This window comes from Triturus cristatus, chromosome 6 (genome assembly GCF_964204655.1).
Source record: "Triturus cristatus chromosome 6, aTriCri1.1, whole genome shotgun sequence".
In the NCBI taxonomy this organism is placed as follows: Eukaryota; Metazoa; Chordata; class Amphibia; order Caudata; family Salamandridae; genus Triturus; species Triturus cristatus.
The window spans coordinates 612,806,483-613,283,335 of NC_140589.1; the positions used below are offsets into that span (position 1 = coordinate 612,806,483).

At 43.9% G+C, this 476,853-nt stretch overlaps 2 protein-coding genes across 2 annotated transcripts in view; both read left to right on the top strand.

The window, feature by feature from the left end:
- Positions 1–160,296, top strand: part of C6H6orf163 (chromosome 6 C6orf163 homolog) — a 194,352-nt gene extending 34,056 nt beyond the window's left edge. The window contains exons 2-5 of the mRNA XM_085611090.1: positions 20,163–20,257; positions 113,996–114,103; positions 124,085–124,287; positions 158,485–160,296. Coding sequence (XP_085467216.1) covers positions 20,163–20,257; positions 113,996–114,103; positions 124,085–124,287; positions 158,485–160,183 — 2,105 coding nt within the window. The 3' untranslated portion in view covers positions 160,184–160,296. The remainder of the gene's footprint in view (positions 1–20,162; positions 20,258–113,995; positions 114,104–124,084; positions 124,288–158,484) is intronic.
- Positions 160,297–184,575: 24,279 nt separating this feature from the next.
- Positions 184,576–474,319, top strand: LOC146817631 (uncharacterized). Its single transcript, XM_085609647.1, has 18 exons — positions 184,576–187,057; positions 213,976–214,047; positions 223,794–223,914; positions 246,091–246,193; positions 249,217–249,342; positions 287,019–287,135; positions 314,758–314,918; positions 381,750–381,890; positions 406,966–407,068; positions 411,433–411,558; positions 421,808–421,981; positions 423,801–424,057; positions 431,397–432,435; positions 433,034–433,051; positions 451,616–451,726; positions 460,019–460,138; positions 461,885–461,887; positions 472,778–474,319. The coding sequence occupies exons 1-18, from the start codon at positions 184,576–184,578 to the stop codon at positions 474,317–474,319; spliced, it is 6,816 nt and encodes a 2,271-aa protein (XP_085465773.1).
- The last annotated feature ends 2,534 nt before the right edge of the window (positions 474,320–476,853 follow it).

Genomic DNA, 476,853 nt, shown 5'->3' on the forward strand with positions numbered 1-476,853 from the left:
AAGGACATCTGTAGTATCTTTGATGAACGAAGGTAGGTTCACCACCAATGGTTGTAAATATGTGTCGATGTATTCAGAGATACGTTCAGTTGGTGATCCGATTCCTGAAATGATTGGCCTACCAGGTGGGAAGGGTTCATTTTTGTGAATTTTTGGTAGAACGTATATACACGGTATGGTTGGTGTGTCATTGTATAGATATCTGTATTCAATGTCAGAAATTAAACATTTGTCCTTCCAAAATCGTAATGTATTTTGGATAAGTTCTTTGGTGATATTGAGTGGATTGTGGTCTAATGGCTGGTATGTCATTTCATCACTCAATTGTCTGTTGATTTCATCCATATAGTCAGATTTGTTCATTAGTACAACATTACCTCCCTTGTCAGCCTCACGGATGACAAGGGAGGCATTATTTTTGAGACTGAGCAATGCCTGTCTTTCCTCCCTAGTAATGTTTGTGGGATAGTGTTTTCTTTTCATAAGGTATTGATCTTCTAATTTATATAGATCTTTAAAGAAGTTATGTTGAAATTTGTCAATCAGATTGTGCCCAGGCAATTGTGGTGTAAACCTGGATCTGTGTCTCAAACCACTATCAGAACTAGCAAAAGTATCAAGATCTAAATCAATTGCTACGTCTTGTAATGAAAATGTACATTCGCTATCATCAATAGAAAGTAGTAATTGGACATCTCTAATGTCCCTAATCGAAGGTGATTCTGCTGGATGAGTAACATTACCAATTGCGCCGGACAACTGTTGTTTATCCTGAAAGTATTTCAACAATTTGATCTTTCTAACAAACTTAAAACAACTAACATGTAGAGATGTAAAGTCTGGAACAGCACTGGGACAGAAACTCAAGCCTTTGCTCAGTATTTTAATTTCATGTTCGTTGAGTACATGATCCGAAAGATTTACAACATTAACAATATTTGAACCTGTTGTGTCTTCTACATTACTCAATTCTTCTGATTGCGTGCATTTGATCTCGTGGTCACCCCTGTTCTTTCTTGACCGCTTGTGCCTGTTTTTTCCCCTTCTTGCCTTTTTTGGCCCATATCTTTCCTGTATGTTTGTTTGTTCCCTTTCCTGTAGCGTTGTAATTCTAAAAAAAAGGGATCAGAAATGGGCCCCTCCACCCGTGTTTGTGTGTTCAATGATTCACTGCTAGTAGCACTGCTGATACTAGACGTCTCTGGAGTACTAGCTGTGTCCGTTTGGCGTGGAGGATGTCCAGAGTCTCCCGTATTTACCTCCACTCCTATATTGTCAAATTTTTTGGCGAAGGTATACACCCTCCCCTGTTTGTAATCTCTATCATCCCTCCTAATTTTTTGGGATTTTTTCTCCTTTAGGTATAGTTGATGATTATATAATACATCCTTGAGTATTACTAGGTTTTTATCTCTCACCTCAGGTTGATTTAGTTCCTCAATTTCCTCTTCCAATTTTGTGATCTCTACAATAATCTTATTGCGTTTTAATTCAGCATCCTTGATAAGGATCTCCATCATACCCACTGATGAATTAGCAAGCAATTTTTCCCAATCTTTGAGGTGACCTCTGTCCAGGTCCTCAAAGGAGGGGAAAATAAGAATTCGGAGACCTCTGGGTACCTGTCCTTTTTCTATATATTTGCGTAAAATTGTAGAGTCCCACCATCTGGAGAGTTCCTGCCGTTTCAATCTCTCTAGTCTAATACATTTTTGTCTCATGCCTTCTTTGGCAGTTGGCCGGGTGTTGGTTTGCCCTGGAATCGTGTCATGACTAAACAAATCTTCTAACAAAGTATCCCTATTATCATCAAAATTCGCCATTGTTACTTAGTGATTTATCACAATACACACAAGGTAAATGGTTAATACCCAATTCTCAGCACTATACACATGAAAGTCATATATATTCACAAGTTAAAGGCAAAACGAGTGCTAGGTCCGCAAAAATTAATGTATATATAGATTATGCAGTGGATATGCTGAATGGACCTGCACATCGTATAGTTCCAGCCGTAATGTAATCAATTGTTATTCGCAATAGTATTGGGTGCTAGCACCAAGCCACATACTCATCCACCAAGAGTAATATTCATCTCAAGGAAATAAGGAAAATCCCCAAGATGTTCAACATATACAAAAAAGGCAATGCTGCACACCCCAAACGTAACCTGCACCCCTTTAGACAGTCTGTTTCCTGGGTGTAGTCCAAATACGTAAAATGTTCATATGAAGTACACAATGAATATCCAAACTTGATGTCACAGGAAATGTATATGTTTATTCTTTGTTAATCATATGAGTATCCAGTTTACACAACGCAGCCGACGCGCGTTTCGCCCAACGGGCTTTCTCAAGGCTGCATACAAATGAAAGACAAAGAAAAAAGAAAAAGAAAAAAACAACGTATCTAAGTTACTGTATTTACAGAGACGTACACACTATTTTTTCAGCTGTGTTATGCCTTACAATCTAATGTAAGCAAGATCCATAAATGAACATCCAATTTAAGGGGATAGAGTTCCCCAAGATATAGAAAGAAAAGCGCTTATTTGTGTGGTTAATAGAGAGATAGGTTCCGACAGGCTCCCCAAGTGGATAGAACGAAAGTCCAAAGAAAGACCACTGAATTGCTACATACTGTAAATACAGTAACTTAGATACGTTGTTTTTTTCTTTTTCTTTTTTCTTTGTCTTTCATTTGTATGCAGCCTTGAGAAAGCCCGTTGGGCGAAACGCGCGTCGGCTGCGTTGTGTAAACTGGATACTCATATGATTAACAAAGAATAAACATATACATTTCCTGTGACATCAAGATTGGATATTCATTGTGTACTTCATATGAACATTTTACGTATTTGGACTACACCCAGGAAACAGACTGTCTAAAGGGGTGCAGGTTACGTTTGGGGTGTGCAGCATTGCCTTTTTTGTATATTCTTTAAGCATTTGTTCTGATGTAAAGCTGTTGGTGTGTATTAAAAGCAACAATAAACCCCAAAACACATTTTGGCATCTACTTAAGTGACTTAACTTAAAGAGTTAAAATAAGTGTGAAAACCATCTACTTTCTTTAACATTTACCAGTCCCATCCCATTTAGCGGTTAAAACAGGACAGCTCCTCTTTTCAGGCAAATTTTTAAAATGCCACTAAAAATTTACTGTGATATAATTTTGATACTTCTTAATGAGGAAGTACTTATGTCAGTAGGATTGGATTCATTGTTTCTCAAAAAGAAATATATTTAAGAAGGACTTAAACAGCAGATACAATCACAACATAGAAGAATGATCACAAAAACCGACACAACCAGCATCATAGGAGAAAGGCTACAATGGCACATAGAACCAGCAACATGCAGAGTGACAAGTCATGTGCTCTAATCCCATATAGTTAATTATGATTTTCTTGTGGTCCTTCCGTAGGCTTTGATCTGGCAAAGTCATTTAGATGACACAAGTTTATTTTTATAGCAGTTTTCATTAGTCTCTAGATATTGAGTAAGCAGCTTTGCTGATTCATTTGGACCACTCTGAAACTTTTAAAAATGTTAACCATTTGTTGTTACTCAACTGGCTTGTATAGGTGGATGGTATGTTGAGTGCAACTGGGAGTTGGGTTCATTGGTTCATTTTATCTCTGGGCACTGGCACCATATGATCTCGTATCTATTATGTCACAAGTCACAAGTGGTGTTTTGCAGAGCTCAGGCCTTTCACCAACTCATTTTAATATGTATGCCCATGCTTTGAATGAAGTATTGCTATAAGATGGATTAAAAAAATAATCATTGTAAGTTTTCAGTTTTGGATGAAAGCTTAATGACAAGATGTCAATACGGCTAAAACAGAGCTCTTCAGAGGTTCCCAGTGATTACAAATCAGTATTGTTGGTTGTCAGTATTTGAGATCATCAAACACTACATTGACACTGAGTGTAGTCTTTGGCTCCAGACTCTTAATTGAGCCCTCACCTCAAGATGACGTAGGGTGCTGCATATTGTTTGAAGCTCCTTCAGGAGAGTGATAGATTCTGCTGTATGTAGAGTGAATTTTAAATGCCCACACACCTATATTATAAGGTGGCTACTGTTCCCTCACTAGGCTTGCCAGGCTAATTGCTGGACATGGCTAATTAGTTATGAAAGGACTGAGTACTTTCACATGTACCCCAGGAAGAGGAGTCTACAAACTCTCTGTAAAATGGTTAGGGCATCTTAATCTTCCTTCACTTATACCGGAGTGTGGCTGTGTGATTGTGTAATATGGAGCATGTAAGGAAACTATTTACTTTGTGCATCATATCCTCTGCCTTGAAAGAAGCACAAGATAAATATTTACTGCATTACGTCTAAGGCTGGCCAGCTTTCCTCTGCTTTCTGCTATTTAGAAGCCTTAAATGAACACAATGGATGGTGTTTTCTGTGAGTTCCAGGGTAGAAAGGCATCTTAAGCGGTGCTGCATGGTTGATGCTCTCATTTACCATTGGTGTCCCCTTATGTTGGTCCTTCTGCTCTACAAACGCATTGACAAAGTACTTCCTCTGTTCTCCTGGCTCAGAGGTAAATGATCGAACAGCCATGGATTACTCTATGAGGTGGTGTAGATATGGAACTCCGATACAGCAGACAGGGGAATTGTGCACTCTAACGGTCATTGCCCAGTCAGATTTATACTTTAGAAAAATAATTGATCTTGATTTATAATATCAAACAACATGGCAGATAAAGTCAGACAGAGAAACCCAGAAGGTCCTACCCGAGATACACACCCAAACAATTTTATAAAACTTAGGGCCAGATGTAGGAAGCCAAATAGCGACAGCAAACGCCGACATTCGCAGAATTTCAGCCTTTGCGATCGCAATTTGGCTTAGCGCAATGTAGGTAAGATTAAACCTACTCGCAAAATAAGGAATCGCAAAAATTGCGATTCCTTATTTTGCAATTGCATTTAAGGAATCGCAAATTGTGATTCCTTAAATGCAATGTAAGTAGCACAAAAGAAAGTGTACTTTGGCCTTAAGGAATCGCTAATTACCACCAACTTCAAGCTGGTGGTAATTAGCGATTTCCTTTAAAAAAGCGCTTTTTTGCTTTTTTTAAAGTGCCATGTGGCGCACATTCATGCCCTTAGGGTATGTATGTGCACCACATGTGCACACATTCACATTTCAGGGGTGCAACAGGGTGTCCTTCTGGAACCCTTCCACCCTTGAAATTGCGCCCGGAATTTGCGAGTGTCTCTTGGTTACTCGCAAATTGCGGGCGCAAATCCTATTCATTCCTATGGGCCTCTTGGCCCATAGGAATGGATGGGATGGTATTCCTTGATTGCGAATCTCAATTTGCGATTTGCAATTAAGGAATATTAAGGAATCGCAAATATTTTTGCGATTCCTACCTACATTTAATTTAGCGAGTCCTTAATAGCGATTCGGTAAAAATCGCTATTAAGGAGTCGCTAAATTGAATTTACCTACATCTGGCCCTTAGTCAATAAAACAGAATAATTAGTTTACTACTGTGGCAATAGATAATGTTTTCCACCAGAACTGACTGGTGCCGTTGCTCTTGTAAAGGTGCTAGTCACAGGTTATAGCATATCCAGAGTGCTGTAACATATCTGGTCCCAAAGAATTGATGCCCAAGGAATCCAAAAGGCCGAAATGAAATGGGGGCACTCACTCCCAAAAAAACAGCTGCAAGTATATCAATGGGGTATCTAAAGAAAAATCAAAAGGGTTGACGATGAAGCAACTGGACAAAGTCAGAGTTTTAGGTCATGAGTGTACTGGAGACAGCAGGCATTGGCAATTAATGGTGTGGGCACCAGGCACAATTCAAGAAGGGAAGTAAACCTTAACTGGATCCACCCCAGGGTCTGGCTACCAAGGGAATCCAGAAATGTGGACGACACCTTGGTGTGACCTTCATTCCCGAAATTCCATTTGCATTTAAAAGCTATGGTGCCAAGATTCACTCTGGGAAATTGGGGTTTTCATTGGAAAGGGTGGCATCCACTGGGACCAGAGGCACCTAACTCAACATTAGATTGCCACGGGAGCTTGTAACCATACTCAATGATAGATCACAATAAGATGGATGCTAGAGTACTAACGTTTGTGCATGATTGAGGTATTATCCAGGGACTTGTGTACATGGAAGAATCTCTAATGCTCTTGTCAAGTTCTAAGTAAGAGGTACAGAAGCCTCTGAAAGCTTGACAAGATTCCTCTTTCGTTGTTGTTGGTCAGCGTAGTTCCTCTTCTCATAAAGATGCCTAGCCCAACTGTCCTCTAATAATGGTCTGCAGCTTCAGCCTTAGCAAGTCCTAGCCTCAAGGAGAAGAGTAGTGGGATGCTGTGCGTCCAGCATGTTGTCCCAGCTGATTATGAATAGATTATTTTATTAAAGTGGAAATGAATATCAGATACTGGTTGTATAGAATCAGTACATATGTGAAACTTGAGGCACTACCTGGAAGTCAGAGCTCAGTTAAAAGCTGTGTCCCTTTCAGATTTCTGGCAGCTTCCTCTCATGCTTTATACACTACAAGGAGATGGGAATAAAAGACTGTAAATGGTACGTTCATTAGGAAGCCAGAGATCAAATATCCCAGAGGGGCTAGGCTGTTGCTTGGCAGAGCAAGAAATTCTCTACACCTGGCTGGCAGCCAAACAGGTATCATCTGATTTGTGATGCTAGGTACATTTTGGAGCCTGACAGAATTCACATTTCTCCTCCCACAAAGGCAGTAAAAATGCCTTTGAGGCAAAGCCAATGGGACAGCTTGTTGCATGTCACACCCACAAGGATAAAGTCCTTCTGAAAGGAAACTTGCTTATGTTACATTCACTGTCACCCTTTAAAACCTTTCACATAGCAGATGTACTCCTGCACATCTATGTTACAAGCACACAGTCAGCCCTCACCGGGAAGAGGTATATTTTCACACAGAGAATCTATTGACAATTTGCTAAGTGTGCAGACAAAAAAGACCAGTGACCCTGCGTTTAACTCAGCTGCCAACAGTGATCTCTCTCCCTACAGCATTTGATAAGTAATATGACATCCTCTACTATGCATTGTCATACTCTCAGAGTGCACAGTTCAACACAGCCATCAGTTCTGCTGATGCACCAACAAAACAACGCGGAGCGTCTTGAGTGGTCTTTCATTAGTTGAGACCACTTGAGGGATAGAGATCAAATCACCACAGTGGAAGTGTGAAGGAAATCTTTGTTCTAAATCACTATTCTCCTATACTTCCACTTGCTCTTGGGAGGGGAGATAGATTATTGGGATACGGGATACTGTCTATTTATACAATTATCACAGAAGGTATCCTAAAACCAGATCCATTCACTCACCATTTGACTAAACCCGTTTGCATAACCAACAACCCTGTGGTGTTTTTTGTTTGAACAGATATGGTTATAGGAATCTTTATTCCTACAGCATATTCTTTCCAAATAAATCAAGAGATATTAGGACAACTCCAGTCATCTGATTGAGAAAACCTTTTCAAAGGTCTATCAGCATTCCAATGTGACATCCCTTTTTCCATTCTAGCAGTCCAACCCTAACAGGAAAATAGTCCACTGTAAATGTTTAGGTTTTTACACCTCAGAGCCATAAGTCTCCAAAGTGTTCTGAATCATTAAAATGAGACCAAAACAATTAGTTTGATTCCTTTTAGGGCCCATAATATAGTGAAGCACTTCTTCTCATGTACTGCCATTTTTAGGTCGAGGACGTCCGGTCTGCCGAAAGGCAGAACCCGAAGTCGGAGATTTAATGACTTGGAGAAGAGGGGCTTGAACCCGCCCCTCTTCTCCCCTGTTCTCCATTGGCTGGCCTCTTGAATGCTGGCCAGCCATTGGAGAAGAGGTCAGTCATTCAGATTAGGCCCCGTCCTTTTCGGATCGGGGGGCGTGTTTTTTGCAAGAAGTCTCAAGGAGGAGACAACAGCAAAACACACCCCCGAATCCGAAAACGACGCTGCCTTTCTCCGAGGCATTTCTGTTTTGCCTCGGAGAAAGGCGGTGGTGTCTTCCTGGTGCCCATGTTGTGGTCTGTGTGTTGCAAAATAGAAGCTCTTAATTTTGTGGCTGTAAGTAACGTGCACAGAGGGGGCTTCTTGTACACTGTGTATGATCAAGGTCTTCTTCATGCTAATAGGTCAAGTGTTCTTTATTAAGTGGCAAGAGCTCCTAACTATAGGTGAGTGGGCGGAAGTTTCCAATGATAACGGAGGGCTTTTCATGAAGACAGCTTTAAATGAAGAGTGAAGGCAAAGGGGTTACATTAACTATGTGAGGCTCTTCTGAGTTTCGGCCAAAGGAACACCTTATTCTTGTGCGTATGTGGCTCACACTCAGAGTTACAGGGTTCCAAATGTCCCCAGCCCGAGGTGTCTGTTCTCCACGCGTTCCTTACCGTCTAACCCGCACCTAGCAGTGCTGAGGCCCCTCCAGCTGTCAGAGCCTGCACAGGACAGGAACAAACCCAGAAGCCTGCGTTAGTGTAACGCAGCCTACCCTGGCAGTCATCGACCCACCCCCAGAGCTCGCCCCTCCTTCCTATTGGCTATTACAGCTTCATTCCAACTAGAGTTCGCCTGGTCGCAAGTACGACTTGCACCGCCCTACAGCACACTCTCCCTCCTATTGGCTGTTACCAAATCAGGCAGTAAACGGTGCTTTTGACGTACAGACCAGCTAGTGTCCTCACACCTTTGGCCGGCATTTTCGTTGGTAGCTCTGCTCTTCCCCTAGTGTTGCTGCATTAACAGAATCTAGCATTGTAATCCGTTGCAGATCCACTAGAATGACTACTTCGAAAAAAGCATACGCCCCTTAAAGCACGAGGCAACAAGTCTAAGGGTTCCTGCTCGGGCGGATTCCTTGTTTGGTGCTTGTAAAATATGTACTATAAGAGGGAGGAGCTGCTAGTCGCCATGTTAAGTGTGGGCAAAACCAGCTATACTTTATACAGAATTGCACCGGGACCTGCCATTTTGGTCGTGGGCAAGGGCATCAATTTCCAGAGGGGCGGGGCAGAGGGGGGAGTTATTAACGTCATCGGAGTTGCAGAAAAAAACATTTTTTCTTTTGAACAGTCGTGTTTGATGGCACTCCAGGAGCCCCCGTAATTCCTCGAACCTCCAGTAAAACGTTTTGATTTTATGAAGAGGACCACAACACAGTGGAAGTATTACGAACCTGGGCATGTAGTCCGGTTTCCTTGTCCAGGTCATCCGTGATGCTTTCTGCCGTTAAACCTTCAACATATTTCGACCTCATGTGCCAGCTTGTGGGTAAAGCAGAGGTGGATAGTTGTTCATTTCTTCTCAAGGTGTGGGATGGCACAAAATGCCAGTATCCACATAAGGTGTGTGTTGGAAATGGTGGCGTGGAAGGGGATCCTGAAATCATTCACCAGCTTAGAAATCTGAGCATAGATATTTTGGTTTTCGATAACCATGCACAAGAAGCGAAATCAATGAAAGTCGGAAGCTATCTAACTATTTACAAACTTCATGCAAAATGTCATACACCATGTGTAGGACTTGGCCCTTTTTCTCTCCTTTGTTTTCGTTTTTGTAGTATTGATGCAGATTCAGGGAGCCATTTTATCTACCCCTGAAACTTCTGTCTGAGGGCCTGGAGCACAAAATGGTAGCCACCTGTGACATCACCAGCATCCACTGGAACCTACCAGCACCTTCCAGAACATTCCAGAACCCTGTGACAGTTGGAGGCGGTTTAGAATGTTGGGAAGCTAAGACAGAGAGTTGGCAGTTGGAGCTGGCAGTTGGCACCTGACTGGTGAAGAGTGAGCAGCAGAAACTTGAAGGAGGAAGGAGTGAAGCAGCAGGGGTGGAAACTTGTGCCTGGAGTGGGGTCCATAAACCCACCCTTGATACTAGTCCCTACTGACTGAGCCCCGCCTGGAGCCCTGTGTGGGAAGAAGCAAGAAAAACCATCCTAAGGACCTGGACAGCAGGAACAGGCCTTAGAAACAGAGAACAGCAAGATCCTGACCTGGAAACTGGTTTCCCTGGAGTCCGACGTCGAGTAGCCTGAGACCTGGAGCCCGAGGTGGAGAAGCGGCGCCGACTGGAAAGCAGACGTCGTACCCGGAGCCGCCAGAGGTCGAGAGAGGGCGCCGTCAGAGGTCGTGAGGAGTACCAGAGGTCGAGGAGGAAGTCACCCGAGGTCGAGTGAGCGGCGTCATCGGAGGAATGAAGTCCGCCCTCCGGAGTCGTCGGAGACCGAGGTGAAGCGTGCCGGAGGTCGGGAGTGGAGATCGCACTCCGGAGTCGCCGGAACCTGAGGAGAATCGTGCCGGAGGTCGGGAGTGGAGGTCGCACTCCGGAGTCGCCGGAAACCTGAGGAGAGGAGCACCGGAGGTCGGGAGTGGGGATCGCACTCCGGAGCCGCCGGAAGTCGACATCGAGCCAAGGCCGGCCGACATCATCGAATCCGAGGTCGCCATCGGACCGGAGCCGCCCGAAGTCGACACCGAGCCAAGACTGCCCGACGTCATCGAATCGGAGGTCGAGATCGAACCGAGGCCGCCGACAATCGAAACCGGAACCGCCTACCGGCGTCGTCAAGAACTGACATTGTGCCGAGGCCGCCGACATCGAATCGGAACCGCCTCACGGCGTCGACACGACTCCAGCGGCGTCGGAGCATCAGAAAAAGGGCAGTAAGTGGAGTAGAGGGCGCCTAAGGCCCTGTGGAGACCTGAGAGACTGCTCTAAGGGGCTAGGGAGGTGCTGGAACCAACCTGACTGTGCCAGGGGGTGAGCTGAGACTAATTTAGAGGGGTTGTGTGGAGTGAGAGAGCCAGGTCTCTGGTATTCCCCCCTTGATCTACCTCAGTTTAGGCCTCAGCCTTGTCCAAGCCAGGGAGTAGACACCCACAAGCCTTCCACATCCCCACAAGCTGTACCTGGGCCAAATCAGCCCTTAGGAATTCAAATGTGATCTGATTCTATGAGTGTCACTGTCAGCTTTTAATTATTTATTAGGGGCACTGTATTTATTGCATTTAACCTATTTATTGCTTCACTGTATTTATTGGTCCACAGTATTTATTGATGCACAATATTTATTGGTTTACAGTATTTATTGCCTCAGAATATTTAATTGCCTGTACGTATTGCACTTATATTTATGCCCTCATTATTTATGATCACCCCTATTTATTGAATCATTAAGCCAGTATTTATTTGACCTGCACTATTTAAAAAGTTGGTATATTGTGATTGTGTTATTATTTATCTAATCAGCAACTAAGAGAAAAAGAAGATAAAGAAAGATATTTTCATAATTTTTACGGTGTAGAGTCGTTTTTGGAACGGATGCACGCATGCTTATTGTTTGGGTATGTCGTATGCTTAGCACGGAGCCTGATTCCTGACCACTCGAGCCAAGCTACCACTGTGTATGTCTGGAGAGACCCCGTTACCACCACCCTTTCCGGTGTGGGAGTGGGGAGTGTTTTTCTAACATAATTGGTGTTCAGTGGTGGGATAGAGCTGTGCCTACGTATACTCAACAATAACTGTGGGTAGTCCATAGGCCTACACCGGGAGTTTTCTCAAAGCGGCCTTCCTAATTGTGGGTTTTTGTTTTTTCCAAATTTACTCTGGTGGTGGGAGGAGGTATTATTAAAGGTACCCCCCTGCATTGTTACTGCAAATAACTGTCCTCTGACCTGAGTGGGCAAGATGGAGTTTGTACTGGAAGATCTAGAAACGTACACTGTGGCCCAACTCAGGGAGTTTTGCCAGCGGGAGGGGGTGTATTGTCCCCCAGGAGCAAAGAAGGGTGCACTCCAAACCAGCTTAAGGGCTTGGGGGGAGGCACGCCGAGAAAGCAAGGCTGAGGAGGAGGACAGGGATAGAGAGCCCGACAGTGAGGGAGCTGGTTTGTACCAACCGGAGGTGGGGAACCTGTCAGCGGGGCCCAGGACACTTTCCAGGAAGGGCAGCAGTGCCTCTAGCGGTGGCTTGTCTAAAGTGGAGTTAACAGACCGGAGGGAGAAAAGACAGCTCACATGGGACTTAGCAAGGCTGGAGAAAGAGATGGAGGAGAGAAGGATGGCGCACGAGCTTCGGATGAAGGAGTTGGAGCTGCGTGCCCTCCAGATGAGTGTGTCCAGCAAGGACACTGGTGGCAGCATACCGGAAGCTCCACAGGAGCTAGAAGTTTATTTACCCCAGGATGACATCACCAGGGTGTCTGAGGAGGCATTGGGGTGGGAACCTGAAGGGGGTAGTGCAGGGATCTCCCAACCCAGCGAGGTGGGAGAAGTGGCAGATAGCCCAGCTAGGTCCCAGGGAGAGAGGGTTGTAGGGCCTCACGACCTATCTGTAGGAAGGCGTGAGACGGGGAGGTGTCCCGAGGTGCCCCAACCGAAGTCTCAGGGCCTGGAGAGTTCTGCAAGGGAGCCCCAGGTTGGGAGCCTAGGCTGTCCCGATGTGCCCTCCAGTGCAGGGGAGCCCCTAGTGTCAGGAGGACCCAGGGCGACTGTACCCAGCACGCCTGAGGTTCTGGGGTTGGCCCAGTTTCAGGGTTTAGGTCCTGGGCTGGGATGCCAGGCTCAGGGGTTGCCTGACCTGGCGGGTGGGGCCTCTGTTAACCGGGTCCCCCGAAATTGACTTCCAGGGGTACTTTTCCCGTTAGGAGGGTGCTGAAATCTGGAAGGGGGTGCAGAGGGAGGAAGGTCTCGCCTCGGGCACCGACTCAGCCTAAGGGTTTAGACCCTAGGTTGAAGGATCAGTTGAGGGGTCAAGGCCCTAGACTGAGGAGGAAGTGGTGGTCTGAGGGTGCCTCGCAGGGTAGGGTGAGGAACCCCAGAAGGAGAGTTAGGGGGAGGAGAGCCTCGCCCCTGAAGGCTGGTCAGCCTAAGGGTGTGAACCCCAGGAGGAAGGTCCAGAGGCAGTTTAGGACTGCAAGGAGGAGGACCGGAGTGGTCAACGGGCACTACAGGCCTGGGGCTACTGCCCCCCACTCCGCGAGATCACCCGGGCCAGAGACATCTGGACGGCCCAGGGGCCGGTCCTGGCCACAACTAGCTAGGGAGCCCCAGTGGGGTGGTTTTGTTGGTCCAGGGAGGCTTGTTAGGGAACCATTGGGTTCCAGAGCGGAGGAGAACTTGCGGGAGCTCCTGCCGTTGCGGGCCGGCGTCCACCTTTTCTCGCCCCAAGCAGGGAAGACCATCAAGGCATTGATCGGTCTACCCTGGCTTTTGGCTGGAAGGGGGTTATGTAGGACTTGGCCCTTTTTCCCTCCTTTGTTTTCGTTTTTGTAGTATTGATGCAGATTCAGGGAGCCATTTTATCTACCCCTGAAACTTCTGTCTGAGGGCCTGGAGCACAAAATGGTGGCCACCTGTGACATCACCAGCATCCACTGGAACCTACCAGCACCTTCCAGAACATTCCAGAACCCTGTGACAGTTGGAGGCGGTTTAGAATGTTGGGAAGCTAAGACAGAGAGTTGGCAGTTGGAGCTGGCAGTTGGCACCTGACTGGTGAAGAGTGAGCAGCAGAAACTTGAAGGAGGAAGGAGTGAAGCAGCAGGGGTGGAAACTTGTGCCTGGAGTGGGGTCCATAAACCCACCCTTGATACTAGTCCCTACTGACTGAGCCCAGCCTGGAGCCCTGTGTGGGAAGAAGCAAGAAAAACCATCCTAAGGACCTGGACAGCAGGAACAGGCCTTAGAAACAGAGAACAGCAAGATCCTGACCTGGAAACTGGTTTCCCTGGAGTCCGACGTCGAGTAGCCTGAGACCTGGAGCCCGAGGTGGAGAAGCGGCGCCGACTGGAAAGCAGACGTCGTACCCGGAGCCGCCAGAGGTCGAGAGAGGGCGCCGTCAGAGGTCGTGAGGAGTACCAGAGGTCGAGGAGGAAGTCACCCGAGGTCGAGTGAGCGGCATCATCGGAGGAGTGAAGTCCGCCCTCCGGAGTCGTCGGAGACCGAGGTGAAGCGTGCCGGAGGTCGGGAGTGGAGATCGCACTCCGGAGTCGCCGGAACCTGAGGAGAATCGTGCCGGAGGTCGGGAGTGGAGGTCGCACTCCGGAGTCGCCGGAAACCTGAGGAGAGGAGCACCGGAGGTCGGGAGTGGGGATCGCACTCCGGAGCCGCCGGAAGTCGACATCGAGCCAAGGCCGGCCGACGTCATCGAATCCGAGGTCGCCATCGGACCGGAGCCGCCCGAAGTCGACACCGAGCCAAGACTGCCCGACGTCATCGAATCGGAGGTCGAGATCGAACCGAGGCCGCCGACAATCGAAACCGGAACCGCCTACCGGCGTCGTCAAGAACTGACATTGTGCCGAGGCCGCCGACATCGAATCGGAACCGCCTCACGGCGTCGACACGACTCCAGCGGCGTCGGAGCATCAGAAAAAGGGCAGTAAGTGGAGTAGAGGGCGCCTAAGGCCCTGTGGAGACCTGAGAGACTGCTCTAAGGGGCTAGGGAGGTGCTGGAACCAACCTGACTGTGCCAGGGGGTGAGCTGAGACTAATTTAGAGGGGTTGTGTGGAGTGAGAGAGCCAGGTCTCTGGTATTCCCCCCTTGATCTACCTCAGTTTAGGCCTCAGCCTTGTCCAAGCCAGGGAGTAGACACCCACAAGCCTTCCACATCCCCACAAGCTGTACCTGGGCCAAATCAGCCCTTAGGAATTCAAATGTTATCTGATTCTATGAGTGTCACTGTCAGCTTTTAATTATTTATTAGGGGCACTGTATTTATTGCATTTAACCTATTTATTGCTTCACTGTATTTATTGGTCCACAGTATTTATTGATGCACAATATTTATTGGTTTACAGTATTTATTGCCTCAGAATATTTAATTGCCTGTACGTATTGCACTTATATTTATGCCCTCATTATTTATGATCACCCCTATTTATTGAATCATTAAGCCAGTATTTATTTGACCTGCACTATTTAAAAAGTTTGTATATTGTGATTGTGTTATTATTTATCTAATCAGCAACTAAGAGAAAAAGAAGATAAAGAAAGATATTTTCATAATTTTTACGGTGTAGAGTCGTTTTTGGAACGGATGCACGCATGGTTATTGTTTGGGTATGTCGTATGCTTAGCACGGAGCCTGATTCCTGACCACTCGAGCCAAGCTACCACTGTGTATGTCTGGAGAGACCCCGTTACCACCACCCTTTCCGGTGTGGGAGTGGGGAGTGTTTTTCTAACATAATTGGTGTTCAGTGGTGGGATAGAGCTGTGCCTACGTATACTCAACAATAACTGTGGGTAGTCCATAGGCCTACACCGGGAGTTTTCTCAAAGCGGCCTTCCTAATTGTGGGTTTTTGTTTTTTCCAAATTTACTCTGGTGGTGGGAGGAGGTATTATTAAAGGTACCCCCCTGCATTGTTACTGCAAATAACTGTCCTCTGACCTGAGTGGGCAAGATGGAGTTTGTACTGGAAGATCTAGAAACGTACACTGTGGCCCAACTCAGGGAGTTTTGCCAGCGGGAGGGGGTGTATTGTCCCCCAGGAGCAAAGAAGGGTGCACTCCAAACCAGCTTAAGGACTTGGGGGGAGGCACGCCGAGAAAGCAAGGCTGAGGAGGAGGACAGGGATAGAGAGCCCGACAGTGAGGGAGCTGGTTTGTACCAACCGGAGGTGGGGAACCTGTCAGCGGGGCCCAGGACACTTTCCAGGAAGGGCAGCAGTGCCTCTAGCGGTGGCTTGTCTAAAGTGGAGTTAACAGACCGGAGGGAGAAAAGACAGCTCACATGGGACTTAGCAAGGCTGGAGAAAGAGATGGAGGAGAGAAGGATGGCGCACGAGCTTCGGATGAAGGAGTTGGAGCTGCGTGCCCTCCAGATGAGTGTGTCCAGCAAGGACACTGGTGGCAGCATACCGGAAGCTCCACAGGAGCTAGAAGTTTATTTACCCCAGGATGACATCACCAGGGTGTCTGAGGAGGCATTGGGGTGGGAACCTGAAGGGGGTAGTACAGGGATCTCCCAACCCAGCGAGGTGGGAGAAGTGGCAGATAGCCCAGCTAGGTCCCAGAGAGAGAGGGTTGTAGGGCCTCACGACCTATCTGTAGGAAGGCGTGAGACGGGGAGGTGTCCCGAGGTGCCCCAACCGAAGTCTCAGGGCCTGGAGAGTTCCGCAAGGGAGCCCCAGGTTGGGAGCCTAGGCTGTCCCGATGTGCCCTCCAGTGCAGGGGAGCCCCTAGTGTCAGGAGGACCCAGGGCGACTGTACCCAGCGCGCCTGAGGTTCTGGGGTTGGCCCAGTTTCAGGGTTTAGGTCCTGGGCTGGGATGCCAGGCTCAGGGGTTGCCTGACCTGGCGGGTGGGGCCTCTGTTAACCGGGTCCCCCCGAAATTGACTTCCAGGGGTACTTTTCCCGTTAGGAGGGTGCTGAAATCTGGAAGGGGGTGCAGAGGGAGGAAGGTCTCGCCTCGGGCACCGACTCAGCCTAAGGGTTTAGACCCTAGGTTGAAGGATCAGTTGAGGGGTCAAGGCCCTAGACTGAGGAGGAAGTGGTGGTCTGAGGGTGCCTCGCAGGGTAGGGTGAGGAACCCCAGAAGGAGAGTTAGGGGGAGGAGAGCCTCGCCCCTGAAGGCTGGTCAGCCTAAGGGTGTGAACCCCAGGAGGAAGGTCCAGAGGCAGTTTAGGACTGCAAGGAGGAGGACCGGAGTGGTCAACGGGCACTACAGGCCTGGGGCTACTGCCCCCCACTCCGCGAGATCACCCGGGCCAGAGACATCTGGACGGCCCAGGGGCCGGTCCTGGCCACAACTAGCTAGGGAGCCCCAGTGGGGTGGTTTTGTTGGTCCAGGGAGGCTTGTTAGGGAACCATTGGGTTCCAGAGCGGAGGAGAACTTGCGGGAGCTCCTGCCGTTGCGGGCCGGCGTCCACCTTTTCTCGCCCCAAGCAGGGAAGACCATCAAGGCATTGATCGGTCTACCCTGGCTTTTGGCTGGAAGGGGGTTATGTAGGACTTGGCCCTTTTTCCCTCCTTTGTTTTCGTTTTTGTAGTATTGATGCAGATTCAGGGAGCCATTTTATCTACCCCTGAAACTTCTGTCTGAGGGCCTGGAGCACAAAATGGTGGCCACCTGTGACATCGCCAGCATCCACTGGAACCTACCAGCACCTTCCAGAACATTCCAGAACCCTGTGACAGTTGGAGGCGGTTTAGAATGTTGGGAAGCTAAGACAGAGAGTTGGCAGTTGGAGCTGGCAGTTGGCACCTGACTGGTGAAGAGTGAGCAGCAGAAACTTGAAGGAGGAAGGAGTGAAGCAGCAGGGGTGGAAACTTGTGCCTGGAGTGGGGTCCATAAACCCACCCTTGATACTAGTCCCTACTGACTGAGCCCAGCCTGGAGCCCTGTGTGGGAAGAAGCAAGAAAAACCATCCTAAGGACCTGGAAAGCAGGAACAGGCCTTAGAAACAGAGAACAGCAAGATCCTGACCTGGAAACTGGTTTCCCTGGAGTCCGACGTCGAGTAGCCTGAGACCTGGAGCCCGAGGTGGAGAAGCGGCGCCGACTGGAAAGCAGACGTCGTACCCGGAGCCGCCAGAGGTCGAGAGAGGGCGCCGTCAGAGGTCGTGAGGAGTACCAGAGGTCGAGGAGGAAGTCACCCGAGGTCGAGTGAGCGGCGTCATCGGAGGAGTGAAGTCCGCCCTCCGGAGTCGTCGGAGACCGAGGTGAAGCGTGCCGGAGGACGGGAGTGGAGATCGCACTCCGGAGTCGCCGGAACCTGAGGAGAATCGTGCCGGAGGTCGGGAGTGGAGGTCGCACTCCGGAGTCGCCGGAAACCTGAGGAGAGGAGCACCGGAGGTCGGGAGTGGGGATCGCACTCCGGAGCCGCCGGAAGTCGACATCGAGCCAAGGCCGGCCGACGTCATCGAATCCGAGGTCGCCATCGGACCAGAGCCGCCCGAAGTCGACACCGAGCCAAGACTGCCCGACGTCATCGAATCGGAGGTCGAGATCGAACCGAGGCCGCCGACAATCGAAACCGGAACCGCCTACCGGCGTCGTCAAGAACTGACATTGTGCCGAGGCCGCCGACATCGAATCGGAACCGCCTCACGGCGTCGACACGACTCCAGCGGCGTCGGAGCATCAGAAAAAGGGCAGTAAGTGGAGTAGAGGGCGCCTAAGGCCCTGTGGAGACCTGAGAGACTGCTCTAAGGGGCTAGGGAGGTGCTGGAACCAACCTGACTGTGCCAGGGGGTGAGCTGAGACTAATTTAGAGGGGTTGTGTGGAGTGAGAGAGCCAGGTCTCTGGTATTCCCCCCTTGATCTACCTCAGTTTAGGCCTCAGCCTTGTCCAAGCCAGGGAGTAGACACCCACAAGCCTTCCACATCCCCACAAGCTGTACCTGGGCCAAATCAGCCCTTAGGAATTCAAATGTGATCTGATTCTATGAGTGTCACTGTCAGCTTTTAATTATTTATTAGGGGCACTGTATTTATTGTATTTAACCTATTTATTGCTTCACTGTATTTATTGGTCCACAGTATTTATTGATGCACAATATTTATTGGTTTACAGTATTTATTGCCTCAGAATATTTAATTGCCTGTACGTATTGCACTTATATTTATGCCCTCATTATTTATGATCACCCCTATTTATTGAATCATTAAGCCAGTATTTATTTGACCTGCACTATTTAAAAAGTTTGTATATTGTGATTGTGTTATTATTTATCTAATCAGCAACTAAGAGAAAAAGAAGATAAAGAAAGATATTTTCATAATTTTTACGGTGTAGAGTCGTTTTTGGAACGGATGCACGCATGGTTATTGTTTGGGTATGTCGTATGCTTAGCACGGAGCCTGATTCCTGACCACTCGAGCCAAGCTACCACTGTGTATGTCTGGAGAGACCCCGTTACCACCACCCTTTCCGGTGTGGGAGTGGGGTATTTCCAACACCATGTGATAAAGAAGCAAAAATACCGTGCCTAGAATTCCTGCTGCATGGTGGTACGGGCTTTGCTCGAGGAATAGCAGTTATTCCAGAAAATAGTTATTATGTTCAAGAAGTACAAAGGAAGATTTAAACTTCATTTTGCAAGACTGTGCAGCAATGGCTCAGCATCAAAGTTTGCCAAATGCATTGTACGATTCCTTCCTTTGGACCAGAGAAAACCAAGAAGAAGAAAAAATAGCTGTCCACTTTTTAAAACAAGCATTTACAATGCAATGGTCTCGGCATTGGTAAAGTTAGAGCTATTGGCATTGCTCATGACATTATTTTTGTTTATGTTTTTGTTTTTAAAACATTTAAAGAAACGGCATTGTCATGAGCAATGCCAATAGCTCTAACTTTAACAATGCCGAGACCGTTGCATTGTAAATGCTTGTTGTTATCTGCGCAGGAGAGAACAGTCAATAAAGCCTGAAGTATGCTGTCTTCCCTTCTCATTAAGCTCCTTGTCAGTAGTACCATTATGTGCTATTACGGCCTGTATACAGTTAGAGTCTACAGTTAGAGTATCGTTGAGAAGTGCAAATTAACTTTTTGGCTGCTTCCTAGAGGTGAAGGAAGGAAGAGGGCAGCTATGGCCTCCTACTTGTATGCAACTGTAACGCCCAGTGGCAAGTTTTTTAGGTTGTAGGATTTCCCCCAGTCCAAACCTAGTTTGCCATTCGTTAGACTATTCGATGGGCATCTTTAACCCAATGGGGAAGAATACTGTCACCTCCCTGGCAGCAGTGGCAAGGGTAAATCGGCAATACCCAATGGTCATTTCAAATGTACTAGGAACACTTTCAGCTCCTAACCTGTATGCAATTTTCCTTGCTCATTGAATAGGATAACCTCAATCCCTAAGTGAGCCAAAATAATCCATCAATCCTTGGTTTTGGAGCTAGAAGAATAAAGGGCGAGCAGTGGACATTCACAACGCCCAGAGGCTTCCAGGTCTAGCAGTTTAGCCAATGTGCAACCATCCCCACAGTGCCACAATAAAACCCCACAGCATCAGTCTCTCTACCTCCACACAGCTATACATAACTGATCTTAATGCTAAACACATACATTTTTAATTATAAAAATAACCCAGTCTGTTGTCTTGGCTCTTGCTCATTGCTGTAATTCACCGTTTGATATGTTTACTAATTTCAGAAATTGGATCGGCCATTCATGAGCAGTTTCAACAAGAATGTGAGGAAGAAAAGAAAAGAAGCATTGAAAGCACAGAGGCAGCTACTTGGTGGAAGGTGACTTTTCGTCCGAATTTATTGCATATAAGTAGCATAGCGCAATACCTTTCATCTAACTCGAAATAGGTGTGGTTTGCATAATGTGAAAGGAGGCCATCCCCCGAAGTCCCTCCCCAGAAGTAACATCACCAATGACACTGAGACAGAAATTTTGTTGCCCACATAACATCCCTGTCTGTCCCTGAAGTGATGTGACGTTCAGCCCATGTGGTCGAAAAGTGATGGCACACATGACCCCGACCCAAAATTCTCACCACCGAAAATGTTACCAGTAACCCCTGCACTGGAAATTAAAATGCCCCTGCACCATGCTAGCACGCTCTCTAAGTGACATCACTTCCACTGCACGTGACCAAGAAGTGACGTCACCCATGACCCTCAACCCCGGAAGTACCTAGTAACTCTTTGGCTTTGGAAGTGACATCGCCCTCCAAACCCTTCCCTCCACCTCAACCCACTAAACACCCTCTCAAGCCATCCCACCATGCAATGCCCAGGAAGTGATGAAGTTAGTGATTACCACAATCAGGGACTCAAAGCTTACAAACTCCCACCATGAACTGCAACATATGTTACAATGTTGGTGACAATCAGTGTCCCAAGCTATGCTCTTTAACCCCAACCCACCATGCAATGTGTATGACGTGACACATCTGGTGACCATCAACATGAGAGTCAAAAAGGTCACAAAATCCCCCCAAGCTCCCCCACTTACCCCATCCCACCATGTAATGTGAAAGAATTGTAGAAACTAGAGACTTGCAAAATAAGGGTTCCAAAGACAATTGTTAAATAGGCCATCCCCCTTCCCTTCAACTTTGTCCTACTGTGCACTATGCTGGAAGTGTTATACAATTATGCATGTCCCCTTTATGATTTTTAAAGTGTGTAAACGTATTAATTTGCCTTTTGAAAAGAAAGTGAAATGTGAATGTGAAAAAATATAATATTTTAGTGTGTGTATTTGCATGAAGCAATGCATGTGCATTTGTTTGTGTCTGTGTGTGCATGTAGACATGTGTTGGTGTGTATATGCATGGATGCAGACAAGCATGTGTATTTGTGTGTTGGTGAATTTGTACACACGCATTTGTGTGTTTGTGTGTGTGCACACAAGTGCATGTGTGTCTATTCATGTAGGCCTGCATGTGCATTTGTGTGTTGATGGATTTGTTTGTGCATGCAGTGTATGTGAGGGTGCATGTGCTGTCTGTTTACATGTGTCTGGACAGCATTAAACCTGTAAACAGGCCTGCTTGAAAGTAGCTGTAAAAAAGTTTTACGCAGTATTTTATATAGCAGTGCAAGAAACAGAAAAAAGCAACGCGTTTTTAGAACCAGAAATTATGCCTATTTTCAAATTGTGCAAGAAACAGCAAAAATGCAACACACATGACATGAGGTGTTGTTTTAAAGTGTGCAAAAAATAGAAGGTTTAGGCCTGTTTTAAACAGTGGAAGCATTGGTTATACCCTTGCATACTACATCACTTATAGCATGTGAAATCATAGCATTCATAGCAATTATAACTTCTCAAATTACATAATTTGTAACACAACACAGTGCATGGTAGAGTGGCAAATTATAGTTAGTGATGTCTGGTTACTGAGCTGAAAAGGGTATGTAAAGAGGTGTGCTACTTATAATAAACTGAAGGTGGTGGATCAACGTGAATGCAAGCTATAAATATAACTGTAGAATTTTTCAAGTTTGTGTAGTTTAAGCTTGGTGTGTATTGGGAACAAAGTTTTTCTGACTATAACTAATCTTTAACCTTTCATTGAATTTCAATAGTTTTAACATTTTTTAATAAAAATGTGTTTCTAATCGTAGAGTCCAGTGTCACGAGACGAGAGTTATGTGGAGTGTCTTACATTTCAGTGTAGGAGAGTGTTGTAAAGCTTATTTTTATAGAGTGGAGTATTGTAGATTGGATTAGAGTGGAGTAGAGCAGAGTGTAGTGGTGTATCGTACAGTGTATTAAAGTGTTATATAGTGTAGTGGCATGGTGTCTCATATAGTGGAGTCAACTATTGTAGACTGGAGCAGGGAGTTGTACAGTGGACTGGCGTGTCAAACAATAGAGTAGGGTGTCATAGACTGTCGTAGAGTAGAGTGTTTTAGAGTGGAGTAGGGTAGAGTAGAGTGTGTGGAGTGCAGTATCATCAAGTGGAGTGTCATAGAATACAGTGAAGGAGAGTGCCATAAAGTGGAGAGCTGTGTTAGATAGTGGAGTGGCGTAGCGTAGTGAGAAACTAAGTGGCGTGTCATTGAGTGTCACACAGTGTAGTACAGTGGCCTAGAGTGGTTAGGCATAGATTGGAGTAGAGTGTAGTAAGGTGTGGTAGAATGGAGCTGCATACAGTGGAGTAGAGTGTCGGACAGTGGAGCGGCATTGAGCAGAGTATGGTACAGTGGCATAGAGTGGGATAAAGTGTAGTAGAGTGGAGTATAGTGGAGTGAAGTACACTGGAGTGGGGTAGTGAAGAGTGGAGTAAAGTGTCATAGAGTAGATTTGCGTGGTGTAGACTATAGTGGCATGGAGTGCAGTAAAGTGGAGTGGTGTTGCATACCGTTGTGTAAAGTGTCATAAATTGGAGTCTGTGTTGTACAGTAAAGTGTAGTTACATGTCGTACAGTATTGGAAAGTGATGTAGACTACAGTAGAGTAAAGTGGCATACAGTCTACTTGAGGGTTGGAGAGGGGAGTTGTGTTCAATACAGTATTGTGTTGCAGAGTGTGGTAGCGTGGATTGGCATACAGTGTCATAGAGTACAATGGAATAAAGTTGCGTAGAGAGGAGTGGTGTGCTGTGGAGTAGTGGAGTAGAGTGGAGTACTGTGTCATAGCATAGAGTGGAGTGAAGTGGGACGCAGTGGCATACAAAGAGTTGTGCACAGTGTTGTATAATGGATTAGAGTGTTGTAAAGTGGCACGGAGTGAAGTAGACTTTTGTACATTGGCATACAGTATAGTACAGTGTTATAAAATGGAGTGTAGGGATATAGGCAGGAGCAACGATTTGGGCAGTGGCATACAGTGTAGTGGAGCATTGTAGAGTTGAGTTGGATAGAGTACAGTTGTGTGTCAAACAGTGAAGCTTCATAGAGTGGATTGTTGTATAGTAGCGGAGAGTTAGGTGAACTGTTGTACAGTGGAGTAGAGTCAAGTGAAGTTGAGTAATGTATTGTGGAGTAAAGTACAATAGTGTGTATTGGTGTGTTGTAGAGTACAGTGGTATGGAGTGGTGTTGCGTAGGTAGTAAACTTTTATGAATGAGAGTCAGGTCTCGTACAGTAGAGTGTAGTGCTGTGTCATATTTACATGTCAAATAGTGGAATAGAGTGTTGTACAATGCAGTTTACGGGGATAGATTGACGTATAGACTGATAGTGGAGTGTACGGGGATAGATTGGTGTAGAATGCTGCAGAGTGCCATCAAGTGTGGTGACTTTTATGGAGTGGAGTTATATAGAGTGGAGAAGAGTGTCATACAGCGGAGCGACAGAAAGTGGAGTGGTGTACATCGTAGTGGTGTAGAGTTTATTAATGCAAAGTGCAGTAGCCTACAGTGGAATAGTGTACAGTAGAATACTGCACAGTGGAGTGCAGAAGAGAGGAGTAGCATAGAGTGGAATAGCGCAGGGTGGAGTGGTGTACAGCGGAGTGGCGTAGAGTAGGGTACAGTGGATTAACATATAGTGGGGTGGCATACATTGAAGTGGCATAGCGTAGAGTCGAGGAAACTGTTACAAACTGGAGTGCTGTCTCATACAGTAGAGTGGGTGCTGTGTTGTACGGTATTGGAAACTGTCGGAGAGTGTTGTACCATAGAGTATAGGGCATAGAGTTGAGTACAAATTTGGACAGTGGAGTGTACAGGGATTGAGTGAAGTAGAGTCTAATAGAGTGGCATCGAGTGTAGAAGAGTTTTGTAGAGTGGAGTTATGTAGAGTGGAGTAGAGTACAATAAAGTAGCATAGAGTGGAGTTGCATAAAGTGAAATAAGTGTGGAGTGGCATAGAATGGAATAGCATTGAACCGTTGTCACCCTTTCAGTCCGTCCGCCATTGAATAATAGTCCCAGTCTTCAGGGAAGTGTATTTTGTTTTCTTTATTCTATATTTTCTTTTTCTTTCTTTCCTTCTCTTTGCTAACATATTATGTCAGGTCAGAGTTCAAGTACTATATACTATATGTAGGTCTTTTCCCAAACCAAGGTCCAAGCTATTCTTCTTTTATCCCGGCTTTCCCATCCTCTCCTCTGAACTCTTGAAAAGGATGTTGGGTGTCTCTTGGGAAATGTCAAGGACAACAGGGTCAGTCTTTTATTATTGAAAGTAAGCCCAGGCGGTGAACTCCGCTTGCGGAGTTTGCTGCACTCCGCACTGTGCAGAGCATGCAGAGTTCTGAAAAACTCCACTCTGCGTAGCAAAGCAAAGTTTTTTTCCTCGCTCGCCCTCTCCAACATCAAATTGGTGAGCGGGAGTGAGGAAAATCCACCTCCCGACAATATTTTTGCTCGCTCGCTCCTCCCGGTGAGATTTCTTAACGGGGGCAGTCGCATTTCTCAATCCGGGCAGTCGCGTGCGGTGGTGACCGCTCGCATTGAAAAACATTCTGTTTGTGTTGAGAAAGTTGCAGCTCGGGTAGAAAATCTACTCGAGCGGCAGAAAAGAAGCAGCGCCCTCTGCGCTGCGAATGATACCATTTGCATTAATTTTCCCGTGCAGGACAAACACCCGGCGCTGAAAATAAACACAAGTAGTCATTAGCAATTGCACTCCGCCGATGGCAGAACTCTGTGTAGCGAGGTGGAGTTTTTGAGCACTAGGAACTTGCCTGAGGCCACAACCCTCCTGGGGCACGGCGGTGGGAGTCGCAGCGTCCGTCTCTTCTCTGGGATAGCTAGACCCAGTCGTGTTGCTCCCACAGCAGTTCTCTCTTTCCTTGGCCCCGATGTGTTCTGGCTGGTTAGGCGTCCTGGACGGTGTCGGTGATTTGGGTGTCTTTTCCTGGTTCACCTTGCCTCCGGCGTTCTCTCCCTCGCTGATCTTGGCAGCTTCCTCCTCCGTTCCTCACTCCGGCTCTCTCCTTTAGCATCCTCATTTCCAGCAGAAACCTCTGTCATGCCATTTTCAATAACTCCACCCCTCAAATGCTGGTCTTCCTGTGACGACTTCCTGAGACCATCCTGGACGGCTAGAGCCGGATAACCATATCCTGCATGGAAGGTTGTGGTGGCCATATTGGAAGTACCGGGATCCATCCCGGTCTGATCACAAGCACATAATGGAGTAGTGTACAAATGAGTGGCATACAGTGGAGTATCTTAAACTTGAGTGGCGTACAGTGGAGTGGTGTATAGAGTGCAATAGAATATAGTGTAGTAGCACACTGTGGAGTGGCGTACAGTGAAGTTGTGTAGACTGGAGTGGTATATAGTGGGGTGGGGTAGAGTGTTATAGCATACAGTGTGGAGTGGCTTACAGTGGAGTGGGGTAGAATGGTATACCATACAGGAGAGTGGCAAAGATTGAAGTTGGGCACATTGTAATAGCATAGAGTGGAGTGGCGTACAGCGCAATAGTGAAAAGTGGAGCACAGTAGAGTGGCGTAGAGTAGCATAGTGCAGAGTGGAATTCAGTAGAGCGGAATAGCGTTGAGTGAAGTGGCGTACAGTCGAGTGGTGTACACTGGAGTGGCATACAGTAGAGTGGGGTAGAGTGGAATAGCATATAGTGGAGTGACGTCGAAAGGAGTGGCGTACTATGGATTAGCATAGAATGGAGTGGTGTAGAGTGGAGTGGTGTACACTAGAGTGGTGTAGAGTGGAGTAGCATATAGTGGAGTGGCATTCAGTGCAATAGGGTAGTGGAGTGGCATAGAGCGGAATAGTGTATAGTGGAGTAGCGTACAGTGCAGTGGCTTACAGTGAAGTAGTGTAGACTGGAGTGGGGTAGAGTGTAATAGTATACAGTGGAGTGGCGTACAATGGAGTTGCATTCAATGTATTAGTGTAGAATGGAGTGGCGTAGAGTGGAGTGGCATACATTGGAGTGGCGTAGAGTGGATTAGCATACAGGGGTGTGGCTTGCAATGAAATAGTGTACAATGGATTGTTGTACAGTGGACTGGCATATAGTGGAGTAGCATAGAGTGGAGTGGAGTAGGGTGGAATAGTAAATACTGGAGTAGCATATAGTGGAGTGGCATACATTTATGTGGCACAGATTTCTGTACAATGTAATAGTGGAGAATGGACTGGTGTAGAGTGGAAGGTGTACGGTGTAATACCATAGAATGTAGTAGCATAGAGTGGAGTGTTGTACAGTGGAGTGGCATAGAGTGTAACAGTGTATAATGGAGTAGCGTACAGTGGAGTGGCATACAGTGGAGTGGTGTAGGCTGGAGTGGCGTATAGTGGAGTGGGGTAGAGTGTGATAGCATATAGTGGAGTGCCATACTTTGGAGTGCTGTCCAATAGAATAGCGTGGAATGAAATGGCATAGAGTGGAGTGGCATACACTGGAATGGTGTAGAGTGGAGGAGCGTACAGTTGAGTGGCATAGAGTGGAATGGCGTAAAGTGGAGTGGCGTAGAGTGGAATGGCATAGAGTGGAAGAGCGTGAAGTGAAGTAGATTGGAGTGGCGTACAATGGCACAGGGTACAGTATAAGAGCATAGGATGTACTGGCTGACAGTGGAGTTGCGTACAGTGTAATAGCGTAGAGTGGAGTGGTGTAGAGTAGAATCTCGCACAGTGCAGAGGCGTAGAAGGGAGTGGCGTAGAGTGGATTGGCAAATAATGGAATGGAGTACAGTGTCATAGCATATGGCTGTATGTGAAATTTAGCAGCAATGTAGATTATGGTGTGCAGAGTAAGGCAAATTAGTGAATTGCGCTGCCTGGCATTTCTCCAGATGTACCAATCAATGCAGGGCCCATACATGGTGGCCTTGTGCTGTTTTGTAAATCTGACTTAAGTATTGTGTTGCACATGCAACACCATGCGTGACACAAGGGTAACTGTTAGAAATGGGGTTTCTGTTTACCTAGAGTGTACACCTAATCCAGGCAGAACCCACCACTCTAGTCAGGGTAAGGGAGTTACACACGCAATATAACCCCTGCTCACCCCCATGGTAGCTTGGCAGAGTAGTCAGGCTTAACCCAGATGCAATGTGTAAAGCATTTGCGCAACACACCCACACATACCAGTGGCATACTATGCACACCACAAAGGAGACTCCATACAAGGTTATATAAATATATCCTTTGTTTTATACACCAAACACATATTAGACCTTACATGAATCAATGTGCCACTAGGCACTGGTCATAAGAATGCATATAAACCACATAAAACCATGTTCACATAATCACGCAGATCATAAATCACTTTGCAGTATATGTAATCCACAGCCCACGTAAATCACATAATTCAGTGCGCCACTAGGTGCTTGTCATGACATCACATAGGCAGTAAACAATTTTGCCAACCAGGCAAATGTCATAATACCAAATTTAGTCTAATAAAGCAAATACTTATAGGTTGCAAATTCCATAAAAGCACATCACCCCTGCCCTCAGGACATAAACATGCAGTAGGCTTATCTGATAGTGCCCTCTGTGCTGTTACTAGGTTTCATACTGATTTTTTCACAACACATAGGTGACAGGAACACCTGTACACCTACCACTGAAATTACGGTAGTTCCTTGGCGTTTCACCCAAGAACGGAGCCTCCATTAAGAATTCCCCCGTAAGACCTACAGACAATTTTGGTGTGTCAAGTGCCCCCAGATATTTCCAATGGGGAGACCCTACTCGGTCCCCCTCCTTCGAGATGGCACCACGCGGCTGCCCGCGAGACTGCGGCGCAGCCAGAATGAAGTCGGGCAGCCCAGCCCCATTGGTGGAGGCGTTTGCTGGTCCTGAGCTATTGCAGGGCTCAGGTCTCACCTTCCTGCTTGCGGAGGAGCACAGCGGCTTCTCTGGCCTTCTGCTCTGCTCGGGCACACAGCAATGGCCGTACCCCTGACAGACCTCGATCCCGGGACTTCAGGCGGTGCTTTGTGGTGGAGATGCGGCTGCCATCTCTCTCGGCTGCCACGTTGGTGACTTCACCCTTCTTCCTCACTCGAGGGCAGGCAGGGCGGGGATGGGCTCCTTCTCCTCCGGCAGTAGTGTCGGCCCGGTTGCCACGGCAATGCTGGCTTCCTCCTATGAAAGAGCTGGCTCCCTGCAGTGCGGCCAGTGCCTTTCTGTTACTGGGGCAACACGAAGAAGAAGTTAGAGTGCTCACCAGACGACATTTCAAAGAAATTCAACCGTGAAGTCCGCCCTATTTCACCAGGCACTAATTACTGGTCCACAAAGAAATAGGAGCACTCACCAGATGCTAATTGCTACTTCAAGCACCTCCTTAGCTGAGGGACAAAAAGTCCAGCGCTCCACGGTGCTCTGAGAAAAGTAGCAATAAAGGGCTCATCCTGCACTTTTCTCCTACCAATGTGAAGAACAGTCCAGTCCTTCACCTGCTCTAGCCCGGAGCAGCTACTGGAGGCCAACCCACCCTTCACACAGCAGGGGCAGCACTCCTCACACAGCCCTTCAGAGCTCCTCTTAGGCAGGTTTGTTTCAGACCCCACAAGGACCTTTCCTGAAGTCTTTTGTATCCCTGAGACTTCCAACAGGATGCCAGCACACACAAGGCCTTGGAGATTCTTACCAAGCACGATTCCACAGCAGGGTAAAAAGCGTCAGTTCTTTTCCTCCACCAGACAGAAGCAGCAACTGCAAGCCAACCCACCCCTAACACAGAAAAGGCAGCGCTCCTCACACAGTTCTTCTGTTCTTCTTCTTGGCAAGGTCCTCTTGTCCCTTGAAGTAATCTAAAGTCATGGGGTTTTAGGTGTAATACTTATACTCCAAAATGTTTTTGTTCGCTTTGTGGCAAGGGTCTCTGATCCCAGTCCAAAGCAGTCCTGTCCTCCCTGGTGCAGCATGACCACAGGGGGTAGAGACAGCATTGTAAAAAAGGAGACATAGCCTATTCAGGTGCACGCAACAACTCCTCCCACCACTCTAAATGCAGACCAGCTCTGTTCAGCCCTGTAATGAGTCACCCAGGCAAGGCAGGGCACACCTCAACCCCCCCCCCCCCCAGTGACTGTATACAGTGAATGCACATCTCAGCTCCTGTCGCTCACACACCAGACACTGAATACGCAAACAGCCAGAGGCACACAGAATGGTAAAGTAAGAAAATGACCACTTTCTAAAACTGGCATTTTCAAACACAGAATTAAAAAAACACCTTCACCAAAAGGTGCGTTAATAAATTCTGAGTGCAAAGAGCCTAAACTTAATTTTCCTATCTTGTCCCTATTGCACGTTACACATGTAAAAATGTTACAGTGCAACCCCAATGATAAGTCTATGGGACAGATAGCCTTTCAATAGTGAATAACGAAATAAACAGATTTCACTATCAGGACATGTCACATACACCAGTACATGTCCTACCTTTCACATACTCTGCACCCTGCCCATAGGGGTACCTTGGGCCTACCTTAGGGGTGCCTTATATGTAAGGAAAGGGAAGGTTTGGGCCTGGCAAGTGGGTGTACTTGCCAGGACAACATGGCAGTTCACAACTGCGTGCACAGACACTACAGTGGTAGGCCTGACACACATTTACAGGGCTAAGCATGTGGGTGGCACAACCAGTGCAGGCCCACTAGTAGCAATTGATTTACAGGCCCTGGCACACATCGTGCACTTTACTAGGGACTTACCAGTAAATCAAATATGCCATTCATGGATAACCAATCATTGTCACAATTTATACAGAGAGCATAATCAATGTAGCACTGATCAGCAGTGGTAAAGTGCCAAGAAGGCTATAGCAAATGAAAACAGGGTCAGAAAAATAGGAGGCAAAAGGCAAAAAGTTTAGGGATAAACCTGTCAAAAAGGCCAGGTCTAACAGTAACACAATCCAGTATTACAGCTTGGCCTTAGTTATATTTTGGGCCACGGTATACCGAAGTAAATTTGCAATGTACGGTACATGGCAATGACAAGCCTGTATATAATTGGGTAATGGCTGTTTTTAGAGAATGAATAGTCTGCAGTATTATTTTTACTACACTATGGCTGTGTTCAGTGTAAGGGCCTTATATATAGGTAAGTAGTAGGCTCTTACCTATTACCACTTTATGGAAGTGGCAATAGGTAGGAACATTTATTTCTGTTTTTCTAAATATATTTTTTAATGCGTTTATGACCAGTTACCATAGTGCTTTTGTGACATTCCAGAAGAGAATAGCTGTGACCGATATCACTGAGTTTAAATGCCCTGTAACTTACAAAATACTTACCTTATTTAACTGCAGTCCTAAAAAAACATCATCTGTGCACCATAATGTATAATCCTTCCACATTTCATGTAAATCAGTTCAGCCATTTTTGCGATACGTCAGATACAATAGTCTAGTCTATGGGAAATGCATTGGTGGAAAAAAGTGTTTATGGACCCCCTTTTATCTTTGCACCCTCTTAAAGGTTCAGAACAATGAAATACATAATCTCAAAATGCAGAAAATGCAATAGGTCTGGAAAGTTTTGTGGTGATTTGCCCAATGGAGGGAAAGTTATTAAGGAACTAAAATCTGAGGAATTCTTATCTCTGGGAATACTAACTATAACTACAGAGTGACAATCCAATTTAATGGGATTTCTTTCATTTTATCTGTTGTATTTGTTATGTATTTGTTTATTGGATTACATAATCATGTGACCATAAATGTGCCCTTTAGTCGTTGATGTAGTAATTTGAAACTTTAAATATGCATTCTAGTTTATTTTGTTGCCTTCCTTGCTACTTTTAGTAGGATTTTGCTATAAATGAAGCTCAAACTGAAAGAACCGTCATTGTTTATTATAAAAATTGAGATTATAATTTTTTTCCTTGTGGCCAATTATCATGTCCTCTAAATAGTAGTTTGTGTAGCTAACTGATAGGTCACTTTTACATTTTGTTGCACAGATGGTTTTTGTTTGGCTTGTTCAGCAGTTTTATTTTGTGAGCCAGAGCGCATCCCAGAAAACGTCTGTAGGTTAAGATGTACTATATTTGTTCTGTAATTGTTTATAAGTGTCCATTAGTATATGACCCTAAATTAGATTTTCAGTTGTTCATGTAGTAAATCTGAAACTTAACATATGCAGTCTAGTTTATTTTTTGGGTTTCCTTCCTACTTTTAACCGCTTCATAAAATCACTTGTAATAGCAAAAAGAATCATCTACATAGTCTAATGTACGTTGCTGTGAAATTGTATTTCAACACCTTCAGCCATTATGCCTCTACTTGAAATGCAAGAGTCTTTGTAAAAAATGCATTGGAGTGCAAGTGTGTTTTGGGACCCTACTATATATATAGATATCACCAGTTTGGAACACCAAAGATGGGCACTCAGACGTGATTGCACAATAAGACAAGTATTGCTGTTATACCCTGAAGTGCCTGTCTTTGTTTTTCGAAACTGGTGTGGTGGAGACTCTCGTCATGACGGAGCCCCCACATGAGGGATGAAAGTGACCATATTACTGCGAGAACCGGAGGAGCATGTATAGGTAGGTATAAGTTACCAGTAGGTAGTAATAGTTAGGACCTAATTTCTATTAAAAAGATGTTTTTAAGTTGTCTATATCTTTGGCGCCAGTTGATGAATCTTCACGACATTTTCCAACACAATTCAACATTCACTTCAGCTGCTGTCTGGAAGGTTTCAGGGTGGCCCGTCAAATGGGGGGCCGAGACAAATGGGGGACCCAAAACGCATTTTCCCCATGATCTTTCCCATAGGAGTTTTGAACACAACTACAGCCTGAACTACTGGACGAAATTACACCAAATTTGGCAGGAAGGTAGATCTTGGTTCACAGATTGTGCTTTTTGTGATCTGGTGTAAATCCATTCAGTAGTTTTTGAGATATTAACCAAAAGACCCGTGGGGATTTGCGGTCCATGTGCCAATAGCAAACTCCTGATTGGCTGGCCTCACCTTCACAGAAAAGTTGCAGTAGCCATTTGGGAAACAGTCTGCTGGGCTGAAGATTTCTGTGCAAAGTGAATAAAGGGGTAAGGGTAGAGGTGCCCTGAATCCACAGGTATATTAGAGGGGTCCTAGAGGGACCCATTGAGGCCTAAAAAAGTGCCCTGTAATGTTTTTTTCTCAGTGCGCTGAAGTACGCCGATCCCATGTGGTGCTTAGCCTGACCCAATCCCCTGTAGAACCATGAATCCTGATGCAGCTCATCAGAGGCCCTGTCCACCTCCTGGTGCACTACTGGTGGGGAAATGAGCTCCCCTTGTCTGCTGAGGGCTGTGGGGGCCAAGAACCCCTATTTTTGCCACACGTAAGTCCCCAATAGGATTGCTGAGACCTCATCTGAGGCCCCGTCCCCTTTCTCAACCACTCTGCAAAGGGTCCTGGTGCACTACCGGTTAGGGGATGAAGACCCCTTGGCTGCTAAGCATCTTTGGGGACCAAGAACCCTTATTGTTGCCATAAGTAAGTCCCCCACAGCGGAATTGCTGAGAACTCATTGAAGGCCCTGACCCCTTTCTCAACCACTCTGCAAAGGGACTTTCTGGTGCACTACTGGTTGGTGGATGAAGTTCCCTTGGCTGCTGAGTGTTGTTGGGGGCCAAGAACCCATATTGTTGCCACAGGTATGTACCCACAGCAGGATTGCTGGGACCTTGTCGGACGCCCCGCCCATTTCTCAATCCCTCTGCAAATGGGCCTTCTGGTGCAGTACTGGCTGGGGAATGAAATCTCCTAAATGCTATGGGTCCTTGGGGGCCACGAACTCCTCCTATTACCGCCAGTAAGTCCCACACAGCGGGATTGCTGCAAGGTAATTGGAGGCACTGCCCCCTTTTTCTAGCACTGTACAAGCATGCCTCCTGGTGCACTTCTGGTTGGGGATGAAGTCCCCTTGGATGCTGAGGATCGTTGTGGACAAATAACCCCTCCTGTTACCTCCATTGAGTCCCACACAGTGGGATTGCTGAGAGCAGGTTGGAGGCCCTGCCCCCTTTTTCCACCACATTGCAAATGCACCTCCTGGTGTACTACTGGTTAGGGGATGAAATCCCCTTCAATGCTGAGGGTCCTTGGAGGCCAAGAACCCCTCCTGTAACCACTAATAAGTCCCACACAGTGGGATTTATGAGAGGTCCCCTTTGTCCAGCACTCAGCAAACACACCTCCTGTTGCACGGCTAGTTGGGGGCTGAAGTCCCAGTGATGCTGAGGATTGTTGGAGCCAATAATCCCTCTTGTTACCGTCAGTAAATCACACACAGCTGGATTGCTGAGCTCATCGAAGGCCCTGTCTTTATCCACAGAACCACTCACTCACACACCTACAGAACCACTCATGCACCCACTCACACACTCACTCATCCGTATAGCCATTCACACCCACTCACTCACCCATACAGCTGCTCACACAGCCACACACTTCTCATACACCTACTCACACAGCCACTTACTCAGCCACTCACTCACTCATAAAGCTACTCACACACCCACTTATTCTCCCATACAACCACTCACATACCCAGTCACTCAATCATACAGCCTCTCAACAGAGCCACTCACTGACCCATACAGCAACTCACATAGACACTCACTCTCCAATACAGCCGTTCATACAACCAATCAGTTGTTGCCATCTGCATTCCTGGAGGAGGTGGATGCTGAGCCCGGAGGAAGGTGGGCTGGGCCACCCCTCTTTCTCCTGACCCTGGCCTAAGGTACTGTACCCCCTGCCCCTAGGCGCTGCCTGCTGTCCTGGCCCTGCACCGTCTGTTGTCCCTGTGCTGCTTGCTGTCCCTGCACCATCTGCTGTCCCTATCTCTGTGCTGCGGCTGTCCCTATGCTGCTTGCGGTCCCTGCGCTGCCTGCTGACCACCACCAGGACCACTAGCCATGCAGTTTTCACGTGCAGCTGGTGCTCTGCCGATGCGCCACCTGTGGTAGAATGTCCTGCGCAGGTCCCCTGGAGCTCCTGCTACCCAATGGTACACCACCAAGGAACTCCTGGACCCCGTATATCGAAACAGCTGTATCTCTACCTCCCCATGATCCACCAAAGGACCATTCACCTGTCGACACTGCCGCTTCTCCTGCGATACAACCACTGAAATATCCTGCACCATTCCCGCCAACAATTCCACCCCGCGACCGCTCCACTGTATCCTGCTCAATGCTCGCTCACTCTGCAAACATGTCACTAAAATCTGGGACACTATCACAACCCTCTCCACGTATGTTGCCTTCATCACTGAAAAAATCATGGCTCAAGCGCTCCTCGAACCTTGACATCACCACCACCATTCCCAAAGGCTACAAGATGATGCACCTTGGCCTCATCAACAAATAAGGTGGAGGCATTGCCATCATCTTCAAGGAAACCATCAGATGCACCATCATCAATGATGGCCCCACACTTCTCACGGAACACCTCAACTTCCTACTACAAACGGATGCGAAGACAACTATAAGAAGCACCCTCACCTATAAACCCCCGGGACACTGAGCAACATTTTGTGACATCATCCCCAACCTCTTTGCCCCCCTATCAATCGACTCATACCACTACATTCTACTTGTCGACCACAACCCCAATGATACCAACTCCATTATCCTCCTGGAGAACCTGAAAAAGATAGGCCTCACCAAACTGGTCACCGAACCCATGTACAAAGGTTGACACACACTCGACCCCATCTTCACCTACAGTGGCAGAATCAACTTCAGCCACACCACAGAACTCACCTGGACTAACCACACAATCTTACACTTCACCATCACCAATGCCCAACACACCATCACCAGGCAGCAGATATCCTTCCACCACAACTGGAACGAGGTTACCAAAACTCAGTGGTCACAGACCCTCACCACCTCCCACCCCGAAGCCTCAACAGACCTCGACCAGGCTGTCTACCGCCTGGATCACCAACTGCGCTGACAGAGTTGCGCCACTGAAACCCACAAAAACCAACGAGCCCTAAACATGCCAGCTGGTACACCCCAGAACTCAGGAGCACCAGGTGCAGAAACAATGGCGTACCACCAAGAATCCCACCGAAAGATCTGCTCACAAAACAGCCCTCAGCAACTATCACCGGCACATCAAAGAAGCCAAGAAAGCTGCCATCACCATCCGCATCGACTCCGCTGCCAACCACACAAAGGAACTCTTCAAAATAATGAAATAATTCTCCAAACTGACAGCCATAGAAAACACTATCCAACCCTCCCAAGAACTCTGCGACACCCTCTCAGACTACTTCCACAGCAAGATCACCAACATCTACAGCAATTTCAACATCCAACCCTCCACCTTCAACCCCGATGAGCTCAACCAACCAGCAAGCACCAGCCAAACCATCACCACCAGGTCACTACTCACCACCCTGACCACCTTAGCCATCATGTCTTCCATCCACTCCGGGGCACCCACTAACCCTTGCCCCCACCACCTCTACAACCTTTCAATGAACCCAGTCAGCATGCAACCCACCAGCATCCTCAACACCTCCATCTCCACAGCAATCTTCCTGGCCAGATGGAAACACGCAGACATAATACCCCTCCTAAAAAAAGCCTTCTCTTACCCCAACAATCTCAAAAGCTATAATTCTATCTCCCTGCTCCCCTACCTGACCCATTTCTTGAGAAAGCCATCAACCAGCAGCTCTCTGAATTCCTGGAACAAAACCACCTACTGGATGCCTCTCAATCAGGATTTGTGCCAACCACAGCACCGAGACCGCGCTGATTGCTGCCGTAGACGACATCAGAACACTCTTCGACCATAAAGAAACAATGGCCCTGATCCTCCTTGAGCCCGTGGTGTTCAACACAGTCTCCCACAACACCCTCATTAACAGACTCCACAACATAGGCGTATGCCAAGACACCCTCAAGTGGATCGCCTCCTTCCTCACAGGATGCACACAAAGCATCTGACTGCCTCCCTTCACCTCCACACCCAAATACATCATATGCGGCGTACCACTAGCATCATTCCTCAGCCCCACCCTGTTCAACATCTACATGACCCCCCTTGCAGATGTCGTTAGATCCCGTGGACTCCACATAATCTCCTATGCAGATGACAGCCAACTGATCCTGTCACTTACTGAGAACCTGTTCAACGCCAAAACCAATTTCTGCAACACCATGGCCAACATAGCCAAATAGATGTAGGCAACTGCCTCCAACTCAACTCCGACAAAACTGAAGTACTGATTTTAGGGAATAACACTTCTACATGGGATTACAGCTGGTGGCCTGTAAAACTCAGACCCACACCAACCGACCAGGCATGCAACCTCTGCATCATCCTCAACAGTCAACTGATCATGAAGGTTAATGCTGTCACTTCATCCTGCTTCCACACACTTTGTTTGCCTCGCAGAATCTTCAGATGGATCCGAACCAGCACCTGAAAGACCATCCCTCAGGCCCTCATCACAAGCTGCCTCAACTACTGCAATGCTCTCTATGCTGGCATCTCCAGCCAGCTCTCCACAAGACTCCAGAACATACAGAACACTGCAGCCAGACTCATCCTGGACCTCCCAAAAACAAACCCACATCACCCCCACCTGAGAGACCACTACTGGCTCCCCTTCCAGAAACCAAGTCATTTCAAGATCCTCATGCACTTCATGACCTAGGACCTGCCTACCTCAACCATTGACTGAACTTCCTCCAACCTGCCAGACACCTATGTTCTTCTTTACTCTCCCTTGCACCCCCACATCTGCAGACCTGCGTCCGTTCCCTCTACATCACAGCCAAGACCTGGAATGACATCCCCTTCCAGCTCCGTACAACCTCCTCACTGACAGACTTCAGAAAGAGACTCATGACCTGGCTGTTCGACAGAGACAATGCACCCAGATATCCCTAGGGGTGACAGTGTTGAACTTTACAAATGCTGATTGATTGAATCAGTTAACCAAACACCCACTCAAACTGTCATTCAGTCACCTATACTGCCACTTACACACACAGTCACTCCCCCATACAGCCACTCACACAGTCACTTAGTCGCTGATACAGCCACTCACATATCCACTCACAGACCCATACAGCCACTCACACAGCCACTCACTCACCCACACAGCCACTTATACACCCACTTATGCACATCCATAGAGCCATTTACATACCCATTCACTCACCCATACAGTCACTGACTCACCTATGCAGCTACTCACACACAAACTCACTCACCAAAACAGCCAGTCACACAGCCACTCCCACACTGTTAGACCTTGCTTTTTCAGCGGGTTTATCCCCACACTGTTTGCTTTTGGGCCTCCTGTTTTTGACCCTGTTTGTGTTTAATTTATGACTCTCTGCACTTTACCACTGCTGATAAATGTTAATGTGCGTATGCTCTCTGTGTAAATTGTGAATATGGATTGGGGTTTCCATGACTGGCTTATTTGATTTACTACTAAGTACCAAGTACAGTGCACTGTGTGTGCCCAGGGCCTGTAAGTCAAATGTTGCTAGTGGGCCTGCAGCACTGATTGTGCCATCTACACAAGCAGCCTCTCAAAGGGGTCTCAGAACTGCCACTGCTTTGTCTTTGTGCAGTTTGGTACTGCCATGTCGACTTGCCAGGCCCTAACCTTCCCTTTTCTTACATGTGAGTCACCCCTAAGGTCAGCCCAAGGTACACCTGTGGGCAGGGTGCAGTGTATGTGAAAAGTAAGACGTCCTGATGTGTGTAAAATGTCCTGATAGTGAACTACAGTGAATTTAATTTTTCACTATTGTAAGACTATCTGTGTCATAGGATAGAATGGGAGTTTATTTATAACATCTTATAAATATAACTTTTCATTGGGACAAGATAGGGAGGTAACGTTTAGTCTGCCTGAACTCAGAATGTAAAGATACATCTTTTAGTAAGGATGATTTTTACATTCTGTGTTTGGAGCACCAAGTCTAAAAGAACACCGGGGCTGCAGTAAGAAACTGATGCATCACCTCCCTGCACAGTAAGAAACAGACGCATCACCTCTCCTTCAGTAAGGAACCAATGCATCACCTCCCCTGGAGTAAGGAACTGATGCATCACCTTCCCTGGGTGTAAAGAACCAACGCATCACATTCCCTGCGGCTGTTTTTGTTTATGATTATGACACACCCAGGGTACTTTGTGTTGAAAGTGTCACATCTATAGTTTGCTATGGACAGAACTGTTTTTGCTTTCTAAGGATTACATTTTAATTACTATGTTGTGGATTTTTGTCATTTTGGTCTTGTTTGGTTTGGATCAAGATTACGTATTTTTCTAAACTAGTGTAGTGTCCATTTGTAGTGTTTTCACTGTATTACTGCATGTGTGCACAAATGCTTTACACACTGCCTCTGAGATAAGCCTGTCTGCTCATGCCAAGCTTCCAAGGGGGGTGAGCAGGGGTTATTTTGGAAGTGTATCCCCCTTACCCTGACTAGGAAGAAGGGTGCTAACCCTTGCCAACAGGAGACCCCCATTTCTAACACACACCTATACAGTTACTCACACACTCACTTTTTCACCCACTCACACACCTATACAGCAACTCAGATATCCACTCACACATGTATACACCCAGTCACACAGCCACTCACATATATATTTTAGAAATAGTATCACTCAGTAGTACACAAAGTATAGTAATTTAACTTTTGCAGTACCTTAGTATACATATTTAACACTCATAAACATTAGAAGAAAACATTCACAATCACTGGATGATGTCATCAGTAATGTCATTTGAGATGTATTCAGTGATGTCACTGACCATGTCAGTAGTGATGTAATATGTGAGGTCATAAGCAGTGCAGTGCAGCGTAAGTTATAGTTAGCTCAGACAACTATGACTGCTGAATTTCACTTGTATGAGTGAAATCTGAGCCTAACTATTAAGCCCTTGTAACCTTTGTTTTTTCAGTGAATTTCTAAGGGATTTTTAATTCTATTTCTTAACTATAATGTCCCTGTAATCTTTGGCTGTTTCAATGAATTTCTAAGTTTTTTTGTTATTTCCTAACTATTTTGTCCCTGTAACCTTTGTTTTTTTTTACTGTAACCTTTGTGACTCTGTGAGTGGGTGTGTGAGTAGTTGTGTGGGTCTGTAAGTGAGTGTATGAGTGGCTGTATGGATATGTAAGTGGGTGTGTGAGTGGCTGTATGAATGTGTGAGCGGGTGTATAAGTGGTTTTGTAGGTGTGAGAGTGGTCATGTGAATGGCTGCATGGGTCTGTGAGTAACATACTACTAAGGTGGATAGGGCAGGGCCAAACGGGTGATGCCTCCAGGTGATTTTGCACTTTTGTATACTCATAGTTATTTAAAGGTAGAATAATGGATTCTGCTCTCACTAGAAGAGGCCAAGAAAGAACCCACTTGTCACAGTCACAACAGATTGCGCTCCAATAGAGCAACGATTCATTCACCTTCACCAAGGATTTCAGAACATTTTTCAATGTAGAATTGCAGAGAAAACACACTTGCTCTACCTTTACCAAGCCCAGGAAGTTTGTTCATTAAAGAAGTAGAGCTTCAACCGGGACACATAAATGAGCAGCAGGGCCAGAAAGGAACTTTACCTGTCCATTCATCAACATCCAACATTGAATTAAAAAATATATATATTAAATAACAAGCTATTCCAACAGCTAAGAGGCACAGCTATGGGTACCTACTTCACCCCCAGTTATGTGAATCTGCATATTGGCTGATGAGAGGAGCAGGTTCTAGGTGGGAACACAATGGATCATTGGTCGCATAACATAGCATTATCGCTTAGATTCATAGATGACCTCTTTGTGCTCTGGAAGGGCACAGAGGATGAAGTCAATCGTTTTCTCAAAGACATAAATCAAAATGATCTAATCTGAAATTCATGAGTAAAACTAGTCAAACAGCTATTGAATTCTTAGATGTGTTAATTCAGGCTGGGAATACAATCCTACATGTAGATAAATTCCACCCTACCCCTCATTAAGAGTATCCTTTTTGGGGAATGCTACAGAGCTAGACGAATATGTAGTACAGATGAAGAATAAGATCTAGTAGAAGCACAAATAAGGGAACGCTTTAAACAGCGCGGATACTCGGAAACTATACTGAGAACTGCATTGCAGCGAGCATGTATACATAAGAGAGAAATATCCCTCTTCAATCCATCTAAGTTGACTAACAAAATGAAAAAACAAGGTACATAATCCTGAGCATCTGAGGGTTTGACAAGCTTTACAAAAGCACTAGCACCTTATCAGAGAAGATCCTGTTATAGGCTCCCTAGTAACAAGTCACCCTCAAATTACATCTAGAAAAGCAAAATCGTTCAGGCATTACTTAGTGAGTAGTGAATTGGATAGAGATCAATCCAGGTCTACGTGGCTCACCCCCCAAAAAGGTTTTCACAAATTTAAAAAGTGTAAAACATGCAGAAATGGTGAAGACCTCACCGAACTTAGGACTTCCTTTAAAAAGACCATTAGGATTAGAGGCAACCTAACCTACAAATCCAGTTTTGCGGAATACATACTCAAGTGTCCTTGTGAGAAACTTTGTGCAGGCAGTACGACGTTACCAGTGCACAAGCGTATCTTGCAAAATATCAGGGCGATAAACAACAATGATCACAGCTATCTTGTTGCACGGCATTTTGAGAAAGTACACCAAAGCAATCCCATCCACATGAAATATAGCTGCATAGCCCAAATCCCCAAGGAAAGGAGAGGGGGAGATATGGAAAAAGAACTTAGAAAGCTAGGAACACATTTCATCCTTAGACAGTAAAGAGACACACGGTTTTAATGTGGATGAAGATCTATATACTAGTCTATACGCACACCCTCATGACCCTGTTGATACACTGATTTTATTCTATTTAAGAAAACACTATTTTTTCTTTTCTTCTCTAAAATTTTGTTATCACATTTGGTATCTTGTTTTCTACAATTAGTGCTTAAGCAGGAGAGAGCATACTGTTTAGCAACTTTGCTGGATATATAAATAGGATTATATGCACATATTACTATAATGTATTACCTACCCACTTGGAAGAGTATGGTGCATATGTGAATGGAGATGGTACGGTATGTTCTCACTACTTGGGGACTGAAAGCCTTTATTATCATATGAAAGATGGATGTTTTATATCCAATATGAGACCTATAGTATAGCTTAAAAATATTCTTTGGTCCTACAATGCTGCAACTATCTGCTAACAAATTAGGATTAGTATACTGGAACTGTGTAATCCATGCCATATAGTCCAGTTATTGATTATATTTCCTGTGGCACAGAAAACTACTTTGAAATTTTGGTATTTGGTTGATTTGTTTCTTGTCACTATATGCACTTTATGATGGGGAATTTACTAAAAGTAAATGGTATTATGAAATATTAATAATGAATTTACCTCATTGAACATGTTTAAAGATGGTGGGATAACGAATTGCACTGATATTCTATGTTCCTTTCTCTATGTTGAGTACACATATCACATGACACTATATATATAAGTACAAAAATCGCATTCACCGTCGTGAACAAGGTTGCAAGTTGGCAACCGAAACACACTGAAGTTTCCTGTTTTTTTCAAATAAAACCACTAAAAGATCTTGATTTTCGAGTGCTGTTCTTTTCTTTTAAAGAAAGACGACACATATTGGCTATATATATAAGTTGATAAGAACATCCATGAGCATCTGAGTACTTCATACGATTTTGGCCTTTGGGATCCCTTCCCCCAGGGCCCGGCCTTATTTTCAAGGGAGGGGGGCTCAGTGTCCCACCCAGGCCATTTACGGCCCGGGGACCCCATCCCTGGAGCATGGCCATCTCATTGGGTACCACAGGGGGTGCCTGAAGCCACTGCAGTCCCGCCCAGCTCCCTATTCCTGCAGGAGCCAACATTGCGTTTTACACCCAGGGAGCTGCTGACATGCAACTCCCCGGGTGTGAAAAGCAAACTGTGCTTTGCTTTGAACAAGCGAGAGCAAAATGCAAACTTGTTTGCTATGGGATGGCGGAAGCAGTATTTAGTTAATTTGTTTATTGTCACTATATGCACTTTATGATGGGGAATTGACAAAAAGTAAATGGTATTATGAAATATTAATAATGAATCTTCCTCCTTGAACATGTTTAAAGATGGGGTGCTAACAAATTACACCAATTTTCTATGTTCCTTTCTCTATGTTGAGTACACATATCACGTGACACTATATATATAAGTACGAAAATGGGGTTCACCATTGTGAAAAAGGTTGCAAGTTGGCAAACGAATCGTGCTGAAGTTTCCTGTTTTTTCAAAAAAAACTTCTAAAAGATCCTCAATTTTGGAGTGCTTTTCTTTTCTTTAAAAGAAAGACACGACATATTGGCTATCTATATATATATATATATATATATATATATATATATATATATTCACTTAAAAAACCATAGGTTTCACACATGTTATAGTTAGGTGGATATTTCACTCGTAAAAAACCAATGAAATTCCCCCGTTATAGTTAGTTCAGATAACTATAACTCGCGCGCCCGCAATCCTCTGCTCATGACGTCACATATTACATCACTCATGACATGGTCAGTGGCCTCACTCTTGACATCACTGATGATATCATCCTTGTGATAGAGTGGCGGTCGCGCGAGTTATAGTTATCTGAACTAACTATAACGGGGGAATTTCATTGTTTTTTTACGAGTGAAATATCCACCTAACTATAACATGTGTGAAACCTATGGTTTTTTAAGTGAATTTGCAAGGTTTTTTAAATGCTAATTCCTAACTATAGCGTGTGTGAAACCTATGGCTTTTCAGTGAATTTGTACGGTTTTTTAAATGCTACGTTATGTATGTATTATTATTTTTTTATATTTATTTTACAATAAACTACGTACTAAATGTTTTTTTGCTTTTTATGGTTTTTTACCGTGCGCGCACAATGCGCGCACACCCGCGATTTAAAAAAAATATATATATTGTTTTTTTCTGCCTTTGGGGTCCTTCAGGGACCCCCTGACAAAGGCTAGGGGGTCAGGAACTCTCTACCCTGCCCCCTTTTCACGTTCGCCACCTTCCTTTTCCACTCTCGCACTGAAAACAAACAAAATGTCGGCCGACACTTCCTGATTTTGACCGATTCGAATGTTGACTGACATGTAACCACCAATCAGAATTACGCTCGCGCACGTTAGGGTGCGCGCACGGTGCGCGCAAGGTGCGCGCACGGTGTGCGGCTATAGATATGTATGTGCTTTTAACTGCAATTTTCTCAGAAACTACTGGACAGATTGACTCCATATATGCAAAAGGCACATCCCTGACCTGAGGACTACCTCTCTGCCAAATTTCAAGTAATTCTGTTCAGCCGTTCGGGCTGTACCTTCGACTAAAGGTCCTATGGGAAAATGCATGGGGAAAACGTGTTTTGGGACCCCCCTTTTTTCTCGGCCCCTGCTTGACGAATCCCCCCCCGAGACTTTCAGGGTAGGAGCTGAGCGGAGTGCCCCATTAGTTTTGAAAATTTCGCGAAGATTCGTCAACCAGCGCCAAAGTTATTCAAAATAGAATTTTGAGTTTTCCTATGGAAACACGGTCCTAACTATAACTATCTACTGGCGACCGCCAGTAGATAATATATATATATATATATATATATATATATATATATATATATATATATATATATATATATTTTCAAAAAGTTACCCCGTAAGGTGGAGGCACACCCAGGATAGCACAGGTCCCCAAATGACAGCCTCTACAATCTGTTGCTGCTACGCGTTTCAAGCCATGAGCCCTTCCTTAGGCAGCTGTGTTGAGGATAAAATGGCAAAAACGACCACCAGCTATACCCATCATTTATGTTTATTGCTCCTTGATTGCCATCACGGAATTCTGGGACTGGTAGTCCAAACAAACAATCATCCCGAAATCGGGTGCCATAATAGTTCCTTTTCAACAAAAACAATCACCCTTTGAGGAATCAAAGTCACATGGGGAACATACAATTTCAGCCAGGCACTCCCGTCTCGCAATGCCGCTCGGTGCTCCGGCGGCGGCGAGCCCACATTCAATCTGTGGTGGTGCCGTCCGTGACCAGGGGTCGGTCACTGGTATGTTTTCAAAAAGTTACCCCGCTCATGGCTTGAAACGCGTAGCAGCAACAGATTGTAGAGGCTGTCATTTGGGGACCTGTGCTATCCTGGGTGTGCCTCCACCTTACGGGGTAACTTTTTGAAAACATACCAGTGACCGACCCCTGGTCACGGACGGCACCACCACAGATTGAATGTGGGCTTGCCGCCGCCGGAGCACCGAGCGGCATTGCGAGACGGGAGTGCCTGGCTGAAATTGTATGTTCCCCATGTGACTTTGATTCCTCAAAGGGTGATTGTTTTGTTGAAAAGGAACTATTATGGCACCCGATTTCGGGATGGTTGTTGGTTTGGACTACCAGTCCCAGAATTCCGTGATGGCAATCAAGGATCAATAAACATAAATGATGGGTATAGCTGGTGGTCGTTTTTGCCATTTTATCCTCAACACAGCTGCCTAAGGAAGGGCTCATGGCTTGAAACGCGTAGCAGCAACAGATTGTAGAGGCTGTCATTTGGGGACCTGTGCTATCCTGGGTGTGCCTCCAACTTACGGGGTAACTTTTTGAAAACATACCAGTGACCGACCCCTGGTCACGGACGGCACCACCACAGATTGAATGTGGGCTCGCCGCCGCCGGAGCACCGAGCGGCATTGCGAGACGGGAGTGCCTGGCTGAAATTGTATGTTCCCCATGTGACTTTGATTCCTCAAAGGGTGATTGTTTTGTTGAAAAGGAACTATTATGGCACCCGATTTCGGGATGATTGTTTGTTTGGACTACCAGTCCCAGAATTCCGTGATGGCAATCAAGGAGCAATAAACATAAATGATGGGTATAGCTGGTGGTCGTTTTTGCCATTTTATCCTCAACACAGCTGCCTAAGGAAGGGCTCATGGCTTGAAACGCGTAGCAGCAACAGATTGTAGAGGCTGTCATTTGGGGACCTGTGCTATCCTGGGTGTGCCTCCACCTTACGGGGTAACTTTTTGAAAACATACCAGTGACCGACCCCTGGTCACGGACGGCACCACCACAGATTGAATGTGGGCTCGCCGCCGCCGGAGCACCGAGCGGCATTGCGAGACGGGAGTGCCTGGCTGAAATTGTATGTTCCCCATGTGACTTTGATTCCTCAAAGGGTGATTGTTTTGTTGAAAAGGAACTATTATGGCACCCGATTTCGGGATGATTGTTTGTTTGGACTACCAGTCCCAGAATTCCGTGATGGCAATCAAGGAGCAATAAACATAAATGATGGGTATAGCTGGTGGTCGTTTTTGCCATTTTATCCTCAACACAGCTGCCTAAGGAAGGGCTCATGGCTTGAAACGCGTAGCAGCAACAGATTGTAGAGGCTGTCATTTGTGGACCTGTGCTATCCTGGGTGTGCCTCCACCTTACGGGGTAACTTTTTGAAAACATACCAGTGACCGACCCCTGGTCACGGACGGCACCACCACAGATTGAATGTGGGCTCGCCGCCGCCGGAGCACCGAGCGGCATTGCGAGACGGGAGTGCCTGGCTGAAATTGTATGTTCCCCATGTGACTTTGATTCCTCAAAGGGTGATTGTTTTGTTGAAAAGGAACTATTATGGCACCCGATTTCGGGATGATTGTTTGTTTGGACTACCAGTCCCAGAATTCCGTGATGGCAATCAAGGAGCAATAAACATAAATGATGGGTATAGCTGGTGGTCGTTTTTGCCATTTTATCCTCAACACAGCTGCCTAAGGAAGGGCTCATGGCTTGAAACGCGTAGCAGCAACAGATTGTAGAGGCTGTCATTTGGGGACCTGTGCTATCCTGGGTGTGCCTCCACCTTACGGGGTAACTTTTTGAAAACATATATATATATTACCTACTGGCGGTCGCCAGTAGGTAGTTATAGTTAGGACCACGTTTCCATAGGAAAACCTCAACATTCTATTTTGAATAACTTTGGCGCCGGTCGACGAATCCTCGCGAATTTCTCAAAATAGGTGGGGCGCTACGCTCCGCTCCTACCCTGAAAGTCTCGGGGGGATCCGTCAAGCGGGGTCTGAGATAAAAGGGGGGTCCCAAAACGCGTTTTTCCCATGCATTTTTCCATAGGACCTTTAGAACGAGCTACAGCCCGAACGGCTGAACAGAATTACTCAAAATTTTGCAGAGAGGTAGTCCCTAGGTCAAGGAAGTGCCTTTTGTAGGTTTGGTGTAAATCTGTTCAGTAGATTCTGAGAAAATAGCCTTTAAATCAATATATATATCTGAGCCCGCTTACGGTACGCTTACCGCACGCTTACGGTAAGCGTACGGTGGCGTGCGCGAGCGCGATTCTGATTGGCTCTTAGATCTTAGTAAACATTCGAATCGGCCGAAACCAGGAAGCGGCGGCCGCCATTTTGTGTATTTCACTCTGAAAAAAAAGAGTGAAAACAAGGAAAGGGGGCAATGAGGAGAGTTACAGACCCCCTAACAATTGTAAGGGGGTCAAAGAAGGACAGAAAAGTACAAAAAAAACATTTATTGATTTTTAAAAAAATCACGGGGTACGCGTACGGTAAGCTTACGGTAAGCGTACGGTAAAAAAAATAAAAATAAATAAATGAAAAGCAGATTTAAGAGTTTAGAAATTAGGGAGCTCTAAAAAGAGCTGTTGTGTTTATGAAGTCATTTTTTTAGTGGTACCTACAAGTAAGTACCGATGCAGAGTCTAAGGTTCAAGAGGAAGACTCTGTTCCCTTCATCATTGAAGTGCACACCATCTCCTCTATAAATGTCTTGCATGTCATAACGCAAGTTGTTGTGGTAAATGGCACCCATACCATAGTCACGGAGGAAAGCAGAAACAGATTTGTTGACGTGCTTTCTTGCTTTGTCAATCTGTGGACAGAAATGATTGGACCAGTTCCATTTTTGCCTTTGGCATATGTTGGAAAACACAAAGGCAGTTTTAGGGAAAAGTGTAAACAGTTGTGCAAAGGTGTCCTTCACAAGCATTTCCAGACCTACCCCAGTCAAAGTGCCTAGGTCATTGCCACCACAGTGCACTATTATGAGGTCAGGGTGTTGGATTTGAATGAAGGATTTCACCAATGGCATCAATTGGTGCCACTTTAACCCTCTCTGACCAATCCATTTAATGTCTACATTTGGCAAAGCAAGGTCTCTCACCATATCTGTTTTCTCTGCAAACTTTTCACTCCAGAAGACATAGCTGTGCCCTACAATCCACACTGTGAACATCTTCAAAGGAGAACTGGATGCACTCAGGAGGTGTCTTTCAGTAGAATGGCAATATGAAAAGAAAGACAGTTTGGAAATGGAGGCATACATATTTTTTTTAAAACAAAAAGAACTGATTGGCTGTTTCATACCATTCCAGAATAAAAACTAGGCTGTATGTGAAAATTAATAGAAGCATGTTTTGTATTGGTACAAAAAAATGTGTAACCAAAGAACAGTACTATGGATTTGCTGTTAGGTTTGAAAAGTCAAGCACTCTTGCTCTGTGGAATTGAAACATTGTGTGTCGAACTTCTGACCTAACTGAACACAGCAGTGTTCCATGAGCTGTTGCTATGGTAGCAGGCAGAAGTCAAGTTGGGGGAAGGGTACTAGGCAGAAGTCAAGTTGGGGGAAGGGTACTTTTGGAAAAGGGTTCGTTTTCAACCAATAGAAATGTGTGAATACATGTGAAAAAAAGGGGGAAGCACTGAGATTTGAAACTTACATGTATATGTGTGGAAAAATAGAGGGAAAGTTTGCCATTATCTGGTTCTGCTGAGAGGAGAGAGGTGAACACAACAGAGATCCTGGCTCTGATAATCTGCTGTTTGAGTGTCACATTTCTTTCACAACTAACTAATTTTAAAGGTGAGTTTACAGTTTGAGAGGGGATGTATGTGGTAACTTAAGAAATGAATAATAGAAATGGGAATTGTTTTTGTTGTAGTTACACATGGTGGTTTCATAATGTGTCAGTGTGTAAAAGTGATTTACACTTGCCCCGAAAAAAAAAAAGAGCAGTAAGTGTGCTTTCAAATTGGCAAAGAAATTTCGTTTTGGGACTAATGTGAAAACATGACTCTGTGTGCATAGAAGAATTATAGGCAGAGATTTATTGCGTCTTGCTCTGGTGATTTCACAGTTGGATTAGATGGAAAGGGGGAGCGAATTATTGGGGGAAGAAGCAGAGGCTTAGCACACACCCATGTCCTTGCCGTGTATAGTCATGCACAGTATTTACAAGCCAGTGGGGTTTACAGGTTTAAGTCTGTAATGCAAATACATTCAGCATCACTAAGGCTGGTTGCCCTTGCTGGAGTGTAGGCAGTCACAGAGAATGCACATGGTGGTGGTCTGAAAAAAAAACAGCTTGGACACGTGCAATTAAATAAATCAAAAATAGTGGTTTCATAATGTGTCAGTCTGTAAAAGTGATTTCAAATTGTAAAAAGAGATTTTCACTTGGCCCGAAAAAAAAAGAGCAGTAAGTGTGCATTCAAATTGGCAAAGAAATTTCGTTTTGGCACTAATGTGAAAACATGACTCTGTGTGCATAGAAGAATTATAGGCAGAGATTTATTGCGTCTTGCTCTGGTGATTTCACAGTTGCATTAGATGGAAAGGGGGAGCGAATTATTGGGGGAAGAAGCAGAGGCTTAGCACACACCCATGTCCTTGCCGTGTATAGTCATGCACAGTATTTACAAGCCAGTGGGGTTTTCAGGTTTAAGTCTGTAATGCAAATACATTCAGCATCACTAAGGCTGGTTGCCCTTGCTGGAGTGTAGGCAGTCACAGAGAATGCACATGGTGGTGGTCTGAAAAAAAAACAGCTTGGACACGTGCAATTAAATAAATCAAAAATAGTGGTTTCATAATGTGTCAGTCTGTAAAAGTGATTTCAAATTGTAAAAAGAGATTTTCACTTGGCCCGAAAAAAAAAGAGCAGTAAGTGTGCTTTCAAATTGGCAAAGAAATTTCGTTTTGGGACTAATGTGAAAACATGACTCTGTGTGCATAGAAGAATTATAGGCAGAGATTTATTGCGTCTTGCTCTGGTGATTTCACAGTTGCATTAGATGGAAAGGGGGAGCGAATTATTGGGGGAAGAAGCAGAGGCTTAGCACACACCCATGTCCTTGCCGTGTATAGTCATGCACAGTATTTACAAGCCAGTGGGGTTTTCAGGTTTAAGTCTGTAATGCAAATACATTCAGCATCACTATGGCTGGTTGCCCTTGCTGGAGTGTAGGCAGTCACAGAGAATGCACATGGTGGTGGTCTGAAAAAAAAACAGCTTGGACACGTGCAATTAAATAAATCAAAAATAGTGGTTTCATAATGTGTCAGTCTGTAAAAGTGATTTCAAATTGTAAAAAGAGATTTTCACTTGGCCCGAAAAAAAAAGAGCAGTAAGTGTGCATTCAAATTGGCAAAGAAATTTCGTTTTGGCACTAATGTGAAAACATGACTCTGTGTGCATAGAAGAATTATAGGCAGAGATTTATTGCGTCTTGCTCTGGTGATTTCACAGTTGCATTAGATGGAAAGGGGGAGCGAATTTTTGGGGGAAGAAGCAGAGGCTTAGCACACACCCATGTCCTTGCCGTGTATAGTCATGCACAGTATTTACAAGCCAGTGGGGTTTTCAGGTTTAAGTCTGTAATGCAAATACATTCAGCATCACTAAGGCTGGTTGCCCTTGGTGGAGTGTAGGCAGTCACAGAGAATGCACATGGTGGTGGTCTGAAAAAAAAACAGCTTGGACACGTGCAATTAAATAAATCAAAAATAGTGGTTTCATAATGTGTCAGTCTGTAAAAGTGATTTCAAATTGTAAAAAGAGATTTTCACTTGGCCCGAAAAAAAAAGAGCAGTAAGTGTGCTTTGAAATTGGCAAAGAAATTTCGTTTTGGCACTAATGTGAAAACATGACTCTGTGTGCATAGAAGAATTATAGGCAGAGATTTATTGCGTCTTGCTCTGGTGATTTCACAGTTGCATTAGATGGAAAGGGGGAGCGAATTTTTGGGGGAAGAAGCAGAGGCTTAGCACACACCCATGTCCTTGCCGTGTATAGTCATGCACAGTATTTACAAGCCAGTGGGGTTTTCAGGTTTAAGTCTGTAATGCAAATACATTCAGCATCACTAAGGCTGGTTGCCCTTGCTGGAGTGTAGGCAGTCACAGAGAATGCACATGGTGGTGGTCTGAAAAAAAAACAGCTTGGACACGTGCAATTAAATAAATCAAAAATAGTGGTTTCATAATGTGTCAGTCTGTAAAAGTGATTTCAAATTGTAAAAAGAGATTTTCACTTGGCCCGAAAAAAAAAGAGCAGTAAGTGTGCTTTGAAATTGGCAAAGAAATTTCGTTTTGGCACTAATGTGAAAACATGACTCTGTGTGCATAGAAGAATTATAGGCAGAGATTTATTGCGTCTTGCTCTGGTGATTTCACAGTTGCATTAGATGGAAAGGGGGAGCGAATTATTGGGGGAAGAAGCAGAGGCTTAGCACACACCCATGTCCTTGCCGTGTATAGTCATGCACAGTATTTACAAGCCAGTGGGGTTTTCAGGTTTAAGTCTGTAATGCAAATACATTCAGCATCACTAAGGCTGGTTGCCCTTGCTGGAGTGTAGGCAGTCACAGAGAATGCACATGGTGGTGGTCTGAAAAAAAAACAGCTTGGACACGTGCAATTAAATAAATCAAAAATAGTGGTTTCATAATGTGTCAGTCTGTAAAAGTGATTTCAAATTGTAAAAAGAGATTTTCACTTGGCCCGAAAAAAAAAGAGCAGTAAGTGTGCTTTGAAATTGGCAAAGAAATTTCGTTTTGGCACTAATGTGAAAACATGACTCTGTGTGCATAGAAGAGTTATAGGCAGAGATTTATTGCGTCTTGCTCTGGTGATTTCACAGTTGCATTAGATGGAAAGGGGGAGCGAATTATTGGGGGAAGAAGCAGAGGCTTAGCACACACCCATGTCCTTGCCGTGTATAGTCATGCACAGTATTTACAAGCCAGTGGGGTTTTCAGGTTTAAGTCTGTAATGCAAATACATTCAGCATCACTAAGGCTGGTTGCCCTTGCTGGAGTGTAGGCAGTCACAGAGAATGCACATGGTGGTGGTCTGAAAAAAAAACAGCTTGGACACGTGCAATTAAATAAATCAAAAATAGTGGTTTCATAATGTGTCAGTCTGTAAAAGTGATTTCAAATTGTAAAAAGAGATTTTCACTTCGCCCGAAAAGAAAAGAGCAGTAAGTGTGCTTTGAAATTGGCAAAGAAATTTCGTTTTGGCACTAATGTGAAAACATGACTCTGTGTGCATAGAAGAATTATAGGCAGAGATTTATTGCGTCTTGCTCTGGTGATTTCACAGTTGCATTAGATGGAAAGGGGGAGCGAATTATTGGGGGAAGAAGCAGAGGCTTAGCACACACCCATGTCCTTGCCGTGTATAGTCATGCACAGTATTTACAAGCCAGTGGGGTTTTCTGGTTTAAGTCTGTAATGCAAATACATTCAGCATCACTAAGGCTGGTTGCCCTTGGTGGAGTGTAGGCAGTCACAGAGAATGCACATGGTGGTGGTCTGAAAAAAAAACAGCTTGGACACGTGCAATTAAATAAATCAAAAATAGTGGTTTCATAATGTGTCAGTCTGTAAAAGTGATTTCAAATTGTAAAAAGAGATTTTCACTTGGCCCGAAAAAAAAAGAGCAGTAAGTGTGCTTTGAAATTGGCAAAGAAATTTCGTTTTGGCACTAATGTGAAAACATGACTCTGTGTGCATAGAAGAATTATAGGCAGAGATTTATTGCGTCTTGCTCTGGTGATTTCACAGTTGCATTAGATGGAAAGGGGGAGCGAATTTTTGGGGGAAGAAGCAGAGGCTTAGCACACACCCATGTCCTTGCCGTGTATAGTCATGCACAGTATTTACAAGCCAGTGGGGTTTTCAGGTTTAAGTCTGTAATGCAAATACATTCAGCATCACTAAGGCTGGTTGCCCTTGCTGGAGTGTAGGCAGTCACAGAGAATGCACATGGTGGTGGTCTGAAAAAAAAACAGCTTGGACACGTGCAATTAAATAAATCAAAAATAGTGGTTTCATAATGTGTCAGTCTGTAAAAGTGATTTCAAATTGTAAAAAGAGATTTTCACTTGGCCCGAAAAAAAAAGAGCAGTAAGTGTGCTTTGAAATTGGCAAAGAAATTTCGTTTTGGCACTAATGTGAAAACATGACTCTGTGTGCATAGAAGAATTATAGGCAGAGATTTATTGCGTCTTGCTCTGGTGATTTCACAGTTGCATTAGATGGAAAGGGGGAGCGAATTATTGGGGGAAGAAGCAGAGGCTTAGCACACACCCATGTCCTTGCCGTGTATAGTCATGCACAGTATTTACAAGCCAGTGGGGTTTTCTGGTTTAAGTCTGTAATGCAAATACATTCAGCATCACTAAGGCTGGTTGCCCTTGGTGGAGTGTAGGCAGTCACAGAGAATGCACATGGTGGTGGTCTGAAAAAAAAACAGCTTGGACACGTGCAATTAAATAAATCAAAAATAGTGGTTTCATAATGTGTCAGTCTGTAAAAGTGATTTCAAATTGTAAAAAGAGATTTTCACTTGGCCCGAAAAAAAAAGAGCAGTAAGTGTGCTTTGAAATTGGCAAAGAAATTTCGTTTTGGCACTAATGTGAAAACATGACTCTGTGTGCATAGAAGAATTATAGGCAGAGATTTATTGCGTCTTGCTCTGGTGATTTCACAGTTGCATTAGATGGAAAGGGGGAGCGAATTTTTGGGGGAAGAAGCAGAGGCTTAGCACACACCCATGTCCTTGCCGTGTATAGTCATGCACAGTATTTACAAGCCAGTGGGGTTTTCAGGTTTAAGTCTGTAATGCAAATACATTCAGCATCACTAAGGCTGGTTGCCCTTGCTGGAGTGTAGGCAGTCACAGAGAATGCACATGGTGGTGGTCTGAAAAAAAAACAGCTTGGACACGTGCAATTAAATAAATCAAAAATAGTGGTTTCATAATGTGTCAGTCTGTAAAAGTGATTTCAAATTGTAAAAAGAGATTTTCACTTGGCCCGAAAAAAAAAGAGCAGTAAGTGTGCTTTGAAATTGGCAAAGAAATTTCGTTTTGGCACTAATGTGAAAACATGACTCTGTGTGCATAGAAGAATTATAGGCAGAGATTTATTGCGTCTTGCTCTGGTGATTTCACAGTTGCATTAGATGGAAAGGGGGAGCGAATTATTGGGGGAAGAAGCAGAGGCTTAGCACACACCCATGTCCTTGCCGTGTATAGTCATGCACAGTATTTACAAGCCAGTGGGGTTTTCAGGTTTAAGTCTGTAATGCAAATACATTCAGCATCACTAAGGCTGGTTGCCCTTGCTGGAGTGTAGGCAGTCACAGAGAATGCACATGGTGGTGGTCTGAAAAAAAAACAGCTTGGACACGTGCAATTAAATAAATCAAAAATAGTGGTTTCATAATGTGTCAGTCTGTAAAAGTGATTTCAAATTGTAAAAAGAGATTTTCACTTGGCCCGAAAAAAAAAGAGCAGTAAGTGTGCTTTGAAATTGGCAAAGAAATTTCGTTTTGGCACTAATGTGAAAACATGACTCTGTGTGCATAGAAGAATTATAGGCAGAGATTTATTGCGTCTTGCTCTGGTGATTTCACAGTTGCATTAGATGGAAAGGGGGAGCGAATTATTGGGGGAAGAAGCAGAGGCTTAGCACACACCCATGTCCTTGCCGTGTATAGTCATGCACAGTATTTACAAGCCAGTGGGGTTTTCAGGTTTAAGTCTGTAATGCAAATACATTCAGCATCACTAAGGCTGGTTGCCCTTGCTGGAGTGTAGGCAGTCACAGAGAATGCACATGGTGGTGGTCTGAAAAAAAAACAGCTTGGACACGTGCAATTAAATAAATCAAAAATAGTGGTTTCATAATGTGTCAGTCTGTAAAAGTGATTTCAAATTGTAAAAAGAGATTTTCACTTGGCCCGAAAAAAAAAGAGCAGTAAGTGTGCTTTGAAATTGGCAAAGAAATTTCGTTTTGGCACTAATGTGAAAACATGACTCTGTGTGCATAGAAGAATTATAGGCAGAGATTTATTGCGTCTTGCTCTGGTGATTTCACAGTTGCATTAGATGGAAAGGGGGAGCGAATTATTGGGGGAAGAAGCAGAGGCTTAGCACACACCCATGTCCTTGCCGTGTATAGTCATGCACAGTATTTACAAGCCAGTGGGGTTTTCTGGTTTAAGTCTGTAATGCAAATACATTCAGCATCACTAAGGCTGGTTGCCCTTTGTGGAGTGTAGCACTGTGGACATGGGCTTTTTATAAAATCTGAAAAGTGGTTTCATAATGTGACAGTTTGTAAAAGAGATTTTCACTTGCCCAAAAAAAAGAGCAGTTTGTGTGCATTCAAATTGGCAAAGAAATTTCGTTTTGTGACTATTGTGAAAAGAAATGTAGTAATATATTTAAATACAATAACAGATTTTTTTTTTAGTTTTTTTCAGGTATTGCTGAAGAACAGTGAACAAAATTTAAGATGCCTACAAAATCTCGAGTTCAAAAAACGCTAAAAAAAAAACTATATTTGAAGACAACTGGAGGACCAAAGTTAGTAGAAGATGCTGATGTTGGGAAAAAGAAAAAATCTTCTGGTAAGCAAAAAAAACAATTTCTAAACAAAATATTCAAAACAAAGAAAAATGTACAAAATGTCTGTTCTCGGAAAAATGTAACAAAACATAGAGAACAGCAAAAAATTGAGAATTTTGTTAATGCAAATATACCTTCTGCAATTGAAAAGTTTAACATAAACAGAAAAACAGCATTTAAAGAGATACGTAGAAAAATGTTTCAGAGAAGAGTTATGTCCAATTTGATAAAGGATATAAAGAAATATAAGCAAAAGGCTAAATATTACAAGAGAAAAAAAGAAATTGAAGCCATTGCAGCAAAAGCATTAGAATTAAAAAGGAAACTATTCATATTAATTTTGAATAGGATGCGTACATTAGATAAAATGGTTAATGTACTGAAATCACAAAGCAAAAGCAAAAGAGTAGTGAACAGAACAAACTTTTGTAAAGTGTTTTTAGGAAAGTGGATGCATAGTTCAAGTAGTGAACCTTTTTTTAATGAAGAGAGCTATTTTCAAAGTAATAGTTTGCTGCATGCAGTTGACACCAGAGGTCGTTCATACGAAGTAAAAAATGGTTGCATAATGGAGAAGGAGATAATGGTTCCAAGAGATGAGGTACAAGTGATGGCAGATGAGGCAATGGGGAGACGTCCTAAAGCCCCAGTGTACACTTGGAATTGTAGTAGTATTTGCACTGTGCGTCAGGAATCTATTGACAGATTTCGAGAGTTTCTAAGAGAATATAGTAAAAAAAGTGTAAAACAAAAGATTAAGGTGCTTCAAAGTCTGGATCCATGCAGAGTGAGAGAGAATACTGGTTTGCAGGGTCATTCTCTTGCTTGTCTATCTAGAAAAGTGTGCAATAGTGTTTTCCATCATTTTAGGATGCTGGCTGTTCATCATACTGGAATGAGAAAGTTTGTGAGACGGTTGTATTTTGCCAAAAGTCCAGCAATAAAGTTAAATGAATTGAATAGGGCTCTGTTCCGAGGAACGGTATCAGATGTAGAGAAGGTTGTTGATGAAATTCAGTTTTGTTACTTTGGTCCTGAACAAAACAGTGCAGAGAAGGACACAGTAAATGAGGCAGAAGTGGAAGACAATGTAGAACCCTCTGTAAGTAACACATTTAATGATCACATAACAAAATTTGCAATAGTCTCTAATGAAAGACCAAATTTTACTTGTATTTGTTGCCGCAGAACTCATTATAGAAAACAAACTAGGAATGTTGATCTCTACAGAAAGAGTGAAAATGAAGATAATTATAAGTGGAAGGATTTTGCCACATATATATTTCTAGAAAATTGTTTTGAATTGGGTGAAGATCAGCGTATTTGTAAATACTGTTATAACAAGTTAGAGGAAAATAGAATGCCGACCAGAGCTGTACATAATAATTTAGAATTGGATGCTATTCCTGCTGAACTTTCTGAATTAAATACATATGAGTCTATACTCATTCAATGTGTTCATCCGTTCCAGACCATAGTACGTATGGAGCCCAAAACTGGTAAATTACCTCCTTCAGATTTACTGAGAGGTTTAAAAGGTAGAGTGGTGTATTTGCCCTTGGATTTGAAAAAAAATATGGAAACTATTGATGCGGATACTTTGGAAACTGAACCATTAATTATTCTGGTTAATGGTGTACCTACAAAGAATAAGAAGATTTGGCAGGAGCTGGTAGATGTGCGGAAAGTACAAAGAGCAAATTTGTATTTGAAAAAAAATAACAAATGGTATGAATCAATTTATATAGAAGAAGAAGAAGAAGAAGAAGATTTACAAGGAGACACAGAAACACCAACTGGACAAATTGAAAAAGTGGACAAGTCAAAGGAAGAAGAAATTTATGAACATTTTAGCATACATCCTCTCCATTCGAAAGAAGTTATGGGAGACAATTTTGATCTCTTTCAGATGAAGAAAGCAAAAGGAAATCCCGTGAGTGTATGGGAGGAGAGCTTGGAAGCTCGATGTTTTCCCCAGCTGTTTCCTAAAGGAAAAGGAGGACGATACGATGAACGTCCAGAACAGATTCCAGCTTCAGAGTATCGAACTACAAGACTATATGCTGAAGATCCCAGATTTCGACAAAGTATTCCTTATTTGTTCCATCTTTTATTTGAAAGCGACTTGTCTGCACTGTCTTATGCAGTAAATCACATTTTAAAAAGTGGAGTACATTTACAAAATGTGTCTGCTAAGGATTTTATGGAGAAAGTGCAGCACCGAGATGATCATTTGGAAACACAACTGATCAATCTGATGGCTTGTCAGCGTGGGACAAATGAATATTGGTACCGACGCCATGGTGAACTAAAATGCATGTTACGCAATTTAGGAACACCAACATGGTTCCTTACCCTAAGCTGTGCCGAGTACGCTTGGGATGATTTACTGGATTTTCTACGAGAGGCCAATTCAAACATTAAAAACATCGAATACAAGACAGCAGGAGAACCGTGCTCATTGGATCCGGTTAATGTTTGCAGATATTTCAATCATAGATTTGAGGCTATGATATCCTTCATCTGCAATAAAAAAAATCCACCCCTTGGAGAAGTAGTGGATTTCTTTTGGAGAAAAGAGTACCAGGCAAGAGGTGCTCCTCATATTCATATGCTGCTGTGGATCAAGGATGCCCCAAAGTTTGGAACAGATACTGATGAAGCAGTGTTATCTTACATTGAAGAATATGCAACATGTGCTATACCTAAAAGCACAGAAGAGAACAAGTTAAAGGAGCAAGTTCTACGTTTCCAAAGTCATCGGTGTGGAAAATACTGTCGACGGAAATACAAGAGCAAAGAAAAATACTACACTAAATGTCGATTTGGATTTCCTAGACCTGTTCTTTCAAATGGAAGAGTCAACAGTTTTATGTCAGCTGTGAGACATACTATCACAAGAAAATCACCTAAGAATACCTACAACCTTAAAAGAAAAGAAGAATCAAAAAATATAAATGACTACAACCCAGTCATTTTATCCATGTGGAACGCTAACATGGATATACAGTATGTTGCTGACAATTCCATTGCTGTTGCTCGATATGTAACGTCTTACATTACGAAATCAGAAAAAACAGAATTGAAGGAAATGTGGGAAGAGATTTCTCACGAGAAGACTGTCAGTAAGAAGCTGTACAGTTTCAGTTTGAAGATGTTATCGCATCGAGAAATTGGATCCTACGAATGTTCAGATAGGTTATCTTCTGCAAGTCTCTACTCGAAGTCAAGAAGAATAATTTGGGCAAGTTTAGGCCTTGCAGCAATGAGAAATCGGGTACTGAAATCTGTTGGAGAAATTGAATATTTGGCTGAGAATGACCCAGAAAGTACAGATATATTGAAAACAAACATGTTGGACACATATTATCCCAAGAGAAGTCATCATCTGGAGAACATGTGTCTGTATGAAGTGTTACAGAACTACATTTATTCACGGAAAGCTGCAGAAGACATCAACAGTGGAAAATATAAAGTTGTTGGTGAAGAAGGATGTTTGGTGAAACAAACCAAAGGAAGTTTGATAAATCACCGGAAGCTGAGTTGCGACACTACCGACAAGAAAGAATTTTACTACTTGGCTCTTTTACAGTTGTTTAAACCATGGCGTACAGAGGATGAACTACTGGGAGAATTCCAGAGCTATGAAGATTCTTTTAATGCTTGCAAAGACAGCATACAATGCAGTACATTCTCAACTTATCTGCAAATGTTAAATGAAGAAATTGAACAGGAAACTACAATTGCAGCAGAAATAGCTAGAGACAGTTCTCAGGACAGCCAAAGTTCAGGAACATACAGTCAAGATCCCCTAGGACAACCAATCGTTGAAAATGAAGCATCAATAGCCATGAATGAAGTGGAAACGGCTATGAATCAAGGTCAAGAAGAATTTATAGACTTAGAAAATTTGGAAAGACAACTGAATCAAGAGCAGCAACAAATTTATGAAGAGATCAAAAACAAAATTGATCACGGATTTCTACATATCAAAAAAGAGTGCTCATGCACATCATTTCATCCAATCAGGATGTATGTAAGCGGACAAGCTGGCACTGGAAAAAGTTTCCTAATTAAAGTCATCAGAAGCTACCTAAAGCAAAAAACGGATTCTACTTTGTCTTGTGTGGTTACTGCTCCAACTGGGTTAGCAGCATATAACATAAAAGGAATCACCTTACATCGTTTGCTAATGTTACCAGTGGAGCATGAGAACAAAATACAATTCAACAAGCTAACTGGAGAAGCATCCTTGGAAGTTTCAAGAGTATTGAAGAAGATGCAAGTTCTCATTATTGATGAGGTGAGCATGGCATCAAACTTAATGCTTGCCTTTGTGCATTTAAGAATGCAGCAAATTTTGAAGACAGACTATGACGTGTTATTTGGTGGAAAACGCGTCATAGTTTTTGGGGATCTTTTGCAACTTACTCCAGTTAAAGGACAACCAGTGTTTAATACTGTGACACATGAAGACACGAAGAAGTCATTGGGAAGCATTGGAAATACAAATATTTGGTCCTTCTTTGAGTACAAGGAACTTACAACTAATATGAGGCAAGCAAACGATGAAGAATATGGAAGTATTCTGAAAGATATCAGGATTGGACTACTCACAGAAGTTGGGAAAAAAGCATTACAGAGTCGGCTGCTACATAATTTATTTCCAAAGGAAGAAATAGTTGCAGAGAAAATATACAAGAATATTGCAGAAAACAAAAGTGTCATCTGCTTAATGCCAACTCTACGTGAATGCTCAATATTTAATGAGGAGCTTTTGAAATTGGAAAAGGAAGACATCAGGAAATTGGAAGCAGTGGACAAAATTGAGGATGGAAGAATTACTGTCACAGTAACAGGCAAACTGAAAAATAAATTGGACTCACTAGAGAAGAACATCTCCAAAACAGCAGGATTAGAAAAAAATCTATATGTTTGCATGAACTGTAGAGTGTTTTTAAGGAGAAATTTGGATGTTGAGAAAGGCTTAGTGAATGGAGCGATGGGAAGAGTTGTGGGTTTTATTAATTATCAGAAAAAAGAAGGAATTGAATGTTTAAAAATAAAATTTGATCAGATAGAAGAAGTTAAAGATATTTGTCGTTGTACAGTTCGTTTTATGCTTGTGAAAGACTTATATGTACGTAGGAAGCAGTTTCCGTTTTCACTAGCATATGCTGTAACTATCCACAAGTCTCAAGGATTGACTGTAGATTGTGCATTTGTGAACATTGGTTCAACTGTGTTCAAAGAAGGTATGGCATATGTAGCTTTGTCACGAGTCAAAACATTATCAGGTTTATTCATGATAGACTTTGATGACTCAAAAGTTAGTGCTGATACAAACTGTGTAAAGGAGTATAATAGATTAAGAAGAAGCTATGCTCCTCATTTAGGTCAGTATCCTGTGTTGGAGAAACGTGTAGTTTCTCGTAAAAGGAGAAATGAGAATATCTGTAATGAAGATATAGAGAAGAGGAAAAAAAAGAGGAGTGATGTAATTGCAAGCAAAAAGAAAAAGGAAAATGAAGAACAGGTTGTAGGATGTCATTTTGAAAATAGCTCTGGTGTCAACTGCTACGCAAATGTAGTGCTGAATGTTGCATTTTATCTGGAAAGTTTGCAAGAGCAGATAATAGTAAATCAGGGAAAAAGATTCTGTTCAGAGCTGAGTCTCCTTTTTCAAAAGCTGAGTAAAGATAAAACTCAAATAGAAAGTGCTACTGACATTAGAAAACTTTTAGATGTATGTTCAGGACGAACACAGTTTTCTCAAAATGAACAGCAAGATGCACACGAATTTTTGATGTATTTTCTTCAGGTAGTGGAAGAAGAAGGAGTTCCCATTGACATTTTTTTTGGTCTCTCTTATAAATGGGAACATAGTTGTGATAATTGTTATAATATATGTGGCTCTATTGTTGATAATGAAAGGTTTATTTATTTGACATTGCCAGAGAGTAAAACAGTCACTTTTGCAAAATTAGTTAAAGATGCTAATCATAGCATGAAATGTGGTGAGTGTAATTCTGACATGTTATCAACATTAATTTTAAGGGAATACGGACAGTATGTAATTTTAATGATGCAACGATGTAGAGCTGATGGATCAAAATTGGATACTTTAATAAAGAAGTTTACAGGACAGCAATTATCAATTTCAGGAAAAACTTTTGTAACTGTTGCAATAATTTTCCATGATGGACCTACTGTTACTTCTGGACATTACACAGTTTATCTAAAATGTGAAAAAGGCTGGACACTGTGTAATGATTCCCAATTGATTTTCAAACAACGTTTGCCTTTTGATTTAGCAAATTCCTATCTAATCTTCCTGAAACCTAAATTTTAGAGAGACTTGGCAAGATCTGGACAAAACAATTTTACCATTTTACTGGATTACCATTGCAATTTTGTAGAAAAAATATTTTTAAAATTATCATTTGGCCTAAAGGAAAGATAACCAATTGTAATGTGGACTTTTTTAATTTTTAATGCAATTTTGAAAAACCAATAATTTAGAGATAATCGGTAACTTCTGCACATTTTAAATTTTGGAATGCTATTGGACTGCCATTGGAATTTTTTTCAAAAATGATTTAAAAAATTACTATTTGGCCATGTGGAAAAGTAAGCAATTCTATTGTGGACTAAATAAATTATTCAAAAAATTTTCGTGAACCAAAATGTTACAGAGAATCGGTGAGATCTGGACAGATTAAACTTTAGAATTTTAATGGATTTCCCTTGGAAATTTATTCCAGGAAAAAAAAAAAAATACTATTTGGCCTAAAGGAAATAAAATCAGATGTATTTTGGAGTTATTTGAGATATAATATTGTGCTTATACTTCTCAAACAAACATATCAGACGGTATTTTAAAGAAAAAAGTATTGTTTTTAGATGATATTCTTTTAGAATAATATGCATTTCTGTAATGATAAGTTTAAGTGAGAAGAGATTCTGGGCTTTTTTAATGCAATCTTTGAGATTGTTAATTTTTTTTGCCCGCTGTAAAATGATGAATGCAATTGCTTTCACAATTTATAGTGAAATGCAATATATTCTGAAAACAGCAAAAATAAGGCAAAAATATTTTTTGGTAAAAAATGTAAATATGTGTACTGTATTATAAAATGGTTTAAAAATATTAATACTTTTTTCTTTATTTTCAGATCGATATAGAAAATTTTCGGAAACTACAACCATTTTAAAAACTATTTTTTAAAAAAACAAATGAATAAATATTTTTTTGAGTGAGTATGGTAAGTCAATAATAATAATTGTAGTCTCTCAAGGACCTTGTAATGTGATAAATGATTTTTAGTGTTTTTTTTAAAAAATAAAAAAAAAGGTACGCTTACCGTACGCGTACGGTAAAAAAAAAATAAAAAAAAGTTTTTAAAAACATGTAAAAAAAAGATGAAAGATAAGGTTGGCTCTTAAAAGAACCGTTGTGTTCATGCAGGGACAGAGGAAAGGAAGCATGGGAAAATCATTCAAAGCTACAAATGTGCTGATCTATTTTGTTGTTCACTAGGGAAACACTGGTCTCCCTATGACAAATTAGACCTTTACAAAATGTGCAATGAATATCAACCTTCCGAAATCGAAGGTTCATTTCCAGAGGGCCAGCAAAAGGAGATTCTCCCCCCACAGATGAAGGGCTCACCTGACCTGCAGAAGAAGGAGTAAGCTCTGCAGATGATGGTCCAGGCTGAGCTGCTGTGGATGTACTGGCTCGTCTTTCTGAAGAGTTACCTCCAAAAAGATGACCATGTGTCCTTCTGTGTACATCCTGGAGGTGTCTCTTCATGGTGTGATTCCCAAAGGAATACTTCCTGTCAGGATTACCTCTAGAAAGTACACGCTTACACAGCCTGCAAGTAACTAAGGGTGCATTCACCTTTTGCTGGCCTTCTGGAAAAGTAAAATAATCCCAAACATAAGAAGGCTTTACTTTCCTCGCTCTCTGCCTCAAGACAGTGCTGCTGGTGCTAGCCTCACTCTCAGAAGGGCTCTGCTGTTCTGCCATCGTATCCCAAAGACAAACCAGCTCCTTCTCCTAAGGGATCACAAGCAGAAATGAGGGGAATGGGTGTGGTGTAGGAGAGTTCTAGAACTGAAAGTACTTTCAACCAATCAAAAGTTGTGTTTCATGATCACATGACCTACCGTACGCTTACGGTACGCTTACGGTGCGCTTACGGCAAAAGTACGCATGCGCGTAAAAAAGACACGCGCTTCCGCGCATGCGCATAACAGTCACTCCCCGGCACTTCCGCGTAACGTGCGCGCGTGGCGTAAGCGCGCACGCGTCCCACGCGCAGTACGCGCGGCTACGCAAAGTACGTAACTATACGCAAGCAGCGTAGATAGATTACGGACGTTGCGTAAACCGTACGCTTACCGTGAGCTTACGGTACGCGTACTATAAAAAAAAAAAAAAAAAAAAAAAAATCTGGAAAAAAATTTTACATGTTTTTTTTAAAAAATATATATAAAAAAAATATTTAAGGATTTTAAAAATTTAAGCATAGTCTTTATAAAAGGTAAGAAAATAAAATTAATAATATGTTTGAAAAAAATGAAGAATAAAAAAAAAAAATAGCATTTAAAAAACCTTGCAAATTCACTGAAAAAACCATGGGTTTCACACACGTTATAGTTAGGAATTAGCATTTAAAAAACCTTGCAAATTCACTGAAAAAACCATGGGTTTCACACACGTTATAGTTAGGAATTAGCATTTAAAAAACCTTAGAAATTCACTGAAAAAACCATAGGTTTCACACACGTTATAGTTAGGAATTAGCATTTAAAAAACCTTAGAAATTCAGTGAAAAAACCATAGGTTTCACACATGTTATAGTTAGCTGGACATTTTACTCGTAAAAAACCAATGAAATTGCCCCGTTATAGTTAGTTCAGCTAACTATAACTCGCGCGCCCGCAATGCACTGCTGATGACGTCACATATTACATCACTCATGACATGGTCAGGGACATCACTCATGACATCACTGATGACATCTCAAATGACATCACTGATGACATCATCCAGTGAATGTGTGTTTTTCTGAAAATTAAATATGTTTTATATATGTATATCTCAAGGTCGATGGAAGAATAAATGGGTATATAAGTGTCTAAATGGATGATTTGTTTTTGAAAAATTGATTGTGTAACTGACTGATTAAGTGTATCTCTCACTTTGTGTATAAGTGGCTGCATGGGTTGGTGAGTAGCTACATGGGTGTCTATATAGGTTATTAGTTGTTTTTTTGAGTATCAGTCTGAGTGTCTGTATGGTTCGGTGGGGGGTATTACGTAGTGCATAGGTGCATGAATGAGTGACTCACTGTTTGTATGTGTTGAAGACAGCATGTGTGCAGGACTGTATGGGTGGATGAGTGTGTGGATGGGTGTGTTAGTGAGTGAAAGACTGTCTCAATAGTGTCTTCAGGAGTAACTACATATGTTTTAAACTAGTATATGTGACTATTGGTGTATATATGTGAGTATATGTGAGAGGGAGAGATTGAAAGAGTTCCTGTATGAATAAGTATGTGTTTCTATAAGTGATTGTTTAAAAGACTAAGTATGTGTAAGTTTCCGTAGAAGTAAGTGTGGTGGTGTGTGTATAACTGTATATGCAGGTGAATGTATGTTTGATTCTTTATTAGCATGAGTGACTATGTGTGTGAGTAACTCTATGGATGAGTGGCATTATGTAACAGGATGTATAGGTGTATGAGTACATATGATGAGTGAGTACATGTATGAGTGACTGTATAGGACTGTTGGTGAATGAGTGGATGTGTATGTGGATCTTAGAATTACTGAAGAGGTTGTTGTAACTGGTATTGGTATGTCCATTGTTTTGAAATTTTTAGTCTCTATTTTTGAATGTGTGTATCAAAGCTTATATTAAGGTGAGAGGAGGTCTGCCACTCTATCACAAGGATGATGTCATCAGTGATGTCATCAGTGATGTCATTTGAGATGTCATCAGTGATGTCATGAGTGATGTCACTGACCATGTCATGAGTGATGTAATATGTGACGTCATCAGCAGTGCATTGCGGGCGCGCGAGTTATAGTTAGCTGAACTAACTATAACGGGGCAATTTCATTGGTTTTTTACGAGTAAAATGTCCAGCTAACTATAACATGTGTGAAACCTATGGTGTTTTTCACTGAATTTCTAAGGTTTTTTAAATGCTAATTCCTAACTATAACGTGTGTGAAACCTATGGTTTTTTCAGTGAATATATATATATATATATATATATATATATATATATATATATATATATATAAATAAAACCTTTGAAATCCACTGAAAAAACCATAGGTTTCAGGCCCGTTATAGTTCGAAATGCCATTTAAAAAACCTTAGAAATTCACGGAAAAAAACATAGGTTTCAGGGACGTTATAGTTGGTTGGACATTTCACTCGTACAAAACCAGTGAAATTCCCCCGTTATAGTTAATTCAGCTAACTATAACTCACGCCCCCGCATTGCACTGCTGATGATGTCACATATTGCATCACTCATGACATGGTCAGTGACATCACTGATGACATCAATGATGAACGAAATTACCCCAGATTTGGCAGGGAGAAGGGTCTTGGTCTAGAAAGCACACTTTTGTTTATTTGGTGTAACTTCGTTCAGTAGTGTTTGAGAAATATCGCAATTTACAGATAGCGATATTTGGGAATTCTGCCATCTGATTTGCTGAGGTTTACGATCACGAGCTTGCTGCTTATTGGTTGTGAGCGCTGCGAGCGGTTGCAACTAGGAAGTGTTGGCCGCCATTTTGTGATTTCGTTGAAGTGAGTAAGAGGAATAAAGGGCGGAAAAAAGTGGGAAAGAGGAGGGTAGGAGCACTGTAACATCTATGGGGTGTTTAGGGTGTGCTATAGACTGGATGTGAAGCGAAGTATTCACCCCTAGCGGTGTGTATGTGCTGGGCTACGGAAATTAAGTGAGGTATTGCCTAGAGTCTGATGCTGCTAAGGTGAGCTGGTGCGGGAGTCGGTGATTGAAGCGTGAGCCCAAATTGTGTGTCTTATGCTGTGAAGTCATGTGTCGTGGCCACTGCACTACACCTGTGGAAGTAGTGTCAGCATGTGTTTATACCTAGTAGGACGAACTACTGACCCGTACTGGTCTGAAAGTCCTGGGGTACGGAAAATATGTGAGGTATTGTGTACAGTCTCATGGTGCTAGACTTAGCTGCTGCCAAACTCGGGGATGAAAGTGTGAGTCCAAACAGTGTGTCATACACTGTGAAGTCATGTGCTCTGACCGCTGTGCCACATCTGTCCAAGTAGTGTCAGTATGTAGTTATACCTACTCGGAGGAACTTTTGTTTTGAACATTGTAACTTGTGTATAGTGCTTAGGGGGTGTTATACAGGGAGTGCGAAGGTAAATTCGCGCGTATCAAATCAATTTGGTATTTGTAAAGTGCAAACTACTCACTCCTATGGGTCTGATGGCGCTGGGGGCGTAAGCTGAGCTGCTGACGGACTCGGGGTAAAGCAGGTGAACTACTGATCCCTACTGGTCTGAAAGTGCTGGGTACGGAAATTAAGTGAGGTATTGTCTAGAGTGTCATGCTGCTAAATTGAGCTGCTTCTGGACTCGGGTATGAAACCGTGAGCCTGTGTTTGCTATGCTGTGAAGTCATGTGCTCTGGGCGCTGTGCCACACTTGTCCAACTTGTATATGGTACTTAGGTGGTGGTGTACAGGGAGTGCGAAGTTAAATCAATACGGTATTTGTAAAGCGCAAACTACTCACCCCTATGGAGGAGTAGAGGTGGTGATCAAAGCGAGAGCTCTGTGCTGCAAAGTCAGATGGTCTGGCCGCTGCGTCACAGCTGTGTGGAGAATACATTTTGGCGAGGGTCCAGGAGTTGCCGTTACCTGGCCCTAAAATAGCAGGCCTAAGTTGTCAGTTATAGGGTGGCTCTAAAAAGAGCCCTTGTTTTGATTAGTTGGAGCTACATATAAGTGCGGATGCACAGCTTCAAGTTATTCAGGAAAACTCGATTTCCGTGATCTCTGAAGTGTACTCCATCACTTCTGTAGATATCAGCCATATCAAAACGTATGTTGTTGTTGTAGATGGACCCCATTTTGTGGTCTCTGAGGTATGCAGACACAGCTTTGTTGAGTTTCTTCCTAGATTTTTCAACCTGAGGACAAAATTGTTTTGACCATTTCCACTTCTATCTTTGGCATATATTGGAATATACAAAGACAGTTTGAGGGAAAAGTAACATCAATTGTCCAAAGGTGACCTTCATAAGTATTTCCAAACCTACGCCAGTCAATGTGCCTAGGTCGTTTCCACCACAGTGCACAATCATGAGGTCAGGGTGTTGGAGATGCAAACAGGTTTTAACCAAAGGCAACAACTTGTGCCACTTCAATCCTCTCTGTGCAAACCATTTAATGTCCACATTTTGTAACCGTAGGTCTAAGTCAATACGTCTCTGTTCTGCATACCTCTTGCACCAGAAAATATAGCTATGTCCTAAGATCCACACTAGCATTTTGAAGGTATGGCTGGAAGGTACGGAAAGATGTCTGTAGCTCATGCAGTTCCATGGTAGAATAAGAGATATGTTTAAAGATGGGGAACTACTTTTTATTGCCATACAAAACGATATATGATTGGGAGACGAAAAGCATTCTTTTTTAAAAGTAGGGTGTACATTCATTTTGTGGAAAAGCATCTTTGTGATTGGTTAAGAAAAAGCAGTTTCAGAGTGGAGTACATATCATAGGATAAAAGTTGTCAACTCAACCACACCTGCTACTTGCATTTGGAAGGCACTGTTCGAACTTAAAACAATCGTGAACTTTTAAACTGCACGTGCCGTTAAATGTTCGAGAAAATGTTGCAAAAAAATATGGTTAAGTTTAAACAGATTGATGAACTTTTAACCTGCATGTGTTGTAGAATGTTCTAGAAAGTGTGTTGATAGAATACATTGCACTTCTGACTTCTATGTGTTGTTGAATATTTAAAAAACTGTTTATATGGAAAATTAAAAAGAAACCAAGAGAGAGAAGTTTTGAAACCTTAAAGAATCAATGAACTATTCTTATTTGTTCTTTACATGTATTTATGTGTGGAGCAACAAAATTATAGACATGATAGGCCCATAGGAAGAGGCGGTGGCCTTGCAATTATCTACAAGGACAAATACCGGACCACACTCGATCCTATAAACTCTGCTAATTGTGAGTCAGCTGCCTTTGCGATCAGCATTAACCCCAAACAAGCCCTAAAGGGTATAATATTATACCGACCCCCTGGCCCTCGTAGCGCCTTCCTCTCCACTCTCTCTGACCTAAATGACAATGTTGTCGGCTCAGAAAATTACACGATACTTGGAGACTTTAATTTTCATTTGGAAGAGAAGGATAATCTTGATACAATTCAACTAACGACTGACCTCGCTAATTTAGGACTTCACCAATTAGTCAAGGGCATTACACATCAAGCTGGACATACCCTTGATGGTCTGTTCACCAATGATCCTGACATCTCTGTGTTGGACATTATTCCCATCACGTGGTCAGACCACAGGGCTATTATATTTCAGCAAAATATACGGGCCCTACATTCTTCTCTTCCGAGACCCCGAACTAGGGTGGGGACACGTGCTTGGAAAAACGCTGACATTCCTCAGATGCTAGACTCCCTTGCCTCCTCCCATCCTCAGGGAGCAAATTCTTCAGCATTATCAGCTATAGATTTCCAAGATTGGATCCGAAGTGCCGCCGATCTAGTGGCCCCAGAAAAACTCACAAGACCTAACAGAGCATCTCCTTCGGCTGCCTGGTATAATGAAGATTTAAGACTCCATCGCCAACACTGTAGGAATCTAGAAAGGCGATGGAGAAAAGCTTACTGCCCCACAGCCAGACAAATTTATAAAGATGCCCTTATGATTTACAAAAAGGCAATTGTGGCCCGAAAAACAGTCTTTTTTTCGGCACAAATTGAAACCGCTGCCAACTCTGCCAGAGAGCTGTTCTCCGTTGTTACGACCCTGTCCACCCCCCCCTCTGGCCCTGGGGTAGAGCCCTCACAGACCTTTTGTAATGATTTATCCACCTTCTTCACCACAAAGGTGGCAGATATATATGCTTCATTTGAAGGGGATACCAAAACTGAACACAGAGGCGGTAGTGTGAATGAGGTACCTTCTCATCATAATTATGACTCTTTCTTATGTTTTTCACCTGCCTCACTTGATGACGTTATCACCCTCATCTCATCCACTAAATCGGGTTCCCCTTTGGACCCTTGCCCTCCTTCTGTGATGCAAAAACTCACAGAGGTGATTTCAAGCCCCCTTATGGAGATCTGCAACACTGCATTTCAGACAGGCCAATTTCCTAGTATATGGAAGAAGGCTGTTATAAAACCCCTTCTGAAAAAACCCTCCCTAGACCCCACAGCCGTCGCCAGCTATAGACCCATTGTGTGTCTACCCTTTGTCGCCAAAGTATGCGAATCCATGATGAATAGACAGCTTTCACAGTTCGTCGAGACCCACCAACTTCTCGATGAAACGCAGTTTGGCTTTAGGAAAGGGCATGGGACAGAGACCGCCCTGATTAAGGCCTCTGACGAGATCAGGGCAATCATGGATCAGGGGGGGGCGGCTGTCCTCATCCTTTTGGATCTGTCAGCGGCCTTTGACACGGTCGACCATGCCACCTTAGTCGACCGTGTCACAGCTCTGGGCATAAGCGGTCTGGCCAAGGATCTCATTTCATCTTTCCTGGCAGACCGTACCCAGACTGTAAGGCTGGGAGATTTCTATTCACCCACCTCTGCACTCCCTTGTGGAGTTCCACAAGGTTCCTCGCTAAGTCCCATGCTATTTAACATTTATGTAGCGGACTTAGCGAGGGTAATAAAGGCATATGGAGTACGGCTAACATCCTATGCAGATGACACCCAGCTGGTCCTTGGCATCCATAAGGACGGCTGCACTGTGGCAGCCAACTTCCAGAGAGCTATGCTTGAGGTCAGTACCTGGATGGCCTCTAATTGTCTTAGGCTCAACTCGGACAAGACCGAGGTTATGACCTTTGGAAAACTCTCTCCAGAATGGTCTTCTAACTGGTGGCCGGAAAAGCTCGGCTATCCACCTGTCCCAGTGGAAAAAGCCAGAAACCTGGGAGTCATTTTTGACAGCAAGTTGGTATTTGACCTTCATACAAACAAGGTTGTGTCGTCTTCATTCTTTATTCTGAAAAAGATTGAGAAGCTGCTCCCTTATCTCCCTCCCTCAGCTGGGAAGACTCTGGTCTTTACCTTAGTCTTCTCCAAAATGGATTATGGAAACGCTCTCTTTCTCCATACCCAGAAGCGTGTCATAACAAAGCTGCAATCCATCCAGAATGCGGCAGCCAGGATTCTCCTGAGCATTCCTCGCCGCAACTCCACCACTCTTGGCATTCGTCAACTCCACTGGCTGAGAGTAGAGAGCCGCATTAAATTCAAGGCCCTCTGCATTGCATATAAGGCAGTACACGGCATAGGACCCAGGTTCCTGACGGAAGCCTTTCAGCCATACACTCCTAGACGGCAATTAAGATCGGCCAATACCAACCTCCTCACTGTTCCACGCACAAGAACGGCCACCTGGGGAGATAGACGTTTCTTGGTGGCCACCCCAAAACTCTGGAATCTTTTGCCACATTCCATCAAAACTGCCCCGAATCTGATGAGCTTCCGCAGGCTCTTAAAAACGTGGTTATTTAACCAGTGAGAGGATGACTGACCCCAGTAGCTCCACAGCGCCGAGACACCCCAGGGTATTTGTTGCGCTATAAAAATTACGTAAATAAATAAATAAATAAATAAATAAAATAACAGCACCAGGAAGAGGAAGAAGCAGGGAGTGGGGGGACGGGGGGAGATGGGCAGAATGGCAGACATGCACAATTAAGTATAGCACAAGTATAGACAAACAATGGCCAAAATGAAACACACCAATAAGGTGCACAAGTCACACAACTCGCCAACATCACACCAGTGAACGAGCATAGAAGTGAAAACTACGCTGCATTCATAGAGGATGTGTACAAAGGCGGGTCATTGGTGTTGTGGGATGTCTGCGACCGTGGTCATCATGGATGAGATGCCAAGCACGTGGCCCATGGGCGAGTTCACTGTCTGTTACATTGCAAACAGCTGCTCCTCCCTCCCACGAGCTCCCACACTTTTGTACCGTGCGCTGTTGTATCTCGTGCACTCGTACGGCACACCATTGTAATGCCTGTTTGCGCATGTGCTGCTGCATTCCAACTACTCCATCACAGTGCCATTTGGAGGTGGTGCATGCCACATTACAACATCGACTGCTGTGGCCCTTGTGGCAGGCCACACCAGAACACAGAGACACACTTACCGCACTTCCTGTACACGGAGATGTCCGAGACACCTTGTTCCCGTTGTCGGATAGGCACACCCCTGCGCTGACCTGTGTACTACGGACCAGCACATGCCGGTTGTGCATGCAGGAGGATGCGTGCGTAGCTACATGTCCAGGCTCACTGCCAACGCTGAGGTGATAGAACACTGTGATGTTGCAGGGCTGGTGCTTATCATGCTAACACAATGACTACGGGGACACACTTGCTCAGCGTGTTTGGGGGGCATTGGCGGTCCCGGAGTTGTTGCGATGAGTCTTGTGGCCCTCATGGGTATCCCTGTATCATGCTCATTTATTCTATGGCACCTGTGGGTGTTCTGGTGTGGCTGTGTTCTCTTTCATGGTGCAGGTAGTCGTCCTGCTTAACACCATCAGAAAGCAGGTGTAAAATCCCTGGTGCTAATGTGGCTTATCGCCGGAATTTGTTTCGCATTGCAGTTGGTGTGAAAGTTGTGATGTGATTTTTTGCGTGTGCAGGACAATATACGAACTGGGCATTGTATCTCGTCAAGATCCAGCTCCTGACGCCCGATTCCCAATCAATATAAATACAATGAGGTTTCGTAAATGATTTTGTGTGTACACTGTAAGTGCAGCCACTACGTCAGTGCAATTCAATTCAGGATTTTAGTATTTAGAATAAATCGTAGAGGTGCACCTCGTGTCTTTTTGCATGGGAACGGGTAGTCTGCATTTCATTATCAGCACTTTAATGGAAGTAAAGTTGAGATAAATCTAACACACTATTCAGAAGTTGGTGGAAACTGCAGATATCAACAGTATTCCCGCGATAAGTCCTCCAAAATTTAAGACCAAGGTGGACTTCATCAAATAACAGTAATAAGAACAAGAAAGACTTGCACAGCAGTAAAGAAAACAACCAGAAACGTTTTTAATTTTTTTCCAAACTTTATTGTTTTATTAACATATATCAACGATAAAGTAAGAAACAAAATTTATCAAAAAAATACAAAATAACAAGGTGGAACCCTACTGTGGGGACCATGGATGTGGACGACAGAGCCTGGAAAATAAAGCACAAAATAGGGACGTGTGTAATGCGCATATCAAAGAAGAGAGACATAGAGAAAAAGAGAAGGTAAAAAAAAGCCAGAGAGAAAAAGAGAAGGAAGGAAAGAAAGGGAGTGAGAAAGGGAGAAGGAAGAGAGAGAGTTAGAGAGATAGAAGGAAAAGAAGGGAGAGAGAGAGAGAGGGCGAGAGAGAGAGGGGTGAGAGAGAGGGGGAAAGAGAGAGAGGGGGAGAGAGAGAGAGAGGGAGAGAGAGAGAGAGAGAGACAGACAGACACTGCCACCCCTGCGCATCCATGAGCAAATAATTACCTGCTGCCACCGGAGTGTGCAGCAGTGGGCACTCCAGGTGCCCATCAAAACTCATCCCAGATATGTCTCTGAGTCCTGAGTAATGAATGGCGGAGACCACATCAGGTGCTTGGCGGATTGCACAGATGTCGCTGAGTCATGAATGGTGGAGACCACATCATCTTCTCCACGGCCCGGCAGATCTCACACATGTCGCTGAGTCCTGAGTCATCAATGGCGGGGACCGCATCAGCTTTTGGGGCCGCTAAGCCTGTGGAAGTTAAGTTCGTGCTACGTGGTGGTAGACCCCCGATGGCCATATGAGCTTCGGGTGGCACTAACCCTGTGCATCTGAAGTCCGCTCCAAGGGGGTTGGTAGGCCCCTGAGGGCTATACAGATTAGGGTGCGAGTAACCTTCTGCGCAAGTTTTGAAAAACTCTTTATGGTTGAGACATGTGGAGCGTCCAGCATCTAGTCAGCACCGGCAATAAAGGATGTGATGTTGTCGATCTATTATATTTCCGTGGTCACATGGCCTGTGACGCATGTGCCAGACGGGTGTGGTGTGTGGGTAAAGATGCCCTCAGGAAGTGGGCAGGAGATGTGGGGAACTAGGCCACTGACCTGCACAGGAACAGCGAGCACGCCTGCGACAGGTAGGTATGTGGGACCAACATCGGAACTTAATCTGAGTGGCGTGGCGTCGGACAGAACAGGGCAGGGATAGCTACAATGGCGCGGACGGCTCGTAGTACTGCGTCTGTGAGTGGAGTGGACGGGCTGCAGCTGTCCCTCTGCGAGCCTGGGTACGAACTGTTCATAACTCACACTACATAAGTATTGAAAAATCATTTTGTGATTCAGTCCGTCAGCTGGCATTTGTCCGAGGTATTTGTGAAAACATATCGGAGTTCTTTCTGTGATAGATACCCCTTTGATGCTGCCTCTCCCCACATTCAGCAGGTAACGCACCCTCTTCCCACATTACCATCATAGCCCAAACAACCTTCTTGGGCCCGGAAGTGTCCCTGTGCGGTTGGACAAAGAAGAGTCTTAGACATGTATAGATTTACATATAGAAGAATTTATTTAAAGAAAAGAACAACAAATAAGACTGAAGGGAGTCTGGTGCTGTGGTCGCTGCCATGAAGTTGGGGTCACTGCCATTCAGGATTCAGGACACAGTTAAACATGTGGATCGGTTTGTGTTAAAGAGGGTTAGTGGGACTACGTGTCGCCGGCCTTGCATATCAAAATGTGCCTCACAAATCGAAGGGAGTATGTTGTGTGGTTGCTGCTTCGGACTTGGGGTCACTGCCATTCAGGACTCAGGACACAGTTACGCATGTGGGATAGGCTTCTGTTAAAGAGGGTTAGTGGCACCAGATGTATTGAGAGTGTATGAGCCTGTGATGATGCTTGGTGTGGACGGGCCGCACTGGGAGCAATGTGTCTTGGCTATAGGACTGCGTCATGTGGAATCACGATCTGAATTGGGAGGCCTGCTGATCATAGTGTAGGCAAGAGGTAGCGGTGAGCAAGGGTCCACAGCCACGTGCATACGTTGGTGGCCTCACCGGCCTGCGTAGTGCAGGTTCAGTGGCACCACTTGTCGCCAGCCTTCAAAATGAAAATACTCCTCACTAATCGAAGGGAGTGTGGTGGTGTGGTTGCTGCCATGAAGCTTTGGGTCACTGCATATGGAAATATGTCTAACAGATCAAAGAGAGTTTTCTGCTGTGGTGGCTGCCATGGACTTGGGGTCACTGTCATTCAGGACTCAGGACACAGTTACACATGTGGGATGGGCTTGTGTTGGACAGTGTTAGTTGGCACCACGTGTCCAAAATTCAAATTGCGAGGTCTGCTGCCCACAGTGTAGACTGCTGAGTGTTGGTTTGTACTTGAAAATGAATTTGGTGATTGTACTAAAGGTATAACTGATATAAAAAATGTTCAAGAAGAAATGATACTAAAAGGATATTATGTAGATTTGAGGCCTGTAATAGTTACTTGCCTAGTGGAGTCTGTAGTTAATGAATGAAGAAATAATTTCCATTGGGAGCCCTAGTGAGTGCAGTGTAGGCGTATGATGAAAAGATGAAATAAGTATAAAATACACCGACGAAGTGTTGTATTTTCTGAGTACAATCTTGTTGTAGGAAATTAGCATTTAAAAATGGAATTGCGAGCTGTACTGCCTGCAGTGTAGACTGCTATTCCATTTTAGTTTTCATTTGAAGATTAATTTGGTCATTGTAGTAAAGCTATAACTGATATAAAAAAAAGTTCTTGAAGCAAGGATACTAAACGGATAATATGTAGGGTATAGGACTGTGATACTTACTTGCCTACTGGAGTCTGTAGTTGCATATGGAAATACCCCTCACTGATCAAAGGGAGTGTGGTGGTACGTAGTTGGGGTCACTGCCATTCAGGACTCAGGACACAGTTACACATGTGGGATCGGCTTGTGTTGAACAGAGTTATTGGCACCACGTGTCGCCGCCGTTGCATACGGAAATATGTCTAACTGATAAAAGAGAGTATGCTGCTGTGGTTACTGCCATGGACTTGGGGTCACTGTCATTCAGGACTCAGGACACAGTTACACATGTGGGATCGGCTAGTGTTGGACAGTGTTAGTTGGCACCACGTGTCCAAAATTCAAATTGCGAGGTCTGCTGCCCACAGTGTAGACTGCTGAGTGTTCGTTTGTACTTGAAAATGAATTTGGTGATTGTACTGAAGGTATAACTGATATAACAAATGTTCAAGAAGAAAGGATACTAAAAGGATATTATGTAGATTTGAGGCCTGTAATAGTTACTTGCCTAGTGGAGTCTGTAGTTAATGAATGAAGAAACAATTTCCATTGGGAGTCCTAGTGAGTGCAGTGTAGGCGTATGATGAAAAGATGAAATAAGTATAAAATACACTGACGAAGTGTTGTATTTTCTGAGTACAATCTTGTTGTAGGAAATTAGCATTTAAAAATGGAATTGCGAGCTGTACTGCCTGCAGTGTAGACTGCTATTCCATTTTAGTTTTCATTTGAAGATTAATTTGGTCATTGTAGTAAAGCTATAACTGATATAAAAAAAAGTTCTTGAAGCAAGGATACTAAACAGATAATATGTAGGGTATAGGACTGTGATACTTACTTGCCTACTGGAGTCTGTAGTTGCATATGGAAATACCCCTCACTGATCAAAGGGAGTGTGGTGGTACTTAGTTAGGGTCACTGCCATTCAGGACTCAGGACACCGTTACACATGTGGGATCGGCTTGTGTTGAACAGAGTTATTGGCACCACGTGTCGCCGCCGTTGCATATGGAAATATGTCTAACTGATCAAAGAGAGTATGCTGCTTTGGTTGCTGCCACTGACTTGGGGTCACTGCCATTCAGGACACAGTTACACATGTGGGATCGACTTGTGTTAAAGAGGGTTAGTGGGACTACGTGTCGCTGGCCTTGCATATCGAAATCTGCCTCAGTGATCGAAGGGAGTGTGGTGCTGTGGTCGCTGCCACGGACTTGGGGTGACTGCCATTCAGGACTCAGGACACAGTTACACATGTGGGATCGACTTGTGTTGAACAGGGTTAGTGGTAGTACATCTACATTCCTAGTTTGAATTTTATAATGAGTACGTCGGCAATAAATATAAACATAGTTGGGATTTTCACCAGAAACTACTTTAAACATTGTTATTTCTTTTTCAAACTTCACAACAGAATTATCTTCCATTTGTTGATCAACACCTAGACATATCCAACTGTTATTTTCTGTACAGTTCTCTTGACTAGCAAAGAAACGTAAGTCTATATCATCACAAACTTGATTTATAACATTTATATTAAAACTCGATTTTGTGCCGCAGGAAAACCTAGACTTATCCAGATGGTTCCTGTTGACTTTGCAGATGTCTATCGATCCGAACATTGGTAGGATCCAATTTCTCGATGTGAAAGTATCTTCAAACTGAAGCTGTACATTTTTTTTCTAAGTGTCTTCTCCTGTGAAATTTCTTCCCACATTTCTTCCAATTCTGTCTTCTCAGAGTTGGTAATATATGACGTGACATAGTGAGACACAGCAATTGAGTTATGTGCATCATATTGTATGTTCATATTTGCATTTCACATCTTCAAAATCTCCGTATTGTAATCATTATTGTACTTCGATGCTTCTGTTCTTTTTAAATTATAAGTATTTTTGGGTGATTTTCGAGTGATGGTATGTCTCATTGCGGACATAAAACTGTTCACTCTTCCTTTGGAAATTACTGGACGTGGAAAGGGAAATCGACAGTTTGTGTAAAATTTATCTTTTGCGTTATCTTTTCGTCAGCAATACTTTCCACATTGATGACTTCGATATGCAAATACGCCACACAAATCGAAGGGAGTCTGGTGCTGTGGTCGCTGGCAAGAAGTCGGGGTCACTGGCATTCAGGACTCAAGACACAGTTCCACATGTGGGATCGGCTTGTGTTGAAGACGGTTAGTGGTACCATTTGTCGTCGGTCACCCACAGTGTAGGGCAGAGGTAGCGGTGAGCTAGGGTCCACAGCCACGTGCATACGTTGGTGACCCAAACAAACCTTGCGTAGTACAGGTTCAGTGGCACCACGTGTCGCCGGTCTTCCATGTGGAAATACCCCTCGGTGATCGAAGGGAGTTTGGTGCTGTGGTCGCTGCCATTGAGGACTCAGAACACAGTTGCACATGTGGGATCGGCTTGTGTTGAACATGAGTAGTTGGCACCACGTGTTGCCGGTCTTCCACAGTGTAGGCCGGAGGCAGCAGTCAGCTAAGGCCCACAGGCAGGTGACGTTGACTTGAGCTGCACAGATTTGGAGCATTTGGTTTTCTTAACCCTTTGTAGTCTCTTACACAATTTGCGTCGCTACTAATGTTGAATTGTGAACTATGTAACTCCAGTGTAGGGCGGAGGCAGTGGTTAGGATGGGCGCACAGCCATGTGGCGTTGAGTTGAGCTGCACAGTTAGTGGCACCTGGAGTCCTCAGCGTGTGCGCACCCTGCGATGAGACGTGGTCCCGGCGGGCCGCACTGGGAGCAATATGTTTTGTCTAATGAATTCTGCGTTGATAAGGCCACGTGGCGATGACTTATGGTGCAGTGAGCTAGTAGTACCTGAAGCACACAGCGTGTGCACACCCTGCGATGATGTGTGGTCTGGGTGGTCCGCACTGAGAGCAACGTGTCTTGCGAACTGGACTGCGATATCTGCAATCGCCCCTACATCTGAATTGTGAGCCGTGCTGTCCGTAGTTTAGATCGAAGGCAGTAGTCGGTACAGACATAAGTCTGCGGTGCTGTGCCGCTGGGTTCACAGGGGTCCTGTGTCAGGGAGGCCCGCGGTTATGGCGGCTGCCACGTGCCAGGGTGAGGGCTGCCGTTCTTACAGACTCGTTGGTCTTCCCACAAGTGAACCACGCCTAGGGCCTGGTCTATTTATTCATACTCCTACGCTGGAGTGGCGTACGTTGGAGCAGCCCACTCCACTTCCGCTTCCGGGGGGGGACAACACAGCTACATGACCAAGATCTTCCCCACTGCCTGAGGTAACATGGTTGCGTCCACTGTGCACTACACTACAAGTATCAATAGTATATTTCCACATAGAGAAGTTTGTGCTTTGTATAGTGAGGTCTGTGCAACACATGAGCGTTACACTTGGCATTGTGTGCTTTATCAGTGATGGGTGGCTTGCCTCCTTCATATATAGTTGGTTGCTCATCTCCCAACATTCAGCTATTGTGTGGCTGAGGGGCATGGTGTTTTGGGAAGGTCCATTGTTGTTTTATGTGTTGCCTTGGTGGTAGTAGGGGGGGGTGGTCCGTGGGGGGAGGTTCTGGTGGTGGTGGGGCTGGGTGTTGTGGCGTTGTTGGGTGTCGGAGCTGCATGATCAGTAGGTGTATCATGTGTTGGTCTTTAGATGTGGCTGTGAGTTGGGTCGAAATAAGTAGATAGTCGACCTCCTTACACCAGTTAAAGGTTGATGTTAATTTGTTACTGCTAACTCGGCTTATTGTCTGCTTTTTGGATCGCATTGCAGATTTGGCTGGTCGTTGAAAATATGGGGAAGTGTTTTTTTCGTGGTTTTTTTGCACGGGAACGCCTACTGTGCATTTCATTAGCGTTAGATGTGGCTCTTGTTTGTGGCAATTTTGTTGGTGTAAGGTATTGATGGAAGAGTGGTGAGATTTGCAGTTTTCACCAAGTTGAGAATGGGATGATAATTAAAAAACACAGAAAAAAAGACAGGTTTAATGAACGTTATAAATAGAAATTAGCACGTAAAAAACCTTTGAAATTCACTGAAAAAACTGTAGGTTTCAGGGACGTTATAGTTGGGAATTAGCATTTTAAAAAACCTTAGAAATTCACTGAAAAAACCATAGGTTTCAGGGACGTTATAGTTAGTTGGATATTTGACTCATATAAAACCAGAGAAATTCGCCTGTTATAGTTAGTTGAGCTAACTATAACTCGCGCCCCCGCAATGCACTGCTGATGACATCACATATTACATCACTCATGTCTCTCACACTGCACTAGCTCATATACTGGCACAGCAGGGGCCATATTATGGATGCAGCGCATTTTTCTGGAATTCGCTGGGTGCACCTTTCAAAAGGTGCACCAGCGTAATCCAGGAAAATGCGCCACAATATGGTGAATGCGCTGCGCCCAGTGCAGCCGTGAACTCGCACTGCCCTTAGGGCAGCACATTCATGTGAAAAATGGAGCAGCTGCTTGAAGCTGCTCCGTGCTTTCAGAGTGCAGATGGCAACCCGTCTGCAATTTTGAAGGTGATATCTGAGGGGACCATGGGACCTCCTTTTCCCCCGCCAGAGGGCTGCAATCAGGGGGTGCACTAACAGTGCAACACTTTAGGTGGTGCACTGTCAGTGCACCTCCTGAGAAGTTCTTTGCCTCTGCGCCCACGTCTGTAATACTTTGCAGCGCAGAGGCAAAGGGATTTCCTCAATTGCATCGGGCCACTTCCCCAAGCAAATGAGGGAGCGTCCTCTTGAAGAAGCTCTGGTGCTGTATGTGCACCAGTGTTTTCAGTATTTCAGAAGGGGGCGCACAAGCATCTGCGGCCCCTTATGTAATACCAAAGTGTCCCAGGGGCGCACAAAGCGAGCGCAAACATCTGTTGTGACCTGGGGCACTTCTGTAATACGGCCCTGGTACGGCACACATCTCACACTGTGCTAGGGCATATACTTTCCAGTAGAAGGGATTCTAGCTGCACTTGCAGTGGGTGTCCAAACTCCACTTTGTCTTTGCATAGATCTGCCCCAGTAGTAGCAGAGCACAGTGTGTGAAAGAATGGACAAGGGATCATGGCTCTTGCATTTTCCTAGCAGAGATTCATGTACGGAAAATGTCTGTGGGCAGTAGGTTGAAGCGGCTGCACAGCTCGCGCACTGACTTCACGTGTTCTGTCCCAGCAGCAGTGCAGTGTGTGTGCCATCAGCCTGGCCGGGTGCACTGGGCTTGCACTGCCATAGCAGTAAGCTGCCCAGGGTCACACTGGGGCACAAAAATGCCCAAGGACCAAAATAAAAGTAGTCCCATTAGCGAATCAGGGGTCGCATTACACTTGCGGTGCACTTTCCTTCATTGTACCGGGCGCACCTTTAAAATGATGTGCCCGGCGCAATGAAAGAAAGTGTGCCGCATTATGGGGAATGTGCTGCCCCCAGGGCAGCTGCGAACTTGTGCTTCCCTGGGGGCAGCGCATAAATGTGAAATACGGAGCAGCTGCTTTAAACCCGCTCTGTTTTCCACTGTGCAGTCTGCCACCCACCTGCACTTTCAAAGTGGAATAGAGATCCCCTTGCAGGCGGGGGCAGTCAGTGACTGCACCCCCCTGTAAGGAGATGTCTGGGGTTCCATGGGACCCCCCATCAGAGGGCTGCTCTCAGGAAGCGCACTGACAGTGTGCCACCACAATGCACCACCTTTTAGGTGTTACTCTGTCTGTGCGCATCCTTAGGGTTTCTTTGCCTTTGTGGCTGTGTGGGTGAAACGGCTTGGGCACAGAGTCAAAGGGATTCCCTCATTTGCATGAGGCCCACCCCCTTGCAAATGAGGGAACACCCCCTGCAGATAGTGCTGGCGCTTTATTTGCACCAGCGCTATTGGTATTACAGAAGGGGCCGCACAAGCGTTTGTGGCTTCTTTGTAATACCAAAGTGCCCCGGGGCAAGCAAAGAGGGCGCAAATGCCTGTTGCGCCCCCTGGGAACTTTATGTAATACGGCCCCAAATAGCTAAAAAAGTGTCTCATATGCTGCACATCGGGCAATTTAGAGCTCCGTAAGTACATGCTGTACAGGTGCTTGCAAGTCGTGGGTGCTTGTGTGGATTTCTACTTCCTACAGGCAATGTTTATGATAATAACAGAGAAAACAACAGTTAAAAACACCGGACCACCATAAAACAGGTCCACAAACAGCCACAAAACTAGTCAATCCACTGGCCTTTCAGACTAGCCCTTCTGGCACTGCCTGATTACCCTATAGCCCAGTTCGATCCATAATCATCCCCATCAGCAGTGGGAGATGAAGGGGCAGGGTGGACAAAGTACACAGTCCACACTCTGTCCCGGCATACATCAGTCTCGTCTACTCTAGTGTCTGCGTGGGACAGGGTCAACAGGGAGCGCAAGTTGCATACTGCGTGGGGTTGGATGTGTAAGTGTGAGTGTGTTTGTGTGTGTGTCAATATGTGTGCCCAGGTCAGCAGGTGGGGGGGCACCACTCATATTGGATAGGTTGAGTGTGTGTGAGTGTGCCATGTACGGGTGGGTGTGAGTATGTGTGTGCATATGTACCAGTCAGCAGGGGGCCCCAATCTCATACTGCATAGGCTCAGTGTGTGTATGCATGTGTGTGTGTGTTTGCATGCGCAGATGTGTGTGTGTGTATGTCTGTACCAGTCAGCAGGGGGCGCCACTTTCATACTGCATGGAGGTTGAGTGTGTGTGTGTTGTGTACAGGTGTTTGTGAGTGTGTGTACATGTGTGTACCAACAGGAGGGCACGCTCTCATACTGCATAGGTTGTGTGTGTGTCTGTGTGTGTGTGTTTACGTGTGTGTGTACCAGTCAGCAGGGGTCACCGATCTCATACTGCATAGGCTGAGTGTGTGTGTGTGTGCGTGCATGGGTGTGTGTACGTGTGTGTGTACCAGTCAGCAGGGGGGGCCACTCTCATACTGCATAGGTTGTGTGTGTGTGTGTGTGTGTGTGTGTGTGTGTGTGTGTGTACCGGTCAGCAGGGGGCCGCTCTCATACTGCATAGGTTGTGTGTGTGTGTGTGTGCCAGTCAGCAGGGGGGCCACCTCTCATGCTGCCCTGGCAGGCATTTGTTACAGCTTTCGGAACTATCTGTAACAGACTTTGTCTGGTGAGAAAGCTCTCTCACTGGACTGGTTACTGTGTGCCTTAGCATGAGGGGTTCTTTGGCAGAGTCCCTCCCTGCAGCTGCTGTATGTAGCACCCTGGGAAGGGGCAGATCTGTGCCGTGCCCCGGTAAATGTATGATCAGGTCATGCCTCACAGTGGGGGCAGGAGGCGCCGATCTGAAAGAGGCCTGAGAGAGATCTGTCCTCCCACCACCAGGAGGTCTGTGGGTGACAGGCTGCGCAGAGGGCTGTATCTCTCACACAGCCTGGCGGAGACCCGACCAAGGAGCGGGGGCTGACTATACGGATCGGGTTGGGGTCACTGTCACTACCCTGGCGGATGTCTGTCCTTCTGTCAGGAGGCCGGTGGGGGGTAGAGGTGGCAGAGGGTCGTATGTTTGACACTGCTCCTGCAGGTATGTATTCAAGCCGAAAGGGGCCTGTCCAACAGGGTGGGTAGAGGCACGTCTCTCACCCTCCCCTGGCAGGAACCTGTCCCAGCAGCAGGAGGCCTGTGGTTGGTAGGGTCTGCAGGGGTATACCTCTCACCCTCCCCTAGCAGAGACCTGTCCCAGCCGCAGGAGGTCTGTGGATGGTAGGGTCTGCAGGGCTATACCTCTCACCCTCCCCTGGAAGAGACCTGTCCCAGCCTCAGGAGGTCTGTGGAGGGTAGGGTCTGCAGGGGTATACCTCTCACCCTCCCCTGACAGGGACCTGTCCCAGCTGCAGGAGGTCTGTGGTTGGTAGGGTCTGCAAGGCTATACCTCTCACCCTCCCCTGGCAAAGACCTGTCCCAGCCTCAGGAGGTCTGTGGATGGTAGGATCTGCAGGGGTATTCCTCTCACCCTTCCCTGGCAGGGACCTGTCCAAGCCGCAGGAGGTCTGTGGTTGGTAGGGTCTGCAGGGTTATACCTCTCACCCTCCCCTGGCAGAGACCTGTCCCAGCCTCTGGAGGTCTGTGGTAGGTAGAGTCTGCAGGGGTATACCTCTCACCCTCCCCTGGCAGGGACCTGTTCCAGCCGCGGGAGGTCTGTGGTTGGTAGGGTCTGCAGGGGTATACCTCTCACCCTCCCCTGGCAGAGACCTGTCCCAGCCACAGGAGGTGTGTGGATGGTAGGGTCTGCAGGGTTATACCTCTCACCCTCCCCTGGCAGGGACCTGTCCCAGCCGCAGGAGGTCTGTGGTTGGTAGGGTCTGCAGGGGTATACCTCTCACCCTCCCCTGGCAGAGACCTGTCCCAGCAGCAGGAGGTGTGTGTAATGGAGACTGTAGGACACACATCTCTCACCCTGTACTAGCTAGAGCTATCCCAGCGGCAGGGGGTCTGTGGATGTTCGTAACTGGTGGGACATATCTCGCCCACTTCCCTGGTAGTCCTTAATGGGTAAACATTAAGTGCTGGTACCCACAGTTTTGCTCAGAAGCGCTCCACCAGATCTCTTGAATGTGGGACTGATGAGGCAGCATCGCCTTCATTCCACCTCAGTCCTCTCTAACCCAACACCAGGCACTCACTCCCTGCCTCCTTATCTCACTCTTCCAGGTTCCTGCTTTCTCTCATTGCCATTGTGTTCCGTCTTTTCTCCCCCCTTCTTTACCCCTTGTGAGTTTTTCTCTCTCTTGTTCCGAGTCAAAGTCTGATGGGGAAACTTAAGTGCCGGTCCCCAAAAAATGAGTGCTGGTGGGCCCCACCTGCAGCCACCAACACGAGTTAAACCCTGCCGCGACCTGTTCTAGCAGCAGCGGTCTGTGGATGAAAGGGTCTGCATGGGGTATATCTCTCACTCTGCTCTGGCAGACATCTGAACTGTCAAAAGGGGGTCTGTGGTGGTAGGGTCTGCAGGGGTATATCTCTCACTCTGCCCTGGCAGAGATCAATCAATCAATCAAAGACATTTATAGAGCGCACTGCCTACCCGTAGGGTCTCGAGGCGCTTGGGGGGGGGGGTGGGTGCCGCTACTGCTCGAACAGCCAGGTCTTGAGCTTCTTCCTGAAGGAGAGGTGGTTTTGGGTCAGGCGCAGGTCGGCCGGGAGGGAGTTCCAGGTCTTGGCGGCCAGGTAGGAGAAGGACCTTCCTCCTGTAGTGGCTCTGCGGATGCGTGGGATGGCGGCGAGGGCGTGGCTGGTGGATCGGAGGTGGCGTTTGGGGGCGTAGAAGTTGATTCGGTTGTTGAGGTAGCTCGGGCCTTGGTCGTGGAGAGCTTTGTGTGCGTGGGTCAGGAGGCGGAAGGTGATTCTCTTGTTGACCGGGAGCCAGTGCAGGTCTCTTAGGTGTCCGGAGATGTGGCTGTGTCGTGGGATGTCGAGGATGAGTCTGGCTGAGGCGTTCTGGATGCGCTGGAGTCTCTTCTGGATCTTGGCGGTGGTTCCGGCGTAGAGTGCGTTGCCGTAGTCCATTCGGCTGGTGACGAGGGCCTGGGTGACAGTCTTCCTGGTCTCTGTGGGGATCCACCAGAAGATCTTCCGAAGCATGCGCAGGATGTTGAAGCACGACGAGGAGACGGCGTTGACTTGCCTGGTCATGGAGAGGGAGGAGTCCAAGATGAAACCCAGGTTGCGTGCGTGGTCCGTCGGTTTGGGTGCGGTGCCCAGGGCGGGGGGCCACCAGGAGTCGTCCCAGGCGGAGGGCGAGGAGCCCAGGATGAGGACCTCCGTCTTATCTGTGTTCAGCTTCAGGCGGCTCGTCGTCATCCACTCGGCTACCTCTCTCATCCCTTCGTGCAGGTTGGCTCTGGCGGCGGCGGGGTCGTTGGTCAGGGAGAGGATCAGCTGGGTGTCGTCGGCGTAGGGAGATCTGACCCTGCAGCAGGGGGTCTGTGGTTGGTAGGGTCTGTGGATGGTAGGGTCTGCAGGGCAAAATCTCTGACTCTGCCCTAGCAGAGATATGGCCCTGCAGCAGGGGGTCTGTGGATGGTAGGGTCTGCAAGGGTGTCTATCTCACACTGGCCTAGCAGAGATCTGGCCCTGAGCAAGGGTCTGTGGATGGTAAGGTCTACATGGATATATCTTTCACTTTGCCTTGACAGAGATCTGACCCTGCAGTAGGGTCATAGGGTCGGAAGGGGACCATAACCTCTGACCTCGAAGCTTGGATGTTACCTGGCAGCAGCAGGTGTGTGTTTACGTGTGTGTGTACCAGTCAGCAGGGGGGGCCACTCTCATACTGCATAGGTTGTGTGTGTGTGTGTGTGTGTGTGTGTGTGTGTGTGTGTGTGTGTGTGTGTGTGTGTGTGTGTACCGGTCAGCAGGGGGCCACTCTCATACTGCATAGGTTGTGTGTGTGTGTGTGCCAGTCAGCAGGGGGGCCACCTCTCATGCTGCCCTGGCAGGCATTTGTTACAGCTTTCGGAACTATCTGTAACAGACTTTGTCTGGTGAGAAAGCTCTCTCACTGGACTGGTTACTGTGTGCCTTAGCATGAGGGGTTCTTTGGCAGAGTCCCTCCCTGCAGCTGCTGTATGTAGCACCCTGGGAAGGGGCAGATCTGTGCCGTGCCCCAGCAAATGTATGATCAGGTCATGCCTCACAGTGGGGGCAGGAGGCGCCGATCTGAAAGAGGCCTGAGAGAGATCTGTCCTCCCACCACCAGGAGGTCTGTGGGTGACAGGCTGCGCAGAGGGCTGTATCTCTCACACAGCCTGGCGGAGACCCGACCAAGGAGCGGGGGCTGACTATACGGATCGGGTTGGGGTCACTGTCACTACCCTGGCGGATGTCTGTCCTTCTGTCAGGAGGCCGGTGGGGGGTAGAGCTGGCAGAGGGTCGTATGTTTGACACTGCTCCTGCAGGTATGTATTCAAGCCGAAAGGGGCCTGTCCAACAGGGTGGGCAGAGGCACGTCTCTCACCCTCCCCTGGCAGGAACCTGTCCCAGCAGCAGGAGGCCTGTGGTTGGTAGGGTCTGCAGGGGTATACCTCTCACCCTCCCCTGGAAGAGACCTGTCCCAGCCTCAGGAGGTCTGTGGAGGGTAGGGTCTGCAGGGGTATACCTCTCACCCTCCCCTGACAGGGACCTGTCCCAGCTGCAGGAGGTCTGTGGTTGGTAGGGTCGGCAAGGCTATACCTCTCACCCTCCCCTGGCAAAGACCTGTCCCAGCCTCAGGAGGTCTGTGGATGGTAGGATCTGCAGGGGTATTCCTCTCACCCTTCCCTGGCAGGGACCTGTCCAAGCCGCAGGAGGTCTGTGGTTGGTAGGGTCTGCAGGGTTATACCTCTCACCCTCCCCTGGCAGAGACCTGTCCCAGCCTCTGGAGGTCTGTGGTAGGTAGAGTCTGCAGGGGTATACCTCTCACCCTCCCCTGGCAGGGACCTGTTCCAGCCGCGGGAGGTCTGTGGTTGGTAGGGTCTGCAGGGGTATACCTCTCACCCACCCCTGGCAGAGACCTGTCCCAGCCACAGGAGGTGTGTGGATGGTAGGGTCTGCAGGGTTATACCTCTCACCCTCCCCTGGCAGGGACCTGTCCCAGCCGCAGGAGGTCTGTGGTTGGTAGGGTCTGCAGGGGTATACCTCTCACCCTCCCCTGGCAGAGACCTGTCCCAGCAGCAGGAGGTGTGTGTAATGGAGACTGTAGGACACACATCTCTCACCCTGTACCAGCTAGAGCTATCCCAGCGGCAGGGGGTCTGTGGATGTTCGTAACTGGTGGGACATATCTCGCCCACTTCCCTGGTAGTCCTTAATGGGTAAACATTAAGTGCTGGGACCCACAGTTTTGCTCAGAAGCGCTCCACCAGATCTCTTGAATGTGGGACTGATGAGGCAGCATCGCCTTCATTCCACCTCAGTCCTCTCTAACCCAACACCAGGCACTCACTCCCTGCCTCCTTATCTCACTCTTCCAGGTTCCTGCTTTCTCTCATTGCCATTGTGTTCCGTCTTTTCTCCCCCCTTCTTTACCCCTTGTGAGTTTTTCTCTCTCTTGTTCCGAGTCAAAGTCTGATGGGGAAACGTAAGTGCCGGTCCCCAAAAAATGAGTGCTGGTGGGCCCCACCTGCAGCCACCAACACGAGTTAAACCCTGCCACGACCTGTTCTAGCAGCAGCGGTCTGTGGATGAAAGGGTCTGCATGGGGTATATCTCTCACTCTGCTCTGGCAGACATCTGAACTGTCAAAAGGGGGTCTGTGGTGGTAGGGTCTGCAGGGGTATATCTCTCACTCTGCCCTGGCAGAGATCTGACCCTGCAGCAGGGGGTCTGTGGTTGGTAGGGTCTGTGGATGGTAGGGTCTGCAGGGCAAAATCTCTGACTCTGCCCTAGCAGAGATATGGCCCTGCAGCAGGGGGTCTGTGGATGGTAGGGTCTGCAAGGGTGTCTATCTCACACTGGCCTAGCAGAGATCTGGCCCTGAGCAAGGGTCTGTGGATGGTAAGGTCTACATGGATATATCTTTCACTTTGCCTTGACAGAGATCTGACCCTGCAGTAGGGTCATAGGGTCGGAAGGGGACCATAACCTCTGACCTCGAAGCTTGGATGTTACCTGGCAGCAGCAGGATGTCCGCCAGCGGCTTGCAGTGGTACAATCCAATGGCGATGACGCAGTCTGCCCACAGCCCCCTGGAGCCCACCTCGTCCAGCTTCTTGTAGGTGGTGATTCTGTAGATACACGTCACGATCCAGTCGTTGGTGGCGGTGGCGACCATGACCCCGATCCAGCCGATAATGCGCGAGAGGAAGGCGATACACTGCAGGTTCATGGACGCCATGTCAGGCGGGAGTGGTGGGGGCACAGAGAGGGCAGGGGAGAACAAGTCTACCAGAAGGACAGCAGGAGCTGTGTATTGCAGCAAAGCTGGGGATGTGCAGTACAACAGAGGACAGTGTGAGTCTCTGCACCAGGGCCTCGGGGCACGCTGAAGCCTCTCCACTAGGGCCCTACGGTAGGTTTGAGCTGTGCAGTTCAACAGAGAGCAGCTCTGTCTCTGCACCTGGCGCTAAGGGCAGTACAGCAGGGGGCAGTGCCAGTCTCTGCACCAGGGCCGTAGGGCAGGCTGCAGGGGAGTTCTCTCTCTGCCCTGGTCCCCTGGCCTGGCTGGGGCTGTGCAGGGAATGGGTCTCCCGGGCGGTAACCAGGTCCTCTGGTTTGACGGGTCCAGGCAGTCTCTTCCCCCAGTGACAGCCGCAGACGTCAGTCCTCTCCGCAGGAGATGCAGCGACTTCTCTGGACACTCTCCGGTCGGGACAGGATGGAGTGGAGAGCCAGGAACGCCTCTGCGTCAGGCGGGGCCTTCCAAAAGTGCTACCGACCAATGAGGAGAAGGCAGGGGGAGTAAGGGCATCATCTGGCCAGTATTCGCAGCAGTTACTACGGTCAGAGCCCGGCGCCTTGCAGCACTCCATGTGTGACCTGCGGACGGGACAAGTCAGAGCTGAAACAAATGAGGGACAGTCCACGAAATACAGCAGAACTGCACTGCAGCTTTGCCATGTCAGTAAAGTGCAGTACAGACAACACGCCCGTACTCTCAAAAGCAAAACAGTGCTGCGAAGTCACATTTCTGAGGAGTGCTTTGAGGTGATCAGGAACCGCCCTCACAAGTGTGTAACAGCACTGCAACTTCACTGCGTCCACCCACCGCAATCAGCAATAAGACAGCATTGCTTGACCTGGGTGTGCCTCATGGGGGCAGTGCCCCCGGTACATTCCTTCTGCGCAGAGGCCTAACTGAGGCACCTGCGGGGCAGTGCGGCCCGCACTCTCCAGAGGAAGGTCTGAGAGGAGGAGTCTGGGAACATCATATTTTATGATACAGTTCCTACTGGCGCCGTTTTACCATTTATCACGCTGTGAATAAGTGTTACTTGTATCGGATCTGACAGTAACCAGTTTATCAACATTGGGAGGATGAAGGTCCAAGGTTGCCATGCCAGGAAGCTCACTGGTGAGATTTAGGCAACGCTCATATATCCGGGTTGGTGACGCACTTTGCCAGCTTGCTGAGGGAAAATGGAAGAGAGAAAAGAGCCGAGCAGTTTGTCTTTGCGGTGCAAGAAGTCCAAATATTTCCCGTTTTTAAGGCCTGATACTTTTTGTCCTAACTAACTTTAAAGTGTGTATATCTACATTCATACCATTCACAATTTCCTATTACAGGTGGCTTTGCCGGTTTTAGCAGGGCCTGCTGTTTCCCCAGCATGAGAATCTTTTCTAGCGGTGGCACCGAGTGCGATTTCTCTGCATCAGCAATAGTCAGATGACAGCACACACACACACACACATCTGCAATACAACTTCACCATGTCCTAGGAGTGCTGTGCTGACCCCCCACACATTTTTTTACTTCCCCATGGGACCTGGCCCACCCGGGAGCTTCAATAAAACGAAGCGCGGGAGCCTGCGCTTCATTTTTTTTTTTTTTTTCTCGGCCGTATTCGCGCACCCAGCGCGAATTTGGCCGATTCTTTGTTTTAAAAAAATGCTTTTTTGGGCCCTGGGTGTCCTTGTGGGAACCCCTAAGCAGGCCTAGGGGGTCAGGGTGTTTCTATCCTGCCCTCTTTTCTTGTTTCACGCGTTTGTTTCCCTGGTTTCTTGTGCCTCGGTTCTACTGAGGCACAAGATGGCTGCCAACACTTCCTGGTTTGGAGTGTTGCCAATTAGAATGCAGCTCGTGATCGGGAGGGTGCGCGGATACACCGTGCCTCTATATATCGAAGCTTTAAGTTTTTTGATTTTCTCAGCAACTACTGAAGGGATATACACCATTTAAAAAAAAGGTCTCTTTCTGAACCAAGGGCTACCTTTTTGCCAAATTTGGTGTAATTTCGTTCCGCAGTTTTGGCTGTAAACCGTGTCTAAAGTTTCCTATGGGAAATAACATGGAGAAAACACGTTTGGGACCCCCCTTTTTTCTCGCCCCCTGCTTGCTGAATCACCCGAAACTTTCAAGATAGGAGCCGACTGTAACGGGCCATAAGTTTTGAAAATTTCGCGAAGTTTCCTCAACCGGCGCCAAAGTTATTGGGAAAACAGAAAACGAGTTTCCTATGGAAACTAGGTCCTAACTATAACTATCTACTGGCAACTGCCAGTAGTATAAGTATATATATATATATATATATATATATATATATATATATATATATATATATATATATATATATATATATATATATATATATATATATATATATTACCTACTGGCGGTCGCCAGTAGGTAGTTATAGTTAGGACCACGTTTCCATAGGAAAACCTCAACATTCTATTTTGAATAACTTTGGCGCCGGTCGACGAATCCTCGCGAATTTCTCAAAATAGGTGGGGCGCTACGCTCCGCTCCTACCCTGAAAGTCTCGGGGGGATCCGTCAAGCGGGGGCTGAGATAAAAGGGGGGTCCCAAAACGCGTTTTTCCCATGCATTTTTCCATAGGACCTTTAGAACGAGCTACAGCCCGAACGGCTGAACAGAATTACTCAAAATTTGGCAGAGAGGTAGTCCCTAGGTCAAGGAAGTGCCTTTTGTAGGTTTGGTGTAAATCTGTTCAGTAGATTCTGAGAAAATAGCCTTTAAATCAATATATATATCTGAGCCCGCTTACGGTACGCTTACCGTACGCTTACGGTAAGCGTACGGTGGCGTGCGCGAGCGCGATTCTGATTGGCTCTTAGATCTTAGTAAACATTCGAATCGGTCGAAACCAGGAAGCGGCGGCCGCCATTTTGTGTATTTCACTCTGAAAAAAAAGAGTGAAAACAAGGAAAGGGGGCAATGAGGAGAGTTACAGACCCCCTAACATTTGTAAGGGGGTCAAAGAAGGACAGAAAAGTACAAAAAAAACATTTATTGATTTTAAAAAAAATCACGGGGTACACGTACGGTAAGCTTACGGTAAGCGTACGGTAAAAAAAATAAAAATAAATAAATGAAAAGCAGATTTAAGAGTTTAGATATTAGGGAGCTCTAAAAAGAGCTGTTGTGTTTATGAAGTCATTTTTTTAGTGGTACCTACAAGTAAGTACCGATGCAGAGTCTAAGGTTCAAGAGGAAGACTCTGTTCCCTTCATCATTGAAGTGCACACCATCTCCTCTATAAATGTCTTGCATGTCATAACGCAAGTTGTTGTGGTAAATGGCACCCATACCATAGTCACGGAGGAAAGCAGAAACAGATTTGTTGACGTGCTTTCTTGCTTTGTCAATCTGTGGACAGAAATGATTGGACCAGTTCCATTTTTGCCTTTGGCATATGTTGGAAAACACAAAGGCAGTTTTAGGGAAAAGTGTAAACAGTTGTGCAAAGGTGTCCTTCATAAGCATTTCCAGACCTACCCCAGTCAAAGTGCCTAGGTCATTGCCACCACAGTGCACTATTATGAGGTCAGGGTGTTGGATTTGAATGAAGGATTTCACCAATGGCATCAATTGGTGCCACTTTAACCCTCTCTGACCAATCCATTTAATGTCTACATTTGGCAAAGCAAGGTCTCTCACCATACCTGTTTTCTCTGCAAACTTTTCACTCCAGAAGACATAGCTGTGCCCTACAATCCACACTGTGAACATCTTCAAAGGAGAACTGGATGCACTCAGGAGGTGTCTTTCAGTAGAATGGCAATATGAAAAGAAAGACAGTTTGGAAATGGAGGCATACATATTTTTTTCAAAACAAAAAGAACTGATTGGCTGTTTCATACCATTCTAGAATAAAAACTAGGCTGTATGTGTAAATTAATAGAAGCATGTTTTGTATTGGTAAAAAAAAATGTGTAACCAAAGAACAGTACTATGGATTTGCTGTTAGGTTTGAAAAGTCAAGCACTCTTGCTCTGTGGAATTGAAACATTGTTTGGCGAACTTCTGACCTGACTCCACACAGCAGTGTTCCATGAGCTGTTGCTATGGTAGCAGGCAGAAGTCAAGTTGGGGGAAGGGTACTAGGCAGAAGTCAAGTTGGGGGAAGGGTACTTTTGGAAAAGGGTTGGTTTTCAACCAATAGAAATGTGTGATTACATTTGAAAAAAAGGGGGAAGCACTGAGATTTGAAACTAACATGTATATGTGTGGAAAAATAGAGGGAAAGTTTGCCATTATCTGGTTCTGCTGAGAGGAGAGAGGTGAACACAACAGAGATCCAGGCTCTGATAATCTGCTGTTTGAGTGTCACATTTCTTTCACAACTAACTAATTTTAAAAGTGAGTTTACAGTTTGAGAGGGGATGTATGTGGTAACTTAAGAAATGAATAATAGAAATGGAAATTCTTTTTGTTGTAGTTGCGTTTATCATTTTCTGTTTTGGGAGAAATTTAAATGTGAGGAACATGTAAAATAATATGGAGTATGTTTTCACAATAAATTAAGGTGTACTGGAAAAAAAAAGAATAGTTTAAGGGTTTGAGGTTGGACTCAGTAATGCAAATACATTCAGCATCACTAAGGCTCAAGGACCTTGTAATGTGATAATTGATTTTTAGTGTTTTTAAAAAAAAAAAAAAAAAAAGTACGCGCACCGTACGCGTACGGTAAAAAAAAAAAAAAAAAAAGTTTTTAAAAACATATGTAAAAAAAAGATGAAAGATAAGGTTGGCTCTTAAAAGAACCGTTGTGTTCATGCAGGGACAGAGGAAAGGAAGCATGGGAAAATTATACAAAGCGACAAATGTGCTGATCTATTTTGTTGTTCACTAGGGAAACACTGGTCTCCCTATGGCAAATTAGATCTTTACAAAATGTGCAATGAATATCAACCTTCCGAAATCGAGGGTTCATTTCCAGAGGGCCAGCAAAAGGAGATTCTCCCCCCACAGATGAAGGGCTCACCTGACCTGCAGAAGAAGGAGTCAGCCCTGCAGATGATGGTCCAGGCTGAGCTACTGTGGATGTACTGGCTCGTCTTTCTGAAGAGTTACCTCCAAAAAGATGACCATGTGTCCTTCTGTGTACATCCTGGAGGTGTCTCTTCATGGTGTGATTCCCAAAGGAATACTTCCTGTTAGGATTACCTCTAGAAAGTACACGCTTACACAGCTTACAAGTCACTAAGGGTGCATTTACCTTTTGCTGGCCTTCAGGAAAAGTAAAATAATCCCATACATAAGAGGGCTTTTGTTTCCTCGATCTCTGCCTCAAGACAGTGCTGCTAGTGCTAGCCTCACTCTCAGAAGAGCTCTGCTGTTCTGCCATCGTATCCCAAAGACAAACCAGCTCCTTCTCCCAAGGGATCACAAGCAGAAATGAGGGGAATGGGTGTGGTGTAGGAGAGTTCTAGAACTGAAAGTAGTTTCAACCAATCAAAAGTTGTGTTTCATGATCACATGACCTACCGTACGCTTACGGTACGCTTACGGTACGCTTACGGCAAAAAGTACGCATGCGCGTAAAAAAGACACGCGCTTGCGCGCATGCGCATAACAGTCACTACCCGACACTTCCGCGTAACGTGCGCGTGTAGCGTAAGCGCGCACGCGTCCCACGCGCAGTACGCGCGGCTACGCAAAGTGCGTAACTATACGCAAGCAGCGTAGATAGATTACGGACGTTGCGTAAACCGTACGCTTACCGTGAGCTTACGGTACGCGTACTAAAAAAATATTTTTTTTTTTAAAAAAGTACTGCAAATACATTTTACATGTATATTTTAAAAAATATATTTAAAAAAACATATTAAAGAATTTTAAAAATTTAATCATAGTCTTTATAAAAGGTAAGATAATTAAATTAAAAATATGTTAGAAAAAAAAAAAAAAGAAAAAAAAAAAATTAGCATTTAAAAAACCTTGCAAATTCACTGAAAAAACCATGGGTTTCACACACGTTATAGTTAGGAATTAGCATTTAAAAAACCTTAGAAATTCAGTGAAAAAAACATAGGTTTCACACACGTTATAGTTAGGAATTAGCATTTAAAAAACCTTAGAAATTCAGTGAAAAAACCATAGGTTTCACACATGTTATAGTTAGCTGGACATTTTACTCGTAAAAAACCAATGAAATTGCCCCGTTATAGTTAGTTCAGCTAACTATAACTCGCGCGCCCGCAATGCACTGCTGATGACGTCACATATTACATCACTAATGACATGGTCAGTGACATCACTCATGACATCACTGATGACATCTCAAATGACATCACTGATGACATCACTGATGACATCATCCTTGTGATAGAGTGGCAGACCTCCTCTCACCCTAATATAACCTTTGACACACACATTCAAAAATAGAGACTAAAATTTTCAAAACAATGGACATACCAATACCAGTTACAACAACCTCTTCAGTAATTCTAAGATCCACATACACATCCACTCATTCACCAACAGTCCAATACAGTCACTCATACATGTACTCACTCATCATATGTACTCATACACCTATACATCCTGTTACACAATGCCACTCATCCATAGAGTTACTCACACACATAGTCACTCGTACTAATAAAGAATCAAACATACATTTACTTGCATATACAGTTATACACACACCACCATACTTACTTCTACGGAAACTTACACATACTTAGTCTTTTAAACAATCACTTATAGAAACACATACTTATTCATACAGGAACTCTTCCAATCTCTCACCCTTGCATATACTCACATATATACACCAATAGTCACATATACTAGTTTTAAACATATGTAGTTACTCATAAAGACACTATTGAGACAGTCATTCACTCACTAACACACCCATACACACACTCATCCACCCATGCAGTCCTGCACACATGGTCTGTTCAACACATACAAACAGTGAGTCACTCATTCATGCACCTATGCACTACGTAATACCCCCCACCGAACCATACAGACACTCAGACTGATACTCAAAAAACCAACTAATAACCTATATAGACACCCATGTAGCTACTCACCAACCCATGCAGCCACTTATACACAAAGTGAGAGACTCATACAGATATTTACACATTTAAACATTACTCACTAAGCCATGTATTCACTAAGATACACTTAATCAGTCAGTTACACAATCAATTTTTCAAAAACAAATCATCCATTTAGACACTTATATACCCATTTATTCTTCCATCGACCTTGAGATATACATATATAAAACATATTTAATTTTCAGAAAAACCCACATTCACTGGATGATGTCATCAGTGATGTCATCAGTGATGTCATTTGAGATGTCATCAGTGATGTCATGAGTGATGTCACTGACCATGTCATGAGTGATGTAATATGTGACGTCATCAGCAGTGCATTGCGGGCGCGCGAGTTATAGTTAGCTGAACTAACTATAACGGGGCAATTTCATTGGTTTTTTACGAGTAAAATGTCCAGCTAACTATAACATGTGTGAAACCTATGGTTTTTTCACTGAATTTCTAAGGTTTTTTAAATGCTAATTCCTAACTATAACGTGTGTGAAACCTATGGTTTTTTCACTGAATTTCTAAGGTTTTTTAAATGCTAATTCCTAACTATAACGTGTGTGAAACCCATGGTTTTTTCAGTGAATATATATATATATATATATTTTTTTTAAAGGGCTAAAATCTCATGTATATTTAATATGTATTTCATGAATTTCAACGATTATCGAATGTGAATATTTATCACAAATTATGTAAATACATCAAACTTTATATGTAATCATGACACGTTACAAGATGTCTGCCCCTACAAGAGATCTTGTAGAATGAGATTCCCTCCTTTATTTCCATGAAATGTAAAAAGTGATCCCCTCTCTCGATGTCGATGAAACTTTATTGTTTTATTTAAAAGACAAAGAAATGTCAACCTTACCGACATTGACAAAGGCGTGTAGCCGAAACGCGTCTGTCGGGTGTTTTGTGTTCTGTTGCCGAATAAACCTTAATGAAGATATTCCCATGGAGTGCGCCTCATTCATGATCCGAGATAGGATCACCGACCAGGAATATATATATATATATATATTTATTTATTTATTCTACTGGCGGTTGCCAGTAGATAGTTATAGTTAGGACCGTGTTTCCATAGGAAATCCGCAACATTCTCTTTGGAATAACTTTGGCGCCGGTTGACGAATCTTCGCGAAATTTTCAAAATAGGTGGGGCGCTCCGCTCCTACCCTGAAAGTCGCGGGGGCTGAGAAAAAAGGGGGGTCCCAAAACGCGTTTATCCCCATGCAATTTTCCATAGGGACCTTTAGTCCAAGGTACAGCCCGAACGGCTGAACAGAATTACTTGAAATTTAACAGAGAGGTAGTCCTCAGGTCAGGGATGTGCCTTTTGCAGGTCTGGTGTCAATCTGTTCAGTAGTTCCTGAGAAAATCAAAAGTAAAATCATATATATATGTGGGCGGAGCCTAACCACACATCTCATCCTGAGATCTGATTGGCTGTCAGCACTTCATCCAAGAAGTGTTGGCAGCCATCTTGGGACCAATATGCATGATAGCACCTCATTAAAAAGCATTGCAGTTAATAGAAGGTTTTAAGACTTTAGTTACATTATAAATCATTTGTTGATGGTACCATACTCATTTTAGGAATTGTGGTATGTTCTAAGGTGATTTCACCATGTGAAAAAGCCTTCTGCTGGGATATCATGATTGAGAGAAAAATATTTTCTCATGCTTTTCCCACAGAGGTTTGGAAGGTGATCTATAAGCTAAACTGAGAGCCTATTTTCTGTAAATTCACATTATCTTTCTCAGTCATGTGAGAATGAAGTCTGACATTCTCAGTAAAACATGTACATCCAACAAGGGCAGAGACTGTCAGTTGATTCCTTTGTGTTCTACTGCAGCTTCCCAGAGTGTTCCAAAGAACAACTAGAGCGCTAACAGTCCTACTTATGATAAACGAATGGCACACCTGAAGCCATCTTGATTGGAATAAACTGGTAACACTTAAAACATTTAATTTAAAAAGGAACACAATGAGGGGGATAATTTTGCCATAGAAATTATGATTAATGCTGAAGAAAGAAAATGAGGGCACATTTTGAGTTACTTCTCAAATCCTCTTCTATTTCATTAAAAAATTCTGACATGCAGACTGAAACATGCACTTTTAATACCAGGAGCACACTTCCATGGTGAACAGTAGTTTTACTACAGTGATCTAATGAGCAACTAGAGTGCTAACATTCAGAATTTATGGCAAATGTGTGACATATCTGAATACCTTCATGATGGAATCAAAGTAAAAAACTGAAAGCATTTCCTACTGAGGAGAGTGCAGTACATGAGGAAATTAGGAAACTTCATAACAAATAAATCTCCCAAGATGGCCACCGGAGACAAAAGAGCCCAAATGTAGCCCAAATATAGCCCAATGACAGAAGTGTGCAAAACACTTATTATTTTGTGTTTTTGCTGTTATATAGTGCAGACTTGTCAGGTATTGGAGTGCTTTACATGAGCATTGGTTACATCACACAAGAACAAATTCATTTTGGTTGTAGACATGGGGAGACTAAGTGATTTGACCAGAATCACAGAATGTCGAGCTGAAGCAGAAACTCCAACCTGGTTCCCCAGTTGCAAAGTCTGCAGTTCTGGAAGTAACACCACATCCTCTCCGCTAAGTGCAACATTTAATCAAGTGGTCAACTAGATAAAAAAACATAAAGGTAACAAATAATTTAAAAGTGCTTTCTCGCTATTTGAAAACTCAGAAAATATGTCCTTATTTTAGTCTTTTAGAGCACTAACCATAATTTTGATGCCAATAAGACCCTCTCATATATGTAATTTCTAAAGGAAATGCTTTAGGTATTACAGTTTTGATTACATCAAGATGACGTCAGGCGTTCCACACTTTTGTAATAAATATAGAATGTTAGCAATCTAGTTGTACATTAGGATACTGTTGAGAGGCAGAGGCCAGGGGCACGGACTCTGAAAATTGAAGGCAGGTAGGAGGGTGCAAAGGCAACAATTTAACCACACTGAGCAGGCAGGAAGGGCCGTGGCAGCACAACAGACTATGGAGGGCAGTTGAAAGGGGGGCAGGGGCAACAAACCAACAATACAGGACTTGCAAGAGAGGCTGTGGTAATGTAATAGACCATTGTGGGCAGAAGGAAGAGGCAATGGTAGTACAGCCATACATGCCAACAGACCCGATTCAGCCAGGAAACGTCCAATGTTTTTAAGCTCAAATGGGCTTTATTTTATCTGTCTCCTGTCTACTATCTCCTCTTTTTCAATGTAACTCAAAGGGGAAAATCAATACCCCAGTTTTTTTTCAAAATCTCCCTCTTACCAAGTTCAAAATGTTCGCAAGTATGGTACATTGGATCATGGAAGGAAATGGGGTAGGGACATGGACTTGGATAACAGAGGACAGGAGGGACATGGAGAGGTGCACCAAACTGACCCTGCAGGGCAGGCATCAGGGTTTGCAGCCGCACAATACACCACACAGGGCATGCGGGACGGGAGTGCAGCACAACAATCCATAGAAAGCAAGAGGGAGGGGACAGGACCATGCACATGGACAACAGAGAACAGAGGGGCAAGAGGCAGGACCATAATGAACAGACAGGAGAGAAAGCTGCAGCATAACAGACCATAAAGGGCAGGAGGGATGGATCAGGGCATTACAATGGAACAGACAAGCCAGGAGGGAGGGAGTAGGGGTCTGCACATGTAAACAGAGGGCTGGGGGCAAGGGGGCAAGGGGGCAAGGGGGCAGGGCAGGAGCAGCAAGATAGCCATGGAGGTCAGGCAGGATGGGCACTAGAAGCAAGACACACCATGAAGAGCAACAGTGAGACTGTGATGGCATACACACAGACCATGGAGGGAAGGTGGGAGGGGTTCAGGGGCAGCTAACTGACCACACAGGGAAGGTGGGAGGGGCCATGGCAGCACAGAAGACCATGCATGGCAAGTGGGAGGGTTAGTGGTAGCACAATGGCTATGATGGGCAAGAAGGAGGGTGCAGGGGCATGCACAAAGGACGATGGAGGATAGAAGGGAGTGTCAGGACCTGTGCACAGACAAGAAAGTTCAGGGGAAGGGGCCTCACAACAGACCGCACGGGGCAGGCAGGAGGAGCAGTTGCAGCACAACAGACCAGGGAGAGCAGAAGGGTGTGGCAGTACAATGGACCATGTAGGACAGGAGGAAGAGGATAGGGGCATGGCATGTGGACAGGCAGGGTGGAGGTGGCAGGGACAGGTTACAGTCATCTGACAATGCTAGGCAGGTGGGAGGGGAGTGGCAGCTCAACAGAACACTCAGAGTAGATAGGAGTGGCAGGTCCATGGAACATGGTGGGCAAAAAGGATGGAGCAGGGGCATGCACAAAGACATCGGAGGGCAGGGGGAAGGAGAATAGGGGCAGCAAGCTAAGCACAGAGTTTAAGCAGGAGGTCAATGATGGGGCATAGAATTGGGCAATGGAGGGCAGGAGGAGTGGACTGGTACATCATACTAAATTGAGGGCAGTGGCAGCACAGCAGACCATGCATGGCAGGAGGGAGGAGGCTAGTCCATGGATTCACACAACAGAGGATAGGGAGGAGGGGGATGGGGCAGCAAGCTAACTGTTCAGAGAAGGCGGGTGTTAGAACTTTATTGTTTTTAAAACGTGTGTCTGTGCGAACTACTTAAAATATGAACAAGTGTGCAGCATAATCTCACTTTTATTCAGGAAGAAGAGGACGTTTGTGACTGTGACTCCGGGCTCACTTGGCAGAAACACCCCCTGACCCTCCACCCCCTATCGCAAAATGTAATGCCCGTGAAAAGGGTAGGTGAACACAGTGTTATATAGAACATAGTCCTGAGAGCACGATTGAAAATGAAAACTAGATATAGTGTATGGTATAAACTATGCACCAAAAAGTGTGATATAAGATGAACCGGGCGTGAAATATAATATGCAATACATTGTGCGCAATGACAGATTCATTGGAGAGTGTGAGATAGCACAGGCACTAGCGCGTGCTATGCAATATGCGCCTTGGAGTGTAATATGCACAGGGCAGTGTTGTGTAACCTAACTAGTCTCTAAAGTTGTAATATAAAATATGTGCTGGGGAGTGTAACGTTGCATATGCACTGTAACAAAGATATGGATCCCAGATTGTAATTTGTATGGCATAGCACTGTGCGTTATAACATAGGCATCGAGGAAGGCAAGTGTGGTGGTGTGTGTATAACTGTATATGCAAATAAATGTATGTTTGATTCTTTATTAGCATGAGTGACTATGTGTGTGAGTAACTCTATGGATGAGTGGCATTGTGTAACAGGATGTATAGGTGTATGAGTACATATGATGAGAGAATACATGTATGAGTGACTGTATAGGACTGTTGGTGAATGAGTGGATGTGTATGTGGATCTTAGAATTACTGAAGAGGTTGTTGTAACTGGTATTGGTATGTCCATTGTTTTGAAAAGTTTAGTCTCTATTTTTGAATGTGTGTATCAAAGGTTATATTAGGGTGAGAGGAGGTCTGCCACTCTATCACAAGGATGATGTCATCAGTGATGTCATTTGAGATGTCATCAGTGATGTCATGAGTGATGTCACTGACCATGTCATGAGTGATGTAATATGTGACGTCATCAGCAGTGCATTGCGGGCGCGCGAGTTATAGTTAGCTGAACTAACTATAACGGGGGAATTTCAATGGTTTTGTACAAGTGAAAAGTCCAGCTAACTATAACACCCCTGAAACCTATGGTTTTTTCAGTGAATATATATATATTTATATATATATATATATATGTTGATACGAGCATCCATGAGCATCTGAGTGCTTCATACGATTTCGGCTTTGGGGACTCCATCCGCTGGGGCCCGGCCATTTATTTTATCTTTATTTTCAAGGGAGGGGGGCTCATGACCCCCACCGCCCTTTTTCCACCCCGGGGACCCCATCCCCAGAGCATGGCCATCTCATTGGGTACCACAGGGGGTGCCTGAAGCCCCTGCGGTCTCAGTCAGCTTCCGCCTCCTGCGGGAGCCGGCATAGCTTTTTACACCCAGGGAACTACTGACATGCAGCTCCCTGGGTGTAAAAAGCAAATTGTGATTCACTTTGAACAGGCGAGAGCAAAATGCACACTTGTTTGCTATGGGATGGCGGAAGCATGCTCCTGCCATCCCTTAGCAAACTGCAATCTCCTGGGAGTTGGCACCCCGGGACATTGCTGGAGTTGGCCCTGGGGGGTGACAGTCCCCCCGCATTTAAGTATAGAGTCCCAGGAAGGTGGTGGTCCTTGGGGCTGCGTCTGGCGCTCTTCTTAATTAAATATAGCCCCGGGGAGGTTGCGGTCCCTAGGGCTACCGGGGGGCCGGGGGGCTCTGTGGCCCCCGCACTCCAGTACATTAGCCCCTGGGAGATGGCAGTCCCCAGGGCTGCGTGGGGGGGTTGGAGCTCCCCAAGCATTTTAATTAACATATGGCCCCGGGAAGGTGGCGGTCCCCGAGGCTGTGGGGGGCCACCATCATTAATATTTATTGCCACCCAGGGGCTCAATTAAACGAAGTGCAGCAACCTACGTTTTTTTTTGTTTACCGGAATTCGCGGATCCAACGCAACTCCCGCTCAATTTTGTTTTTAAAAAAATGCTATTTTTCAGCCCTGAACAGGCCTAGGGGGTCAGGGTGTTTCTAGACTGCCCCCTTATCTCTCTTTTTTAAGTTTTTCTTGTGACTGTGGCAGCCCCCGGGGCTGCATGTGGGGGCCGGAGCCTTCCCATGCATCTTATTTAAATATAGCCCGTAGAGTTTGCGGTCCCTGTGGCTGTGGCAGGGGGCGCGTGGCCCCTTGCATTCCAGTACATTAGCCCAGGGGAGGTGGCTACGTGGAGGGCTGGAGCTCCCACACACTTTAATTAATATATAGCCCAGGGGAGGTGGCAGTCCCTGGGACTTCGGAGGGGGGAATAGCCCTCCCTGCATTTCAGTGATTCAGCCACCAGCATTATTACTTATAGCCCCCGGGACCTGGCCCACCGAGGGCCTTAATTAAACGAAGCGCAGCAAACCATGTTTTAAAAAAAAAAACATTTTTGCAAGGATTTGCGGATACAACGTGACTCCAGCAGAATATTTTTAAATAGCTTTTTTTGGTTCCCCGTGGGACCCCCTGAACAGGCCTAGGGGGTCAGGGTGTTTCTACCTTGCCCTCTAATCTCTGTTTTTAAAGTTTTTCTGGTGACTCAGTTCAACCGAGTCACAAAATGGCTGCCAACACTTCCTTGTTTTTAAGTGTTGGCAGCCAATCAGATCTCAGGCACGAGATTAGGAGGGTTCGCGAATCCGCCATGGCCACAGTTGTATATCTGAGAAATGTTTACATTTCTCAGGAACTACTGAACAGATTTACAATATTTTACACAAAGAGTGCTTTCTGGACCAGGACCTACCTTTCTGCCAAATTTGATGAAATTCCGTTCAGCAGTTCGGGCTGTAGCGGCGTCAATAGTTTCCTATGGAAATTAACATGAAGAAAAAGTGTTTTGGGACGAAGATTCTTCAAACGGCGCCAAAGTTATTTGCAATCCAAAAAATGCTTTTCTTATGGAAGCTAGGCCCTAACTATAACTACCTACTGCCAACCGCCAGTAGGTAATATATATATGAAGTACTCAGACGCTCATGGATACTTGTATCAACTTTAATGGAATGTAAAGCCTCACAGACGATTTTGCCCGTAGCCTTGGTCACAGTTACAAAGTGAAGCTGACACTGCCATTTACCTATACTTATTAATCAACACAGAAAACAGACTTGTGTTAGTGATTGGTGCATACATAGCCTGTGAGCTGCTGCCATATTTAAACATGAAAATAAACAGGAAATTGCAATGCAGATGAGCAAAATAAGCGACGCTAAATGAAAAAAATGTAAGCTACAACACAGTGAATATAACAAATTAATACATTAATGCAATGTACATAATTTGTTCACGTGGCATTTGATCCCTAATACAGTGAAAAGTAAAGCTGAGTAGCCACCATCTTAAAAAAGATAATCAACAGAGAGGTAAGTTAAAGATGACTTACATCGCTACATCCCAGTGTACCATCACAAATCAAAATTTCGACATGACCAGTTTGTGTGGATCAGTGGGAGCGAGCACTCTGATTTGTTGCCAGCAACATCACAAAAATGTTGTTGGCAGTCATTAGATGACTTGGGGGCTTAGTACACTGTTCTAAACTTTAAAAACAGCAGAGCTATAAGGGGGCTGGGTAGGGATACTCTGTCCCCCAGTCCCAATGGGCTTACCCAGAAAGGCCCTCCAGGGCCAAAATTGAAAAACAATTATACTTTTTACTGTGATCCCGCAGGACTCCTGGGGATCAAAACAATATTCTTAATCTTTCATTAGTTAAGGAGCGAGGCATGCAGCCTCCCACCTCGAGCTATTTTAGGTCCCAGGGAGCTCACCCTGGGGGCTGCATTCCATAAAGACAGGGAGGAGTGAGGTCCCCCTCTGCTAACTATTATAGGCCTCAGGGAGCCCACCTACAGTGCCAAAATGTCCACAAAAGGGGAGGGGGCCACGTGGCTCTCCTTCCCGAGCCCTCAAAGGCCCCGTTGACTCCATCCCCTAAGGCAGGCTCACTTGCTGTATTCCGGGGATCCCACCCCAGACACAGTAGCTTTCCTACCCGCTCCGGCGTGGGCAGTGAAACTTGTAATTGCTCTCATCTGACGGGAGCATTTTTTAAACTTCCACCAAACGGAAGCAAATGCAAAGCCTGCTCCCAGTGGGCAGGAGGTTTAAAACAGATCAACAGAATGCTCCCACCCAGAGGCAACATAAGTAGCTGCTCCCTCTGTGTGGGAGCAATGCCAGAGAGCTGGCTGGGGCCAAGGGGTGCCCCCAATGTGTGTATGGTGGGTGCCATGGGCGGGCACTGGGGCACTGACCTATTTAAAATTGAGGCCCAAGGGGATTGGGTCACTGGGGCAAGAAAGGCCTGGTGAAGGAGGGGGCATGCGGCCCCCTTCCCCTTTAAAATAAGTAAGTCCCTATAGGTTGGGGTTCCCAGGGACTGATGAGGCTTGGGGTCCTATGGGCCTCATGAGGCACAGGGAGGGGGGCTTGCAGTCCCCCTCCCCTCTGAAACAAAAAACAGCTGCAGGGGATGGGATTCTAGGGACCTATGAAGGCTCGGGAGGGGGGCCAAATGGTTGCCCTCCCCTTTTTTATTGGTTTGGCCCTGGGGGAGGAGAGCCCTGGGACCTAATAAGGCTCGGGCAGGAGCTGCCCAACCTACTCCGTAGAGCCCTGTCGGAGGGCGCAGAGAGGCCGGTCTAGAGATGCCGCACCTTGATGAAAGTTTGACTATAGGGCAGCGTCCTCATTCTGCCCCCGGGTTTCAGAGAATTAACATTGAAACTTGGGTACTCCTCTGAGAGTGTCTGCCAAGGGCAAGTATTGCCACATTTCTATCTCTACCATAAAGTTATTAACTAGGAGGGACTTTAATATAAGAGATTTGTATCCTGAGGAAGGCCATTGACTCAGTTGGCCAGTTGGTAGAGGCTGAATCTAATGTACAACAATTTTTGAAGTAAACATGAACTAATTGCATATTACTCCTATATATCAATGTTAGACAAATAGTACAAAAGAAAATATCAATAGAAAAGTATTACTTGATTGTCAAACAAAATATTGAAATCAAACATAGTTTAGATATTGACATATTTTCGTACCTATGAACAGACATACAGACATTTTACCATTACAAAACCCTTTGGTTGGCTTGTGAGTTAGGAGAACCAAAAGGGTACAAACAATTATAATTCTTTGTAATGTTTGGATTTTCCGCCTCCAGGAAGGATGCTGCAACCTCTTGATATTCTTTGTAAAATACAAACACAGTTGATGGGACTTGAAGATCTGTGGAGGTCAGTGGAGTAACAGGTACACATTCTTCTGTAGAAGGCTTGAAGGATCTCTAAAACTACTATTGGAGCAAAGCATAGTTTCCTTGCCTGTTTTGTGTGTGCCTTTGCCGCTTTTCACAGTCAGTGCATACACAGGATTTTTTAGTAGAGATTTCCCCCTTAGGCCTTTTTACCTTTTGATTTTTTCTGTTTCTTTGTGTCTAACAATCTCTAAATTTCAGTGGAGAAGCATGAACTTGTGAGACTTTGTCAGAGGATCTGCTACCACATATACTACCACTGGTCTCTGACACAGACTGATCCGAATTCATAGGTCTCTATTTTCCTGCTACTTTAAAATGGACAGTGCATCTAGAATAGGATCCACATTGTTTGCTGACTTTTCAAGAAGACGGAGTATCAAAGAAAGCATTGACTCCATACAAAACAGAGAGTCAGAATACTTCGCATAGTCACCAGGCGGATTGTCATGAATATGTAAGTCAATATCTGGAATGCCTGTTACTCAGAGCCATGAATCGAATTTAAGTGTGGTATACTAATAATCAGTCTCATAGACTTTTTTTGTTTATTAAAGGAGAAGCAAGGGGCTGATGTGAATTCATCGCTGATGCGACTTTATTGTTAAAGGCAATGTCAATACCAAAGAGCGTAAAATCAGTGGCTAATAGAATGATAACCCCACACTTAAGTGTGCTTGTTTTAATGAGAGATGGTTCCTTAATCAATGACAAGTCATTTGGGTTTTTAAGATTTTTACAAACCAGATTTTGCATATGGATCAAAGATGGCTGTTAAATGGTAGATATAAATTTAAAAGTGGTTCCTCCACTTTAGAAAAATAAGCTGGAATAGGTGCAAATTATTTCAAAACATTCAAGTGAAGGGACTTAAGAAGAGGATTGGATTTGGTCTTTCTGCAAGATCTAATGGAAATTATTCTTCCAGAACTAAGCTTTCTTGCTGTCACTATCATCGACACTCCCCACTGTATATTAACAAAAGGCTTTCTGCATTCAGAGGACTAGGGTAAACACTTAGATCACATGATTAAGGTATGAGCCTACCCTTCTCAAGTAGAATGAGGTAAAATAAAAAAAATACTACAAATTAAAAAAAATAAACAAAAGATAAAAGTGGAGGGTGCCAAATCCCTGTGTTCCACAGGTGCACTTAGGGCAAACAGATTAATAGAAAACACTTGTCCTCCCAATAATATCAAGGCAAGAACAATCCAATTAATGTAGCAGATAGCAAGTTGGATAAACTGCCAGGCTCCTCCGCGGGCACAAGCTGTACCGGCCTAATGCCAGCTGCATCCACACACCATGGGAGTGGGTGCCACATGGTAACTTGTGCACTTACCATCCGCTCTGTCAAAGCCCACACTACTGCACAGTCAAGAGAAGGCGTGGGAGTGCCCAAGTGCAAGTTCACTTACCACTAGCGATAACTTTTCCTGGCCTCTGTCAGTTCACTGTCAAGGAGAGGTGTAGAAAGCCCAATGGCTCAGAAGCCTCCCCTGCTGCAAAACCAAGCGTTAGCCTGGATGAAAATTCCTGGTGGTGCTGTAGATGTGGCAAAGGCCTATTTGACGCAGGACAGCCCACCAGTATAAGACGACACCATTCGCAAACGCGGCTATGGCGGCTACGGTCTGCTTCCCCCGCAGCTCGGTCGGCTGGCTTCTTACAATATTTAAGCTTTAATTTAATATAACTTTTAACACTAAAACTGTTATATGCATATATTCACTGGAAAAAACCAAAGGTTAATGGGGCGTTATAGTTCATTTAAAATGTCAGTCAAACATACCGTTTTAAACTAACAAAACCACTAAAATTCACCATTTACACTTATCTGAAGTAACAATAACTTGTGCCCTAAAGTAACTATAACTCGCACCCCCACCATGCACAGTGTTGTCATCATGATCATATTTCAGATGTTGCAGTGATCCTATCAATTATGTCTTCGAACATGTCATGAGTGATGTATTATGGGAGGTAATTAGTAGTGCATGGCTGTGATCGTTTAATGCGGTTTGAAGGCCACAATAACATTTTCCCATCCTTCCTCCGATAGGCACCCCCATTAAAGTCCCTGAAGCAAATAATACCCACAAAGTCTTCTAAACATTTGCTAACGATCCTTTATAATGCAGTAAGGGTGTAGGCGCGGCATCACACACTAGATTTCAGGCTTATATAGGAAGAGCAGTTACAGGATCCCCTGTCACATAAGAAATAGGAGTTTTGGTGCTCACAGACAGCTGCCCTGTCACCCAGCTGTAGGCTTTACCTTAGACATTTCACCTACTTGCACAAACTATACCATACACTGCTCACTTTATGGAAGCAGGGATTGAGGCCTACCTCAGATTTTGCGAGATGCGGCGCTCCAGACTCCGGCTTTCTCTACCTTTTCTGGGGCTGTCCATACATTTACCAATTCTGGATGGACTTTATCCACACTGTTTCCAACATGACATGGGAGTCCATATCACTAGAGCCCAAGCTGGCTCTGTTGGGCTTAGGCCACACAGTATCCTAAGCTGTTTGCAATTTAGTGATGCTATCGCTGCTACTTGCTAAGCGCCAAGTGGGTAGACCCTGGGTAGGGGTAAATCCTCCACACAGGCCATCTGGATGGCTGACCTCACATGCTGCAATGAACAGCTTAAGACATATACCTCATTACAACTCCAAGGACATAGGCTCCTTTCCATTCCTACCTGCTAAACTGTACTGCGGATAAACAGTTCTCTAACTCTGAACCACATTCCCATTACTGGAATCCCCAAAATGTTGAAAACTGATGCCAGCCGTTACATCTTATTCTTTTGGAAATATTTTATTACTGGGTGTGGCACTGGGAGGGAAGGATCTTGCTGGAATATACTGAACATACTTTACTAGTCACTGTGTCGGTGATGTGTAATATCAGCTCTCTTAAAAATGTTGACAATTCATCTTATCTGAAATGTATCTTTTGTTACAGATTTATGTAGACTCTCAAAATAATATCAGAAAAAAAATGTCTTCCTGGTCCTGTATCCTTGGCAAACAAAACTTATAGATCTGCTGGCATGTCATTTCCCACTCTCAGCAACTTAGGCAGCCACCTTCTATCTTTTCTATGGGCCTTCCAGGCCGAACAAAGACTTAATTGATGCATTCTCGGATCTCCTTACCATCTGTTCCATCCTCATCATCAGCAACACACTCAATGCGGTACAGCATGTTGCAATACCAACACTCTCCAAAGGCCACATCCTCGACCTTGTCTTCTCAACATCACCTTCTGAGACGTCTTCCTGGACAACCTGTTATGTTATAATATTTTTAAAACGCAAACTGTTACCCGAAGGTGTCCTGGCGCTATCTACAAAACCTCCCAAAGGAACTCACAAAAGAGGCCACAGATTAAACGCCAAATAGCCAGGTATTTAAGGCTTTCCTGAAAGCCAGTAGATCCGTGCTATTTCTAAGCTGAAATGGGAGGGCGTTCCAAGCTTTGGCTGCCCCCACCCGAAAACTCCTGCCTCCCCAGCCAGCTTTTCTAAAGATAGGGACTGTTACCAATTTTGCTCCTAGAGAGTGAAGTGGTCTATTGGGGACATACCACTGAAACTGCTGCTTCAGATACTCTGGACCGGCCCCGTGAAGAGCTTTAAAAACAGTACAGAGTGATTTAAACTGCACCCGTTTCTTAATGGGTGACCAGTGAAGTCTTCTGATATCACCGGAGACAGAGGCAAATTTAGCCATCCCTGTGAGCTGTCTAGCGGCCGAATTCGGTAGAAGTTGGAGTCTGTCCAGCAGTCACTCCTGAATGTTAAGGTAGAGGCTGTTACAGTAATCCAGCCTCGTCATAGTTAATGCGGTCACTACTGTACATTGATTTTCCTTTGGTAGATACTGTAACATTTTCTTGCATGTTCTCAAAGCATATGTGGCAGCCGAGACAACTGAATTAACTTGTTCTTCGAAATGAAGTTTATCCTCAATCAGGACTCCTAAGTTTTTTACTTTCCTGGTGGGAATCGGAAGTACGCCCAGCAAGGCTGGCCATCAACTTGGGGTCCAGAACTTGGGTGCATTGCCAAACAGAATAACTTCAGCCTTCCCAGAGTTAAGTTTTAAACAGTTTTGGGACATCCATTTACCCACTGCTTCCATGCAGTCATGAAATCGTATTTCTGTCCCCATCTCTTGCCCTGGTAGCAGGGACACCACAATCTGAGTGTCATCTGCATACGATGTCAGAGCAAATCCAAAGGATTTGATCAAGGGGGGAAGAGAAGAAACATAAACATTAAAAAGCGTAGGACTAAGAGAGGAACCCTGCGGAACTCCGCAGGGTAATGAGAAAGGTTTAGAACAGAATGTGCCGAGTGACACTGTTTGCATTCTGTCCGAAAGGAAGGACTCCAGAAGTTCCCACGCTTTGCCTTGGACTCCACATCCCCACAACCGGTCCATCAGCAAATCATGATGGACCGTGTCGAAGGCCGCAGACAAGTTTATGTGTACATGACAGCTCTTCACATCTTGATTATTTTATAGCAATACATTTCTTCAGAATTGATTCAGGATAGAGAGGGGGCTGAAAGTGACGAGACAGTAGTGTAAGGATACACAAATATTTGCTTGAAGACATTTTGAGTGCCTAATCATTTCAATCAGGAGATGCTCATTACAAAGGTGGGCAGGTGTTGGATCAAATGAAGGGTAGAATTCATCTGCTCATACAGAAAGAGAATGTTAAGGGGAGATTTCAATTTGTGTGGGTACTCATAACAACTGAGGGGCTCATTACGATGTTGTGTGAAAAGCCTCCGAGCTGTATTTGTATTCCCTCAGACAGTGACAGAACCTATCTCGGGCGGAAACAATTCCGACCGACCGATTACGATGCTCGCGGTCGGAAAGGAAACCATTCGGTTAATCCGACTCTGTTCTGACCGGCATTCAGAGAAACCAAGTCGGTCGGAGCCGAATCGTACAGGTCTATGGACAGCGTTTCCAACCGACGTATTACGATGTCGGATTCGGACAGCCTTTCTGACTCGATTTGTCGAACACGGAAAAGCTGTCAGAAACTTTCTTTGGGGGCCCCTAGCAGGCCCCCCTTCATCCTGAGGCTTCCGGCTTGAGGCCGTGGGGTACCCATGGGACCCCCTGTATAACCATGCACAGTGTGGCAGGCACTATGGGATGCCTGCGACAGGGTGCAAGGTTTTTGGCAACTACCCCTTCTCACTATGAGAGCCTGTGTTGTCGGTCAGAACACAGGCTCCCATAGAAATCAATGGGAGTCCTTCCGAACGGTGTTCGGAATCATCGTAATCGGTCATGCGGAACCGCCGAGCACAAGTCAGTCAGAAACCAATTCCTACAAGGAGTCGGGAGGAAAGTTTCCGCACAACATCATAATCGATCCCTAATTATGAAAGCAAAAAATTACTAAAGATAACATTTGAAAAATACATGAGAAAGAATTTGCTCTAATTCGCTGTTCTCTTTTTTATGTGTATGTCTAACTCTGAAGTAGCAGTATTAATATAGCTTTGATCACTTTGCTTCCCAAGCCAATCAGATAGAGATGAAGCAGTGCTACAATAAATGAAGGTCTCAATAGTGGAATTAATTTTAGCATGAGAGCGACTAGACTCCGGGATGATATGAGTTTAGCAATTAACATTTGCAAACCATTTGAGAAAGCATTTGCTCTAATTCGCTGTTCTCTTTTTTTATGTGTATGTCTAACACTGAAGTTTCAGAATTAACATAGTTTTGATCACTTTGCTTCCCAAGCCAATCAATGATATAACGAAGTGTGGGAACTAAACCCCCTCTCCCTCTCTTAAATTGTGACATAAAAATCCTGTTTAAGATCTTCCTGAACCAACTATCAATATTATTAGTATTTTACTTAATTCTTCCAAAACAGGTTTTGTTAAAGGTCAACACATATGCAATAATTTTAGGGAATTAATTGACAATCACTTTGACTACAAATAGTAAGGTTCCTACAAAGGTGATATTATCAGATTCATAGAAGACTTAAATTTATGTTTCATCCTAATTATCATAATGTTTATCATGCATTAAATTCAGGGGGTAAGTACATAAGGTTATAATAATGTTATTATTAGTATAGATTAAGTCTGATGTAAGGAACTATGATGACTGTTATTCAATTTTGCTCTAGAACCCCTTGCACAATATTTAAAATGTGTATACATTACAGGGATTAAAGGTTGAGGGACTTGAGTTCAAAATATTGTATATACTGATGACATATTGTTTGTTTTGGCTAATTCAGAAATTTCAGATTGTCTCTTGTTTGATTACTTTTCTGAATGCTTGTGTTGTTTGGTACACAGATTCACTGAGAAAAATTCAAAGTCCTACCTGTCTTTGAAACATGTTTTTAAAAACATTTCAGTGACTGGCATTTTAGGTGGTTGTTACTGGATACCTAGCGATTACAAATGTTAGACAAATTGATAACATGCTGTGTCTAAACTCAGCCCTAAAGATGCACAAGATTTTGAATATTAAACTTTGTATTAAGGGGACATGATGAACGCAACCAAAATATATGCTTTTCCTATTATTTTATATGAGCTACAGAAGATTCCCTAATCATTAGCAAAATAATCCATAAAAATGTAATATGATAGTGAACGGTTCTCTTTAGTGGTTCAAAGAGATGTATTTTATTTACCACCTAATAAAGGAATTGACTAAAGAAGGTTTAGGGTTCTCAGTGTTTAACTGTTACTGTCAGTCATTTTGTAATATTTTAGTTCACACCTTTTGATTTTAGGGCCCTCCAGACCCTATTGCTGAATTTTGTAACAAAGAAAATGCTACAGTGGATTAGTTGCTTTTAATCTTTCACATACATACTAATTGATCTATGATGAATTCTGATGCAATAAAGTAAACTGACATGGGATGATTGTAAGAGAAAGGAGTAAACCATTTTATTTATTGAATGAAGTCTCTTTAAGACCAAATGTTTCCTTCAAATTTATGAATAAGAAACTAATCTGGAGAAGCTGTACTTCTGCTGCTATCTTTGAGATAATACGTGTACTGTAACAATGGAGTATGTTTTAGTGGATTTACTATCATCAAATATGTTACAGTTAAGGCAACATTGCCCTGATTGGGCAGATCAGGGCAATGTTGCATTAACTGTAACCTGCCCAGTCTATCCTGCATTATAAAAGAAAATTATCTTTCATCTTGGACATGTGGAAAAGAGAAGGAGTAAATGTCCAACAGACATTTCTATGTATATTCTTACATTAGGCCATTACAAACCTATATTTATACCAGATCCTTTTTGTTGGAACATGCTGGACACCGGAGAAAGTGTCTTAGCTTGGTTTAATCTCTTCATCCCTTTATTGGTTTTATAAATCGAATGAAGATTCTTTAGGCAATATCATTGGGTATGTGAGAGAGTAATGTTATTTTGGGCTTAAGGGTGGATCTAGTATCAGGTAAATCACTTTTTAGGTATGTTTCATGCACTGTTGTATACCAGACGTTATGGGCAAACAGAACTTTGATCTTGCCCAAGAAAATAATCTGGATGAAATGGAAAGGAATTGTTTAACCTTCCGTTGCTGAATATGCAAAAAACCTTTCTGTACTCTTCAAAAATGAGAAGGTTGTGTTGAAATAAAAACATTTTTTGAGTTTGAATGGAGAAATTAGGGATTTTTTCGGAATGTTTTTGTCGATTTTCTTTAGAAACACAATGCAAGTAGAATTAAAAATCCTCGTCCCAACTAGTTCCTCCCCACCCCAGTCAAAGTACTCTCTTTTCCAAAATTCTGTACCCCACCCACTCATCACTTTTTGAAGATAGGCTTTAGATTTTAGTGAACTATATAAATAGTTTATGCCTTAGTTGTATTTATTTGTTTTTCTTGTCAAATTATTTAATAGTGCACAAGTTTAGTGAATGTTTTTCGTAGACAGTGTGGCTTCACCCTGCCTCCGTACTGCCCAAGCCCTGGTCAGGCCACCTGCCAGATTAGGACTTTCCTCCCGTCTGATGAGCTTTGTTTTTGACGTTCCCATGGTGGTGCCCTGAAAATGGGCACCGCTATTGGAATGCCAAAAATAGATCCTGCATGGCACATGCAGGAATTGGTATGCATGGAAACTGGAGCACATGTTTTGTCCTCGGTGTACATCTCAGGGAACAGAGGCACAAGGGGGGCCCTGTAGGACCCCCTTTGTTTCCTCTCTGCCACTGTTTCCATGAGGAGGAACCTCTATGAAAATAGTGGCAGAGAGGAAACTTGTAATATGCATGGCGGGATGCGACACTCCCGCTAAGCATATTACTGCCTCTACACTGCCACACCACCGCCAGAGAATAGTGGTTCCCTGGAGGCTGCGGCAGGGCAATGGCTGACCGACTGCCCTATTTGTAATAGGGCGGTCAGAAGACCGAAACCACCGCGTCATCGCGGGTCTGGCTGTCTGTGGACGACCAGAATCGTAATCACGGCTGTCTTATTGACTATGTTATTCTATGTACATATTATTATATATGGCCATTATGTATTACTTTCTGTATCATTTTAAATAAATAATTATTAAATTATAAACAATGTAATGAACCTGTTGCATGCCTAAGGGCTTCTTATATGAAACATTATTCCATGTATGTTACATGAATTACTTTGGAGTGAAACAAAACATATGACTGAAACTGTAATTTATTTTCTAGGCTGAATTAGAGAAAGAAAATGCAGTGGAAGAAGCGCTGGAGTTGGCAAAGGAAGAGCAAAATGCAGCTCTTGAAGAAATGAAAAAGGAACAAAAAAAAGCAATACGGGTTTGTAGCTATTGATACCCATTACACAAAAATGCAATACAATGTCATGTAAGTGTGTTTCACGATCAAATATACATTTTCAAAGAAAGAAGCCAATTCACAAAGCATAGTAGTAAAGTGGTATGCTTCAATATACTCCTAGGGATTTTGGTGACTCGGCTCCCAAACGTCCAGGGTCCTATTAGTAAAAGTATGCACAGATGGCACAGTCCTTTTTTTTCTCACAAACTGTATATGAATATGACCCACATATTCCCATTTTAATGTCATTTTAGATATTTTAGGGCTAAATCACGAAGGCAACTAAGAGTACTAAAAGAGCACCACAGGAATCCTCTTTTACCTACTCTTTCATCGCTTTGTGAAACGACCCATAAGGTTGTATCTTTAGTTATAAGGCTGTTTTAATGCACAGTTTAAAAACAAAAATCTTTATTCATTTTATATATAATTACTATTGGCAGATTCAGTAGCAGAATTTAAATATGCCTTAGGGCTGCATTTTAACAGTCTAAATATGTTGTCTGGTGCCACCACAATCACTGTGAAAGACTTGCATACATAGCCATCATATCTTTTTGTAGATTGACAAAAAGCTAAGACTGTTGGGAGGAGGGATCAGCAAAGACTAGCCACACATTTGTAGCTCTCAGGGTAGGATTTCCTAGTTTTCCCCTCAGGGATAATTTTTGACAAGGAATGCAAGGATGAGGACTACACTTTTTCTCATGGCAGACTTTCTTCAGACTTTGGTTCACGGCTGAGTAAGTATCGGTCCCTAACTGTGTTATCATTTTTTTGTCCTCATAACACTTCAGGTAGTGGTTTACCATCCTATTTGCATTTTGCACCAGAAAGACCAGTCAAGCACACATCAGCCTGAGACAGATGTTCTTCAAAGCTTCCACCTTGAACTAAATTGTCTAAGTTTGTTGGCCAGCGGGTCTAATTATCACACTGTGTCATCCTCCGTTTCTGCCCTTACAGTATGCTTCCTTTCCCACCATCAATCCACCCATAACCACATTTCTATTATTCTACCTGACAGACATTTGCTACCCAAACTGTCAACATACAGTACGGACGGTATCCACTTTATGTACTTGGGGGGGAACCAGGGAGACTCATTTTTTACATATCTCTGTTCTAGCAAGCAAAACCAAATAAATCGTAAGGAATGTTGTATCTTGGACAGGTTATAATTTTACTCACTGTCATCCGTGGGAACCATCTCATCGGAGATACTCAGCCCAGAATCTCCTAAACAGTCTCATCCAATTTCTGCCGAAAGAGCTGTATATTGAGACACTGCACAAACGTGGACTTCATCTGCCTTCTCAAACCCACATTTATGACATTACTTCGCCAAATGATTCCCAGTTTTGTCAGCTTTTTTGGGGTCCAGTACACTCTATGCAATGTAAACAAATGATTCTTCCTTAAAGGTACAGATCTCAAGGTTTCATGCAAAATGAGCATAGATACTTACAACATATTCACAAACTCCAGCGATGGGAAGTCCCTCCTCCAGAGCTCCTCAGGCAAAGTGAAATCTCTATCTGTAGCCTCCATTAGTGACCATTATCATAATGCAATCTCTTTTTTGGGGGGTCGGGGGCTGTCTTGCAGCTGACACTCCCAAGATGTGTAACTTCTGTCTCCTTTTGTTCAACTAAATAGCTGTTAATACTGGACAACCTATTTCCAGTTAGTGATGAAATAACTCTGCAAGATAATGTATTCCTATCCTGAAGATGCTGCCTTCAACTATCTATTCCTGCATCCATCAGGGAGATCTCTAGTCAATCCCACAAACATTCTGGAGCACTCGACTAGTTCCAGATGGGGACAAATTCACTGTAGTATGGTATTCTTGTAACTGAACTAATATGTGCTCAAAGTCTAACCGCTGCACCACGGGTTTTCAATGTAACTGTCTTAAATAATTTTAGGTCCTGAAATGTTTATAAAAAGTGGAATTCTTCCTGATGTAGGTTTTGTAGCATAGCCCATAGCATAAGGCCTATTTGTGGTTGGTTTGGACCCTTCAACAACATCCAAATATTTTTCCATTGAAAAGCCCAACAATACATTTCAAAATCTGGAGCTGCTAGACCTCCCATTTCCCTTCTTCTACTGAGCTTCTTCAAAACAATTCTGACCCTTTTGGGGCTCAAATAATGCTACTAATTTTGCCATGTAGCTTACCACTCCTATTTAAATGATAATGGAATGGTATTAAAAATAAATGCAAACTTGGGTAGCATTGACATCTTCACTGTGTTGAATCTGTCAAATACTGTTAGAAGAAGATTTGTCCAAGTTCTTAACAAGCTTTCCATTTCTAGCATGGACTTATTGAAATTAACCTTGGCCAAATTATCTAAATCTTGCACCCTCTGTATCCCGTGATACCTTAACTAATTTTTCACTAAAAAGCTGTTGAAAGGAGTATTCCAAACCATGATTTCTGACTCGGAGGCATGCACGAGATAGCCTGAGATTCCTCAAAATTCATTAATGATTTGTTGTATAATGAGGTAAGAGTACGCCAGGTTAGGTGTATAGGCCATAAGATTATCTACATATAATCCGATCTTCCTTTCCCAGCCATTGCACGAGAAGGGCATAATACCAGGGATCTCCCTCAACCTCTTTGCCAGCGGCTCTATGGATAGATTAAATGGCAAGGGTGAAAGCGGGAAACCTTGCCATGTACCTCTTCTTATTTTAATCTGTGTAGTCAGTCTACCATTAATAGTGATTCTCTCCACTGACTCCATGTATATTGCATGAACTGCTCCACAGAACTTCTTGCCCAAATCATTATGCCTGAGGACTGCATTTAAATATGGCAACCCACTCTGTTGAATGCTTTAGCTGCATGAAACGTTAGAATGACTAGAGGAAGTTTCCATAATGTTGCCATATCAATCGCCCCTATAAGCCAGTGCATCAGCTCATACAGCTGTAGTACCCCTTTAAAACCTTTCTGGTCTTTGTGAACCAAAGCTCAATCACTCTATTAAATCTGTTTTGCTAATATTAGTGTGAAAAAGTTATAGTTGCAATTCAGTAGAGAGATTGGCCTGTAAGACTCGCACTGCTTTGGGTCATTATTAGGTTTTAAGAGCACACTTATTGTGGACTCACCCTGTATATGTGGAAGAGTATTGCCCACAAGAATATATCCTCCACCAGTCTAGTGTACACTGGAACTATTTTATCCTCCAAGGCCGCAAACAACTCATTTTGTAAGCCGTTGGGTCCTGCTGCCTTGCCTTTTTTCCCTTTCTCTCAACACTTCCCTAAGCTTCTATTTTCCTATCTCCCGATTCATAGCAACCTTTTGTTCAGATTCCAGCTTCAGGACTGTAATCCTTGCTTAACCAATCTTCTGTCTGCTCCTCCATTGCCCCAGTCCCTGCGTATATAAAGATTGATAAAAGGTGACAAAATAATATTTCCCTAACATCAGTCAACACCTCCCCAGTAGTCTTACCCTTTACCCCGCTGATCAAATTCCTTGTATGACTCACTTTGGTTTTGCAGGCCATGAGCTTACTGCATCCTTCCCCATACTCAAAGTGAGCTAGCTAAGTTCCCACTTTCTACTCATGAACTCTTCTAAATATCCTGTCAGCTGATCCCTAGCCTCTTGCAGTCTGCTTTTTTGACTGACCTGTTTTTCTTCTCCCTTCGTGGACTCTTGCGCAACCCCTTGAAAGTGTGAAATTCTCCCCTCAATCTCCTGGAAGGTATTCATGGTTTTTATTCTAATGAGCAGCTATGTTCCTAATTTCATCCCTTATAAACACCTTGAAGGAGTCCCAAACTATATGAAGGGGAGGAGGCGGAACCCTTATTTATCTAAAAAGAATTCTGTCTCCACTCTCAGTTGGCTTACCACCGTCTTCTCACAAAACAATTTCCTCCTCACCTTGAGGGATCTGATTCCTATCTCAGGGACAGCTTTAGCATGACGGCTTAGTGGCCTGATAAATTCTCTGTGAGATGAACAACCTCCTTCACATCCCTTGTGATTTTCCCATCCACTAAAACAAAAATAATCCTAGAAAAATTGCCACAATTCCCTTTATGGAAGGTAGATTCTCTAACTCTGCCAGCCTTTCTGTCTCCAATTCCTTAATCATTAGCCTAACCTGTGCTTGCATCCTGGGGGAATTAACTGTATTCCACAAAGTGATTTATCTAATGTAGTGCCTAACAGCACATTAAAATCCCCTCCTAGTATTATTGGTATCCTGACCAACAGCAATTGGTCAGATATAGCCTGAAAGGGACTAGGATTGTCTATATTTGGATTGTAGAAGCAAGAAACTCCATACAAAGATCTATGAATCAGTACCTCAGTTGCTAACCACCTCTCGCCACTCTCAGCCATATACTCCCACACTCTGGCCATTAGACATGATTCATATAGCCACCCCGTTTGAGCAACATGCTTGGCATGTGCACACAAATTCCTTAATCCACTTTTATGTCACAGTTCACAGCTCTCTTTTTTGAGGAGATGTGTCTACTGCAGTATTGTAATCTGTGCATCTGATTTCTTTAAATATTCCAAAATCCTCCTGTGCCTATCTTTGACTCTAAGTCTATTTACATTTCAGGTCAATACTCGTAAAAGGTGTACCCTTTCGCTGCCTGCCATTCTCTTTATTTCCCCTAGCATACAGATCTCTTGTATGATATTAAACCTCCCCTAGGATGTTCTGCTCGTGCTCCTCCCACTATTACCTGGTGCAACTGAGAACAATGTTTTTGTTTTATCCTTAGGCTCCCCACCTTGTGCCCCAAGCCCCTCCCAAACCTCTATCCATCCCCTTTGGTGAACCTTACCTGATTTCCTTATCCATGCCTGCCTATAACGCCATTGAACCCCTCCTCAGGTGATTTTCTAAGCTTTATGAGACATTTATTTGTTTAATTAAACTATCCACCTCCCTCAAATTGTGTATACTTTTGTTCCACATTACTCTTAAAGTTGCTGAAAATTTAATCTGGGCAGTGGCTGTCAGTTCCCTGAGATCCTTTATGAATTTTCCCAACTCCCATTGCTGGTCCTAAGTAGCTTTCGAGATGTCAGACCTTATATTAAATGATAGACCATCTACCATCAACCCCCCCCCCCACATTAGGGCTGCTGTCAGTATCTGGGCTGCTCTTTGATGGAATATGTCTTGAAGTTCACCAAGATCTGCCTTGGGTTCTTCCTTATTGGATTCCTCTTGAAAGAGTTAGGGTTTACCCTCTGTATATCAGAGGAGAGGTCTAAAGTAGGGTCTAGGAGTGGAATGGCTTTCTTAGGTAAGCTGATCACAAACTCTCTCAAATTGTTATCTTCCACCCCTTCCGTAACATTCAAAATGCTTAAATTATTAAGCCTGGTGTTGGTCTCCAGGGTTTCCAAGTTCTCACAATTTTCTTTTTCCCTTGGTTTTAGGGTGCTGTGTACTTTGACCTTGCTCCTCAGAACTTCCACTGAGTCCTTTAAGACTTTTGTTCTTTGCATTAGTTTGTCTATTTTCCCTTCTAGCACTTCACAAGTACCTTGGATATCCCTTTGATTTTTTTGTTAACTGACAACTTTTGATCTAATCTCCTCCATCAACGTGCCTAACAACATCTCAACATTACTATGTTATTTAACAGGACCAGAAGCACCCACAAACTCCACTGCGCTGTTATTACGACTTTTGCTCAGACCCTCCTCCTTATCAACCACTGCATCCTCCTCTGCTCACATATGAAATCTACCCCCCCCCCCCCCGGGGTCTCTGCCCTTCACACCACTCCCAGCATGAAATATTCCTGTTGCCACTGAAACCCCTCTGCTGTTACTTCATTGCATGCTAGCTTCACCCCTTGCCCTTAACTCTTGGACTTCCTGCTCTTGCTGAGATTCTGCCTCCTTATCACCTTCCTTTGCAGATTGAACCCAAAAGTGGGACATCATCGATGGGGTAAGTTTGTGCTTATTAAGTTGTTTCTGCTGCTCCTTAGCCCTAGGAGCTACCTTCTTAGTATTCACTCTACTGCCACCAAGGGGGTAAACACATGGAGGCAGGACAGTAGTAGGTTCTTCACACACCAACAGCCTTGCAATAACTCTCAAAGCCTGGTCCTCCCTTGCCACCTTACTTCTTAAAGGATTTCTACTCATCACACTGCTTAGCACAGTTTCCTCCCTTACGGCTTGCACTAACCTCCTCTCTTTACTCTTCCTTGCTCTTGTTGAGGGTAGTCACATTGCTCTCTCACTGCCACCTTCTATGTGAATCCTTGCAGCTGCTGGCATGTGCCAGCTGGCTTTTCCCTTCTGACCCCTGGTTGAGGACTTCAGTACTGAGCACGCCAACGAAGTAGCAGGCAGTCACCAACATGTGCTGACACTGCTGCTACACCCCAGAGCAAAATCAGAGCCCACGGTCCTTGCTAAGTCCTACCACTGCTTTCCATCAGACAGCTATGCTGCCGAGCACAAATGCAAAGTCCTTGGCCCAGCCCCCACCGAGTTCCTGCCAAGCATCTGCCCCCGATAAAGCTTTCTCCTTTCTTACTGCAGGGGAGCCATTGAAAAGCGAGTAGCTTGTGTTCTACCACTGTGAATACAGGCGAGCACCTGAAGAGGACTCCCAACCGGCCAAGATAGCTGGCACCATATTCCCCTGACATAGCTTGTCACTGAAACCATTTGTCTTGTGCTTATGTGTAGAGTATGTGTAATGTTGTCAGCTGCACACTTACATACCTCCAGTTTGCATATTTGCAAGATTAGTGCAGAGCCACACCGCCAGCTGATATTCAGACAAAATATCAAGTCAGTAATATCGACTGACACAGTTATCGAGTTGGAAATATCGTGACACAGAAATATTGTGAGCAAGAATATCGTGGACAAGAATATCGATTTTAAGGTAAGTAATTTTGATTTTTAAAATATAGAAGTCATTAATATCGTTTGCAAAAAGATAGTTGTTTAAAATATCGATTTTTGTATTAGTGCTATGTATTTCTCCCTCACATACACAAATGTATCTCAAGTTACAATGCCCTGGTGGCTCCTAAAGGAACAGAGTGATATGGCTGCTCCTTGAGTGAAACTATACATTAAATTAGCACATTTCCAATGGAGGGCATTGTTCTACAATTCTTCAAGCAGGTTCCAAGATCCATTTGCTAAAAAACATTGGTTTGTACTCCTGTGTTGCACCCAATTTTAGACCTATCCCCTACCTAACACATTTAGCCAAGATCTGTTAGAAACTTGTGGATGTTCAGCAGCCGACCTATATACGGACATGTAGATTCATTTTCATATGCTAATCCCAGTTTCTTCCTTATTAAACCAAGAGGGAACAAAACTGATTTAATGAATGTCTGAGATGCATTATTGTGGACAGTGCAGCAGTAATGGGCCTTTTGAACTTGTCTGCCACCTTTGACACAATGGGCCATCCTGATGTTCTGTATAGATAGGCATCATGGTAAAGGCTACAGGCAAACCCCTCAACCATGGAGGTTTAAAGAATAGCCAGGGGTAACAGCTACTACATAGGGCTTGCCCTTTGTTACACCCCATGTACTGTCTTTGTTAATGTAATGGTCTCATTGGGTGTCAAACGGTATGTGATGTCACTACCACATGCATTTGATTGAATTGTCACTCGTGCTGTCTTCAGATAGATTGAGTAATTCTCAAATGATAGATAATGATCCTGGGGTATGAGGTGGACCATTCCTACCTTTGTTAACGCCTTGTTGATGTGTTACAATACTTAACTGATAGGGAAAGAATAAAGTTTGGGAGTAATTATGAACACAGATTTGTCCTTTACACCCCAAATTACTGCAGCATTTTTTTTTAAAATGGACAATTATTGTATATGGAAAAAGTCAGTGCCAGTGTAAATTTAGCCTTAAATGTCTGGTGCATACTCACACTGTCCACTATCGGCCAATGGCTTTCTAGTGCCGGCAACCTGATGGAGCAAATTTTAGCACAGGTGTTGTAATTATCTTATTGGCAGTAATTTACTGCAATCGTAAATATCAAATACTGCCAGCTTTATTGATATCTGTTTCCAAAATAAGGGTCTTTGAGTTTGGTGTATTTAGGTAAATCCTACAAGTGAAAGAAAATTGAAATTTCCGTTTAAACCTATAAAACGCAATAGAAAATACTACCAGCACTCCTCTCAGCACTCACTTTTTTTGATGTTTGCAACTCAGAATCAAGTCAAAATGTACGAAGTTTAGTCAGTCACATTATCCTATCAGTGTTCTCTTAAGGATTTCGGGGTCGCGTGTCAAAACATATTTTGGGGCCCCTAGAATGAACAACTTTAGATTTTATTACCCATTTTCTGCTAGTTCAAGCCCCATGATCAGAGATGTTTTTTGGCATGAGCAAAGTGGGCTGTGGCCCAGGGCTCCAGCCTTTCAGGGGTCCCCTTATAAAGCTCTGTTCTGTAGATAGTCTTGTCCTGATGCCCTTGAATAGTTCTCGAACAGATTGTTTTAAGTACCATTTTCCTTTAATTTATTTTTAGTGTCAGTCATGTATGGGAGTCTGTTACTGACATTTTTCAGAGAAATGTTTGTTTTTCAAAACCATGCAACATCTATTAAAAAAAGGGTGTTTTAGCTTAAAAAAAGGACCTCACATATGAGAAATAAAGGGGGGGGGGGTCACAAAGATTAATTGCAATATAAGCGACCTGTTGCTGCATTATAATACCGAAAAACACGTCACAATCCCTGAATATTAGATGTAAACAGATTTACAATTTGGACCAGTGTGCCTGTGCAGTGGGCAAAGAAGGCATGAAAGAGCTGAAACTGGATCATAAATTTAAAGTTGGTTCGAACAGGAGCCCCCAAAATACGTTTGGCCCAGGGCCCCTGAAATTCTTAAGATGCCCCTGCCCATGATAGCAAATAAAATTGAATCACATATTGAAGGATAGATAAAAGTAACATAGAGAAAAAGTTCACTTTCCCTGGGGACCCCGGGAAGGTGGGGCCCCTAGGCAATTGGCCAAAATTGCCTTAAAAAGTCTCTGTGGCATATTTACAATGAACTGGCGCAACACGGATTTACTCCAAAATTGGTAATGCCACACGCCAACATTTTTAAAGTGCAGGAATGCGCCGTATTTAAAAATATATGGTGCACCCCTGCATTTCACCTAGCACTGGTGCTAAAAAAGCATCCTAGCGCCAGCGCAGGCACCTTAGCACCATTTTGCTAGGGTGCCTGTGCTGCAGGGGCATATGTTTATGTGCAGGAAGGGACACCAATCTTAACAGGCGATTTGCTCCATCCATGTGTGCTACAGAATGTATCACAGATGGAAAGAGCAATATGCGAGGAGAAATAAAACATTTCTCCTTGTATCTCCTGTTTAAGACCAAGTATTTCCTGGTCTTATTTTTGGCGCTGCCCCATACCTTATAAATATGGAGCAGTGTCATAAATCAATAGGTTTTGTTGTGGAACACCCACTGCAAGCCCCTTTCATGCTAAGTGCTACGTGAATAGGGGCATTATTTACAAGGCAGAGATAAGCCACGTTAAGTGGCTTAATGCCACCTTGTAAATAAGGCAAAGTAGTTAACACCATCAGAACGTCACTAAAAGTGACATTCCGGTGACGGTAGGTCCTTTTAAATATGCCTCCAAGTGTCCTATAGCTCCCGCTTCTCTTTATACCTTGATTCGGGGGACGAGGGAGGACAATCTTCGAGAGGGGGCTGCCGGTGCAGGTTGCTGAATTCTTGTGTTGTGTTCATATTGGAGTAGCACCATGCTTTATTCATTAAACCATTGAAATCAGGTTTTAACAAACAAATATTGATGCTTATGAAACGAAATATGCGCCTATCACCATTTTAAAAGAAAGTGCAATACGTTATTATCCACCATTATTAACTCAAAGTTTAATTTTGTTTAAGGTTGCTGTAAATAAAGCCGAAGAAAAGATGCAGAAGCTGATGAGCGCTGAAATAAAGAGAGTAGCGAAGCTTGCAGAGCTCGAGCATGCAGTCGAGCTTCAGTGCCTGATGCAGCAGTGCGTTGAAGAGACCATCAATATTGTAGCTGCTGTCAAGCGGCACATGAGGAGATTAGGCTTCAGAGACCAACAGATCATGAAAAGGTACCTTTTACAAACATGGCTCGAATCGCATTGTGTCTTTAAGAAGGAGTCTATGTTCACACTACAACCGGCTCCATATTGCATAATCCATCTTGCAATCTTGGTAAGGAAGAACAAGCATCTGCTGACATTTACGATCATGGATAGTCTGTAAGCAGTCCAGAATTTCTGTAGGCATATGTTTATAGTTGAGAAAATTTGAGTTTCAAAGGGATGTTTGGTGGATGACTACTCAGAAGTTAACAAATACTCACAAAGTTTTAATCTCAAAATGGCCACTGCTTTTGGTGGCCTTGCTGTGCTTCCCTTGGAACAAATTGCCTGAAAGTTACAAGAGGAATAGATTGGTTTGAATTTGGAAGCAGTATAATATAGAGTACAGTTAGATGGTACATTAAATTTTGGTGTCTGGGGACAGAGCGCACGCAGAAGCAGATAGAGCATAGAATGTTTGAAGCAAGGTGTCAGTATATTCTGATTGTAGCCCAGCATGAATATTTATTCTTGCCCTGTGGCATGTGGAGTATAACTTTGGCTTGCAGTTGGGGTTATTTATGATATTAGTAATCCACAAGGACAGAGGTTATTAACCACTGTGCTCCAATGAGATAATTTACCACATATAAGTAGATTAAACCATCTCGTTGGAGCGTAGCTATGAAGTTCATCTAGGCAGTACTGTCCATTCTTTTGCAGTGAGGGAGAATGAAGATACAACTGGATGAAGCATACATGAAAGCTCATTTACATGGTTAGCCTGAGAGCATGTAACATTAGGGTCATTGTTGTGCATAAATTCTCTGACTTTTCCTAGAAGGCCAAATGTGGCATGGTGCCTGATTTACAAAAGTAACTTACACTTTTGAGTAAGTTTACCCTTTGAGAACGTTTACTACTGTTTGGTATTTGCAAAATGCATATTTGTAGTAACTTACACTTTTGTAGTAACTTACGCTTTTGTAATACATCTAGCACTACACATGTTCAACCACTGGTACTACAAAACCTCCCACAGAAAATAATGCAGGTAGAGACTTACTACAAAAGTGCAGGGTGGACACAAAAAGTCAATAAATTGACCAGTGCTTAACCCTGGGCAGCTTGCCACAAAAAACCGTCAGGTTTAAAATAGAGACATTATGTAAAGTATTTATGCGACACTCAAACAGTAATAAAGTCAAAACACAACACAAGAAAAATTCCACACCAATGTAGAAAAATAGAGTACATTTTAATAAATTATTTAACACCAAAATGACAAAAAATCCAATCAGTAGAACTGGAGTTTTAAAGCTTTTAGTGAAAACCAGCACCTAAAAGATCAAAGCATGAGCATCCGGTCACGCAAGACTGGGTCAAAGTCGAAAAATATGGCCGACCGTGATGGATTGTGGTACGGATACAAGAAGTGGATTAGGCTTGGTCAGTGCTCACCTTCGGACTTGGAAGAATTTTCAAGTAAAATCCTATCTTGATATAATTTTCTGACTCGCCCGCCCTGACTCCAATTGCGTGTGAAGGCAGAATGCAGCCTATTCAGTTGCAAGTGGGGGTGTGCCCAGCTCCACCCCCTATCCTGCCAACAGATGGCCCATTCAGGCACACCTAATCGCGCTATTGTGTGTCTGTCTGGGAGGAATTCACAAAGTCTAGCTGTCAGTTACACCCAGTCATGTGACCCAGGTGAGGCTGCAGGCACCAAATGTCTAAGGGCAGAAAAGTGCCAACTTTCTAAAAGAGGCATTTTCAAAATTGTAATTTAAAATATGACTTTGCCATCAAAGAGGATTTTCCATTTCAATTTCATAGATGCCAAACATTAAATGTTCACCTGGTCCCGCCCAAAAGTTAGCACCTATTAAATGTAATAAGGCAACCCACACTTATCCTATGGGACAGGTAGGCCTCACTGTAGTGAAAAACACATTTAGGAGTTTTTCACCACCATGATGATTACAATGCACCCTGGCCTATGGGTTGCCTAGGCCTACCTTAGGGGTGACCTATATACAATAAAAGGAGAGTTTAAGGATTGTCAAGGGATTATAATGCCAAATTCAATTGGCAGTTTAAAATTGCATTCAGGTGACAATAGCAGACCTGGAACACGTTTTAAGGGCTACTTAAGTGGGTGGCACAATATGTGTGGCAGCCCCACTAGGAGCATTTCATTTTCAGGCCCTGAGTATATGGTATACCACTCCAGAAGGGACTTATAAGCAAATTAGATATGGCAATCAGGTGTAAGCAAATTTAATCATGTTTACGGGAGATAGCACAAGTACTTTAGCACTGGTCAGCACTGGCAGTGGTAAAGTGCACAGAGTCCTAAGGCCAACAAATTTGAATTTCAGCAACAAAAATGAAGGTCAATAGGCAAAACGTTTGGGGAAAGACCACCCTAAGGCTGATAGTTCTAACAGTGTAAGTTAATACAAACGTGCAGTTTGTGCATACCGAACAGTAGTAAACTTACTCAACAGTGTAAGTTACTACAAAAGTGTAGTTTGTGAATAGCACTACTACTGCAATACTATAAAAATGTACCACAAAATGCAGTTTGTGAATCAGGCCCAACATATTTTGCTGAACCTAGAGTGGAGCTCCAGGTACGACTGTTCCACTTGAACCTTTACCTTCCTATTCATTTTCTCAGTCTCCAAATTTATTTTCTCAGACTCTGAGAACATCCAGCATTATAGGAAAGGGTCAATTATACTGAATACGGTTTACCCCTACGTGCAAATTAAGGTAGTAGTCTGAAACGAAAAAACAACAACTTGCATATTCAAGAAAGCTCATAGTTTATATGTTTCTGGGATGTGAACGGGTGTGGTTAAAGTGGTTACCTCCTTTTTCCACAGGTCTCATTCCTGCTGTTTCCAATCTTTGACTCTTGTTTGGAATGGTCTGTGGAAGACTGAATAAGTTTAGGCTATATCAGTTATGGTCCCAGTCTTTTTGAGAGAAGTATGTGACTGGTTCTGTTGAGAGGTTCATTCTCATCTTCATTGGTATGAACAGTGAGATGTTTCATGACCCCATTTTTCCCTTCATCATGGCGCCTTTCCGGCCAATTGCAGTACTTGGAGGAAACTTGTATGCTAGTCCGAATTTCCTTCCTGGGTGTTGGTTTTGCAATAAAGCCTGATCTCCTATCTCCCACATTTGAGGGTAGGGCCTTGGTGAACTCATTCTGTCATTGTTTTTGTGCCAACTGCGTTCATTTTGTTTGGGGGAGGTGCTGGTGAGCAACTACCCCTCAGCTGTGGAAATCACATCATGGTGCATGGTAGGTTGCACTATGTGGGGTGCTGTGATGCAAGCAAAAGAAATATTAGATAATTTGTTTGAGATCAGGTCTGTTCTTCAACCTCAAATAGTATTTTATTTTTGATGTTGCACATAAATATTTCGACTTCTTCACTGGATTGCAGCAACCTGGGGTTGACATTTCTCTGACAGATATTAGAATTAGCAAGGAACCGTAGAAAATTAGCTGCTTGAAAAGATGGGCCATTCTCAGTCATTACATCATTTGTGGGCCATAGTTTGACAAGAGTTTCTCCTTCTTTGGGGTCACACTGTCAAAGGATGTGGAACTCACAATTTCTACAACAGGGTGCTTGGTATAGTTATCTTTTGCTACCAACAGATATCAACCATTATAGGCGGCACAGATGCTGGCACTAAATTTATTCCATGGCACACTCCTCAGTGTCCACGACATCAGCATTTCCAGCTGACTGAGTGTGCCACTGTTAGTCAGGCTTTCAACATTTCTGAGCATAAATGTTGCCTTGACAATGTTTGAGTGTACTTGGTGAGCAAGTTGCATAGTATGGGGGATTAGGGATGTGGTTATCGCTATGTGCTTTCCCCGAAGGATAACCACATCTGTGGCTTTTTCCTGCCTTATTATCATAGTGATTTTTTAGCTTGTGTGTTCTGGTAATGGGGGCCCTCAAGCAAGTTTTTCTTTGAGTTATGGTGCAGTGTCATGGTTGTGGCCTAAAGTCTTTCATCCTCAGCAGTAGAATCTGCAAGGTCAGTGAGTGCGATGGCCTTCAGACAGTCTCCTTGTATGACTAGGTGGATGCATTCTTCACTCCTTTTCACCTTGTCAGACTTCATCAAGCATCGGGGAATAGGTGTTCAGACAAGAAATCAGCAGGTTAATGCACTTCAAAGTTGTACGCTTGAGGCTGTAGTGCTCTGTTTTTTTATTTTGGAAGGTGGATATGAGATTGTACCTTAAAACAGGGACAAACAGTTTCATGGTCCATCATCACCTGGAAACAGAGTCTAGGTGCAAATGTGAATTCTGACATTGCCACTTGATGGCCATGGCTTGTCTGTCTCGATCTGTATCGGCACTCTGTGTTCTTGAGGACCCTAATTGAAAATGCTGTGGGCTTTGTGGTGCGGTTCTTGCAAGAGAACTACCCCGAGACTGCATGAGCATGTTTTCTTTTAATCAAAGGATGGCGTTGGGTTATTATTATTATTATTATTATTATTATTATTATTTCGCGATTTTTATTGCGCAAACAAATACCCGAAGGTGTCTCGGCGCATGTGACAAAAACGAGAGACCAAGCCGCAGGATTACTGATTGAACAGCCATGTCTTTAAGAGCCTACGAAAGCTTATCAAATTGGGGGCAGTTTTTATGGTGAGTGGCAAAAGGTTCCAGAGTTTAGGTGTGGCAACCAGGAAGCGCCTGTCTCCCCAGGTTGCCGTTCTGGTGCGAGGTAACGGAAGCAGGGAGGAGTTGGCGGATCTCAGCTGTCTCTTGGGGCTATACAACTGGAATGCTTCAATCAGAAACTTTGGACCGACGCCATGCACTGCCTTATAGGCAATGCAGAGGGCCTTGAATTTAATGCGGCCCTCTACTCTTAGCCAATGCAGGTGACGAATGGCTGGAGTAGTTGGCTGGCGGCGGGGATGTCAAGAAGAATTCTTGCAGCAGCATTTTGTATGGACTGCAACTTAGATAGAACGAGTTTCTGAGTATTAAAGAAGAGGGCGTTCCCATAATCGATTTTAGAAAACACCAGGGTAGAGACCAGGTTCTTCCCAGCTGAGGTGGGAAGGTAAGGCAGTATTTTCCTAATTTTCTTTAAAATAAAGAACGCAGATGACACAACCTTGTTGACATGAAGGTTGAATGACAGCTTGCTGTCAAAAATGACTCCCAGGTTTCTGGCCTTATCAACTGGGACAGGAGGAGAGCCCAGCTGGTCAGGCCACCAGGCAGAAGACCAAACCGGGGAGAGATTACCAAAGGTCATGACCTCGGTTTTGTCCGAGTTAAGCCTCAGACAGTTGGAGGACATCCAGGTACTGACAGCAAGCATGGTGCTTTGGAAATTAGCTGCCACCACTGGGCCGTCCTTGTGTATTGCCAGAACCAGTTGGTTGTCATCTGCGTAGGATGTAAGTCGCAACCCATGGGCCTTTATTACCCTCGCTAAGTCTGCTACATAGATATTAAATAGCGTTGGACTTAGCGAGGAGCCCTGTGGGACTCCACAGGGGAGTGCAGAGACAGGAGAATAGAAGTTACCCAACTTCACTGTCTGGGTACGGTAGGCAAGAAAAGATGAAATGAGATTTCTAGCCATACCGTTTATCCCCAGGGCTGTGACATGGTCGACCAGAATATCATGGTCGACCGTGTCAAAGGCTGCGGACAAATCCAGCAGAATCAGGACAGCCGCACCTCCCTGGTCCATAATGGCTCTAATCTCATCTGAAGCTTTTATTAAAGCGGTCTCAGTTCCATGACCTTTCCTAAAGCCAAACTGCGTTTCGTCGAGAAGTTGGTGAGTATCGATGAACTCTGAGAGTTGTTTATTCATCAGAGATTCGCATATTTTGGCAGGAAAGGGGAGACACGCTATAGGTCTATAGCTGGCCAGAGCTGTGGGGTCCAGGGAGGGTTTCTTCAGGAGAGGTTTGATCACGGCCTTCTTCCAAAGATCTGGATAGTGACCAGTTTGAAATGCGGTGTCACAGATTTTCATAAGTGGATAAGAGATCACCTCGCTAAGGTTAGCCATCACTGAAGGAGGGCAGGGGTCTAAGGGGAAGCCAGACTTGGTAGTAAGGATAAGTCTGCTGATTTGATCTTGGGATTGGGAGCAAAGTAAGAGCAGGGATCATGATCGGTGGCAGGTTCTACACCACTGCAGACTCTGGATCTTGTCTCTGCGTTCCCTGCAAAGGATGAGTATATATCTGCTACCTTAGTGGTGAAAAAGCTGGACAGAGCATTACAGAGGGACTGAGAGGGTTCGACCCCAGGTCCCGTAGAGGGGGTGGACAGAGTGGTGACCACTGAAAACAGCTCTCTAGCAGAGTTGCTGGCATTCTCGATTTGAGCCGAGAAAAATGCACTTTTTCGGGCAATGATAGCCTTTTTGTATATTGTCAGGGCGTCTTTGTAGGAATGCTTGGCTATAGGGCAGTAAAATTTCCTCCAGCGCCTTTCTAAGTTCCTGCAATGTTGTCGGTGGAGCCTAAGCTCTTCGGTATACCACACCGCCGAAGGGGATAATCTGTTAGGTCGCGTAAACTTCTCCGGCGCCATCTGATCAGCAGCATTCCGAATCCAGTCTTGGAAGTCGGAGGCTGAGAAGACAGGATTGGCTATCCCCATAGGAAAGGATAATGTCAGGATATCTGCCATCTGATGGATATCCGCATTTTTCCAAGCACGGGTCCCTAACCTAGTTCGTGGCCTGGAATGGGGAGGGTTAGCGTGCCGTGTATGGATCCCAAAGATAATGGCCCTGTGATCTGACCAGGTGAGAGGAAGAATATCCTGTACAAAGATGTCTGAGTTATTGGTAAACAGACCATCTAGTATGTGCCCCGCCTGGTGTGTAGTTCCCTTCACCAATTGTTGAAGTCCTAAGGTTAGGAGATCATCAGTCAGTTGAGTGGTTTCGTGGTTGCCCTGTTCTTCCAGAGGGAAGTTAAAATCTCCTAAGATCATGTATTCCGGCGAACTTATGATAAGATCATTAAAATCAGAGAGTGTGGCAAGGAAAGAATTTCGGGGCCCAGGAGGTCGGTATAGCAAAATTCCCTTGAGGGCTTGTTTGTGATTAATATTAATAGCAAAGGTGGCTGCTTCACAGTTAATTGACTGTATGGGATCGAGTGTAGTGCGATAGAGATTCTTGTAAATGATAGCAAGTCCGCCACCTCTTCCTATATGTCTATCATGCCTAGCGACACTATAGCCCTCAGGGGTTGCCAGACAAAAGTCTGGTCCTGAACCAGCATCTCCCCAGGTTTCAGTGGCAAAAAGGAAGTCAAGATCATGGGCGAGAATAAACTCGCTGATCTGTAAGCTGTGACAGGGAAGGGAGCGCGTATTAATGAGCGCTGCTCGATAACCATGGGGCTGAGTGATATGCAATTCATGAAAAGGTATATTGCTAGGGGGGTCTAAGGCTGAGGAGCCAGGAAGACGAGGTTGCGGAAGTTGGTATTGACACCCAGGGCAAGGGGTGGGGGTAACGCCCACTGCAGTGGAGAGAGGCCGAGTAATGCAATGTCGGTCGGAATGGCCAGGGTTCAACTGTCTTAGTTGCAGGGAAGAATAGCATAGTGGAGGGCCAGAAGTTATGGCCCTGGGCCGAGTCCGGTCGCGGACGGGCGCAGACGGGCTTGCCTCTGGCGCGCCTCCGGCGCGCCAGAGGCGCGCCTGCTGCACGCGCGTGCTGCGCGCTTGCATGACTCTGTGTTTTATAGTCTCCCCGTCTGAGAGCGTAAATGCACGTTGCAAGATGGCGCTCAAAGTAAAGGATCTAGACCGATCCAAGATGGCGCTCAGAGTTTAGGATCTAGACCGATCCAAGATGGCGCTCGTGACTAGGAAGAGAGAGAGAGAAAGATCCTGCTCAAGCGGCAGGTGAGTGAATTCTGATTTTAAATGAGGGTATGCGGTTCAGAGTGCAGATAAAAACACAGTAAAAGACACAATAAACAAAGTAAAAGACCGAAATCCGGTCAGTGAACTAGCAGCAACAAAGAAAATATTAGTATCAGCAAATGTCCCTGAGTAGGCAGCAGCAAGTACCCATGGAACAGGTAGTGGCCCCGTTACAACTGACTCCTGCGGCTGAGGCTAAGCGTAATGTCACAAACAGCTGCGCGCTTGCATGACTCTGTGTTTTATAGTCTCCCCGTCTGAGAGCGTAAATGCACGTTGCAAGATGGCGCTCAAAGTAAAGGATCTAGACCGATCCAAGATGGCGCTCAGAGTTTAGGATCTAGACCGATCCAAGATGGCGCTCGTGACTAGGAAGAGAGAGAGAGAAAGATCCTGCTCAAGCGGCAGGTGAGTGAATTCTGATTTTAAATGAGGGTATGCGGTTCAGAGTGCAGATAAAAGCACAGTAAACACAGTAAAAGACACAATAAACACAGTAAAAGACCGAAATCCGGTCAGTGAACTAGCAGCAACAAAGAAAAATATTAGTATCAGCAAATGTCCCTGAGTAGGCAGCAGCAAGTACCCATGGAACAGGTAGTGGCCCCGTTACAACTGACTCCTGCGGCTGAGGCTAAGCGTAATGTCACAAACAGCTGCGCGCTTGCATGACTCTGTGTTTTATAGTCTCCCCGTCTGAGAGCGTAAATGCACGTTGCAAGATGGCGCTCAAAGTAAAGGATCTAGACCGATCCAAGATGGCGCTCAGAGTTTAGGATCTAGACCGATCCAAGATGGCGCTCGTGACTAGGAAGAGAGAGAGAGAAAGATCCTGCTCAAGCGGCAGGTGAGTGAATTCTGATTTTAAATGAGGGTATGCGGTTCAGAGTGCAGATAAAAGCACAGTAAACACAGTAAAAGACACAATAAACACAGTAAAAGACCGAAATCCGGTCAGTGAACTAGCAGCAACAAAGAAAATATTAGTATCAGCAAATGTCCCTGAGTAGGCAGCAGCAAGTACCCATGGAACAGGTAGTGGCCCCGTTACAACTGACTCCTGCGGCTGAGGCTAAGCGTAATGTCACAAACACAGGATGCAACGTTTCATGACTTGCAATGCCTTTGCATGCTTATCATTCTAGGCCCTTGTGATCTTGCTTTGTTAAGTCTCTCAGTGGGTCTCTAAGAATAGCTAGCTTCTGGATGAACTGCTTGCAAAAGGTAGCCATCCAAGTAAAAATGTGGATAGTTTTGACTTTCTGGGAGATTTGCTCTTTTGATGTCCTGTACCCCTTTTGGGTCAGCTTACATCCATTTTCATAACAAAAGAAATGTGGATTCTTTAGGAACTTTGCAAAGTTACATCATATTCTTACATGCACCGTTGTGCTGCCTTCATTCAGCCTTTCAAGATGTTCAGGGATGGTAGTATATATCAATGTATTGTCTCTAATATTAACTAAAGCTTGCAGCCTAGTGACAACTGCTTGAATGGGATTCTGAAATAACTCAATTTGCGAGATTATCCCAAAATCTGTGTTGTTATTGTGTATCAAGTTTTTCAAGGTAACTGATTAAAGTTTGGTAATTGATAACTCACAGGTCGTGGATCGCCATTTTCTTGTAAAATTAAACCTCTGTTCCAATGAGGGGAAAATTGAATAATCATTAAACACAGTTGAAATATAGGTTTTAATAAAGTTGCCCGGGAGGAGCCTAGCGCTTGACCAAGATGGCCGCGTGAGCTTAGAGCTCCCGAGACCCTCGCGCCCTCCGTCGACTATCCTGTCACTAATCCTGCTGGTATGCATGGCACCGTGTTGCTGAGTTGTCAGGGAGGCGATTGATGCTACCCGCGGTCGGATCGCCCATCGGGAACCGGACTTATGACTGGCGAAAGATTGCGGCCTAACTCCCGGAGATGCCAGGGGCTAGAGTTGGCAGGATGCCCGACTCCTAGTTGATCAACAACGGCCTGGTGAGGTGTGAACTGTCGGACGGAGGCCCTCGCTCTTTCACTTTCGATTTCGTTCCCTTTGTCTGCCCGGACACTGTAGAGCTCTGGGTGGCTTTATAACCCCAAGGACGCTCGGCGGGCTACTCTGGCAGCACAAGGCGGACCTGCTCACTCCTTATTCCTCTCTCTGAGAGGGAACGGTCTTCACTGCATTGGACTGCCTGGAGTCCATTATGTCGGGCAAAGCAGAAGGGGATCGGCTGAAGACTAAGTCCACCAGGCGGGGAACGTATTCCCAAGTCAACAGTATGGACCGCTACGCCCTCCTGAAGACATCGCCGAGTGGATCGAGCCAGGCGCCGGATGCCCAGAAGGAGGACTCGCCTGGGACACCGGAGCTCTCCCTGCAGGATGTCATGGGCGCGCTTGATGGGATGCAGACCTCGATGGGGAGGCAATTCGAGGCCCTGGCGCATAAGGTGGATGCCATCCTGGTGGATGTCAACTTGATCCGCTCGGACCTGGGCAAGACAAACGAACGCGTTAAGGACCTGGACCACAAGACCATGGGCCTCACTGATGATGTTGCGGATTTGCAGAACGAGGTCCGGAAGCTGAGGGCCGAGAGTGACCTCGCCGCCCGCCGGCTGGAGGACTTCGAGAGCCGGTCCAGGCGCAACAACGTGCGCGTCATCGGGGTCCCGGAGTCCTCGGATGAGGCTTCGACGGACCTGCTTGTGGAAGATTTGGTCCTCAATCATCTGAAGCCTAAGGGCCTTGGAAAGTTTTTTGCGGTGGAAAGGGCCCATAGGGTGCCGGGCGGACGGCCCAAGGCGGGTGCCCCGCCGCGGCCGATTGTCGCCCGGCTCTTTCATTTTCGAGATCGGGACGCTATCCTGCAAGCTTCGAGGGTGACGGGCCCAGTCCCCTTCCAGAATGCGTCGGTGAATTTTTATCCGGACTTCACCCAGCAGGTGCAGAGACAGAGACAGAGCTTCCTGGGGGTGAAGCGGAGACTTCGGGAACTGGACCTGAAGTATGCCATGCTTTTCCCCGCCAGACTACGGGTGGTGCATGAAGATCGGACATTCTTTTTTGACTCTCCTGTTATGGCCGACGAATGGCTGGACGCTTTGCCCCGGCGACGGACCGGGGACGACACAGCCGATCATGGAGACAGTGGCCGGGATGGACAGGGCTGAAATCTTAAAGCCGGCCTGACTTGATTTGACCATACTTGAAGATTTGAACAGAGTGCAGTAACTGTGGAGGGTTGCGGGAGGACGAGGGGTGCTCTTTTCCTCCCTTAGGGTACTTTTTGTAGATTTTTGTTTTTGTAGGGCGACAGGCACACTGCAAGTTGGGGGGGCTTTTTAAGCTGCAGCAGGGGTGCAGGGTGGGGGGAGGTATGGGGATTTTGAGTTTGTTGTTGGGGGGTTTATTTCTGCAAGGCATGATGATTATCCTCAGGACTGTTCCATGGTGGCGCCTCGGGTGTGGGGTGGGCCTCTTTCCGTTTGAGGATGGGGGGTAGAGGCTTAAGTGTTATAAGCTGGAATGTTAATGGTTTGGGGGATCGCATCAAGAGGGGGATTGTTTTGCAACTTCTGAAACGTTCAATGCCAGACGTTGTCCTGCTGCAGGAGACGCATCTCATAGGCAATACGTGCTATGCCCTGAATAGGAAGGGGTATAAATTCATTGCACACTCGGGATTCTCTTCTGGGTCCAGGGGTGTGGGCATCCTCGTTAGAGCATCGTAGCCTTTTGAGGTGGACTCCACCATTGTTGACGATAGGGGGAGGTTTGTGGCGGTGGCGGGGAGGTGGGAAGGAAGGACTTTGGTTTTGGTTTCGGTTTATGTCCCGCCGGCCCTGCAGGCCTCCACATTTGCTGAACTGGGCAGGGCTTTGCTGACTCTCCCGGGGGGAATGCTGGTAGTGGGAGGGGATTTCAACGCTGTGGGTTCCGGACTGTTGGATAGATACCCGCCCAGGGACACAGGGGGGGCTCAGAAATGGCTTCCAGACTTCCTGGATACGTTTGGTCTGATAGACTGCTGGAGGCTCCGGCACCCCACACAGAGTCAATACACGTTTCACTCCGGGGCGCATGGTAGCCTCTCCAGGATTGACTACCTGCTCACTCTGGCCGCACATGCCTCGTTGATATCCGAGGCGAGGCACATGGCACGTGGTATCTCTGATCACTCGCCAGTGTGGATCCGGCTGGATCTAGGTCGGGAGGGAGGAGGGAGGGTGGCCCCCATCAACCCATGGTATTTCCGAGACCCCAAGATGCGCAGCGCCCTGGTAAAAAAGGTAGATAATTACTTTAAGGACAATCTGGGAACCGTGGACTCGGCGGTGTCGCTGTGGGAAGCTTTTAAGACCGTGCTTCGGGGGGAGGCCCTCTCCCTGGTGGTGGCTGCCAAGAACCGGAGGGATTGCGAGGTGCGGCAAGTGGAGGAGGAGATTGCGGCCCTTGAGGGGGATATGGAGGAGGATGTTACAGAGTCCTCATTGCATGAGCTTTGCCTGAAGCAGGCGGAGTATAGGGACCTGGTGACGAACGCCGCCAAGACCCTCAGCAGGGAACAACAGGGCCGCCTTTATGACGTTGGGGATAAGGCAGGGAAACTCCTGGCGTGGTTGGACAGGAAAGAACGGGTCAATAGAGTGGTGCCAGAGTTGATTGGAGAGGGGGAAGAGGCGATTGTGGAACCTGAGGGGATTGTGGAGTGTTTCGCAGAGTATTTTCATAGGGTTTATTCCTCTGTGTCGGACAGGCCGCCCGAGGACTCGTCTGATCTCCTCCGTGATATCGAGTTGCCCTGCCTCTCTGACATAGATAGGGACGATTTGGATGGTGACATCACGATTGACGAGGTGGCGGGGGCGATTCGCGCGTTGAACTCGGGTAAGGCCTCTGGACCGAACGGACTGCCGATCGACCTGTACAAATTGTTCCCGGATAGGGTCGCCCCTCACCTGCGCGCCATGTTTTTGGAGGCGCGGGGGGGATGGGATCCTTCCGTTGGATCAGAGGCTGGCGTCGATCGTGGTCATACATAAAGAGGGTAAACCCCGAGATAGATGCGCCTCCTATCGGCCCATTTCACTCCTCAACGCTGAGCCGAAAATTCTGGCCAAACTCCTGGCTACCCGTTTGATTAGGGTACTTGGCGATTTGGTCCATCCGGATCAATCTGGCTTTATCCCGCACCGAAACACAGCATTGAACCTTAGGCGGCTACATGGCGTCATCGCCAGGGCGGACACGCTGCGTGAACCGGCTGTTGTGGCATCCCTTGATGCCACGATGGCCTTTGACACGGTGGAGTGGGCATATTTATGGGCCGTGCTGGCCAAGTTTGGTTTCGGTCGCGGGTTTGTGAGTTGGGTTCGGTTGCTGTACGAGGGGCCACTAGCGAATGTTGTGGTGAATGGTCGGGCATCTACTCCGTTTCAGCTTGGTAGGGGTACTCGGCAGGGCTGCCCCCTGTCGCCTCTGTTGTTCGCCCTCGCCCTCGAACCGTTGGCTGCGTGGATACGTTGGCACCCGGATATACGGGGCCTTCGGTGGTCGCCTGATCATGAGGACCGTATTTCGCTTTATGCCGATGATATCCTGCTGTATCTTGCCTCACCTAAGAAGTCACTTATAGTGGTCTGTGACGTACTCGCATCGTTCGGCAGGAACTCGGGGCTTGTGATTAATTGGGGCAAATCGTACTTGTACGTTCTTAGTGGCGAGGTCCCACCGATCCCTAGAACATGTTCGATACAGGTTGCCCAGCAGGGCTTCGTGTATTTGGGGATTTTTATATCCATGGATCCTGCTGTGCGCTATGAGAGGAATCTGCTCCCCCCCTTGGCACGCTTGAGGCGAGATGTTGAAGGTTGGCGGAGGCTGCCGCTCTCCCTTGTTGGGCGTGCGGCCCTGTTCAAAAGGATGTCTCTTCCCCGCTTCCTCTACGCCCTCCAGAACACCTTGGACTGGGTACCGGCCAAATACTTTCGGGAGGTCGAAGGCCTCCAACGGACGTTGCTGTGGGATGGGCGGCCGCGAATAGCTATTTCAAAGTTGACGCTCCCATGGTACGATGGGGGCATTGCGCTCCCGGACATCCGACGGTACTATTGGGCCACGCAGCTGAGCGCGATCAACCATGGGTTTTATGGCCCTGCCCTCAGCCCTGGGTATGCCATGGATAGGTGGCTGCTGCGCGGCGGCAACTACTACAGGGCGTTGTATTCGCGGTCCTTAGACTCGTCCCTCACGGGGCCCACAGGTGTGGCGGTGCGCGTATGGAAGATGGCGACCGACTCGCTGGGCTGGAAGGATAGGCTAACCCTCGCTACCCCATTGTTTGAATCGGAAAGATTGGGAAGACTCTGGCATACGAAGGGCTTTGATAAGTGGGATCTGATAGGTATATCCAAGGTGGGAGATGTGCTGCATAAGGGGAGGGTGAAGTCCTTCGAGGAGTTGCAGACTGAGTTTGAGCTAGGGCCCTCAGAGTATTTTAGGTATATCCAGCTGCGTCACGCCCTCCGATCAGTCCTCGTGGAGGGTGAGAAGGTGCCGGAGTCCTCTCCCCTTGAGGACCGAGTCCTTGATGGTCATATGCCCGAGAGCACGATTTCGCTCATATATAAGAAGTTGATAAACGTCCGGGCAGACTTGCTATTGGGGCTGAGAGAACAGTGGACCAGGGATGGCCTTGAGTTGGATAATGAGGACTGGCAGTCAGCGGTTTCTTCGCCTAAGGAGGTTGCGATCCCGTCGCGTCTGAGGCTGGTGCAGCTTAAAATACTGCACCGGGTGTATGTGACGGGGCCAAGGCTGGTCCACATGGGATTCTCGGAGGACGGCCTGTGCAGAAGGGGATGTGGTATGGTGGGTACTTTCCTGCACATCATTTGGGAATGTGGTGTCATTGTGGAGTTCTGGAGGAGAGTCCATGCAGTTATGGGGGAGGTGACGGGCATTGTGGTACAGCCGGAGGCGCGGTGCTGCCTCCTGAACGTCTGGGGGCCCACTGACCTCGATGAGGCGCAGACCCAATGGGTGACTCTGGGTAACATGGTAGCTAAAAGGGATATCGCGCGATTATGGGGCTCCTCGGGACCCCCTACACTGACCGCGTGGAAGGAGAACATGGATTGGAGCATGTTTAGGGAGAAGACGGTCTACTGCTCTAGAGGTCGCCCCCGGAAGTGGCATGCCATCTGGGGGCGGTGGAACCAATACAGGGGGGGAATATGTCTTGCCCCGGAACTGGAACCTCCCGAGGAACAGCTTTCCCCCTGACCTACTTTCCAGCACAGTTTGGTTTTAGTAACCGTTCTGGGCCTCTGCTGTTCCCCTTCTTCCTCCGCACACAGTCTTATACTTAGTAGATGAGTGGGGTCCGGCCTCCCCTGGGGGCTTTCGCCATGGGCTTTCAATGTTCTGCCTTGCTGGGGTTTGTTGTGTGTTTTTTCTGTGTTTATTTAAAATTGGACCTTTGCATTACTCTTTGAACTGTATTGGGGACACATCACTGTATCCAACTTGCAATGCTGCCGAACCTTCGGGCTGTCGGCTGAATAGCTGTGTCCTGAATTTCGAAATAAAGGTTTTCAAAAAAAAAAAAATAATAAATAAATAAATAAAGTTGCCCGTTTATTAGGATCTGCTTTTAATATTGTTAGAGGCAGGCCATCTGGCACCTGAGCCCTAGATGATTTTGCGATTCTGATATTTTTTTCTAGAGATTACTGCAGAGGTAGGTACTGTCCTTTGAAAAACTGCTGGGGGAGTGCTCAGTAGTGCCATAAACCCTTTGCATCTTCCATTATCTTATATAATAATTGAAAACATATGTTTCACTTATTGATCATCCAGTTGAAGTCGACTAAAAATACTGTGCAAATTGTTAACCTAAATTAAACGAAGGATACTCAATAGCTATTGTAAGTATAAAAAGGTAAAAATACCAGTAAAGGAGAAAACCATATGCACATTGCCACAATGGAGCATAATCAATACATATGTGTCGCATTACATAAAACGAGTATGAGCAAGCACGTTAAAGAAGAAAATTACATTGTTATCTAGCAGGAATTCATAATATGAGGAAAGAGTGAGTACCGAGCTAATAGGTTGCCAAAAATACCTCATGGAACTAAATAGAGTTAAACAGCATGCTTACATTTGTAGAATTCTGTAAACGCTCTTCAGAAAGCTCAGAAAATTATAGCTTTCGCGTTCAGAAAACAGATAATGCCTGTAGTTTCCTCTTCTAAAACGATATATATTCTCTGTATACCCAGTTATATCTTTAAAAATATTTAAAAAATTCACAAAGTTCTATAAACCTGCAATTCCATTTCGCATTTCAATGTTATATTTATCAATACCTCTCTGACAAGGGTTTCTGTCTCCAAAGGTTGGTATAAAAAATGCCAAAGGTCAAAGTTGTAAACAGATACAGTGTATCCTAAAGGAACCGAGAAATAACATCTAACAACCTTCAAGCACTATCTTTTGCTACAAGTTGCTGTATACAAATGTAGCAAAGTAACCGGCGTAGTTGCTTATATTTCTGACTCCCGCTTCTCTTTGGTTTCACCTTGACCACATCTCATTCATCTGGTTCTCTGGAAAAGGTTTACACTTCAGCAAAGGGATAGGGCCCATGCCAAAGAAAGGAGGCGGTATCGGTACTTAGCACCACAAGATTAGCTAAATGTGGCGAAAACCTTACCTCAATGGTATATGAATGTACTTTAACTTGTAAAACCAATCAAGCTCTGAGATAGGACGTGGCGTCACAGTTGTTGAAAGCAATAGAACCTCCAGAATTATTCTGATTATGGAGAGCAAGGTGCAGATGAATACTGGTGTGTAAACACCCAAGGGCTTATTTAAAAGCCCTTTGCACTGCCGCTGCGCCACTTTTAACATAGGGGGAAAGTGGAGCACCCGTGGCGCAAGGGGCTTGTAAATAAGCCCCCCACTGTTTACTAGGCCTTCTGTTTAGGTACCATTAACACTTACTTCACTGTTGATGCAGTCCAGGGGCGCCTTAGTGGGCACCCACTACAAAATAGCCATTCCTTTGGGTTTCGCTCTATGCCAGCGGTTTTGGGCAATATTTGCCTACTTAGCACACTTGAAGCACTTCGGCCATATGGACTAAAGCTTCTCCTACTCGTGGCTTGGTTGATTGGGCCTTACTTTTCTCTACCTCTACCTCATCCTAAAAATTAGTCTGACAATCTAGATTAGATTTTAGCTCCTCTACCCTCAAGGAGATTGTGCTGGGCTAAGTCATAGGAGCCATCAAGGCAGAATTTCCATTATCTGCTTTATGGTATGCAGGAGAAAAATGAGCCATTGCCGGAAGCATACAATTATGGTGTTGACGATCGCACCATTGCTTGGCTCATGGGACGCTTCTATATATTGTTAGTAGACAGTTGTAACAGTTGTAAGTAATTTTATTCATTCATGTTTGATTAATGAAACCATTACATGACTAAGAACTTTACAATACATTTTCGCTTAAACTAAAACGATGACTACAACGACCAGAATGGAGTTTCAGGAATTTAAAAACAATATTATTTCATAAGTGTAAAAAGAGTTAAAACTTGCCCTACATAATTAAAGTAAAAACAGTGTCCAAGATTTTACATATAAAGAGGTAGAGTTCAATATGCTGTGTGCAAACTAATAGGTAGGGCTGGGGTTGCTAAAATCTCGATACCCCAGAATATTTGTGTGCAGCAGATGGTCATGTTTTCTGGGTTAACAATCCCCATATTCTGGGAATACATGACCATGGTGGATGCTGCACATGTCCCTTGAGTTTGTGAATTCCAGTTGGTGGCTCTTCTAATAGCTAGCTGGTAGATGCTGTTCTATGGGCAGTGGCTGTTGTCCTCGCTTCAATGAGTGAAAAGCGAATAAAACTTGTAAATTTCCCCAGTCACGCTAAAGTGTTTGGTATATTTTCGGTAAAGCACATGCCTGACGCCTCCTTACAGCACTTAACCCCTTTTGAACGACATAGCGGGAGGAGCAGGCGGTGTCGTTCCTCAGTCAGTTTAGGCCAGCAGCACAACAGATGGTGCCAGAATTCTTTTCGGTAGTTGCATAACCTGCAGGAGGTTACCACGTCTTGTCCAGCTCAACCAGGATTAAAGTCTGACATTAGCAGTGTAATTAGCCTCATCAAAAGAATTTTCAGACAGACCTGGGTTGAGATCGCTTGTTTAAAGTATGACTGTGCCTTCCCAGAAGTGTAAGATACATCGAGTGCCTCGGCCAGGGTGCTAGGTTAAAGACTTCTGATGTCCTGTTCAAAGGATATTAATAGCACATGCCTTTTTACAACTTTTTTCCAAGCAGAGTAAAGAATCTCTTGCAGATGCCGGCTGTCTGTCCTGAATTTCAGAGTGCTGGTTGCTGTTGCTAGCTGTAGCTGCCAGGAAGACCCTGCTGTGTTGAAGATGGCTTTCAAATGACATTTGAGCGAGGACTCTGGCGCCTGCAAGACCCTGAGATAGAGCTTTCTTAGACCCCCCTGGCCCACGAGGTCAGGTCACCCGAGGCCCAGCTACCTTGTTCTTTTGGCTTGTCAGGGGCAAGAAGAATTTTCTTGAACACCATGATCTAGGATTTTATTTTAAATGTGTTAAAGGCGTGAGGGGAACGCCAAGTGGCCGTAGTTGAGGGCCGGAATGAGTTTTGGTCTCAAGACAGTCAACATGGGCTCTGCACTTGGGCTTTGCAGATGGTTACTAAGGCGCTTCAGTAAGTGGATAGCAGTAATGGCCTCTGTTCTAAGGTGCTTTAAATGGACGGCCGGTTTGGCGCTTTCAGAAAGCCATATTACAAGATGGTTAAAGTTGTTGTAATTTGGAGGTCTACCATCTGCCACTGAAGTTGTTTTTTGTGCCGGAATTTCCCAAATATGACAACCTTAATGTGATAGTGAATTGCTTTGAGGGTTCTCTGCAGGCCGTTCTGGTGTGATCAAGGATAGTAGTATCGTCACTGTACTACAGGATTCCCAGCCTTGGTGTTACTAATCTGGCTTCTTCCAGAGCTGCTCCCATATCTGCCGTATAAAGGTTAAAATGGAGGGAAGCCAACACGCAGCCCTGCTAAAGCCCGTTATTGGTAGGGACACAGGTGGTGACAGTGGTGGAGCTTGTTTTAACCTGGACGAATGTTCCCTGATTTAATGATGTGATTGCCCTAAGAAGCAGGAGCGAGATCCCCCAGGCAACTAGCTTGCCCCGTAGCTAGCCCCGGTCCACCCTGTCATTGGCAGTACTGTAGTCAATGAAGTAGCAGAACAAGGGTGGATGCTTCCTCCTGGCGGCTTGTGTTGATAGGTGAGACAGAGTTAGATTGTTATCCATTGTTGAGCTCTGGGCCCTAAACCCGGATTGGTACAGCCATAGAATACCCTTTTCCACTGCCCATATTTTCAGCTCTTTGAGAAGAATACAAGCATAGGCCTTTGCTTCCAAATCAAGTAGAGCTATAAGCCTGCAATTAGCTCGGTTAGAGCGGATTCCCTTTCTATGAATAGGAAAAAGGATGGAACCCCTCTAGGAATCAGGAATTAATGCAGTGGCAAAGCATGATTGAAAAGTGGTTTTAAAATAGGCTGCCAAAAGTCTCGTGCTGTTTTAAACACAGAAGCTGGAATCCCATTTGGCCCTGGGGCCACTTCTTTCCTCATTTTCTTGATTAAGGCAGTTATTGTGCCTGCTGTGATTATCGTCCCATGTTGGGACCAAAAATCTGGAGTTTTGAGGGGCATAGAGGAGACTGTTGCTATTGCTTGACCGAACGAATATAAACGTTCCATGTGGTTAATCCAATCCGTTTCCACCACTCCATTTTCCCTTGTGAGCCCTGAGTTGCCCAGGCAGTTTATATACCTCCACAATCTTGCGTGGCTTTTATCTTTTAGTATTGTGAAAACTCTCAGCCACTCCACCTCGTTGTGCTCCCTATTGTGCTGCCATATTTTATGCTTGTAGATTGCCCCAAGATAGGAGATAGTATGGTCTTTGCCTGGTGTACTGCCGCTTCTTCTGGCAACCAGGGCCCTCTGGAGGGAGCGTTTGCAGGCAATGCGCTCCTTGGAATGGCGATGGGTCTGTGTTGAGATTAAACGATTAGAAGGTTTCTGTTGTGCATTCCCCATTGCCTGCTGAATGTCCAACACGAGGTCCCCCCAGTGCTCAGAAGATGTTTTTGATCTGCCTAGTATAGTGGGCGGTTTTCTTCTCTCTATCCAGGCTTGGATCTTCACTCCCAGTTTGGCGGTCCTTTTAATTCTTTGTAAGACTTTATGGCGCTCTTCCCCTGTTGGTTCTCCAGTCAGAGGAATTGAAGGGGAGTCGGTGGAGACTAGTTGGAAAGTTATGCGCAGAGGTTTATGACCACTCTCCTCTCTGTTGGCGATTTCAAAATCTTGAACATGGGGTCCAGTCCTATGTTGATGAAGATGTAGTCTATTGTAAAGATATTCCTAAACGTGGGGGAGGGGCTCCAATTAGGTGAGAAAGCTTCCTTTATGACTTGAGACGAGCTAAGTTTATTGTTGAAAGGAGAGCATGTAGGGGTACAGTCACATCTGACCGCTTGAGTAAATTTAGAGGCTTGCCCAAATCCCTGAGATTAACGACCCCTGCTATAATTGCCTGGTGGGACTAATATTTGGTCAGCAGGTCGTCAACCGTATTTACTAGGAGAACCATGGCCTGGTTCTTGAGGGGCGGTGTGAAGTTCAAGTAGCAATTTACCAACCGCAGACCTAGGGGCTGAGAGTAGAACATTATACCTTTTATTAGGAGAACTTAAAAGGGTTGCGACTTGGTTGGTATTTGGGTGGCCACTATTTTACAGGCGTGTTCAATGAAGATGGATAGACCACCTGATGGTCACCCGAATATATCTTGTCTTGAGGCAGCACGATGCAATTCATAATAACCTACAAGCTGCGTAGTTGTCGTAGCCCATATCTCCTAGAGACACAAAATGTCACTGTAAAAAAGGTAATCAATCGCTCCGTCTTTTGCCAATCTCTTCATGGCTTGGTTTGAGGCGGGGTGGATCTGGGGTCTCAGGGGCAGGGGCAGACATTGGATTGACAGTATTTATTATTGGGGAAAGTACATTGATGACTGTTTTTTAATTTGGACAGGGACAACTTCTGAATTGGAGGATTTCTTTAGATTTTTGAATTCCAACAAATTTAATTTGAGATTTACTACACATTATGATACTCAAAGAATTGTCTTCCTAGATGTTGAACTGTATATTAAAGAAAACAAGATATGTAGTAAATTGTACCGCAAAAGTACAAGTTGCAATGCCGTACTTCATGCAGAGAGCTGTCATCCTCGTTGCCAAACTAATTCCATTCAGTACGGGGAGGTGGAAAGAGCACGTAGGACTTGCTTTGAACAGACTGAATTTGAGGAAACTATTGAAGATATCAGGACAAGATTTACTGCCAGGGGTTACGACCGAAGTGTTGTTGACAGTGCAGCGAATAAAATGTACGCGTAGCTTAGAAAAGAGACTCTGAAACCAACCAGGAAGAACAGGCTGACTTTTGGCAGTGATAAGATTAGATTGATAACCAACCAGTGCTTAATTTGGGCCGGACCTTTCTGGTGCTGAGCACCGGCACTTAATTGGTTTCCGGTGCTCAGCACCGGCACCTAATTGTCAAGACCACACTTAGGGCAGTCTGCCACAAGGGGGCGCTGCTCATATAATTTAGAGTTGAGAAGAATAACAGTTGTGTAGGAAAACAATATACATTTAAAAAAGTACTAATACCTGCCTCCCCAGCCATTCCTTTAGCTTTGGGGACCTGGAATAAGCTGAAATGTTGCATTCACATGCGAGAGAGATGGTTAGTAGTTGTTTTGGCAGAGATGGCAGGGGCGATGGGTGGTGCAAGCTGCAGTGGCCTCCTGGTTAGAGCCCTGGCACCTCTTATTTTACAAATTAAGCACTGTAACCAACTATAGTCAGGAGAGTAATAAACTATACAGGTTACTTAACAAACACTGGCATTTATTAAGATCTGATAAATCGATTATGCCTTACCTGACTGAGAAACCGGGTTTGACATTCAGGAAGTGACTAACATTGGCAAACATCATTAGTCCAAGTTATCCTAGACAACCAAAAAATGTGAACTGGTTGAGTAACCAAATTAAAGGATTCTACAAATGTGGACGTTGCAGTTCATGTCGGTGGGCTGTAAGAAAAATAAATCATTTTAATTATAACTATATAATTCTAAGATTAATATGTTCATCAACTGTGATACCACGCTTGTTATTTATGTCATTACCTGTACTTGCAGTAAGATATATATATATCAGAAGAACAATCAGGCGACTCCAAGAGACAATGGCTGAACACTTTAGAGCACTAAAGAATGGTGACACAAGATATCCTATTGCAGCACATGCTGTACAGAACTATCAGAATAAAGAGAATCATAAATGTAGCTTTCATGGAATTGAGCATGTGAGAATGGATACACATGGTGGTAACAGAGAACTACTGATCAGACGCAAAGAAGCGCCATGAATAATGAAATTGAGGGCAGTAGAACTTAGATTGAACATTGATAGTGAATTACAGTATTTTCTTGGCCAATGAATTGATGTTTTATTGCAAATGTCAAATAATTCTGATATCTGTGGTCTTTAACATGCAAATAGAGAGGAATAACAAGTAGTTATTGATGATGTAACGTTTTTTCTTTACTTGGGGCTATGTAGAGTATGATTTCATTATAGACAATATATTCATGACTTAATTTGTTTATTTTTTAACCTATCTTTGATGGATATATGATTCTGTTCAACTGAAGATGAATTGGATACTAAATGAAATCCAAAGTACTGTTATTTTGTTATTGGATAGATCTTTTGTGATGTAACCAAATTGACCATGAATCAGACACTGCATGGATTTTATAGTACCATGACTGGGATCTGAAAGTTTTCATGATGTGTGTATCTTGCTGCTTTATTAATTGTGATTAACATCTGAGGTTAACTGTGTGGAGTATACTACTTTTCCATACGCTACACTCTTTCTTTTCGCTATACTTTCTCTTTTTTTACCATGTCTACACACTGGGCTTATTGGCTTTTGAATCTATTCTTAGTCGATCATTTCTAAAATTAAATATCGTAAATATGAATTCTATTATTTAGATATTGCTCATATAGTTTACTAGTATATAAGCAGTAGAATATGACCTAGGGAATCTTTGAAGATATTCATAGAATTTACAGGTAATTCAGCCGTTATGTATATTTTTTTTATTGTTTTGGCACACATTAGGATTGTGTAGTTGAGGGATATCAGTGGAGATAGGAGTATTACCTTGTATTCAAAGATGGCACCCATGTCTGTACTAATTCGTAGCATGTAACTCTTATTATTGACTATATCTCGACAATATTAGGAACTTAGATTAAGATTTAAATAGTTATATACGTCTTTTTGATTACGTTTTATGTATGGTAAATACAACAGGATGATATTTACTGGTAGCGTGCCATTACAATTGGCACATTTTCCATTCGCCGTTAACGATCGACATGTATTAACGTCGATTTGTTCTGGAGATTGGTATGAATTTGAAATATGACTTGGTGTTTTAAGGAATATTGAACTTACATATTTTAATATTTAGACAGGTTGGGTGGTTTATACAAACCACTTCTTAAACTATACTGATCACTACAAGATGGCGCCCATTCAGTATACGTACAGCACGCTTATGATGTATGCTATCGTGTGAATAGAATTTCCGAGACGCGGTAAGTTTAATAGATTTGTGGATGGAGAAACATTTACATTGATTTCACAGATAGTAATGGTAGTGGCCTGTGTTTTTTCGAGCATCTATTGGATGCTGTACAGCTTATCAGCAGCTATTTTGACTAGACTATTACTTATGTGAAGTTTATTTACTAAGCACCACTCCAAGATGGCGCCTGTTTTGTAAACGTATATATAGCAACTCTAAGATGGCACTTATGGTGTGCGCCGTCGAGAGAATAGGACTACCGAGACACGGTAATCCATACAGGTATGGAGATGATTTTTATGGGATTGAGATATGTATTTGTCGGTGAATTAATGAGTATTGTGGAACACTTATGATTTAGTCCGAGTATACAGGACTCTTTGGATTGTTTTTTAGATGGATTTTGCTTACTTAGATCGGCTTACATTAACGAATGGTTTGACTTGCGTCTCTATATGTTTTTATGTATCCCTAGGTCACGAACTCGTGATTCACTGTAATTCTAATTTTGTATCTTACTTGAATCATTGTGAAGCTTGCTGACAAAAAACTTCTCTCAGCATTTGATCGCCTATACCATAGGTGAGATTATTTAATACCTTCACTGTTACTTTATTATGTGTTTGGGGTGTCTCGGATTTCTTCATTAACCCCTTCAGCGCTGCGCGGATTCCCCCGCGGTGCTGAAGGGTTCGAGCGCGGGCGGGGCCATGACGGAACGGTTCCGTCATGAGCACAGCTCAACTGATGCTCATGACGGAATCGTTCCGTCATGAGCATGGAAGGGGTTAATATATTTTTACTATCTTGTTTTACTTCAGTTTAAAGATACCCTAGTTTGACCTTACAATATCATTTTGGAATTTAGACATCAAATTTGATACTTGCTAAGAAGGATTGAGCGAGGCACAAGGTGAATATAGTTAGGCATTCGGGTAGATCAGACAAGTTGTCAGTTTTGATTGGGTGAAGTTTTATGTTGTCTTTTTTGTACTTATAGGTTTCCAATCTCAAAGAATTTATACAATTTGGATATTCTATCATTTATCACTTACGAAAGAAGCCTGTTATGAGGTGATTTTGGATTGCTTTTGCGTCCGATTGTTTACGCTCTCTGGTAATCATGAACTAGGTGACATGATACTACTTTCTCATTTTTTCTCACTGGACTTCGGTTTTGGAGTGTTCCTGCACCTGATTGATTCTGCTCTCTAGTAATCATGATTTAGGTGACATGATACTACTCTTTTTTCTCACTGGACTTCGGATATAACTCAGTGGTGGATTTTCTCACTTTTACTCTGGTAGTGGATTAAAACTCTGGTAACCCACTTTTCACTTTAATATCTACTAACTACTATGTAGAATGGTCACGTAATTGTGTTCTTCTTGGGATCGCAGCCCTGAGGAAGTCAACAGTGCATCTTACTGCACAACGAAACACGTGTTGGCTGTTTTTGCTGTGTGAACTGAACATCTAGCTGTGTCTAGAAACGTTTTCCTGGTTCCACTTTGTGAATTGGAAAATTGAATAAATACATTGACCTTGGATCAAGAATCTTTTGGACTTTCTCAATATATCATGGACTATTAAGTTTACTAATTGAGTGCTCAGGGACGTTTTTTAATGTAACCCTCCAGAGGAAGGATACTACAAGATTGAATTGGTAACCAACCTTTCTTCCCTTTAGAGCACCACTAAGGTAAATATTTAATGTGTACTTATCCCATGACAAGAGTAGAGTGCCCACTCAGCAGTACCTGGTTACCAATATAAATTTGTGTTGGTTTGAGGGAAGTCTGCCCCTTTGTTGTTCTTGGTCACTGCACTAGAGGGATAAGAATGTAGCAGCTTAGCCCAGCTACATGGAGTTTTGGGTTCCTTGTTGTCTGACCGTGGCTCTAGATCCTGGTTATATGGCATGATTGTTTCTGACAACGAGGCCAAGATACAGACTCCCATTTCTACTCATCTTCCACTGCTACTCAACCATGAGAATGGACAGTGGTAAGAGTAGGTGCTGTCTGTCACAAGTTCACAGTCAGAGGTTCTCTTGTGCACTGTATATTTCAACAGCAGCACTCTTAAGGGCCTCCACATCCATGTAATAGACTTTATGAAATAGCAGCATTCACTGCCTGCCACCAGTAACCTGGCTGTGCAGGTTTAAACTGCAAATTTACCTGTCAAAATAAAACCTTCTGACTGGCCTAAATCCCATTTTTAAATATTAATGAATTGCCCCTAAGTTGGCCTTAATGTCAAATAAGGCAGGGTTCGTGGTATTTAAAAGTAGAATATGTAAAGGTTTAATGGAAAAACATGTTCTTACAGTGACAATGCCCCAAAAGCTATTTTCACTTTAGCAGGGTTAGCAACTCCTCCGGTAAGCATTGATAGTTAATATTCAAATTAAATAATGGTATCTCCATCTAGGACCCACATAAAAAGTTAATTCTCTGACATTTTTAATTATTTTTTACAAATGCAATTCATTGGTAAAGTCAGATTTGTGCTCAAAAGTAACCTTATGCCTGCCTAAAGCCTCTAGATGCCCATTTGCAAGAGCTTCCAGGAGTTGAGTTGCTCCTTGATGAGGTGTGAACTGGCTCCCAGAGCTGCGACAAAAGCATTAGATGTGGGGAGGTGTTCTTTTCCACTGATAGGATGACCATCTGAGAGGTGTCCAGGAACATAATGATATTCAAAGTTGCCTACCCTGTCACATGCAGACGAACCTAACACCTGCAACTGTCCCTTCTTTTGTCCTTCTAGCCAGCCAGGCACCACTTCCAGTGGAAGAGGAGAAGCTCCAGAACCAGTTTTGAGTGACCACAGAAGAGGGATTGCTCATTTAATTTCCCCAGCCACCCCTCTGGTGTGGGCACAGGAGCTCTTCACAAGGGAGGAAAGGTTCTCCTATCTTTGTGTTAGATAGAGAGGGGTAGTGTGGGATTGTATGTAGTAGGACACACAGGAACGGCTGCAAATGGTGGTAGGGTTACCCCTGGGAACGTTTTCCTTTGGTTAGGGAGGGGCCAGGAGTCACCCCCACGCTCAGGCTAGTTCCTGGCATAAATGTGGCAGCCCTGGTCATCCTCTTCAAAACACTACTGGACCTTTGAAAGATAAATAAGAATGTCACCTGCTGTTGAGAACTGTAAGGAAAGCCTCATAGGCTGGACCTGCTCTGACTTGTACCTAGGACAAAGAAGTCAACTGAAAGGGCCATTTGGCTGACTTCCTGTTCAGCTGCAAGATACAAAAGCTACAAGAAGTCCACTTTCCTAAAGGAGCCCACTTGACCAGTTTCAACTGGACCTGCCCTGGACCCTAATGTTGAGTTCTGTGGAGTGAGTCCTGACACCAAAGTCCTGTCCCTGAGCTCCTAGAACCCTTGGGTGCTGTTCAGAGTATACTCCTCCTGCCCAAACCTAAAACGAGAACTTCCAAGCCGATCTGCTGAGGTTGCAACACCGATGGGCCTGACTTTGCCATAGCTTCTGCTACATTCTTTTATGCAGCAGCAAATCCAATTCACTAGGCCCGAAGCCAACCAGCATGTGATGAAGCCAAACTCTCTTCGGCTACAGCCTTTTACACTGGGGAAATACAACTTCCAGAAAAGAGTCTAAGTCTGATGGTAGGAATCTTTACCAGGCATGATGCCAAGCAGCATCTGATCAATGTCCAGTCTCATTTGTTAGAGATGCATTTCTCAGCAATTACAGTTTGTGTTGGAAAACAGAATGGTTGAAAGTGAAAAAGCACAATGTCTTTACAGGACCTCACAGCCTTTGTATTTGATCTACTGTGGATCACAGTGGAGCAGCCAGGAAAGCACTAAGGATTCTCCTATTTAGAATCCATGTTGTTCCTTCCTGCAGAATCTGGTCACACATATTGGATGTTCTCCGAATGAGCAGGTTTTGTGCTCAGATTGAGTGCTCTTTTCCTTTGAGTTGTTTGTGGTTTTGGGGACCTTCTTTGGATTATTTGGGGGGGCATCCTCCCTAGTGAGATTTTGCTGGGTGACATGAATAGTGAATTGGTCTGTTATTTTAGTTTTGCCTATTTTGTGTCAATATATTTTTTTTCTCCTTTGGTGATCATAGGGCTGTATGGCCCGTCAACTGTGGCATGTGACCAGGAAAGTGTATTTGTTAATGAAACATTTCTCAGCAATTACTGTTTGTGTTGCGTCTGTAACTTGGGTATGGGGATGTTACAATGCTAATAGCGAGATGTTTGATGGATTATTATACAACCTAATAAAGAATAAAACCACAAATAAAAATTACAAAATAGTTAAAGTGAGCAACTTGCTTTTTTTTTTTTGGACACACAACAATACTATTTGAAGGTTTTATTTATGTTAATAAAGAAAGAAGATGAGAGAAAATGTAGTGGATAAAAAGAAAAGAGATGGGAGGCGATAGAGATCAGTGGTTACCACTGTTTATTTTGAGAAGAATCCCCAAAAGATTGGAAGTGTTTATAATGCCAAAAATCTGGGTCTGGGAATCATTTTCCGAAATGATGCTTTCATAAAATAATAAGGTTATTGTAATACATATCTTATCTTTGGCTAGTTTTTAAATGAAATTTGAAGAAGATTTGGTGAATGATAGTCATTGAAGTTAAACAGTAATAATTAATCATAAACTTCAAGTTCTTTAAAGAGGATAAGGAAGAAAATTGTATCATATGGAAGTGGCAAAAAAACTATATACATACAATTAAAGCTGTATTGAATTGAAAAAGTTAAATGCAAAATATGAAAATTGTTTAGCATCTGGAGTGCAGAGATGTCACATGCAATGCTTAATGTGTAATCCTTGATCCTTCACTCTCTTCAGAACACAACTGGATCTTTGCAAGATAAAATTAGGACTGCACCTGCTGTTGAGTCTGTAACGAAAACCCTGTAGGCTGGACCAGCTCCAACTTGTACATTGAACAAAGAAGTTGACTCAAATGGCCAGTAGGCTGATTTCCTGTTCAGCTGCAGGATACAAAAGCTGCACGAAGTCCACTTTTCTAAAGGAGCCCATCTGACCAGTTTCCACTGGACCTGCCCTGGACCCTGCTAGTGAGTTCTGTGGAGTGAGTCCTGACACCCAAGTCCTATCCCTGAGCTCCTGTAAACATTGGCTGTTGTCAGAGTGTACTCCTCCTACCTAAACCTAAAAGCTGCAAATTCCAAGCTGATCTGCAAAGGATCCACTGCCGATGGGCCTGACTTTGCCATAGTTTCTGCTACTTTCTTCTCTGCAGCAGCAAATCCAATTCACTAGGCCAGAAGCCGACCAGCACGTGATGATGCCAAACCCTCTTTGGCTACAGCGTTGAACATTGGGGAAATGCAACTTCCAGAAAAGAGTCTAAGTCTGGTGGTAGAAATCTTCAACGGGCACGATGCCAAGCAGCATCCGATCAACATTCGGTCTCATTTGTTAAAGATACATTTCTTGGCAATTGCAGTTTGTGTTGGGACTGGAACTTAGGCATGGGAATGTTGCATTTCATCCAGGGCACGAGCCCCAGACTTCTTCCACTCAGAGCTTCTCACGTTTTAATTGATGGCTTCACTGAGACTTCGCCCATTGTCAATGAACCTTTCTTCAGATTCAGCATGCAGCCTTGCCTCGCTCAGGACTCTACCTTTTTGGAAACATTTCTTATTGCAAAGGTAACTTTCTGACCAGGACAAATTGGACCTGTGTATCCGACCCATGCCTTATCTCAGTGGGCCTTAAACCTTACCCTTGTCCCAGTCTAGCGTGACCAATTGCCCGTAGTTGGTGCTTTGAGATTTTTTTGGGGCAGTGTTTTTTATTTAAAACCTTAAAAATTCATATCTGGTTCTCCTTCATGGATTTTGATTTTGGTGTCATTTTGTTCATTAAAATATTCTGTATTTTTATAGACTGGAGTGGTGTTTTTATAGTGTGTTTTTGACTTTGTAACTGTTTTGATACTTCTAAATGTTTTACAGATTTTCATACGTTCAGCCTGTTTGCTCTGTGCCATAGCTACCGGGGGATGAGCTCAGTTTCAAATTACTGAAAGCTTTACTGTCACATGCAGTGCTTACTGTGTCATCCTTGATCCTGCAAGCATGGATATTTCTTTTGAGCTTACAGGCATGCTGGTGTATCTAAAAGACATTGGAAGACATGCTCTTCTTGCATGTGAATAGAAGAATATATCATGTGAGAATTGCTACTTAGAGCGAGACTACTATCCCACAGTTAGAATAAAAAGCAGAGTTTAGTTAATTTATTAGTAATAGAACCTGAATTCTCAACCTCTAATTTGCTTCGACTTGGTGATGGTCGTTTGACAATTGTCCTTTCTGAAGTAGTTGTGCACCTGCCTTGGGTGGATATAGTCCTTGTCTCTTGGCCTACACCTTGGCTTCTGGCTTTCACAGGGGAGTACCAACTGGCAGTACTTTATTTTTTGTGAATCACATTGTCTATTTTAGATGTGATTCGGTTTTTACACATATTATAGGCTAATAGAAATGGAATGATCCTTGAGTCGAATTTGGACCTCTCTGTTTCACCCCACTTAAACCCTGAGTCATATTTCTTCCAAGCCACCTCATTGGTCAATTTATTTATCTATTTATTGACGTACAATATTGTGACAAGCACTTTCCTCTTTGATATGCTACTAGCTATCTTTCTGTTGATTTATTTTTTCCTATCATTTTTGGTCCGGTTATATTTTGTTTGTCCACACCCAGTCTGGAGCCCCATGGAGTCCCTTGGCCATTGCAGTGTCAGGTTGAAATGTGGATTGGATCCACTGCCACTTCGGCCCACCTGCAGACTACTTCTACCTGTCCTAAAATATAGAGATAGTAATCTAGGAGCAAATGACTGCAATTACTCGATGTTATAGTTCCAATTTAGTTCAGCACTGTGATTCCTATCATCGTGCCGCAAGACAGCCCACAGAAAGGTTAGTCTATGCCAAGCACTGTGGACAAGTCTAAAGAAGTTGGCCACTGGACATGGCGTGCAACAAATTAAAAATTGCAGAAGGGTGAAAAAATGCTACCTTGCACCAGACCATACATTTGTATTCCCCCCAGCCCTGCAGACATCACTGGATTTCTCACCATCCATCTGCACAGTAAGAGACATTGCTGGTTTCCCACCAGGGCTCTCTTTAAAAGTAGGCAAGCAAGAGAACTCCATATCCCATGACCCAGGAAGTGACAACACTGGGTTCCCAATCACAATATCCTGCACTCCTCCCACCTTCCAGGACCTATTTAATGGTGGCTGTAATGCAGATGTGCAGTGGGAGCGCCCCTGGTGTGCCACATGCATGCCAGTCAGTGCCCATCTGTACTGGATTGCACCCAGTGCCATGGACCCTGGTTCTTCCTCTACTCACCTACATCCTGCTGTGCTCCTCCATGCTATTAAGCCCGGCTGCCACTGGATGCGCCTTACCACACCTCAGAACATGGAAGGGGTGTTCATGTTCTCCTCCTGAAAGTTATCATGAACATTTCCACACCCTACATCCACCACTCACGCACCTACAGCACCAAGCACCCTACTCGCTTACACCAACCAATCACCACCCTATCACACACCACACTTGCATGCATGCTCAACAGCCGCTGGTCCATCAAACATGCCACAGAGATATGGGGCCTACTGCACAACCATGTTCCGGACTAGCTCTTTCTCACAAAATCATGGCTAAACCCTACCACTACATCAGACATTGTTACTGCCATTCCCTTTGGCTACAAGATCATTAGACAAGATCGTCAGCAAAGGTTCGGAGGTTGCCATCATATTCAAAGACACCACCAGCTGCACCACCTCCATTGGCAAACCCTCCAGCTACATGGAACACCTCACATTCAAGATACACATCCCAGCCAACTTCTTACTGGGTGCAACACTCATACACAGACAACCTGGACCCTACACCAGTTTCACCAGCAACACCATATACTTTGTTGCGCCCCTCATCATCAAAGCCGGCTCCTTCATGCTCCTCGGAGACCTTAACTTTCACCTAGAAGACTATTTGACCTGATTTTCTCCTCAATCAGCAACATCACCATCGAACAGCCAGCAACTATGACCTGGCCAGACCACACCCACGTCAGCTTCAGTATACCCATTCTGCACAATCACAGGTCCACCACCACAGGATCCACTCGCCAGAGCTGGAAAAGCATCTCTGAAGAGCAGTGGGCTTCAAACCCGAGCACACCAGTGCTGAATTTGAGTTTCTTGAGCTCTGCACCGGCACTTTATTGTCAACACTGGCACTTGTGAAAGTCTGCCACAAGGTGGCCCTGTCTGGATAGTTTACAAATGGCCACAACAACAGTCAATCAATAATTCAATATACTTGTAAAATGGCTATTACCTGCCACCCAAGCCATTCTTATAGCTTTGGCGGCCTGGAATGGTCTGAATTGTCACACTGGTAGGAGTGTGATGGTTAGTAGTTGTGTTGTTACTATCATTGCCAGCACTGATAGTCGCAATGGGTGGTGCAGGCGCTGGCACTTCATTTTTTATGAAAGAAGCAATGGAGCACACCTGTGACTTGCTGAATGCCATCGAAATCCACAACAGCTGGATCACCTTGACTCCCCGCAAGCACAACCCAAAGGCAAGTGCCCGACCACAAGCCAGCTGGTACTTCTGACCCATCACAGCCAGTGAACGAACCCTGACCTCTAGCCTGCCGTCAGCATTGTCGAAACCGCTGCTACCTTGAAGACCATCCACAAGGGAACTCCAGCTGACCCTTGCCCCCACGATGTCTGCATTAAAGGACTCCTACCAGTCATTGAAGCACTAAGACTCATCCTCAATGCTTCCATCAACTGAGTCACTTGCCTGAACACCTGGAAACATGCCACCATCTTGCCCGTGCTCAAAAAACCATCCGCCGACCCAGCCGCGCTTTCCAATTACAGACTCCTCTCCCTTCAACCAGACCCAGCAAGACACATCACTCATTGCTGCAACAGATGACATCTGCATGATCCTGGACAGAGGAGACACAGCAGCCCTCCTTCTCCAGGAACACTATGCGGCATTTGACATGGTCTCACATCCCATCCTCATCAGGCGCCTGCATGTGATTGCCATCCAAGGACCTCCTCTCTGCTGGATCTGCTCCTTCTTAATGGATAGAACACAAGCTGTCAGCTTTGCACCTTATTGTTTGGAAGCCTGCAAACTCATCTTCAAAGTCCCAGCAAGATTCATCGCTCAGCCCGACTCATTTCAACATGTACATGACCCCTCTGGCCAATGTCATCCACGCACGCAAAATTAACATCCTTTTATATGCAGACGACACGTAACTCATACTCTCCCTCTCGAACAAGACAAGCAACACAAGAAAAGAGTTCACTGCCAGCATGAGCAAAGCTGCTAACTGGATGAATGCCAATTGTGTCAACCTCAACCTGGACAAAACAGAAGTACTGATCTTCGGCAAGAACACCTCACCATGGGACTCCAACTGATGGCTGGCCAAATCGGACCCACACTCAGTACCCACTTTGGGAACCTCGTAATAATCATCGACAGCAAACTGAACATGACTGCACAAAGTCAAACCAATCATTTTATCCTACTTCCACATCCTGAAAATACAGAGGAGGAACTTCAAAAAGCTCCCAAGCGACACAAGAAAAACTGTCACTCACATTCTAGTCACCAGGATGCTGGACTATGGGAACACCCTCTATGCCAGGAACACCAAGCAACTAACTAGAAGACAACAGACCATCCAGAACTCAGCAGCCAGACTGATCCCCAAACTTTCAGAGACAACTCCCTCTCCACATCAGAGCATCCTCCTCTCTTCTTGAATTCCACAAGAAGCTGAAGGCCTGGCTTTTTAATTAACCAACCTACCACAGGTAGAGCGAGGCACACATACCTTCTCAGCGCCATAATACTCTTTTGGGTGTTAGTGCACTATAGAAATACACATAACATAACCAAGCCCCAAGGTCTCCGAACCATCTGGGAAATGCCCAGTGGAATACAGGCCTGTCCAGCTCATGTGCTTGAATGGCTGGAGTGGTCCAGTGGGAACCTATGGTCAGCAGGATAGACATTAAGACCTGCATAAATTATGTGCTGCTGACATCCACAGACAACCACCAAACAAATTAAGCACAGTTTCATGTATATACACTAGTTTCAAATTAAAGAAAAATGAAATTTTGGACAATTAAGTAGAAATGTAGGGTCATTGGATGGGTTTCGAAAACTGTATGAGTGATTACTCTTTTTGTGTTCATTGATTTGGAAATGGTTATTATCTATATCCACAAAGCTAAAAAAACAATTTTGAATTTGATAGGTATGTTTTAATATAATGTAATTTCTAAATATTATTTACAGGCAGCACTTTCGACGGTTCAGGAAAGCGTTGGATTTGGCTGCAAACAAATACCACTGGAGTATGCAACAGTTAAAAAAAGAAAAAGAGCACGAAATGAGGGTGGTAGTTGCCAATTTTCGAGACCAAGAGGAAGAGAAAGTGAATAGCCTGCTCAGAGAAGTAGAAACAAAGCACCTAACGGAGGTAGAAGACCTCAAGGCTGCCTTGCATGAGGCTGAGATGCAGCCAGATTTGTCTAAGGAACAGCTCGAAGAGATGACACTTTGCAAAGAGGCCCTGGAGGAAGAGATAGAAGAGATGCGGGACGCCTTTCAGAAATACATCAATTTAACGTTCCCTTCCCTTCCTTCAGGACAAGCAGACTTTATTCTGCCATTCAGGAAGAAGGACATGAAACCGGATCAGGAAGGTGATGGAGAGACCTGTGAGCCATACTGGCACCATGAAAAGCAGGCTTTATACTGTTGTCCAGATGGAAAGACTTTAAAACCAAAGCAGGATACCAGTGGCCAGTCAATAGAAAACCAAGACACCAGTGACTTGTCATTAGAAAAACAGGGCAGCAGTAGGCAGTCATTAGCATCATTGGAACAGCTTGACAATAGTGGGCTATCTTTAGAAAAGCAGGGCAGTAGTAGGCGGTCATTAGCAGCATTAGAAAAGCAGGACAACAGTGCACTGTCATTAGAAAAGCAGGATAGCAGGAGGAAGTCTTTAGAAAAGCAGGACAGCTGTATGCTGACATTGGAAAAGCAGGTCAAGAGTGGGCTGGCATTAGAAAAGAAAGACAGCAGTAGGCGATCATTAGAAAAGCTGGACAAGAGCGGGCTGTCATTGGAGAAGCAAGGTAGCAGCATGCTTTCATTAGAAAAGCAGGATAACAGTAAGCAGTCATTACAACAACTGGACAAAAGTAGGCAATCATTAGAAAAGCAGGCTAGCAGTAGCCTTTCATTACAAAAAAAGGATAAAAGTAAGCAGTCATTAGAGAAGCTGGACAACAGTAGGCAGTCTTTAGAAAAAAAGGTCATCAGCGGGCAATCATTTGAAAAGCAGGACAACAGCAGGCAATCATTTGAAAAGCAAGAAAGCAAAAGACACTCATTAGTACATGACAACAGTAGGCGATCATCAGAAAAGCAGGACAACAGTAAGCAGTCATTAGAAAAGCAGGATACCAGTAAGCAGTCATTAGAAAAGAAGGATAACAGCAGGCAGACATTAGAAATGCAAGAAAGCAAAAGACACTCATTAGTACACGACAACAGTAGACGATCATCAGAAAAGCAGGACAACAGTAGGCAGTCGTTAGAAAAGCATGATACCAGTAAGCAGTCATTAGAAAAGCTGGGCAACAGTAAGCTGTCTTTAGAAAAAAAGGTCAGCAGTGGGCAATCATTAGAAAAGCAGGACCACAGCAGGCAGACATTAGAAAAGCAAGAAAACAAAAGACACTCATTAGTACATGACAACAGTAGGCGATCATCAGAAAAGCAGGGCAACAGTAAGCAGTCGTTAGAAAAGCAGGATACCAGAAAGCAGTCATTAGAAAAGAAGGACAGCAGCAGGCAAGCATTAGAAAAGCAGGGCATCAGTGGGCGGTCAATAGAAAAGCAGGATACCAGGAAGCAGTCATTAGAAAAGCATGACAACAGGAGGCAGTCAGTCGAAAACAGGACAGCAGGTGACAGTCATTAGGAAAGCAGGGCATCAGTGGACAGTCAGCAGAAAAACAGGATACACCTAAGAAGCCTTTAGAAAAACAGGGCAACAATGCATAGTCATTAGAAAAGCTAGCACAGATTAGAACCAAATACAATGAATGCACCTGGGCAAATAAAGAAGCTCCCTTTCACTGCACTATCCATGATATATGTTGTATTTTAATTCATATGAAATAAGGAAAAGAACATAAACGCGTTTCTTAGATGCATGAATACAGATTTGCAAGCCAAGAAAAGAGTACGGGACACGAGAGCATAGTGCCATACTGTGGCCATCATGCTATCAAAGCGTAGCATTTGGTTCCTTGGAATGGCAATAATATGTGTGATCATGCAAGTCACAGTACTGCAGTAGTACCATCTGTTTTCAACCATAATCAGGTGCATTCACAATATTGCACTGACCGAGCACCATAGATGTAAATGGATCTTGTTTAGAAGGAGAAGGAACATATTGAAAGACAGATTTACTCCTGGCTGGAAAGGGTGGAAGTAAATGTGTTTCCAAGCGGGGAATGGAAATTGAACATTCCAAATGACATGGGATGACAAGGGGCAGAGGAAGCCGCTTCTCATCGGGGAAGAAAAGAAACAACAACAAAAAAGTTTCAAGTGCAAATACACATTCGTAGTACATTTTTGCATGCAGAATTGCAGACCTGAAAACAATTACACGTGCATAAATACTTATGCATTTGAGTATTTTTGTACATCTGTTCTCTCACAGATTTCTGAGAATACTAGTGGAATTCTTTGTAAAGTTTGACATGTAGGACTACCCCTACGGCTGCAATTTTTTACTTCTTTCTGTGGGAAGTTACGTGAGGTGATTTGATTACAGTGTTAGATGGTGCATACTGTCACTGTTGTATCATACCAAACAGCAGGCTGGTGAGGAAGAAAGACCATTAGTTAGGGCAAACGTATGGGTGGTTAGAGTGCATGAAATCTGCCTCTTACATGGTACGCAGCATCACCCAGAGACTCTGCTTTACAGACCTAGAGTGATGAATCAGTATCCCCAATGTTGGAACAGCATTCCAGACTGAAAGGAGATAGGCACACCTATGTCATGCCAATATGACAAAGAACTAGACCATCCGTTAAAAACACCCTAGCAATATCTTTGACTTCCAGAACTATAGACACCTATTAGGTGGATACAACACATAAAGCTTACCTGCATGAAATACTTAGGCAAGTGTACATGTCCCTTTTACATATTTAGAAGAAATAGTTTTTTTTTAATGAAAATAATGCCACGGACTGCAGGATCTAAATTAGCAATGAAGAGGGGCCAGAATCTATTAAATCATATGATTAATACATTCTTGAAACTTAAACTACTAAAGCTTTAAATCTTAGTCTGACAAGCAGGTAAACAACGTGCACAAGAGGAAATATTGTGATTTAAGGTGTATTCTCAGTGGTAAACATAATGCTTTTAAAAGTACACACTTGGAAGTACTTCTTAAGTGTAAGATAATTTTAAGTCAAGCGTGCACTCTTAATCTATACTAAATTTTCCAAAACCTATATGCCAATCTTTGAAAGGCTATTCAGCTTATTATATTGCCAGTAAGTGTATATTTTTACTACATTTATATGTAAGTGCTGTTGGTTAGATTCATACCAAACTCTTTAAAGTTGCCTAGTAGAAGGAGGCAATACTTCTGTTACTGTCAGTACTAGACCCAGCTGGGCAGCAAAGATTGCAAGGTTCCAGGGTTAACTAGGGAGGTCATTGCAGTGGAAGTTGATGGGCAGGGGCACCAGTGGCGTAACGTAACTTGAAGGGGCCCCCTGAAAAGTACATGGCCCCCCCACTCCTAGACCCAGTCAAGCTCGCAGGCCAGAGGCTCCCCCTCCTGTGTACAGTGCCTTAGCGGGCCCCTGGAGCTCAGCACTCCCTGCACCGCGGGGACTCCCGGGCGTAATGTACAGCACAGCCATGCCCATGCCTGCTGCTTCGGTTGGTGAGACAGAATATCGATGTAGAAATATCGAGTTGCATGAATATCGAGTCAGGAATATCGATGGTGTAAAATATCGAGGTGAGTTTTTTCGTTGTTAAAAATACAGTTCTTTGTGTAATTTAGAAATATCTTTTTTGAAAATATCAATGGCAAAAATATGGTTGTAAATAATATCGACTGTTTTAATTTTCATTTTTTTTTTGTTTAATTCTTTTTATTTTTATTATTTTGGTAGTTATTTTATATGTTTAAATTTATTGTTTAACCCCTTCCTGCTAGGCCTTTCCCCCACTGTGGTAAGCCTTTTTTGGGCTATTTGGGGTAGTTCGCGCTTAGGCCCCTGTAACTTTTGGACCACATAAGGTATCCATACCAAACTTGTGTCCTTTTCTTCCATCATCATGGGGATTCTAAAGGCACCCAGGGTTTGTGGATTCGCCTGAGTTTTTGAAAAATGGGAAAAAAGTGCTGCAAATAAAAGCGTTTGTTTTTTCCCTGCAAATGGTATCAACAAAGGTTTTGGGGGGCCGAAATCAACATTTTCCCAGCTTTTAGGCACTGACAGACTTTTGTCAGAAAACCACAAATTTTTACACAGTTTTGGCATTTTACTGGGACATAGCCTATTTTTGCTATTTTTTGTGCTTTTAACCTTCTTACAGTTAATGGTAGAAATGGGTGTCAGAATGTTTATAAAAGTCATCTAAAAGTCATCTAATGACGAGCAATGCCGTTGGAGAGGTAGGAATTGCTCGAACGGAATATTGTCTTTTTTGGCCTTAGGATGGTAACTAGTATAATGTAGGAGGGCATTCTTATCAGTTGGTTTGGTGAGAGGTTCCACCTCCAGAGTCCCATGTACATTTTTAATACAGAGGTCCAAAAAGCTGACCATCTCATTGCTATAATGTGCAGTAAATTTTAAATTGGGGTCACCTAGAATTAACGATTCTAAAAACTCTTGTAACTGTTCACAGGGACCATCCCAGATAAATACAATATCGTCTATAAAACGATACCAGTTGGATAAATTTCAAAGATCGGGGCTGCTTCATTGAAAATATGTCTCTCCTCAAACTCACCTACATAGAGACACGCCAAGCTGGGTGAGGGTCAGCCCCATGCTGGTCCCTTTGCACTGAAGTTAAAGGTCTTCTTTAAATAAAAACATATTATTTCTCAAAACTAAGGTGACACAATCAATAATAAATTCTCTATTCGCACCCCCAGTGTCCTCTTCTCTAAGAACCTTTTTGATTCTGCGGTATGTTTGTGTAAAGGGCTTCTATTTCGAGGGTAACTAATACTTGAGAAATATAATTAAAAGTAGTGCCCTCAATCATAGAAATCATATGTTCATAGTCTTTGATGTAAGATTTCTGACTCAAGACTAATGGTTTTAAAAAAGTGTCAACGTATTTACTAAGGGGCTCTAATAAAGACCCAATGCAACTAACAATGGGTCTTAGGGGGGATCCCTTTCATTTTTGTGAATTTTTGGAAGCCCATAGATTGCAGGGATGATGGCACTCTCATTGTTCAGATATCTAAACTCATCTTCGGCTATCCAATTCTATTCCTTTGCTTTTTCCAAGAGATCAGCCACTACGACTTTTAAGGAATCAATTTTTCTCATGGGAATCTTCATATAATGATCCTCCACCTCTAAAAGTTTGTTGACTCTACTCTCATATTCCTCTGTATCAAAACTTACTACCCCCCCCCTATCAGCAGGTTTGACAGTGATAGTCCAATCATTTTTCAAGGAGAGAATCACTTCCCTATGTTTCCTGCAAATGTTTATTTGTATCTGGAAATGATTCCTCAACTGCTTTGAATACTTTACACTCCACTACCCTTTTAAAAGTATCAACATTCTTATTAACCTGGTGGATGAGGGGCGTGAACGTAGATTTTGGTTTAAGGCCTGGAATGTTTCCTTTATTTATGTATTCCCTATTTTCAAAAAATCTTCTAAGTCAAATTTTTCTAAGAAAAGCTTTAAGGTCCTTCTCTAAAATAAATGTATTAACATTAGAAGTAGGGGCAAAGTATGTATTCAGCATTCCATAAGTTGTTGTTCGGTTTAAAAGCAAAGAGGGGTCTTTATAGAAATTAAGCTTCTCCATACATAGATTCTATATATTCTGATTGCTTGATTGTAAAATTTAAAACATTGATTATGCTATTATGTTCTTTAATGAATTATGTTTCGCATTGTATGTGATCTGAGCTGATATTTGTCTTATGTTTTTATACAGGATTAATTATGCAGAACAATGCTTTGTAAATCATTAGAAGGAACTATATATTCCTATTGTCCTGAAGAAGGTGGTTGTATCTTTCTTCACCCACCGAAATGCGTTGACGCCTACTTTTGTTAAATTTGAGGAAGATAGTGTTGTAGGTTGAAGAAACTCCCAGACTACCACTTTCTGCTGATTCTCATTAATTAACTCCTGTTGTTGACAAATGTGTATGTCTTATGAGTGAAAATTCCTCTTTTCTGTGCTAAATAATTTTATGTCTTGTTTTTAACTTATTTTATTGATGGTTTATACAAATATTTATGAATTATCTGATATGATTCATATTAAAATTTGATAAACGTGAGGATTATTTATTGTCGTGTTGGTCCCTTTTAAGACTGGTATAGAGGATCATCTGACTCGTAAGAAGATGGTGTATGAGAATATATGAATGTATGGTATTCTCCAAGAGAATTTATTTCTGAAATTTGAATCATATTTCGAACCCTGTCTCATGGAGTAGTGGGATATTTTTCTTGATATGTCCATTGTACTATCCTCTTTGCTAACTTCCTGTGTGAAAATGGGAGTAGCATCTGAGTCAGGCATTTGACTCGGCCCATTTGTCCACATCCATGGTCATAGCTTTCCCAACTGCATCCCCTTTGCATGACATTGTCAATGATCTGTTTGTTTTGTTCAAACAGACATTGCAAAATGTAAAAGGTCAAATTCCAACGTGTTCAGGCTTTAACTGGGGCTCAATTATTATGCTGAATAGTCCGCAACTGCATTAAAAGAATGGTAGAAATGAGTGCTTCTGTATGGTGCTGACTATGTCTTTTTTTTTAGGAAGTCTTGCACCACCAGGTTGATGCAATGGTCCAAACACAGGACCCTGAAACAGCCTCCGTCTGATATGGCCTTGACTATGTGACTGCCACTGTCTGTGGCAACAAATCCAATTCTGAGACCTCTGGGTCACAGCCATTTGTACACCTTAATGTTACATTCCTCTAAGATGTTTACAGCTGTATGTGATTTCTCCATGTCGAACATGGCCACTGTTGCATGCCGCTAAACGCTCTTAAAACTTTCTCCAGACCAAAGATATCTTTTGCTTTACCCCAGCAAAAGAGATCCAGTGTGCAGTGATGCACATGTAATTGGTCACCTGACAACTGGTCCATATGTCTGTCATCAGGTGGATGTTGTGAACAACATTTTGCTGCAAAGCTTGTCCAACCATCTACAGCATATCGTGATGCAGCACTGGAACAGCAACTCTGACAAAATAGGTCCTACTTGGTGCATTTCATTTCTGACAGATTGCAGCCACAAATTCTAAGAATCCCATTCCTTCCTCAAAAGAAAAAGGGAGGAGGCATAGCACTAACATATTTGCCTGATTTCCATTGTACAAACGTGGGGATGGGTGTTTCCACTCATAGGGCCCCTATTGCCCATAATGGTAGCCTGGATTTTCTTCTTTTCTGGGGCCATTGACACAAGCATGTTTCAAGAAGTAGGTGGTGCTGCAGTCACTGTATGCAGTGGTGTCTCCATCTCACTCCGAATCCTGTGCTATTTTGAAGTCGCAGAGGTGGGTGAATCCGCTGGAACAATTCTGGGGACAGGGCATCTTTGTGTGAGATGTCACCCTTGTCTTCTTCATCGCCTTCCACCCTGATAGGACTTGTAGATGATGTTCCCCAGCTCTCCTCACCACCATGACCATGTTCAGCAATTTTTTTAAGGTGCTCCTCCCACTTGATTGTGTGGTGTTTTTTCATATGGGTTGTTTGGCCTCCAGTACCATAATTTGTACCAGGCTTACCTCGACGAACACTCCTGCTGCAAATGCTGCATACTGCAATGTGCTCCCACTCTTTGCTAACCATAAAAAAGTACCGAACTGGGAAGGAGTACGTTTTTTACTGTGCCACTGCCAATGCCTAAAGAAGAACTGGAGGTAGGTGAGCGTGTCCTTGATTGCCTCTCTTGCTCTCGTGAGATAGGGGTTGGTGCAGGTCTCAGCTGGGGCTTTGCAAATATGGGAGCTGGTGGTGATGCTACCTCTGCAAAAACCCTTGGAGCAGGTTGAATAGCAATGTCCGACTCCTCTGTGTCACCTTCCACCATGACTGCCTCATTGTCGTTATACTCCTCATCATTCCCTTCTATAAGTCTAAGTCTTTTGGACCCTTTTCTTTTCGCTTGCCTCTCCTGTTGTCTTCGAGACTCTGCGGGGGTCCACTCCATGTCCCTATCATCATCAGAAGTGGTGCTTGGAGATGATGGTGCAGTAGTACCCTTCCTTTTCCTTGCTGGAGATCTGGGAGCCAGTGATTCTAATAGAGGAGGTTCAGCTTCGTGCTCGGAAGGAAGCTCATCCTCATGTTCTGCTCCAACATTAGGCAAATGTATTATTGCTGGCTGCGGCTGTGACTGCTGTTCACTTTGCTCTGTTTCCTGAAACTATTGGGTACTACTTTGTGAACTGGACTAATCAAATTAAACGTCACAGCTTGTTGGCATCAACATGATTGTACTGGCTGCTTCACTGAGAGACATGGTCCCGAGCTTCGGTTAGGGTGGTGGTGTTGGTCATGCAGGAGTGTTGCTGTCAGCTTGCTCGCCTGAGGCCAGTGTGGCAGGCCCAAGTTTGCTGAAAAAAGTTGTGGCCAGTGGTGGAAATCCACTTCTTCTCCTATCCAGCTTTATTGGCAGCACCTTTCTTTGGGGCATTTGAAGCTGTCAGTTGGCAGTTCCACTTAGCTTCACAAGCTGAAGAGATGCCTGTGTTGGGTAGTCAGTCACGCGTCACATCATGCACAGGCCTTCTGTCTGGCAGCACTGTAAATGATGTTGTTGCTCTTGTGTACCTAAAGCAAGCAAGTAAGAAGAACATAAGTGAAACGTGGCATTGTTGCCGTTCAATTAGTACTCCAAACAAGCAATGTCATTTATTGTGGTTACTTAAGTTATTTTAAATAATTAGCAATACAGTCTAACTATCCATTCGTAAAACCACACCAACATAAACCTTCATGGTTGATACTCAGGAAGGATAAGAAAGTGCAACAACAAAATACAGATGTAACTGTTTGATTTATGTGCATCACGTTGGGATGTGGCTCTCAGGGAGGTGCAGGTGGCAATTGAATAATCTTTAGACAATTAATGAATGCTGTTGTGCACCTATAGCAGACATGGGGTTGATGTCCGATGTAAGGTAAATGGGGGAACATTTAAAAAATGACATTAAAAAAATAATAAAATAAAAATACAAATACAAACATTCAATTTTGAACAAATTATAACAAGTACAATTAAAAATATTATTTAAAAAAATAAAATAAAAAATGAAACTAACAAAATTAAAACTAAAAAGCCTAAAATTAAAAAAAACAATTTTTTTTTTTTTTTTTTTTTTTTTTTTTTTTTTGAAAAACCTTTATTGACGTTTCAATCATTTACACGTATGGGCCTACAACCCCCCGGGGCCGGCCGCTAAGCAATCAGAACAATAAAAGCACGTGTAAACACAGGCGGCACCTCGGAGAGCAAAGTCTACAATACAGTATAGTCCGGCCAATGAGCCGCTCAGGTAGGACACCAGGAGAGAAAAGGTTTTTCATTTTATAATAAAACAAAACAGTAGGATCAGGTGCCAAACAGTTTCCCAACAGCGATAAGGGCTAGGATAAGAGACGCAAGCAGCAAGCAGCAATACATTGAATCAATGGCGCAGACACGGGAAAGTACGGATAGGGAGAAATATCAAAGATAGTTGCGCCTACAGGTCCCCGTACCTAAAGCCCAGCGAACCCCCCGGAAACTGTGGCACACATTAAGAGCAAGCGATTCACGATAAGAGAGGTGTACCGCGCTGATCCCAGAAAAACAAGCAAAAAGAAACAGAGAAGAAAAAGGAGGCCATGGAAAAAGAGATAAAGACTAAAGAGTCCCCTCCCCCATCCCCCCACCCTGCACCTCTGCGAATGAGTATGGCCCCACCCCCCAGCAGTGTGCCTGTCGCCCTGGAACTAGACCCGAAATATAGAAGAGACAGGGAAAAAAGGAGTAAGAAAGAGCCCCCCCAGACGGGGGGGCGGAAGAAATGTAATAAAACTGGAGGAGGGCCTTCAAAACATACCCCCGGCTTCTCCCTCCCGCACGGTGAAGTCTCCCCACGGCAAACAATTAGCAGCACCAAGTTGATCATATCAAAAAAGGAGGGGGGGAGTGGGGAGCATTATGCACCAACTATGCGAATAACCATGAGAGCACGCAACCATGAGTCCGCCTGTCTACTAGGTGACCACTCCCGAAGGATCAGCCTCAGCCTTGACCGCTCTTTGCAATTCTGCCCATGCCTGCCCCTCGACCCAGCACCATGTCCGATGTCCCAAGGTACAGGAGTGTCCAAAAACAGTCGGGAAGCGACGCACACAGGTGGGGTGGAAGTCTCTGAGCATCAGCACGGACCGCTTCATGGGGGGGCGTCTTTTCCAGTGCTGCCCCAGGATTTACACTGCACACAAGGTCCAGACAGGCTGAAGCAGTCGAATGAGACACACGCTGCCGGAATCGTCCCTGGGCCGCCAGAGACCGCGCACGGGACAAGGCCTCCATCCTCCGCTCAGGTCCAATACCTCCGGAGCAGATCAAGCCCACAGTTAGCCGACCACACGGTAGCATACTGTCCGGAGTGTCCGGCTGTACACTAATCGCGGGGGGGGCCACAACATCTTCCTCCTGTGTGCAGTGTGGAAAGCCACTGTGTACTGGTGGACCAGCATGCCGCCACTGTCCCAACGCTGATACCACACCATCTAGCTTCCTCCCCAGGACCCCGGCGCCATGAGCCAAGGAGTAATGAAGGGCACCAAGGGCCTCCAGGAGGTCGCCGTACCCCAGGGCAGCTCTCTCCGATCGCTCTGCCACACTCCCGACCGTCACACACCCCCAGTCCCGCTGCGTCCCAGCGGACAGGATGGTAGGCTGCATAGTGACAAAATGGCCGCTGGGAAGGCCCGACTCGTATTGGGGCCAGGACCCCGGGACCAACGCCTCAAGGTCCACGTCGCTGAAGACAAGGATCCTGGGGGAGGAACAGATGCAACCGTTGCGCGGTCACGGGCAATAGTCGTCTCCGCCACGGACCAGCTCCCGCAAAAAGCCGGGAGCAGCCCGCAAGCATCAGGGCGAACCAGGGACGGCGTCCGGGCAGCTCACAGTCAAAGGCAGGGGCAAACACCACAGAATCCGAGAATCGCACACCCGGGCATGTCCTCGGTCCGCAGCGCTCAGCAGGGGGGGAGCGACCACAGCAAAATGCAGGCCGAGGGGAGCAACACTCCGGCGGACCGACTCCACCCAGTCACCACAGGCCGCTGTTGTTAAACTGCCGCCCGGCCAAGGCGTCCACTCGAGGTCCCGGCTTCGGGACCGCACGGGCCGCAAAGTTCAATCGCTGATTTCTCCGGCGGGACTGCAGTCAGAAACCTCAGGATCACACGATCGGTTGCCACTTTCGTTTACAAACACGATCGCGTAGCGCAGAATAAGGATCTCATGCAGGATATCCGTGCGGGATGCGGAGGTTCACGGAGCCGGGAATCTACGCTGCCGTCCCGGTCGCCATCTTGGCTCCTCCCAAAAAAAAAAAAAAAAAAAAAAAAATTAAACAATTATAAATTAGTGAAATTATCCTCAAGCATATAATTTATTAAACCATTCATTCAAGCCTATGACGACGAGTCACATTAGTGGATGCACAAAAACGCTGCCAGCCAGTGCTACATGGTCATCATCAACAACAACACTGAACAAGGAGGCATGGCCACAACAAAGAAGAAATGCAGAACTGTGGAAAAAGCACACTGGCTGCCTACACAAAAGGGCCACTGACCACATGGTTAATTAGCAATCCAGAAGGCATGGCCACAACAAAGAACACATGCAAGGCAATGGTAAACACACACTGGCTGCCTACACAAAATGGCCACCAGCCACATGGTAACAACAACAAGCAAGAAAGCATGAGGAACAAAGAGAAGACATGCAGGCCTATGGCAAACGCATACTGGTTGCCTACACAAAATGGCCGCCAGCCACATGGGCACAGGAAATAAGGTATGGGGAACATAGACAAGATATGCAGGCCTATGGCAAAAGCACACTGGCCATCTACGCAAAATGGCCACCTGCCACAGGGTCACAACAACAAGCAAGAAGCATAGGGAACAAAGAGAAGACATGCATGCTTATGGCAAAAACACACTGGCTGCCTACACAAAATGCTCGCCAGCCACATGGTCACAACAAGCAGGAGGCCTGGAAAACAAAGAACACATGCAGGTCTGTGGACACTGACTATACAAAATGTCCTCTGGCCACATGGCATGGGGAACAAAGACAAATGATGGCCTATGGCAAACACACTGCCCAGATAGAGGAGGTGTGGTAACACAGAGAACACAGCATTAATTCCATCAATGCCAAAAACAAAAATCTGCAGGGCTAAAATTTTTTACAACAAAACACATCCTCCATAGGCATTACCCCACCTATATACTGTTTGCAGGAAAAAACGTGAAATAACACAAAAAACACTTTATATTTTAATCCAATGCCATCCATGGCCTAAATTATGTTTCAATTCAACAGACACCACAGAAACAGTTGTTTCATACACCCATGACTAGTACTGGGCTTACTGGCTAGAAGGCACATTGGCAGACCTGGCCACATAGTGAATTTAGAGAATACTGCACATGTATGAAAAACATGGAGAAAATGTACTAAACTGTGCAAGATTTTCCTATACGAAATAAGAAGAAACTATGTGTAAATAAACAACAACAACAACCAGCAAGGAGACATGGCAATAAACAAAGAACACATGCAAGCTTATGGCAAAAGCACAATGGCCGCCTACACAAAATGGCCACCGACCACATGTTCACACAGAAAGCAAGGAGGCATGACCACAGTAAAGAAGACATGCAGGCCTATGGCAAAAGCACACTGGATTGCTGCACAAAATGGCCACCAGTCACATGGTCACAACAACAAGCAAGAAGGCATGGGGAACAAAGAGAAGACATGCATGCCTATGGCTCAAGCACACCTGCTGCCTACACAAAATGGCAGTCAGCCACCTGGTCACAGCAACAAGCAGGAGGCCTGAAAAACAAAAAACACATGCAGGCCTATGAACACTGACTATACAAAATGTCCCCAGGCCACATGGCATGGGAAATAAAGACAAATGGTGGTCTATGGCAAACACACTCATACACTGGCCAGACAGAGGAGGCATAGATTGGTAACACAGAAAAAAGAGCATTAATTCAGCAATACCAAAAACGAAAATTAACTGGACTAAGAAATTTCACAACAAAACACATCTTCCAAAGGCATCAAATATAATTATCCCACCTATACACAGTTTGCAGAAAAAAAACTTGAAATACCCGAACAAAAACGCATTTTGCAATTTAATATAATGCCATCCACGGCTAAATGATGTTTTAATTCAACAGACACAACAGAAAAAGTAGTTTCATGCGCCCGTGACTAGTACTGGGCCTACTAGCCGGAAGGCCATTGACAGACTAGGCCACATTGTGAATTAAATCAATATTGCTAATTTATAAAAAAAAACATGGAGAAAATGTAGTGAACTGTGCATCATTTTTCCTTTCTTAAAGAAGAAAGATTACATGCAAAAAAATTAACTAGACTCCTATTGAAACTGCAGGCCACCCACCACAATAAATTTAAAAAATAAAATAAAAGTACAAGTCCATCCAGGGACATGCGCCCAAGCAAACAAACAACACCCTTATACACCAGTTTTTCAACTTACTTGTGAAATCACAAATACAAAGTCCTTACATCCAATGGTATATGTGAAGCAGACAAGGAAAGTGATCCTTTCCGCTCCAAATCCCACTGAAAAGTTACCAGGAGAGGGACAAAGCACTGTGAGGAGCCTGCAGGACAGGAACAGGAAGTTGGAATCTCTGGGCCACTCCTGTTTGATATATATATATTTTTTTAAATGAAGGCTTCTTGCACAAAACAACAACTCCAAGTCTCACGCACTTGCAAGCAGCCCAAGACTCTTGGTGCTTGTAGTCGAGTGCCAAAACAAAACTCGAAGGCGCTAATGGAAAAAAAACTGCTTCACGCCTAAAAGGTGGAATTAAGGAACTCCACATTCCTCCATGGAGCGCGGGGTGCCCAATTTCCACAACCTCAGCGAGCGAAGCGGAGTTTACTGCCCGGGCCTAGTTAACTTCAAAAATACATTTCTATCCCTGTGAAATTAATGTGGCTCCACAATGAAGACCAAGACTCAACTATCTCAACCATGAAGGTTTATTTTTAAACATGTATCCAATCAGTATATATACAAAGCAGGAACTGATTTAAATGATATAACAATACAGTCTGGAGACCAAAATATTCAAGTAAGTTAAGTCGTAATAAAATAAGAAATAAAATAGTGACAAGCACAATGCAGAGGAAACAAATTGGTGCGATCAGGTGTTTCATAAAGAAACTTTCCTCTTCTAGTCTAAACATAAGATAGGAGAGAGAACTCTAAGGATGATTTCTAAAGGGAAAGCATAGAAGGTGTCCTCACGGTTCAATCTTTACTAGAAGTACAAAGGAAATGAAAAATTGTTTAGCATGAAGATTTAAACTTAGGAAAACCCAGAAGAGAGAGATCTGTTCCCTCTCAGAGTTAGAATGAAGTTTGTCTAACTAACTAGGAAAACCAATCAAAAAGGCACAACTGACAGTTTCAAGAACATCCATGACTTGTTCCTACCACTGCGAGCCAATCCCATAACCGCATTTGAAGCGAGTCGATATATCCCCTAAGTTCCCATCTCCTCACAATTAGGTACACTTCTGTTGTCCTTGAGTGTTGCATACTCATGGAACACCATGAATCTGAGTCTTTCTCTCAACATCATCGCTCCTCATTCGTTGGCATCTTTCCTCTCTCAGGTGTCAATGTCAGAAGTCTAATACATAACAATAAGCCTTTTTCTAGCTTACGAGAAACACAATATCACACCTGCAAAGGAAAAAAAACAGCATACTAACAATGTCAAAACAAGCATTTTATCTAAGACCTAATGTCAAGCTAAGTTAACTTGAGAGTCTAAATGGATACACTTTACTATATTATTAATCAGTGAATCAATTATTATAAAAACTTAAATATGTAATGAATATGAGTACATTAGTTATTGATCAACCTAATACACTTAAATGTGATTTCTTAGTGATTGAACTGAATACATACTATGAAATCATTTAAATGTACTACAAGTGTTTATGAAGTTAAACCACACTTTGAATGCAAATGTTGTGTATAAGTGAATACATGTATATAGATGACGTGTGCAGGGTGGAGCCACAATTAGAATGAAGCTTTCTGAATTGGTAATGAGAAACTACGCTATCTTTTGGGAAGCACAATAAAAGCCATTCTCTACACTGTATCTGGAGCATTTGCATCCATTACTGTGGTTGTTTTCTCGGGACTACTTTTCCACCACTTTTGGTTCATAGCACAATATCTTAATATAAAATATATTTTACTACAAGTACAGCTGCATTATTGGCAATCGGGACACTCTATTTAACTTTGATAAAGTCAGATTGACGAAACACGTGGCAACAGTTTTTTCCTTTTGCCAAGATAACCTTTTGCCAAGTCAAGATTAATCTCATCAGCAGGTTATGAATTTGGAACTTTAATTGGATCGCTTGCTGTAAGTTCCAGGATTTCAACCAACCCTGTATAATATAATTGTTTTGCTTGGACCATGTTATTGTAAGATGCACAACAGTTTTTTTCCATTACCAACTCATCTACCAACTTTATCCTTTATGCTTTGTAATAAAATTGGAGCCTTGGGTTCAACTGTACCTTGTTTGGTTTGCATATATTCATTGTTACTTTATGATGTGCTCCAGACCAAACATGCACTGTTTCTGATGGGGTCTCTTTTCTCCCCACTTGAAGTGCATTTGTATGATAGCAAGATGCATGTCTGATGTAGCACCCTCTGTAAATAGTATCATCTGGAATTCAAATTTTGTGGTATCACTGTTGCTAGTTCTGCTACTCTATTCCTCACAACTGGGATGTGCGGTTATTAGGTCTACTGCTACCATAGTATAGTTGATCTACACTATACCTTCTTACAGCTAGAATGGAAGAGGTTGACAGTCCACTACCAGTTTCTCTACTTCCTGATTGAAAAAGCACTTACATACTAAATTTCTTCACAAACACAGGAAAAGGTTTAGTAGCTGTTAGATGATCTCATAGAGACAATAGGAGGAACTGTCATAATACCTGTTATTACAACTCTTTTATTGGCCAGGAATCTATGCAGAGTTAGCTCAATATTGTCAACAGTGCCAAATTTGCCAATGAAGAACCCTACATCTATGATATTGACAGCAATGTCCCCCTGGAAGTAATAGGCACTTAATGATTGTGTTGAATTACACATACAGAAATTAAAGGATTTTTCAGCTGAAGGTCTAATGGCTGTTCATGTTGCCAATGTCCTCCTTACTTTCATTTTACTACAGTTGGTCTCTCTGTCAAAATCAGAAACAACCAAGGAAATAACTTTATGTCTCAGGTGCTAAAATAAATATGTTTTTGATTACCGATCAAACAAATGAAGACAGCTGAATACCATCCCCAGATTAATGGCTTGGTGGAACAACATCATCAGATAATCAAACAAATGATCCAAAATTCAATGCCCCTAGACAGAGAGGATTAGGATCTGATTTTGCCTCTAGTATTGTTTGACCTTGGTGGCATTCTAAAGATTTGACTAGATTTAGCCTTTTTGACTGCCAACCAAGGAACATATTAAATATAACCATACGGGATTAGCAAGAAAAACTGTGGCTACAACCCTGGCATGATATGTTATGGCACAGGCACTGCAAGAACAAACGTTTCAAAAATATCAGGAACATTTCTACCATCAAGATATTAAACTCTGGACTTTTGCACCAGGAGATCAAATACTAATATCACTACTCACTTCTGGCAGTAAGCTATTAGCACAATGGCATAGACAACATACATTCATTGAAAAGATTAGCCTCATCACAGTTTGTATATCCCAGCAAGTTAGAACGCCAATGGTGTAGGTGTACTATGTTAAATTCTTGAAAAAAGGGAAGAACCAAACCAGTATCGCAGCAGTTTTTTAGCCCTATAATAAGATGTTCTCCATAACATAATGCAGATCTGTGGAATAACATATCCAAGAATTGCCTTCCACTGACAAATTTGTCGGACCTCCCCCCCCCCCCCCCAATCCAAGGGGGGGGGTTCCTAAGTGTGAAGCACTGATGTTTAACAAAACTGGCTCCAGGCACTGCTGATTTTGTTTCTGGCGGCCAATATTGCAGTAAGAAAAACAGCCTCACCACTCCAAAACCGGCTCCAACCCTTTCAGTCTCCCGGGCAAACGCCTGATGCCCACTTGTCTTGCTTAACACTCTCAAATAAAAGAAATTCAGCACTCCCAAGCAGAGGCACTTGGTACAGCAAGAGAAAAAACCTGGGAAGGGGACTCCACACTCATGAAATGAGGCACATCAAAAGACATTTTTCAAAATAAAGCATGGGGTTTTATGAATGCAACACTCTCCAACAGAAAGACTTTCCCAGATGTCAAATAAATCAGGTAAAACAGCATGCAAATGTAAATATACTTATATATATGTGCAAACAAATAATAATGAAACACTCACAAAATAATCAAATGCATTGGATAAAACACAAGCAGAATAATGGTGAAACACATGCAAATAATAAATGAATGTGCACACAGACCAAAAACACATATAAAGATGATTATATATCTATATATCTATACATATATCTCAGTACCAATGATCATAGAAAATACCTCACCGGCTGCAATATCTTCATCTTGTCCCTCCCAGGACTGTGGGTCCCAGATAACAGTCCTAGGGTCAAGAGACTCCACAAGCCGGGAAATGCAGCACTGAGCTGATGCGTCCACCTCTCAGAAGGGATCCCGTCTAAGAGCCAAGAAGCCTTTGTTTTTATAATGTTCTAAATGCACGAGACGTTTCAAAAAGACTCCCTCTACATTAAGGAAACTCACCAGAGCTGGCCAGGCTCCTGCAAGCATTCCAAGGCAAAGGATTCCTTGCGCATTCTCCTCTCGCGTCCCACGCTACATGTTCCAGCCCCTTAGCTTGGTGAAGCATGGGAAAATAGAAAACAACTCAAAAAGTACAAAAAAACACCCTCAAAGAGGAAAACAATCTTAAACGCAAATAACCCGACTAACCATGAGTAACCTGGGGGATTTCTTGTGTGTTCAGAACCAAGGCCAGAGAGAGTCAGAATTCAAGCTGGAGTTAGAGCAAGTAAAGTCCATGGTAAAAACTTCATGTACCAATGTACAACATAATGCACATTTGTGCACCACTGCCTACAGCATTACACCGCTACAGCCAGGCCCTGCGTAGAGGGTATTGCCGTAGTACAGTCAGCTGGTAAAGAGGGCTTGTGTCACGGTGCGTCTCGTGTGTAGGTGTAGCCACTTGAAGATCTTACATAACATGCGCAGATTGAGAAATAAGGCAGAGGAAATGGCGCCGATCTGTGATCTCATGGTCTGCTTGTTGTCAATGATGATTCAGAGATTTCTGGCATTGTTGGAGGGTGTGTGGCTGGGTCCTAGGTCTCAAGGTCATCAGGAGTCATTCCATGTGCTGCTGCTGTTGACAAAGATCAGTACTTTCGTCTTGTCAGTAATCAGCTGCAGGCAATTGTTCTTCATCCAGTAGGTGACGTTTGTCATGCATCTGTGGAAGTTGGTTCCGGTGGTGGCGGGGTCATCGGTGATTGAGGGAATGAGTTGGGTGTTGTCTGCATAGGAAATTATTTTTAGACATTGGTATCTGATGATATTGGCCAGCAGGGTCATTTATGCATTAAAAACATGGGGCTGATGGATGAGCCCTGGGGGACACCACAGGTTTTCTCCTAGGGTTCAAAGGTGGGAGGTGGGAGAGGAGGTGAACCTGAAAGTGTCCCCGTGGATGCCGATGTGGTGGAGTCTTTGGATCAGTGTGTGGTGGGATATGGTGATGAAGGCTGCCAAGAGGTCGAGGATGAACAAAGCTGCTTTTTCTCCTCAGTCGAGGAGGGTTCATCTGTAATTGGTGGCTGTGATCACGGCAGTTTCAGTGCTGTGATTGCTGTGGAAGCCAGATTGGGAGGCGTCGAGTAGCTGGCTCTGCTTCGGGTGTGTCATGAGTTTATTGTTGATGACCTTTTCCAGTACCTTCACTGGGAATAGTACCAGGGAGATTGGATGGTAGTTTTTGAGTTCGCTGGGGTCGCAGATGGTTTTTTGAGTAGTGATCTGACTTTGAGGTGTTTCCAGGTATTGGGAAATGTTGCAGTGGTGATAGAGTTGTTGAGTAAGGGGGTAGGTTCCTGGACGATCATTGGTTTCCCAGGTTGAAGATGTGGTGCAGGCATGGGTCTGTGGGAGCTCCTGAGAGGATGGATTTCATGGGCAAGGTGGTGTCTTGCTTGCTTGTTTCAATGCATGCGGCAAAGGCTGTCTTCTTTGTTGCCATCAGCAGGCCGTGGTAGAGGTTGAGTGAGGTCTTGAAGGCTGCCCTGTCGGATGTGTTGTTGCTGGTGCACCATCAACTCTCCAACTATGCTGTCTCGCTTAGCTGTTCTGACTTCTTGGGTGTACCAGCTGGCCTTTTTGGAGGATTTTCTCTGGATGTTGCTCTTGATGGAGACGATGTGCAATTGGTGATGCATATATTAACACAATGGGGTGACCCTGTGTCCCTAGGAGCCTGGGTATTTAATGTATAAAGAACAATGGTTCCCTTGGGTAGAAACACTGCGTATTGTAGTTAGCCGTAGTTACTTCAGCATAACATATAATACATTTCTGAAAGCAAAAACATTTCTTGAACAAAAGGGGAAAGAGGAACAAGAACACAGAGAAAGGATTTTCATTGATTTATGTATCAGAATTGATAACATTCGATAAACAGAAACACATTGCAGAATTTTATACTTCCAAATTCATACAGTGATACAAAATAGTGAGATAGTGGTGCTCAGTGGTGATATAAAAACATAGTGCATTGAGGTGAGGGTGGGAGGATGTGATTTGTTTTTGAAAGGCCAGATTCAAAATGCAGTAACAAGTAAGTTAAACTAATTAAATAGTTGGTAACAACTATGTCCTGCAATCTGTGCCACAATAGATCGTCAACGTTTCAACCCTATGGGCGCTTGGTGGAGTGTCACAAGCGGGTCTTCATCAGGACCGTGGAGGAGGAGGCCCTAGGATTTCAAGGGCGGTCAAGGCAAATTGATTGGAGGGGTATAGTTATTCTAACAGCAATTGGTGATGCAGGCGCTGGTTTTTCACTTCCTGTTCGAGGTTGGTAGTGGTAGCAGGGTTGGAGATGTTGCGGACGTTCACCCAGCTGGTCGCTGAGATTTTGTTCCACCTCTGGTGGGGGGGCGTTGGAGAGGCTAAAGTGGATGATGGAGTGATCGGTCCATGTGAGTTCTGTGACATGGCTGTATTTAACGTATTGCTGGAGGTGAAAATAGGGTCTAGCGTGTGACCTCTGGTGTGTGTGTGTAGGGTTGTGGATGATCTGAGTCAATCCGAGGCTGCTCATACTGTTGAGGAGGTGTGCGCTGTTTTTGTCGTTGGGGTCGTTGATGTGGAAATTTAGCTCACCGAGGAAGATGTGGTCCTTGGAGTCTAAGGCTAGGGGTGCACTGAAGTCTGCAACGGTGTTGCAGAAGCTGCAGCGCAGGCATGGGGGTCAGTATGCAAGGGTGCCTCTGATGGTTGTCTTGTCGTCTGTGTGGAGCTTGAAGTTGAGATGTTCCATGGGGGTGGTGGAACACTGTAGGGTCTCTTTGTGGATGATGGCTGTTCCTCCTCCCGGCTTGCTGGTGCGGTCCTGGTGAGGGATTTTATCTGCTTCAATGCGGCACAAATATTCCCGCTGTGCGGGAGAATTCCATGAGTGCGGAAAACGGATGGCCCCCAGCCATCTCCCGCACACGTCCACAGTGATGTCAGAAGGCCGGGGGCCGTCCAACGCACAGAAGAGGTTAAAACCATCAGGGATTGCAGTGGCAGTGTCTGGGGCAGATGTGGGGGTTGAGCCAGATCTCAGTTTATTGTATGGGTTTGTGCCCTGACACATCTGGTAGCAGAGCTGAGGATTCCAACTGGGTCTGTCAAGTACTGATCAGACGGGTATAGGTATATTGGCCTTAAAACTGAGAACTGTATATTAATGGTATAGGTTATTGTGCCCAGAGACTCAATTTGACTCAGTCCACACCCCGATGCTGACCAGTGACCACTCTAAGGAGACGAGGTGGTGGATGCGGGACCTTGAGAACTATGAGGAAAATTTGGTGAAAATTAGTGCGAAGTGAAAAGAGATGCATTCTGGGATGTGTAGTGTGAGATGAAATGTTGAAAAGCAATGGCCGCATTTTTAATTGAATAATTATGTGGCTTTGACTCTCTTATTCATAGTGATCATTGTTTCCTTGATGTTTTCCGTGGATTTTTGAAGATCGCGGTGTATAAATTGCTTGTTGTGTTTGTAAAATGTACTTCAGGTCTAACTCAGAGATTTCAGATTGTTGTATTGTCTGCTAAGGTGAGGTGAACTGTGAAACGCTATCAGTCACACCAAAATAGAGACACAACTATGCTTTGTGCTAATGTACATGTGTTATTCTAAGTAAAGTCGTTCTTGTAGAGATTTCATTTCATATAGAAGAAGATGACAATATTTTTTTTTTATTTTTTTTTAAACTTTATTGTGCAGAAAACCAACAGTACAAACATGGGCCTACAACCACCAGGGCCGGCCGCTAGTATATGCATACCAATTACGTGACGTCAAAAAGCAGCGACTGATCCCCAGAGGTGCAGCAGGATTACAAAAGTTATTCTCGGCAACTCAGAAGTTAGGCAGGATACAGAAATTTTAAATTTTAAAAGAAAAGAACGAACAAAGAAACATAAAAACAAAGAAAAAAAACTCAAGGCGAGAAACAGTCGAAGATGACAATATTGAAGTTGTGAGAGAAAACAGAGTTCAGGAGAGTTCAACAGGGCATGGACTGTTTATGTCATATGGTGCCACTCAGGTATAGGCTGGTAAATGCTGAAGAGCGTAGCTGCGATTGGCTAACCTTTGACTTGGTTGTGCTGTGAATGGAGAGCAAACGGAGAACTCCATGAGTGAGAGAGACACATAAGTGGAAGAGCTCATAGTTGACATTAGAAGGCAGAAATCATGGAGATTCCCTCCTCAAAAAAATCAGTGCTAGAAAAAGAAGAGAGATTACCACCTAATGGCACAGGAGCAAGAGAACTGGTGGCAAAGAAAGGGTTGCATATGTGTGTGTGGCTCAAACAATGGCATCAATATACTGAAAGATGGGGAATTACAGTTCTTGCTGTGTGGCGCTGTGTGTCACTTTCCAGATACCCAAGCTTGAGAATCAGAAGAGGAGAATGTTTGATTTAAAGCCTCAACCTATACCCACACAATTTGAGGCCTTGAATCTGTGGGAACTGATTGTGAATGGGAAACATAGAAAGAGGTTTGCACTAAAAACCTAACAGAAGTTCTGTTCTTGGCTTAATATTCAGGAGGATGAAAGGCAAAGAAGTTGCAGGATGATGTGATTGAGACAGTCGGTGCTTACCCTACAATAGACAGCGGGGCCCTGGGTACAGAAAATCCTGCCCCTCAAGAGAAGCCCAAAGAAGAGTTAGACCCCAAGAGTGATGAAGATTATACTCTCATAGACAAACTCTAGACCACCCTCTGTATAGTCCAGTATCAGGAGCAGGAAATATGACCCAAAATTGTTCAAAGAATGAATATACTGTAGCTACCCCCACAAAGGTGAGTGTGCCCCTGGACTACATTGAGGTAGGAAGTACACAGACCCCATTGAACATGAATACCCCTTCAGCCATGACCCAACCTAGCGTGAGTACCATTTTAGCCCCCTGTAAGACTGAGTGCCCCTCAAACTCAGCTCGCTCCAAGAAGTCAGATAGTCACAGAGTCCCAATATGTTTTAGTTCCCAAAGATCTTATGGAGGGAATCGCAGAGACTCCCATGCAGGCCACATGTCCTGAGATGACCCTCGCATCGAGTGGATCAGTTTCACAAAGAATAAATATTGCCCAGCTGAAACCGAACTTAAAGAGATTTTCAATGGAAAAGTAGGATTAGATTTTCTAGGACACTACACTGAGAACGAATTGATATACTTTGGTAAGAAAGCTACAAGAGTGGCCCGGGGGGGAGGGGGGTATGCAAAGATGGAGCCGCTAGTGGATGACAAAGAAGTTGAGAAGGAACACCTGAATGATGGCTGGCGACAGGGACTTGAGGACATTGAAGCCAAAGGGCTTGAAAGCACATATGAAGGAACTGATGGAATGCATAAGAGAGTGGAGTGATCTGGAGAAGTTCAAGGAACAGTGGTCAAAGAAGTAGAATTCCAAGGTGAGATGGAGAAAGGAAACAACATGGGAAGCAGAGGAAGAGGACACAGGAGTGGCAGTAAAGGAGTACCCCGTAAGGTAAGTTCAGGGAGGAGCTTATGTACATGTTTTATGGTCTCAAGCCAACCTGTTCCATTTCACAAACTCACTCCCCAAATTATGGAAGAATCCTGACAAGTGATACACTCAGAAATATAGGATTGTGACTGTCTCCAAGGTGCTGTGGTAAGACTTGTGTATGTTGTTTGAAGTGGCAGTCCCAAAAGTCTTGTGGGCAAACTGTAAAAGATAGGCATACTGACTGAAAAAGGTACCCCTGAAATTAGCTTAAACAAATATCCCATTCTCAATAGTGAAGACCAAATACGATGCAGCTTTCGCCCACCTTGAAACTTAAGTCCCTCAAATGGAAATGGATTGGCCTAAAATGACCCAAGCAATCAGTCCATGCATATTTTCAGCGGTTGATTCAAGTATACAGGGAACATGACATGGCAGCATGAATGACCCCCCTTGGTGGGAACATGGGAGGATTTTGTATATAGCCTCTGACCAGAGACTAGTCCCAAATAATGCAGGCTGTATTCTTCTGGCAGTCAAACCTGTTGGATGAGATCATTAGAAGCTAAGTGAAAGGGATTGAAGGAGCCATTTATGGTTGCCCAAACCAAGTTGGCAGAGAATAGGGGAATTAGAGGTGTGAATCTGACCAATGCTGGATTTGACTTAGATGCAAGCAGTGGATTAAACATGCAAAGACTTGCCATGCCCTATGGAGGGAATGTACAGGGGCATGGGAGGGGTTGAGGAAATGCAAATGGCACAAACATTAATACTTTGATGAAAATTACATTGGTATAATGTCTTACGGAGACATATCTAATCTCACAGAAACCCGTGCAGATACACTTGCCTTCTCTGAGAGCGAAGTACAAAAAATCTATACTCTATTTAATGAAGCAGAAACCACTAGTTCCAGTACAGGCAGAATCCAAAGTAACATTAAACAACTGCTGTACATAACCAAGAGAGAAAGGGTAGCGTACCACAACTCAAGACTGCATTATTGGCAAGCATTGTGGGCCTATGGGTGGCGCTGCTGGGACCAAGGAACTAAGAGGTGATGGACAGACTGATTAGGGTGGTGGACTGCGCGCTGGCGGACACCCGCTGATGCAGGGGGGGACAGCAGAGCTGGCTGTGAGAATGTTATTGAGATGCTGTCCATTGGAAAAAAGTGAAAAGGCTATGCGGGGGGGTGGCGGGAAATCTTTGATAACACGGTCACTGTGAGATATGTTCACTGGCAGTAAGCTACCTACACTACATGATGTGAATATAGGCTCTGACTTATATTGAACTCCCGTCCACATCCATTTAGTTGGATGGAGTTGTGTGCTCTGGGCGATCCCCCCAAGCGGGTGGTCCCCGAATTCCGTTAGTTTATGTTGGTCTACTTCTGTGGGGTGTGTCTTTGGCATGATTGGGGTGCTAAAGTGGGAGGGGGGAGGGGGGAGGGGGAAAGGAGTTGAACAGTTGATTGGTTGGTCGCAGTGTATGAGACGAATCGCTGAAGTCCGAATCCTTATGCTAGAGAACAATGAGGTCACTGTGCGCTCGGAGAGACACTGGAGCACGCGCACTGCATGCCGGTGTTGGGTATACCTGACTAGCAATCTTTGTAAATGGGGGCAGCAGGGGTAGAGGCGAGTCGCCTCAAATTACTGACGTGGAATTTGCGGGGGCTTAACAACCCCAAAAAAATCAGACAGACGCTAGCATACCTTGATAGGCAGCACGTAGATATTGCGCTAATACAAGAGACGCACTGTGCACCGACACATACGTCTAGTGTGGGGCGGAGATGGGCTGAGTCGGTGCATCAATCTCTGTACTCATCCTACGCTAGAGGGGTGTTAATACTGGTCAAAAGGGGACTACAGTTTCGGATAGAAAATACAGTGGCAGATGACTTAGGGCGCTTTGTGATTGTTACAGGTACACTGAGGGGGCAAAGACTGGCCATTGTAAGCACATATGGGCCAAATGTGGATGATCCACAATTTTATCATTCCCTGTGGGGCAAGCTGAGGGACATTCCGGCTGCGCATTTGATTTGGGGTGGCGATTTCAACATAGCGTTACAGGATGATCTAGACAGATCCGGCTCCACGACTGAGCCTCACAAACGGGCGCTGCATGTCTTGCAAGACATAATGGTGGAGAGGGGGCTTATTGATATTTGGAGACGTAGGAATCCGGAGGGGAGGGAGGCCACGCACGCATCTGCGACGCACGGCAGCTGGTCCTGCATCGATTACTGGTTGGTATCTGGGGACGTTGCCCTATGGACCAGAGAGGTTAGACACTTACCACGAACACTGTCTGATCACAATCCAGTGCTCTTATCTGTGGAATTCCCACACTACATACCACCCCCTTTCAGTTGGAGATTTAACGCAAAAGCTCTCCTAGATTCAATGTATGTAGACACCATTGCGCAGGCGATACAGGACTATTTTGCTCACAATGCCCCTACTATGAAAGATCCCGGCATACTGTGGGAAGCTTTCAAAGCAACGATCCGCGGCGTTTGTATAAGCACGAACGCTGATATCCTAAAAGACATACGGCAACAACTAACGATAAGAGAAGACAAACTGAGACTGCTGGAGGGGGAATATGAGAGAACACAGGATACTAAAATACTGGGAGACATTAGAACAATACTTACTGAGTACCAAAAATGTGCGGAAGATGAAACTAAATACACGATGAAGAGGCAGATAGCCAGGGCTTACGGAGAGGGGGGTAGATCGGGCAGACAGTTGGCAGCTAACATATGTAAAGGTCGCATACCGCAGACCATTCATATGGTACGCAACAAAGAGGGGGATAAGAAAATTGGCGCACAGGAAATATTAAGCGAGTTCGTGCTTGCATATGGTGAAACATATGCCTCCAGGCCTACAGCGGACCCGGCCGAGGTACTGGAGTATCTAGAGGACGTGGCGATAGCGTGGCTATCAGACACACATAGGGAGTATCTGTCCCTGCCCATCACGGTAGAAGAGGTCACGGAAGTGATTAAATCATTACCAAATGGTAAAGCGCCCGGCCCAGACGGGTTTACGTGCGAATTCTATAAGGCCTTTGTAGACCAGCTGGCGCCTCGCCTGGTGGAGATGTATGGTAACGCCCATGAGCCGCAGCGCCTGCCGCCGACTCTACGGGAGGCGCTCCTGCTGGCGCTGCTCAAACCACAAAAGGATCCAGAGCTCTGTGACTCGTATAGACCCCTGTCTCTTATAAATGTGGACAATAAAATACTGGCCAAACTGCTCGCTGCCCGGCTGAACCCCTTAATGCCTAAGCTGATCTTGCCGGATCAATCTGGGTTCATCCCATCGCGCTCCACTGCACACAATACGAGGACTCTATTTGCATTGTCCCATTACCTGATACCCACGACCAAGGCTGCGGCGGTGTTTCTAGATGCGGCCAAGGCCTTTGATTCGTTAGAATGGCCATATTTAACCACAGTGCTACGGAGGATGGGATTTCCGCCCATGTTTCTCCAATGGATACACCTGCTGTATGACGCACCAGTGGCGCGAGTCCGGGTGAATAAATACATCTCGGAGCCCATCAATATCTGTAGGGGGACTCAACAAGGATGTCCTTTGTCCCCACTATTGTTTGCCCTAGCGCTGGAGCCACTGGCATGTAAAATTAGACAGGGACATCATTATTCGGCTCTTCAATTTCCGCAAAGACCACTGCACATATCATTATATGCTGACGATATGTTACTATATGTGAGGGACCCGGGGGAAAACATGAACCCATTGCTAAGAGAATATATCAAATTCGCACATCACTCCGGTATAAATATAAACTGGGCTAAATCTGTGATTATTCCCTTGACGGATAGCACAAGACCGCACTCCATGGAGTACCCCTTGGAATGGCAGACTGACCCGGTGAAATATCTGGGTGTGTGGTATCACCGTGACCCTGAAATCGTCATTAGGACAAATTATGGGAGGGTAATAGATGCACTGGAGGGGAAGGTGCGAAGATGGAATCAGTTGCCGCTGTCTTTGGCGGACCGTATTGCCATTGTAAAAATGGTGCTACTACCTAAATTACTGTACCTTTTCAATAACATACCCATCCAGCCCCCTACAGGGGTTTTTCGTCGCATCACCTCGCTGGTCCTTCAGTTAATTTGGGCGGGAAAAACGGCTCGGATTGAATTACAGACGCTCACATTGCCATATTGCCAGGGGGGTTTCGGAGTTCCCGATTTTTTTCTGTATTACCTATGTGCGCAAGCGCAATACGCCCATTTTTGGTACCACAAAATCCCATACTTAACACACACTGCAATTGAGGAGGGGGACGCTCTGCCGATCCCGCTGGAAGCAATCATAACGCATCGTAGACCACCGTTACATAAGAATGACATCAATACGATCGATGCCACGAACAAAGCCTGGCATCTTATGGGCAGGAGAGCTAATAAACTGCCGCTATACGCTCCGGCGCTCCGGCTGCAATGGCATACAGAGATTTCGGTCACCCAAGAGGAGGTGGGGGTTGGATTACTGCGACAGGTCGGCATTGACACTCTGGGAGATCTTTATGAAAATGGTAGCTTCAAAACGATTGAAAACCTGATGTTTATTAGTAATCAGGCACTACTGTTCCAATTTAATTACCACAGGATACAAAACGCCATTAGAAAACTGTACCCCACATACCCGGAGGAACCACCGGTGTTGGCCGCTTTACAGTGGATGATTACCGCACCTAAGGCTACAAACCTGGTGTCCACGCTCTATACTAAAATGCAAGGTGACATTGCGGCAACCACATATAAAGCTATGGGTAAATGGAATTACCAACTAGATGTTCCCCTGACTGAGGAAGACTGGGCTACAGCCTGCGCACTGACTGGTATGCTGACACCTAATGGCATTCTACGCATTATCCACTTCAAATACTTACACCAGACATATTATACACCTGCCAGATTACATAAATATGGGCTACGCGGGGATTCCAGATGTGAACGCTGCAATGAGGAAGGGGCAGATTTCATCCACTTAGCATGGTCATGTGGGGCGATTGCGGAATACTGGAGGCAGGTGACGCAGATGCTGGGGAAAATATTGGGGGGGTGAAGTGGGATGCAATGCTCGCACTTGCCTGTTGGGTCTACTGCCTGGGGTGAAGGCTCAAAAGCGCAAATTTTGTGTAATCTCATTGCTGTTGGCCAAACGGAGAGTGTCGCTCTGCTGGAATGGCAGGAGGGCGCCAAAGCTTACAGACTGGATTGCTGATTTAACGTACTGTAAAGACACACTAAAAACGTATGAAGAAGAACTGCCCACCAGGTCAAAACCGCGAGACTTCTGGCAATACTTGACTCAATATCTGCAGCAGTCTCAGGAGAACTGAATGCATGTTTTCTGTCAAACTCCGGTGAGGTTTCGGAGGGTGTGAAGGACCTTTGATTAAGAATGCACAAACGGATGATGGATGCTGTTATACTGTGACCACCATGTTCTGGTTGTATTAACTTTGTATACTTTTCAAATGCTAATAAAAAAAAAACAAAAAAAAAAAACCTCCCTTGGGAGCCTAGCAGTGCAATTGGGGGACGTTTTCCGGTAGGATAATGTGTTTTGCTCATTGATGAAATTTACCCCATGTCATATTTGCAACTAGATCAGTCACTGGAAGAGGGAGTGTTGATTTAATCCTGATCAGATGCAGATAGATGCTCAAGTACCTATCCCTGTGGTTCAGGAGGGAATTCCCCAAATGCCTAAACCTCAGCTGAATCCAACATTTTTTAAGTCTGGGTTGCCCCAAGCTCCTTTTGTGCCTATGCAGATGTAGAATGGAAATCCCCAGTTTCAGCTCCAATCCTAGGAACCCCCAGATCCAGTTCAAGAATCATAATCCACTGAACCCCATCATGTTTGAGAGCCTGAGTGAATTTGAACGAGCCCATGACGGTGCTTGAGGGGGGAGAGGGATTGCGTGCTTGGCACAGGTCTGGCATTGGATCAGAGTGTCCCTTATGTAGTGGGAGAAGTTAACAGTCACCCCATTTCCTTTTTGATTAACACTGGAGATACTCATTCAAATGTGCATACAGTTGCAGTCCCAAACCTACCCCTCTCAACAAAACATTTAGGGGTATCTGAAATTAGCAACACACCAATCCAGTTTCAACTCCTATCCCAGTGAAGATAGGGTCTATAGAAGATGAGTACCAAATTCGTTATTTACCATTATAGCCCAGTAAATCTCGGAGGTAGAGACCAATTGTGTAAGCTCAACTGCATCATATATTGCACTCCCAATGGAGTTGAGCTAAAGACACATGTGGCAGATGCTGAGTTTAAATTGAAGTCACAAGAGCCCTAAGTTCAAACTCTAATTGTTCCCCATTCTTACCACAGAGGATTTGCCCCTTTAGGTAAGGAATGCAGTCATTGAAGAAGTATGGGATTTCACAGGGAAGGACATTGGTTTAATCATAGATGTGGACCAAAGAGAAATCACCCTTAGGTCTGATGCAGTCTTTCCTCAAACATGCCCTTAGAAACTGACACCCAAAGCCTTAGCTGGCATTACGCAAATCATTGAAAACGTGCTGTAACAGGGAATTTTGAAGGAGGTCATATGGAGTCCATGTAACTCCTCGATCATGGCCTTGCAAGAAGTTTATTAAAAGTGTAGAATTGTCCAGGATTTGCAAAAAATAAACCAAATAGTCATTCCATGCTATCCTGTGGTACCGAACCCAGCAGTGATCCTGTTCCAAACTCCCCCAGAAGCTGAGGGGTTCATGGTCATTGACTTGTGTCAGGCCTTCTTTTCCATTCCCCTCCATATTGAGAGTCAATACCTCTTCATGTTCAGGTTCCAAAAGAAAACTCTCATGTTGTGTTTCACTCTCCAAGGGTATACCGAGAGCCCTTCACACCTTAACGAAATTTTGAAAACAAATCTAGAAACACTGTAACTGCCATGTAGTTCCACCCTAGTGCATCACATCGATGACTTCTCGTGGCATTGATGACAAAAGAAGGCTGCAGACATTACACCATAGTCCTGTTCAGCCATCTTGCTGTGGATGGGCACAAGTTTTCACCTGAGAAACTACAGTATTGCTTGAGAGGGGTCAAATATCTGGAATGCCAAATTGAGAAGGGGGCCAGGAGCTCATTGAGTTTGTTCTTAAAACTAAATTCCTGACCACACAAAGAGAGGTGCACATGTTTTTGGACATGGTTGGCTACTTCGACAATGGATCCCCTATTTTTCCCTTGTGGTGAAGCCACTACAGCGGTTGAAGCACACAGCATCCAGGAGCTCAAACATGTACTCTGCAGTGCACCCATCCTTTGAATGCCAGACTACACCAAAGATTGTATGCTGTTCTGTCATAAACGTGATGGGTGTGCACTGTCTCTGCTGACACAGACTCATGGAGTCATCTAAAGCTGGTATCCTACCTGTCAGCGACTCTTGATCCTGTAGCTGCAGCTTTACCTGGTTGACTGGCATTAGTATTCAGCAGACCAAAGGGATCGTTATCGGTCACCCGTTGATTGTCATGGTGCCCTATTCTATCAAAATCCTTTTAGCCCACACACCTACACAGCATCTCACAAATAGCCACCTAACCACGATGACAGAATCATTTTGGCAGCAGAGAATGTGTCCTTATGGCATTGCAACGTTCTCAGTCCCCAAAGTCTGTTGCCCACCCCAGATGCAGGAAACAAGTGCGAGGATAACCACAATTGTGTTGATGTTACAGAATTATGCACAAAACAGAGGCCAGACATATTGGATGTGCCGCTAAATGAATCGGACCAGATCTTGTTTGTCGATAGCTCATGTTTAAGAGACAGACGTGGTATATTAAGAGCAGCTAATTTTGTCTCTATGTTGGGAGGTGTTGTGGAAGCCTCCCACTTGTGTTACGTAACCTCTGCTCAACTTGCTAAATTGATTGCTGTCACAAGAGCCTGTTGTGCCTCTGATGGGTTGAAAGTCACCATTTATACTTATGGTTTTAGAGTTGTGCATTACTTCGGACAATTGTGGTCCCAGAAAGACTTCTTAACCTCTTCTGGTTCGCCTATTAGAAACAGTCTGTACATCTGGAATCTGTTAAATGTGGTGCCACAACAGATCGCGGTGGTGAAGTATGCTCCCATTAGGAGCAGTGAGGATTTTGTCACCAGAGGTAACCAACATGTAGATGAACTGGCCAGGAATAGCACTCTTGAGACCAGCACATTTCACTTTGGCGAAGCATGCAGTGAGGGAGAGATTATGTCAAACATGTTGTTGAATTAAGCACAATCTTTCAATGAATTAAGGGAGTTAAAACGTAATGACCCTCCAATTGAGAGAGAAATGAGAATGGCAGGATGCAAGAAAGATGCTAGTGACATTTGGGTGTCAAGTTATGGCAAACTTGTTTTACCCAATTTGATGTTACCTGCCATGGTGAAACCAAAGGGGATGATGGATGGAGTGTTGAACAATGCAAGCACTCACCCCCAGTCAACTGATCTGGGTTCAATCCTTCTTCATTCTTTAGCTCACTCCGCCACCCCAGTTCAGACATGGCCATATGCAAATCAGTCTGACCATGTGCCTCATGGGAACAGTCCAGCCCGAACTGCCAAGCCATGTCTTCCCTGGACCGGAAACAAGCAGATAAGAAGTGAATGAGGCAGTTGAAGACTTAGAATGGAGCTATTGTGACCATAGTTACTTAGCCATGGGTAAAATCTTTGCTGAGTTAGAAGTCAACATTAAGGGTGTATATTACATTTGTGGTAAGTCAGCTTGCTTCCAACTACCGTACAATTAGGTAGGAAGTTGCTATGTCACTTTCGTTTTTCCGAAGATTTACCACACTTATAAACGTGAGATTACACACAAAACGTCAGGGGAAGCAAACACAATTTTGTACAGATAATGAGTGACATTTTTGATACTTTTATACCCTCAGTAGGCGTAGTGCTAAAGAATGTTAAAATCCGGAAACTCTCAACCTTGGTAGATAGATTGGCAACAAACACATAATGTCTTGTCATTCATCCCACACTAAGAATGGCCTCAAACAAGGCTCCAACATGGCCCCTTTATTATTCCCTTTATATAGTGCCTACCTGCCAGAGTCTCTTTAATCCGACCACGGTGTGCCACTTAAGATGGGAAATAAGGGAGTGTCACACTTGGCCTCTCCTGTTGATGTGGTGATGCAGTTGCAAATTCCAAAAGGGCGACAATACTCATTAGATTGATTAAATTATTTCAGAATGAATTAATCGCCAATTTGTCAAAAAGCAAAATCATGATATTTGGAAAGAAAATCAAGTCTATACCATGGGTCTTAGGAGATGCCTCGATCAAAACACATTCAACCAATACGGGTACCTTGGAGTTACAATAGACAGTAGGCTATCTTGGACTAACCGACAAGAAATCTGAAGTCACCCATGATCACTAAATCATGAGATTTTCCAAATTGTTTGGAGGCAGAGCAGTTAAATCTTCACTAAAAGTGTTCAATATGAAACTTGTCCCTCTTTTACTCTATGCATCTCCTGCGCTATATAGCACGGTCATAGCCAATCTCAATAACACTTATATGCAGAGTGTACGAAATATCCTGCATCTTCGCACAGCCGCTCCCCATTGCATCATCAGGCTGGAGCTGAATCTGAAAACTTTAACTTCATTCTAGTGCAGAGGCAGCTTGAATAACTCATGTGATTGTGCAAGGGCCGACTCCACAACCTTAAAATCCCTAATTGAACTGCAACTTAACAAAACATCATCGAGGACATCGAACTGAATGTCGCATCATTAAAAAAGGTTCTAGAAATACATAATCTACCGGACATAGAGAAGCTGGCTAAGTTTAATTGAATGACTCAAAAATGTCTGCTACGATGGCCTCTATTCAGCAGACAGGGGGAGAATGGCATGGCCATGTTACAGCAATATAAACACATGGATTTGATTTTTGAAACTCTTGATTCAAATAACAAGAATATCTTGGATTAATTTTGCCTGGTTACATCAAAATTAAAGGCCTAATGTAAGAAAGTGGCTCTGTATATACTGTACCAAAGTACGGTTCAGTGTGCACAGAGTCCACAGTCCCCAGAGGTTTGGCACAGGCTAAAGTTAGATATAACCTTACTCTCTAAAGTGGTAGCTTGGTCGAGCAGTAAGGCAGTATCAGAGGACAGTGTAAAGCATTTGTTGTACACACTCAGTCAGCAAATGGTCTCACACACTCAAGAACTGAACTCTAGGCCAATGGTTTGTATATAAAAATATATAGTTGTTTTATTTTAGAACCACAAGTAGGTATCAAAATATACTTTCTCAGAATGAGATGCTTTAATGAAATACTTTCAATAGGCAATAGACTTTTGAATGCAATAGGTACAGTTGTTGCAATAGGCAACACAATTCAAACACAATTATAACATTGAGCTCAATGGGACTTTTTAAGTAAATGCAATTTCAGTTACTTTGCGTGTGATTTTCTTACTCAGGGTTGGATCCTGGATTCAACCCGGATGCAATTCCTGTAAACAGTTGAAAGAAATCATTTTTGTCACACAGGCGATTTTTAAGGAATATTTGTAAGTTCCAAAAATCGACACTTAAAAGAATTTCTGGCAAAAACCAGGCAATGCTTTCCTACGGAGGAAAATCAAGTTATCGGTAAGTACGGTTGTAAGATGGGTCAGTGCTGGGCACCAAGATCCAGCACTGGGATCTCTCCTGATAACAGGTGAGTAATTTCGTTTTCGTTGATCGCCTGATATTTAGTGAATATTTTAAAGTTTCACAACTCGACACTTAGAAGAATTTCCAAATGAAACCAGTCAATGTTACCCTATGGAGGAAAAGTGAGTTATCGGCTTTTGGGTAAGTACTCGACTGGCAGAGTTAAGGTTCTGGGCACAGACTCAGGGGTCTCCCAGGGTCAGGTAGGTACAGTTGTTACACCCTCAGCGGCACAGGGGCAGCCGGGTGCAGAGCGAGTTAGGCCCAATGTTAGTCTATGGCGGGAAGGGGGCCTTCGTTTGGTGGCTGCTAGCAGGCAGGCCACGCAGCTGTGGGAGCTGGGCTCCTGGTCACTTACTCAGGGCAAGTGGGGAAGTAGATTAGGATAGATGTTGCACTCCCAGGGGCACTCGGGCGCCTGGGTGCAGGGTGCTTTTGAGCCGCAGGGGGCTCAATGGATTTCAATGGAGAAGCTACAAGACGAATAAAGGCTGCAAGCTCAGGGACTAAGATTCTTCAGGTGCGACCACCACTTCAAGAGGTAAGTTGGGAAGCTGTAGGTTAGGTAGGCACCCAGGAGCTGGGCACAGGAGGCCGCAGGGTGCCGGGTGCAGGGGTGTCTTTTCGCGTCGGGAAATCTTACCCTCTGCTGGTCGCGGTTGGAGGGGTCCCTGGTTCTGAGGCTGCAGGCGTCGTCAGGAGCGTCGAGGTGGGTCCTTGGTTGCTGGATTCTTGGTCACAGTCGCCGGGGGGACGTCCTCGGGGTCTTTGTCCACTCAGGCACAGGCCGGTCTTGGCGGGTGCAGAGTGTGCAGAAGTTGGGGTTCCTGGTTGGCACCAGGGGGTTGTTACTTGCTTTGAGCAGAACCACTGCTCGTGGGAGCCCCAGTCTTTTAGAGTCACAAGGCAGTCAGGTCCTCTGGGGTTGTTGAGGTTGCTGACCACTCGAGATGCCAGGTTTTAGCAGGAGCAGGTTCGAGGGTCGACAGTCCTGTAGGGCTGGGGCCAAGTCAGTTGGTGTCGTCCTCTTGTTAGCAGCTGCACGACAGGTCTTCTTTCTTCTCTGACCACTGGAGACGCCGGGTTTTAGCAGGGGCATGTTCGAGGGTCAACAGGCCTGTAGGGCTGGGGCCAAGTCAGTTGGTGTCGTCCTCTTGTTAGCAGCTGCACGGCAGGTCTTCTTAAGATTCAGATTGTTCTATATTCCCATTTATGAATTTAAGGGGAAATGAAATTTTGCTCTTAAGGAAAGTCTGCTTGTCGACTGTCTGGACTTACAACTGAAACTCTTATGCAAATTTTATGTATTTGCCCCAAACTTTTGAATCTAAGAAAATTCTACTTCCAACTGATTTTTAACTAGACAAACATACGATCTACCCTAGAGGCCATTATATATTGCTTTAGAAACAAAGATAATGGTGCCATTATAAGAGTGTTAGCCCCTTGTGTTGAGTAATTTTTTTACTATTATTTTTAACCCACACGTCTAGTACTTTTTGATCATTATTTTTATTTTATATTAAAGGTGATTGTGATACACTGTTTTGACGTAATCTATGGATTAATACAATACATTTCTAAACTACTAACACAGCTGGGACCCTACTGTCATTAATAAAGAGCTGCTTGCAACGAGAGCTATGACAATGCAAAAGCGCCTCACACTTGACATGCTTCTAGCAAAGGAAGTCGTGGTTTGCAGAGTAACCCATTTAAGGGAAGTGTGTGCAAATTAGATAACCAGCTTGAAAGCTATGTCACTAATATCACTAAAGTGACTCTTGAACTAGAGGAATTAGAAGAGGCCAGTGCCTTGGAAGGTAGGCTCACTGTTTATCGCCATTGGAAAGAGACTTGCGTAGGTAGGTAGATGGCTAGGTTGTATAGGAGGTGGAGTAGTAAAACTGTTGATAAGACCCTCTATTGGTAATACTAATAGTTGCTGCATGAGTGTTTCCTCTCTTTATACTTTGCAGAAGAAATTCATCAGATGGTTGGTTAAATTGTATAAAGAAGAATATAAAAGCAATGACAGGAAGAAAGAGAAAAAGGATCGATGTTGAATTTTAATCATTGTAGATTTACCTCTACGATGACATGCAAGAATTAGAAGTATTTAGATACAAGAATCTGAAAATGATGATGACTGTACTGTAATGAACGTGATGAATAGAGAGTGATGATATCAAAAATCATCAGGGGGGTGGTTGATAACGAGGGTTGCTTAAAATTTTGAAATTTCAATGTTTAGAGTGTAGGAATATATGTTTTTTTTAACATTGAGCAATTTAGCCCCCGTCATCCATCTTGCAGTGACGTCACAATCTAACCCGTGACTCGGAATATTGAGGTCTCCAACCAGTAGCTCGTGAGCTACTGTAGCTCTGAAGCTACCTCTGAGTAGCTCACCTGTGTGCAGCCCAGCTTATTAAATTAGAAAGCTTTTGCTTGGTTGAATTAATATACATACAAAAAATGGAGATTATACAACACTAATAATATTAGAAGCTCCCAATGCATTTCATTGAACATAAGAAGCTCTCAGTATAGAAAAGGTTGGAGACCCTACTGTGTTACAATAGACTCGTCGATTTCCCTAGCTGAGAAAATGATTCCGTGTAGCTGCCTTAGCAGAGTATACTTTCCAAAGGACTGAGCAACTGTCCCAGACTGAATAACATACTATGTAACATTTCCTGTACTGAGAACAGATACTGTGAACACTTGTACTCCATGTATTAGAATAGTTAGAAAATCCTCAAATGTATTTTGATGCAACTGTTGCTCTTTGCTTAATTGGTTATGAGTGTGTGAACCATGTACTAATGTAGTAAATGTGTGAAACCTTTGTCTAAAGCCCTATAAAAGAGAATGATTTCTCCAGACCTCGCATCATTCATAGAAGGTAAATCTATGCTGGATAGTCAGCACTTTATTGAGTTTTTGCTGTATTCTTTAAGATTTCCATGCTTATTGACCTAACTTTAATGGCCCAGCCTGTGCATATCTGTATTTTGATTAACTGAGTAAATCTTACAACACAGAACCTTGTCTGTCGTTCTTTACCAGAAAAACTTTATTTTAGCCTTCTGCTCATTCCTTACCTTGCTTCCTAAGAGAGACGGGTCCAGCGGGGAGTTCCAAAGTCCGGTAGAGAATACACTGCTCCCGATCTGGTGCCAGTGCGCTAAGAAGAAATTTATTGTTTCAGTTTGCATGCTGATAGATCACCCAGAGGAACTTTTTCCCCATTGGTTAGGGAGGGGCCAGGATTCACCCTCACTCGCTAGCTAGTGCCAAGCATTAACATGCTATATCTAGGCACCCTCTTCAGAACATTTTCTGGACCTGCAGAAGAACAGCAGACGACTGGACCTGCTCTCTGTGACCTGAGACGAACCTTCAGGCTGGAATTGCTTCCTCTTGTACCCAGAACAAAGAAGTGGACTCTAAGGATCAGTTGCCAGACCTGTGTGTCTACAGGACTACAAAAAAATGCAAGAGGTATTTTTTCTGAAGTGCCCACCTGGCCAGTACCAACTGGAACTGACCTGGACCTTGCTGCTGCCCTTTGTTGAGTTGAGTCCTGCACCCAAGAGCTGTTCCTGAGGTCCTGGAACACTTTGCTGTGTCTAACTTGACTTCTCCTACCACTCCTGAAAGGGAGACATAATTTACAATGAATGCGCTACAACACATTCCATTACAACGCGGCCGTTACAATGACCGCGTTGTTCCCTCGCAAGCCATTACAATGCAAGTCATTACAACGACTTGCTGTAGGGGAAGGAAGGAGTTGGATCTAAAATCCAACACCTTCCCTACTGTTGCACAGACTGGAGTTGGAATAGTAAATTCTACTATTCCAACATCCAGTGCCCCCTACAGCAAGTCGTTGTAACGATTTGCGTTGTAATGGTTTACGATGTAACAACGCGGTCGTTGTAGCGAACGCATTGTAATGGAATGGGTTGTAGCGCATTCGATGTAACATCCCATATTGCTCCTGAAAACCTGGGACTTAGAAAATGTTTGAACTTTCAGACCATCAAAGGACCAGGACAAACCATCCCACCCTGTCCAACCAATGTGTGACCTTGTTGGGATTAGAAAACGGATTTCTCCCACTTGGAGCATTTCAGCAGCAGCAAATCCAATTCAGGTGACCATTAGGAAGAAGGTATCCAGCCTTGTGAAAGTCAACATTGGATAGAGGCATCCTTGTACGCTGAAGGATTCCAAGGTCCAAAAAATTAACGAAGGGCCTGATTTACATGTTGGCAGGAATGCGACGGAGTGGTCTTTTTTGGTGGTCTTCCCGATCTCCGCCCTGGTGATCTGCCCGCCCAATTTAGATGCTGGCTGGCAGTGAGAGAGAAGACCGCCGCAGTCCTGTCGACTCTGCCAGCACTTTACTCACCTATGGCGGGATGGGCCGTGGCGGTACTCCAGCTAGAATTCCCACCCCTCAAATTTGAATGTGGGCTGTTTCGGAGAGAATTCCAGTGGAAATCCCTCCTACTTCGAGTCAGCAGAATGGGATGAAAAGGGGTGAAAACTCTCCTTTTTTCAGGTTACTGCCTGCAATTTTGTCCTCTACTTTTTCGCCCTGGTCCCCCCCTTACCTGCTGCACCTTGACCGCGACGGACCAGCACCCAGTTTTGACAGATCCAAAGGTAGGTGTTTGTGGTGTGTGCGGGTATACATTGCATTGTGTGTTTAGGTTGGTGGTTTGCAATGCAGAATGTACAAAATATGTTCGCTACACATAACCTACATACACATATGTACACATAAACAACATAAATTAGTTTTACATAAATAAAATAATGTTACTTACCTGTCTCCCCATCATCATGGTTGCCCCCCATCAGCACTACAACGACAGGATACAGCCAGCCCAACGGGAACATCCAAATCTGTTTGGCCAGACTCCACCGTCGAGACGACAGGTGGTTCGCCAGCACAGAAGACTGTTGCAGTCTTCTGTGTATCACGTATACATCTAAATAAGGCGGGCGGAAGAACATCAGCCCGGCGGAGTACTCAGTTCGACCTGGTGGCGGAATGGCTGTCGGACCGCCAAGATCTAAATCAGGCCCTGAGTCCAAAGGAAAGAATCTTGACCAGGCAAAGGCTCCAAAATTATCCGACCAGCAAGAGGTCTTCCTTGGGTGCATAATATGAATTTCTCCCACTCAGAGCTTTTCCAGCCGAAACAAACAGCTTCTGCAGTACTTGGTCCAATGCCTATTTGACTTTGTGAGGGCTTCCTTGAATACAACCTTCAGCCCTCCTGAGCTGAAGTATTTTGTCTTTCAGACCACAGGTCAAAACTCTGACTGGGTCAAATCTGGTTGGTGTGTCCAACCCATGCTTTATAAAGTCAGTGACATTATTATTACTAAACTACCATGCACCCCAACTAATTATTCCCTTGCTCCAAAGTGTGTGTAGCTAACAAATCGGAAATCACTTGTATGTTTAACTAAGACGCCATTTTCCTATTTGGAAAAATCTGCTGTCAAGATCTACTCCATGAAAAACACAATCAGTATAGCCAATGACACCAGAAAACAAAACCATTACATACAAAAAAAGTAAGCAAGACCGCCCAGGTGAACTACAGGCTGCTGGCCATGTTATCTCCGCTACCAAAATGATTTAGAAGTATAACACCCAAAGAACTAGCAGACTCGGTGGAAAACCTGGGCTTGCTTCCTTTCAGTATAGCTGTCTTCAAAGTAGGCACAATGTACAGCGCAGTGGAGGTGGTTAATGGCTACAAGAAGACTTCAATGGCATTTATTACCGTAGTTATGTCAACGTTATGGTACAAATTACAGCTGTTGGTGCTGCTTGGTTGAATTTTACACGTAAATTACATTTACACTGATAAATGGGGCCAGATTGTGTTTTCAAGCTCCACGATGGCCCTAGAATGCGGTGAGGTGTGAGGGAAGAATTGTCCTCACTCCCCTACTGAAGAATCAACTGTTGCTGTTCTCTCAAGGTGCGCTTTGGAGCCTGCGTGATCCATAGTTCATGCAGCTGGCGAATTACTGGGTAACAGAACTATTGGACTGCAGGGGGTACCAGATACCATACATTTATGTATTTAGTTCTCCTTTGTTTATAAAGCGAAATTCAACCAATGAGGAGTCAGCATTCTCTGTTACAGAACAACAAGTGAGGTTGGGTTAACTCCTTACATAGAACAGGCAAGTAACTAATGAAAGCAAAACTGCGCAAAATAGATGACAACATTAACAAACAGTATCAACCTGCTTTAGAGAGGACACAACCAGTTGATAAAAGAACTCTTCAGGTTAAGTGCCACAGGGGCGGTAAGAGGTGAGAGAGAGAAGGGGTAGAGGTTCAAGAAGTTAGATATAAGGGGAAATAAAAAGCAGGAGGTCAGTGAATGTAGAACTTCGAGTGATAGACCTGAAGGAGTGAGGGGCTAAGGAGGGAGCAGAAAGGTCAGTAGAGTACTGTAGATAGAGGCAGATCTGATGGGAGCGGATTGATGGAGACATGCGCAATAAAACTCTTTGCAGGCAAATCTTAGTAGTTCACCAATAATGTGGTTTGATGAGGGGGAAAAAAGAAAAAAATATATGTTGGAGTGACGTAAGACCCCAGCAAGTGACCAAATACAAAGATCTTGGTATTTGAATAAACAACACATTAAATTGGATCACCCACTATGCAGGGAGGAGACACAATGTAATCATATGTGCCAATGTAATAGGCCCCTAGTTTTGGGGGCTATATACCAGTTATTAACATCAACGTTGTTATTTTTTTTTTTTTATCCTTGTTAGGTCGAGGATAGAACGTTTCGCTAGATATTAAGGCACGGGGGTAAAACAAAAAGTAGAAATCCCCTGCTCGTGGGAGCGGGTTATGCGCGTTTCACAGATGAGCATGAGAAAACCGGGGCTTCCCATCCCTCAATGCCCCCCTCCCCCTCTGCTCGGTCACGACTTCACCCTCAGAGAAGTGGTACCTCATAGTCCTGAGAGTCGCTCATGTCACTGTGCAAGTAATGCTTCAGCCTCAGAGCGCTATGCTAGCTGCTGTCAGCCTCTCATAGTTACAGAGCAGCTATGTTTCATGCAAGCAGTGTAAGCTAGGACAATACAAAGAGGTTGCACACTTATAATTAATAAAAATGAAAAAACGGCAGAGGTGTACGTGGCGCGCCCACGCCATCATATTTCATTACTGACCCGTCAGCCAATGAACAAGCAGCAGCAGTGTACTCAGCCGCATCCAGGGACAACAAACACATCACAGCCTCTGACGGACAGGACCTCTGGCTGCACCGGAGGGCCGAGCAGCCGTGAGAGTATTGACAACCCCGAAACGGTTAGCGCGCGCGGCAGCAGGCACAGATAAAGATGGGCTGCACCTGCCACCTGTAAGGTAGAGCAAATAAGCCGCTTTGAGCTTCGCTGCCCCTCCGAAAAGAGAGATGGACTCGTTCAAAGCAGGTAAGGTGAGCAGCAGTATGCTTTCCTTCAAGTGAATGGGATGTACCATCTATTCTCTGGGGGATGGCTTCTGTTAAATGACGTAAAGCCGCGGCACCTGTAGGATGTTGATTCTGAACAGGACTGGCATCGGTCAGCGGCTGGCAAAGCCACCTGCCGCAACTCCTCATTTTACCTGTGAAGTGCCGGGACGCCTCTGGGGTGGTCCCCGCATAGCCCGGCCTTAAGAAGTTATAGGGATGGGGTGAGTATCATAAACGGGCTCGCAGGCGGGAGACGGGCAGCTCCTCTGCGTTGAAGAGGCGGTGACGTGCCTTACTGGTGGGTCGCCACATGTACAATATCTGTTTTAAAAGAAATAGAACTCTTTGACGAAAACATCTTATTCAGTTGTATTTTTCTGAACCTGGCCACTTTTTACTTCACTTTTGCGTTTTTAGGTATGGCCATTGAGTCAGCTCGATAGACGGTTGTTTTCTCAAAAACTTCAGGCATAATATAGATACATAGAGGGCATTTTAGCCAGTGGATTTCATCTATTGGTGTTTAAAATTGACTTCCACATTTTGCTTCTGCCCACCACAGCATGCTCCACGGGGCAATGGGGCTTCCCACTAACCCATTGTATTCCTTCACTTTCAGAGACAGCAGAAAGTCTATGCACAGTGTTCACATCCACCCAAATTAGTTCCTTTCAGTGCCAAAGCTGGTTCAAAATGCGTTTTTTATTTATTTATCTTTAAATATCTGTTATTTATATATTTACATATTGATTTATTTATCTATTTATAACTCTTTGAAAGTTGCTGTAATAAAGTGTGTAAATTATATTGTTGTAATATTGCATGTGGGAGAAGAAGACTTCCCGAGTCAAGCCATCCAGTAGACTATATATTTAGATTTTTGCCACAGGCCCTCTGGTTACAAGATGGAGGTGCACCAAAACAGATCACAGCAGAGACAGGGAGATGCACCAGAAATATCAGTTGAGGGGAGACAATAATGAAAAGATCTGGGACTGGTTGATGCTTGGCGTCACTGCCATCCTCTTGAGATGATCTATTTACAGTTTTTGGCAGCTGATAACACTTATGCTTGGATAGACGACCTACTTGTTTACAAACAGTTGCTAGATAGTTTGGAGTTCGTAGACCAGGTCCCTTTGACTTTACCAGACCATGGGTATGTAGTAGAAACTAAATTCTGGCCTTCCAAAGATTTATTGAGATGCAGGGGTCTTGTCAACTAAACAACTCTTTTCTCCAGGATCCAGTTGTGGTAGGCATGGTCAAGAAGTAGATAATGGAATATATGATGGTCACTGATGCAGGAGAAATTGATAAGGAGTGGGCGTAGGATGCCTTGTAGCCGATTATATGTGAAACATTGATTCAGGAAGTTGAGCGACTGAAGTAGTTGAGATACTTTCAAATAGCCAGTTGACGAAGTGACTTTAGACTATCAGAGGAGATGCATAAGACAGCCCTATTAAGGAAAAGCTGGAGACAGCTCATGAGCCCAAGGGACATATTCCTACAGTTGGATAAGATAAAGCCATGATGCCAACTCCAATTCTGGAAAGTACAGGCACTACATTTCTTGATGGAGATAATACAACCAAGTAAGCTCCTGGCCAATGAGCGTCAAACGTGTCAGATGAGCAGCTTTATTTCATAAATAAAGGACAGGAAGCTATGCACCTTCCAGGCATCCTTTCAGACAATATGTTCTGCTGTTTCCTCTAACCTGCTGCGCAGGGGTTCCTAATTTAATTTGATGGCTTTCCATGAGTGAAGTTGAAATTGAAGGCCTGGATTTCCACCAGGAGATAATAGGGTTGATTGGGGAGTCTAAAAGCTTTTAGAAAACTGTTGCCCCTCCCCAACATGCCACCTTCCTGGTGGAGATCTTCAGTGGCACTGGAGCTTCATGTCGAGTGACTAAGTACATGTCAGAAGTAACAATCTTGTTAATTCTTGAAGCCGGGCAATGACCTCTTTCTTTGTAGATAAACAAACAGAAAAGAACAGTTCCTCCTCAAGGCTAGGGTAGTTAGAGTCGCTACCTGCCTGCTGTAATATGGTCACAGGAGGGAAATCTAAATTTCAGATCTTGTTGCCCTCATACACCTGGTAGGGTGTCATGCTTCATCATCGGGCGCTCCTCGTCGGACCGGCGCTGCAATGTCCGACGGGCCTGGTGGCATCTTTGGCGGAGATCTTCTGATCTGAGAACGCCGTATTGTGATGAATGTGAGTGCAAGTATGGCAGTCAGTGATTTCTGATTGATGTGGGGACTAGAAAAATTAAAATAGGCCCTGGCCCCTGAATAATTTTAATTGGTTTCGTGTGGGACTGGGACTAGATAAAACCAGGGAGGCTACTATGGAGATTCTAGGTATCAGGGTAGCCTTTAGTTGACAAAGGTCAACATGTTTCGTGTCTTCTTTGCTCTAAGTCGAGCGACACTTCGTCAGGACCGTGGATAGAACTACAAAAGAATATACCTCAGATATGGTAGACGGGTAAAAAGATCTATCACAATAAGTAAAGTATCCCTAATTCAGGGTCTTTGAATAATGACTCCGCCTAAGTAGATGGAGACACAAAAGAGAGGACAAACACCAAACGTACCATTAACAGCTCATTGAAGGAAACAATATCCACGAGTAAAGTACAACATCGGGGTCAGAAAGGCCCCTCACAGGGCCAAAAATGGTCCCTAATCTCACTGATCAACTAGCATGTTCAGAGAGATGGGTAAAAATATTAAAGAACTAATAAAAACAAAACCAGACCAGGAAACTCTTGATGGAACACAAAAATGCAAACATATATATCAAATAAGACCATATGAGTATGTATATCAATCACCAGAGGGGATCCATAAGTGCTTACCTCAGAATGGAGGGGTAGAAGGTTCCATAGGTAAAGGAGTAGCGACCGGACCAATAGAACGGTCCCACTAGAATGAGGCAGTAAGAAAAAAGGGGCTAAGTAACAAGAAAGCAAAAATTGCAACAAGTGACACTTCCATGGTAATGGCATGCTCTGGATGTGGTGAAAACTTTGCACGTATATATACATTTCCTGGTCTATATACGTTTTTGTTTGTATTAGTTCTTTAATATTTTTACCCATCTCTCTGGAGGCGGAGTCATTATTCAAAGACCCTGAATTAGGGATACTTTACTTATTGTGATAGATCTTTTTACCCGTCTACCATATCTGAGGTATATTCTTTTGTAGTTCTATCCACGGTCCTGACGAAGTGTCGCTCGACTTAGAGCAAAGAAGACACGAAACATGTTGACCTTTGTCAACTAAAGGCTACCCTGATACCTAGAATCTCCATAGTAGCCTCCCTGGTTTTATCTAGTCCCAGCCCCACACGAAACCAATTAAAATTATTCAGGGGCCAGGGCCTATTTTAATTTTTCCAGTCCCCACATCAATCAGAAATCACTGACTGCCATACTTGCACTCACATTCATCACAATACGGCGTTCTCAGATCAGAAGATCTCCGCCAAAGATGCCACCATGCCCGTCGGACATTGCAGCGCCGGTCCAACGAGGAGCGCCCGATGATGAAGCATGACACCCTACCAGGTGTGTGAGGGCAACAAGATCTGAAATTTAGATTTCCTTCCTGTGACCATATTACAGCAGGCAGGTAGCGACTCTAACTACCCTAGCCTTGAGGAGGAACTGTTATTTTCTGTTTGTTTATGTACCTATCAGGGAGCATTAGAACAGGACCTCGTAAAATAACCAGCTCTCCTGTCCCCCTCTTGATTATACCTCTTTCTTTGTAGTACTTGCCACCCAATCTTGCTACTTAATATTGACACTGATGTTTACATCATAGTCCTATCAAACCGGTTAATGAAAGTACTTCCTTCTATGATACACGCAGATTAGGCAAGGTTCATTTGGGGTTGCAATACTAGCAACAACAACAAGAAGGCCCTTAGCATTGTCAGAATAGTGAGAAAGGGAGGGAGGGATGCAATGTTCCTCTTGTTCAATACCGAAAAGAAAGTTGATCGGGTGGGATGGGGCTTGCTGATGGACACCCTGGAGTTACTGGGATTTGGGCAACGATACCGTAGATGGGTTTTGGCAAAATATAAGGCACCCAGTGTAAGGGTATATGACATGCTGTCAGATAACATAATTTTTCAATGGGGTTTTAGTAAGATACTTTTAACCTTTATTCTAACAGCCTTTGTGGGTGATCTGTTCGTGACACTGGAAGACTTGTGTCGATATCTAAAAGAGCTCATATCTCATCTCGTGGACGTTCAGAACGTAGCAGGTTTTAAAATCCATCTCAGTAAATCTGAAGGTTTAAAACTGTCAGGGTTCCCCAGACTCTAGATGTAGCTGCAGGCCTGTACTCCCTTCTGGTGTCCAACAGAGGGTATTCATTATCAAGGTGTAAGGTTAACCCCGAATCTATAGGTGAATGTCAATGAGAACCTCTCAGCTCTTCTATGCGATGATGATTTGTGGGTTGGATTGTGGTGCAGCTATGTGTCGTCTAGGGTGGATGGATCATGGCATGGATCATGATTATTCTATATAAGATTTATTTATAACTTTTGTGCCTTTCCTTCATTTCTTAAGTAGAGGAATATCTAGTCTCCAAGAAATTAGCAACTCCTTTATATGGGCTTATGAGAAACCAAGAATGGGATCTCAGCAATGCAGTAGGCACCCCAAGTAGGGGGCTTAGGGAGGATTGCATTATCTTAGCTGGTAACAGTCCTTTCATCTCATGAATTTCATTGAATTGCTAAAAGGAAATACAGGGAAACTCTGCTACTTCATTGACCAGAACCTGGTCTCCTGACCACTGGGTGAGGTTCCCTGGGTTTCCAAGTGTCAAGGCAGGGGAAAATGTTTACAGGTCTCTAATCACTCAATCTACTTTGCCAGTATGGGGCCAGTTAATATGTAGTATGGGACTTCGACTAGGACCCTGCATTTCGGTATTAAGAACTTTTCTCAGGGAGGGATAGGTATCTTTTTAACTCTTGGAAGGTAGGAGACTGATGTAGTATGGGGGCCATTTTTTTTTACTCAGGCACCATTAGGATCTTTGTGGATATCGAGAAAGTTTACAAAACTGCACAGTTGGAACACTTTCATTACCTCCATCCAAGGCATTGGGTGGTGTAGCGGAAGATGAAGGTGGGAGCAACAAGGGTACTTAAACCTTTTGAGGTATTTCTCCAGAGGCAGTCTGCTCCACATCACCTAGTTTCTAGACTATTCTCCCATCTCAACTCATATCCTAACAACATTGAACTACCATGTCATGCTGCAATAGGAAAGTGAACTGAGCTTCACGTTAGGTAATAATGAATGTCAGAAGTTTTTTCTTAGAGTCTACATGTTTGCAAGACATGAATTAGGGAAGGAGGCTATCGATAAATGCATCTAGCAGTGTCTCGATACTCCTGGTACACTACGTAAAATTAAGCAAACATGTGGGGAATGGTGTAAACAGTGGGGGGGATAAGGGCATTCTGCATCAGATTCTCTGGAGTTGGCCAAAACTAGAGAAGTACTGGGCTAATATGGTGGAGGTCAAGTAAGCCACAATAAGCGAGGTAGACCACTGCCTTGAGAAGGTGCTCCTCGGTCCACTTGCATAAAGATTTTATCCACTGCATTCTATTGAGAGGGAAGGCAATATCATATTTACTGTTAGCAGTGAATCGAATAATTTTGTCTTTATAGGAGAAGAATAAGATATTGACATTTGAGCTGTGGACACAGAGTCTTATGTCACTGTTGGGTTATGAGAAACTAGCATTCAGCATTCTGGGCCTGTACCGAATATCTCATAAAGTTTGGATCTTAGTGATATCCCAACCCAGACTTTAAATGCCTCACATGTCCTACGAAGCTGAAAGTACTAGGGGCCTGATGCATCAAAGCGTTTTCCCAATCTGTGCCTATGGCAAAATGGGATAATACATAGGGGCCTTCAATCTCCTGAAATAAGAGATGGATCTGAATGGTATAGATGGTGCTAACATCTTTAGGCTCCAGGAGAGATGATAGTAAGACGCCACAATGCAAGATCCCATTGGGCACATGAGAATAGAGAGATTTAAGATCCTTGGGGCACGTGAGTGGGGAAGGAAATTCAGTGTTCAATCTATTTAGCAGTGGTGGTAATCTCTCCAGGTTGTTATGCACGCCTCACGGTTAAGTTGTTATGGAGAAATTAATAAAAAAGGTTGAAACTAAAAAAATCCCATAAAATGGCTGCATCTGGGAAAGTTTTTCAAATCTCAAAAATGTATTGTAAACATATAGTGGCCACGCTTAGGAGGTGACGTTTTTTGTTTGTATTGTTGGTGCTTGCAATAAAGAATGAAAAAAATAACAATTGCATCAACTTACCAAGGCTAGAACTTTTGGCTTTGTCTGGCACAGTGACAGCTTTATTCATGGCATAGAGACAGCGTTAGCTTCCTAGCCAACATCATGTAATAAACAATTAGAAATAAAAAAAATGCATACTGGTTTACATACATAGATGGACTTTGGGTTTACCCTCTTTCTCTATTGGTCTATTCATTTGTCATTCACGTTTTTCTTTCAGCTATCCCAGAATACAGAATAGGACAATGAGTCAGAACAATTCAGCCATTGGTTCTCTTGCTCTAAGTGCGGAATATGTGAACACCCCCTGAAAAAGATGTGCACTTCAGTGCTCGTGCTGGTTAACCAATGTTTACTTTTACATTGTTTTTCTTTCTTTCCATTTCTTTAACATTTAAAAAAAAATGTTTTACTCATTATTGTGTGCTTAAACTGTGTCTTCAAGTTATAATAATTCAAAGCCAATATTACGATGTCTTTCACAATTAAGAATTATATTTTCTAATGATGGCCATTAAACCTAAAAATGCATTCTTCGCCTGTTCAAGTACGTCTCCCTGTTAGAAAGTCCCAGTACTGAGCTATTAAAATTATATCATTGTGTTTTTTCCTAAATTTAAAATTGTTATTGCAAGCATGTTGCTCCCACGTTTAGGCAGTAGCATGTTTTCTTGTTTTATTTTTCTTGTTTTCATTTTTGTGGCATCTGCTTTCAGTAAAAAAAAACACATGTAAAATATCGCACCAGCTTGCCAAAGCCAGGCATTTTGGGGTTATATTCTTGCCTAATATACCACACGGCCATCCGGCCTAAAGGGGGGTCCCGATATTAAGAGGTAAGCAGCGGCCACACCACCTTGGCACCCCCCTAAGACCCACTATCTTGCCATCCCTTTTGCCCCAGGCAGTCTCCAACCCTTTCACAATTTTTCCTTTAGAAGTTTAAGGAACCCTATCGACCAAGACGACTTCTTTGAACCAATACCTTATAAAACGGTGAGTAATGAGACACCTTTACTTAAGACGTAATTGCATCACTGCCCAACACATCTATGTGCCTCTAGTTCTAGCGAGCACACCCAACGCATGATCACCACTAGATAGACGTGCACATTTGTCCCAGGCACCGGTGTGCCCCCAATATTAGTGAGCACACCCAACATATACCAACTCTCTGCCCCGACCACTTGTTACCGTGTCTCCGCATGAGATTATACTTTAGATTTTGCCGTTAAAAGTTTTCCCAATCACAACACTTGATGCCCCGATAACTTCCTACTGTGCCTCCGCATTAGATGGAATTTTAGATCTCGCCACACAAGCTTTTCCTAATCACTCTAAAATGTAACTGCACACTGTCCAAAAGGGAATATTAAGCACCGGGAGTGACACTTGTATCCTTTCACCGGAGGTTTTCTTCTGTTATTCGTATACCTTGACCCTGCCTTCCCCTGACTAACGAGTTTCGCCTCCTTTACCTTACCTTTATGCACACCCTTGGTTTCGGTCGGACCCGACATTGCGAAAACGACAAATGTAACTATATGGCTGCCAACCATGTTTATCCGTTTGTTGTCACGTATGATGTAATACTTCGTTTCTGTTGTCTCTTTTTCTACATGCATCCTTTAGAAATATGCCTTTCTTTAACTCGCTACCTGAACTTGGGGACTTATTCTATGCAATCAAATATTACTTAACTTGATGAATGTCACACTACTGTATATTTCTAATATGCCTTTCAATTACTCGCTACCCGAACTCGGGAACCCCCTTTTTTATGCAATCCAATTTCATTTGAATTGATGAATGTCACAACATTGTATATCTAACCCACTTCCAGTTACGATCGCTGTATTCTCACACACCAACAATTTTTTATTATCCTATTCACTGTTCATGTACTTGTATACTGACATGTATCCTCTAATGATTCTCTCTCATTTGATTTGCCTGGGTATGTAATAATTTGCCTCATATGCCATTTGCCCTATATGCTTCCTGCCTCTTTTTCTGTTTTCTCTGTTTATCTATTCCCCCTTGGTCTTTAATGTTCTTCTTATTTTCCCGTTCTTTTTCTGCCTCTCGCGCTGGTTTCCCTCTGAACTATTGCGATCAATTACCCAACATTACTGTCTAAAATACTGTACGCTGTTCGTTGTGTTCCCTTCCTTTCCCTCCTTCCCCCCTCCCTTTTTTATCGCTTAAAAACTAACAAATTCATCTCCCACTTTACTTTCCCCTAATATCTTTTCTTTTTTTCCTTCGCCTTCCTTCTCACCGATCTTACTATCCTCCTTCCTCTTTGTCACGAGGATACACACCACTCCCACTTTGTTCTTTATGAATGTATGTACAGTCCTGAGGAAGCCCCAGGCCAGATGGCCGTGTGAAGGGGTGAAACATGTGTTGGCTGTTAGTTTGTTCCTTCACTCACTCTCCCTGATAGTGACAACACCATTATAAACACCAAACAAAATGAACCATTGCCTGATTGGAATTTTTTCCTAAGAAGTACGAGAAACCTATCTTGCCCTGACAACCTTGTTGAACCTTGTTTATATTAGGGGGTTAGGGGTATCCCCCTGTCAAGGGCAAGTATCATAACAAGAATTCTTGCTCAATATACGGCCAGTAAGGGATCGGGACCTTTTCATCCCTTATCTCAGAAAACTAATATACCACACCACAGTACAATTGCTAATATTTGTAGTGGTGTTTTTTGTGACTTTAGAACTCTTGTACGCATTCATATGTTGTCAGTAGCTTTCAGTGTTACCTGTAAATCAAATGCTGCTAGTGGGCTGCAGCACTGATTGTGCCACCCACAGGAGCAGCCTGTAAAATGTAACTCTGGCCTGCCATTCCTGGCCTGTGTGTGGGACTGCCATGTTGACGTGGCAAGTGCACACACTTGCCAGTCCCTAAACCTTCCCTTTTCTACATATTAGTCACCCCTAAGGTAGGCCCAATTTCGTGTTTCATTATTGCAAGGCTACCTGTTCCCATAGGACAGAATGGGAAGTTTTATTTATAACATCTTATAAACATGACTGGCCCTGGGAACAAGGTAAAAAAAATAAAGCTTAGTATGTCTGAACTCAGAATGTTAAAACGCATCTTTTAGTGAGGGTGATTTTTACATTCTGGGTTTGAAAATACCACTTTTAGAAAGTAGGTATTTTCTTGCCTAACCATCCTGTGTGCCTCAGCTAGGATTGTATATTGTAGGCCTGGCTTTTGGATGACAGGAGCTGGAGAGGGACAGCGGCTCCAGAAGTCTGATGAGTCAGGGCTAGACTGAATAGGCCTTTTCTGCATTTGGAGTGGTGGGAGGAGTAACACCTGCACCTGAATAGGGCTGTGCCTGCCTTCCACAATGACGGCACCGCCCCCCTGTAGTGTGTTTGGAGCCAGGGCTCACACTGACAATAGAGGTTGTTGTGCACTTGCAAAGTGCCCCACAGAACTGGTTTTGGCTGGGTACAGACACTCTCTGCCTTCAGAAAACAAAGGATCCTTAGGTATAAAAAGAGGGGCCCAGACCGCAGACTTTTAGATCACTTCTGGGAAATCAAGAGGAACCTTTGCCAAGGAGAATAGAAGGATAAGCTGAGGAGGAATACTGCCCCTGTGCTGTTTGCTGTATGGGGTTGGCATGCAGTGGCTGCTTGCTGCCAAGAAAATGAGAAAAAGGAATTTGCTGTTTGCGTTGTCACATGATTGAAGAAAAGATCTCCAAGGGCTTGAAACCGAGGTTGCCTCCTGTTCTGAAGTCTCAGGGACACAAAGACTTCACCATCAGCTCCTGTGCAATCCCTTGCTGGGAATTCCAACCTGCAAAGAGGTGCCTGCTGCTGCTTAGGACCTCTAGAGACTGTTTGTTGCTGGGAGCTGGAAAATCGATGCAACATCAAAGAAGCCTGACGCATCCGCACCTGTTTCTGACGCATCGCCAAAGAAACCGTCCCAGCAACTGCCGCGGCTGAAGAAATTACTACACAATGCATTGAGTGCAACAATCTTCGAAGTCCGAGATCACCGCACCGATCCCAACGCAAGCCTACTGTGCGGCTGCACAGAGCCACACATTGTACCAGATCGACGCATCGCATCGAGGTGCCAATATTGTTGCATCGTTGGGAGATGAAGTAAGAAACAGACGCATCAACTCCCCACGCAGTAAGAAAACGATGCATCACCTCCTCTCCGGAAAGGAACCGACTCATCACCTCCCCTGGACTGCAGTAAGGAACTGACGCATCACCACCCCCGAAGTAAGGAACTGATGCATCACCTTCCCTGTATGTAAGGAAACGACTCATCACCTTCCTTGCTGACATTTTGTTTGTTTTGCATGACGCATCTAAGGTACTTTGTGAGAAAAGTGTTGCATTTACAACTTGCATTGAACTGAACTATTTCTACCATTTGAAAGCATTATTTTTAATACTGTATTGATGATTTTTGTCGTTTGGTCTTGTTTTGGTTTAGATAGAGATTACTTATTTTTCTAAACTCGTGTGGTGTCCATTTGTAGTGTTTTCAGTGTATTACTGTATGTGTTCACAAATGATTTACACACTGCCTCTGAGATAAGCCTGTCTGCTCGTGCTAAGCTACCAATGGGGTGAGCAGGGGTTATTTTAGAAGTGTATCCCCCTTACCCTGACTAGAAGCAAGGGTCCCTATTTGAACAAAGGTACCTACCTCTGCCAACTACAGACCCCCATTTCTAACAAGGTGTTTCTTTAATGTTAGATAAATTATGCTTTTTGAGAAATTATTTTTTGTTAGATAAAAATGTTTCGGGAAATGTTGTGGCCGTCCTGGGGAGCTCATTTCTTACCTGGACTCAAATACTAGTGTTCATTTTTGCTAAAAATGTATTTCTCCCTTCATAAGTGTACATTTGCTGGAAATGCATACGTTTTTCCCCTTCCCCCCCACACGCTAGGTTTAATTTTTAGATAAATACATCAGTACCCACACACAAAAGCTCTTCAATGACCTTTGTGTTCTAAAGTACCAGCTTTTTATTTGTAGATTCTTTTCATTTTATCTTAGCCATTGATATGCAAGTGATTTTTAGTGGTTAAAGAATGTCGTTGGAGGCCTTACTAAAAAGATTGAATGCCATCTTTGTTGTTTGGGATGCACTTTGCCAGACCTATAACATATACGTGAGGTCGTTGGAGATAATTTAGAATTAAACCTGAGTTCAACAAATTTAACATTCTTTAATGCATTTTTTTTTTTAGTCCTCATTTGCCTCGGTTCACAATAGATACTGTTCCGTACTGCAGGGCCTCCCTTAGAATAGCACCAGCCAGAGATCTTTGTTCCGAACCAAGGATGGAACACTCTATACCTTGCTTACAATTCTCCAACCATAGGTAATTTGATTTCACACAGCCACCTGTGAAGCCACCAAAGGAGTGATCAAGCAGTATAGTATAGAGGCCTAATCATCGGACTGAATTTAAGTGGAATGCAGTTCTCCAATGCATTTTGAACTCTTCATACTCCTGTTATGAGGAGTAATTAAAGTAAACGATATGAAAAATTCTGAAAAAGAAGAAAAGAGAACATTCCATTGAATACTTTAATACTGATAATGTCTACATAACCAGAAGTTGCTGAATATATTGTAGTGGAAGGGAGGGAGTAAAGGGTCTTTTGCGGATCCTTGACAGCATGTAAATAGTGGGGCATCTAAAATAAGTCTGCCTCAGAAACTGTTTGGTTTCACTCGAATGTCTTCAATTATCTTTGAGAATTCCTGTGTAGAATGTAAGTCTATGCACCCATAGGTGTGCACAACTGAGATGAGTTCTTCTACTTTTTGAATGCTTTTCTTTAAAGTGAGAGGCTTTTTTCTTGCAAGATTGCTCAATTTCTGCTGGTTTTTATATTATACGTTATTCAAACCATTTAGCACCAATGATCCGAACCTGTCAGAAACCATGTGTGCCTCTGGTGGATTAAAGGTCATTATCCAGCCACAGTTGAGGGGACAGTGTGGTTCATAAACGGTATTATGTAGCGCATGGCTGGTTTCTCCATATTTATCTTCTCCGTCTTAATAATTCTTCTTCTTTAGGTTAATGTCAGGTGTTGATGTTTGTCTGCCGACACATCCAAAGAAACCATCTGCTAGTCACCCCCAGTTACAGATGTGGCAGCACTCCATCCCATACAGAGATGGGAAGAACAGATACTCATGGCCACAATCGGGACAGAGAACTCCACACATAAAAAGTTACGCCATACCTATCTTTTTTACGTCCAAAGTTCTCCGCTCCGACTGCCGAGTCTCCGCAAATGCAAAGTTACTATTAAATCATAGTTTGGGAATACCGAAAAATAGCACTTACACAAGAGTTTTAGTTTACTTTTGTGAATCACGCCCTCAGTGTGTGGTGCCAGTGGTTGCTGTATATAGGGGACTCGTCGTCTGGTTGTGAAACCCATATTAGGAGCTGCTCAAGATGATTCACCAATCTCTTGGCTGAATTGAAAAACACAATTCTATTTCCCCCTTCCTGCAACTTTAGATAGCACAACTTATGAAGTATTTCAGTGATTAATTTATTTTAATGCCAATATGTGTTGCTAATACATAATGGGATTGTGAAAAACAGCTATAAGAAAGTTATTTTGATTGATATTTGTTTTTTTCCGTGCGTCGCTTCTGAGAGATAATAATTTGCTTCCACGGTAACATAGCAGGTTGTATATTACTGAAATTACGGGATGGACATTTTTCATTTTGTGTCAAGGTAGAACTGAAGCCTTGTGGTGTGCAAAAACAATAGTAATAATCTCGCCCAGGAAAGTAAAGTTTGGCTCGCTTGTGCATCATTGAAGACTTCCTCTTCTCAAATCCACCCTCATACAAGGCTTGTGTGGCTTTGGTCAATTACCAGACCTGCTTGTTCCATTTATTATTTTGCACTGCTACCAAGATATAACTTCATGTGACGTACTTCAAGTAGAAAAACATCCCTATACAATTTTTGACTTTATTGCCTTCCGCTAAAAGTAGATGAGTGGTTAAACGTTTGTGCACCAATGCTTTTCCTGATAATGTTGTTTTTTTACTTTTTTCCCTACCAGAAAAATCCCTAGTAATGTATCCAGAAATTCCTGAGGATCCTGTGCCTGGTTCACCATCCGTCATATTCCCAGGTAATTGTTTCAGTTTTTCAAGATCTTCAAGTTTATTGGTGAGCTGTTCAACTGACGGTCAAACATCCAAGTACATAGTCCATTGCAGCAGATAAAGGCAGCCAAGTCCATATAGTCTGTAGATTTACCTGTCGACTTTGACAACATGGTCCGTTGTTAGATTCCAGCATTGGCTATATCCTCAAGCTACATTTACTCTTCTGTCTGTGCTGTGCTTTTTCAAATTCTGTGTCTGGGATCATGACAGTTTCTGAATGCCTGAATGCAGATCCTTAAATTTATTACATTTTCCATGAAAAACATTTCGTATGTGGAGAGTCTCTGTCCTATATGTCTTTTTGTGAGATGATCATTTGTTCTTGAAACCACTCTTTCAGTCTATATGTGGATGCATTTGTAGGTCGATGTACTAATAGAACACAAAGCTAGCTTGAAAGCAGCAGGGAGCTGTCCAAGAACAGAGAAAAATTAGAAGCAAAGTACAAATCCACTTTTCAAATCTGATATCAATGTTTTTCTTATTTGTGGATGAGGTGTTCCTTGAAGGGAAGTGTCTTCAGTTCCTTCCAGAAGCAAAGTTGTACAGTCTGCTGGATCTGTGTTATGATGGATATTTATATGCTGCATCCATAATCGGTGAAGATTATGGATGCAGATTATCTCCTTCGAGCACTTTCTTATCTGAAGCCTGACAGTGTTGCTTTGTTTCTTTGTAAAAATAGCTGAAAGGCAGTGAAACATAGTAAAGAGTTGAAGGGATAGATACAATCAAATAGTGAATCTGTGTTCTGATGAAGTTGAGAGACTTTTCACAGTGTTATGATGTTGTGTTCTTTACATGAACTTAAAGTCCTTTTTCCACTGAAGATGGGTAGAGGCAGTCATCTTTGATACAGGATGCGGCAACATGCTAGATGTGAAGATAGTGAAGACCTGTTTTTCTTTCTTGAACTTCTTCACGTCAAGACTGATGGTCTCCTGGCTGTGGGTGTGCAAAGGACCACCAGAGGTGGTGAACTTGACAGCCAGGTTGGCAGGGTGCAGGTTGTGATGACTTTTTAGATGACGCAGCTGGCCTTGACGATGGTGCGGGCCAGTAAGGGGAGCATATGAAGTTTCAATAAAGTAGGGTGATGAGGTAATATCATTTTTGCCCTTTATGAGGCTTGCTGCAGCGTGTAAGTAGCATACTAAGTAGTGGCAGTGTAGAGTTTGGAAGGCCGTAGAGAAGGAAATTACCACCATCCCGATGCCAGAGTATAAGGGATTGAATAGAAGTTCTGAATTTGCTGTCTAGAAGGAATGATTTCGCTTTCTTTACTACAGGGAACTGGTATAAAACTGTGTTGGTTTTCTAGGCAATCTGTTCCATAAAGATGGGGTCTATATGAAGGGTGTATTAAAGATGAATCCAAGTGACATTTTGTTGGTTCCTATAACTCCGTGCACGTTTCTGTCATTTTGATGCTATTATTAGTCAGTAGGGTTCCAAGGGTTTCCTTGTAGAGGTTGAAGATGATGAGGATAAGATCAATCCTTTAGGTACCTACCAGATGATGGGGAGCTTGTGGGACATTGAGAAGCCTATGTGAACTATCTGGTGTGGATTGCCGTGGTAGGGAGAGAACCTGTGGAAGACGTCACAGTGAATCCCCTTTGAGACTGCAGTCTGTGTATGAGGGTGGGATAACAGTGCCAAAGCAGCCGATAAGTCCACCAATATCAGGAGGCAAGAGTCAAAGAGGGGCCACGTGTAAGCAGCTTTGGGAATGCTGATTATAATCCTATCAAATGGAGCTCATCATTTTTAGAAAAGGATGATTTTTCCCAGTCTAAGAACATACAGAATGTAAGCAATGCAAGCACTAGTGTCATGTTATTTTATCAGCATTTGTATAGCACATTTTATGGGCTTTTAGCAATTTCTGTAACTGGGTGCTCATTCTGCATGTTTGTGAAATTTCTAATTGTGACGGTCAAGAATGTAAGTGTTCTGCTGAAAGCAGCTTCATAGACATAATTAGTGTGCCGTATTTGTAAAGCCAAATTACTTTGGAACACACCAGGGCCTACAGTTTCCCCCCAAAGATCTAGCTGAAAACCTGGGGTGAAAATTCGACCAAGAATGAGGGCAACAGAGAAATCAGATATGTTCTGCCTGATTCTCCTGATTATTCCCCATTTTAAAGTAGACCTTCATGATCCAACTCCAAATGGGCCTGTTTTTCCAACCCCCAGTGATGCTTTTAAAGCCTTTACCCATACCTCCGGGGGCTAGAATTACCGGATATATTTACAGCAATTTATAATGTAGGCTTTAATTGTGGTTAAAGACTTAGGCCCTGATTTAGAGTTTGGTGGATGGATTACTCTGTCACAGATGCTACAGATATCCCATCCGTATTACAAGCGCATTATATCCTATGGCACTAGTAATACGGCGGATGGGATACCCATCACGTTTGTGACGGAGTAGCCCATCCGCCAAACTCAAAATCAGGCCCTTGGTTGCCAGTGTGACATTGGGAGTGCGAATGTGTATGTTGACACCTTGCTAGATATTTTGGTATTATTCTCACATATTTTATATTTGTATGTATTTATTTATTAGTGTATGTATGCTGCAGCTAGACCCCAGCAGGCTGCACAACAAATGTTCATTTAGATGATAAAAACATTTGACGAATATTTGGAAGAGTTATGGATAGGTGAGGACTTAGGTTGCTTCTGCATAAAAAAGCAGTGATACTGGTTCTTTTTTCAAAGGTGGATCCAGGATTTACTACATTGTCTTTTTCATCCCTGAGGTCCCAGGGAACGTTGGGATGTCATAGACTTGAAATTTCGAAATCATTAGTGAAGATCTATCCCATCCATAGTGCGACTCTCCAAAGGATCATTCCACTGATACCCAAATGAGGCTTCATGATGACAATAGATCTTTAAGATGCTTACTTTTGCATCCCTTTTACATCCCAGTGGAGGCAAGTCTTTAGAGGTTCCTCAGCTTTTGTGTGTGGGAGAATTATTTCCAGTTCAAAGTCCTACCCACCCTAGTTTCCACAAAGATAATGGCTCCAATGATAACAGTGGGGACAATTCTTAATCTTCAACATGGTTAGTCTATACCTACCTGGACAATTGACTCCTTCATGTTCATTCGAAGGCACAGAACCCGGAAAGGTTGGATGCATTGCATTCCTATCTATAAAACCATTGTTCCCACCTAAATCTTCCAAAATGCCGACTGCGCCCTTTTCAGGATCTGATCTTTATTACAACCTAATTCAGGACCTATTTGTACAGAGTGTTCCTCCAGAAGTCAAGGCCTGTTTGACTTTTTACTCTGTTTTAGTCATTACTAGAGATATGTCCAACATCAGCACACCTTTGGCTAAATGTTAAGGATCACATGGCCTCCTGTGTCTTCACAGCTCTAAGGGATCTTTCCCACATTCATCCTTTGATGTCCCATCTACATGGCAATTTAATTCTTTCATTATAAAATGTCAATTCCATTGACTCAGGAGTTAAAAGAATCCTTCTTCAATAATGGTTTTAGCCTCTCTCTATCTAAGGGATCTTTTATACAGGGGTCTAGCCCCACCAGTGGTAGTGCCCTTAGATGCCAGGTCCTTTGAGAGACAAGCCACTGTGGGGTCTCTTACAACTGAGGCATAGTGGTCTTTATTAGAGAGTTTTTATTCCTCAAACTGTTGGTAGCTGTCAAGAGTCTAGTGAGCTCCACAGCACTTTCATTCTTGTATTTAAAACCAACATGGAGAGGTGAGAACGAACAACATGGTGACAGTGCATACATAAATGATCACATTGGCACTTATTCCAAATTTTGGGGGTTGTTAAAAGCGCAGTTACATTCATGGGTGGAACGTCACCTACTGTCACTTAAGGCAGCTAATATAAGGTGTTTAGACACTGCACAAGGGGACTGCTTGAGCGGCATCTTATCTTCCTCTCAGGTTCTCTCTCTGTCCTTAAGTCATCTTTCAAGTGATTTGCAAGATGTTTCAGACTTCGTTTCTGGACCTATTTGCACCCACATCCAATACACAGTCTACTCCCAGTGTCCATACATAGGGGCTTTGGCAGATGGATGCTTTAACAGTGAGGTGACCTCAGAAACGTCTGTATACCTTCCTTCTATTTCCAATAATTCCCATGTTGCTTCATCGAATTCACAGAGAAGAGAGGGCAGTAAATGTGACAGTTTCAATATGGCCATGAAGAACATGGCCCCCTCTTCTACAATGACACTACATTTTACATTCTTCAACTGGTTAAATCTCCTATGCAGCATCAGGACTGCCATCCTCCTGGAAGTCTGGAAGTTGAGAGGCGGTGGTTAGGAAAAAAAGGCTAACCAATCATCATTCAGAAATTCTGCGGGCCTTCCACACTAAAATAGTATGCCAGTCACAACGAATAGTTTAATAATGCTGTTCAGATCATCAGTTTCTCCTTCAGAATGTGGCCTTCTTTATGTGCTACACCATTTATGAAATGGCTTTAAGCGTAGATCTCTCTCACTACTTTAAGAGCCTAATAGCAACTATTAAAGCTTTTTGTGATCCCTGGCCTTTTAGCAGCTCATTTGTTGAAAAGCTTCTCTTGGTCTCGGTATGATCTGTCCGCATTTCCCTCTTTGTGATCTTCCATTGGAGTTGAAGGCTTTGCAGGGTCACTCCTTTGAACTCCTTTGTTCTGTGAATCAAATCAAATCAGGTGTTTGTTAAGCGCGACTACTCACCCATAAGGGTCTCAAGGCGCTGAGGGTGTGGGGGGCGGGGTTCGCAGGTTCAAGTCCATCAAGGAGGGGGTCTGTCGAAGAGCCAGGTTTTGAGGTTGCTTTCGAAGACGGGGAGCGATGTTATCTGCCTAAGGTTGAGCGGAAGGTCGTTCCAGGCTCTGGCCGCGAGGAAGGAGAATGAGCGGCCTCCCGATCTGGTCTTTCTGGTGCGGGGGACCACTGCTTAGGAGAGCTGGGCTGATCGTAGGGTCCTTTTGGGTGTGTGTAATTTGAGTCGGCTGTTCAGGTATGCTGGTCTGGTGTTGTGGAGGGCCTTGTGAGCGTGGGTTAGCATCTTGAAGGTGACTCTAGCTTCGATTGGGGAGCCAGTGGAGTGTTCGCAGGTGATGGGAGATGTGGCAGTGTCTTGGCAGGTTGAGGACCTGTCTTGCGGCGGTGTTTTGGATGTTCTGTAGCTTGCGGGTGAGGTTTTTGTGTATTCGGGCATTGAGTGCATTGCCGTAGTTGAGCCCGCTGGTGACCAGGGCGTGAGTGACGGTCTTTCTGTGTTCGAGGGGGATCCATTTGAAGGTCTTACGTAGGAGGCGGAGGGTGTGGAAGCGGGAGGACGAGATGGAGTTGATCTGGCGGTCCATTTTGAGCTCAGAGTCCAGGATGATTCCCAGATTGCGTGCGTGGTCCGTGGGGGTAGGTGGGCTTCCGAGGGCGGGGGGCCACCAGGTGTCATTCCAGGTGTCTGGGTTTGGGCCCATGATGAGTACTTCCGTTTTGATGGTGTTTAGTTGTAGGCAGCTGTTTTCATCCATTTGGCAACGACTTCCATGCCTTCTCGAAAGATGTATCTGGCGGTGTTGGGTTTGTTGGATAGGGAGAGGATGAGTTGGGTGTCGTCTGCGTATGACACAATGTTGAGTCCGTAGGTTCTGATGATGGGGGCGAGCGGAGCCATGTAGATATTGAAGAGCATAGGGCTGAGGGAGGACCCCTGGGGGACTCGCGGGTGGTAGGTGTAGGGTCTGAGAGGAAAGGGAGGAGTCTGACCCGCTGTGTTCTGCCGGAGAGGAAGGAGCGGATCCAGTCGAGGGCCTTGTCTTGGATCCCTGCGTCGTGGAGTCTGCATATTAGGGTGCGGTGAGAGACTGTGTCGAACGCCGCTGAGAGGTCGAGGAGGATGAGGGCTGCTGTTTCTCCTTTGTCCAGTAAGGTACGGATGTCGTCTGTTGCGGCGAGGAGGGCGGTTTCCGTACTGTGGTTTTTTTCTGAAGCCAGATTGGAAGGAGTCGAGGATTTTGTGCTCTTCGATGAATGTGGTGCTCTTCGATGAATGTGGTGAGTTGGCTGTTGATGGCATTCTCAATGACTTTCGCTGGGAACGGGAGCAGGGAGATGGGTTTGTAGGTTTTGAGGTCGGTGGGGTCCGTCGAGGGTTTCTTCAGGAGGGGGTTGATCTCAGCGTGTTTCCAGTCATCAGGGAATGAGGCGGTTGCCAGGGAGCAGTTTATGGTGTGGCAGAGCCTGGGTGCGATGGTGTCGGCGACTCTGTTGAAAATGTGGTGAGGGCAGGGGTCCGTGGGGGCCCCGGAGTGGATTGACTTCATCGTCTTCAGTGTGTCTTCGGTGGTGAGGGCTGTCCAGTTGTCGATCGCTGGCTTCAGGGTATTGGGGGTGGTTGATGAGGGTTCAGTGTGTTGGTTGTCTTCGTCGAAGTTGTCGTAGCTGCTCTTGATTTTGTGGTGGAAAAAGGTGCTGAGTTTGTCGCAGAGGTCTTGTGAGGGAGGGATGTTGGTGGATTCGCTAGTGGGTTGGGCGAACTCCTTGATGATGTTGAAGAGTTCTTTGCTGTTGTGTGCATGAGTGGAGATTCTGTCTTCAATCGCTTTTTTCCTCGTCTTTCTGATGATTTGGTGGTGGGCGTTGGTGGCGGCTATGAAGTTGGTGTGGGCTTCTGTGGATTTGGTATTCCTCCAGGCCTTTTCGAGGTGGCGGCAAGTGCGTCTGGACTCTCGAAGTTCAGTGGTGAACCATCTAGCTTTCTTGGCGTGGGTGTTGTTGTTTTTCTTGAGGGGGGCTATGGTGTTCTGTGCAGGGTTCGGGCTGCGGTGTTTGCATCGTCGTTTTCCGCGATGGTTGGGGTGGAGTTGCTGAGTGATGAAGTTAGCTGGTCTTCGGTGATTCTGGTCCAGTTTCTTCGTGGGAGCAGGTGCTGGTGTCTGTGGATGGTGAGTGTTCTGAAGGTGAAGTGGACGCATCGATGGTCAGTCCATGGGAGTTTGGTGGTGTGGCTGAAGGTGATGGAGTTTCCTGTTGTGAAGAGGGGGTCAAGGGTGTGTCATGCTGAGTGCGTGGGTTCGGTCATGATCTGGTGGAGTCCAATGTTGTGGAGGTTGTCCAGGAGGGATGTGGTGCTGGGGTCCAGTTGGTTGTCGAGGTGGAAGTTGAGGTCTCCCAGTAGGGTGTAGTTGGTGGACAGGATGGCATGCGGGGAGATGATGTCCGTGATGGAGTTGGCGAAAAGTCCACGGGGTCCAGGGGGTCGGTAGATGAGGGTTCCTCGGAGGGTGGAGGTAGGGCTGGCCAGTATCTTGAAGTGGAGGTGTTCCATCAGGTCTGTGGGCTCGTCGGGGAGTGTGCTCAGGCGGAGGGTGGATTTGTGGATGATGGCGATTCCTCCTCCTGGGCGGGTGGGGCGGTCCTTCCTGGAGATCTTGTATCCTTGGGGAATGGCGAGGGCGATGTCCAGTCCCGAGGTGGTGTTGGTCCAGGTTTCGGTAGAGAATGCTATGTCCGAGGTAATGCTGTCGAGGAGGTCCCAGATTTCGGTGGCGTGTTTATGGGGGGATCGGACGTTGAGGAGGATGCATTGCAGGGTCTTTGGTTCGGTTGTGTTCTTGCGGGCGGATTGCGCTGGGTCAGTGGTCTTGGCAGTGCTGCAGGTGTGCCGCAGCGGTGACAGCTGAAGGGTCCGTGAGTGTTGGCTGGTGATGCTAGCTTGCAGTTGTTGTTGCGGCCTGGGTTGAAAGCGTAGAGTGCCGCTGGGTTGTAGCGTTGGCGGTGCAGAGATCCAGGGTTCCTGGTGCTGGTCGCAGTCGGGTCGCGGACGGGCACAGACAGGCTTGCCTTTGGTGCCCTGGCGGCACGGCCGCTGTGCAGCCGGGCAGGGGCCGCCATTAAGTAAGGGTCGGGGAGGGCTGGCAGCTGGGAGGCGGGAGCAGGGAGGGGAGCTGGATTTGGCTGGTCGCACTGGTCGCTCTGGGGGGGAGGGGCCGCGGGGGCAGCAGCCGCAGGAAAAAACGGGCTGAAAAAGGCAAAAGGAAAAAGGCAAACAGAGAGAGAAAAGTGCAAATAAGGCAGCAAAAGTACAAGAAAGAGTGGAGGAAAGACACAGAGGACACAGGAGAGTAAAAGGGGGAGATTGAGATGAGCGTAAAGAACGAGTGAAAAATGGAGGGAAGACACAGAAGGAGAGTGAAGGGGGGAGCTTTAAATGAGGGGAAAATGACAGAAAATGGAGGAAATACCCAGAAGGAGAGTGAAGGGGGAGATAGAAGTGAGGGGAAAAAACGAGTGAAAGAGTAGAGAAAAAGCAGAGCAAGAGAATGGAGACAGAGGTCCACTGGACCACCAGGGATGAGGCGCAGGGAAACCTGCGGGTGGAGGAGGGCCTCAAACCAACACTTGATTGTGCAGGGGCATGGTGGAGCTGCGAGGGAGGGAGAGCAATTTCACTGACAATGAGTCATTGGTCTGCTGAAGATCTTTGTTGTGACTATGAAAGTGGTGTTCCTGGCAAAAATCACTTCTGCACATAGAATTAGTTAACTGAGTGCTTAAATATGTAACACTACATACTGACTGTCCAAGAGGATGGAACAGTTTTAAGGACTGGCCCAAGTTTTATCCATGAGATACCTTCAGCATAACACAGGGCTCAGGAGGAGGGTTACCTGCATTGTTTCCTTCTCCTTCTCTTGGAAGAAGAAATGTGACATTTGTTGGATGCAAAGGGAGCCCTTTTGATATATTTGTACATATTCAGGTCTTTCTGTCTGTTTGATCTTTTACTTGTGACCTTTGCAGCAGATGGAGAGGGTAGAAAAGCGTCCCTTTCAATAGCTGGATTAGGTGTACTATTGCCATGGCCTATTAGCTTAGCTTTGTTGCTACCTGTGTGCATTTTAATACATTTGTGCATAATTATAGGCTTCAAATTTTGGAAATACATGGGAGATGTTTTAGGGTAAGAGTTCACAGCCCCCCCTATGTCCTGAGTTTTGCATTCAGTACCTTAGTGAAAGTGTATTTTTTGCCTATTATTGTGAAGGAATGTATTGGTTTGGGATGCCTCTTAAGAAATAACTGAGAGAAGGATGAACAGTTAGTCCCATGCATCCCTAAGACAGTCATTTAAGAGGTGCCCGTCCTTCTTTGACTATCTGGCCTTCACTGTAAAATTGGTATGACAGGAGAATGCTGGGAAGGATAACCCGTGTATGTGGCCAGTCAAAGAAGAGTCATGTTTTTCTTCCCAGGTTTTCCTGGCTTGAAAGGTTGGGATCCGTCCATCATCACAACTGGGATGTGAATGAGAAGGGCTAAGAGTAATGACATTTATTAATAAGTAATTGGAATGATGAATAAGTGAGTGAATTTTGCTTGAACTTGCTAGATATGTTCCTTAAAAAAACATCAAATACACCAAATTAACAGGTTTAGGAACTCTCAGGTCTGATGTCGTACTTGTTTTGTGGTATGTTGATGAGGTTGGGGTGAGTTTCATAGACCCAGCAAAATACATTTGATTTGTGAATTGTGTACATGGTCTTCAAACACACTAAAGCTTTCAACTTTTCACCTTTAGTTGTAACTGAAATGCAAGTGTTGTTTATTTGTCAAATATTAGTAATAAAGAAGTAAGAAAAAATCTTCTGGTGGTGCAAGAAATGCCATCTAAAGAATGCATTTATTTTATTTTAATCAGGTGGATTTGACCAGCACGGCTGTTCGCTTCTGATATTTCCCAAAAGTCATCACAAACACCTAATGGATCTACAGATTGATGGCATAGAAAAGTTTATAAAATATATTTTATGTTTGCAAAAGTAAGTTTTTATACCGACTTACGTTTAAGTACGTTTAATTTGGAATGTATTCAAAACTATTCCATTGACCATTCTTTCCTTCTGTAATTTTTGCTGTTGTTTTAATTTTAAAAAAATGCCTATTAAGATTATTTGTTTTTGCTAAGTGAAATGTTGATTCCAGACCGCACTAGGAACTAAAAGCAGTCCTGGCAAGTTTTGTCAAAACAGCGCTCCTTTTACACAGAGAGTGCAGCGAGCGAGTCTGACCACTGCAAGGGAGGTTTGGAGGTTGTCCCCCGAAATATTCGTTAAAAAAAGTGAAAATAAACTGGCTCCGTACCTTAAGGCCATGTACAAGAAAAGCCTCGATCGAGGATCTCTACCCATAAACCAAAGGATTGCTATCATTGTCGCAATCCATAAATAAGGGAAACCCAAAACCGACTGCGCCTCCTATCGCCCTATCTCACTCTTAAATGCAGAACCTAAAATATTAGCCAAACTGCTAGCTAACAGATTAGTCAAAGTCATAGGATACCTCATACACCCTGATCAATCCAGCTTTATGCCACGCAGAAACACTGCATTAAACCTGCGAAGAGTGCACGGTGTTTTGGGAAGGGCGAGCACTATAAAAGAGCAGGCGATGATTGTTTCCCTGGATGCCACTATGGCATTTGATACGCTTGAGTGGCCCTACCTCTTCGCTGTACTCACAAAATTGGGATTTGGACCAGGCTTTATTCAGTGGGTACGTCTTCTGTATTGCAAACTAATGGCTCAAGGGGTGGTCAATAACAAGAAATCTGACCCTTTTAAACTCAGTTGGGGGACCCGGCAGGGGTGCCCCCTTTCCCCCCTACTATTTGCACTTGCCCTAGAACCCCTCGTGGCATGGATCCGGAGAGACCCAGTCATTCGCGGACTGCGCTGGTCCCGGAAAGGGAAGATCGTATTTCCCTCTACGCGGATGGGATCCTGCTGTATCTTGTTTCCCCCAAGAGGTCCTTGATTGCAGTTCTTGACATCTTGGCCATCTTTGGCAGATACTCCGGGTGCAGTATTAACTGGCAGAAATCCCTCCTCTATGTCCTCCGGGGAGACCCTCCTCCATTACCGTCAAATTGTCCAATACAAACTGCCACAGATGGTTTTAAATACTTGGGAATATTTATCTCTCTAGAGCAGACACTCCGCTATACTCGTAACCTCATCCCTCCACTGCAAAGACTCAAACATGACATAGCGAATTGGAAGTCGCTCCGACTCTCAATGTTGGGTAAGGCGGCCCTTTTTAAAATGATGTTGTTGCCCCGTTTTTTTGTACGCTCTGCAAAACTTGGCTGACCCTGTTCCTAATTCATACTTCAAAGACATTGAAGGACTCCAGCGTGATCTTCTGTGGGACGGGAGACCACACATCGCTTTGCACAAACTCACACTCAACTGGTACGATGGGGGAATCAGCTTGCCAGACATTAAAAAATACTATTGGGCAGCACACCTTGCTGCTATCAATCACAGAATATATGGCCGCCCTGATGACCCGTAGCTAAGAGAAACATAGCGCAGCTCTGGGGGCTTCACATACACCCACAATAACAGATTGGAAGAGAGACCTCAACTGGTGTATGCGCAGGGAAAAGACGGTTTACGTGGCCCGAGGTTGCCCTCGTAAGTGGTCTAAGATTTGGGACCCCTGGAACTCATATCGTGGAAATATATGTGCCCCGCCCCATAATATTGACTGTGACGATGTCCCTTCTCCAGGACACCCAATGTAATATTCCACTGCATTTGTGATTGTACTTGGTCTCCACTGTATCTTCAGATGTCTTCCACTGTACTGTAAGTGTTTGTCGATACATGTTAATAAAAAGATATGTAAAAAAAAGTGAAAATATGGTGCATTTTACAACACAATATTTATTATAGAACCTTGCCCAATCAGTACATTGATGTATTGAAATAACAGAAATGAGTACATTGCTCAATAAATGAATAAATAGCTGGATGGATGAGGGGTGGGTGGATGAATTCATTTAGGAATGGATGACAATTAATAAAGACATTTAGCTACTTTTTTTTAGCTATGTGGAGCAAATGTTCTTAATGCACTGACTAAGGGGTGCATGCTCTGGTTTTTGTTTTAGCTTCTGTATTAAAACATCACCCTCCCCAAATCTACCACCACCAATCCAAATGAAACATGCATAGCATGGATGTAATTTACCACATTGAACTGATTTAGAGCCTCAAAAAATTAAACACAAAGCATTAAGCTTTGATCTAAAATGAGAGAGAGAAAGAGATAATCATGATGTGAAAACAGGAAAACCTTGCCTGATTAGCGTCTTTCTCTTGACCACATTGTGAGATCCTAGGCACTTAATGTTATTGACAACGCCTCCTTTTCCTTCTTCACATAAGAGCATCTTTAAATTTATCAGTTCAGAGTGTGTGCTGCACAAAAACAAAGACTGTAATGCTACTCCTTCTATAGCAACACCCTAGGCCACATAAAGAGGGCAAAAGACAACTCACTTCCCTCTTGGTTTACTAATATCATTTTTAGGTCTCGCCTAGCGATGCAGCACGAATTTGCTGCCATCGCTTTGTGAGGCATGCAGTATATACTGTAGAGTGGAAGCTTCGTGGAAGCTCTGCCCATCTCTGCCCATTGGCTTTTGTCTTAACAGCTGCCTTCCGATTGGTTTGAGGCTTGTTAGTCCCTCCTCAGTCATCATTTGTATCCTTCCACAGCTACTGACCCCTTTACTCCTAACACTATTTTCTTTTAGGTCTCGCCTAGCGATGCAGCACAAATGCGCTGCCATCGCTTTGCGAGGCATGCAGTATACACTGTAGTGTGGAAGCTTTGTGGAAGCTCCGCCCACTCTCTGCCCATTGGCTTTTGTCTTAAATTCTGCCTCCTGATTGGTTTGAGGCTTGTTAGTCCCTCCTCAGTCATCATTTGTATCCTTCCACGGCTACTGGCCCCTTTACTCCTAATACTATTTTCTTCCCTGTCTCTCCCCCAGCGCCCTCCCTCAGTCTGTGACTTCTCACCCCCTGCCCCCCCCCCACTCCTGTTCGTGTCTTTTTGTGTCTTCAATCAAATAGAAATCACGACCTGCTTTGTTTACGTTTAGCGCGCCGTGTGCGCTTTCACTTTCCTAGCAGCCGGACAATTGAGCCGGTGCTGTTTGTGTCTTCAATGCAATAGGTCTCGGGTAAATCACTACGTGCTTTGTTTACGTTTAGCGCGCCTTGCCACTGGTCCAACTCCCTGTCTCAAGCCGTGGGGGAGTCTTGCCCATTCTCGTCGATAAAGAAGGAGCCGGGAGGGTAGCCCATTGTTTAGCACCTTTGCCACCGCGACCCGCCATTGCAGTCAAAGGACGCCCCTGCTGAGAGACTGGAGGCAAAAGAGTCGACCTCCGAACAATCAGCCAGTGGCGCGGTCCGCTGAGGCAGCTGTGACCCAAAACGCCTTCTCCAAAAAACCTCACATGTTTAGTAACTCGAGGACTGGCTGCGGGAGAGGTTAGAGCGGTGGATTCACTTGGACGCAATCTTGATTGATTGATTGAAACATAGACTAGGAATATGATGGAATTGAGAAATATGAAAGATAAAATACCAGTAACACCATCCATTTGTGCGCTGCAAATTGACTTTTCAATAGCACATCGGCAGCATTTTTGCTCACTGTTATCTTTGATATGCTTATGATGCTATGTCTGTGCCCTGGTATCTCTCCATATCACCAATCATTTTTACTTCTGGAACCCCAATTTTGTGAATCAACAACATCTGAAAGGTTTTTTCCTACGCGGTGATGTCTCCCTGCCTACAGAACACGTTGGCTTCCTTGCAAGGGCAAGGTGTTTGAAAACAGCGCGTGGCCAGATGATTGTAGAGGGCCCCCTTACAGTCCATGGTGGGGAGGGATGGAGTCTAAGATTTTGTTACCCCACTGACGCATTGGTGTAACTTGGAACAGCATGCATGCTGTGTTCATCGCACATTATTCCTCTGTGGTGTCATCCAACACAGAATTGACGGCAGAAGATTTACACGCATATTTGAGTTAGCACTTATTCTGTGACTTAATAACACACTCAGTAAAGACCTCCACGTGCGATATTTAGTGGTATAAGCTCGCAATTACCGTATCACTCATAACAAGCTGCTTGGATTTCAGAATGCTTGGGGTGCTGTACTGTACAGAGCTACCAGTGCAAGTTTTAATTTTGAAGTTTGTAGAATGGGTTCCATGACCCCACTGTGCAAAATGTAAGAGCGTTTACAGGTTAGAACATTATTTAAACTGCGCAATTCCTCGTATGGCTTGGAGTTCAAGCCGCTCATGCATATAGATGACTTAAATCTATACAAACAGAAAACTCTGGAGGTGTTAAAGACAGACCTAATGTCGTTGCCAGTGCTTGTTCAACCTTGACATTCCAGAAAAGGTCAGCCCGATCTCAAACCATAACAAGTTTCGCAGATCATATTTGTTTCGCAGATCATATTTCAAGTTCGGCTCGTGTCTTTCTCGAGTACAGAACACGCTTCTGTTTCAGTCTAGCTATTGCTCATGATCAGGTTCAGTTTCATACCACACTGTTCTTTACCTCCACATTCCTCTGCTGCTCCACGTCCCTGACAAAGCAACACAAGCATTTGCAAAGCTAGCTGGTCCGACTTATGCTGCCAGCCTTTTGACTTTGTCAATGCATTAGCTTTATCAATGCATATTGGTTTTTGTAAAACTTCATTGTTTGGGACTAACAGTTACTTTAACCCCTTTCCATGCTGCCCCACTGAGAACAAATGCTCTTTTCATCCGGTTATAGCAGTTGTGTAAGGCTAAATGAGAAGAGTTAATATAACACCCAGGATAACGTGCTTCATGGCTAAATACTTTTAAGATCCTAAAGGTGAGACCGTTGCATTGCAAATGCTTGTTGTGAGGGCAGTGACAGGGGAGGGGCATGAACGTTTCTAAGTTCATGATTAGAATCTCTTCTAACAATGGTCACTCAGTGGCAGGGTGTAATTTATTATTCTAAACTGAATGTGTAGCAATGGCCACATTATGAAGAACCACACTATTTTGAATTTTGAAGCTTCTTACACATATGTACTGGACTCTCTGAACCTAGCAACATCAAACCTCTCACTTTCCTTCACAGTGAACCCCTGAATGTCAGTGCTGCTTGTAGTGACCATGCCGGCGATAGGAAACAAACAAATGCAAAAACAAATGGTCTTGAAGTGAGTGTGGTCTGACTGGCACACTTTAAAACCATTTGTTTTGCATTATTTGTTTGTAGACCGCCAAATTGCAACAGACAGGTACCACGGCTGCCTGGTCCTCAGTAACAAAACCCGCTCTCACCAGCAGTAAAAGTGTCCTCTACTCTGCCAGCCCAGGGAGAAAGTGCCTGGTACCCTCCATAGCCAGTCCTGGCCTGTTTCTATGTAGTTTCAAAAGCCTTCTTTAGTTTCAAGCTCAGTCTCTCGGTCCAGGTATTCTCCCTATAGTCATAAGTTTACAGTACCACAGAATCTGGCTTCTCGGAGCTGGCCTCTGACACCAACATTGAGGGAGATGGCATTATATGAAACCTAAATTGGCGCTAGGGAGCATGTTTTTACATCTTTAAGTCAAGAACAGATTTGTTGGGTCAGGTGCATTTGCTTAAAAACAGAACCCCAGTAACATGGGCAAATAGACATGATAGCACGTAGCATAGGAAGTCAAAGATTGCTTTTGGGAGCTTTATTTTTACACAGACTTTAGTATATTTAACAGAGGCAGAGTAAACAGGGGAGGGCATAGGAGGGGGTGCAGTGAGGATTTATCCTCCCCAGATTTTGAAGTGGAGGACACTGGGGACAATATCTGCCCTATAACCCACCCTCCCCCCACACACACAGATTTTGCAGTGGAGTGGTGAGTGAATATTCTACAGTGGCAGGCACAACATGACTGTCTGAAGACATGCTGTACATTGCATGCGTCTCCTTAAAGTGCTGTAACCTGAGGATCAAAATCTGTGGGAGCTCCAAGACCTCTTTGGTTTTTAATTAATTAATTGCGGTGATTGAGTTGTTGATACAATCAGAGTAGGGAAAGAGAAGCTGTGATCCAACCGGCTTCCGGCTAGTCATAAATAATCAAAAGAGGAAGGATCACTTGTTACTGGCACCAGGGTTCAAGTGGTTGTCTCCGACATAGGTAAAAAACCCTCAATCACGTCAAGATATGTTAGGGCGGTATATCTTGGTTCTCCGCCTTTAGATACGTGATAGCATCATCATTGGGTTGATTCCATGCATCCTCCACCCGGAGGGAACCACTGAATTCTCCAGTAGTGATCAGGGAAAAAAATGATAAAATAAAAAAGTGAAGAGTGCTCAAGTGTGTGATAAAAAGGAGTTGTTCCTCATGCTACCTATAAAAAAAGTCTTTATTCTGATAGGTGCTGGGGAAACGTTAAAAAAGGTCAAGTTGCAGGTTGGATGTATAATGAACCCTCTGCGACATTAAACGTGGTGATTGGTCGACATGTTTCAGCTCATGTAAAGCCCATAGGTCAAGGAGCTTTCTTCAGGACCACAGGTGAATAAAGTGAATTGAAAATTTTTTATCAATTACAAGTAGAAGTTCCAAGGTTGATTCAGATGGACTTCGTCAGGACTAGTACCTATATACAGAGAAAAACGGGGGAAACTCCTTAATGGTTCAAAGGGGTAGAAGGGTAAAATAGGTGCCAAAGGAACTAAAAAGTGAACAATATCAAAGCAAATATAAATGGCAAATCTTTATATACTTATTGGTATACATTTTGATCAGCAAGTGAAGTTTCGAACCATCGCTCTAACTTAGGAGAGCACAAAACGCAATGTCCCTAGGAGACAACGACTGGTGGAGGAAAGTTCGACATACAACAGATATTCAGACATACAGCTGGAATTGTGGTGTTCAACAAAGATATTCAACAAAGATATATTGCAGCGAAGGTGGTTAAGACTGCTCGTAATGTATAATGGATGCGTGTTTAATCCGCAAGGAAACTACTCTTTGAGCTATACCAATGGCGAGTTAGGATCAAAATGGCTCCTTTTGTCTAAGGTTGCGGCTGTTAATATAAGAGAAAATCAATAGCGAAGTATGGCGCGCTATTTTGAACATCATCAAGTGTGCCTCTCGTTTAGAATTGGCGTACAATATTAACTAAAGGAAAAATACCTGATAGTTTCAAAGTACGAGCTCCGTACGAGGATACAGGCAGCGTTAATACTAAACAAATGGAAACAAGAAGAAACCACACATTACAAGGGGGATTCCCCAGGTTAACGTTACGTGTCTTCCAGATGGTGTTGAGGTAGAAGGCTCCGTACCGCAATGGTCTGCTACGACTTGTGCTGACTCTGGTTTCCTGTATACACACGTAGGCTGGGGGTGTGTCTTAAATAGTGAGTCACGTAGAAATAGTGAAGGGATTAAACACGCATCCATTATACATTACGAGCAGTCTTAACCACCTTCGCTGCAATATATCTTTGTTGAATATCTTTGTTGAACACCACAATTCCAGCTGTATGTCTGAATATCTGTTGTATGTCGAACTTTCCTCCACCAGTCGTTGTCTCCTAGGGACATTGCGTTTTGTGCTCTCCTAAGTTAGAGCGATGGTTCGAAACTTCACTTGCTGATCAAAATGTATACCAATGAGTATATAAAGATTTGCCATTTATATTTGCTTTGATATTGTTCACTTTTTAGTTCCTTTGGCACCTATTTTACCCTTCTACCCCTTTGAACCATTAAGGAGTTTCCCCCGTTTTTCTCTGTATATAGGTACTAGTCCTGACGAAGTCCATCTGAATCAACCTTGGAACTTCTACTTGTAATTGATAAAAAATTTTCAATTCACTTTATTCACCTGTGGTCCTGAAGAAAGCTCCTTGACCTATGGGCTTTACATGAGCTGAAACATGTCGACCAATCACCACGTTTAATGTCGCAGAGGGTTCATTATACATCCAACCTGCAACTTGACCTTTTTTAACGTTTCCCCAGCACCTATCAGAATAAAGACTTTTTTTATAGGTAGCATGAGGAACAACTCCTTTTTATCACACACTTGAGCACTCTTCACTTTTTTATTTTATCATTTTTTCCCTGATCACTACTGGAGAATTCAGTGGTTCCCTCCGGGTGGAGGATGCATGGAATCAACCCAATGATGATGCTATCACGTATCTAAAGGCGGAGAACCAAGATATACCGCCCTAACATATCTTGACGTGATTGAGGGTTTTTTACCTATATCGGAGACAACCACTTGAACCCTGGTGCCAGTAACAAGTGATCCTTCCTCTTTTGATTATTTATGATTGAGTTGTTGAGCCTGTCCTAAAATTATTCTGTCAAGTTAAGTGGGCATGCAGAGTAAAGGAAGCCAGGAGACGCAATTTTCTTATGTTTAACCCAATACTGAGAAACAGAAGAGTTTAGGAGAGGCTGAACACACCAATGTCCGCAACTAATTAATCCCAAAATTAAAGATGTCTTGGAGCCCACACAATATTTGCTCCTCTGGTAACAGATATTCTAGGACACACATGGGGTGTGATAGCATAGCTATAGACAGAAAAATCCTGCCCCTGAGTTTCATCTTCAGTGTCAGTGGAAGCACTCCTTTACATCTCGTGACAGAGCACATCTATGTATGTATGTGTAGTGTCAGTTTGATTTAAAGTGTAATAAATGTATTTATTGAGCTGTGTACTAACACAAATTTATCAAGGGACTGAACAGAAAGCATTGACTTTTGGTGTTAATCAGAATATAACCCCACGTGGCTTAAGTGCACAATGTGCAACCAGGAAACCTAGGCTTAAATCCCAACTTCCCACTTGATGATGTTTTTTAATCGATGGCCCATCACTTTCCTTCAGTATATATCATTGTCCTTAACCAACCTGTTTGAGAGCAAATATGAGTAATTAAGTTTAGGAGCTACAAAAACCTCACCTATACATAGTTAACATAAATTAATAATGATCAATAAAGAAAAACAATTGATAAATTGATTGACATTATTATTTTAAAGCAATATGAACCCTATACATGGAGAAAATGACAAACTGACATGATTTGGGTAATGTGTGGCAATGTTATCTGGGCACAATGGTATTCTTGAGTGTTTCATGTTTAAAAAAATACTGTCAATGAATGTTCCTCAATTATGCAATATAATTGCACGTACTAAGACCCACCTGTAGTAGTAATCACAATCCTTGTGAGTGTGAACCACTAAATTCACTATCGCTATAGTACAGAGCAGATAGGCTTAACTTAGAGGCAATGTGTAATTATTTATACAGTAAGCAAACAGTAATAATGTCAAAACGCATTGCAAGAAAATTCCCAAACCTATTTCGAAAAATAGAAAATATTCTAATAGTCAAAATGACACCTAAAGCACAAAAATCCAAGAAAGGGAACCGGGGTCAAGAATTTTTTTAATTTTAATTACAAATAGCGAACATAAAGCACTAAGCGTCAACCAGGAGCATCTGGTTGCACCTTACTGGTACTGGGAGAAGTTAAGGCCGATCGTAATGGAACGCGGGACCGATACAGAGAAAAGGTTAATCCTGGTTGAAAGTTTTAGCATCGTACTCAGAAACGTTTATTGAAGTTGGCAATTTTCCACAAGACCAGACAGCAGGCTGTAGCCGAAGAGGGGCTTGTTGACGACAGATTGCCAGTAGACAAAGTCTTGGTGAAGCCACTGGTTTAGGCGGAAAAAGCTCTGAGTGGGAAAAGTACCAATTTCTCACCCAAGAGGCCCTCGACGTCAATTGGATTGCTTCAGCAGCTTCGGCCGGCAAACTTTCTACATTTGTACTTAGAAACATTTCTGCAGCTCAGATTTCCTCACCAGTGCAAGGCTGCATTTGAAGAGGGGTTTGTCAACAACAGATTCTGGTGTCGAGAGGACCAGCAGAAAGGGATGTGCTGCTGTGGAGAGGAACGTAGCAGGACCTGTGGGTATCTTTGTCCCAGCGGCAATGCACCTTCACTGAATCAGCTTAGCTGGTTGATCCCAGTTCCCCACTGGTTCTCAGAGTTCTCAAACGTTTTCAGGTCCCAGGTTTTAGGGTTAGGCAGGAGGTGCACACTTTGACACCAAACAGGGTCCAGAAGCTTGGGGGCAGCACTTGGGGCTCAAGACTCACTCCAGTAGAGACCAGAAACAGGAGCAAAAGGGAAAGTCCACTTAGAACTTGTCAGATGGAAATTCAGGAAAAAGGCCTCTTGAAGGTTGTTGTGTCCCTGTGGCTCAAACAGGATGTCAGCCTTAGGACCATTGGAGCCACGTCTGGGGTCCTGAGTACAAGGAAAGGAGGTTCATCCTTCCAAGGCCTTCAGACAGCAGGGCAGTCCTCTCCTGAATCTTCCTCATGTCCAGCAATGGTCTGGGGGGGGGGGGGGTACTGATATTGCCACATTTATGCCCAGTGCTAGCTTGTGGGTTGGGGAAACTTCTGGCCATTACCTAGTCAATGAGGTAATTTTCCAAAGGTTGACCCTACCCAGAATTGCAGCACTTCCTGCGTGTTTTACTTTAAACAATGCCACGGTGCCCTTTCTCCCTAAATCCAACATGGCAGAACCATTCTTCCACTGGTCAGAGTTCTCTGTGCACACCCTGTGTGTCTTTGGAAATGGGCAACCCTAGAGGCCACTCAAAACCTGTTCTGGGGCAGCTCCCCTTCCCACTGGGATTGCTGCTAGACTGACTAGAGTGGACAATAGAGTGGACAAGCCCTTGCTAAACTGAAAATATCTTTTAGGCTTTTTCAGTGTAAGGACATGTTTAATAATACTTTTTACATATCCTGCCTTTAACTATCATATACCCTACCTTTTGGGCACTATTGCCCGTCTTGGGAGTAAATTAATAAAATTTAAAGGGAAGGTTTAGGCCTGTCAACTGGGTGTGTTCTGACAAGCCGATTTGGCAGTTTTAAAACTGCACTGCCAGGCTACAATGGTAGGCCTGGTGTTGGGTTTGCTGTGAAACTGCAGTGGGTGGCACAAGGGGTGCTGCATCCAATTAGTGATATTTAGTATACAAATGTCATCATGTGCACAGGCACTTTACAACTTTTTATCAGGGGTAAAGTGCACAAAGTTCTAAGGCCCAAAACAAATAGTCACGGTAAACTTCTGGGGAGTACCATGCAAAAGATGGTCATTTCAAACAGTTTCCATCCCGCCATCCTATGCATTCTGGTCTTTGTAATTCTTTCTGTCCTCAAACCTTTCCAGGATCAAATACTGAAGTTGGCGCTCTGTGTGCTTTCATGGTTCATAATCCTTATGAATTCAATGATCTTACATATATAGTTCTAGGCTAACTTCTGTGTCAATTCTGATCTCAGTTCCTGTTTTTCTTGTTTCCCCACCTGTACTTTCTAATTTCTCTAATCTTTTTCTAGCCAACTCCCAGTGCAGCTTTCACTCTATTGTTGGAGCTCTCATCACGGGTACCTGGCTAATTATTTTCACCTGGCTTTCACCTCACACCTCTTCTCCTCCCCTACTAATTTTGCATCCCTAAGCTGCCAGCTCTATCTTCTCTGGGAGCTCAGTTCTCAGAGTTCTCTTGTCTGTCATTACTACGGAATCTGCATGAATTCTCATATAATTTGTTGCTCTTCTTGAAGGCCTTTTCCTACTTTGCATGTGCTTTGCACTTTTGGTGTTTCTTGATTTCCTGTTCATGTTGGTATGCATAATCACTGTCCTGGACTCTGGTGTTCCTTGTTCTGCCTGCATTCTTCCAGAGTTCTTCTTGTTTGTGTGCAGATTACCTTTTCTGCATCCCAGTGTTTCTATTCTGTCTGCATACTTCCAGTATTTTTCTTGTTTGTTTGCAGATTCCTTGTCATCTGTTCAAGAGTTTCTTGTAGTTGAAAACCTCACATCCTTGCTCCAATTTATTATCTGCCTTTTCAACTTTCCTATGTATGTCCTGTATTTCATGTTAGTTAGGTTGGTCTGTCTTCTTATGTTATATTCTGTCTTGCATTTCTCCTTCCTTATTTCTTAGAATCCATACCTGCTTTTCCTGAGCCCTCTTTCTGTTTCATTTATCTCTTCCCGTTTTCTTTTTCTCAGAAGCTAGTCCTGCCTTTCCTGAACACATTTTCTGAATTCTGTTCCTCCTGTTCTGCTCCCTATGTGTTCTCTTGTATTTGTGGCCACATCTTATTTATTATTACCAGAGGGTGCCAGTGAGTTCTGAGGCTTGTTGCCCAGTATACAGAGATTTGCTTATCACTTTTCTTCCATAAGTGCTGCTGAGTGTCACACAAGACTCTGGGAATAACTTCTTGCTTATACTTATTGTGGTCTCTTTTTTCAATTAAAGGCATACTTTTCCAGAGAGCATACAAACTATCAGTTATGATAGTTTATCTATAGTTCTTCAACTTTGAACTTTCCTATTGCCATATCATTGTTTATTATAAATGTGTTGTCTTTTTAGTTTTGTCTAATACACTTGTGCCTTCCAAATGTAAGCCAGTGTGTAAGAAAGCAGACTTTTTGAAAACTACCCTCTACATCTTATGCTAGTATGGGTACTCCCAAATCCAGAGATGTACAAATAGCTACTGCTCCCAAACTCCACATCTTATGCCCATTTCAGAAATACAAAGGTTTCCTTGATACCCATTTTTCACTGAACATATTTCACCATATGAATTGGTATATACTTCGCACACAATAAAAAAAACATTTTATGGTGCTGCTCAGTTGTTGGCTCTAGGTAACTTGAGTTCTTGGAGAACCTGCAAACCCTACATATCCGCACAGACAGTAGGGTCTAGAATATGTAATGGTATACTGCTTTTGTTATTCGGCAATTGTGACACATGAAAATGTTGTCACAAATGGCTGTCGTTTCCTACTCATTTTCAATATTTCTTTATTTCAACAAGTTGGTTTATTTGGGAAAAGCTTGAGGGATCTACACATATGACCTTTGCAGAATTTGGAATTTTGTCAACTTTCAGAAATCTATAGCTTTCCTGGATCACCCATTGGTTTCACATAGATTCCACTGCAAATTGGAAGTAGGTTGAGAGCACAAAAAATAAGAGAAATGGGCTACGTCTTTGAAAAATACTAAAACTTTTGTAAAAAATTAGGGGCCCATTACGATGGCAGGTGCATCGCAAGGGAGCCAGGGACCGACCGCTGAAGGTGCGGCGATTCCGCCAGTGGCATAAGGATGCTCCCGCCACACTGGCATGCACATCCCGCATTTTTTACATTACGGTGGGTGGTGCTGCAAGCAGCACCCGCCGCAATGTGAAAAATGCATGTTGTGCATTTGAATGCACAACGTGACAGGCACGGGGCGATGCCTGCCACCTTGTGCATTCAAATGTAGGGGGGTACCATAGGTACCCCCGAGTGCACCCCCACCCCCCCAAACACCCTGGGGGTCCACAACAGGCCCCCTAAGGCAGAAACCGCATGCCTTTCCATGGCGGCAGTGCCGCCATGGAAAGGCACATCTCTGCATTCATCCTAATATGGATGGTGGTGTCTTGCAGACACCGCCACCATATTGGAGCCCTTTTCCGGCTGGTCGCCTGTCTGACCGGCAGAAAACCGGCAGAAGGTCTTTCCGTCCGCCGTGGTCCCCCTGCCATCGTAGTATGGTGGGGGGAAATGGTAGGCGGGCAGTGGAAATTGGCGGGTGGATCACCACCGCCATACTGGCGGTGGCGATCCGCCCGCTATAATAATGACCCCCTTAGATTCTTTTTTCATCTCTACATGTTCCTGAAAGTTGGGAAGTTAGTGACCTTAGCACAGCAACCCACATTTATCAGGAGAACTTTTTTACAATTTGTTCCCAAAACTTATCTATATTTTTCCTATTTTCTTGGTCCCCTCTTCCAAGCTAATCCACAAACCCTGGGTACCTTTAAAATCCTCAGGCTGTTTGAAAAAAAGGACGCAAATTTGGCATGGATAACTTATGTGGAAAAAAAGTTATAGAGCCCTAAGCGCAAACTACCTCAAATAGCCAAAATAGGGCTCAGCACTGTGGGGAAAAAAGTCAAGCAGTTAAGGGGTTAAATACACCAAAAGAAGTGCACATTGCCCAAGTTGTCTTCTGTTAAATGCATTTAATACCTTGGTCTTTACAACATTTTTTCCTTAAATTTGAATATTTGCATAACAGAGCCCCCTACTCCGCTTAAAAATTATTTCTCTAACATGACCATACCAAAACTAGAAATCAAACAAAAGGGGTACATCTTCTCTGATACCTAAATTCATTCGCCCCATAAAATGTACAGTGCATACAATTGAAATTGCCTGCATAAACCAAATTAATCTCATACATTATATAACATTTACTATTTCATAATCTAATATTGAATTAGCAACAGGGCTTTGCCAACCCACCCAGAGGTAGTCAACCCCATGCTGTGCATGGCCCTGCTTGGCCATGCATCCAGCTCCCCGCAAGCAGCCACCTGAAGGCACCCAACCCCACTCCACACACGGCCTTTGGTTGTACAAAGCATGGAGTTAGCTTTCATCCCAGCCCTGCTTCAAACTACCCGCAGCCAGCCAACGGGGGCTTGGCCGGCCGCCAAACCCTGTGGAAAAACCCCCAGCAGGATGGCAACCCCATACACAGTCTTTTGCGTGTTCAGCGTAGAGTTGGCCTTTTGGCCCTGGGGACCCCATCCTCTGGACCAAAACATATATATGAAGAGGAGAGGGGCATGATGCCCATGGGGACTCCTTCCCCCTGAGCCAGTTCCAATAAAAAAGGGGAGGGGGGCAGGTGGCCCCCCTCCCAAAGCCCTCTTGAGCCCAGGGGACGCCATCCCGGGACAAAATCTAAGGGGAAGGGGGAATACATTCCTCCTCCCGAGCCTTACTAGGAAACGGGGACCCCATCTCTAGGGGTCCTTTTTTGTTTAAAAAGGAAGGGGACTGCACAGCCCCCTTCCCCATGCCTTATCAGACCCTGGGGACCCCATCCCCAACAGGGACAAAGCCATTTAAAAAGGGGAGGCGGCCCCCTTCCACAAGCCTTATTAGGCCCCCGGGACCCCAAATATAATAAAAAGGTTGCCATGTGGGCCTCTCCCTGAGCCTTAATAGGCCCTAGGGAAGCCTTACCCGGGGCTGTCCATTTTTTCAAAGGGGAGGAGGGCCATGTGTATCCCCTCTCCAAACCTTATTAGGCCTCAGGTACACCTTTCACCAGGGCAGAATCACATTATAAAGGGGAGGGGGCCATGTGCCCTCCCTCCCCGAAACATACTAAGCCACTAGGACTCCATCTGCTGGGACTGTATTTCATTACAAAGGGGAGGGGTGCTGTGTGGCCTCCCTCCTTGGGACTATTTTGGACCTGGGACCCCATCCCCCGGAGCTGTCTGTTTTTTCAGAAGGGGAGGGGGGACAAGAGGCCCACCTCCTGACCCTGTATCATGTTACAAGTGGGTCCCCCAGTGCCCTTCCGGGGCAGCCACCATACGCAATGTTGGTGGCTGCGGGGGGAGTCTCAGGGCCACGCGGCCCCAGCCAGCTCCTCGCATGGTGCGTGAACCGTTATTGCTCCTGCCCAGAGGGAGAAGCTATTTATGCTGCTCCCTCTGGGTGGGAGAAAAATGTTGTTCTGCTTCCCAGCCTATTCAGTGCTGGCACAGAAACAGAACACAAGCTTGCTCCCCACTAGCTGTAGCATTTTTAAACGTCCTGCCAGCTGGGAGCAGACTTAGTGCTTGTTCCCATTTTGCAGGAGATTTAAAAATGCGCCCGCCAGACAGGAGCAAATACATGTTTCTCTGCCCGTGCAGGCAGCGACACTGCTGTGTCCTGGGTATGGTCTCCCTGGGTCACAGTAAGTGAGGCAGCTCCATGGGGTGGGGTCCCCAGGGCCTTTTTTGAGGCTCAGGGAGGGGGATCACGCACCCCCTTCCCTTCATGAATGCTTTGGGCCCCATGGGATGGTGTCCCCAGGACTGAAAACGGCTTAGGGAGGGGACCACGTGCCCTCCCTGCTTAAAAGCATTGGACCCCGGGGATAGAGTTCCTGGGACTGAAACGGCTCAGGAAGGGAAGGCCCTCCCCTTGGGAGGGCCCTCCCCTTAAATATACCTGGGCACAGGAGATGGGGTCCTCGGGCCCAAAATGGGCTGAGGAGGGGGGCCCTATTAATGATCCCATCCCCATACATAATTTAACAAGCATTGGCAAAGACAAAATGTTTTTCCCATGCAAACTCTATCGGCTTTGTCAATGGCTATTTACACTTTAAAAAATATATATGAGCTATTCACTTTCAACACTGCAGCCTACCTGAGAAATGCAGAGAGGAGAGGATGTGGCGTTATGCCAGAGCTGCTGATTTCGGAGTTAAGCAAACTGCAGAAGTTGAGTTTATCCAGAGCAAACAGACTGACTTCTTATAGTCCAGAGGAAGGAAATGCTCAATCCTGGCCAAAGCATGTATTATAATTCATCATCTTAAAAATATTGTACATTGTTTAATACGGCTGTTTAATGGAAACCCGGCATGTACGTTTGAAATGTACCTTAGAAAACCATAATGAATGCACTGCGCTATGTTCACGTGTGCCAGCCCTGCATCTCCCACTTTTGGACGTGTTCAACTATGTCCAATGATAAAGAGGCAGTTGCAAACCATGCCCTGGAGTTAACCCAAGCCTGTCTATTTTGAGCAACAGCTGAAATGGACAGCAGGTCCACATAGAAGGAGAGCAACGTACAAAATGGACGGCGCTGCTTTGGAACACATAATGGGAATGCATTTTAATTTTGCGTTCCAAGGCGCGCCAGCCATCTTGTATTCTGATCTTAATGTCTATCAATACAGAGCAGATATGGAGATAGGAGAGGATGTGGTGTACAGGCTAGATCGGCTGACATTGAAGCTGGGGAACCAGGTACGAGTCTCGGCAGGAGGCTCAACATCTTGTGATTCTGGCCAAATCACGTAATTACTCCGTACCTGTGATTGTGTTCATTTGTAATGCAACCTGTGGTCATGTAAAGCGCTCCAATACCTTCGGGTCGAGTTTGTGCTATCTAAAATTGTAAAAAAAGAAAATGTTTAAAAAAGAACAGCAGGAAAGGGTAGTAAACGAACACAAGAGAGTGTGGGCCACAACAGCGGGAGGGGGAAGGTGATAGCTAGCACAAACACTGGGCAATGGAAAGGCAGAAAACATGCACTCGTATGGAGTGCAGGAATGACATTTTTAAAAAAGTACCTCAGAAGTGTACGGCCAGTGGAAGGACACTGTCCACCTGCCACTGACTGCCAACTGGAAAAAGTACTTGGTCCAAGTGCCAGGGAACAGCAAAATAACCATCACACCAGCATACCAAGACCATTGTCTTTGCCAATGTTTGTTTTGTTTGTAAACTTTCCGGAAGTGGCAATGCAGCTGCAGCAAGTATGTAAAACAAAGATTATCATCTTATGTGGTCACCTGGGTCTCATACCTGTGAATGGCTCTTCTGCTGTGAGAAAGATATTCCTTCCAGACATGGGGACAAACGGGGCAGAAGTGTAACAGGATGGACCATCCTTGCAGGATGGCTAGGGCAGGAGTTGAACCCAGCCATGTATTACATTTCAAAAGACCTTGCCTGCAGCAGACACAAAAGAACCTGACAATAGAATTTTGTCACCGCAGACATTGGGGAGCCAAGCCCAGGAAGGACAGGAGAATGGGCTCCCATGTGTCCCGTGTGTTGCACCCCACACAAAGGCTGACACTGGTTATTAAAAACGGCACACTCAGGCCCCAAATCAGATCACTTCCTGACCTGTGGAAGACTCAGAAGAAGGACTGTCCTGCTGCTCTGCTGCTGGAAGGAATGCCCTGCTGCCTGGAAAAAATGCCCTGCTGCCTAAGGAAGAAAGAATAGACCTGCTCCTTGAACCCAGGCCCACCAGAGGGCCTGCAAGGGCTGACCTCCTTTCTGAACTACAGGGACACAACACGCTCCAGAGACCCTGCAACTCACCTGGCTGCTATTACTGGTCCCTGCTGGAGTGAGTCCTTGCCCTCAAGTGCCACCCCCATACCCTGGGCCCTTGGTGTGGTGCTACAGGGCCTCCTCCTACAAAAGCCCAGAACCTGGATCTTAGAAAGATTTTCTGTAAAAAGTACTCTGAAAATTAACAGGAGGCCGGGACATACCAGCAAATCAATACCATGAAGGTGCATCGTCGGTGGGATTGATTTTACTGCAGCTCCCGCTTTGTTCTTCTCCGCAGCAGCTAATCCTTTTCAGCAGGATATCCTAATTAAGGTTTCCGGCCTCGTTGAGCCCTCTTCAGCTACAGTCCACAGCCTCTTTGCACTAAAGAAATCTAAGCTCCAGAAAAACTTCTAAGTTGGAAGGCAGAAATCTTCACTGGACTCCAGTATGGCCAGCACCCCATTGATGACGATGACTTCTGCAGCCTGAAAATGCATTTTTTTCCGCTTAGAGCTTTTCCTACCATTGTCAATGACTTCATTGATATGTCGTCCAGTGGCGACCTATTGTCAACGACCTTCAGTCAGCTACAGCCTGCTGCTGAACCCATTGAGGACTTTACCTTCTCCATGAAATCTTCAGCCTGTACTTCTCCCAATTTGCAGAACCATAATAAGACTCACATTCCAGGACGCCAGGTTATGCATCACTTGTGGCCAAGTAGGCCCTGTTTGAACTGTGCCTGCCCAACGGGGTCTGACAGCTTCCACAACAGAAATGTTCCTGTCAGGGTCAGTCAGAGAGATCGAGTCAACAAACAAGGCTTTTGATCTATAAACTACTACTGGACAGTGGGGGGAAAATGTTCCATCATCTAATGTGATTCATTTAAATATCAATTTTGTTGCCCAAGGACAGTCCATGAACACTCTGCCTATTAGCTGACAAGACATACAAAAACCTTGGTCTGATTAACTCTTTGATGTCTGCCTGACACCCTTTCATAACACAGCTATCACAAAAGACTTTGTTGGTTGGCCAGGCCCTGTTGCCAACTCAAGGTGTGCACATCCAGATTATGTGAGCAGTGAGGATTTGCAAAACAACATGCTGGGCGCAGGACCTGGCCCTAAGCCTCTGACTGTGCATAGCAGGATTGGCTGCATGGTGGGTAGGGCGTATGACCTGACTGCATCGTTTCACTAGATAGATAGATAGAAAATCTTTATTCGATTTTTCAGACAGAAAGAACCATAAAAGCACATTGACAAATAAAAGACTTGATGTACAGAGGTAAAAAACCCAAGTGTTAAATATGTATTAATAACGACAGACACAATTAAATATGTATCATAATAGCAGCAATTCTAGACAATTAACTCGCCCTGGTGTTTCTGAGTTTTAAAGCAGATTTTAGAAAACCCATCAAAAATAATGTACTTTCGGGGTTTAACATTTGTAAATAATAAAGGGCTGGTCTAACCTGGGTAAAGTTCTGTTTTTTTAAAAGGGGCTTTAGATAGAGCCTCCGGGGTAAATCGTAAAAGGGACAAATAAATAAAAAGTGCACCAAATTCTGCGGAGACTCATTGTCGCAGCCGCAGTTTGGCAGCACTTGACCACGATGACAACCCCTTGGAACAGTTAGAAGGAGATGAAAATAATCCAGCCAGAACCTGATTAACAAGTGTCGCTCGAAGCCCGACAAAGGCCAAGATAAATAAGGCTCCATTAGAGGTGTAGTTTTCAGCATGGCATGTTTTCGAACACTCGGTTTAATTAATTCCGCCTCTTCGCGATTCATTTGTCGTGATAAGGAAAAGGTTTTCCTCACAAACTCTACATCAGACGGTGTAATCGACTCAGGATTAAAAAAGATTTCTGAGCGCCCCACGGCAGAAAAGCAGTCCTTCAGATATTTTAGCGAGGGGATTTTAAGCATATTATCCATGAATATTGCTTCTCTTAGGAGTAGGTGGTTTAAAATCAACTCTTTATTTAGCCAACATTTTAACCAAAAAGTTAGTGGCCGTAGTGCTAAAATGTCACTAATAAAAGGTGTACCAGTTTCTTTGTGCACTATTTGGTTAGGAGTCCCCTTTGGGACCCCCAACAATTGTTTCAGGAAGATGTTTTCTGCCACCACGATATCATTAACTGCTGCATGCCCCCAAAGTTCACTGCCGTAACTCCCTATTGCCACACTCTTTGCCTGATAGATCTTTAGTAGTGCAGCAATGGGTCGTTTACCCATTTTCCTGGCGAAATTAAATATTGCAGCGTTAACCCGAGTTATCTCCCCCCTTTTCCTTTGGAGTAGTGGTCCCCATTTCAACTGATCGTCGAATAACACTCCCAAATAAGAGAATGTTCTCGTTGTGGGGACCTTCTCATCGTTAACCCTAAATAAATACGGTTTCTTAGGGCGCTGCCCCACCTGCATTATGAAAGATTTGGTGTTGTTAATCGATAAGTCACGGGCAACCATGAAACTATGAAAGGCATTTAATAGGGTTTGAAGACCTCTTGCGGTCCTAGCCATAAGAACGGCGTCGTCCGCATATAATAATACAGGCATTCCCTTGCGGCCGACATAGGGGTAATCGGTACCAGTATTTAATAAAAACTCCTCCAAATTATTAATATAAATTAAAAAGAAAGGGGGCCAAAATACAGCCCTGCCTAACACCCCTGTGAACACTAAAGTCCCTTGACACCCTTAGATCCTGTGAGTCACTAGCTGAATGGCCCTTTGTAAGATAGGATACACATAACACTGCTACCCTTTTAGGCCAGAGTAATTAATAGCAGTTGAGATTAATTCAAGCATTCAACCTAGCGCTTTTTTTGCTAGGCAAGGCACTTGAAGAACAGTGTATATGCCCAACAAGGATCAAGTGCCTAATGTGCCAATGGGTTCGAGCTCCCTCTCACCGTGGAGACTCAAGAAGGCTGAACCGGTAAAGGGTTGCTTATGTTCCCAACTAGAAAGGACATGGTCTAGAAGTTTGGGCTCGACTGTACCAACTGGATCAGGCCCCGGTCTAAGGGCTAGTCTCTGTCTGGATGGCATAGTGGGTAAAGCAATGATGAACTAGAACTCAGCCTGATTATTTACCAGGTATTATCCAGAGTGTTGCAAAAAGTGGAGGTTTGCAAAATATAAAAACAGCTTAGCACCAACAATGTATTACACTAACTTCTATCAGGTTTCTGTCCCAGCCACAAGACGCAGAAGGCCTTGGTAAAAATATGGGATCATTTGCTGGTTATGGTGAATAAAACAAACAGTGTCTGGTATGCTAGTCTATTATGATCTGTCTACTGCCATCTACTCTATGTTCTCTGGCACTATGAAGATATATGATATGAGACCTCCCCACCCGATCCTTGGTGCACCCACCTGTCTGTAGCAGCACTCTGGACTCCACTTAATCATAACTATATTTTGTGTGCGACCACCGCTACCCACCAGCAGTGATACTCATAGGTGCACCTTGTCCAACAATATCATATTTTGTATTGTAATTATCAAACAACGAGCCATGAAATTACAGTGGCACATTAGGTCATGATAAACGTTGCATCACATTTCAGAGCCATATCATTGGTGTATATTGATACGAACTGAAGTGCGGGTTCCACCAAATCACAAATTTTAATTGAAAATACTTCCATGCAAGTTACTATTGTATGTTCATTGAATTGTCTTTCCAGCCCTGAGGAAGTCGTGGGTTAATCCCAGACTACGAAACACGTGTTGGCTGGATCAAAGAGTGAAAATTAAAACACAAGAAATTATTTTAGACTAATATTGTGCAACGTCCTTGTCTTATTACAGCAAATGATGATTATTGTATGTGTGCTCGGGCATGTGTGCAATTGTGAGGTCAAACATCTGTTGCTGCAGTGTATCAGTGGATCCTTACCGACATTCTGGGGCTGTTCGCAGCTCCAGGCCTGTCATGAGACAAACACTTGTGATGGGTTCGAGCGCAGGGTGCAGGGGCGGGTATGCACCTGTATCATTTATGGCACTGCATTGAAAGAGCGCGAGCCATGGCACTCTCTGTTTATTTATTAATTGTACTTCTTTTCAGATCACAAGAGCTCGGATCCTGCCTGCTGTCAGCCGTCGTTGATTTAAGAACAGCTGCATCAGAAGTGATTACTCTCATTACAAACAGTCTGCTGCGAGCACAGGTACACATTCGATGTCACATACTACTTTCAATGTTTTGTGCGCGAGGAGGACTTTCCGTAAGAGTCTCAGAACAATGGCCTGCCTCCAGTACTCAGACCCTACAGATATGGTGGGGTTCATCGCATGCTGTAATGTAAAATGATTCTTAGAGGAAAGCTATCAGTGGCACAGCGTTCATGAGTGAATGAGTATGTGGAGTTACTGAACTCTACAAGCGATCACATCTCTCCCTATCTGCAGTTTATTTACCTTGGGCACGTGCGTGATTGTCGCACTGGAGTGACACTTCGCCCCTCCGGTGAACTGTGTGTACCAGGTAGTTCGTAGTATTAACCCGTGGAGCGCCACTGTGGGAGGAAGGTCGACCCTCATAATGGGCAGCACGTCATGGGCGAGTTCTGTGATTAGAAAAAGATGCAGTAAATACCCGGACATGAAGATTTTGGAACAAAAAACACCTAACTCAGCATGTTAATTCCCATTTGTTAGCAAAGCACGGGAATCACCCGATACATTCCAATCCCACGGTCCTGGATTTTATCGCGTGGGAAAGATGACGCGCCGCTATCTGCGCACACGTAAACAGGGCCAGAGGGTTATCTTTCTTGTCCATATGACCCACCGATAACTGAAATTCCCTAGAGAAAGATTCGGTCCTAAGCATCGGCCTTCGGCCACTCCCACATCTCCAAATAAATACTTCTGGCCAGGCTTAATACTTTCAATGATGCTTTTACCCAGAAGCAATTTTATTTCTTGAGACCCTTAAACAATTCACTCCAAGTGATGAGGCGCTGTGCCCAGTCCTCTGACGTCAGCGCATCTCTTCTCTTTTCATGCACTGCTGCCTTCCTTCTCTCCCACACGCGAGGCGGAGGAAGGCACGACACAGGAGCAGTTGCTGTATTTTGTATTGACTGGAGTTTTGCAGGCAGTTTCTGAGCTCGAACATATATAGGCTATTGGAGTAATCAAGTCTACAAATGTTTAGAGCCTGAAACCCAGGTCTGTGGTGCTATCCCAGGAGGAAATGTGTCATCGTTTTCAACATTTTGAAAAAAATCTTAAAGTAAGCACTTGGTCTATTTAAAAGCCGAGATTCTTACCAGTGATGCTGGGAATGGAAAGGACCTCAGCGTCTAAAAGGCCTGAGCAGATAGATTGTCCCAAACCTACACTTCCATTTGTGAGTGCTGAGCTAGAGGGCACTGCAGGGCATCCATGTGGCCAATTCCAACACACTAGCCTGACTTGATGACTTGGTTCAGTCAGCGCATCAAGGCGAATAAGGAGCTGGGTGTCATCAGCGTACATCATAAAGATGCAGACAAAGGATCCAATCAGATGAAGTACCTGAGCCAACTAGATTTTGAACAAATGGGGGGCGGGGCTTTGACTTCAACTCTGTAACCGATTTAAATGCACCCCATGGAAAATGGTGTTGAAAACTGCAGGCAGTTCCAATATCCAATGCAATTCATCAAATACTGCTGCATGTGCCTACTTTGTATTAGAAGATATTCTAAAACTGTAGGGTCCAAAATGGTGCTAAATGTTTTCAAGTATTTTAATGGGAACTCACAGCAGTAAAATTGGGCTGTAGTTAAAGGGAGTGTTCTATTAACTGGCATGCTTCCAACTCAGGGGGCCATGATGGTCAAAAGAGGAGCTCTGCATTGCAAAGTCAAAGCAGGAACACGCTTTTCAAACCTAAAGGAATAACATGGGCAGAGAAAACTTCCCGGGTTGAACCTCATTTGATAGAAAACGTAAGGACTGACAAGAGATCTGGGGTCAGAAGGAGAATACTAGTGAATAAGTGAGCTAAAGACAAGTAGTTCTTGCAAATGTGTCTGTTGTGATCGTTTTCAGCTATAGTTTATGAGTTTAGACTAAAATTGACTTGCTGTGTCGATTCTCTAAAAAAAAAAACAATTAGCTAGTTCAGTGCTTAGTTCAGTAGGTTGAGTGAAAGAGGGGTCAATTTTTAATAATCTCTTTTGAGGATTTAGATGAGAGTCTGGATCTTTTATTTTAAGAAATTAGACTTGGCCAGTCCAATCATTGGCTTATAGTGATGTAGAGACATATGAAAAACTAGATTACTTTCTGTGCTATAGTCACGTTTCCATTGCCGTTCTAACCGTTTGCAGTCTTTTTTAAGACCAATTAGATTAGCTGAGAACCAAACTCGAGGGTTTAGGACGGTGGGAGACCCATGTCTCAATGGGAGTCAGTGTATCACTGAAGGAAATGCACTTAGCAAAGAAGCCAAACATTCACATTATCATTGATTATAAGTGCATCTTTATAGCCATTGTTAAAAATTGGACTCAAGGCATCCGACGCTTCCAAAGAGTATTTTGTTATTTTGTGCCTTACGGCTTCTTGGTGGTATATCTGAAGTGGACAATTCAGCTTCCAGATTCACTGCAGAACGAAATTGTCTGTCGAGGGGGAAGCGGAGAAACTATTAAATCCCTGACGTTTTCCAATTCACTATATGAGGTGGGCGGTATGACATTTGACTTGAGTGGGGCCGTTCATAAAGTGAGAGTGCCCGCATTCTAATACAGGGGCTAGTCTGCATGAACATTTACATTTCCAAAAATGTGCAAATTCCATTTCTCTTTAATGCTTTCCTCATCAAATTAAATGGAAGCTGTAGAACCTTAAAATGTGTATATTAGTGCTGAAGGAACTGATTTGTCTAATTACATCTGTTACTAACTGGCTTATGTTTTCCCGATGCTAATGCGAAATGTCCTTCAATCTCAAAGCTTTTGCTCTGCTATTGTGTAACATTGCTGCGTGTTTGTGTGTGTGTGTAATGCTTTAGAATTTCAGGCTCAATACTTTTCTTCTGCTATTGTGTAACATTGCTCTGTGTGTGTGTGTGTGTGTGTGTGCGCGCGCGCGCATGTGTGTGTGAAATCCTTTAGTCAATATAAAATATCAAATGAGTTCTGAATTTTAAGGATTGTTTAAGTAGAATGTAAACTTTCCTTTTCTGTTTGTGAAGCACCGTCTTGGAGGAGTTTTTGGAACATTCTATGCTCTCCAACCTCGAAAAAGACACTTGAGAAAGTTATTATTCAAGTCTCTAGGTCTACGCAGAAATAAATCGCGATTGGAACCTCCATTTAAGGTATGATACTCAAATGCACCTGCAAATAGAGATGTCATTTTTATTTTGTAATGTATGAAAATGATACGTTGTACTTGAATTGCCAGTCATTGAGCTCGACCCTCTCTGCAGTCTAATATAGGAGCCAATCAAATCTTTTTTTTCATATTTTTTGGAACGAATTTCAATTTGAATTTGCAAGCTTTGGAGCACTCTTAGTACTGCACTCCAAGCAAGCCTTGTAAAGAAAGTGGGCCTGCAGCAATGCTCTGTGTATCTTGTTACTATTTATAGCTGTATCAGCGTGCGATTGACGGCTGCCAGATTTGTAAAATAGGTTAAGATAAGTTAGTAACTTTGCAGAAGCTTTTTTGCCTATACATCATATCTTAATCAGCCCATATTTGACCAAACATATGGTTTAGTGTACACTTAGGATATGCATGCCAAGCTTCGGATATTGACCATAAACCCTCTGTATGGCCCTCCAAGACAACTTAATGCCCTGTGTGTCTGTGGCAGCACTATGTAACGTCCAGAATTGGATGGGGTGTAAGACAGTAAGCAAAAGAAGATACAACCATTAGAGGGTAGAGGGATGAGGTGGTTTCTAAACACTATTTCTGAAATGAAGTGAACGTATCAACTTTGGGCTACTGAAGCTGAACTGAGGGCCTGATCACGAGTTGAGGCGTTATTTGTCGCCCCTGATAAATAACGATACTACCGGGTACGTTAAATAACACCAAATATAAGTATATGGGGAATAACATACAGATACTGGTGTTTAACGCACCGAAATCCACGAGATACAGTAAATACCATATGTTTTCCACTGTCAACATTTCTGAAGGTTTGACATGTTAAAATGTAACAAATGTTAGGTTATTTAACACATCCAATAATTATCGGATGCGTTAAATGAAACAAAATCCGCAATTCCATTCCATGCATAAACAGTGGCATTTAGCGAGCCACTCATTATTATACCCTCTGGGTCTTATTTAGAGTTGGGGGGCTGCCAAAATGTAGCAGATGCCCCGTCCTGCCTATTAAGAGTGTTTTGGTGTTATTTACACTCTAAATGTGGCGGAGAAGTCATCCAGCACTTTTTTGCAGACTTTGCGCTCGGCAAAACTCCAAATGATGCTCAACTCCTGCATTAAAAGTGAGTCACAAAATTCCTACTTATGCAAAGTTTATTGCATCCGGTAACTGCTGGGTACAATAAACTTTGGATTGACTGTTCATATTCAATTGGGCAAAGCTGCTGGAATGTAACAGTGGACTGATGCTCAGTGAGTACCTGGATATGCAGGTTTCAGTAAGCACCAAAATCTGCACGTTCATGCCCCTTTATTGGGGAAAATCTTGTAGTAGATACCATTTATCACACCCAATAAAACACGACCCCGGTGGAATTAGATCTTATGAGGTGTGATAAATACCGTTTCAAGCACTGGACCACTTGTATTGAGGGACTTGGAGAGTACGTACAGTTTGGTGGATGCGGATATAAGCCAAAAAAAAGCGGATGTCCCATCCATGATATTTAGAGTGTATAGCCATGCACAGACTTTACATCTGGCGGTTAGGACAGCCACCTCTGCAAAACTCGAAGTCACTCCCTTAATTGAGAATCCAAAATGTCTCATTTGACCAGTGTTCAAATGTGTTGAGCTGGCTTGGACTGGACAAGAGATAGAGGGAGGAACATGCATTTTAATGCGTTAGGTGTTTGTGGTCCATGGGGACAATCGGACACGTTAGGTGGAAGCCAGATCGTGGTTAAGGGCTCACTTCATTCTAGGCTGTTAATGTAGATATCATTAGTTTAGGAATCGGAGTGGAGATCATTATGTAAAATGACCTCTACAATGGACAGATGCACCCAGGGAAACCATCCTTTCTTCTCATAATGAGAGTAAATGACCAGTACTGATTAGGGCACTCATGGGAAAGGCTGCAATGGCACAATTGTCTGCATGGAACAGAGGTCTTCAAACTGCGAGGTGGGCTCCCCTGGAAGGGGCCTCAAATCCTTCCACAGTGGGTGCCAGGCTCTTGGCAAGAGGAGCATTTACTATGCCCCCGTGGCACCAAGGCAACAATGCTGACAACAATGCTGACAACAGTGAACAAATACAGAGTTCCAGTAACCACTATGTAATGGATCATCAGTCATTTTCCTCTTATGCCTTCTAGGTATCAAAGTGTGGAGGGGGGGCGTTGATCCAAATGCCCCTCGAAGTCCCTCACACTGTGGATACTTTTATACTTTCAGGAAACCGGGCTAATAGCAGAATAAATATTTGATTGGCATTTTAAAAGGGTATTTAAACATTACTGCAATGTTTTATTTGCTAAATATGTTCTGAGCCGATGAGTTTTTAGAATTATTATGAGAATGTATGTTTGTAATTTGGGGGGGGGGCTATGATTTTTTTTTGTCTGAGGGCCACCACTACATTAAAACTGTTGCCATATACCTTACGTAAATTAAAGGCATTTGTGTGGATTTGCACATGTAGAAATTTCTAGCCGTTCTAAGAAAGCACAACATCTCTTAAATACAATCCTTAGTGGAAAAATAAGTTAATGAATCAGGTTTGTGCTGAGAATGTACCTATACAGCATGTCTTGTTAAAATGTTTGACTGTTGTAAACTAAGTCTTTAGGCCACAACATGTAATTAAGATCCAGTGTTTGTGCCTGAGATCCCTTGATTCTCAGCACTGTAAATTTAGAGCTACATGGTTACTCAAACGCGCAAATAATAATCAATAGAGAAGGTGTATAAAACTCAGTGCAAACAAATGCAAATGAATGGCACCCCCAAGGCTGCGCCAGGCATTCAGGCAAAGCTTGAAGAAAATAGCAGGATCTGCACAAACCCTCCCTCAGCTTGCTCTTGAGTTAATCCTCAGCACTGTGCTCAATAGGGGTTTGCACCTTTGGCTGTGCACAGCAAGGACTGGCTGAAGGGCCACTAACCCAATAGTAGTGTGCATTAGAGGTTGGCCGTAGGTTGGGGTTTTGGCCAGGCCCTGTGCCCAACCTTCTATGAGAGACCAACATCTATGGCGCATGGCATGAGGCCAGCTTCCAGCATCCCATATTACTACAGTTGCACGTGCTTTTAAGAAAATAAATTGGACTAATAAACGAGCCACAGGTCAGCAAACCACTTAAAAAAAAATGTTTTTTTTGTTTGTTTTTAAATTTCAGGGCCTGGTGGTCCCTTTGGAGCCTCTCCACACGACCTGCGGTGCAGAGAATGTACTCCCTGACCCCTTTGCCACCTTTCATTTCTTTTCTCATGACAGGAGCACCAAGCATTGCATCATGTAATGGCTACCACAAAAGAAATATTCTTGCCGTGGCTAGCTAATTTGAGCCCTCTGGTTCACTGACTGATGTTTGGATCTGTGAACCTTCACTGGACAACTAGAGAACAGGCTTCCTGGCTCTGCTGGAGCAGTCACACAAACCTTCCATTGAAAGCTAAACTTTTTTGACCTTCTCTTTATTTACTACCTTCACTGGACAGATCTGCACAAATCTTTAAATGGCAAAACGTAGTCACTTCTGCTATTTCATTGGAAAGTGTCATGCACATTTGTCAAATGGCACAACGTTGATGAAGGCCAAGTGAGCCGAAACACGTTTGTTAGTTTGGAGGGTTGAATGTTGATTTCAAAATAAATTAATGAAATAAATCACAAAGCCTGGAGTGCCCAGCGTTTTTCTGCAAGAGTAAAGGTGTTCGCGAGTACTTCCTAGTGAGCTGGCATCACCTGCTGCGTGGAGAGCAGCAACGATTGGCGGAGAGTGGTTCACAAGAGATATATACATGTCCTCAGGCAGGCCCACGGCGAAGTGTATGAAGCCCATGTCGTCCGATGGTGGCGATTCATTGATGATATTTGTATTATCTGGAATGGGTCACTTGAATCAGCCAACACATTTGTAAAATGTGTCAATAACAACAGTCTCAATCTTCAATTTACTGCTCAGATCAGTTCAGAAAAAGTTACATTTTTGGATGTAGAACTATACATTGAAAACAGCATGCTACGAACTAAGCTCCACAGAAAAGCGACAGCGGGCAATGCAATATTGCATGCCCAGAGTTCTCACCCTCGTCACCTTTTGAAAAGTATCCACTATGAGGAATTCTTACGTATAAGACGTATTTGTAGTTCCAACAATGATCTGGTGAGCTGTCAGAACAAATCCTTTGACAGATTTTTAGCCCAAGGATACAAGAGTAATGATTTGAAGCATGCTTTGTCCAAAGCTAACAGAATGAACCATAATGAATATCTGGGAACAGTTTCCAATAAGACTATGCGTAAAACTATCATTACATCCTCTGAGCCCCTGTTCGGCTAATCACCACCTTTTGCTGTCAGGACAAAGAGATACGAAAGGTCATTTATAAGAACTGGCCTATAGTCCAAACTGACCTTACTATGTCACAATTGGTCCTCAATCTACCTCAGATTACATTCAGGAGGGCACGCTCTATGAGGGATGCCCTGGTGAGAACGAGCCCAGAGATAACTAAGACAGGTACATGGCTATCCAAACGCACAGGGTTTTTTAAGTGCAGTATGTGTAGGCCCTCAAATTTGGAACCACCACGTCTGAGTTTACTAATGCTTTTGAATCTAACCCTACTAAAATATCTGTTTTTTTCACTTGCAAAACAGATCACGCAGTATACATACTCGAGTGTTTGTGCAAGTTGAAATATGTTGGTAGCGCGAAACTACAGTTATTCACCCGTATTATACAACATCTTCGTGCTATCGTGAACTCGCACGCCAGTTACCCTGTGGCTCGCCATTTCAAATTAGTTCACTACAATAACCTGAATGAGTTAAGGTATTTTGTTATAGATGCGGTACCCAAACTATCGAGAGGTGGGAATAGAGAGAAAAGATTGAGGCAACTGGAATCCCATTATATATTATTACTTTTTTTTTTTGTTTAAGAAATTTTTATTGAATTTTTAAAAACGATAAAACACAAAATACATAAAGAATACAATCAGATAAGAAATCAAAATCGCACTTACAAATTGTAGTAAACCAGTAAATAAGAATCAAAGTACAATAAACCCATATAGAGATCAAACAATATCAGAAAAGGAGGAAAGAAGGAGGGAAAACGAACTAAGGAAAGAAAAGAAAGAAAAGTAAAAAGGCGAGAAAAGGTCAAAGCAATAAAGAACAAAAATCATAGAATATGAATCAAAGAATAGCAAATGTCCTAAGACCATATAATATATCCGGTAGATGTACCAAATTAGGGAAGAGGAGCATGTAGAGAGAGATAAGAAGTGAAAGGTAGCCAGAGAAGATCAGATTTAATTTTTTGGGAGATGAGAGAAGGAGAGATACTAGCAATACGGTGTTCATCGCAAATAAAATTCCACCACATTAATAAAGATATTTTCGAATTGTCTTTCCAAGCAGATAAAATGACTTTAAATGCTAATGCAATAAAAAGATCAAACAATAAAGAGACAGACGAGGAATCATCCAAATCAGATGATGAAGAACCTAAAAAAACATTATGAAATGACAAATTTAGATTACAATCAAAAATGATCATACATTTTGACCAAACTAATTTCCAAAAATTAAACACATTAGAACAATCATAAAGGAGATGTCTCAAAGTGCCAGTATGTTTAGAACAGGACCAGCATAGTGGAGACGCGGACGATGAGAACTTGGATATACAAACAGGAGTAATAACAGCTCTATTATAAATAAAATACAAGGATTGAGTTATACGAGCAGCTGCAGAAATTCTAAATAACTTGGTCCATATCTTATCCCAGACATCTATAGTAAATGAGAGAGATAGGTCTACTTCCCAGGCCAACTCAATAGAAGATTTGGGTCTCTCTGTTGTATGTGACAACAATAATTTGTAGACAAGAGCTGCTTTAGGTTTATGCAAGGTGAATAGACTATATAATGGTGATGGAGGAGTAAGGGATGGTGCGGGGACAGAAGAGTCAAAAGATGCTAACTGAGTTTGTATAGCAGCTGAAATTAAAAGATACTCGGTATGAGAGGTGTCAGGTAATTGGAATCGTAGCTGTAAATCCAGGAAGGGAATAACAGAGTGTTGAAAAATTAATTGATGAACAAAAATAATGCCCTTCTCCTTCCAGTGTTTGTAGTAAAAAGATTTACCCTTGTATCGAAGAAATTTATTATACCAGATAGTAGAAGAAAGGAAACTTTGAAAAGGGGTTAAACCCTTAGTAAATGTATTATATAATAGATTTTGGGAATATTTTATAGTAGGGTTATTAGAAATGAAAGAGCAATTAGACATGTAAAGCACATTCTGAAATGAAAAGTCCTTTAAAGAGGAGCGCTCAAAAACAATCCAACGTGGTACAGGAGAATCAGCGAAATCAAAGGATAGGGCAAAGGACTGTTTAATTATAAAAGCTGAGTGATACGCCTTAAAATCTGGGAAACGCACTCCACCTTCAGATTTAGGGCGATTAAGTTTGAGAAGGGAAATACGTGGATGTTTCTTATTCCATAAAAATTTTATACAAATGGAATTAATTCGTGACAGATATGAATTGGGGATGCGAATAGGCAACATAGACAATATATAAAGGACATGAGGTACTATCATCATTTTTATAGTATCCAATATACCCCACCAGGATAGATATAGTGGGGACCAGGTAAGAAGAAAAGATTGAATTTTAGTAATTAATGCAGCAAATGTAAATTTAATTGTGTCAGGTAGGGATGCAGAGAACCAAACTCCTAGGTATTTAATTTTCGTGGGGCACCATGTAAAGTTAGTGTCGTTAAACATATAATGATAACATAACAAATTCAGGGGTAAAACTTCTGTCTTAGAGAGATTCAACTTATAACCAGAAATGCTGGAGTATAACCGTACCTCATCCATAAAGGGGGGAAGAGAAGTAGTTGGATTAGCCATATACACCAAAATATCATCAGCATAAGCAGATAATTTAATTTCTAATAAATTATAGATAAAGCCAGAAATATGAGAATTAACCCGAATATGCTCAAGGAAGGGTTCAAGACACAGGACAAATAACAAAGGGGAGAGAGGACATCCCTGACGTGTACCACGAGAGAGAGGAAAAGATTTAGAAAAATGATTATTTACAAAAATACTGGCTCGGGGGCAGGAGTACAATAATTTAATATATGAAATGAAGGATGGACCAAAACCAAACCATTGGAGGGTTCTAAACATAAATTGCCAATTAATACGATCAAACGCCTTTTCGGCATCTAGAGACAATGCTGCAAGAGGAGATTTACATTTTTTTGCAAGAGATATAATATTAGTAAACATTCGAGCATTATCAGCTGCCAATCTACCTTTAATAAAACCAACTTGATCAGTCTTAACCAGTAATGGAAGGAGAGTCTCCAGACGACTAGCAAGAATCTTTGCAAATATCTTACAGTCATAGTTGATTAGTGAAATGGGGCGATAATATTTGCATAAGGAATGATCTTTGTCAGGTTTGGGGATGATGATTATAAGAGCATCCATGAAGGAGCCAGAGGCCTTTGCATCATTAATAAAGGAATTGAACAGTGACAGCAGCTTAGGGACAAAAAGCGATGCAAAGGTAGAGTAAAACTCAACCGATAGGCCATCAGGCCCAGGGGCCTTAGATTTTTTTAAGGATTTAATGGCAGTAATAATTTCATGGGCAATAATCGCAACCTCCAATAAGTCAAATTCACCAGGTAGGGAAGGGGGAGGAGGAAGGCCGGAAAAAAAGATATCTAAATTTTGATTGGAAGGGTTGGTATCATCAGAATATAGGGCCTCATAATAGTCATGAAAGATATTTGCAATATCGTCATCGGAGGACATCAACCGGTTAGTAGACTCGTCTAAAATGGGACCAATGTTTTTACGCTCAGATTTGATCTTTAAATAATTGGCTAACATCTTGCCAGCTTTATTTTGGCCCCCATGATATTTAGACTTAATTTTAAAAAGAATATTACAAGCTTCCACAGTTGCAAGTTTATTAAGTTCAGACTTGGCTTTAATGAGCTCATGTAATGCAGAGGGTGATTTGGAAGTGAAATAATTATGCTCAAGAAATTTAAGCTTTTGAAAAGAAGCTAAATACTTGTTCCTAGCAATTTTCTTTTTCTTAGACACATAAGAAATAGTAAAAGCCCGAAAGGAGGCCTTGAAAGCGTCCCAATTATTAGAAACAGAGGTTGCTGAAGGATTGTTAAACATGAAAAACTCTTTAACAAAGGCAGTAGCTTCAGTAATGTAGGTAGTGTCTGATAGTAAAGCATTGTTAAGCTTCCAACGACTAGATTTTTGGAGGTTCAACGAAAGATCCAGAACAGTAAGGACTGGTGCATGGTCAGAAATAAAAATTGACCCAATTTCCGAGGATTGAATTGTTGGGAGTAGGGATTTGCTAACTAAAATGTAGTCAATCCTGGAACGCGTAAGATGCACATTGGAGAAAAACGTGAATTCCAGAGAGTCCGGGTTACATGTTTTCCAAACATCAAATAGAGGACGAGAGGTAATGGCCGATTGAAAAGCCTTATGGGACTTGTCAGGTTGGAATTTGGACTTAGATTGCCTGCCAGAAAAAGGATCAATCCATTGGTTGAAGTCACCCGCAATAATAATATTAGGACAATCAAAGGTGGAAAGTAGGACTTTAATATCATGCCAAAATTTGGGGTCAGGTTTAACCGGACCATAAATATTCAGTAAGGTCAAATCCTTGCCTTGCACAACAACCTTGGCCATTACCCATCGTCCATCAGTATCATTTTGCGTAGAAACAATTTGTACAGATAACGATTTGTGAAATAATATAGCAACACCCCTTTTCTTACTGGAGGCTGGGGAGTGAACAACCTGACCAACCCATTGTCTTTTCAACTTAAGAGATTCTTCTTCATTACAGTGAGTTTCTTGAATGAAAGATATTTGAGAGTTAAGTTTAGATAAATGAGAGAGTACCTTCTGACGTTTGACGGGGTTGCCAAGACCACGAACATTCCATGTAACAAACTTACACATAATGGAGGGACGGAGGGGTAAAATATGGAAGGAGTTGAAACACTTCAGGGAAACAGCTAGAAAAAAAGAGACACCATAATTGATTAGAATAAAGAACAAAGACGGTAACATAATACACAGTTCCAAAGGACATAAGTAATAAGCGATCTAACATTAGGTAAATAAAAAAACAAACAAAAGGATAAAATATCAAAGCAAAGAAAGAAAGCGAAGATAGAAAGTAAAGAAAGAGAAGATAGATCAAGGAAGAAAATCCAGACCTAAAAGACAAAAACAGAAACAAATGCATGGGGCGTAACAGCACCAACGAAAGACTGGACGGCAGAGGGCAAAATGAAAATAAAAAAAATAAAAAAATTATACTACACAGCCGAATTAGAAAAAAGAGCAAACAAATTAGAGGGCATTAGGGAACGGAGTGAGAGCCAGTTGCAGAAAGTGAAGCGATGGATTGAAGGAACAGTTTCAGTTTAAGAGGGTCATCAAATGAGCGTGTAGAGCCTTCATGTGTGATTTTACACAAACAAGGATGGAGGATTCCGTAGCGGATATTCAGCTGTCTCATTTGAGGACGAAGTGCCAGAAATTCCTTTCTTCGTGCGTTGGTAGCATTCGATAAGTCCTGTGAAATAAAGATGTTGTGTCCCGACCAAGTAAGGTGACGTTTTGATTTGGCAGCTGAGAGGACTCGCATTAGGTCAGTAAACTCTAGAAATAGCATGATAATACCCCTGGGCTTAGAAGCATTAGGCTGAAAACGACCAAGGCGATGAGCACGTTGGATGTTTAAAGCAGGGTCAGGGGCGATACCTAAAAGTTCAGTCAAAAATTTCTTCACAAAAAGAAGCATATCTGGGCCCTCAAGATTTTCTGGTAAACCATAAAGGCGCAAATTGTTGTGCCTATTTCGATTTTCGAGGTCCTCAGTGAGGAGATTGAGACGATGGATTTCTTTTTCCAAAAGTGGGATTTTAGTAGAAATGTCCTGGACATCACTAATGCGTTGCTCCATGTCGAATACCTTAGCCTCCATAGTAATCCAATGATCTTCAATTAATTGGAGCTTCTCATTTGTAGTGGCCATGAAAGATTTAAGACCTCGTACTTCATCCAAAATAGTATCGAGAACAGGGTTTTGAGATGATAGAATGGGTGATGGAGGGTCATTTTTGGCTCTCTTGGGTTTGGTGCCAGACGAAACTGCTCTGGTAGCCTGTGGGACTTCGCTAGCCATCTTGGAATGACAAAGTGGACGATAGGTGATTCTCAATAGGGACTTCTGTCTGCCCATTCGCCACTAAAATGACAACTCTATTGATAGTATGCCCTTATGCGCTAAACAGCATGGCAGTAGATAGGAGTCTAGGAAATATGACAAAAAAAATAAATATCATAAGCAAACAGTAAAAATAGGGCAAAAATCCAGTAAAAGGAGAAAGTAGCGCAACTGGCAACAGCTCTGAAGATGTTAGTTCAAGAAACACGCTGCAGCTAGGGCAAGCGATGATATAGGGGTGAAAATAATCACCATCCGCAATACTTCGGTGACATCAAGCAAAAAGTCCCTTATTTATTGTACCACAGGAAGAAGAGCGAAAAAAGAGAAAAAAAAAAACGTTGCAGCGCGTCATTATCAAAGCGCCGGTTTACCTCATGAAATGCAGGAAGAAACGAGCAGTCCACACAAAATGGCGGCCGCCGCTCGAAGTTGATGAGGTGAGAGCATCGCCACGTTCTCCGGGCTCAGGAAGGCGAATTCCAGGATGAGGACGGCACCAATCGCCGCACCAACCCTTCAGGACACCGAATGCATCCTCCGTGGGTCCCCAACCGCCAGGTTACGGGCTGTTGCTGGTAAAAAACCTCCGCATTGAAGCGGAGCTCACGGGTCAGCCGCCATCTTGACGCGGCGCGAGACCACGCCCCCTATATATTATTACTTGACACCGGGATGCCCAATGGGCTCAACACGGGACATGATTTGCACAATTTTCTATAAATATACTTTGTTCATCCATTTTTGTGCTTATCCGGCTCCTGTGTAAAAGGTGACTTTAGGTGTGGGCATTATTTTAGCCGTTCTTTTAGCCAGTTCATGCTCTGTTTTTAACCTGATTTTAACCTTTTGGGGTTTTCTTTGGGTTTTTAACTGGGTTTTGTTTCTGGATTTTTAGACGGCTTTTATGATGCAGCATGGTAATTTACTTTGTTGGAAATACACCTGAATGACCAGTATCAACCTTATTATTATCTATGTGTTGGGTAATCTGTAAATATATATCCTTTACCTTGTCTATGCTGCTAATTCCCTGCATTTCCTGACTCATGCTACAGTAACAATTTTTAGATTGTTATGTTGATTGCTTCTCTTGATGGTATTTATTTATTACCTTGTGGTTACGATGCTTACTTTGCACATATAGTATCGATTGATATATATTTGGAATTTATCTGCTGCTAATAGTGATAATTACTAATGCCCTTGCACAGAATACTAGTGCCACATAGGTGGGACTAATTTGGACTGTTTCACTTCGTCTTGCACATGTTACTTGTTTTATACATTGTTCTTATTGATTTGTATCTATTTATATCATGTATGCTATGATATTTCATTGCACTTGCACTTTAATTTCAACTATTGAAAGTGGCACTATCAGTGGTATGGTGATAGATACTATCTAGAATGTTTTTAAATCAGTAGCTGCAGCAGAGGTTTTTTTCAGAACTTTCCGATCATTCAGTCAGTCGCAGCAGACCAATGCCTTTATTATCTTGTACAGGGGGTAATATTTCTGGCCGTGAAAGACCTTTGCCCTCCCCAGCTGTTGTTGCTCAACCTCAGGCACCATCCACAAACAAACATATTAATGTCCATCTAATTGAACCCGCTACAGCTTCTATTTTGATGTTTGCACATTTAAAATTGTACCTACGGGCCCAGCTATGAACTTAACAGCGTCCGGGAGATTAGGGGTTATTCCCCGTCTCCCTGAACTATACACTTTTTTCTTATTTCAAGCACTTGCACTGTGGTATATAATTTATTTGAGGGTTTAGTCACACTCAGCCCCCCCGTGTAGTCAGCCATAGGTATACACAATGTTTTTATGATCAGGAACATTCTGTATTCATTTAACAAATGGAGAATGTTTTTACACTATATGTATATTATTGCAATATATGTGTTCGATAGGAGAAGTATTTCTTTTACCTGTTGATGATTATGCTTGTTCCTGATCACAGTAGTATGTTGTTTAGTTTCATTGTGCAATGCCATTGGCTGATTAGGGAGGGAGGGTACTATGTGAGACAATTTAAAGGAACATTAGATCTTAGCGTCTCATGTGATCAAGGTCGTGGAAACGCGACCGAAACTCTTCATGTCAAGTTGCACGGAATAAAGTTGCACTGAAAACTGGATATCGGCAGCACGCTGTGGTCTGTACCTGTGTGTCTCCTTTTAACTTCGGAGAGTGGGAGGGTGAATATTCATATATATATATATTCACTGAAAAAACCATAGGTTTCACACATGTTATAGTTAGCTGGACATTTTACTGATAAAAAACCAATGAAATTCCCCCGTTATAGTTACTGTAGGCAACTATAACTCACGCGACCGTAATCCTCTGCTGATGCTAATACTGTATTTAGACACTTATTTGCCCATGTCTTCTTCCATGAAATTTTAGCTATACATATATTACAAATATTTTTTTTTCATAAAGACACATATGTCATCAGCAGAGGATTACGGTCGGGCACCATTTGCACACGGGGTGGAGAGAGTGTGGATAATTTTTTTTTTTATTATTTTTTTTTTAAATATTTTAGTTTACCTCATCTGTAATAAGCCATGCACAATTGGTGCCCTTCGGGCACCAATTGCACACGGGGTGGGGAGAATGTGGATATTTTTTTTTTATTATTATTTATTACCGTACGCGTACGGTAAGCGTAATCGGCGAAATTTTCGAAAAAATTAAAATTGCCTTTTTTCACTTGGGGGATCGTTGGGGACTCCCTCGACATGGCTAGGTGGTTGGGAGCTGTGTAAACAGCCCCTTTACATGTTTTTGCACTTGGTTTTTCAACCCCCTGTCAGAGTGCGAGAGAGAAAATGGCGGCCGCCGCTTCCTGGTTTCGACCGATTCGAATGTTTTCTAAGATCTAAGGGCCAATCAGAATCGCGCTCGCGCACGCCACCGTACGCGTACGGTAAGCGCACCGTAAGCGCACCGTAAGCTGGCTCAGATATATATATTGATTTAAAGGCTATTTTCTCAGAATCTACTGAACAGATTTACACCAAACCTACAAAAGACACTTCCTTGACCTGAGGACTACCTCTCTGCCAAATTTCAAGTAATTCTGTTCAGCCGTTCGGGCTGTAGCTGTGTCTAAAGGTCCTATGGAAAAATGCATGGGAAAAACGCGTTTTGGGACCCCCCTTTTATCTCAGCCCCCGCTTGACGAATCCCCCCGAGACTTTCAGGGTAGGAGCGGAGCGTAGCGCCACACCTATTTTGAAAAATGTGTGAGGATTCGTCAACCGGCGCCAAAGTTATTCAAACTAGAATGTTGCGGATTTCCTATGGAAACGTGGTCCTAACTATAACTACCTACTGGCGACCGCCAGTAGGTAATATATATATATATGTATATACATTAGGGCGTGACTTGGGAGACATCGATGGCGGACGCGGTAGCCTTCTGCTCCGCATCGACCCATTTTATATCCTACAATATTAGTGCCTGGCCTGCACGCCGCTCCACTGATCGAGGGGACACACAGGAGGTGAGAGGACATGACCAGAACCAGGGAGAAAACCTTATTGTTCGGAACAGAGAAGCCGAGAAGCAGGCCTGCACTTCTAAGATGGTGGCCCCGCCCTGACTTGCTAGACCTGGGCGGTTTTGAGGCTCCACACGGCGACTGACGGAGACCGCGAGGCCCGTGGGTCACTGCAGCGGAAAACGATGTGGCCCGTCTGATGCTGGAGGCCCTAGGGCGATAGCTGGCGTCCCCCAACAACCTTGGACCTGCAGGAAGGAGATCACGACACGGACAGGACAATGGCCTCTTGGTGCTGGAGAGGACCATCGTCGGGTGAGTTAGCCTAGACGGCTGCTCTTTTGCGGGGGACCCCAGAGGCAGGGTGTGGCTGGGGGCGGGCCTGAGTCTGCCTGCATTGCAGGAGGAACTGGTTACTGGCCCTGGCCTCAGCTGAGGGGAAGACAAAAAAGCAGCGGATGGCCCTGGTGGGAGCCGCAGAGTTTGGCATTAGGAGTCGTGAGTGGTGACTGCCCCTCTGTGCAGGGGATGGGTGGGGCCCGGTTTGGGGGCCGGTGAGAGGCTTGGTGATCGGTGTAACTCGGAGGGGACTGCTTGCAGGCCTGCCCACCCCCATTTTATCCCTCCTAAATGTGATGTTGTCCAACACCAGGAGCTACCAGGAGCTCTGCGACGGAACATGAGAGTTGCCCACCACTCTGTTGGGCGTCTAGAGAGTCTACTGCATAAGGGCAGCATTATTGAGGCTGCTGAAACATTGGAACTGTTGTCAAACACCCCCTCCCGATTGCGTAGCCGCATTGGGGTGGGGCGACTTGCGCCAAAACCTTGATTGCCATTACTGAATATCCGTGCCTGGTCAGGATGGGTAAGGTCAGACCGAAGATAATGGGAGCCCTGCCTGACCAGGAGGATGATCCCCTTGAGCAAAAACAAGATAAACCGGGAACAGCAGTCCTAGTGGACCCGGTACAGTAGCAGTTAACCAAAATAGTTGATGCTATTGCTCACACTAAGGCCACCCTGCACCAAGATATTAGTACCAAGTCAGTGGGACTGTGGCTGCTATGAGCAGAACACCCTGAGCTGGAGGAGAGAGTGAAAGTAGCGACAATATTCACAGTTGAACAAATGACAGCTTGGACAGACGGTGGGGGACTGCTACCAGCAGAAAGTTCTTGCTCCTTTTGAGAATCTGGTTGAGGGCTTTGGCCTTCTGCCTGGCTAGTTCCTGTGGTACAAGGCCTTGGTCCGTATGTTCAGGGAGCTGTGGAAAGAGGCCATGAGGAACCTGTGACATTTGCGGTGTTCTATTCTTTGCTTACTTTGGGCACAGCACAACATCAGGTGAAGTGGTTTTTTGCATCACTGTCTGAGATGGCACGTACTTTTTTATTAAAACTGCCTGGAAGATGGGAGACGGTATTGGACAAAGAACTTTCAGACCCAGAATGGGGCAGAATTCTAGCATATCCTAAGAAGGTCTCCCAAAATGCGTGGTTGAAATACACATAGTTTAATTACGTACATATGACTTACATGATACCCCATAGACTCAGAGTCACCTATGGTGGTAAAGTACGTAGCTGCCTGAGTTGTAACTATAGCAACGCTGACTTTGTACACATGACCTGGGCCTCTACCACCCTACGCCAGGTCTGGAACGGAGTGTTGACGGCTATAGGTGTGACGCTAGGGTGTACACGGTCGAAGTTTGTTTGCTGGGGCTTTTTCCCCAACCACCCAAACGGAAGGTGGGAAATAGGTTTATTAATCTTACCTTGGTCCTGTCTAAGAGGAGGCTAGCAATGACCGGGAAGTCCATCCGTGGGCCCGTGATAGGGGTCTGGAAACAAGATGTGACTTATTGGGCAGGAGCCCAGAGTCTGAGACACTGTCCCATAGTGGAGCAATGGAGGGAGGTCCTAGAGGTCTGGGAACACCCTGTACACAATTGTAGCGATGAGGAGAGGAGTGAGGATGGGGATCAGTCTGAAGAGGAGATCAATCCTGTACTTGAGGACCCTAATATGAGTGATGTTTCCCATGGAGGAGCTTGAAAGGAGGAAAGGTACTGGAGTGGGGTGTTGCAGTATCTATGTAACTGAACAGGGACAGGATGATACCCACTCTTCCACACAGTCTCCATCATGCTTGCCTGGGACATGGAGGGCATAGCACGTTGGCCACCAACCCAGTAGGTTTGAGCACATCACTCATGCACTCAAAAGCCTCAACTGGCTTCCTATTACAGGAACATGTACCTACAAGACTGCATGTATCATCCACAAAGCCCTTCACTCTCATACACCCAACTACTTAGAAAACAAGCTGACAAAAGCAGGAACCACTAGATCATTGAGAAGCTCCAATGCTCCTCTGCTCCTACCTCCCATTCTAAAAAAGACAGCAACCAAGTTGCGCTCTTTTTCTGGAAATGCTCCAAGCACATGGAACTCCCTACCGTGTGACCTTCGATGCAACCCTTCTTTCCCTTGCTTCAAGAGAAACCTGAAACTCCTACTCCTCAACAAATACTTTAACTCTTAGTAAAGTATTGCTTTATCAGACCTAGACCCTCTGTCTAAAACGGCGGTTCTCTTTTTCTTTTTTTGTGCTTCTCTGACTTTTAGATCCTCTCGAATTGTGTCTCTAGTGTTGGTCACTCTACTAGCACCTTTGAAGGGTACCATTTGTCTATTGAACTACTGACTCATATGTTCTTTGCATGCCTGCATTACTGTATTCTATCACTACCATGTAAATGCCTCTGACACCTAAGTGTCTAGCAAGCGCTATATAAAAACTTATATAATTTAAATTTTTTAAACAAAATAGGGAGAAGTCAGCCCTCCCCCATACGACAAAAAACCCAGATTATTCTTAGGACTATTGCACTATTCAAACCCCCCTGCATAAGTTAGTTAATAGTTGTTGTTTTTTTTATGTATCAAACAGAAGGCATTTTTCCAAAGTCCCCTTTCCAAGCTGGGTTAAATAGTCTTGAAAGTCGTAAATTTCATGAGGAACAAGTAGAAAGTTGCACTGATACAACCTATATTGGAGTCATCACAGGCACGGTTTATTGCCATTACACTACACAACAAGTTACTAACGTGCTTAAAGGTATACGAGTTGACCTGGTGAACCTCATATTACTATACTATGCTGTGCTCCAAAATGTGCAATGCGGAAAACTTGTTTGCCTAACTTGTATTACATCAAATGGCAATAAAAATACATGGCAATAAAAATACATATGAAAAATGTGTGAATCCGGGCAAAACGTGTCATGTTGCTGTAAGAGGAAAATAAACCTGCACTTGGAAACGATTTACCTGCGTGGTGGTCCGTTCCTGATTGTGTTTCACACAACTTCTCAACTAAGGATTGTGGTTGTATATATATATATATATATATATATATAACACAAGATTGCCTTGAGAGAAGCCGCACACGCAGGGACACCACACCACACCGCAGGCGGCAGTGTCAGCGGCAAGGGAAACGTTCATTCAGCAGCCATACGCATTTCGGGCTATTTGAGCCCTTGTTCTCTGGCAAATAGAGGCAGGAACCAAAGAATATTGAAGAGCATCCATTTATTCTGTCTGTAAGAGTCCCGCCCAAATGGGCGTACCTGATGGCATGCTGGTTAATGTAGTCCTTAGTGCTGCCATCGAAGGACTCCAAAAAGTTCTTTAGCCCAGTGGCTCCTTTGTCTGCCTCTAAACAAATGTCACTCCTGGTTAGGTGAATGGCCTCATTATGTATATATATATATATATATATATATATATATATATATCACCGTAAACTCCCCCAACAAAAGGGAAGAGGCCACAGTAGGGGAGACCACGGGGGCATCTTTATTCAACTGTACAACAACGGCGAATGCATTTCGGCTGGATTAGCCTTCTTCAGCGCCAACAGTGTTCAGGAGGTGTGATTGACTTCGTGCATTTCAATGTCCTGCCACAAGATGATTGGTTGTGATCCGCTCCACCCCCAAAGCAATTGCCTTTCGCTCACCTGCTGCAGCTCACATGGTGCCTGTGAACCACAGTTCCCAGAATGCTGTTGTTTGTCCAGGTAGGTAAGGGGTGGAAAATCCAATGATTGCGCGGAATGCAGGGCACCACAATGTCACCAAGACCAATTTCCTGCTTTCAAAGTACTGGAAATAAGGCGTCCCCCTGGGTCCCCAGCCGCATCAACCCCCAAGGTTTCAGGAATCCATCCGGCGGGGGTAGGAATAGCGGTCCATACCACCCAGAGTGGAGTAATAACTCCAACGCCGCCTTCTCTTCTCCCAGACCTGGAGGTGGGTACTGGTTCATCCAATCACTTGGAAACAAAAGAATTCCGCCGAAGCAGAGACCAGCGAAAACCAGGCCACTTGGCGATGCGGGGACCCCAGAAGCGCGTTGCTGGAAAGCGCGCTGAAATATCACCGTAAACTCCTCCAACAAAAGGCCACAGTAGGGGAGACCACGGGGGCATCTTTATTCAACTGTACAACAACGGCGAATGCATTTCGGCTCGATTAGCCTTCTTCAGCGCCAACAGTGTTCAGGAGGTGTGATTGACTTCGTGCATTTCAATGTCCTGCCACAAGATGATTGGTTGTGATCCGCTCCACCCCCAAAGCAATTGCCTTTCACTCACCTGCTGCAGCTCACACGGTGCCTATATATATATATATATTTTATTCCTCCAAGCTCGGGTAACAGCCACCGCACTCCTGAGCAGAGGGTGCGTCGTCGGAGCGGACCACCCCAGCACGGTCCGTGTAAAATTGCAGAGCTCCTCGTAACACAAGGATGACGACGCCGTGTTCTGGCCAAGAAAAACTTTATTCAAGTCGACTGGTAGGACGCGTTTCGCCTGTCCAGCAGGCTTGTTCACCAACGGCTTGCCCGTTTGATTAGCCATTTTTAAATACAATGTTCACGTCATGTCACATGACTGAAACTACCCACACAGTGTATTAGAAGAAAGACTCGTAGTTTTTACAGTACAAATAGCGTGACAATCATTACAAAATGTAATCTTGAATTTGAATTATCAATGTTACACGGCAAAATTACCGCGAACTTGGCAGCCTTCAACATTTCTGAAAATATCCAGAAAAACGTTGAAAAAGTAAAGCTTAACAAAATGACTAAAATGACTAAAAGCTGAATGCTCCAAATACACATGAGATTCTGGCCATGAAATAAATAGTCAAGTAATGGCCAACTAATTTTGTAGAAAAATAAAAAACTATTCCCCAGAACATTTAATATGTTCAGAAAAACCGCAAATTACAGCTCTCAAATGTCATTTTGAATACAACCCCAGTGGGTGACAAGTTTTTTTCAAATCTCATCAATCATTTCACGCTAAAAGCTAGTACATCACAATCTGCCCAAGTGGGTTTATATTACAGCTTCTCGAAATACACTATTATATTGTTCAAACACCCTGTGAAAAAAATATAAATGTGTGAAAAAAGATTTTTGTGAAAAAAGATTTTTTAAAGAAATATTTTAGATTTTTTTTAAACGGGGCAAAGAAGTTACCATCTTGATAATCTATTACATTTTGAAAAACTTATAACACTCGAATTCTTATAAGTGTGAAATTAAATCTTCTTCGATGTTCAATCCCGACGGGGATCGTGTGTTTAACTCTAAAATGTAGCAGGACTCTAATTTACGCAATTTTTTCTCCCTATTACCTCCTCTTTGATTTGGAGGAATACTGTCGATAACAAAATACACAAGGCCTTGTGTATTCTTTTTGTGATAGGACTCAAAATGTCTCGCAACGGGGTGCGAGTTATCCCCATTCTTTATTGCTCCAAGATGTTGTAACACTCTTTTATGGACTGGATGGATCGTACTGCCCACGTACCTCAAGCCACAAGGGCATTGAAGGACGTAAACAGCGAAATCAGTCTTACATGTAAAGTGTCCTTTAATCTTTTCCATGCGTTTGGATAACCCCAAAGTGTATTGCTGTGTGTTCTTACCAAAGCTGCAAGCTTTGCATTTTGTACACTTGGTAAACCCTTCTCTGGGTTTAAGCGAATTCTTTGATTGCCCAACTGGACGCTTTTTATTGATCACATTGCTCCCAAGCATTTGTCTGAAGGACCGAGCCCTTCTGAACGTGATTAGCGGTCTTTTAGATGTTATTTTACCCAGAATCGGATCGTTTCTGATCAAGTGCCAGTGTTTGGTAAGAATACTTCTGACTTGACCATGCTTTCGATTGTAGGTCGTAATCATCCTGCGTATATTATTCCCTGGATCATCTCGTTTGATTTTACTTTTACTGGGGTTAAAGAGAATTTCTTCTCTGGATCTTTCCTTAGCTTTTTTAGTTGCTGTTTGAACATTCAGCTTGGTATATCCCCTAGCTGTAAATCTCAAGCTAAGTTTTGCCAGTTCTTCATCCTAAACTACCTTTTCGCTACAATTACGCATGGTTCTCAAACATTCACCATACGGAATGCTTTTAATCAAATTCTGGGGATGGAAGCTCTCTGCATGAAGCAGAGTGTTCCCAGCCGTGGGTTTTCTGTATAATTTTATTTGTAGTTTGGAATTACTAACATAGATGGTAAGATCTAAGAAATTAACTGTCGTACTACTGATGGTACTGGTGAATTTAAGATTTAAATTGTTCACTTGTAGTTTTTTAATAAAGTTTTTTGCTGAATGCTCAGATCCTTTCCAAACTACAAACAGATCGTCGATAAATCTACTCCAGTGTAGCACATTTTCCTCCCACTCAATATGGTAAGTGACCCGGACCACCTGCTCCTCCCACCAGCCCATATGCAAATTCGCATAGCTGGGGGCGAAGCAGGTGCCATCGCTGTTCCACAGATTTGATGAAATAGCTCATCATTGAAAAGGAAGTAGTTGCTTTTTAAGCACGTATAGACCATACTTAATAACATCTGGGTATGGGCCCAGAGTTTAATGGGTCGATTACTGAGAAAATGTTTGATGGCATTCAAGCCATCGTCATGTTTAATGCTGGTGTACAATTGGACATTGAGTCTCTTTATACGAATATCCCTCAGAGTGACACGGTTGAGGTAATTCGAGATATACTGGTGGACCGTGATCTTGGAGGAGCTAATGCCGACTTTATTGTTAGTTGTGTGGACTTGATTTTGAAAAACAACATCTTTTTGTTTAAGGATGAATACTTTAAACAGTTGAAAGGGACCAGCATGGGGGCCACCTGTGCTCCTAGTCTGGCCTGTCTATACGTTGGCCAATTTGAAATCAAGCACATTTACAACGAGGTGGCCCCCTTTTTCGAAAATGTAGCGGGCTGGTACCGCTACATTGACGATATTTTTTTCATCTGGGAGGGCACGACTGACAATTTGGACTTGTTTTTGGATTGGTTGAATCTCGGAGACACCAACCTACGATTTACCTCGCACTACAGTAAGACCAAGGTTGATTTCTTAGATATTACGATCAAAGAGGCGAGTGGAGTATTGGAAGTGGAGTTGTTTACAAAGCCTATGGCTAAAAACACTCTACTACATTTCTCAAGCTTTCACCCTAAATCCCAAAGGGAAAGCATACCGTTCAGTCAGTTCCTCCGTCTTCGGAGGAACTGTTCGGATCTACAGGACTTCTATAAACATGCAGAGGTTCTTAAAGGCAAGTTTAGAGATAGGGGCTATCCCAAGAAACTTCTCACTCACTCCCTAAAACGTGCACGGTTTTATGATCGAGCTGCCTTGGTGAGTAAACCGGCTGCAACCAAGGAGCCACTGAATAAAGTGGTGTTTGTGAGCAAATTCTGCAATTTGAGTAATCAAATCAAGAATGCTGTCAACAGAAACTGGCATATTCTCAACCACGATGAAGAGGTCAAGCTAGAAAGACCTTTGTATGCATTCAAAAAAAATAACAATTTACGAGATATGTTGGTGCATACCTATCGTGAAGAAAAGGGTGAGAGCCAAAGAACAATTGACAACCATCCAGCCTTTGGTAACAATAGATGCGGTACTTGTAATATCTGCCCCCTATGCCTACAAACAAAAGAGATCGTATATAACGGCTGCACTATGAGAACTAATACTCTGAACAATTGTAGGAGTAAAAATGTGATATATTTTCTCCGATGCCCCTGTGGTTTAGGCTACGTGGGGGAAACAGGTAGGGAATTGCGAGTAAGATTACAGGAGCATAGATCGGCAATTAAAACAAAAAAACTGACTGCCCCACTTGTATCTCATTTTCTTGAGTCTGGACATGGCGAGAATGACTTTGTGTGGTTTATTCTGGAAAAGGTTAGAGTAGATAGGAGAGGTGGTAATATTGCCAACAAACGCAAAGCTCGTGAACAATGGTACATTTCCCATCTCAATACTGTTTATAAGGGACTTAATTCGAGAGAGGAATGGGACAATCTGTTGGTAGCAAGATGATCTATACTGATAGAGTCATTTCAGTGCCTTGTCGTTTATATTCTTACTTTTCCCGTTAGGCAGTCAGTATGATTAAAACGTTATTCAGGCAAAAACACTGTTTATAATTACCTATATACTGGTAGAGTATTTCAGTGTTTTGTCGTTTATACTCACACTTTTCCCGTTAGGCAGTCAGTGTGATTTAATGTCACTCAGGCAACAGTACTGGTCTGTGTTTAAAAATACCTATTTAGACCTCTGTACCGTACTGGGGCTACTTATATCCTTTGTATAGGTTTATTTAGGCTCATGATACCAGCTAGTGGTTGTATATCATCTATTAGATCACTTTATTCCTGTTGGTCTAGTACACAACGCCTAATGCTTTCATAACCTCTATTAATTGCCTATATTCTATGGGGATTGAGGGTATTTGCCGCACTTTTCCAATATGGCGCTCTCAATCATTCAGCGGCCGGTTGGGTTATATTAGCTATTACGTGAGGTGACCATCTTGATTATTCAATAACAGTATTGGAGTTCGGACTGCTTGCCGTGACTAAGTATGCCTAATCTTATCACCACTGTGTATCTTGCCAAGATGGATACGACGTTATAGGGGTTGATGGATATGGGACAAAAAAGATTTTGTCAACCATTCCTGAACCGGTTTGTCCGTCCCCATAGGCCGATAAACATCATTATATTCTTCACGGGTCTGATCTGTCATATTGTGCTTGATGCTAGCAACGGTGACGCGTATGCTAGCTGTTTGTCATTTTAATTCTCCCTTCCAAGATGGCGCATTCTTTCTAAGGCAAAACATATAGGACCTGAAGCTAGGCATGGACACCCCGGAAGAGATTTATCTACTTCCGACTAGCGGGGCTATTAAATGCCCGGTATCTAAATTTGGCGTTGTCCAATTTCTACATTTACCCGACGAGGAAGACCGTGCCACATATTCCTAAGCAAGTCGAGATTGAGGTAAGTTTTCTGCACAATAAGCGATGGGCTGGTGGTTCGATCGATTATTTTCTAAGCACTCGGGTTGATTAGAATATTTTTTCCACAGTGCTTCCTCGGCACCATCTCTGGACACAATTTATCCGTTTATACATATCAAATGAAGGCACGGTGACCGACTGCTGAGACAGCACTTAAGGTATACTGTCCAATTTGCATTTTTGCTGTTTTTTCTTGATTGAAAACCTGGGGAAACTTTATTTAATGAGTATTGGACCGTGTTGCTCGGTCGTAGCTAGTTCTAGGTCGGCTTTAGGATTCATGACACGAACTTATGTCGGGTTATTTTCATTTTCATTGGACCGCGTTGCTCGGTCGCAGCTAGCTCTAGGTCGGCTTTAGTTTTTACGACACGAAGTCATGGCGGGTTATTTTTCATTCTCTGTCACCCGCATACCTAGATACCCTCTCTGAAGCATAGGGGATATATCTTGGTCTGCTAAATCACCACATGGGTGTTCCTGTGTGCATACAGATGTCGCTATGGTTATACATAATGAGCCCTTTAGAGGCTGTATATAAGGCCAACTTGGCAGTGCCTATATTTGGGGCTTTTGATTCATGAAAGGTTGGCCCCCATTAACCGTTAGGTCCGAGTTGCTTTCAGCTTGCACAGTCGTAGCGATAGGCACCCATTAACATGGCTCATATAGCGGTGCTAATTATTAATTAGACTTTTTCTATCTTTATTTATTTTTCAACTAGGCTTTACGATTGACATAATAACATCTATCCTGGCGATATGTGGCTGCTGAGAATAGAGTTTAATCTAGTCATATATTTTCCCTTTAGGTTTTATGAAAAACTATGCTTCAAATAGATACAGACCTGGCATATTTGTGAGTCAGGCAAGAAGCGTTATCCTTTGGTCCATTGAGACCCGGATGTGATTAAACACAAGGTATACTTAAGTAATATCTATATTCCAGACTATTTAAACCTGACATCCTAGCATAGCACTAAATCAGGTAGTCTGTTATTGATTTTCTTTTTCTAAATAGGGTGTTTGCAACCAAAGAATTTTCGAAGAATATATATATGAGTGAAAGTTCAGAACTGTTGGCAGGATCCTTATGGACATTGCTTACTGAAAGATTCATGTAAGTCCTCTTTTTCATATAATATCTAGGAAACAAATCATGATACTATGAGAGCTATAATAGGGGAAATTATTTGTGTGACTATGGGTACGCATAGACTACAGCATTGCGACCCTAAACAAGGCATTACTAATACTACCACTACCTTCATGGTGTAGCCTGTTTATTGGTCTTTTGGACATACCATACTGTTCAATTTCCATCAGTGTAAGTGTAAGTGAAATCTCACTAATATCCCACCTCTTGGTGTGACATGAATGGAGTCAGATTGCTGCTTGGATAGGATGAGAGAATGGATGTAGTACGGAGGATGCTTGTGGACAGTTTGCATTTTTACTAAGTAAGAAGAAATAACACTGATTATCATGTGTAGAGATACAACATGTTGATAATAATTGTTTTTATGTTATGTTTTTTATAGGACTCCAATTATTGGGACTATATTTTGTTTTTTTGTATCTCTATAGGATTTTTATCTATTGGGACTGTATTGTACTTTTCCTGAAGAAGGTGTTGGCTGTGAACCTTGGCCCACCGAAACGCGTCGATGCTTTTAAAAAAGGAAACCACTCAAAATCTATAAATATTGGTTTGTGTGACATATAATCGAAAAGGACATTGATTTGGGTCACAATTGATAAAACATCTTGATTTGGTGATTTCCTTGTGTTAATAGGATTATAATTACAATAGTTTCCTTGTATGTTGTTCCCAATTTTAATGTTGTGTTGTGCATCACTATACAGGTCTTTCTTATTTTTGATCAGATTGACTGTTTTTTAATATTTACACACTGATACGATGAAATTGTCTTCTGTTGCATTATCAACTATTTGACTTTGTACATCGCTTTTATTATGCTTAATAAATTTATCTGATTTATTTCTTCTTATTTGTGCTTTATGCTGCTGCTGTCCATCCTCATCCCCTTGGTACGAAAGGTGCGTTGGTTTGAATGTGTTGTTGACAAGGAGGTCTTTTCTTGACTAAGGTACAATGTGGTCACATCAATTGTTATTAACAATAAGTCATCTTCCCAGGGTAGATCATATATTTTTTTCAAAAAATCCCCTGTGTCCTGTATATAGGACGGTAGAGTTTTGACCAAGGGGCACAAGAAGGAATCCACAAATTTGGAGGTATTTTCAAATGCTCCCCCAATGGCAGATATAATAGGGCGGCCTGAGGGATTTTCTAGACTTTGATGGACTTTAGGAATGAGGTAAAAAATGGGTACTACTGGTTTCTCTATTTTTTTAAATAGACGTTCCTCAGATGTAAGTAAACATTGGTTATACCAGTCTTGTAATTGCTCATTGTACCTAGAAAAACTAGTTTGCATAACAAGATCAGTGACCCTTACATAGTTGTTACGATTATTCAGTTGCTTATATGCCTCATTCAAATACCTAGTCCTGTTCCACAATACCACATTGCCTCCTTTGTCGGCATTTCTCACAATACAGTTACCATCAGATGTTAATTTAGTAACTAAAGCAGAATACTCTTTTTCATGCTGTCAGTAAACTTTATTCTTCACACTAGTGCATTTTTCTAGATTCTTCAGATCGTTGATCACTAGTTCATTAAAGATGTCAACAGAGTCTTTAGCAGTCATAGGTATGAATCTTGATGGCGGTCTAAAGTTGGTTGGTTCGTTTCCACTGATTTCAACTTCTTGTTCTCTGGCAGTTACCAGGGCTTGACTCATGGAGATTTGAGAGTTTTCTCCTCGCTCCAATTGGGATGGAATATTGTTCTCTTCCTGATTTCCCATCAGTGTCAATCGATCAACCTCATTGTCCATACTTTTTAGGCCCAACATCAAATCCATATCAGCTACAGATAAGCTGCCTGGGTGTAATATATTGTCGAGATCGTTACCTAATTCTCGTGATTTATGTGACTTATTTAGCACAAAATGTTTTTTCAATTTCAGAGTCCTGACAAATTTGAACACATCAACCCTTGTTGAAACATAGTTGAAGTCTGCTGGTGGACAATAAGACAAACCTAATTTGAGTAATTTAGTTTCTTTTTCAGTTAGTGTGATGTTCGTTAAATTTATAATTGTACCTTCCTCCTCTTGAAGCGTTGTTGCAATTATTTCATCTTTTTCGGATTCGTGGGATTGGTGTTTCTTTGACCCCTTCCGCCTCTGTTGCCTCTGCCTCTTCCTCTTTGTGTTCCTTCGTAATTCACTAGCGGTCTTGGGCGGAGGTTGAACCTCCTCTCCTGCTCTAAAAAACCGAATTCTTCTATAACCGAGGGAGCACTTGACCCTCCTTGTCTACTGTGGCCTTCTTCTAGGTCAGTGTCTACTTCAGAGCTTTGTAAACTGCTTAGTTCTGATTGACCTTCTTTTCTGTTGGATTCTTTTTGGTTTAAACGCTGTTTTCTTACGCTCTCAAATTATTTAGCGAAAGTATAGATTTGGCCCCTCTCATAGTCAATTTTATCTCGTAAAAAATGTTGTGCCTTCCTTTCTTTAATGGTTGTTTCCAGTTTTTTCAAGCGTCCAGACAGGTCAGTCATGAATGTTTCAATTGGCTCTTTATTGGTTTCTTTCTCCAGCATGTCAGATATTTGGGCAATTTCTTCCATTATTTTTTGACGATCTATTTCAACATACTTGACTAGAATAACCAGCATCCTGCATGATGACTCTTGGTTGTTTTCTGCCCATTCTGCGAGCATATTTGGATTGGGGTTCTCGTACGTGGGTGCCACGAGAATACGGAGCCCTCGAGGGATTCTCTTCACTTCCAAATATCTTTGTAGGGACTTCGCCTCCCACCACTTAGATAACTCACTGCGTTTTAATTTCTCTAAGCGTTTTAGGCGTGCTGTTATATCGGAGGCTTTATCTGTAGTTGTTGTCGAAAATAATGACCTGCTACAGGTAACAGTGTCATCGAAAATAGATAGCGCAGCTTCTTCTCTGCTCTTAAGCTCAGCATCCGACATATTAGCACTGAAGTTTGACAAGCTAAAATAGCTTAGACCAGAAACCGCCAGGCTCTTTCCGGCACTATGCCTCCAGAGAATCTGACTTCCCTTTCTTCCCGCACACTTATAACAGGCTTCTCCTACCTGCCAACTCCAGGCGCTCACCGTATAAACAGCCGTTTCTCTCGGGATGTACCTTGGTCTTCGGTAGTCAGTCTCTAAATTCCAGGAGAGCTGGCTTGCTTCTCCTCAGTTGCGTGGCGGGGGGCGGTGGACCTGAAACTTTATTCCTCCAAGCTCGGGTAACTGCCACCGCACTCCTGAGCAGAGGGTGCGTCGTCGGAGCAGACCACCCCAGCACGGTCCGTGTAAAATTGCAGAGCTCCTCGAAACACAAGGATGACGACGCCGTGTTCTGGCCTAAAAATACTTTCTTCAAGTCGACTGGTAGGACGCGTTTCGCCGGTCCAGCAGGCTTGTTCACCAACGGCTTGCCCGTTTGATTAGCCATTCTTAAATACAATGTTCACGTCATGTCACATGACTGAAACTACCCACACAGTGTATTAGAAGAAAGACTCGTAGTTTTTACAGTACAAATAGCGTGACAATCATTACAAAATGTAATCTTGAATTTGAATTATCAATGTTACACGGCAAAATTACCGCGAACTTGGCAGCCTTCAACATTTCTGAAAATATCCAGAAAAACGTTGAAAAAGTAAAGCTTAACAAAATGACTAAAAGCTGAATGCTCCAAATACACATGAGATTCTGGCAATGAAATAAATCGTCAAGTAATGGCCAACTAATTTTGTAGAAAAAAAAAAACTATTCCCCAGAACATTTAATATGTTCAGAAAAACCGCAAATTACAGCTCTCAAATGTCATTTTGAATACAACCCCAGTGGGTGACAAGTTTTTTTCAAATCTCATCAATCATTTCACGCTAAAAGCTAGTACATCACAATCTGCCCAAGTGGGTTTATATTACAGCGTCTCAAAATACACTATTATATTGTTCAAACACCCTGTGAAAAAAATATAAATGTGTGAAAAAAGATTTTTGTGAAAAAAGATTTTTTAAAGAAATATTTTAGATTTTTTTAAAACGGGGCAAAGAATTTACCATCTTGATAATCTATTACATTTTGAAAAACTTATAACACTCGAATTCTTATAAGTGTGTAATTAAATCTTCTTCGATGTTCAATCCCGATGGGGATCGTGTGTTTAACTCTAAAATGTAGCAGGACTCTAATTTACGCAATTTTTTCTCCCTATTACCTCCTCTTTGACGTGGGCAGTACGATCCATCCGGTCCATAAAAGAGTGTTACAACATCTTAGAGCAATAAAGAATGGCGATAACTCGTACCCTGTTGCGAGAGATTTTGAGTCCTATCACAAAAAGAACATACAAGGCCTTGTGTATTTTGTTATTGACAGTATTCCTCCAAATCAAAGAGGAGGTAATAGGGAGAAAAAATTGCGTAAATTAGAGTCCTGCTACATTTTAGAGTTAAACACACGATCCCCGTCGGGATTGAACATCGAAGAAGATTTAATTACACACTTATAAGAATTCGAGTGTTATAAGTTTTTCAAAATGTAATAGATTATCAAGATGGTAACTTCTTTGCCCCGTTTTAAAAAAATCTAAAATATTTCTTTAAAAAATCTTTTTTCACAAAAATCTTTTTTCACACATTTATATTTTTTTCACAGGGTGTTTGAACAATATAATAGTGTATTTTGAGAAGCTGTAATATAAACCCACTTGGGCAGATTGTGATGTACTAGCTTTTAGCGTGAAATGATTGATGAGATTTGAAAAAAACTTGTCACCCACTGGGGTTGTATTCAAAATGACATTTGAGAGCTGTAATTTGCGGTTTTTCTGAACATATTAAATGTTCTGGGGAATAGTTTTATATTTTTCTACAAAATTAGTTGGCCATTACTTGACGATTTATTTCATGGCCAGAATCTCATGTGTATTTGGAGCATTCAGCGTTTAGTCATTTTGTTAAGCTTTACTTTTTCAACGTTTTTCTGGATATTTTCAGAAATGTTGAAGGCTGCCAAGTTCGCGGTAATTTTGCCGTGTAACATTGATAATTCAAATTCAAGATTACATTTTGTAATGATTCTCACGCTATTTGTACTGTAAAAACTACGAGTCTTTCTTCTAATACACTGTGTGGGTAGTTTCAGTCATGTGACATGACGTGAACATTGTATTTAAAAATGGCTAATCAAACGGGCAAGCCGTTGGTGAACAAGCCTGCTGGACAGGCGAAACGCGTCATACCAGTCGACTTGAATAAAGTTTTTCTTGGCCAGAACACGGCGTCGTCATCCTTGTGTTACGAGGAGCTCTGCAATATATATATATATATATATATATATATATATATATATATATATATATATATATATATATATATATATATATATATATATATATATATATATATATAAGGCAAAGAGTTCCCAATCTCCAGCAGATAACTGGAACAGGTACAGACCACAACACGCTGAAAAATGTATTTGGTGCAGGTTTATTCTTTCAAGTCGATCGGCATGACGCGTTTCGGCCGCGTTACCACGGCCTTGATCACATGACACCTGAAGAACCAATCAATAAAGATATAGTGTAATGTTGTACCCTCCCTCACTTAAGAGCCAATGGAATACGGCATACAAAACAACAAACTTCAAACTACAAAAGGGTGATCATGGAAGAAATACTAATGCTGTACATATTTCCAAAATTAAATGACAATGTCCAAATCAATGCTACCATAGTGGTTACAAAGCTGAATACACCCTGATGTATGTTTTATGCACGCATATCCTTACAATTGCCAAAAAAATATAAAAAGGAATATATATATATATATATATATGAAAGAATTTTTCCGTATAGAACCCTCAGAAATGTTCACCAAGTCCCAGAGGGTCACAGAAAGGCAGCACACCAAACAGCAGATCCAGGTCAGTTTAAAGTTGCTCATTTCATGTTTATTTGCTTTTTTTCTTTACTTACGTTTTCAAAATGCGAAGTGCAAACTGCATCAGGTAATAACAAATGACCTACGCGTACATATACATACATAAAACATTATGTTAAAAAACCCTAGAAATTCACTGAAAAAAAACCCAAAGGTTACCAGGACGTTATAGTTAGGAAATAGCATTAGAAAATCATAGAAATGAACTGAAAAAGCTAAAGGCTACAGGATTGTTAAAGTTAGGAAATAGAATTAAAAAAAATCTCAGAAATTCACAAAAAATACAAAGGTTACAGGGACGATATAGTTAGGTTCAGATTTTACACACACAAAACCATAGAAATTCAACAGTTAGAGCTCTCTCAAGTAACTATAACTCGTGCTCTAAGGTAACTGTAAACTATAATTTTACAGTAAATGTTGCAGTGATATTATTAGTGATTCATAGTAGATGTAATGCGTGATGTGACATGTGGGGAAATAAGCAATTCATGGTGAAGGTGCGAGTTATAGTTATCTCAGGCCCTTGCGGCCTACCTCTGCATGCAGCCAATCCCACGCCATGCTCGGCCAAAGGCTGTGGCCGGGTCCTGAGGCCAACCCCCCTCCAAAGGCAGCGCACCCAGGAGGGGGGCTCACAGCCCCCCTCCCTGGGCCGATTTCGGCTCCGGGTACCCCATGCCCTGGGGCCCACCACATTTTTTTAAGGGATGGTGGTATGTAGCCCCTCTTCCCTGGTATTATTTGGCCCCAGTGACCACATTCCCTGCGATCTGGCCGAAATTAGAAATGGGGAGGGTTGACACGCAGCCCTCCTCCTGGGCCTGGGGTCCAGTGCTTAATTTATGGGAGAGAGGGGTACACAGACCCCTTCCCCAGGCCGATTTATGGCCTCAGGGACTCCATCTCCCAGGGCCCGGCCATACTATAAAGGGGAAGGCGGGCATGCAGCCCCCTCCCAAGGCCAATATTAGCCTAGGGACCCCATCCTCCCTGGGCCTATATAATTAATAATGGTGAGGGGGTCTACACGGCCCCCCTACCCAGGCTGTTTTACAGCCCTGGGGCCCCCATCGCCTGGGGCCTGGCTAATGTTTATATGGGGAGTGGGCCATGGAACCCCCCTGTCTGGGCCTATATTGGCCCCGGAGACTCCATCCCCTGGGACCCATTCAATTTTTTATTGGGGGGCTGCACAGCCCACCTTCTGGGGTCAATATTGACCCCGGGGACCCCATCCCCCGGGGCCCTGCCCATAAATGGAGGGTGCCCTGGACACCACTCAGGGCACCCACTGCATGTTTGTTGGTGGCTACGGGGAACCCCACTGCCCCCATGGCCCCAGCTCGCCGCCTCCAGGGGGGCCAGCATTGCTCCCGACCTAAGGGACCAACTAAAAATACAGCTCCCTGCATGCAGGAGCAATTTTTTGTGCACAGCGGGGACAGGGTTGAGCGCCCCCGGGCTGAATATGCCCCAGGTAGACGGGGCATGCAGCCCCTACTCTTTTTTGGAGCCAGCCAGGCCTCAGGGGTGGCGGTGCCTGGGGGTAAAATCATCCCAGGAGGAGGTCCGCGCGCCACCCCTCTCCATTTCCATTTTCAACTGGGCCTCAGGGGATGGGTTTCCCAGGGCCATAATCGGCCTGGGGAGGCGGGCCACATGTGCCACCCATCCCCCTATTTTATAAATAAATTACCCCAGGACTAGGCCCACCAGGGGGGGCCAAAAATGAAACTGAGGGTAACAGACCTTGCTTTTTAAACAAATGTTCCCACGGATCCTCCGCAAATTCTCAGGAATTTTTTTTAAACAAAACATTTTTTGGGCCTCTTTGTGAGACTGCAACATCAAGCCTAGGGGTCAGGGTATTCCTACCCTGCCCCCTTTTTTGTCGTAATTCTGGTCAGCTGCTCAGGCTGTAGCCGTGTTCAAAATCCCTATGGGAAATTGTATGGGGAAAGCGAGTTTTGGGACTGCCTCTTTTTCTCGGCCCCCGCTTAACAGAAGCTGAAATTAATGGCAAACTAGTTTTGAAAAAGTCATAAAGATTTGTCAAGTGGGTACAAAGTTATAGGTTAAACAAAAAATGCTTTTCCGATGGTAATTAGGTCTTAACTATAACTACCTACTAGCTATTACCAGTAGAGATAATATATACACACAACACACAATAACAAAGGGGTGGAGGGTGCCACTCTTCCCTTGTCCTCCGTCACAAGAACCTAACACACCAAAAAAGGGGAAGAGGAAATTAAATCCCACATAAACATACTCCATCTCTCGAAAACCCTCAGTGGTTTTAAAGTTGACACCCACTAGGTAATTGCATGCTTCATCATAGGGAATGCTACAACCCTCTGGTGCAGACTAACACACAGAGTGGAGCAAAAAAATATTTTTTAATTTTTGGAGCAAATGCCCCAACTTTACAAGGATCCACTGTGCAGAATAACATTAAAACTACCTAAGAGAGTTACCTCCCTATTTTACTGCTTCCACAGCAACATCTTCAACAATTTCAACATCCAACCCACCACCCTTGACCTTGACAACCTCAACCAACCAGCGAACACCAGTCAAATCATCACCACCTGGTCACCGCTCACTGCTCTGACCACCTCAGCCATCATGTCTTCCATCCACTCTGGGGCACCCACTGACCCCTGCACCCACCACCTCTACATCCTTGCGACTACCCAATCAGCACGCAACTCACCAGCCTCTTCAACACCTCCATCTCCACAGCTATCTTCCCGGACAGTTGGAAACACTTAGATGTTAGACCCTTCATAAAGAAAGCCTCCGCTGACCCCAACATCTGAAAAAACTACTGTCCGATCTCCCTGCTCCCCTACCTGGCCAGAGTTCTTGAGAAAACCATCAACCAGCAGCTCACGGAATTCCTGGAACAAAACCATCTACTGGACGCCTCTCAATTAGGATTCAGTGCAAACCACAGCAATGAGACTGCACTGATAGCCACCACAGATTACATCAGAACACTCCTCGACCGTGGGGAAACTGTGGCCCCAATCTTATTCGACCTTCTACAGGAAACTCATCTTTTAAAAGCAGATCAGCAGAGACTGAAATCAGGGAACTTTCCCACACAGCTTCATGCATCAGTTCCTGCTAAGAAAGCGGGGGTGGTCATCCTTCTCCAAGGCAAACTCAACTTTGTGGTAAAGACAGTTACATGCGACATGGAAGAAAACTGGATAGTAATAGTAGGAAAGTATGTTGGGCTGCCTCTTATGATCACAACTATGTGCTCCCAATAAAGGACATGAAACATTTTTTATCCTACAATTAAAAACATCATGCACATTTCTTATAATACTGTTATCATGGGGGGAGTTCAATTATGTGATGTACCTCGTGCAGGGCAAGTTTCACCAGCATGTAGGCAGAATACCAGCACTCTTAATCATGGGACAGAACATGCTAGCAGAATTGGGCCTTATAGACATTGGTGTCTCCAACACTCACTCTAGATAGACTTCTCTCACTTTTCAATGGCGCATCAAACCTATGCACACAGCAGTCATATATTGCTGGACCAACAACTATCCTCTCCCATGGTCCAACGTACATATTTCTAGACTGGTCTGCTTTTGGGGATCGCAGGAAGGGTGGTTCCTGGCACCCAAATGGCTCCCTCTGACATACTCTGTGACCCTACACAAGGTCTGTGAAACGATCAGAGAATACCTCACACTAAATAACACAAGGGAATTGCATATAAGAGTGGTATAGGATACCTTAAAAGCAGTGGTAAGAGGGACCCTTCTCAAGGAAGCAGGTGGGAAGTGGTGGTGCAAACCCTAGAAGGAACACCCAAGACAAATGCCGCTAAAAAGATAGTGAGGCAGTTAACGGCTCTTCGAATAAAGTTAAATAAATTCTGGCGAGAGTTAGGGCCTGATTTTATGAAGGATGCAACACCGCAGGAATTCTATTGGCTAACAAGCTTTGGACTAAAAGAGCACAGAATTTCAACATGGAAATGAAAAATGGGAAAGGGGAAACCCAGGAATCGAAGTAGGAAAAAACTCAAGCTTTTCAGGAGTTCTATGAAAATCTATATACTGCAGCCCCATCTGATACACTAGAAATCCATACACATCTGCATTTAGTCACACTTCCTGAAATACCCCTCTCAAGAATGGGACACTCTAAAAGACCCCATAGAGATTTGTGAAGTATTTTCAATGATTAAAGTTCCAAAATAGACAAATCCGCAGGCCCAGAGGGCTATACATCTCCATTTTACAAGCAGTTATCTCCAGCGTTGGCTCAGATCTAAGCGCAGGGCTATGATAGCATGGGCTGCGAGTGCGGTCTTACACAACCAGTGGCCAAAGCAACCAACAACTTGCTAGCCAAACCTGGCAAAGACCCAACCCCAGACTCCCGGTTCAACCTAGACGCTAAAATCTTCACCCAGTTTCTGGTGAACGGTCTTCTCAGTGGTGTTGCTGCTGTTGATCCATGCCACTGAGATGGGATTTATCCCTTTGAGACCGGCCGGCGAAAGCACAAAAAGGGCGCTTCATTTAATAGAACTGACACAGACGTTTTCACTCGATGGGGAGAAAGCGTTCAACACTGCGCAGAACGGGTATGAGTGCTGGATTTAGGGTCTGGATCAATAGAATGTATACCTCATCTTGGCCAGAATAAGAATAAATGGCAAAACATCGAAATTTATCACGATAAACATAGGAACTCAACAAAGGTGACCTCTTTCCCAACTACTCTTCACCCTGTCTCTAGAACACATCCTACAGAAAATAAGGGAGCACCACAGCATAAAGGGCATTGATTTCCATCAAGACACTTTCAAAGTAGCCACCTTCGCCAATTACATTTTGTTATCCATCACCACTGCAGGCCACTCTGTACTGGACTAATGTCAGTTCGCAAGAGGTGCAGGATCCTTGTGGATCCCTAAATAAACGTACATAAATTGGACAGTCTGGTAGTATATGGAGGTCACGCACTGGCTACAAAATTGAAAGACAAAACCCCCTTTAGATGTACACTGCCTGGCCTAACGTATCTCAGTATGTATCTGTCCCCAAATCTATATGAATGCGCCCAAAGTAACATTAAACCCTTCATGAAAGGGACTAAGGCACTCTTGAAATCCTGGCAGAAGGATGCTTTGTTATGACTTGGGCATCTCGCCTTATTAAAGATGGTGGTACTACCTAAAAGCCTCTAACTTGTCCAAGCCCTACCTCTCCCTCTTCCCAGAGGGAAAATAACCCAACTACAGGAACTTGACAGCTCCTTCATGTGGGAGTGGAAGAAACCAAACATGCATAAAAGAACTTTCACACTACACCTAGTTCAGGGAGGACTGGAGATGCCAGACCTCTGCCGATATTATGCGGCATCCCAAACATGCTATATTGTTGAATGGCTCCGATGGGAAACCAATAATATCTGGTGCTTCGTAGATCACAACCTTACAGCCCATCCTCTAGCGAGAGTGCTCTGGATCCCCAAAAAGCAGCACTGCCAAAACCTTTGTGTTTCGCCCATCACTCTTGTGACTTTGTAAACCTGGCACAGCTTAGCACGTGATTTCATTTAGCTACATACACTCCACCCCTGACACATATCGTAGGAAACACAGACTTCACCACCGGGTTGTATAGGAGACTAAATAGGCATTATAAATCCTAGGGATATTATTGGCTGTGTGACTTCTTCAACAGAGAATAACCCCACATGTTTAAAAACTTTAAAGCAATATATCACATTCCAGAGGGGATTAAGATATCACTATTTCCAGATTAAAGACTGGATCTTACATCCTCAGGTCAGTGAAGGTGTGACAAGACCACTCACAACCTTTGAGTGAGTCCTTCAAACGCACTTAGTATCCCTGATCTACACCCTCCTTAATGCTACTCCCGCCCAACTGTACTTCGCACACCAAGAGAAGTGGGATAAAGAACTCCAGACACCTCTCTCTTCCAAATATTGAAAATATATCTTTAAACGTGAAAACAACTTTGCTCATAATGCTCAAGATTGGGAAGTCCCATACAAATTTTTAGCTGTCATTTCAAACCAGCATTCCTCTTGAAATAGACAAAACATGACCAAGGCTTTATTGGAGGCATCAAGGGGAGGTGGGTACAATACCTAATAGTCTTTGGGTATGCCTGTGAGAGATTGGAGTATTAGGTGAAGGGATGACAAAGCACCTCAAATAATAAACCAACTATCCTTGTCAGGGTGAACCACAAAAGTCACTAACTAAATCTGTGCTTAACCCTCTGGTAGCTTGACACAAAGCAGTGAGGCTTAATTTAGAGCCAATGTGTAAAGTATTTATACAGTATTGAAACTGTAATAAAGTGAAAACATAACACAAGAACAATCTCAAACCAAGTTAGAAAAATAAAGTAAAATTAAAAAAATTAACTGACACTAAAATAAGGAAAGTCCAATCAGTAGAAACGGAGCTCTGAATTTTAAACTTTTAATGCTCAAAATAGTGCCAAAAAGCACTAACCGCGGTCACCTGGTTGCACTTGAGTGGGACAAATCAAAACTTAAGGCCAACTGTAATGGAGTGCTTGTTGGATACAAGGACCAAGTTTGGCCTGGTGAAAGGTTTTACCTTTGGATTTAGTCCCTGGATTGAAAGTCAAAAATCCTCAGCGGAGCAAGGCAGCAGGCTGTGGCTGAAGAGGGCTCCACCTTGTCGAATAACTGCGGTGAAGCTGTTGACTTTTGGTGGGAAAGCTCAGACTCGTGGAAATGTGAATTTTGCACCCAGAAAAGGTCCCTAACGGGTCAGATATTTTTCACGCCTTTGCCATGTGGAGATTTCTACCTTCCGACTTCTACACTTTTTTTGGAGCTCGGATTCTTCCATAGAGTATTAAAACTTAAATAATTTGTTACACTGACCCTAAAGTAACATGATATTGTTTTACCTGTTTTACCTGGAGACTGTCACTCAAGAATGTGGGGCAGCTGTTGAATTGTGCTGGGGTTAAGATATTTTACTTCAGCCTGGGGAGCACAAATCTACCAACAAGGAGTATGATTTTGAGAATTTATAAAAAAACTCATTTTTTTTCTATAATAATGTATTTTTGTATGCAGTGTATTAGAATAACATTGTAAACGATTAATACATGGTACTATAACTATTGCTGCGTGCTTTCGTTATGGTTAGGCATTTATGTTTTTCTGTAATTCTTCCAGTTTACTCTAATCCATTGCATTTTGTCTTTCAGTGTGTTCTACTTAATGACGCTTTTGAACTGTTCAATTATATTGATCGAAGTCAGCTAACCTCGGAATTTGGTGGTTACTTAATATACGAACATGAACACTGGGTTTCTTTCCGAAAGGTAATTTTTATTCTACTAATGTTTTCAAAATTAACTTCTCGTTTGGAAGCACAACAATGCATGCGTAGTTTTGATTACCTGGATGGTACACCACTCACTATGACGTTTTTCAATGTTTGTGGTTAAGAAGAATGCCCTTTCTTTTTCCTGTCTCATCTCATCCAGGGAACCGTCCAGTCAAATTCCTCATACTTTACTGTATGTTCTAAATCAGGGCACCTATTTGTCTTACTCCTACATCATTTCGCATTTCCTTCAGATTCCTAGCCTATTTGTACAGAAGGAAGAGGGACCAGAATATCTGTATTATCTAGATCTTTTTAAATGTGTGCTGTTAAAATAAAAAAAATCCTCTTTTTCTTGTCTAATCTCCCCCAAGGTACCCACCAATGTGTCCGTAAATTAACCCAGACTGCGTGTCCTCAGGGGTTCATGTGGCTTTCCTCCCCTCAGCCCATTCATTGTCCATTATTGTGGTCCTATCACAACCTATCACCACAATCCCCTCCACAAGCATTTAGCATCGCTCTTCAGTTCCCTTTAGGATGGCAGCGTGGTGGGAATGGCACAAAGACACAGATGGATGTTCGGATCCAGCAGCGGACAATGATAGAAGAGCTGCAGCAGAGTAAAAACTAAGGGGGTGATTATGATGGCGGTGAAACTGCCACTGCAAGCTGCCTGTGGCGGTTTCACCGCCATCGCCAATCACTTCCCCGCCCGGCATATAATGATGGTGGGCGGTGTGCTGGCAGATGCAAAGTCCGCCCACCACGGGTCCACCACAGGCAATCGTTCCAATTGCCAGGCAGACCCAGCCCGCATCCCTAAACTGGTGGCGGTACCTAGCTGGCACCGCCCGCCAGGTTAGGATGCTGCAATCTGCAAGCCTTTGAATGGCAGTTCCTCTGCCATTCAAAGGTTGGCGAAGAGTGACTTTGGGGGCCCTTTGCGGACCCCCCTTGTGCAGGGGCACTTTCGTTTGGTGCCCCCTTACATTTCCCTGCACCAGGTGCCTGCCACATAGTGCAGTCAAAAATAAAACGTGCACTTTTAACATAGGGGAAGGTGCAGGACCCGCTGCAATGTTAAAACTGCATTTTGCTGCCGCCATGGTGGCGGCTGCATTGTAATTAGTAGTGCGGGACCGCCGCCATATAGGCGTGCGGTCCCTATCCCCTTGACAATGGCAGACGGACTACAGTCCGTCCACCGTCGTAATGAGCCCCTACGTTTCCATTTAGTTTGTTGTATAGGCTGTGTAATGCTAGTAATATAACAGCACAACAGCGCAGTTTATGTTTTGGATCATAGCACAGCTTTGCGACGCTTGCCATGAAGTGTCTGAGTTCGATGCCAAAGCAAAGCTTCAGTTGATGCCGGTGCAGCTGTTCCTGGCCAGCTTGCCCTCTTCCCTCCAAGGCTTGGAAGTGGATGGTGCAGGAATACTGCAGGCTCAGCAACTGGCGGAGAAGGTATACTTGTCACCTCTACTGAGTTAGGCCGTAAGCTGCTGCTTTGTAGGGATGCCTACCACCTAACTATTTTCTTCTGCATTCCTTGACTTTTTTTAATCCTGCTGAGTCATCTCAATATTGCCTTAATTACAAATCAGTTATGGAGAGCCTGTGCTTCTTGTATTGCGGTGCGACTTGTGATTTCAACTATGTACGCATAGGTTCATGGCTGGCCCAGCCAGTTGCTCAGGTAGCTGACAGTGCTTGTATGAAACCTCATAAATCTGTTCCACCCGTGGTAAACACAGAAAGCCTAATTCACTAAGGTAAACTTACACTTTTTGTGTAAGTTTACGATGTTTTGCAATTCACAAGCAATTGTTACGAGTAATAACTTTAAAACTGCTGAATCTTCGCCTTCGTGGCAGAAACTCCACACATAAAAGGATAGGCTGTCTTAAAGATACTATTTGTTACATTGCTGTGCGAATTACAAGTAATCGTAAAGTTACAGAAGTTTAAGTTTACTATTGTGAATCAGGCCCAGAGTCTTTTATTCCCTTAATGCGGTGGGTAAACTGTTTAGGCCCATCATAACATTTATGTAGTGTGGCGAAAGATTTGTCCAGAACACTAAAGGCGAAAGTCCTTCGGGTGTAACAACCAGAAGGATTTTCTTTTTAAAAAGGAAAGTCCAGAGTGGGACAGTGGGTGAAAAGCAATAGGTTGTACCAGTACCCAGAGTAATTGCCAGTGGTTTAGACTATCTGCAAGCATTCCTCCCATCACCTTTTGCGTGTTTGATGCAACGTCCTAAGTGGCCAAGGGTGTGCCCTGGTGTGGGTCCTTTGCACGCTGTGCCATAGGATCCAAGCTGTACCTTACCGAAGAGACCCAACAAAACCAAAACTGGTCTGGGTCTGCTTGTGTTCCGTTTTGGAAGGGCTTTGCCTGGCAGTTCGGAAGGGATAGCTATTTGCTTATTTCTCTCCAGAAGAATACACAAACTGGAAGACACTAACACATGCCTGGGTTCAAAACCCCTAGGCGTACTTATTACTGAATTGTAGAATAATTTCAACAATAAGAGGTGAAAATCACAAATAAAATCCGACTCAGCAAGTATAGTTACCAAGGTGCCTTCCCTCGCTTTTCCCCTAGTTTTTCGATAGAGCTTCTGTGAAGCCTTAAGTGCTGCAGATCCTAACTCCAGCTGCCCATCCACAGTGTTTGCAGAGCAGATTCACGTTACAATAGTGTCAGTTTATAAATGCACAAAAGCTGCTCACCCCCCAGCCTCTTAATTTATGGACATTTTTGTGAAAGGTTGTTGGAATGAGGAACTGCCTGCACTGATATGTTTTCTAGTAAAGATATATGTCAGTGAGGTTATGGCGGTCTAGACCAACCAAAAGTCCCTCATTTATATCATGTAATGTATTTCTTATGATGCCTTCGGGATCAAAACCCATGTCCTCAGTTCTTCTGATGTTGGGCCAATATCAAGTGATGTGATTTCTTATGATGTCCTTACCAAACCTAGGGTCACATTTGTGGCTGTCATCACTACATTAATAAATGACTTTGAATCTTGAAACATTCTATCTCTTTTTGGTCGCATAATGTTGGCAAGTAGGAGAAAGCAGAGGGGAGAAGAAAATGGAGGGTGAAGCGACACCTGTGTTTTTTTTACCACATTCATTCCCTTTTCCATCCTCTACAAGTGGCACTTCACATAGTGTAGTTCTCAGGTGTTGTCACCTCTTACACCACTGATACATTGTTTTAAACATTTTTACTTTTAAAGCTGGGTAACTGTTTTTATCATATGTTCTAGTTTTATCTCAGTACATAGCTACAATTGCCAAGGGCACTGCAAGTCAGAAGAGACTCGCTTCCTGTTTAACTAACATGATTTTCTGACACTGTGCTTGCAATTTAAAAGTGAAATAAAAAGTTGAAGAGTGCATCATGCTTTTGGCTTGATATACAAAGTTGACCGAAGGTAGCACAAGTGACACCGGCACCTCTTGGCTGAAAATAGGACAGATTTAAAGTGTTATACATGACATAGTACCATTTGGGGCAGAGGCAGTATTTGAGCCCATGTTAGTTTGTGAAAGCTTACTTTGTCCCATTACTATTGACTTTAGCAGTGGTTCTTTTTTTAAAAAAATTAGACGCTTTGGCAGTTGTAGGCGCTCTCTCTACACCTAAAATCTTACACTCGAAACCACGCCCAATAGTTGTGTGAATCAGGACAGTGTTACCCTCAACTTCATAAGGCAATGTGTCCCAGAGAAAAGGTAAAAAACATCCTAAAATACAGTTGAATAAGAAAGTACTGACTCAAAAAGTGAGTTCTCGAGCGGAATTCAGAGAAACCATTAAGGTTCGTTACAAAAATTCAAAAGGTACAATACAGGTTAATAGAATGTAGAAACTGTTGGGTTAAATAAAATTCAGTTACCATAAAGGTAATGAATTCAGAATTATGTAGATTAAAGAAATGATGAGTTCCCAATATGCATAAAAATCAGTCAATCAGCATCCCTAGTAGAACCCAACAAGATTCTGGCTCACCCCAAAATTCAAGGGTTTACATAGTTCCCCATAGATGAGTATGGACCCTTAGAAGAGTATGGAAACTGCAAAGTCACTGTGGTGTAAACAAAAAAATAATTTTCCAACAAATTAGAATACAGACTTTAAAATCGTCAGATAGCCCTATCACCTTAGCACTAACCCACTTCATGACATGGATTCAGTCCTTCTGATCTAATGTCATCCAGGGGTGTCAGAACAAACTAGTTACATAAACAACAGTGAAGCATTGTAAATGAATGCAATACTGCATGCAGGCGAATAGGGCTTGGAAACATGTTGCAATAATGAGCCTGTGCCAGAGGGTCTTCTTCGAGAAAAGTGTATTTTCTATATAAACAGATCCACATCGTTCCTGGTTACGTGCAGCAGAATTATAAACAAAGCATGAACATGATGAGACCTCCATTTTAAACAAGATGGTGTCAATGCCTAGCCGAGGCCTACTTAGCAAAAGCCAGAAAACCACACTATAACGAGTCATAGAAAAATCGTTTCAATGGCAATAGTATTATATCAACATATGCATGTGATCTCTAGTGTAAATCATTATTTTGCCCACTGTGAATAATGCATGTTTTTGATTAGTGCACAAAAGCTCCCTCACAGTTCACCAGAGCTCTTGGGTTTTTGTTCATGGTCTTTGTATTGTTCTCGACCAGAGGGAAAGGCGGCCTTGAGATAGATCGCACATCTTGGCGACAGCACATTGACGTTGCTTTTTTCGATTTTCCTTTATTCTGTGTTAATGTAAGAGAACCTGATGTACTTTGCTCAATTATGTTACCTAGGAGAACCCGTTGCCACGTAGACTGAGCGCTGTAATCCTCTTCAGCCGGGTTTCTACTGCGTCGTTGCGATTTTGAAAACGTGTTAAGGGGGAGTGACAAATCAGTATTTCTTTGAAAGCCTGTTTAACTTTTCCTTCTGTTTCTAAATGACTGTGTGGGTGTGCATAACTAGGGCATTTTTAGTTATGAATTTACTTGTGGTGAATCCCTACCACAAATTAAGATACAAAGCTTAGGTCAGTTTACGGATAACACTGGCTGCTATGCTAAAGCCTGAAAAAAAGTGTGTAGGGTCGATAATCATCATTATTCAGGTACATTTATTTTGAGACTGCTCGGCCAGACTTTGAAGCTTAAAAAGGTGGGCCTAGTGGGTCCTGTGTGCTATGTTAGCAAGGTCGGCCTAGCAACTGTGAGCACACAGAAACCTTGGAAATCTGTATCACTGTGGCATGGCCAAACATTGCATGGATTGGGGATTGTGTTAGCCTCAAATTCTATGAGTCTAGGTGTCCTTAGAGACAATATTTAAAACAGCATTTCAAAATGTAGTCAAGAAGATAGGACTGACTCAATAAGTATGTTTGAGATTGGAAATTAGAAAACCATGAATGTTCATTACAAAATATAAAGACACAATGTAGAAAAGGGTAAATTGCAATTGCAGTAGTAAACTCCTTAAATTAGATAGATGTAATTTGCCATGTAGGCCATCAAATTCAAAATATTATATGTATGGACAAAAATCTGAGAAATGCTAAGTCTAAAGTGTGCAGCAAAATCAGTAAGAAACCAGACAGCATCTCTAGTGGCTCAGGAAGGGTCTCTTGCGCACACTTAAATTCAAGGGCTTATTTTCATTTTTTTTGCATAGAAATTACAGGAACTGCAAAGTCAGTATGATATGATCATTGCTCTGACAAATCACATGTTCACATTAAAAACATCACGTAACCCTATCACCTTAGCACTAACCCACTACATAAATACTGATTCGCCTAATGTAACGTAACAAAAAGGTTTCCTCTAGCAAGCCCTTCGAGAACAGTGTCATCCAGAAATAAACAATCCACATCTTGCTGCACTAAGGGGATGATTACAATGGCGGAAGGACCGCCACTGCCAGCCGTACTGTGGCAATCTCTCCGCCATCGAACGACGATTCACCGCCTGCCAGATTAGGATGGCGGGCGGATCCAGACCGTGGCGGGCGCAAAGACCGCCCATCACAGATCCGCCACTGGCAATCATCACGATTCACGATTGCCTGGCGGAGCGGTCTGCATACGTAAAATGTTGGCGTTGCCTAGCAGGCACCATCCGCCAAATTACAATGCTGGCTACAGCCAGCCTTTCCATGGAAAGGCAGGCAGGGATAGGTTTCGGGGGCCCGTTGCGGGCCCCCCTCGTGTTGCGGGAGGTGTGGGTGCACTGGGGGGTACTCATGGTACTCCCCTACATTTCACTGCACTAAGTGGCAGGCACCGTGTTGTGTCTGCCACATAGTGCAGTGAAATGCACAACCTGCATTTTTTAAATTGCGGCAATATTAAATTGCAAGATGAGACCCCCATGGTGGCGGTCGCATCCTAATTTGGAGTGCGGTACCGCCACGTGCATGGTAGGCAGTCCTGATCCCTAATGACACCTTAATGTCAAGGTAGAAATGTAAACCCAGAATGAACATCATAATATGCCATTCATTTTGAACAAGAGGGCATTGAGATCTAACAGAGATCTAGTTAACCTAAACCAGAAAAAACACACTTTAAAACACTGTAATTTCCTTCAATTACAATAACTCCATGTCAGTATACATGTGTGAATTAGGATGCAGAGTGACTGATATTTGTGCCCATTTTAGTTTAAATGGACGAAAGCTCACTTAGTTCCCCCCCTGATGATTACATCATTATTAGTACCCAAACTATTTACAATATGGTATGCATCACTTTCTGAGTCTTGTTTCTCGATTCTTCCAACATATTAAGTTGGCTATATACTTGCTCTTTGGCATCTTCCAACTCCATTTCTTCCCTTTTATTGGACTTCATTGATTCCTTCTTTCACCCAAAATGTAGACCTATTTTAGAAGTGATTAATTCAAAGAATTTAAACACCTCCGATCAGCCAACCACGCCCTCGCCGCCGTCCCCCGCATCCGAAGAGCGACTACAGGAGGAAGGTCCTTCTCCTACCTGGCCGCCAAGACCTGGAACTCCCTCCCGTCCGACCTGCGCCTGACCCAAGACCACCTCTCCTTCAGGAAGAAGCTGAAGACCTGGCTGTTCGAGCAGTAGCGGCACCCCCCCTCCCCAGCGCCTTGAGACCCTACGGGTACGTAGCGCGCTTTATAAGTGTCACTGATTGATTGATTGAATTATTGCACAAGTTAACACAATGATTACATGAGTTAATATGCACGCAGAATGCCTCCTCTTGTCTCAAACCATTTACCAACCTTTCTAAAACCCTTTCCAATCTCACTAAACCAGGAACCCACTGAGTTCCACAAGCCATACTCTGAAAATGCTTTGACTTCACAAAAAATACATATAATATTATTAACATATGTGTTAAAGAGTTTACTATTATCTGGGATGAAGATACAACATTCTCCTACCCTCAAACCCCAACAGCCTCTGCTCTTCTTCACAAGAAAAACGTCTAGCACAAGGCAGTTCTGAATAGTCATGATTTGTTTTGAAATTAACTCATTATTTATCTGGGCTAATGCTCCAGCAGAGTTAAAAGCAAGGCGGTCTACAAGCGTAGATAATCTTCTAATCTTCACATCATTCATAGCAACTCCAATAGATGGAAGTATAGCACCCAAGACAGCTAATACAATGTTTCCAAATACACACTTCATTCTCTTTAAACCAACAGCATAACTCATCTCATTTACATGGCAAACCCTCAGGAATACCAAAACAAGGCAACAACTTCCTGCCCAATTACGAGGCAGGGTACAGTAAGCAAGCAGTCTTACCACACACATAATAAATTCTTCTGATTATCGGCACTTCACAAACCTAAAACTCCCCATTGACAAGAAAGCACCTTTAACACTCACTCTCTCCAGCAAACTCAATTGATCTAGTTCCCTTAGGCCCTTGTCAAACCAAAGAAAACTCTCTTCTCCTTTCATTCTCCATTCCTAATCTCGGATGCTCGTTCGACTTTCTAAAACATTTTCTGTTTCAATTTGTTCTCTAATCTCACTCGTGTATTTCCAGTCTTTCTACATTTTCACTGTACTCTCATTATTTTCCCTAACAAATTCTCACTTTTCTTCACTCAAACAACATGCATGCCTCTTTTTAGTTTTGTTAGCTTTCAAATTAATGTGAGCAATCTTTCTCAAATATTTAGGCAAGTCATATGATTCACAGACTTTTCAGCAACAGGAATTTCTTCCAGCTCGTCGTTGAAGTCCGAAAGATATGGCAACAAAACTCTTGCTTATGATAAATGCTAACAATAGCATAGCATGATAGGCTATAGGATAATTGCATTTTGATTTAAGTAGAACCTTCTTCCACTGACAAGAGAAGAAATGTACACACAAAGGAATTCTCAAAATGTATTAGTCTTATGTATTCCTCTAACAAATTTGACTATACATTTTCCTAAAATTATCTCCTAATCTACCCCTTTGCATAAATCATATTTGTTTTATGTTATTGTGCACAATAGTTCACTGTGTGAAGATGAGACATATCTAACCAGAGAAATAAGGCATACAATTAAGCCAATTTTTAACTATTAATATTAGTATCATAGAAACAATGCCAAAAACATTACATCTTTTCCTGTACGTCATCTTCTAGTAAGGAAAATGAAAAATCAGGAGTGAAATTTCAATAATTAGATTTTTAAAAGTCTTCCTTTTTCACAAGTATTTATTTCATATAATTCAGGAACTCTATTGTCTTCTTTCAGAAAAAAATAAAAATCAATATTTTCTGAAAAAGTTCAAAAAGCTTTAGTTTCAAAAACTAAGGTGGCTTTACTTCTTCTGGTTTGTTTAAAAAAATTAATTGGCAATGGTTGGTCAGATCATAGATTTCCATGTATGATTCTTCTTCGCCTTCTGGCAAATACTAGCTAGGTCCACTTAGGAGATGTGTACACTTTGTTTGGCACCCTTTTTCTTTCTGGTCTTTTAGTAAAGGTGATTCATATTCACGGTCACTGTTTTCAGAATCAATTTAAATAGTTTTTGGTTCTTCTCTGATATGTTTTGGTCTTTGAGCCGTCCAGTGTATTCTTTTACTGCTTCTTTTTACTGACTCTGGCCACTTATCTGCTTGATGCACTTGTGGCTACTGTTGAATCTTCTCAACTCACTGTCAAAATTGTGCTTTGATCTGCAACTTGGATCAGTGCAAACTACTTTCCAGTGGGAAGTCTTAAGACCCAGATTTTAGCTTAACTTTTTCACAAAGTGGAGCAGTTTCGGTTTCTTCTTTTTGTTTGTAACCTTGCAATGTTTCTCCTTTTTTCTCAACTTGCTGATTTTCTAACTGGCTACTTGTGGCTGGCATGGTGAGGAAAAGAATGATTATCGCTACATCTTGGACCCCTCTTGCTGAGAGGGGTAGGTTTGGAACCCCCATGGAACCAACCGGGCAGTGGGTAACACCAATATCGATTATAAATGAAAAGGATAGCCATTCACTCTGGTCTGCCTCTAGGACTACACCATGCATGCAATCCTCCTCCCCCTCTGGCATCTTCATTGTGAATTTGTCGCATCCAGTGAAAACTGAGAACAGTCATTACATAGAATCAATAGATTCTGCTAGTACCCTGGATTATACTGCATTTTTTTTTCTCATGTTCCCCTGTAACACTGGAGCTACAAACATGATTCTGCACACTCTGCATAAGAGTGTGTTGGGCTGAGGAAGCAGACTGTGTTTGAATCTGGTTTGCATTCTGCTGCATCTGAGGAAGAAAATCAAGTTGTATTTGATCTGGATTCTGTCTTCACTTGCCCTTCTAGTGCTCAATTTTCGAGCAGATGTAACATGCAGTGCTATTCTTCAGCAAACTGACATTCACATTTGATCCAGAACTATTCACAAACCCTCTACCATTACCTTGGACTTACACTAGCACCATATCACTGTTTATTCCAGCTCCTTGTATCACTTGCCCTCCAAAATTCAAATTCACATTCACACCAGAACCTTCAGGTGACATGAAATCCATATCTGAATACGCCATCTGATTTCTATTGTTTCTCAGAATTTGCTTTGTCTGTGCAATCATCAACTTCTCCTCTGCCTTTTTCTGCTTCGCATCAAACCAATCGCTATAGAACTTTGCATAATTGAGTATTTCATCAGTACTCTTAGCCTGCCAACACATTACACTCTGTTGAATAAGAAATGAGCTCAGAGGTCAACACTAAAACAAAAGCTGATATGAATCCACTACTACCTTCTCTGTCTGTCTCTTTGACTCTACTGTACTTACTATAAATCTGCCTAAGTCTAACTTAATAAGAATACACCAACTCCTTTGGCTCTTGTGTGTCTCTCATTACTTTTGAACAATTTACCTCCTTCTCTAGCATGTTCTTTTTCAAATTCTCTATCACTGCTCTAGATTTTTCCAATACCAAATCAGCTGGAGCATTAATAGGTTAATCTCTTACTGGTTCTTGTTCAGCAAAGCAACAGTAGCCTTGCATTATGCCCATAAATCTTTGGGAACAACAACTTTAAATAACATATTCAGATCGCACCAAAGCACCTTCGAAATTGCCATTAATTTGTGAACTTCCTTATACTATTTATCAGGTTCCTCTTTCAGTTTCATAACATTTGTCATAAAACCATAGAGATCACCCTTGGACCAAGGAATATGCACATAATTGCCTCCATACACTTCTCGTAAAGAAAACCCTGTCATTGATTCTGCTTTAGGTCCACTTATTTCCTATGTCAGTATTCTTCTTGATAGAATTAGCTTTCTTCTGCCAATTGTCCCTGTATTTACTGAAATCACTCCAGCCCTTTATATTCTCGACTAAATCTTTGATATGAGTTAGCAGATTCATTAGACCCATGTTCTCTATTTCTGCTTTACTCAATTCCATTTTATAAGTTTTTTTGCAAACTACTATTTTTGTGTAAATCCACTCTGAACTCTTCTGCTAAAAGATTATTACAAGCCGCATTTGCACTTCTTGCTGTTCCTTTGATCAGATATTTCAATTAATCCGAAATATATACAAGTATCCTATTTATATCAATTGTTATTTGCGCAATTTCTCCAAATTACATTTTCAAGTTAACAATATTAATGTATCTCTTTTCAGAAGGTGTAGTAACCACTGCTTCAACAATACTATCAACTGTATCCACAGACTCTGCTACCTCACTAGATCTAGTTAAAGCCATCTATGCACTCTCTGATGGAGCACTTGCAATACCAAGTGCCGATATTTCTTGTGTACTCATTCCTCATTCGCCTGCACCAATGTCAGGTACTGGCAGTCTCTGTGCCTGTGCACCATCTCTTTAAAGAGGAGGTCTAAAATTCAGTAGGTCTTTCAAGAAACTATCCTCCTCATATGACTAAAATTCCTAATTTCTTTATCAATTTTCAGCTTTCGAATAATAACTTTTCTGCAATGTAACCTCTTTAGATACCTTTTTTCTGTAAGCCCCATTTAGATGCTAACCAATGGCTTATCAAATATTTGAACTGCCTCTTCATCTTCCTTCTCTCTTTCTCTATGGAGATCCAATCCTATTAATTTAGTGTCTCAAATTGTGTAGGCCTAGGTTGTGGCTTTCTCACACACGTTGCATGTCTCAGGACATCAAATTTCAGAATACACAAAGCCCAGCTCTTATCTAACCCAGACGTGTATTCTAGGGACAGGCAGAGGCACAGAATGGTTAAGTAAGAAAATGCAAACTTTCTAAAAGTGGCATTTTCAGTCCTGCAATTTAAAAACTAACTTCACTAAAAAATGTGTTTTTAAATTGTGAGTCCAGAGACACCTAACTTGAATCTCCTATATGCTCCCAATTGAAAGATACACTTGTAATATGTTACAAGACAGCTCCATGCTAACCTTTTGCAGAGATAGGCCTTACTGTAATGAAAAATGAATTTAGCAATATTCCCCTGCCAGAACATGTAAAACACACTGGTTCATGTCTAACCTTTTAAATACACTGCACCCTGCCCATGGGCTACCTTGGGCCTACCTTAGGGTTGCTTTAAATGTAGTAAAAGGGTAGGTTTGAGCCTGGCAAGTGGGTGCACTTCACAGGTCGACATGGCAGTTTAAAACTGCACACACAGACACTGTAGTGGCAGGCCTGAGACTTGTGTGGGTGGCACACTTAGTGCTGCAGGCCCACTGGTAGCATTTGAATTGCAGGCCCTGGGCATACATAGTGCACTTTACTAGGTGCATACCAGTAAATTAAATATGCCAATGATGGATAACCATTCATAAATACAATTTACACAGGGAGCACTTGCACTTTAGCACAAATCAGTTGTGGGAAAGTGACCAGATTTCTAAAACCAGCAAAAACTAAATTTAGCTCACAGTCAAAAACAAGAGTTCAGAAGCAAAAAAGACAGGGGAAAACACCCAAAGATGCCAGGTCTAACATGGGGCCTTCGTGATTCCTGTATTCAGCCTGCACTAAATTGCGGTCATCCTGAACATTTGGATTTGTCCATGTAATGCGTGACCAGATAGCCCCAGCTGGAGCTATTGACTTCCAAGCACTGCATTTTGATTTAATGTTTAAAGAGTTTGTATCTTGACTTTCGTATGTTGGATTTTGCCATTTTGGTTTTATTTTACTCAGATAAATAATGGCAATTTTTCTAAACTGGTATGGAGTACTTTTGTCGGGTTTTCACTGTTACTGTGTGTGTGTGCGCGCGTGTGTGTGCGCAGACACTTTACACATTGCCTCTTCAGTTTAGACTGACTGCTCTGTGCCAAGCTACCAGAGGGTGAGCACAGGTTAACTTTTAGTGTGTACTACACTTACACTGACTAGAGTGTGGGTCCCTACTTGGACAGGGTGCATACCTCTGCCAACTAGAGACCCCATTTCTAATATTGGTGATCAGCAGTGAGGCTAGAACTTGTATTTGTGCATTACATACAGTGATTGGTGTACACTACTTCCATATCTCAGACCACTACATACCAGATTACCATTTTTGTTTTTTCTCTTTCGCCACCTTTTTGAGTTTTTGTGTCAGCCATGTCTCAATCTGGAAAGCCAACAGTTGCACCTACAGCAGTGGAGTTTGAGTAGCAGAAGCTGGAAACATACAATGTGTCCCAGCACAAAGGTTTCTGCAGGGAGCCCAAGTGTTCTTTTAAAGGCCTTACATGAATGGAGGAGCTGCATGAGGTACTGAGGGCAGCCAGGGATGCAGCTGTACACCCATAGGAAGAGAATGATGTTACTGTGGAGGAGGAGGAGGAGGAGGAACCACGTTTGTAACTGGAATGGCTGGAGGATCCAGTATTGCCTGTGGGGGTGGGTGCCAACCTGAATGGTGGAAGAGCTGCCTCCAGAGCTAGCAGTAGTGTTTCATCTAAAAGCTTGTCTGCAACAGAGCTGAAAGACAGGCGGAAAGAAAGAGCTGAAGAGGGAGATTGCAAAACTCAAAATAGAGTTGGAGAAGGTTACATTTTGAATGGAGGAGAAGAAGATGCTTTTGGCTTAGGAACTGAGCTTAAAGGAGCTGGATTTACAAGCAAAGAGGGCTGAATCCAGCACAGATGGTGGCAGCATGTCTTCAGTGCTCTCAGAGGGAAAGGTGCACATACCCAAAAGTGTGCTTGCTGATTATGGAGTTGGAGATTACATCATTTGGTGGTTTCAGGCCTATTGCTTTGCAGATGCACAGGATTCCTGAAAGTGATTGGGGTGCAGGTTTATGGATGCATTTCGCAATGGAGGGGATGGGCCCTAAGAGATGAGTACAGGACAAGATACCCCACTATTAAGGAGGCCCTGATCAGGAGATATCGTTTGACCCCAGAAAAGTGTAGAACAAAGTTTAGGGGGAGTGAGAAACTTGGTCCTCAGGCTTGGGTAGAGTGTGTTGAATCTTTCTGCGGAGCCCTGGATTGTTGGGTGAAGGGCAGTGAGTTAACAGACTATCAGAGTCTGTACAATTTGATTGCATGTACTCACATGTTTAGTCTCCAGCGCTGCACCAGCACTTTTGATTGATATAAGCTGACTGACCCCAGGAAGCCTGCTAAGTAGACAGACCTCAGGCTCAGCAACTGGGTCTAAAAGAAGTTGTGTGTGGGAGACTCCATCAATGGTAGGCAGGGTCCCCAACAAAAGAAGGAGGGGGGACAAAAAAAGTAAGGAGTTCTCTATAGGGCCCCAAACTAGATCCCAGAGTAAGGATTACCAATCCCTTGTTGAGAAGAAGGGTTAGTTCCCGTCAGAAAGGCCTACATGGAAGGGACCCCTGAAGTGTTTTGCACGTAATCAGGAAGGACACTACAAGGGGGAACCCAAGTGTCCCAATAGGGCACAGCCCCCAGCCAGTGGGCAGACACAGGGGGTGACTAGTGTACTGCTTTGGAAGTAGCTCCTCCCAGTTAATGGTGGGGAGCCAGCTGAGTTAACCTTAGTTTCCCTTGGTGACAGTGAGATGGTCCAGAGAACCCTCAAGCCTGACAACACTAGGAAGCACAGGCAGTAGATGACCATTAATGGGAGTCTCTGAGAGACACAGGAACCAGCATGACAACCATCCGGTGTCATCTAGTGTCTTCAGATCAGGTAGTCCCTAATGTAGTGCACCAAGTAGTTGCTGTATACAACAGTGAGCGCCAATATTTGGTGGCTCCGGTTCCCTTTGAATAAGGGAGTCTCAGGTTCCTTCTGGGTAGCTGTGAATCCATCCAGGCCGGTGGATTGTCTGCTGGGCAATGACCTGGAGCATACCGCCTAGAAGGAGGTGGAGGCCAGGTCACACTTGGAGATGTTGGGATTACCTGAGTGGGTATGCCTGACCACACGGTCCATGGCAGCACGTGAGGGTGGTCAGAAGGACCTGAAGCCTGAAAGCGTGGCTCAGGTCTCTGCCAAGAAAGTAGAGGACTAGAGGCATGACCCTCTCCTGCAATTCCCACAATCCTGGAGGAGGTTGAACCTGAGGGGGACGCCCCAGAACCTACAGGGGAAAATGTGGCCGAACTGGGGAACCTGCCTAGGCTGTCCCAGTGGCAGCAGGACAGAGGACCCTCCAGGAAGGAGTTATGTGCAGCGCAAAAAGAGGGCCCTACTCTTGTGGGTCTTCGGAAGCAGACCGAGGCCCAGGCAGCTGGTGACGCCTCTGGAACTCACCTAATCTATTGAGAGAATTATCTCCTGTATAGTGAGCCTAAGGTTGCTGAGGCTGGAGCGACCTGTGTGCTGGTACTTTAGAGCCTTCCTACTGGGTCTGGCTCATGATGTGCCTCTGGCAGATTGTACGAAAGTGCCCTTTTTGACATGGTCACTTCCACTTTTTGCCTGGTATTTGATGTGATTTTGAATGGAAGTGCACTGTGTTCCTGCTAAGCAGGCACCCAGTGTCAGATCTCTTTTCCAAAACTGTGCAATTGCTTACCCAATTGGTGATACCTTTAGTACCCTCTGAAAGTCCCTAATAAATGGTACTGCTGGTACCAAGGGCCTGAGGTGCTAAAAGGGGTCCCCAAAGGCTGAGGAACAAATTGTGCCACCCTAAGGACCCCTCACTGAGCGCATGCAAACTGTAGCTGCAGGCTGTGTGTCTTGGTGCGGACAAAAATGAAAACACAGCAATGCATCCAGCCTGCATGCCATGCCTGCTGACACGGCAGTATAAGTAAGTCTCCCCTACCCCAGGCCTTACTGCTCTATGGACAAGTGCATTATATTACATGTGAGGGAGTAATTGCATGAGCAGATATGTCCCTGTGCTGGTCAGTCCCATTTCTGCCAGTACAAGTGACCAGGGACGCCGTTTTAAAGCATGTTCTAGATCCTGGTGACAACGAGTTCCACCGCTACGTGATGGCGTCACTGAAAATTGCAATGTTTTGTATCAAACCTCTCATATTTGTAAGCCCACACTGATGACAATGTCAGATTAAGTGATACATGCACATGGGGGCACCTTAGAGGAATATACCAGCCACTAGTGTGCTGACATATTGGTTTTCACTAGCCTGCCATCAGATGAAGTTCTGACCCCGAAGGGTGAGGGCATCTGCTCTAAGGGGCCAGACACCAAGCCTGCATGGGCAGGGGGTGTTTTCACCTCCTCCCACAGGATGAGCTGCACATTAGCATTCCAGCGGGTGAGCTTCAAAGGGCCTACCGCTTTGGTATGCAAATCTGTTTTCTCTCACAGGAGAAGAAACTGACTCCCTTTGTCCAGATCCATTTGGCACATGGACAGGCGGGAAAATGATCTAGTCTGATAGGCGTGTCCACCCTCAAGCTAATGCCACACTAAGGTGGGCCACCTGAAGTGGATAATTGGAGGGTTGGAGGAGCACTCCTTTAATGATAATTTAAACCTATTCTAACTGTGGTGCTACAACACTACACTTGCTGTCAACCAAGTGTGGGTAAATTAAAGAGCTGTTACAAGTATGTGAACTTGATGGTGCCGTGCACACTTCAATGGGTGCTGATACCCACGTCTCGTGTGAGACTACCGCTCAAAACATTGACAATTTTAAACCATTGGTTCACCACAATTTATATCAAGATTCAATCATAATGAAAATGCACTTAACAATTCGTACAACAATACAGTCTGTACAATGTTCAACAAATGAATGAAAATATATGCACAATCCTCATTTCAATCACATTGTAGTACAAAAATCAGTCCATGAAATAATAAACAATGGTTCATGAATGCCCGATTCATTTTGGGACGTCACCGTCCCTTCATCAGGGGACAACCTAAAAAAAAACCAATTTGTTATGCTTATATTGCTGTTTCATCATACTTTATATACACATGGGGCAGCATTACCCAACGTGCCTCAAATATAGAGGTGCATGGTCACTTCCTTAAGATGAGCTGATTACCAAGTGAGACCTCATTTATTTAGAAATCTGTTTATTGAGTTTGCAGGTAGCATCACACCTTACATCATACTTAATCAGCGAGCATCATTACATACATCATTCGGCTAAGTGTCAGTGCACAGCGCATGCAGTCTGGTTGCGTTACATTAACTGAAAAGTAAGTAGCAGTGCCCAAAGGTACAACCTGCGAGGCTATGAGTAAATCTACCTCCGTGTGTGATGCTGTGGCCGCAGCCCTTGTGGAGAGCATCCGCTCACCATCTCCTGTACCAGTTACGTGCTAATCCCGGTGCATCCCCAAACAGTTATACAAACAGTGCTAAACTCCCCGTTCCGGAACTGGGTAGCTGTCTCCTCAACAGCCTAGCAACTAAAATAACTCCCAACAGCAGCTCGCAAGTTCTAGTCTAGACGGCCCCTCTCCTCTGACCCCTCTCCCGTCGGGCTCCGACCTCCCCAGCTCCCCCCCACCAGGACTGGTTCAAGCACTAATATTCGATCTGCGGCATGCACTGTCCCCACCTTTAAGCCTGCCATACCCACCAGCGCAGCATCTCGACCAGGCGGACAGCGTACCATCGCCTAGCGCAGCTCCTACAACGCGTCCCTGCCTCCTCCCGGGGCCACTTCCTCCGATTGCAGCAGGGTCTGCAGCATCTCCCCCATTGGGATGCGATGGGCGTCACTCTAAGGCCCAGTGTCTCCTCCCGCTGAAGTGCCACCTCCTCCGCCTTCGCCCACACCAGTAAAGAGCCACGCCATGCTCACACATGCGGCGCAGTGTCTGCCTTCCAGCGTTTGGTGATAAGTCGCTTTGCCACTATGATCCCCAGATCGAGAAAACAGGAGGCCACCTTAGCCGGGGGTGGCCGGTGAAAGAGATGTAGTAAATAAGTGGGCCACTCAAATGGAGTTTCCCGGCCCGTACACCTGCGGAGCTCCCTATGTATCGCCTGCCAGTACATCTGTAGTGCTGGGCAGCCCCACAGCATGTGGAGCAGGTCGGCGTCGACCACTGCGCAGCGGGGGCAGCATGCTTCTACGCGACGAAAATACTTGTTAATGGCAGCCGGCGTAAGGTAGGCCCTGTGCAGGACAAAAAACTGTATTTGACGAAATCTCATGTTTCGAGGTACCCTCCTCGGCCCCTGCAGTGCCCTCTCCCACTCTTTACCTACCATAGGGCGGACAAGATCCCCCTCCCATTTCTCGCGCAGTGCCCCTAGGTTCGGCGCCGCGTGTATCCGCACGGCCGCAGCGAACCATTTGATTAGATGTCCCCCTCGGCCCATGACATGGAGGTATTGTAGCACTAAGTGCTGCTCCGGCTCTTCCCGCAAGTCCCCCCAGTGACCTGCCAGTGTCTCTATCAGAGCCCGGTGCCGGAGAAACTGACCCTGCGCCAGCCCCGTCTCTTCCGCTAGGGTCGCGAACGGCAGAAGGCCCCCTTCATGGTATAGGTCCTCCAGTGTGTGGATATCGGCCGCGTGCCAATCCCTTAGTTCTGCAGCTCCAAGCGTGCCTCGCCCGCAAGGGGAACCCTCCAGAGGAATGGCCGAGGCGTATGGGATTCGGGCCCGTGTCAGCCGGAGACATCGACGGTAGCATTTATACGCCACCACTAACCACAGAGGTTCGGGCTTGAGCGCGCTCGTTGTCGGGTGAAAGATTCTGAGGAGCTCAGTTAATGCCAGCGGCGGGTTCACCACCGTCGCTGTGTCCTCACGGCATCTGTCAACTAGCCAGCGGGCCACCCATTGCAGCTGCGCTGCCAGATAGTAGTGCTCAAGACACGGCATCCCTAGTCCACCCTGGCCCACGGGAAGGCACAGTTTCGGCAGCGCAACCCTGTGGCGCGCCATTCCCCATATGAAGTCGCGGAGGGAGCGCGTAAAGGGCGTGAAGAAAGACACCGGTATGTATACCGGGAGGTTGGCAAAATAGTATAGCAGACGGGGCAGTACTACCATTTTAACAAGCGCTATTCGTCCGGTCACCGAAAGGGCAAGCGTGCTCCAGAACGCCATCTGGGCCCGGACCGCTGTCACTGTGCGCCCCAGGTTACCCTCCACCAGATCCGCCAGGCGGCGATATATCTGGATGCCCAGATAGCGAAAGGTGTCCGGCTGCCATTGGACCCGCACTCCTCCAAGGTGGTAGTCTGGGTCTTGGACGTCGTCCCGGAAGGCGAACAGACAGGATTTTGCGGCATTGACTCGGAGGCCTGAGAGCTGTTCGAAGGCGTGTAGAATGCGGTCCAGTCCCGCCGGGATAGAAGCCACGTCTCTAACATAGACTAGTAGGTCATCCGCGTAAAGGGACACCTGGTGAGTTGCGTCCCCCAGCGGGATGCCATCTGCTAGCTCCCTGCGGAGCGTCGCCGCTAACGGTTCCATTGCAAGCGCAAACAGGAGGGGCGACAACGGACATCCCTGCCTGGTACCTTGGCTGATTTTGATGGGGTCCGAGACATATGGGCCAGTGCGCATGCGCACCGTGGGTCCTTTGTACAGAAGCTGAAGAAAGCCCAGCCCCAGTCCGAAGTGCGACAGCGTCGACACCAGGTATCCCCATTCCAGTCAATCAAAGGCTTTCTCCAGGTCCAAGACCAGGCAGACCGCCCTGGGCCATTGTCGGGTGCTCTCCTCCATCACCCGAAAAAACCGCCGCAAATTAAGGGAAGTGCTGCGTTTGAGCACGAAGCCATTTTGATCGCTGTGTACCAGCGTGAGCACCACTGGCGCTAGTCTCTCCGCCAGTATCTTCGCCAAGATTTTATAGTCCGTGTTGAGCAGGGCGAGTGGGCGATAGGACCCCAGCTGAGTGGCGTCCCGTCCTGGTTTCGGCAGGGAAATCAGATAGGCTTCTTTCAGCGATGCTGGCAATGTGCCCTCCTCTAGTGCCGTCAGGTAGAGGCTGTGAAGCCTCGGGACCAGGGACTCACGGTAGGTTTTGTAGTATTCTGCCGGAAGTCCGTCCGGCCCCGGTGCCTTCCCCGAAGCCAGAGAGGAAATAGCCTCCCCTATCTCTTCTACCGTAGGGGGGCATTCCAGGGTCGCATGGTGCTCCTCCGAAACCACGGGCAGTTCCACCGCTTCTAAGAACTCATCCAGGTCGCACGCACTCCTCCGCCCCGTTGACCGGTACAGAGAGGCGTAATGCGCCGTGAACGCCTGGTGAATTTCCCACTGTGTGTGGACCAGTGTTCCATCAGGTCTAGTGATTGCACCTACTGGGGTACGGGCCGTCTCCTGCCTAATGAGCCAGGCCAGGAGTCGTCCCGCCCTGTCCGACGTAGCGTGTACCCGGGATGAGTGGGCCGCATAATTAAGGCAACGGAGCCGATCAAGGAGGTCGGTGTGGCGCGCCCGGAGATCCAGTAAGCGACTCGAGTCCGTGCCCCCCCCCCTCACCACGCAATTCGCACGAAAGGAGGCGAGACTCCAAGGCGGCGAGATCACGTGCCAACTGCTTTCGAATATTCCAGGTCGCGCCCAGACAGTGCCCCCTAATATATACCTTATGGGCATCCCATTCGATCAGCTCGCTATCCGTGGAGCCCTCATTAAGATCAAAATACTGTTCGACCGCAGTGCCCAAGGAGGCCCGAAATTCCGGGTCCTCCAGCGCTGCTGTCTGGAGGCGCCATGTCGGCACCGGAGGCCGATCGGGCCGCCACCGCAGCCCCAATATGAGGGGATTATGGTCTGAATGCGTCCGACCCATGTATTCCGCGCGGGTCACCCACGGAAGCACCGACGGGGTGCCCACCACTCTGTCCAACCGGACATGGAGGCTGTGTACCGCTGAGTAATATGAATAGACGCGCTCGTCCGGGTGAACATTCCACCACAAGTCAGTGAGAGTCCAATGTGACAGCCAGGCGGTAAGGGCTCTGGCGTTTGACCCCACCTGCGTGCCCCGCAAGGGCGGGAATGACCGGTCCATGTGGATATCCAGCACGGAGTTAAAGTCTCCTCCCAAGAGCCAGGGGAGGCCAGCAAACGGCGCCAGTACCGACGACAGGGTGGCCAGGTAGGGCGACTGCTCCACATTCGGCGCATAAAGGGACCCCAGTAGCACCTGCTGACCGTCTATCCGTCCGTGTACTAAGGTGTACCTCCCACCAGGATCCACCAGTGCCTGCAGACAGATAAAGGGGGTACCCGCCCTCACCCATATCATGCCTCTAGCGTGGGCCGAGCATGTGGTGCCAAATACCTGCCCCCTCCAGCGCGCACGCAGTCTGCCCAACTCCCCAGCCGTCATGTGCGTCTCCTGCAGGAGTGCTATTGCCACTGCATGTCGCCGCATGTATGCGTAGACGGAGTACCTCCGCGCCGGTGTGTGCATGCCCCTAACATTCCACGTAATTACATTGGTTGCAGCCATGCGGAAGTCCTAAGGGTAAGTGTGTGGCGGGGGACCAAGGGCGTCCCTCCAGGGCGGGGAGCAGCGGGCCTTCGCTTGACCATGTAGGGAGCTGCGATATAAACCCTTCAACACAACAACGCACAAACATAGTACCGTGTGCAAAAACAAGCCAAACAGGCCAACTGAACTGCCAGGGCGAAACCCTCTACGGGTATTCGTCCAAACCATGTAACAATGCTCACAAAGCGTAACTAAGCCCAATTGTGGCTAGGGGGCAGGCGAGTGAGAATCCTAAGCGCTGGTGCACCTCCACAAAGGTGCCTGTGTATATGCGATGCTAAGGGGCCCTCAGGATCTACGCGCAGCGCCTATCCGACCAAGTGAGACCTCATGTGTTAACTCCCAAATGCTCACCAGAAAAAAGAAGAAAAAAGTGAAAAGGCCTGTATGGTTACTCCTGTGTATTATACACTGCCCGAGATAAAAGGTAAGTGTCACCACGTGAAAGCGCCAAAGAAAATGCCGAATGAGATAATAGAATGTGCAGCATGGCGACCCGTGTCATGTGAGCACAGTAATCAGTGCATAGTGATAACCGCTAGCAAACTCAAAAAGATGCGGGTGGGTGAAATACATATGATGTCCTATGCTCACCAAACAGTGGTCCGTGTAAACTGGCCTCGATTGTAACGGCTGCAAACTGGAGAAATCACTAACGTTAGTACCATGGGTGCCTAGACGCTTAAATAATGATTACGGCAAATCGTGAAATATGCTTACTCTGCGCATAAGTGCCTTGCGGTAAGTAGTTCAATGTAGCCTGGCGTGCCCGGCCCTGTAACGATACAAACAAAGTGGCATGGCGATATGACATACCCAATATAAACGCGAATATATCTACTGGAGCAACCGGATGTTGCACTCACCCACTCATTGTGAGGGAACTTCAGTATGTCCAAACTTCGTTGCCACAAGATCTAGATGAGAGAAATAAAAATAAAAATAGCAAAGCCCGTCAGCTGAGTGTGTAACATACCTAATGTTGGTTCCCTAAAATACGCGCGGGATGACGGAGTAGCAAATGCTCCCAAGTCTTACCAGTTTTAAAAATCTCAATGCTGCTCGGTGTACGATCTAATATGAACGCGTAATGCCAGAAGTGTCGGAACGATTTAAACACGCCGCGAGGCAGACAAAAAAAGAGGACTCGCAGACGGCCGGAAGTGTCGCCATCTTGACACTGTGTGAAAGAATAACGGAACGAAATCAAGTGACGAATTATCTAGCGGGATAAAACTGAAGTGTAAGCTGTAGCACTAGGCCCCATGCGGGGTCTGATGCTTCACACAATAATGCATAACGCTCACATAAGTACTAAACACTGCCATTGAATAACAGTGATTCAAAAAAAGTTCTTAGAAAATGGACTGAATAGCAAAGCCCCGATGTATAGAATTAAACATGCCAATCAAAAATGAATAGACAAATAATAAAGACGCGTACAATTGATGTTAGCCGAATGAGATAACCAGGTGTTGACTCGCTGTGAGCGTATATCCCCAAGGTAACCACTGTGAATAAAGAACCCTTCACCATATGTGAGCTCTTGAATGTCTCTTGTTGGTGGGTAGTGTACTGATCAACCAAATGCATGCTGACCAGATCCTACAATCACTCTGAATATGTGTGTCTGATTATACTGAGTTTCTTTATAAAAAGCAATTCATATCTAGACGGTCATTGAGACCCGATGGTGTCATGGTCACAAGGTGCTTAATCCAGAACACTTCTCTGCATAATAATTGTTTCGTGATATCCATTCCTGCCCTTGGTGTTATCCTTTCTACAATTTGGAATCGTAACTGTGATATGTTATGCTTGGACTCAGTCCAATGTAGAGCTAAGCTTGATGTAATGCTTTTTGTACGAATTTTGCTCTTGTGTTCAGTTATGCGGATTTCTACTTTACGTTCTGTCTTGCCGATATATGCTTTGCCGCATGGACATTTAATGCAGTATATCACATTGGTCGCGTTGCAATCACTGGTATGGTACAGTGGAATCTTCTTGCCTGTTAGTGGGTGGGTCAGTATATTGCCGGTGATTACATTACTGCAGTGTATACAATTATTGCATTTGGTGGTACCCCGATGTAAAAACTGTTTGATTTCAGGCTTAGGAGATGACAATATAGATCTTATGTTTTTGCCTCTAGTGTAGGCAAAAATGGGTTTATTGCCAAAGATGTCGTTGAAGTCTTTTCCTTGTTGCAGTAATTCCCATCTGTGGTTAATATCTTTTTGACCGATGTGGAAGTCGTGGAATATTTGGAGATAAATACAATCCTGTTATGGTGAGATTTAACTGATGGAGTTAGTAACGCCTCACGTTTGTGGACTTGTGCTCGATTAAGACAGTTGTCTAGAATGTCTTGTGGATAACCTCGAGAGGCATATCTTTCTTTGTACTCTGGCAGTTTTTGATTACTCATGTCATGGTTAGAACACATTTGTCTGATTCTGATAAATTGTGAGTAAGTTCTTACTGAGAGGTCTAGGATGAAAACTCGTGAAAGCCAAGGCGTTATTCTTGTCCGTGGGTTTACTATAAACTTGAGTGTCGAAATGTGAGTTTGGTCTAGTATAGCTGATAAGGACATCCAGGAAATGAGTTTGTGTCGTGACGATGCTGGAGGTAAACTGAATGCGTGTGTTGATGGTATTCAAAGTGGTGATCATAGACTCTAGTTCTGTTTTACTGCCTTTCCAGACTATAAAAATGTCATCTATATAACGGCAGTATAATCTTGCTCCACCATGACATGTTGGAAACAATATGCTCCTCTTCGAATTGGGCCATAAATATATTGGCATAAGACGGGGCTCCAGAAAAGCCCATTGAAGTGCTGGTAAGTTGGGCGTAAAACTCTCCTTGCCATTCAAAATGGCTATGATGTAGGCAAAAGGTGGGCCACCTGAAGTGGAGCCATCTTCATGCTGGCAAAATCAGGAATTCTGGGACAGGATTATGACCATCTCCCATCAGGAAGTGATCATATAGGGAGCGTAGTGATCCCCAGGTAAGTAGCCCATTGGCTACAATCCTACACTATATTCAGTATTTGGGGAAGCCCCCGGCACTAGATACTCAGATCCTGCTCACTAAAAGAAGAAGAAGGGCTGATAAGCAGTGAAAGTAAGAACTGCAGAAGAAGCAACTGACTTGGCACCAGCCCTGCCAGGCTGGTGAGTAGAGGGACCACGTTGGCACCGCTGGCCCAGTTCAGCTCGGGGCTAGGCGGCTCAGGTCCAGTGGTGGTTGCTGGTGTTGGGTTTTCGCAGACTTGGAACCTCACAGCTCAGTCTTCGATACCTTCGAGATGCAGGGTAACAGCTCTGCTGTTCCTCTGGAGTTCATGTGTCTTTGGAGAAGTGGTGGTGGTCCTCCCAGGCTTTGGAGGAACAGCAGCTTGCAGGGCAAGACAACTTTTTCGCAATTGTCGAGAATAGTCAAACACTTTTATTGGTCTCCAATGAGGAAGGTCTCAAATGCCTTCTGCAAGTCCTGTCCTAGCTGTCACACAAGTGGCAAGACTTGGGGGAAATGCAAGGCTCCCCTACAACATTTTCCTGTTGTGAGCACTCCTTTTGAGTGGGTGGGCATTGACATTGTAGGGCATCTGGATCTCAGGACAGCCAAGCACAACAGGTTTGTCCTGTCATGTTGGACCATGCTACCCAGTACCCGGAAGCTATCCCTCTGAGGATGGTGACAGCGCCTGCCATGGTCAGGGCACTGATGGGGCTCTTTACCAGCGTAGGTTTCCCCAAGGAGGTGGTAACTAACCATGGTACCTGTCCTTGCACCTGAAGGACATTTGGAAGGCATGTGGAGTTACCTACAAGTTCTCAACTCCTTACCACCCCCAAAGCAATGTGTTGGTTGAAAGGTTTAACCTTACCCTCAAAGGCATGATGGGTCGCTCTGAACTCATGATGCTTCTTTGGAAATTAACCATACACACTTGATAACTTGATATATAATTAATGCTATACCTCATGTTATGCACACCACAATACTGGGCTCGAATCCGCACCCTTCTGATCTACTGCTGCCTTTCCTTTTTAACCTGTGATTTTCAATGTATGTATGTTTTATATAGCGCTCGACTTACCCTTGGGCATCTCGGCGCTTGCATTGGGAACCCGTCCTGTTTTTTCCCTGTGAGATAACCCGTACTGGGTATCCCCAAGGTGAAAGCCAGGCATCCCGCCGCGGGGGGGCTGTTGTGGAGATTAAGCAAGCTTGTTGCCCAGAGCTGCATAGTGTGAACTCGTGCTTAGAGTGGGCACCGAAGCGAGAATTATCTAGTCTGTGGACAATTGGGCTCCGAACCCTGCCACGTCGGGAATCGAACCCTGGTCCCGGGTCTGACCTCTGCCTCAGGGTATGCCTCCTCTAACCAGTGAGCTACACTTCTCCACGTTAATGATCCTTTCCAAACTTTACAGCATGTATTTCTGTGACATGATACATTGTAAGTGACATGTGTTATGCTTAAAGTCAATACATAACTGTGGAGGAATAATCACCACATTACCACGGAGCAGTGAGCAGGAAGCTTTATTCACATCCAGCACAGAGCAGTACTAAGAACCACCTGCCGCTCTGGTCAAATCATCACATTCCATGACAGAATATAGAGCACACAGAGAACTACACATTACCAAAATGCTATTTTAAAAAGTCACTAAATATATGTCACATTAGCACAACGTATTCATTTTGGACCAAGTGCATCAGTGGTTTTCACTGGTTTGTGGCATATTATCCAGCTAAACTGTTGAAGAGTCTGAAATGATGGACATGGCCATGCAAAATGGACTGCATACAAAACGTACATTTGTAAGTAGCCGTTTTTCTCTCGTTGGAGACACACAGACTTTTTTGAACGGCATTTCTTTGTCGGTCACAGGACCTCTTTCAAGCTGTACTGAAATATTCTGGACAGATAAACAGACAAAAGGCATGGGTGCATAAAATATACTACAAAATAAGAGAAAAGGACTTCAGAGATTTTCTGCTCAATCGCAGGCAACTTTAACCATCTAATTACCTTCATCATGGAAATGACGCTCTCTGAAACCCTTTAGTCTTAACGATTTGCCAGGTACATGACAGCGAACTCCTGTAGCGTGTGTTCTCATATGCAGGCATGCTTTTTCTGGGTTTGTTCTTAAACTCCCACTTTACAGTTTTAAAACAAACACAACCGGGTTGGCGAGACGCACAACCAATTGGTTCCAGTTTGGAAAAGAAGCCTGGGAACTATTTACAGGTAAGTAACTTGTGTTAGCAAAAGGGCGCCTAGGCTGTTGGGGAACCTGGCAATAGACTGACATCTTAGGTGTAAAAGTTTTTTTGTCTACAGTGCTTTATCACATTTTCTCCTACTCGTATTTCAATGAACTATCCTTCCAGTGATCCTGATAAACTTAAGAAAAAAATGATAACATTTCTTAAAATAACGCTCACCCACTAAAATGTCCCTTGGTGGCATGCTTCGTCACCGGGTTCTTCCTGCCCCGCTGCAGGATGGGCATGCTACGACCGACGGAGACGTGGGAGCACTTTTGGAGGTGTAAGCTATAAAGTGATGTGTGAGTGGAAGGATCAGAGGAACTTTGTGAAATTAAAAAATACCTGGCCACATGGAACCTAAAGTTTATTACATCCTGTAGCTGGTATTGTTAAAAAGGGGGGGGAGAAACACACTGGAATTAATGCGTGCCTCCCGGTCTACATGTTTCAAGCCTTACCCCTACGGTTTTTCATCAGGACCAGACTAAATAAACCCTTGTACCACTGCTTAGGAAACCGGATGGTCTTCTTAATTAATATTAAGTTAAGATATGGAAATTATCATGCACATACAATACCCACTAGTTATGTTTCATCAATATGATCTGGAAAGACGAGATATTACATATAGGTTAATTTGACAATGAGATTCTATTGTATAAACACATTACCATTCTCCGTCGGTCGTAGCACGCCTTGTCCCGCAGCGGGGTGGGAAGAACCCGATGATGAAGCATGCCACCAAGGGACCTTTTGGTGGGTGAGGGTTATTTTAAGAAAATGTATTGTTTTTTCTAAAGTTTAGCAAGATAACTGGAAGGATAGTTCGGTGAGATATGAGTGGACTTTTCTTAGGTTATTTATGTAGGACAAGGAGGCCGAGCCCACCTCTTTCTCTCCCTTTTGATGAACTCACATTTTCTCCCAACAGGAAATTGATTGTTTTAAGAAGCAGTGCGCTGCAGTTTTCAAACGAGTGCCATCTTATATAGCCAGCCTCCAAGCCAAGGGACTGAGCCCACTTCCAAGTGGCAAAAGAGAATTTGTCATATTTTCCAAAGACCTTCAAAGCGCATATGTTTCACTGAGAAAGTAAGTAATATTTTTATATTCTTTCAGATATTTTCTAAAGCAATGGTAATGCAGAGAATATAACAGTAGTTTTGTTGCCTGTCTCCATGGTAAAGCCAGTAAAGTGATGTGAAAAACATGTACTACAGTGTGCGCTAAAATACGCAATTTGTGATCATTTGTAACACCACAAAGAAATGAAATGGTTTTTAAATATCACATGGCTACCCGGGAGCATACCAGCGCTGATAAGGTAATTAGCTTTGGCAGTCTACGGAAAAAAGCCATTTTTTTAACTGTTTACGGAAAGTGAAATGGTTGGATTCCCTATGGAGGTACAGTGGCAAGGTGTTCCAGAGTTTGGAGGCGTTATATGAAAACAGTCGGCCACCACTTCTGGCCTTCTTGATCCTAGGGACCAGCGCTAGATGGAGCTTGTCTGAGAGAAGTTTCCTGTTGGCCCTACATGGGCGGATCATGGCTTTATTGATAGCAGGTCCGCTCCCTTCCAGAGATTTGTGGGCAATGCAGAGGGCTTTAAAATTGATCCTTTCCTGCACTGGGAGCCAGTGGAGGGAGCTCAATGCGGGCCTTGCTGAACAGGTTTTGGGGGTCCCCGTAAGCAGTCTTGCTGCACAATTCTGTACAATTTGTAATTTTGCGACTACTGAGTTTGGGGCACCCAAATAAAGGGCATTGCTATAATCTATTCTTGACAGAATTAGTGCCTGGATCAGCATTTTTCTTGCTTGAAATGGTGAAAGGGGAAGGACTTTGTGGTCATTCTAAGCAGGCCATAAAATGAGGAAGCAGTCTTTCTTGCTTGTACTTTCAAAGTGAGGTCCTAGTCTAGCCGGATTCCTAGACTTTTTATCTCTGTTTTGGGGGCTGGCACCGAGCCCATGCTGGCTGGCCACATTGTGCTCAATTTAAAGCATAAGGAGTTACCAACAATCATGAGCTCAGTTTTGTCACCATTAAGTTTTAGGTGAGACAAGCTCATCCACTTGGAGACTTCCTCCAAGCAGGAGTGGAGGTCCTGAGACATCTGGTCAGAATGGTTCAGTGCCACAACCAGCTGGGTATCGTCAGCGTAGGGTACTATATGGATCCCGAAGGGGGAAACAATGTCCACCAACGGGGCCATATAAACATTAAAAAGGGTAGGGCTCAGGGAAGAACCCTGAGGGACCCCGCACTGTAAGGGCATGGGATAAGAGATGGTGTCGCCTTCAAAGACCAGGAATAATCTTTCTTCTAGGAAAGATTTTAACCACAATAGGGCTATGCCCATCACTCCTTCATTCCTGAGACGGTGAACCAAGATTCGGTGGTTCACCGTATCGAAGGCTGTGTTCAAGTCAAGTAGAATTATAGCTGCAGATCCTCCTGAGTCAACAATTCTTCTTGATTCTTCCACCACTGCTAGCAAGGCGGGTTCGGTGCCTTGGCATGGGCGGAACCCCGTTTAGGAGAGGTGGAGCAAATCATTGGACTCAAGGAAGGTAGAGAGCGTATGATTAACATACTTTTCTGCTATCTTGCTAATTCCAGGGAGGAGCGAAATGGGGCGATAGTTGCCCAAGTCGGCTGGGTCCAGGTTAGGTTTTTTCAACAGTACTTTGACCATTGCCCTTTTCCAGTCAGGGGGGACCATACCTGTAGATAATGAGATGTTAATCAGGCTAGTGGCCGTAGGAACAATTGTAGGTGCAACTAGTTTAAGAATATTAGGTGGTGCTGGGTCAAGTCGAGACCCACTTTTTACTGATGTCAGGGTGGCTAAAAAGGATTCCTAGGTCATAGGGGTGAAATTCTCCAACAGATGTTCTATTGGGGGAAAACCAGGCAGACTTATTAGGTCCGTTTTTCTTCTGAATAGAGATTTTTGGAAGCACCAGATTGAGTGACCCTCATATCCATTTGCAAAATCTATCATTAGCTGCGACAGGATTAGAAGCGAGATTTGGCTTGGTCTTTATGAGTTCTTGGGCCCACCTTTCCAGGGGGAGTTTATACCAAGCTCGAATTTGAGCCTGAGTCACTTGAATGTGAGGTGCAGTAACTGGTGGCGACCAGGAAAAGGGGATTAAAAAATAGTCCGACCATGGAAGGGGGATGGGGGCTATTACTCTTAGATCTCTCAAATTAGAGAAAATAGGGTTGAGAAGGTGCCCTTTAGAGTGGGTTGCTTGTTGGACCTTCTGTAGTAGTTGGTAGGTCATGAGGTCTCTGGTTAGTTCAGTTGCGGTAAGTGCTAAGGGGTCATCAAAATGTAGATTAAAATCTCCTAAGAGAGTAAAATTAGTTGCCGTACTGGCCAAATTGCTGACTGTTTCTAATATAGATCTGCAAAATTGGCCCATAGCCCCAGGTGGGCGATATGTAAGAATGCCTGAGAGTGAGAGGATGAGGGTAAACTCTATAGAAAAATGGGCATTCTCGCAATCTAAAAGTGGGCTGCCTAGCAGGCGACACGTCAGATGGTCTTTATAAATGATAGCAATGCCACCGCCCTTACCTGTCATTCTATCCATCCTCTGGATCAGGTACCCCTGGGGAAGGGCTTGGATAATATCTGGCTCTGAACTAGAATTGAGTCAGGTTTCTGTAAAGAACAGGGCTTCCGGGTCAAAATCTTTTAAAAACATAGAGATTTCTGCCGTATGTTTCGGCAAGGATCTACAATTAAGTAAAAATAATTTAAGAGGTTTCCCGGGAGGTGGGGGAAGAGCAGAAGGTGGGGTAAGTTCAAACCGACAGTGAGAGCATCTATCGTGTTACATCTCAATCAAGTTTGAGCGTGCACATTTAGGCCCTGGGGTTCTATTTATCTGTTTGAGCTGTGCACTAGTATAACAATGGTAGCCTAGGGGAAATGGTGCAGAAATTCTGGCCCCTGGGCCCATTCGGGAGTGGACGTGCGCAGCCAGGCTTGCCTTTGGCATGCCAGTGGCACGCCCGCTGCACGTGTTCGCGTCATCCGGTGTATTTGTAGCATCAATCGCGCTTCAGGTTTCAGCTACTAGAGCACTGACCCGGCACCTTAAATGCAAATGCTGATATAAGAAGGTATTCCCCGCTACCCAGAGCTTTAACACAGCTCTCCCAGGACGTCAGAACAGTTTTAAAAACAAATAGCAGAAATGTTTTTTTAAAACTAAGAGTAACAGTATTTAAAATCAGGAATAGCAGCAATATTAAATTTAAACTTTGTGCAGCAACAGATGAAACCAAGCTTCCGCGAGAGTTCAAACTTCTAATTACCCTTGCGCGATCGCATCATCCTGTGTATTTTTAGCGTCAATCGCGCGTAGGGTTTCAGCTACTAGAGCACTGACAATGCGATGTTCTACCCATAATGAAGACAAAGCATGAGTCATAAGTATGAAATTCATAGTGAGGCACTTCTACAATTTAGCTCCTGTAATTTTAAATGAAACTTATAACATCACAATTTAAAGGAAAAGATGTGTGGGCACGATTGTGGTCGTGGAGCTTGTCAGTATCCCGAATTTGCTTTGTGCAAACCATTCTCATATTAAATATTGCCTTAAGAGCCCACATTCTGGAAAGAGGGGGGTTTCTATGCCTTTCCAAACTCTCCATAAAAACTTCCAAGTGTTCTGCCCAGTGCTCCACAGAATCTCTATCCATGTATTTTTGCCCGTTCGTTTGGTTGGCAGATTGTAATTGTTAGACTACCTGGACCTCTGTAGTTGTTAAGTATTGTCTGATGCCTGCTTCTGCTGGTGGCTTTGGCACTTGCTCTGTCAGGCCTTGTGAACATCAAAGAGGAGCTTTATTTTATTTTTGTCTTAACTTGCAGCCAGTGCAGTGTTTCTATGCTGAATTGTGCCTACTTATATATTTCCAAGATAAGGCTAAGCATAGGTGTCAGGTTTTCAGATTGCTTATGTGTGACATCTTCATTGTTTCAGTGTAGTGCATTGGGAGAAGTTAAGTGAGCTCAACCAGTGACCTGTTTCAAGATGCCAGCTTGATCCAATTTGACCTGCTGTTGGAACAGACCGGCCTCCCCGAGGAACAGTTCTAGGCGCACAGGTGGTTGGTTGCAGAACTTGAACGTCTTTGGGTATTGCATCCTCTGAACCCCCGCCCATCCGTAAGTCTTATTTATAATAGGAACAGGCAGGAAACTCATGTCCAGGATAGCAAAAGCCATCATGAACAAGAAGGTTGACCCTTTGCCACCTCATGGCAGAAGTGGGCAACAGATATAGGGAGTCTCCTGACTACTAAGGAGTGTGATAGGGCACCTGCATACCCTCACAAAGACACTCACAGTGCACGATTCCAGTACATACAACATAGCATCTTACATAGGCCTTACTTAATGAGGGAAGGCTCCACAAAATTTACCCCACTGCATCATCAGACTGACCTCGCTGCCGGCACATGTTCTCCACATGTTTTGTAACTGCCCATTAGCACCAGCTTTTTTTGTCCGCCGTTTTCATGATTCTTGCCCGGACCATGGACTGCCAAAATCTAATGTGCTTTAAGGGTTGCCTGGTGGGACTTTATTAAACACTAGTGGACTGGTCAACCCTTTCATTGGCCTGGCCCTCCTGTTACCTATGCTGAGTGCTCCCACCTACAGACGCTGCCGCAATATACTCACATAACCCATATTGCATGCGCATGCTCGCTCATGTGTTCTACAAGTTTATCATTGTTATATTTTATTGTACTTCTTTACCAATGTACAGAAGAATTGGTAGCAGTGGTGTAGAAACATCCTGCACCTCCAATAAAAACCGGGTATTTAGAGACAATTCAATGTCATGTGTGCTCAATAGGCTGGAAAACACTATGCCACCATAATAGTGTACAATGTATATGAAAAAGAAATCTTCTTCACATAGCAAAACTGTAGAAATGCACCCAGAGCACTACAAAGTCTTTTGATGGTCTGCTAACAGAAGCAGGTCCAATTTTATTCGTGAGAGTACAATGATTCAGCTTTTCTTGCATTTTGTACAGTGGAAGACGGCCGACGTGCTTAGTCTTAGATAACGTTTTCAAGGCTGAGTAAAGTAAGACAGACAGAATTGTCAAAAGGGACCCAGAGGGCCCAGTAAAGTAAACCAGAACCTTAAATAATGAGAAACGTTGCCACACTTCAAATTAATAGTTACTGGGCCATGATACGCCCATTTGTCTCTACCACGGAGTAGAAAGTATCAGCCAAATGCGTGTGTCCTGATTTGTGTCCTATCGTAAAAAGCTGGTGTCCTGATGCACGCATCGGGACACGCGTGTTAGGCTGATACTTTCTACTCCAAGAAGTATCTTTTTAGTGATACTTTATCGCCATTAAAACCTGACAGCGCAATCCCATTGATGAGATAACTATCAGAAGTAGCCCCTTTTGGTGTTAGTGGAGCTCCATATATGGACTTGAAATAGCTGCCACACACCTGGAGTGTTAACTGTTGGGTTAAAACATGATTGTACCAGTTGCATGGGCAAGTCACAATTCATTATAATTGCAAGTATCTAGATGCTGCCACAGGGTGGGTAGGGTCTAATGCTAGGTTTGCAGGGCAGACACAGAGAGGGACACGGTGGTAGGCTGAACTCTGAGGTGCTGAGATATTTGGTCTGCCTTACACTCACTGCAGCTTGCTGTGCAATGCAGGACTGCCTTGGTGCATGCAGCAGGTCAGAGAGGTTGCCCTTGGGACTGGAACAAATCACTGAGGAGAACAATTTGGAAATTTAGACTACAGTTATTCATCAGGGCAACGAATTTAGTGGGGGACAGCCTAAGGCAGCCCAGGACATTGGGATCATCAACATACATGCCACGTTATGTGCTGCAAAGGGGGAAGGTGTGGGCCTTCCAAATTGGTGCCTAGACCCAGACCCTCACCCATCCATCAGCAGCCATTCAGATAAGTGCTGTATACTTACTTGCACTGAAGACAGGGCTGGAATGGAGCCATCTCATGCCTCTCTACATCCCCACTGACAGTTTTGAGGCTCCACCTCAGTCATGTTTTACTGGGTTGCTCTCCCTGCAGCCAAAGGCTGTCACAGCTCTTTCTCTATGATTTAACTGGTCTTGGGGACAAGGGATGCCTGGGACTGTAGCAGCATGTTAGGGGTGACAAACTGGGTGGTGAACTCAGGGACATCGGGACAAGGCGTCTTTCAGTAGGTGGACCAACCATGGTGTGCCTGCAATGTGTTCCAGGGAGTGGGCTGTGTGTGTCCTTCGTCCAGGCAGTGCTGCTCATTGTCATTACATTTAAAGTTAACTGCGTCTGCAGAGAGCAGGGATCCCCCACCGTCAGCTCGCAGGCAGTTCCAACTTGAAACTATGACAACTGACAACCTCTCCTCGATTCCTCATCAACCGGCCTGGCTGAAGGCACTAGTGTTAGTTGAATGCTGACTGTCAGGGCTTCGTCAGAGCGCAGACAAATACCTTTTTACGCTGAAGTGGCACACAGCATAAGACTGATGGGGAGCACTTAAAATTCCAAGCAAAAGATCCAGTGTGAGAAGTTGAGAATTTCTGTTAGTCTAACCCATGATATGTGAATGCTTGGGTTTTCCCTCCATCTAACCACTATATGCTTTTCTTCTAGAGGCTTTTGTAAATTATGTTTCAATAATCCAAGCGTGCCATGAACAGAGATTTTGAAAAACACAATCAATGATTATTACAAACCGCAGGATCCTATTCAGGAAGCACAGTTGTGAACATCTTCCCTATTGCTCTTTGTTTATTAGCAGCAAAACTATGAATTCGGCATTGAAAATCCTGCCCGGATTTCTCACCTTCTGAGATGGGAAGGCTAAAGGCCACTTGAAGAGGGTGGCTTCAGCCTCAACGTCTCTCAAGACTAGGTTTTCGGTGCCCACACTGTTTAGACAGGAAATTCTTTTTTATTGAGAAGTAAACTTGGTGCTTAGTGCCCTTGAGGGCGAGAATACTATCGGTTGCCCCGCTGCTGTTCCCGCTGGTCGCGCGCTTTCTTTGCTCAGCATAGTTTTTTAAAACACCCCGTTTTGTGGATTTTAGTTTGTTTTACTTTTGCCTTCCCCCCTGCTTTTAAAACGCGCTCCTGGCCCCTACCTTGCACCATAATCTGGAATCACCACCGCTGTTTGGCGGGTCCGGGTTACCGGGAGGTTGTGGGTTTTTCTGGCTTTCAGCGCCATTTTGCATTGGGGAGGAAGCGCGAGCGCCATCTTGGAGCGTCCAGGTCACCTGGGACGCCGAGACGACGCTATTTAGGGCGAGCTGAGCGGAAGGTGAGTCTGCTTAGTGCCCTTGAGGGCGAGAATACTATCGGTTGCCCCGCTGCTGTTCGCGCTGGTCGCGCGCTCTCTTTGCTCAGCATAGTTTTTTAAAACACCCCGTTTTGTGGATTTTAGTTTGTTTTACTTTTGCCTTCCCCCCTGCTTTTAAAACGCGCTCCTGGCCCCTACCTTGCACCATAATCTGGAATCACCACCGCTGTTTGGCGGGTCCGGGTTACCGGGAGGTTGTGGGTTTTTCTGGCTTTCAGCGCCATTTTGCATTGGGGAGGAAGCGCAAGCGCCATCTTGGAGCGTCCAGGTCACCTGGGACGCCGAGACGACGCTATTTAGGGCGAGCTGAGCGGAAGGTGAGTCTGCTTAGTGCCCTTGAGGGCGAGAATACTATCGGTTGCCCCGCTGCTGTTCGCGCTGGTCGCGCGCTTTCTTTGCTCAGCATAGTTTTTTAAAACACCCCGTTTTGTGGATTTTAGTTTGTTTTACTTTTGCCTTCCCCCCTGCTTTTAAAACGCGCTCCTGGCCCCTACCTTGCACCATAATCTGGAATCGCCACCGCTGTTTGGCGGGTCCGGGTTACCGGGAGGTTGTGGGTTTTTCTGGCTTTCAGCGCCATTTTGCATTGGGGAGGAAGCGCGAGCGCCATCTTGGAGCGTCCAGGTCACCTGGGACGCCGAGACGACGCTATTTAATGCTCGCTGGTCTCGCGCAGCGGTAACGCGCAGTGGAGCGCCTTCCCTGCGCCTGAGTCGTGCCAGAGTCCTGCCCGTCTGCGCTCGTCAGCGTCTTGGAGGCGGACGAGGTCGGACTCTGGCTTACGACTCCTGTTGCCTGCTGGTTCTGAGGTTGATTATCCGTAGCTTCAGGATGATTACGTACAGCGCTGCTTCCTTATGTGCCTTGCGCCCTACTCGCTCGGCCTGTCTGTCTCTTTTCCCCGGCGGTCGTCGTTTAGGTAAGGGCTGCCCCGTGTGTAACTGGCTCCCCACATTATCATCCTCCCATAGTCCATCTACCCCTCCTCAGTACTGTCATAGCGCGTTGCTTAACACTAGATCCCTCCCTCGTCATACCTCGGATATTTGGGATCTTCTCGCGCACTCCAAGATCTCTTGCTTATTTTTAACTGAGACGTGGCTGGGAGCGGGTTCTGAACCCGACATCGCTTGTGCTGTCCCGCCTAACTATTCCATCTTACGGAGGGATAGAACTGAGGGAAGGGGCGGTGGGGTGGCTCTGATAGTGGACAAGGTCTTTGACTGCTCCTCCTTTGTGGTGGACAACATTGCCGGATGTGAAGCTTTAGGCTTTACACTCCATTTAGCAGCGTCTCAGACCTGTACTGGAATTCTTCTCTATCGACCCCCTGGACCCATTGGGTCCTTTTTTGAGGACCTACAGTCGGCCTTATCAGTACCCTGTATGCGCTCGGCGCACTGCTTGCTATTAGGCGACTTAAATTTGCATATGGATTGTCTTACCGATGCTGAGGCTACCAAACTCCGTGAGATTACAGAGATGTTAGGGCTAGCCCCTTTTATCCACAGCCCTACTCACGAGAAAGGCCACACATTAGATGTGATCTTTTCCTCCAAACCTATTGAGGTGTCCCCTCCACTCCCGGTCCTTTGGTCAGATCATTATCTGATAAACTTTGACCTAGTGCTTGAATCTAGGCTTAGACAAAGGGCTCGGGAGGAAGGCTCCCGGCAATTTAGAGCCTACCATCTAGTGACAGCAGACATGCTCTCCGATGCTCTCTGCCAATATCCGTGTCATCTGACAGGGGTTTTGGACACCGACCTAATCCTGGTCCAGAACTGGATGCAGGCAAGATTCGAGGAGATGGCCCCTTTGAAACCTGCTAGAACAGCACCTCATCTCAATTCTGCTCCTTGGTTCTCTTCCACTTTACGTACAATGCGACAAGATTGTAAAAAGCTGGAAAGGCGGTGGCGGCGCAAGTACGATCTTGTGGAGCGAATGAATTACCGGGACGCGATAAAATCTTATTATAAGCAGATTGCCGCAGCCAAAAAGAATTATCTGGAGCAGAGAATTGACAAAGCCGATAATACGAGCCGGGAACTCTTTAGATTGTGAAGGAGTTTGTCAACCCTGTAGTAGGGACCCCGGTTCATTCTCATACGGAAGAATGGATCAAACAGCTCGCCGAGTTTTTTGTGACTAAAATCTCAAAGATTCAGGACACTTTTCCAACGGTGGATTCCCAAACGGCTGATGCTGTGTTAGGGGACAAGCTGACCTGTCTAGCTCCCTTACAGGCTGAATCTGGGCCCGTATTATCTGTTTTTCCCCAGTTGTCCTGTGAGACATCGCTTGAGCTGTTATCTAGGCTGCAATCTGGCTCGCCTCTGGATGTTTGTCCGGCGAAATGCCTGGGCAAGGTGGCCTCGGCGTTGAACAGTTTGCTGAACCCCCTGCTTAATCTTTCATTGAGTTCAGGGGTGGTTCCACGTCAATGGAAACACGCACTCATTCTGCCGCTGATTAAGAAGCCTCTGCTCGACCCCCTGCAATGCGCTAACTATAGACCAATCTCCCTCCTCCCTGCTATGGCGAAGGTGTTGGAGAAACATGTTCAGCATACTTTGACCACCTTTATTGAGAACAACAAACTGCTGCATGATTCCCAGTCCGGCTTTCGTGCGAATTATAGCACGGAGACGGCTCTGGTAGAGGTTACCGACGCCATCAGGGAGACGCTCGACCATGGGGGAAAGGCTATGCTAGTTATGTTGGACCTATCGGCGGCATTCGACACCGTCCCACACGCAGGTCTTCTCTCAAGACTTAGGGAGATTGGTCTGCGTGGGACGGTGTTGGATTGGTTTCAATCCTTTCTTGCCGACCGCCGACAGGTGATCTGGGCTCCGCCGTTTTCGGCCGAAATGCATCCGCTGGAGGTGGGGGTGCCTCAGGGTTCTATCCTGAGCCCCACCATCTTCAACATCTACATGGCCCCTCTTGCGGAGGTAGCGGAGGCGTTTGGGACCCGGGTCATCTCATACGCTGATGACACCCAGCTCTTGTTCACCTGCAGGAAGGGAGAGGCCTTTAGCGGCGGCAGAATCAAGGACTGTCTGAGTGCAGTCTTTGCGTGGTTTCAGCGGCACAGCCTGAAATGCAACTCAGACAAATCTGAGCTGCTCTTTTTCGGCTGTGCCCCTGATCCGGGCTGGAAGACATGGTGGCCCCAGGACATGTCCCCCCCAGAGAAGCCATCTTCTCAGGTAAAAAATCTCGGAGTGGTGTTTGATGATGATCTATCTTTCCGTCCACACATCCTGGGATTAGCAGGGAAATGTTTCAGCATTCTTAAGATGCTCAGGAAATTCCTTCCTCTACTTTCATTGCAGTACCGTAGGAATGTAGTCCAGGCGCTTGTGGGCTCCCGCCTGGACTATGCGAACGCACTTTTTGCAGGCCTTCCTAAGTATCTGTTATCTAGACTGCAGATTGTTCAGAATTCTGCGGCCAGAGCTATCTATGGGCTGCCCAGGAGAGCTAGTGCCTCTGCGCTTTTGGCTAGGCTGCACTGGCTCCCAATTTCGGGGAGAATTAGATTTAAGCTCCTCACTCTGGCATTTAAAGCCCTTCATGCGATTGGCCCTAATTATCTGAGGAAGCGTATTGTTTTCTATGTGCCGCGGAGGCCGCTGAGGTCGGCGGACCGGGCTAAAATGGAGGTGCCTGTGGTCAGACGTGTTCGGATGGGAGGTCGTTCCTTTCAATACGTGACAGCTTGCTTGTGGAACGAGCTCCCACTCTCCCTTCGGAAAGTGAACAACCTCCTGGCTTTCAGGAAGGAGTTGAAGACTCTGTTGTTCACTAAGTAACCCGCTGTGACTGTAGTAGGTTTGTGCCTTTGGTTTCTTGTTTCTCTGGGTCTCTTTGCCAAAGCGCCGGGACACCCTTCTGGGGTAGCCGTGCGCTCAAAAAGTGCGGCCTAACATAACATAACATAACTTGGCCTTGACATCTTTGGTGTCATTTTATCTCCTTGATTCACTTTCTTGGTTGATATAAATCTGATTATTGCTCTAATAGATTTGGAATTTAAGTTTGAACCACAATTTACCCTCAGTCAGGGAGCAGATTAGATATAGGGCTTCAGTTAAGCTTTGACTGAGTAGGATACCGAGTGTAATCGGTGGAACTACCAACGACCTGCTATACATGCATTCCCCTTACCTCGCCCAGAGATGGAAGTGGTTCCATCAGATTCAGAAGAGAAGAAAATATATTCCCTAAGGGTCCAAACCTATATGACAGTGCCCCTGGCAATCACAAATATACAGGATTATAATGCTACAGAATAAACTTGAATTCTTGTTGAGCAAAGTACATATCATGAGACAATGTTGCAATATTGATAAAGTATGTGCTCCATGTGATAGGTGGAGTAAAAAGTGATTGTGCACAGATAAATAATTAAAAGAGATCTTTAACGGTGGGTAAGAATGCGAGAGCAAACCACCCTGTCTCCCAGCAGCTCCACATTAATGTGAATCCCCATGGGAACTCATATCGAACACTAGGACACACTGAAACAAAGCTAGAGGGAGCTGGGCCTAGAGGCAACCACCTAGATGAATTGTATTTGTCCTCACTGTTCAGCACATATGACATTGTACCAGATTTGCAGGGGGGTTGCCCCAGCACTGCATTTAAGATGAAAACCAGATTAATAGGTATAGGAATGTGCTTCAGCAATGAGGCTGGAACAACAGCACTGAAGTGGACTAGAGCACCCTTTTCCAAACTGTGGCTCGGGACGCCCCGGTTGGTCGGGAGCTGATTTTTGGTGGGTCGTGAAAGTCCTGCCGTTTTTTCAATCGGGCTTCTAGGCTGCGGCATCCACAGTGGACAAAATCATAGCTCCGTCTTTCCTGAGACACCAACCCGCAATCAGCTACTGCTTTTTTCTGTTTTATAGATTACAGTGGAGGAAACCTGAATCCTGGAGGGTACCCCCAAAGCTGCCAAGAGCAATAATTTCACTATACTCAGGGGCATGGGTTCACGTGAAAAATAGTGCCAGTACTGTTACTTGCAAAATCTATATCAACCGATGTCTAAAGCAGGGTTGTCTTCTGTTCCCCTGCTTTTCAATCTGTATACTACTCACCTGGGGAAGTTCATGGAAACCAGCTGCCTAGTATCCCCCAAGCCAGGGTCTACCAAACTGCATATTATCCAATCTGCAGATGACATCATGATAATTGATCACACTAAAGCAGGAATTCAACAAGCTCTGATAGTCCTGAATCCCTATAACGCAGACAATCATCTCCTGGTAAACCAAGACAAGACAAAGGTTGTTATCTTTTGAAAACACCGAAAAAAGCACCCAACCTGACACCTGGGTAGCATGACCGCAACACCACCAGGAAATGTACCTATCTTGGAGTTTGTTTCAATGAAAATAGCCAACCTACGGCACATGAGAAATCTCTGATATAGAATGGAGCTGCAGTTATTTACAGAATCAACCAACTGAATTTGTTACTTAGCAGTGCGTCTTCTGCCCCTATAGGGGTCATGAATGCAACTCTGCTTCAAGATTTGCAGTATGGGCACCATCCCCATCCAGGAGTATTAGTTTCTGTCTTGGAGAAACTTAATTGTACCACTTACAGGAAAACATTTCAACTGCCACGACACACGCACCGGTCAAGATTAAGACTGGAATTCGGCCTTGTGAACCAATCTCTAGACTATAAAGACTCCCTACTAAAATACTACATCAGTGCAACAAAGGCTTCTTCTAACTCACTAAGGGACCATCTGAAATTTATTTCTGAGACTCCAGGCAATTCGTGGTCTAACAATCTAAAGGACGCTATTGATTCCTTCCAAGTAGAAGAACCAGCCCAATGATCAGGGGAGGTATCATACACAGCCTGGAAGAAAGCAATAAATAGGCAACTGAAGGAATCCTCAAGGGAGCAAGATCTAAGACCACTAGACAACTCAGTACTGGTTCAACTCTTAACAAATCCAACTTGGGTGGGAAGCCGCAGCCATACTTCCTGGAAGTCATAAATGCACAAACAAGTAGGAAGATCTTGTTCATGCAACTTTTAGCGCTACCAGTCAGAGACTTTAACCCAGCTTGGTCTGGTCAAAGTGGAACAGTAGAAGCAAGCTGTGCAGTAACAGGCATGAATCATGGCTGCACAAGCTATGTCGCTCCCCCAAACTAGACACCCAATGGAAAACACTGCATAAGCCGACCTTTGGTGCTCACATAGTGTGCACTTGCCAGGAAGCTTCCTCACTATGTTTTGTGCATTCCCCGCTATGGGTCCTGGTGAGATTTGTGAAATTCATTAACAAACTTATGCTCCATCTCTGCCCACCAATCTCAGCTTCCCCCTGCCAAAAGTAAGTGCATAATCTGATAACCCACTAATTCACCTGTGCCAGATGGGTCGGCAGGCCTGGGACCATCAAATAGAATTAAATAGGGAACAAGGCTGTGCAGAGTAGTTTTAAGCTAGACCTGGGGGTAAAGAAAGTGACATGTAGACATTAAATACTCCCAGTGTTCTTATCCACCCACAAGGTCAATAGGGGCAGTGGCAGCTATTTTAACCTTATATATTGCTTTTTAATAACTCTTGGAATTTTGCTAATGTGATTGATATGAGGTCGCGCCAGAGTGGATCTGCCTTCCGAAAAAGGTTCTGCTTTTCCAGCCAAAGTATTCAGAAACATTTTTTTTGCAGGACATAGATCAGTAAAAGGCATCAAATTGAGGCTTGGCAACACAGAGGGAAAATGGGAGAACGCCAATTCTATTTCCTTTTAATTGCATATTTATTTGCCATTTGCACACAGTTGTTATGGTTTTTATTGACCAAACAAAGTTTACTATTACTCCAAACAAAAGTCCTGGTCTACATGTAAGTAATGTTTAAAATGATTTTCCATGTTTGTACAGCTGCCAGTGCGAAGGTGCTGAAAATGTCCCTAAATCCAGTTTTGAAACAAATCCTTGCAAGTATTCCAAAGCACATTCTGGGTAAACCTTCCAGTATTTGTTGGTGCTGTGTTATTTACTTCATAAAGCCACTTCAACAGAGAATGCATTCACACAACATGAACATACACAACCATACTGCTTGTGTATGACTTTAACATAGAAATTGAGAAATTCAGATGAGACCTAATGGCCATAGCTGCTGACGTTGGATCTGGAGAACCAGGTTTGAGTCCCAGCATTGGTTCACCATCCTTTGTTTTTGGGCAAATCACTTTATCTCCTGTAGTTAAAATAAAATTCATCTGAGTTTGTGTAATCTATTCTGATGCTTATGTAAAGCACTCCAATGCCCTTTAGCTGTGTTTGTGACATAAAATTACATGTCATGTTCTGACTATATATATATATATACATTTAATGACATTAAAAACCTTAAAGAGTCAGTTTTCAAAGAACTAAACCAATGGAAGAGGGAAGGTCTACTAAGCAAGCAAGAATTCAGCTTTCTTAAAAATGACTTTCCAGTTTTACCCACGCTTTACTTCATCCCAAAGATGCATAAGCAAATTATACCAGTACCAGGACGGCCCATTATTTCAGCTCAAAACAGCCTCCTGGAGCCTATGTCCAAGTATGTGGACCATTTTCTGCATGAATCAGTAGAAAACCTTCCCTCCTTTATTAAGGACACTGGACACTTTTTGTCCAAATTGAGTGAAGTACAATGGGAAGAGGACTATGTACTGGTGGTTATGGATATTTGTACTTTGTATACTAGCATTCATCATGCTGATGGTTTAACAGTTGTTAAATATTTTCTAGACAAGCGTAACATTGAATTTAGTCAACACAATGGTATGATATTACGAATGATACAAATCTGCCTAGAGAATAACTATTTTCTTTTCAACAAAGAGATTTACCGGCAGCAGAGAGGAGTTGCGATGGGGGCATGCTTTTCCCCATCCTATGCATGTCTTCATGTGGGGTGGTGGGAGGAGCATGTCCTCAGAGACACCCACAAACTTATCTTTGAATCCAATATAGTTAAATTTTGGAGGTTCATAGATGACATATGTTTAATTTGGAAAGGTACCCCTGAATCGGCTATGACTTTCCTCAACACTATCAACATCAATAGTCTCAACTTACAATTCACTGCCGACATCAGTAAATCTTCTGTCCAATTTTTAGACGTTGAAATTTATATTGACAATAATGTTATTCAAACTAAATTACATAGAAAGAAAACAGCTGGCAATGCTATTTTACACGCTAGTAGTGCCCATCCTGGCCATCTCATTAAAAGCATACCATATGGTGAATTTTTACGTATGCGCAGAATCTGTAGTTCTAACTCTGATTTAGAAAAATGCCAACTTGAGTCCCTGAATAGATTTCTTGTCCGTGGTTATGATTTGAAGGAGTTGGAATTGGCCAAGACTAAGGCCAATAACCATACCAGAGAGGATTGTTTAAATACCTTTGCACAATCTAAAAGAAGAAACCCAGATGATGTTCTTCAAGATGATCAAGATGGAATTAGGCTTATAACCACGTTCAATGTAGAAGAGAGAAAAATAAGAGGTATTTTAACTAAACACTGGCCTCTATTAAAAACAGACATTACTTTAGCCCCTCTTTTACCTGACAAACCACTGATCACTTTTAGAAGAGCTCCCTCAATGAGGGATGCTCTGGTTAGAACTAATCCGGAGGTAATTAACCCTAGTAATTGGTTATCCTCTAAAACAGGTTTCCGCAAATGCAGCTCTTGCAGGGCCTGTAAATTTGGCAGAAATACTATAGAATATTGCAGTGTATTTGAGAACAGCCCTACTAAAATTCACAAATCTCTGACATGCCGCACAGACTATGCAGTGTATGTATTGGAATGCACCTGTAAATTGAAGTACGTGGGAAGTACAAAATTACAAGTTTTTAATCGCATCCTTCAACACCTCAGAGCAATAGTCAATGCGGACGATAGTTACCCAGTAGCACGGCATTTCAAATTGGTACATAACAAAAACCTTAATGATTTATGCTACTTTGTCATTGACTCTGTACAAAAGAACTTAAGAGGCGGAAACAGAGAAAAGCAGTTAAGACAATTGGAGTCTAAATACATTCTTTTACTAGACACAAGAATCCCGAAGGGACTAAACACAGGAGAGGATCTCCATAACTTTTTATAACTTTTTATAAAGTTAGTATTCTTCGCTGGGTTAATCATGAATTAGTTGTTTTAATTGCATTATCTGCATCCAGAATAATTCTACACTGCATTGCTAATTTATTACAGTATTTGGATTTTTTGGGACTCATTTGTGGCATATATTTTTAATGAAATTATTCATTTTATGAATTTTTACGTGATGATGTTGAACAGTAGAGTAGTACATATGTCTTAATCGAGGATGTGGAGATTATAAGCATTAATGTTTATAATGTTTACAGTCATGCAATATGTGAATTTTATTCGTCATCATTTCCCATTTGTTTAATGGATATATTGGATATGATATGAATTTTAATATCATTATTGATTCGCAATTTAAAAATTTTTTTTTTTTTTTACAATTTTGTATTTTAGCACTAGCACTTTAATTTTATACGTGACTGGGATTGTGCATTTGGACAAATTCATATGTAGGAGCTACTTTTTGAGTCACTTGACTGCAATCAAAACTCCAAAATTTAGGCTTTTTTTTATAAAACTGCTTAAATGAAAAGATTAGTCTTTTAAATACTTAATATTTTTTATAAATTCTGTATTTTTTCGCATTTTATATATTTAACTGTGATAATAATGTATTTATTTAGTTATTTATATATTTATGAATTTTAAACTTATGCTTGTAAATTTGCAAGTACTTTGTTTAGCTCCTTGCTCTAACCGTCACGTAGCACTGATTATCCAATCTATCACAGTATAAAAGTCATGTGTTTCACCGGGGGGTCATGTGATCAAGGCTGTGTGTTCACAGCCGAAACGCGTCATGCTGACAATGGAGAAATAAATCAAGCACACAAAACTCTCTACGGCGCACTTTGTGGTCTGTACCTGTGTAACTTGGGAAGCTTTGCTTGAGTGATCCAGGACTATTGAATTTCTTTATATATATATATATTATATATATATATATATATATATATATATATATATATATATATATATATATATATATATATATATTATCTACTGGCGGTCGCCAGTAGATAGTTATAGTTAGGACCGTGTTTCCATAGGAAATCTGAAAATTCTATTTTGAATAACTTTGGCGCCGGTTGACGAATCCTCGCGAAATTTTCAAAACTAATGGGGCGCTCCGCTCAGCTCCTACCCTGAAAGTCTCGGGGTGATTCGTCAAGTGGGGGCCGAGAAAAAAGGGGGGTCCCAAAACGAGTTTTCCCCATGCATTTTTCCATAGGACCTTTAGTCGAAGGTACAGCCCGAATAGCTGAACAGAATTACTTGAAATTTGGCAGAGAGGTAGTCCTCAGGTCAGGGAAGTGCCTTTTGCAGGTCTGGTGTCAATCTGTTTAGTAGTTCCTGAGAAATTAGCATTTAAAAGCATATAAATATCTATAAGCGCGTACCGTGCGTGCACCGTTGTTACATGTCTGTAAACATTCGACTCGGTCGAAATCAGGAAGTGTCGGCCGCCATTTTGTCTGTCACACTGAAAAGGAAAGGTGGAGAACGTGAACAGGGGGCAGGGTAGGGAGTTCCTGACCCCCTAGCCTTTGTCAGGGGGTCACAGTGGGACCCCGAAGGGCCAAAAAAAAGATTTTAATTTTTTTAAAAAATTTGCTGGGTGCACGCTCTGTGCGCGCACGGTAAAAACGCTTCAAAAGAAAGAATTAAAGTGTTTATAAGTTAATAGAAGATATAAACTATGCTGTTCAACTTTATCAACATTTTTTTTTAAAAAAGCTAAGCCATTCCAAATGAAAGGATAGGTAACTTTTTGTAAAAGACATTTATAAAAAATATAATAAAAAATACATAAACTAGTATTAAAAAAACCTTTGAAATTCACTGAAAAAACCATAGGTTTCACAAACGTTATAGTTAGGAATTAGCATTTAAAAAACCTTGCAAATTCACTGAAAAAAACATAGGTTTCACACACGTTATAGTTAGCTGGAAATTTCACTCGTACAAAACCATTGAAATTCCACCGTTATAGTTAGTTCAGCTAACTATCACACACTCTCACATATAGATAGTTATATACTCTTACACACATATACACTGCGTTTCACATATGTAGTTACTGACACATGTACAACTGAGATACACATTCAATCACTAACACACCCATACATACACTCACCCAACCATACAGTGCATCACAGATGCACTCTTAAAACCATGCACCCAATGAATCACCCACTCACACATCTAGTCACAAAGTCACACACACCCTACCCACACAAACACTCAGGCACCTATACAGATACTCAGACAACCAATCAATTAGCCATATAGACAATCATATAGCTATTCACAAAACCATGCAGCCACTTATACACCAACACACAGACACATACAGACATTCACACAGTTTAGTCACTAGTCTGCAGTAAGATACATTTATTGACTCACTTATAGAGTCAGTTACGCACCTAGAAAATCATCCATTCACACACTTGTACACCCACTTATTTTTCAGCAGGCCTTTCCCTATATATATTAAACATATTAAAACTGTTCAGAAACACATACTCACATGGATGACGTCATCAGTGATGTCATCAGTGATGTCATTTGAGATGTCATCAGTGATGTCACTGACCATGTCATGAGTGATGTAATATGTGACATCATCAGCAGTGGATTGCGGGCGCGCGAGTTATAGTTAGCTGAACTAACTATAACGGTGGAATTTCAATGGTTTTGTACGAGTGAAATTTCCAGCTAACTATAACGTGTGTGAAACCTATGGTTTTTTCAGTGAATATATATATATTATAGGTAGTTATAGTTAGGACCTATTATCCATAGGAAAATTGTAACATTTTTTTCCCAATAACTTTGACGTCGGTTTAGGAATCTTCATGAAATTTTTCAAAACTCGTGGGGCGCTCCGGTCAGCTCCTATCTTAAAGGTTTCGGGGTGATTCGGCAAGCGGGGGCCAAGAAAAAAGAGGACCCCAAAACGTGTTTTCTCCATGTTAATTCCCATAGGAAACTTTAGACACGGCTACAGCCCGAACTGCTAAACGGAATTACACCAAATTTGTTGAAAAGATAGCCCTTGGTTCAGAAAGATCCCTTTTTGTTAAATGGTGTAAATCCATTCAGTAGTTCTTGAGAAATTAGAAAAATAAAAAGTTTCAATATCTGGGCGGAGCCTAACAACTCATCTCATCGTGAAATCTGATTGGCTGTCAGCACTTCATCCTGGAATTGCTGGCAGCCAGCTTGGGACCAATATACATGATAGTACCCCATTGAAATGCATTGTAGTGAATCGAAGATTTTGAGGATTACCAAAAGGAGATCTATAAAGGGTGATAACAGACTTTAGTTACATTAGAGTTCATTTGTTGATGGTACCATACTAATTTCGAGAATTGTGGTGTGTTCTAAGGTGATTTTACCCTTTGAAAAACCTTCTGCTGGGATATCATGAATCATGTTTGAGAGAAAACTGAAGCAAAAATGAGAGCATCTTTTCTGTAAATTCACATTACCTTTCTCAGTCATGTGAGAATGAAGTCTGTCATTCTCAGTAAATCATGTACATCCAACAAGGGCAGAGACTGTCAGTTGATTCCTTTGTGTTCTACTGCAGCTTCCCAGAGTGTTCTAAAGAACAACTAGAGCGCTAACAGCCTTACTTATGACAAAAGTATGGCACACCTGAAGCCATCTTGATTGGAATAAACTGGTAACACTTAAAACATTTAATTTAAAAAGGAACAAAATGATGGGGTTCATTTTGTCATAGCAATTATGGTTAGTGCTGTAGAAAGAAAAATTAGGACATGTTTCAAGTGTGATCTCAAATATCTTCCTGTTATATTTCAACAGGATTAGCCTGTCAGTTGATGCCTTTGTGTTTTACCGCAGCTTCCCAGAGTGTTAAGAACAATTAGAGTGCTAACAGTCTTACTTATGACAAAATTATGGCACACCTAAAGCCATCTTGATTGGAATAAACTGGCAACTCTTAAAACATTTAACTTAAAAAGGAACAAAATGAGGGGGTTCATTTTGTCATAGAAATTATGGTTAGTGCTGTAGAAAGAAAAATTAGGACATGTTTTAATTGAGATCTCAAATATCTCCCTGTTATATTTCAACATGAGCAGCCTGTCAGTTGATGCCTTTGTGTTCTACTGCAGCTTCCCAGAGTGTTCTAAAGAACAACTAGAGCGCTAACAGCCTTACTTATGACAAAAGTATGGCACACCTGAAGCCATCTTGATTGGAATAAACTGGTAACACTTAAAACATTTAATTTAAAAAGGAACAAAATGATGGGGTTCATTTTGTTATAGAAATTATGGTTAGTGCTGTAGAAAGAAAAATTAGCACATGTTTCAAGTGTTGATATACTTTATTCGATAAAAAAATTCATCATAAAAGTATGCAATTTATACAGTACAAAAAGGATAAAAACAAGAACCCGCCAATCCTTAAATACATACAACCTCACATACTACACAAATTCTAATTTGATCAAATTTACAATAAAAACAGATACCAGGAACCATGGGAACATCCTACCAGGAAACCCTCTAGCAATTAGGTGGAGTGGGGGAGGGACTTGGCCCTCCTCATGCGTGTCTGCCATGCACTACCCAAGTATTTAGCTACTCCACACACCATAGCAGTAGAGGTCGTGACGGTGCAAAGAACCCGCAGGGCCATTTTGTGACATCTGAGACCCAGCCCCTTGCATAATGGCTTTAACCATATCTTTCCGGCAACCCTATATGCTGGACAGGCAAAGAGGAAATGCGCCACAGACTCGTTAGGGGCTGCACAATCAGGGCAAGCTTTCATTGGACCACCCAGGTTGTTCCACCCGGAGGTGAAGTGGTTCACCGGAAGAGTCCCGAGCCTAACTTTTAGGTAGAGTGATCTATCCAGGGGTTTCCCTATGAAGTCAAGGAAAGGTTCAAGTTTCCTTGTCCATTTAAACTCCAGGAACCGCTCAGTGAGAGGACCCCCTACACCTCTACATGTGGCCTCATCCTGGACCCAGTCCCAATACAACTTCTTGATCACTAACTTGGGGGTGGTGTTTGGCTCGTCCATGATTCACTCAATCCCAATTGCACAACCATCTGCCTCAGATTGCACAACCACTTGATCTTATTACCTGTATTAAGCAGAATAAGTTCATCTAGAGCTGCTGCATAGTTATGAAGCTCCCGGGTCCTTCTCAATCGAACCCAAAAAAGTAGTGGGCACAGGCGCACTAAGTCTTTAAGGGGGCGCCTACCCAAATCTAATCGTAGTGGGATTAGCGGGGTGGAAACTGGAAGGGCTACCAGATCTCTCATGAACTTGTTTTCAGATGTAACTAACTCCGATGTATTCTCAAACCCCCACAACTCGGATCCGTATAGTCAAGTCAAGTCAAGTCAAAAGATTTGTATAGCGCGCTACATACCCAGAGGGTCTCAAGGCGCTTGTAGAAGGGTGGGGAGTTACTTGTCGAATATCCACGTTTTGAGTTGCTTTCTGAATGCTAGGTGGTTCTGAGTAAGGCGAAGGTGAGTGGGAAGTGAGTTCCAAGTTTTAGCTGCTAGGTAGGAAAAGGATCTACCTCCCATGGTGGTTTTGTTGATGCGAGGTACATTAGCAAGGGCTTGGTTGGAGGATCGTAGCTGGCGGGAGGGGGTGTAGAAGGATAGTCGTGTGTTGAGGCATTCGGGTCCGATTTTGTAGAGTGCTTTGTGTGCGTGGGTTAGGAGCCGGAAAGTGATCCTCTTATTGACGGGGAGCCAGTGGAGGTTTTTCAGGTGATCAGAGATGTGTTCTTTACGCTGGATGTCTAGTATGAGCCTGGCTGAGGCGTTCTGGATGCGTTGTAGTTTTTTCTGGAGTTTTGCGGTGGTGCCGGCGTAGAGGGTGTTTCCGTAGTCCAGTCGGCTCGTGACCAGAGCGTGGATGACTGTTTTTCTAGTTTCGGTAGGGATCCAGCGAAATGTTTTTTTGAGCATGCGAAGAATGTTGAAGCAAGATGAAGAAACGGCGTTGACTTGTCTGTTCATCGAGAGTGAGGAGTCCAGGATGACGCCCAGATTCCGTGCGTGGTCCGTCGGGATGGGTGCTATTCCAAGGGCCTCTGGCCACCAAGAGTCGTCCCAGGCGGAGGGGGAGGTACCTAAGATGAGGACTTCTGTTTTGTCTGAGTTCAGTTTCAGACGGCTGTGCTTCATCCATTCGGCTACTTCTTTCATTCCTTCGTGTAGGTTGGTTTTGGCCGTGTTAGGGTCTCTGGTGAGTGATAGGATCAGTTGAGTGTCGTCGGCGTAGGAGATGATGTTGAGGTTGTGTTGACGTACAATGGCCGCGAGGGGGCTCATGTAAACGTTGAAGAGGGAGGGACTGAGTGAGGACCCTTGAGGTACGCCGCAGATGACTTCAGTGGCCTCTGACTTGAATGGTGGGAGGCGGACTCTCTGGGTTCTTCCGGAGAGGAACGAGGTGATCCATTCCAGTGCTTTTCCTTGGATTCCGATGTTTTTGAGGCGCTGTAGAAGGGTGCTATGGCAGACTGTGTCGAAGGTTGCGGAGAGGTCGAGGAGGATGAGGGCGACTGTGTCTCCATTGTCCAGTAGAGTTCGAATGTCGTCTGTTGCTGCGATGAGGGCGGTTTCGGTGCTGTGCTTGGCTCGGAAGCCGGACTGTGAGGAGTCGAGGGATTTGTTGGTTTCGAGGAATGCGGCGAGCTGGTTGTTGACAGCTTTCTCGATGACTTTGGCCGGGAATGGAAGGAGTGAGATAGGGCGATAGTTTTTGAGTTCGGTGGGGTCAGCTGTGGGTTTCTTCAGGAGGGCGCTGAGTTCGGCATGTTTCCAGCTTTCCGGGAAGGTTGCGGAGTTGAGGGAGCAGTTGATGACGTCTCGGAGGTGCGGTGCAATAATGGAGTCTGCTTTGTTAAAGATGTGGTGAGGGCAGGGGTCTGTGGGGGATCCTGAGTGGATAGAGTTCATCAGATGGATGGTGTCCTCAGTGGAAATTGGCTTCCAGTCGTTGAGGATGTTCGGGGGGGGGGGGGGGAACCTGCAGGGGATTGGGAGGCTTGGACTTCTGGTTGGTTGTCGAAGCTGTTGTGGATGTCTGCAATTTTGTTGTGGAAGAATGAGGCTAGGGAGTTGCAGAGGGCTTGAGAGGGGGTGATGTCGTTGGAGTGATATATATATAGGTAATACTTGGCCCTCATAAATTGTCACAGGTTTACTCGTCGACTCCCGCTGTTCTCTCAAGACCACCCCTGAGACTCTTTTATGGTTTAATAACATTTTGGCCAAGTGATCTTTCCAACTCATCCGGCTATTTACCCTAACACCCAAATAGTCAAAGGAATCTACCAACTCCAGGGGTGCACCATTAAGCGAGAGATTGTTCCTAAATCTCTTGGAGAGTGATAGGGCCATAAGCTTTGTTTTAGAGGTGTTGATGGTAAGACCTCTATCGGTACAAAACGCACTAAAACGGTGCAAGAGCTTTTGGAGGTCTGCGGGGGTTTTAGAGATCAAAATGGTGTCGTCCGCGAAGAGTAGGGTAGGTGTTTTTTCCCCTGCCAGGGATGGCGTGTCTGCCGATTCCTCTCTCAGGTGGTCCACCACTCCATTCACAAAGAGGGAGAACAGGGTCGGTGCCATAACACATCCCTGGCGGACTCCACTCCTCACGGGCACCCTCTCTGTCAGTTGTCCCTGGGTGCCCCATCTAATCCTCGCATAATTCCCCTCGTGGAGCTTCACAATAAAACCCAAAAGTGGCCCTGGGAAGCCCATCTTCTCTAAGATATCCCACAGCCTTGCACGGGGGACCAGGTCGAACGCCGTCTTGAGATCTATGAAAGCCAGGTAGAGGCTACCTTTATTGATGGTCACAGACTTCCAATAGATCGCAAAGAAGCGGAAGACCTGGTCCATCGTGCCCACCTTTTTTCGAAACCCTGCTTGGAAATTAGAAAGGACATGCTCCTCTTCCATCCAGACACCCACCCTCGAGATAATGACCCTGCCAACCACCTTCTGGATCACGTCGATCAGACTGATCGGTCTGTAATTGGCAGGGTCATCTCTGGCACCCTTTTTATACACAGTTACCACCTCTGCTCCCTTCCACGAGTCTGGCACAGGGTGTCCCTTGGAAAGCAAATTCATTATTAGGGCAATAAGTTTAGCCCAGGCTACAGGTTCTTCCAAAAGGAGGTCCCCCGGTATCCCATCAGGGCCAGCAGCCTTCCTCGAGGTCAGGTGTCTAATGGCCAGTGCTACCTCAGAGGCCAGAAATGGCTCCTCAAACACCAGTGGAGATAGGGCCCTACTATCTGGATCAGAAGGAGATGAACGTGTCGCATCTATCCCGCCGTACAGTACAGAGAAGTGGGAATACCATTGTTGATTTGTTATGTGGTTAGCTATTGGTGGCATGCTTCGCTGCCTAGCCTTGTTAATCAGTTCCCAGAACAGCGTTGCATTCTTCGTGTTAGCTGCAGATTTGAGATCCTGCCAGTGTTGTTCCTCCCACTCTCGTTTGGCCAACACCATTACCCTCGCATAATCCTTCCTAGCCGCTCTAACTAGTGAGGGATTCTTTTTAAGCAGGGCAACTGTTAGCTCCTTCCTTTTTACCTTACACTGGTCCGAGTACCAAGGGTTACTGGCTTTGGGCAGTTTATTATTCACTCTACCACTTTTACCCTGGATTAAAAAGTATTGTCCTACTTCCTCTATTACGTTTTTATAAGCCAAGGCGAAGGACGGCCCCTGGGCACTACCTTTTCCCAGTTCAAGATCCGCCAGCTCTACAGTCAGATCTGCTACGTGCGCCCTGATCCTCGCAAGATTACCCTCCTGGGATTGAACCTTATCCCATTTCAGCCTACGATTACCATTATAATGGACGACCTCATTGGTTGACCTCAAAGGGACATTATTCACACATCCTTTTAGTTTGCCCCACCTTAGCTTCATACATAAGGGGTTGTGGTCGCTATCCTGCGAAGGTACCACCTCCATATCTATTAGATCACACCACAATGTGACATCCAATAAGATATAATCAATTCTAGACGGGCCATTAAGCCTATTAAAGGTCATCGCTCCAGCACGGTCAGAGGGTGTCCTGCCATTTAGCGCTCGTAAGTTAAATTCCACGGTAAGGGCATTGATCTGTATTGCCTTTGCTGACTATTTTCTGATTGGGGCTAATGACAGGGCTGGAATGGACCATCTAGAATCCTCCTCCTCTATGCCAAAGGGATCATCCCCACTGAGGGGTTCGAATGTACAGTTAAAGTCTCCTCCCACGATAATTTTAGAGGTTGGGGGGCAGTTGGCTAGTGCCTGTTCTAAGGTCACTAATGTACATGAGGTTGAATCCCCCGGGGTCCCTCTAGAATAGATATTAAATAAATCTATCCTACTGCCCTTGTTTTGCCCTGCGAATGAAAGGTGTTGGATATCCCTACTCGCTGATTCGTGGGTGGTAACATCCCAATTCAGTTCAATTTTTACCCACACATGTAGGCCTCCTGCTGGCCTGCCCTTCCCACAACTTAGTGCGGGCAAGAAAAAGGTTGCATAACCGGATTTGTGTACTGGGAGCAAACTCCAGGTTTCTTGGAACATGCATACATCGAACTTCTCGATAAACGCATTCCATTCTGGAAAAGCCATCTTTTTTTGCAACCCAGCCACATTCCAAGATACCAAATGGATAACCTTATAACCTGTGGCGGACAAGTCAGGGATAATTCCCACCCTGCACACATGGGATAGGCTCGATGGTAACTTCTAATGGGCCTATTTATTTTGGGGATAAACTACTGTCACCATTGCACCCCAAAAACAATAATTGTGTGGTGGTTGTGGTCCCACTATTATCAGAACTATTGGCTGTTATAGGAGCCACTTTCCCATTATCGGGGCTGATGGCCTCCATAAGGACCTCATAATCACTGCCCACTGGGCTAGCGGCGCATAATCGGCCCCACATGCCCAGCGTAGGCTGTAATCTTCAGTCGCAATCATCCATACCAGTGAACACATCAATCCTGTTCACTGTCTCCAGGGGTGTAGAGGGTCTCAAATGATCCATTCTCCTGTTGGTATTTCTGTTAAATCTAGGAGGTACGATGTTCCACCCAAAGGGATCAACAGCGGGTGCTGTGTATTGTCCATGTACTGGTTTCCTAGTGTTGTATGATATTAAGAGGTTTGTATGAGTGGGAGCCTGTCCACTTGTATGGGTTAGGGGGAACACCAGGGATCTAGGATAAAAATATGTCAAGGCACGGGGGATGATGCAGTTATTACCATTTCCCATAGGCCAATTTAGCATATAGTCAACCGCGCGAGGATCTCTGAAATTAACTACAACTAAGTCTCCCTCGATATCTTTGCATCTGCCACCCAGCCAAGGGAGTCACCTAACGTGCACTATCTCACCATTGATGTTCTTTATGATTGGTCTGTATATACTGAGCCAGTGCATGATTTTATTTTTCAGCTGGGCGAACCCTTCCCTCTTGTTGTCTGCCAATGTGGGCACCCCCGTCAGAACAACCACAAAGGGCACAGCTTCTGGGGATAGTTCTACTTGTGGCCCTTTATTCGCTAAAGCCCTGGTGTGTCTATTGCTTCCCCACTCTTCCCGCGTGTTCCCTGTGGGTGCCTTTGCCCTTCCCCTCGAGACTTCACTAGCAGGATTACCAGCCGGTTTATTTACATGCTTATGGGGCAGTAACCTTTGTTGGTTAGAATCTGCCTGACTAGAAGGCTGTAATATAGCTTTGGTAGATTGGGATGTGACTTTAGGGGCATTATTGATAGGTAGTGTGGCCTTGGGAGTGAGTGACACTCACCTGCGCCCTGACCGAGTCAACCTTGCTGCTTATAACGGACTCTATGTCCGCAAGTCTTTTCTCCACCCTCTTCAAACTCTCAATAATGGGCAGAATGAAAGACCTAATTAGATGTCCCATATTATCTTGTGAAGCAGTCGAGGGTGCTGCCTTCAGCAGCGATTCAACAAGGATAGAGGATGACTCAGTGATGTTAGCATCTGTTTCAAGGTGTGCAGATGATGGGGGGAGTGCCAAATTTGTCAAAATTGCTGGTACGGCCGCGGTCGCCGGAACAGTTCTAGCAGCCGGCTTTGTGTGCTTACCAAAGTCGAAATGACTGATCTTGGGTTTAACCAGACCCCCCCCTCCTTTCGTCTTCTTTTACTTGGTGGTGGACCATGAATCTTAACCGTCACTGGTTTCTTCGGCTTCTTCCTAGCCGGTTTGCCACGGATAGGGGTCTGGGTGGTCAGGTCGACAGCGGTGCTGATAGGACTGGGAAGAGGAGTGTCACTTATGTCCTGGTCAATGGGAACACAAGGTATGGGAGTACAATCTCGCAGCAAAAGTGGGACACTCTCCTGAGAAAGAAAGTCTTCTTTACCACTAGGGCTACCTCCATCATGGGAAAGGGCGTGGAGCGTGAGATCTATGGGAGCCCTGTATTTCAAACTTTCAACTGAGCGTTGACGCTCTGCCCTGCGCTCTGCCAGTATGTTTTCCCTGTCTTCGTCCGAGAGGTCTCTTGTAAAGTATTTATCAAGAGAGCCATTTATCAACCCCCCCCCCGGCTTTTCAAGGATGACTTTGTCGGGACTCTGGGCCATGACAAACAATAATATCAAGGAATACAGATGAAAACAGAATGAAAATGAATGGGCCCTGCCCGGCCTCACTCGGCCTCTGAGGGCCTGAGAGGGCCCGCCCTTTGCCCGGGCTTAGCCCGGCGTCCCGCGAGGCGGGGCTTACAACGTTTTTAAGCGCCTCCTGGTGCTGCAGAATGATGCGTGTAGCCGCAGGGGCAGCTGGGAGATGAAGTCCTCCGCCCTCACTCCACTCGGCAACCTCGCCAGCAAGGTGGTGGTTCCAGCGAGTCGGAGGGAGGTGGGCTAAGGGCTCCGGCGGCAAAGCAGCACTTGGTGAGAGCAGCGCTATCCCGTAAACCAGGCGGCAAACAGCAGTCCGTGGCAAGGCAAGAACAAAATGAGGGGGTTCATTTTGTCATAGAAATTATGGTTAGTCCTGAGGACATGTTTTAAGTGAGATCTCAAATATCTTCCTGTTATATTTCAACAGGAGCAGCCTGTCAGTTGATGCCTTTGTGTTCTACTGCAGCTTCCCAGAGTGTTCTAAAGAACAACTAGAGCGCTAACAGCCTTACTTATGACAAAAGTATGGCACACCAGAAGCCATCTTGATTGGAATAAACTGGTAACACTTAAAACATTTAATTTAGAAAGGAACAAAATGATGGGGTTTATTTTGTCATAGGAATTATGGTTGGTGCTGTAGATGAAAAATTAGGACATGTTTCAAGTGTGATCTCAAATATTTTCCTGTTATAATTCAACAGGAGCAGCCTGTCAATTGATGCCTTTGTGTTCTACTGCAGCTTCCCAGAGTGTTATTAAGAACAATTAGAGCGCTAACAGTCTTACTTATGACAAAAGTATGGCACACCTGAAGCCATCTTGATTGGAATAAATTGGTAACACTTAAAACATTTAATTTAAAAAGGAACAAAATGATGGGGTTCATTTTGTCATAGAAATTATGGTTAGTGCTGTAGAAAGAAAAATTAGGACATGTTTCAAGTGTGATCTCAAATATCTTCCTGTTATATTTCAACAGGAGCAGCCTGTCAGTTGATGCCGTTGTGTTCTACTGCAGCTTCCCAGAGTGTTCTAAAGGAAAACTAGAGCGCTAAGAGTCTTACTTATGACAAAAGTATGGCACACCTGAAGCCATCTTGATTGGAATAAACTGGTAACTCTTAAAACATTTAATTTAAAAAGGAACAAAATGAGGGCGTTCATTTTGTTATAGAAATTATGGTTAGTCCTGTAGAAAGAAAAATGAGGACATGTTTTAAGTGAGATCTCAAATATCTTCCTGTTATATTTCAACAGGAGCAGCCTGTCAGTTGATGCCTTTGTGTTCTACTGCAGCTTCCCAGAGTGTTCTAAAGAACAACTAGAGCGCTAACAGACTTACTTATGACAAAAGTATGGCACACCTGACGCCATCTTGATTGGAATAAACTGGTAACACTTAAAACATTTAATTTAAAAAGGAACAAAATGATGGTGTTAATTTTGTCATAGTAAATATGGTTAGTGCTGTAGAAAGAAAAATTAGGACATGTTTCAAGTGTGATCTCAAATGTCTTCCTGTTATATTTCAACAGGAGCACCCTGTCAGTTGAAGCCTTTGTATTCTACTGCACCTTCCCAGAGTGTTCTAAAGAACAACTAGAGCGCTAACAGTCTTACTTATGACACAATTATGGCACACCTGAAGCCATCTTGATTGGAATAAACTGGTAACTCTTAAAACATTTAATTTAAAAAGGAACAAAATGAGGGGGTTCATTTTGTCATAGAAATTATGGTTAGTGCTGTAGAAAGAAAAATTAGGACATGTTTTAAGTGAGATCTCAAATATCTTCCTGTTATATTTCAACAGGAGCAGCCTGTCAGTTGATGCCTTTGTGTTCTACTGCAGCTTCCCAGAGTGTTATTAAGAACAATTAGAGTGCCAACAGTCTTACTTATGACAAAATTATGGCACACCTGAAGCCATCTTGATTGGAATAAACTGGCAACTCTTAAAACATTTAATTTAAAAAGGAACAAAATGAGGGGGTTCATTTTGTCATAGAAATTATGGTTAGTGCTTCAGAAAGAAAATGTAGGGTATGTTTTAAGTGAGATCTCAAATCCTCTTCTATTTCATTAAAAGATTCTGACATGCATACTGAAACAACTAGAGTGCTAACATTCTGAATTGATGGCAAATGTGTGACACATCTGAATACCTTCTTGATCGAATCAAAGTAAAAATCTGAAGGAGACTGCAGTAAATGAGGAAATTAGGAAACTTCATAACAAATAAGTCTCCGAAGATGGCCACCAGAGAGCCCAAATGTAGCACAAATATCACCCAGATGTTGCCCACATATAGCCCAATGACAGAAGTCATTTATTTATTTTAATTTTTCTTCAGTTTTATATAGTGCAGACTGGTCAGGTATTGGAGTGTTACATCTTACTTGGACCCCTTATTGCGTATTGTGCACGAAGTACATGAGATTGATCTTGCGAAACATTGTACTTTACAATACTGTTAACCTGAAGTTGCTCTGAACCGGGCTTTGTAGCACCCGTTTTTACCTACTGGTTTTAATTAATTCTCACTGTATTGTATTAGGAAAGAGGATTTACTGTTTTTATGTACACTTTTATGATCTATGTTTCTAAATCAGATCAAATAAAGTTTAATGAATTCTATGGCAGGACGGAGGCAAGGATTATGCATATTTTTGCTCACTTTATTTGCATAAGCCAAAAACCAACACCGGAGGTGGGCCGGGGACAGTAAAGCTGGGCCTCTAATACTAAACAAAAAAACTGCTGATACTGTAACAAGTCTTGAGACTCAACTTCTTTTATGAGGACACATCTTGAACTGAAACAAGAAGTGTCAAAGACCTTTGTTTTTTTAATTAATCAAAAAGGTTCTTTATTTTGGATTTCTTTTAACCTTCCGTTTAACAAAACATTTTTAGAATAGTGAACAATCAATTAATGATAATTTTTAGAAAAATTGCCCCACACTATTCATTGATTTTCTTCATACATACTATTCTGACATATCATTCATTCCCATACATTCATTGTATCCATACATTCACAAGCACATGTATCCTGAATATTTGGTTAGAAAATAAACGTAAAAGTCTTTATATTAGGACCACAGAGAGAGATTTTGAACAAGATAATCTCTATATTAGTTTCTTTTTTCAAGGTTTTTGAAAATTCTTGTGGTCTCTTCACAAGGTCTATGCATTTCGAGACCCCTTCTTTCCAGGGGCTCTCATCAGGACCTGTGGGTTTAAAGACAATAGAACCTTCTTCAGTAAACCAAGGAAACCCTGTTATCTCCTATACGCATTAAAAACCTCGTGTGAAGATTAATTTACCTCTGGTGGAGTGCTGTTGTAGTCAGCCGAAAGATGCAACCTGAGTATAAAGAAGTGGAAGAGTAGGTGTATCAGCAGTCAAAGAGTGCATGGAACATCTCAAACTTGCATTTAACTATGTGAACTTACTTTGGAAATTCTGTTCTAAGGGGTTGTCAAACCACTGTTTAGAGAAAGTGATTGTAGCGCGATGTAATGCCAACTGAAAAAGAGCATGAAAAGCCCTTTTAGTATTTTATAGAAAAAACTTTTTATGCAAACCGTTGAAAATTGGTGGTTAAAAGATGGCATCGTACCTCTGTTATAAGTGGAGGGGAGTACTTTTTTCTTTGTTTAACGTTGTGACGATTGTAGAAGTCAGCCAGTCTTCAAGTACCTTTTTGGACTGAGGAAAAGTTAACGTGCCGTTAGCATGCTAGTTTGTATATAAGTACACGGAGCGTTATGGTACTTTAAGCTGTTATGCCGGGAACATACCTTAGTCTTCTCTTCGTATTGTTGAAGTCAGCCGATCTTCAAGTTCCTTTGAGGACTGGAGAAGAGTTAATATGCCGTTAGAATGCAGCTTTGTATAAAAAGATGAGAGGCGCGTTGCGGTGCTTTGAGCAATTGTGGCGGGAGCATACCTTAGTCTTCACTTCGTCTCTGGTAGATTGCCGATCGAATGCCGCTAACGTCGGTCACGTGATGATACGTGGTCCAGTATTTGTGTTCGCTGGAGCTTAGCATGGAAGAAAGACTTCCTGCAGTGATGCAGTTTTTTTTATTTATTTGAAGTTGTCCAATATTTCAAATTGAATAAGTATAGCACAAATTAAATATGCTCCTCAAAATTGAAATCTTGCTCTCAGCATTCAAGCTGGAACAACTTATTTGTTAAAAACACGAAGTTTATCGTGGAGATGGAATCAATTGTTTGCAGCCATAACCGAGTCTGGTGTTGTCACTAATGTCGGTACCGATGGTTGAAATAAACTTTATTGGAACTAGAATGCCTAACAAATTGTGTGGTGAGCGCTATTGCCACTAAGTAAACAGGTTGACATGTAATGGCAAGGAAACTTCTTGTTTAAGGTTGTGATAAACACATGTAATAGGCATAGTTGCAATGATCTTTAATTGACTTGTCATTGGCGTTGATACAAATTGTTTGCTATCGACTGTTCGCGAGAAGGACTTTATTGCTAATTCGCCTGCTTAGTAGTGGTGGAATGACAATGGATGGAGTGTTTAGCTCAATTTATATAGTTCAGACAGTTCATTAAGTCCACTAATGGCAGTGTTGAATTTCAGGATCAGCATTGCTTCTTGTCGGGATAGTTTAAGTTCTAAATCACCACCTCTCTCGTCACGTACAACTTTTGAGATGACTGTCCATTTGAGGTCTTTGATTTGATGATTTTGAGTCTTCCAATGATTGACTAATGGAGCTGTTTGTACATTTTTATTGATTCGGAATTTATGTTGGGAAACTCTTATTCGAATTTCTTGGCTGGTTTTACCTATATATAATAGGTTGCAGGGGCATCTTATCCCATAAACGACAAATTAACTTTTGCAATTGGTAAATGCTTCATGTTTCCAAAAAATGGAGTTGTATTCGAAAAGTGATCCTTCTTCCGTGGAATCACAACAGATACAAGTGCCGCATTTGTGATGGCCTTGTATTGCTGAAGTCCTACATAATCTCGTATGGAGATTTGTGTATCTAATGGCATTGCTGCTCGTACAATTTGGTTGGCAATATTGCGGTCTTTTTTTTAAAGCAAAGAGTGGATTTTGCTTTAAAGAATGGTCAAGATTTTTTATCAAATGCCAATTCTGAGTGATGGTCTTTTTCAAAAGGTTTGAATTGGGACAGAATGTGGAGACACAAACGATCCTTTCTAGTGGTGGCCTGTCAGTCTTTTTAAGTAACTCCTCCCTTGGGGTCCACCATGCTCTTTTCATTGCTTTTTTCAAAAGTCGTTTAGGGTATCCTCTTTTTTTCAAATTTTTGAGCAATTTAATGGCATGGAACATGTATTCATCCTTGAATTGACAGTTGCGTCTTACACATTCAAAAATTGCCCATATGGCAAATTTTCTCTTAACTTTCTCGGATGGTTGCTTGTGAAATGAAGAGTTTTATTTCGATCCGTTGGTTTTTTGAAAAGAGTGGTCGCAAGTTTGTTTTCAGATGGATAAACTTCAACATCAAGGAATGGGATCTTTACTTGGGAATGGTTCAAACTGAATTTAATATCCTCTGTTCGGTTGTTTAGCCAATGATGGAATGTTATAAGATTTTCTTCTGTGCCAGTCCATGTCATGAATATGTCGTCGATATAACGAGTCCATTTACCAATTAATTTAAAAAAAGGATTGTCATTATAGATGAATTTCTCTTCGTATTTGGCCATGAACAGGACTGCCAGCTCGGGTGCGAAGGGACAACCCATTGCTACTCCTTTCACTTGGAAATAGAATTGGCCATTGAAGTTAAAGTAATTCTTCTTTAGTGCGAAGCTCGCTAGTTCCATGATGAATTCCGTGGGGACTTTAGAATCAGATCTGTTTTGTAGATATGCATGAATGACTGAGAGGCCGTCATCCTGCGGTATCTGTGTATATAAAGAGACTACATCAAGTGTTACTAGATGATGTGTATCTTGATTGAAGTTTATGGATGATAATTTGTTAATGAAATCTGTTGTATCACATAAAAAAGATGGTACCTCGGAAATGAATGGTTTCAAAAAGTGATCAACAAATTTGGAGATTGGTTCCATTAGGGAATCACATCCAGAGATGATGGGTCTGCCTGGTGGTGATGTCTCATTTTTATGTATCTTCGGAAGTACATAAAACAGAGGGGTTCTCGGATTTTTATTTTGTAGAAAATCATGTTCTTTCTTTGAAAGAAAGCCTTGTTCGAGACCTTTATCAAGTATCGGAAATAAGATATTTTGCAATTCGAGTGTTGGATCTTTATTGATTTTTCGGTAACATTCTGTGTCATTGAGCTGTCTAGGAACCTCGGTTATATAGTCTGATTTGTCCAGTATGACTATAGAGCGCCCTTTATCGGCCTGCTTGATTATTATAGAGTTGTCTTTTTGGAGGCTAAAAAGGGCTTCAGTTTGTGATTTCGTCGTATTGAATTTGACACATCTTCAAAGGTGACTACTTCCTTCGGAATTTTATTGGCAGGTGGACAGAATGTAGATTTATTTCTTAAACTTGTGTTGCATAGCAGTTCAAAGAAAACGTAACACAACAATCAATAAACAAAAGACTACACAACCCATGAACCATTAGGGGGGTAGTCTCCAAGGCAACTATAGTCCAATCATATCACAGTCCATCGTATATAATATCGTGACGTCCCTTCCGCTTCCTCTTTCTTCACTGCTCATCAGTTAAGTGCATTCCTTACATTCTTGGCTTAATCTGACATTGTTGCTGTTTGTTTAGCGGTTTCTTGTGCACGTTATTAGCATTATTGCCTTGGTATTGTTTCATATTCCCTGTGCAGCAGACTCTTGTCTGAGAGCGTTCTCCCCCTCGCAGTTTCTCCCGCTGTGTACTCTGCGCGTGGTGAGATCCTGTCAGGCGCGTCTGGTCCGAGTGAGGCAGCTCCGTCGAACGCTCCCGCTGTCATTACGTGCGTTTGGGAATCCGGTCATTCCTTTATTGTCCGCTTGATTCCTGACCAACCCTCGCCTAATTTTGACACCACTACGTGGTGATTTCCCCACACGGCCACGTTAGTGACCTTCGCCACCTGGTGGTGGTTATTGATATTGCGCCTCAGTCTATTCTTATAACAGCTTCAGGGAAAGTCCAGCTGTTAGAGCACCGGAGAGGGGGCTGCCTTAAGGATTTTAAGGGCTTTTTTTCTGTGCTCACACCTTCTGCTATCATGTCTTCTCCAGAAGACCATTTTTACTCCTCCTACCAGGAAGTGGAGGAGGAATGGCCCCCCAACTTTTCCCTCCAGCAGTGGACCAAGCCCTCTCTCTATTTCTAGGGTGCTGGCTCCTCTTAGGGATCAGGTTGATAAGCTGGCATAAAGCATCCCTGGGGTGTTCAGTGAACCAGATCTGGTGGTGGCGGGTCCCAGTAGCTCCCAGATGGGGAATAAAAGGGCCATTAAGCATAACGCGGGGCACTTGGAAGGATTTGATAAACTTAGGGAGACCTTCCTCAAGAATGCACGAATGCTAAAACATGCACCCTGTCGGGAGGAGGAGGAGTCCGGAGAAAATTGCAACGCTGTCACAACTATTGTAGACCCCGACGGCGGATTTCCCTTAGAGGGAGAGGGTGTATCGGAGGACGATTTCTTCTCCGTTGAGGATAAGGACTCGGGGCGTCCCTGGCATCCAGAGTCCCACTCCTCTCAGTCCCGGGTTGGGGACGGGGTCCACTCGGACATGTTCAAGCCTACCCAAATTTACCATCCTAGGTCAGCAGAGTGGACCCCTGACACCAAAGCGGCAGAGTATGTATGAGTATGTGGCAGAGTATGTGGTGCGGAAAATCCATCAACCCCTTGAAAGGGAGGTCAAGAATAGGATGAGAGGATAATGCCCCAGGCCCTCACTGAAGGGGGAGGTGGCACACACGCCTGAAATAGTTTTTCTCCAAGTATATGAGGGATCCCAAGCAAGGAATTGATAGGTCTTGGACGTGGTTGGGCCCTTGACCCAAATTATTCAATTGGCAGAGCGTTCAAAAGAGTCAGGATCCCCTTTGTCCACGGATATTGTGGCTGGTTGGGCGCACTACCCTATACCCTAAAACACTACCCCCTCCACTACCCAAACACCACTGCACTACCCTAAACCCTAAAACACTACCCCCAGCACGACACCCTACACTACCCAAACATAACTGCACTACCCTAAACCATAAAACACTACCCCCAGCACGACCCCCTACACTACACAAACACCACTGCACTACCCTAAACCCTAAAACACTACCACCAACATGACCCCCTACACTACTCAAACACCACTGCACTACCCTAAACCCTAAAACACTACCCCAGCACGACCCCTACACTACCCATATACCACTGCACTACCCTAAGCCCTAAAACACTACCCTCAGCACGACCCCTACACTACTGCACTGCCCTAAACCCTAAAACACTACCCCAGCACGACCCCCTACACTACCCAAACACCGCTGCACTACCCTAAACCCTAATGGAAAAAAAAACACCCCATGCCCAATCTCCCTTACCTCTCACTCCTTGTGGTTCCTCTCTCCTCGTGGTTCCTGCTTCACGTTGTCTCTGAGGGGCGGTGCACGTCATTGTGAGGAAACGGAACAGCCTCTGTTTCCTTACAACAACGTGGATCATCTACATGTTTTTTAAAACGCATGGCCATTTACCATACATACCTTTACAACTAAAATTGTTGTAAAGGCATGCGTGGTAAATGACCATGCGTTCTAAAAAAATGTGTAGTAATGACTTCATGATGTACAATGCATGCGTGGTAATGCATGCATTGTAATGGTATCTTGAAGTAAAAAAAGTCGTTTACCGATCGAAGCTGGCCCCTGTTCTTCATTGAGATGTTTATTTGATTAATTAGGAGGAAGGAATGTGTTTTTTTACCGAAAAGTGCATTCCCAGCTGTTGCATTGTGAAAGTGTCCGCGTGGCCTGGTTTCACTTCCGGTGAGAAAGTGGAAGAGTCTGTTTGGATCTAAAGGAGTTCTGTTGTTGGACAGGGCCGGTGCGACACGTCATCAGTGATGTCATGAGTGATGTCACTGACCATGTCATGATTGATGTAATATGTGACATCATCAGCAGTGCATTGCGGGCGCGCGGGTTATAGTTAGCTGGACTAACTATAACGGGGGAATTTCTATGGTTTTGTATGAGTAAAATGTCCAAATAACTATAACGCCCCTGAAACCTATGGTTTTTTCAGTGAAAAAAAAAATATATATATAGATAGATAGATAGATAGATAGATAGATAGATAGATAGATAGATAGATAGATAGATAGATAGATAGATAGATAGATAGATAGATAGATAGATAGATATCTTTCAAAAGTAGCAGGCGACTACTGGCAGGAACCCGGACGCCAGCAGTGCACACTGAGTAGAACTGCCGCCACAGCCCGTAAACATCTGCTCCACTCAACCACTCTATCCAGTGAGGGAACGGCATCCAGGAGCTTGCTGGTAAATACATTTATTCTGCAAAAACTTGCCAAGGTGATTACAAGCATCGGTAACACATATCAACGTGGGGGAGGTCTAAGGGAAAGTTTAAACAAAACAGTAGACCAGCAGGTTGTGTTTCCCCTAGCAACAAATATCAAACCACTAATACAACCTGGGTCAGTAATTGAGCAAAAAAATTACACAAACAAGTCTAAGTGAACCCCATTCTCAACGTGACGACTCTATAAGAGAGCACTCCCTTCAACAGGACCCATCAATCACTTAAGGTGGTTAATTGTTATTATCATCTGGGTCTGTGTACTCCAACCTGCAGGACCAGTTCATAAAACAGTGAACCGGTCGCTAGCATAGAAGGAGCAACAAAGGAGGATTGTCACCTGATCTCTCACGAATATTGTCTTGGATGAGGTGCTACCCATAGATCAAGGTGGGAAATCCTAAAGGTCAGCAGTAAAATCATAATAATGTGAGTTAAAAATGGCTAAGGGTGCTCAAAAGTTCTTTAATAGTAGAGAACCCCTGTCATATTTAAAAAGCAAGATGGCAATATTGCATAAATTAAATTGACATTATGCTATTGTCCATAGCAAGTACGGTCAACATGTTTCTGCCCTCAATCGATCAATAGTATCTGGGCTTTCGTCAGGACCTAAATTACTGCTGTGGTTTTCTTTGTGAGAAAAACGTGTGTGTAAATTATACAAAAGTGGGGTGCAGATAAAAAATTCCTACGGCACCGGTCAAGTTTTATCGACAATCAAAACCGGATACCTGTGGAAAAATTGGAAAAGAAACAAAGACCCAATGTGTAAAACAAGCTCAACTAAAGGTCAAACAAACTCAATGACCAAAACTAGCATTCACTAATGCTGTATGGCAATCAATACTGTTCGTTTTGAATTGCACTTACCCATAAACAGTGGGTACAGCCCTCACCTCAACCTGGTCTCGACTCAGGGAAAGGGGCCCCGCTCTAAAAGGACAAATTAGTAGGAGAAAGAGAAAACAGGTAATACCTGAAAAAACTCTCCTCTTTAGAAGCATAGTTTAAAAACCTGAGAACAGCATCAACCAATCTCAGAATGCAAAGGCATATATGGTTCATGAAAGTCTTTATAGAATGAGATATTAGAACTGAGCCACAACTGCAGACACATTTAAATGTTCACTATCATACTAGGTGGTTATTGAACCATGCCAGTAGATGTGAAACATAGAGAAAGACACACACTGTTATCACTAGTTACATAATTCTAAAAGAAATTGTCAAAATTAGATATAAGGTCACGTGTACCAAATGTGCTGGTATACAAAGTAAGGGAAACAGAGTAATCATTAAGAACTCCCTCAAGTCTCATGAACCCAGGCACTCAAACTCTAAAAGAAATTGTCAAAATTAGATATAAGGTCACGTGTACCAAATGTACTGGTATGCAAAGCAAGGGAAACAGAGTAATCACTAGGAACTCCCTAGGGTCTCATGAACCCAGGCACTCAAACTAATACAAAAATGAGCCTGGACAGACATAATGGAGTATAGTGGAGTATAGTAACCACCCAATATACTGAAGTTAGCCAAATGAACACTCACCTATCCGTCGGTACCCCAGGGCGGTCTTTGAGTTAAGACCGGAGGTGCCGACGGACGCGTCGTGGAAGTCTATTTAACCTGCCTCAATTCAAATGCCTGCAGGTGAGGCGGGCCGATTGAGCTGCCCAAGGCGCTGCCTGTCGAGGCGTACCGCGCATGTGTGGCGGAAAAATACTTCTGATAGACTAACGCGCCTGCGTGTAAGCAACTATCACGCATGTGCGGCAAAAGAAGTGTTTGTGAACGGGCAAGGAGCGTGCGTGGCAAAGAGGGCGCTAACTATTTCTCTTACGTCAGTAACGTGCAGAATCACGATCTGCCCGATATGCATCATAACACTCTTTCTTTATAAAGCGAAACCCAAAACACTCCCATAATGCAAAATGTGATATTACTCAGAGAGTGTACCAGTATATTAGAACCACCAATGTGCGGCGAAGAGAAGCGCATGCGTATAAACAACTAACGTGCATGTGCGGCACAGAGGTGTCTGTGATCGGGTAAGACGCGTGCATGGCTGAGAGGGCACTAACTCGTTCTCTCACGCCAGCAACGCGCAGGTACATGATCTAACCGATCTGTACTACAACAATCCTACTTGTTATACAACAAAACAAAGCTGCTCCCATAGGGAAACCGTAATGTTGCTCATAGAGTGTGTGAGTATATTAGAAACCTCGATGATTGTGCAACCTAGGTTATATAAATGTATTTAAAGAGGAGACTCTCTGTCAGGGAAGGTCATCAATGTGTGTGCATCCATGAAGGACATACATAGAAATAGCCCATCTCCAGTGTGGAAATGCAGCAATATAGTAGCCAATTTGTCGTCTTACCCTCCCTAAAAAGCGTACTCATGCGCAACAATATCATAAAAAAGGAAGAGGGGGTCTTTTTTTTGTTAGATTTTACAACAACAGCCAAGGAATTTCATCATTCAGACCCACAATGTCTGAATGAAGTCTGTGCACCCATCTCTGCTCTCTTACTAGAAGGAACTTCTGAATGTCAGTAATATGAGCTGGAATGTATGGTTGTTCTAGAACCACCCACTGAAGCACGGTCTCTTTGTGTCCCACTGAGACGAAGTGATTGGTGAGTTTGGTAGCACTCTTTTTACATCGGATAGTGCTCTTGTGTTCCGATATCCTCACTTTGACCTTTCGTGATGTCATGCCCACGTAGTTTTTATTGCAGGGGCATTTTATCAAGTAAATCACTCGTTCACTGTTACAGTTTGTATGGGTTTTGAGGGACCAAGGTCTATTTGTCCCTATCTCTACCTCAGTGGTGTGTCGAGTCTGGGGGCATACCGCACAATTTCCGCATGGAAAGTGACCTACAACTGGTGGTAACCCCCAAAGTGTGCTCGTTTCTGGGTTTCTCAACATCCTCGGGCGTGTATGCACTAATCGATCTTTCAGATTGGAGCTCCTTTTAAAGGCAAAAAGGGGAGGGGGTAAGGGACTACCCTCTATTTTAAGAAACTTCCAGTTCTTCAGGATACTCTTCTTAAGTGCATTGGAATAGTTGCAGAAGGTGTTGACACAGGTAATCCTTTTATTCTCTTCCATAGGGTTCTGTATCCTCTTCTCGAGCAGAGCTTCTCTGTGGTTGTTTCTGGCTCTCTTCATGGATGTTTTTATAATTTTCTTGGGATACTGTCTCTCCTGCAATTGTGTGGATAGGAGGGAAGCATGTTCATGATATTTGGTCACCTCAGAACAATTCCGACGAATGCGAAGGAATTGTCCAAATGGGAGGTTCTCCCTAAGAGCCCTAGGATGATAGCTCTTGAAATGCAAGAGGGAGTTCCGTGCCATTGGCTTCCTGTAAAGTTCGGTACTGAGGTTGCCATTCTTCGGTCCAATCCGTAAGTCCAGGAAGGAGATACTTTCCTTTGAAAACTCGCAGGTGAATTTGAGAAACCTGTTCTGGTTGTTCAACCAAATGTGAAATTCCTTGATAGTCTCAAAGGATCCCCTCCAGATGACAAAAATGTCATCAATATAACGCTTCCAGGTCAGGATGTGACCTAGAAACGGATTCGTACCGGAGAGGATCTCAGTCTGTTCAATCTGGTGGACGTACAGATTCGCTAAAGATGGTGCGAAAATGCTCCCCATAGACGTCCCTGAGATCTGTAAAAAGAGATCTTCTTCAAATTTGAAGAAATTCTCTTTCATGGCTATGGTAGCACATGTCATAATAAAGTCCACTGGTGTAGGGCTCTGCAGTGAGACACCTTCCAAGAGCATTTTGACAGTAGATAAAGTCTCATCCTGCGGAATGCACGTGTATAATGACTCGACGTCAAAACTCACTAGGATATCTTGAGTGACATCAAATGGCATTCCATCCAGGATACGTAGCAAATCTTTTGTATCCTCAACAAAGGAGGGCATAATTCTCACCAAAGGTTTCAAAAAGAAATCTACAAAGGTAGAGAGGGGTTCCAAAACAGACCCTATCCCCGAAATTATGGGTCTACCAGGAGGGGGAAAGACCCCCTTATGTATTTTGGGTAATACATAGAAGTACGGGATAACGGGATATGCTGTGTTAAGGAACTGTGCCTCATGAGCAGTGATCCAACCTGCTTCAAGAGCCTCATCTGTCAAATTTTTGATAGTCGCCAGTAGTCTCTTGGTGGGATCCAACTTGATACGGTGATAAAAATTCGTATTGCTTAGTTGTCTCCTGCACTCTGTTTGGTATGACTCCGCATCCATAATGACTGTCGCTCCCCCTTTGTCAGCAGGCTTTATGATGATGGATTTGTCCTCTGCTAGCGACCGGATGGCAGAACGTTCACCATTAGATAAATTAGAGAAGTAACGATGTTCACTTTGAAAGATTTTTTCAGCATCCCTAAGGACAGCCCTTTCAAAAGTTAGTACTTCTGGCGGGACCATATGAACTGGTGGAGTAAAGGTCGATTTAGGTCGTAAACCAGTGTTAGAAACGTCCTCTTGAGTTTCATCAAGTGGTTTATCCTTAAAGAAGGCCCGTAATCTGACCTTCCTAAAAAAACCCGCAAGTTCTTGTCTGGTACGAAAGGGGTCACCCTTGTGTGTGGGAACATACCCTAGTCCTTTTTCGAGGACTGAGATCTCATTTTCGCTGAGAGTACGGTTACTGAGATTCACAATCAGGCTGTCGTGTTGCTCGGGCCTGCCACCGGAGGATCCTTCAGATTGCTCCGTGTTCGGGAAGACGGTGGGCTCCAATGCACATTGGGCTGTGTTGATCTCCTCCGCCCTCTGGACCGGCGTTGGCCTTGCCCTAAAAAAGGCTGTTGTTGAAAGTTTTCATGATGGAAAGGGGCCTGGAAGCCAGGATGAGGGTAAAAAGGTTGTGGATAATTATTAGTGGTTTGATTACAAGCATCAACACACTTTGGCTTCACAGCCTTGATCAAGACCTTGACCCGATATTGTATCCACTTAAATACATTAGGGAAATACGAGAACATAGAAAACACAATGCCCCAGAATGCAAAAACAGGTGCCATCTTATAATATCACATTTTACACTAATGAATCAAATATTATAAATCCAAGTTATAAAATTAAAAAATGTCATCTTGGCTTAGGAACCTCAATATTGTACAATTCAAAGGTAGCCACTTTTTAACGTAGTATTGGGTAGGTCAAAATATCTGTCCCATAGCATTAACACCAGGGTATATCGCTAGCAGCACATCCAATTTCACTGCACATCAACAATACTACCCCAGTGGGCTATACCTCTAGATAGATAGATAGATAGATAGATAGATAGATAGATAGATAGATAGATAGATAGATAGATAGATAGATAGATAGATAGATAGAAAGATAGATAGATAGATAGATAGATAGATAGATAGATAGATAGATAGATAGATAGATAGATAGATAGATAGATAGATAGATAGATAGATAGATAGATAGATAGATAGATAGATAGATAGATAGATAGATAGATAGATAGAGTCCAAACTGCACCACTGGGCCTCATTTTACCACAAAAATGGATATGAGACGCACATTCTGCTGCACAATGGGTTTTTCAAATTTGCAAAAATCAATGGTATGAAAACAAAGATTTTTAAGAAGCCTTGTGATTTTAGTGAACTGATGCCACAGGCTAGCACCCCTGAAAAGAGTTCCAGCTCTAGACTCCACTTCAGTTCACAATCTGCCACTTTTATAGTCAGATCACTATCTTGGCCCAGGGCGATATCCAAGGGTGTGGTCAAGGTCATGATAAACAATTTCTGTTATTACATTAATAAAATCCCTCAGTCTCATGTCCATTAAAGCTAGGTGGATCGCAAAATTGTGTTGTTCTAAAAATTGGGGTGTGGTTCCAAAATGTTTAGGAACGACTTCATTAGAGACTTTATAGCCGCCTGTAGCAAGGTCAAAATCTCCAATAGTAAAAGGACAAAAATCCCCTGAAAAAGTGCATGTAGGATCAAATGAAATTACCAACATGACCAGGTCACAGTGTTTTGGCATTCATGTTATAACAAATTAGATCATTGTTTGTAAGAGCTAAATATTGATTTTGAGGACTTAGAAAGAAGAGATCAGCGAGGTTCAAGGTGGGAAGGGAATTCATGCAGTACATAACAGTAGTGAACAACAGTTGGGGCAGTTTCTAACTTTAACTTAAGTAACTTAAATAAAGGAAGCTTTGTGATGTAATACGTATGTTTTGTGAACATGCCTTTAAGTAAAGAGCTCAAAGAACCAAAGATGGTCACAGGTATTCTCCATTTCTTTTCCTAGCTCCTGATTATCTGTGGCAGAATTTTATCCAGCAGTAACTTTGGGAGGAATTCCTCAACCCGGAAATACAAGTGTCTCTGAGTCTGGAATTATCAAATCCACATACTCTGAAGCTGATTTTTCTGTTCTTGGAGACAGTGGATTTCACTTGGCTACAGTAGTCGTTGCAGGCAACAGCACGGCCTACCCCCCACCTGACCCCTGCATTAGCATGGGGTAAACAACCAAGACTCCCCTAGACATATAGAACCCTGTCATGAACTCCGGAACCCGCACCTCAGCCACCAGACTGAAAAAACATTAAGTGAGGTTGTTCTAGCAGGCAACACTTTTACATGGTTTGCACCCATGCCCTTGAATTATCTAGGCCATGTGAATCAGCCAGTTACTTGTGGCAAGCAGTTACTGATCAAAGAATCCAGACATCATGGACTCCATAACTGGTTCATCTACCAATAAAAGTTCAGTAAAATGACAGATAGCTACCTCCAGGAGGAAGCTGAGCCGGAGGTTATGACTCCTGGTGAGTCGAAAGCAGCCCTTAGAGTTAGGTAGAAGGGTCACATAATGCAGATTTAGCAGCTGAATTATGGCGGTAGTATGACACCCACCCTGTGACCAGTGCAGTGGCTAAATGTAGTGCTTCATCCTTCTGTACTTCCCCTGCTTCCCTTTTTCCTTACTATCCACATCTCTGATCCCGCAGTAGTACATGCACACTTAGATACTACCATGATTGTGCTTAAAATGTTAGAGCTGGAGAGGGGGTTGCAATGGGCTAATGAAGAGGGCAACATCCGACTGAGAGAGCAAAGTCCTGAAAGAGAAATGAAGACAAGATATAGGAAATGAAACAGGAGAATAGCACAGCAAAAATGCGAGCAAATGGCCAAGTGTTCCCTGGTGTCCCATCAAGAGGAAACTTTAAATGGTAATGGATCCTATTTCAAGGTTCACAAGAATGGGAGTGATGGCGATATCAACAAACAGCTTAAGACCAAACCGAGGTATGGGTGATGAGGCTGTGTGGCATAAGGCCACACCAGGCATAACTGGCCAAATCAATACCTAAAATGTTCAGCCTGAAGTTTCATTTACATGAGTGCTGCCTCAGTGGACCCTCATTGGTCGTGCCAGTGCTTGAGGAGGCCTGGGAGGGGAGGCAAGGTGTCAAAGTCCCAATTGTTCCAAATAGCCAGGATCACCTGGATTACCCGGAGCAGTCACCATTGCTAATAAGACGTGATTGTCTAATGAGCAGTGGGCCTGCCCAAGACCATTTTTGCAGTCCATTTGATTTAGAGACACTGAATCTGGCAAGAATTTCAGATGCACTTTCACCTTAGAATAGCTGGCAGTACAGGTTAAAGGTTGCTGACCTGTGTCAGCCGTGCTAACTAAAGAACAGGTCACTACCAGCATAGAATCTGGCAATAATGAGATACCTCAGAGAATTCTTCAATGGAATATGAAAGTGCCACAGGATGATCCATGTGAGACAGATAGGATCATTTTAAAGTCTGAGCCTCTTCCCTTAAGGAAGAGTCAGAACAGCCAGCAAAGACCAGATAATAGACTTGAGGAGCCTGCCTGAAGTTTCCAAGAGGTTAGTTACTGGTGGCTCAGAAAAGAAGGGTCTGTGGGAGAATGCAATAAGATCAGCATCCCCTGAGGAGTAAAGGAACCCCGTCCCCAGAAGGGAAGGCCAGGCATCAGCTACAGACAGTCCATAATCTGCCTGAGCTTACAGGCCATGATCCCATCTCAGGCAGATGTCTCTGATAGGAGTGAGATGGGCAGGGAGGTTAACCATATAGAGGTTGTGCTCAAAGCCACTCCTGTGAATCCTCTGAGGCATTTTTAAAAAACATTTTTTATGTATAAACAGTTGGCATGTCACAGACATGAGCTTTCAAATTAGAAAGAGAAAAATTACATGGGGGGTTCCACATACTTCTGGTGTACAGCTGGACACACAGCACAAATTCCATAAAATTCTAGGACACAGAGAGGGTGTTCTCCCTAAGCCCCCTGGGGCAATACTACAATGCAAGCACATCATTTCGTTACAGTGTTGTGGAGCCTCCAGGTGAAATGATGCGGGACCCTTGAGTGCACTGGAGGACTGTTAGGATTACTGTTTGGGGCCATGGGTATGTTGTCTGTTTGTTGAAGATAGGTAGTAATGGGTTCCCAGGTGTCTCGTGGGCAGGCCCCCGGCGGCATCAGGTCCCAGTAGTTGGGTAATTGTTTGTGGCAGTATGTAACGTCTGTGAGCCAGTCTTGGGCTAGTGGTGCCCGTGCGCGTTGTTCTGCCTCTACTCACTGATAGTTCAAACACTGCAGGAACGAAGATTATCCCACACCTCTACACGTGTACTTAACACTCCAGCCTATACACATAAAGGCGAGAACAGATAAATACACCAGGAGAAGGTGGGGAAAAACGGGGGGAAGGAACACAGGACGATGGACTACCAGTCCAAGGCTCCTCTGTCTGGCTGAGAGCAAGTCCCAAGGTGAGTGCTGGCAGCTTCAGAAAAGAAGAAAAGAAACAAGAAAGACATTAATAACAATAAAAACGAGTGCCAGCCCCCATACACACAGTCTCCAGCAGTCATCCACTGAGATTCGTTGTTAGCGTTGCTTACTACATTGATTTATGGTGTAGGTTTGATTTGTTGTTCAGTTCAAAATGTCAGAAGATAACACATGTGTCTTTCCTGTTCCCCATTACTTGAAGGACTTCTTGTTGTATTTATCATTTGTTTTGGGTTTGTTTATTTTAGCTTATTATTATTTTATTTTGGAGCTTTTGTGTTTGGTGTTTAAGAGGGAAGATGTGTTGTATTCTCTATTGGAATGCTCTTGCATGTATGTTCCAGGTTTTTTTTAGATTTTTTCCTGGGAAGAATTGGCGGGGGCAGCACAATTCCTGTATTGAGTATTATTCGGCACCAAAGACTGGACACAGAACTACTGTTGGCTATTATCTGCTCCTCGAGGATTAAGCGTTTTTTTGCTGGGGTAAGTGTTGAGTTGCATGTGTCGTCATAAATTATAACAAGGAGATGGTTGATAACTTGAAGAAGTGGGGTCTTTATTCGCCAATGCACGCAACCCAGGAAATTGTGGCGATCAGGTCCGGAGATCCCAGCACAACTGTCGACCTCCGAACCTGAACACCAGAACCTGGAACATACATGCGAGAGCATTCCAATAGAGAATACAAGACATCTTCCATCTTGAACACCAAACACAAAATCTCCAAAATAAAATAATAATAAGCTAAAATAAACAAACCCAAAACAAATAATAAATACAACAAGAAGTCCTTCAAGTAATGGGGAACAGGAAAGACACATGTAAGAAACAAGGCTAGGACAGCACCGGATTTCTTATTACCCCATCATGTTAGTTGGTGATATTTCAAATTCACCCTAGTTGTGCACTTTTGATTAGCACCCGCCAGCACAGTGCTGTTCCAGCCTCTGGAGCATACATAAACAAACAGCAAAAGGTGCACCACCTCCAAGAATAAAGTATAATTTTAAAATATACTTTATTCTTGGAGGTGGTGCACCTTTTGCTGTTTGTTTAGGAAAGACACGTGTTATCTTCTGACATTTTGAACTGAACAACAAATCAAACCTACACCATAAATCAATGTAGTAAGCAACGGTAACAACGAATCTCAGTGGATGACTGCTGGGGACTGTGTGTATGGGGGCTGGCACTCGTTTTTATTGTTATTAATGTCTTTCTTGTTTCTTTTCTTCTTTTCTGAAGCTGCCAGCACTCACCTTGGGACTTGCTCTCAGCCAGACAGAGGAGCCTTGGACTGGTAGTCCATCGTCCTGTGTTCTTTCCCCCAGTTTTTTCCCACCAAGTGCCCTGATCCACCTTGAATGGTAAGGTTCGGTTGTCCAGTCGGGTCCAGGCAACCCTTGAATGTAGACACTGCCATGCCATGAAGAAGGAGGCAGTCCCTTGACAGTAGGAAGGGAACATCCTCTAAGGTAAGGTCAGTTGTCTTCATTGCGAAAAATAAGAGCACCTTAGAATCTCTGGATCTGTGGAGGACCTTAGACCAAGGGCTGTATTGAAATCTAATGAAGTTTTTGAGGTACCCCTTTCATGTTTGCCTTTTTCAAGATCAGCTGACATAGTTGAAGATGGAGACATGCTCTTTTTGTATTTAATTATGAAGTGAGGACTTTGTTTGCTCTGCTTCCATTTGCATAAAAGTTGGATCATCTTGAGGGGTAACTTAGCCTGGCAGATAATACATTGACTTGAGAGAAGTGGTTGTCCAGTTATAAATAATCTCAATGCACCTGGCCTGGCCTAGATTTCGACTGGCCTTTGAAACCACAGGAGGATATTTTTGCCTCCTTTCTTGGAGGTAGTTACTTTGGATTTTGTTAGGGACAAGGTAATCATTTTCTTAGGAGTTAAATGACCATCCAGACAAGCACCATCCTTGAACACGCAGCTTCTGTATAGTAGGCAGCAATCCTTCTGTGCCTCTTGTGAGGGCACAGTGGGGTGAGACATAGTTCTATGGAACTGTAGTCATGCTTCCTAGTAGGGCAGACTCCACAGCACTCTGCTAGAGTAGATCAGATGTTGAAGACCAGAGGCAAGAGACCATAATTCGCATGTGGCGGAAAAACTAAGAAATAGGCACTCTACTGATGTGCCCATACACACTTTGACATAAATGTTATAATACATTAGTATAAGTATATATGTGTAAGGGGGACCCTCCCATTATTAGTCTTCTCATTTGAAGCTGTGAGCTGGTGTCAGGTGCATGCTTATGTGTAAGGACTGGCCCATCTGTAGTAATTTCTACTTAAGATGTGAACATAACATTGCTTCCGAAAACAACTATGACACTTAGTCATTGCAGCCAAATAGAATAGAGTCATCCTAGCACTACAATGACATAGTCATTGAGATTAACTAGAGAATGGTAGCGGACCATTTCTGACATCATCATCTGAACCGTTCTAGTACCCCAAATACTTTTCTTCTGGTATTCTGTTAACTCTGGGTGGTAGGAGCATTCACAACTTCTCTCATCTCTCACAGAATGTGACTTTACTGTCTGTCTCTGATTATCTTTATTATTACTGAGATGCAACCCCACACATGGCAATTGTTTGGATCAAGATATTGCACAACAGGGAGGAATAAATCTTCTCCTGTTTGTTTCTGTTTGTTTTGTCTCCGAGGTTCCTATGAAAAGCATAATCGTGAACAGCCATTGCCCACATGGCTCTGAAAGTGTTATGACGTCTTTCATTTCACTGATATTGCAATAGGCAATTGACTTGTCAACAATGATGCAGTGTGCTGTTACATTAAAGGATACCTTGTATTGTTTTATGAAGTTGAGCATGTAGATTTAATACAAGCTTCTTTTTTTCAGGGTCAGTTTCAGAAAAGGTGTTCATTGTTCTCTTTGGCCAGTCTGGGGCTATGTACTTTGCCCTCTTTTGGATGGTACCCAGTCCACGTAGGTGTTGCAATTAAGCCTTTGTCATGCCAGCATGATGTAGCATATGGCTTAAAAAGAGGCTGCTTCGATACCTCTGCTGAACCATTAGCATTGGGCCATTGGTGGGATGCATTTAGGCGGCCGTTCCTAATCAAGTGCATGATGTCTTCTAGAGGTGCCACCATCATTGGCTAGTACACATGCTTTCTCTGGGCCCCTGTTGATCTTTGATGGCCTATCAGTTGCTTTGGAAAGCCACTGTTTCAGGTTGTTGTCTAAGGATAGCTGTACTGAAAAATTGCTATCATCCCTGCATGTCTCTGCCTTGCTATTTCAAACCAATTTTACACACACTGTAAGGTGTGATGGTGGCAATTGATGGTTGGTAGTTTTCCTGTCTCTTTGCAAAATTAACACATTTGTGGAAGTCTTCATGGAGATGTGTATCATGTCACCAGTGAGGTTTGGTCAACTGTCCATTAGAGTTAGCCGTTGTATAGTAACCTTTTGTTGTCCACATAGGCATTCTGAGGTGCTGGAGTGAGATGCGCCTTTCTTGCCATACAGTGTGATAATGTGTCCACTGCGGTCTATTATTAGACCATTTGGTGTATGTTCAGTTTCCAGTGCTGAAGATGCCCTCATATCCTGACTTCGATTGACCAAAGTCCGAGCTTCAGAACATTACTATGGCCTGTCTATCAAATACCTAGACCTGGATGAGTAGGAACATGCTGAAGCTCAATGCCAAGAAGACAAAAGGATTTGTCCTAGACAGGGATAATATGTAGAACCACGCCTTTGGGTCCACCTCTCACCTCAGTTGCGAAGGTTCAGTGCCTCAGCTTTTCTTTGATACACGGTTTTCTCTGGTGCAACCGGTGAGCTTTGTGGCCTGAATACTTTGTAGCAAATGAGACTGTTAAAAAAGAGACCTCCTTTCATTCTACGTATTTATCCTACAGCAGCAACCCACAGACCCACATGGACAGTGGTGCAAATTGTTTAAAAGCAACATAGTCCATATATATTGACCACCTGAGAGAGGACCCAGCAGACGCCCCCGTGCTGGCAGGGGAAAAAACTCCCACCCTTCTTTTTGCTGACGACACCCTCTTGATGTCTAAAAGCCCTAGCGGCCTTCAAAAGCTGCTTGCTCGGTTTAGTCAGTTCAAGGGGCCTTGTAATCAACACCTCTAAAACGAAGCTTATGACCTTGAAACCATCTAAATGATTCAGGAATGGCTTTTCACTTAATGGAATGCCATTAGATATCGTTGATTCCTTCGATTATCTAGGCATCAGGGTCACCAAGTCGATGCAATGGAATGAACATCTAGCCAAAATGATTCTTAATCATAAGAGGGTGGCGGGTGCAATATTAAGAAAACAGCGGCTCTCTTTGAGCCGTCCAGTTGCGGCAGCCCTTGAGGTATAAGATGGGAAGGCTCTACCCTCAGCTCTTTATGGGGCGGAGTTATGGGGGTTTGAGAATACCAGTGACCTGGAGAAATCTGAGAACCATTTTCTAAGAGGTCTGATTTCCCTCCCCCCCCCCCTCTACCCCCTTGTTACCGCTCCGTTTGGATTTGGGGCAACGCTCTATCAGGAACTTAGCAAGACTACGCCCTTTCCTTTTTTGGGTCCGCCTGAGACGCACCCCTGTATTGGCCAGCTATGCGAATGCCCTGACCGAGATAATTAACCTTAACACCGGCAACAAGATCAAATGGATTTGCAAATTGAAGCAGTTGGTGAATGACATCGGCTACGGGGAGGCCTGGCTTAATCAATCCCCACCGGAAAAGCAAATCATCAAAAAAGCCTATTGGGACTGGGTGAAGGGAGAGGAAGTAAGAAACCCTAATCGAGGTAGACTTACAAACCAGTTCCTGGAGCATAAGTTGGTGGCAAAATCCGAGCAATATCTGGACATTATTCAATGTCCACGGGACAGAACGCTTTACATGAAGCTCAGGTTTGGGTCTCTCCTGCTAAATGTACTGGTGGCAAGCTGGAATTGCCAGACTTCTACCCTGGCTAAATGCCCTGGGTGTTCCGCCCCTAGCGAATCTGTTCCCCATTACCTCTTTGCTTGCCCGGCTTACAGGGCGGCTAGGAGGAAGTGGCTTAGCCCCATCTGCATGAACATGGGTTTTGTGAACTTTAGGGCGGCGCTTCGCTCTTTTTTAACTGATACTTCCTCCCTGGTGGTGGTTTGTGGGGTAGCTAAATTTCTGGGGTGTGCTTGGCTGATACGAACTAAACTGATAAAATGTTCAGAGTTGGCCACTGAGATCTAGGTGTACCTGTTCTAGTATAATATGATGTGCCTTCTTGGCCTTTTATCTGTACATTTCGGCTCTTTTATCGTTTTTTTAAAAAATATTTCATGTTGTATCTTGAAGGATTTTTATGGATGATGACTTGCCTTGTACATACTTTTATGATATTTTATATCGAATAAAGTTATTCAACTCAACCCATATATATTATATAGGTGTGAAAAACAAATTAACCAACATAGCACAACAGCAATTAATGTATTGTTGTATACAAAGCAGCCATTAATGTATCGTTGTATACAATTAATGTAAAAAGGAAGGATGTGGCCAAACTTATTCACATATAGGCAATTCAGCTCAATAATGGATTCATGCTACATAAGAAACAAGTAAATTATTCATAATGATTGTTCAGTGTGATAGGTGAACACTGTGCTCCAAAAGTGTAAATGTGACGCAAAAGTGATCACTAAAGGACCGCGGAAAAAGTCAAAAGCAAATACTTATTAGAACACACAGCGTGCATAGTCCAGAGATCTAAGTTCATGCAGGCAAGCAGCATTTCAGAGAAGGAAGCAAATAAAGTTTGTATCGAGGCCAAGAGATCTATTAATCAGGACTCATTTAAAAGTAGAAGGGTCTATGTCTATTACCAAAGGAAAAAACTCAGTTATATGAATTATAATTGTAGAGTAAGTGGACATATTAAACTAAGATCACCAAATGCATGTAAGTCCTCCACCTGTTCTATTAGCTCTGTCAATATGCTTAATCGGGAAGTTAGGTGTGAGGCACGTGCAGTTTCAGGGACTGAGTCATCTTTCAGCCAGGTTTCTGTGTTAAAATGTAAATCTAAATTACGGTTGACGATTAAACATGTACCTCTGAAAAGTGTTTGATGAAAGAGTGCAAATTCATAAGTGTGCAGTGAGAAAGCTAGTCTAGGCGAATGGATCAAACTTTCTATGTAAATAATGCCAAACTGGTGAAGCATGTAAGAAGAAATCTCATCCATGAAACTCTAGAAAATGGTTGGGGCATTACAAAACAGCATATTCAAAATGGCCACAAGGAGTACAAAATGCAGCCTTCCATTCATCATCATTTCTGATCCTTAATGAATGATCATCACATCCTAGGTCCAACTGTGTAAAGCCCCTTGTTCTCTGTACAAATGTAAGAATATCTTAAACTAGAAGACGAGGATGTCAGTCTTTTATCATAATATTATTTAGTCTGCAATAATCACAGAGGGTCGCAATTCTGTCATATCCTAATAGATACAAAGTTAGGCGTAGTCCTGCAAGTGAACAACATTTAGTAATAAGAGCACTGTGAAAAATCCCATCTAAAAATTCCTTTAAAGTTCTTTTTCAAATTCTGCCAAGAGTACATTCTGCCAAAGGGCAAGAGATCTATGTGACAGTTGTACTCTCATGAAGGAAGCAAGTAGTGGATTGTAGGTTTCACAAATCTCATGATATCGGGTTGGTAAATGTGACAGAGAAGCAATGACTTTAGATGTAGCTGCCTGCTGTGCGAGTAACCAAGAAGTCTAGTAATGGGAAGTTTGCATACATTGAGAGGTTCTCAATTCAGAAGACAAAACCAAGACTGTAGTAGCCTATTTAATATAAGCGCAGTGAGTACTGAAACAAGTTATTCCCAAAACTACAGAATGGAGTGTGGGAGACAATGAGATCAAATAGGGCAACCTTGCGCCTTGCGCCTGTCTTTCCATAGTCACCTGGCAGGATACAGTTCCTTAAGTTCCCTTACTATGATTAACTGCATTGATTCTTCAGGGGGTTCAAGAGCAAGGTTTGTAGGCTTTGGTGCAGAAGATCTTAGAGCTAAAAGACAATTGGGTAGAAATATCCACAAGATGCCGTAATGTTTCTGGTTATCTTGACTAATTTGTCTTATAGTTCGTTGCATAAATGTGACAAAATAAAGGATACTGGGGTTTTTTCTGGCCATCCATATGTAAAGTGATTTGTTTAAAGTGAGTTTCATAATTGAGCGTGTCCAAGGAACCGGGAAGAAACTCAAGTAAAGCTTTTTCCACAGAATATACTGTGTCAGTACGGTCAAAAATATCCTTTTGTAAGAAACATAAAAAAATATCTAAAAAAGCACAGTTTGAAGAGACAATAGGAGTTGCCTAAACCTGGATCATTTCCTGACAGACTAATCAGGAAATCCAGTTTGGGACTTTGAATCCTGAACTGCTTCTGGTGATATTCAACTTGAATAGCACAGGTGATTGGGAATTCCTTAAGACATTGTGGACAGCCACCATATTCAGCCACCTGAACGCCTGCTAGAAGAGGGTCCAGGGTATTCTGAGTCCTGGAGGCCACTCCTTGAGTTAAGGCAGATTTTTCATTAATCAGCTCCTAGACTCACTGATTAAGTGCATGTACGTCAGCAAGCACTTCCCACGCATAGCAGGGTCAACACCCACTTGCAGTTTTTGGTGTTGCAACCTGCTGGGAAACTTCTCTTACTTTCTCTTTCTTGGTAGAAGGAGGACGATTAGGCGACCTCACCAGTTGTCACACCCCTGCCCTCCATGGTGCCTGAGTGGCTCATTTCAATTCTCAATAGCCTAATACACTACTTGAACCAGTTAGTAAGATATTAAGTTCAAGTCAATTTACATTTTTCACAAAGCCATCTCTGGCCAAAGTCCTGACATTACAGTTCATGGACCAACTTCTTGGCTCGGCTGCAACTTGTTTTTTGGTTCTGTCTCGAATTCTTAAGTGTGGAACTTGCAGACAGACATTTTGTTACGCTGTTGTCATTGTATGGAAATGAATGAAGGGCAAACCCAATAAACCCTTGAGGGCTTGGGCAGATAAATTCAAGAAGGTAAACTTGCCAACAAGGGATTTTGTTTGAGACAAGATAGTTACTTGAAAATTTCAGAAAACTTAATTTATGAATGTGTTTAAATAAATAAACACCGCAATGAAATCAATCAACTGATCTAATCATCAGATATTAACAACAACACACACGGGGATTTAGTTTTGTGATTTAAACACAATGATCTTTATATATTCATCAGAAATAAAAAGGAGTACAGGTGAAACAATGATTTGAGCAATATTTCATGAAAAAAAGGGGGCGATATTAGATCCACATTTCATCCAAAGAACATCTATTCCATCTTAGTTTGAACAGAGACAAAACTCATGATTGAGAAAATGGTCAACTGTACATAACAAATATACTGAAAATAGATGGTAGAGTCGACGTTTCGGTCTTGAGTGGTGTCAATCCGTCAGACCATCTTCAGGACAATTATTGCATAGTAAAAGACTCCTAAATGAACATAATACAAACAGTTACATCCATGTAGACATAATTTGTACTGTCAAAATTAAATACATTATCTATTAAAAAACCAAACCCGTGTGCGAGAGATGAAACTGTAAATGTTTTTGTCTAACGAATAATGGCTCTGTCTAACACTTACTGTTGACAGAGCAGTTATCATTGTTTTATATTAAATAGTTGCCTTTTTTTGAACGGACAATTTCTGGAGAAAAAGCAGGGTTTGCTTACTTTCTGAATCTTTTAGCATTCTCACGAGACTTTGTTTAAAATCGTGAACTAAATATTTTTCATTGGTGCTGCAACAAAAGAAAACGGAAACTCAGCATATAATTACAATGAATCATTGTGGTTTCAAAGAAAAAAGAAAAAGAAGGAGGTAAAATTAAATCCTACCAGTTCGTCTTTGACAATTTTGACTGCCAGTTTGTTTAAAATGGGAAAGTCTTTCCTCCTGTAGTTTCGCAGCTGTGTGACAAAGTAAAATAGTATAATATTATACAATGACTATCGTCTACGCTAGTTGTTCTCATTCTAACTATGCTGTCTTTGCCGAAAGTCAATATTTGAGCTATGTATTTTTCTTACAGTATCGATTCACTTGTGGTTCCGCTATTATCTGACAGCGCACGGTAATGCAAAGTTCTATGGTGGCTGCGCTTATTTATTTTCAGAGTACTCTCTTCACCTAAAGTCAATGATTAAGCAGTGCATTATTCTGATAGTGTCAGCTCGCTTAGAGGCCAGATAGTCAATACGAGTACGCGAACCCGAGTAGTTGGTTTGAATAGGTCCAGTGTTTGTCTTAGTGTTACAGGGATTATGGATGCTTGAGTCATCGCTACCCTATCGTTTATTTTAAAATGAAAACAACATTACTGGGGCTGAATCAGAGCATTACTCGCTCATACCAGGGTGACCAAGCCTGCATGGGTCCACCGGTTACAATGAAGATCACAAAGTGTCTAAATTGGACTGACTATTCGTTATAGTCAAAAACCTATCGTACGGGTCAGATAGTTAATTTGACTTGTACTGCATACATTTAAGACTATACCAGAAAGTAAGAAGTACTGAGAGACCCAGCACCCACTCACTAACTACGCAAAAGCCAAAAACTACTTACATATCTTAGGTCTGTATCGAAGCACGCATGGGGGTCCGTCCGAGTCCGGAAAGCCTAATTCTTCTAGTCACACTCGAGGGCTTTTAAAGGCAAACGGCAACTAAACAAGGAAGTTGATGCAGCTGATGCCGGAAATGCATCTAGATTGTTTTGGCATTCTAATGGGGCGGCCATCTTTGAGTGCCCTACTTATTGCGGTTTCTCATGTTATTGCTGCCGCTTTTTGATGCACTCTCTTTATTATGACAACGTCTTTAGATGTTCGGTCTATAATCCTGATAATCAGGTATCTCCAAGATTGAGATTACGAGAAATGGATTAACTCGTAATTCTTATAATGTAAGTGATAGTTCAAAGTGCCTACATTAATGATCAATGGAGGCTGGGAAGCCAGATAGAGAGGCCATTAGGGACTACTTGAGTTGTTATTAGTAATTCTTAATTAAGAACCGTCACATGGGAGAGGCTTGTAGTTGTTCTAATCACTCTCTAATTATAAGTATTCAAATTATTGTAAATTAATCAGTACATTTATCCTGAATGCATGGTTTCATAGCAAAAATACAATCAGTGTTCGTGAACATCGCTGTAAAACATTTGCAATCCTATATATTTATCAGAAATAGTGTCCACCATAGACAAGTTCTGCATTACAACATTTTAGATTACAGGAGATGTCAAGAACATCGTTTTGAAATTTCTACCTCTACACATTTCTCTTTAACAAAGTTGCTTAATTTGATTTTGAACTTAACAACAAACTTCTATAAAGATAACAAGGTGGCTTTCTCAGAGACTATACAGTGTACATTTCAAAAACTGTTGCCAGTTATATATTTAAACAAAACACACATTGTTATTACAAACATCCTAATAACCTAATCATCAAATAACGACCAATGTGTCTGTCTGAAAATGACATCATCGTGCTGAAAAAGCAAACAACCAGCCGTTGTTGGATTATGTCTAAAATGTGGTTAATGTACAGCATAGCCACAGGTGTTTCAGGTAGTTTAAAGGGTGCCATTCCGTGGCAGAATTCAAGCCTTGCCAAAAGTTAATGACCAGTATGTTTATCTAGCTTTAACATCTTTATGATGAAGAGGCGAAAGATCAACTACTGCTGAATTATGTGTCAAAAATGTAGATAATGTAAAAATCTGACATAGTTAAATTAGGCAAGCCAAGGTATGCCATTCTGTGGCAGAGTTAAGACCATGTTTGATGTTGTCAGTACGACAGATCCAACGATTTTCTCTCAAGGTCAGTATGTGATCTACATTGGCCTGTCTTATTGTGGGTTTCACCACTTCGATGACCCACCAAAACATTTCTTTTTCGGTATGTTTCATTTTAATATAGTGCTCAACCAGTGGTGCATTCTCCACTTTGCATCTAATTCTTGATTGGTGTTGTAAGATCCGTTTTTTCACCATTTGTGTAGTCTTGCCTATGTATTTTAAGCTACAAGGGCATTGTATACAATAGACAACGTTGTTGGTGTTACAATTTGAAAAAGATTTAACTTTGTGAGTCTCACCATGAAGTTCAAATGATTTAACATTACTTGTGCTTGAGCATGCTGCACAGTTACCACATTTATAGTGACCAATTACTGGTACTAACTGTCGCATGTCGTTAACTATATTCTGGTCTGGAATCTTATAGGCATGCACTAGCCGATCTTTGAGGTTGGTGCCTCTCTTGAACGAAAACAATGGTTCTTTGGTCAACTCAGGTAATGCGGCCAGAAGTGACCAGTGTTTTTTGACGATTTTTTTGATTTTGTTAGTGGCTGTACCAAATGTGGTAACACAAACTAATTCTGGTTCATTTATTTTGGGCCTAACTTCTAGCAAGGCATTCCGATCATTGTACCAGGCCCATTTGAGTGATTTTTTGAGTAGCTTGTTGGGATAGCCACGTAGATGTAATTTTTCTTTGAGTTTCTTTGCTACCAGAAAGTAGTCCTCCCTCCTAGAGCAGTTCCTCCGAAGACGGAGGAACTGACCGAAGGGCAGGCCATCCTTGAGTGACTGGGGGTGGTGGCTGTCATATTTCAGAAGAGTATTTCGGGCTGTTGGTTTCGTGAACAAAGTGGTATATAGTGTGTTTTCTGTACCTACTCTAACTGAAATATCAAAAAAGTTCATTTGTTGGTTGTTGCAGTCTATTGTGAATTTCAGATTGGGATTTCTAGAGTTGATCCAATCATGGAACTCAAACAATAGTTCTTTGGTACCCTTCCAAATGAAAAACACGTCGTCTATATACCGTAGCCAGCACGAAATGTTGGCTGTAAACGGATTAGTTGGGTTTTGGACATGTTTCTTTTCAAAATCGGATACATAAATATTGGCTATATCCGGTGCATAGACTGCACCCATTGCGACTCCCTTCAGTTGTTGAAAGAAAGTTTTCTCAAAAAGGAAAAAATTCTCACATAGGGAAATCCTAATGCATTCCTTGATGAATTCTGTTGGGACCGCATGTGGTCTGGGTCTATTGTTGAGTAGATCCTCGACAATCTCCAGAACTTCTATTTGTGGAATGTTAGTATATAAACTCTCTATGTCCATAGAGACTAGAAGTTCAGTGAGAGGGTCAAAAGCATGATTGTCAACTACATTGATGACTGCTGTGGTGTCCCTGATGTAGGTAGGGGTTTCAGTAGCAAAGGGACGAATGAAAAAGTCTGCATACTGAGCTAAAGGTTACAAGATGGAATTGCAACCAGAGACTATCGGTCTACCGGGGGGCATGTTGACATTCTTATGTATTTTCGGTAAGATATATATTACCGGTACTGTGGGAGATTTGTTGATTAAAAAAGATGCCTCTTTGGCACTGAGCCACCCGCCTTCGAACCCATTTTTGCTGAGTTCACTGATAGATTTCTCGATACGTGAAGTGGGGTTGCAGGGTAACCTCTTGTAATGTGTGTCTACCGATAGTTGTTTGGTCATTTCAGTATTGTAGGCTGTGAGGTCCCATAGAACAATACCACCGCCTTTATCGGCTGGTTTTATGATTGTCTCTGGTAAAGATTGAAGGTTTCTTAAGGCCAGATGTTCATCATGGGTCAGATTAGGTCTGACATATGTGGGAGCCTGAAAGAGGTTATCTATCTCTGTCAAGATTGCATTTTCAAAGGTGATAACCTCTTTCGCTATCATTGTATTAGTTGGGAAAAAGGTCGACGGGTGGTGTAAACCTGTGGTGTCTAATTCCCGTGAAATGGTCTTATTTGCAAAAAATGTTTTAAGTCTAACGGAGCGAAAGAACTTGTAAAGCTCTAGTTTCATTTGAAAATGGTAGTTTCTATTGGTGGGTACAAAAGACAACCCGGTTGAAAGAACCGATATTTCGGTTTCTGAGAGTTTGTGTTTTGATAAGTTAAAAATGGGAATGGTTTCATTTGGATTCACCATTCGTAATATTGATTCCGGGTTTGTCGAAAACCCGGTGTGTAATGGTTGCGGGACCAACCTCTCCTCGCACCTCGTTGTCTCCGCGCTTGACCGGATCCTCTCCGGTCTTGCCCTAAAAAAGGCTGCCTTGATGTTGAAGGCTGTTGGTCATATACTTGACGGTAGCTATTTTCAGACGTCTGATCACTGTCTGTGTCAGAGTTAGTGTCTGAAAATGTCACCTTTTTCCGTTGTTCTTGCCTTGAATTATGATTAGGACCTTGTGGTTGGTAAAAATCTTTGTGGAGATAGGGATAGGTTCTCTCTTTGCTATATTTCCTAATGACTTTGTGTAATTTATCAGTTTTTTTATGAGAGTTGAACTCTTCAAAGTCTTTTACTGTCAGTGCAATTTTATCTAGCAATGCTTTTGCATTGACAATATTAGAATCGGTGTTGATTTTGTTCTCTAGGTTCTCAATCTCTTTTGTGAGCTGCTTGATATGTTTAATGGCTGTCTCTATGCTGAGCACCATCCAGGTGCGTGAGCATTTGTTAGATGCAAAACTGAACCCAATCTTGAAATCTTCATCATCGATGAAGATAATTGGATGTTTTTAATTTGTAGGCCACCAGGTATGATGTTCGCATTTAAACAGTCAGTTAAGAATTTTGCATGCAGCTCAGTTCGAACCAATTTCTTTTTTAATCTCTCTAGTTGATTCAGATCTGATTCAAATGGTAGATACGCTACTGAGCCTTTAGTGCCTAGCAAAGAAGGGCCTGCAGCTATCTTTAAAACATATTCATCTGTATAGGACAATGTCTCTGCCTCAGACATGTATATGTGTGAGATTAAATAATTATAAGCAAGAAAAAGGGGGAAGCCTGAGACGCAATCCCAAATTCTTTATCACAACCACTTCAAAGAAGTGACCCAAAGCAGACAATTGTCTGCGCAATAATGGAAATGAATGAAGGGCAAACCCAATACACCCTTGAGGGCTTGGGCAGATAAATTCAAGAAGGTAAACTTGCCAACAAGGGATTTTGTTTGAGACGAGATAGTTACTTGAAAAGTTCAGAAAACTTAATTTATGAATGTGTTTAAATAAATAAACACCGCAATGAAATCAATCAACTGATCTAATCATCAGATATTAACAACAACACACACGGGGATTTAGTTTTGTGATTTAAACACAATGATCTTTATATATTCATCAGAAATAAAAAGGAGTACAGGTGAAACAATGATTTGAGCAATATTTCATGAAAAAAGGGGGCGATATTAGATCCACATTTCATCCAAAGAACATCTATTCCATCTTAGTTTGAACAGAGACAAAACTCATGATTGAGAAAATGGTCAACTGTACATAACAAATATACTGAAAATAGATGGTAGAGTCGACGTTTCGGTCTTGAGTGGTGTCAATCCGTCAGACCATCTTCAGGACAATTATTGCATAGTAAAAAGACTCCTAAATGAACATAATACAAACAGTTACATCCATGTAGACATAATTTGTACTGTCAAAATTAAATACATTATCTATTAAAAAACCAAACCCGTGTGCGAGAGATGAAACTGTAAATGTTTTTGTCTAACGAATAATGGCTCTGTCTAACACTTATTGTTGACAGAGCAGTTATCATTGTTTTATATTAAATAGTTGCCTTTTTTTGAACGGACAATTTCTGGAGAAAAAGCAGGGTTTGCTTACTTTCTGAATCTTTTAGCGTTCTCACGAGACTTTGTTTAAAATCGTGAACTAAATATTTTTCATTGGTGCTGCAACAAAAGAAAACGGAAACTCAGCATATAATTACAATGAATCATTGTGGTTTCAAAGAAAAAAGAAAAAGAAGGAGGTAAAATTAAATCCTACCAGTTCGTCTTTGACAATTTTGACTGCCAGTTTGTTTAAAATGGGAAAGTCTTTCCTCCTGTAGTTTCGCAGCTGTGTGACAAAGTAAAATAGTATAATATTATACAATGACTATCGTCTACGCTAGTTGTTCTCATTCTAACTATGCTGTCTTTGCCGAAAGTCAATATTTGAGCTATGTATTTTTCTTACAGTATCGATTCACTTGTGGTTCCGCTATTATCTGACAGCGCACGGTAATGCAAAGTTCTATGGTGGCTGCGCTTATTTATTTTCAGAGTACTCTCTTCACCTAAAGTCAATAATTAAGCAGTACATTATTCTGATAGTGTCAGCTCGCTTAGAGGCCAGATAGTCAATACGAGTACGCGAACCCGAGTAGTTGGTTTGAATAGGTCCAGTGTTTGTCTTAGTGTTACAGGGATTATGGATGCTTGAGTCATCGCTACCCTATCGTTTATTTTCCACTGATCCGGGTGAAATTGTTGATTGCTTCGCAGACTATTTCCGTGGGGTGTATTCCCCGGTATCTTCCCGCTCGGAAGAGGATTCCCATGCTCTGCTCAGGGACATTGCGCTGCCTTCCCTTTCGGAAGAGGATAAAGTGTCGTTGGACGCTGCCCCTACATCTGAGGAGATTGCCCTCGCCATACGTTCGGTCGCTTCCAGCAAGGCCATGGGTCCTAATGGCCTTCCCATCGAATTGTACAAGCTGCGACCGGATACGCTGGCGCTACATCTCCGCGCTATGTTCCTCGCGGCCCGTTCGGCGGGTTCCCTCCCGCTGGACCAGCGTCTGGCCACTATCGTGGTTATTCATAAGGAGGGGAGGCCGCGGGATCGGGTCACGTCTTACAGGCCCATTTCTCTGTTGAATGCGGAGCCCAAAATTCTCGCCAAAGTGCTGGCTAATCGGCTGGTCAGCGTGGTGTGCGATCTGATTCACCAGGACCAGTCCGGCTTTATCCCTCATCGCAACACCGCGCTTAATCTGCGGCGTCTGCACTGGGTGCTCGCGCGGGTCCCGTTCATACGAGAGCCAGCCATTTTGGCGTCCTTGGACGCCACTATGGCGTTCGACACGCTTGAGTGGCCATATATTTGGGCGATGCTGGCGAAGTTTGGTTTTGGCCCGGGATTCATTGGTTGGGTGAAACTGTTATACTCCGGACCTCTGGCGCAGGTGGTGGTGAACGGTAGAGTGTCGGCTCCGTTTGAGCTGGGCAGGGGTACGCGGCAGGGCTGCCCGCTGTCGCCGCTCCTCTTCGCGCTTGCCTTGGAGCCCCTGGCGGAGTGGCTGCGGTGGGAGCCTTCCATTCGTGGTCTCCGTTGGACCCCTGAGTATGAGGATCGCGTATCTCTTTACGCAGATGATATCCTTTTATACCTTGCTTCCCCGCGTAAATCGCTGATTGTATTAGTGGATGTTTTGCATTCCTTTGGCCGCAATTCTGGCCTAGTCATCAACTGGGCTAAATCCTGTGTGTATGTCCTCTCCGGGGAGACTCCTATCCTACCGCAGGGCTGCCCTATCCAGGTCGCTCCGCAGGGATTTAAGTACCTGGGTATCTTTATTACCCTGGACGCTGAGGCCCGATATAAACAAAATTTGCTCCCCCCCCTCCAGCGCCTGAAGGAGGACGTGGCGCGTTGGAGGCGCTTGCCGCTCTCATCGCTTGGCCGTGCGGCATTGTTTAAGATGATGTCGCTGCCACGTTTCCTATATGCTTTACAGAACACGATGGATGTTGTCCCGGCGCGCTACTTTCGCGAGGTGGAGAGTTTGCAGCGCCAACTATTCTGGGATGGGAGGCCGCGTATCGCCCTTGCGAAGCTGACACTCCCGTGGTATGACGGGGGGGTCACCCTCCCAGACATCAAACGGTACTACTGGGCCTCCCAGCTGGCCGCGATAAACCACGGCCTTTACGGGCCCGCTCTAAACCCGGCCTTTGAGATGGATAAACTATTACTGCCGGGTGGTGACTACAAACGGGCGCTTTATTCTCGATCGCTCGACGCGCGCCTGACGGGCCCTACGCGGGTCATGGTACGGGTGTGGCACGCGGCAAACTTGGCGATGGGGTGGAAGGATCGATTGACCCGGGAGACGCCACTGTATGCCTCTGAGCGGCTGGGCTCCCTGTGGACCTCGAAGGGCTTTGAGAAGTGGGACATGATAGGCATCAGCAGGGTGGGCGATCTCTGGACGAGGGGGGGATTCAAGACATTCGATGTGCTGCAGACGGAATTCCAGTTGCAGGACAGGGAGTACTTTCGATATCTACAGGTCCATCACGCGCTGGTCTCCGTATTCCCGGATGTTGCCTCCATCCCGGAGTACTCCCCTCTGGAAGATAGAGTGCTAGATGGGCATGTGCCAGATGGCACGATTTCCTTGATTTACAAAAAGCTCATCAACGATCGCTCGGGACTGTTGACTAGCCTTCGTGAGGCGTGGGTCGCCGATGGATTGGAGCTGGACGACGAGGACTTGGTGTCTGCGGTGGCCTCCCCGAAAGAGGTGGCCATACCAGCCCGCCTTCGCTTCGTCCAGCTCAAAATACTCCATAGGGTCTATGTTACGGGGCCGGGTCTGATGCGTATGGGATATTCCGTGGATGGGTTGTGTAAGCGTGGGTGTGGTTCATTGGGGACCTTCGTCCATATTTTGTGGGAATGTCCGGAGGTGGCGCGATTCTGGCGTGGTGTGCATGCAGTGTTGCGGGCGGTCACACATGTGCCGCTGCTTCCTGAGGCGAGGAGGTGTCTGCTAAATGTGTGGGAGCCGACTGATTACTCAGTGCCGCAGACGTGGTGGGTGACTCTGGGCTATATGGTGGCCAAGCGTGACATAGCGCAATTGTGGGGCTCCCAGAGGTCGCCAACGATCTTGGCATGGAAGGACAACATGGATTGGTGTATGTTTCGGGAAAAAGTGGTGTATGTCGCGAGAGGTAAGCCTGGGAAATGGGTGAAAGTGTGGGGCCCCTGGAACTCCTACCGTGGCGGAATTTGTACCCCGCCGCTGACGCCTGATCTGGCACTGGCCCCGTCTCCCTAGTCTCCTTGTCTCCTTGGTTCTGGGTACGGGGTCCACTTTGTCTCCGCTCTGGCCTGTCCCCCCCCCGCTTTTCCTGTGTGTCGGTAGGGTCCTCCCCAGGGGAGCGCATACTGCTGCTTCGATTTCTTGCTGCCTTGTGGATTTGTTTGTTATTTCTTACATAAAAATGGAACCGCCATCTGGGGGGTCCGGACGGTGTGGCCGCCAACGTTTTTTTCTTTCCAACTCCTGTGATCTATCTCACTCTGCAGCGTGTGTTTCCCACTTGTATTCTATGCTCTTATTGTTTGCTAGCGGCCAGCCCGAAGGTTGTAGGCCCATTTTTGTAACTCTTTTGACTTCTGTAATAAAGGTTTCAAAAAAAAAAAGAGCAAAGATGAGGTGTAGAGGTAAGAATCAGGAAATGCTATGCCTGGGTGCATGTAAGCCTGTGGCCGCGACCATGCTCCAAGACACTGCCCCGCAAAAACCCGAAACGCACATTTGCATACTCTTCATGGAGCTGTCAATGACTGGCAAGATTGCTGCATCTTGTAAGGCGCTTTCAGGAGAGCTGCAAGTGAGTTTCCGTGTGAAAGATTCAGGTGTGGACGATTTTGGGACATAGTGGAACATAGTGGAAGGGCCTGAAACTCTTCACACCACTGGAACCATGAGCAGTGCTCCTCGAGTGGCAGCTATGCAGTGAGCAGAGACCATTATAAACAATGCGGTATTCCCAAAAGGTCCCTGGACCTGGGTATCAGTTATTATCAAGAAACAATGGTCCTGGACCAATTATTCAAGGAAGAGTTAGATTAACAGAATTAACAACTTATTTGAGCTTACATTAATCATCTCCCAAACGTCTGTAAATCGTGAAAACAAATGTGCAGAAAAAACCGCTAAGTATTATTACAATATATTTATTTAGTCATTTAAAGGAACAATCATCAGAGGGTCAAGAAGGTAGGAAAATGTTCTAGAGAACGTATAAGAAGGAGTGCTCAAGTGTGTATATATAGGAGTCAAGAGAGCTCAAAGTGTGTAGAAAAGTAAAGGGCATATGTTTACAAGACTGTACAAAACTGATAATCAATAAACAGTTAGATGCAACCTGGCCACATGCAAATTATTCATTTTAATTTGTAAGGAGAGTTTGCTTAAGGCTGTAAACAGAGATAATGGGGAAGGGGAAATAGGTCCCGGTGCGGTAGGGGGTAGCGTTGACGTTTCAATCCGGTTTATCGGCAAAAGAGGGACTTTAATTCCTCAGCTATGAGGATCTTCCTCAGGACAAGGGGACGGGAGAAGTGATCCTCATCACTCTTGCAATGCTCAATTGGAGTTCAAAACCTGGTTACACCAATGCCCATAACGTGGCAAGGGCCAGCTAAGGACAATTCCCGTTATTCAGTAGATATAGACCATGGCAGGGCTGCCCAACCCATCCATGGAATGTAATATTCAGATCCATATTTGTGGCAAAAGTTGTCTGAATGAATCAGGCAATCAAGGGCACAGTGTGATTTTTACAACTGGAGACGATCTGATCGACGTCCTTACTCCACCTTACTCCTTACTGCTTTATAATAGTGAGAAGAGACCAAGCAGGACTTCTCGCGCAGCAGTGCGATGCCTGTTCTCAATGGACCATGATGTTACCCTGGAACACCCAGCAACCCAAATTTGGGATAAGGTTTACTTACACTTAAAATTACACCATGGAGTACTTTTTCATGTGAGTAAATCCATGTTCATACACAAATTCAAATTATGTTTCATCCATAAACGATGCTATAGGCAAATCTATGTTAGACGTGTGTGCACAAGTACGTTTGTGGACCAAACCCTCTACAAGGAAATGCATTGTGACTATGAAAAGAATATTTCATGTGTGGTGTTGGATACCCATTATTTAGAGCTAGCTTAAGCTTTCTGCAGTGGATAAAATGAGGAAAAGCCAGACCTATTATATGTTTAGAATCCCAATTGATATTTTATGTGCTCATGGTCAGATCATTACTTTGTGGGGTGGCCAAAATCTTTTGACATTGGGGTCATACTGTACTTGATGTTGGTTATTTATTTCCTATGCATTCTTTGCATTTCAGTGATCTCGGCATTGATGAGCTGTACTCCAAGTGTAACGAAATTGTGCAAAAGCTTCAAAGACCCAAAGGAGATTGCTATCAAGCTGTGAGTGGCGCGGCTATGTTTCAAACACTTGCCAACATGCTAAGCTACGGACACCGGTAATTTGTAGCAAATGTGCTAATATGTTTGAACTGGCAACTCTGCTTTGGCTTTTTATGTGTGCATATCCTTTAAAGCAACCTATTGTCACGGACTTGCCTGACTCCGTGGTAGGTTATAAACACCGAACCCTTTGGTGCACCCTTTATTTCTCCGACCACCAAAAGATCTCCTGCATCCAACTGTTTCTAAAACGGTAATGAGACTAAATATAAAAAAAATTATATCGAAAGGACACAATATCGACTCCAAAATATCGAGAGGACAGAATATAGAATAGACATAATATAGTTGGAAATAATATCGACATATAGGTAAGTAATATCGAATGTCAATATATCGAATTTCATTATATCGATTTTTTTTAATTGTATTATATGTTAGTATATGTGTTAAAAGTATATAATATTTTTTTAATGTATGTTACAATTTTTTTAAGATAAATAATTTTATGTTAATTAATTTTTGCGTATATTAGTTCCGTAGCGGGTTGTGGGTTTAAAGGGGAATAGGGTGGGAAGTAATTTAATTTAAATTATCAAAATTAATAATTTATTAATTAATAATTTATTGTTTAATAATTACTATTGTTAATTAATGTTTGCGTATATTAGTTCCATAGCAGGTTGTGGGCTTATAGGGGAGTAGGTTGGGAAGTAATTTAATTTAAATTAAAAAAATATATAATGTATTAATCAATAATTAATTTTTAATAATTAATATTGTTAATTAAGTCAATTAATTTATTATTATATATGTAAAACGTTATTAATAAAAGTTTTAATTAATTGCTAATTATGTAAATTGTGTAATGGTTTAGTAAATAGTAATTAATTACATATTAATTAATAATAATTAATGTATTAATATGTTAATACTGTACATTTTTTAGGAGTGTGTCGAGTGTTTATAGGGGAGTATGGTGTGTATTAAATTAATTTTAAATATTTTTTGATTAATATTTATATAATATGTAATCAAAGTTATTGTATACTGTTAATTAATTTAGATATGATTTTTATTAATTTTATTGTTAATTGTGATTAGCTAATTAATTAAATGTTAATTAATAATGTTAATGTATTAATATTTTAGACTATTGGAGTTGACGTTTATAGTGGAAAATAGTGGGAGTTAAATTAAATTTTAATAATTCATTATTTGTTAATTAGTTTTAATTAAATTGTAGGAGTGGGTCTACTAAATCGCTATCCAACACTTTCCCTAATGTTGCACTCACTGGAGTGAGAATAGTAATTTTTACATTCCCGCTATCCAACACTTTCCCTACTGTTCCACTCACTGGAGTGGGAATAGTAATTTTTACCCTCACGCTATCCAACACTTTCCCTACTGTTACACTCACTGGAGTAGGAATAGTAATTTTTATTCTCCCGCTATCCAACACTTTCCCTACTGCTCCACTCGTAGGATTGTGAATAGTAATTTTTACCCTCCCGCTATCCAACACTTTCCCTACTGTTCCACACACTGGAGTGGAAATAGTCATTTTTACCCTTCTGCTATCCAACACTTTTCCTACTGTTTCATTCTCTGGAGTAGGAATAGTAATTGTTACCCTTCCGCTATCCAACACTTTCCCTACTGTTCCACTCACTGGAGTGGGAATAGTAATTTTTACCCTCTCGCTATCCAACACTTTCCCTACTGTTCCACTCATTGGAGTGGGAATAGTAATTTTTATTCTCCCGCTGTCCAACATTTTCCCTACTGTTCCACTTGTAGGAGTGGGAATAGCGAATTTTTACTCACCCGCTATCCAACATTTACCCTACTGTTCCACTCATTGGAGTGGGAATAGTAATTTGTACCCACCCTATATCCAACATATTCCATACTTTGGCACTTGTTGTAGTGTGAATACTATTTTTATTCACTATGCTATGCAACATTTTTATTATTGTTCCATTTAATGTAGTGTAAAATATTAATTTGCATAATTCTTTTTTAATATTATTATTTAAATTATTGTATATTATTTATTTTTAAATGTATATATGTTTATTTATATATATGTTAATATATTGTAATAATGTTTTAAATATTTTATAATTAAGTATATTAATTATGTTTTAATATTATTAAGTTAATATATATGTTAAAACAACAATTAAACATTTTTTTACATTACATTTATTATTTTTACATTTTAAGCTTTTTTACATTATTTTAACTATGTTTTACTTAATTGTGTTTATTATGTAATTACTTTTATATTAGTTTTAATACATTTTAAAAAATTGATATTTTAGGTAACTATATTTTGAGCAACGATATTTTGTACTCGATATTTTAGTACTTACCTGTTTGAAGATAGGGACTCGAGATTATGTCTCTCGATATTTTTGCTTCGATATTGTGGACACTCGATATTGTGTCCCTCGATATTTAGTCACTGATCCTTCCAAAACGTTGTTCATGTATTTCTCAAGCAAACACATACCTGTATTGTTTTCTTCTGGTTAGTAGTAGTGAGGTAGCTTTGTCATAATACTTATTTCAATATTTTGTAGACCTCTCATTTCAGGAATAGATGACATAGCTGTGTGTTTTATAAATGTATATTGCACCCTTTCTGTCTATCAAGCTCATATAATTGAAAGGAAAGAATGCAATAGTGGTAGAAGATATGATTGTTCATATCCTAAACAAAGTGTCTAGTGCCAGCTCTTTGTAAATCAATATTTCTGATGGCCACCAGAAGCTTTGATAGGAAAATTGAGATCAGGACAAGAAACTGGGTGTTATTCTAACAGGGTTAAATGACTCAACAGAGGCCAATAGTTGGGACCACAATGGGGTACCATATCAGCCCTATAGGTTAGAATTGGTTGTAGGGCTGTGGAGAGCCAGACACTACATGCAAAATCTAATCCTGTTCAAGAAGTGGAGGTCTGAGGTTGCAGGGGTGAGGCCATTTCAGGTACCTAATTGCATGTCACAAATATGGCTTTAATGCAGCTACCACACTACTGGGAACATATTGGACTAGCACAGAATAACTATCCCATCATAGTCAAATAACTGGAAGCCACGAAACTGAACAGGCAAGGTTTGTGGATCTAAAGGTTTGCAATCTCATGTGAGATTAGAAAAGTCTCTTCTGTAAAGGTGAATCATGTACAGACATAGCCAGAACTCACAATGTGACACATAGGGCAGCTAGCTAGGTTTCCCCAGCAGCATTGGTGATGATATTAACTGTCATTATCAGAGTGGTGCGCATAGAGAATCAACTTTTGTGATTATCATAGCTGTGCAAAGAGGCAATCACCACTAAATGTTTCTTAATTGTATAAAGTCTTGTCTTATTTTTCATATCTGACCCTTATTGTCGGATCTTCTTCTAGATCTTTAATCTTATGCAAATGCTCAAGCAGATCCCTCTTTATTCTCCCAGCTAAACCCTACAAGAGTGACTTGGAATTACCTCAAAATTCATGCTTCATTGTTTCCCATGCCACTCCAAAGGGAGTGGAATTCTTGTTTTCATTTAGAAATCTACAATTGTATTCATTCATTTGTATACTATAATTAAATCGACTAATCCCTTTTGTCCTACTGTTATGCATATTTAGTAATGTGGTGTTGGTGCTTACATTTTTAGAAACATGTTTGAGAGGATTATACCTCCTATTGCGACCTTAGAGCCTCACAATAATTTCCAAACAGGAAATAGTCAATATGTGAAAAGGATTTATGCTACCTAAAAATTTAATTCCTATCCTTTCCTAGGCTTTTGCTTCCAAAATCTGTTAAACCAATATTTGTCTGCAAGTGTTTCACTAGCCTCTTATTTACGCAGAAGACAGTTCTTATTGTCCTTGTTGGAGCTTTTATCAATGTTTTGATTGAGATGCAAGCTAACATATCTCCCACTATGTTAGGTGACCGAGGTGTAGAATGATTTTTCGTAAACCTTTGATTCACCTTTGCAATATTCCCAAAGTATATTGATGGAGGATTGTGTGAAAGGATCAAAGAGGTTACAGTATTGGGGTTAAGAGTATGTGAAAAAGCATATAAAGGGGGATGGGAGTTAATGGTATAGGATTTAGGGTATAATGTTAAGGGTTTCTGGAATAGGATAAAAGTTTGGTTCATTAGGGTTAGCCATTAAGGATTTAGGGGCAAGTTGAGGATTTAAAAGTAAAGAGTATGAGCGTAAGGGTGTAGGATTAGGGATTAAAGGTGTAGGGTTTAAGGTTTAGGTTTATGGGTCTGAAGTAGAGGTGTTAGGGTTACAGGGTAAAGGGAAAAGGGGTCAAGGGTTAGGAAAAAAGGTTAAGTGTCCAGCATTAAGGCTTAGAGTATAGGATTAAGGGTTTCCCGTAAAGGGTTAAGGGTTTGGGGAATCAGGTTAAGGGTTTATGGAAAAGGATTAGGGTTTATAGATTTTGGTTTATATGGGTTAAACAGGGATATAAGGTTAAGGGTTCAGACATTAGGAGTGTGGAATAGGGGTTGGCATTAAGATTACAATATTCATGGTTTGGGGTACAACGATGAGGGATTGAGGTGCAGGTTGTGAGCAGTGGTGGCTGGTGAGATTTGAAAGTGGTGGGCATAAAAGATGGGGATGGCTTTGACGTAGCGAGCCAGCAAAGAGAGGGAGCCTGACTATCGTAAGCTGAGTTTGGGTGGGGAAGGCTCTCCTTCCAAGAAAAAATAGAAAAACAGAGCCACAAATGTCCCATTTTAAAGTTAATTTTATCAATAAACTTTGTGAGAAAGCAAGGTGGTCTATGAACCAATTCTGAACATGTAATCTAGTAATATTTAAAAACATTAAATCATCCCATATCTTAGTGCATTAAATATGATCAACATTTATTGAAATATGATAGTTTGAATTCAAAAGTCACTGAACTTTATTTCATTAACACGAGTAGCATGTCACCTTAGTACTTCAGAATATTTGACACCAGAGAAACATACCTTCCCCTGCCCTGATGACAATGCTATTAGTTAAATAAGAGGCAAGTCAGTTGTCATGTATACAGTCCACATGGCTTAGATTCTTATTATATTTGGATCAACTTTATAGAATATTAAATTAAACACAAGACAGATTTTGTGTACACTGCACTGAAAATGATGTTCGGTGAAATAATGTATTTGCCTATGTTCGTTCATACAATTTGGTCAAGCAGGGTACCTGGGATTGATCACAATGTGCAATTCAGCAACTAGATTGGTACATCTTACTATACTTGGCCTTGCATCCCTCTTTAGAAAACAATCCATTTCTGAACACCCTTCGACTGCCATACAACCCTATTTCCCTCACTTAACACATCAGTATTTCCTCCCTTTAACACATCCTAGTTCCTCCCTGCAACACAAATATACTTTCCATCTGCAGCATAAACCTGTCCTGAAGTTTAGCTCACCATTTCCAAGTCAGCCACTTTACCATTGCCTCTCTGTCGATGCATCTCAGCACATTGTTACTTTTCATGCCATTTATCTACAGCTGGATTCATTTATTTCCCTGCATACGAAGCAGAATTGTGACTTCAAGTTGGCGGGCATGGAATCCAACCTTTTCTGCCACAGCTACCCATTGCCTCCAGATTTTTGTATATGTTTGCACTTGCACAATGTGTCATGCATGACAATTAAACTCTGCTTCACATAGTTTTCTGGCCCAGATTTTGACTCTTGAAAGCCTGTAGTGTTGGAATTCTCTCATCCCTTCTGTTTGGGATACTTCAAAGTGTAAGCTGCGGTCAGTGGTAGCCGTTTTTGATACATCAGAGCCCAAGTTAATTTATTGCAGACTACCTGATTATTGACAGCCCCATTCTCCCATATCCAAGGGAAACACATTGGAGATGTGTTGTCTTTCTATTTATTTAAGCAGATCGTTGAGTGATACTAATTGAGATTACAAACAGTAGGGGGTGTGTGCGTAGCCACCAACAATGATGGCTGAACGAGCCCCTGTAGCCTTCAGTGATTAATCCCCTTACATGTGCCTGACATCCGCACAATGCCAGGTCCAAAAGCATGGGCCTTTAATATACACATTGCCTGCCTTCTGCTGAGGGCTCCGTGTCAGCGAGGGGCGCACGTTGAAGGAGGAATCGGTGCTCGACTGTGCACCCACGTGGCCAGCTCAAGATGGTGGACCCCTGAAACCAGGCCTGCTGCTGCAAAATTTGCGGTTTCCCCTCTCAGGTGTGTATATGCGGCCGCTGACCCTGGCTGCTGCAGTGAGGGGACACCGAGATCCTGGGTGCTTGTTGTTGGAGTAGAGGTGGTCTTGGACTGTGGAGGTGTCTGATTGCGACAAGACGTGCGGGGACCTGCAGGCGTACCCTGGGAACACCGTTGCGGGTGCTGCCCATGTGATGCTCCACTACCCTGACACTTGACCCGATGAGAGCAGTAAGTGAGCCCTGTGGGGGTGGGGACTGGACTGGTGTGAGCGGCTATTGCGACCCCCCTCTCCACTGCATCATCTGGTGGCCTCTGGCTGTGGCGGGGTTGCGTGGCGGGCTGTGTCTCTTGTGGATTGAGGAGCCAGTCAGGTGGACTTTTCTTTCTTGCTCCTTGCCCTGCTTGGGGATGATCCGCTGGGGCCCTGTGACATCTATGGAAGGTGCTGAGCTGTTGGCTCTCGACGCTATGCACTGCCCTAGCATGCTGTTCCCTGTGTAAGATTCTTTCTGCTCGGCCTTCGACACGGCCACGTGGAGGTAGGTCTTTGGGAGCCTGGTTGGTGGACAGTGTCTTAGCCCCCCCCCCAAGCTGGTAACCTGTGGTGGGTCCTTGGGTGCGCTGTGAAAAGAGGGGCAGAGCTGTGGCAGTCTTGGCCCTTGCTGTATGCTGTACCGCACTGGGGCTCTTAATGACATGGTGAGGAGTAAGGGCCTTAAACCTCAACAGACAAATAATCTGGGCAAATATATTGTTGTCATGACCACACCTGCTGACTCTGGTAATAGGTGCCAGCGAAAATTGAGAGGCTGATCTCTCACCCGTACTCTCCTAGAGAGTAATCACGGCCACTATGCAAGATCTCCGAGGTACGGAGGAGCCTAAATTAGACTCTGTGATGGTGGATGTCAACCTGCTACGAGCTGACTTCGTAAAATCGCTGAGAAAGTTAAAACAGCTGAAACATAGATAAGTGGCCTACTTTCCAAAATAAAGAGACTAGCAGGGCAGGTTAATATACTTACCAAACAAAATGTCACAATAACGGCCCGTCTGGAGGATCAGAGGACCGTTCCAGGCACAACAACATTCACGTGGTGGGATGCCTGAGGAGGCAGAGGGTCAGTTTCTCGATCTCTTCCTGGAAGACCTCATCCTGAAGACACTCCATCCCCAGAGACTATACAACTATATCTCCATAGAGAGGGCGCACAGGGCTCTGGGTCCCCTGCTTCGCAGGGAGACTGACATACAATTATAGCAAGAGTGCTCATCTATAGGGACCGAGATGTGATCCTTCAAGCTGCCCTTACCCACAGGGATCTCCATTTTGAGAACACGACCATCAGATTCTTTCCTGATTTCACCCTTCAGGTGCAACGTATGAGATGGAACTTTGAATCAGTTAAGAGAGCACTTCGAGAACAGAACATCAAGTACATGATGTTGTACTCAGCCAAGCTCCATGTGGTGGTGGATGGAAAATCATTGCACTTCACTTCTCCAGAGGAGGTGTGGGACTGGCTGGAGGGCTGGAGAGTCGCAGGTCTGAGGAGAGGCGATGACTGCGAGAGCAGGCCTGTGGAATGTGACACAGAGACAAGCCGGCTTGGTTGTTCTGGCAGCCCGAAATCCTAAAGTCCCTTTGCAGAGAAATGAACAATATTTTCTGCAGCTAAATGGACCTGGCACTGTCATATCGCTCTGTAGTATTGGGTAAGTCGTGATACCTGTCAGTCAGGGATGTTATTGGTACGTGCAGATCTTTGGGCTGGGGAGGCTGCAACGTTAGTCCTTCTGGACCTCTCTGCAGCCTTCGATACAATCTCCCCGACCCGGCTTGTTGAGCAGCTCCATGATCTGGGGATTACAGACCTGGCATTCAAACTTCTGGCATCTTTGCTGAGCAACAGGTCTCAGATGATTATGGTGGACCAGTTTTGCTTGGAGTCCATAACTTTGCCATGTGGGGTGCCTCAAGGATCCTTCCTGAGCCCTTCATTATTCAACTTCTATGATTGCCCGCTGGCAAAGCTCATAAGATCTTCCGTACCCCAAGCATTGTCCTATGCTGATGACACCCAAATAATTGTATCTAACTCTAGGGACATGGATGTGACTGTCACCAATTTTAAAAACTGCATGCAGGCTGTGACCTCATGGATGGAAAAAACTACCTATGACTCAATGGAGACAAGACCAAAGTCTTGATCTTTGGGGTCAACCATCCATCTGGTCCAATCTGTGGTGCCCAGATAGGCTGGGAGCCTTACCCATTCCTACTGACTCTGTTAAAAAACTCTCGAAGTACTGGTTGACAAAAATCTTTCCTTCAATCTCCAGGTCAATAGGACTGTTTCAACCTGCTCTTGGATAATTAGATCCCTTAGGAAGGTGTTTCCTTTCATCAGTCTCCAAGCACGGAAGTGGTCTTGGCATTTATTATGTTCAGGCTCAGGTATTGTATTGCGCTTTACCTTGATATTAATAAGACATCACTTGCTTAATTGCAGCTGGTTACAAATGCTGCCGCCTGAGTAATTTTTGATGTCCCTAGATCTCAGTTTCTGAGGAGATTTGTAAACTTAATTGGTTACCCGTGGGCAAACGTATTATATTCAAGGCTCCTTGCATTGTCCATAAGGCCTTTTAAAACACGGGCCTTAGGAACTTATTCCAACATTATATTCCCCCCTGACCATTGAGATTTTCAGGTAGGAATCTCCTAATTGTTCCTAAGCATCGAAAGAAATCGAGTTGAAGAGGTAGAGCCTTCTCAATGGCCACATCCAAGCTGTGGAATTTGCTCCCTCACTCCATTCCCATATTCCATTTCGTAAGCCCCTTAAAACTTGGCTTTTCACTCTTTAAGGATGTGTAGTAGGATTAATCAGTTATTTCTCTTTCTTCTTCTTCCTTACCTTCCATGACTAACTACTGCCAGTGCCTTGACGTCTTCAGGAAACTGCTGCGCTTTAAAAATCTTTTTTAAATTCCTTTTCATTTCATTTCATTTTGACGGGGGTTCTTGACCCGTAAAGAAGTGCGTCTTATTAGGGGTACCAGGGAACTGTTACAAACAATTTTTGGGGACTGCAATACTTTACACCAATATCCTAGACCAGATCACATTGGCATTGCGATGTACCCTCACTGTTACATGCAAATGTGGGGGCAACAGGCACTCTGCACATTGAGGTGGTGGGTATTTTTGATCTCACTATGCAGGGACGCAGGGAGGGAGGGGGGTACTGAGTTTGCTCTATTTAGAGTTGTTCTTCATTTTATTTACTCATCTACACAGTTTGTTGTTGGTCAGTGGGTGGCAGGAAGAGAAGTTCCGACATAGGCTGGGCTTGGGGCCTGGACATGATCTCCTAGCCCCTGTTGCTCAGGACCTCATACTCACTACATAGCTACATCAATGGCAGGGAAACCATGAAAGATCTGAATGTTTGGACATGGAATGTCAATGGCCTGGGAAATGAAATAAAGTGCATGTTAGTGTTAGAACTTTTCCCAGCATGCTTTTAAACCCCTACCACATCTAAAAAAAAAACCTTCACCATTATATACCGTATTTTCAAACACGTTAATATACCACATGTCTTTACATAACAGTTGCACCCTTCTTACACACATTTAGTCTTCTATTCTCTATCATACCATACCTAAGAAAATAAACCATTTCTATACACACATATTATATGGCTTTGATACCGCTGCTCAAAAAAGCATACATGCTGTAGCTATAATTATTACATTTGCCCACTGTGCTACCGCATTAATCTGACAATGCATACAATTACTTCTATTACATATATCTGTACATATAGAAGCCATTTTTTGTAAACTCTTTGTCAAAATATATTTTTTTGTTAAAAAGCTAAACAAGCATTTGCAATGCAATAGGTCTCGCATTTACGCGAGTTTGAGCTATTGGCATTGTAAATGACAATGCCTTTTATTTATGTTTTGGTCTTTAAAGCATAAAATAAAAGGCATTGTCATTTACAATGCCAATAGCTTAAACTCATGTAAATGTGAGACCTATTGCATTGCAAATGCTTGTTATTAGATGCCTAACATAGAGGCCGTTTACAGTTTTTTCCATGCAACACAGCAATCACATTTGATGCACAGGGTTAGACAAGGGAGAAAACACAGCGCAGAACCACGTCTTCTACAGGCTACAGACAAGGTGATAGCTGATACTTTTGCAACTTACTATGAGGAACTTTACCCTTACTCAAGTACCAGGACAGGAACTGACTGTGTGAAACTGCTACATGATATTCCGCTTCTGACACTTGTGAGTGACGCAGTGAAAGCCCTGGAGGCACACCTGATGGAGGACGAATTGGCAATTGTGGGACAATTTTTGCGCCTCCGGCGCAATTGATCCAGTCTAACTGATTATCGGGCTGAAGCAGAGTCCTTGGAAAAGAAACTCTTACAAAGACATTATCCCCCACGAATTGTAAAAAGGGCAAAGAAAAGAGCAATTAATTGCCACTGAGATGCACTCCTCGAGTAAAACGAAAAACCATCTTCAGAGAGAACAGTCTGTGTTACAACATTCAACACAGCCTCGAGCAGTATTCAAAAGATCATCTTACGCAATTGGAGGATCTTAAATTCCAATGGACTGTCTTTGGAGAAACCCCTTTTCTCATTTAAGAAGAGCCAGAATATTAAAGATAGCCTGGTGCATACGAGACCGAGAAATAACAGCAAGAGACAAGTGGGCTTAGGGGGAAAAATCTGATGGGGTTCCTCCCCCCGGTATCTGATCACACAAGAAGTGGGATGTGTGACGTGTGCCATCTGACAGCTAACACAAAGACGATAGATGTTGGGCTGATCTACCCGTGGGAGCAAATGAGACTAACTAATTGTAACTCTTCCTTTGTCATTTATATGCTGAAATACCCCTGTGATCTAGTGTACCTGGGCATGACCACTAGACGAGTAAAAACGAGAATCATAGAGCACAGATCCACGTTTAGATGTCAATGGAGTGTGAGTAGATTGACGAACCATTTCAAGGAGAAGAATTACTCGGCCGAGGATTTCTTCTGGACAGTGATTGAAAAACCAAATATCAACATGAGTAGGGGTAATCCAGAAAGAGCCCTATTTATAAGAGAACAGAAATGGATTTATAGGGTACAGAGCTTTTCCAGGGGACTGAATGACGATATCCCCTGGATTAGTCTCAATAACCCTTGAACATTATCTGGCATATGAAATGACTGTATGCTAAGGGGTGACTTCCTGTAGCAATACCCAAGTGGAAATGAGTATTAACTGTGGAGTTCCAGAGTAGTAACATTTTAATCGTTTAAATTAGCACATTTCCTAATTTTTATTAGGAATGGGAATTTGTGAAATCAATACTTAACATCTAATTGATAATGACAATATTTCTCCATTATACAAGCCTCCCTCACTATTAGGTTGGCCCCCTTCTTGATTTATCTTCCTCCCCTTTCGTTTTGGGAACAGTATGACCTTAGTGGCATATGAGGACTTATATCGATCTAGTCTGTTACTCACTCATTTTGCCATGGAGTGTGCTGCCTGGACGTGCTCGCTACTGCGAAGCGGGGAACTGGTCCCGGCATTGTGAGAATTATAACCGCATCATGAAGGAGGGAAGGGCCCATGAATAACTGCCCATAACATTTGATTGAGCGCACTAGTGTTGTAGGATTACTGGGGCACGTTGGAGAAGCCGATCACGGGGCACAGTACGTCACGAGAGGCGGTGTTTGGCCGCCTCAATTGAGTGTCCTAGGCGGTGCAAAGGGATAGACGGATTACGTTGGGCACCAGCTTACCTCGCAAGCAGTAAGAAAGACAATGGGGGCCGTAAATACGGGTGGTTTAGGCTGTAGCCATAGCGGTTTATCCAGCGGGGGAAGTAATTTTGATAATGGTTATTACACAGTGTTTGTTATAACAGTATGGGACCTCATGGAGGTTTACAAGAAACAATGCACGGTACACGTGTAGGCTTTATCAGGTACAGGAAGAGAGAAATCAACCAATGGTAATTTCTCTCGTGTTGGCAATGCGGACTTCTGCATTGGACCCATCTTAACACCGGGTCCTTTGGTGATAGAGGGAGTCAATATTGGAGATAAGCTCAGTTAGGGCCATTTCAGCAAGACGTTTTTGAAATGGCACATAAACGGTTAATTTGGAGCTTTGTCCTTTCTCTTTACAGTCACAATGGAGGTCTCCGAATACCTCACGCACATAGGGCCTTTACTAACTTATTATTATTATTTCTCCAACAGAGAGTGCTAATAGGGAGCTGTTCTCACTCCCCCGCCAGTTCAGGTTTAAAAATTAAATAAACTCGGTAAGTTTCTTGACTAAACTGGCGCAGGTTGAATGTGTTGTCTCCGGGTTTCTGTGATGCTTGAGTGCATGTTGATGTAACTCAGTAACAGATAATTGAGAGTGTGCACAATAATAATTTTGTTACTGAGTGATTATATTTGTGTCATAAAACACTATTTGGGCAAGATAAAAATTGAGAGAAAAACTACCCCTACCCCGAACTTGGGGGATGAGGAATGCCCACACATATGTATATATCTACATATATATTTTTAATATGGGATATGAGTGAGTGGAGTTGAAGCACCACAAGTGTGTTTATAATATATGGTATGAAGGGCACTGCACATAACACTCCATGTGTTTTATGTTTTTAATCACTTTATAGGTTCCTCTCCAAATGTGAGGGGCTCTGCGAAAGGTGACATCCCCTTTTTCCCAGCACCCAGAGTTCACAGTGGTGAGAGTCCTGAGGAAAGCCGGGGTATTGGTATTTGCCGTTTGAAACATGTCAACACTTATGCAGAGTGGAGGGGTTGGAGTCTCATTATAAGCTCCCCAACCTAGCATCCACATTTTTTCATTTTCATTTTAAATCTGTTCAGGGTACCTAATATTAAAATTGTAAGAAGGATACCCTGAGACCAGTTTTATATCACTTTTTCTGCACAATTTCTCAGCTGTGATCTGGCACTGTATGTTGTATTGTCTTCCCCTCCCTATTGCTCCACCTCCAGCATTGAATAGGCGTGGGGGTGTGTTAGCAGCCCTATGATGAAGCATGACACAGCTTGCTGTGTGTGAGGGCAGTTTTACAAGTTTGGTGCTTTTCTCACTTCACTCACCCACCGTCACGCAATATCACTATTATCCCTCTTCTTTTTGTGATTTAAGTACTGAGCGGGAGGTCGAAGAGGGTCCTTTAACCTCTCACCCCTCTGTTTTTTTGTGTGTTTTTTGCTAACCGCCATTCGGTGCCTACAGTCCGGAAAGGCTGTTGGGCTTAATAGCATGCCCATTGAATTGTTTAAGGGGCTGGTGGATGAAGTAGCTAAGCCTATTCTTGCTAAGTTTCAGACAAAGCTGACCCATTGTCAACTATCAGATGACCAACGCATGGCCACGATTGTGGTTATACACAAAAATGGAAACCCCGACCAACTGCTGCTCCTACAAGCCTATGTCCTTACTATTTGTGGAGGCCAAGGAGTTGGTTAAGACCCTGGCGATGCACTTAAGTAAAGTCATTACTACCTTTGACTTTATGTCCCACTGGAATACTTCCCTTAATTTGAGGAGATTCTACGGTGTGCTTCACATGACTGGCCTGCCAGGTGCAGATCAGGTGCTGTTGATGGGTCTGGATGCCAAACTGACATTTGACAGTATTAAATATCCTTACCTATTCTGAGTGATGATTGATTGATTTACCTACTCACTACGTTGGCCAGGCTGGGCTTTGGAGCAAAATTCTGTGGGTGGGTGAGACTTCTCTACCAGGATCCTATGGTCAGGGTATGGGTTATAAATATATACTTTTACTTCGCATGCGTTACATTGCATGCCTTTACAACGCGGTTGTTCCAATGACTCGGGTGTTACAACGCTAACTATTACATCGCAAGTCATTTCAACGACTTCCCAATTTTCTTTGGACATTTTATCTGTGAGCTCCTGTTTTAACTGGTTGACTTCTTTGTTGAGATCCTCCAAAAGTTTAGATAATTCTTCTATAATTAATAATATTAGGTCTAAGGAACATTTATTTAAGATTGCCTGCCACTTCTCTGTGAATCTGGTGTTGTTCTTGCATAGCGTCGATTTTAGGACAATTCTTAGTCCTCTCGGGATCCGCTGTACTTTGTGACACTTGATTAAAGTACTTGCATGAAGGTGTTGATTTATAGCTTTTTTAGAAATGTAATGTAATTGTTTGATGTTTGATTGTATGGATCCAGTACTAGTGCTGACACTCTGTTTCCTCGATTAAAGAATATATTTGTAGCGTTTCGTCACTCGTAAAACCAAACGTTTCCGCTCTATACTCCGTAAGATTAGCGATTTCTTCATAAGACATGTTGTTGTGGGTGCGGCTTCTATTTGCTCAGTGATAAATATTGGTGGATGGATGAATAGGCGCCCTCCTTTTTTGTGGTAAGTGGTAAATCAATCTCTAAAGGTAGGTGGTGCAAATTGGTTGGTCCTCCTGAGTGTAAGGAGGGAAATCAATACTAAAAGCGCAGTCCTCAAGGCTTGAGGGGTGTCTCCAACTTGCACTCAATCGTGGCAGTAAAATCAATTATTCAATTATTCTTGAAATGTTTTGCAAATTTCTTTATTGAATTCTCATAATATTCTTAACGAATTTCGTTCATTGATTATTCATGACCATGCTATTTTTACATATGTTCAAGCTTTACAAATGCTCTGATGCCCAATGCATTTCAGGCTGCTGCCCTTCGTCAGGGAATTTTTGTCTAAGAGAATGAGAAAACTCCAGTTGAGTACTATAAATGGCAAAAATGCCATGCTTATTGTAACAATATGTAAAGAGTTGTGCCACTACATGCTGTTAGTGAGGTGCGAAACTCACGGTCCAATGTGGGGTAAAATGGGAAATGGTCGGGGGATGCTGTGTGTAAATAAATAATATACTGCTTCTGTGAGGGAATCAATTCTCACTCCCAAGACAAGTAAAGTATAAAAGAAGACTGCTGAACGAATCGAGATAACCATACGTGAAAAGGTACCGTGACATGCTAAAATCCAAACGTCTTCTGTGCGTAAAAATAATCATGCTAGTCAAGCGCGAGTGTGAGCTTGGGGTCAGAAGCAATCTTTTCCAATGTTTGTTTTTCTATTTGGGTTATATTTGAAGATTTAGGTTTGGTTCCTTTAAAAATAGTCTGGAAATCTTGTCGTACCACTGTCTCGAAAGCTTCCAAGACCTTGCGACTGATTGGAGCGGTGAATGTACTCTTGTTCCGTAGTCCCAATAGAGTGTTCGGTTGTACTCATTCTCGTTCTTCTACCACATTAGTGAAAAAATGTCTCAATCTTAGCGTACGCATACATTTGTATAGGCTTATTTCTGATTCCAAAGCATTGGAATGATATGTAGGTACATAGGATGTTCCTTTCTGCAGAGTTTTGATTCCAAAATTGGTCAATTGGTCAATTGGTGTTTAGAAATATTTATAACTAAAGTCTCTGACTTCTCGTGCCTTTCGCTACTAGTTGTTGTTTTTTTCTCCTCCTCCTGCTTCTTCTTGTTGCTTTTCGCCTTTCTCTAAAAAAGGCCTGCCATGGTTGGTGTTTCCTGATGTGGATGGATCTTCTTTCTCTACTCTATGAATGCCTTGTCCTGTGAGCTGCTGACCTCTTTGTTGTGGGTTGTCATTAGATAAAGCGTCGGTGTCAGAAACTCGTCCTATGTTGGTTCTTTGTTTTCTTCTTTGAGCGTAAATGTCCGCCCAGTTATAAACTTCTCCCAGTTTGTAATCGATTGTGTCTCTTTTAAATTTTCGAATCTTCCTTTTGTTGATTTCTTTTGTGTATGCATCTAATTGTTTGTTGATATCATTCAAAGTTTCTTCCCAATTTTCTTTGGACATTTTATCTGTAAGCTTCTGTTTTATGTGGTTTATGTGTTCTTTGTTGAGATCCTCCAAAAGTTTAGATAATTCTTCTATAATTAATAATATTAAGTCTAAGGAACATTTATTTAAGATTGCCTGCCACTTGATTTTAGGGCAATTCTTAGTCCTCTCGGGATTCGCTGTACTTTGTGATACTTGATTAAAGTACTTGCATGAAGGTGTTGATTGATAGCTTTTTTAGAAATGGAAAGTAATTGTTTGATGTTTGATTGTATGGATCCAGTACTAGTCCTGACACTCTCTGTTTCCTCGATCAAAGAATATATTTGTTGAGTTTCGTCACTCGTAAAACCAAACGTTTCCACTCTATACTCTGTAAGATTAGCAATTTCTTCATAAGACATGATGTGGTGGGTGCGGCTTCTATTTGCTCAGTGATAAATATTTGTGGATGGATGAATAGGTGCACTGCTTTTTTGTGGTAAGTGGTAAACCAATCTATAAAGATAGGTGGTGCAAATTGGTTGGTCCTCCTGAGTCTGAGGATGGAAATCAATACTAAAAGCGCAGTCCTCAAGGCTTGTGGGGCGTCTCCAACTTGCACTCAATCGTCGCAGTAAAATCAATTATTCCGTTTTTCTTGAAATGTTTTGCAAATTTCCTTATTGAATTCTAATATTATTCTTTATGTATTTCGTTCATTGATTATTTATGACAATGCTATTTTTACATATGTTCAAGCTTCACATATGCTCTGATACCCAATGCATTTCGGGCTGCTGCCTTTCATCAGGGGCTTTTTGTCTAAGAGAAAGAGAAAACTCGAGCTCAGTACTATAAATGGCAAAAATGCCATGCTTAGTTTAAAAATTTATTAAGAGTTGTGCCACTACATGCGGTTAGTGAGGTGCGAAATTCACAGTCCAATATGGGGTAAAATGCAAAATGATCAGGTGATGCTGTGTGTAAATAAATAATATACTGCTTCTGTGAGGGAATCAATTCTCACTCCCAAGACAAGTAAAGTATAGATGAACACTGCTGAACGAATTGAGATAACCATACGTGAAAAGGTTCCGCGGCATGCTTCAATCCAAACATCTTCAGTGCGTAAAAATAATCATGCTAGTCAAGCGCGAGTGTGAGCTTGGGGTCAGAAGCAATCTTTTCCAATGTTTGTTTTTCTTTTTGGGATATATATTTGAAGTTTTAGGACAGGCATTGCTCCCAACTCCAGGTGGACATGGTCAAAAGCCATGCCAAGCACTCTGTTGGCCTCCAAAGGCTTGTTGGGTGCCTAAACCCCACTGCACACAGCCAAAGACCGTGCACAGCAGGTGTTGAAAATTAAGTAAGTCATTAAATAAACACAGTTAAAAAGTGAGCTATTGTTCTGGCTCAAACTCGTCAAACCACTGAAATAAAACAGTTAAGGTTAGCAACGCACACAACCCACACCATAACTCGCACCACCCCCCATAGCTTCATCACTCTTTTGTTTGTTTCTGTACTGCTGTGAAATTGGTGTTTTGAACATGGCTGATGGTACAAGTTAAGGTGTGATTGTTAATCATAACTGGTGAATTTTAGTGGATTGACCAGTTTGAGGCAGGATTGTGACTTGCTTTTTAGATATATTTTTCAGTGATATATACACAATATGGAGTTACTGTTCGGTTGGTTAGACCAATGGTCTGACAATTCTAGACTGCTAAGTTTCATGATGTGGTTACAAAAATCTGCACAACATTTGACAGACATCTATTACACACAACTTCCGTTCTTCCATTTAAATTTGGAAATTGGGTCGAAAGAAAGAGGGCAAAGTCACTCGGGTGATGAAAAATAGTAGTATGGTTTTAAGATATTTGTATCATTGAAAGGTGCACACAATGTACTGGGAGTATAGGGACTGGACACAGCAAATGGCCAAGTCAATGCATCAAGTGCCTGTGCAGTGGTTTTTGAGGGCAGGAATACTGGATGCAGCGTCTGTCGTGCTCTCAGTACACACTCCGGACAGCTGGGCCAGGGAGTTCATATCATAACCAAACCAAATAAATGCCCCTAACAATACTTCAGGTAAAGGGAAGGTATAACTATAGTCCAAAACCTAAAAAAGCTATATTCACTGTATGCATTGCACTAAAATACCCTCTGCGTATTGCTTATGGACATTAATGTCTGAAGGACAGTCTTGCTATCCTGACACTTCCCATTCAGTGCAGGGCTTGGCCAAACACCAGTTCCTGCACCCACACCCATTTGTATAAGGCTAAAGGTTCATCAAGTTCAAACTTGGAAGCTTACCCTTGAGCAACTTTAGTAATATCATCATTGGTAATATCAATGGTGATGTCAAACTGGATGACTTTGCTGAAGTCATCAATGGTGTATTTTGTGATACCTGCTGTGACTTTGTGTATGACTTGGCCGTTCGTCTGGACTGTTCCCATGGGGCACAGGGTCAAGACTGATTTGCATATGGCTGGGTCCGAACTGGGGTGGCGAAGTGAGCTAAAGAACGATGATGAATTCAACCCTGAACTGTGATTGGAGGTGAGTATCTAAAAACTTTCAACACTCTGTCCATCATCTCCTTATGTTTGCTTTGTTTGCCCTAAGTTGGCAGGTTATGCCCAGACGTGGGCCCCTTGCTCACTTTGCCACTGGATTCAAGCTAGCCTGGCTGATGAGGGGTGTTACAGCAAAACCGGTCCCAAGATGCTTATTTCCGGTCCTTAAAGCCCTGGCTTGGAAGTTCGGTCTGGACTGTTCCCATGAGGCACAGGGTCAAGAATGATTTGCATTTGGCTGGGTCTGAACTGGGGTGGTGAAGTGAGCTAAAGAATGATGATGGATTCAACCCAGATTTGTGACTGGGGGTGAGTGTCTGAAAAGTTTTAGCGTTCCGTCCATCATCTCCTTGTGTTTGCTTTATGTATGAGGTCATGAACAACATATTGAAGGTATTATGGTTGCTTAGGTCACCACTACATGGGACAGACTGCGGGCATTTGACTTCAAAACCTATCGATCACGTCAACATATGGAGGGTGGTAAGGCTGGGCGATTGCTGGCCTGGCTGATTACGCCAGAAGGCAGAGGTATGCCTATTCCTAGTGTAACAGTCGGTCAAGACCAGATCCTTTCCTCCCCCAAGGCTATCAACACTGCGTTTCAAACATATTATGAGATGCTGTATGGGTTGCCGGGGGTGACTCTGGAAGAGAACTTACTTCTTTATCTTGAGGGCTTGGAGCTGACAAGTTTAGAGCGCAAGTATGGAGACGCGTTGGCGCTCCCAGTTAAAGCGGGAGAAATTAGAGCGGCAATCAGAGATATGGCTAGAGGGAAAACACCGGGACCTGATGGCCTCCCGGCCGAGTTTTACGCTACTTTCATGGATATTCTCGCCCCAAAGTTAGAACAGGTGTATGCCGTTGTATTTCAGGAGCAGCGACTACCACCTACTCTTAGAGAGGCATTGGTAATCCTGATGCCAAAGACCAAAAACATACATGCTCATTTGACTGAGTTTCGACCGTTATCCATGTTGAACATGGATTTTAAGATCCTGAGTAAGGCGCTGGCGACGAGACTTTTGCCCCACATGAGGCGTCTGGTTCATGAAGACCAGAACGGTTTGATCACCGCACGGTCCACGTCAGGCACTCTTCGGCGGCTCTATCACGTCATGTTCCACCCCGATATAGGGAATTTCCCTGATGCTGTAGTGGTAGCGATAGATTTAGAAAAAGCGTTCGATTAGTTGCGCTGGGATTTTCTACTAGCAGTGATATGTAAGATGCAGCTGGGGGAGGGGTGGGGGAAGTGGATTCGCCTCTTATATGCGGAGCCTATGGCCCGGGTGCGTACAGGCCACGTAACATCGACCCCGTATTCCATCCATAGAGGCACTCGACAGGGGTGTCCTCTGTCACCCCTGATTTTCGCACTAGCGATGGAACCACTAGCGGCATGATTTCGACAAGAAGGGCATGGGCTGGGGATCCCTCTTGATGGGGTCGAACACATAATATCGCTTTACGCTGATGAAGTGTTGATATATCTGCGGAATGGCCTCAATGGGATACATACTGTGATGCGCATACTTGACAACTTTGCAGAACAATCGGGTCTGCGCGTGAACAGGCAGAAGACTTCTGTGTTCCCACTACGACCCGCGCTTCCGCGGCCACAGGATTTCCCATCTGGCCTGGAATGGACGCCTGTCTCCTTTAGATACCTGGGGATACGGATGTATCATTCTCAGACTGATCTTTTTGAAGGCAATCTGGGGGGGGGCCTGAGATCCCTTCGGATGAACGTGGCCTTCTGGCGGACGCTCAAACTCCCGGTCATGGCCAGGATAGCGCTGTCCAAAATGGTCATGCTGCCACGTCTTTTGTATTATTTTGTTAACCTGCCTGTTGTGGTGCCCAATCAATGGTTCAAAACTCTTGATGGGATATTGTGAGATTTGGTGTGGGATGGTGGCAGGAATAGGGTGTCGCTGCAGACCATGCGGCTCCCGTTGGCAAACAGGGGGCTGGGGGCCCCGGATTTCGAGGGTTTCTATCTGGCGGCCCAGCTCCAGTGGGTTGCTAGATGGTTGGATGGGAGAGACCTCTCTATGGCATCGCTTTCCCCAGAGGCTCTACGCATGTTACTGATCCCTAGATTGCTTAACCGGCGCCAGAAACTCACTACTGTGGGGGCCTTGCTTTCCGTGGCGGTAGCCTGTTGGGAAAGATGTGCAGCGCGTTCTAAGGAAACGTTGCTCTATGCACCCAGCATACCAATCACAGGTGTCCCTCAGGCAGGAAGAGGTCCACCCCTTACTGGCAGGCAACTGGCTGGGTGGGAGGAGGTGGGTATACAGACAGTTGGAGACTGTTACAGGGAGGGTGAACTGTTGCCATTGACCAAGTTTTTAGAGTACCATGAACTCCCGCCAGGACAGTTTTTAAACTACCACAAAATTCGGGGGCAATGACAGTGCTTTGGGGTGTAGCAGAGAATGAACCTGGCCCTCATCCTGCTTTACAGGCGCTGCTGACGCTGGGCTCCGCGGGACACTTAATGAAATGGTTGTACTTGGCAATAAGGGATCTAACACCTCCTTCCCTCCCTGGCTTGTTGGAAAGATGGGAAGCCGCGTTGAATAGATAATTGACTGAGAAGGAGTGGGAAAGTATCTTGGGTGGTCCATAAAAGGTATCCCGAAATGCTGCTTTTAAATTAATACAATTTAATATTGTACATAGAACATATCTTACTCCACATAGGTTAAACGTGGTATATTGCAGGGAGGATCAGGCCTGCGCCAGATGCTCTAAATTGGACACAGATTTTGATCATATGCTCTGGTCCTGTGGGCAGCTGGTAGGTTACTGGTCTACTGTGTAGCTACGCTTAACAGGGTCTTCTCTAGATCCTTGGCGTGCTCCCCAGAGGTTTGACTACTGGGATTATTGCCGAGACCTAAGCCGCAAAAATTGGGGCACAGGTTTATAGAGCTGGCTCTCATCCTGGCTAGGAGACGGATAGCTCCTGGGTGGAAATCACAGCGTGCCCCACTAGTAAGGACCTGGGAGGAAGACGTTACCTGCTGGGTAAGAGCGGAGTAACAAGCCCTGATACGAGAGGATAGGGTCACGAAGCGGCGTAAACCGCTGGCAGAACCCTGGGCAGACAAGGTGAGACTGTGGGAACAGAGACACTCACCGGAGCAAACTCAGACCCCCTCTTCTGCCAACTCTGAGGGATAGCTGCAGATACTCCGTTAGGTATTAAGACCCTGTGTCGCTTTCGTTCCTTCTTTCTTCTGTTTCCTCTCTTACTCCCCTCTTGCAGACTTTTAATTGGACGTTTTAAACTACAGTCACAAGCTTGGGTGAGCGACCCTCTGGTGGTTTGGGTTTAGAAGTTGTTATAGGTTTGCTTATTCGTATTTCTCTATGGAACTTGTACACTGTGTTGTGTTCATATGATTTGGTTATTAATTGCAGAAGAATGTACTGTAGATAACAAGGACATATCTATGGGCAACCAGTAGGGAAGAACCTTTTGACATAATGGATGCTCATCTGCCCCCCCACAGGAATTGAGCCATCATATAATTGGATAGCGCTGTCCAAAATGGTCATGCTGCCGCGTCTTTTGTATTATTTTGTTAACCTGCCTGTTGTGGTGCCCAATCAATGGTTCAAAACTCTTGATGGGATATTGCGAGATTTGGTGTGGGATGGTGGCAGGAATAGGGTGTCGCTGCAGACCATGCGGCTCCCGTTGGCAAACAGGGGGCTGGGGGCCCCGGATTTCGAGGGTTACTATCTGGCGGCCCAGCTCCAGTGGGTTGCTAGATGGTTGGATGGGAGAGACCTCTCTATGGCATCGCTTTCCCCAGAGGCTCTACGCATGTTACTGATCCCTAGATTGCTTAACCGGCGCCAGAAACTCACTACTGTGGGGGCCTTGCTTTCCGTGGCGGTGGCCTGTTGGGAAAGATGTGCAGCGCGTTCTAATGAAACGTTGCTCTATGCACCCAGCATACCAATCACAGGTGTCCCTCAGGCAGGAAGAGGTACACCCCTTACTGGCAGGCAACTGGCGGGATGGGAGGAGGTGGGTATACAGACAGTTGGAGACTGTTACAGGGAGGGTGAACTGTTGCCATTGACCGAGTTTTTAGAGTACCATGAACTCCCGCCAGGACAGTTTTTAAACTACCACAAAATTCGGGGGCAATGACAGTGCTTTGGGGTGTAGCAGAGAATGAACCTGGCCCTCATCCTGCTTTACAGGCGCTGCTGACGCTGGGCTCCGCGGGACACTTAATGAAATGGTTGTACTTGGCAATAAGGGATCTAACACCTCCTTCCCTCCCTGGCTTGTTGGAAAGATGGGAAGCCGCGTTGAATAGATAATTGACTGAGGAGTGGGAAAGGATCTTGGGTGGTCCATAAAAGGTATCCCGAAATGCTGCTTTTAAATTAATACAATTTAATATTGTACATAGAACATATCTTACTCCACATAGGTTAAACGTGGTATATTGCAGGGAGGATCAGGCCTGCGCCAGATGCTCTAAATTGGACACAGATTTTGATCATATGCTCTGGTCCTGTGGGCAGCTGGTAGGTTACTGGTCTACTGTGTAGATGCGCTTAACAGGGTCTTCTCTAGATCCTTGGCGTGCTCCCCAGAGGTTTGTCTACTGGGATTATTGCCAAGACCTAAGCCGCAAAAATTGGGGTACAGGTTTATAGATCTGGCTCTCATCCTGGCTAGGAGACGGATAGCTCCTGGGTGGAAATCACAGCGTGCCCCACTAGTAAGGACCTGGGAGGAAGACGTTACCTGCTGGGTCAGAGCGGAGTAACAAGCCCTGATACGAGAGGATAGGGTCACGAAGCGGCATAAACCGCTGGCAGAACCCTGGGCAGACAAGGTGAGACTGTGGGAACAGAGACACTCATCGGAGCAAACTCAGACCCCCTCTTCTGCCAACTCTGAGGGATAGCTGCAGATACTCCGTTAGGTATTAAGACCCTGTGTCGCTTTCGTTCCTTCTTTCTTCTGTTTCCTCTCCTACCCCCCTCTTGCAGACTTTTAATTGGACGTTTTAAACTACAGTCACAAGCTTGAGTGAGCGACCCTCTGGTGGTTTGGGTTTAGAAGTTGTTATAGGTTTGCTTATTCGTATTTCTCTACGGAACTTGTACACTGTGTTGTGTTCATATGATTTGGTTATTAATTGCAGAAGAATGTACTGTAGATAACAAGGACATATCTATGGGCAACCAGTAGGGAAGAACCGTTTGACATAATGGATGCTCATCTAACCCCCACACAGGAATTGAGCCATCATATAATTTGATTATTATAAAAAAGCTGATATCTACTGGGAATTACGTATTGCAGTAGTCAGTAGTGAGTCTGCGCATATAAAATGTTTTGCAGGAAAGGCGTGTATTGTTATTTTCAAAATGTGCGTGATACGCTAAAGGGACAGCCTGTCTATTGTGCTTTTCTGATGGTATTGATTTCATTTTCATTTTGAACACATGTATAAATGCAAATAAAAAAATATTAAAAAAAAAAAATTAAAAAAAAGGTTGCTTAGGTCACCATAATGGAAGAATTCCGGGCCAGATTCACAGAACTAACTTAAGACAAAATCCTAAACTTACTACCATTTTGGTATTCACAGAATGCACTTACTACTTTTGGTATTCACAGAATGGATTTACGACTACTAACTTTACGTCCGCACTCGGGCTGGAAATTCCGGCCCGGAGGCGGAGCTTCTGGCCCGGAGGCGGGGCTTCCGGCCCAGAGGTGGAGATTTTGGCCATGGCTAAATCTCCGCCACTGGCCGGAATCCCCACCTCCGGGCCGGAAGCTCCGCCTCCGGGCCGGAAATAGGAGGTCTCTGCTCTTGGTGCTTGCTGGCAGCACTCAATGACATATAATGGTAGTGCACCTAGTATGTGATGGCAGCTTACTGTCATGTAATGGCTTCTCTCACTGGCATATGACTGGAATATCCTTGGCATATGATCATACCACCATAACAGCCTTTTCTCTGCTCAGGTGAGATTACATGACCATGTTAACTTGGCATCTCTGTGATGCCATAAGGTCAAACTTTTTGTGATACCACATCCTGTGATGTCATCCGGGTCAAACATTACATGTTCTCGTTGACGTGATCTCACTAAGGGGGAAATAGTTTTAAAGATGTGACGTCACTTCTGGTACTCCCATAGTTCTCCTTACATGATGCTGGACCAATATTCAATTAAACTATTCTAATTACAATGTATCATTTGTACTGAGACTTGAAAAGAATATGCTACTGAAATGTTCAAAAGTGAATACAAATATATATAACACATGAGATTTTTGTGTGATGTGTTTCTTTGTTTAGAATAAAAACTACGGTCGATAAATTGGAGTTACTGCGGCAACAGGCTCTTTCCAAAGCACAGGTTTCAGTGGAGAACATGGAGTGCAAACGGGAGGCCCAGCAGGTACAAATAGCATAAATTATGTTCTAGCGACACTATTTTAACAATTAAGACACCCTGCTTCTATGTGATATTCAAAGTATAAGTTTTGCCTTTAATATGATGTGTTTCTAAGTCAAATGACCATTTATTCACGAGCTCTACTCCTTAACTATTAACCAAGTCTCTCATTTCCTATGTGCTACGGGTAAAACTAACATTTAGTGTAGGGGAAAAAAGTCAGTTCTCATTACCTAGTCCTGTATGTCTAACAATCACCACCAGTTAGCATTCTAGAATGTGTCTTTGCTTGATGATGTCAGTTGGGGTTTGGAGGTGTTCTGTGACATCGTTTGCTGGCTAGCCCCTTAAACACACATGAATTTACCCCATTCTATTTTATCGTGTAGATAGTACTGTTAGTGGAAACAGATCTACTCCAACTAATGTGGCAATGATAGTACCTCAGGGGTTCCTGTCTGATCCCAACACTCTTTAACATCTATGGAGCGCCTCTAACACATATAGTGAGGTCACGTAGATTTGAGGTTGTATCTTATGCTGACAATAACTCATCTCTTTTGGGTCAGATCCAGAAAATGTTGGATCTAGGTTTGTAAGCTGCAAGAGGGAAATTGCTGACTGGATCACCAACAACTGTCTCCAACTAAATGGCAAGAAAACCGAGCTAATACTATTAAGTAAAACACAGGAGCTCTGGTTGGCCGACTAGTGGCCTACAGAATTTGGCCTTACCACCTCTCCTAAACTGGTGCTGAAAAATCTTGGTGGTAAGATTAACCAAACTATATCTATGAGCTGCCAGGTTAATACCAACTGTAGCACCTGCTTTGCCACAATGCAGCACTTACGGCAAGTCTTACCGTGGGTTCCATCCAACTCTAGAAAGACCTTAGTCCATGCACTAAACACCAGTTCCCTGGGCTATCGGAATGTATTGTTAGTGGCAGCAAATAACTCCTTGCCATCCAAACTGCTAGTCGTGCTGAATACAGCCGCTCTGCTAATTTGTAACTTGCCCTCCCACTCCTCAGCCGCCCCTGTTCTAAAGACCTTGCACAGGCTCCCCATCAGGAAACAAATAAACTTTAAGCTAAGCCAGCTGACCCATAAGGCACTAAACAAGGCCCTTCTCATCTATCATCACTACCAGCCCACCAGACTGCTCGGGTCCACAAACAAAAGCCCTTCTTAAAATGTCACCCATTCGCACCTCCAGATACAGTGGCAGATCCTTCTCCTACTAGGCCCTATTCTACTGGAACAAACTGCCTCTCCACATATGTACCTGTTCAGATTTCGCTATGTACAAGAAGCACCTGGATCCTTGGTGTGTCAAGGACTGAGACATAAGGAAAGGTCTTGCGACAACTACCGAGAATTGCTTCACTGATAATTGGGACTCAGTGGGGTCTGAGGCAACAGTGTGGGAGGCATACAAAAGAGTAATATGGAGTTATTTGATTTCTAGAATATCCAGGAAGCAAAAATGGGCAACAAAATTGCTGGAGGACATGGAGCAACATTTATTACAAGGACAATCCGACACCTGCACTGGCACATCGTCTTGCGCTACTGTCAAAGGAAAACAGACAGATGGAGGAAGATGAGATGTGAAAACAATCTCAGGGTCACGTAGTATAGAATATACAAGGTTGATAATGAGACTGGGAAGCTCCTTTCTTTGTTTACAAACCATGAGGAAAATTGAGATGGATGCAGGAGGTGACCATGACAACTGTGCAGAACATTGACACAGCCCTAGAAATAGCAGATTGGTTCAGAGAATATCTGGAGGCACTCCCCCAGGCATCAATACATGAATGATGAACAAGAGAGCTTCTTTGGCAGTATCCCTACCCCCGCAATGGCACCAGAGGATAAGGACCCTTAGAGCAGGATCTGGAGGTGACAGAGACTGCGGAGGCCATGCGTCAACTTAAGGGGAGGGAAACTATGGGCCCCAATGGCTTCCCGGCAGAATTTTTCAGTTGCCTGGGGAGACAACAGGGTAATCTACTACTTCGTACATATCACAACACGTTGGACGTTGGGAGTTTCCCGAAAGACATCCAAGTGGCCCACATGTAATGTAATGTAATTAATATTTGTAGAGCGCACGGCAACCCGCCGGGTATCCTGGCGCTGAGAGACGGAAAAGAGCCTGTTGGAAAGGGCAGAAATGGCATTATACTCTGGGATAGAGCCAAGTTTTTATTTTCTTTCTGAACGGCAGAAGATCTTTCATCTGCCGCAGCACAGAAACAGCATACATGAAGTGTGGGCAACAGTTAAAAACAGAGACTATTTGAGTTTTAAAATTAATTTACATATAGTGCTAAAGTACGCGATTGCAGCAGCATACGCCAGCAGGAGATACCATGTCTCAAGCGTTCGCACGCTGCGCGGTCGCTCCAGCGTGATGATTTATAGGCAGTGGCAACGCGGACTAACAACCAGAAGGCTGACCCCTTAAGGAACAGCGGGCCCGCTCTAACAGGCGGACACCGCTGGGTCAGAGCGGAAAATTTGCCTAAATTGCCTAAATCCAAAAGGAGGGGGAAGAGGCCGGATGATTGTGCCTTCTATATGGCCATCTCCCTATTAAATATAGAGGCTAAAATACTGGCAAAAGTGCTAGCTACCTGCCTCTGTGAGATGATCGACAGGTTGATTGCTAGGGAGCAGTCTGGGTTTATGCCACAAGACATAACCTTAGATGTCTGTATGGTTATTCGAACGAACAAGTGTTTTTAAAAAACCAGTGGTGATTTAATCACTGGACGCTGAAAAGGCATTCAATTCACTCGAATGGCCATACCTGATGGCTGTTAAGGAAAATTAGTTTTGGTTCGGTGTTTATGGCCTGGGTCAGACTGCTTTACACTGCACCTCTGGCTAAGGTGCACATTAATGAGACATTATCACGGGAGTTCCAACTGGGAAGGAGAACCAGGTAGCGATGCCCGCTATTTCCGTTACTGTTTGCATTGGCAATCGAGCCCCTAGTGGAATATGTTAGAAGGGATGCCCTGCTATGGAGCTTGCACTGGGACCTCAATTAGGAGGATGTGATTTCCTTCTATACTGATGATCTGTTATTGTATTTGGCAGATCCACTGCAGTCCATCCCCCTGGTGCTGAAAATCCTTAATATTTTTATGAGATACTATGGGATCAACATAAACTGGCGTAAGTCGGTGGCATGCTCATGTATGGGCTGGCGCACATCAGAGAACTCGGACTGCCCCCTTCAATGGTCAATCTCTAGCTTTCAATACTTAGGCAATTTATCAAAAAGGGTTCTAAAGACTTTTATGCTCAGAACCTAGAAAATGTGCTTGGCCATTATAAGGCGGGTGTGAGCAGATGGAGGAAGCTGCAGATCTCCTTGATGGGTAGGGCAGAACTCTATAAAATGATTTTCTTACCAAAATTCCTCTACGTATAAAAAATACATCATACAAAATCCCAGAGGAATTTTTCCAGGCAATGCAAACAGCCACTAGGACACTGTTATGAGACGGGGGCACTGCCAGGATAGCACTGGACACCCTCATGAGAAAGTCATATGAGGGGGGCATTGCTCTGCCCAATCTTAAATTATACTACTTGGCTGTAGGTAATTAATGACTGGGCATTTGAGAAGCAGTGAGATCCAGCCTTAATGGCAGATAGTAGAGCTCTATCCCAAAGGGGCTATCTGAGGGCACTCTACAGACATGGAAAAAGGTAAACAAAGAGATGGTATGGGAGGGAAAAATTACCCTAAGAAACCCACTATGCGACTCAGACGCACTGGTGGGTCTGAAATGGCTGTAGGGCTTCCGACAGCGGGATTTAATTGGACTCCCCAAAGTTGGGGACATATGGGATGGAACAGGTATGTTGTCATTCAAGAGAGTCCAAGCACAATATGAGCTAGCATATACCAGGAGATTCCTTTACCTGCAAATTAGTCATGCTCTTCACAGCCACAATAGACATCTAGAGCAGTTTGCAGACGAGGCCCCATTAGAATACAAACTCTTGGAAGCCCCCCTACGCTGCCTTGCAATTTTTATCATTTATGCCGCCCTAGTCCAGAATTGCATGCAGCCCTTAACTGTGTTAACTAGAAAATCCTTCACTTTATTTTCATATGCAATTTTTTTTTCGTGAATCTGCTAATGTGTTCTAAGCCATGATGGCTATGTTTTAGTATTTTAATTTTATTATATTTGTATTGTACATTTTTATCGATTACTTGTGTAAACAAAATACAACTTATAATAATTAAAAATTAGCACAATTATTTAAATTATATATTAAAAAATAATTTTCTTCTTTTAGATGTAACTTCCTAATATGTTTGTTATTTTGAGTAGGTTATAGAAATGATTTCAGCACAGGTGGAATACCTGGGAAGTTATGCAATACGGATTGGCAGCAACACAATGGAGGCTGAAACCTTGAAAGAAGAATATGTTACAAAGGTGCATGGTCCAGCAATGGTGAGACTAGAAAAAAAGCAATAATATATTTCACAGTTTGACATAATGGTTTTGGTTTCAGCCTATCCTTGTTTCTCAATATCATACAATAGAATCTATTATAAAGGATATTGAAGATGGTGATTTTCACCACAGAGCTTCTGTGCCAGGATCCTAATCCAGAACCACGGAATTCAAATACATTTCTTAAGCTCTACATTAGATCTGCTTGAAATTTGGGTTTTGTTGTAAACTGTCCCATTCTCTGTAATTGATCAAGACCCCAAAAATTATAAAAGGCTGAAACTGCTAAATTAATGTAGCCCTTCCTCTTACAAAATGGTCCTGCTTGGGCCGCCAGCAGTGTCATCTGAGTTTCATCATAGATTAAGAAACAGCATTTACATAAACTAAGGGACATACTTATCAAGGTTTTGCATCATTGTTGCACCACGCTAGAGGACGAAAGGGTGACACGAAATCTACATGACATTTATCAAGCAATGCCTAATAAATCTAAAGTAATGCAAGGCAGCGCAAATCACTGCCATGCGTTACTCTGAGGCAAAGAGGAATGCTGTTAGAAATGGAGTTCTCTAGTTGGCAAGGGTTTGCACCTTTGTCCAAGTAGGGACCCTTCTTCCTAGTGAGGGTAAGGGGGATACACTTCCAAAATAACCCCTGCTCACCCTATTGGTAGCTTGGCATGAGCAGACAGGCTTATCTCAGAGGCAGTGTGTAAAGCATTTGTGAACACATACAGTAATACAGTGAAAACATTAAAAATGGGCACCACACCAGTTTAGAAAAATTAGTAATCTTTAACTAAATCAAACAAGACCAAAATCCACAACACAGGAATCAAACTATGACTTTCAAAAGGTAGAAACAGTTCTGTTCAAAGCAAATTGCAGATTGAACACTTTTCGCACAAAGTACCTTGGATGCCTCGAAATCTAAAACAAGAACAGCCACAGGGAAGGTGATGCGTCTGGTCCTTACTGCCACGTAGAGGAGGTGATGTGTTGGTTCCTTACTGGAGGGGAGGTGATTTGTCGGTTTCTTACTGTGCAGGGAGGTGATGCGTTGGTTTCTTACGGCGGCCCTGGTGTGTTGTTTCTCGATGCGGCAACGGAGCTTGCATTTGTTTTTCACCCGCTGGTTCACGATGCGTTGGTTCTTGCGGCCGCACAGCAGGGCCTGCATTTGAATCTGTGCAGGGATCTCTGCCTTCGAAGATCGGTGCACTCGATGCGGCATGTGGTGATTTCTCAAGCCGCAGGAAGGCGCTTAGTCCGTTTCTTCGGCAATGCATCAGAAACAGGTATGGTGCATTGCGCTTCTCGAAGTCGCGTGACTTTTCCAGTACCCAGCAGCAAACAGCCTCCAGAGGTCCCAAAACAGCAGCAGGCAGGCACCTATTAGCAGGTCAGAACTCCCAGCAAGGAAGTTCAGGGGAGGTGGTGGTGAAGTCTGTGTGTCCCTGAGACTTCAGAACAGGAGGCAAGCTCTATTTAAAGCCCTTGGAGATCTTCCCCAAGCAGGGGACACAGCACACAGCAAAGTCCTTGTCCTTTCCTTGGCAGAAACAGGCACTGCAGGCCAACCCCAGACAGCAAACAGGAAAGGGGCAGTACTTGGCAAAGGTTCCTTTTGATTCCCAGAATTGACCTTAAAGTTTGGGGTCTGGCCCCTCTTTTTATAGCACAAATTCCTTTGTTCTCTGGTGGCAGAGAAGCTCTTTGTCCAGCCAAAATCAGTTCTGTCCTCTCTGGTGCAGCTTTCCAACAGGAGGTGGAGACAGCATTGTGTAAGGCAGACCAGGCCTATTCAGGTGCAAGGAAATCTCCTCCCCCTACTCTAAATGCAGCCCAGTTCTATCTTGCCCAACCCTGACTCATCCTGGAAAGGCAGGACACACCTCATCCCCTAAGTGTCTGTCTGAACATAATGCACACCCTCAGCCCCTGTCACTCCAAAGCCAGACAGTCAATACACAAACCAGCAAAGGTGCACAGGATGGCTAGGCAAGAAAACACCTACTTTATAAAAGTGGTATTTTCCAACACAGAATGTAAAAATCATCCTCACTAAAAGATGCATCTTTATATTCTGAGTTCATGCGTACTAAACTTTACTTTCCTATCTTGTCTCAATGGGAAGTTATATTTATAAGATGTATAAATGAACTCCCATTCAATCCTATGGGACAGATAGCCTTTCAATAGTGAAAAACAAAATTGGCAGTATTTCACTATCAGGACATGTCACACACATCAGGGAATGTCCTACCTTTCACATACACTGCACCCTGCCCACTGGGGTACATTGGGCCTACCTTAGGGTTGACTCACAGGTAAGAAAGGGGAAGGTTAGGGCCTGGCAAGTGGGTGCACTTGACAGGTCGATGTGGCAGTACCAAACTGCACGCAGACCCTGCAGTGGCAGATCTGAGTTTCATTTACAGGCTGCTCATGTGGGTGGCACAATCAGTGCTGCAGGCTCACTAGCAGCATTTGATATACAGGCCCTGGGCACACACAGTGCACTGTACTAGGGACTTACTGGTAAATCAAATATGCCAATCATGGAATCACCAATCCATAATTACAACTTACAATGAGAGAATATGCACTTTAGCACCTATCAGCAGTGGTAAAGTGCCCAGAGTCATAAAACCAACAAAAACAGGGTCTGAAACAGGAGGCAAAAAAGCAAAAAATCTGGAGATAAACCTGCTGGAAAAGCCAGGTCTAACAAATGCCATGGGCAAAACGTGGGTGTTCCCACTCATCCACCCATGGATTCTGACACATTCCTAGATTTATCAACATTGGTAGACCTGGAAATGCTTCAGAATGTTGCGCCTCCCCATCAGAGACGCAACAAGGAGAAATATCTTTATTTCTGGTTGTTGTTTCCTCTTTCCAAGTGTGCTGCATTCTGCAGCACACTTAGAAATAGGAAAATCCCTTCTATGGATAGTTTCTGTGCAGGAAGGTGTCCCTTCCTACACAAAAACAATCCTGCCTGCAATGCAGGCACCCTTGCAACATAACGCAAGGGTGTCTGCATTGGCGCTAGGCTCCCAATAGTGTGCCAGCACTAGGAAAGGACAGGAATGTGCCATAAAATAGTAAATATGGCACTGCCTTCCCCTTTTCTTTCACGCGACAAAGCGCAGTGCAGCAAGATGGCTTGTTGCGTTGCATGAATTTTTTATAAATATGGGCCGAAGTCTATACATACATCAGTGTCCGATACAGATCTGCCATAGATTTTTAAATCATATGGCTTTAAATAGAACGCATAAGGCAGCCTGGTCCACCATGTGTTTCCCATTTGTTCCAACCTCAGCACAAAATGTAATTCACTCCTATCACATGTGGATCTGGCTCTTTCAACCAGTCTTACATCTTCAGCAAAGTAAGTGTCGGCTCACTGCTGACATAACCTTAGGGAATAAGGAAAGACTGCACTACCATGATTCTGTCATGTTAATCGCGGCACAACAAAATGGAGATTACAATGTTTTCTCCTATTTGCTTGCAGTGCAAACTAATTTGGGACTAGACCTCATCAAATCTCAATGAGTAACCTGAATCAAGAATTAATCTCTGGTTCCTCAAATAAAGTGTTAGAAATTGGGTTTCCGGTAGTTAGAGGTATGTATCCTGTCCAAGCAGGAACCACAATTCTAGTCAGGGTAAGTCAGATACAGACTAAAAGATTATATGTGCTTGGCACAGAACAGTCAGGCTATTCTAAAGAGGTAATGTGTAAAGTATTTGTGCAACACCACACACAGTAACACAATGAAAACACCATAAAAATACTCTGTACTGTTTTGGAAAAATAGACAATAATTTTAGAAATAAGTCAAGATGAAATCAACAAAAATCCAAAAAGTAGAATTTGAGTTATGAATTTTTAAAGAATGAAAAAAGATCTAGCGCTTAGAAGCAATAAGTGCCAATGAGGGTTATCTGATCACGCTGGACTGGGGAAAAGTCAACAGTTCAGACCGATCACGATGGAACACAGGCTGGGGACAGAGGCAACACAGGCCCGATCAACTGAGTACTTTGATCCTGGTCACAACAGCGAGATGTGGAGTGCAGATCAATCAATCAATCATAGCATTTGTAAAGTGCGCTACTTACCCCTAAGGGTCTCAAGGCACTGAGGGGTGGGGAATGCTGCTACTGCTCGAAAAGCCAGGTCTTGAGGAGTCTCCTGAAGGTCAGCAGGTCTCGGGTCTGCCGTAGGTGGATGGGGAGGGTGTTCCAGGTTTTGGCGGCGAGGTGGGAGAACGATCTGCCGCCAGAGGTCGCTCTTCGGATACGGGGGACTGTGGCGAGGGCGAGGTCGGCAGAGCGGAGCTCACGGGTGGGGGTGTAGAAGCTGAGTCGTCTGTTGAGGTACGCTGGTCCAGTGTTGTGGAGTGCCTTGTGTGCGTGGGTGAGGAGCTTGAAGGTTATCCTCTTGTTAACGGGGAGCCAGTGCAGGTCTCTCAGGTGGGGTGAGATCTGGCTGTGGTGAGGGATGTCAAGAATCAGGCGTGCAGAGGCGTTCTGGATGCGTTGAAGCCGTTTCAGGAGTTTGGCCGAGGCTCCTGCGTAGAGGGCATTTCCGTAGTCCAACCTGCTGCTGACGAGGGCCTGGGTGACCATTCTTCTCGTTTCGGTGGGGATCCACTTGTAGATCTTGCGGAGCATGTGGAGGGTGTTGAAGCAGGAGGAAGAGATGGCGTTGACCTGCTTAGTCATGGAGAGGGTGAAGTTGAGGATGACCCCTAGGTTGCGTGCATGGTCGGTGGGTGTTGGAGCTGTTCCCAGTGTCGCCGGCCACCAGGAGTCGTCCCAGGCCGAAGAGGTGGATCCAAGGATGAGGACCTCCGTCTTGTCCGAGTTCAGCTTCAGTCGGCTTTTACTCATCCATTCGTCGACTGCCTTCATTCCTTCGTGGAGGTTGACTTTGGCGGTGTGGGGGTCCTTGTTGAGGGAGAGGATCAGCTGGGTGTCATCGGCGTAAGAGGTGATGTTGAGGTTGTGCAGTCGGGCGACGTGGGCGACGTGGGCGAGCGGTGCCATGTAGATGTTAAACAGCGTTGGGCTGAGGGATGAGCCCTGGGGTACGCCGCAGATGATCTCGGTGGCTTCAGAGCGGAAGGGGGGGAGGCGGACGCTCTGTGTTCTGCTGGAGAGGAAGGAGGTGGTCCAGTCCAGGGCCTTCTCTTGGATCCCGGCGTCGTGGGGGCATGTTCGTAGTGTGCGGTGGCAGACCGTGTTGAAGGCGGCTGACAGGTCCAGGAGGATGAGGATGAGGGCCGCGGTTTCTCCGTTGTCTAGCAGGCTCCTGATGTCATCGGTGCCGGCGATGAGGGAAGTTTCGGTGCTGTGGTTGCTGCTGAACCCGGACTGGGATGTCCAGGATGATGTTCTCCTCGAGGTAGCAGGTCAGTTGTTTGTTGACGGTTTTCTCGATGACCTTCGCCGGGAACAGGAGCAGGGAGATGGCCCGGAAATTCTTGAGGTCCTTGGGCTCCGCCTTGGGTTTCTTGAGTAGGGCGTTGATTTCGGCGTGCTTCCAGCTCTCCGGGAAGGTTGCTTTCTCAAAGGAAATGTTGATGGCTTTCCGGAGATGGGGTGCGATGGCGGTGCTGGCTTTGTTGAAGACGTGGTGTGGGCATGGGTCTGACGGAGATCCGGAGTGGATGGTGTTCATGATCTTGATGGTGTTATCGTCGTTGATGTTGGTCCAGGAGAGCAGGCGGTTGGTTCGGATGGTGGTCGTGGGGGCGGAGGTCTCAGTGGTTGGCGGTGCAGTCGTGGTGTTGACGCTCCTTGTGGATGTCTGCGATCCTGCGATGGAAGAAGGTGGCCAGCGAGTCGCACAGGTCTTGCGAAGGTGGGATGTCGTTGGTGTTGGAGCTGGGGTTGGAGAGTTCCTTCACGATGTTGAAGAGCTCTTTGCTGTTGTGTGCATTGTTGTCTAGGGTGTCTTTGAAGGAGGCCCTTTTGGCGGATCTGATGAGGTGATGGTGTCTGCGGGTGGCGTTCTTGTGGGCTGCATAGCTGTCCGGTGTTCGTTCATGGAGCCAGTTCTTCTCCAGCTTTCGGCAGGTTTGCTTGGAGGCCTGGAGGTCTTCGGTGAACCAGCTGGCTTTCTTGCTGGTGTGACTGTTGGAGGGTTTCTTGAGCGGGGCGAGGGTGTTGGCGCAGTCGTCAATCCACTGTCTGAGTTTGCGGGAGGCGGTGTCGGGGTCGGTGGGGTCGGCGGGTGGGCTCTGGGCAAAGGTGGTAGTTAGCTGGTCTGCAGTGGCTTTGCTCGAGCCGCTAGGCATCTGTTGGGTGCGGTGGTGCGTGGTGGGTTTCCGGAAGGTGAAGTGGATGCAGCGATGGTCAGTCCAGTGGAGATCGGTGGGGTGGTTGAAGGAGACGTGGGGGCTTGCGGAGAAGATGGGGTCAAGCATGTGGCCGGTGGAGTGAGTGGGTGTTGTGATGAGTTATCTGAGTCTGAGATGGGAAGGTTGTCGATCAGGGTGGTGGAGTTGGTGTTGTTGTTGTTCTCGAGGTGGAAGTTCAGGTCCCCGAGGAGGATGTAGTCCATGAAGGCGAGGGCGTGTGCGCTGATGAAGTTGGTGATGGAGTCGCTGAACTGTGGTCGGGGTCCCGGGGGTCTGTAGACAAGGGTTCGTCTGAGGGTGGTGTTGGGGTCGGTGTGGATCTGGAAGTGTAGGTGTTCGGCGGTGCTGAGGGTGTCGTCGGTGTTGGTCGAGACTCTAAGAGTGCTCCTGTGGACGATGGCGATTCCTCCTCCTACTCCGTTGGTGCAGTCCCTGCGGGTGATCTTGTAGCCTTCCGGGATGGCTATGGCGATGTCGGATGCCGAGGAGGGGTTCAGCCAGGTCTCCGTCAGGAAGGCGACGTCTGGGAAGGTTGAGTCGAATAGGTCCCAGAGTACAACGGCGTGTTTGCGGGCAGAGCATGTGTTGAGAAAAATGCATCTGAGGTAGTTGAGGTCTTTCCTGGTCGGTGGGTTGGCGGGCCGGTTGCTGGTGAAGCTGCAGTTGGGTGTGTTTCGGGGCGGCCAGGCAGCAAGTACGTGATCGTCCGGCATTGAGTGCATGGAGGGTGCTGGAGTCGTAGCAGAGACGGGCATCGTGGCATTCGCGGGGGCCAGGGGTTCTGGTGCTGGGCGCGGTCCAGGCACGGATGGGCGCAGACGGGCTTGCCATAGGCGAACCTTCGGCGCGCCAGCAGCGCGCCCGCTGCGCGCGGTCGCCAAAAGAAGGGGAGGTGGGAGGGAGGGGCAGCTGGGAGATGGGAGCGGGCGAATGGGAGAGCGGGGGGCGGGGGGGCGGGGACGCAGCAGCGGGAAATCGAGTGCGAGGACGGCGAGGGGTACAGAAGGCAAAAAGGGCACAGGGCACAGAATGGCATAAGGGGGAAAAGCAGCAATAAAGGAGGTCAAAGAAATCAGTGAAGACAAGCAGTACAGTTAGTAAGTGAAGCGAGCGAGGGGGGCGGGCCGCAGGGAAAGCAGCGGTGGGAAAATGGCGTAGAAACAGCGAGGGGAACAGAAGGGAAAGGGCACAGGGCACAGAAGGCAACAGGGGGGAAAGAACCACGATGCACAACAGTTCACAGGGGCAGTACAGCGAAGCAAGACAGGGCAGAACGGCGAGGGGTACAGAAGGCAAAGGGCACAGAAGGCAACAGGAGAAGGGGGAAGAGAAACGATGCACAAAACTGTTCACAGGGGCAATACAGTGAAGCAAAACAATTAGTGGAGGTACTACAGTGCAAGAACCTACGTCCTCCTCGCGGTGGAGGCAGCAGCAGCGATCACGGACACAGGGACACAACAGGTGGTGCAGACAAGCGATGCGTCAATGACGAGCCCATAATTGAGGCGATTTGTCGGTTCCAAGGACAAAGTGCTGAGCTGATATGCATTGGTTCTGAATTGGGATGGACCGGGTTTCTCCACTCAGTTGAGGGGATCTGTCAATCTGTCCACGCTGCTGCAGCAGCAATGCGCATTTCCGATTTGTCGGGCTTTCAAGGCGATGCGTTGGTTCCAAGAGTAATGTGCCCATTCTACTCTCACAACAGGGTCGATTCACCAGTTTTGCTAAGCGCAGTCTGGAGATAAGTTTATTTCTCTGGTGCAAGTGTCTGGGTCCACTTCCAGTGAACCAGTCACAGGAGCAGGTTAGAGACTTTGATAGCCTTGAGTCTCGAGCAACAAGAGGCAAGCCAAAAAGCCCTTGGAGATCACTTCAGTTGCAAGGCATAGCCCAGCTCTTCCTCAACAGGGTCAGAGAGAAGCAGGGCAGCACAGCAGAAAAGCAGGTTTTCCAGATCAGCAGTCCACCAGTGTGTCAGTCCTTGATGCAGCACAGCAGTTCTTCTGACAGAGTTCAGGTACAGGTTGGGAATTGTCTGATTTGGTGGGGACAGAGACCCAGTACTTATAGCCAGTTGTGCCTTTGAAGTGGGGGTGACCTCAACGAAAGGACTTTGAAGTATACAAAAGCCCTTTCTTCCTAGCCCTTGCTCCAGACTAGCTGTAGGTGGTAATCAGAGCTTATGTAGGGACAGGACACTGCCTTTTCAGGTGTAAGTGTCAGCTCCTCCCTCCCGTCCTGCCCAGGAAAAGCCATCAGAATGCAGATGGATACTCAGACACACCTAACCTTCCTGTGTTTGTGGCTATCTTGAGGGAATACACAAAGTTAGTTGTCACTCACCACAAACATGTATTGGAGAGAGGCTGCAGACACACAGAGCTGTAAGAGCAGAGACGCTTCCACTTTCTAAAAGTGGCATTTCTAAGATAGTAATGTTAAATCTAACTTTACCAGTAAAGTGGATTTATCATTGCCATTCTAAAGATATAAAATATGACCCAGCTACTCCTTTGTAATCAGGCATTATAGCTTAAAAGTGTATTAACTAAGAGTTAACCTATTAGAGGAGTAGGATTTACAATAGTAGTGAAAGCGAATTTAGTGTTTTTCACTATCAGGAAATACAAAACTTAAAAGTACATGTCCTACCTTTTACTTACACAGTATACTGCGCTATGGGCTACCTAGGGCCTACCTTAAGGGTGACGTATGTGCAATAAAAGGGGAGTTTAGGGTTTGGCAAAGGGTTTTAAATGGCAAGTCGATGTAGCAGTAAAACTGCGCACACAGGCTCTGCAGTGACTGGCCTGAGACATATTTAAAGCGCTACTTGGGTGGGTGACACAGAGAACTGGTTTACCTAAGAACCCATGGTTCATGAAGGTCTATATTTTTTAGGTGGCTTGTAGTTATAGAATTCCATAGGGTGATCGGGCCCATGGTACAAATGAGCATGAAGGCATAAAGATTCTGAGGTTTATAACACTTCATCATGTCACAAGGCCACAAAGGCCTGTAATATATCGGGAGCCTTGATTATTGAGGAACCAGAAGAAGCCATGCTGTAAATGCCAGAAAAGGCAACACCTTCAGCAGACCACAAAACGAATTCTTTCATCAAGAGGCCATGGCATCCAGGGCCACCGTGGCATTGGGGAATTGGACCAATAAAAGTACTCTGAGCATCTAAAAATGTCTTGATGCTAAGGAAACCCAGGATGTAGAAGTCACAGCATGTTGTCGACAGAGATTATATACTTACATAAGAACACACCAAATTGAATATTAGCTCAAACTCCAATATAGTCTCCACCCTATCTTGTAAATTAAGGGTGTCATTAAATTATACACTGAAAATATATGTTATCAGGTATCCTTGAACTGCGATCCAAATGTCGATTTTTAAAACGTATACTTACATGCTTCTTCTACAAAATGCACTTTATTGGTGAGAAAATAGTAAAATATATTTTATCTGCACCTACCTCTGTTTATTGGTATAGAAGGAGAAGCCACTGAAAGAGGATTCCTGCACATCAAGTGGTCTGTGTCTTCTCCACGCTGGCAGCTTGTCCCCTGTGCTGACTGTTCATTTTAATTTGTTTTCCATTTGAGGATAGACTCTAGAACTATTTTCCTACGTATAATTCTTTCAAAACCACGGTTTAATTTCCAATTAGAAAATGGGAATGGACGCCACATGATCTTCATGGTTACTGACACACAAGCGACCATGGTGAGCATTATGTTTTATGAAATATAATGATAAAAAGAATTATATGTTTATGGCGTGAGGAAGATTATAGCCTTTGTCTGTAAAAATACATTTTAACATCTGCTTTTATTTTCCAGGCTCTGATTGATCGAACTGATGGTGTTATGGCATCTCTTGGTAAGCTCAAAGGAGACGAGCCAGAATGTTTGATAAGCAAACTGGACAAACAAAAAAAGAGACTATCTGAGGCAGTTGAAATCCCTTTGCAAATTTTGACAGCAATTTGTGATTACAATATTCTGGTCAAAAAAGTAAGAGGATGTCTATGTGTTCTTCGACATGCAGCTTTTTATGTGCAACATATCTGTTTTTATTTTATTGTTTGTGATTTTCCTTTGATGCAACTTGTTCTCGTAATTGACTGCATGGCTCAGTGGTTTTCCAGAGTTTCAATGTGTCACTGGTTTAATCCTGCTCTAGTTGAAGGTTTTCGTAGTGGACATGGGAATATGATATAACATTTCTTCTCTGTAGCTACTGGTTTCTGTATCAGAAATTTATAATTTAATTTGCAATGTTTATATTTTGATAAACTATTTAAATTTGTTTCTTCCACATGTACCTTAACGCTATTCAGTGCGTGTGTCCGTGAGTGTGTGTTAGTAAATGCGTTTTGTGTCTTTTTTGTGTGGATGTGTGGGAAAGGCTTTGATTAATTGCTCACCTTCCTAAACTGCATGTCTCTGTTATGACTGCAGGGGATTAAAGCCCTGGAGCCCGCTCCAATCAAATTGTGCCACCACAATATATTAGGATAAAATGTGTATTTTTATTGTATGAACTATGTGCTGTGTAGGCGCCAACGAGGTAAACTTAACAAAATAATTTAGATTTTTAGAAATAATGCAAGATTAAGAGTAGAAAAGAAAGGGTGAGATCTGCAACAGTGGAACAATTGTAGTAAAGTGAAGTGCTTTTTGTCCATCACGCGGTCTTCATAAATATTGAAAAATATAGAATGTCTGTGCCTATGTGCATGATTCCAAAATGAATTTTTCAAAGAAAAACACCTCTTTTTAAAAAGAAATTAGCAATACAAATGCCAATCTTAAGCAAACGTAGTCTTTTTTCCAACACTAATTTAACGAAAAAAGCACTAAAAAACGAAGGCCCTAGACTATGTGTGACAGACATCTTGTACATGGGTTTTGATCTTTTACGATTGCACATATAGGCTGCGTTGAAAGACAAAAATTAAAGCAGTCACTGCCAACTAGCACGTTTTTAAGAATCACTTTAGCACAAGGGACATGACAGTGGGTGGATTCGAACCCCAACTTTCAACCAAATGCTAAGTGACACAGATTCAACCTGGACACCCAACACACCCTCAAGGAACACATAGCCAAGTAACCAAGATGGCCTCGTACCAGCTCTTTCTACTGCAGAAAATTAAACCATTCCTTCCCTAATGCAATGCCAGAACAGCTGCTCAAACCCTCCCATTCTTTCTTGCATCTATGTGGTAACTGCAATGATCCACTACCTCACAGACTCCACAGTGACCCCCTTAAGGGCATCTTACAATCATCAGCATGCCTTCTCCACCATGATGGAACTCCACGGGCTTCCCGTGCAAAAACCATGATGGAACTCCACGGGCTTCCCGTGCAAAAATACTACATCTTTGAGAGTGGCCTCATAATCTACCAACACCCCAGTGACTCTTGGTACACCCACAGACAAAATGCCATCAGCCCGGGGACAAAGAAGTGCAAAGAAGAAAAAAACAAAGCAATACCTCTTCTGTATTTATGCACCCATCATTTGGAATGCTGATTGGGTCTAGGTTTGCACTGTACAAACACCACATTATATACTTACATCAAACTTCATAATCCACTTTGTCAAATAAAATCCCTTCTACATTTTTGGCAACTACAAGACAAAGAATCAATTAGAATGAATTAATGAGAATATTTTGATATAAAATGTATTACTGAGTCATATTTTCCAATTTTTTTTTTCTTTGATATGTCTCTGCGGCTAATGATAATTTTTTGCAGACCACAATCTTCTGCTGTATTTTGCCATATGTGCATTAATATTTTTCACAATGTTGGTTTGCAGGTTGCCTGGTGGTACCAACTGGTTTTTACTCAGATTTCCTTCAAGAATGCTCTGCAGATTGGAATCAGTACAAAGCTGGGTTTTGCCAGCAGTGTAATATTTATAAACCCTGCCTGGAAGATTCAAGTGAGCAGTTTCTTAATTCATCATTCCCCTCCCACTCCTAAGGAATTGCTCCGCCTTTGCCAACTTTCTGATCGATTGTCTGAACTGCATCCTGAAATTCAAAGGCAACGTGCAACACTCTTATCACAGAGGTACGTAGTTGTCTGAATTTCAATGAACTGATTTCGATTTGTTGCATTTTAAGAATAGGAAATCTCGATATTTTTTTACCGTTTTATTTATTTATTTATTTTCAATGTAATTTTTATTGTGATTCGGGTATTGCAGTATCATAGATATACATTACAGTAAATATTCATTATAAATTACGCTGAGGAGTCTTCAATACAAATATAATTTCATATTATATAAATAAAATAAATACACGGGGTAGAACAGTGAGAGAATATCATCAAAGCAAAAAATACTATAAATGCAGTTGAATTAAAACCAGATAAAAGGAAAATAGCTCATATCGTACCTACCATAGGATCGGGAGAGGAGCTTAACTAATTTAAAAAGTCCCTTTCAAACTGCTCCTACATCTTCAGATTGGAAATATTGTCCCCAGACTTTCTCGAATTTCCTAACTTCCCCGGTTCGTAGTGCATATAACTGTTCACTGGTTCTGACTCGCCTCCTTTTTTGTAGCCAGTCCTTCATTGAGGCTGTTGCAATATATACAAAATTTACCCACTAGTTGGAAAAGCCCAATACCTGGTCATACCCCAAGACTCTCAGCCAAGTAGTTGGAACCAGATTGAGAAATTCACCTAGAGTAATATTTTGTACCTTTGTGCGAAGGGAAGAGAAATAAGGTCATACAAATTCTCGATTTTAGAAGCGAACCTTGTGCCTAAATTGCACTTCTGTTGGGAATTAACACATACAGCCATATCTGAAAGTAAAACATCGGGAGTACAGCCACAGAGTATTATTTCTGTCTTCCTCTTATTGATTCTATACCCTCCCAATGTCTCATATTGAGCAAACATCTCATAAAGCTTTTCTTGAGTCTCCTACCGACTGTCTAAAATTAACATCATGTTGTCATCATATCATTTTATTTTAACCATTTTTGGGAATGGAAACTGGATGCTCTTATTTTCTCAGATTGCTCTAGCTAGTGGCTCAATAAAGAAGGCAAATAGAATAGGGGATAATGGACACCCCTGCTTTGTGCCACGCAATACCTTTATTTGCCCCACTTCTATGTAGTTGATGATGATACCTGCTTCAGCTTTACAATACATATTATATATAAGCCCTGTGATCCGGAGTGGAATACCAAATCTGGTCAAGATATTAATTAGAGTTTCTCAGACCCTGAGGTCGAAAGCTTTTTCCGCATCTAGCAGAAATACATCAGGGCTCGTATATTATTCACAGCAAAGTAATCCAGAGCTTCCACCAGGTAGTGGATATTTGTCCCTGGCTGCCTGCCTCTAAGTGGATCAATTCCTTGGGTATTAAGTTAAATCTACTCGACGGCAGTCGGCGGCTGAAGCGCTAACGCCCCGCCCTCCCGACACGTCAGGAGGCTAGGACGCGGCATGTCCGAGATTGCTCCAGATGACGCTTGTTGCCTCTTTGCATCTCTCAGCTTGTGCCACCCCGATATCAGCCGCGATTAGAGCGGCAAGGAAAACTGTGGACTGAGAGTCCGATCACGGCCCGCAGTTGAGTGTGGAATATATGTGATAAGTTTCCGCGGGCATGGCATACTGGCAGCTCGGGAGGGCTGTGAGGAACGTGAAGCTGCTCTGGGCTATATGGAGGAGTGAGGCCTGTTTTCTTCCTGCTGCTTTTCGGGCATTCGATCCAGACCCAAGAGGCAGAGAAGATTATTCTCCACCCGTGGCGGCCTCCAGGTTTCTCACCGGGAGGTAAGTGTGTGCGCTCTGCTTAATTTTCAGCAATATTGCAGCGCTACCCACTAGAGGGTCGCTGAGGAGGGCCACAACAGCACCTTCTCTTGGTTGGGGACTACTGAGATACCTCAAAGGGTGGATTTTCTGGAAGAGCTAAATTAGGAAGTCATTGAGGATTTGGGGGATTTTTGGAGTAATAGAAAATGTGAAGCCCTCCCAAGGCCTCTGGCTCTGCAACAACGACTCATTTTGAGACACCCACCCCAACTCAACGGGCTAAGAAAAGAGTGGGGCGCATCGGCAGCTGTTCACACTGCTTCGGCCCGTAAAAATTACACTCTCCCCAGTGATCTCAGACAATGTGAAGAAGGTGCAAGCATTAGTGAGGACCAGCACCTCATGGAGAGGGATGTGGCGATAATCTCTATGTGCCCGGGGCAGAGTAATAGCACCACGGAACCTGCATCAGTTATACCCACTAAGATCATAATGCAAGAATCAGGAGAACCTATCTCGGAAACGGAGACTGCTCTTTTAAAATCTAAAGAAGTTATGGAATACCCCCTCTTCATGAAGGCAAAATTAGGCCCAGGGTCAAGTGTTGCCCCTGTGACTGACCAGCTCCAGAAGGCACAGGCCCGCAGTCTACGCAGCCTCTACAGCCTTTGCAGTCGCCACGGCTACAGTCACATTCCCCTGATTTCTCCTCTGGGGGCACACTGATGGTATCACAACCCCTGACAGTGCCTACTGAGTCAGCTACAGCCCAGGGATCATTAGCTCCCGAGCAGGAAGGCTCAGGATGTGGAAAGATGCAACAGGATCCACCTCTCCCAAACAATGGGACATTCTAGCGCGGTCTCCCTTTTACGATGCAATGGGATGCCAAGACTATGTTAAATCTCATCCTGGAGGAAATGAGGGACTTAAAAGCCTCACAAACCATGGAGATCACTGCCCTACATGCACATCTTACAAACATTGAAGAGACAGTGGCACAAATCCCGAAGCGGCTAAGAGAGGCAGAAGGAAGAATCTCTCACCTAGATGATCAAGTAGTTAGGAGAGGACGGCTGCCTTCCAGAAACAGAAATACTTGATTGAATATAAGTTGGAGAAGTTGGAAAATCATTCAAGACACGCTAATCTGCGCATTGTTGGGGTCCTGGAAGGACTGGAGGGACAGCAAACGCTGCAATGGGCAAACACTTTCATTAAAAAAATGTCCTCCCGGAACATTCTGGTGATCTCACACTTACAAGAGCCCATGGAGTACAGGCGCATCTGCCTCCGAATTCAAAATATCCTCGTACAATCTTGGTGAATTTCAGAGATTACAGGCTGAAGAAGTTAGTGCTATCCAAAGCTTCAAAGAGAAACAGTTCAGTACCTCTGCAATCTCTCTCCGTTGTATAGTCTCTGATATGTCCGCAACAGCAGCTAGGAGGAAGAAAGAATTCGTAAAGATGCTTAATCTTTTTAAGGCGCAAGGAGCACAGGCAATGATTGCGCAGCAGTCAAAACTGAAGGTGCTAGTAAAGGGATGGTACCATGTATTCTGTGACATCTCGGAGGCCTAGGAACTATTACAGCAAATATCAGATAAGCCATAAGTAAGGAATGTGTGACTTGAAAGTGGACTATGGGACATTCTGGCAATCCAAATCTGAGAACCATGATTATAATAGGGGATTCTCCCTCTCTAGGGATTGAATGTTGACCTTTAGGGCTGAGGTATAGTGATTTTTTTTTACAGGCATCATTGAAAGGTTGAAGCGCCTTAGCCAGATAGATTTTGATTGGAGGGGCCGGGGGGTTCAGTGGCTTTAGAGTTAGGGGGTGCTATGTCTTCAAGGGGGTTTCCCTTTTTTTCCTGCCGTGGCAGGGGGGTAAGGGTAGGCCGATCGATCTGGGCACAGGACCAGGGTGCCAGATTCTTGGGGGAGGGAAGCATGTCAGGTGTGAGTGGGATGGCGCACCACTCACCACGTCTTAGGGGTGGCGGGTGAGGGAGGGAAAATCAGGGTAGCACATGTGAGGTGGAGGGTAGTGGTGAAAAGAATGATAAATATGGTTCCAGGTTTACAGTTACTTAATTTAAACAGTAAGGAAGGTGGAACAGAAGGTTAGTCTTGCTTGAGGGGAGGCCCAATCAGCAGCGAGGGCTTCTCCCCTTTACCAGCTTATTGCAAGATAAAGGTGGGGCGAAAAAGGGGAAATGTGTTTTCTCTCTTTGTGTGAAAGGTCGCTATCTCATTGAAGCAGCTCGGACTAGCGGGAGGGAAGCTAATATAGGCAACATTCTTTTTTCTCCAAGTCTATTTTAGAATAGAACATTAGTGTGAGTAACTCCCTGAAGCTAGTGTCCTTTAATGCAAATGGGTTTAATAATGTTAAGAAACTTCAGGCACTAAAAAGCTGGATTTTAGCTGAGAACCCTGTAGTGATTTTGGTCCAGGAGACTTATATCCCGGCTCGCGAACTGGCAGGATTCTCGATGTTCAAAAACTGGGCAGCATATAGAGGGTTCTCGTCTTACCAAGCCGCTCATCACGGCACAGCAATTTTTTTGTCAAAATAGGCGGGTGGAGATGTCACGTGGCCCATTGGGACACTGTCAGTTTTTCACTAAGTTAGCAGGAGCAGGTTGCAGCCTGCCTGCTGCTTTTGCGTACGACACTACACTTTTTTATTTTTTCAATATTTCAATGCCTTCTTTCACATGGGAACTCATTGCTGATTTTGCTTTCTGCATGTTCCTGGGATTTTGACTGAACATTATGTGGAAGGTCGAACAACAATGCCCCTTGTTATTTTGTTCTGGCCAGACCTTAGCCCTTTGACAAAACACACCGCTGCACCTGTTGTTTGGACAGCGTAGTTGGGTTTATAGTGGGGCAGGTGAGAGACACTTGGAGAGGGACCTTTCCAGGGAGAAGAGCAAGATGTAGATTTCTCATGTGATGCATCCTCGATGCAGGACCTTGCATCGAGGATGCGTCACACATCGGCAGTTCCAAGGAGCTGCATGGCTGCAATGTGAAGCCCTGCGTAGAGGATGCATTGTACAGCGGTGATTCCAAGGAGCTGAAAGGTCCTGTGCTGGGGATGCATCATGCAGCGGCAGTTCCAATGTGAGGCTGCGAGGCGATGCATTGTGCTTCATTAGTTTTGCTTAGACCACAACTCGACTGGCAGAGAACCTTCAGCCCTACTTTCAAAGGTCCAGGACTGGGATGACACCACTCAGGGGGTGGCAAAACTCACAGCACACAGAGTCTAGGTGCTGAGGTCAAGGTGGTTGTAGCCTTTTCTGTCACTAAGGCTCTGATCATGAGCCAACTAGCCCTTGGAGCCATTCTGGTGGTCCTGGGTTCAAGATGCGTGTCCTGTCCTTCTCTCTCAAGCAGTAGGGTAGATGGGCAGCAGGGCAGCAGGGGATCAGAGGAGTCTTCCACAGGTCCAGAAGTGCAATGAAGAGTTGGGTCTGAGGATCCACTATTTACACTTGGTGCCAGCTTTGAAGTAGAAGTTTCTAGGAGGTTCCACTCTCAGAGTTGTTTGGAATTTCCTTCCTCCCTGCCCTGGCCACACACAGCTTGTCTTGGGGTACAATACACTGGTGTGAAATCATTTGTGAGTGTGCTGAGGCAGAGTCTTTGTGATGTGAAAGAGTGGTAGGTGACAGGTAAAGCCCCTATCAAATCAGAGATGGCCCATCCTGCCAACACATATTCCACCTTTGTCTCATTGTCTGGGAGAAATACACATAGACCAATTACCAGCTACACCTAGCCGTGTGACCCAGGATACAGGCTGCTGGCACCAAATGGTTAGGACAAGAAAATGCAAAATTTCTAAAAGTAGCGTGTTCATAATTGTGGCTTCAAATCTGACCTTACCATTAAAGAGGGTTTTAAATTACAATTATTTAGAGACCAAAATCAACATTCCTATTTGCTCCCAATTGAAAGTTCACTTATATTGATTTGTATAGCGCACTAATCACCCAAGAGAGTATACAGGCGCTTGGGCAGGTGTGTAAGTGTGTGGTCCCCAAGGTGCTTATACACAGAGCCAAGTCTTCAGCTTCTTGCAGACCTCAAGAAGTGAGGAGGAGGTTTGATGTGTTGAGGGTGGTCGTTCCATGTCTTGTGTGTGTTATTTGAGAATGAGCGACCTCCAGTTTTGCTTTTGTGGATACGGGAAGCATGTGCGAGTGAGAGTGAGTCAGAGCGTAGGTGTCTGGTGAGTTGCTGAAAGTGTATGTGGCTGTTCAGGTACTCTGGTGCTGTGTTGTGTAGGGCTTTGTATGTGTACGTGAGAAGTTTGAATTGGCTACACTTGCCAATGAAGCTTCCTGAGGTGTGGTGTGATGAGGGTGCAGCATGGGAGGTTGAGTATGAGTCGTGCTGCTTTCTTCTGGATGGTCTGGAGTCTATGTAGGAGTTGTTTGGAGATTTCAGCATAGCGAGTGTTGCTATAGCCCAGCCTACTGGTGAGGAGTGCTTGCATGCTGGACCGTCTGGTGTTCTGAGGTAATAACTTTAAGATCTTTTGCAGCATGCGTAGAATGTGTTAGCAGGAGGTGCACACTGCATTGACTTCAGCCTTCATGTTGAGCTTGTCATCTAGAATGAGCCCTAGATTTCTTGTGTGGTCTGTGGGTGTGAGTGTTGGTCCTAGCTCCGATGGCCACCAAGTGGAGTCCTATGGACAGGTCTTGTTGCCAAAGACCAGTACTTATTAAATGTAATAAGGTAACCCAATGTTAACCTATAGGAGAGATAGGCCTTGCAGTTGTGAAAAGCTCAAGATGAAGCTGAAGGTTTCATGCATGCTGTAATCAAGATCACCTGCATCGTTCAAGAAACAGGCCATAATTGTCTCTTAAGGGAATATTAAAAAATATGATAGGACACCTTCCCATCCAGCTCTGCAATGGGAGGACAGTTGGTTGGAATAATCTTTGCAGCTTCCCTGATGGCTCTGATGTCTGCAGAGTGTTTGGGTACTGCCATGTTTCATTACCTTTCAATGTATTGTTATTTTTGTATGAATGAAAAGAAACTCTTATGCAATTGTAATATTTGTACCTACTAACATTTCACAGCAAAACTGCATGTGTCATTGGGGATTTACCCTGGGCTCACATTCTCCTTTGTCCCTTTGCCTATAAGGCAAAGTCAAATGTGTAACACGGGGCAAATGTGTAGATATTTTACACGCCCAGAGCTGCTTGTGTATTGTTAACAGAGTAACCTCTCATTATTCAGTGAAGCAATTCCTGGCAAGGATATCAGTTTTCAGATGGCCCACTATGAAAAGGAGGGTGAAAACGAAAAAATGCACAGGTTATCCTTAGCTATAAATTTTTTCTGTACTTTCTATTAAAATTGCATGATAACACAATAACTCTGTGCAGCGAGCTCAACCTGGCATTTCTGTGTAAAGAGAACTAAGTATTGTAAAAAATGCATTTTGTAGCTGATGCACAGATGTATTTTTAATCACACACTAATGTTCGGACTTCAGTGTCAAGAAGGCAGCCTGCCGTATTGCGGTAATTGCGCAAACAATTTAATTAAACTTCTTTGTCGAATGTTCCCTTTTTCTTTAGATGTCGTGTTTTAATCAACCTGATGACATGTGGACAAGTGCAGCCCAGTGATGTACAGCAAGCTATTTACTGGCAAAAGAACTTCGTTGCTTGTGATAATAGATCGCTTTTGGAAGCCAGTGTTCGAACTGGTCAAAACATTAAAGGTTTCAGTGGGATTTGTCACTCGCCGGATGGCTTTGCGAAAAGTGAGCAAGCGTATCCGAGTTCCTCCAACACCTCACCAGCGCTGAAGTACCCGGAGGAATCTACCATCACTGCCAGAGGCATACCTGCTACAAAAAAAACAGTGCCCAATGGTCTGACTTTCCAATCAAAAGCTTTCCAGGATGCAATCACAGACATGCCCCCAGCAAAATCTCTACATTCTAGTAACCGCACTGCAGACCAAATTGTCCAGCAAATGGTTTCACAGTCAAATGAAGAGGCCCCATTGAAACCAACCAGGAGCGGGCAGAGGCCACTCAGCAGAACTAAGAATATTGGGTGTTTGTGCCTCCAAAACACAGTAAGTGCATTCAAACCAAGGCTTTCTGAGATTAATGTGAACAGCCACGTGAATAGGAAAGCGGATGAATTGCTGCCGAGGAACCCTTGGCTAAGCCTGCCTCTTGGGGACCTCGGAATGTCTGGTGAGATCACAGTAAGACCTGGTAACCTGACAACTGCACTACTAGAGAAAGGTACTACTTGTATCTTGTGCTCTGCTCATCTGAAAGACCAATCCGCCCCTCCATCGGTGTGCAAAGATATTAGCACTTGCAAACCATTAAACTCTACTTCAGTAGAAATTCAGGTGAACGAAGGTAGCTTGAGGAGTGTTTCTTTCACTCGTGAATCTGCTATTCAGACTGACGAAGGTGCTTGTTATAAACTTTCTAAAGTTGAAAACCGAGATCAAGAACGGAGTCCAGTTGATTTGATTTTATCCAGGACTTTAACCAAAACTCATGAGGAAAATGAAGGGAAAAAAGACCTGGCCTCTGCTGTTGATTGGGTCGGGGATAGCTTTGATCAGCACCTGTCTCGAAGAGTCATTGTCGACTACGGGTAAGTGGTTTTGCAAATCTACCAAACTAAGGGGATTATTTACAAGCTCCTTGCACCACTTTTGCGTCATTTTTAACATGGGAAAAGTGACGTACGGGTGGCGCAAGGGGCTTGTAAATTAGCCCCTAAGTGATTGTTGTTCACCATATTGCAAACATGATTGTCCTGTGAAATAGGAACCATGTAATGCACTTTAGGACAGTAACTCATTCTTTCAGGACCTAGGAAGAGCACAAAGCGTTATACTGTATTGCTCTACTTTTACATTTTTGGTGCAATTCTTCTTCTTATTCTTTTTCCTCTTCATTATGGTTTTTTAAGGGGGAAGATGGTGTTGTATTCTTTTTTAGAACCATGGTACCATTGTTCCAGTTTACTGCTGCAGATCTCGCCTTAACTAAGATCTGGAGCAGTAAACTGGAACTATGGCACCATGGTTCCAAAACAGAATACAACACCATCTTCCTCCTTAACAAAACACAATGAAGGGAAAAAAGAAAATAAAGAATAATTGCACCAGGAATGAAAAAGAAGAGCAGGAAAGACTCATGGAAAAGAGGTATATTGAAGGGTAAATTAACATGAAGAATAATTGCACAAGAAATGTAAAAGGAAAGCAAAAGTGGAAAACTCCAGCTGGACACCAAAAAAGCAATAAAATGGTCTGCATAAGCAACAACAATATTTCCACATAGCATTATCAATAAAATAAACTAGACCATGTTTCCATATAACATCATCAATAAAATAAACAATAACATATAACAAAATAGAACATACCATTCTCTGTCCCCCCAAACCTAAATGATTAATTCAAAATATAATTTTATAAATACTTGGGGCAACTGGTGTTCCTTATGCCCCCCACTCCTATGGAAGACTGTGTGAGTAATTGCATCCATACTTCTACCTTGAATGGCATAAGAGGAATCCCCAGAAGGGACAAGATTCACATTAGGATCCACACCTTCACATTGGATGACATTAGTACCACTGCCACCATCACTAGGTAACCCTGACATGGTTACTTGTGTCTCTATTACCTCCTCCATTCTACACTCATCCACAAGCCACCAATCTCCCCCAACGCTCATGCTTTTAGTAGGCACCCCTTCAGTAAGCACCCTGACAACTACATCACCCACCTTCTTAATCAATGCAGCACTCTTGTTCCACCATTTACCATTCTCTACCAGTTTTGCATGCTTAGACACCTTTACAACGCACATATCTGGGAAGAACTTCGAACCACTTCTTTTTTTACCATGTGGCCTTTTAATTTTCACCACATCTCCAGCCTCAAACTGTACATCTGCAGTCATTTTTGGCTCCCTCACACACTTGCATTCCACCCATTTAGAAAAGTAACCTACAAACACCGAAGCATATCTCATGCTTATCGGAAGATAATACATAGGTCCCACAAAATCCATGCCTAATTTCTCTTATGGTCCGTTCGAGAACTCAACTGGGCATAGTGGAGTTTTGCAAAACCGCAAAGATTTGGCAGCCTGATTACACCCAATGCAATCTCTCACAATCATGTCGATCTCATTGTCCATCCCAGGTTACCAGTAATAACTACGCACCCTCTTTTTGGTGCCTGTCATACATATGTGGCTCTGGTGGGCTAACCCTGCCAACCAAGCTCTAAGAGTTACTGGAGGAATCAACAAATTGTCACGCAACACCAACTCACCATTCAGTGAAAACTCGTCACTTGACTGATTTTAAAATACAGTCTATAGTCATCACCTACATTCCTCTCTTGAGGCCAACCCTCAGTGATGAATGTCCTCAAAGCTGTTTGACAGCCATCGTGCACAGAGCACTCCCTCCATTCTTGGAACAATTTCATCCCTCCACCAATCACAATTCCATCCACCTTACCAATAACACATTTGACTTCCCCATCTTTCTCTCCACAGTCGTCACTGTTCTCTGGATATCTAGAGAGGAAATTTACTTTAGAATTCTTTGCACCAGGAATATGTCTGACATCAAAGTTGAATTCAAACATCCTTGCTAGTGGTCCTACCAACCTAGGACTTCCTCTGTTGAAATTCTTCTCAGATAACAAGAATACTAGATGTTTATGATCTGTGAGAAGTGAAAATATTCTTCCCAAAAGATACATTGCCCACACACATGCCAGTGCTTCCCTCTCAGTGATGCTGTAGTTTTGTTCTGCCGAGGACAAACTCCTCAAGGTGAACACCACAGTATTCTCCTTACCATTCACCATCTGAGAGAGGACTGCACCTAACCTCACATCACTAGCATCGACCATCACAGTTGAGGTCATATCATCACTGATGAAGCATTAAGAACTGGGGCCTTAATGATCAAATTCTTTAATCCCTCGAACACTTCATGCTGTCCAGCATCCTGCTCATATGCTCTCTCCCTTGAGTAAAAGTCCTGACATTCTATCACCAGCATGTTGTTTCCAAACAGTCAAAGCATCAGTTTTTGAAACACTGATGCGACTGAAGACAGGCCAAATGGCAACCATATGAACCTAAATGCACTAAAAGGGATGTCAAACACAGTTATCTACCTGGAATTTATACTTAATTCTACTTGGTGGTTGGCTGCACTCAGATCTATTGGGAAGAATAACTTGGCACCTCCCACTTGTACCAGCATCTCCTGAATCTTGGAGAGGGGGAAACAGTCCACCAAGATATTTTTATTCAATGATCTGAGGTCAACACAGAGCTTCATGTCCCCATTCTTTTTCTTTGCCACTACGATAGGCGTGATCCATTGGGAGGAGTCAACTGGTTCTATGACCTTTTATAAACAATGGTTATTCAAGTGCTCCTTCAATTGACTTCACACACTCAATGGAACGTTCCTGACTCTGTGCATTACCGGTACTGAATTTTCCTTAAGATCTCATGCTTAAATTCCTTGACTAACAATAAACAGTCCTCAAACAGCGACTTGTGGGTGTATAATAAATTTGACACTGAATGAAATTAAGGGACAGGAGCAACTAAGGAAATTGAACATTCAGTGCCCTGTCTCAACACCATAACAAATGCTCTCTGATCCCTCCAACCCAGGATATTGTAGCCTTTCTTGGCTACATATACTTTTCTGGTAGTAGCCCTGTCTTGGGACTTCCGGAAAGTAAAAAGAACAAATCAATACTGTCCCCCAAACTCCACTGTGCGTATGTCCAGAGGGGATAATTGAACTGCACTCCATTCTTTCCTGAATAAATCATCTGTGATGATGGTGCTGGGAGAGCCAGAATCCACTGTAACTCCCACTTTTACTTTCCCAATTCCAACATCACAAACAGGCTCACCACCCTTGAAAGTGTGTTGACTCGTTTCAACCATTTTGATGGAGAGCACCACTCTACTATCCAAATTTTCCACCTCCTCGTTGTGGCTATCTTGAATCCCACCATCCTTGATGAACCCCACTTTCTGGACATTCCTACACATGTCCTACTATTTTACACTTCACACATGTCTTTCCAATTGCAGGACATCCCTAGGAGTTTGCAAAGTGTGAACTCGATCCACATCTGAATTTGATGGTACTCTCCCTCCTTTTCTATGGTCTTTTCCCTTGTTCGGGTTTAGATTAGGTTTTGAAAACGCTGCGTTTACATGTTCTGTGTTCATAAGGTCTCTGCCCATGTTCAACTCTTTTGAGGCCATCACCGACCTTTCAATTCCCCTGTCAATCTCTCACATTTTGTGAAGACTAGGATTCCGACAACACAATAACTTTTCCTGAACACGTTTGTCATGACAATTGAATACAATTTGATCTCTAAAATGATTATCCAAATAGCCATCAAGCCAGGATTCTTTGTTCCGCCAAGAAACTGGCAATAGATTCATGTTCTGACTTTTTGTGTGTGAAAAATCTGTGGCGTTCTACGATTATACTAGTGTCATCTTTGAAGTGGTTGCGAAGCCTGTCAATGGCCTCTATGTAGACATCCCATTGTGCATGCGGTGGTTGAATAGCATCAGGCAAGGGATCAAAAATCTGCACCCTGACAGTTATAGAGTAACACCAGTTTCCTTATAGGGTTAAATTTGTCTCCACCTATTGCTATTACAAAACTACCAAAATTCCTGTAGCATTGTTTGCACTTAAATTTGTGTGATCCAGACTCTGCAAGAAAGGGTGCAGGAATGTTCGCATTTTGCATGATTGTGCACAATTATTGTATTGCTTTACTGGTAGACCCAGTAAAATGGTGAGTCTCACTTTGGATCTGTTAAAACATGCAAAGAGAGCAGAAATTTGAAGACAAAGAATAATCTCAAACGATGCACTGCATCAATCAACAGAGCATAACACATGAGCCAACTATAATGCTGGTCCATTGGCCAATCAGCAATGTACCTGCATTCGAGTCATTAACCAATCGGCATTAAGCTTTCTAGCAACAACGAGAGTTAATATTTTCAGCCCTTTAACTGGTGAGAGTGACGGTGTGAACTTTGAGTGCAGCCACAGTTATGGGTAAGCGCCATATAGTGACACGCAGCTTCCTTCTTTGTGGCTTCTGAAAGTACTGCGAAGTGCATATGACATGCTGCCTTCGGTCTCGTGGTGGCTCATGCCAGCGCATGCAGAGTTGGGCTCCGTTGTGGCCAATCCACATTATATTATGATGCACTGTCTTTTATCTTGCAGTTGCTTTGCTTGCACTCAGCATGTGCAGGGTCGCACTCCTGCGTGGTCAATATCACTTCCAGCCCGTTTAGAGTCAAGCTCCCTTCCTCTTGAATGCGCTGCCCCTCACTCATGCCTTTGGGCCCCTTAATCATCATGGTAAGCTACCATATTCACCTCAAAATGAGCTAATAAAGTTTAAGGATGATGCTGGATGCGATCAACTACAGCATGCTATCATTAGCACTCGTGAGCTGACATAAATCTCACCAAATGGGCATTGGTGCCATTGTACTGGTGCTGTCCATCAGTGGTGTCAAGTTTCCCTCATCACCAACACATGTTGCAGGGTACAACACAAGACAGAGTCCGACTTCTGGTCAAATTCTTTATTTGCCAATGTAAATGGACAGCGGATGGCAATTCCTGTTGACTGCTTCAGATCTTGCCTCAACTGACAGGATCTTGACCATTCAACTGGAACAATGACTACATGGTTCCAAAACAGAATACAACACTTACCTGATACGAGGTTGCAGATTTGCTGTGCACCGACCAGGTGCCAGTCTTGTGCCTCCACTACATCTGACCTCCACGTTTGGTGCACAAGGTGTGGGTGATGTGACTCTGCAAATACCCTCAGAAGTGCATAATTTTATATCTTGTTTAGATGACTGTGCAGATAGAGAAGACCACACAGAAAAACTGGGTCATGCAACCGCTAAAGCAACAATGCAGTGTTCGGCCTCTGGCACCCAGGAAGTACATGCGTAATGGGTGGAGAGCATGGTCATGAAGAAAGAAGGATGGGCTTGGATGAGACAGACTGTAAAGAAAAGAGAAAACATGAAAAAAAAAATTAATTCTCTTCTTAACCATCATTATTCAGCACAATGTTTCTGGATCTTTAAGTCTTCACCCCTAGCCTTTGGTGTACGCCTATTTTAAAGACAATTCAGATTATTTTTAAGTCTGTGCAAGGCTATTCTGACTATCATTAAAACTGTTTATCACCAAAATTGAGACACCATTGATGTACCCTATTATGCCTCAACCTTATATTCTATCCCATACCGAACCCACACCCATACACCTCTTTTAATATTATCCAGAGCCCTTGGATGAGTAAGATTTTACACTCAACAGGAAAAAAGCCTTACAAATAAATGTTCTCTGTAATAAGGACAACGTATTCAAATTCTTCAAAGTGGCAGCCGGTGTTAACAGGTCTGCAATCACTGTTGTGTATGAGGAAGCAAAGAAACAATTAGAATTACACTACAAGTCCATGAACATAGTAATAAAGGAGCAGAAATTTTGCACCTAACCTCGAAAGATCTATGAGAAAATGGGCAAAGTTGAGTGAACTGGCTGTTAAATGTGACTTTGGATATATGTCTGATAAGAGACCAACAAACAGTTCAGCGCAACAATAAAACAATGCTAGAAAGACTTTGGGCTGCGTGGAATCTGACTCCGAGACGATAGAGAACAAACTACATGAGAGAAATGGAGTGAACTAACTCATTGAGACATGGTGATATAAATGGTATTGACAAGAACATGCGCAAAATAAACATTTTAAATCATCAAGAATTTTAGATTCAGACACATCAAAGGACTTAAAGAATCCTGCATCCTCCTGAGGTGTGAGGCGGGAGAGACGCGGTTACTGTGATTTTAAATTGCGAGTTTGCACATTTTGTTTTTAAACTGATTGAAACTCTGGTCCACATTACTACAAGGTAAATCCCCGTTTTTAGCTGTATTACTGTGTTTAGGAAAGCGCATGATGTTTGGTTAAGTGTCTGCGCCTCAGCACATGCGCGCTGACACTACTGGCTGCTAATTAGAGAGGCGAGCAGGGGACCAATCACGCGGCATCAGGGCCAATACTTAAGAAACAGGAATTGCCTCGCTGTGATCCCCCCTACAGCTCCAGCTGTGGACAACAGATTAAGGCCGGTCTGATCAATTGCAGATCCCTTCCTAAACATGCTGCAGAAATCTGGCTGCTACTAAAAACGTATGATTGGGACCTGCTGTTTGTGACAGAAACTTGGCTGAGAGAGAGCTCAAACCCTGATATTTGCCTAGCTATTCCTATGGGCTATAGAATAATTAAGGTTAACAGGGTAGATAATAGGCCGGGGGGGGCCTTGCCATAATTTTGAGGGAAGGCTGGGAAATTTCATATAAGAAAATCGAGGGCATGGGGCCCATAGAGGCCATGTCCTTTCATATTAAATTTTCCAATAACTCCTCGATGGCGGGACTTTTGGTTTATAGACCTCCAAATACCGTGGCCTCCTATTGGCCGTTACTATTTGACTGTATTGCAAACCTTTCGGTACGATATTCTAATTTCACAGTTCTTGGTGATTTTAATGTCCATATGGATACTGTGAGTTGCTCTTTAGCCACCCAATTAGGAGATACTCTAAAAAGCTTAAAACTGACGCAAAAAGTACTATCTCCAACTCATGTAGCCGGCCATATTCTGGACCTCCTTTTTACTAATGACCCGACCATTAAGGTGGAAGAGTCTCTACCTGTAATTTGGTCGGACCACATGTTGGTCACATTCAGGATGAGTCGGAAGCTCTGTGACAGCCATAGCAGACCTGTCACAGAGAATAGGAGAAATTGGAGAAAGGTGACGCTTGAGTCTATGGGGGATGAATTAATACAATACTTCCCCAGTATTGTCTGGGAATCCGAATTTAGATACTTCCCTTGTTAATTCATTGATCAATGTAGCCCTTGATAAGTTAGCTCCGATTAGATCATGTAAAGTGTCTAGGAGTAAACCATCAGCACCATGGTTTAATACGGAGCTCCGTTGCGAAAAAAGTCGATGCAAGAGGCTCGAGCGAGTATGGAGAAAGGATTAGGAATCCTCAGCTAAAGGGATATATAAGGCAGCACTGAAAAAATTCCATACATTGAAACGTAGGGTTATGAGAGATTATATGGCTAAACAAATTATAGATGCTGACAACTCCCCCAGAGAGATTTTTAGGATAGTAGAGGGCTTCATGAAGCCCCAGATCCTAAAAAGCACGATTACACCTTCTCTTGCACTTTGCGAGGAACTTGCTGCATCCTTTCATGAAAAAATTCTGACTATTTACTCTGCCTTTTCGGCAGCGGAAATGCAGGATATGGTAATTGGCAACACATTAGACAATTGGTAAATTTTTCGCTGGTTTGAGAAGGATGCTTCTCTGAAGGAATTAATGAAAGTTAAGTCAGGTTCCCCTCTCAACCCCTGTCCGTCCAGAGTTTTTAAACTTTTAGCGCCCATACTCAATGACACCTTGAGTTTTCTCTGGAATACGTCTTTGGAGACCGGAATTTTTCCATCTGATTGGAAAAAAGCCTTTGTTCGGCCTATCCTCAAGAAAGAGGATGCCGACCCAGCAGAGCTAAAAAATGTCATACCTATATCTCTACTGCCGGCTCCAGCAAAAATCTTAGAAAAGGAAGTCCAGAGGCAACTCTCGGACTTCCTTGAATCTAATAACCATCTGCATGATTCCCAGTCAGGTTTTAGGGTAGAATATAGTACAGAGACAGCTCTCCTGGAGGTTGCAGAGTCAATTCGTGAAACCCTTGACTTAGGAAACTGTGCAATGTTGGTGCTGCTAGATTTATCTGCAGCATTCGACACGGTCTCCCACAAGATCCTCCTGAATAGGCTTCATCATTTAGGAGTGACGGGGACCGTACTACGCTGGTTTCAGTCATTCTTGGAAGGCAGGTCGCAACAGGTTTTTCTACATCCTCACGTTTCCAGCTCTAGGTCCATGTCGCAGGGAGTACCACAGGGTTCGGCACGAGCCCTTCACTTTTTAATGTCTATCTTGCACCTCTGGCGGCAATTGTGGAAAAATGGGGTGTGCGTGTTGTCTCGTATGCAGATGACACGCAACTTGTCTTCTCCTTTAAAGAACAAAGCGAGACAGCCTTCATTAATTTTAGGCAATGCCTTTTAAATATCTCTTCATGGATGACAGACAGTTGCCTAAAACTAAATACTGATAAAACGGAGTTTCTATTTTTTAATCAACCTACTCCGCCACGTACTGAGCTATGGTGGCCAGTAGAGTTAAATCCTCCTCCGATTCCAGTAACCTCAGCAAGGAATTTGGGCTTCAGGTTTTACTCGCAACTTACAGGCAAGGCACAAATTATGCATGTCTCCTCTCAATGTGTTTTTGGAGACTAAAGGCATTACGTAGATTTCTCCACTTCCTACCTATGTATTGAAGGAAGTCAGTGGTCTATGCTCTTATCACTTCTCAACTTGACTACGCGAATAGCCTGTACATAGGCCTCCCTGACTATCTAATGAAGAGACTGCAACGTATCCAAAACTCAGCAGCTAGGCTCATTAGAAATGTGCCCTCGCGGTATCACATCACTCCTCATTTGCGTAGCCTGTATTGGCTCCCTGTAAGGAAAAGAGTTCAGTTCAAAGCTCTTGTGCTGGCTCATAAAGCAACAAGAGGGGTAGGTCCTCTTTACCTGAAACGGAGGCTTCAGAAATACCATCAAGCAAGAACACTTAGATCAAACAGCTGCAATCTTTTGGTCACCCCGCGCTTTAAGAAGGCAAGGACGGGTGGGCGCGCTTTTTCCGTTAAAACAGCAATGTTATGGAATGCACTGCCAAATGATCTTCGACAGCTAGATGCTGAATTGCCTTTTAGGAAGGCCCTGAAAACCTGGCTGTTTGGGCTACCTTAAAGACATCTGCATCTTTTATTAGCCTCTCTCTTCTCCTCTCTCCACTGGATGGATGCCAGCGCCGGGACACTTCCGTTGGAAGTAGCTGCGCGCTCTATAAATATTAATAATAATAATAATAATAATAATCCTATATGCTGATAAGAGGTTGTGGTAAAAGAGGACTCCAATACAACAATGAAAGAAATGTCGGTTTATTAACGTAAGGAGCCCACAAAGAACAAGACGCATGGCAGCAATATGGGCTTCCAATTGACTAGAGTCAGTTAGAGAGCTACCAAACACAGCTGAAATGCGTGAGGCATGTACACAAACATAAACAATGCCAAACCATGGGACAAGCAGAACTCATGCCATGCTACAGACTTGAATAGCATGGACCACCAAAACGTAGGAAAGTAAATATGAAGTACGAATGACAATTAAAGAACAAATATACTATTACTATCGGGGTGCTTGAAGATTTAAATGATATTTGGATTTTGTGGAACCTCAAGTACGCCCTCAACGTTTGTCATTTTTACCCTTGGAGTGACGAAAGAGAGGGACATTTTTTCCCAATGTGTGTCGATCACACCATAAAAAATGCTACGTTTCTCAATTGAAAAATACGATTACCCATCTCAATCATCAGGTTGTTTTTAAAATTTGCAAAAAAGATATGGTGGAACACCTGACCTTTGGTTTATTTAGATCTTTATTCCTATCATCGATCACAATCATTAACAATCACCATCTCGAGAAGACCTAGGGCCTCTTTATTGTAAGAAGAATATCTAAAATGCAGATAATATTGCTCTATGATTGCACAGGAATGAAATAGTATGATTTTAGATTTTATATATATGTATACATATATGTGGGAATATGATAGTGACAACAATAATGTTTTGAACTAAAATAAAACACAGAAATTCACCACTTATAGTTACTTCCACTCCTGCCATGCCCTGCTTATGACCACACATATTACATCACTCATGATGTGTTCTATGAAATTATTTATGACATCACTGATGAAATTTCAAATGACATGATTGATGATATCACTGATGGCATCACCCAATCTTATTTTGTTCATATTACTCTGTAAAGTAGTATAGCATTAGAGCCCTATAAGTAAGTACAAAATAGCTCAGAATAATATGAAGCATCATTAATGCCATCTCAGAAAAAAATCCCTTAGATATAGCAATCATTTGTGATATTTTCAACATTGTCCCTATACCAGACACTTCAAGGGTATCATAGTTCACATTAACAATCAATCACAGATATATGGGAAACTCTCATTGCACACAATGTTCAATATGTAGACAACTGTTCAGAGAAAGCAAAGTGCCTCAAAATACTCAACATTTGTTCCAAAATGCATGCCCTCCTATGAACAGCTTTTATCTGTATCACAGTCACCAAACCTGCATTGAGAAATGAAGTTGGGGATGACATTCCCCAGGGCCGTCACTTTTACCAAGAGGGAGGGGGCCTTGTGGCCCCCCTCCCTGAGCCTCATCAGGTCCTGGGGACACCACCCCCAGGACCGTATATAATTTGAAAGGGAGGGGGCAGCGTGGACCACCTCCCTGAGCCTATTATGGCCCTGGGGACCCCATCCCCTGGGGCCAGGTATATTATTTATGGGAAAGGGGACACGTCAACACTTCTCCACAGCCATTTTGGCCCTGGGGACCCCATGCCCTGGAGCCTAATCAATTTAATAAGGTGAGGGGGCCACGCAGATTTCCTCCCTATATATATATATATATATATATATATATATATATATATATGTTTCCGTACCCATAGAGCTGCTGGTACACCATAACTTGCCTCGCGGTGCCCGTACCTGCGATGATAGCAGCAACCTTCAATTATAGAAAACCATTCCAGCAATCCAGAATGAAGTGAATAGCACAAATATTTAGGGGCCGATTACGATCCTGGAAAAACCCGGTACAAACCGTGGGTTGGAGCGTTTTCTCCGTCCGACTCGTACCGGGTTGTAAAACTTTACAAACATGCAATTACGATTCGTACGGAAACACCATTTCCGTACGAAACGGAAAAAAGACCAACCGACAGAAAAATACATACAAATGTGATCCGGGACACCGCGGACGTGACGTCCGGACGGCGTTAGGCATGTTTTTACGTACCAGCAATTACGATTCGCACCGACTGCAGTCCGGATGGGAAAATTTTTACGGCACCCAAAAAGTGCCGGAAAAGCTAAGTACGCGGCGATGCGAGCTGATTAGGGGGCCCGGTACCCCCCGTATGTACGGAGCGTACCCCCCAGCCCCCCGTATGTACGGGGCGTACCCCTGTACCCCCCAGCCCCCCGTATGTACGGAGCGTACCCACCAGCCCCCCGTATGTACGGGGCGTACCCCTGTACCCCCCAGCCCCTCGTATGTACGGGGCGTACCCCCGTACCCCCCAGCCCCCCATATGTACGGGGCGTACCCCTGTACCCCCCAGCACCCCGTATGTACGGAGCGTACCCCCCAGCCCCCCGTATGTACGGGGCGTACCACTGTACCCCCCAGCCCCCCGTATGTACAGTGCAGACCCCCAGGGGGTACGCTCCGTACATACGGGGGGCTGGGGGGGGGTGCGGCGCGTACCGGGCACTTGTTTGGACATCTCCATGGATGCTATGGGAGTTCGCTCCGGACGGTCTTTTTTCCATGCAGTTGTACAATCGGACGGATGGGACGGATCGTAATTGCGCATTGGGACTTCAGTTTTCCCATTTGTACGTAAAAATGTCCGGGGACGTGTCGGAGACTTTTCCTGACCCGAGGACGTGTGGGGGAATTTTCCCAATGCGATTCGTATGGACTTTTTCCCATACGAATCGTACTTGGCAGTTTGTACGGCGCTTTTACCATTTGTACGGAAAAAAGTCCAGATTCAATTGGGTTGGGGAAATTTTTTCCAGGATCCTAATCGGCACCTGTATGTGCAAAACAACTAGTTTCAGCTGGGAAGCCTTTGTCAAGTTTACACAATGTGCTCCACTCACCATAGAAATAAGCGTTGACACAATAGACATGAGCAAAATACTACGAAAAATCATAAACAAGATACTATAAAAAATCAAAATGTCTTTATAATCATTCATGAACCATTCATATTGCATAATCCAAAATTAACTTAATATTTCATGAATAAATTCAAATTAAGAAAAAATATATAATAATGAATTCTATTCAAATTTATCATATTAAAATTCATATGAAAGACCTAATTCATTAATGCCAAAGCATTTTACGCATGTCCAATACGTTACCCTGTGTGTGAACCCATTCGTTCATATTTATAGCTCTTACATTGTAAAACCATTACTTTGGATTCTTTTAATTCACTGACGCATCACCATCCGTAAACACCATACATCGCTGACCCCTCCTAACCCCTAAACAGCATCAATTCTTGCTCACTAACATCCCTCACCACACCTGAACTACACTCATCCCTGAAGCATAAAAGCCCAAACATCCACCATCCCTGAAAAAAAAATCACTCACTACCCAAAACTCCACCCAATCCAGAATGCTAAAAACCCCTTTCTATGCCTAAACCCCCTTCCCATGCCCTTTAAAACAATTCATTACACCTACTCTCCATCCATCCCTGAATCCTAAAAAACCCTCACCGTCCTTAAACACCAGCCATTCATGACCCATATAACTCCTCATCACCTCAAACTACTCACCCCTGAATTCTAAAACCCCCTTTCTACATCTAAACTCCACCCATCTCTGAATCCTTAAAACACCTCAACCACCCTAAACTCCACCCCATACTGAATCCTAAAAACTCTTCACCACCTCAGCCGCTACCCACAATTGAACCTTAAAAACCCTCACCAACCCTAAACTCTGACCATCTATGAACCTTAAAACCCATCAACACCTTTACACTTCACCCATCCCTGAAACCTAAAACACCTCACACACCTAAGGACCACTTATCCGTGAACCCTATAGACCCCTTACCACCCCTACACTCCACCCATCTCTGAAACCTAAAAACCCCTTTCTCTGCCTGAACTCCAATTATTCCTGACCCCTAAAAGCCCCTCATCATCCTAAACATTACCCATCTATGAACCTAAAAACCCCACAGTAGTCCTATACTCCAGCCAAGTTTAATGTATTTTTTGATTTTTCCTTAAAATTATCTTTTTTTGCAAAATATTTCCTTTAATTTTCCATTTTTTTGTGTATCCTTAAAATTGTCTTTCCTTAAAATGGGATTGCACGATTTGATCTCTTCGAATGTGGTTTCTCAGTTTTCGTTTTCCTATAATTCACACACATCATAGAAAGAGTGCAAAGCTTTAGCTGTATAATCAAGAAGTAGACAGAAGGTACAAATATTAGCAGAGAAAAAACATACCATGTGAAAGTATTATATTGAAAGATATTTGAGCAAACATTGGCAATACACTGTTTACATTTATTTAACTCATGGCCCCAATTCTTTAAGAATAATTGCATTAAAGAATTATTTTAGAAAGATAGATTGGATGCTGGGGCACATACTTTACTATTGGAAAGCTCAAACTATGTGCAACGATCACAGATTAAGATGGGCCACTGCTTGAGGCCAACAGAGGCTGCTCCACATCCGAGCCCTTGTAACCACCTAGATTAATATTTCAACACCTTCTCCCCAAAAGACTTTCAATTATATTTTGAACCAGCAAAGACAATAGGGATGTTCCAGGTGACAAAAGAGGGTCTGGGTAAAGTCAAAGTTCTTAGTTTCTGATGTAACAGTGCAACCTGGTCAGGAGTTTGTGTAGTGAGTACAAAACAGAGGGCCTGATTTAGATTTCAGGTTACTCCGTTACAACGGTGGCTGATATCCTGTCCGCCGAAATATAAATCCCAGATTATCCTATGAGATTTATATTTTGGCGGACTGGATATCAGTCACCATTGTGACGGAGTAACCCGTCCGCAAAAAATCTAAATCAGGCCCAGAGTTTGGTGGGGAGGGTCAATAAATTGTCCAGTTCAAAGATCCAAGGAGTTATGAGAGATGGATTTTGAGAGTTGTCATTGGCACCTAAGGGTGTTTTCAAGTTTGAGACTCATGTAGCTTGTGAATGGCTGATTGGGGTTTTTGGCCCAGGGGTGACTATGGAACTAGGTGGCTGCCACCTGGAATAGGGGCACCCACGGTTAGGGTTTGACTGACAAGAAAACTTGTAGTTCTGAAAATTTGGGAACTGAATAAAAATGGTTGAAATGGTCCCAACTTCAGCACATGCAGCTCTAATTGATGGAAAGCACACCAGGTGCCTTTGTTGCAGTCAGAGCATGCACCGAGAAAGTCAATGGGTTTAACCCACTCACTCAAGACCACACACATTCTGTCCAATACTAGTTCTGAGATCGGGTTTGCAATATCAAACACACACTTTGTCCAACACTAGTTCAGAGACGCAGGTTTGTAATACCGGACTATAGGGCAGATGCGCAAGACTGCATGTTAAAGTGCAGTGTAGCCTCATTTGTGGCACATCATCAACACTTTTGGTATGGGATGATATTTTGCTACAGTTGTTGGTACAGGTCGGCTGTGCTGGGGATCTTCAGAACTTTAGTGCAGAATCAATCCTCAAATTGTAGCTTTAATAAAGTTCTTAGCTAAGCCTTAGCTGCAGGTTCAGTAGCCTTAAACTTGTTGTCTGGTGCTGGTCTCGGTCCTAATCTTTTGGAAAGTGCCTAGTTACTGCTGATCTTTGCGTATCCTCGCTGTCAGCTTTCATCAGAAATCCAGATTAGTTACTGGCACTGACTGCCAAAGTTCAGTACTTATGTAAACCAGGAGTCCAGCAGAAATGTAGGCGTAATCACCGGTTGGGCTTCCTTCAGGTAAAGCACTTGAGCTGCCCAGTGCAGGAAGCATTTTTCTAGACTTCATGTAGGCATGTCTATCACAGCAGTAAATAGTTGGTGAAAGGTATTCGGCGTCCCAGGCCAGGTGTCCCATGTGTGATTAGGTTGTTCCTGATTAAAAAAGGGTATGCTGTGCACCAGATGGCCAACCTGGTTTCATCGTAGTCTTAGTACTGCGAAACCTTTAGGGCCAGGAAGTATGTTGAGCTGGATTGCCTCTACCCTTTTAAATTATATATTATAGACTCTCTGAGGCAAAGATCACAGGGATAACTGAGTCCACATTTTATTATCCACATGCACAAAGGCAACCTTAAAAAGAACATCCAACTTGATTTACATTTAGTACTTCCTCGAAGAGGATGCCATTCACACTGCAGATGCACTCCCATTCAGGTACCACATCATTATCACACAAGCGCAATCATGCAGCTCATGCTGAGGTGGAAGCAGTGTTTCTCAGTTATTGAAGGCGGAACACGATTTAAGATAGAAGCGGTTGGGCCATCTCACCTAGGGCTATGAGTAAAAACGCCTGTGACCCCTATATATCAATAAATCATCACCAACTACCAGTCTCCTCAAAACCTGGTGAGGAGCTAGGGCATTCCTACAACGCAGTTGAGACTATTCTTTGGGCACCTTCCACCAACCCAGAAGAATCTGGAGCTACCGTTGGAGCAAACAAGACACCTCCTCTCATCTTGCAGATTTTGAGGCTACTATAGGAGAGCAGACAGGGTAAGTCTAAAAAAGTTGAATATGGCACAGCTGTCACAGTCCTGGGGCTTCAGCCTCTACATTGTCTATTCAACTCATATAAAAAATCCTCTTTGTGGATTTGTGCAGCTGTTTCGAAATTACAGATTGCACGTTCTATGAATTTGCTTTCTTCCTTTTGTTTTGTTACCAAGTGTATATTTAAAAAATGTTAAGACACACTATACAGTAGGAAATAAAGTCCTATATACATAATTATTATAGCAGTTAAAATGTTTTCAGTGTTTCAAAAAAGCAGTTTCGTTTGATTTAACTATCAAAGAAAGCGGAACATAATGATGAAATATATATTACCTAATTCCAAAGTGAAAAAGAACCTGCATAGTTCCAAAAATTAGAGCCCACTATCTCTATTTAATATACATTCATTTATTATCAGGACTGAGGTTTGAACATATAATAGAGAAACATGCGGCAGCCTTTACGAAAGGTAGATATGGCTGCAACAATATTCATCAGTTTATGGGTCTAATCTATCTAAAAAGAAATAGCCTTGAGCCACGGATATAAACCAATTTTGCTCTTTCCTAAGCATCTCGTGTTTGTAGGGGGAACAAGAAGACTGTTCAATTCTTTTTAATCCATTCTGTTTAACATCTCATTTAAACTCCTGGTAGATGCATGAAGAGCAAATGCGAGTCAGTATTCATTATGTATATAGTCTCGTAAAATTAAGACAAATTTTCCCTCTTTGCAGTTGACACCTTCATTTCCAGTAAAGACCCATTTAATAACCTAAGCAACTGTTGTTTTTAACAAATACATCAGAAATGTGCCTTGATGTAAAGTAAATTGTCATAAATCACAAACTCTTCCAATTGCAAGAGGTGCCTTGAGAAGAGCGCCACAGACTGAACGTTTACCTACTTCCAATATTTAGACACCTGAATGCTGCCACATAAAAGAAGCTTTTGGAACTATAATCCAGGAGTTCAACGTAGAGATACATACATTGTAGTGTGGCAAATGGTTCTTCATAGATATAAGTATTTTGGCTATAATCAAGACTATCAGCTTGAATATTTTTAACACATATTCTGTATAACTTCAATAATATCACCACAGTTTGCGTTTTCAAAGAATATGCTGAAATCGAGAGGAATATAAAAAAAACTTGACATGGTCCCGATAGAAAACCAAAAGTATTGTTCAGAACATCAAACTCATCATAAAGAAACGTGGCTCTGTTTGTCGATACAGACTGACGGGGCGTTGTCATTGCAAAAGATGTCATATTACAGGAAGCTTGGACAGTAGCTACATGTGTCTGGTATTCGGGAAGACAACAATCTATACAGAAAATTAAGCGGTATGGGAAAGAATAACAACAAGTGAAAGGAGAGGAGGAAGGACATGGGGGGTTTCTGAGGGTGGAAGATCAACGAGAAAAGGAAAGGCTTCTGTTTGCAGGGTTTCTTCTTGTGATTGGGGGCAGGGGGTTACTGTAGGTTAAGGTGGTTTAAGGAGGAGCATGGAGGAACAATCTGGAGGACAGCCTTGAAATAAAAAGACTGGTTATAAAGGCCTTACCTACATCAATATGGGAGCGGGCAAGGGCTTGTGAGAATGTTTTGAAGGTGGTGGGACAAATAAAGGATATAGGGCCAGATGTGTGAACCTTTTTTGCGGCCGCAAACGGAGGTCCCTCAAAAAAAGGTAATCGCATGTACAAATGCTATTTTGCGAGTCTCTGACTCGCAAAATAGCATTTGCGACTCTCGCCATTTGGAAGGGGCGTCCCTTCCTAATAGCGAGTCAACATGACATGTACTAGTGTTTTGCGACCACATTTGCGGCCACAAAACACTCACAGTGGTAAACCACTCGCAAAGGGGAAGGGGTCCCCAGGGGACCCCTTCCCCTTTGTGAGTATGTTGGAAAATATTTTTTAAGAGCAGGCAGTGGTCCCAGAAAGGTTTCATTTTTCTTTTTTAAATGCATCCCATTTTCCTTTAAGGAAAACGGGCTGCATTTTAAATAAAAAAAGGTGCTTTATTTAAAAGCAGTCCCAAACATGGTGGTCTGCTGAGCCCAGCAGGCCACCATCCCTGGGAGGGCTGTCATTCCCACTGGGCTCACAAATTGCGAGAGGCTCATTAATATTAATGAGCCTCGCAATTTGCGACCCCATTGGGAATCGCAAAACAGTGTAATAACACTGTTATGCATTTCATTTAGCGCCTCGCAATTTGCGACTCGCAATGAGTCCCAAATTGTGAGGCGCTAAATGAAAGGGTCATACATCTGGCCCTGAATCTTGTGGAGGAGATTGATTTGTCACCGTTCTTTTTGGACCTTTTTCTTGCGAGAGAAAAGCACTTTGACATTCTTCATAAGCTATTATAGTTCCAAAAAGTAGCTTATTTAAGTCATTTTCTCGAGTACCCTTTGTATTTTGATACATCATATAATATTCAGGCGCAACAATATCTTATTGATATCATGCTTTCTATTTTTATTTCCACTTGTAGTAGTGTCATTTAAAGGATTTTGTTGTGTATGCTGATCAACATTTTTATTTTAAGAGATTATTTATAAACTTGAACATCAAGTGGAAAATTACAGAAACTCTACTGCCCCATTTAAACTCCTCCTAGGAAAAGCAGTGAGGTCAACTTGGATGTTTTGTTTCAGTCATGTTTACTCTGAGACAAATAAAATGTGCAGAAAAGTTTCTAAACCCATATCATGACATCTGCATCCCCTACAGGCCTAATTTACTCCAAAAGACTCTATTTTAAACGGCTGGAGTGTTTGGCCAAACAAAAGACCAAAAGGGCACATCTTAAAACAGCAGATGGAATTTCTAAGGGCCTTCCGTATAAACCCTTTGATCAGCCTCACGTTCCAGGACTTACAACTCATAATTAGATTCGAATATATCATAGGTAGTCAAAATAGGGATTGTTTTAAAGAGAAGATGCCATGTTTGGGAAGAAGTCACGGCAGTTTTTCGACTCTTTTATTTAATAATATGTTTAAATAGGCTGAACAATTCTCATTTGAAAAAGTGCAAATTAAGTGAGTTACAGTTTCTTTTTTTATTAAACAATGTACTTTGTTGAGTGCAGATTGGCAAATGGTGTGGAATGGCTGTTCAGTGATTGGGAATTGAAGGAACAAGAGGAACTACGTAACATTGAGAACCTCCTGGAGAAAGTGGAAAACATCTTATGGGTGAGGTTTGTCTTTGAACATTTCCTAAACCGTTGTGCTCATGAGCTACTGTTTGTTCCGTGTTGTGTGGTGTCCAGTTTTCATATACTCTCACTCCATATTAGTGGTTGTTTTCTTAATTGGCTTCATTTTAGCATGTCTTTTAGGCCGCTTATTGATCTACATTGTCAGAGCTACTTCAGTTTCCGAAGCGTAATGTCAATGCGAAGAAAAGTTTAAGAAAATGCCTGAACTAATCTGCCAGCATAATATGACAAGTGGAATAGCACAGAGCAGAGTGGAGTGGCATGGAGTAGAGTAGAGTGGACTGGCGTAGAGTAGAGTTGAATAGTGTGCAGTGGCGTAGAGTGGAGTGGCTTAGAGTGTCATAGAGTGGAATGGATCAGAGTGATGTAAAGTAGAACGAAGTGGAGTAGAGTACAGTGGTGCAGACTGGGGTGGAATGGATTGGGTTGGTGTGTCATAGAGTAGAATGGCATAGAATAGAGTGGTATTGTGTGGAGTGAGGAAGAATGGCATAGAGTGACACTGTGTGGAGTGGGGTAGAGTGGAGTGGGGTAGAGTGGAGTGGCATAGAGTGAAGTGGCATAGAGTGGAGTGGCGTGGAGTGGAGCAGCTCTACAAAAGCACTGCTCCAGTCCTGACCTCGTAGGAGGGAGCTGTATGTCTAAATGAAATTTTTTAAGTAGACCTCTCTAAGTGGAGTCTAGTTTCCATGAGTTCATCCAAAGGAGTCTAGGACCAGCTATTGAAGCCCCAACTGATGCTGCCGCTGCCCACACGCTATCAAATGTGACATCCAAGATTAACTTGAATACCAGTTTCATGTTTGCTAGAATATTATTGGGGGTCTTCATTTTCCTATATGCAGTCATATTGCTATTGAAAGTGTTTAAGTAACACTTGTGTGTGGCATATGCTTCACTGAAAAATTAGAAGCAACATCAGAGCTATTAAGTGAAGCCTCCACGAGATCTGGCAGGCTGGAATTCTCTGATAAAAGCTTAAATGTTGATGCCATTGAAGCCAAAATAGTGCTAACCTTAGGAGTTTGAGGAAAAACTTTTTCAAAATCTCTGACCTAAACTCTCTTGTTCAAGATTCACAGAATGATAGATTTATCTGGATCTTTCCACTGTTTATATAAAATTTCCTTTGACATCATGGAGAATCAGGTCACCCACATCATGACTCAAATATTGTGAATAAAACCCCTCTTCCTGTAGGTCTTTGCCTTTAAAACCCAGGGTTTCTCTGATGAGAAACAATCATTCTCTCAATTAAGAGCCATAAATATAATGTTCCCTTTTGATCCTTTTCAAAATCATTATCTTGATCTTTAGAGCTCTTTGCTCTGGGTTCTGCCATTGCAGACTCAACCGCCTTTTTAGGTCGAGCCTAGAGTCAGCAAGCATGCGCGCTCTGCAAGACTTGCTGTACTGGAGTATGGAATTAAAACCCCGCCCACTCTCCGCCCATAATTGTCATTGGCGTGTGTCATTGTCCTTTGTAAATGATGGCTTCTGATTCATAAATAGGCTTGTTAGTCCCTTCTTAGTACCGCCTTGTCTTCATTTGTTACCTCCCATGACGACTGGCCCTTTTACTTCGGTTGTTACAGATTTTGGGGGGGAGGCGGTAGGGGGAGATGCAGGCTGAGACTGGGATTTCTAAAATGGAGGGATTCTTCATCCTCATCCCCTCCCACAAAAAGGCTTGTAGCTTTAGGATTGAATCATCCCAGCAACGCTGGCAGCCTTGCACCATGGTGCAAGGGTGCCTGCTTTGGCAACAAATTGTGCGCCAGTGCAGAGGAAAGCACAGGGATGCGTCAAATTGTTTCAAATATGATGCATCCCTGTGCTTTTAAAATCACGCTGCTCGGCGCAGCAAAATGGTTTGTGGCACAGTGCTGCGTCATTTTGTTGTAAATGAGGCCCAAGATTGTGCTATATAAATGGACAGAAGTGTGAGTGGATTATGGCCTATGTCTGAAGTGGTTTGTGGGGTGTGCATATTACTGAAAACTGCTCAATATGTGTTGTAAAGAAGTGCGCGGCTGTTCCTGCTCATGGCATTACCTAATGTATATGAAGTGGTCTTTAAATACAGTTCAAATTACGTAGAATATGGGGCCAGGAACGTGTCCAGAGATGAATGGTGCTACCCTTGGCAGGTGCAAAGCCGGGGCCACATTTTTGCATACCTGGACCAATTTTTAGTCCCGATCCGACCCTAGAAATCTGTAGACAGTCTCAAGGTCAAAGATTCAAATCTCATTGAGGATAGCCCAGCTTTTCATCCTTCTCATGTTTTCAAAATGAGTGCCACTTACGTGGGCAATAACAACATCTATTATTTACTTGGAGCGAGATTGTATTGTTAATGGCTCATGATACGGGTACTATATAAACTTAAATACCTTTGTGCTTACTGATTTCAGTTATTATCCTTATAAATGAAGGCCCTGTTATCTAGTAATGTCTCCATAGCGCAGTCTACTTAATATTTTTTCACTGCCATGCATTTTTAAACCGGGTGGTATACGTATACGCATATATGCTCGTGTAGTCCGTGGCCCTGGTTTCATTGGAAAGTCCATAGCTGTAAATGTTATTTCAAACATAATTTAGTTCTTCTTAGAATGATGTGCAGCGTAATTCATTAAATGACCACTTGATGGCGATATACTACTGTGTAATGCTTTGAGCTTGTTCGAGGGATCGGTGGAAATAAAGATTGCCCTCATTTAATATTGGCTGTATAGAAGATTGATAGCAATGCAAATGTATTTAGAACAAGGAAAATTGTCACCTTTTGCATCGATTTTTACTAAGCGAACTATATATTATGGAAAGAATACCCACGGATTACTATTGAATTATTTTCCCACATTTAAAATATCTATGCCGTTGAGCTCAGTAACGCAGAAAAAATGTCAACTCTAATGTGTAAAAATCGCTGCATTTTTACAAAACTGTCGATTTTGCCATTGTTTTGCAAATTGTGAAATCCTGGAGGGTCTGTAGAGTGCAGTGGTATAAAATACAGTAGCATAGAGTGGTGCAAAGTGGAGTAGAGGGGCCAAAAGTGGAGTGGTGAATAATGGAGTGGCGTAGAGTGAGGTGGCATAGAGTAGGGTGGTGTAGAGTGCAATGGCATAGATTAGAGTGGTGCAGAGTATAGTACAACGGCGTAGAGTGCAGTGGCATAGAGTAGAGTGGTGTAGAGTGCAGTGGCGTTGAGTAGAGTGGTGCAGAGTAGAGTGGTGTAGAGTGCAGTGGCGTTGAGTAGAGTGGTGCAGAGTAGAGTGGTAGAGTGCAGTGGTATAGAGTAGAGTGGTTCAGAGTAGAGTATAGTGGCATAGACCAGAGTGGTGTAGAGTAGAGTGGTGCAGAGTAGAGTAGAGTGGCGTTGAGTGCAGTAGCCTAGAGTGGAGTGGCGTGACATAGAGTGCTGTGGTATAGAGTGCAGTGGTGCAGAGACGATAAGAGTGACATAGATTGAATTGGCGTAGAGTGCAGTGGCATAGACTGCAATTGTGTAGAGTGGAGTAGCGTGGAGTGCAGTGGTGTAGAGTAAAGTGGTGCAGAGTAGAGCAGAGTGGCATAGAGTGCAGTGGCCTAGAGGAATGCAGTGAGAGGCCTACGTCGGAGCCTCAGTTCAAGTTCTACTGGATCCTTAATCTCTGAAGAGGAGCCACTGTCATGGGTTTTGTCAATGTTTCACAGAAGCACTGCACTGGTGAGCACTGTATTTTGGACAAAGTAGAAGAACGCGGCAGAAACAATGTTTTGATCAGGTAAATCATACTTGGGGGACAAGAAATGATGTTGCAGCATTTTTTATTTGGAAACCACGCAGAATCACAGTCACATTTTATAGTACAAGGATATGTGTATTCTGTGCCACAACAACGGACATATTCACTGTCATAGATTAGCTGATTTGCTTACATTATTGGGCAGGGGGTCAGAGGGAACAGAAGCAACATGGAAGGGGGTTGAGTGGGAGGGAATAGAAGCTACATGGATGGGTATATAGGAGACGAACAGTCTACGCAAGCATCCACATGGAGTGCATGAACCCTGTTGGAAATGGCCCTTTTTGCATGGTTACCCAAACTTGTTGACTTCCTCCTCCTGTTTTTCTGACCTTCTTTTTGTTGGCATTTTCCTGGCTTTAGGACTCTGGGCACTTTATCACTGCTGGTTAGTGCTAATGTGCATGTTCTCCCTCCTCTAAACATGGTACAATTGGTTAACATCTGATTGGCATATTTGGTTTACTTATAAGTCCCTTGTAAAGTGGTACACCATACAGCCTGTAATCTAATTGCTGCTAGTGTTTTGTTCCTTTTGCAAAACAGGGTCAAGTCTGATTTGCATATGGCTGGGTCCAAACTGGGGTGGCGTGGAGCGCAAAAGAACAATGGATCAAAAGCAGTTCTTTGTGACTGGTGGTGAATGTTTGCATTGTTCAGCATACCGTCCATCATTTGTTCCTTTTGCTTATGTCACTCTAAGTGGGAAGGGTATGCCCAGGCGTGGGTCACGCGCTTACTGCGCCACTGAGTTCAGGCTAGCCTGGCTGGTGAGGGGTGAGGCCCTGAAACTGGTCCCAGGATACTTGTTTGCAGTCCAGGGAGGACCTGCCTGGTAGTTCGGGCTGGAGTGTTCCCATGGGGAGCTGTGTCAAGATTGATTTGCATATGGCTGGTTTTCACTGGAATGTCATGGGGAGCAAACCATGGATTAAGGCCTAGATCTCTGTACTGGGGTGAATAGTTGGCATAGTTCAACATTCTGTCCATTAATTGTACTTTTTGCATTTGGCACCCTAGTGGGATGGGTATACCCAGACGTGGGTCCGGTGGTCTCCATGCCACTGGAGTCAAGTTAACCTGGCTGTTGAGGGGCGAAACCCTAAAACCGATCCCAGGATGCTTGTTTCTGTTCCAGGGAGGACCTGGCCTGGCAGTTTGGGCTGGACTGTTCCCATGAGGAGCAATGTCAATACTGATTTGCATATGGCTGGATTTAAACTGGAATGGCATAGGGAGCAAAAAAAGATGGATTTAGGCCCAGATCTCTGTACTGGGGTGAATGTTTGATATTGCTCAACATTCTGTGCATCAATTGTTCTTTTTGCATTTGTCTCCCCGAGTGGGATGGGTATCACCAGACGTGGGTCCCGTGCTCTCCGTCACTACTGATTTACATTAGGTGGGCCTATGGGGCTGATTCAGAGTTTCGCAGACATGTATTTAATTGCATCAGCCAAACTCAATATTCACCCACCTTTTTTTGAGTCAGGCGGACTGCAAGTTTTATGCTGAGAAAGTAAAATGTATTCTGTCGGTGTAAAACTTCCTCCAGTGGCCCAACAGAGTAGCGGCCATCAGAGGTAAGCCACCGACTGTCTGTCTAATTTAGAGTGGACAGCCGGATGGCTTGTTTTTTACTGACTGTTATCGCAAGGTATATCCTGGCAGCAGGAGACAGTAAAAAAAGAAAAAATACCCCCACACCATGGGAGAAAACTCCATGGTGGGGCAGTCATTAGTTTTTTATTTTTCAAAAACAAACTACCGCTTTGTAAGTATATTTTTGACAAATAAAAACCTTTGGAAAAGTTGATGGGGGATCGTTATGTGTCACTGAGCTATCCAGCAAACTTTTCCTAAACTCCACAGGAGCCTCCATGACGGCAGTTCCTGCCAATATATAGAGATGTCCAAGGGGCAGGCAGACATCTCTAAATTTGGTGGGTGAAGTAAAGACAGGGTGACTGATAGAAGGTCATACATCATCCTGTCTGTCTTTACTTTGTCTGTCATACTCTAAATCAGGCCCTCTGCCTAGTGCAAAACAGTGGGCGAAAAACGATGGTTCGGAATGCCACCTGCAGCGCTGGCCAGTGGCAAGCATTCGTTCCATCACCTTTTGGTTGTTTGATTGTCTATAGTATGTCTAGAAGCCTGTTATTGGTGCAGTGTTCCAAACCTACCACTACCAATGTTTGTGAGTTCCAGAAAGTAGTAAGTTTGCATCCATTCAAGGAGTACTTCTGTGGGTGCAGATGTGCTCATTTTTGGTAAACTAGTCACTATATACATCTAAGTTCCTCATGCAAGAAATGAACATGTAATAACCCCTTAGTGAAATCAGGACAACAAGAAAAAAACAACACAGACATAGCAGACCTGACTCAGGAACCCCAGACCCAACTTCCAAACCAAGAAATTATTTATTTTTGGGGGAGGGGGGTGTCACACTCCAAACACCCTCCCTGAAGCCATGTCCATGGGTGTGATACATTCCCAGTGGATGGCGCCAGAGATTTGCACATCCACGGGTGCTGTCTTCTGGCATAAAGTCACCCTTCCTTCAGTACTTATGTTGGGCAGCTTTCATTCAGTTTTGTTTAAGGTGTAGCACTGCTGGTGTAGCACTGTCATTTGGCCTTTGCAGGTGTGGGTCTATAGCTGCATGGTGCAGACCAGTGTATTATTCTGCTGGGATTGTGAGTTGAAAACGCCATTTGTTTGCACAACAGTTACTTTCTTTGTTCTAGTAATTTATTTCAAACAAATAATGTTTTACTTTGCTCATTGTTGGTTGTTGAGTTTTTATTTTTCTTGTAAAATTTTTTAAAGGTGTTTAGTCTTGGGGGTGGGTATAGTAAAATATGGTTTTAGCAAGACGATTTTGCAATGTATAGTCTAGGTGTTGAAATGTAAATCAGATGTTAAACCTTGATGTGAGATTTTTGCTGGTTTGCAAGGTTTGCTTGGTTTTATTGATCTAGTCATGTAGGCGAGTTAGCCCCCTGTTGGGTTGCCAAGACTCTCTTTGACATTTGCAGTTGGGGGGTATATTTACAAGTAAAATGTCAGAGCACTGTGTTAAGCCAAAATTGCCAACTTCACCTCCTATAGTTTCAAAACGCAGGGATGTGCCATATTTTCAAGAATGTGGCACACCCCCGTGTTTCCCCTAGTGCTGCCACTAAATTTAGATGCTTAGTGCCAGCGCAGGTACCTTTGCACCATAGTGCAAGGGTGCCTGCGTTGCAGGGAATAATTGTTCATGTGCAGGAAGGTGTCCCTGCACATAAACAATCAATAATGGTGATTTGTAACTTCTATGTGTGCTGCAGAATGCAGCACATATTAAAGTTTCAAAACGGCATTTTATAATATTGTTTAAGTGCAGGGACACCTTCCTGCACATAAACAATCATTAATGGCAATTTGTAACTTTTATGTGTGTTGCAGATTGCAGCACATATAGATGTTGCAAAACGTCATTTTTTAATGATTGCTTATGTGCAGGAAGGGACACCTTCCCGCACATGAACAATCAGTAATGGCGATTTGCTGTTTTCTATGTGTGCTGCATTCTGCAGCACACATAGAAACAGCAAAAATGAGGAGAAATTATTCATTTCTCCTCATTGTGCTTGTTTAAGACAAGGTATTCCCTGGTCTTATTTTTGGCGCTGCCCCATATTTACGCCACCCTTGTAAATAGGGGGCAGCATCAAAAAGCAATGGGTATTGCGGTCGAATGGCCACAGCAACACCCATTGCCTGCCCCTTTGCTGCAGCAGGCTGCTGCGGTAAGGGGCATATATACAGGAGAGGAATTGGCCTAACGGCTAGGACGGTCGACCTCGAATCTGGAGAACTGGGTTCGAGTCTCGGCAATGACGCTGAACATCGTGTGATTCTAGGCAAATCGATTATTCTCCCCGTGCCTAACAAAAATGAATGTGTCCTCATGTAATGCAACTGGTACTATATAAAGCACTCTGATACCCGATTCGGGTCAAGTTCGCGCTATATAAAACTCTGAAAAAAAAAAAATATATATATATATATACAAGATGGCATTAAGGCACGTTAAGTGGTTTAATGCCACGTTGCAAATATGGAGCAGGGCAATACACCACAGGAACATCCTTAAAAGTGACGTTTCTGTGGCGCAATGCCCTTGTAAATATGCCCCTACGTTTGTTCAATGTGACATTCACTTGGCGTTACTCGGTGCAATTTGGCAATTTGTTTCGTCTATGTCTCTCCTTGTGAGTCCTCAAAACATTTTGCTGCGGTCAAGGCTTTGCTTTCTCGGACCCAAAGATTTCTGAGGAAAGGAAGCGTGTGAGGAGTTTCCCTAGTAACATTCACTTACTGCAATCAAGCCATTATGAATGTGAAATGCTGTCAATCAAAAACGATTTCTGAATATTTAAAACACTAGGCTACAAAGGTGTGTCTTTTTTCTGCAGGAAGAGGAATGTGTTTTTGAGCAAGAAAGAGAGCTTGATGTGCTTTTGAAAAACGAAGCACTGAATTCAAAACAAAGAAATGCTACGTCAAGAGTGCAAAGTAGAATCAACACTAATCAGGTAAGTGGCTCATGTGTATATTCAATCAATCAACTTGGACTTGTAGAGAGAAGCTAATCACCGGCAAGGGTATCCAGGTGCTGAATTCTTACTGGGCTCAGTCGAACAGCCAGGTATAGAGCCCTTTCTGAATTCAGGGAGAGAAGATGATTTCCGGAGGTGCTGGGGAAGGTTTTACAAGGACTTGGCGGTGAGGTAGAAGAAGGAGCGTCCTCCAGCGTAGCGTCGGCGGATTCGCAGAGTGTGTGCGAGGGCGAGGGAGGCGGAGCGCAGGTGTCCGGAGGGTTGTTGGAAGTTCAGGCAGTGTTGAAAACCACTGGTGATTCCTAGTTCAATTGTGCCTCATGTGAATAGAATATATGTTGGCATGACTACAATATAGAATTACAAAAACTGTTTTAACTTTGCTGCATGATTTAGGTCAGCCTTGCATCTCCATAGAGTTATTCAACGAGATTCAAACATTACAACCAGACAGTTTAAAATGTTTTTTCATGTGTTTAATCCATCCATTGATATTTCCTTTCCATCATTTTACAAACTCCTACCCGCAGCCTACAATTCTCCTTGCTTTGAGCTCTGGGCTCACATTCTCCTATGTATGCATAACAAATATTTACTAGCCTTTGGTATTTCAAACAAAGTAAGTATTGTAAACAACAGGCTACAGAAGTGTTTCTTTTGTGGCTCAGCTTGCTGGGGACATCACCACCATGCCGTGCCAATGCTGCCTTGACTGATGCCTGCAATCTTAAACTTTTTGCTTTCTGAAGTGTACGTTTAACAGTATACCCAGACGTGAGTCCCGTGCACACTGCGCCTCTAGATTCAAGCTAGCCTGGCTGATGAGGGGGTGATGCCCCGAAACCAGACCCAGGATGCTTGTTTCTGGTCCAGGGAGGATCTGACTTGGCAGTTTGGGCTGGACTATACCCATGAGCAACAGGGTCAAGACGGATTTGCATATGGCCATGTCTGAACTGGGGTGGCAGAGTGGGCTAAAGAACGGTGATGGATCAAACCCAGATCTGTTGACTGGGTGTGAGTGTTTGATTGGTTCTGATGCTCCGTCCATCACCACCCCCTTTTGTACCGCTTTGTTCGCCATAAGTTGGCAGGGTATCCTCAGACGTGAGTCCCTTGCTCACTTTGCCACTGGATTCAAGCAAGCCTGGCTGAAGACGGCTGAAATGCCAGAAACCGGTCCTAGGAAGCTTGGCAGTGGACCACGCCCCCAACGGGGATGGTTCCAGTCCAGGAAGGACCTGGCTTGGCAGTTCGGGCTGGACTGTTCCCATGAGGCACAGGGTCAAGACTGATTTGCATATGGCTGGGTTCAAACTGGGGTGACGTGGTGAGCAAAAGAATGATGGATTAAACCCAGATCTTTGTGACTGGTGCTGAATGTGTGCATTGTTCAGCATTCCATCCCTTATGTGTTCCTTTTGCTTCTAACAGTATTTGGTAGCATTGCCATTGTTGCTTTAAAATATACATACTGTAACTGCACCATATATCAAGTCCCCGCTGGCATGTCGATTGCTTAATTTGTGCCGGTGGTTGCAGGTGATAGGCACAGGCACTTATGTTTGGTGATCAGGACTTATTTTTCATCATCAGCTTTAACTCTATACATGAGAGAGAAAGGCTGCAATGGGAGAAAGAAGGAAGAAGAGATAGAAAACAAGTAACAACGGGAGAAATCAGGGAAGCAAGAGAACCTGCAAGAGGGAGATAAAATGAAAGTTAGTGTAGAGTGGTGGAAGAAAGAGGCATGATGTGTTATCAAGGCTAGACAGTCTTGGAACTTCCCAATACTGGCATTCTACAGATCCACAGGGATGTACATTTGGGTTCTGAAGAGCACCAAGGGAAACCTGTTGTAATTTACAGTAGCATGCAAATAGGACATTATTAGTCAATCAGATTTCCCATGTGTTAGGGTTTTAGTTTGAGGTTTTTCAAAGTCCCCCAAAGCTCTACCACCTTCCCAAGCAGGGATACCGTTTTGCATCTCTTAATAGTTGCTGTGTACTTGCTCCAAACAATGGCCCCTGATGTACTATGTCAGTTTCCAAACCAGGGATATCTAAATTGCACACTGATTAATTTATCAAGGGGGATGTAATTTGCAATACAACCTATGTACTAATAGGTCCATTTCAAAATTCTAATTTGCAGAGGGTCAGAAAACGCCTGCCTAATAATGAATACTAAATAGGCAGATCACAATTTATGACCCCCAGTGATATGCTGCAAAGGCAAGGATGGTGGTCTGCTGACGACAGTAGACCATGATCCTTGTATTTTTTTTCTAAAGCAAAAAACACGTTTCTTGTTTAGGAACCAATCGGGTGAACAAGCAGTGGTCCCTTCAGCCATGACTTCCTCCCCCAAGTCTGTCTATGATTCCCAAATGGTGAAGCTGTCCCCAGGAAACACCTTTCCCTTTGTTAATCAGTTACCAACCACTTGAGGTCTCAGTAATTGTACAGTGGTTTACAACTGCAATTTCGGTCACAACGTATAATACATGCCCCTGTGACTCCCAAATACATGGTGGGTTCATTTTTCATGCCCCCTACTATTTGTGATTTACCTTAGGTCATAAAGCCATTTTGCAAGTAAGACTGACTCATAAAAGGGGTTTTGTACATAGCAAGGTGTCACAGTGGTACTGTTCTTGTGCATTGGCAGCTTTGAATATTTTACTAGCAGGTGCCGGTGAGAGATTGCCTGCTTTGTCATACTGCAGTACTGTCCCATATGAAACAACTGTACCAGTGTTTGTGGGTCTGGCTACAGAGGGCTTTGACTGCCTGAGCCAGCATCTCCAAGCAGTTCTTATAGAGATTTCAGACCATAGAGGATGCCACTGCATGACTCATACCATACCTTCCACGGCGCACCCACATCTCACCCCACATCAGAGAACTCCAGCGGCTCCCCATTCACAAATACAGCCAATTGGAACTTCCCACGCACACATACAAAGCCTTACACAACACTAGTCCAGCATACTAGAACAGTTGAATACACTATTTCCAGCGTGCCTGACACCTCAGCCTCACTTGCACACATCCCCAGCATTCACAAAAGCAGAACAGGAGACCGCTCATTCTCATACATCGCTCCAAAAACAGGGAGCAGCTTCCCTCAGCACATCTTGAGTTCCGCAGAAAGGTGTAGACCTGGCTCTTCGAATAACTCTATGGGGACCACTCTGCCATACTCCTGCTGAACCGCCAGGATAGCCTCATGGATGATTATTGTATTTTACAAATTTGCATAACATAACATGACATAAGATAGTGAGAAGGGGGGTTGGGCCAGCTTCCTTCAGGCATTGACTTGTTTAGGTGAGCTCCTTCAGGCCTTAACTCTATGGAGCGTTTGTTATGTTTTGGTATCAGCCCACAGCATTTCTAGAATGTTGACATTATTTGCAGATTGCATTGGTGATAGTATTTTGCCCCATAGTTGAAACTGGTCTAAAAGTGCCAGCACATAAGCATTCTGATATTACTTTATCTTACTGTTTATTGTACCATGCAAGCATCAGATGAGCTAGATACTGGCCACAGCAGCTGCCAGGATTTGCTGTTAAAAAATGTGTACACACTAGAGCATTAAAGATTGGCCAGCAGAACATGTATTTGTGGTTGGCAAGATGTCATATTGCAGCACTTCTTTTGCCATTCTCAATATGGCTTCTTGTTAACTGACTCGGAAGACAACTGTCACAAACCTAGTTCTCATCTTACTAGAAAACAGAGTTGATTGATCGACCAGCACCACTGCTCCCAGAGTCACCACGATGTCAAGACACAAGCAGACATAAACTGTGGTGTCAGAGGGGCCATTTAGATGACACTGACCAGGAGGGTGCTGTAGAGAGGCAGAAGGATAAGTCAAAGCAACAAATGTCCTAGAGTCAATAGAAGCGACCAGGAGCTGTGTCTGAAATAGATATGTGGAAAGCACTAAGCATCACAGAAGAAGGAAACAAACACCTGAAAAAGCAAAGATAACCGAAAGCCTGAGAGGGGAATCCCAACAGAATAAAGGAAATGGCCAAAAAAGCAATACATCTTGCTAAGAAACATGAACTGAATCAGGAAAGTAGCCAAGTTGTGAGAGCACAGAATAGAGTTAGTAAAAGTGATAGAATAGCAACCAGAATCTCGCAACAGGACAGAGGAAAGTGTCTTACAACAGGACAAGGATAAATGTCTCACAACTGGAAATGGCAGAAAGAAAGGGCGCACCAAGCCACCGATATCGTGCTGATCCTGTTTATGCTGTGATTGCAATCTCTCTCTGCTGTGAGCATAGGCTCTGGTCTGTATGAGTGAAGGCGCTCTGTCTGTTTTGAGCATAGGCACTATGTCTGATGAAAGCGCAGGTTCTATGGCCCTCATTTGGAATTGGGTGCAGTTGTGGGTGCGGTTGTGGTTGTGTGTGTGTGTGGTTGTGCGTGTGGTTGCGTGTGTGCGGTTGTGGTTATGTGTGCGGTTGTGGTTGTGTGTGGGGTTGTGGTTGTGTGGGGGGTTGTGGTTGTGTGGGGGTTGTGGTTGTGTGGGGGGTTGTGTGTGTGGTTTTGTGGCTGTTGTGGTTGTGTGGCTGTTGTTGTGTGTGGGTGGTTGTGTGTGTGTGTGGTTGTGTGTGTGTGTGGTTGTATGTGTGGTTGTGTGTGTGGTTGTGTGTGGTTGTGTGTGTGTGTGTGTGGTTGTGTGGTTTTGGGTGTGGTTGTGTGTGTGACTAATACTAAAAGCATATCAAAATAAAGGAACACAAACATCGAGTTTGTGGAAAGAGAAAGCACATTGTAAGTCAAACGGGTGCAGCAAAGCATTAACACAACAACATGTTCTTTGATGTTTGATGTTCTTTGAACGATAACATCAAAGGGGTGCCGCAAAAGTGATCGGGGCGAAAGTGATCGCGGGCGCTTAATGAGCATGATGAGGTTTGCCATATGGTGCCTCTGCTCCTATGCGTGCGCCCGCGCACATGCACTGTAGATCTAGGCTGACCATGGTATCATTTTTTTAGCCCTCACTAAAAGTCTCGCAAGACCAGCGCATGCACTGGGTCAGGCTAAAAATGAAACAAAGACTGTCAGCACGAAACAGGTAATATTTCGGGCCACATGTCTGTTATTGGGGGGAGGGGGGGCGTGAGTAAACTCTACTCGTCTTGCATTGTAGCTGCAACCAAGTCCAGGATCAGCAATATTGTTTGCGTTATTCGGTGCCAAACGACGGATACCATTCTTCCTGAAAACTACATCCTTGCCACTCTGGATCACTTACAAGTAGTTACTTCTTCCTCTCCGCAGAAACACTAAGTTACATAATGCAGTCTGGTGACTAAAGCTAATTTTTAGTACAGGTGGTGCAGTTGGTTCCATACTACAGCAGATGGCGCCGCTTCTTGCATTCTGTGAAAGCCACATCACTCAATGATCTTGTGGTTGCACAGACCAAGAAAACAACTCATCAAGCAGGACTTTGTTGGGCCCAGGCCTCTTTCAAATGGACTGAAGTCTCAGCTGAGCCATAATTGAAGGGTAATGTCTCTGAAGAAGTATTTTTAATTATCTTGAGGTCACACAATTCCATGCATAGTCTATTCCAGATCTTCCATCATCCCGCATGAACCTGCCTCTGGGTGAACAGGACCAGGGGGCTCAACCCTGCAATGCCAGCCCATAGGATCAGACCGTTACTAGTATGGGGGCTAGTATTTTTTGCAAGATTTTAAACTATTCCACACCAGGAGCCAGGTAAGAGCTTTAAAAAGCAGGGCGGTATGCTTCAATTTAAGTTTGAAACAGTTTAGGTGCCTGTCTACAGAGTTTGTAAGTTCATGGGATTTCTTGGAACCTGCGTAGATAGTGCAGTAATGCAGAAACATCACAAAGACAAATGACTTGCATCTAGTCAGCCAACTGAATGATTATCATGATCCTGCTCAGAAGACACTGGTGAAAGTTGGTGTTCAACCACAGTTGGAATTAGATTTCTAAAAGATCGACCAAACCGCAATTTCAGATGGGGTGTGGTTGTTCTCAGTTCCTTCAGTCCGTTGAATTGCTGTTGTCCTATTGCACCACTGAGGATTTTAGCCTCTGGAAGAGTTGGAAGCAGCGCCCCTTCTTGCAGGTATACGCTCTTCAGGAATGGGAGGAGTTTGAGCAACCCCAAAGACCATCAGAAGCAGGGTGGAATTTGAGGTCACCTGCTTATACTTCAAACTGAGAGTTTACCCTAGCCAAACCCAACCAGCTCACTAACATTATGAGAAACCAGTAGGGCCCACACAAGACAGTTAACTTGGGGAAAAGCAGAATGGATTAAAATGTACAGCCTACAGTGGGATGGGAATTAATGGCAGCACTAAAGAATCCTCCTGCGCACCAAGGAATCCTGAATGCATGCACACTGGGGGTTGAGACTCTTGTACTTTGATGGTAAAGGGCAAACATTCAACCTGAACAAGAAGACTAGGGGGTTTGCTCCTTCTGCTGCTGCTTCCAAAATTAATGAAACAAACATGCAGCCAAAGAAGGGGTTTCAAAACAGCTGCATACTACAGTAGGATTGTGCCACCTAACACTATTAGCAGGAGCGGATAAACGTTACAGTAGACAGAAAGCCCCAATGAACAAGGAAACGTGGATCTGCAAGCCACAACCATCCTTAATGCTTGCACCCTGCCACACATGGAGAACCCCTTCTGAGACCACTTCTCAAAGTCCCGTCTCATCTGAGCCAACAATGGATCCAAGTTGTCTGAGATCATCCCCTCCAACTTCTGTTGACCTGGATCCCCAAGTATTTGAGAGGCGAGGGCTGCCAATGGAAAGTGTAGCCCTGGATGGCTGCCTTTGTGTTTAGCTACAAGTGGGAAGGCCTTTTCCCAATTCACCTTGTAACCAGACAGGGTTGCAAATCCATGAATAATTTCCAGCAGGGCCGGTAGGAAGTAGTTGAGGTCTGTTAGAGTAAACAGGACATCATGCACATAAAAATTGATTTTGGAGAAGCCGTCCACGGGCGTGGGCACCCACAATACTGGGTGAATCATGAATAGTAGAGACCAAGGGTTCCATGACTATGAGAAACAAGGGGGGCACCCTTAGTGGGTGCCGCTCTGGTTCAGGAAAGGGTCTGAAAGGTTTCCCTCCCCCCTCCCCCCCCCCCCAGTTAACTTGAGCTGTTGGACAATCCTACAGCAGATGCACCACGGCAATTAATTGGTATCCCAGACCTAATCGTTCCAGGGTGGTGAAGAGGTAGTTCCAGTCAATGCAGCTGAACGCTTTTTCGACATGTTGAGAAGAGGAACCTCATCAACTGGGAGGTCCATGGCTGTCCAAAGGGTGTGGGCATTGTCACACAGGTGTATCCTGGCACGAATCCAACCTGCGTGTGGTGAATCAGGAAGGGGATGACCTTGCTTAGGTGCATTGCCAAGATGCTGGCAGGATTTTAATTTTGCGGTTTAGCTAAGAGATGAGCCTAAAGCTGCCACACAGGGGAAGACCTCTACCAGATTTAGGTAAAACCTTGATCACCACCTTGTTGGAGGGACCCCAGGGAAGTAGTCTGCTCTGCCTCCCGAAAGGCAGCAGGGAGGGAGTCAACCATCTCATCACCTGACCATCTGTAAAAATCCACTGAAAAGCCATCCTGGCTCGGCGTCATATGATATGGCAGTTTGGAGATGGCAAGTGCCATCTCCTGACTGATCTCCCCCACCAGGAGCCCCTACTCTTGTCTGACAGGCAGGGGAGGTTCACTCCCCTCAAGAAGGTGGTCATGTGGTCCACACCAGCGAGTAATAGACTTCTGAGTTAATGCACCACATACAGCCCAAGAGGCTAGAGATTTGAGCAGACATTCAGGTAAGGAGCCTAAACATACAATCTTGAGCCTTTAAACACCCAATGAGTGCCTTTGGTAATGACCAGTGTTACATTAAATCAAGTGCTCAGTAAAATGGTGCACGCATCCAGCCAGCTTACTGCTTGCTAAGCTTGGCTCACTTCAATCCAAGTAAATATTTGATGGCTAGAGGAGCAGACGCCAGAGTAGGTCAGTCTAAGTAACATGTGGGCAGAAGTGATTGCAGCGAGATTCTTAGATGGGACCTAGACAGGTTGTTACTAATTTGGACCCACGTTAGAAACACCCATCAAACTCATCTTCCCAGGGTTAATGGTATTCAGGTGCTTCTAATGGTCCTAGAAAAAACTAAAATATAGATATACACACACTTACGATTTCACTGTGGAAGACAGTGTAAAGGAGACTCCGCAACCTACAGGACAGAAAAACAAATTAGCAAAGCAGAAGACAGCCATTCGCAAGTATAGGGCTCAAGCACCATCATACAAGATTTTTAGGAGGACACACATTACAGAAACCTAGCACGTTTTGTCACAAAAAAATATCTACCGAGCACAGCTATACCAAACCCTCTATTCCTGCAGAAAATCCTGTTATACTCCCTGATCAAACACCAAAAACGAGACTGTAAACTGAATAGTAATTCCTCTTAGAAATTAGCTTCAAATAAAAAACAAGTCGAAGATTATAAGCCGAAACAGCATTGTAAACACTCACCTCACACTAATGACAGACAATTGTTTCACTGCCCATAAGGAAACGGGGACAAGCCAAGCCTCACACTTGGACCACTGCTGAACCGACTCAAATACCACTAGATTTCCCTCTCTGGGAAAAACTGGAGCTCTCCCAAATAAGAACCTCCTGGTTACCAGTTCTGCAAAAACTAACCGACCTGGCCATGTCTTCCCAACACCAAGGAAAGGAACAATAAATGCCTCCAGCCATACTCCTCCCATCTCCCACCCTGTACAGTTCTAAACAAATACATTACATGCGATACTCTAAAGCTGGTTCAAGATTTAAAGGACCCTGGTAACCCATCATTCAATAAAAGGCCTAAAAATTCAAACCTCAGCTCACAGAAGCTTCCAGCCTGAACAGGATTCCAGGCGCCTCCCTTGCGTCTGAACAGCTATGCTTCCCTGCGGAAACGAGAAGGGGACGAAAAACAGGGTCAGAACAAACCACATTTGCCACAGTCATCAAAAGATACTGCAGGCGCCATGAGAGAACCTAGTTTAATTACAGCCTCCTTTCACTCTTTATTGGTAGACACACACACCCAAACACAATGCCTGTGTTGAAGTGTGTTTTTTATTTTTATAAATGGAAAGTCTCCGTGGCCTGCAGGAATACCCAGTCATTAACCTCCCTCGATGCTCTCGAGACTGCGATCCATGCTCCGTGAAGAGTGCATTTAGACAAACCCGCTCCAATACCTTTGAAACCAGCGTTTCCAGATTTCACCCGCCTCTAGGATCGAAGAGGGCGGCGGGCCAGTATAAGAAAATGTGGTTATAACATATCTCTAGACTAGGCCCAACATCCCGGAACAAAAAAAACAAACAGAAAAAAACCCACACACACACGCACACACGTTCAGACTTCACTGGAGACCCCCGTAATAAAAGGACTCCATCAAGACCTTACGGATAGTTTTTGTAAAACGGTAGAATATTGTATAATAGTGTTGACAAACCCACCCTTTTAACCATGGCCAGGCGATAGAGTGAGGTAAACTCACCTGCTGCTACACCGCATTCTGTATAGGCGCCAAACGCCAGTCAAAGGGCCGAACATCCCTGTAAATCACAGATGACCCTCTAGTTAAGAGTGGAGGCAATATTCCATACTAGGTAAACTTATGTTTGGTGTCTAACTTACCATGTGCGGGTGCCACAAGCCGTGGTTTCGCAATAAAACGCCTGCAGAGTAGACACCGGAGAGGGAAAGGCGGGAACAGCTATCATTTTATAGTCAGTTTAGGGGCCGTGTGGAATGCCTACAGAAGCCCAACTGAACCACCGGAGGACAACACTGCGTTTAAACAAGTAGAATAAGTGTTCCTGTGTGACAAAAGTACTGACGAAAGCACATTCCCTGTTAGCTCCCACCAACAGGTATTAGCCCACTGCACTAACGCATTCCAAGAGATAACCTACGCTTGCATATACAAAAACCCTGAAAACGATTTTGAAGTGGTCAAGTGTGCATTCCGGAAATAAAAAGTATTTTTTCAAACGTGGGGAACTAGAAAGTTAAGAACTAATTGGAAAAGATAGCGAAATACCTAACGGTGCACTAGGAAAATAAACAAGCGGTCTTCAACATGGACACGGGCAGAGTGAGTGGGCGCGCGGCTGCAAAAGTGAAAGCAGCTGCAGCGTCCACACGCTTAATAACCCGTGAAAAGACACATGGCGGCGGCGCGCGTGCACGCTCGCGTGAACGCAAGCGCTAGGCCAGCCAAAGCATGGGGTAGCACTTTGAAAACCCACCTACTAAATGTCTCGCAGACCAGCATGCGCTGGTGCAGCGAGACCTAAAAAAGGAGAGGTTGTGATCTTAGAAATGAGTTGTGGGCAATTTGTAGAAATACATTAATAGATACTGAAGCAAAAAAAATCACGTGACTTAGAGAAGGTTGTGCTCAGAAAAGAGCGACATGCAGAGGATGGAAAGGAAGATCCATTTAAATTGAAAATGGAGCTGTAAATACCAGAGGTTTTAATTAAAGGTCAGTTTTCCATGTCAGATTTTAGGAACCTACAGGAGATCCCATGTAATTTATGGATGCAAGACTGTAGAAAGAAACAACAATATGTGCATATACTGCAATATCTCATGTGTTTGGATTTCCAGTTATTGGTGTTCTCTAGAAATTGTGTGATCAGTGGAAAAGGTGACCAGGTGCAGCTCAGGAAGACCAGCTTTCTGTCCCAACTGAACATGCAGCAATGTTAATTGACCCACTTGTGTGGGAACTTGACTACTACCCATAGTGGGCTCTTAGGCCACCAAATGTAGGAAATCCAGTGCTTAATGTGTGCCTGGCGGGTGCAAGTGGTGGGTCCTGGTATTCATATTAAGGGACTAGAACGTATTTTCCTAATTTAAACTTTGTCTTTCAGCGAGAAATCAAGAAAAGGGAGAAAGAAGAATGAAGCGAGAAAACAGTGACAACGGCAGAAAACACGGATGAAAAAGAACATGTTACAATAAGACTTAAAGAGAGGAAGCGTAGCATTAGGATTTCCGGTTATTGCTTGAAACTGACAATCAGTCCCCTAGAAAAACCTAGCAATGAGTTTTCCACATAATTGCTGCGACCTAGTTATATGCGCTCAGCCTACGACATGGACATGGAGACCTTAAACATCCCTTTCTGACCAGGAAGTTTATGTGTTTCAGGGTTTATTGCTAGTCTGTATGGTTTGTTTGAGAATTAATGTGGATCTAATTAAGTGATTTGAGTTGATGGTATGAATTTAGGGGTGCACTGAAGATTATAATTTTTGTTGGGTAAATAAATATATAACTGTTCGTGCATTAATGAAATGTATAAAAAAGAAATAATATGAAAAAAAGATTTGGTAATAATATGCATGTTTTTTTAAGAAAAACGTTCTTGTCACTTGATACTATTGATGAAAACAAGTATAAAGTATTCAGCAAAATTAATTAAAAAAAGTCTTATTTACTACAATGTTGGTGTTGAATATATAATGACTCACAAAATATTCTTGGATTGCCTAATGGAGTAGTTTTAGCGCAAATGTTAAAGCAATAGAGGTCAAGTGGGACGTTGTACAATAGTATTGTTGTTGTAGTTGTTCCCCTTTTCTCCCAGACCTAACTGATCCTTAGAGGCGGTCCCCTTTCACAGTAAGCAGCCTAGGTATTCAGCATCCTCAGCATTAGGCAGCACCTCCTGCATGCTCCTACTAAACACTTTGGGACCCTCCCCTCATTTTCTTTAAACAAGCAATTGCAGTACAGAGTAAATCTTTGGTCATCTTCGTTATGTCCGCATCTCCCAAATTTTTTGTGGCAGTACACTAAATTCTTCATGTCATGTGGCAAAAATTGGCGGTAATTACCAAATTTAGGTGCATACTCCAGTGTTCTGTCATAAGTCTGTTTTGCTGCTCATAAGCTTGCCTGACTATATGAGTTTTAAAAGCTTGGTGGAAGCAAATATGATTTTTGGGTGGACAAAGGTTGCTTGGTAGGACTTTCCAAAGCATTGGAGCTAGTGCTGAAAGCCTAGATCCCACACCCCAATATTAGAGTTTGTTCTGCACGGGATATTGAATCTATGAGCATATGCCCGGTGGAGAGCTTCTCTTGATTATTGAACTGTTCAATTCAGATGGAGGACCCTTTCCTGCATTGACCTTCTTTGGTACAGTCAGTGCATTTAACTGAGTATTCTGTTGAACAGAAAACAGTTGGGGACTGCTGCATGCAGTCCCTCCACTTTTACACAGGTTCATTGGTTTTCAGCATTTGCAGATGAGAGACTTTCTGGTTGAGAAATTTTATGTAAAGAAAATTGTGCATATAATCAAGAATTGCGACCATAGAATGCTGTAAGATGACCTACTCGAGAGTACCTGTAAAGAATAAGCTGTAAATAGGCATTTGGGAGAATATTTGGGAGAGTGTCATCAGCAAGTGGTCAAGTAAATTTAAAAGGTCCCTTTTTGTTTTATTTTAGGCGATGTCCCCAAAAGAACTGTCTAATGCTGGAGTCATTGGAATTGAAGACATATGGTCTGATGGGATCCAGCCAGAAAGTGTGAATTATTTCAATGACTCATTTGTGGATAAGGATCATGCACTGGCAGGCCCAGGATGCATGATCTTTGAAGTCAACCGAGTAGCTACAAAAGCACAACACTCCAGCAAGTTGCTGGTGGAACTTAAGGAGCTCTATGCCATTGAGCTGAAAATTTGGGATGAAAATCTGAAAATTGAACAACTCCGTGAGCTTGAACAAAGAGGGAAAGTGAAAGACCACACATCTTTTCTTCACCAAACAAAAGACCGACTATCTTTTTTGGCGGAACTGCAGAGGGAGAGAAATGAGGTCGAAGAACTGGAACAGAGCTTAGCAAAGGAGGATTTAATAAAGAAGAGGAAACTGAGAAAAATGCCTGATGTGAACAAAATAAAAAGCCATCATAAACATTTTATGTCCAAATCTAGTTGCATAGCTGCTTCAAAACCTATTATTTCTTTAGCGGGCTGTCTGGATGCACCTTCATCCAGGAAGTGCTCTTGCTCTAAAAAATGCAAGGGGCCCAAAGGTGGTCATGATCAAAGCTCACATAAAGCAGACATGCCTGACTCTGTCAATACTACAACACAACAGATCGAGAATAAACCAGTTAACCAAGAAGATAATCACATGGACATTCTAACCAGCACTGCATGCAAACAAGAAAGCAGAATAGTAGAAGGCAGTGTGTACAATGCAAAAGATGTTCCCAGCACACTCAATAGCATTGTAAAAGGTAACATAAGGACACCACCATCACCTGTTGAAGACACAAACAAATATGTTACTGATAAACGTTGTGGTCCCATTGTAAAACCAAGAAGAGGAGTGGTTGGAAAACCTTGCACTCCTATAAATAAAAAGCAGGGATTCCCACTTTGCAATAACTTAACACCTAAAGACCATGCAATTCATGAACCTTTGCACATTTGTAGAGCTCAAGGTAACCTCAAAAGAAATGAAGTAAGTCCTGAAGTCACAGGTGATGTTTCATCATTGCATCTTCCAAAAGAAGACACGTTCCCAGATATTGACTATGACCCTAAATGTAGAGGCACTGACACTAGTACTGCATGCAAGTACCAACAAGAAAACAATAATTGCAACTCCCTTGAAAAATCTGTTACTAATGAAAATGGTGAAGTTGCTCATAGCTCACGGGATGGGTTAGATCTAAAGTACCTGACCACAAGTACAGAGGGCACCTTGCCGCAAGTCATCGAGAAACAAGAGCCTTTGAAAGACACTCCCAAAACAATGTGTGATCGGACTAATATAGAAGATAGTCATTCCAGCCAAGGCCTTCCAGAACATTCTAAGGAAGGTGCCTGCTTGAATTTAAAGGAACGAGAAGTGAGAGATCCACCCGAAGACTCCACTGATGGATTTTCTTTAAAAATGGCCCCAAAAACACCAGTTCCAGAAAGATCTCACTTGCAAGTATCCTCTTTGAAGGTGATTTCTTTTTATTTTTTATAATTGTTAAAGTTTACTTGAAGTCTAAGTTAGACCATACACATGTAAAAGGGACATATTACCATAGGTTTAGCACATACTTCTAAATGCTGTTGATTTTTTTAATATAAATTTATACCTGTATAGAATATTTGAGTGCTGGAGCAAACTAGTCTTGGTGCAGTCGTCAATGGATACCAAGTTCTTCAGTAATGGAATTACAGATGCTGTAGATTAACTAGAACTTTATAATGGGACATGAAATAAGTTGTGGTGTTAGAACTACAGAAGCGCCATGCCATCTTATGCAGCAGCAGGTTTAGCAAAGGTCCTTCAACATGAAGTATTGGAAGTTGGCGGAAAAAAAACCCCATAAAGGAACGATTTTGCTCATTTCTCATCAGGGAGTTTAAGACTGAGTGAGGTCACTACATCTACATAACAAATCCTGATCAGCATAATAATTGGATCCCTCATGCTGACAGACAGTAGTAATGACAAAAGTAATGACAAGTATCGCCAACTCAGCGATGCAGTTCGCAGCAAGGTAAATTGTTTTATTTATTTAATTACTTACCTTACTCCTCTCCCTTCGTATGCCGGACTCTACTTACCCCCCACCATGCCCCTCCCCCACACAACCCCACCCCATCACCCCGCAGCACTCCCTCCGCAAGCCGCCACTGTAAAAACTGTTGACCCAAACCTACAAACTCCTAGGGATTCATGTACACATTTCTGAGTGCTGTTAGGAGCTGTATGCAGGTGCACCTTCACTGCACTCAATAATTGATTCTATTAACCTTTTGAGGACATCCTGGCTCCAAACCTGGAAGTGATGATCTAAACATATTGCTAATGTGGGCACGCCCCTCCCTTGTATGATTTATTCATAGAGTACATTCATAAAGATGACAAGGGTGCCAAAGTTTCACAGCTTCTGCTAGCAGAAAGCGGAGTTATGTTTCCTTTTGCTTAGCTCCCACCAAGCAAAAGCCAAACAGCTACCTCCTGAGGGTTGGCACCTTGGGAGGGACCAGGAGCCGGCTCTTGGGAGTGGCAATCCCCAGGGCCACCCATGGCTCCATGAGGAGAGCTGTGCTGCGCCCCTCCAATATAATACTTAGCCACGGGGAGGTCGCAGTCCCCTGGGCGGCTGGGGAGGCCGTATGGGCCCCCCCCGTATTCACACTAAATGTTTTGCCCTGGGGAGGTGGCGGTCCCTGGGGCTGCAGGGTGAGCCGCACGCCCCCCCCGGATTAATTTTATATATTTGGCCCCGGGGAGGTGGCGATCCCTTGGGTGTCGACAAGCGTGCCCGCTTATACATCTTTAAGTGCCCCGGGGAGCTCACTGGGGCTGTGGGGGGCAGCGCGCCCTCTGTATTTATTTATAGACATTTGCCCCGGGAGGTGGTGGTCACGGGGCATGGGGGTGTTGTGTTGGCACCCCCCATATACATTGAAAGCAGTGCCCAGGGGAGGTGGGGGCCCCAGGGCTTTTATCAGCCCTAGAAGGGGGGCCCTATGCGCCCCCTCCTATTTTTGGGGGATGCCCCAGGGCCATGGCACACTCTGGCAGGTTATTTAAATGTAAGTGCTTGTTTTTCTTCCTGCAAATATTGCGGCAATGTTTTCAAGAAAAACTTTTTTTTTGTCCTGGCCGTGCCCCACGGAGTCCCGAAGACTTGGGGGTCAGGGTATTCCTGCCCTGCCCCATTTTCTTTTTTTAAATGTTTTTTGTGAGTCCCAAGATGGCTGCCAACACTTCCTGGTTGAAGTGTTGGCAGCCAATTAGAGCTCTGCATTTCCCTGCACAAGCTTGTAATTGTTCGCGGAGTAGTCGCAGCCACAGATCTCTATTCTTTTCCCTTAAATTTCTCAACTGCTGAATGGATTTACACCACCATCTATAACAAAAAGCACACTCTGCGGATCAAAAGCTAGCTTTCTGCCAAATTTGGTGTAATTCCATTCAGCGGTTTGGGCAATAGTCGTGTTCAAAGCTCTTATGCGAATTAACTTTGGAAATGCACTTTTTTTGACCTCCCCTTTTTCCTCAGCCCCCGCTTGACGAAACTTTCCTTGTAGAACAAGATTCTTTTTGGGGAAAATTTCATGAAGAATCGTTGACTGGTGCCAAAGATATGGGCAAGTCAAAAAATGCTTTTCCTATGGAAACATGGTCCTGACTATAACTACCTACTATTTGTTTACACACATTCAGACATTGAAATTGCCATCAAAAGAACGTTTTTTAAACTTTTTATATTACAAACTTATACACCTTCATTTGGCATTTTGGAGGAGTAGAAGCAATTGAATGAGCATTAATTGGACTAAATCCCACAACAGCCAAAAAAGCTGTTTTCCTTAGCGGATGTGGAGATCTCCCCCTCCACTGCAAAGACATCCAATATAAGTAGAAATCTAAAATCCTGTCCTACAGTTACAAGTAGTAACTTTATGGTCATAATTGTAGTTGTAAGCGTTTCCATCCTCTTGTGTAAGGAAGTGGAGACTTTTAAATCCTACTACTAGGCAGATATTTCCACACAG

Excerpts from the sequence above, each read along its gene's own strand:
- LOC146817631 (XM_085609647.1), top strand. The coding sequence starts at position 184,576 with ATGTATGTAGACACCATTGCGCAGGCGATACAGGACTATTTTGCTCAC. Across the intron at positions 223,915-246,090 it reads TATATTTTATGTTTGCAAAA|ATCACAAGAGCTCGGATCCT; the intron begins GTAAGTTTTTAT and ends ACTTCTTTTCAG. Across the intron at positions 381,891-406,965 it reads ATGCTAAGCTACGGACACCG|AATAAAAACTACGGTCGATA; the intron begins GTAATTTGTAGC and ends TTCTTTGTTTAG.